Here is a 576,716-nt window from a genome sequence, read left to right as displayed (position 1 = left end):
TGCAACGCTTGCTTACCTAGAGGAGAAATATTGCAAAAAAGAGGGGAAGAATTACTGAGGGCCAGTGGAAGAGTGTGGACAATGCAACTGCTCCTGTCTTTCAGAAAGTCACACAGATTTTTGTCTTCATTCTTTCGTAGTGAACTGGACTACCATGACGCTGCAAGTGTCAATGATAGATGCCAAAAGATATGTGACCAATGGGACAGCCTGGGAACACTTACTCAGAAAAGGAGAGAGGCACTGGAGGTAAACCATATAACAATGATAAGCAGCTCAGCTGAGGCAGGAAGTGGGGAATGAACCATCTGTTTCAGATCTAGAAACAGTGCTGTTGAGCATCCACTTTGGAATCCAAATAGCAACAAACCCTTTCCTCAGATCTCCTTTTCATTTTAGTGTGGTTTCGTTTGCAAAGAGATTGAATTGCTCAGAGCAGACTTGACAGTACTCAGCTGCCAAGGACAGTTCTAAAGCAGCGACAAATGGCATGTGGTTTATAGTACCACTCTTTGGGAATTTGATGTCCAGCAAGAATAACAAAAGCCATTAGGTGCTTACCTTTTCATACTTGTCTGAGCTTAATCAGGTGAGGTACAGGATAATGGCCAGCACTGGGTTAATTTTTTTGGTAGCGGGTATTCCAAAGCACTGAGATACTTTCCAAAATCTTGTTCCTTAAGAAAAGAGGAAGTCGCACCCATGTATGCCAAGGTGGAAAACATATGTCTAACTCTTCCTTTTTATACTTAAAAGAAATTACTAAAGCAAGATTAGCAGATTTTAATTGATTTGCAATAGATCACAATAACAAAAATACTTAAAATATCAGTAGTGAGCAATTTCACCTGTTATCCTTCAAAGGCATACACTCTTTTTAACATGTTGGATATGAATATCTTTACTGCAATTAGTCCTATTGCCTTGAGTAAGAACCCTTAAAGCAGGTGGTGAAATCAGTCAACCATACAATCAATTGCTTTTGAAAAGATGAGGCATGACTTTGTGCATGGGTGGGTGTGTATGTACAGTTAGGTCTTGCCCTAGTAACGAAGGAATGTACCTTTCCCAACCTCTACAGAGGACAGAGAAGTTGCTCGAAACGATTGATCAGCTTCACCTGGAGTTTGCCAAAAGAGCTGCTCCTTTCAACAACTGGATGGAAGGTGCTATGGAAGACCTACAGGACATGTTTATTGTTCATAGCATAGAGGAAATTCAGGTAAATCATTGTCTATTTTTTGGCTTACAGACATAGGGAAAACAAGAAAGGAAGCTTTTCCTTCCTAGAGAGTAGAACACGTGTAACGAAAAAACCTCCCATATCTGTCTTGATGTTTTCTTTGTGATAGGCAATGTCTGCTCTATTATAAATAAGGTTTCTCATTGGTATGAAAGCATATTCCAGACATCATGGAAGAAGCAATGGTCCTGATAAAGTCAATGAGGCTTTTTCATGAATGTATCTACATGTATTATTTCTTGTATCTACAGATACATGTAGACAGGGTGTTTGAGAGGCTGAGAGAGGAACTGTGCTTATTTACAGCAGATGTTCCAGATGTTGGAAGAAACATTAAAGTTTTCATGCTTTCCCTCTCTGTTTCTGATTTTAGAGTTTAATCTCTGCACACGATCAATTTAAAGCTACTTTGCCAGAGGCAGATGGTGAAAGACAGGCCATACTGTCAATCCAGAATGAAGTTGAAAAAGTTATTCAGAGTTACAGCATGAGAATAAGCGCAAGCAATCCTTACAGCACTGTTACTGTGGAAGAGATTCGTAGCAAGTGGGAAAAGGTAATGTGTGCTAAATACATAAAGGACGTGGTAACATAGTATTCAAGTTTAGGAATACTGAGAATATTCAGAGTACTTTACAATAAATCTGTAAATTAATCTAGATAACCAGATGCCGGAATGAACTTTTTACAGTATCTAATGCTCTCTCTTATGTTTGCTAGGCTCACTTCACAATATCCCTTACTCCCATCACTCAACATTATCTAAGTCCTTTTTGGCAGGGCAAGAGAAACATGTGTTGGGGCTACTGCAGAGCTGGTGTCTGGCCAGTGGATGGGCCAGGGGATGCCATGAGAAGAAGAGAAAATGATTGCATTCTTTCTCTCAATATAAACAGTAGTTTGTGTGTCTTTTTTATGCTTTTCACAAATGTTGTAAAAAATTAGCATCTTTGGGACCATTAATGTTCTGTCCAGTTACACTGAAATTGGCAATTACCTTAAGAAATTACTGAGGAGGGATTAAAGAGAGGCTCCTTGAGCAATCACACAAACTTTATTTCATTAGGAACCAAGACAGATACTATGCTGAAGGTAAATGATTGTGTAGAATGTATGAATTTACCAAATATATAAACTTACACACCCTCAATGGGTTATAAAAACCAAGCAATAAGGACTAAATTCAGAATCTCCCAGGGCAATCCAGAAGGGTAAGCAAAAAAAAAGCATTTGCAGTGTATTAGAGACCTTCAGATATACATGATGGACAGAATGTGTCTCATGTTATCCTACCGTAATGGCTGTGCTTGAATGTAATGTTTTGCCCCAGCTATTCTTAGCACAATTACTTAGAGATTGAAAAATCACCTGTGTTTCAAAAGAAAAACAAAGTAACTGTTCTAATAGCAGTTCAAGTTAAATAATTGTCTTGCACTTGAATCCATTCAGAGGTGAGAATTTCTTCTCTCTCCATGTCAGTCTCTCTGGTCAGGCTGCCTAAGACCATATTAGCAATTTCTTATGTTAGCACAGAATTGGTAAATAGTGATAATGTTTCTGGCTTGTCCTTCTGATACCAACCTTCAGACCAATAAGAAAAAATTAGTAACTGTAGATTTATTTCTTCCATTTGTTTTTAAACTATTCAATTGTGCCTACTCACACTCAGCGCTTTCCCACTGTAACAGGTGAAGCAGCTGGTACCTCAGAGGGATCAATCCTTGCAGGAGGAGCTAGCCCGCCAGCATGCCAATGAGCGCCTGCGTCGCCAGTTTGCTGCTCAGGCCAATGTCATTGGGCCATGGATCCAGACCAAGATGGAGGTGAGTGTCAGACCCTCACGCAGAAGCTGATGAACAAAGTGGTTTAAAATTTTTTCTCTCAGCTTTATATACAGGACAACAGCAATTTCCATGATAGTTCAGCTGTTTGATCCTGAAGTATTTAGCACCTGTTAAGATGATTTTTAAAACTGTGGAAGTTTGTACAAGTGCTACCTTGATGGTGCAAAGGAGATGTGGCTTTGAAAAATCCATCACTAAACAATTTCTGTTTAGCTTCTGATTTCTGTAGAGGAAAGATACCAGGATCACTGGGGTCTCTGTACTAATTCCAGAAATAAATATGCCACATTTCTTTTGAAATGTGTTTTCTGTAGTAAAATTTCTTGTCTCCATTATATGAAAGTTCTATTAGTATTGCTTCTTAGTATGAAAATATTACATACTTATCTGAACGTTGGTCAAATTAGCAAATTCGAATGTTAAATTTTGCGGGGCTGGGGGGGGTGTCTTTGTTTCTTTTGACAGGAAATTGCCCGCAGCTCTATTGAAATGACAGGGCCTTTGGAGGACCAGATGAATCAGCTGAAGCAATATGAGCACAATATCATTAATTATAAACACAACATTGACAAACTGGAAGGAGATCATCAGCTTATACAAGAAGCCCTGGTGTTTGACAACAAGCACACCAACTATACTATGGAGGTAGCCATTTACTCCCTTTTGCACTTGTTAGTTTATTCTGCCCTCTTCTGCCATATAACTACCTTCCCTGAACTGAAGAGACAGCAACAGAGGATGGAATTTGGCAGACTTTCTGATAATCTCATAAGACTTGTTTTATTTTCACTTATTTTTACTTTTGGTGAAGAAGTACCCATTTAGAAACCAGTTCCATATTTTTCTGAAGGTAATTTTTATTTTTAATGATCCTTGGTCATAATATAGAGTTAGTGGTATGGAAAAGGCATCACATAAATATTTAGAACTGATTTTTTGCTTACTGTACTTTTTATACTCCTAGAAGAATGTATTTGGTTCTTTAATAAATCAGTATTTTCTCTCTCATAGCACATCCGTGTTGGATGGGAGCTCCTACTTACCACCATTGCTCGAACTATCAATGAGGTTGAGACTCAGATCCTCACAAGAGATGCCAAGGGTATCACCCAGGAACAAATGAATGACTTCAGAGCATCATTCAATCATTTTGACAGGGTACAGTACTCCTGCTTTTTCTCAACTATCAATATTTATTGTTCCCCAAACCAAGTTCTTTTCATTCCAAATGTAAGCCTTTTAAAAAACTGCAAATGCAGTAGCAATGAGCTCTTTTTAAAACAGCAAAAAAGATCTGTTAACAAAGAATTTACAGCCTTATGAAATCATAGCATTGTACAGATACATTAAAGATTAATATTTACTCTTTAAATGTAATGCAGAATTATAGTTCTGCTAATATGGTTGAGTATTTGTTCAAATAACAGGCAAAACTGGATAAATCTGTGTGTTTTGGAAAATAATGTACCCCTTTATTTTAAAGCAGTGCAGGATGTTCTATGTACTTGCCAGCCACTTCCATCTCATTAAATTTAGCTGTAATCTGGACTACAGGTTTGTTTTTTTTTAGTTAGATTCACAACTTGTCCCCCTAGAAATAGATTTGTAGGGAATATAGCACTGACAGCTGTCAAGGAAAATCCTTTATTTTTCTGGCTGTATGTGGGAAATAAGAGGCTGGTTTTTTCAGTTGTCTAATCATAGATGAATAAAAAAGTAGGAATGAAAACACTGTTGTGAAGAAACTTAACTCACTCCTTCTGTAAGTTACACAGTATTCAGGGATAGAAGGTTAAAAAGATAGCTATTAATAGTCACAATACCAAAATACATGCAGACAGGAATCTGACATTCCCAGTTGGAGAACAATCTATACATAAGTTAGCTCTGCTGGCTCTGTGCTCACATGAACCCACCTTCAAAACCAAGTTCACATATTAAATACTGAAAAAAGATTACCATAATGCAGCACCAGGCTGCATTTTCCCAGGACTGCTGTCTTTTTCCCAGGACAGATTCCTGTAGTTGGCAGACTGTGCTTAACCCCCGCCTTATATTCTGTTATCACATGAGTCGGCTCCTTCAAATCATTTCAGGCTATAGCAAAATGCCACTTTCTTTTCACTGACATCTGTTTGTCCAGCTCTACTCAAAATGGTTACCCATACCTGGACTTATACTTGATGTGCATTGGATGCTGACAGCCATACTTTGCTAAATATTCTTTAGAATATCCTTAATTGTTTAGAAGAAAAAGCAGAACTGCCAAACCTCTGCTTTCTGAAGAAACACACAAGCATAGGAAAAGTTAGCTACACAGGAACCAGGAACAGATTTTATGGAAAATCTTAATGTGATTCTAGTGCAGCATAATTCCTTTTTGTATTTTCTAAGGAAGCAGAAGATAACATCACAGAAGCAGAGATAAATATCCTGGGGTGGAAGGAAGTAGCATACTAAATGTCTTCCCCAATGCACTGGAGCAGATAACTGAGCAATTAGAGCTATTAAAAGCAGACAGAGTACCAGGCCTGGATAAATTACACACCAGGATTTGAGAGACCCTATTAAGGGAAACCAGGGACTTTGCACAAAGATTTGACAGCTCCCTAATGATAAGCAAGCAAGGTGACTGAATCCTAGTATGTCTTAGACTAGATGGCCATTTCTAGCATCTCTGTTTCTTTGTGGTTCATAGATGATTTCTCTGCCACGCTCACAGCAGGGCTGGTTCAGTGACTGAGGAAATATTACGGGCATCTCTTCGTGCCTCAGAAGGTCTTGAGGGGAGAAGCTAAATCCTACGCTAACCAGCCCTTTTGTTATGGATCTTTAGGCTTTGCAGATACAGTAAGACTGAGATACCGAAGGATACAACAGAGCAAGGCCTTAGGAAATATTGTATGGCCTGGAAAAGGGTACTCATATCACACAGCTGCAGGCAGGTTGGAGATGGGCTATGACAGTAACGTGCAACACAGAAGTGCTTCCCAGCTCCTAGATCCTTGCCTGTCCTTGGCTGTCTGCTTTCTTCAGGCGGTAATGAGTCACGGCTCCTAGCAGGGTCCCTTCTGCCCTTGCTTCAGTTGCAGGAAGCCTCAGTGGCTGGGTCAGTAGTGGAAGGAGATAGATCAGTTTCTGTGGCCTCAACAACCTGGGCCTCAGCTGCAAGTTTAGCTGCAGACCTTACCTTCCCCCATGACAGATAAAATCCAAAGGCCCTAAAAAAGATGCCTGGAAGGATCACGTTAAGGGAAGGACTGTTTTCCATATGCCCCCTTTAGTATACTCCTTCCCTTAGCATCAGACATGGGAAATTGGTCTAGGAGGGCTTTTGCACTGACACAGTGCAACAATTATGTTCTTAGTAGCATAATGCAAGTTAAAGAAAGGAAGAAGGTTAAGATCGAAAACCACTCAGCCATCCAACCAGGCTTTCTGGAGGGGACAGATAGTAGAAACACTGATAAAAGAGGAGCTTATACTGATTAAATTACACTGTAATTTAATGGACAGATGCGACTCAATCTACACAGGCTAGAAGGAGACATTGGACAAACATGTTTGAGAGAGGCAGGCTTGTTTTACATTTTTATGTCCTTGCACTCGAATATTTAGTGTAGGTGAATAAAGGAAACCCAGAGTGCTTCAGGGTTACTTCGGGGTACACAAAATAATGAAGACTCTAAACATGGAATTTAGATAGAGAAGGCAGTAATGGATTCTTTTATGGTCTCAATTACCTTAAATAGAAATTAAGATGAAATTTGATCATCTGAACGTAAGCACTAACATGAAAAATACTGGCTTCTCCATGTCAGACAGAATTAGCAGTATATGTAATAATTTTGTTGTGCTTAGCAGCATTTCCGAATGCCTGACATAGTTTAAAAAATACACTGAAAGAATTGGACTGCTATTCACAATGATGAATAGCCAGACAAGATACCCAAAATTAATACTGTCCCTGATGAGTAGGCTTTAAATACCTAACCACAACAGAATCATTTATGCATGCTATAGCTCGGACTTCCGTGGCATTTCTCCAATTTAAGACATATCTTAATGCTTGACTCTTAGTGTGTCTCGAGGATGTCAGCAGAATACTAATATGCAGACTAGCTCCCTTCCCCATTTTAAAGAATGTATTTTGGTACACATAAACCTAACAACTTTTTATGGAGTGCTTCTAGAAACAACTTTCTTTGCTTATAAATCTGAGGAAGGAACCCCTACCTTCCCGCCCAGGAAGAATATATATATAAAAAAAATATCTTACAGTTCATAATCCATTATGGGGCTTAATTCTGCAGTTGTTAATCCTCTGAAACAGAGCTAAATAATTGGGTGAATTGTTTTAAATGGCTTCTACATGTTGAATATTTAAAAGAAAACTATTTGTTATTTTACAAAGTTGCGGGGGGCCCTACATTACCCCTGATTCTCAAACTGCAGTGAGTAAGCAAGCACCATGCATGTAAGAATTACAAGAGGAGGAAGAACTGTGTTTCCTTCCGTGCATCCACCAGCAGAGATGTGTTACAAGTCATCCTCATTGAAGGCAGTGGTAATACACTATCTCCCTTGGGGCAAGGCAGCAGCCCTCTAGGCTCCTGTGTTTCCAACAGGCATGTGTGCACACTGGTACCCCACAGGTTATTCCTGAGGATGCTGCTGCTTACCCACTCCTCCTTGCTGGAGGCTGTGCCTGAAGGCACAGTCTAGTTGTAGGTATAAATATAAATCTTTAGCAATGCTGGTATATTTCCTTCCTTAATGTGACTGCATAGAGGAAAAAAAGAGAAAGTGGGACACAATGTCTGAATCACAGAAGCAGTTTAGAACTGTTCCAAATGGTGCATAGCTGAATTATGGTATGCAGACAAATTGGGACACCAACACAGATATGTTGTCAGTCACTGGTTTTGAAGTCTTTTTATGCAGGAATTCCTTTTTCAGATTCAGTATATTTAGTAAATTCTAAATAAGACTGCAAAGTATGTGATAAAATATCCTCAGCCACTCTGCATGTAATATCCTAATGGCTGTTAATATATTCTACTATGGATTTTTATGCAAACTACAGGTTTTAAGTAGGAGCTGTGCAGAACAATAGCATCATGCCACCCTATATTCTGCTAACAGAAAAACAACAGCTCCCTATTAAGTAACCACATGATCAGGCTTATGTAGGTCAATTAGCATTCAGGAGACTGAAGGACATATTTAAGAATGGATTACTTTGACTCAGAAGCTCACTTGTTTATAAGGCCACATATAAATCACGAAGGGGAAGGATAAGATTTCTGGGGACTAATAATGAAAGATGGAGGGGGATTTCAGTGTTTTACTTTGCATTGATAGGAAAAGATGAACAAGGCAAAGTTATTTATATGCTTTATAAAACTAATTTCAGTGCTTAATGTTGCTCTGCAAAAAACAAAGAACAATTTCCCAATGAGAAAGCGCTTGCATGGGCTTGATCTATGCATTAATTGCAAAATACCATTGTATCCCATGAAACTCTCATATACTGCAAAGGCAAAGATGCCTTTTTAGGCCATATATGATGCAGATTAAAAAAAAACACTATGAGAATATAAGAACCTGCCATAGCACGTGGCACAACTACTTGGACCTTACTGGGGAGTCCCACTTAACCAGATGATGGTTGTGAGCTCCAGCACAGCCATTGTGCTCCTCTCCTAAAGCAAATGGTTTCTTGGTAGGTGTGCTGGCCTCTGTCACTCCTGTCTGCCCTTCGCTACCTGTTGCACAACTACCGCTGCCATGTGTGCCTGGTTAGGGAGCTTGTGCACATACTGACCACGCATCCTCCTGGTGTAGTCAAGTAGCTAATAGTCCTCTACAGATGCCTGGTAGAGGAGATGGAGGCACAGGATTTGCCTCCTAGCTCCCATTTTTATACCATTTTATTTGCAGTCACACAGTAAAATCTTTGGCTTTAGAAATAAGGTAAAATGAGCTGACTTCGCTCCTGGTGGGACCTGCTGTAGCCTGTCTCCAGGATGTTTTTTGAAAGTTTCAAGCCAGCCTGGATTAACATTTTCAGAATGATAAAATAAACCATTTTGAATGCTTTATAGCAGGAATGATCCTGTAAAATGGAAATATTAAAGGAAAAAAACTTCACTGTTATGATGGCTTTTAACTAAATGCTGCTCCAGCTTTGCAGCTTTGCTTTATCTCTTGTCATTGACTTCCCGCTGTTATTTTTCATCTTCCCTTTATGGAGCTGGTGGAGGTTGATGCAGAGGGAGTCAATATAATAACAGCATGATATGTCAAAAATGCATGGCATTATGAACTTAATAAAGCACCACTTTATCCTATTACTATAATAATAAACCTAGTGCATTTGTTAAAACTCCTATAATTTTAGTTATGCATAACTATACAGAAATTTTAAAAAAGAAATTATTCATCTAGTAGGCAAATATGTAGCAGACAGAAAACCTTGGATCTTCTCCAAACTGTCAGTCTGTAAAATCAATAAGGGTAATAATTTTTTATCTTAGAACATCTCTTTAATTGTATTCATGTTAACTCAATCTGAAGTACACCTCTGATAGGACACATTTTGTACAAATGGGAAGAAAAAGACGAGACAGTCTGTTTTTAAGAAGATAGTGTGAATTTCTTGACCTGCAAAATGGAAAAAAATATTGGTTCAAAACAATGATCCAGTTTGATGTGATGTTACTAGGAGCCATTTAACCTGGAAATCAATGGGGCTTTTTTAAAGTCAGTTTTCAAAGCAAAACCTTACTGGATAGATTATTAAAGAAGACAGATAACTGAAAATAAGTTATGTCACTTATAAATTCATTTTGGGTCTAGACAAGAAATCAATTGTTTTGTTCTACTCTCTCTTGAGATATGCATATGCAGTTGTTAAGTAATATTATCAGATCAAGAGTGAAGTAACAGTAATTGAGTGGGGAAAAAATGTTTTACCCAGGTTCAGTGATCTTTTTACTGCATCTCTCACACACTGTATGACAATAGAAAACGAAGGAAGCAAAAATGTTAAAAAAGTACCTGTAGAGGAAGCACAGTTTTAACTCTGTAGTTGAAGTAAGGACCCTCTTCTACTAAGAAAAAAACTTAAAGCATGAAACTGCAAAAGTTGTACACTTTTAGGTAATTCATTCCAATATGTTGACGCTACATTTCCATGAACTTCTGTAAAAACATGGTTATTAATACAAGAGTAGAATGTTCTGTACTAACCAACTAACCTGATCTGTGATTTTTCTTTCTTTCCTTTCACCTTCCCAAATGCATGACCTGTGATGGGATGCTAGGATGAATCTGACAATCTACATTCTGATGAATTTAAAGCCTGCCTCATCAGTCTAGGACAGGTTGGAAATGACCTGCAGGTAGAGGAAACTGATATTGTTCTGTTTTCGGATAGGCCAATATAATAATAGCCAAAGAGGTTGTGGATTTAAACTCCAATGTATTGATCATAATGCTTTAAAAACATCCTGCCTCTGGGAAGACAATTGGATTAGATGGACTGTCAGCATCACTTGGAACCATATTTTTCTATGCGTTTTCCAAAGATTTTTCAGGTTGTTTCTTTTACTTGGTTTGAGATGTTTTATTTGGACTTTACTAGATAACTATGGGGAGCTCCTATGCTTCTTGCACTCAGACTCTTGCTAATTTTCATTTCCTCAGACTCAATACAAGCTCTCTACTGCTCTCTCCTGATTTAGGATGACACAATTCTCTCCTACATTGTATCACAACACAGAGGAAACATTTATTTACCTTCTTACTATCATGCCATTTAATGTTTATGCAGCTTTGAGTCAGGGATGCCACAGATACGTTACTGCCTGGAAAATGAGCAACTTCCTTATATACAAGGTCTTCAAGCGACCTCCTTGTAAGTCTTGCAAGTCTCATCCTTTAAGCCAGTATGCACATCTCTTTGCTGTAGTCCAGGTCTTGATAGCCTGCAGCCAGAAGGAAAATCCCTGTACTTATTTCCCATATGTCAGCAGACAGCTCTCGTGTTGTACCTACCTTAGCCTTGGAGTGGAATATTTGAAATAGTCAGTGAAACACTATTTTCAGACTGTTTTTAACTATACTTTTAGTCACTACAGCATCCCATGCAGAACCTTTCAAAGACATTTCATATCAGGGAGGCAGCTTGAGCATGTCCTGAGTTTGACTAGTGTAGTAACAAACTTTTCTCCTTGCCCTTCTCTTTGTCTTCTCTGGTTGTGTTCTCTGTATTCTTGTCTTGTGCACATCCTCTTCTCCCTTATCTCTCCCCTGACCTTTCCTGATGTTACTTTTTGTGGTGAAAATGTCTGTTTCCTGTGTGTAATATGTTAGTTACTTCTTCCTCCTTTAAAACTGATGATGGTTCTGGTGACCTGCTTGGGCAATATCAATGAATACTGTTCATACACTGGATCCAATATGCCAATGGTCTAAACTCATCATCTCTCTGGAAATGACCTTGGATTCTTCAAACCTTCCCTTCTATATTTCTTACATTGTTTTGGTCAATAGAGGAAGAATGGATTGATGGACCATGATGATTTCAGAGCTTGCTTAATTTCGATGGGTTATGATTTGGTATGAATTTTAAGAAATGATGGCAACTGATTCTGCTTACAGCTTATAACATTAACCACAGCAACACTAAAGCTTATTTAAATAGACAGAATACTAATCATATAATTTACACTAGAGATACTAATTTGTTTTTTTGCTTTTTCTCTGTTTTCAAATCATTAAAAAGGAAGTTAAAACTAGATACTTTAGAATCATATTCTATGGTCGCTGCATTGCCCTTTGAATTAAGGAAACTTTAAAAGTTGAAATTAACAGTTATTAAATAATTTTTTTTCTTTCTCCTTTTTTATCTGCATGATGAATAATGAGTTTGGTGCTGTTTAATTCTCATAAACTAGCTTTGGGGGTTGCATTTTCTTTCCTTCACTTCTTTATTCTAAAATTTTCCCCCCAAATTCACCGTTGAGTGGAAAAAAGGAGTAGCCTTAGTTGAACTGTCCTATATTTGACATGAAATTTTCAGAATTGTTTCCCTTACTACTTAGTTCACTGGGTCTGCAAGTACACTGCTTCTTGGACTATTGTTTCACCTCCCTGTGTGGTACCTAAATTACAGTGGTTTTAGGATGGGGTGGAAAACAAAGTGTTAAGTTAAAACGAGTTAAACAGGCATTGAGGAAGGGTGGGTGGGGGGAGAGGTTGCAGAAAATTAATTGAAAGGTACATGCTATGTATTTAAGACAAAGAATACATTTTTGAAAAGCACCAAGTCCTTTTGACAAAAGAGGCATGGGCATTTAAGATCCCAGATTTGATTGTCTCTGACATTAATGATCCTAAGTCAGGCAGATGCTTTAAAGGCTTTGTAACCACTGGTCCCTGCTGGTTCATGAGAGACACAGACTGTTGGCGATTGATATTACAGTGACCATTTTTTTTGTTTCGGATTCTGTGAAAGGGTGAAGCTGAGTTTGCCCGAATCATGTCTCTGGTTGACCCCAATGGGCAAGGAACAGTCACTTTCCAGTCCTTCATTGACTTCATGACCAGAGAAACAGCAGACACAGACACGGCTGAGCAAGTGATAGCTTCCTTCAGAATCCTGGCTTCAGATAAGGTCAGTTGTCATGCTGCTGCCTGTAAGGATTCAACAACTCTCCTATTTAGCCCTTCTTTGCTGAAAGTCTTGCACAAGCCTTTTAGTAATAGCGAAGCTTTGTTTTCAGTCTGTAAGACTTCAGAGAAAGTGCTTGCCTTTGGAACCAAGTCTCTTAGCTGAAATGGATGCAGAATTCAAGACTTGGTCTGTATACCCCCATATCACAAAGAGCCAACATAAAATTAGACATCTTAGACAAGACAGTTTGTCTGTATAATGGATATGTTGTACATCAGGTTATTTCCACACAACAGCCTTGATTAGAGAGCCAATCATTCTGCCTTTCATGCTGTAGTCTGGATGTTTCAATGCAGAGTTTGGCCCTCTAGAACATAGCCTGGGTCAGTTGCACAAGACTACACCAAAATGCGAGCCATGTTGTGACCTGACAGCTCATTCAACAGGGCGATGCAATGTGGTGTGCCCCTATCCTAGGAGCAGCAGGAGGAGGAAGCCTCCTCTAGTTACTGGGTTCGCGGAGGAAGCTCCCCAATTTGGCATGCTTTCCTACCCATAGCCAGATCCACTGGTGAGTGAGTGGTGTATGAAGATGAAAGGGAGGTTAATGGCAACACAGGAGCTTCTGGAGGAGTCAGGGCCATAAACAGTGCTGCCAGGAAACCAGTCCTGTGCTGTGGAGAAAGGAGAGATCACAGCAGTACAGGTCTATTTGCCCAAGCTTGCTCTATTGATTTTCTCATTCTGGCTGTTTGTATTGATTTTGTGATCTCAGTTGCTGTGGACCACGATTTGAATTCCAGACATGTTCCTAGTAGGAATTCATGTGGAAGGTGAAAGCCAAGGTCTCAGGAAAAAATGTTTTTCATTATGTTGCTATTCTGAGTAATGTCAAGTCTGTTAACAGGGGGTATCCTTCATATCATAAATGCAAACCATTAAGAGCAATAATGCATCCTTCATTACAAATGTATTAGAACCTTGAAACTAATAGGATCTAACTGAAAATGTGTCTGTCCTGTCACTGCAGAAGGGGAAGTAGTACACTTTAGAGATACTGACCATGAGATATCCATGGATGGGCTGTATCAGTAGCCATGTACCCATGGCTGCACAGTGCTCCGTAGCTAACACACACAGTCACATATCCTGAGACTGGATTTTGACCTACCAGTTTGTTGGTAGGAGTGTCCCTTTCAAATCATCATTAGGGATGGAATTTACTGCGGAAAATATTTAGTCTCAGAAAAATAGGCAGGATGTCCAAGTTTATTAGTCACAGCTACAGAAAATAAATATACTTTGTGTCTTTGAAGAATACATACTGAATTTGTCAATCCTTTCCCCCCTCCCAGCCTTATATCCTGGCAGATGAGTTGCGTCGAGAGCTGCCTCCTGAGCAGGCTCAGTACTGCATCAAGAGAATGCCTCCGTACACTGGCCCAGGTTCTGTTCCTGGGGCTCTGGATTACACCTCGTTTTCATCAGCACTGTATGGAGAGAGCGACCTCTGATTCTGTAATTGGCCGTATTCATAGTAGACACTAAAAATACCCCCCTTATTGCCCAGATTGCTTCTCAAAAGCTTTGACAAGCTGATTTAAAAATGAGTTTTACAAATACAGTAGGTACCGTCAGTGTAAAGTGCTAATAACTAAAGTAACTAGTGTATATTAAAGTGTGTGGCACGCTAGATTTCTGCATTGTTGGTTTTAGGTTGTCTGTCCTATACAATGCTAGAAAATATATTAAAAAAAATCGCAAGATACTAACTTTGGAAATATGCATTCAGAAAATAGAATGTAAAACATAAGAACATTGAAACTCACAAAATATTTCTGTATTTTCAAAATGTTTCAATGCCATATGCGCTTCTTTTACAATCTTCATAAAACTATGTTAGAAGTCATGCTTTTTTCTTTTGTAGAGCAATATTATTTTCTCTAATGATTTCTGATTTTGTATGCTTCTACTGGTGGAATTTAATAAAATGTTAAAATACAGATTTTCAGGGAAGAAATATATCAACCAAGTAAACTACTTAATTACAAAAATAATCAGAATGCTATGCTTTTGTCTCTCAAAGATGGTTTTATCTTACCACAAGAAGTTGTAATATAGGGGGGAAAAGCTGATTAAATTGCAGGTTTAGAGTTCTGTAAGCAGTACTTTTTTTTTTAGGCCTTTAACTTTTACAGCTGAGGGAGTACCACTTTTATAATCAGAAATAATAAGGAATCTAATTTCATGTGAGCTGTTTTGTTTTGAAACCCTCTTTCTTGTCTGTGTTGGGCAGTCTTTGTTTCTCAGTATAAGAAAGCCAGCCCCTTGTATTAGTGGGCAATGTTCACCTCTATCCTGCATAATGCAAAATCCCATCTGAGCAAATGTAGTGTGGTTGTCTCGCAGCTTTAACTGTTCAGTACTCAAATCTCAGTTTGTCTTGACTTCTACTGGATCGCAGGCAGTTCTGTCTGTATTGTGCTCCTGTGTGCTAGTTGTTTACTGTTTGTTTTTTTTTCCATCTTGAGAAATGATAGAGAAGTAAAAGCAGTAACTTTTTTACTTGAATCCTACTGACACTGAGGAAATGCAATGTAATCAAACAAAACCATTTACAAATGGTGAAGTGAGCTGTGCAGCCCAGTGCTATTAAAGCAATGATGTGCCTATTAAATAAAGTCTGCTTTTCAAAACCTTATGAGACTCTGTCATTGGCAATCATCTAGTGGTTCCCTCTAAGAACTGGAAACATTTCTGAACATTAAAGGAGATTTCAGTGTGCTAACAGTTCAAAAAAGTATGTCATGCATTTCTATACACTGTGTCTGCATGAAAAACATTCTCTACATGCTGGAGGGACAGGTATGGCTTCATGAAGTGAGATGGAGCTCAGAATGAGTGGGACAGAGTTTCCACTTACATCACCTGAGCACAGATGTCCATAGCCTGTTGGACTCCTAGCTTAGATTGATTTCAGTGAGACTTAGGCACTAATGCTTTTGTACATGTTGGCCTTACCATTTCTGTATCTCTCCTTTTCCTCATGTGCAAAAAAGCACGTGTTAAGTATGCAATGGTGCTTTTACTGGCCTTTGCTTTGAAATCTATGAATGGGAAGCATTAAAAATCTGTGTGTGATTTCAGTCCTAAAGCAGGCATCCTGCAGGTAAGGTACATGTGGTGGGAGCAATTTCAAAACAATCCCAGAGGAGATAGATAGGCAGTGACCAAATACCTCTTCCTCCTCCACCTTGTGTACAAAGGCCAGCAGAGGACTTAGAGAAATGCTAAGGCTAGAATCACATCTCCTACAGTGCATGTGCAGCCTTGCACACAGCCAGAAGCTGCTACTGCCACTGCTGATACTGACATGGTTCAGTGCCATCTCTTTTTGTGATGGCAGCGCCCGTACAAATTAAGTTGGGAAGCTCTGCCTTAAAGCAATGGCATTTCCACCTAAATGACTGCTGGGCAGGCTGAATCCTATTAAAAAATAAATCTGTATATCTCTCATTGTCACAGTTTAATGCAACTGGAAGAATAAAACATTGAGCTTCCAAACGTGGCACAAAAGCAAAATCTCAGCACTACAGGCAGGATTAGGCTAAGAATTGGCACAGAGACAGTTTATATCTGACACCTCTATCGGGTGTCATTCATGTTCTCTACCTGCTAGTTTTTATATTGCAGTATCCTTCCTATTTTGGTAGTATGGAAGAGACTTCTAAACTCCTCCTTTACCTGAATGTTCTGTTGATCAAAGCATGAGAGAAATAATGTTATCAGCAGCAAGAGAAATACTTTTGCAAAGTAATTTTTTCATTCCCATATCAGGTTTCTAATTTCTAAAGTGGAGTGAACAGGGCCAGTGACAGCTGTAGGGATTAATTACCCATCTGTACTTGCCTAAAAATGTTATACCATACTTATTACTTTAATATGCCTTTCACGTTAAAAAAAAAAAAAGATGTATCATAAAGTTATTTCTCCCAGCATCATTTGTTTTTAGGGTAACTAGATTAAATAAGCAAGCTGTGTTATTTTACCCTGAAGAGGGTAAAATTCAAGGTTCTTTAAAATATTATGTGGTCAAGTTCCAGGGCTATGGGTTTGACAGCGAGATTTCCTTTTCCTCTAAGGCTCCATTTTCGGTAGGTGGCATTTGTATTTTTCTGTAGAATCAGTCTGTTCACACTGGGAATCGATGCAGTGGCATTTTCTGTCTATGCAATTCTGGCAGCAAACTGGCTTTACTATAGAAAAAGCACAGTAACTGAGCCCAAGGTAATGAATGTGCCAATCACAGGGGCCCAATCAAGGTTCAACAGGTGAAGGTATGGCATTATTTTGATGATCATGTGAATGAGGGTTATAGACTAAATTAAAATTCAAAAAAGTCAGTAAGGTTTTAAGTTGCTTTAGTGACCATAATACAGATGTCTTCTGTGACTTTACATGGATACAACAGTTCTTTGAAAATCTTCCTGCCAAGATAATCTTGATTTTGTAGTAATCATTTTCAGTCAGTGATCTTCAGAAAGGTGCGGATGCAGGTAGAAAGCAGTGTTTGTCAGCTCTGTGCTACCTTCATATCTCCTTTCTGCATAGTTTCCAGCACTTCTTTTTTTACCTACTGGCCACAAAAGGCTTGGATCAGAGCTTTTTCCTGGTGGCTTGTATTTTCATCAGAACATCCTGTTGTTCAGTTTGCCCACTTCTTGCAGGAGACCATGCTCTTTTATTCAGCTTGTTCCTGGTGTCTGTAGAGGTTATCCCAGACAAAAGTGGTCTCAATGATGGAGGAAAATAGTTCCTGTTAGCAGCTGGGTTTGGACAGTGAGCAGTTTCCTGACTTAAATGGCTTGTGGTTGAGAGTAATTCTGTAAGAAAGTAATCGGTTGATCATCGAATCAACCAGTAATATTTAGATGAGAAAGTAATACTTTGGTAAGAGGTGACACTTCTTCAAAAGAACATTCATCACTTATTTTTGCCAAATCCAAGTCCTTGGTCCTCATCTTCTTCAGTGGGACTGCGCCTCTTGGTGTCATCTGGAGTTCACAACTTTTAAGAGAGGAGTAAGCCTGAGGTAATTTTTCAACAGAAATAAGGAACAAAGTCAGTGAAAGTCTGATATACAAAAAGGAAGCAGGGAATAATCTGTATGAAAATGTCTCATAAAGAAGGATCAGCTTAGGCAAACAAGAAAGCATGTGCATCATTTCCATGCCATGAGCGTAAAGTAAAAATTATTGGATCTGGCTCTCTGCTTGTGTTACACTAGAAAATGACATTAAACCAGCTGTAAGTTTAGCACAATGAAAGTTTAGCACAATATGCCTGTGCTTTGGATTCCTGACTAACTTATTTCTTACCAGGGAAAACTGCTTAGCAGTCTTTGAGTTATTGTATTACACCAGGATTTATGTCTGAAAAACCTTCCCTACTTCTGGAGGCAGAGCGCTAGAGGAGGTCATATTGTTGTGGTGGGAACGTTACACACCAAGCACCCGAAAGGCTCTTTCCAGAATCGGCAAAACTTCCCCTGAGATGCCAATAATGCTCAAATATGCAATACCTACTATAATTATACAGTGTCACCATTGCTAGTGTTGCTTTAACCTCACTGCTCACTAAAGTATTTCTTTCTTGGTAAATACTAACCAGGTTTCAGAAGAACTGAAATACCTGTTCATTCCCCGTGTACCTCTTCCTCAAGTGTGCTGGTTTTTGGCTGGGATAGAGTTAGTTTTCTTCATAGTAGCTAGTATGGGGCTATGTTTTGGATTTGTGCTGGGAACAGTGTTGATAACACAGGGATGTGTTCATTACTGCTGAGCAGTGCTCACACAGAGCCAAGGCCTTTTCTGCTCCTCACCCCACCCCACCAGCGAGGAGGCTGGGGGGCACAAGGAGTTGGGAGGGGACACAGCCGGGACAGCTGACCCCAAATGACACAAGGGATATTCCAGACCATATGACATCATGGTCAGCATATAAAGCTGGAGGAAGAAGAAGGAAGGAGGGGACGTTTGGAGTGATGGCATTTGTCTTCCCAAGTCACCGTTAGGGAGTGCTGGAGCCCTGCTCTCCTGGAGATGGCTGAACACCTGCCTGCACGTGGTGAATGAATTCCTTGTTTTGCTTTGCTTGCACACGTGGCTTTTGCTTTACCTATTAAACTGTCTTTACCTCAACCCACGAGTTTTCTCACTTTTACTCTTCCAATTCCCTCCCCCATCCCGCAGTAGGGGGAGTGAGCAAGCGGCTGTGTGGGGCTTAGCTGCCAGCTGGGCTTAAACCACAACACCAAGTTTTATGTTTAACAACCTGTGCACTTATTTGCTTGTGTTCAGAAGGCATTTTATTTGAGAAGCCACTTCAACAGCATAAAGTCTGCACTACAGATAGCTGTTAGTGTGTTCTGGTGAGATCCTACTTGTTTCAGACCAAATATTTTTATATAGGAAAACTGACTGTTCTAAGCTGTATTTTTTTTTTATGTTAGTCTCTTTTTAAAATGTGTGATTCCTTTCTAATTTTAAGCCAAGGTGTGGGCTGCTACCACAAAGGACAAGTCTATCTCCACTTTTTCCATGATCCCATTTATTTATAAATAGAACAGTTCCCTGGTCTGGTTACTGTGCTGGCTCGAATACTTATCCAGGGTGCTAAGAACAGTAGATTATCCCCTCCAGCAGCAGCAGCCTGTATTTACATTACCTTAAAGTGATTGTGTAACTGTGGAATTAGGAACCCAGCCACGCACTTTCACTGGAAGTCCTTTACTATTGACAACAAAAGAACATTCATGTGTAGACAACAAACCTTGAGCCAGTACTGGGAATACCACTCATTTCCCTCATAAAGTAAGAGAGCTACATTAAATGACAAGCTCAGTCTTTTCTGTATGTGAGCTTGACTAGGTTTTCATATTCTAAGCTTCAAAAGAAAATCCTCTGCCAATTTGCTAGGTTTGGGGGAACGTCATTAGCATTTGTAATACTGCTTTGCACAAATTTGATTATCAGCATATTGCTTTAATTACTTGGAAATCAAATATATTGGATGAATGTCCTGAAGGGATAAATGTCCTGAGGCTATTTTAACACCCATCCATCCCTCACCTACTTGCTCCTGGCTCTTCTGTTTCAAAACCTGGCTGTTCTATTTGGCCCCAATTCATGGAAACTTTCTTCCCTTCAAGATACCTGTTGATGCTTTAAGTGGAAAATGCCCTCAAGCGCTGTCCTCAGGAGGAGCAGTTATCATACATGCTCTCCTGAGCTGGAGCCATCCAGCTGCGTAATGGCTACTACTTGTGTCAGAAGCTCAGGTAGAGAAGAGCTCTAATGGCAGACCACAAACACAGAGGGCTCTGTTTCAGGTTTCAGCTGGTCTGCTGATAAGACTGAAGGAAAAGAAATGTTTGCACAAGTTGCCAGCAAGCCTTGCCTTGATTTGCACTGAACTGTCAATATAGGCACACCAAATTAATGTAATTAAAAAACCCACAACCATAGAAAAGCATAGAATGGCTATATTAAACATCTTGTTCAGACTTGTATCCTGGCTCTGACAGTTACCAATAGCAGGCACAACAGAAAAGTGTAAAAGCGAGGCAGTGTGTTGCCATGTGTGCCCAGAAGACTCTCCGAGTCGCTAGTAATTTGTGGGTCAGGAACTTGTGGAACCAATGCCAAAAATCTAGTCTTTTTCCTGCTAAAGTACTATCTTTTCTGAGAGCTCTTTTTGTATTCCTCTCAGTAGGACCTACTGTTCTATAAATTCTCTGGCAGGCTATTGGATATGCTTGAAAAAAAGGTTTACTGTTTGTTCTTTTATCTTTTGCAAACTGTTCGTCAAAGTCTTTGGTTTCCCTTATTATCTGTTTACACTTAACCTGCCAGAATTTATAATCCTATTTTCCTCAAATGAACACAATGCCAGGTTTCTGAAGGATGCTTGCAAAATGCAGGCAATCCAAGAGAGAGGAAATCCTACCTCCCGTGAGATTAAAAAAAAGCCAAAACCCAAACCCCAGTCACAGTTTTAACAAACTCTTTAGCAAACCTGATTATTTACATGAAAATCTGACACCCAGTAAGGTTTGGTGGCTGCCTGGGTGAGCACGATGAATATGTATGGCAGACACAATGCTGTCGGACACTACATCCCTGATGTCCTATCTACTGACATTGTGATGAAACCAAAGACACAGGATTTAATATTGTGCAGCATGCTGAATAACAGTCTTGCTGTTATTTGTGCATCGTCTAGGGACAACACTCCCTGACAGTCCTAACTTTTAGCTTTGTTATTTGCTAACAGAAGGTGACAAAGCCTGGTTTGTCACAGCACGCTGGCAAGAAAGTCTACTGTCCAGCAAACACTACTGCCACTCAGAAATAATAACCGTGTCACTATCTGAATTGACTTGTGGAAGAAGGGGCTGAAATGTTAATATTTTGGTGTGTAAATAAAAATGTACAAGTAGCATTACACTCTTTAGTCGTATTATATTTCATTCTTTCCCATTTTTCAATTGAATATAGTTGCATATTCACTTGTAAGAAGCTGAAGTTATGCTTGTGGCAAAAAAAAAAGTAAACTTTATAAAAAAGAAAGGTAACACATTTTTTACCACTTTTCATTCTTCTCCTTAACAATCAATACATTTCTATCAGCCACCTGAACTTAAGAAGACTGGCCCCAATGGCACTCTAAATTAAATACTTTGATTATGTGTGTACAAACCCCTTCCTTCCATCAAAAATGAATAACCGCCTTTTTCATTTTATTTCAGCATGAAAAACTGAAAACATTCATTTTTGACTGAGCCCAGCTGACTGCCCTGCTACTCTCCCTCTTCTGGGAGCTTGGGCAGATTTTTTGTAAGACTCATTGTTTCTTCAAGCCAGACCAAGAACCCAGATGGCCCAGTTGGCTGTATTTGCAGAGGACAACTGGAATAGCTACAGTGGAATAAGAATTCTGCTAATGTCCTTTTGGAATAGCTCCTTATGGCAACACCTAGCTCGGAGTCATTACCCTTTATTTATGATGGTGGCATTTAACTGAAGCGTTACCCTGCTTTGCCTTTAACAGTGGCCATTCATTTGCCTTTTCTGAGGAGGCATCTCCCTTCCTGTGAGCGTTACTGTCTCTTCTTGGATTGCTTTCCCTTCTAACCCAGTCACCAGCCTCTTTCTGCAGCTGCCCTTTTCCCATTTCTAACAGCTGTCGTTTAGAGCTTAAATGTTTCTGACTGGGGACGTTAACTCAAATCTAGTTTAATGATCTCAAGGCTCCCTTGAATCGGATTTTGAAGAGAAACACTTTATTTCTACTTGATCAGAATGCAGTTGTTCTTGATGTGTACTAAGGCAATAAAGTATTATTCCCTTTTTTTTATTTAATATATTTAGCTTTACCTGCTGCTCCTGGAGTACTTACTAGACCCTTCAATGGACAGGAATGATAGTACGCCTCTCCAGCCACCAGCTGTATATGGAAAGAGATTTGTGTACCACATGGAAAATGAAGATATAAACCACAGATTATTCCACCAGCACTTTCTGGCATCAAAATCCAGGTGCTTGCAGTGAGTTTAGATCTACACAGTAAAAAGAGAAAAGGAGAGTTTTGCCTGATTAACCTGCCCCCCAGTTCACACCCTCTTCATACCCTCCTTGTGGCTTTGCCAGTTCCCAATGTACCTGCCCTGCATGCATGTAGAAGTGAAAACAGGAGCGAAGAAAAGGGGAGGGTGATAGAGTATTTTCACGTGCCACAATATACAGGGAGATTTGGATCTGCTTTCTCTTGCAGCCCTCTAACACTGCTTACAAGCTCAAGTCATTGACAGAGACTCTATTATGTGAGAGGCTGTACAGTGTATAAAGACTGCTCCTGATCTAAGGAACAGTTGGGAAATGTACATGGAAAAGGCTGATGGGATGTAGCAATGCTAATATAGGGACTTCTGAGGACTTGTCAGCAGATCTTAGATTGCTTAACATGTTTTAGGCTTTACAAGTGTTAAGGCCCAAAAGTAAGTCTTTTAGTTTAACAAGACAAAAAGAGATGTCAGGAAAAAATAAAAAATAATCAAAGGGAATTATTGTAGACCATAGGCTCCAGAAGAAACTTTTCACTTCCATGTTGAAAAGAAGCCAAATAAGACCTGACTGGTGTAAGTAACCACAGGGTGGAAATATTTGGCCTTTAGGGTGACAAAATACACTCTGGGCATGTTTGTTTTAATGTGAATTTCTATTACTGATAACTAAAGAAGGGCTCTGCCCTAGAGCAGTGTTCCCTGTCAGTGTATCTTGTTCATGCTGTCACTACTGCTTGCAGATACAAGAGGCTTCTTCTTCCTCACAATTTAATTTCTGAAGCTTGGGCAAGATTTAAAACCAACACCACCTGTGAGTATTTCTTCATATCTTAAGATACACAAGACTTTCAGCATTGTTCACTGTGAGGGTGGTGAGACACTGGCACAGGTTGCCCAGAGAGGCTGTGGATGCCCCATCCCTGGAAGTGTTCAAGGCCAGGTTGGATGGGGCTTTGAGCAACCTGCTCTAGTGGAAGGTGTCCCTGCCCATGGCAGGGGGGTTGGAACTAAATGGTCTTTATGGTCCCTTCCAACCCAAACCATTCTGTGATTCTATGATAAGGTTCTTTTCTGTCTGCTAGGTTTATATCGTTATACCACTTGCATATTTCTTTCATTTAATATTTTGTTTTGAAAACAATTTTCTTTATTCACAGTTAATATTTCCAGCAAACGCAGTTCTCTAGAAGCATTCATATTTCTGGAACTGGTTCCTTAAACTTGTTTTCTAGCTCATGTCTGGGACTCAAATCCTTGCCTCCTGACTCCTTGCTCCTGACCTCATCAGCTTCCTGTTCCCCTCCCTGTTTCTGCTCTTCTATGTAGAATAAATTGAACACAAGAGAGGGGATAGCATTGCTCAAACCACTCTGAAGAAAAAGGTAGAGGAAATGTCACTGCTATGTCTGTGATCACATGCAGCTTTCACAAAGGGTTGAAACTTGGTGGGTTAGACTTTAAAACAAATGGAATGAACTGTGCAGTTTCAAAGTCCCTTAAAGGAAAGTGAATTACCTATAAAACATGCTTTTCTAACAGAGAGTTGATAACATACAGGATTGTTTGTATGTGTAAGTCAGGGAAAGCCAAGTAGGGCACTAGTCTTTCCAGGTATTTTACACAGATGGGTTCCTTCTGCCTTTGCAAAAAATCTTAAAAGGTTCGCTGTTCGCTGCTAAAGAAAGCTATATTAATAGAGGCTGTTCACTGCCTGGAACAGAGTCACGACTGACAGCCAGGAGCACTGCTGGAAACTCTCCAATGCCACTCACACATCATATGACCTGCACATGTACCTTTTCTCTGCCCCGTTGTGCTACGTCTGCACTACCAGGGTGCAGATGGCTGCATTACTTGGTTTTGTCTGCACTTCTCATGTTGTCCACCTTTACGAGTTGGCCAAACCTTTCTACAGTCCTCCTTATTAGACACATTTTCATAGATCTCAAGCTGTGTTGAACACAAACTGATGTGCTTGCCAGCTGGAGTGTGACCCCATTTAAACTGCACACGCAGCAAAAGTATGCCTAGGGCTTGAGCTCTGATAGTTCCCCTCGACTGCTTGTGGCTGTATCTCCGAGCTAGTCTATCTACTGGTAAGGCCCAAAGAACAGCAGCAGGCTCCAGTTGCCCTCAACAGCTACATATCAGACCTCCACCCCTGCACCTCCCACCCATTAGCCACGGAGATGCATTTAACTCAGGCCCTCATCCTCACTCCTAGCTTGAGCTATGTTACATGTATACTATGTCTTGCCTAGTCTACGAGACTTTCTGGATTGACCTTGGCCCTGTCTCATGGCTATGGATTGTCTAGTGATCACTGGACTGTAGGCTGAACCTGGTAGCGTTGCTGGACCTGCTCTTCTTGTTTTGGGTAGTGCAGGACTGCCTCCTTGCCTGGGAGGTTACTGCTGCTGCCTGCCTTGCTATCACCCTCACACCTACTCTGTCACCAAGACCTTCCAGTTCTCCTTCACAGGGTGAGCCCTGCAGCCTCGACTGATTTTTGAGGCACTGTGTGTTGAATGGAGAGCTTCATAAATGGCTTGCTGTAGTCCCTCAGCTTGTGGATGTCTGGCAACACGGGCAAGAAGCTCTGCCAGCACCTAAGAGAACAGGAGGTACTTTCAGAAACCTCTTTCCATAACCAGTCTGGACTGATCCAGGGCAGATGTTGTCCTGCCCTGGGCAGAGGCAGTGCAGCTCAGACTTCACTCAGCCGTGCTAACAGGGAGAAAGAAGCTGAGAATCTCACACACATCCACAGCAAAATGTTTTCTCTGAGCTCAACGTCAAGCAGGTTTTCTTCGGTGAATGCATTTAGCTGCATGTGACGTGGCCCTTTTTCCTCAGCTCCCATGCTGTCACAGGGCAGCTGGCAAGCCTGCAGTGGTTCTTCCTCTCTCTGCTATGGATTTGACGTGGATGCCTCAAAGGTGCATACTGAAGATTTTAAAAACGCTGCAAAATTTCATAATCATATGAAGCCTGAAATAAATTGAAAGCAGTTGACACAGTTTGCCTTGCGCAGCTGTATGGATAAGCTGTAAGACTACACCCCCTATTGAATTCCCCGTCCTCTTCATGCTTGTGTTTCAGCCCTTCTAGGCATTTATACACTTTTTGATCAACACGGAGTCTCTAAAGAGATGCAAAAGGTTATATTCAGTTCACTTTAGTGTGTTTGTTTTCACTGTGATGGAGACTTCGGTTTTTTTTTTTAAGGAGTGAAGTCTAAAATCTGTTCTGTGGTAAGTAGAATAAATTTGTTGATATTCCTCTAAGCTGCGAATGTTTAATAGGCTATTTTGGCATTTGGAGTGTGCTTAGAATTGGTCTTGAAACAATCAGCTTTCTTCTGGTTTCTGGTAATATTTTGATCCTGGAATAGAAATGTTAACATCATAATTTGACTTAATATACAAATAATCTGTATTTGGATCACAAAAAATCACCCTCTAAGTTGTGGGGCTAGAAAATTAGTTATTAAATAGAAATTGTAATTCTTAAGCACAGGGGAAATTCTGAAAATAAAAAACAAGGAGTGTAACTTAGTCACCTGAAATAGGGCAAGAATCCAGCTGCAGCAAAATAGCACAAGTGGTAAGTAACCTTACAGATCAGTGCCAAGAGCTGTGCTCTGAGATCAGATTAATCTGTTTTCTCTTTCAGATTTCTGCACGGTGCTGTGAATGCTTCACTCGGATACAATCCTCTGAAATATGACTGTTCTTTAGTAACATGAATAATCCCACTGTTCTCGTTTAAATAAGGATTACTTATGTAAATAGCCCATTGGGAACCGCATCCTCAGGAATAAAGGCAGATAATATGGGAATGAAAGGCATATTTTTGTAATTAATATTATGGAGGTGTCTAAAACACATAACCAAAAGCTAAAAGAGTTGCTAAACCCCTGTGTTTGATCTTACACACGCATAAGATGAGTATGCCATTTGAATACATGGGTGTGCAAGTAGAGAGTGAACTGGTGAACCAGATCCTTGGCGCTGGAAAAAAAATCAAAATATGAAGTTGGCTTTGTTTGCTTCAAACACTACCTGGTTTTAAAAGATCTGTGAGAGTTTAGCTGTGTGTGGGAAGAGCTGGGGAAAGCGGTCGTTTGAAAATACCTTCAAATATACTTGAAATACCAGAACTTGATCTGACTTAAAGATTTTTTTTTTTTTTTGCTAAGGATATTAATTTGAATTTATAGTTTAATTCTGTCGCAATTAGGAAGATGTTAGCTTCACTGAAGCACCACTTATAACCACCTTCAGAAACCAGGATTCTCACCATGATGATAGATGTCTGCAACTGATGTTTAAATAGGACTAATTCCCAAGAGTGTTAGGGTTAGGTTTCTCAGGCATGGGAATGATGGTACCTTTGTGTTCTCCCTTCCTTTACTCCATTGCTCCAGCAACTCTAAGCTGCTCCTGGTGTTACTCTAAATGTATGAAAAAGAACAGTATTTTGACAGCCTAATTTAGTAAAATAAGAACACTCTGTAACACAAAGAAAAAGCACTTTTCAAGCTTAAGGGCATGCTCACTGCAAATCCTTATAGGTTTCCTGCAAATTCACCATGTATTAGAGCTTCTCAAAGAAATAGTTCAAAAATCTTGGTAACTGCAGGTATGTGGCAGTCTCAGGATAGGGACACGTGCCGGGACTCTTAGCACTGCACAGTACTGTCATGATTGAAACTAAACCAAGAAAAGGCACCTGAGATCCTTTAACATTGCAAAACATATTAAAGCTGTAGTTCTGTGTTGATACTCCTTTGTTGGATGATCAGGTTTGATAATCGCTACCTTTAATCATCATTCCTCTTTCCTTCACCCTCTGGAGTGTATCTTGCCTCGGTTGTGCTCACTCAGTTGTCTGTACAACGCCAGTTTTTCAAGCAGATTAAACACAGTCTGAGGCTGGGGGGCTGCTGCTCGCTCTTTCTGCTGCTGCTCCTACATCAGCTCTGGAGACCATTCAGCTGCAGATGAATTGGATCAGAAACCTGTTCCCGCTGAAAATTGACCCTTAAGGAAGACTTGTGTTTAAGGGCTAGCACCTGCATAAAGAAAGGCACAGAAATAGGAGGATGGCGCAGGGTGGAATTTGGGACTGACTTTTCACAGCACTGCACAGTCAAACAGGCTCAAACTGGTTGTGAAATTGCAGAGCAAATGGGATCTGTGAAATGATACTTTTCAAAAGCACCTTCAAATTTTCAGCTTTTTTTTTTTTCCCGCTGACCTACTTTGCAGCAGTTACACAAACAACTGCATCAGCACACGCAAGGACGTGCTGAGCTGTGGTACAAAGATCTGTTGCCACAAAGCAACTGTGGAGACAGTGAGCTTTTTGACCTGAATTGCTGCCATAGAAAATTTTCATAGTGTTATATAGCATGACAAAAAGTTTGGAAGTTGTCCAAGCAAGGAAATACACACCCTAAAATCTCTTAATGAACGGTTCTCAAAGCATTGCCCATCTTTATGATATATGCAAATTATGTGTAAAAGGGATAAAATTAAGCACTCTCTAGGAGTACCTGACTTTTGCTCCTGTTCAGTGTATTCCACTTCTGTTGTTAGGCTTTTAAAGTTTATGGGTTTTCAGACCATTGCATCTTACACTGGAATTTTGGAACATATTTTTGCAGTGGGAGCTCGAGCTGACCACTGCAATGGTTTGCCGAGAGGCAAAGTCCTCTCTCCATCGATGTCTTCTGGCATTCAGAACTGGAGCGTAGCCTCCACAACTGAAGCTGGACTACTGTCTAGTTGATTTGTAGGCTGCCTGTATTTCTTCTGAAGCTGAATTAGACATATACATTATTTAAACATAAACCTCAATTTTTTAGATGTACTTGCACCACCATTGACCAAAGTGACAGTTGATTATAAAAGTTCCTAGATTGCATTGGACTCAAAAGGTTTGTAACCAACTGGTTTTGTGTCTCAAAAGAAAATTCAGGAGTAAACATTTAGCCTCCAGGAATCATTTGCACTAATGGCTTTTGACTCATTTTGAGTTCCCTAAAAATTTTCCAGGGAAAATGCAGAAGCCATTATTAAGTATGGTACATGTAGCAACTCATACTCTTAGCTGACAAAAGGTTTTACCATTGCTGCACAGAGCTGAGGCCCAGGCGCCTGAAGGAGGGAAGCAAACTCAGTTCATTCCTGTTAACAGAGAACCAGCGGCCTCTGCATCTTCACTTTGCTTGCTTAAGTTATTGAACCAGCCAAGGAAAACTGGAAAGGCTGGTCAGTAATCTATTTTACGGACTTCCTTCTTCTTTTCGTCTTTTGAACACTGAACTGGTTTGAATGATAATGCTGTTCATGTTTATTACTGGCATTTGAATTACTAACACTAAATGAAAGCAGCAGTTACTCCCTTGAGCTATTCTGACTCCTGGCAAGCAAGCATTTGCTACGCACAGTGAAACAATGCCTGCGAGGCTGCTCCGCAGCTGCAACAGGCAGGTACTTCTCTCTTTTAAAATGCAGGTCCTCAGATAAGAAGTTAAAAGGATGTATCCTCATAAGTGAAACTCTTGTGTCAAAATAAGGCACGTTTTATTTGTTTTGTTTGACTCTCAAGCAAACCGTGCCTTAATTTGCTCGATTCCTTTAGTATAAACTTGTTTCCAGATTTACATGCCAGTAACATACATCCATACATCACTGGCAAGTCTGATTTCCAGCTCATGTAAGGCATATTTACATCTCTTTCCGCTCAACACTAAGTCTTTAATTGCAATCCAAGCGTCGCTGGCATTTGAAAGACTTATTTCCCCAGCCCCTCCATCCCAGATGAGGCGGCAAAATCATCCCCCAGTAACTACAGGGGCATCTAAAGCTATCGGCACTTAACGTTAGGGGTTAGAAGACCAGAATTGCTTTCCCCATCCAGCCGCAAGTTTAAGAGCTGCCGTCCTCCGGCTGCAAAGGGAAAGCACACCAGCCCCTCGGGTGAGTTTTCAGCCTGCTACTGCGGCTGCCGATCCAGCTTCAGCGGCTCCCGCCGCTCCCCGGCCCCGCCGACACCGGGGCAGAGGGCTGCCGGGTGGCGGCCAGCCAGGCCGACAACGGGCCCGAAGGAGCGCTGCCCGCCGCCGAGGGACAGCTCCCCCACCCCGCAGCCTTCCCCTGAGGCAGCGTCTGTGTGACAGGCGGGGGGGGGGGGAAACACGACACGACACGACCCCCCCTCCCGCTCCCGCCGCCCGTTCCCCCTCAGGCCAACGGCAGCGACGGCCCCCCCGCGGGTGCAGCCCGCGCGCGCTGTCCGCGCTCTGGGCGGAGCTCGCGCGTTCAGGGGGGTGGTGACGCGGCGGCCCCGCCGCTGGTGCTCGCCTCACGGCTCGCGCGCGGCCCCCCTCGCCCCTCGCCCCGCGGCGCGGCGCGCGGCGGCGGTGACGTCTCGGCAGCATGGCGCCAACGGGACCGGCGGCTGCCGACCCGCCGGGTAACGGGCGCGAGCGCTGGGGGGGGGCGGGGGTGGTGTGTCCGCGCGCGCGCACCGGGTTGGGGGGGGGGGGCGGGCGGGAGAGATGGCGCCCCCCCCCCCCCCGGCTCCCTTCTCAGGAGGCAGCGGCGGGCCCGCCACCCGCCACGTGCCGCTGCTGTGGCAGCGGGGCGGGCCTTTGCCTCCTGCGGGCGGGAGGGGTGAGGGGAGCCGCTGCTCCTCTGCCGGCAGCGGCGGCGGCTGCCCCTGAGGGGGGGGTCGGCGGTCCTGCCGCAGCCGGCGGCGAGCTCGCCCTCCCCTCAGCTTCGGGCGTTTGCCCGCGGTCCCAGGCCGGTGCGGTGGCACCCTGAGGCGGTGCTGGCGGGGGGCGTGGCAGTTACTCCGCAGCGTTTGACTTTTGTAAAAGCCGCGTTTGGCGGCTCGGCGCGCGTTTAAAGGCGTCGCGCCCACCCGAAAGCGCGGTGTCGGTGGCGGTAGTGAAGAAGGGCGCTTGTTGCGGGAGCCCCTCCGGTGCAGAGCCGGTCCCGTGGAGCAAGGGTTCGCTCTACCTAGAGGGGGTCCGGAGGGGGCTGGGACACCCCCGTCGGACACAGTTAAGCCGGACGGGGGGGGCGGGGAGCAACTGCGGGAGAGGCTGCAGCGTGGTGGTGGGGACGGGGTGTGCTCCAGCTGCTCGGGGGCTCTAAGCCAAAAGCGCCATTTCGCGGGTTTAAACAGAAGCCGTTGGAAGGGGAGAAATAACGTTAGCTGCTTATTGGCATTGTCGGTACTTTAGAAGGGGCTGTTCTGTCAGCGGCTGCTTTCAGTGGTGCTGATACCTGCAGAGATCCCAAGCACTTTCCTTTTTAGCGTGTCTGAGGGGATGCCTGCTGCTGAGCCTGTACTTCAGCCCGGGCTTGCATCCCTCGGCTTGTTCAACAGGCCTGCAGTCCTCCTCGCTGCAGAGCTGTGTGCAGCGCCGACTCCATAATTGGCTTTTGTGGTCTGAGGTTTTTCCAGGTCCCTCTAGCACAGATGACTTTGACCTGCCCTGCCCTTTCTCCCCTGCCATTTGGGGTTAAGCCGTGGCTAGGGGCTGTCCTGCTGCTGCAGAACTAAATGGGTTTGGCTGAAATGGCAAACATGGGAGGGTATTTCAGCAGTGGCTTGAGAAGTGGTGGCAGTTGGAGAAAAGTTCTGCTTAGATGGAAGCAAAAATTGCATGCTGGGGGTGTTTGTGGAGCCCCGCTGATCAGGCAGAAGGCAGTAGATGGTGGTGTGTACATCTGGCAGTGATGCAAAGGACTTGCGTTTGGGAGCAGGCTGTTGGGAAGCTGGGCGAAGCGCTTCTCTCTAGCCTTTCAGTGGCAGGGCTTGCCACAAAGCAAGACTGTGCTGGTCTGGTGGCTGGTTTGTTTCCTCGTGGTTACTGCCCACGGTGAATATCTAGTAATCTGCTGTGAACAGTTTAATGCTGGGAGATGGACAGCTGTAGTTATGACACAGGAAGCTTTTGAGCTCGGGATTTGCGTGTTCAGCTAGAGATGGCAGGCACGACTCTGTTATTCTGAGACTTCAGTGACTTTTGTGGTTGTTGTTTGCCTTTCAAGCTAACTTTGTAAATGCATCGGCTACACAAGTGTCTGGCTGGCTGGTATAGAAGACCTGAATGGTTCTTAAGACAGGTGCCGACCCGGAAAATGCCAGCAAGGTGCACGTAGGTAGCCAAGGTGAAGTGGTCAGATCCAATGCTTCTCCCTTTGGATAGGCAGGGTAACAAATAACTTAGCAATAGGGTGCTGCTGCCCACTGTTGTAGAGGACCTGTCTGCCATCTGTTGCTACAGTTCATGAAACTCCTAATGTTGCCAGAGGGCATCCACTTGAAGAAGACTTAATAAATTAAACAGGAAGTAATGCTAAGGTTGTCATGAGCTGTCTGTGGCAGGCTGATAGCAGGAGCATCCTTTTTTGCTAATATTGTCGTAATTTCTGTGTGCTGCACAATAATTCTTTGAATGATGGAGAAACTTGTGCTTGGAGCTGGTATGGAGCAATGCTGGTTTGCTGAATTAGGATGTGCAAATGTGGAGTGGCCCTGTTGCATGTTAGGACAGGACCTGGTCAACTTACGAAATAGGGGGTACCGTAAGTGCCTTAGCTCCTTGTAGTTCTTCAGTTTGTGTTCTTCCAAATTAACGTGATGAAAATACTGTAATACTGTCATAGCTGGGTTGATGCTTTATTAAAAGCTTTGGAAGCAACTTGTAATCCTTTATTCCTTTCCAAGTACTTGTATACCAGACTATTTTATACTAAGAATAAATCTTTAATAGAAGTGCATAAATAATAAACACTACCTTTTGAGAATCATTGCAGACATCAGAAAAATATGGTTTTAAGCAAATTGCAGGCTTGGAAGTCCTGTTTCTTGTGGAGAACATGCGTTTATCCCCTCAATTCTGCACATATGGCCTGTATGTGGGTTGGGTTGGGATAAGGAGATGAAGGAACATCTTCTTGCCTTATCCCCTGGGCTGTTTGGTTGCCAAACCAAATGGAAGGTTACAGTTGGGCAAAGTTTGTAATTATTAGTGGTAGAATGACTGTAGGGGTGAACAGCTGTACCAGAGGGACACCTTCTGTGCTATGCAAACTTGGAAACACCTGCAAGGGGTAAAAGTTGTTGTAGCTGATATAATTTCTCCTTTCAAGACTAGTAATTCCCCTGTTCATGTGATCTCAAGCCAGAGTGTTTACCTTGGGGAAGTGAAGTAGGGTATTAGGATTTTTTTATTCTGCGTTCCGTATCCCATTGAATTCTAAGCCAATGTTGTTGGGTCACTTTTGTTCTGTCTTGGTATGATCTGCTAAACTAGTTCCAGCCCTAGAACAATATGTGTTAGTGTGCTTTTTATTTTAAGTTTCAGTAGAGTATAAAATCAGAGTAATTGGTCCTGGGTCCTGTTACCACTGCTGGTTTGCTACTATTTCTGTTACAGCAATCGAGGCAGTTTTTCTCCTGGACACTTCTGAATGGAAGAGGGAATCTGTTTCCCAAAGCTCACTAGTGATCTTTATAAAACAAATTTTTAATCAACTTCTGGCTAAGCAGAGGTAGGAACGGGGTTTGTAAACCAAACAATCCAACCAACCAAATAAAAAAGGCTGACCTGATTTTTTTTCCTTGCTTAGGAATTTCTCCAAATATTTTTTCATTTATTCTATAACAAACTCTTGCACCCTGTCTGTGCTGGAGAGGGGAATTATGTGAGTTGAATGCTGAATTAAGATGATGGTACTTGTTTAGCAGAGCTGACTCCCAGCCTCCTCCCTGCATTTCTGCCAAGGGCAGAGTTCAGCACTTTCTAGCATGGCTTTATGAATCGATCCTCTCTGATTTATGGGGTCTTTTTGGACCTGTCTGCAGACTTTGTTTCCAACTTGAAAATTGCATCATCAGTGTGATAGAGCACAGCTTCAAGTAGTGCAGGCTCCTGATGGAAGAAGAGTCAAGTGTTATCCATAGGAAGGACAGGTAAATTGGTGTTTGGTGGGCTTGGAGCTGTGCCATCCATTTGTAAAACGTAGAGGCTGTGTACCTCTGGCACTGATGGCCACCTTCATGATTCCCACCCTATTTCCTGCAGCTTTTTAAGATGCTGCTGTAGAAGCACAGATTTTGAAAGCTTCTTCCGAATAAGACTCTTGCAGAGCTGGGAGCAGAGATGAGGCAGAAATGTGTGCTTCTATGAGCAGAAAACTGTACACTGAAGCGGCATCTGTTCAGCGAGGCAAGCTGTAGAGAAAGCAAAACAGACTATGTGAGTTGCAGGATTGAAAACCAAACTGTAAATCTTTGTTTGCTTCCCAGTGTGTATAAGAAGATAGTTGGGAAGCACACAGGTAAAAGGGACAGAAGCCTATAGAAAGGAGGAGTGGTGCTGGGGGAGCTCTGATGGCCTGGCTCAGCTGTCTGGCCTGGCTCAGCTGTCTGGGCTGCGGCTCTCAGCATCAAGGAGTTTGCTTAGGAGGCTACATTAAAGCAAAAGCAAGCTCTAATGTGTATGTCTCATTGGGTTGTAGCTCTTGCAAAGCACATGAGTTACGCTCCATGGGAGTCTGCACTGCAGACGTGCTTTCAGATACAATTTTTTGGGTCTTGCTTCTGAAGGCCTTTAGCTCAAGGTCTGATTTTATTTTCATGAATAATTTGATGGTTTAGTGTGAGTAGGTTTAAGCTCTTTTATAAGAACCTGCTGAGCCTGCCTGTGGGGTGTTAAAACTTTCAACTTGAAATGAAGGTGGCTCGCTTTTTTGTATTTTAATCCCCCTTCGAATGCTTCATACTTGTTATAGAGCAAATTTTATTTGGCTTCTCTTCTTGCTGAGACTACATCTGATTTAGAGCTGTTTTTCCAGAGCCTGGGTATAAATGTAACCTTGTAATACTTTACTCTTGGCCTCATCTTCTCTCTAACATATTCTTTTTGAACAGTACTGATGTCAAAACAGAAGTTGCATTGCAAGAATGCAGAAGGAAAAAAGTCAAATCAGTTAGCAGTTGCCACTGATTTTTAAGTACTACTGAGTGTAAGTTGTAATGAGATGTAAGGATATTTTTGTGCTTCAGAAATCATTCATTTTTACAAGTGTTTTGATGATAGTGTATAACCAAAATGCAAAATAGGTGTTTACTCAAAGGGAGTAAGCGTAAGGTGAGTGGAGAGAGATGAAGAATAACACGTTGTTCATCTACATGGTTGTGAAAGATAAGTGGGGGTCCCACTTACAAATTGGGTTTTTGGTAAAGAGGCTGTTTAATTATTTTGCTATATGCATGTAAGTGTGTCTTTGTTCTGAAATGATTCTCCGTACATTCTGAAGAGGAAAAGTAGGGGATTTTGTGGTGGTGGTGTTTTTCTTTTTCTTTTTTCTTTTTCTTTTTTCTTTTTTTTTTTTTTTTAATGTCTCAGATTATAGTTTTGGCTTTTTGTTTAATGTTTGGGATGGGCTTTGTTTGGAATCTTAAAGCATGACAATATTGCATCTTCATTCCTAATGATAGCTCTAAAATTTCTACAGTCTTCTGTTTCAGTTATTGTTAGACTTATCCTGTCCAGTATCTTACAATTAGCATGTGATTTGCTTGATTTGTTTTCTTCTGGCATTGTTGTGAAGCAGAAGAAGATCTTGCTGTGTTTGTGCAAAAGAAAGTAAAACCTGGCTATCATCTCCTGTGTATCTTGTAGTTTGCTCACTAACAGAAGTGCAAAATCATTATTTACTACTCTAATGCTAGAAAGAGGTGAATTTGGGACTCAGTTGAGAATTGTTTTCACAGAATTGCTCTGTTTATTTCTCTTTCTCTATCGTTGTGGTATAGGCAATTAAAGTAGAATATTTTTTTAAATTAAGTTTACTAGTTTCTGGATTGCACTTGCATACCACTCGGAGGATGGCGTCTGGTACCAAGAGGTAGCTCTGTGTTGCTGTTCAAATGTTGCTGTGGTGGATATTATCACACTTTTCAGTGTTGGACACTAGTGTATGTACAGTTTGATGTATGCCCTTGTGAACTTTTGATACACTCTTTTTCTGCAGCTGACTGTGTGCAGGTGACTGTATTTAGGTGAAGGACCAATTGAGTCTAATTCTATTTAGATAGATGCAGCTGTTACCTGACATCAGGTGATTGGAGCTGCAGATGAAGTAAACCAATGACTGTTTGATTTCAGTAGAGGATTGGTTATTTTATTCTGATTCTTAAATGGGAAGAGCTCAGGTTGCACAAGTGTATAGCTAGGGAGTTTCAAAACTGCTTGAATATTGAATTTATTTTCTTAAAGCAGATCCCCAGAAAAGCATGGAAGTTGAAATTGAATCAGTTCTGCAGGAGCGGATAATGGTTTTGGATGGAGGCATGGGTACCATGATCCAGCAATATGCGCTGTCAGAAGAGGATTTCCGAGGGCATGAATTTAAAGATCATTCCAGGCCTTTGAAAGGCAATAATGACCTTCTCAGTATTACTCAACCTAATATAATCTGTGACATACACAAGGTAAGTGGTTCTGATTTCTGTCTCTTGACTAGAGAAGGGAGGATAATTTGGCCTCTGTGCTCCCCTTTTCTGTGCCACAGGCTGCTGGCTCTCCTGCGTCTTCTGGGGATAGGGAAGAGAGTGCTAGGTAACCATGTGAAGAAGAATGAGCAGATTTGACTGTTCTGGTTGTGTGAGCACAGTATTCGTGTCTTGGTTCCTAATGTCACCCAGGCAGTGTTGGTTTTAAATCCCTTTTTGACTTATGTCCCTGATGCATTTCTATTAATTGTAGATTCTGAATTATTTAATTTTTCTTTCCTTTTCTCCTCCTCAACCAGCACTTGAAATGCATCTAAGTAGGACATATCTGAATTCTAGATGCGTGTTTCTATAATTGTGTATTAGAGAGCTGTTAAATGTGGCAGCCTGAAGCAGGCCTTTCCATAGTTAATGAGTATATGGGCTTCCTAATGAGTGTATGTACTTCCATATTCTTGTTTTTTCCCTGGAATATTAATGTGTGGCTCAGGGAATAAAACAGTCTAGGGTTGATCGTTAGAAATTTGCAAACAGATTTCATTATTTTCCTATCTGCAATTAGACTTTAAAAAACAATTTTCTAAGTCTTGTATTTCTTGAGTTGCGGACATTTGTAGGTTGTACCGTAATAATTGGAACGGTGAATAGCATTTCAGCTAGTTGATATTCAGTTGAAGCCTCGCATCTGTTCTAGGTTTTTCCAATTATTTATTAAAAAGTTCTGTATTTCATTGATTAGAATCATAACTGGCTTATGTTTGTTAAACTTGGTATGCAATCTGTATTTTTATATTTACATTCTAACTGTCATTCTTTGCTTTTTAAGAATGATGAGTTGGAAAGAACCAGTCTTCGACCTATAAAAATTTAAGGAGGAGATATTTGTAGGCTGAGTTCAGTCCCTAGATGGTCAACTGAGCTGTACTGGTTGTGAACCTTGGAATTTGTAATAGCTTGTGGTTTTAATCGAGTAAGCTGGTTTAACAGTTGAATTTTGCAGGTTTAGCAGAGCAATAGTGATGTAACTTTAGAATGAATGTATTGAGTCAAAACAAGTAGCCTGCTATCATGCCTCCAATGGCCAGTTGTAGGTGCTTTAGAAAGAGTGTAAGAAAGAACAAGTCTGTGGTGATCCCCATGCCTGCAGCGACTTTTGGGTCAGGTGCTTTCTGAGACATGGGTAGTGACTTCATATTTTATAGCTACCAGTGGTTATTTCTTCTGAGATTTGGACAGAACTTGAAATAATAGATGAAAATATTTCTACAAAGTAAATGTAATCCCACTATAGGTATGGTGGTTGGTTTGTTGTTTTTGGTTTTGGTTTTGGTTTTTTTTAATGGCCCAGTGAGTCACATCTTACAGATACCAGTAACTTGAAAAGTAAATGTTAGCTGTACCTTGTCTGGCAAAGTAAGATTCAGTGCTAAGAGAGGTGACGTATTTTCAAAGGCAAAAATTATTTTCCTGCTTAGAGCATATTATTTCCTTCTGTGGTAGCAGACAGTAAAGTTGAAGGGCTTTTGCTAAAACGTGAGATCTGAACTAAACAAAAGCTAGTACAAAGCTGTACACATTTAACATCTTTCTTTAGTCTAGATGATGTTCAGAAACTTCATTATTTGGTTATTAGTGTACATGTAAGAACTTGTATGTTCCCATGTAGCTCTTTATAGGTATTTCCATATGTATCCAGGAGGAGTTGAGAGAAAGCATATTAGTCTGCAGCAAAACATGTTTTAAAGCAAATTTAATTATTTTCTGCGGTTGTTTGGACCAAGACTTTGTTTGCTCTGTTCAACCTGCTGAGTTCATTTGCTTCTTATAGGAAAATCTGAGTGGTTTATGTTTAATGGCCACGTGAGTATTTTTGACTTACTAGCACTTCAAATGGCTTAATTTAATTGAATATGCAGGGGCTACCTAAGGGTTAACCTGATCAAAATGAGGAGTTACAGAGGGAGAAGGGCAACTGATAGAGGTTATAAAAACTTAGACCAGAATCTGCAAAAACATTTCAGTTTGCATTGATTTCAGTTTACTTCAGTGGGAGTTAGACAACCAAAATGGAGCAGAAAGCTTAATTGTTTTGTGAATCTGGGCCATTAGTTAAACTTTAAATGTGATCTGCACAAAATATAATTCTACTAAGTTTGTATTCTGTCTCAGTATGCTCTTGTGCTGTACAGCTCCCTTTAGAATGTTTAAATTTTCTAATCCTCTGTTGTTGTTTAACTGGTGCCTTTTCTGAGTCTGCCCACAGCAGCCCTTGCTTGCTCATGACAATTGGACTAGGTCCAACTGTGTCGCTGTGCAAAAATCTGGAATGTGCTCCAGGTGCTGGACTCAGATGGAGGTGACTCTGTGAATGTCACCTGTTAATAGAAAGTGTGGCTGACACTAAAACTCTGAAAATAGGTTACATGGAACACTTCTATTCCTTTGGCCCTGTGCCTTTGAGTAAGGCCTTCAGAGTTTGATATGCTTTGAATTAGGAGATGATTTGTGACTTTTTGTCAACTGAGTGAGACAAAGCAGTTGGGTTGCTTTCATTCCATATCTTGGTTCTGGAGGTCTTGGAGTTTTTTTCTTTCCTGTCTTGCAGGAATACTTGCTGTCAGGTGCTGACATCATCGAAACTAACACTTTCGGCAGCACCCGAGTTGCACAAGCTGACTATGGCCTTGAGCATTTGGTAAGAATGTTAAACTATTTACATATTAGAATATTAATCAAAATTTTTGTCTTAGGAGCCAAGATTAGCTCAGTCCTAGAGTCCGTTGGTATTGTGTTTATTGACTGCATTCTGCCTCTTGAGCCATGTGATGGGGTTGTAGCTCATTTCCGCTGCTGGGGACAATTGTACTTTCTGTGTGTGACAGTCGTAGTGTACCTCTTGTTGATGAAGGCACAGGCAATAATAATTTGTCCTAGATTTTGTTTGAGCATTCACAGAATATCTCAGTTCTGTGAACAGGGGTATTTTACTTCAGTCCTTCCAACTTATCAGATGCCACAATGGAGCTGCTTTTTTCCTGGATGTTATTTGTATGTTGTTTGTGCTGGTCTATGTATAAGTCCTTTCAAGCTTGCATTTGTAATGCCTATTCTGTGTTATGTGTTGTTTTGAGAATTTGAGAAATATGTGAAAGAAAATACTTGGAAGTATGCTACTTGAATAAAAAGTGAATTTAAAAGTAGGTTAATTCTGTCCTCAAAGTCCTGTTCTTCAGCTTCTGTTGACTTCAGCAGGATTTAATTACTACCTTACAGAATGAAATTTTACGATTAGCAGCTGTAGGCTGGGACGTACGTGGGATGAGACCTGCCATGTAACTGTCTTGCTGAGATGTATAAAGCTGTTCCTTTTGAAGTTTTGTAATAGTGCTTATATGTACTTGTATGGCTTAGGGAGCCTTCAGAGTGTACTGCAAGCTACTGAATGGAAGTGTTGTGCTTCTTTGAGGATAAGTTATGCTGTACTGAACTAAAGGTTACTCACTAATTTTCTGCAATTGTTCTAGGCGTATCGGTTAAACAGAGTCTCTGCACAGGTGGCCAGAAAAGCAGCAGATGATGTAGCTGCTCAGACAGGTAAGCAATATTTATTTTAATTTCATATTCATTTGTGGTTTTGACTGTCTTGCTACAATCTATGAAATGGTGCTAACTAGAGGATAGCTTGATGTTGACATCTCAGGGACATAACTTGCATACATGCACACTTTTCATTTTAGGCACAGTAGCAATTTCACATCTCTATTCATATCACGTTAATTTCAGCATGTCTGCAGGATCTAGTCCTTAGTGTGTTCTCCAGAATGGCTGTCCTGTGCCTGCCTGTTTTAGACTGCAGATGATACCTGTCTTCCAAATGTGTTTTAGAGAAACCAGATTCAGCAGGGACTGTTATAAGTTACTAAGGTTTGTATGGCACAAGTCTTTGTACTACAGAATTAGGATAGCTGGTTGTAGGTAAATGTGGATTTCCAGTTACTCCTAGTGTAAGTCTCGTGGTTTGACTTTACTCAGCAGCTACTGGAAAGTGCTTATTAGTATGTGACTGTCATCTGTAAATGTGCAGTCTTTTACTTTCCAGGCTTTATGTGAGAGGGTGATAGCTCATTTGCACTGCTGTAGACAGTGCTGTCTTTCAAAGCTTATTTAATTTCCTCTTGTATTCTGGCATCAAACTGTATTTCAAGCTAACAGTGCTGTTGCTGCTGTCCAGATAACACCTTACTGGTGTGATTCATAGTATGCAATAAAAATGTAAGATTTGAAATATGCTTTTAAAAAAAAAAAAAAGTGTGTTGTTTTTTTTGTGAACACGTGCCAGAATATTCAAATCAGGTTATCTAGTGAAAAATGCCAGGACAGTTCTATGCTGTGCATTTACAGTAATTGAATGAAGCTTCCTGTGCAGAGACAAATGATACTTAGAAGAAAAATTTAACTGAGCCAATTGCTTTTTTTGTAGATGTTCTTCTGTGTCGTGTATATACACTGAACATCTTGTTGGATAGGAATAAAAAAAAAAATAGTCAGCTGTGCTGGGTAATCTTGTGCTGATCAAACTCTTGATTTGAGACAGGAGTTTCCTGTTTTATAGTTCTTAATCCCTGAAATGTGTGTCTTTGTGTCCTTGGAGGTTTTTTACATTGACGTGGCTGTCATTGGTTTTTTGGTGGTTTGGGTGTGGTTTTTTTTTTTTTTTTTTTTTTTTTCCTCTGTGTCTTGGTTTAGGAATTAGGAGATATGTTGCTGGAGCCATGGGTCCAACAAACAGGACACTCTCTGTGTCACCATCTGTGGAGAGACCAGATTACAGGAACATAAGTAAGTATTTATAATCATCAAGTTATTTAACTTAGGTGACGGTTTTGAAAGAGATACCTCCAGATGAAATTAACATCATTCCTGTTTTATAGCTTTTGATGAACTGGTTGAAGCCTATAAGGAGCAAGCCAAAGGACTTTTGGATGGAGGCGTTGATATCTTGTTAGTGGAAACCATATTTGATACAGCCAATGCCAAGGTGAGACACCTGGAAAAAAAATACTCAGTAATATAAGTAGTTGGTGTACTACCTAAGGAAATTCAACATCGTACTTCTAAGAGCTATCAGCTACTGTTTACTAAATACATGAAAAGACTCTTCAGTTCATAACAAACAGGTAGAATGTAAGGAGATGATATTTAATCAGCCTTTTCCAGAGTTTTCCTTTGCCTTTTAATGTGTGCCGTTCATATCTTTCTGACTTTCTGTGCCAGCTGTCCTCTTATTCCCAGAAGATCTGCTGTATTGCAAAACATCTCCAAATGCATCTAATGTTTGTATTGTTCAGCGTAAGCATGTCTGTCCAAAGGATGCTTGTGATGCACACTGCAGGGGGAATGTCCAGTGTATCTGATTACAGGCATGGGAAGGCTTGTGAGACAGTCATGTTGAGATGTAGGTTTTTTGGGAACTCTGACACTCTGTCACCATCTTTAAAAAAGAATAATTGGGAGTAGAGGATTAGAAGGGTAAAATAGGAGGAAAAAACTGTTGAAATATGACACATTTAATGTGATTTTTACAACTCCTTCTTTATGTAATAATTGCTCAGTGCAGGCAGTGGAGTTGTTAGGGCGCTTAAAACTGTCTTGCAATTTTACATGGAAAAGTCTGGCTGGATATGCACACAGCATTTCTTTAGGCTTTTGCTGCCAGCTGATTAACGTGTGCCGTGGCATGACTTGCCCTTTGCAGATTGGACCAATCATCGTGGGAGTTTGGCTAGGATCCTGTAGGCTTAACATAGTACTGAGCTCATGTTCACGTGCAACTTTCTTGCCCTAGGGACGCAGGAAATTTTAAGGACCTTCGAAGGGGTCACTGCAGTCCTTACTGTTAAAATTTGTGGTGGTTAGAATCCTTTGCAAACTGCATGTCTAAACAGATTCAAGGGCAGTGAATGTGTACTGAGAACACTACATACAACCATATTTGGGGTGGAGGTTGTGCTGCAGATGTGAGGGAGAAGTACATGCTGATGTGATTTGGATTTCAGAGTAATCTTGGTCTTATTTGGTTACCCTATGGTACTTCTTTTCTACTTGTTACCAAAATGTGTTTTGGAATATCTGGAAGATCTTAAAGCTAAGGGTAAAACCTCTTGAGTATAGTAAGTTCTGCCAGGCCGTATGAGGTAGCAAGATGCATAAACAGCCATAAAAAAATACATTAAAAAAAACCCCAAAAACAAACCCAAAGGAGCAAACCCACACAAACAAAGAAAACCCAACAAACTGAAGAACTCCTGAAACATCCATTAATATTTTGCAACTTATTCTTCCATAGGCAGCTCTTTTTGCACTCCAGACGTTGTTTGAGGAAGAGTATGCTCCCCGACCCATATTTGTAAGTGTATATTATTTATTTAATATTTTACATATACTTAAGCTTGATTTGTGAACTAGCTGAGATGGCAGTTGATAAAACTGTTTGAAATGAAGGAAATAAGTGTCTTGGAAATGTACTTTGTTCATATAATTGTGAAGGGAAAAACTCTTATGTGAAGAGCTTTATGAAAGCACCCTTGGGTAGCTCTGTCCAGCTTATCACTCTGAAGACTAAGGAATGACTTCATTCCAGTGTGTATTCATTCTGTGTATTTCCACAGGAAAAGATCTGATGATGATTTTTCAGGCTTGGTGTCTTAAGGGTAAGAACCAGTGCTTCAGGGATGAAATTAAGCAAATTCTGCCATATTTTCAAGTAGAATATCAGTGACTATTTGAAGTCAGAAAAGGTCTGTCTAACTCCATATTCTTTCTCTGACATGTCTTTTTCTGACAGGGGGCAGTCATGAATGTGTAGGAATGAATATAGAAAAAGAATAAGCTTGTTTTGAAAGTTCTGATGTATTCTTCCAGTTTTCTGCAGTTTGCAGCCCAGGCTTTCTGATCTGCAGTTTGTATCTGTACCCTTTTGTTGAATGTGTTTACTCCTTCCTTGTATCTATGTTCAAACCTGTATGGGACCCAGGCGTCCACAAAATAATCTGTCAGTAACTTTCACAGCTGATGAATGTGCTGGTTTGAAAGTTTGCTTACTTTTGGACTTTCCACCTGATAACTACTTTTGTGTCTTGCCATTTGTCTTTTGAAAGTCACAGTGAGCAGCTGTTCCACGTTCCCTTTGCTGCATAGTCATGGCATTTATAGTCCTCTGTGAAAACCTCCTTTAGTCATCTTTTTCATCCTGAAGAGTCCTTGTCTATTTAGCTGCTCCATACTGTTCATTCATTATTCTTGTCACCTCTTTGTTTTTCACTTCCTTGAGTCAGAGGGGAATTAGAATAGCATACAGCAGTCAAAGTGCAGACATCAGGGATTTGTATGACAGCTTAGTGATGTTCTCTGCCTTGTCCATTTCTTTCTTCGTAGTTCCTGATGTTTTTCTTTACTGCTAGTGAGCTTTGAAATTGCATTCATAAAACTTTCTTTTGTTACTCAGATTAGTTTCTTGAGCAGTAAAGACTAGATTGTAGGTGTCATTATGTAGAATTTTTCCTGTGTTCACAACTTTGATTCACTACTTGATGAGCAATGAGTTTCTACTTTTTTATCATTCAAGTCAGTTAGCATTGACAGTTTTCTGATTACGTGGTGCTGACTTTTTGTCTGCATTGTCCTGAGCGGAGTGGTCAGTGAGCTTGGTTGCCTCATTCTCTGGTCCCTTTCCAGTTCAGTTATGTTGAGAAGTACAACCCTTAGCACAGCTCTCTCTAGGATTCCACTGGTTGCCTCCCTTGACTGAGTAGTTTGAAGGAAAGCAGCATCAATGTTAAAGCATGTTTTGGAGTAAATAATGAGTTTACCTTTGTATGGAGTCTTCTAAACTCATTCCATCTTCTGGAATAAAGATTTGTAGACTTGGGAAAGCTTTCCTGGCTCATTCAAATGCCTCCTGAATTCTCAACTTTGTAGTTGTTTGTTGGAGGTCAAGGCATTATTTATTATTTGCACATCTCTCTCTGTATAGTACTAAAGAGGTATGATTATACAGGTTAAGACTTTTATCTCCACTATGAAGTTGCAACATCTGATGTTCCCTTGTGGCAAAAGGAATTACTGGTTTTTAAGGCCAGCCCCCCCTCTCCTGCCCTCCTACCTTCCAGCCACCACCAAACAACCTAATAGCAGTCCTGAGACCTGAAATAACATAAAGGGGGAGGTAGGGACCATGGGGAGGATAGGAGAGGAGCAGTGACTGCTGATAGCTGCCTAAACAGGTAACCCCTGCAGATTGGTTCTGAGGCCATCATCAGAATGATACCATGGTGCTAGTGCTACCTTGCTGCTGAATGGTTCATGGTAGTTTTCTCTCTTTCCTTTTTTTTTCCTTTTTTTTTTTTTCCCCTTTTTTTTCTTTTTCTCTCCCCCGAGGAGGGGGGATAGGGAAAGAAGACTGGTCAAAGGTTTGCCTTTTCCCTAGATAAATATTTAAACACTTATAGGGAGGAAAGAGTTTAATTTTTCTGTTTGGGTTGAGCCTCATCACTTTGAGTGGAGCACAGGTCCTGCTGCTTTGACTTAGCCGTTCAGCCATTTAAATTCTTGGTTTTATTGTTAATTTAATTCTTTTCCTTTCTCTATGTTCAACTGGTATTTAGGTTTCTGGAACCATTGTGGATAAGAGTGGGCGTACCCTCTCAGGCCAGACAGGAGAGGCATTTGTCATTAGTGTCTCCCACAGTAAGCCACTTTGGTAAGGAAATGTATCTTTCTCTTAGTAAGTTAACTGTAGATTGTGATTCCTTTCTTTTTTAACCCCTTGCTTGCAGCTAAATGGAAGCTATATTAACTGTGATCATATTTAATCACATGTATTGCTAACATGTTTTGCTATCATTCTGTCAGCAGAAATTATGTTTCCAAAGAACGATGAATTTTTAAAACATTGCTCTAAATAATCTGGGGTTTTGTGTTTGCAACAGCCACTGAAATAACAATTAGGTCAAAGAATTAAAAAAAAAGAAAAAAAAAAAGTCTGAAACTGTAGTTTGCCATCTCCTACTGTCTCAGATTGTGCAAGGAGCTAACTCCTGGTATGGGCAGGGCTTACATCTCTTTATTAGAGGGAAGCAGTGCCAGCTCAGTATGTTTCAGCGTGGCTTGAAAGAGCAAATGGTAGGATTTCATTCCAGTGTTCTTTTTACTAAACTGTTACAAAAAAGTAACAGTTTTTCTCAAGGATGTGAGTTGTTTTGAGGGCTCCTGATGCCTTCATTTACTTGCATTCCTTTCTGTTCAGGCAAAAAAGTTGAAGTAAGTATGAGACTTGAGCTGTGAAAATGCATAATATAGAAGATTTTGGTCATTGTGCAAGGTTTTGCGTGTTAATTTGAATACCATTTGCTGTTTCTCTATTCTGTGTTTCTATGCCCTATTCTACCTCTTCCTTGCCTCCTCTTCCCTCTTCACCATTTCTTTTCTCAGGTTGGTTCTTCACACAAAAACTTACACCGGAAATAGATGCTCTTTTCCTAGAACATTCTAACTTAAAACATTTAATTCACTGTTAGCAGTGCATGCCATGCACATTGTGACAAGCCATTGTTTGTTTTTACAAAAAAATTCCAGCTAAAACGCGCAATCTGTCATCTCGGTGACACAAAAGCAGAAGACTGCATTCACAGCTTTCCTGACTGCCCTTGAGGCTCCACTTTCCCAGACCAGACGGTGCTCCAGAAGTAACATATGGAGCCTCTTGGAACAGGGTGGTAGTTGACTCCTTCTCTCAGCATCACAGCCTAGTGATCCATATTTGGCATGAGTCTGTCTCAGATAATCTTGCTCATAACTCTCTTGCCTCTGAAGAGGAGAGAAGGGTACTGGAGCAGAAATCAAGAATTTATTAAACCATATTTCATAAAAGCTATTTTATGGGTCTGAGTGCTTAGGGCCTGTTTCTCATTTATGCGAAGGCTACTATACAGCACTGTGGCAGAAGGGTTTTGATTGTGGGAGCAGATTGCATTTAATGTTGTTTCTGTTGCCAAATTGGTACAGAGTGGCTTTATGGTTGTAAAAAAGCTGATTAATAGTAGTATTCTAGCGATCATGTTATACGTGTTCACATGTTTCCATTTGGGTTTTGTATATCCTATTTAGGGTGATGTGTTGTCCTTAAGTCAGTTTGGTTTGGAGACCTCCCTAAAAAGTGTGTGCTTTGTGTCCAGTTGATACAGTTAGTAGCTGAGAAACTTGTAAACTGTGCTTAGCAAGTGGTGAAAGATCTGTGGCAAGCTGCTCGCTATGATAAGTGCTCAGATGTGGCATGAGTTCCCTTTGTGTTGTTTGGGATCCTGTGATTGTTTCTACTGTGGTAGCATTAAGACGACATACGCTAAGTTTATGGCCCTAATGTAGTGTTTGTTCTCATCCCAAGGGCACTCTGCTGCCTTAGCTTTCACAGGAGTGGATGTGTGACTGCTATGAAGAAATAAGCAAGGGAGAGAGGTGATGTTTAAGATGAGGGTGTGATGATTATTACACCAGGGTAGCAGTGATAGTGTACCAGGAATCTGGTTCAAGGCTGCTGGCTTTTAAGTCACGGTTAACAGTTTGCTTTTTTCATATTTTTTCTTTCATGATGATGTTGAGTGCTGTAGGGAAATGAGACTGGCCACAGAAGCTACTTTCTGTTTCTGAATGAATGTGCATGTCTGTGCTTAGTTTGACTTGGCAGTTTTGAAACAGGTAAAGCTTGGATGGTGTCATGCTCATAGATATATTTCTCAGCAACTCGTGTAGTGAGTAATCATCCAGGCATTCTGGAGGGCCAGCAACCACTAAGTCAAGTGAGAACATCAAGAAGTGCTTGTTTGCTGAGTATACTGGCTGCTTTTACAGTATCTCTCTGGTAAGGTGTGTTAAAGAGAGTGACAGGTGAGTTTTGTACTTGGAACCAGAGATGGATGTTAAATGTGGAAGAGATGAAGGTGCCTCATATAGGAGTAGAGCTTAAAAAGAGGGTGTGGGGAGTATGAGCTGGAAGCTTGTAAATTGAATGACTTAACAGTAGGAAATATATTGCATTCATCTGCATTTGATAAGGAAATCTTGTTAACCATTCTTACCTTGCTTTGCTTGAAAATCCTGAGGGATGAGCCCCCACTTTGAAATAAACTGCAGAACTTCATTGCTGTAATTAATTGTGTATTCCCTGTGCATGCTGTTTGTATCCGGGGGATCTGTATGAAGGATCTAAATGTATGTAAACACTGTATCGGGAAATGAGAAAAAAAGGGTTCTTTTCAAGTTTTTCTGTTTAAATATAATGGCCTATAAGAGATGCAGTAGAAAAAGCACTTCAAAAGTAGAGTTGGCTGTTTGTAGAAACAAACATGCATGCCCACCCCCCAAAAACCCAAATACCCCTAAGTTATTGGAAGAAGGGGTTTGTGTATTGTTTGGTCTTGGTATGTGGCTGTGATATTCAAGGCCCCCATTTTGGATGTTGCTGTGAGCCCCTCGAATCTCAGGGTTTGTCATTCTGTCCAACAAGTGAATCTGGCTGCAAGCATTTACTGCTGCTACTTGTGCAGTTACCAAGCCCCTGCCTACTCCTTGGAAACAGCAGAAAAGTAAAAAATCATTTTGTGCTCCCAGTCCTGTGCAGCGCTTTATTGCTTTTGACCTCTGGGAAACTAAGTGGGCGTACGTGCACTTTATTAACTTGGCTACTTCTGAGGCAGCCTCTGTGGCTCAGTTAGTTGGGAGATGTGGCTGTTATCCATTCCTGTTTCAGTGGGTTAGCTTGCATCCTCTCTGAGACCATTATTCCAGGAAAGGAGAAAGCTTTTTTACATCTTCCTGTTCCAGCAGCACTGTGAGCACCTCTTGAGTTTTGCAGTACTCGTAAGATGGTTTCTAGAATGGTGCAGAGAGATCAGGAAACACATTTAAAAGATCTCTTACATACTTTCTGAAGGAGAAATTTCCCTTTTTAATATCAGTGTAGAGATTTTGAGTGCAAGTCACATTTATGTATCTGTCATTGAATGAAAGAAAACATGATTGTACCTCACATGCTGGTAAAATTGTTTGAGAAGCTTAATCATGCAAAAATACTTTTGCTGTAGTGCTGTCTGCTACTAAGATGTAGCAGATTCGGTTGCTTAAGCTTAGTGCTGCCATGATGCATCTTGGGGGAGGCACTTGGTTTCTGCCAAGGTTGACACGATTTGTGTATAATTTTAAAAGAAAATGATGAGCTAGCAGCTTGAAACAGGTCTTGCTTTTTTCAACCTTTTTTGTACTTCTTCCTGTAGCACAAGGCTCCTTTCCAGTCTGTCATTCTTATTCCACTTGCTTTCTCTCTTACCTAGAAAATACAGAGCCATTGCATTGCTGTAGTTGCTGTCAAAATGCAGCCACTTTCCTCCTGGATTTTGAAATGAAATCTTGATTTACTGTTCCCAGTTCAATTCAGTCCAGCCCCCTTCCCCCTTGCACTTTTCTTCCACCCAAGGGTTCTTCTTTGGCACAGTCCTGCTGTATTGATGATGATGGTTAAAGAAATTGGAGATCAGGTTGTTTTTTTGTTGTAGACGATTGCGGGAGTTAGCAGTTGCCAGCACTAACATTCATCTGTTCTGTGTGTAAAAGGTGTTTTGACCTCAAAATAATTTTTGAAAATTTATTTTCCAGTATCGGCTTAAATTGTGCTTTAGGGGCAGTTGAAATGCGACCGTTCATTGAAACAATTGGAAAATGTACAACATCCTACATCATCTGTTACCCCAACGCAGGTGTGTTGGTGCACATGTTTCTATGCTTACAGGCAGATGAAATGTAACAAAACCTTTCCATCTCATTAGCAATAATAGAGTTGAATTAGCTTGAAAAGATGATTGTTTTTACTATTAAAAAGAGATTAAGAATATTTTAAACTGCTGAAAATAACTGTTCTTAGTTCTGTGATAGTGAACCCAGAATGCTCTCTTGCATAATTAATAATCTATTGAGTAATGATTGCAAGGGTGATGAGGCATTTTAGTCCTCATACAAGTGTAGCTACTTTACATATGTCTTCTGTGGAATTTAATTCTGTTCTTGTGGGCTTTAAACAAATTGTAATACTAGAAAAATTATGTTTCAAGGTCTTCCCAATACTTTTGGTGGTTATGATGAAACTCCAGAAGTGACTGCCAAGCATATAAAGGTATGAAATATTTCCCGTGACTGTGTCATATCTGACATACGAGTGGACAAGAATTCTTTGCTTGTATTTTATGCATATTTGTTACAGTACTGTGTTTTGGGTTTGTTTTTTTTTTCCCCTCAGATGGCTCTGTATGGCATTTGGATTGTTTATATTGTGTGTATAGGAACCACTGATGGTGACATTCCAGTGCAGGGTGTCCTTCCACATGCCAGTTGATCTGTGTAAGACAGAACTGTGTGGCTGGAGCTGCAGTGTGTCAGTGAGACCACAGTATCTGCTGCATGTTAATTCCCTTTTATAATACAGTATGACTAGTCTTTGATACTCATCCAAGTTTTCATCTGGGGCTTCAGTATAAAATAGGCCAGTTTCAAATGTAGTTTCCTAAAATTAGGTGTTGAAATTGCTGGTTAGCCTTGGGAATCCATGTCTCAAAACAAATCCTAAAGAGAAGAAATAGTACTGATTGTTTTATAATTTAATTTTTTTTTTTCTTGCGATCCCTGTGAATTGCTTAACATATGGAGAAAAAAAAAATATATCTAAAAAAATACATTTATATACAAAAGATACCTTTATTAAGTTGAAACAAAATTCTTTCCCTCCTTTTTACAGAATTTTGCTTTGGATGGTTTGGTCAACATAGTTGGAGGTTGCTGTGGTACCACACCAGCACATATCAGGTACCTCATGAGCTACAACTTTAGGTGCACTGGCAAGTAAATTAAGTGTTGCTTCTGTGCAATATTCCATGGCTTGTCTTAGAGTTTCCTGAAAAGATGGATCACTTGAATGCCTATAGCAGCAATATATGGAGTAGAAATAACTTGGCTTTCATAGCCTTGTGTATCATGAAGAATGAGTAGAGGCATGGTTCAAACAGGGATTATACCTCTGCTGTTTTGTCATCTCAAATTGTTTTGGAATTACCCTTCCCTCTTTACCATTGGATAGAATAGACTTCCCATCTCTGCTCCCTTATGCCATATGGTCTTTCTCTTTCTGGCACTCTTAGCCACAAGGTGAAACTTAAGAAAGGAAGGAAGGAAGGTGTGTGGATGTGGGGGGAAATGTCTGAACAGGAGATCTGGGAATGCTGTACAGCTGGTGCTAGTCCTGGCCAATCAGAAGGAGCATTTCATATCTTTCTCACTGGCAGTAACTCAGTGGAAAAATCTCCATTTTTCACCTGGGCTTGAAAGAGAAGGGGCCCTTGTGATTCATTTTTACCCTGATAGAAACTGCGAAGATGTGGTGTGTGAACATGTAGAGGACACTGTGTGTCGCTGCTGACTGGAGCAAAGAGAAAGTGAACGTGAACACCATGAGTCATTCCAGCATCTGAGAAGCATGTCTCAGCATAGAACAGTGTTTGTCCTGTGGTGGGTTTTTGTCTGTTTGTTTGTTTCTACAATCATCAGCAATTGCTTAGCTCAGCAAATCACAAATACGGTAAGAGTCAGTGTGGTTGAGGACTGGTTCTGATATCCATCAGGTATTCCATTGGCATAGTATCTCACGTTCAGTATTTGGTAAATCTTCAGCTTTCTACATTCCCTGCAAATAGCTGTGGTAGGATCTTCTGGGACTATGTTTTTGCCTTTGGCCATACAAAGTGAAACTAGCTAATTAGTCTTGTCTGCTACAGGGCTAAATTGGAAATATAGCTATATGTCTAGTATGTTCTGCTTGAGTCTTGTCTGGAGTGGTTTAATTTTAATCAAAACCTTTACTTTCCTCTTTCTATAACTCAGGAAAATTGCCGAAGCGGTGAAATTCTGTAAGCCTCGTGTTCCACCTTCTCTCTCTCAAGGATACATGCTGCTATCGGGTAAAATGGAGAGTAACAGTTTGAGCTTCGTAACTCATGTAACCTTCCATTATAAATTTGTTTGCTGTTTTCTACTGGTCAGAATGGCACTATGAGTTTCTGGTTCTACTTCAATCCAGCAAGCTTATGGATGTGTAACGAGATCTAAATCTTACTGCTTTGGCTAAAGGATTAATGGCACATTTTATTACAGTCTTGTATAATGTAACCAAGCCAGCATATTTTACTCTGCAAGTCTCAGACACTTTGTAATTGTGAGTGAGTGTCTTTATCCTCACTTTGCAACAGGGGAGGGTCAAACACAGAGAGATCAGGTAATTTGACTACAGTTGATGGCAGAGCTGGGATGAGATCCTTGTTCGCCTGCTGTGAGAGAGCTGCCTTATGTCGCCTCAGATCTCAATCCAGTCCTACTGGGACAGTGTTCCAGCAATACATCAAGGTCTAGAATGTCTTTTGTTTTAGCAAAGTCTGGGTCTGTATGTTCCTCAGCCAGGCCTTCTTTTAAGCCTTTGGGCCATATATCCAAGTAAAACAGTACCCTCTTTTTGGTCTTTTTAATCTCAAAGTCAAATCAGTTTAGTATAAATTAAATAAAGCATGGTTGGCCTGTGGTTTCATGCATTAGCTTATTCTGTTCTTCTGTAAGGTTTGTTTGCCTCTGAGTTGCCTGCTACCCAAGGGTCCCACTTGGCTTGTTTCTCTGAACTTAGGTACGTGGTTAAGAGCTGTCCTTGTTTGTCAGTCAATTCAGTGGTCTGCTTCTCTGATGGTGGTAGAGTCATAAGATAATGTAGCTGGAAGTTGAGAAAAGGTGTGTATGTGCATACACAGATGCCCAAAGAATCGTAGCTTCACAACATTTTGTATAGGACAAATTGTTCTCTTTTGTGGGTCAGGTAAATTATTGACTGTAATTGAGGAAGGATAGAAACCTTTGGCATATGTGTTGGAACTTATTTCATTGCATTTCTATGCTAGTTACTCATTAGATTTGTGCGCATCATGATGTGCTGAGAAATCACTATCCTTAAAGAGAGAGACACCTCTATTTCACAGTTTAGAAAAGGGATTTTGTATTTCTTACACAGTTTTTTCTTTTCTGTTTTTAAAAATATGTTGGAAAATATCTTTTTAAGGTCTGGAGCCATTCAGGATTGGGCCGTACACCAACTTCGTTAATATTGGTGAACGCTGCAATGTTGCAGGATCACGGAAGTTTGCTAAACTCATCATGGCAGGCAACTATGAAGTATGCATTTTAACAATAATCTTTATAGCTGATGTTCTGATTTTTCATTGCTCCGTTGCACTGTGTTATTAGTTGTTTGTTTTGCTGGCACAAAGCACTATTCTACACCAGTTACAAGAGTGAGAAAACAAGGAGAATTTAGTTTCTTACTGTCCTTTGTTTCTGTGCTTACCAGCTCCTAATACATTTGTGAGAAGGGTTTTACAAGGGCTTTTTTTTTTTTTTCTTTTTCTGACAAGTATTACAGGAAACATGACTTTCCATTTTTAATTAAGTTACACAGCTGATGATGGTTTAGAAAATGTCCTGGTCTGTGCTGTATCTATGGGTGGATTTACAGAGGAGGGAGGAAGGAAAGTGGGTGTAATCCCTCCTTCCAACATGTGGGGTACATCTGACTTGGGATAGATTGTGGCACTGCAGCACTCACTCTTTCCCTCCCTTCTCCAATCCTGGTCAGTATTATGGCTGCATCTAATCTTTATATACTTTGATCACTGGCTCCAGCATGCTACGTGAGAGTTGCTGCAGAAAAAGGTGCTTCAAAGGTAATTGCTTTCTTGAAACAGCTGCAGGGCAGAAATGAAAAGGCTGGAGAGCTCATTCTTTACTGGTGTAAATTGTTACTGTAACATTCAAACAAATAGTAAAGTGACAGTTCTTGAGAGCTAAGACTCTGCCCCAGAGTATGCTCTGCTGTTCTAGTTGATGCAATCAAAATTAAAGCCTTAGTTTGTTTTTTAGGAAATCTGACTTTTAAACTCTTGGAAGTCATGAAGCAGGTTAGATCTATTTAAATAAAGAAAGCTTTAAACATAGGTCATTAGGGACTGTGGGCAACTAAAACCCTTTTTCTTTTTTGTCTCCTCAGTCTGCAGAGTGACAAAAAAGAGAAAGTGAACAGACATAGGTGTTCAGATAATTATGTGGGCTGGAGGGAAAGCTTTAGTATTTCCTTCTTAGCACTTGGTGATTATTCTGCAACTGGAAAAAATGTTGAACAACCTCAAAAAGTTAAGCACTCTGTGTTATGAAACAGCAGAGGTTGTGATGCAAGACCCGTATTTTGTACCATCACAGAGATTGTTCTCCTGTAATCTTGTGCAGTCAGAAATCCTTGTTGCCATGCAAATCTTAAGTCATTCAATTAAGCATATGACCGATTGTCTAAAATCAATGACACTATCAGCACATTAGGTCTCTGGTGTCATGGTTTTGTGAACAAATTAGTTATCAGTTGTGCCATAGTAACAACTTTTGTATGTCGTACATCACAGACTATTTCCTTATTCACTTATGGGATGTCTTAATTTTTAAATTTTTGGCTGCATGCTTATTTTGGAGAAGTGAAATGTTATCCTGAGAATGACTAGGCTTTTTTCTATTGATTGTTGTTTTGGTTTTTGACTTTCTTCTTTAGGAAGCCCTGAGTGTAGCCAAATTGCAAGTTGAGATGGGGGCCCAGGTTCTTGACATCAATATGGATGATGGGATGCTGGATGGCCCTGCTGCAATGACCAGATTTTGTAACTTGATTTCTTCAGAACCTGATATTGCGAAGGTTGTAACTGAGCCACTCCAAAGCACAATAAAGAACATTTATTGAGTTGGAAATTGCCTTTCAGAAAATTTTGATATTGATGTATTTAGTAACCAGTTTAGGTGCTTAATAAGCAGATGTGGGTGTCCCCAAAGAGGTAAAAGTAATGTAATGAGGAAGGCCTTTGGGGCAAACAGAGGTTTAACATTCTCTATCTGATTTCAGCTAAATATATGCCAGTCCCTTTCATTGGTTAGTAAAGCTGAATGCAGGTTCCTTTTGCAGCACTTATGAGCCATAATCTGTCTATATACTGGCAGTGCATAACGGTGTTGCTTTCCACAAGACTTAAAATTGCTATGGATATAGGGTGGTTTTAAAAGATACTTCTGCAATGTGCATTCTCTTAAAATGAGTATCTAATTCAGAAACACAAGACAATACAGGGAGAAGTTGAGGTCTCTAAGATATGTGATGGAGTTGCCATAGAAGCTCTTAAGTTAAATTTGCTCTGAGTTTTGCATTTAAAGCAAAGTGAATCTACAGATACCATCTGGAAACTTTTAATTCATAAATGCTGATTAAAGCTGTGTGCATTTTTATGTCCAAATGGGCAAACAGCATGTGGAACTCTAATTCATAACTTGTATGTATTCCCCTGCCTTACTTCTCTGTTACTTACAGGTACCATTATGCATTGACTCCTCAAATTTTTCAGTGATTGAAGCAGGTTTGAAATGTTGCCAAGGGAAATGCATTGTAAACAGCATCAGTCTGAAGGAAGGTGAAGAAGACTTTTTGGAGAAAGCAAGGAAGATTAAGTTATACGGAGCAGCTGTGGTTGTCATGGCTTTTGATGAAATAGGGCAGGTGAGTGTTGCTTTAAAGGAGAGGTATTTTTCTTCTGGAGTGCAAGGCTTTCTTACTCTTGTGCAAGACAAAGTTGTTCTGTTTCATTGACACAGGTGATTCAAAGAGGTCTATGTAGTCTTAGCAATAGTTTTGACCCTGATGTGAGCAGCATAAGAAATGCTTATTTGTTTGAGGAATACAAGTACTGCTCCAAGTGTAGCTCTGCTAGCACAAGGGCATGTCTCTTACTATTCAGCCATGCTGAACTCTTCCTTCCTTCACAGATTTTTTTTTTTTTTTTTTTTTTTAGTTCAGAAACTGAGTTTTACATGACAGTGGAATCTTTGTGGATTAACTTAGTTATGTCAAAAAACACATATTAAACTTTGCATAGGATGATGAAATGTTGGGGAACAAAATTGTTTTTAATGAATTGAATCAAAACTCCACGTACAGGTGTGGTGATATTTTTAATACAAAATTCTTACATATAATCCTCTTCTAATATTCGTGATGTTCAGACTCTCAGTCTTGAGTCACTGGAACTGTAAATGTTTTCTGGGGAGTTTATTTTTTGTGTTGTATGCAAGTTTCATGTCAGAATTCTTTTTCTCCACTAGGCAACAGAAACAGAAACCAAGATTGCAATCTGTTCCAGAGCTTATCACCTCCTTGTGGAAAAAGTGCAGTTCAATCCAAATGATATAATATTTGACCCTAATATTTTGACCATAGGAACTGGAATGGAAGAACATAATCTGTATGCTATGAATTTTATCAATGCTACTAAAACTATAAAAGTGAGTTGTAAGCTTATTTTAACTTGAAGTATTTTGCTGAGTTTACTTAAGAACCCAAATCACCACAAAACAGAAAAACACTCCCCCCACCCCCAAACAACAACAACAAAACACTGCTGCAAAATGATATGCATTTTAAATGAGCAAGGGGGGCTATTCCTCTGAAGTGCAGCCATTCCCCAATATTGCTGTATTTCCAATAGAAGAACTTCAAATAGTTCTATAAATATATTTCAATCTATTATCTCTACTGTAAATATACTATATTAATTAAATGAAGTAACGATCACATTCATATTCTAGGTAAAAGGACCTCTTTGAAGGTACGTGAAAGCTGCCTTTTTAATTTAATAAAACTTCCATTGCTGTAGAAGGAATTTCTGTAGTAACCTCATTTTTTGTTTAGCCAAAATGTGTGTAAAGAAGTACAGCAGTGAAGAACATCACCTAAATGCAGCCAAGGAAGCTGCACTGTTGTGTTTTACAAGGCAGCTTGATTGGTCTGGAGATGCTCTGTCAGTAGCAATCTGGGGCTTGAACACCCCACAGGCTATTTTGTCACCACAGGGCTTCTGGAAGGGAAGCTGCACCCTTGAGATTAGCTGCTCAGCTACAGCCTGCTCCTGAGATATGCAAGCAGGCAGGTTGGCTGCTCCTGTTTCTGGAGGAGTGGGGGATGGAAGAGCCATAAGTAGGTCTGCATGGGGAAAATCTGGAATGCTGCTGTGGGAGGAATGATAATGTTTAGAATAGCACCTATGACTATGGAAACCATGGTAGCTGCTTACACATAACTAGGCTGGATCTTTCCTTTTACTTGTATCTTTTTTCTACAGAGATTTGAATTGCTTTTTATGAATTTGAGTAACCAGAAGAATCTGGAACAGGAAAGAGAGAAAGGGTGCATAGCCAATGCACTGCAGCTCAGGGGCCAACTGTTTTATGGACTGATTGTTTTGCTTATGTTTCCTTTTTGGAAAGCACTTTTCTAAAAATCTGTGTGCAATCCTTATAGGAAACACTGCCGGGAGCCAGGATAAGTGGAGGTCTTTCCAATCTGTCTTTCTCCTTTCGAGGAATGGATGCCATTCGAGAAGCAATGCATGGGGTGTTCCTTTACCACGCGATTAAGGTATGATGTACTTTTGGCTTCCATAGGTTTGCACTTGGCAGATGTGCAGTGTTATGTCTGACAGCCCTGGCTGGGGGATTCTGTATGGTTTTTTTCAGTATGGCATGGACATGGGAATTGTGAATGCTGGGAATCTGCCAGTGTATGATGATATCCACAAGGAATTGCTACAGCTGTGTGAGAATCTAATCTGGAACAAAGATCCTGATGCAACAGAGAAACTTTTACATTATGCTCAGGTAACTTCCAATTTTAAGCTTTGAATAGTAGTTAGCTTAGCACCTGGGCTTTAACACCTCCCTGCTGATGATATGTAGAACAGCCTATAAACTGCACGTGTCAAACAGCGTGTGTTAGAAGTTACTAATGATGCTACAAGTGGTTTAGTTACTAATATAGAATAAAATGTGAACTCTCTGATAGATTGAGCCTCTCCAATTTCATACGTGCCTTGAAAGATCCTGTACCAGAGTTCTTCATATGCTTCAGGAGACCAAGCTGCATAGGTGTTCTTTTTTTTTTTTAAAAAAACCCCAAACAAACCCCAAACCAATAAGAAGCAAAAAATCCCAACCAAACTCCCCCAAACAAAAAAAACCCCTCACAACCAAACAAGGACCAGAAAAGGCCAACCCACAACTGAAGCAAATCTTGGTGCTGGAGCTTCATTGACAAGTACACTGTGGGAGACAGAGTAAGCCTGTCTCTCTAGTGGTGATGGTTTGCTTGGAGTATATGTAAAAGGTGAAGCAGTTGCTTGTGGTTCCTGGCTGTGCCATAGACTTTCAGTTCATGTAACTCATGTCAAGAGTGAGGATCAGCTATTTAGTTTTTTTGAGATGCTGTAATGGCGGTGGTGATAAAAGACAAAGATTGCACACCGGAAGGTTTCCAGATTATCGACCATAAGATGACTAGTGAAATCCTGTTCTGAACAGAACATACAGCAAAAATCTGTCTGGGTTAGGTGGCTCTTAGATTTAAGAGCACAAGAAAGTTTGCGTGCCTGTCTTGTAGCTCCTGGAGGTATCATTTCTGTGCACAGCTTCATTTGGTTTATAGTTTGTTCCATGGTGGCACGTGCTTTTTAGGAACAATGGCAACATGTTGAAAACCAGCACAGGAAGACTCTCCCTATCCCTTGTGCTTAGGCTATTTTATATGGTGCTCTTAATGTCTAAGCAATTCACCTGGGAGTGATCTTGTCTGTATAAACAGAGTTTTACCATTAGGGTATTTAGGGTTGCATAAAGAGGAAAACAAAAAAGAGAAGAGGAATTAGAAAGGGATGGCTTAAGCAGTGTTTCCGCAGAAGGCAGAATGTGAATTTAAATGGAGCATGAAAAGTAGAAATGGAAGTGGATGATGACTCCTTGTAGGTCTAGAAGTTTGGGAAGCCACTGTTGGAATCTCTGCTCTTATTCATGGTGCTAGTTTTATTGTGGGAGTAAACCAGCTCCCAACTGCAAAAAAGAGAGACACTCTTGATTCAAAACATCTTTAAAAGCTCTATTAAAATTTAACATAAAGTATTACAACTTTTAGGCTTTCACTGGAGGTAAGCATCCTGATATGGGTTTCATTGTGCCTCTGAACAGATGTGAGAGTCCAAATAGATAGTCACTTACAGCTCATGAGAAGGATTATTACATAAGGTTTTGGAGTTCGAGGCATATTTCAAAATATTTATTCAGAACTTCCTCTTATATAGTGGAATTGAATGGCTCTAAGTTCTTTTGTCAAAAGGGTTGGTTTTTTTTAAACACAAAAGTGTGTTCATTAGTTGGTAAGTGCATATGTTCTTTTTATTTCCAATTATTGCAGTTTATTCTGCACAAAGAACATAGAATGTGCAGTCCCATTTCAAGTATCATACCTCTAATAGAGCGCCAGTGAAGTTTTCTCCCAGTTCCTTCAGGTAATAGTAATGTACCTTGCCAGTTGCTTGAATGTTAAACCTGTGGGGAAAAATGAGGAACCCTTGCAGATTTAGGAGATCAGTCTTCATTTGAAGTTCGAGATTAAAAAATATTTTCCATAAAGTGTATAGCTGCAGACATTCTCAAACTTAAACTTTGTCCCATTTATGGCAATGGGAGTTGCGCTTCCAAAGGCATTTTCTTTTTTTTTTTTTTTTTTTTTTTTTTTCATCCTTAGCATGCAGTGTAATCAAACTGTTTTTAAAGATCTGCATGAAGTGCTTGCCACTGTGGTCCCTGCATGTCCACCCTACAGCTTCATGGATTATTTTTAGGTTGGAGTGGTTCCCTTGCTAAAGTGCCTGGCCAGAGGTTGAGGAGCACTTGGTACCTTTTCATTGAATCCCAGGAGGGTTGATGTAGGAAGGGACCTCTGGAGATCATCTAGTACAACTCGCCTGCTCAGAGCAGGGTTGGCAAGAGCAGGTTGCTCAGGGACATGTCCAGCTGGGTTTTTAATACAACTAAGGATGGAGACTCTACAACCTCTCTGGGCAACATTTTCTTCTTTCTTTCCTTCCCTTTCTACAAACTAGACCTATGAGGGGAATCAGGTTTGGCAATGAGAAGCTGTGAAGTTAGCTAACATTTGTATAAACATGAATGAAATCTTGTTCTGGCTTCTGTTCCCATGAAAGAGATCTTGTTTCCATGACTTTTCCCATGCTGATGAGCACTCAAAAGTATAGGAGGTTCATAAGGATGGAAAGATGTCAGATTATGTTGAATAATTGAGGGAGGAAAAGAAATTACTTGGCTGAAGTGTGGTGGTTGAAGTAATGGATAGGGTGCTCTTCCATGAGCCTTCCTCAGGTGGGTGTTTACAAGCTTTCTTGCATTGTGAAGCCCTTTTGACCTTTGCATTCATAGCAAAGGGGAGTGTGCATGTGAGGCAAAGAGAGTATGTGAGGCTTTGGGACAGTCTGTGTGCATGAGAAACAGTAGTTCTGTAGGCTGCCTGGTTGAAAACACATCTGTGGTATGGAATAACATAACCTATTCCAGCAGAAACTGAATTAGTGCCAAATTAATTAGAATTTTAAAATTAAATGTAGTGTGTGGGCCAGGAATCAATTTAAATTATGTTCCCAGAAGTAAAACCCTTAAGATTAGTCATTTCATTGTTTTTAAGAATGTGAAAATTATTAAACTGCTCCCCTCTTTTTCTTTTTTTTTTTTTTACTTTGTTTTCTTTACATCTTCATTGAGGTTTATATTCTTTGGGATGTAGACCTGCTAAGTGTCTATAGTGCATCAGAGGTGTTTGCAATATGATTTGCATGTATATAAAAAAAACTTCTGAATAATCTAAAATTATCTTATGGGTCAGTACTTGAAATTATCTTCACTTTTCTAAAAGTAGCCTGTAGTTGTAATTTTTATGCTTGCAAGCTCCTATGGATGTCTTTCCTTCTCAGAATCATTCCCAAGGAGGAAGAAAAGTTGTACAGACTGATGAATGGCGGAAAACCTCTGTGGAGGAGAGGCTGGAATATGCTCTCATAAAGGTGAGTCTGTGCAGAAAACTGTCCTACCCATCAGCTCTGAGACATGATCTCAGCTCAGAATGTAAGGGACCACTTTTGGCTTTACAAATTCTTCAACTGCCATTCTTTTAAAAGCTATTAATTAATAATGAATAATATATTTAATTAGCTTCAATAACAGAGGAAATTGTGGTGATTTGTCTTTAAACTTCACATGTTGAAGTCTTTGACCCTCAATATTTTATTCTGCTAGCATTGGTAGAAACATATTGGTTTTACTTTGTAACATATTGCTTTTACTTTCTAGAGGTTTTTTTTTTAGTCCTTTAACAGCACTGCGCTGAGTGGCACTTGTGCTGACGAAGCAATCTTTGCGTGTTTGTTTTTTCTTATGACATGGTTAAGAAAAACAAACCAACCTGTTAATACTGGGGACTCTTGCTTTGAATAACTTTATATGCCTAAAAACTACAGTGTTTTTTTTCCTAAGAAAACCTATTTTAAATACACATTTGAGGTATTCTTAAAGACTAGCAGTACCTAAAGTATCTGTTTGTACTTTAATTGTGATTTTCTGGGGGGAGAAGGCAACTAAATAAAAGCTGTGTTTCCAGCAAGATAAAAGCTTCTCAATTTTTTTTCCCAGGGCATTGAGAAGTATGTCACTGTAGATACAGAAGAAGCAAGATTAAATCAGGAAAAATATCCTAGACCTCTCAATGTAATTGAAGGGCCTTTGATGAATGGCATGAAAATCGTTGGTGATCTTTTTGGTGCTGGAAAAATGTTTCTGCCTCAGGTAATGAGAAAATGTTTTCATATATTTTCCTATTTTGCAAAAACTAGCATTGTAAAATGTAGCCAAAACATTCTGTACTGGCTGTTTTTTTCAGATATAGCACACGAATTGTGAAAATTCAGGTGCTGCTAAGAAGCAGCCCTCTTTTTTTGTTACCTTGGAATTTGACTTTCTTTATGTGGTTTTACATGTTTGTTTCCTTTCTTCCTGAGCGTTTTTGCTTTATTTGAAATGCAGTTTTCAGTCTGGGCCCGTGAAAAAGAGCAAGAGAGAAAAAAGATCCAAATAAAAATTGCTGTGTTTAGGACCTTCCAATTCTGTGCCTGTTTGTAGCTTCTAATTCTGTTGCCAGTGGTCTGAGAGGTTGCACTGTGAAAGTGTCATGTGTAGACCCTTAGTCCAGTAGGGCCAGCAGCCTGCTAACACAGAATGCTCTGCAAAGCTGGAATCTTGGTTTGCAAATGAAGTTTTGTTTATTGGGTATATTTTGTTTGAATGGGTATAAAAGAAAGCTGGGAGAAATCTGAGGCTATTCCTATACTTGATCTTTACTGTTTATTGTTGTGTCCGCCCCCCCAAACCCCACCCCACTCTGTTTATCTGTGCAGGTGATAAAGTCTGCTCGAGTTATGAAGAAAGCAGTTGGCCACCTTATTCCCTATATGGAAAAAGAAAGAGAGGAAAGGAGAGCCAAAGGAGGGAGCATAGAGGAAGAGGCAAGACACAGTCATTTGTGCTGTAACTCTTTCATAACATGCTGTGACAAAAATTGAAATTATTTTTTACTAATGACATGTATTCAGCTTTCATGCTGGAGAGTTGATGCAGTCATATGGAAACTGACAATCTTGGCATAATTTGAAGTAGGTCTGAAATTCATAAAGTACAGATTTTGTGGAACTTTGGTTGGTGTGTACCTAAGCTGTTGTTGCAAGTTTCCTGAAGGATGTCATAAGCATTTATAGGTCCTTTATACCAGTGTTACTTATTTCTTGTATTTTTGTAGGCATTTAATTCTAGTGTTACTTACTTATGATAATTCTAACTTTATGGCAAATTTTGCCATTTGCTTCTACTACTTCTGCCCTCAGTGAACTCTGGAACTCCCTTTAGCATGTTCAAAGCTTGTTACTGTATTTCTCTTTATTCTTCCCTTTCCCCTAGCCCTGACCATTCTCCCAGCTAAATAAACATATTCTTCCATCCTCTTTCTTCATAGATCGTGACTTCAAGACCTCTTGTTATGATAGAACAGTATGCTCATTGCATGTGTAGCCACAACCAAGTTGCAGGGGATGTGTTTATGAAAACAGGGTCTGAACATAGTTGTCTTTTCATGTCTGTGTTTTTCCATCAGTTTTCTGAAGAATACTTTTTATGTAATATATATAATTGAAAATATCCAGTGATTTTTCAGATCTTCGTGGGCCTTTCCTTTATAGCATTTCCTGTTTCACAGCCAACAGTTGCTGATGCCCGAGAATAGTTTTACCAACTACCTGTGCATATACCTGAAGTAATTTCTTCCAAATTCGGTTTATGGAATATGTGATAGAAGCATTGGAAAATGAAGATATAGGATGTCTCTTGTTTCTCCATAATTACAAGATTCTATTCCGTATAAAAGAGAGTTCAGATGAGTTGGACAAAATCCCCTTTTAAATACTCATGTCTGCTGTTTTCTACTGTATTTACAATGTGATAGGTGCTTACAGTTTTGGTTGTTAAATAATTTTCTTCTCTTGTCTTTGTCTGACTGTCAAATTTGGGTTTGATGTATATTTACTTTTCTTTAGTCCTGTGGAACCTTACCTTGTCTTCATGAGTTCTCAGAGACAATAGCTATTATCAGAATCTGGTATTTAACACAAAAACAACAACAACAAAAAAGAATAGCAGAATGTCGCTAAACTGTGATATTTGTGTATTTCAATTGGTTTTCCTTCTGTGGATTTTTGAATGGTTCCTAATTCTTCCCTTGAAATCTTCTTACGCTGTATCTTTCCATTTGCTGTGGATCTGTTGTATGATTGTCCAGCATAAATGTGATGAATACAGCAAATAATTTAGAAAGAGAAATGACTTGAAATAATCAAACCTGACTAATCTTAATGGAAGAAGGAGAATGCCTAGTCTCTTTTCTCATGCTCTTTCTGGATGCAAAGAAGGTCTCTTCTCTCCAGTAGCTCAAGCAGATCTGTTCTCTGGCTGTCATGACTCACCTTTCTATGTGTCATCTCTCTCCTGCTCATGCTGTTCTTTTTTATTTTAATTCAGATGACAGTGCCGGTATTTGGCACCTTCTGGTTTGTTCTGATGCTATTTGAAGTTAGTGAACATCATTACCCCATTTCTTCCATGAGCACTGGATTAGGATCTACGTGAACCCTCTGGCACTTGATTCTCTGGCTAAAAGGAAGTGAAGTGGAATTTGAGAGGTTCTTAAAAAATACAGCAAGTACTCTGAAGCGATTGTGAGATTCTGTGTGGCTGAGGAGAGCAGGAGGGAAAGAGTAGGGCTTCTGTCTTCCTGCTTCCTCTACCTTCTGCTGGGCAAGGGATGTAGTGCTTTCCTCTTCAAAACAATGTTGTCACTGTCTAGAGAATTGGTGAGAGAGGAAAAAACAGCTGCATCTATCTCAAAAATTAGATGTTGACTTGAAGGAAAATGATTTGCAGACTCTGGTAGCTGTTAGGTCTGGTGTTACCCAGGCTACTGTAACCTCCAGGACAGCGTTAGTCACAGACTGCCAGGAAATGCAAAGTGTTAAATAGCTGTGGCTGTGGATCTCTATCAAGATTTTAAAAAAGAAGGCCTTTGGATGTGTGCCCAGAACTTGAGGACCTCCTTGCTTGAGACAGTCGAAATCACAGTATGCCCTAAATAGAGTTTATTTAAAATGGCGTATGCTCTGGCCCATGTTGTTTGCTGCCCAGCACAGATTTTCCTTCTTCTCATGTACAAATTCTTTTTTTACCTTTTTTTTTTTTTTCTTTTTCTTGGATATCAGTCACTAGTTAAATCATCAGTAGTTACTGGGTATGATACATGTGTGCAGCACTTTTTGTTCTTCCCCCAGTCCTTGATTAGTCTCTTTCCCCAGTTTTCTCTTAGTTCCAGCAGTGTATTTTCAGCTGCAAATTTTTTTATTGTTGTACTGAGATGGCTGACTTGCAGACTTCCATTTTTTCCTTCACAGAAGGATCTAATCCTCTAGTTCTGTCATCTGCAAAGGAGATGAAATACTGGCCAGAAAAATATTTTGTAGTTTCACATAAAATATGCTCAGGTTTCCACTTTATTTAAATTCTGTGGAATTTAAGTAGTCTGTTACTGGCATCTGATCCTGCACCAACTCAAACATGGCACTGTGATAGACTGGAGTTGCTCCAAATAATGACACTGATTATACAACTAAAAATGTATTGCAAAGGCCTGTGTCCTGGTGGAGAATTGCTATAGGAAGTTCCACTGTTGCCCTGCTGGTAGGTCCCATTTGTCAGGGCTGAATGCTGTCTAGCCTAAGACCAGTTTATGACAGTACAGCTTCCCTTCTTCAAGGAGATCCTTTTTCCAGTCTGTTTGTTCAGCTTGGGTAGTCTGAAGTAGCGTGATCACTGTACTGAAATGTCTCCCTTGCTATTTGTGTTGCATAAAATATTAGTCTCTTCTGCTTTTGCTAATTTGTCTCATTCTTCTCAGCACTGCGTTGAAAGATTGTTCTTGATGCACAAACAGGCATGTAATTATGAGTTCAAAACATACCCTTTTGTACTACATAGTTAATCCATTTAAACTCTTCTTAGTGAGGTTTATGTTTGGAGCAGAGGTATCTTAGGAGTTCAGTTATTGCACAGCACAAAATGCTATCCAGATCTGAAACTTTTCATCTGCCATTTTGTTTTTTTAAACACAGGGTTTTTTGATAACATGCACACAATTTGCAAGAATAATTCTTGTGCAAGTTTTTATTAGCTGGGTCTTTTAAAATAGTTTTTAATATTGGCTATATTACGTCTACTACACTTTGCAATTACTTGTACTACAATAGGAGTCATGGATTAGGACTGCACTGTTAAAGGATCTGTGCAAACATACGGAGGCTTCCAAGTAGTTCAACTCTTGTGTTATTTGTTCAACTTTCAGGATCCTTATCATGGTACAATAGTACTAGCAACTGTGAAAGGAGATGTACATGATATCGGCAAGAACATTGTGGGAGTTGTTCTGGGCTGCAACAACTTCAGGTAAAGAAGCTAACATTAGGAATCTCGGAACAGAACTGTGTAAAGCTAGCTAATTAATATATTAGGTTAGCTGCAGCTGTGGGAATAAGAGGTGAGCATTTCTTGGGAACTGTCCTCTGTTCCCAAGTTGTGTTTGGGAACACAGATCATACCAGCTGTTACCAATGGGAAGGCAAGAGGGAGTATAGCCTCATCCTTTAATATTTTTTTCCTAATGAATTCGCATCTGAGGTGAATACAGTTAACATCAACTGAAACGTAGATGAGAGCATCAATTTTTGTATTTGTTTTATGTTAGTTAAATATAATAAGTATAATGCCTTAAACATACAAGTATAGCATCTGAAAAAATCAGATACAACAATTGCAGTAGGCAAGACTACGTGTGCGTTTTGTGTTGTTGGGAAAAAGGAAGTCTTGTAAGATTGGAATGAACCTTTTAGTGTGTTTTTCAAGCTGCTTGTTAACTGTGAGGTTTTAAAAACTTGCTGGGGTATGTTTTGTTAAATAAGAGATGAGGTTCTCATCCTGTTTCTGAGCTTCAACAGATAGAACTTCAAGAAAAATCAGCTCTTTCAAGGCCTGTGTACATGCAGCAGGTTGGCAACAGTGTTGGAATGAACGGTCATGTTTCCATCAGAGCCCTTTGTCAAGTGTCTGTCAAATGTTGCGCAGAGCTAAATCTGCTTTGGAACGCTGTCTTACCATTCATTCCTTTAGTTTTGTTTTTGACTTGGGGCTGTAATTTGCTCTAAAAAAAGCCAAGATGATCTCTTTATTTTAAAACACAAAGGGTTGAAGCCAGTAGCAGTGCTGTGTATATGCAGTATATTCCATTTCATTATCTTTTGAAATTCTGTTAATTGGTTTCAGGCTTTCTTGAGCTTTATTTAGACCTACTGAACTGAAGCCATAGTGTTTTCTGTCACCATGAGTTTGAGCGAGGCTGAATGAAGCTAGCAGGCTGGGGTGGCGTACTTGAAAAAAATAAAAACCTTGGCAATGGCTAGGGTTAACAGGAATAGAATGCTAGCAAGGGAAGTGCAGTGTCTCATTTCATAAAATGTATGCTTTAATAAGACAAAAAGACCTTAATATGAATCATCTTATGTTCCTGACATAAGATACGATGTCCACAAAACCTTTTTGTATTGCCCAAATAACTTCAGAAATGCCACTGCTGTTGGTTAACACTGGTAGGCAGCTAAGCACCACACAACCATTCACTTACTTCCACCTAGCCAACCTCAGTGGGATGGGGAAGGAGTAAAGGAAGAATAAAAGCAAGAAAAATCGTGGGTGGAGTTAAAAAATGTTTAATAAGTGAAGGAGAAATGGAAGAAGAGAGAAAGAAAAAACAAAACAAGTGATGCAAAGGCAATCACTTGCCACCTGCTACAGGTAGACTGATGCCTAGCCAGTTCCTGAGCAAAAGATGGCTAACCCCTGCTAAACCCCTTCCTCTTCCTTTTTATTGTTGAGCATGACGTCATATGCCATGGAATATTTCTTCGGTTAGTTTGGCTCGTCTGCTTGGTTCTGTCTACTCCCAGCCTCTTGTGCACCCTCTAATCTATTCCCTGGAGGCTTAGAGTGAGAAACAGAGAAGGCCTTGATGCTGGACAAACACTGTTCATCAATAGTTAAAACATTGGTGTGTTATCAGCATTGTTTTGGTCAGGGATCTAAAACACAGCACCATACCAGCTGCTATGAAGAAAATTAACTCGATCTTAGCCAGACTCAGTACAACCACAAAAAAATTATTTAAATTTAAAAAAAAAAGCCTCTTACACTTGAAATTTCTTATCTACTGTATCATCTAGAACTCTGATGTATTGAAAATTTTGCCAGACCCAGAGGTATTTCCTATATTAAAATTCCCAATAGAGGTCTTAAGAGAAACAAATAAACAAAAATCTTAATTTTAAATTAAATTTTAGGTCAGTCTTTTACAGTAAGAGCAATGTATTTGCCCTTTAGCAGAAATTTGACCTGTTTTTTAAAGAATCTTGTGTCATGTCACTTCTTTTCACAGAGTTATTGATTTAGGAGTCATGACTCCATGTGATAAGATATTGAGAGCTGCTGTTGAGAACAAAGCAGGTATAGAGAGATTTCATTAGTACTCTTGAATGGTTTGATTTTTAAACCTTACTTGCGTTTTTTATTGCTACTTGTTGCATTCCTATGCTGCCTATGATTTGGTTTAGACTATCTTCAGATAATTCAGAACTTTTGCATTAACAATAGCAATTATTTAGTATTTGGCACTTCCATGAAACTTAGCCTGAGGAACTGAAAACCTGTATCAAAAGGACAACTCCGAGAGGTGTTTTAGTATTTGTTTTACAGATGGATAAATGGAGACTTGGAAAGGTTAAATAACTTCATGTTGAGTCTTAAATCAGTAAAAGATCTTTGGCATTCAGCCTGCCAGATCAGTGAGTGTGAAATCAGGAATGAATTGTTCTAATAAATAATGAACTTTCTGAAACAAGTTACAGTTGCTTTGAAACAGTCTATTGCTTCTTGGAACAAATGAATAGTGTGGAACGTAAGTGAAGTTTGAAAGCATTTGCTGTTTCTAAGAGCAGAGCTTATAATTATTTTGTCTTATTTCCCTCCTCATTGCTGAACTTCTGAGGTTTGAAGCTTGCTAATCAGAAGTACTGTATATTTATTGCTGAAACTAGAGCAGTAGGTGTTCAGCAGCTGTGAAGACTGTTTGAGAAATATCTTAAACTGGGGATTTGGAATCACTTTCTTTCTTGGAAAACTTTCGCTTTCTAATTAGGTCAAACCTCGCTTCTAGACTATTGACTATACCCTGCTTTTTATCTCGCTTTTCTATCTGACACATGATGCTATCTGATACATGAAAGAAACCTTTCTGTAATAATTTCTGTGTCTTTCTAGAGTGGATTTGCTAAACCTTTTGTGTGTGTGTGCTTGTAAATTTGCAATAGATATAATTGGCCTGTCTGGTCTCATCACCCCTTCTTTGGACGAAATGATTTCTGTTGCCAAGGAAATGGAGAGATTGGCAATAAAGATTCCTTTGCTGATCGGAGGAGCAACTACTTCTAAGTAAGATATCTCAGTTGGGAAGATGGGGAATGTGTATGAAAACAGTTTTAACCAGGGAAAAAGAAAATTTGTAGCCATTTCTCTCTCCCTCTCCCTCATTTTCCCCCAACATGCATACTGGTATGTATTTACTTAGACTGATTGTTAGTCCTTGTATCAGAAGTTGTAGAATATAGAGGTATAATGTAATTGGGACACAACAAATAATGATCATCTTAAACATTTCATTTTTGTGAGTGTTACGTGTTTTGCAAGTGTATATTGTATGTGGAATTAATGTATTTCCTTCTAAAAAATTCATGCGCATATGCATATGAATACAGTTCTGTTCTTCTAAGGGGTTGAATGATTTGTTTTGTTTCACCAAAGCATTCTGAAAATGCAGGATTTTGAGACTAGAAATGGTCCTGTTGACATCAGGGAGCTATTATCTTTAAGAAAGTTAATGTATTTTCCTGGATCATTGTTCAGCAATGTGCTGGCTGGGTTGAGCCCCCAGTCCTGTTCAAGCAGGCTGATGGGGGATAAATTCTAGCTGCTTGCCTTGAAGTAGTTACCATGTTCCTTTTGATAGACTGAGCTTTTCTGTTGAGATCTTGTTCTCTCAGATCCATTCAAATGAAATAACGTAGCTGCTATGATGTCCTGAAGACCAGTGTTGACAGCTCACTGACACCTAGTATTAATATTACCACAAATGTATTTTGGGCATGTGTAACAGCCTTGGGTCACACTTTGCTAACGGGTTTATGTACAATATGCTTGAGTAGGTGACAGCTCAGAAGACTGCAGAGGTCATTTCTTGCATAACTAGACGCTGTTAGCAGTGCTGCTTTCTTTATCAGGGCAGCACAGATTGCAGCAGAACCATTGTATTCTGTATAAAAATACAAAAGGCCTTAGCAAATCATCCCATAATTTGACAGACAGTGAAGAGTAGGATCACTACCTGTTTTTATTGGTCCTGTAGTTATAATGCAAGGTTAACTGTTTCCTTTTCTTCTTTCTCCATATGAGTCTTTTTTTCCTATGGCTTTGATACTGAGAACAAGCATGGAGGGTTTTTTATTTAAAAAAAAAAAAAAAGAGGGGGGTGGGAGAAGGCTTTATTCTAAGTGGAGGTCTTAAGAGAGCCCTTTCTTCAGATCTTTTTAGTGTTTGTACACAGGGCATTGTGGCCTAGTAATTGATGTCAAATAACCAACATCAAACAATTTTGTAGAATTTATTCAGAGATGAATGCAGCCAACAGCAAGGCAGCACTAGTTTTATCCTTGAATATGGAAATTATTGAAGAATATATGTATAATATTGTATACATAAATAATTTTATTCATCTGAACTGTATATAAATATATACTTACACATATGCCCAGACACGCAGTTTCTATAAAATCTATGTCAAGTAAAGGTATTCTTTATGGAACATTGGATTGGTAATACATATTTAATTTACTTCTGCAGTCTTAAGTTCAATGTCATGTGCATTCTCAAAGGTTGTGTACATGTCAGATGTTGCTAATGAAGAACCATCTGCACTTTTTCTCTGTAATAAGTAGACATTGTTATTTCGAATAAGGAGACCATAAGTACTTGGAATGGTGGAAAGTGGGATCAGTTTGAAAGAGAGAGAGGCTGGGTTTTGTCTACAGTATCTACGTAATAGAGTTTCTTCATAACTTACAATAATGATGATGTTTGCATTCTTACTATACTGATTTGATAAATGCAGATGCTGAGAAATACTAGTGAAAGTTTTGTTGTGGTAATGTTTATTTTTAAAAAATACAAAACCTAGTATGTATTAGTGGATACAGTGCCATTGTAGGACCATGCCCTGTTTGTTTCCTTTGTCTGCTCCTATCACAATAGAAGATAAAATATCTTTTTCTAAAAAATAGAGCTGCCAAGATCAAAACTGCATTGCCTAGAAGCAAATTAAGAAGATCCTGGACAGTTGGTTACACAGCTGTGATGCACAATCATCAGTAACCTCCATGTCCAAGTGCTTCAAATATTTCACAGAGCCTGAAGAAAAAGTAGATCTTATCTTTGCTGTGGGAGATTGCTTCCTGGGCTCTGATTTAAATTAATTTAAAAAAATGGTGTTTGACCTTAGCATTTGAGAAAGCAAACTGAGCTTTGGCCTGCAGGGTCTTTGTCCCTGCACTTGCTTGCACAGTTTGCCAGGACTCTGAGCAACAAGGGCAGTCAGCTGCATTTCACGTGATAGCTTAGGCCTCAGTTTAGGACTCCAAACTTTAATTTGATCAACAAAGTGCTATAATGTAGAATTGATTCTTCATTATATGCTGAAGTATTTCAATGAGGACTGGAACATGAGTAAATGCTAAATAATTGAATGAATTGGGAGTTTTTTATGTGAATGACTTGACTGACCAAGCAGGTGCAAGTTTGTAATATTTGTTGACCACTGGCAGAATTCCTTCTTCAGGTGAGTAGACGGGTTGTGCCTCCAGTTTTGAAGTAGAGCATCGTAGAAATGGAATAATCATCACTGAAACATGTTAATGCCAATCCATAGACCCAGAAACTAGCATGTGGGAGGGAAAAATGTAATATGAGCAAAAAAAGACTTAAAAATTGTTAGTTCTCACTGAAATTTTCTGAGACTCAAACTAATGAGTTGCTGTTTTTCAGTCAGTTGGTAAGACAGTGAGGGAATGTGAGTTGGCATATTATTTATGAAGCATTCTGATAGTCTTTGAGGAAAAGTGTTTATGTACTTATTATTAAAATCTGTGTTTAATCATCCGTGCATAGCAGATGGATTAATTGCTTTCTTCTTCTGAAGTTCTGGTCTATGCATTAAGTCAGAAATTATTTCAGTGGGGGTTTTGTCTGGTTTTTGTGTTGTTTTGGTGTTTTTGGGGTTTTTTTTTGGTGTTTTTTTTTTTTGTTTTTGTTTTTTTTTCCAGTTGTGAAATGCTCACTCTTTTTCTTTTTCATTGAAGAACACACACAGCTGTTAAAATTGCCCCACGATATAGCGCACCTGTAATTCATGTCCTGGATGCATCCAAGAGTGTTGTGGTTGTAAGTTCTAAATTATAGTTTCTCATCCATGCAAAAATATATGCCCTCTTTTTCTGTTGTGCCTCTCATCCTTTCCTCTAAGGCTTAACCTTATGGCAGAAAATTGAAGAGGCATGACAGAGGCCAGTTTTTAAACTATTATTGCTTCAGTTATTTTTTGCTGCCACATGGTTAATCTCATGTGACTTGTGTCAATTATTGCTCCTGCATACCTTTATTTAAATGCCCATTTCTCTAGCGAGAGTGACATGATTCACTCTGGGTCCTTGACTGTAGTTCTGAGATTTTTTTTTATTTTTTTTTTTTAAAGTGAAGAGCAATGGGGTTAGATGTGAACTGCTATTCTCTCTATTTTGGATATATTTCTGAAGTTAGTGAAGGCAAAATTAGTACTATGAAACATGGGGCTGGAGTTTTCTGGGATGGATGCTCTCTCTATCAGACAAATGGGTAGTCTTAGCTGGCAAATACCTGCTGTAAAGTAGTAGTGCAAGCTGTGTGTTGTTTCTACGACTATTCAGTTCTAAAGTTTTGGAGTAGTCTCCTCTCTGGTCTTTCCAGAACCAGACTTGGCTCTGCTAATATTACCTGTGTAGTAGGGCAGTGCTCTCCATAACAATCATATTTTTAAATATGTTTTGAAGCTAGTTTGCAGATTAGTGGTAAGGTTTAGTTTAGTGTTGTCAAGTGTAATTGGAAGAGAGTCTGAAAAGACAGATGGCTTAGTCTGAAGTTCATACTCTGTCCTTACTGTAGCATGTTACGGTATGTACTTAGTGCTTTCTCTTTCCTTTTTTTCAGTGCTCCCAGCTCTTAGATGAAAATGTAAAGGATGATTTCTTTGAAGAAATATTAGAGGAATATGAAGAAATTAGACAAGAACACTATGAGTCTCTCAAGGTACAAATGTAATTGATTTAGCTTCTTTTCTTGTTTGAAGTGGTTTGTACTTGCTTCACTACTCTGTTTTAGCTCCTTATGAAGACCTTCAGGTATATTTGTTCTGATTTAAAACATGCAGTAGAATTGGTGGAAAACTTTCAAAAGTGGTTATGAAATCAAATTTTCTAACCTATAAGGAAAAAATCTGCATGAATCTAACATATGCATGGCAAATTCTTGATTGTCCTCAATGGGCAATCAGTGGTATGTAGGACATCTCCATGGAGCTGGCAGTCATGTCAACTTAACCAATCTACAGGAGACCAATGCTCTCCTGGAGCAGTAGCTGGAAACAGGGAGCTACACTGGTGTAATTAAAATGACACTGGTTGCTTTTGCTGGTACTAAGCCACACTCTATTGCTTTCCTGATGGGTTCATATTGTTTAGGTTAGGGAGCTGAGTCTGCCATTTGAGGAAAGTGAAGAGAAGGAAGCAATGAAATGTAGGGATGGACTGTGCAAAGGAACACTAGGAAACAATTAACATATGACTCCTGAGGCCATCCTTGTAAATAAACACAGAAGAAAGCTCAAAGTCATCTGGCTTTTACCCGGTCTCTTGATAAAGAAAGGTAAAGCTTGAGGCCTCCTGCTGAGGACATTTGGCTTGACCAAGTTTAAGACTGCCTTTGCACAGGGAACCAGCCCACTAAGCTGAGATCAGCGAGTGCAGCACTCTCCTTTTAAGCAGAGGTCAGCAGTGAATTCGTGGGCCTTACTGAAATTGCTGTAAATTTCCTGTGCCTTTCAGAAGAGCCAGTAATTTGCCCAGAGGTGTACTGCAGTCACTGATGGTGGTGTCACCGCAATCTTAAGCTTTTTGCAGGCAGTAGGAGAATATCTTGCTGTACCTGTATTTTCATGTATTTTGAAGTAATAAAGGGACTTCTGCTGTAGTTCAGAGGAACTAGAAATCTTGTAAGCCAGTTTCCTTAGAAGTATACAGGAAAAAATAATGGTATGGTTGTGATGTAATCTTACTTTACATTTGTGAACTGGGAGTTGTTGGAACTGAAATTGTCTGCTGTCAGATTTGTCCCAAAGACTATTTTGAGTAGAACTCTACCACCAAGTCAATAGTTATGGTTTATCTGCCTCAAAGATGGCTGGCTTTGTGAAATTAACCCTTATGTCCATCCAGGAAAGAAGATACTTGTCTCTACAGCAAGCTAGGAAAAAAGGTTTCCGTGATGACTGGTTGTCAGGCCATAAACCAGGTCAGTTTAAAAGTTGTTGTTTGTTGTTGCTGTGCCCTTCCTTTATTTTATTTTACGTATTTACTTTATATATATTTTTAAGTAGATTATGCTTCATTAAACTTCAGGATACAGTAGTGTAACAACTTGAGTAAATTGGTGTCTGTCTGAGCAGAGGGGTTTTTTTTGTATAAATTTGAGCATCCTATTTCTGCTTTATATTTTTCAGAGTATATTTAAAATATAAATTAATAGTTAATAAAAAATTGGAAAAAAAATTATAAAACAATGAGTTGCCCTTAACACCATATAATCAAAGATAAGTCTGATGCCTGCTTTGCAAAATAATGTCATACTGGCTCATTATATTGCAAAGCTTCCTATACCATATTTAGGGAACACACATTGTGTCATGGCATTTGTATCGAATTCCACCTTATGCTTTTTCCTACCCTTCCTCCATCAGTTTCTGCACCAGTTTGCTTTGATTTTTTTTTTAAATTAGGGACTAGAAGCATAAACAGCATTCCACAAGAAGTTGCATCCTGCAGTGACATTCGCTGCTTTCTGTCACTTCATTTACAAGACTCAACAAGATGCTAATTTTCAATAGCTCATCTTAGTAAAAGTTGTGTTATAAAGTATTGAATAGCACAGATTAAACAAGTGCAAAGCTTGTGGCTACATCATAACATAGATGCATCTTGCTTTTTCAATTGTACACATGCATCTGAACAAGTGTGTGGTGGTTGTAAAAGTTCTTAAAAATTACATATTAATTTACAGAACTATTCTACAGTACCATAGCATGTAATATGTCTGTGTATGGAAAGTGGGATTTGTAAATACGAAGGGTATATACTTATAAAATATGTTAGGTATTGGTAAGTTACATAGGTTTTTTTTGATCTTCTGTTTTGGCCAATATTTTGGCCAATGAATTAAGTTCAGAAGTCCAGCAGCTAATAAGTGTTGATTTATATGAAAGAATGAAAGGCCTTAAATTTTCTATTTCAACTTTATATACCTTTTATGCTTTTCTTTATCACATTTTAACTGTAGAGTATGGTATGACTTGGGAACGATATGACAAGAATTCTAAGACAATTACTTTTGAAGAGGTCCCTTGTAGTGGTGGAGGCTGGTGAGCATCACTTATGCTGCACATGCAAGAGCAATATTAAATTATTTTCATCACGTCACATTGTACTTCTGATTCCTACAGTTAAACCGAAATTCATCGGCACAAAAGTCTTTGAAGATTATGATCTGAAGAGGCTGGTAGAATACATTGACTGGAAGCCGTTCTTTGATATCTGGCAACTTAGGGGAAAGTATCCCAATCGGGGTTTCCCTAAACTCTTCAATGATAAAACTGTAGGTGAGTGTTGAAATTGCATTTACTTCATGTAAATAATCCTAACAGACCTGCCATGCTGTGTTAAGATTCTGAATGTTTTGAAATACATAGGAATAGTAAAAATACATGGAAATCTAGTGTCACTGAAATAATTTGTTTAAAGCAACACTTAATGAACCAAGTGTTGGCATGTGAGGCTGAAAAATAAGTGGGGAAAAATGCTCAATCATCTTACTTAGAATTCACTCCCTGCCAAAACACAGGGAGGTATTTTAATGACAGAAAATGGCAGCAGAGCACTTAATATATTGTGTCCCTGTTGTGGGTGAAGATAGTAAGAGGGCTCTGACTCCTTTTGAAAGTATTCAGTAGGCCTTAAAATACATGATGAAAATGCAAGGGTTACACTAAAATCAATGTTCTGGGTCTACTGCTCTGTGGTAATGTAGGTGCACACACATGTTCTCTGTTGCTCATTTTATTCTGCGTTCTCTGTCTCTACTAGAATGGTGCTGGCTGAAATGTTTGGGGTTTGTTTTTTTTTGTTTGTTTTCCAAGATGTATGTTGTTACAGCTGTATAGACATAATCACGTTGCTATCTTACTGTTTGCTGTAGCAGACAGATTGTTGCAGTCATCAGAGAATTATGTGGAAAATGAACCAATCTTCAGCAATTCTTAAACCCATTTAGCCAGTTGTGAAAACATGCCTTTTCTAAAGGGTTCTCTTCTTTTTGATAGGTGAAGAAGCAAAGAGAGTTTATAATGATGCTCAAAATCTACTGAAAATGTTGATTAATGAAAAGAAATTACAAGCCAGAGGTGTGATTGGATTCTGGCCAGCTCAAAGTGTTCAGGATGATATCCATTTATATGCTGTAGAAGAGGCAGTGGGAACTTCGGAACCAATAGCAAAATTTTATGGCTTGAGGCAACAGGTACAATGACAGAACATTTGTTAACAAAAGTGATTTATTTTTTTTCCTGATTGCAAGAATGTAACAGAAGTGCCCTATTAAAATCTGTGCAGAAAATGGTGGTTGTAATCTGTCTGCAGCCATTGTCTTGCCATTTCTTTCAGTAATAACAAGATCTTGTTAGTGGTGACTCAGGTATTTGTATTGTAGCATTTGTAGTATTTTGCATTGTAGTAGTTGTACAAAATGCTTTATAGATTTGACATCTTCAGACATGATGTGCATTTTCTGTCTTCATTTTAATACTTAAGATGTCCTAAAGCACTGCGCTGTATAAATTCATCACCTGGATCCTGTGTGCTAAATTAGAACTTAATGAACCTTATTTCTCTAATACCCCTGAATTGTGCCTTAGATGAGAAATTCTGCTTGAATGTGTTAAAGGTTAAAAACATTTACAATTAAAATATGTGGAAAGTAAAGCTCAATGGAGGTAAGTGTTTCTGACAGTCTTAATTTTTATGTAAAATTCCCCATATGAAGAGGCAGTTTAGAATTAGTTGGCTGCTAATTCCGATTGAGACAATCATTATTTTAAGTATTCATGCTTGAATCATACTTACCTAGATTTGCATTTATTTTGATAGATTGAACATTTTCAAGATATTCTGCCTCTCCTTCCCTACTTTCTGACTCAGCTTCTTCATAGTTCACATATTTGGAGTCACCAAACATGGCAGAAACAAATTTAACAGCTACCTAAATTTCTGGAGTGCAGTGTTCTATGAGGACAGTCCTGTGCCAATATTGCAGAACTGCACTAAGAAATACATGACTTTATCTGTTCTAGTTCCCTGGAACAGATAATCTGTTGTGTGGAGATGGATCTAGTGTATCTTGACAATCCATGGCAGATATTTATATAAACTGTTTTCACAAGCATTCAGGCAGGGCTGTTCCAGGGCCTTACAACCTAGTTAAACATTTTGATATCCCATGTAAATCAAGTTTACTACAGTTTCTCTTCCTGGCCTTTTCCCGGGGTTCTTCCAAGGAGAATATCTGATTTGATGGTCTTGTAATGGTTTTTACTAGTGGAATACTGTTATTTTCCTTAACCTTTGAGAAAAGCTTGAATAAATTGGGAATATACAAGTTTAAAAGACTAAGGCCATGAAACTCTGTGCTATCGTGGGTACTGTTCTTCTGGACTCTATGTGTTTTAGTTGCATCTCTTCCAGCTGGTGTACGTAGTAATTCAGCAGAGGCTTCACCAGAGCAAAGTAGATGAGAATAATTGTCTCCTGTTCCTTATATAAAATGTTCCTTTCAGTACACAGAGTTCTCTCCATGACATTGACATCATTAAGAATGTGACGTAAATCTGAAAGTTGGATATGCATTTAGTATTTTCCTTAATTGTAATCATTACAAAAGAACCTTAAAATTAACACAGACTTCACCTGTGTGGAAAAATGATGTTTCTTCAGTTTATGGTACTTTCTGTAACCTCATAGGTTATAGAAACTAGGGAAACAGTTGACTGTTTTTCTTCATTTTTTTGGAGGGGGGGAGTTGGGTGGTATTTTATTTGGGTTTTTTGAAACTGCAGTTGGGAGCGGGTGGAAGGCACTGTTAAAATATTGTCATAGAATAAGAAAACTTGGAGAGGAATCTTAAGCTAAGTAATAGCTATGAAATAACTTTTATCTCTCTCTAAGTTGGGTAGATTTAGAAGAGCTGTGCCACTTCTTAAATAGCAGTCATGTTCCCACAATGAATATGCTGATATGATCCTCAATGGTAAAACTTCTTGTTAGGTGCTATGGCCAGCATTCAGTCACCTCTTTCTATTCCCTTTTTTGTCATTTTGGAAAACAATCCAGTGAGTGGGATATTTCTTATTTGCGTAAACCCACTTGAACTTTGCTTGGGATTCAACTTTTCAGTAGTGATAGATGCATTTTGTTTGTATTTGTGTGTGGCTAGTGTAAACCTTAACCTGGGGCACTGTTTTGTCTGGGTTACTGAGCACATGGTTTGTAGCATAAGAAACTAGGAGTGTTTATCAACTCTCACAGCCATTCTAAAACGGGAGCTGTTGAATTCTGCAGTTTGCATAACTGGGATGTGAACTATCAGCTGTCAGTTTTGCTAACAAATGTGGAATCTGTGAATGCTAGACATGGAAAATTCGTCCTCTTACCCAGTGGTTGGCACAAGAGCATTCCTTATTTCGTAATAATTTGTCTGCAGAAGAAGCTGTTAAATCTTACTAGCTGTAAATAGAAGCAAAACGTCTTTATATGTGTGTTCAGCACAGCATCTCTCTTCTTTGACATTTTGTTCTTCAGTGATCCAAACATCCTCAGAGTGAGAGACATGTTTTTCTTATAATTCAAGTATAAGAAAGCCATCATGGCTCAAAAACTAGTCAGGTGTTTGTCAGAAATGCCTTAAGCCCTTTAGTCTTAAAAATAGTGGTCTTTAGATTCATAGTGCAGTAATACTTAATATATTTTTAAAATGTTCTGATTTATTGCATTGTTTTTGTTACTTTAGGCTGAAAAGGACTCTGCCTGCACAGACCCCTATTACTGCCTCTCCGACTTCGTAGCGCCATTGGATTCTGGCATTTGTGACTACTTAGGCCTCTTTGCTGTGGCCTGCTTTGGTGTAGATGAGTTATGCAATGAATTTAGGAAACAGGATGATGAATACAGCATCATAATGGTAAAGGCTCTTGGTGATCGGTTGGCAGAGGTATGAGGTTTTATCACGTGTTTCCTTGCACATTTTCTGACTGTGTACTAGATTTACTTGACGGGTTGCTCTTTCAAGTTTTAGCATAAACTTAGGCTGTTGCCTGTAACGTATGCTCTGCATTGAATCTGAAAGTGAACTGGGTTTACTGAAATTGTCTTGAGAGGAGAGTCCTTTTCTGAGCCAGAGGGGACTCTGTTGTCCGTATCTTCCACCTGCAAAAGCATCTTTGAGCTCTTTATGAGGGTTTTGATGATTTGTAGAATACAGTAGATTTTAAAACAAGACTATTTAAAAAGAACTATCTTTAAATCTTGTTTTATGTACATGAGAATGTATTTGGACCCAGGTGTGACCCACCGATTATATTCTTGAATTGCAGACATGCCTTCTGCTTTTGACAGTAACCATACAGCTATATCCAGGGTACAAGGCTTTTGACTTAACATGTCTAAGCCTAAGACATGTTATGCTCTTAAAGCTCTAACTGAAGTGGTTTCGAAAATACTGTCCCTTCCCTCCTACCCCTGTATCCCCATCTGCCTGCCCCCATGCTTGCACCTAAGTAACCATGTTAAAACTTACAGCAACTTCAGTGCAATGCAAATGGAGTTAACTCTAGTTGTGTATTTCAAGCTATAACAGAGTTTTAGAAATTATTATTAGATGCCACCTAAAGATACTTACTGAAGTGGAAATTTCTCCTGAAGGCAACCATTGCTGGCAAAATAGTGTAAGCTGTAAGAGCAGTTAAGAAAAGCTGTTGCCCACTTTCAGCTAGAGGAAAGGTCCTCTGCCAGAAAGAGCAGCGGCACTTACTTACATCTGATACTTAGCATGGATGCAAGAATGATGTGGCCTTCCATAGCTAGACCTGGACGACACACCCAGATATTCAAAACCTAATGACTTCAGTGCTGTAATGGTGTATCACTATCATAGGCTAATGAACTTGGTCTTTTCTGGTTACTTGTCTGCATCTTTACCTCTTCGAGTATGTAGGATTTTAAAGCAGGACAACCAAAAAATCACTGTTGACCAATAAGAGAAAAAACTAAAATACTTGAATTAGTAAAATAAGTATTGTACGTGAATTTTAATGCTATCAAATTTCTCATCTATGATAAGAGCTCCCTTAAAAATTAAAAAGTGAATGGGGAGAAAGTCTCTATCATTGTTTGCCTTCATCAAATAGCTATTGCATCAGTCTACACAAATTAAAAAAAAAATCTTTGCTTTCTATTCCAAGGCATTTGCTGAGGAGCTCCATGAAAGGGTTCGAAGGGAATTCTGGGCTTACTGTAGTACTGAGCAGCTAGATCTCTCTGACCTACGCAGAATTAAATATGAGGGAATTCGCCCTGCACCTGGATATCCAAGCCAGCCTGACCATACAGAAAAACTCACCATGTGGAAAATTGCAAACATTGAGGAAACAACAGGTACCTCTACTTTACTAAGATTCTTAGACTGGTTGTATGCAAATGAAAGATTGAAATACCAACAAAACAGGAAATTGGGTGGTGCAGAGCTACATACAAAAAACCAAACTGAAGCGGCTCTGGGAATTGGGGTCTTCCCCTTTTCATTGCCATTTTTATTTTGCCTCATTCAGGGAAGAATTTGCAAAATACTGCCAGTGCTTTTGGTGAAGGAGTTATGTCCCTAATTAGCAGATTGCATGCAAACAGGGTTCTGCTGCGCAGAGAAAAATTCAAGCATCCTTATGGCTGCAAGAGACATTCCAGATATAAACAGGAAAAAAGCCAATTCAGCAGTGTATTTCCTGGTCCACAGAAACCTTGAGATGGTAACTCTTAAAAAAGGAATGAATTCCATTTATTTTCCTCTGCTATTCTATGTGTCAGACATTTCACTGCTCCTTCCACAATTCCAAAAATACCTTCCCGTGTTTCAAAACCTCTAGTTACCCATTTTATTTGCCAAAATGTCTAAGATTTTTCCTTCAAACTGTACAGTTATTCTACAGTAATACTGTAACGAAAGTCTGCATTATATTTAAAGCTATGTGTATTTTTTTAATAGTTAACAAGTGAAAAATGGTTTTGGTTTTAGTTCATCTAAAAGCTGCTTGGGTTTTGAGTTCGTTTGAAGCTGCCCAACAAAAAAAGGTTCTGAGTTCATGCTTATTATCAATTCAGAGAACAAGAAAACTCTCTTCTCTTTTCCAGGAATTGGTTTAACGGAATCACTAGCAATGATACCTGCTTCTGCAGTTTCTGGCCTCTACTTTTCCAGTCCCAAATCCAAATATTTTGCTGTTGGCAAGATATGTAAAGATCAGGTAACTTGCACTTTCCACTGTGGTAGTGTTACAGCATTCAAAACCACCTTGTGAGCAGACGTTCCAAAAAATCTTGTAAACAGTAAAGCTGGAGTTTCCAGGTCTTCATCATGTTTTGTGGTCCCTTTGCAGGTTGAAGATTATGCACTGAGAAAAAATTTGTCTGTGGCAGAGGTGGAGAAATGGCTGGGACCCATTTTGGGATATGATACTGAACAACTGTGACACTTGTGGGCAAACATTTTCTTTTTGATGGTCTATTCACCAGAAGGAACAAGAAAATCCTTCCCACTGAAAACAGCTTTCTTCTGTCCATCCCAATAGCTTGTCTGATTGTTTTTAATTTTTGATCAAGGAACTTAACACTTCAGATCTGCACTCTGCTCTTGGCTTGGGATCATGAATGCATTGCAGATCTTGTAGTCATAGCGATATACTTTTATTTATTTTTATTTCTTGCACAAATACTCTAGCTGAGCAGCTAGATGTAGGGTGAGAAGTGGAAGCTGCAATGCTCTCCTGTCCTCAGGAGGGCTTTGAAATTGGGGGCAAGAATTTCTATTCCATTGTCTGTGGATATACATAGAACAGAATTTGACTGACTTTTGTTGGCTTAATGTGTTCTGGCAAGTCCAAGTACTGAAATACAATGTGATTTTTCTGTAAAGTCAGCAAAGGTTTTATGCTGAGTGATCAAGAACAACTGAAGTACAACATATCTCCTTTTTAAAAATCTGTCTGCCCTGTGTTTAGGTCTTGTGATTGGGAACTTATGTTGTTCTCCCTGAAGAATACCAGGATTTAAAATTACTTTGTGATTATGATTGTAGTTAGAACTATCAAAATAATACATTGTGCCAGAGCAGGATCAGAGATGCTGTATTATGACAGAAGATGAAATGGGATGACGGAGCCCATGGAGTTGTCCACCTCATGCTTCCTCGTACTTTCAGCAAGCCACAATCTGTTTCTACTCTGTATAAAGGGTAATGGCACCTCCTACATTACGGTTATGTTGTGAGGCTTAATTCATATTTAAACAATCTTTTGTATGTGAAAAATACGAGAGAAGCATAATTGTTACTAGAGACAGAGAGAAAGCTTGGAGCTGACTTCAGTGTTTTACAAACTCTTTAAGCTCCCAGGTACCTGGATTTTAAAAGCAAATAGTAGCAATACTATCATAAGTAACAGTTAATACTGTAGGCTTATTCTTCAGATTTAACTGAGTGAGCTAATTGTTCATAGCTGTTAATAATCTCTGAAAAGTGTCTTGGGTATTATTTAAATGCTAATTTAATAAAATATTATGACAGAAACCCCTCGTTTTTCTGGTCTCTAATTGTAAAGAAAAGACCAATGTTATAAAGAGAATTTTCTTTTAAATAGTTTATCTGTAATCTATTAATAGCTATATAATTTTTGTAGCATCTTCATCTGACTTTATGCTGAAAGAATCATCTTGTTTCAACAGGTTACTAAAGGTTAAGCTATCAATGGTGTTATCCTACTAGAATCCTTTAAATGGCAACAATAAAATGTGTGCAATAGTCTGAACAGATAAGTCTTAATATGCACATTGTACCGTGAATCTGGAATTATCAAGGCTGCTATGGGGTTTTTTTAAGTAGTTGAGTGTGTTCTTAACTGAATGTTTTAGAATGTCTCATCCTTTAATCACTTACAAAAATAATTTCTAAATGGATCTTTCCCCCTGCCTCCCCCCCTCCACCCCCATCTGTATCAAGTGCCTTGAGACATGTCCTTGTTGATCAGCTGATTCTTGTTGCTGGAACATAACCTGTATCCTTAGTAGAACGCTCTTTTAGATTGCCAAAAATATAGTAAAAAATTCTTAATACAAAGGAGAATTTGTTCCTGAAACATGTAGCCTGTAAAAATTGAAATCCTCTTTGCTTTCTTTTTTGTACTTGCACTTTTGCAAATCAATTTAATGCTTGGAATATCTCCTCTCCACCACTCTTCCATATTCCTGTATTTGGAAGCAGAGTGCCTTATAGTCTGGAATTTTGATGGTGTGAATGAGGTCAAAGTTTGACTAGTACAGCTTGGTTGATTTATTTATTTTCCTGAAATCAGTAGCACGTAGTTCAGTGAATACAGCTTTAGCAGAGGCAGACTGACAGAGCAGTAGGTGCACTGCTCTGTAGCAGTGGTGGTGTTGCCTTTTGTACAAGGAAAGGGTTTCAAATGGTGTGCAGTTACTTTATCCCTTCACACATGGCATCATATACTGAGAAAAATCTTCATCTTTGCCTGCAAAACTCATCATTGTGAGAACCTCTTTGGAAGAAATACTCATTGGTGCTATGCAAATGTTTTTACCGAGGACAATTTCTTTAAAAATTTGTTACTTTAAATTATGAGTTGACACTTTGAATAAGACAAATCTTCATTCTTCTCTGCAGAACAAAGGTAAATTGTGAAGGAAAAGGTTCTTGTAGTTCTACCAGGTAAGACTATTTCACTTCCATGAAGCTATATTGAAAAGCCATGGTAAGAATATACCTCTTTGAAGTAATGAAATGGAGTGGATACTTCCCAGGAAAGACTGACAATTTTAGAATGTGTAGAATACTTTTTTGCGGTGCTTTTCTAAGTACTACTAACAAAGGTAAGAGACAGTGAAAAATTAAGAATGCTTTGTAAACAGTCCTGTTTTAATTATCATGAATAATTCACTTTGGATACTGAGTTGTTTTTTTTTTTTTTTTTTTTTTTTTCCCCCCTGTAAGTCAGGCTAGGAGCCCGGAGATTAAGTTTTGAGGCACATATGTTAATTTATGAGTGTCAGGAGGGAATACTATCCCTAAACCTGCCCCTTCATTATGAGGTCTGCTTCAGTGCTGCTGTTACTCCAGGGAAGATTGTAGTGCAGTTTATTTTGGGGTGAGGGTGCTACCATAGGTCAGGCCATTCCTCAAAAAAAAACCCCCAAAATGCACATTTATTTTTTGTCTGAGTATTTGAGCATTTTTTTGAGAATCTTCTGCTTCCTTGTTCAACAGTGTGAACTTCAGTACACCCTTTACAGTTTATTTCTGCTTCTTAACACAAGTGATGTCCAGAAATGAAGGGTAATAGTGAGAGGCCTTTAAGGGTCTTGCTTTTTAGAAAGGGGCTAGTTTACTAGTAGCTGTGACTGGGTTTCACAAAATGCTCTTTGAAGTCTTTGACTGATTTGCCTGAGCGTGCCATGAAAAAGTAGATTCAGTGTCTTAAAAGAGTTTGAAGAGCAAGAAAAGATATAGCTTCATTAATTAGTGGAGGGTGGTACCATACAGAAACAGCAGCACGTGTTCTCAGTCACTGGAGGAATAATTCCTCTGCCCTCAATTATCATAGCCTTGTCATGGCAAAGCCTGCTCGGCCCCTCTACAAAGTCATTTCGTTTGATTGTCAGGCTTCTGTTGGTGCCAGTTTTCAAATGAGGATACACTGTGAACAGAACAGAAACACGTTTATCCTGCTTTCGCACATCATTTGTATGCTGTCCAGCTACAAGCAGAACTGAAAAACCAGTGCAGTAAGCCTCCATGTTCATTTGTTCTATTAATACCACCATGGCTGAATATCCTGAGATTTCTGACCATGCCACATGCCTGATATAAATAGCTGTGCAAAGTAGAACTCAGCTGAGATTACCAAACTTGGTGTTTTGGATTTGTGATTCAACTTGAACCAGGATGGCAAAAGCGAGCTGGTAATTATTCTTGCTGGCTTGAAGCTGCCGTGACAACAGAGAAACAAAAGGCCCTGTTTGCTGCTACAGTGCCAGCGTGGGCCCTGCCTAAAGCTCCCGATCGGGCTAGCAGGGAGAGTCCTCATGCCAGGGTGGTCTCTGCCATTCCTTCCTACAGAAGGAGCATGAAGTCAGTGGAGGGAGTGTGGAAAGTCAGGCTTACCCCAGCTTAGTTCTCAGCTCATGGTCTTTTCTGCCCCATCTCCTCAGCCTCGTCTTCCTTCTTTTCCCTCTGGCAGTCCCGTCCCCCCCCAGCTGCGTGTCAGGGTCGTCTGTAGGTTCTGCCACAATGGAGTTGCAGAAGGCTTTAAATAAGACTCTTCTAAAGTCTGAACCAGTTAGCTGTTCCGGGAAGAGGAATTCTTGCCTGGCAAGTGTTGGACAATGTTAATAACAAATGGTGCTTCATAGCTCTGCCTGTAGGACCCTTATACTATGCACCTTAGTTATTTGTAACAGCTAAGGAGAAGGGCATGAGATGTGTTAAACAGTTCCCTATGTCTTAACTGCATCTTTAGTTATGTGGTTGTTTTCATCTAGATAGCAAAACCAAAATGTGTATTAATTGCATCCTTTGTCAGTGTACTGTTTTAAGCCCACAATTAACAATAAGCTAATAACAATAAAACTGTATAAAACTAATGTCATTTTCAGCTGAAGTATTTTAATGGTATGAGTTATTAAGATGAAGCAGAGAATTTATCTGTGCCTTGCTGTTATAACAAATGCTTTTGAAATTCTTTAGGTAGCTGATGACTTAATTATTTTATGATGAAAAATTTATCTTGTGTACAAACTCTGTTATAAAACACTAATCATTTGATCTAAAAGGCTTTACCACTGCTGTCTAGAAATAGCTGATAAAATGATTTAGTTAGGAGACTGGAAAGTTTGCTCCACTACTTGGAGAAATTTCTGTGCATGTAGGATTACCTACAAGTAACAAAAGAAGCTAGAGTGGTGTGGGATTCACAGAGAGTAATTTAATTTCAGAAGAACAGGCGGTTCTTTAGGGAGCTGGAAGATTATGTAAGAGTTACGGCAAACATATGTCTCTTAAAAAAACCCAACAGGTATTCTCAATATTAGTCTTGCAGTAAAGGAAAATAAAGGCTGTAGCCTCTACCTTATGTATACCATCAGAGTATAATGCAATTTGAGAACAATTTTTAAGGAGCTTTCATTAATTGAATGCATGCTTGGGATTAATGACTTATATTTGCATGTTAATGAGAGAAGGAGGAGGAAATAATAATTAGGTTGTGAACTTGTTCCAGGGTTAAGTAACAGGCATTTGAAAAAAGGCGGGGGGGGGGGAACCCACCTCTTGGGAGTTGTTGGGATCATTACTTAGACGAAAGTTTTTGACAGAATTTTCAGTTGACACTGGCATTCCCCAGCTCTGGCAGAATATTGTGATACATGAAAATAAAACATTCTGCTTTTTCCAGGACTTTGAAAGATGTTAAAACTCTGCATCGACTCTGTATCTGCACATAGATGTTAGTGCAGTTTTGACCTGAGAATTACTTCAGCCTAGGAGATAAAATAGCACTGGGTGTGTAGATGTAATGGATTATTTTTTTTCCTTACTCAAGGTGTTTAAAAGACCAATTTTTTCTGTATGTGGGAGTGCCACTTCCATTGGATGCTTTGTTCTTACTTTACTTTTTCATATACTTGGTCTGTACTCTTTTCCCCTCTTCCCGCTCCACCATACGGGTGTGGAGATGTAACTTGGAGTTCTCTAATGGCCTGTGAGTGCCACATGTTGGTGGTTTTGTTTTTAATAAGAAAAATGCATACAGTTTTTTTGAACTTCAGCAAGTTTCTTGCCAAACGGCCTCTTCCCAGGAAGTGGACAACTTTATTCCTTTTAATCTGGCCATCAATTGGAAATCTAGGTTGAGGTTCAGAAGTGGAGTGCAAATATGAGGTCTAAAAAGGTGCCAGTTCTCTGTGGCTGGTGGACTCCTTCCAGACGTCGGTTCCTGGTACGACCTTGTGAGAACAAATACGTACGTATCTTTCTGTAGATTAGGGCAGCGGTGGCACAGGAAGTAAGAGAGATAAAATGCTGCGCTGTACGGCCAAAAGACTTTTTTAGCAAACTGTTCTTCAGAGGTGGGTTGGTACAACATGTACTCTAGCTACTGTCGTTGATCAGGATGGGTTTTCAGCTGCTGTCTCAATCTTGTCTGTACTCAGCTGCTTTTATTTCAGGAAATTGCTACTCGTGAGATCTTTGCTAAATACTGTACAAGGTCTTCTTTGCTTAATCGGGCATTTATAATGAATGACGTTGCAGTAGCTATCTGCTGTTACGTTTTTGGCTTTCATAAACCTTTCCATAACCAAATAGATGGCTTTCTTTAGAATACTATAGTAGAGCAAAGAAATACATTGTTTCTCTAAGGCCCATAAGATCAGATTTTATTATCAACACCTGATCTAACAAGTTTACTCATGTGGTCAAGAGTTTGCAGGCCAATCTCATTAGTCAAGAAGTTTGCTACTTACAAAAACATGACCATGTTTATGCACTTTATTTAGGAAATAAATGCATGCACTTAATTTTTTTACTTTTATTTTCTTCCAAATATTGTTCCTCACATCTTGGCGCAGCTAAAGGAATAAAAGTTTTGATTCAATTGTTATAATACCATCTATACGCTGATGATGAGAAGCACTAAAGCAAGAGATTCAAAACTTAATATGATGTAAAAATGCACAAGGTACTTCCTGAATATCATCTTGTCTCTTCAGATAAACGTTAGGTGAAAATGTTGTTAAGACAGGAGTCAGCAGTCAGCTAAGGCTAAATGAAGATTTTGGACTTTCAGATGTTGGATAAGCAGCACTTCATGTCATTTTGGGCATTAGACTGCATGGTTTGCCTCCTCCTTTTGTGTCATTTTCTCCCACAACTGAATCCTGCTGATGCATCCAAATTCCTGGTTATTCCACAGGAAGTGTTTGACGTAGATTTTGATGTGCATTTCCGGGATTATTTTTCCAGAAGGGTTTAAAGCACCACACTGTAGATGAACATTTCAGGTTACTGAACTGTAAAACACGTGTTTTTTCTCAAAAAGTCTCCAGGTACTGATGCATTTTTTTTACCACTCGGTGAACTGAACCAAATAGCCTGCATTTCCTCACAGCTCTAAGTATGTTGGAGGAGGGAGCAAAGAGTGAAAGGTGTTTTTATGGTACTCTTTTATTCTCAGTTCTTGATTAGCATATCTGTCTGCTGTCATATTCATTGTTTGGGAGCTGAAGTGAGCTAGAACACCTCTTGGCAGGTGTTCTAGTGTCTGATCCAGCTGCTGTTAATGTCTATGGAAAAATTACTACTTACCCAAAACACAACTTTGATCGGTCCTGATGCAATAGTTTGGAAAGAAAAGTCAGTCAAAAACACTTGAGTTAAACCTCCTTCAGTGCCTTGACTTCATTGAAATAGATGGCTGGGACTATGAAGGGAATTTTTACTCTCATTCTGCAACACTTACCTGACGGAAGGTGATACCCTATCAAGCCAGGAACAGATGAACTTTCCAGCTGTGGGTCCAGCGTGATCAATTGTAACTGTCCATCTCTGGGACATTTGGGCAAGATTGCCAAACAGAACCAGCGGCATGGGTATTGATTCTGGTTTGCAGTCTGAATGCTGGAAGGTGTAAAGGTGCCTTGCTTTTGCAAATGTGGATTGGCAAATGCTCCAAAAACATTTTCGTGATTTCAAGCCTCTTATGATTTTAAAACAAATGCTGTTTGATGGGATTTTGAGCTTTATAGTGCTTGACAGTCATGTGAATATACATTGTGCTGACTTTCTGTATACTACTGGAGTTTCATTTGGCCATTTTTAAAGAAGAGCTGCCTTTTAGTTCAATTTCCTCCTTAAATATATGTTTCATGTTACGTAATTCTACAAATATCAGCAAAATCGCAGTACTGTCACATCTTTCATGCTGTTTGTGTGCACAAAGTGCTGAGCAATGGCAAGGCAGCTGCTGCAGTATGGCTATTGCTAATCAAGCTGAATAAATTTGAGAATTGTGTTACGGTTTCTCTCCAGGAATGTCACCGTGAAGTATACAAAAATCTCTTGCTTTTGTAGCTGAAATGAGGGCTGTAATGATGTGAAATTCCTGATGTTATGTAAAACATCTTTTCATGTGATCTCTTGATCTGTCAGTACAATATGCCTTGATTAAAAGTAAACTGATTAGGTTTTTTCATTTTCTCATGGTACTTTTAAGGGCTGTATACTTACTTCTTTGGAACTGACAGGTTCATTCATCATTTTTTGCTGCTGCTGTTTCAATTCTTGCCACTGGAGTTTTTACTTGGCTTCCAGACTGTTACAGTTCTCTTCCACTCATGCCAAGTAGCCTGGAAGTCAGACTTACTATTTTGATATCTTCTGTTGGAAAGGCCACCGGTTGTGAAGAGGCCGTGCTTTTCACTCAGCTTTACTGTTGGTGGGAATCTTTCTAAGCCATCTGCCCACAGTGCATCTTGGCCTTTATTGGCAGCTGCTTTTCTTCATGAAGTGTGAAGGTAGAGGATGGTAGAATGAATTCCCGCCTCTGGGCTACCGGTTAGTTTCATAGTTGAAATTTGATCTGGGAATCTACAAATAATAAGAAGCAACAATGCGTTCCACTCCCTGCCGGCAATTGTAAGGCAGCCGTGGCACTTACCACTTCATCTCTCGAGCCTTTGGAGTGGTGGCATGAAAAGCAGCAGTGCTTGCCCATGGAGCTTTTGCTGGAGCAGCCAGAAAAGCGACCCCTCGCACAGAGCTGGTATCCTCAGCTCCCCTGGCTGAGGAGTTGAGGGTGCTGGAAAATGAAGGAAACCAAGTAAGGGTGTGAAGGATGTAGATGTTTATCTCTATTTGGCTGATTTACAGGGGTTTCTTTTTCCAAAAGGAATCTTAATATTCCAAAGCTTGTAACAGTGCATTCTCTGATTGCTAGAAATGCATGGACTGTTTTTCTGTCCCTTTCCCAGGTAAGAATTACTTTATTTACTACAAAGGTCATAACCATTACAGAATTGGAAGAAATTGAACATGAGACTGCTGCTGAATTTAAATGTTGCTCTGCAAGTCTGAAAAGCCAGAAGAGAGCTTAAAAAGAAACACATGTGGTTTTGGCTTTGTCTCTGAAATAAGTTTTCCATAGGATGGTTTGTGGGTGCAGCAGCATGGCTATTTCTTCTGAAGCAGAAACTGAAGCACTTCATATGTCTGTCACAACCATCACAAGCTTTCTAATATTTGTGATGGAGGATTTTTTTCCTTGCTGTAAAGTGTTTGCCTATTGCATTGATGGCTATTGGGGAAAAGCCATTATTTAATGTTTGAGATTTCTATGTAAGTACTACAATTACAGCTGTTAGGGGAATGCTGCCTACTCATTGTGTTCGGTCTCACTCCCTCCCCTTGGTGGCAAGCAGCATGCCTTTGCTGGAGGTTTGCTTGGGAGATCGGTATGAGCTGAGGAGAGAGAATTTTCATTACCCCCTTCTCCACCTTTGGTATAAGCAAAATCAAAAGGCACGTGCCTTGCAGTAGCCGCAGGCAGCACTGGCATTAAGTCCTGTGCTTTGGGAAGAGGCGTGCAGATTTTCAGGTTTGTTTCTCAGCTATGACTGAAGGATAGTAGGTACCTGCCCACAGATTGCTGTTCAAGGGCTGAAAGCCCCACTTCATCGAAAGTGAGATTTGTCCAAAACTGATCTTGAACTTTCATGCACTTCATTCAAGTATGCTCATTTTGGTCATCTGGTAGTTCTCCCCAGTACAGCTGACTGGTCCTCCAGTCATAATCTGCTTTGTCAGACCCTAGAAAAAGCCACATAAATAGGGAAATGTTTCAGATTAAGAACAGTAATCTGCCACTGGATTCATGACTGGCAGATATGCTTCCATCTTTCAAAGACTGAACCCTCATAGCTACTGTGGCCACTTTCTGGGTCCAGTTGTGGCACAATGTGGTGGAGAGTTCTGATTTTTGGCTTTTGTGTTTTGGTTGGGTTTTTTGGTGGATTTTTGGGTTTGGTTTTGGTTTTAGTTGGGTTTTCTTGTTTGTTTGGTTGGTTTTTTAAGACTGCAGTCATTGGGACCTCTACTTCTACATATATAAATGGTTGCAAGTCTTGGATTTAAAAAAAAACAAATACAAAAACGCAACAGCAGCCAACCGTAACTTTAAATGCTAATTTCCAGGCTAGTCTGCAGTAGTTGAATCCAGTTGGTATTTCCATGAACTGTTACACTCTTCACCTGCAGCTATGTAACGTGCATGAAACTGTAACCGTTGTCTTTGCATGGGAATATTTTACCAAAATTATTCCTAGTGTGCTACTGGTAACGATGAGCCAGTATCTATATATATATATATATATATATAAAGCACCTATCGCCATATTGATAAACATTCCCTGGAACCACTCTGATGGCAGAGTTAAGAACAAGAGTCAGCCTGTGAGTACCCCAGCACTTTTGTTCCCAACCAATTAAAAAGAAAAAAAAAAAAAAAGCCACCAGACTTTGCTGCCAGCCTGCCTGCCTGGCTGGTGTTTAATAGGGCTACTCCATCAGGGTTGGAAGGAGACCTGCTGTGAATGGCAACACATTTGCACGGTGACTTCTCCCAGCTGTGCTGCAGAACAGTGTAGGTGTCTCGGAAGGGCAGCAGGATGTGGAGGCTCAGACCCGTTCCCAGTCGTGGTAAGGGTGTTTAAAGCACACCCACGCTGCAGCTGCAGAACGTGGCTCTTTCAACAGCCTAATATTAGGTGCAGGTCAAGAGTAGGTGAAAGCCTGTAGTACCTGCTGACCAAGGGCCACGTTGCTGGCTGCAGCGTGCGTGATGCCAAGTGGCCGTGCTGCAGAGCCAGCTGGAGCCCAGGCTGTCCTGACGGAGCTGGTGAGTGTTCGCCATGCAACACTGCCGCAACGGGAAGCGCGCTGAATGTTGACTGCGGGATGCACGGAGTTTCTGGTCCACTCAGCTTCAGCGTGGCTGTGTGCCCAGGCGTGGGGAGGGGAGCCAAGTCTGCACTTGGAGGACGATGCAGACTTGCCCTGTCTGATCACTAGAGATCAGTGAAATCCAGTTCCCGTATGACCCCTCTTGATTTACTGGGAAGCTACCATGCAAAACCGTCAGCACAAAAAAGCAGATCGCTTTCTTCTAATAGCTTGCGTGAATTTTATTCTTCATTCTTGTGATTCCTGACCAGCTGCTGCCACAGAGTAGCTCCAACAATCACGAAAGTTTTGCCTGCAGAAGCAACTAGCATAGTGCAGTGTGGGGGGACACCATGCTTAAAGGACTGGGGAATCGGCAGCTGGATAACCGTGCGACACAGAACTTGAGATATGTCTTACCAGCCTGCAATTTGTGTTCCAATTTGAGCCCCAAAAAGGGCCTTTTAAAAGCAATTAATATGACTCATTAATGAAATACTCGTAGATAATGTAGTCTCTGTAATGTTTTGATCCTTTAATCAAAACTCAAACATTGGCTGAACTCCAATTTGTAATTTAAACCTGATCCATCTTAGAATGCAGCAGCCTGGCTTTAAAATGTATTCTGTTGGTACAGAGTAACCACGCTGCCTTTTCACAGTAAAATGAAACATTGCTTAATGCAGGTACCCAGTTACTCTGCAGAAGCCAGATACACTGCACTGTGGGTTGTGTGTTATTAGTCAGGGAAATTTCTACTGATCCCAAATTTGAAATCTGCTACATTTTTTTTTTTTTTAGTTCTAGAATGCACGAACAGTGGATGTTAAATTACTACACACAAAGCATAACCTAGTGTTATATTTCCAAAGGCACAATAAGAAGTAACTTCTTGATGGAAAAAAATATGTATAAGCATAAAATATTTCCTGCTTTCAGAAAGATAACTGGACAGTATTTATGTGAGCAGATGAGGTAAGTACTATGTATACACAGTTTGGATTTTGTTCCATATACATGTAATTTAGCAGGTGTGCTGTTCTACAAGCACATCCTTGCACTCCATAAAGCAGGGCTAGAGGAGCACAGTGTAGTTAATCACCAATGCTTGTGTGGATCAGCATGAATATCCTTTAGAAAGAGTAAGAATTCTATGTTCAGCTTGGTAGTTTACAGCTTTTATACGCTATGTCTTTGGAGTATAGCTAAGCACAGTTTGTAAGTCTTCACATGTTTTTGGGGGGGGATTGTATTCTTTGTTGCTTGTGAAATAGAGAATACCAGCCTCTCCTGCAACAGAAATGTTAATTAGGATGATTTATTTTTCTTATAGAGTGTGAGCTTAGTCTTACCACATTTGATTATGTAAAGCATCCAAGTGCCATATAAGGAATGGATAATTAACGAGAGATGTCATTCATACAGGAAGAACAACATAACTTTGTCGACACTTTAATTATCAAGGTGCTTACTGTGAAATTCTTACCATCCATCAGCCAAAAAGATTCGGTTTCCACTGACAGCAACTTTTAGTTGTTTCCTTCGTTGTCCTTGATGTTGCAGTAAGTACTGCAAATTTATCGGATGCACTACATTGTCAGGTACACGTTTGAGAAACTGCTTGGCATCAGCATCAGAGGGCAAGCAGACAAATAAATGCACATACCATGCATATGGAAGTTGGATAAATGTTTGAATCTTTTTCTAGCTGACTAGAAATAAAGGTGTTTGAGATATTAATAGAAAAACTGTGAGAAGAGGCATCTTTTTAACACACTTCCACAGATAGCCTCTGAGCAGTGTTATCTGCAGCCCTCTACCTTTAGACTATATTAGTAGTTATTTCAGAAAAATGCAGTTTGAGTTCCTTTGTTTCTAAACCTTCTCTTTTTGAGATTGCATGTTTTAATTTCCATGTATGTCATTATCATAAAAGTTTAGTAGGTTTTTTTGCATACAGTTTAAAATCGCTTCTATTTTCTGTGTTTCTTAAAATAGGGCATATATATGTCTAGTGCAACACCATGGCTTCTAATGGAATTATGTGAAAGATTGCCCAGCAGTTTCATTTAGTAATGAAGACAAACTCCTAGGAGTTTCAGGATGACTTGATTTACTTCTAATACCTACCACGTTACTGAGTTGGATCAGAGCATGTTCAGATTTATATTATTTTTTGATTAATTCTAATCCTGTTTTTCTGATTTTCACTGCATTGTGGTAATACTATTGAACGCACTGGAATGTCGTTGGTAAGGTCTATCCACTGGAAGCACAACTCTTGAGGTTGCTCTGCACCTTTGCCTCGAGAATTTTGCCTTTTTTTTTCCTGCTTGAAATGAGATCAGTTTAGTACAGAATTAATGATGACATTAAGGAGGGAGATGCTGCTGTACGAGGTGATGCGAGGCTTGCCAAATGCCTGTTTAGACTGCACTAATGCGCAGCGGGTTGTTCAAAGTGGAAGCCTGCCAGTGGCCCACTGGTGGTGTTCGTGCCTGGAAGCTGGTGCTGTCGGTGCCTGGCCCCGTCCCCAGCCTCGGCGCTCATCCCTGCTGGCACCAGCGCTTGCGGCTGTGGGGAGGTGCCTCAGTGAGCTCATGTGCTGCAGAACTAACCCTCTCCCCACCCTGCCTGGGAAGCCAAAGCAGCTGAAAAGCAGCCTCGTCTTGTTTCACTATCCCGCTGCTTACTGTGAATTAAGACTGTTCAAGACACGTGCAGAGAGAAAGGCGGGCAAGGTGCGAGGACTACTTTTATTTGGTAGGAGTGAGCATCAGCTTAAATACGTGTTAGAGCACAGCTCGAGTCGTTTGCTAAATGGCAGTCCTGACTCCACGGTAGTTAAGGTTATGAATGTGGGAGACGGCAAGAGAAGCAGTCATCTTTTAAGCTGGAAGGTATAATGCTACTAACAGGACACCGAACTTACTCTGCAGATGTTCATATTCCTGGTTTGCTGGTGATGTTTAAACTATTCCAAAATGCTTGCTTGAAAGGTGTCGTCATGAGATCTGGCTGGAAAGTCCACAGTCCAGATGTACACTTTTCTTTGACTAAAAGGGGAATTGACTTAAACTGATTTTTATCGCTTGACTTTGTTTATGCAGTATTGAACCACCGACATCTAAGGACTGTTCCAAGTTATGGCATTGCAGTGAATTAAAAAGCATAGTAAAAATACCTGTGGGAGATATAAAGTATAACAGCAAGAAGTACTGTGTAAACAAATATTTTAGGCTCTCAAAGCTTTGTCGCATTCTGCTTATTCTAAGCACTGAAAATTAAAGGCTTCAGAATTGCTGAACTATTTGAAAGAGTAAATCCAGAAAGAAAAGTCGTGACAGTTTTGCAAAATCTTCTTGTGGGAAGAAAGACGTCTTGATAAGATCTAAAATGAAGTCCTGCCCAAATGTGGTCATGGAAGCGTGCATGAGCATAGTGGTTTTCACAAGAGCAGAAATGTTAGCAGCAGCCATATTTCAATGAGGACAGCTACATCCTTCCCCTATTCAACATGCTACTCCGTAGCCCTTGTCTTAAATAGCTGCATCATGTTTTTGTGAGCAATCAAACACCTGCCACCCTGCTCAGCTGCGGAGGGGCTCTGCTTTACACAACAGTATAATAAAATTGCTCTGTACAGTTATAGAGAAGCTATGCCAAGATCAGTGCTGCTTTCCTGTGCAACTGTGGCTGCACTGAGGGGCTTGTGTCCCAGGCTGTGTCAAGGAGGAACCCACCTCCTCCTGCCCATCTTGCAGAACGAGGCCTGTAGAAGCCTGTAGGTCAGATGGGAAATGAAAGACATAGCTTTATTTTTTTTACAGTCATGGTAACTACCTGACTAACAAATCATCGTGTGCTAAAATAGTAAGGATTTTCTAACATACAACTAATTTACTGAAAGGTATCAATCTTTTCATCTGCAATTACTGTGCAAGAATCATCTAGTGAAATCTCTGTGCTATAGGCAAGTCAGATAATATGGTCAAAATCTGAAACTTGTAACTGGGATGGTACATTGCAGTGGCTCTGTCAACACTTTGCCTAATTTTAGGCAAGAACTTGTTCCCTCTTTTTGCTTATTTTATCTTAATGGTACTTATCTTTGGCCAGGCTAAAGGACTGCTACCCCAAAAGCTCCCTACTGTGGAGACAAATCTCATGAGTTTTAGCTGCAGAATAACTTGCTAGAAACAGAGAATGAGCCCTAAATAGTGTACTTGGAGCATAGTACAAAGCCAGTCATTTCGCACAGCTTCCCTCCACCCTTTTCCCCAGCCGCAGGGAACAGAGCCAGGCATGAATGGTTAAAAAAAAAAAAAAAAAAAAAAAAAAGTTGGAATAACTAAACCTCAGCCCAGTCCAGGTCATTGACGTTTGAATTTGTTCATGCCTAAATGTTACTCTGTTGGGGTCCTATCAACATATGTCAGAGAGGGTCCATCAATGTTACCTACTGCGTAGGAAGGAAGGAAACTCTTTGAGGGAGGGCCAGCTCTAGTTTGAATTTGCACCTGGACAGGGGAGGAAATGTGGGCTGCTGCAAGGGGCCTTGTTCCCCAAGCCAGCCTTTACTGCCCTTCCTGATGCTGTTGAGGGCTAGAAGGATGGTTCTCAGCGGGTTTGTGTCCTTACTCCCTGGGTCCTGCGAGGAGCAAGGCTTCCTCCTCCTCCTCCTCGCACAGAGGGCTGTGTAGGGGATACAGAGGTGAGACTGAAGGCAGGCTCAGGGGAAGAGGGAGGTGACAGAGGGGCTGTACCCAGACTGGTCACCATGCCCTGCACCCCATCATCCTGCTCTCCTCCTAGCCTCATGGGGCCGGCTGGAGCATGGGCTATCTCCCTTTCAGCGGTTTCTTTGCCACAGAAACGCACCAAAGGAGGACTGTGGGCCTGAAGTTGGAATATAGACAGAGCCTAGAGTGAAGCTCTACAATTGCTCTCAGCTCTACTGCCTAAAATACAGCCCTGCGCAACAGATACTTGGAGCCTCCTACACCCCTTGTAAAACATCAGTCCTCGCCCCTGAATCCTACTATCCCCTTTCCTGTATTTTCACCTTCTTCGTACTGCTGTCAGGTCCAAGCTCTTTCTTTCCGCAGTCTAAAGCTTCCCCTGGCATATCGTCATGTGCTGCTGGCAGAGCTGAAAGCTTGGGCAGCTTTGCTGGGAGAAGAGTGGTTTTACAGCACAGTGATGTTACACCAGTGTTTTGGGTTTGTGTGGTGGGGTTTTGGCAGTGGGGAGGGGCTACGGGGGTGGCTCCTGTGAGAAGCTGCTGGAAGCTTCCCTGGCTCCAAATCAGACCTGCCACTGGCCAAGGCTGACCGGATCGGCAATGGCAGTACCGCCTCTGGGAGAACATTTAAGAAGGGGAACCTGCCGTGGGGGAGGAGATTGGAATGTGGGAGAAACCCCTGTGCAGATACTGAGGTCAGTGAGGAAGGAGGGGGAGGAAGTGCACCGGAGGAGGTTGATGCCCCTGCAGCCTGTGGTGAGACGACAGGCTGTCCCCCCCCCAGCCCATGAAGGGGAGCAGGGGAGCAGATGCCCACCTGCAGCCCGGGGAGAGAGGAGCCCACGCCGGAGCAGGGGGAGGCCCCTGAAGATGGCTGTGACTCCATGTGAAAGCCCATGCTGGAGCAGGCTGTGCCTGAAGGACTGCAGCCCACGGAAAGGACCCACGCTGGAGCAGTTTGACAAGAACTGCAGCCCATGGGAAGGACTCATGTTGGAGAAGTTTGTGGAGAACAGTCTCCCGTGGGAGGGACCCCACGCTGGAGCAGGGGAAGAGTGTGAGGAGTCCTGCCCCTGAGGAGGAAGGAGCGGCAGAGACAACGTGTGATGAACTGACCCCAACCCCCATTGCCCATCCCCCTGCGCTCCTGGGGGCAGGGGAGATAGAGAAAATCGGGAGTGAAGTTGAGATGGAAAGGAGGGAGGGGTGGGGGGAAGATGTTTTTAAGATTTGATTTTACTCTTGTTGTCCTACTCTGATTTGATTGGTAACAAATTAAACTGTTTTGGTTTTTTTTCTCTCCAAGTTGAGCCTGTTTTGCCTGTGCCCATAACCGGTGAGTGATCCCTCCCTGTCCTTGTGTCGACTCAAGAGCCTTTTGTTATATTTTCTCCTCCCCATCCCACCAGGGTGGCAGGGAGGAGTGAGCGAGCAGCTGAGCGGTGCTTTGTTGCTGGCTGGACCTAAACCATGACACCCAGACATCGTCAATTCTTCTGGAGCTCTGTACGTTAGCATACATGGGTAAGTTCAGGCACCTTCTGTTGATGCTCCCCAACCCTACTGCAGCACCTGGGCATCATATTAGCATGAGAGCGAGCATGATTTTTTGGGACCTCCCAGCTGGCAACAGGCATGGAGCACTTTCTGGCAGATCTGTGTCATTCACACAGGTTTCAACTGAATGCAAAATGCAGCCACTGCGTGAAACAAGCCTGCCTGGGAGAGCACGCTCTGCTATTTGCTTGAAATGTCAAAAAGGCTGCCTTGGGTGTAAGTGCGTGCTATTCTACGCACAAGAGTAGTCATGTTGCGTAAGTTGGGACACCTAATTTAGGAGCGTAGCTGTGCTAGGTTTCCTCTATGGGCTGTGGAAAAAAAACCCCTTCCTTGGAGAGAGATTCACGGCAGCAGCTGAACTGCTCTTCCATTCAGCATAATAAAAATGTCACACTAAAAGCTCTAAGCAAACACAGCATTAACTGGTCTGGTAAATGCCTACATTTGCTCTCTGACACCCACAGCTGTAAGGTCTGTGTTCCTTTACAGCTTCTTCAGTCTGTTTTGAATCTTCTAGCGGACTGTGGCATATGGAATGGAAAATTAAAACTTTTGATTTATGTGTTGCTGCTTTGCCACTTTTGGCCACAGTAGAATACTTACGAATCTGAGATGACAACAAATATTTAGCTGTCCAAGTAACTGAGATGGTTATATGTGGGAGCAGAGGGAATGGATAATTCATCATTCAAATAGCTTCTATGTGCTGGGAGAGACTCTGTGGTTTTGTAGCAGAGAATTAAATAGAGAAGCACTCCCAGTCCCCCAAGCTGCAAAGACCAGATAAAAACTGAGCTGCTGCAAAACAAGTTTACATGAACATTGCCAGCATGATGGACACACCAGGAGTTAGCAAAATAGCAAGTGCAGTAAGAACAGACAAACCTGTGTGCATGAAAAATCTTGGTACTACACACATCCCTTTCCTTAAACATCATGTGGAGCCAGTTTTTCAATATTTTCAAAAGTTTTAGCAGATGTTCTAAGTTTTGAAAATCTGTGCAGTATCTATATTAGCTTGGAACTTGTCCAAAAATGTCAAAAGGCACTGCAGTCTTGACAATCAGCTTTGGAAAAAACAGCAGAGCAAGGCTTTCATGGTTTTTAAGCTCAGAAGGGACTATTAAAATCATCACCTATTCTAATCTCTTCTACAGGCTGTAGAACCTTATCAGTTAATTCTGCATAATACCTTTACTTCCTATTTAAATTACAACATCTTTCTTAGAAAGCCATGTAGGCTGTAGGATTGAAATCCCTGTCTTTAGTTGGTGCTTGATTTTGTTTCAGAAATACAGAGAGCTACAGATGATATGATTCCTCTTATGTGTTTGCAGATGACACAGCTGAAAAGCTCTGGCTAAACTTCTCCCCTCCCTGAGCCTTGCAATTCAGTTCTGCAATTCATTTTTTGTGAGTTGTGCTCTGATAATAAGGCAGGACCAGGGAAAAACACTAGGGGCATTTCTTTCTAGCTTTCTCAGTCATCAGAATCTGTTCAGGGTCACTCTGAGACCTCTGGATAATATTTATAAAGATATATGAGGAGAAAAAGCAGTTATAAGGAGACTTCACTTAAATAAGTTTACTGGGAGGGAAAAGTTAATAAGTTTAAGTTAACTTTTGAGAACTAAAGTAATCAGATTTTTCTTTAAGAATTTAGATTTGCAGGGGCTTTCCACTATGCAATTATTCATCAGTAGTTGGAAAGGCAAAGATATGGTATAAAATCTGAGCAACCCTAAAGTTCTGTCTTGATGAGTGCATTGCTGTAATTGTGGTGTTGTCTTTAGCAAATTTTGAAGGCTAGGAATCTTTAGCGTTCAAGCCAGTTTCTACAGTACTATACATTTAAGCTGGCTAACAGTAAATCAAACACAAAGCCCTCACTTTGGTCAGTTATTCATGAAAAAAGTTTTGTAAAAATCACTAGCCTGTTTCTACCTGCACTTTCAGAACAGAATAAAGTTGTAATATTCTGTCTGCAGCTTTATTATCTTAAAAATGTATTATTCATCTGGTTTATTTACTTTTCTGTAGTACAGTAGGTCTTCTGGCTTCCTATGATGTTTCTGATTTTAGTGTTTGGTTGTTTTGGGTTTTTTCAATGCAGAAAATGAGAGGCTAAAAGTGCTGAATATTCTGCCTGGAAGCCTTGGCATCCTTCTTCTCACATACCTCTTTGGAAAGCTTGTGGAGTAAGATTTTGCAATTGATCAAACTTCATTTTCTGTGGTATTCAAGCGGTTTAAGAAAATTACTCTGAAGGCTAACTAGAGGGGATTTAATATCAAAGCTGGCCATACAGCCAGCCACCTTCTCAATTTTAGAGAAATATGGTTGTTGATTCAGTATGTGACAAGTTACTATTTCTAATCAAAATGATATCTAGTTGTCCTGATTTCAGCTGGGATAGGGTTAATTGTCTTCCTAGTAGCTGGTGCAGTGCTGTGTTTTTGAGTTAGGTATGAGAAGAATGTTGATAACACACTGATGTTTTCAGTTGTTGCTCAGTAGTGTTTAGACTAAGTCAAGGATTTTTCAGCTTCTCATCCCCAGCCAGTGAGAAAGCTGGAGGGGCACAAGAAGTTGGCACAGGACAGAGCCGGGGCACCTGACCCAAAGTGGCCAACGGGGTATTCCATACTGTGTGACGTCCCATCCAGTATAGAAACTGGGGGGGTGGGGGGGGAGGGATCACGGCTCAGGGACTAAGTGGGTGTCGATCAGCAGGTGATGAGCAATTGCAGTGTGCATCATTTGTACATTCCAATCCTTCTATTACTACTGTTGTCATTTTATTAGTGTTATCATTATCATTATTAGTTTCTTCTTTTCTGTTCTATTAAACCGTTCTTATCTCAACCCATGAGTTTTACTTCTTTTCCTGATTTTCTCCCCCATCCCACTGGGTGGGGGGGGAGTGAGTGAGTGGCTGTGTAGTGCTTAGTTGCTGGCTGGGGTTAAACCATGACACTAGTATGATTTTGAAACCAGTCACCAAAAATACTTGTTCAACTAGAAGCAATTCTTACTATAAGCAAAGTATAATAATGGATTTTTTAGCATGTAATAATATATATTTGTGTACAGCTGATAATTCAGAAACAAAAATAAGATGGTAAAAGCTAAAAATTAATAGGCTTTGCAGGTAGAATTTAAACTGCGATAATGAATAAGTATTTATATTGAGTGGGAGAACAAAACAGGCAATCTGAAACAGTAATTGGTATAAAAATACTAAAGATATGTATGCAAAAATTTTATACAGGTATATGAAATTTCAGAGTGACATCCCTAGAAGGTACATTTTGAAAGTGGAAAGGTACACTTTGATAGTCTTATCACCTAGATAGAATTGCTAAGATATTGTGGACCTATTAAAAAGTCCAAGAAGGAAAGAAACAGGACAGTCAAACATCTTAATCACAACAGTCATTTAAATAGGCTCAGATTTTAACTCCCTTTAGGCTGTTAATTGCATATCCACCTGATATCCAGTTCTGAAATTAGGCCTTTGTGTTCTTGATAAACTGGTTATTTAAATACCGAATAATATTACTGAAGGAACTAGGGCTGCTTTGCATTCAAAGGTTTCTTTTAACTGGATTAAATTTTCTTCCATTAAAGTGAAAGAGTACATCTCCTATAGATGAAAATTTTCTCTTTGTCAGTATTCATCCCTTCTCAGACTAGAAACAAAAGACCCAAAAATGCTGTCATTCACCTGATTCTGGGGAGCTCTTACAAAGAAAGCCTCTTTTTATCTCCTGCAGCTTGTTCTCAGGGTGCTGCTCTGCCCCAGGTGGCTGCAGAGCTCCCTCCAAACCCTGCACTGGTGGGGCAGCAGGCACAGCCAGCACTGTGAGGGACAGCATACAATTAAGGTTTGTTTTTTACATGGCTTAAATTTTACCACAAATTCAAGTGTTTGTGTAGGCATCATTGTATCACAAATTCAAGCATTTGTGTAGGCATCACTGTTACACACAATGTATCTATCTGGGTACCAGCATTTTCATAAAGATTGCCAGAAGTCTAAATAGCATTAGTGTATTTACTGTGATTCTTTTAAATGTGTCTTTCTGTTGTTATAGAGTCGATGTGAAATAATGTATTTTCTTTTAACAAAAGTTAGCGAATGGCATGTGAACATGAGAAAAAGAAGAATTCTACCTGAGCCAAACATAGAAGCAGTCGTGGACAAGGACATAATTTAGTATATTGGTTTCTAAGTCTGGATTTCTTAAAAATATTTAAGAAACTTGTCATCTGTCATCTTCTCTACAGTGGATTCTGTTCTCTGATAACTACCCAGGGACAGTATTTGTATACTCCAAGATGTTTACTGAATTTCTTTTTTCTTCAAAGTTTTAGCTTGAAAACATGGATACAGCATGAGAGATTAAGAGTTTCAGTATCTATATTGTTTAGAAAAATAGGGTCAAGTTACACTTGTTCATATCGGTGGCTGTCCTTAGCTTAACACTGTTTCAAGATAGTGTTGAAATTTTTGGACTAAAAATATCCACTATAGCTGACAACTAAATGGAATCAAACCTATAAGGCTGTTTTATGTAACACTGAAAGGGAAAGAAAAGCCAACGGACCCAGACTGAGAACGAAACTTTCCATCAGTTAGCAGAGCAGACTTCTAGATTTCAGCTCTTGAGTTTTATGTTTACTGCCACCCCTAAATGCATGCATGAGTGTCTGGAGAATATTACCAGACAGGAGGCACACAAATACACAAGGCTTCTGGTCACCTAAAGGAAATTTTATAGCTCTTCACCTAGCCAGAGCTCTCTCTGGGGGAGGGCCAGAGCACAGTGCAGAGCTACATTTCAGCTGTAGTTTTTCGGATCTGCGACTGGGTTATGTAAGCTCAAACATCTTAAAATTCATATTAAAGTAAAATCGGAAATTTATGGGGGTAGGAAAGAGACAGAATGTGTTTGTTGAGCAGAAGCCAGCATGGACAGTGTAATGGTCTTTATTTTGAGACAAAAAAGTAGTAACCATCTGTACAATGAAACTCATTCTACAAGCAAAATATGTGTTCAGATCTAAGCTTCTGTGATTTCCTGGTCCTTTGATATCATCTAACCTTCTTTTATGCACTTTTATTTCTCCTACTCTTTTGGTGTCTCTCTAGCCCTGCCTCACTCTTTTGGTAAGTGGTGTAGGACTCATGGTCAAACAAGACACAGTAGCATGCTTTCCCATTGTCAAATAACTTTTGCTTCAAGGACTACTTAAGCATCAAGCTCTACTGTTGCTTCTTATGATGCAAACCCTAAGAACATGAGAGTTTGCTGGGGCAAGGAACTTCCTCCTGGCTTGGCTGTCAAGCATTATATAATTTCATCACCTATATAAACTGTTTTTTCAAATTTGAACTTTGATCAAACAGAGCTACTGCTTACCTAACTCACACAAATGTTTTGTTCTTTGCAGATATCCTATCCCTAGGATATCACCTTAAGACATTAGTGTTATTTTCAAATGCTTTGATGTTCTGGGCTCATATCTGATCCTCTGAAATGAATTTTCTAGGAGCCAGGGGCTGATAGAACAATTTCTTACTCCAAGTGCACAGCACACTCACTCCCTTAAATCAGTGCTTGTATTTAAAAAATGTCAAACCCATTCAGAGTAATTGCATGTGCTATTCGTCCTACAGAGAGAGGAGGATAGTTAATTCTCTCAAATGAACTGAATATGACAAACATTAGTCAGAAGCTTATTGCTTATCTTGGAGATGCTTGGATACTACAGTGTTGAGGGGAAATACTATGTAAAATAGTAGAGGTTACTCAGAACTTGTGAGGCAGCACTGAAGTATCTGAACTAACTCTTCCAGAGAACAGCGTTTTCCTAGGATCAGGTCTCGATGCATTAGTTTCTATAACACACAGAGCTAAGGCACTTACTCCTGTGCCTACTGTTATTAAAGATGAGCACATGAGAATATTGGTATGTTGCGTTCACTTGGCACTGATGCATAAGAAATTAAGCACAAGGCACAAACATGAAGTAATTTCTTACAATGTTTTCTTATATGTGGTTTCTTACAATGATTTTCTTGTTACATTTTTTCCTCTCTGGCAAATTAAGGAATGAGAGAACATGATGGCTGACACCAAGATGATTTACTGTTTATATTCCAGCCCATAGATGTACTCTAGAAACTGTAAGTTGAACAGAAAATTATAACTCACAATGAAAATTGTGGTGCAAGCCCATGGAACACAAACCTCTCTTTCTGTGTGGTTTTCTTAAAAGTTTTTGTTTGTCTTTCTCCAAAACAGTATAATAGACAGCATGATATTCTTTCTGCACTCTAAGGAAAATAAACAGCAAATGGGGGCAAGATGACAGTTCATTGGCCAAGATGAGCAGTTTGCTCCAGATGAAATAAAAATCATAGTGGAAGGTGTTGCTATCTTATTATAGGAGCATGTATCTTACTGGGGCATCTCAGGAGACATTTATTATATCAGAATTATGCCATAATGGTATAACAGGTATGTGCCTGATCTTGCTCGGAGCTATCACTCCCCACTGGAAATGCATGTGGTGCTGTACAAACCGAGGGGTTGGTACTTTCCTGATATATGTTCCTGGATGTTGCTCTGATGTCTCTTTCCTATAATGAGGAAAACATTTCCCTCTCACTCCCCTGCTTTAATTCTATAATTTCCTTCCTCTAAAACATTGTTAGATAAACAAGAGATATGTAGCTGGTCAAGGTTGAATTGCTACCCATGGTAATATCAAGAAACATCAGATATTTGGACAGCGAGTTTTCTATGACTGTTCAGGATCAAACTGAAAGAACACCAGAGTTTGGATCAGAAAGGAAATTGCCTCCTCTCACCTTCCCAGGGCCTGATTGGCAAGGAGATGGTGATTTTTCTTTTTTTACTGTTCTTGAAAGTCTGAGGTGCATCTCACTTTCTTCAGTCCTGTAAGCATTTAGCATTTTCATTAATAAACTCCTTGATTTTTTTAGGGAGTAACGCATGGTTGATATCCTCTTGGGTCTCTTGGTCTTCCCCCCTGTCACAGTGCAATGTCTGAAATTTTCATCTTGTGCTGAAAGTCTTGTTTGTTATAATGGGTTTAGGTATGTTTATGCAACAGTGTTCTCATGGATGCTCCTGTACTAACTGTTCCTCTTATGGCATTGGCTATCTTCAGCAACAATGGCTCTGTTACAGTCCTGTGTATCTATATACTTCCAACTTACACTTAATGTGTAATTAAGTTGCCTGTAACATAATTTTGCAGTCTGACCACTGTATGTTTGGGATGGTATGCAAAAAAAAAATCCCAGGCATACTGGGTATCCAGGGCCAGTATCACTTCCCTTGTCACTGTACATTTCTCTGTGAAAAGGACCTCTGTGAAAGCACTGTTGCAGGAAATTCTTGCTGCCCCGCTGCGCGCCCCAGGAGATGCAGACCTGGTAGACGTGGTGCTGCTGGCCGGTGTGGTTCCCAAGTGGCTCAGAGCGGGCCCCATTGCTTCATTTCCCCACAGAGCACCTTGCTTCACCCCATAGATGCAACCTGCTGCTCCATACCTGCATGTAGCTGTTGCATTGCCTTTTTGCTAGTTGCCTTGCTTTTCCTGGTCATGCACTGAGTTTTGTTTCATTTTAGAAATTGGGCAGCAAGCATATGAAGAGGTATTTTTTACTGCTAACATCACCACAGATGGGAGCACAGTCTCCCTGAGAAATCTAGTTTGGATGTATTCCACTAAATGTAGTGAGAGAGGGCTTTTACAGGAGTATGTTGTTTGCGTGATTCATACTCTGGTCAAAAAGATGGGGCTCATGTATTTGTATAGCTTTTTAAAGGAAAATAACTCGTCTATTCTAGACATAGACAGGCCACCCAGTTGCTGGGGCACGGTCTGTGCACGAGTCAATCCTTGTACATTTTGTCAGCTGCATACGAGTCAAAAACTTGTTCACAACCCTTTTGATTCATCATGTTACAAAAGTCCCACTTTTGCAGCCTTATCATAACAAAGCCATACAGAAGAATAAGAGTTGTAGGAGCAGGCCCTTTGTGTGAAAACAAAATCCTAATATGTATTCTGCAAAATCTTTAGTAATAATATCCTGAATTATGCATGCTTAAAGGGAATTTTTTTAGCATACTAAGAAGAACTAATAGCAAGAAATTAATAAAGCAAAATCATTTCAACTTGATAACCAGTTTTGAAAATTTGCAAGACACACAGTTTCTGTGTCATGAAGTAATATCCCGAAGTAAGTTGTTGGATACAAATAAATCTCAGCAAAATAGTGAGGAAGCTGCAACTGGTAATAATGCTGGGGTGACTGAAAATCTTTATTATCTCTAGGTCTAATCTTTATTATGTCAAGATTCTGTGGGATCAAGAACAAATCAAGGGTAAATCCAATTGGACTTTAAACTAGTGGCTTTTGTATGCTACAGGGCAAATCTGATAATCTAAGAAAACTGAGAAAAATAGGGTTTTTGTACTTTGAAAAATGCAGTTACTGACTGTTGCAAGGTTTAAGGAAATGACATGGTTATCTCTCCTTCTGCCAAAATCTTTCCTCTAGTACAATTCCAATGATCTGCTTGCTTTTGCCATGTCTGAATAAGACTGACATTTTTTTTCTTTTTAATAATGAAAAAGCACAATATGTAAAATACTCCATTGTGTAAAAACAAACCAAAATACACGACTGACTGATCTTTCTAAAATAATTAAACATGGTGAGTAAATCCACTGTCTTTCCCCTTGTCATTGATTCTTTGGGCCTACAAATGCTGAAATGAAGGGAAGGCATAGATGAGGCTGATGGACAGTTATCATCTAATCTTGACAGATGTCCTGTCCAAGCTCCACTGAGGAGGCACTGAAGAGTGTTATCATTCCCCTGAATTAAGCTAAATCCATGACACCAAATGGAATATATATAATGTACAACAGTTGGGTTTCACCATCACCTCCTATCTCATGTGTCCATTTTCTTTCCTACCGTTCTCTTAGAGGTCTTTTTCTGACCTTTGTGTGTGTGTGTTTTCCTAGGAGGTGTGACTTAGCTGATTAAGGCTGTGGTATGTCTTTTTTCACTGCTGTGAACCCATGACTAAAAGGGCAGCTAAAAGCAGCATTGTAATCATCAGACGCTGCTAGGAGTTTGCCAGGTTTTGGAGTGGTTGTGATAAGACCATGTGCTGGGTCTGTCTTTTTCCATGTGCAAGTGAGTTGAAAGTAAGAGATGCACCAGAATAGAAGCTCTTTTTCTTCCTAATTTCTGTTCTTTTCTCCCCTTTGCTGTGTGGGCTTGGCTTGCTTTAAAGAACTACTACTGATTTCAACTAACTATAGCTTTTTGTCCCAAAGGGACACTTATAGCCCTCTTTAACACAAAGTAGAAGGGGCTTTCCCTTATGAAAACTTTCTCTAAAGTCTGTAGGTAAAGGCAATGGAAAATGAAAATTGTTTACTGTTTTGTTTAATATGTTTTCTTTCTTTCCTTTTTTTTCCTAGTTATTTAAGAAAAAAGTCACAACATTTTAATTTTCACTGTGAAACCAAATGGAAATTTTGAAACTCTTGATCCAGGTGTTATACACTGTCATACTCAATTAAACAGTTTTGACTCACTTTCTCTACCAAAATTAATACACTTGCCTGGTCATTTGACAGAAAAACTTCTCTTGAATGCTTCAGGAATGACCCAACCACTTGGACCTCTGCCTGACTGGTGTCCTACCCTGGATTCTTCATAAAACTTACTATGAAGAGCAGCTGTTAACATTGTACCTCTGACTAGCAAGAACAATTTTACTGAATACCAGCAAATGTTACATAATCTCAGACAGAAGTCAAATGTGCTTTTAACAACTTTCTCCCAGCCCTAATCAGAGACCAAGATGTCCTCCATCTGCAGGAAGCTCCTCTAATATGTGTTTTTAAAATGGAGCAGACATAAGGCATGATTGAAGATTTTGCTCTCCACTATTTGGAGCATGGGCATAAGCATGCTATATACATTTGAGGGATTCTGCTTTTAGTTTGGCAAAAATTAAAGCTGTGCATAATGCCATATGTGATGAAACATATAAGCTCAGCTCTGTGGATAAAGCTAGTTTTCTGTGCCACTTCAAGTAGACTAAATAGTACTTTTCAACTCTGCTTGCACTTAAAATGGGCAGAGCTCAGAGGGGGTGGTTATGCAGGCACTGCAAGGGAAAATAAATGCATGGAAACATCACTACAAATAGCTACCTCCTTGAAATTCAGTATATATTTAGTTCCTAGGTTCTTTCTTTCTTTCACCAGTAGTGAAGGATAATGAGCTTCAAGGACTGTGGGAACCTGCAATTGAAGAAGAACCGAGGTATCTTTCAAAAACAACATTAAAAGAACAATGAGGGATCCCACTTGAGGAGAGAGGAAGTGCAGAACTACCAGTGTGACTACTTGAATGACAAAGCTTTATGTCAAGACTCATTAAATTCCCTCCTTTGCACTTCTTTTCCTTGGCTAGGACTAATGTGTCATTTTAATGTTTTATCTTGCTTGTGAACAATTATATTTACAAATTCTGAGAGCAGATCCAAAGTGCAGGGGCCACTGTATGCAAAAGTCACAGTTGTTTCCCCTGTAGCTGAACAACATTGAAACACAGCTGAAGATCCCAACAACCAACCATTGCTCATACAAGCTGGGGCAGGGGGAAGATAAGCAATAGCAATATCACTGCAGAGAATAGTTATCCTAGAGCTAGTATTACCTGATGTGGGCAAAAATTGTTATACAGTTCACTCCCTTAAGGTATCGCTTGGCTTTAACTAAAAATAAATTCAGCTGTCAGTAGAAAAGATCTATTTGGCCTACACAGCAGCTTGTCTTCTTGACCAGTAATAAAAGCACATTTCTGCAACAGGAGGAAAGCAGTCTTAGTTCTGCCATTCTTTAACTCAGAGCAGATATTGCAGTTGGTGCTGCCTTACTTGCACTGACAGTTCCATCCTCAGTTAATGCTAGCATATATATGTATATGTATAGTCTTATCTATGTATATACTTCTAGTCTCATTATACCTATTCTGTGTGGTAAGACAGGTGAAGAATGTTAACATTATGCTTTAGGATCACTAGGCAGGGACTGAAATGGATTAGCACATTATGTATTCTTGTTAGCAGGATAAGCAATGAATCACAAACAAAGTGTTGTCTTCTGCTAAAACAGCACAAACCTGAATGTCACATTGTTAATTGTTTATGAGCTTCTTCTAATAGTTTCCTGTAGCAGTCAGCTCAAAATCTAGTAATATTGTTCCAAAACATAAAATCCTTATTCTCTGCTGCTTTGTAGTGATATACATCTGGGTAATGTGGGTGTAAAATGTTATCATTATGTTGTGGGAGAGCTTTACACCCACTTTTTGCTGGTGTCAATGACTACACATGCTAAGAGGCAAGTATGGAATCAAGCCTTTAAAATAAAGTTCAATAAGCAGATTAGGCAGAGTTGTCAGAGAAATCTGAGCTGCAGTGCTGCTGTTAATGCCAGAAATCATGACGTATTGTTAAAAAAGCAAATGTTAATTGGACAATTAAAATCCCCATTTATGATATGCAGAAAAGCCTGGGGGTTCTGCTTTAATGTAAAGCTGAGTTTTTCAACTGAAACCATGCCTGTCTTGAAATGAAATGTGGAAATTTACGTATATACCATTTGTAAATATGCAGATATTTACAAACATCTGATTTGAAGTAGGTGATGCTGCAGTGCAGTTTCCTTTCCATGCTTAGGAATATGCTGGCCTGTCAGAAATGTTGAAGCTGGATGGTGCTTCAGTCTTCCCATGGTTTGAGAACAACTGCTCTACAGACTGAAACATCCTTCCCTGAGCTGGCCTTTTCATGCTGTGATTACTAGGTTAGCCCTACTGAATTAGAGTTTAAAATCTCCAAAGCTATTGAAATGACCTTGGTAACCTCAAAGAGAAGATGGTCTTAAGTGGAGTAGGTGTGATTCCTTTGCTTTTAATGAAGTAAAACCATTCTGCCTAGTGTGACTCACTAGCAACACTTCAATAGTTACTTCACATGATACGGTTTTTATGTGATTATTTTGCTGTATTGTAAGGCATAAAATGTGGTGTCATATAAACATAGTTAACAGGCTGAACAATGTTTATTCATTAGAAAAAAGAGCTGTGCACTAAAAGAAAGATACTGTGATATTATGATTGATATTAAAGATCAGATAAAGAAAAGCAAAAATAAAGATGGGAAATACTTGATGTATTAGCTGATATTCACTTACTGTTTCAGTGACTATGAAATTAGTCTCTGCTGTCAGATGAGCCTGGAAAGCAGGAGCACCTTAGTTAAGAACCTTGCATGACACAAAGAGAAAACAGTTCAGCTTGTCTGCACTGATCACTCAGTGAAATGCCCCTGCATGTGAGAAGAATGGATCAGAATGTTAGAACTGTTTTCTAAAATCTCATATTCTGGGCAATGTAAAGGAACTTTGCCCATGGAATCAGTCTGAGCCACATGAACTAGAGCAGAATCCGTGAACTGGGAGGGAGAACTGAACAGGAAGAATGAGGTCTGGAGGGAACTAGTACACCTGAAAATTATGTGAACAGTTTTACAAAATACTGAATAAACACATCTAACATCTTAGTGATGCTACAAAACAATCCAATTAAGAGGTGGAAAATATTTTTGAAACAATGAATGATTAGTGTATTGCTGGACCTAACAAGAGTCATTGGGTTTTAAGCAAAATTAAAATAGAACTTTGTACATAAGAGGAATACCCATTGTTATTACAAATCAACTATACCAAAGATTTTGAAATAGATATTCAACGAAGATCAAATATTTGTGACTGGAAAGGAGGGGAGAACTAGTTCCTGTTTGCATCAGCTCTTTACTTGCCACAGAAGGTAACCAGAAACTGGACTTCATAGATTTTAGGTCCAGTTTGGCATAGTAAACTGTATATGTTTTTAAAATAACAGCAGAAAAACCTGAATGGTTTCTTTTCAGAATTCAGAGTATTATGCTCTATAGATTTTGATTCAGATGCATTTCAGCATTTCTCCTTATTTCATTCAGTAAGTAGTCACAAAAAGAGACAGTTTCCAGTTTCTAGAGGTGAGGTGTCTTATTAGGGCTATAGGATGAGATACTAAGTGCCTAAACAAAATATTTATGTAATATAGTTTCCTCACAGAGCTTCAGAAAACAGTTTTCTTTTTAATTATAGAAGTAACTGAACCATAGTAAATATAAATCTTGTGCTCAAGCAAGAATGTCTTAAGTACTGTTAATGTCTTGCTTTATTCTTAATGTGTGATACAAGGCTCCAATTAAGAAATTCTGCTACTCCTTTATAATACTGTTGTTTTCCAATAAATGAATCCATTTGTTTCTGTTTTACAATTGTGTTAATGAATATTTTCTTAAAATCATAGTAGTGAAATGGACAACTGAAAGTTGGTTATTTACTATATATCATTGTCCAGATACTGTATCTACAACAGTTTAGTGCTTGTTGTGACTGGAATGCAATCTCAGTGGGTTTGATTCTGTTACCTCCATGGAGCTTTCACTTCTTAATGGCTACAGAGACTAATCTTGAGCTAAGAGCCAAACATTTTTTCCTCTGCATTACTGCAGTGGTGTTTAGATTTGTGGCTTTTAATGTCAAAAGGAAATTATAGCTCATGTATGCCTTTCCAGGCAGAGCAGCTCATGTAGAGGACATTAGAATGACTTAGAGGAAGTCTGGAATCAACTTATCATAATTACAAAGAAAAACCAAATCCTTTAGCCTTTGTAATTATCCTATATTTAAGAAATTAATAATTAACTGTGAAATCTGGGGCCTGTGTTTTTGCTGGTCTATGAAATAATGGTGGAAAAAGTAGCCTCATTACAGATTTCAGTATGTAGGGAACATCTATTTTTTTCCTGTTATCTGCACTTGAATGTGCACAAGGTTATTTGTGCTTATGTACAGTATTTAATGCTCATCCTTCTGACTTTGTTACCCAGTGAGGGAGCAGAAACAATACTCTGTCACTTACATGACACCACAGACTTCACAAAAGCTAGTAAGATGTATTCTAAGGTAAAACCCAAGAGTATAACTCTCAAAACTATGCCCTGATTTTTTTTTAACAATTATGAATAACAAATATATTAGTAAACCACTTTGTGCACAATTTTTTACTCAAAAAAGCAAATTAATCATTTGTTCACAGTGAACAGTTTGCCTAGTAACAGTTGTAATCCTGTACTTGTGTTGTCATAGTCACAATTCAAATGAGATGTTTGCATTATGTTGCATTATGACTAGCTAGGGATCCAAGTTTTAAGTTTCAGTTTCTGGTGTTTTTTTGTGTCTTGTGTGAATATTCAAATCTTGGACTTTATGTTGTGATCCACTTGAAAAAGTGTACTAGAAATGGCAGATGAAAGGTAAAAATTAGGATATTAATCTAATGATATTGTGGTTCGCAGGTTTAATATTTACAATTGAAAGACCTTAAAAGTTTCCTCCTTTCCTTCTTCCACCTCCTCCTTTTTCTTTCCTTTTACTCTGGTAGCTTCTTCAGGCTACTACATCATCACCTCACATAATATTTATGAGAAAAATACATTTCAACTACTGGCATAAAGGATATTCAATTAGAGAACGGTCAACCCACTGAGTTTTGCGTTGATTACCAATTTCTTTTATCACTAATTCATAATCATTTTAAGTAATGTAAATATTTCCCCATGGAAGTCATATTCTTTTCATTTTCTCTGAAGACACAAGAATTATCGGTTAGTTCTCCAGAACCTGCCAACAACTTTCACCTTTGGTAGCTAGTATCTGATTAATACCTGTAATGCAGAGATTTCATTTTCTCCTAGCAGAAATTTCATGCTGTTCCCAGTGCTTGTGCAGTCTAACCTCGTCCTTCTTCCCCCTATGTACAATTGGTTGTCTCAGCAGCCGTGAAAAGACCTGTTCTTTATCTCCTCAGAACAAAATGCAAGTCTTCTGTATCACTGAAATTTCATTTTTTTGAAAATGAAAGTGTGAAAACACTGCCTTCTCAAAAAAAATTCTTCTGAGATAGACAAATCTCTTAACAATTATTTGCATTCCTCAAGTTACACAGTAGGACTATGGCTACTAAAATTTCTCCCAGAAAACTGCCTGTTTCTTTAGAAACACAACTAGAGTTGTTAAATATCACACAACTGGACTTCATAGCAAAGATTGTCATTGTAGGGACAGGGAATGAAGTTTTCCTGGTTTTATATGTTATGTAGGTCTTTACTGGAAAACTGTACAGCAGATTGCTGGATATTAATAATAAGAAGGAGGGATTTCCCCTTCTTTGTTCCAGGGAGTTATTTAAGTCCTCAGATATTAACTCATTCAGAATAAATCAGGTCCACTGAATATCTAGACACTTACTTGAAAAGATTTTGAAACACCTTGAGAACCCAATTACTCCCACTCCAATCTCCAACTATTTGCGACTGCATTGATTTTTGAGACTGACATATGGTTAACATAAATTATTAATAAAATTAGAATTACCTTCCTATTGCTTCCTTATCATTGGCTAAACACAGATGGAATTTCAATTGCAAGGATGCAAGTGGAAGAAAGCACCAACACATCTCCATTTGTCAATAAAAGCGAGGCTGTTGGATAGATCCTTACATATACATCATAACTGTACAGTACTGGTATATAGTTACATAACGATATAACCTGTTACGAGACCTAGGAAACCAGGAAATTCTGTTTTGAGGATGGTATTTGATGTGCTATTTTAATGTGTACCAACAATATTTAGAAACATAATACATTAATTCCCCCAAACAGACCAAAGGAAAAGTGCCTTCAAAAAACTATTTCTTCTAGGTTTGTGCCTCCCAATAGCTTCCAGTGAATTTATCTGAAAGTACGTTAGAAAAAGATTAAAAGACCAATAAAAATTCCAAGGAGACATGAATGTGAAAACCCAAGCAAACTATTATTCCCTGAAAACTAAACCACAAGATCCATAGCTCCTTGTTAATGTTAATAATCCCACACACAATAATGAAAAGAGAAATTAAAAGCTTTGAGCTTTGCCGGGAAAGACGCTTCAGACAGTGACAGTTTCTTGGTCTAGGGTGAGAAGTGTAGATTTCCAGACTTTGCCACAGCCATGTTCCAGACTACATTTAGGCATAAGCTCACTAGCTGCAGCTGACAACAGAGGGCAAAGTAACAGAGAAGGTCTTAGAAAATGACAGTACATGTCCAAATGCAAAATACAATTTTTTGGAAGACTTTTCCTGTAATTAAGCTAGATGTAATGGGGTTGTCTTTGCTTTTGCTCAAAACCAAAGTTTTTATAAAAGAGGAAAAGCTTCTGTCTGAATTTTATTGTAACACTGTCTTTCTATGTAAATGCTTGCATACATGCTATATATAGAGTACAGAACATATACTTAATGACAGATATGCAGTTATACTGTATTTTATGTGTTCAGGATAACCACTAACTAAAGAAAATGTAGTATATTATTGAACTCTGGGGTGATCATGATAAGCATATAACTAACTATGTGGTCTTAGGTATAATTATGCTTCCTTAAACTCTGCTAATCTGCAATAAAATCTCATTTTAAATTCAATGTGGAATTGGGGCTACTGATTTTATTCTTGTTTCCAAGTCACAGCTAAGACCTAAACTGGCATAGATTTTACACTGCTTCCATTTCATTGACCACAGTGGTGTTGATTTATGACATGTGATAGGAGATGCAATCTTTCTAGTTTTATATCATTTGGAATAACATGTTTTCAAGATTGGTATCTGGCTGAAAAGTCTGACATGCTGTAAGAAAGAACAGCATGAGGAAGAAAGGATAGTATCTGCCCCATTTAATTCCTATTGGCATTATCTTATTCTCTGCTTCTAAGAAGAAAAAAATAGTGGGGTACTATATTCTGCTAGATGAAAACAAAGAAACACCTGGGAGTTCACTTAATGTTCGTGAATACTGAATGTTCACAGTAATTATTATTATTATAGATGGCAAACACTGTTTGTTTTACATAGATTATTACGTTGAGTGTGTGCATACAAACATATCTATGCATCTTCTCCTAACATCATAATAAGTTTCCCAATTCAGGTGATTAAAATTTATGCAATTAAAGTGCTAAAATTCTTACAATAGTGTCAATTTATGTTCAGCTCAGAATCCTGCTGGGGTTCCTCAGGAGCACTGTTGCACTGGTGCTGCTGTACTGTATCTGCATCACACCAAGAAACCTGTTTTTGGTGAAAATTGGTAAGGGCATATTATGGACCCTCACAGTGCTGCTGCCTCGATAAACTAGGGTTGTAGGAGCAAAATGCCTTTGCTGTCCAAAGGCAAAATGCACCAGGTAAAGTATCTGTCATAGTGACAATTACAAATGAGCGTGGAGATGGGCAGATTTCAAATAGGATTTTAAGAAGAACATAGCAAGAACAAGGCAACAAAAGGAACAGTACATGGTAAGCAGCAGGTCACGTAATGTGGGAGAACTTCTGGACTGAAAATTTGAAAGACTGCTTCTAGGTTGATGAAAAAGGAGCAGACATACTACGTGCATGTCATAAGACAACTAGTTAGGTAACAAAATGTAAATTAGAGCTGCAAGGAACACCAATTTTCTTACTAAAACTTTTTGTTAATCTTCAGAGGCTGTGCTAGAAACTTTAACTTCCCAAGTCAGTATGGCATTATTTTTGGCAGAAGTAGAAACTGTTTTTTTCTGCATTTTTCTGTGGAAAGCACAGTTGTCATGTGGTGATAAAAATCTTCAGACTTGTAGAAAACAGTGGGCATAATCAGATGTAATGTAGATTGAAAATGAACAAATATGAGTGGGGAACACAAAGTTAACTGCTGTGGGTTTGACTGGCATCTTGAACTTTGGGACTGGCAGTCCTGTAGCAAAATGCCTTATTCTTGCATACCCCCACAAAAATTGCAATTCCACTGAATTCCACCTGTAAATACCAGCCATGGAGGATGTTTATTCTTTTATTTTTCCCACTAGTTCATCTAAGAAACAATTCTATGAACTTTACATTACTTCCTGTTATGATGGACACTATTATGTTATTTCCACTTAAAAACAATCAGTTGTTTTTAATTATTCAATGCAATTAAGCATAACTACTGATTAAAATCTCATATCAGCCAAAGTGCATTCCTTTTAAAACACAACACCAGTCCAATATCCTGAGCATTTTGAAAACTTTCCTGATCTTTTCATGCGGGTGGAATAAGCCTCTGTGTTTTGAGTGGAAAGGGGAGAGGCACATACATCGTAGCTGATTGGTGTGGGGAGGTAACGTAGAGGAAGTCGAAGCTATGTCTATCAGGAATTTATATAGCTTATTTAGGCATTTTTGTGCGTGTGCTGACTTTATATTCTATGTGTATTTTATAACTTTATTTAATATGCATTTCGCACATGTGTGCATGTAATACTACATGTGTCTGGTGTACGCACATATGAAGATTTTTCCTTGATGAACAACTTAACAAGAAGCTCTGCTTCCAACTACATTTGATCTTTATCACCCTGTTCAGGAAGTTTCCAGAAGAATCTTTTACCTTTACTACTTTTAACTTTGCTTCTTAAGCAAATTAAGTTATGTAGCCAGGTGTGGTGCATGTCTGTTACTGGATAGTATCTTTTGAACTAACTGGGCAATTCCAACAATTTAACAGAGGGCTAATAGTATCATACATGCTCCTAGCCATTTCATGAAAATGGATGCATGGGTAAAGAAGACACCAAAGAGTATTATCTGCTGTTTGAAAAACTGCAGCATACGTTTCATTCTTAGTAGACATCAGCAAATCTGCATGCTAGAGAAATGCTACTGCCCTAGCATGGAGAAGCTTCAGTCGGAGTTTGCATCTTGCTAAACACCAAGGAGTCTAATTATGAGCTTCAAATCTGTAAGCAACCAGGTATCATCAGTTCCACAGTTCTTGGAACAACTTTCATTATGTCATGATGTTGTACTCAAAACTGTACAAAATGTTTCAGCCACCGATGTTATAGTGGACTATTTATAGTTTTTTTTCTTTTTTTCTTTTCTTTAGAATGTCCTTGCCTTACATGCAGCATCTAATCTACTACTCCCCTTCAAAGCATGACGGAAAATATCCCGGATGTTCTATGATCTAACCAGACCTTGATCCTGTAAACCCATGTGAACTGAGCTTTACATCCATGTGAAATACATTTGCAAATTGTTGTGTTTGAACTGACTTGTTCTGTAAGTAAGTGGGATGAAGTGCAATTGCATTTGTTCAGTGCACCTTCATGAGACCTGATTTTTTAAAGTCACCCAAACTCAAGACTTTTCCTCATAATAGGGGTCTGTTTCAAGAAATATCTCTCAGTTTAAATAATCTGGAGGAAGGGATATTTAGGAGATTTGAATATTGCAACAATATGAAAAAATGTCTTTCACTATTTTATCAGACTTAGAAAAAAAATTTTCAGGCAGGTTAAGTATGAGAGGTAAAAATCTCTTGAAGTCAGCAGTAACTGAAAACAGGAAATCATCAAGGAAATGCTTAAGCTGTCATAACTCTGGAGTTAATCTGTAGAACCTCTGTATTAAATACTCATACATTACTTGTTCTAGAGACCTTATGGCTCTTGGCTGCTCTTGCAATTTCCAATTTGTCAGAGGAACAGGTTTTCTACTGCTGGAAGTAATGATAAAAATCTCAGAAGTGTTCAATATTATTTTTTCATGATGTCCTTGAACAGTGTCAAGTCACAGATTATGGGTATGGCTTCTCAAGAACCACTTATCATGTCTTCTCTTGTGCCAGCCACACATTCTGTTTACCAGAATTATTGTGATTTCACTACGTTTACTGGTTTGGGTCCTTCAAAAGCCTTCTGCAGTCACACATCGCTCACACGTTTTACTCTGCCAATGATCCAGTGCTAGTTTTACTATTTTTTAAGCTATTCTACCGTCCTCACCTCATGACCATTGCATCACATCAGCAAAGCCTCTCCGCTGTATTTTTAGCGTGCTGTTGATGTTACTAGTCCTCCAGCTCTCGTGGGTTGCCACACTTCTTTCGGCTGGAGGCCTAGCTCCCTCGCTGCTAGCAGTAACGTGTCCTTTGTCAGGTGCGGTCTGCACCAACGCTCGTGACAGACGAGCTATTCCACGAGAACCCTCTGCTTTACCCCATGGCCAGTGCACGGTGGCTATCCTTCCAGTAAATTGTATCTGAAAGCCTTTCATTCACCCCGGATCAAGCTCACTCACACGACGCTTAGAGGCCAACGCCCGCTGAAGCCATGCTGTGCCTTCCACCTCTTCTCCCCGAGAGCACTGTCGGCTGGCGAGAAACTCGCGCGAAGCCGCTCAAACTCTCCCTCTCCGGAGGTATCTCCCAACGCGGCCCGTCCGGCGGAACTCCAGAGGCACAGACTTGCCCAGGCTGAGGCGGCGCCGGCCTACCCCGCCAGCTCCCGGAGGAGCTGAGGCGGCCGCAGGCCCCGAGCCCCGTGAGGGACGCGTGACGGGGCCGCCTCGCCCCGGGCCGGTGGGTCGGGCGGCAGCCGCCCGAGCCGGGGCCCCTGAGGCGAGCCCCCCGCGGAGGCGAGCCCCCTGCGGCGGCGGGCGGGCGGGCGGTCCGTCAGCCGCCTCTCCGCAGAGCAGCCAGTAAGGGGCGCTGGGCGGCGGGTTTGGCGTGCGGAGGGAGCGGGCTGCGGATCACCTGCGGCAGCAGGGGGGGCCGGGGAGCTCCGCCTCCCCCTCCTCCCCCGGTTAATCGCGTCCCCCTCCCCCCGTGGCAGGCACTGGCAGGCGGGCGGCTGGGCAGAGCTGTCAACCTGCTGCAGGCAGGCGGGCGGGCGGGCGCCCGCACCCCCGTTGGCAGCCAAGGGCCGGGCTGGGGCTGCCGGCTCCGCCGCCCTCCCGCTTGCCCCAGCCCGGTGAGGCCGTCAGCCTCCTGCCGCCGCCGCCTCCCCGCGGGGAGCCACCACCGCCGCTCGCCCGGGTCAGCGGGAGCAGCGCCCGGGAGAAGGAAAGAGAGGGGGAGCCATGGCCGAGGGGGGCGAGGGCGAGGACGAGATCCAGTTCCTGCGAACTGTAAGCGCCGGGCTCGCCTCCCCCACCTCCGCGCCGGCGTGGGGCAGGGGACCGGGGCCGTGCGGGCGAAGGGCTGCGGGGCGGGGGGGCGACGCCCGGACCTTGCCCTGAGGAGAGCTGTGGGGCGGGGGGCACCGAGAGTCCGTGTGCGGGGGCGGGGGGCTCCTGCCCGCGCGGGGGTGGGAGCCGGGAGGGGGGCAGCGGGCGGCGGGCGCGCTCTGCCCCCGCCGCCCCCCGGGGAGTCCTGTCAGGGAGGGCTGCGGAGCCCCAGCCCTTTTCCTCTCCACCTGGCAGCGTGTGCCCCCCCCCCCCCCCCGCCTCCGTCCCCGTCCCCGCGGGCGGAGGGGCGAAAACTAAGCGCTCGCTCTGCTGGCGATGCCGGGATAAGCGGGGAGGGGGGAGGCGGCGGGGCTTGCCCCGGGCGCGGAGCGGCGGGGGGACCCCGGGCAGGGTGAGGGGCGGGCGGGCGGGCGGGGGGCTAGCGGCGCGGGCAGGGCGGCCCCGCCGCCTCCCCACAAGTACCTCTCCGCGCTGCCTTCCCACCCGCCGATGTGTCCGTGTACTGCAGATACTAACCGAGCAGCCCTCCCCAGCTTAAAAGCTGCAGTCGCGCTCCTTTTGCAAACACAGAACTGGAGGGGGGAAAAAAATAATAAAGAAATCGCCTCTCCCACCCCACCCCCTCCCCACCAAGGTTCCCACTAACTTGCAGGCGTTCTCCTCGCTGAGCACAGACTAATACAGTGTGGTGTTTTTTTTTTTTTTTGGTGTGAGCATCCTTTCTCTACTTCGGTTTTCTTCAGTCCAAAGCATGTTAAGGCGCTAGAGCATTTCTTCCTTCAGTTTAATTAATAGATCTGGACTGCTGCATTTTATGCTTATCTGGATTATTTTTCTTCAAGCAGTGCTTTTACTTACCTTCTGGGCCATCTCCCAAGTGCTGTTTATATGCACAATCCTAGCAAGTTTTGCAGATGGGCATATTTGAGTGGTGGTGTACACAAACCCTGTCACAGTTTGAGGAAAAATTGCTGAGACGTTTGATAAGTAGAGCTAAAAACATTGAGACTGTAGGGTAAAGCTTAGCTTCCTTTTTATTTAGTACTGTCTGATTTAGAAAATGTTCACGATCAATGTCTTGTAAGAAAATACATTAAAAGAAGAGGGGAAAGCAAGCCACATAATGTATGTGAAGCATATTCGTATGCTGTTTGCAGCATTATGAATCCTGGATCTCAGTCATCTTATGTTTATTTCAATCAGAAACCATAAAATAATAGATACGCATCCTATTATTCTTTGTTTGTTTGAGAATTCTTAGAAAATCTGGTTTTACAGGGAATACAGCTGTTACGCAACACTGGCATGAAGATTGTCAACTTTTTTTCCTCTCAGCATTATGTGACTTCTATTGTAGGGTTGTCTAACATCTAAAGACAAAACAGAAAACTACTTTCTTGAAAGATAATTTGTCATCTCAATTTATGAGAGTTTTATTATTAGTACTTCTCGCTGGTAAACATTTTTGGAAGACTTGTACAATGACAGTCTTACTGCAGGTTTGAATGTTAAGCGTAGCTCATGGAAGGGCTGTTATCTGAATGCTTAATAGGGAAAGAGGAGCAGTGAGCATGCTAATACTGCTCAGCACATATACAGTAATGTTAAACTACAGCACCTGACAGCAGCAGCATGTTATGTAAAACAGCACTCCTGATAATGTGTGTCAGGCTTAATACAGATTTGGCAAACCCTGCCTTAGACAGTACTTTAAAAATTTTTAGAATGTTGTACTGGTGGTAAGATGACCTTGAATATGGTAAACTGAGGCACGGGGGAGCCTTTTTGTGTAGTGAAATAAAAAGGCCTGAGAAATACCCTTTTCATGCGAAGCTTTGAATCTCTAATCTGTAGTTGTATGTAAGTAGTGATTTTTACTCCTCTTTTCCTTCCACTTTGTTGAAGTTATGAGCATTACTTGGAAAAGTCAGTTGCTTTAAGACATATACTTGATGTAGCAGTCTTCCTTCTATCTGTTCTTAGAAAGCTTGGATTAGTATTCTCTAAAGGTATTAGATGTGCGTAACTTTCTGAATGGCACTGATAGAAAGCACTGGAAAGGGGATATTACCTGGTAATTGCTGCAGTTTCTCTTTTTTAGTTATTTATTTTTGAAACAGTAATTAGGGACAAACGGATTCATAAATGGTTTGGTAGATAAATAGAACTTTTCAAAGAACACCTTATGCAAGCAAAAAAGCTTTCTGTGCTTTGAATACCTTAATGATGACATCTGTAGGCCTACTACATGTAAACAGTGCTCTTCATATTTTCTTGTTTTGATAGGACCTGATGAACTTTCTAAAATTGCGGGTTCTCTTTCTGATGTTTCAAAATTACTGTAGCATCTTTAGAGTTTACCCTGGAATGTAAACACAATGTATTATATTTAATGTTTAAAGAGAAATATGAGATTTTATTCAATAAAAAAATTGCTTTATTTGCATTAAGCTACTAAACTGAATTTGTATGTGCCATCTACATGTCGATTGGTAATTTCTTTTTCCTTTCTACTTCACACATTCCTATTTGCCTAATGATTCCTCTTCTTCATTTGCTGCTTTTATTTTGTGACTATTTTTTGATAAGGTGTCATCATGCATTTCCTCCTACAAATTTGCTGCTAGGTTGGTGTTGTGGTTTAACCCCAGCCAGCAACTAAGCACCACGCAGCTGCTCACTCACTTCCCCCCCCCCCCCCCCCCCAGTGGGATGGGGGAGAAAATTGGGAAAAGAAGTAAAACTCCTGGGTTGAGATAAGAATGATTTAATAGAACAGAAAAGAAGAAACTAATAATGATAATGATAACACTAATAAAATGACAACAGTAGTAATAATGTAGTAATAATTTTCCCAGCTGAAACCAGGACAGGTGGATTTCTGTTTCTTTTGGGAACAATTTGAGTTTTATACGTCGCTTCTGAGAAGTGAACGTAACCTGTTAATGCCCTGGATTTCTGGAAGCATCAGTCCTTACATTGTTCGAGAGAACTTTGGACAGACTGGAATTCAGCTCTGTGCTGTTCAGTTCTCAAGGAAATCTATAGTCCTGCGAATTATCTGCTTTTCCACAGACAGGGGTCTCCCTCATTACTTTGCTGAATACTCCAGGTGGAGATGACCTTGTATTATTTGTAGCCTTTTTTAGGCTTGGACGTACGTTCTCCTGACTTCTCCCACTGAATGCACACATGCCGTGCAAGAGGAGTGAAGAGGAGCAAGTATCCTGCTCTTGCTTTTATTAGTTGTGTGTCTGAGAAGGACTTCTTCCCCGTAGAGTTGAGTGGGGTTTTTTTGGGTTTTTTTTGGTTTTTTTTTTTTTAATACTAGAAAGGAGAAAGATGTATACAAAATAAACCTTCATTGTTTAGTCTTTACATTCAAGAATCTAAAATATTTATAGCTAATATGGACATGATTTTTTTTTTTTTTTTTAGGATGTGTAATTTGACCAGAGTGAAAATAATTCAGTTCCAGGAGAGAACAGAAAATGTTTTTGCCTAAATGCTTAGGCTCCTTCCATAACGCACACATGCAAGAACTGGTTTTTGTGGTGCAGAACCCCTATAAGGGAAGGCTTTTGTGTGGAGTGAGGTGGTAAGCTGATGATAGGATTAAAACAATTGCAGCAAAATACTGCCTATGAATATCCCTTATATTGGTTAAAGGTGTCCTGAATTTTGTGAGCAATATGTACCTAAGAGTGATGAGAAGTGTGTAATTTAGCTATTTGATCTTGGGATGTTCCTGGTATCAGTATATACAGTTTTCTGGAGTTGTGGAGTTTCTTAAATTGGAGGCAGGTCGTCTTTTAGATATTTATGGTAGGAGACCCCACCAGGACACACTGAAGTAAGGCTGACAGGGTTATGGTCTTTCTCACTGTCCTCTGAGACAGTGAAGACTACCATGCCTGTCAGAAAGGAGAAGCATAATCAGTGAGAGCAGCATGTTTTCCCCAGGTCCGCGTCTCCTTTTCATCTCTGCCTTTTTTTTAAAGATTGGAATGCTGATATTCCAGTGTACTGTCTTCTCATGCTTTTTTCATTTGTTTAATTAGGAACTTGAAGTAAAATAGGATCTTTTGCTTGTGTGAACATATTCTGTGCTGCCTTATTTTCTACTTGGACTTTATTGTTCTAAGTGTGACTGTCAGAGGAAAGTGTAAGGGTACTTTCCAACACTGGAAAAGTACTTTTAAATTAAGTTAAATGTTATTTAGGTGTCATGTTTGACATGCAAAAGATTTTATTCACTCAGTGCTGGGATTTAAACTCCATTCTTTCATTATCTGAAGTATTATGGCAGAGAATCTTTCTTCATTCTGAAATGAAGAATGTAATGTGGTCACATTTCAAAGACAGGAATTCTGTGATTCCAGAGTCACTTCTGTTCCAGATATTCCTTATTATGGCAGCATTTAAACAATGAACGTCACTTTAAATCTGACTAACAATCAAGTGCTTAGATGCCATCCTGCATGAAGGTTCTGTGGAATTAGAGGACACAAAAGGAACCTGGAAAAACAAGATCTGAAGATTATTGTAAAATAAGTAACTAAACATAAGAAGAATTGTTATGTCAATCTCTCCGTGAAATAGAATGGAATTTTTTTTTTTTTTTTAAATCCCTTGATGCTTTTCATACACTGCTTATCTTTAAAGGGCTTTATCAAAATATGTTAGATTCTGGTAGCTGCAATCATCAAACATACAAACACGGCTGCTAGAATATACTGAAGAAAATGCTCAAAAGCAATCTTGGATATTAGGAGCAATTTTAGAAGGAAAGAACACTGAAAAACACTTTGGCTAGCCTCTGTTTATTTTAAAAAGTATTTCTTGTACCTGTCAGTATGTAACTTCTGAAGATTCACCAGGGACTGGCACAAGAGATCACTGTTTAACAGCTCATGTGAGGGATGGCGTGGCTGAGATTGCAGCATTTGTACCTTCCTCTCTAAGGCACTGCACTGCAGTACAGATACTGAATATGATCTCAAATTCTATTTTAGAATTGAGCTGGACAGGCTGTTTGTAGTGAACGGGTTTTAGCTAGGACATGTAGTCCAATTCTTGTTTGGGAATTATGTGTGAACATTTTATATATAAATTTTTTGATTCCAAAATTGTTTGACAAACATTTTATACCACCATTAAAATGATATTGCTGGATAAAATCAGTTGTCTAGTCTGTGTACTCTCTCTTGTCCAGTGTTCTGCATCTGGAAGTTGTCTTTATCAGATGTGCGAGAAGGAGGCTGAGGGAGCTCTGTAGCGAATAGTTGGTCCACCAGGGAAGTTTCTTGCTAGCCCTGTGAGTTGGTTGACTAATGTCCTGAGAGACAGGGAGCTGCTCTTCCTTTCAGTGTCTGAAGATGTTTTGATGCATGGTGCTCTTTAGTACCATGAAGGCCTGAGGAAAATCTATTGCAGGAACTTAAGCTGTGGGCAGACTGTAAAGAGACAATTCCAGTTAATTTCTGGCCCAAGATTTAGAGTGGTCTCAAGAGCTATGTCTGCCTTTCACTTCTCTATTTGAATGCTGTATTGTTACAGGTGTATTGTAAAGGTGGTGTTCCTTTTATATAGCTGTGTGGAAAGTACACAGGATGATTCTAATTCAGGAAAGTACATCAGTCTTTCTTGTGCAGGGGTAGGGTTGTGTTGAAGTATTTCTCTGAATCAAGATAAATGATTGGAAACTGACTGTGTGGGAAAATACTGACAGTGGGCTGCTTCCAGGAAATACATGAATTAAACTGAAAATACAAAGATCTTTTTCTTCTGATTTTTATACTTACAGGTGCTTCATGTTAAATCTCTGAGTTAGTTTTGGTTTTGTTGTCTGAATTACACCTAGGCTTTTGTTTAAATTTCCTGAATTGATTGAAAAAGCAGACTTGGCTTTGTGTGGATGACAAAAGAAAAGTCAGAAACTGTGTATTCCTATACTTCCTAATAAAACTTAAGTTACATACATTTTTTGTTTGGTGTCATTGTAGTAGTACATAAATAACCTTTGTTGAACTGTAAAATGAACACATTTTATCAGGGTGAATGAAAGAATTTTAACTTTCTCTTAATGTTGGTGTTGTGATTTTAATTGTGATTGATGGAAGAAGTCAGCAATTTATTTTCTATATTATGGCTATCTAAATCTTTTTTTCTTAATTTGTGCACAAAAGAAGTAATATCTCTTTACTTATTAGCTAATACTTCCTTGAAAACGCTATACAGAAGTCTCATAGAATGGAGTTCTGCTTGTCATAAATACGTACTGCACGTTTACTGCTCTATATTAAGTGTTGATAAGAATAGCTAAAATAAATACATTAATCAAATGAACAAAACTTTTTTTTATAGCACCAGTTTTAAAAAATTTTGGTTTTTTTGCATATATCAATTTTAAGGGGTCTTGTGGTCACCGCTGTGAAGTGCTGTTCAAGGTCTCAAGAATGAAACTCTGATCCCTGTGAAGGCAGAACTATTGATTTCAGTGTAAGCAGGATTTCATATCCAGACTTTACTTGCAGGCAGAATGGCTAGAAATGTAACCATAATAGTTCTTCCTGTGTAAATGCAGGTTTGTTTCTGAAAACTACTACAAAACTCTGTGGGAAGATTGTCTTCTGGTTGGAATTACTCCTAGCTATGACGCTGTTAGGAGATTTTCTTTATGGCTTATGTGTTGGATCCCTTAGTGCATCAGTTCTGGGAAATTAAGCTCTATGAATTTCTGGAGATGGCTGTCCCTTTCATGGTACTAACATACAAATAAAATTGCAGCAGATTTCTGTTTGTACTTTATGTTGGTGAAAGGCTTGCTCATTTATCCATCATCAACAAGAATTTTGCTATTGATTGCAAGTGGACAGTTTCTCAAAAGAATAAATTCTCAAGGCAAATAATTTCTAAGGTTGAATGGGTAATGTTTTTCTGTTAATACCATTCTAGACTTCATCTCTGAACAAAAGTGTTCTCCTCTTTTGTGAGGGAAGTTCTGTATCTTTTAAGTGGGAACTTCTTATTGACATATAAAAATACCAGAAGCTGAGTTCTGCCTCGATTGAGCTACTTGGTTTGAATTTTCTGCTAGGAGTGTAGGAGAATAGAGGCAGTAGCTAATGAAGTACATGCTCTGAGCACCCTAATTTTCTTATATTTTGTCCAAATTCATGCATATGCATTATACAGATAGCTATTTCATTTGGTCTAACTTTTCCTTTGTTATTAAGTACTTACATTCATAACATGAATTCTTGATGTAATATTAATGTTATTCTGAAGGAGGAGGAAGAGGGTATGATTCTTCTGAAGAACAAGAAGTAAAAAAAAAACAAACCACAAAACACCGAACTAGTAAAATGACTGGAAAAGCAAAAGCCAGGGCAGACTTTTAGTCTTAGTGTCTTGTCAGTGCTTTTTCTTACTTAGATTTAAAAGCTTTAATAGACACTTTTATAAAATGTGGCAAATAAAATGATAAAAACTTAAGAGTTATGTATGTTCTTTTAATGAAAACTGGAATGTGAATCCTGTTACTTTGTCCTTCAGACAGCTTGAAAACACCCATTTTAAACCTTAACTGTGGTCAGGTGGAAGTGAGAACAGAGCACTTTAATTATTGACACAGTTATACCCTGGAATTTCTGCCAATAGCAAAGTAAGGGTAGCCTGGCATAACTTTCTGTCTCCAGTCAGTATTCCGCTGAAGACCTATACTATGTTTTACAAGTGTATGGCACTTAAAATATGTCTGGCTGCGTTGTCTATACCACTCTGGGAATGGAAGGCCTCTTGAAGAGGCTGCCTGTTGCCTAATGCATCTCAGTAAATGAGAAAAGGCATAAAGGAACTAGTTTAGATAAGTTTAAGCCTTTTAAAGCCAACCACAGCAATGCGGAGCTTACTGCAATGTTCTGTTCCCACTGGGGGCACAGCAGTGGTTTTTCTTTGTTCTCGTCACAAATAGAGCAACTTAAGGGCAGCCACCACCTGCAACATCATCATAGAAAAGATCACCCCAGTTTCTTAACAAAGATAAGCAGGATCCCCCATGTGCTTTTACTGCAGTGTAGTTTTATGCTTCGCTCCCTTGTTAAGAAGCGTGAGATTCATTAACTAATTATGTATTCACTTATGAAAGAACTCTTGCTTTTCTTTGTAATTTTTTACATAATAATGGTGGTGTAACTTGTCAGGTGAAGTATTTAAACTCTTCAAATATGTTCCTACTTCTAGAGCCCAGTGATATGTTACTCAGCTATAGATTTGAACAGATGTATGTTTGAGGCATGTACTGCATAATTTAGTAGAAGCTTTGCTTAGCTTCTCAGAATTGCTTAATAAAAACAAACTAGTATCTATGTGTTTACTGTTTGGAAAGTGAAAGATATGACAGGTAAGGTGTCATAACATGAGCTGTATTAACTTATTTGACAGTTGCAATTTCTGTTTAAATGTAATGCTATAATGGTCAGGTTTACGATAATATTTATGTGTTTGTAGGAGCATTCACACTAACAGCTACATTAAATTTTAAATAGAGAGATGGGTTCACTCTTTCAGTGTTGTAGCATACTTTAATGTTTATCATAGTGAGGAATGACTTCCTTATAATTACCATGTGCTTGAAGAAAATTGGAAATATAATAGGTTGCCTAGTAATGCAGTAGACTTCGCAGAGCGACTTTGGAAAAAGTTGACAAGGTATCATTCCATAAGATGCATGGATCAGTTCATTTTTAACATGCAAGACATTTTATGGCAGGACAGGCTTTTTTGTTTATTTGGTTTGGTTTTGTTCATATTCTGAATTCTGTAGGACCACAGAGAAGGAGTAACAAGATCATTATGTTTTGCGAGGCAGCTTCCCAGAGGATTTCAGGGTAATTAATGCTGTATAACAGCATACCTCTATTACCTGATTGTTTTTTTACTTGACTGTGGGAAATAATATCTGATGGATATTAAGTGCCAGAACCAAATGCTAAACACTGGTGTGTCCTGTCTCTCTACCTCTGTGAAAACTTCTCTGGAATCCTGCTGTGAAAACTGAGTGCACTGAATTTGAAGAATGTCCCTGCTTAAATCCTTCTTTCAAAGGAATGATGGAAGGAAGCAACACAAGATCTGCGTTGGCTGTCTGTGAGTTTTCCTGGGGATTGCCAGAAAGTGGAGTTGTATTAGTGGAATCGAGCCAGATATGGCTGTCTCTTACAGCTACATTTCTTCCAAACCAGACAAAGCTGGAAAAAAATGACTGCCTGGGCTTCGTGTGGGATGCATTCTTTGGTTTCATAAAAAGAAAAAGGGGAAAGAGGAAGGTGTCTTCCTTTGCTGAATATGCCAGATAATTTCCCTTGGTGTATGAGCATCTTCCATTCCTGTGATGGCCAAGTTTATAATTCCTTATATAGGAATTTAGGTGGAGGAATGAATACAATTTGAAGACTGTTCAAAGTAAGCCTAGGTAATTGAATAGGTCTGCTTAAGACTCATAGACTCAGGATTCATTCACTGGTAACTGATCCTCATTGTACATCAGGAATGTAGCCATGCTGATAAACATTTCAAAATCACCTATGGTGTGTTTATTTTCTAGTTGCAAAGTGTAATAATTTCATTAGAACTAGCAGAGGCATGCTAAGCACAAGCTAGATGATTAAACCTCTCTGTACGGACACAGGACCTTCATCCTGAAGCGGTCTTTGATAAATACTTTGGTTCCAATGGTGACAGCAGCCACCTAAATACCTGTACAGATGGATAAAAATCCTTTAGCCCTACAACAGTCATAAGAATGCTGTGTGGTTCTAAGACTGAGGGTTAGACTGAAAATAAGAATAAATCATGTAACTTCATATTTTTTACTATTTTCTGCATGTTTATGAATTAGATTTTGCAATGCTAATGCATAGACAGTTACATGCATTTATGGAGTCTTGTTGCAAGTACCAGGGAGATGGAATGCATATCCTCTTTTCCATGCAACAGAGAAATAAAAAAAATCACGATATGTGGTGCAGAGAAATACTCAGTAAGAATGAAAAGGGGATGGAGAGAACCTTTCTTCTGGTGTTACAGGTAATTTAATAGCTCTTCATTGCTAAAGAGTAGGACTAATCTTCTTTTAAAAACTTGTATTAAGTAAATGTGGGTTTTGATTTTTTTCTGCCCCAGCTGACACTTACAGAAAGCAAAGACTTGTCTCATGATTTGACATGTACCAGCAGACAGCTGAAGGAACCGCAGTATTGCGTTCATGCAGACGTTAAATGACTCGTTCATGAGAACTATCATAGCAAGGGTGGCTGAAGAGATCTAACTCTCCTAATAAAGGAACTGATAGAGATCAAAGTCTGTGCAAATAACACTGTATGAATTTTCAGGGCCAACAATGTTAGATAACATTGTGGAAGTGTGATTTTTAAGGCAAAGAATCCACGAAGCAGTACCATTACAGATCAAAACATGATGCTGGAATAGTAAGGATAACATGGATAAGAGTTGTATTTATTGGTGTGTACATAAGAAGTCAGCCTAATTTCTTGTAGTCGTAGAATTATGTAGCGAGTCCTTTAGAAAAGCTTGTGAGCAAAAAAGAACTAGTGTAGTATTCAGTAATTGCAGGAGGGTGATGGCTACATAGGTAAATCCAGAAAACTTCTCAAATGCCATAGGTGGTCCATCACTGTTGACTGAATTTCTGTAGGGTAAGCTTGTGAATTAATGATTCACATACTAAAATGCTTTTAAGTAGGTCTTAGCATGATAGTCTGACTGCTTGGTCAGGTATGTCAGCCCTTATTTACTCTTTAGTCACTTTTAATATGTCTAATGAAGTCAATATGCATTTTAAAAGTTACTACTTTTGATACTGGTACTTTGATGGAAGAAGAATCTTGAAGCTTGTGAAAAGAAAGGATTGCAGAACAAGTCATCAGTGAAGGCCTGATCTCTATTTTGAGCTGACCATGGTTCTTGTATAAACATCTTGTAAATTTTGTTTTGATACGAGGAGGTTCCTGAAATCCTGGAAAAGAAATGCTGTTGCATTTTGGATAGTTTCAGAATGTTACCTGCAATGTTATGCCTCCAAGTCCATTTCTGAAATCTGTTAGCAGTATCTCATACAAGAAGAGTACTGTATTTGCTCTGTATGCTATCTGCTGGTTCATTTGAAGTCCGTTTTGTTTGGACTTTCAACTTCTGAGTCCAAAACTTTTTGTTTAATCTCTCTTCCTTATTCTTGACACAGCCACTGGGATTCCTGTCTTTTGATATTGGGTTTGATTGCTTTTCCTGATTAAATGCTTGACATGGCTTCAACCTAAGCCTGTGGCAGAACTTGCTGTTGTATTTAGTTATGAATTTAAGTATTCATTCAAATTGGTAGAAGGATATTTTCCTGGAGGGGGCTCTTAAATTTGGAATTTCTTTCCTTCTTTTTTCTTTTTAATTTCTCTCTTGATCTAACAAAGTGCAAGGTCAAGGTTTTTTCATCTCTCAGAACAAGAAAATAAGTGTATTAAAAATGTCACATCAAGTTTACTAAGTAGGAGAGAGGTTATCATGAGAACTTCAGTAATACATGTTTCTCCACATCGTTTGTATTGATGTATGATTAGTCTGCATTTTCCTTCTCCTTTTCCTTTGCATGCTTCACCTCTGGAAAGCTTCAGCTTGTTGAGCTGAAGGGCTCCAAAATCCTTAATTTCAAATGAACAGAATTTGTCTAGAAAGGGAGGGGAATGGAATGTCGGAGGGAGGGATGTCAAATCTCACAGGTGAGCCTTGTCATCCTCTGAGAGGCATAGCTTGTTGCCTGGCTTTTCTCCAAAATAAAATAGATGCTTTTGCATAGAAAGTGTAATACAACTCTGAGTTTAGACACAAAAAGAAACACTTTCATTTTCTATGGAGTGGGAGGACAAAAATGAGTAATTAGGTATTGAGAATTAGTTTTTCTTTTTTTCTTCTTCTGATTTAGGAATTTTCATACCTGTTTTAAACTACTGAAAATTAAATGAATGCGGTTTAAAGGTGTATCAAGCTGCAATGTTGACATGTTTTGTTGATAATGTTACAGGCATCACTTTATTCTGATTATGTCAGAGTAATGCATTGCTCTTTTTTATTTTATTTTAGTTGAATTCTAGCTTATAATTTGTATGTCAGCTGCAATTGCAGCTGAAGTCTCTGAATTTCTTCTTTCCTTATAGTATAAATCTGTTAGTGAAGCAGAATTAGACACTTCCTGTTTTATCCCCATTTTTTATTCTGCTTTCTGTTCTACAGTTTATTTTTTACTTGACAGCTGCAATGATAGAAGAGCATCAGTGACAATATTCTTCCCTTCCAAACCAATTTGTTTTGGGGGTTGCCCCTCAGGCTTGGTAAATCACCTCTCTGCAGAAGTCCTGTGCCTGGCTTAAGGAATTGTTTACTCTGGTCCTCTGCACAGAGGTAGGTTCTGCTGACTCTGAGAAAACCTCTAGGTGAGAGTTACTGTATCAGTTTTCTGAAGCTGTAATCCTGTAAAGTAATCCAATTAATATAGTGTGTGAGAAATGCTCAACCTTCAGAACTTGATGGGGGAGATTTGTTTCCATGCATGGCGTTTGCATTTCTGTTTATGTAGGAAGGCCTTGCTGCACTTTTTGATTTACTAACAGAATGAACTAACATGGGTCAGAACACACATTCAATGAAGGAATGAGTTTAATGGGGTAGTGAACTGTGTGGGAGTGTGAATGCTAACAAAATTACTTCTTTATGTACCTATGTGACTTCCTGTTGATGAGTGAGGTTTTTTATGATGATTTATGTCTGTTACAGAATTACAGTTTGACAATTGGAACCACCTCTAGAGCTTGGGAAGCGCACTTTGTTGTAGTAAGTTCTTATTCAAAAAGTTATGGTTTGCTATTAGTGGTTGTGCCCTAGTAATTTGTTTTATTGGGAGGGGCAGAGAAACAAATTCTGTGAGTGAAATGGGTTTGTAGCCTTATTGTATACCTTTACACAGAGTAATCACTTGAAGAAAATCCTTATCTTCCTTTCAGAAGTTCTAGATGGATCTCATTTTCCCTGCCTGAGGAATGAATTGTTGAAATGAAGCAAATACATAAAACAGGCAGATTGTTATAACAGGTTGTTAAGGGTTATTCTATTAGCAAAAGGCTAGAAGAAAATACTTAGGGCACAAATATATATTTCTTTGTACAAATATATTTTTTTGGCCAGAAGCCTAAAAACAAATCCTGTATTACAAAGGCTGCTTCAAGTAAAAACCTGCCTCTCTTACCTATTGCTTAAATTATATTGCAATCTGAATGTAAATTAATTGATTTTAGTATAATATCTAGCAGAATAATCTACTCTGTGTCGTTAAACATTTTATGAATTGATTTGCTGGTCCATGACTGTAAGGGTCTCTGTATGGTTATGTAAGTCTTTTTATAAGTCTGGTTCTGTTCTCACTGACACTAATGTCAAACCTCCTCTAGATTTTAACCAGAGTTGAATCATACACTCATAGCATTGTCCACCGTTGTATCTAATGGCCTAAATGTGTCAAATGCATATCCTGGTCTGCCATTTTAAGAACAATTAATATTTATCTTGCTTATGCACCAAAAGTCTGTGACCTGGCTTTTACGCAATTAGTTTAAAAATGTGTACGCATTGCTAACTGTCCTTCAAAATATTTGCATCTGTTTATTGGTAAACTGTTCCAACTTTGACACACAGAGGTACCATCTTGTCCAATTCAGCAAAGGTAACAATCTGTCATATGTTCCTCTTTTCTGAGAAGAAAGCTAGATTTTTCTTTTTCTACAAATCTCCATGAAGTCTTTGTTAAGAAGCTAAATGTCATTCTTGCAGAGTAGCATTTGTATTTTCTGTTAACGGTGTGCTTTTGCTGTCTGCGGCATAAATTTTATTTTGCCAACCTTGGAACCCAAAGTCAGCTCTAATTTGGATTTGAGATTACGTATAATATTTAATTTACTCAGGAAGTCATGTATGCTGTGGGGGAGTACTGCTTTTTAGGTGCTTGATACATACAAGCCACTTATTTTTCCTATTTATTTCTTTTACTTTTTTAGTGTCATATTTTTCTTTATATCTTTTTGAAAAAAACCCTTTTTTTCTTGGTCTGTATTACAAGATTGGGAGATGTGTCTTGTCTTGAAGCTTTTACTTTTAGGTTAGTACAATTGCTTTTGTTTACTTGTTGAAGAAAGTTTCAATTATACTTCAAAGTAAGAAACTATCTTGTCACAAAGTTTCTGTAACATCTTAAGTTCTCCTGTGATTTTATCCTGTGATTTTTTTTTTTATTTTTTTTTTTTTAGCCAAATGAAAGCCTGTTTTAGGAGTATCAGTACTTCATGGAATTGAGCTCTCACTGTGCAGTGTTGCTTTTTCAGCCTCATGTGTTAATAATGGCAATGGTGAAATAACAAAAATTATGCACACTTTCAGGTTCACAGTAGAGAGCAGGTAAATAGTTAAATAGGTCTGCTAGTTTTCTGAGTTTATCAGAATAATTTGCCTTGCACTTGGAATGCAGCAGAACATATAATGAGAAAATACATAGGCACAGGAATATTCAGGTCTTTACCTTCTTTTTGCATTTTTCTGCTCTGCCAGGTCTAGCACTTCAGCTCCTGGCTTACACTAAAACTGAAAGACTGAAATGTAAAGATCTTCAACTGGTTTTTGGTTACACATGATTTGCATGGCAGTATCTGGTAACACTCCTTTTCCAGCTTATTTCCTGCTGAAATAGTGTGTAAGTTTCTCTTCATGCTTGGCTTTTCCATACACAGAACCAAACTTTCCGTGCACCCTTATGTATGTTTTCTTCTACAGTAGTCATTGTTTTCCAGTTGTCTTGTCCGGACACTTCTCTATTATCAGAAATGAATTATTACAAATGATGGCATGGTCTCATGACTATGTTTACTTAAAATGTTGTATAGCACTTGCTTTTTTTTCCTTAAACACAGGAGTTAATTTGGATCAGAGTGAAGAAAGAAAATCACAGATATTGATACTTGCTTGAAAATACACGTTATTTGCTTTTCTCTTCTGTTTTTCGTGTTGCTGATTCATGGTTGTTCTTGACCTTGTAGGGATTTATGTATAGGTTTTTCTTGTGTCTAACTAACCCATATCTGGAATTGAAGCAAATTTTCAAACTTTGAATTCTTTCAAAAACACATCTCTTGCTTTATGAAGTGCTAGAGCGGTGAGACCTAAATGGGTAGTCTTTTGTCTTGAAGAAGATGATGTTGAAAAAAATGGAAGAATGCCTAAACAACCTCTTGCTCTCTTTTAAAACTGACCTACTGGTATACATTGTTTTGTTCTCTTGGCCCAACTCTTGCTGAAGTAAATGTTAGTATACTTCTTGATTTGGATTTAGTATTCTTTAAAATGAAATATATTTTCATATTAAAGATTTTATACCCTAAAGAGATAAGTGTTGTAAAAATCTTAAACATTATAGTTTTATGATTTAAAAAAAATTAGTTTATCACACTTTTTTTTGGGCTATGGATAAAGAATTATTTTGAAATATTTTAACATTGTGATATTTATTGTAGGGGAGATGGAAACTTATGTATTACCTAATACTTTCTGTTTTCTAAGTTTCTTGTGACTTTTTGGTTTGTTTTTCTGCAGTCAGTCTTTGCTTTTTTTATTCAGGCAATCAGGAGCCATACCTTTTTTTTTTTTTTTTTTTTTTTTTTTTTTACCTGTGAAATTCTGTTTGGTTTTCTTTTTTTCTTCCCTCAAGGTGTGAAGCAAGCTCTAGTCTGTAATTTGTGTTCCTCAGTAAGGGGGTACAGTATAGTAAAATCATAAATAAATAAATTTTTTAAGACTGGACATGTGTTGCTGAAAGCTGTAGTAATGTTTGGGTCAGAGAACAGAAGAGAATTGGGGTGGACTTGGGTACTTCTGGTCTGGAAGGTAGCCCAAAACACCTATTTCTTCCACTCCTTATGAGATGAGGGAAACTGTGTTGCAGAAGAGATTTCCATCACTCCACTCAATCTTGCAAGATAAAAAATGGAACAGAATTGGGCTGGCCAGGTTTGGTGCTGACTTCCAGGAGAAACTCACTCCCCATTGGCTTTTCATTGCACTAGCTTCAAATTTCTCAGCGGCAAGAGAAAGCTGGAATGGATTGTGTTTCTCCCATCAAACTTTCTGGTCCAATGGAAGGCAGTTCTCTCATTGCACCTGACAATTTTTTGGCAGGTTCAGCTGGAAACGTGAACTGTAAACCTTTTACTTCAGTGCTAACAAAAGATTCTGTGTCCACACCTCCTGGTGGCCAAGGACTATTTCCTTCATTGGATGTATAAGAGAATTCAAATGAGAAAGTGTGGTTGGTCAGCAACGTTAGAATTCACTAGGTTTTTGTTGTGTAACTTCTGTTATTTCAGCAGTGTTCTTTTAATATCCTATCTAGAGATGATAGCTAGCTCTCTTAGCTGTTGTTTGCATGTTATATTTCAGATTTAGTCATTTGTGCCAAGGATTGGATTTTTACATGCTGTATGTTCAGGCAGTATTTAACAAGTAGTAGAGGCAAACAGAATACAAAATCCAGTGCATCGTGATTAGCCCAATGCTGCAGAACATTAATAATTGCAGAGAGGCAGTCTTTGTAGCTGAAATGTGCACGAAGTCCGTCATGATCTTTTGAAAGTCAGGGATGTGTCAATTGAAAGTACCATTTAATTGATGCATCACAATGTGATGCTCATGAACTGACTCTGGCAGTTGAGAGAAGCTGCTGTTACGAGATTTGGAGATGATCCAGGGGACAAACAGAGTATTATTAAAGATTAGATGATAGAAGTATCATTCCCACCTGATTAGTCAGCGTGACATCTATGAAGCTGTGGTGCAGCTTGCATTGTGGAACCCTCCTCTCCAGTATTGTTTTAAATTGAAGACTTTTCTTATGGAAAAGGAATATTTTTAGATTGTGGGTTTTTTTGTTTTTATTTTGGGGGCTTTGTTGTTTTGTTTTTTTTTTCCACAGCATGTTAGGTTGCTAAGGTTGCTTAAGGGAACTATCAAACCACTGAGCCTATTGAAATGTTTTCATGAATGCTTTTTTCTTTTTCTTTTTTTCTTTTTTTTTCTTTTCTTTTTTTTTCATTCTTCAGACTTTGCGCATTAGAAATTCTATTGCATTGTTCTGGTACGTTTCATTGCATTAGCTGCACAGCTCAGCTGGCATGGTTTTGTTGGCAAACCAGGCTAAAAAGAGGAGATGAATCATGCAATATTTTAGTCTTGGAGCTTGCAAGATCGAGAATTAAACGCTAATTTTTTATTTATTTTTTTTTTTTCTGGAGGAGAATTGTAAAGCATGAGGAATGTAATGATATATGGCTGCTCCTAATTATGTCACTTGAATATGGACCAGTTTTTAAACAACAAGTATTCTGGTATTCATTTTTTATCCCTGGTTTAGGTTTTTCTTTAGATCAGGCGGAGGGAGATCTGATGTGAGGGCTTGCAGTGTAGTCCAGGCAACTGTGGAAAATTAAGTGCCATTTTGTTTAGCTACAGGGCGGTTGTAAAGATCAACCATGGAACAAGTATTATGGATTCAGGCTACTAGTTGCTTAAGAAATCTAGGATCTTTGAAATATTTAATCAGTTTAATCTTTGATTAACACTTGCCACTATCCTGATCTTTGGTTAAGAATCTATGTAGAAAGCACCTCCATAAGTATTGGTGATTATGAGTGAAGATAATGAGGGTCCTATCATAAAATATGTTTTTATTACTAGGGAAAGAGTATGGTCTCGTTGACGGCACATTGACTAAGGAGTTGAGGCTTCTGATTTCTGGAAGCTCATCCTCTGAAGTGGAAGTTTAAGTGCAATGTTGTTGGAAAATAAAACAACCCTCAGATCCCTCTTTAGGTATAAAATAACCTCAGCTAAACTGAAAATGCATAATCACTGTACCTTCTACTTCTGCTGCTAAAACTGGATTTGTTAAAATGTGAATCTGTGTATATTCATACTCAGATTTCCATCTGTAATTTGAAGATGAAGTTGCATTCCTCTCACTGTAAATGAGATCTCAGCCTGGAGACTGATTGATCAAAAATGTAAAGTCCAAATTAATTATAACCATTATTGTTTTCCTGATGATTTTGGCTGCTCCTGGGCACTGAGCAGGTGTTTTAACTGAGCCAGGGTTTTCTTGGTGATTAATGCAGTCTGAATAGTTAAAATTATTAATGCAACAGTTGCCACTTTTTGGAATAGCTCACAGAATCACTGAGGTTGGAAGGGACCTCTGGAGATCGTCTGGTCTATCTGGCTTCTGAACATCCCCACAGATGCAGAGTCCACAGTCTCTCAGGGCAATTTATTCCAGTGTTTGTCCACCTAGAGAGGAAAAGAAAGTGATTTCTTGAGTTTGGCTTGTCTCGCCTCAGGGTTTGTCAGTAGTTTGAGAACCTATATTGGTCCAGGCAAGACAGCATGAACTGTCTGTGACAGCATGAACTGAACTATATACCATGACTGCAGGATTTTTCTATAATGAATAAAAGTACCCTTTTAGAAGAACTTCATAAAGAAAAGTTGTTAACATTCAGATTTAAAATGGTCAGTGATTAGAGTACTCTTGCAGGATCTGAATTCAAAATCAAGTCAGTTAAAGTCCCCCTTATTCCAACTCTGGACATTGGACAGTGAATTACAAGACTTTTTGACACATGCCTTTTTTATTTTCCAGAAACAACATCAGAAAGAAATACAAAAATTTATTTATCATTAGGAAGCTACCTTCAAACCTCCTTGGGAATTCTAATGTTAAAGGATACTTTAAGTAATTGATGTTTTTTTCTCTCTCTCTTTTTTTTTTTTTTTGTCTCTTCTAGTCTGGTTGTGCTTATTCTTCATAGAGAATGTAAAGCTGTATTATGCTCTTTCAAATTTAAAGAAAATAATTTTTTAAGAACAGTACCTAACTGCTATATAAATCAGAGGCAAGTTCAATGCGAGGGGAGAAATATTTTATGAAAGATCCTTTAGATTCTATTGTATGTAAAATCTTGTATCACTATCGGAGCGATAAAAAAGCACAATCTGATGGCAACAATGAACAGGAAGAATAATTTCTGCAAATCTCTGTAAATAAGAAGATGCAAAACTTGAATGTTAAAGTCAGCTTTGATTTGAGAGAAATAAATGTTGAAGAGCTTTTTGCAAAGAAATATTTGGAGTCTTTAGAAAATTGCACAGAAATATTGCTTCATTTTGCATTTGTAAAGCTGAATTTTCTTCCACTATGTGAATGGTATAAGTCCAGCTCATGAGCTGTCACGATATGACTTCTAACCTGCAGACAGGAAAGTTTTACAGTTTGTTCTCTAAACCAAAGCAAATGTCCCACTCAATTCTTTCGTCAGTGTTTCCTGATTAAGGATGGGGTCCCTAAACTGTCAGACAAGTTAACAAATCTGGCTGTGTTTGGCACTGTTTCAGTGCTAGACATGATAGAAGACATTAACATCTTGGTAAGATGTTTTAGTGTTTCTTATGTGGTGCTGCCTTGGTGACAACAATGAAGTGCTAGTGGTATGACGTGCTAGTGTAGAAAACCTGCCTGTGGTTTAACCCAAATTTTACTTAGTTTTCCTCAAAGTGTAGTGTCTGGACTCACTTAATGGCACAAGTTGCCTGTGATTTCTCCACCTTCACATCTCAGATCTGTGAGAGGCATCCATAATGGGAGCTCTTGAAAAGTCATGTTAGGGGTGGTTACACGGTCAAGACTTGTATTTTCCGTCTAGCAATAGGTGCTGCAGTATTTAAATGACTGTCACAAAGAAACTGTTGATGACTGGTGCTGGCAGAAAATACTAATTTTGATTTGAGGTCTGTCTTACCAAAAGAGCTCTGGCTTTGCTGGACTCTCAACTGCTTGTGTGGGTGTGTGTGTACGAGTATGGATGAAAGTACGTGTATGTTTTTTCTCAGCATTTTCCTGTGTTTAATGTCACTAGGAATCTACTGAAATAACTTAAACCATTGTCAGAAGTCCCAATCTGTAGTGAAGGATCTGCCATGTGGACAGACTGGTACTTCTTGTCACCCTTTAGTTTGAGGAGAGATAATATATACATATAAAACCCCACAATTTCCCACATAACTTCTGTATTTGAATTCTGAAACACTTGTACTTACCTTTCACTTCCTCAACATATGAGTTTGAAATAGCATAAAGTGCCTTAGATTAGTAGTGAAAGTATACTTGAAGGAAATGGATTTTGGGATAGAATTTGAAGAAAGAGAACCAATTACTATGTCTTTCTTGAAGAATGGGGTAAGATATTCTAGGTGGGTCTGAGGAGAGGGGAAGAATGGGTATCTTTCATAGTGAGACAAAACCCGAGGAGCTACAATGTGTATTCAGTTATCAGAGGAAAGATCACAGCTGTTTTGACACAAGAGGAAACAAGGGACAAAATTAATTATTATTATCGATTGTATTACATAGTGCCCAGAGGGCTCAGCTGAGGCGAGGGTGCCACTATGCTTCTGTACAAAAGCACAGTGAGTCACAGTTCCTGCCTGAAAGAGCATAGGCTCCCCATAGGCAAGATGGAGAAACACTGAGATGAGATGAGATGAAGGATCAGGGAGATGAAGTAGTGTACCCAGGGACACAGAGGATCTCTTGGGGTCCATTGTGGGCCCCTCTGGCCTCATGATGACTTGGGATATGGAGACTTGAAGAGCTATGCCATTGAAGATGAGGCCATACAATATGGACATTACATGGGAGGATACTGGAAGTCAGTGCGTAGATTCAAGGCCTAATGGACAGAAGACTGAACAAAAAAAGGTGACTTTATTTGCAACTTATTCAATCCTTATTATCAGAAATAGGCGAAAGAGTCTATACAAAATGTAAAATACTGCTCATAATAGCATATTTGGAAAAAACATTGCAGTTATTGAATTGGAAGTTCTAAGTTGTGGTTACCTGGTTGATTTGAAATAGTGTCTAGTCTGTACTGCTAATTTAAAGTAGTATACATTGTGGTTCCTGTGTTCATGTCATATCAGAATAAAAAGGCTGGGAGGAAGTTGTTTTGAGAAGCCATTCTTAAAAGAGAAAATGGCAGGTGGGACACAATTAATATGAGTAACTGTATAACCAAGTGATAACTATAAAACATACATCCTGGAGACCTGAAAGTGTTGTCTTCTTTTACTGAGTGGTGTGGGAGTGTACACATCCTCACATCAAATAATATTTGAGTACAACATTTTGTTAAAAGTGAGCAGAAACAGGAACTAATTTGTCCTTTGAATTGTCCCAAGTTTCGAGCGTTAATGGATAAACTGTAAGTCTGCTCCAGCCATGTATTGCAAAACCTGAAGGGAAGTTTGGCATCTGTATAATCTTACTGGACGTACGTGCCATACATTATTTGTTTTGATTCCAAATGGTTCTCAATGTCAATTAGAAGAAAGAAGCTAGGCTAATAAGGTGTGTTGGATTTTTGGTATTTTTTTTCGGTCTGCTCTGATTAAAGTAGTGGTTGGCCTAAGTTCGAATTTCCTTAAGTGTCTAAAAAGAAGTTGGAATTAAAATTGAATAGATATAGGAATTCTCAGAGAATGTTTCCAAGGAGATGCAAGTTGGCTTTAGAGGTAATTTTTAACTCTTATGTTTGTTTCTTCTGTGCCCCTACAAAATGTGTGTTGTTTCATGTACATTGATTTGTTTTGTCATTCTGTGTTGCAAATGTACGAGTATTGTAGATGGTGTGGCTTTCATCTGTGCTTAAAAGTGGGCTTATTTAAATGTTATTTCTTTGCAGCTGTATTACGTAAATACAAGATATCTTCTGGATGAGGAGTGAAAACACACTGCAATTTGCTATGACAGAGTATGACCATCTTTAGTCGTGAAGACATATGCAATAAAAAAGAAGGGCCCTTAATGCTAGCATAATTTAAACTCTTAATTTGCACTCTAAAATCCTAAATTGTAGTTAGCTGTTGGATTCTCTCCCTGAACTTCAGTATATTATTTTTATTGTAGGAAATTTTGGATGAAATACTTCAACTGAGGGTAATTAACAGAATAAACAGATTCTAAGAATTAGAAATGTCTATTCAGTGGAAACAGTGATAATTCAGTTTGTTTTTTTCCTTTGTTTTTTTTTTGCTTGTTTGTTACATATTGTGATTTGTTTGTACAGGTGAAAATAATGAAAGAGCAATGAATTAATAAGACCTTACAGGTTTTTTGTTTTGTGTTCTGGTAAAGCAGTGAATTCGTAGTTGGAAACTTGAGTAAGAAAAACATTTGATGGTTTAACATAATGGAATTTTTTCTTTGTGGAAGCTACCTTTAGTAAGGTTTGCATAGGTCAAGATTTTCCGTTTTTGTTTCAGTACAGTGAAAGAATGCTTTTCTAGTTGTATCTTCTGTCTTTTCCTAGTCAAGTTAGTACAAAAATGTCTTGTCAAGGTATTACTAGGATGGAAGAAGAATGAAAGATGATTTTTGTGGTTGTGGTTAAATCCCAGTGAGAACCAAGCCTGGCATTTTCCCTGGATTTAATGACTCCAGTGAAATTTGAATGGAGATCAGTACTGGTGAATAAAAAAGGCAAACAGAAGCAAAGATATGCAACCTGTAATACACTGTTTCTAAAATGAGCAGAAATATCATACGAAGATGGAATCTGAAGATTTAAGCAAAACAGAGATGTCACTCAGCATGAAGTACCAACTGTTTTCAGCTTATTTAGTATGCAAGAGCATACTTACAGATGACTCACAGTTAAAATGCCTTATATAAGATTGCCCAAGTATTTAGTTCACTTCAGGTGATGGAAAGACACTGTAAAAATAGTAATAAAAGCTGTATCCAGTTGCTCTTACTGGTTTATAGAGTTTTTAGATTTTTTTTTTTTTTTTTTTTTTTGGTCAGACCCTATACCCTATATTACATTCATGGACCTATGCTCCCCCACTCTGCCCACCCCAGTGTCTTAAAATATGCAAATAATGCCTTAAAATGAATAGTTAAAAGAAATTACGCGACACAGCACTTCTAATTTATGATTTAATGTCAGAGGTTTACCTTACACAGGAAATACAAATTCCAAGCTAAAGCAGTGCTTGCTGTCTCAAAAGAAAAGCTATTCTAAGACTTCAACTCTTTCTAACATAGTGTGTTTCAAAAATCTGTACATCTTCTACTGTATTCTGCATCAGTGCTCCCAGTGAAGTAAGCTAGACTGCTTTTATCCTTAATTGCAGTGCTTTTGTGTTGTATTTATTTACTTACTAGAGATTACGTAAGAACATAAAAATAACTGAAGGAATAACAGAAGACCAAGGGGTCCATTTAGCTCAGTATTGTATCTCCAGTAGTGGTCAATAACAGCAAGGGAAGAGAGCAAGAATATACTTTCTCTGTCTCTGCTGTGTGCTGTTGGCTTGTAGCGATTAGTGACTCGGCGGAATTAGACTCAGGCCTGGTGACACTGAATTTGGTAGCAAATTGAGTTCTGCAGCTGAAGTGGATGTTGCATGTGGAAGTGTAACTTTCTGTTTGTTTTGAAGCCGCTGTGTGCAACTTTGAATTGATGATCCCTAGTTCTGGTACTGGAAAGGGCAGTGAATCATAACTGAAAATATTACTGCATTTATTTGCAACTATTGTAATAATTTTTTTTAGTAAGCTTATACAAAAGGTTCAGTAATAAAAAAAAGGAAGTGTTTTTGATTAAAAAATGATTTTTTTTTTTTAAGTCCATTGCCCAGCTTTACAACAGAGGCAACTTTTGGGGAAAAAAAAAAAAAAAGGTTTTTGAGAAGTAACTGGTTTTCTTTGTGTATTTTTTTCTACAATTTCACATTCCCCATCCACTTTTTCCTTTTTGTGGTTCTTAATTTGCACTTCTGTAAAAGGATTTGCAATTGCAGGTTTCTTGACTTTTAATCATGGGTCCAAACGGTTGCGTCTGCATGTAGCCTGCATTTGGGAGGCTTCCTGACCCTCCGTAGCAGCAGCCTGTTTGTCTCTAGCTGTGGCTATTGGGGAAGGTGTTTGGGGAATTAGAAATATAGTCAAACGTTTTCACCTGAAAGGAAATCATTATGAGTTGCTTACTGTGTTTTCATCGCTGTGTTGAAATTTTTTTCCCCATGGACGCACTGCTACACAGTTTTGTCTCTGCATCCCGGCTGGGGTTCGAGTGGGGGGGCTCGGTGTTGGGAAGCCCACAGAAGGGTTGCTGGGGGCTGCACAGAGGGTCATGGTGGCCCTGCCTAGCTGGCTGCTGCTGCCTAGGCAGAGAAATCCAAAGTCTGTGGTGGTGGGATGCACTGGATCCTTCTCAGGTGGAGGGAGCCGACAGGGTGGGGGGTGAGGGTCAGTGTGCCTTAAGGAAAATGGTATGGACTGAAGCACTGATGTGTTTTGTTGGGGCTCTAGTTTCTGACCCTCTCCTTTGCCCCTTCATAATGTTGCTGCTCTCATCTATTTGAGAGTGAGACGTGGTTGAGCTGTAGCTGAAGAAACCTTCTGGGGTTGCGGTGTACAGCTCTTTTTGGGAGGACAGCCTAAGAAGTCAACGGCAGCTGTGATCAGATAGTCACGGACAGCACTGTAGCCTGATGGATGTACAAGGTGTGATCTTCCATGGTTGCACAGGCTGCCTATTTTCCAGTGCGGGAGAAAGATCCATCCCCGGCATACCTGTATCATGAGGGCTGGCAGGATGAGAAGTGACTCAAACCTGGCCTTCACGCGCGTGTAGGTGAGCGGAGCAAGTAGGGAGCAGGCGGTGGGTCGTGCAGGGCTGTGAGGGGACGGGCAGTCTGTGGTAGGCCACGGCTAAGCGCTCTCACCCTTTGGTCAGGGCGGAGGGCAAACTTAGTCTAAACGTTTTATTGGAAAGGCAGTAAAATCTCTTATGCATCCTGTCTAGATTTGTTTTTCAGTAATGGTGCTTAGCAATTAGAGGCATCTTGTCTTTGAGTGCTGGAAAGTATTAACTTATAAGTGCCAGTGTTCAAACACTAATCTTAGAGGTGGAAATATTTTTTTTTTTTTAATTCCAGTAGCTGCAATTTGTTTATATAAAAAAAAAAGGCAGTGTAGGTATTTTAAATTTGATTCTTATTGTAAAGAATAAGTTGAACTGTGAAGTGGTTTTTTTATCTATGAAAGGCTGCTGAGTTGATTAATATTAAAAATGGGCTGCTGTCTTGAATTTGACAATAATAAGAAACAAGAATACCATTAAAACTAAAAATTAATAGTCGTTGGTGCTCCATATGCTTAAAATTAATTATGATAATAAGCTAACTGCCTCCTAGTCAATTATTCAAATGCAGGCTCTTCTTGAAGCTCCCAATCTGAGATTAGAAAGACAATGAGATAAAGGAAATTCCTCAGGCAGCAAGGAAACCAGTGTTGCACCTGCTACTGCTGACTGTCCAACCAGGCAGCAGACATGGTTTGTAACAACCCCTGTGAAGATTTGGGGAAGAGAGAAAACAATAGCTGCTTTTGTTGGTAGCTGTGCACTGCAAATGACAGTGTCTGTAAGTATGGGGATGCACTGTGTGGTAACCAGGTGGTGAGCATCTCTGGGCTTCTGGTGTTCCAAAATGGAGCTCACTTAATTCCCACCATTCAGTGATGGCACTTAATACTTGGAGATCCCAAAGGAGACAATCGAAAAATGCAAGGCTGGCTAAAAATACTGTTAATTTCAGAAGGAAAAACTGTAAGCTTTTAACTTTCCTTTTAGTTGTGACTTTAAGAAAAGCATGTTTTTAAAGTTTGGCGATAGATCCTTTTTGTTGCATAAGAATTAAGATTAAAATTCTTCAGAGCACCTCCATTCCATTTTCAAAAGCAGTATATACTGAAAAGAACGTAATATTTCATTGAAATTTAGGGGCAAGGAAAAGCATACATTATTTTTAGTTATTAGGATATGTGATTATTAAGTATGTGAGCAGAAAAGTCTTCAACTTTGGCCTTGAGGGTGATGCTGTCGTTTTGAGCTTTTGGGTTTAAAAAAAAAAAAAAAAAAAAAAAAAAAAAAAAAATTCCTGCCCTGACAACAAAATGGAGAAGGAGAATTGTCATTATATTTGTTATTATTATATGTGGAAGTTCAGACTATAAATAGGTCAAATAATAATAATAACATTTACACACACGTATCTGACAGTCCCCCACTTTTTTAGCCACTGGGCTGTGTATTTATTTTAAATGGGATGGATGTGTCCCTGAGGGATCATGAGTACTCCTCTCCCCCCCACTAGATGTACTGATGTACTTCTCCCATCCTTAGGCTAATAGGGAGAATGATGCATTTACGTTACTGCTCCATTTAAACAATAACTGTTGATAAGAAATAAATACTTCATTCCCAAATGGTGTCTGCAGTATCTAAAGATTTGGCAAGTTTTCAAGAGGATAGGCATGAATTCAGCACTAAATTGCTGCTGCTTCTGTCGAAAATAATGAGCTGTGTCATTTGATCAGGGACAAAGTAACTATGGAGCAGAGGTGATTTCAAGGAAGTAGCTTTTAATAATAAAGAAAAAAAGACCATTTCTTACGTGAAACACTCCTCATAGCTTGTTTGTAAAGTAAATAACTTGTTCACATAGCAGGGTGAACCTATAGAAATGCAGGTTGTAACAAACTCAGTCACTGTCTCTTTCCCTAGAAATCCTCATTAGCCGCTTTTTTGCTCTTTGCTGCTGGTATCCTTGCCCACCAGTTTGTCTTGTGGAAACACCTCCCTTTATTCCCTTGCAGTGTCCCCTGCGTAAGAAGTAGAGAAACAATAGAGAAACAACCTTCACTGGCTTTTCTTTTTTTTTTTTCTCTCCTTCTCGAAGAAGTGACAAAGTATTGATTGCATTGTCCACATTGGACTGATGGGAAGATTGTCGCATGAATGAATGGAGGTCAGTTGCTACTCTGTACAAAATTACAGTCTTTAATGACCTGTTTTTCTGGTTTGATCAGGCTTGTACTATTCAGTACAGTTCAGTTTTACTTTATACTAGCACAATATAATAGCTCAGGCAGATTTTGACATCCTGCTCTGAACTGAGCTAAGTATCTCCAGATTGCTCAACCAGAAGCCTGTGAGACTTGCATTTTTTACCTTTGACGGAAACAGTTTTGCACTGAGAAGGCTTTTGCTGTGGTATCTGCTCTGAGATGAAGATATTCTCAGAACTGACTGGTAGTGAAGGCTCTCACTGATTTTTACTGGCAGCTGTACCTACCATTTTTTGAAGTCAAATCTTGAATACGTAAGAGCTGTCTAAAAGTGGTGATGGTAGACACAGTTTGCCATTTCTGCACTCCCTGAACTGCACATATTGTCTCTTGACATGAGCATTTCCTGTCTTACTTTCCACTCTTTCTGAAAGTGCCATAGCACCTGTCTTTGAACTGAGACACATCACAGATTTAGCTGTGGTTGCTGAGACTCAAAGAGCCCACTGCTGCTCTTTGGTCTCACTTCCCATGTTAGCACAAGTCAAAGTTTTGCCCAGTGATTCCACTCTTCTGTAAGAGATAGTCTTACATGTCTAAGGTTGAATATTCGGTGACTACCCCAAATCCACTAACGTACAATTAAGCTGTCATGTGTCTTTGAAAGCAAAGCCAAAACCCCTAAGCAGCTAATATTCTGTTATGAATTAGTAATTTCTTTTGACAATATATTCCTGTGGCTATTTGCCCTCACAGTTAAAACCCATGCTTTCTTTTCCTATGACCTTTTTCCCTAATTCGTCCTCTACTGATGTCTAATTACTAAAAGATAAATTTAGAATGCATTCATAACCTACAACAGTATAAATGCTTGCAATCCTGTGAGATACGACAGCAGTCTAGACTGTACCTTTCTCAGGTTTAATTTTGTGTCTGTGTGCAGGTGGTGTCCTATGCAATGGCTTCTCAATAGATTATGTTCAAGTAGAGACAGTAATTTCCCATATCCTTTATTGTATGTATATCTCAGCTACTTTCAGTAAGTATTTTCTACCTCAGGATTTTATTGTAGAGGTAGTTTCTCCTTTATAACGATCTCTGGTTTTGATCTAGTTGTAAATCATGTTTTGGATTTGAGGCATGTTTTTTTTCTGTAGTTTCTTCTTTTATTGTGTCAACTAACTTCAGTTTCCTCGGATAATTCAGTAATGATTTATTTTTTATTTTATTGGTTTTTAAATTTTTTTGTTCCTTAAATAAGGATCACTGATGTATTCTTTTAATTTGTTTTAGATGTTTAATTACTGACAAGTGATTAAATACCAAATCCTTTTCAACTTGTAGTCAGTGGGACTAATGTTGTGTTTCTTTTTTTTTTTTTTCTTGTTTACATCTCTCAGGTTGTTTACATTTTCTGTTTACATGGAATGAATAAGTTATTTTTCATGCATTTCAGAAGAAATCCAGTAGGTGGTTTTTATCTTAATAAAGTCATGTGATCTTTCTGGTGTAGAATGCGTGAGTATTTTTGCAGGTGTCTGAATGTTTAAACACAGCAGCTTGGGTTATGTAGCATAATAAAAAAATAAACTGTAGATTTTTTTTTTTAGTTGCGTGACTAAACAAATTTTATTTAGTTCACATGACTTTGCAGTGTACTGAGACAAGTCAAAAGGTATTTGTCCTACAAATCAGTGCAACAATAGAACATCTGCCATAAAAGCCTGTGGTATTGATCTTGATTTGTAATATCACAAGCAAGCCTGAATGCAGTCTAGTTGTTACGTGACACGCAGAACGTCCCACAGCAATGCATGTTAGTGGAGGAAAGCACAGAGGAAGAGTGGAAACTGGTTCAATTTCTAGGGGTGCAAATAGAAAGTGAGCTTATCAGAATCTCTTTTGCACTGTATATTTGGACTGTTATTAAGACTTTTCTCTTAAGTATGATTTAATAAATTCATTTACATTGGAGATTTGTCTTCTGCTGTTGCTTATGCAATGGTGATCTCACGTGCTTTATCTCAGTGTGAAAATACCTGAAGTGCATGAGTAATTCTTGCTTGTGTCAGTTGGGAAGAAGAATATATAGTGTATGTTGGGGTGGGGTGTATATACAATCCTTCTTTATGGACCAACTTAAAATAAAGTGCCTGCATATGTACCTGTCAAATTGTTGTGATCTAAAATATGCATATCAATACAGTCCTTGGGTTTTCTTTGGTCACTTAAGCTAAGCTAGGACTCGAGAAGTGGGTTGAAATTACAGTCATGTAAAGGCACCACTTTTCAGAAAGTGTATCCTTTCCTGTGGTCATCTTTGTACATGTACTGTGTTTGGTTTATCCTTAATTTTTCAGTTTCTTTCCTGCAATCAGAACACACAGTGGGGCTTGTGAGTGTAGTGCCAACAGTATTTCATAGTCATAGACAGTACCAATAGTGCAGTGATTTATGGTTTGTAAAAACTCTACAAGAGGTTGAGGTAGAGCAATCCTTAGTCTATTATTTGTTTTAAAACCAACAGCACATTCATAAACAACTTCAATTTTTAAAAAATGTTAGCATTATCACAGCACCCCTTTGCTGTTTCTCAAGAAGCTAAGTCTTCACCATGCTTGAAGTGATTTGTATCTCTTTGCTGCCTGCGTTGTCAGCAACTGTTATAGGTTAAACTTAAATGTGCTATGGTAAGTGCTGCTTCTGTCTGAGGAAACAAAGATGGGTCTCTGCATTGGAAAGAGCCTTTGTTTGCTTAAGTGACAAGCCAGTGTTGTCTAGCACTGTTTGCAGAGGGTTTCAGTGAAGGATATGCTTGGTGTGGCTTCTTCTCTCCCAGGCTGGGTAAAAATCTAGACCTATTTTCCTTCTGAATTCAGGTCTTTGTTTTCAGTGCAGTTAGCCGTATTATGGTTCTCCAGGTCAGGTACTGATACAAATGAGGATGGTGTTTTTTCCCCCTCTGTCAATAAATATTAAACCAAGAACACTGAGATTACTTTCCATGCATATGTGTGCACACCTTGGGCTGCCTTTGCTTTGTTTCCAGGCATTGTTGTTCGGTATGATGTTGAAATATACCCTGTTCTGAGACTGGATTTTCCACTGTAAAGTCCCCTGATGACAAGAATGGAGGAGGCAGATATACCACAGCAAGGTTTGATGTTATTCAGATTTGATTCCAAAGTTTGACTCATTCTTAAATCTACCAAATTTTTCAGAAAACCACTTGAAAATGTCAAACTATCATTTTCATTATGGCCTCAAACTGCTAAAATACTCTCTGAAATACTCTATAAATTAGCATGGGTGCCACTGATAAGTTCAGTGGCACATTGAGAGATTTGTTCTTATCTTCATAATGAAAACCATTATCTGTTGAAATAAATGTTAGGTGTGTATTATTGTCTTATTAATACCTGGCTGTAAAAAATGAAGAATAATAAACTGAAGAAATTTTTATTCATTCCTGACCAACCATTATTAAAGGCCTTCAGTTGAGCGCTTTTCTTTTAATTGTCTGTCTTCAGTTTGACTTCAAGTCGGACTGATTAATTGAAAAGGAAGACTTTCAAATATTTAATTTCAGGACCCTGAATCTATTTGGAAAGTTTATTGATGTTTTTGGTTATGACCGCTGTGGGAGGAGTACCAACATGTAGGCTGTGTTGTCTGGATTTGGGCTCTGTAGTATCTGAGCATGCTGTTTGCTAAGACACCACAGAATTCAAGAGCAGTAATATTGGTTTGAGTTCTCTTTGCCTTTAAACCCACAACTTCCAAAGTTATAAATTTCTATTTATCAACCCTCAGCTTTCCCAAATCCACAGTGTAAACAAGAAAAATTCACTGTTCCCATCCTGCACAAAATTGATGCACAGTGGTTTTTGTTCAGTTTTAAAACTGTCAGTGAATGCATGAAAAAGGACACTGATAAACTTTCTTGGCTTGGCTTTCTGTCTGCATGTCTATGAAGCTTGCGTAGGAGCTCTTATAATTTAAGTCCTTTTGTCAGTGTTAGAATAGATTGATCCATAATTCAGATTATTTTAAAAATCAAGTACGTGTGTGTAAAAAAAAAAAAAAAAAAAAAAAAAAGTGTAAGTAAATTATTCTCCCCCCGCCCCCCCCCAGCCAAAGTGAAAATGCATAGTAGATTTAACTTAAACGTCACATCCCTGGTAGCAGAAGCTACATTTACATATGCTCAAAAAATAAAAGAAAATTACTTACATAGGTAAAATCCAATAGTTTGCTTTGCCATGAGACCAACTCATAACCTGCTTGGTAAATTAAATTTATTGCTAGCCTTTTTCTCAAAAACAAGATTTTGGACTAAATCTTTTCAACTTGGAATTTTTAGGTTTTATTCTTTTCTTTTAAAAATCAGATTGTAGCAGATTGTGTTTTACATAGCTGTCTCTAGGATGCCCAAGTGCTTGACTGTTTGCTGTGATTGGAGGGCTGGCCTGGATGGTGAGAGTTTCAAAACTGTGCACCTTTAGGACTTGGTGTCTGTAGCTGCCTCTCTTCCACCACTTCTGTGTAACACTGAGCAACTTTGGACCAACTTTTCATAGATGGTCGTGTTTTCTCGACTACCTGATGTGAAATACTTGGACCTGATTTGGAGAAGCACTGAGTGCTCACAGGTGCAACAGAATCCAGTATTGGATGAGTTTCAAACATGTAAATTGTTACTTCATTTTAAGTATTCCAGAAGCGCTGCTCCCAGGCAATGTGTGTTGGGCACTCAAAATTAGTCAGTCCTTTTTACCTTTGGTTGGTCTTGAGTACTTGTCCTTGTTTGTAAATTAAGGCAATGACATTTTATCCTGGAGGGCTTCTGCATGGGATTCTTCAATGCCTGTGAAGCTGTGAGGGGCTGGAGTGCTGTTTCCTATGGAGAGAGCACCTGGCATGGTATGAAATCTGCTGGTGGATGGAATGAAGTGGTGTGCAATAAGGATGACAAGACATTGGGGCATGTACTGAACACCAGAGGTGAAACAAACTATTGAACTTCTTTAATTCTGTGCACTGTTACAAGGCTTCATTCTGGGGGGGGGGAAAGATACTTGCTCATTAAATTATTAACAGCTACTTTGTAATCCATGTCTATATGAGACAAAGGATGCAATGATACTAATCGGGGAAAATCCAGAGGGAATTATCTAATGCTGTGGTAATTGTACACATATGGAGTGGTCCATTGGAGCGATTACAGCTATTTTACACAGCTTGGCCCTCTGAGAAGTCTGTTTCGTGAATAAGATCAGAAGCTGTTTGCTCTTTCTCTTTTCTTTCACTTAATTCAGTGCTAATGCATTGGTCTGGCGCTTTCCTTCTTGCATCTTATCTGTGGTCTTTTTCTTCATGCCTTTTTAAGTTGTGTGCTCAACTGAAAGTAGGTTCCACATCATCTTCTTTACAATGGCTAAAATATAAAGTGTACAGTAGCTCGATTTAACTTTGAGAAATAAACTTACCAGAATTGCATCTCCATGTACATTTGGCAATGTAAATACGATTTTTATTTCTTCCACTCCCTTTCGCCTTGCTGCAGGCATTAGCATATACAGAAAGCAAGTGTAGAATAAATGTAGTGTGGAGTCTCTGCTTATTTTGCCCAAGTGTAAATTACATAATACAAGGTGCAAGATTCAAGATTTGTATCTCTTCTTATACAAGTAGCTACACTTTCTTGGATCTGGTCAGGAAAGTGTGCCTTGTATTTCACATTCCTGGTACTACAGAATCATGGAGCAACTTGTCCAATGTTTTCTAATATTCTCAGGTATGCATCCAGCAGTTAGATTTATAGCCCTCACAGAAAGCAAAAAGTTCCAATAGTTTATAGCTGTGCTATATCAGAGAAGATAAACTTTTTTGCATTTTTAAATTGTGGTGGGTTTTGGACTAACTAAAGCAAATTAGACATTTGCTGCAAATAAATATGCAAACCCTCTTCCGTTTTCAGAAGCAGACTTTTTTCTAATGTGTTCTAAGAAATGGTATAATGGGTGAAAAAAAATGAACATTTCAGAACTTTTTGTTAGTATCTGGCATTACTAACATACATAAAGAAAATGATCAATTTTATTTCCAACACAGATTGGGATTAAAAACTACATAAAGGATATAGAAGCATATAATACACTTGCTGGTTTATGGAGCAACAGACCTTCAGAGATGGATGCAAATCTGTAAGATGTGCTAAGTGAGATTTTAGGTGTGGAAAAATAGAAACATTAGGTGAATTCTTCAAACCTTTGGGTAACGCCCCTCTGCATTGTCTTTTCTAACAGTGCTTACTGTTTTTATCTTCAGGAACATGTGGCACAGGTTTGTGTAAGAGGAGGCTGAGTAAGTGAGATGGAATTAAAGGCTTTACCTCTTGGATCCATGTTGTACTTTTTTTCTCTTCTAGGTGACTGCCTAAGAAATAGGTTTTTTTAAGAATAGTTTCTCTTTTCTATTCCCAACATTCTAATGCAGGCAAGTGTCTTTTTATGCTGTAGTAATATTTATGCTGAATGACAGATTGATAGGTTAAACAGTAAGTCTTAGAGGCATTCTTTCTATACAGTTACTTTAGGTCTTCCTCATAGGTGTGTAAAATAAAGCTCTCAAATTTAAAACCTGTTGTTTTCTACCCTGTAACAGTAAAATGGGGAAGAAAAAAAAAAAAGCCAGGGCAATGTAGGAGAAGGTATAGATGCAATGAATTTTTTTTTCCACAGACTCCTAGCTACTTCGACTGTCTCTTGGAAGAGGTCTTTAGAAATTCTCTGCCCCCAGAGAGCTTGCTTTCATAGCAGCTATAATTCTTCCAAATTGACTCATGTCAAAAAGTTAGTCTTAAAATCTTCTGTCCCATCTGCCAACTTCTCAACATTTTACAGGAAATACTTCCCAAGAGTGTCATTATATTCACCCTAGTGTGCTGGTTAAAAGGACTCTGGCTGTCATTGGGACACTTGCCATCTGGAATGTGGAGAGAATTACCACTAATATGGTAGCTGCTGGGAACCTCAGTGGAAGGTGTGGGCCCCATTTGTGCTAGGTGATTCATTTAAAAGAAAAGGAAAAAAAAAGCCTAGTTATTGGTCTTTAGAGCATGTAATTCACATTTGAGACAGAATAAAATGGAATAAAGATATTAAAGGTAAGGATGAGCTAATAATAATAATAGAGCAGAACTAAGGAAAAGTTACAGTTTGCCACAGGGTAAGCTGGAGTTAAGAGTAGCGAAATGACTTGTGAGATTGACAGCTGAGGTAGGTTTCTTTGTTCAAGAAATAATGGGGGAAAATCCCTCCAAATTAAGTAGCTTTTGAATTAAGTGTTATTTTACTTGTGCAGATGGTGTTTTTACACTGTAAAAAAAAATCTCGTAGTTTCTGGTCAACCCTGGAGGAATTAAAAAAGCAAAACTCCCTGTGATCTGTGATAGTGTTTTATGAAGAGAGCTAGATTCTATACTTCCCATCTGTTCTTTAGCACTGTCAACTGCGAGACACTAACTCATCCTCCTGTTAAGAGTAGCAAGTCCCTTTATTTACTGCCCATTTCTGTCCTGGGTTTGAGTCCAGCTGGCTACCCAGGCTGCAAGAGAGGACTGAAGGAGAAAAGCTGCTGCCGCTCCTAGCAGCGAAAAGATCTGCAGGACATCTTGTAAGAATAGGTACTTAAACAAGCTGGTGTTGTTTTTCTGGGCAGAATTTTCAGATAGCTTCTGCTTCACCTGATTTCAGTACGGCCAAAGTTGTAAAACAAGTAGCTAATTGAATGATTTATCTCATTAAACTAGAACTTGAATTCTATCCTATACGTATGATGGTTAAGATTAATAATAATTCAGATACCATCCCTCTCAGAAATTTCTCAGAATATGTAGGAAATTGCTATTCTAGTATGTTTTTCCTAGAGAATATAATATTTGCAGGTTTAGAATGATTGAGCAGATGAACAGACCACTGGGACAGTAAGACAGTCATCTCATTGTTACTGAACTTCTGTGTTGCCTGAATACTGGTTTCAACTAAATACATTTGTTTTGGACTAACGATTTTTAAAGAGATTTAATCAGAAGCGAAGACACTTGCATAACATTCCTTATGATGCACATCCAAAAATGATAACAAACTTTAAATGATAAACTGGATGTTGAATGTTTACTGCTTGTTAAAAGTCATTCTGGGATTTTCACAGAAGGAATTAACCTTTTTACTTAGGAATAAATAGTTTGACAAAATGTAACAAACTTTGAAAATTGTTTCAGAGTGAGAAAGCTGATGTAACTGATATCTGTGGCCCTCTGAAATTATTTTGCTTACCATTATTTTGTTTTTGATGTAGAAACATGAGTAAGTTTTCTTCCAGCCATCTGGTGACCTGTCAGAGTATTTATACCATAAATTAGGAAATACAACTGCCTTTGTGTTTTGATTGCATGACTGGATTGGGGCAAATCTTACCATGTATCCATGGTATCTCTAATACAGGGGTTTATCAGGAGTCTGTTCACTGATACAGCTATTCAGTGGAACGGATTATCATATGATACCTTTTCCTTTCTATAGTTAATTTTTTCGGCCTTGGGGCAAACTAACATAATTCGTTGTTGGTGAAAATTCTGAAGGATAATACTCCTTACAAAACCTGAGTAACCTCTTCATTTGCCTGCATTGATTTCCTCCTGTTTAAAAAAGGACAGAAAGCAAGAGAAATGCTGCTGCTTTCAGTAATATGAAGTACCCAATATTGCAGATAACAAATGTGTATTGACAGCAGAAGCACAGATGTGTATCATAGTGGGTGCCAAGAGGGAAATTGAAGCAGCCTTTACATTCTGGCAGTCAGATAGTATATTACTTGCCTCCATTCTACTTCAGCTGGAGGACAAAAGTTTTCATCCCAACTCCTTCACATCTTTTCCAAATCTATGCAGCAAGATTGAATAAAATCATTATCCAAAAAGAGGACTTCATATGAGAATAAGTACAGGGTGGAAAGAAGCAAAACCTCCTTTGTATTTAAAACCATTTGAAAGGCATAGAGGAGAATAGGTACAGATTTAAAATCTGTGAAATGTCAAAATACCAGAATTTCTTAGACAATACTGTTATTATGGGGGTGGGTTAAAGTATTTATTTGCATAGTGATGTGAAAGTCAGTCTTGCATCTAATCATTTACTTTTTCAAAAAAATTTCTCTCACCCATTGCATCACATTATTTTTGAACTATGTTAGTCTAAGATTGCATACCACTTGAGAGTAAATAGCAGGAACAGGAACAGACTTGAAAAATTGGGAATGGAAGCCTAGAATTAGTATTGATCATTCTAATGTCTGCCATGTCTCCAAAATGAATTGAATAAGAACATACTTTTGCCCTCCACCTTGCTAACTGGTGGGACCATGATTTTAATTTTGTACAATGTTGCCGTTTCTTACATGCTATATTTGTCTGATGTAACAGATGAGGTTTATAGCTGATTACTTTCTCCCTGGTATGTTCCCAAAGAAATTTAACAGCACAGGCTCAGCAGTAAGTTGTATCTGGGATGTGCAGTATTTTGAGTTGGTGTTTATAACAAGTAACAGTTTATTGGAGAATACTATTAGCAAAAAAAAAAAAAAAATTGGTTTCTTAATGTTTGTTTAGTAATGGCAAGTGAATCATGAAGATGTGAGGGACAAATGGAATGCCATACCAATTATTTATCAGCTATAATAACTTTTAGTGTGTCATTGTACATGGAAAGTAAATCATGCCTTCTAATTTACTAATTCTCTCTATTGAGTAACTTGGATTATGTTGTGGAAAGTAGTGTTCTTGTGAAATATTTAATGAGAAAAATGTAATTAATAAAGTGATACAGTAGACTTCAGTAATGGACACGAAAACTATACATCATCTCTTTTTAGCGGGCTTTGTGAAAAAGTTTTCCCCCATTGTAAGGGTACATTTCCAATAATGTTGGTAACATTCTGAAAGTTACCTGCAAAATAGCATTACAGATAGTATATGAAAACTAATGTAAGACTACCTTTCGATTGATGAACCTGCCCAGGATAAATAAACATACAATGTATGCATGTGCTCACATGAGAATTTCGTCAGGGGATTTTGTCAAGATGACTGTGGACCTACTAATACTACTTCTTAATCAGCTGGAAGAATTAATTCCACTACTCAAGGTACTGAGAAAGGCTGTTCTAGCATTTTCTTATGCCATACATGCAGCCCCTTGCTTAATTTATATTTAAATTCTGATAAATAACTTTTTTTTAAAATAAGCATATATTAAATGAGGAGAATCAAGTGTATGTTACACTTCAATTGTGTTAATGAATAGAAATCTAATGCATTATTTACTAAGTGATAAGGAGGTGTATTTTATGTTTCTGACTCTTCTTGCTCTGAGAACTTTTTCTTCATTATTCCTTTATTAAAGCTTCACTTGGCATGTAAATTCCAGTACTGCTTTGACAAAACCGCAGTACAGAAGTTGGTATGCATTAGTAGAATTGCACTGTTTTCCTGTCAGTTTGCAGGGGTTGAGAATGAAGAGATAATTATATACACATTAAATTACTTATTTTCCAAGTTCCAGGTTACTGGTCAGTGTGTTACACTGGTAGCATTAAAAGAAATGAGACACTGTGACCACAGGTGAGTTTCTTTCCTAACTAAGTAAGTGCCCTACAAGAAAATGTAGAAAAACAAACAAAAGAAACCCCCAAACCAAAAAAATAACCCAAAACCTCTGGCAGAGCTTTGATGAAAGCGTATAAAACCAGATAGTCATGAGGAAAAAAACAGGAGAGCTGCAGGTAAGACCATTATTTTGCTTTGGAAGATTTGCTTTACTGAATATTTGATGAAACACACTGCAGATCTCTGCAGTACTAGTCTAGTCAAATCCCTGTTGGCACTTGTTAGTTGTTCTTTCTGGGATTTGCAGTGAGTGGATCTGCCCAACATCCCTGTCTGATAGAGAGGAGGAAGCAGAGACAGCCTTGAACGTAATGAACAATTAACTTAAAGAGCACTGTTTGGACTTTGGGTGCTTTCAGAATGCTGATACTCTACCAGCAAAGTAACGCAAGCCAAAGTTCTGCTAGTAAAACAAGATATTTTAATCAAACTTCACTCAGGAAGAGTAGCATGGTATGTAGCAATATGACTCAAACTTTGCATGCAATAAAACCCCCTTTTAAACTACTACTGGAACGTAAGGGAGTAAGGTCTGAAGTATAACATCAGTATGTCTGCGTCCTTGGTGTTTAGAATAACTTAATGTTATAATGGATTTGACAATGTTAGCCTCCTCACACTTCTTACAAGGGATGCAGTTAACCTGTGGATGAGATTTTAACTACCGCTGTTGTATGCAGAGAAGAAAATACAGGCATGTATGACCTAGATTTTGGGAACAATAGAAAACAGTAAGAACTTAAAAGCCACTTGAAAGTCTTGAATGTTTTCATATTGCATATAACAGCCAACTGAGATATCGGGGAAAAAGTGTGGAAGAAGAATCCACAGTTCCCTTTGAGCACCAAGGATTTTGTACAGGGCTGATGGGTGCAGGGTTGGAAGAAATGGAAAAGATGGTAGAAGAGTGATCAAGGAAGCAGATGGGTGCTGGGGCAGGAAAGAGAATGAGAAATAGATTAAAGAGGAATAATGGAGTTCAGGGAGAGGAGACAGCAAAAGGAACGAAGAGAGAACTACTGTGTGAAAGGAGCAGGGAAGAGCTAAAGCAACTTTTGGAAAGAAAAATATATAAAGACAACGTGGAGGACAAAGATGTAAGCAGAGACAGGAAAATAATAAAGGGATGGAGAGGGAGGAACGAAAAGAATAAATATAAGGAGGAAGGTTGAACAAAATGCATTTTGCCAAAACCAGCAAAATATAGATCTATTTTTAATGCGTATAAAAGCTACTGTTCTAAATGTAACTGTGTAGCTCCCATCCTGTACACTGATCTAAGGAAAGGATGGTAGGGCTGTCAAACAATAGTGCGTGCAAACTTACTTATAAAAACGGAGAAGTATCACCCGATGATAATAGGAAAAAAAAAGTCAACTTGTGCTCTTAATTTTTAGTATGAAGATTTCAAGTGCTGTAGCATGTATCTTGGTAAAATCAGCATATTATTTTGATGACATTATGAATTGCATTTGTAATGGTCATAGCTAATGTGAGATACTGCTGATATTTTTTCTTTGGTGGTTTTAGAATGCACACTTTGTATAAGTGCATGAAGAGACGACATGCATGTATAATAATTCTATGTGGTAGAATGATTACAGAATCTGGGAAGTTCTGTAGCAGATCTTTACTTGAGAATAAGAGAGGCTGAATAAAGCACAAATTTTATATAAAACATAAACTTGCAGGAACTTTACAGTGTTCCCTTTAAGTTTGTAGGAATATAGCTATATACATGTTGCCATAATTCTCCTAAGTATTTTATTTCAAGCTGCAAATAGTCTTTTAAACATATATTTGTGTGTAAATTTGTGCAAAGTATTAATGTCAGAGTTGTTAGTCTAATAATAATAATAATTTAGTTTGCCTTTTCTGCTGGAAGAATTGATACTAAACAGATCTACATTTTTTGCATGTGGATCTGTCCAACAAAGGAGAAGCGATTGGAAGGTTCCTTATTTCTAATCAAGCATATGTATTTTGTATCTTCCAAAGAACTATGGCAAGAAGATATATTTGAACTTAAAAAACTTTTTTTTTTTTTTTTTTTTTCCTCGTGAATACCCTGGGTGTTAAACAGAAAGTTAAAGCTTAAATATGAAAACTTCCTTCATCCTTTACAAATATGCAGTATGGGCTGGAAGAGATCTCAGAGGGTCATCTAATACAAATACCTTGAGCGAGAATGAGGTCATAGCAAGCGGCTGTTACTTCTGGGCATTCTACCACATGTATAAAATCTTTAAGATCATGTATGTTTCTGAGACAAGGAAGATACTTGTGATTTTACATGTTAACTGATTCATGTCCTCTTCCTCTGCTGTTTTGAAAATTTGAGAAGACTAGGTAGCCTTCCATTGATACAATACAATTTAGGTGGTCTTTCAGATATAAAGGTTAATTACATTTGTTTTTTTCCTTTTTTCTGTCATTTAAAAAAAATTGTTCTTGCAGCTGGTCAAATTGGAAGGAAAATACGAAAAGTATTATACAACATAGCTAGTTCATTTATTTAGACACATAGTCCCAGGATGTGAGCTTGATTTTTTGTGATAATTGATATATTGCTATCTAGTACACTGAGAACAATAAAAAGAAATTATTGAAATGGTCTTCAAATTAATGTGTAATTGTGGTATCTTAAAAAAAAAAAAGTAATTTGAATTCATTTATTGCGCAAGAGTATTTTTGGAATCCAAAGCACTCTGGTCTGTTCACTATTGATATTGATGCACCTTGTGATTTAGAACTGTCAACCAAAATTTTCCAAAAGCGGATATTGAGATAAAATTCATAGCTTCATACTTTGATGTCTGATTTTCAAAAGAACTTGAGTAGGCCAATGGTTCTCTGAAGGATCTACAGAAGATACTGTGCTTTTTCTGTCATTCAAATCTGTTTTTTTAAACTGATGCTTTCATTATGAACCTTGGTTCTTGATTCAGAAAAACACTTAGAATCTTACTCAAGGCCCAGTAAGTTTAAGGTACATGTTTGAAGCCAGGATGCACTTCAGTGCTTTCTTGAATTGAAGTATCAAGAAAGTAGTGTTTTCCCCTTAAAAATCTCATTAAAATAGCAAAAGAGCATCTTTGCAGAGATTAAAATACAGCTCTTCTCTGAGAGAAAGCTGCTTGCTGATTCGCAAAAGGCAAATGTTAATGGATTTACACCCTTAATGACTCATGTACAATAGGGATAAAAAATGAGAAGAGAAGCGCTGAAGCGATTCCAGTGTGATTACATCCAAATTATACTGCTCGTTTCTTTCAGAACAGAAAACAATGGCAGGCTAATGAGAGCTCTACTTCTTCTTAATACAATGAAGCTATTAACCAACTGGATCTGCAAACTTTTGTTTCTGCAGTTTGCATCTGTTCAGATGGCATTATAGACATAAACCAGTTAATTTCTGTTAGCTCCTGAAGTCATATAAAAGCCTAGAAAACTATTGTGGGTGCAGTTATATTTTCAGTGATGCATTACTTCATCCAGCCTTAGGTCTAAAATAATAGCATAAAGTCACTATCTGGCCATTATCTTCTTTCGGTAATATGCTGCTTTTTCAAAACCCATCATAAAATTATTTATGGATTATTTGCAGAATTCATTCCCTTCTTTATATCAGGTTTCAATAAAGATAATAGCAGTCAGGGACAAGACAACACTAAATGTCTTCATGCAACACTGCTTTTGTGCAGTAAAATAATCTTATCACTTCTGGGAATGACACTGAGCAGGTTAAATTATGGCCAGGCAAGCTTGAAGCAGAATGCAGGGTTTTATGTGTGTAAGCTTAGTGGTGATTAAAATATTTAAGTCAGCCAGGGCTGTAATCTGAGACTGGTGTTTTCTGATTAATATTTGCAGTTGGGAGCAAGGGGGTAGGGACAGGGACTAGGAGGTACCTTTTTCCCCAAGCTGGAAAATGTCAGCATCTCATTTTGAAACGCTTAACAAAAGGAGAAGCACAAAAATTATAATAAATTATTTCAAGGGATTCCAAAATTAGAAGATAGCTTTTGATAGAGGCAAAGATTGCATCTTCAGGTGTTTTCCTTTAAATACAGCTTTGATGGTATGTAGTGCTGTTCTGCAAATCCCAGTGAAACCCAAATTCAGTACCTCGCTGCTGCCTTCCTGCTCTGGTTTTTGTGTGTGTGTGTGAGACATAGTGAGCAATGGAAATGTGTCAATCTTTATGTATTCATACTGTCCACTTCTAGTGTGTGTGTGTCTTGTGCTGATGAGAGATTTAGGAAGCAGATGCAATGCAGTGCACATGACACTTGTGGCGTAGCCTGATCAGTCAGTAAAATTGCTGCTTGTTGGATGAGGCTGGCATGCAGATGAGAGCAAGCTGGATCAAAGGTGGGGAATGCAGAGGGAATCGACCAAGTTCTGTTAGGCATAATGTCAGATGCTGTGTCCAAGCACTGAGTGCCCTCTGTCAGCTGTGGTCTGAATCTGGGCGTGTGGTGACTCCCACCTGCTACTGGACTGCAGCAGTAGCAGTCACCACTGTTTTCTATTTCTGTTTGGCCAACTGGCCTGTGGTACTTTGTGAGAGCTGCATCTTTCCAACAGGGTACAAGGTCTTGCAGTTCTTTTTTTATGTGGTTTGCTTTTCTGTGAGTTCATTAGGTTCATCTTCTTCAAGTGGGTAGGAACTACAACCTGAGTACTGATACTACTGGAGCTGAAGATTCTGAGTCCCTCATTGTTATAGGCAAGAACTAATGCTGGCTGTTTCTGAGTCTCTTCAGGAGTTCGATGTTCAAGTTCTCATTAGTTTTTCTCCTAAGCGTACACTGTATTGGATTTGTTCAGTCATTCTCCCTAGCCTCTCACCAAGAGCTATATATAACCTAGCAATATACGCACTATATTCCACGACGGTATTGTCACAAAGGAGCAATTAATGTGTGTTCATGACAGTCAGAATGTGTTGGATACTGCCTTTCATTAGGGAGAAAATTACAGCATGCCAGTACTTTCCATCTAAAGAATGTGTTTAAAAATAGGAAGTGGTTCTAGAGAAATTCCAGGCTCACAAATAGCAGGCATGCTACAGTTTATCTCCATTTCCTAAAGGAACACCATCTGAGTGGCGAACTGAACTTTGGTTGAGATAGTAGGGTGTTAGGATTCAGAGTATCTGACGACGAGCCATGAGAAACACCAGGAAAGGTTATGATCATTTTGTGTTAAGGATCCTTCCAAATGTGTTGGTGGCATTTGTTTTGTTTGTTTTTAAAGACCATCACTGCCATTACAGTAAGTCCAAAAGCAGTGTTCTTGAATTCACTCTAAGCCATAAATTATCTCTTAGTAATACAAGCATTGTAAAATAGGAGTGGTTCGTTTTCCAGACCTAGTCACTAATTCAGACTTTGATTATAGTTCTTTTAGTCTTTGTATAAGGAAGTGGGGAGAGGTAGAGAGATTAAGAACAGTTATTTCATTTTTATCAATTAATTTTAAACTGTTAGGTAATATTTTGATTTCAAAACTTTGCTGATTTCTTCCATTTTTATGGATTATGCAGATCAAAAATGTTAAGTCCTCACAACACACACACTGGGTCAATACATGTGTTTAGTGTGTATGATATGTCAGAACTTTATTACAGTAGTGATATAAAGGCGCTGAGTATCTTCTTTTTAATTGCATCCGTTACCATCCTGGTGATGGCATATTGCTACATTGTTAGCTGTTTGCTGGTGGGAAGCACAAGATGGTAGAAAAGTGGAAGAAAAATGTCTTAGAAGTGTATTGGTTAAATAGTTCAGACTCTTTTTGTATTGTATTTCCACTGTCTTTTGCAGTCTGATGTAAGCATTTTTCTTCTAACAAGTTTTTCTCTGGCAGCAGCTAAGACCTCATGCCTCTGGTGACACAAGAACAGGTATATATGATCAGGAGGTCACGTGGTCTGGAGCAGGGGGCTGCATTGCTTGGCTAGGAAATATATGGTACATATGTTGGCTTCTGTAAACGCAAGTCCCCTCGCATGTAGCATGCTCTTAGCTGCAGTGCAGCAGCCATTCCACTGCTTCATAATCCTCTTCATAGATCTGTATTCCACTTTAATTCGATAAATATAAATTGAACTTAATGGTAAGATTTGTTTGGCACTTGTGTCAGCGTGCTCCTGTGGCAGTGTCATGCTTTCTGGCCAGACGGGCAGTCGAAATGGAAAGCGGGGCCTGTGTGAAACCAGTGGAAGGATAACTACGGCTAGTGGTGACAGAGGGAGGAATGTGGCCTTGTGCAGCTCTGGGGCATGCTCAGCCGTTGGTATGTCTTGTGAAGTTTTTTTGTCATGAAGCTGCTCAGCCCTAGTAGGTATCTCAAAAGGGAAAAGCTGTTGTGACAGTAACCACACTCCTCCCTCTCTGGGTGTACGGAAGCTTAAATTATTTCACCTTTTATCTGTTTCTGTGATTTCAGCAATTGTACCAGAGGTTTATTTTATGCAATTTCTGTTCATATGGATTATTCTACTGTTATTCAAACTTTCCTGAAGGTTTTTGCTGTCGCTTTCCTGTAAAAACTTTGTATTGCATTAAAACCTTGCTGCTGGAAGTGCACAATTGCATATATTAATAATTGCATCTGTTAGCTAGGCTGTATATAGCCTTAATTAAGGCAATTTCATCTGCCAGAGGGCCTTGTCCTTCTTTACTGTTCTCAGACAGATTGAATTTGCATTCAGCTGACTAATCAAAGATTTCTAATGAAAATGAAAGTCCCACAACAGAATCTTCTGTCCTCTTATTTAAACATGAAACTAGCTGTTTCTGCTCCCTCCATGTTGACTTAAGATATATAAGCAAGAACACGTAACTTGAAAGCCTCACAAACAACATTTTACTCTGACGTTCAGTATACACTGGGTCTCTGAAGCCTAAGAATGTCCAAGAAGCAAAGTGTTGCTTTTGAAAATGGCAAAATCATCTCTTGGAGTTAGGTATATGGTGTTTCTGGGATGAGAAATCTTGGCAGAGATGTTTATAGTTAGTAGTCAAAGTGTTTGTTCAGTTAAACAGGTTTATATTCTGCACAGTGTACGGTAGATTCACATATATCTGCCACATAAATATGGCATATATTTACATATTGAATTTCTTAGGCTTAGTTGTTTTAAGTATCTTAACGTGGTGGAGGGATCGTCATCTTGCCTCTCTCCTTTTCTCCACTTCCTGTGTTAAAACTTGCCTTCTGGCATGTGTTTTACTTCTTGGTGCTACTGTACCACAGGCACTATTCTTTCGAGCACAGAGACCCACTCCATGACCTGAAGAGTCTAAACCTGAAAAGAGAATCCAGCTCAGAGCTTGATCAGCATTGTGTTTGCTGGACCGGTCTGATTCTTTTTTCTTTCCAACCTACCTGTTGGTAGTTTGGTGTGGAAGGTCACATACCTTCCTTGCACCCCTCTTTTAAATTGCCACATAAGACTGAATTCACTGCTGTCTCTCCTTGCAGTTGTATTGGCAAGTACTGTCGGTGTCTTCCATCTTGCTGCATTCCTGCTGGGAGAGGCAAGGCTCCTTGAGAGAGTAAGGCTAGTTCAGGATTGTCTCCCATAAGAGTACTCCCAGTCACTCTCTGTCCTCATCAGGGACCCCTGCTTCTCTTGTAATATTCAGGAGCTCCACTGAAATCAGTGATGCCAGTGCACTGATGAACGTATACCATATGCTTTATGAAGTTATTAGCATGGAGGGCCTTTGCTTAGCTTTAGCCACATTCTTGACACTCCAAAAATCAGTACAGCTAAATGGAAAAGGACATTTGCATCTTCCTTTTTCTTTTTAAAAATTTCGCATTAGATATTTCAGTTTCTCAGAAGATATTAAACAATGGCAAGCAAAAGACATCAGAGAAAAGAGATTAATCTCTTGAAATGATACACTGCAAGGTTGTTTAAAAATGCTCAGGCTATAGCATGTGCTTTTGTTAACGACTATAGGAAATTGAGATAAGTGTCATTTCTACAGAGCCTGCCTCTGTAGGCTCAGTGGATTGTGTCCAAGATCCTTCAAAGAAGGGTCTCATTTTGCATTAAAAAAAAATCTCTGTAAAATCAGAATACGTTATGTTTCTCTGTCTTTGCTCTAAAGAAAGAGCAGTGGGGGATTTGGTATTCACGGCTTCTATAGCTTTGGAAAACTATATAACATTCTACATAACATGCCTTTTATAAATGTGTTACAAAACTTCAACAGAAAGATACTTGCACAGCATATAGACTTATATTTGGCAAATTAGCATCTTGTAGTTTGTCACCATTAATTAGAGGGATGCTTATATTAAAAAATTATAATGAGAAGCTTAACCATTGGTCATTGAGCACTTGACTTACTTACACGGACTTTTTTTTCCTCCCAGACCGGAATGATGCAACTGTTTCCAAGATCTTCCTGAGAGTGATTTCTTACCCTAAATTACCATCGGAATTGCTGTATCTTCCGGACAGATGTTGCTTAACTTTACTGTGGGACATTAGGAGAGGTTTGGCTCAGTGTAATGTCACATGGTGCTTGAAAACATGTGTCAGGTGAAGCTGTAGAGCTGTCAGGTCATTTGAGGATTATGAAATTCCTACTTGAATAAGAGAGAGCCTTGGATTAGTCCCTTTAAAATATCAAGCGAGAAGTAGGGATCCCCTTGGCCACATTTGCATTCAGTAATAAAATGCAGCTTGAATTAAAGCCCCACAGCATACATATACACAACTAGTGTGAATGCAGTAGCAAACAGGTTGTGCATGTGATGGTGCTTATGCAGCTGCTTTTATGATACATATGAGGTATGTTCAAAGTTCTTGGAGGAGGCAGCAAAAATTTTGGTAGAAAGGAAGGAAGCAGCCAACCACTTGGTCTGATGTTCTCTTCCTTATTGAAAGCTTGCCCTGCTGCAGGGACCCCCAGCCCCACTCCCACTCCCCTGCTGGATGTGTGTAATATTATAGTGTGAAGATCTAGAAAACGCCTTAATGTAACTCTACCCTTAGTGAAATTTATAGTGTTTGAGAACTAAATGGTTGCTTGCCTAGTGTAAGAGAACTTATTGAATAACCCAGGAAAATGAGAAGACTATGACAAAGATGCATGTAACTATACAGTGGCCTCTACTTAGTAGTTGCAATGTTAACAGAGTGAGGAAGAACTCAGTTCTGAGGATCTGCATGGGTGGAAGATCACTTATGTATGGAGGCATAACATGGTAAAAATAGCGTAATGGTGATGCAAAGGAACTTACTTTGTTGAGATCTGTGGTTTTGGCATTTGCTTAATTTGTGGTCAGTTCTTTTTAAAATCTAAATCCTTGTTTAGTTGCAAGTTCTATGGGGGGGTGGAGAGGGAGAATTGATCCCTTTGTAAAGTACTTTCATCTTTCCTGTCCTTTAAAATCAACATAAACCAAAACACAAACTTGTGCAGGTGAATTCACTTAAAAAAAATCATTAGAAATTGTAGTGGTCCAATCCATTTAGGATCATAGCTGAGGAACTTGCTTTTCATTCTTTTTCTATCTGACTCTCATGCAGACTACGAATAAAAGAGATAGAATAGCACATCATGGTGACTCAGACATCCAGACTTCTTCCTGTGTCTTTATGGTCCCTGAATTTTGGACTCAATTGGAATGCATGACATCATCAGTGGATAGTAAAATAAAAGGGAAAAGAGAAAAAAAAAAAAGATGGTAAAGATCATTGGTGAGACAGAGGTAAGGAGCAGGCTCAAGGGTGAGAAAAACAGGAAAGTGTTGAGATTGGAGAAAGGGAAAATTCTTTGGATGAGGTGCAGGTTAAAAAAGGAAGCAATAGGAAGATAAAGAATGAGAGCAGAGACTGGAAAATAAAAGTTGGAGGAAGCCATTCCAGGACAACAATTGAGGAAGGCTTTTGAGGATGAAGAGTAGAGAATAGAAAAAAGATAAGGTGGAAGGACTTTCTCTCCTGTGAAGAAATGGATGAAAAGCACAAAGAAACTCCACCCTATGATAGAGTGAATGATCATTCTGTGATTCCACAGCCAGTGTTGTGTAGGAGCCATGTGAATGGCAGAGACATCACTAAATTAGAGGGAAATCAACACTGCAAAAGCAGGAAGAGAGCCTTACAAAGAAGACAAGATTGGGAAGAGTTTAGGTTCATGAAAAAACCCCCACCAGAAATCCATTCTTTCATCCCTGTCCACACTGTAAGGACCCTGAGGGCACTCATAGACATTGCCTAATCATTTTTCCTCCTACTTTAAAACATGGGAAGATAAACAATGTTGATGTCAGCATTCATGAATTATTGGGAAAACGCTGATTGAGTTGCATGGAGCATGCCAGTTAGAGGAACAAAATTTGTAGAGCGTTGGTACCGTGCTTTTATTAAACTAACTAAAATATCTCAAATGTTTGGATATACAGTAGCTTTCCTGGGTCTGACCTTGTCTCTCTATGTTCGTAAGACTGTTCTTGTGGTCCCCAAACTACTGTATATGCTAAAGGAGAATGCAGTCTGCTAAAGAGCTGAAGGGTTTTTTTCCTGGGGGGAGGTTACTGGAAGCAGTGTTGCTTATACCTATGCTGGTGAGTTGCAGGGAGAAAGTGGAAGGTTTTCTGATCATGCTGAGTTGCTTTAGTTTGTGGATTAGAAGTGTGACATTTAAATGCACAACTGAAGTGAGTGGAAAATTGCATAAGAAATATGTTTTGAATGAATGTGTTATCCAAAATAGCTTATTATTCTTTTCTCAGATTGCAGACTTTGAAAAGAGAGAGGAGGAATATTTGTCCTATTAGGGAGAAGCAGGTAGGCTAGTGAAGATGCTTGACTAGGGCACAGTAGAATAAAAAGAATGTAAAGCCTATTTGTTTAATAGTAGTCCTCACATGACTGTGTACTCTTTGTTGCCTTACCTTCAGAAGCATAAATCAGAAGTTGAAACTGGCTAGAGAAGAACAGTAAAAATAATGAAAAGAAGGAATGGCAATACAACACTAACAAATACAGATTCTCTTTTTACACACTTGAAGGAGTCAAAATTCTAAGGTAGCAGTGAAAACTGGTTGTTTCCTTCTAGTTTGTATGATAATGTGAGAAAAAAGGAATGCTCTTGGAACCGAAGTGCACCAAAAAGGCGGTAACACTTCAGTGAAATTCCCAGTTTCATTAATATCAATTTCAAGGAACTGGGTTCGAAATCACTATACAGATCATACAAGGGAATTCTCAAGAGTGGGCTGTTCCCCAGGCTCCCATTTGTCTCACTGAGCATTCTAGTTTAGGTAATGATGAAAACAATAATTAAAGTCATTTGTTCTGCAGGTTTGGGAGGATTGAGTTGATCCCTTGCAGGGTCAGGAGGATTGTTTTTCCTCAATATGTACTGTTGTACAATTGGTTTAAGCACATAGTTGTTATTACTTTTTGGTTACGTTTCATTCTAAAACTGTTAATCAGTGTGGTTGCTCTAATGCAATAAAAATTGACTTACATGATAGATGTTAGCTTTCATTTAATTGCTGGTTTTCCCCCTTTTTTTTTCCTTTTCTCTTTTTTTCTCTCCAAATAGTTAATTTGTTTGAAACTTTTAGTCTTGAAGTTACTTCTTGCTAGTTGATCTGGCAATTTCTTAACTGTACATCCAGTAATATTCAATTTATCAGTGTATTCAGGATGATAACTGCAATTATTTTCCTTTTGCTCCAGATCAGAATGTAAATGGTGTTACATGGTTGAAAGTTTCATAGTTGGGGAAAATAGAATGACTTATTTGAAGTGGGGGGAAAAAATACTGTGCTGCATATACAGAGAAAAGTGCATCTTTTTTTTTTAGTAATGATAAAATAACAAGAATAAATCTTGAACTACATTCACAAACTTGCACATGCAGTGTAGATACAGAAGAAATATTTCAAACTGAATGATTGTTTTTTTGCAAAACCAGCACAAGGTATCAAAATCACCCATTTAGTGAGGCTCAATATGAACCAGTAATGGGATATAACTATGAAGAAGGAAAATTAAAGTGTAGGATATGTCAGGCAAGGTATTTCCGGTAGACATAAAATTATTAATACCATTGTATTAAGTCACTGATGAGAATTCTTCTGTAAATTTGCCTGTAGTTCTTGCCCCTGTTGTTCAGGAAATATGAATTTAAACCAGTGCAGGTAAAAGTAAAACCTGTGGGCTGACTATAGCAAAGGAGAGACTGTTTTGTAAGAGATTTGGAAGAGCTTGGCTTGTTCAGCCTAGGACAATAAAAACTTAGCTTGTGGCCTCTAAAAATGTTAAGGGGGTAAACATTAGGGAATGATAAGAATTAGTTAAGCTTAAGGGCACCATTGGCACTAAAACAAAAGGGTATAAACTGATCCTGAATAAGATTAGCCTGGAAATTAGGAGCGGGCTAATTCTCAGAGGAGTGGACTTCAGGCTGCTACTAGGTACAAAGATGAGGGATGAAAGAGAACTATGGTATAAGTGAATCTTAGTACATTGATGGATACTTTCAGATGATGCCTGTGATGATAGAACCAAGGGTGGAAGCAAAGGCCCAGTTTGGTTTTGTTCCTGTGCACGTATTCAGACTGCTATTTCACTGGAGAGAACCAAAAGAGTTATCTGGAGTACTTTGCTTATCGTCCTGGAGACAGTTTTCATGTAAGACCCCTATTTGTTGTATTTCTATCCCAAGCCATTGAGAAAATCACAAGTTGATAGTTCCTTTTCTTAAATTACTGTGATCAATGTTTCTTCAGTTGCTGAGGGTATGCCTCATTGGTGTGCCAACATTTAAAGTGAACTTTAGCAAGCTGAAATACTCAAGCTAGTGCAGGCTCTTGCAGACATAGGAGTGACTCTGCTCTGGCATTGCCACCAGCAGTGGTGACAGTAGAGAGGTATGGGAAGATGCAAGAAGCAGTCGCAGCGTAGGAGGAGAGGCAAGGATGCAGCCCTCAGCAAGTGATGGTAGGGAGGTGAGGAGGCATCCCTAGCCTTTCTGGACAGGGACAGGTGAGGTGGGCAGCATCCGCAGGCAAAGATGCAGCTTTATGTGGCCAGGAGGGGCAACAGGGAAGGTCAAGGGTGGGAGGTGAGAAGAAAGGGAAGAGAAAAGCTGAGAACCCAGGGGTGGTAGGACAGTCCTGTGAGAGGTATAAAGAAGTACACAGGAGTAGGAGAAAATAGTAGCAGAGTAGTAGTAGTGAGTCACATCCCAGACAGCAAGGTGAACGGTAAGATGTAGTTGCTTCCCAGTGCAATTGAAGTTGACTCTATAGAGAAGGATTTTGAGAGGATGATATTGCAGATAACAGAAAAGTTGTTCTGTGCTAGTGTAGGGATTTGTTCCATCTTTGCTGAAAAGGTGGCAAGTGTGTGTGGATTTCTGACTTTTAAACTACCTTTCTGCAATGCTTTCTTCTCTAGATCATTTTTTCTAAACTTCTTTTCATACTGGGTTCTACCTTGTGTATTGGTTGGGCTCCCTCATTTAGTAGGGGTGTAGTTGACTTCCTTATCATGTAAACCTTACAATGAGAAACTCTTTGCTATCAGCTCTCTAGTAGAGGCAGGAAGTTCTGTCGGTGATCTTGTGTTCTTTAGGAAACCTCTATTTAATCTGTATCTTGTTCTTTTTAAGTTGTATCTCTGTGCCATGGACACAGTGCTCATGCATTCATAGTTGTTTGAAATGACTGTGCTGTGAGCAGTAAAAACTTCACCTGGGCACGTGCAGGCTGAAAATCACAGAAGTTGCCTCTGGGCAGGCTGGGAAGCACATCCCCAGCTGTCATGGGCTCCGAAACCTCTATAAAAACTACCAGATATGGCTGGCTCTGACAGTTGTAATTCATTGATTACTTTCAACAAGTAATTATATCATGGGAAAAAAACCCCAAACCCCAGACTGACTGGCATATGCAGTCTGAAACAAATCTGCAGTTTTAAGTAGTATAGTCACATCTTTCCCTTTTTTCTGTTCTTGAATGCCTTACCTGATTTGCCTTAGTGTCTCTAGGATAAAAACAACTTTTGTGTAAGATAGTGACAGCCACTAAGCAAACAAGAACCATTTAAGCCTTTCCTTTTCTTTGGGTTCCCCAGTTGTGTTCTTCCCCTCTTACCCCAATGTGGAGAGTTTCAGAAACCAAAGTATAATGCAGAATTCATAGCAACTCAAGAAATAGTACCGAAAAAACAGCAGATTGTGTCATGGCTCCTTATGGGTGCTGTAAAGTCCTTGAAGAAATCCCATAGAATATAAGGATGTATATGTACATGTATCTACGTATATGGAAGACTTCTGAAAGGGACCTACTGAAAAAGAATGTTGATTTTTCAATCCACCCTTCACCTTTTGTGTAAGGTTCTGTGCACCTTTAATAGAATTTGCTGAATTAATTTTTGGTGGTTCCCGTGTATTAATTGTTCTGCTTCTCACTAATGAGTAATGATCTTCTTTTTAATAATAATGAAAAAGTGACAATAGTTGGCAAAGGATTTGCTACACTTACGAGAGTACTATGCTAGTCTTTCACACACCGATACTTAAATTAGGATGTGTCCTGATAATTTGTTATTGATGAAGTGCCGGGAAGATTCAACTGCTTTTAAATATATGAAAGTGAAGAGGAAAGGAGAAAGAGAAACAGAGTGATAGTCTGTACAAAGCTTTTGAATGTATGAGGTTAAATCGAGAGTAAATATTGAGATTATGTTCTGTATTCTTTCACAGATCAGCTGAGCAATGTGATGCTTTATCTGTGGATCCACACAGATTGTATTGTCAGCACTATGTGTGTGAGCTTTTTATAAGGATGAGGTTATCTAAGGTTATTACCTTATTTAAACGGATAAACTGTCAAGTTTGATGGTAGGAGTTTGTTTTTTTTTAATTCTGTGACACTTTCACCTCGCTTTGATTAACAACTGGTTACTTAAGCTTATATAAGAATGTGAATTATATAATATCATGATTTTCCAGCTTTACAATGCAGAGGTTATTACTCTTCCTACCAGAAGAGTAGAGTATTCCTCTGCCATATTGCTCTTCAGGAGTTACATTAGAGTGAGTCGTTAGGACAGTATCCAGGAAATAACAGAACAATAATTGACTCTCAGTATGTTGGAAGCAATTGGTAGCTGAATGCAACTCTTCTCAGCCTGTTAACAAGGATACTGTTTAGTAGTCCTTAAAAGGTGGCAGAATTTTATTTACTGCTGCCTTTGTATGTGTAACTATTAGCTGTGGCTAGAGGTTTATCTAGCCATATGAGTGCAAAAAAATTGGTGTATAAATATCTGTTGAACAGTGTACAGTTATGTAACTTGGCACTTAAGGGTCATGATAGAGGAGAGTGGTGATAACCTAAGGAATTTGTGAAGGGGGAGTTAGCATTACCAAAATGTTATTGAAGACTGACACTTCTTCTCTGATGAAGGGTAACATATGATGCCTATCAAGAGTAGATGGAGCTTTTTTTCTTCCCTCTAATGTTTCATTAAAAAATGACACTGCTGATAAGAGCTCAGAAAGTTTATTCTGGGGCATTATGTCTCTGTCGATTCAGGGGGAAGAGTGCCATCTGCAGAATCCTTAATCTTGCTTGTTAGAACAGCTCCCTCATTTTCATCATGCCAGCAATGCTCAGATGTTGGTGGACAGGCTTTACTCTTAGCTTGTGAGATCTGATGTGCTCAGCCTTTTCTAAGGAAATTGCCTGAAAGCTGCTTCAGAGCAGACTGCTTTTCCATTGTGCTACTAAGAAAACTTCATCTATAAGCTCCTTTCCCCAATATTGTCCAGAAAAAGATTAAGATGCACAACCTTGTCTTTATGTTGCTTTTATAATCTTCTCTAGATTAACTATAAGGGAGTGGGGGAAAAGAGAAATAAAAAGGGTGTAGCATGGAGATGAGTATTAGGTCAAAGTGTTGTAGAGAGGATGAAGAGAGCAGCTGCTGCAAAGCAAAAAAAGCACATGCTCCTGCCCAAACAACCAACAACCAACCAACCAAAAAAACCCACATCAAAAAAACACACCAAAAAATGCAGGAGGCTTTTATTTCATTATGTTTTGGGTTTTATTTCCCGGAGACTGAGCTCAAGTTACTCTACACTCTGTGTGCTGACTGTGGCTCTCATCACTGTTTCTTAGGCAGGGAGGGAGACGTTCTTTTTGCTTCCATGAATAATGGATATTGAAAGTCTCCTTTTGAAGATGCTTCATTTAGCATTCTTTTTTCCATGTGGGACATTCATCCAGATATGTGGGCAGGTTCTAACAAACTTCTGTAGATTTGTATTTAATGTCTAAGCTTCAACTGATGAGCTGTGTTTCCAGAATGCAATCAAAAAAGTTAACTGAAAGAATGAACAAGACGTTAAATGAAATAGAAGTAGACAACTTTAAACTAGTAAAGGAAAACAGAAAAAAGTGTTTTTCACTAGAAAAACACACAGAATTGAGATACAGCAAAGGAGAAGGATCAGGGATGCCAGGAAGCAGGACTGTTTCTGACCACAGTGGCCAGTAACATAACACAAGATAGCTCTTCACCTAGCATAAGGTCACATTGGCAAGATGCAGAGACCTTGTGCATCTTGCCAACGCTCACGTGATGCTCACAAGCACACTGCAGACTGGCAGATAGCAGTGACTTATCAGTGGCAGATGCCTGGAACCTGAGGATTAGAGCACTATTTCTGTATTTATATAAATGCTTCTCCTCCAGTGTTTCTGAAGCATGTAAGAAAGAAAACATGTCTGAACGTTGTCTTTACATCTCACCAAGAGGGGCACAGCCGTGTAGGAACTGGGATTTTCCTTCATGAGGAAAAGAGATACTGCTAAAATTTTGTAGGTTTCATTTTGACTCAAAATTGGAGCTCTAGCTAGATTCAGAGGAACGGAGGACAGAATCCCAGAGAGTCTACACGCCTTGCTGTAAAAGCCAGGCAGTCAGCAGAACGAGCCCACATGGCACCATGCTTGGTTGATGATCTGGCAAACCTGGCAGCCCAGCAGACAGAAAAAGGCAGAGAATGCCAGGAAGCAGGAAGGCTGCCAGCCTGGCAGCTTAACCTACAAAGTGGGGAGCAAGGGGCTCGGAGTCCACTAGGTCTGGTGAAGGAGTGGGGCAGTTCAGCTGGTGTGCAGTTGGGAACCAAGCCCCCTGGGTGTCTATAGGCAGAGCGGGTGGGAAGTGTCTTCGCCTTCGCCAAGGAAAATGGAGAGTTTTTCAAATAAAATCAGTTTTCATGTGCTGTGATTATTTATTATTATTAAGGCAAGGAGGAAGACTTTTTTTACGATGAGGGTGCTGAAACACTGGCACAGGTTGGCTAGACATGTGGTAGATGCCTCATCCCTGGAAATATTCAAGATCAGGTTGGACGGGGCTCTGAGCAACCTGATCTAGTTGAAGATGTCCCTGCTCACTGTAGGGGGGTTGGACTACATGACCTTTCAAGGTCCCTTCCAACCTGAACTATTCTATGATTTTTTTTTTTCCTGTTAGGACCCCATTTTCCCCAAAACAAAAAAAAATATTGGATTTTAGTGGAAAAATCCTGACCTGGTAGTTGCATGTTTTGATAGTTTGAAAAAGAGTTGTGTGTGTTTATCCTTAAGCTTTGGCAGGGGGTGGATATGCAATGAAAGTGGTTTTCTTTTATGCATCCCTTTGATCTGTTCATCTTTCCAGCCCACCTCACCTCCATCTGTATGTTTGTTCCATCTGATATGCAGATTTGAGCCTTCTGGGATTGAGCTGCTTCTCTACTGTGCCTAACGCAGTGAGATTTTGAGCCAGAATCCATAATTATTGAACAATATAATCTTTGACAGTATTTCAGGTAACTTCTGAAAAGTAAATATGTGAGAGGCTTTTTAATTTTTTAGGAAACATCCGAGAACTTGATCACAGGATGCAATGTATTGAGGCTTTTCTTTTTTCATCATAGGAAAAACTTGTCAATGATTTTGGGGAGATTTCAGCAGTCACTAAAAAAAGGCCCCAGAAGGCAGTTTTCTGAACTGACCTTTGCTGCTTTATCAGAAGTAGTTTTAGTAGTTCTAGCGATGTATTGGTGAGAACGTGGGGGAGGCAGAAGAGCAATGGTGAGACAGGACTTTTTCAGAATATTAGAACTAGATATGAATTCTGGAGCAAAATCATTTAGGAAGTCAGAGGTTAAGTAAAATCTGTATGTGTATGGAGATTCTTATTAAAGCATAGAAGATCTGGTTTGTATGCTCGGGTATACATTTGACTTGTGTCATTTTTGTGCCTTTTAAATTCGCAATTAAAATAAGCAATACCTTAGGAGTGGCATGCCAAATCTTGAGCCTGAAGATTTTTACTTTCTGAGCTCACTTGGATGAGAAGTCTGTATCCTTGAGGTATATCGTGTGCTGCACATTGCCCGTTGAGGGATTTTCTTTATGCATCTTTTTTTTTTTTTTTTTTTTTTTTTTTTTTTTTTTAAAGTTAGATGTACAACACAGTGGATGGATGTGTGTGAGAATTAGGGCATGTATAAATAAGAATGCGCCTGGTCTAATTGGCAAGACTCTGCCTAATGAGTTTCAATTGTGCAAGAGACATTTCCAAATGGTCAAATTAACCTCTAACAATTTTTGAATTGATTGATGGATTCCTGGAAAGAACTCAGTTACTAGACTATTTTTTAACATAGCTTTTCTTACAGTTAGGTAGCTTAACTTAGTCAGTAGGAGAAGAGTTTTCAGTTATTTCTTCCTAACTGTAATTTTATTTTCTGTGAAAGTATAATTGTAAATGGATGATTTTTGCAAAGTTGTTGACAAAGTAAATGATACTTTAGCAAAGTATGCAGATGATGTTCCTGTTCTCACTATAAAATATGAAAGACCTAGCTACACTGTAGTAAACAAAATAAATAAACATTAACTACAGCTGTAGACAGAAAAATATTGTATAATGTAGAAAACCTACATGCAGTGTGCAAATATTTTACATGGCATCTAAGTTCATCAAGGTAGAGAGGAGATATGAAGTCTTCTATTAGCCCTACTAAAGTAAATGGGGGGGAGCAGGGAAGATGAGATTTTTTGTGTATACAAGGCCTTCTTTGCCTGTTTTCTTTCATCCTATATGTGCACCTTACTTTATGTTCTTAGCCAGTCATAGCTACATCACAGTACAGTTGTGTAATGTGTATGTATATTGGTCAGTTTTTTCAGGGTGTTCAGCTGCCAGGAAATGCTGCTTCAGGTATATTTTAAAAAATATTTACTAGAATATTTAAAGTATATTGGTTAATAATTTTGCAGATTTTTTTTTTTGTTTATTCTTCTCTATGCTTGTGCAGGAGCTAAGCTCTTTGGGAAATCTGTTAAAATGACAAGTTCTGAGTCTTCCTGAAGACTCTGGCCCATTTCAGTTTGAACTTTCAGACACTGTGACCATCCTAGAAAAGCTGGCCTTTGCGTAAATTAACAAGATTAAGTTATAAATTGAGTGAATAGTAGAAATAATTTTTTTATGTGTTGTCTTTCACAACCTATGTAATAACCCAGAAATAAAACTTAAATGCTCTTAAAATCCTCTAAGACAGTTTACCTCAGCATTATTTTGGCTCTTACTTTAATTGGAATAATAGGTATAGGATTTTTAGTTTGTAATTTTGGTGGTACCTCTTAAAATACTACATGTGTTTTCATTTTGGTAGTTGGCACTTGGCAAAAGCTTTTCAGTTCTCATCACATAAAAAAAAAAATCAACAAATAATCAAATCAGTCAGCAGGAAACAAAAGTTAAAAGAGTTGTACATCTTGTTTCATACTTCATGGATTCTAAAACTTTGTGTGAATGTGTTAATTGGAAGGGAATTTTGCCTGGGACCTCTACCTGGATTTCAGATGATAACACATGGGCTTAAGTCAACTTTATTTTCCAAAGGGGTAAGAATTTTATTTTTGCTAGTTCTTATTTCTTTTTATTTAGACCCGTTACAATTATCAGCATCACCACTCTCAAATGCTTAGCTCGGTGTACAGCGGATATGAAGTTAGCTGTACAGCTGCCTTCTTGATGTTAAAGCATCTCCTCAATGGCAGTGCGTACTCAAGAGCAGCTGGGAGTCAAGCCTAGGATATTGATCTGGCAGACCTCTGGAAATCCTTGGCTCTTCTGTTATATTATGTTGATCTCGACCAATTCAAATGCTACTTATTATGATGACAAACTTTTACAGTATGTTTTTTCTTAATCTAGCTCTATGACCACAGTATGACTATACCATTTTTTTTTGTATTTTGATGAATTACAGGGTAGTCCAGTAATGCTTGTAGTATTCAAGGACAGTCTTTGACTTTTTTTTAGAGGTGCTTTTTAAAATTACTGGACTATTGTTATAGAACTTTAAAATTTAATTAGTAAAGATGTTAACATAAAACTATGACAGCACATAAATACATGTAAGTTTCACACTGAAAATCTAGGGAGTTTTGCTTCTCTTGGCAATTGTTTTCTGCTCCTCTGTCAGTAGCAGATGTTAAGTCTGGGTGGAGCAGGCCATTTTTAGCCTTAGCTTAGCATTTAGCGTCTTAATTTGTGGTAGAGTTTTTTAGCATTATTTGCGTAGAATGCTACTCTAAAATCAGTATGTATTTTTAATATGCTTGGTCATGAAACTTTGTCTTGTAGCATTGTTTCATAAGATGAATTATATTTCTAAACCAAAATAATTTAATATGAATTTCAGTTCACTCTTTATATGTATAATCAACTAAGTCAAAACTTTAATACAGCCTTGTGTGCCATTTGTGTCTTCCAATATTTTATTACATTCCATATTTTTAAGAGTAATTGCCTTGAGAAAGAAACCATCTTTTTCCTTGGATGTTAAATAGCCATTAAGTATATGTTCCTTGATTTTCCTGTGTTGTATGGATGCCTTTCTGGGTTTACAATTACACTGATAGTAAGGTGCTTATTGCAGTATAATTTATTCCTGAAGTACCAGAGATAAATGGCATTTTTATAATTTTATATAATTTTCTTACTGTAGGTGATTACATTGAAGTAATTACATTACTTTAATGATGTGAGAAGAGTTGTAGTATTTCACGTGAAAGCCACAGCCCTTATGGCAGCTGTGTAAGTTACATATAGTTGTGTATAGTTAACCAGAATAAAAGGAGTGAGTTTGTCTTACAAAATAAACAGTCATTCTAATCTCTGATCCTTTAACTTTGTACTTCGTACCCTCTGGTTACTTCATTCCTACATCCTTGCCTAGGACCATCTTGATCCTGCAGAGATTTAAGTGTGTTTAACTTTATGCATGAGGGACTTCTGTGGTGCTGCTCAAACTTCATACATGTAACTGGCTTTGTAAACCTTTGCATGAACCTTTATTGGAAGTTGGTGCAGGACTCCTTTCTCTTCTTTCAGCATTCCTGATTAAAGTTATACACTTCCACTTACCACAAGGTGCAAATCATTAGAAGTTAATAATTAAAATAGCTTTTTATTGAGCTGTCTGAATTATGCAGGCCTAATAGGAGTAACCACGCGATTGTCAATCTTGTTTTTGTCCTGCGTCATGGTATATAAGCTCCTTACTGTTTTGTACATAATTGTGGAACAGTACTGAGTTAGATGACCAGCCCTTCTGAGAGGGAGTCTTGTTTCCTGTGGCCGTCAGAAGCAAATGTGTCGCTCAGCACTATACATATTGGTGCTTTTCTGAAGGTCCTTGTTTGGTGGAAAAAGTGTTCCTAAATTAAAGATGCATTTGTAATGTATGTTTGGGACGTCCTGGATATTAGCAGTATGTGAATCTGATCCTGTGACATAAAATTATATTAGTATTACATAATTCTCTTATTTCCCCCCCCTTTCCTTTTCTTTTCTTTTTCCTTTAAATAGACTGCTGACTTGAAATTCCTGTTCTAAAATTTGTTGCAGTTCATGGGAAATCTTTCAGCTGACTTCTACACAAAAACATTTTCAGCAAGTAGTGTTTGACAGGATCAGATATCTGTAGTATTTAGTAATGTTTGCTGAAAGAATTTTTTATTGTTCAGAGGAAAAATAATGCCACACAACAGTAATCTGAATGCAAATACAGTGAAGAAGTAGTTACCTTAAATTCTTTACATATACCAAGTTACTAATTGCATTATTGCTTTTAATTGCTGCTTGCATCCAGTTTAATTCCTAGAAATTACTTTTCTTGTCCAAATATGCAGATGAGCAGCAGAGCTAGTGAGGTTAAGGCTTAAATGTTTTTCTTAACTACATCTAATTACAATAAGACTCCACCTACATAATTTTTCCATTCATCAATATTCAGTTATAACATTCTGCAATAAGTATAGGAATGTTTTTATCCCTGGAAGCCTTCTACCTTTCCGCTAGTCTCGAAGTGAACATCTAAGGAAAGCCCGTGTTTTGTCTTGTTTTTCTTCCTGTTGTGCCTTGTAGAGGGCATATGACCGTATCCAAAGCCTGCAGTGAGTGTTCAGTATCTGAATGTATTTGTGTCAAGCGGCTGCAGTGATAATAGGCTGCGGATGATGCAGTCTGCATTGTTAAGTCTTCAGGGAGCCTTGCTCTGATAAACCAAGCTTCGTTCCACTGCAGCATTTGAAAGAATAAAGGCAGCAGAAATGAGCAATGTTGTAAGTCCCAGATTAAGTTAGAGAGATGCACAATGTACAAAAGAGCTTTTTGGTCCGTGACTAAATACACAATTTTTCATGCGTGTTGTCTGTGTAAGAAAATAAACATTAATATTTTGGAAAGTCTCTTACGTCCCCCAACTCCTTGCGACTTTAATCCAGGTTCGGTAGCAAGGCTGTCAACCAGACTTCTTGCTTTTTCACAGTTCTTCCTACCTTTATGAAATATTTGTTGCCATGAACTAATTAACATTTTAACACTATTGCACTGATTTGGAAAGACGTACAAGGAAGAAACCCAATTAAGTACATTCTTATGTGGTGGTTTTCAGCAATGTTTTAATAGCCCAATTACTATTCCAAGGCTTGACAAATAGTTTTAACAGTAATTATTTATGTAAACTAAAAGATAGCCTGCCATCTTTGAAATATTTAAGTGATCTCATACAACTTCAACTTGTACAATATGCTACTTAACTCTTTCCTTACTGCACTGAAATCAAGAATGTTACTGGTGTGAGTGTCAGGGCTGAGGGCATTAAAGGTGTAGTGGTGCTACAGAATTACTTTATTTGTTAATGAAACTGAAAGAAGCGAAGCCTTTATCCTGCTTTCCGTTTCTTGTGTTTTGAATGTACTGTGAACTCCCATTGCTTTTCATCATTTTCTACCAAAAAGCTGATATAACATATAAAGAAACACAATGCAAATCTCTCTAACTTTAAATAACAAGCTACCAGAATATGGATAGTATTGGATCTGAAGTTAATTTGATTGTCTGTTCCTTTGCTTCTCTGCTGAGTAATTGTCTAGAATTGCCGCCAGCAAGGCTTTGGCTTGGCTTCTGGCTATAGCTGTGTAGGATATGTAGTTTGTTAGAGTACAAGTACGGTCAATATGTTAAGCATTGAAAGATTTTTGGCCTTTCTGGACATTCCCTATTCAAATAAAGTTTGGTGTACAGAGAGGCATTTTCTTTCCACTGTCTTTTTATAAAAACTGAGTCTCAGTTTCTGAATGAGGATTGGTAACACAAAGCACTAATTGGCCCTGCTACAAACTTTGCCCCAGCACTTCTGTCCTTCTCCAAAGAAGTATCTCTTCTTTCCTCTTCTAGCTCTCCTGAAAGATGCAGACAAGTTTAGAGCCCCAAACTGCCTGCCTGCAACTTAGTGTAATATATAGCTTGTCGCAGGAGCTGATTGCGGGTAGCTTAGTGTGTGCCTTTAACAAATACTGTCTTGTTTCAGCCTGAACTCCTTGGCTGTGTGGTTTGCCGCAGCATATGGAGACATCAGCGTTCCTTTTATGTAGGTCTTGGCAGCGTGAAGAAGCTTGGAGCTGCATAAGAACCTTTGTAGATTTAGTCCTTTGTTAGCAGGGGTTTTGTTCCTTCAGCAGAAAATATGAATTTAAAAGACTTAATTTCTAAACAGATATTAAGAAAATAAAATTTTTTTGAAACCTTGCTCCTAGTGCTTTTTTGGAATAAGGAGAGTAGTGAAACTTAGCAAAAAAGATATTTTTTTTTTCCTTCTTTGTCTCATTGTGTTGTAAACATTTGTATTTTGGTAGCAGAATCAGATCAAGCAAACTGTACATGCAGTAAAAGCTGTAGCAACCATAGAATCTCAGAGCTGTATTTCAGTTTCAAGAAATAAATCTTGAAACAGTAGCTATAAAAGTCCTTGCTGAATATTTGGGATTTTCATGGTTGCCCTTCAACATTGTCCAATTGCTGTTCTATTGTAAGTCTGAATTATTTTGCTTGTGATTTTCTTTATATGGAGTCTATGAAAATTATGAATAGAATTTATATAAATTAAAAAAATATTGTTTTTCATGTGTATAATATTTAGAAATTGATTTTGTTTGATGTATTTAAGTCCACCAGCCTTTTACCTTGATTATGCCCAAACGGCTATATCAACTTAGCAAACTAGCAAGCTTAGCAAAATCTACTTTTAGGTTGGTTTATGTTATTTCAACTGATTGAAATTTATCCCACAGCTATTCCTTAGCAAAAATGTTACACAAACACTTGTTGCTATTAAATCGATAGAGGTGCAGAGTTCCATTAAGTACTTGATAAAATTCTGCTGTATGGTCAAAAATGTAGCATAGATAATGAACAGAGATGACTATCTTTAAAAATCTCTCCATAACATTAAGGTCTATGAGATGAAATTTTGCTGCAAACTTCACTCTGTCATCTCCTAATGACAATTCCAAGTGTCGTCATGACCAACGATATGCTTACAGTACGTTCCTTGCATAAGAAACAAGTGAGTTCTGTTCTTGTACTGTTTTTGTGAAACTGCCAAGATAATACAGTAGAAAGAAGCAGTGGAATCCAAACATGTTTCTATACGTATGTATTGGGAAAAAGGAATATGCGGGCTGTTAGTCATCCAGAGTCTGTGAATACACATTCGCAATAATCAACACAACACACTAACAGTGAGTTAGCTTGAGGTCCTGAATAGTAGTTCTCATTGCTAACAGATCAAATCTGTTACATCTAGGTCTACGTTTCTTGAAGAAGTAAAGAATGTAGCCAGTAAATGGAAGAAGATTGTGCTAGTTACCTCTAATTTGGACCATGATTTTCTACATGGTGTTCTACTTCACTTGTTTTGTTCAGTGTGCCAGTGGGTGAAGTATGGGGAGTCTATAGGGTTACATTCATCTAGGTGAAACTTCAAAAAAATTGATGACCAGAACTGGATAACTTTCACACACACAAAAAAAAAAAAAAAAAAAAAAAAAAAAAAATATTAATAAGATGCAGATGCCCTGGGTATATCCCTTTTTGCAATACTTATCTTCAAAAAGAATACTATTTCTTTCTGAAGAAATATTAATACAAATTCTTGTTAGGATATTTGATCAAAAGTGCAATATATGAAAAAGATCATTAATCATCTCAAATTACACAGTAAATAAAAGTCAGAGGGTTTTTTGTCATAGTTTTTAAAGAAAGTTAGCAATTTGACAGATATTTGATTACCACCTCAAGTGGTATATTTTTAGTTATTTGCCGAGACTCTCTGTTCAATTGTTCTTTCTCTGCTAAGCTTTATCCAGCTTCTGATATTTGTTGCTTTCAAAGCTGGTATCCAGAGGGCATGACAGCATCATGATGAACAATAACAGAGCAAAAGGTAGTATAACATATTTTGGCGTGTCATAGACTATATGGCCAGGAGGAACTATTGTAATTTTGTTGTCTAACCTTTAGGTTACCACAGAACATAAAACAGCACTGACTAAACTTCATCCGAAATTGCCTCTAATGTTTGAAGTGAACAGAAACAAAATCTCTAAGTATTTTGTCCTAATTCTGATAATTGAGCCTATAGAAGGTTATGCATATCAAATATGGATAAACATTTACAGTGAAATTGTTCTTAATAGTATTTAATATATGTGCTCTTTAACTTCAGAAGCTCTGAACAACAAAGCGGTATGGAAGTCATTTGCACATTAATGAAATCTATTTTTCCTTTCTCTGTATTTAATCTGAACAGTTTTTGTGATTGCTTACTGCTTTTAGTGTTTTTGTTTGTGTGAGTTTGTTTTTTTTTTTTGTTGTTTTTTTTTAAAGGCATGGTATGCTGTTTTGTGAGCCATCTGATTGCATAGCATAAGAAATTAGAAACTCTCAGCAGGGATTTTGAACTGTTGTGATACATTATTTTTCTAATGATAAGGAAACTGGAAGGATAGAATTGTTTCAATTCCTCAAGGCAGCTGCAATCTTTTCTCAGCTTTCCTTGTAAGCAACATCTTTGTTGTGGAGAAAGTGAATTTCAGAGTAGGAGAAATGGTGGCAATATGGATTTGACTGAATCAATCTTTGAAGGATGGGAGACACTAAGGATCAGTGCAGAAGGGGAAGAGCTGAAATCTCAATTCCCTGTGGATTATTGGGTCCTGCATGTTATATAGAATGTCTTTTCTGCTTCTTTGTGCTGCAACATGCTTTTTTTGCCTTTCTCTTTCTAATCCAGAATTCTCTGAAGTAAAGCTCAGGCTTTATATGAATGGTATGTATTCTGCACAGTACTTAAGCAAACTGTAAAGGCACCACTGATGTGTTCCCAGATTAAACAATGGATAAAGTGTAAGAGTAAGTCTAGGATCTTTAATTAGATGTGAGTGTGTATTAGACATAAAATATTTAATTTATATTTCATATTTAAATCCTATACATAGTCACTTAGAAATTCAGAAGTGAAGAAGAGAGAATTGTTCAAGTACTCAGTATGATGCCTTTCAAATTAAAAGTGGTAGAATCCATATTAGAAACATTTCATTACTAAGCCTTAAAGGCACACTAGTAATTGATTCTGTGGCAATTCATGTGAGCAAGAGTTGTTTAAAATTGATTGCAGCGGATTCAGTGTTTACTCATGATTTGAAGGTCACTCCACAAGAAGGTTCTATCTTCTGCAACAAAATCTAGTCTTTATTAAAAATAAATTAGCTGTCATATGGCTAACACATTGAAATCAAGGATAAATGCGAACTGGATATAGCATTTCCTATGCCACCTGTTGTGAATCATCTGTGAAAAGTACATTACATTCAAGCACGAAGATTGTCTTATTATGGTCATCTTGATTTTCTTTTCTTTTTTCTTTTTCTTTCTTTTTTTTTTTCCTTATGCTTGGAATGAGGTAAATGCATAAACTCTATGAGAATACAGACTGAATGAGATGTCGCGTATCACTTACGAATGGCCACATATTTCAGGTTTCAGTTTAATTTAGTTGAATCAAAACAGAGCTTGTGTGGATGTCCAGAAGGGCTAAACCAGCCTGAGGGACTTAGTAGTGTGATGACAGATGAAAGTTTACTAAGACACAGGTGGGATACTGTTTATGATTCAGAACATGTATGTTTATGTGTAAGGACTCCTAACTGGGGGGGTTTCATCAGGAAACATTCTTTAGATTTTCCTAGTTAGTTTAGTAAAGAAAATTACCTGCTACACAAACTAATGAAAGAAGAAAAAAGAAATATTAGAAAAGGAGTGGAAAACTATGCAGAGAAACAGTTATTGTAGTAAGACTGATATGCTGTTACTACCGCTTTGGTATGGTGTTAATGAATGGGCCTGAGTGAGCCTTTGATTCCAGTGCCGTAAGAAGGATGCCAGGTAAAGAAACACACTGTGGGGCACAGTATGTGTGTGAAATTCCTTCTGAGCCTGAGAACGATTCTCTAGCTAGATAGCATGTCCTGCTAAAGACTTTTTTGGCTTTTAGCACACCTGGCTGCTTAAAGAGGTAGGGACATGGAAGGGACATGACATTTCACAGCGAGCATTTACGCATGCCCAACTGCTTAGAGTAAAATTTAGCTTCCTTTTACTGGACTGTGACTTATCCAGAAATGGCTAGAGAAAAAAAGCTTTTTTTTTTTTTTTTTTTTTTCTTTTTAACTGTTTAAGATATCATAAATATAGCATAGTAAGATGATACGTGGCAGTTGTAAAGTCAGGGAAAATCCCCTTTAGTTAGTGGTATTATCTCTGGAATTTGAATGAAGTACAGTCAAGAACAAACTTTAAACCTTATTTTTCTTCTCCTTCTTTTTAAAAAAACCAAAATCATGTTGTTAGACTTTCTTGAATTTCCCTTTCTCATTTTTGTTTGTGATTTCCAAGCCTGTCTTGGAAGCAACATTTTATGCTAGGTTACCCTGGCATGATGCTCTGTATTCTTAATATCTTTTCTTCATTACATATTTCTCAAATGAATATGTGACAAAGTAATATTTGCAGAAAGACATACTACTCTGTGTTTGAAAAGCTATTATGAGTAGCTGCTAACGTAAACACTGACAATGTTTAGGAGAAAAAGATTGTTTCCCATATCCTGAATTCTGGCTGCTACCCACATGTCTCTTGTCAGGGGGGACAGTGTCTGATTAAAACAAAAGAGGTTTTCTCTTCTCTTTGGAGATTTACTAAGAGCCACAGATGAAATATCTGAAAGAGTTTTCCAGGGATAAATTGCTTATTCATATTTTAAACTTAGTTGTTGTGTATGATTTTCATAATAAATAAAACATAATTATTAAATAGGTATGTTTTAGATATACTAAGAATACTTGGATATACTTAGAGTATCCATTAGATATATCTTAAAAGACATCAGAAAGGATTTAGTTTGAAAATGAAATGAGTATGTGAAAGAACTGCTGGTTTTTCATGAGTCAGCATGTCAGTTTCTAGGCTTGTTCTTAATTGTAATAGCTTCCACTTGGAGACTGTGATTTGTGGAATTATACAAACGTGCTGAACGTGACCCTCTTGAAAGTCACATTCTTTGTCAAATGATGAGAAATAAAGCAACTGATTTAATTAATACATTAATTTTACGAAGTTTTCACTGAAACAGATTCTTGATTACTCCTTTTTCATTCCAGAACTGAAGAGCTAGGAGGCTCTCCAAGTAACACTGAGGATATAGTGTGCATTTGGCATGTATGTGTATGACTCTTGTGCAGCTACCTAAGTAGAAAATATAGAATCTTTTGAGGGGGAGGACAGTAGGAAACAAGGGATTTTTTCCAAAATGATTGGTGGACTTAGGAGCACGAAACCAAGTTATTTAGGTGCTTATGAAAATCCTACTCTTCAGTGCCAATGCCAGACTTTGGTTGAGATCTAGAAAAAGCTGAGAGGGTGGGGAGTGGATAATGCTTTCAATCTTCTGTTCTTGGAAATAATCATCTATTGCAGTAATCACAGGGGAAGGGAGAGGAAAGAAACTGTAAATCCCTTATGACTGCTAATCCTATCACTGTTAAATTTACATTAAATGCCTATGGAATCCTAACATGGAGTTTTACTGTGTGCCATTTGGATGACCAAATGTTAATTCCAATCGGTATTTTTTGAGGGGAGACATGTATATTAATGTTAAGGCAAGTGACATTAAATGCATAGCTACTTCTGTTTAGTCAAAATGCTTTGTCAGAGTCAGCCTGAAGTTCCTAATTGCCTTTGTGCTACTAAAGAACAATTCCTTTCGTTTCTCCTGTATAGATAGGCTCTTTTGCCTGTTTGAGCTGGAGAAAGGATGCTGAAAGTAAGGGATGGTGCAGATCAATCATCTACACAAATTATTTGTTTTAGAGAGAAGAAAGAACCACAATAAAATGTATGTGTTACTGTTATTTTAATATTTAGACCAGATAGTACGCTAATTCAGCCTTAATTACAGTTGATTAATTTCTTCAGTCTTGAGCACGTGGAATGTTAGGAAAATTGTTTGCCTGAAGCACCTTTATTAAATAAGCAGAGACATATATATTGACCTTAATCTTGACCTTAGATGAAGGTAATAGCATTTTTCCCTGTTTTGGTGGCAGTCTGTGATAGCATTGGAGGATGCAGGCTACAAAAGAATTAAAGATTGTATTTTCCAGATTTTATTCACTTTAATGAGGAATCAAAATTCTTCTTAGCCTGCTAACTACTTTTAAGCTATTTTTATTAAGATTTTCCCTTTGCATGTGTTGATAGTACCTTTAAGTCCTCTAGGTCCCAAAGAGCTTTACAGATTTCTATTTCTAATGTATGTTACAAATGAAGAATGGATTATTTTAAATTTTAACAAGTGCACACTGTTCTTTAGGGAGTGTTTATGTGCTAAGATGAAATTTTGTAGTCTACTTACTAAATGTTGCTATCATTTCTCTGAAAAATTGCCAATCACACTGGGTGGTATTAATCTCTTCTTGATGTAAGCATTGAAAATAGATGAGATAAATCGCACCCTACAAGAGTCTGTTTTCTGTGTTCTGATCAGATGAGCTGCATGTAACTAACTCAGATGTCAGTTCCTACATCATGGTTGTCTGCAAGATGAATTTAATCCATTTTGATTAAATTGAGGTAGGGAAGATATCTTTCACAGTTCTCATCCCAGCACTTATTTTTTATTTTAAACCCTCAGTCTTTGTTTTAGATGCGACCGTTTATAGAAAGTTTTACTGCAAGACATGTGTGTGCTCTTGTCCTGCCGCTTCTTGTATTAAGCCTTTTTTTTTCTAGCTGCTCTTGTTGTGAGGCAGGACTATAATGTTTCAGGAGTAATATATATAGAGAACATGAAGATGGTCCCTGCACCAAAGAGGTCTAAGTTTAAAAGCAGGGAAAGAAACAATGGACAAATAAAGGTGGAGAAATTCTTGTTGAACAGTGTTAGCATGATAATGATCTTACTGCACCAACAGCCTAATATTGTTAAATTTTGTTACAGACTTTTATGTTTTGCGTAGAAAAGAGATTTTGCTGAAAGCTGGGCTGAATGCCTAATTGTAACACAGCAGTTATTACCAGGTGACCAAAAAAATTAATTCAGGTCAAAAAATGTCAGCTGGTTTTGGAGTGGAAAGCCTGGTGGTTGCGTGAGTAGTGGTGGTGTTGAGTCTTGTCTCAAATGGCCAGTTCGGGGTGATCTGATGGGGTGCCTTGTTGGATACTTTGCCTGAATACTGTCTTGTTGCAAGTCAAGCGAAAGGATGTACTGCTTGGCACTTTTTTCGGTAATTGTCATGAAGGATAGCAAAGCAAACATGTTACAGATTAGATGATTTTGTAAGGTCATAACATGCTTTCAGGGATAGTTCAGAGGTGTGTCAAAAGGCTAGCGAAAGCCTAATGTAAAAGTCCAAGTTTTATTAGGAGAGAAGGTAGTTACAGCTTTTTAGTATGCTATTTCTTTTTCTTCTTGAGCTTTCATCAGGGTTCCTTTATTTCAAGCTGCCATTGCATGAGGAAGCAAATAAGAGTGTTTTATGGAAGCCTCTGTATTTAGGTTTCAGAGAGAGCTACCTGCCTGCGACTGCCACTGACATTAGTTAAACCTACAGCTGCCCACTACTTCTGAAAACCAGACCTTCTGTCTTGTTTTTTGGAGTTTTTCTTAATCTAACTTAAAGAGTAACCATGTGCCATGAATCTGACTTCTAGGTTGCTGAAAAGAAACAAAACTTAAGACGGGAAATTACAAAGTTACCTTTGGACTGGGAGCAGGGGAAAAGTTGGTGGACAGTGGTTTTATGGTGATTTTGTATCTCTCTGGTAGCAGAGACTAGAAACTCTGCCTGGAGTGGGGAGATTTGGCGAGGTGCACCTGAGTGTCTTGAGGTTCAATGGACTAGCATTAGAAAACCAGAGAAAAACCCCACCTTCCTGCAGTAGTGTCCCCTGAATACACACTTCACTGATGTAGGAGGGCATTAATAGACTTTGTCATTCTGATGTAGGGCAGAAAAGGTGTTCACTTTATGTCCAGCACTCCCTACCTGAATAGAGCACAGCTCAAAAGCAAGTGCAGGCCCTAAAGGCAATGGTAGAATCATAGAATTGTTCAGGTTGGAAAAGACCTTTAAGATCATCAAGTCCAACCGTTAACCTAGCACTGCCAAGTCCACCACTAAACCGTGTCCCCAAGCACCACATCTACATGTCTTTTAAATACCTCCAGGGATGGTGATTCAACCACTTCCCTGGGCAGCCTGTTCCAATGCTTAACAACCCTTTCGGTAAAGAATTTTTTCCTAATATCCAATCTAAACCTCCCCTGGCACAACCTGAGGCCATTTCCTCTTGTCCTATCACTTGTTACTTGGGAGAAGAGACCGACCGCACCTCGCTACAACCTCTTTTCAGGTAGTTGTAGAGAGCGATAAGGTCTCCCCTGAGTGTCCTTTTCTCCAGGCTAAACAACCCCAGTTCCCTCAGCCACCTCTCATCAGACTTGTGCTCCAGGCCCCTCACCAACTTGGTTGCCCTTCTCTGGACACGCTCCAGCACCTCCATGTCTTTCCTGCAGTGAGGGGCCCAAAACCGAACACAGTATTTGAGGTGTGGCCTCACCAGTCCAAGTACAGGGGGACTATCACTCCCTGCTCCTGCTGGCCACTCAATTTCTGGTACAAGCCAGGATGCCGTTGGCCTTCTTGGCCACCTGGGCACAACACCGGCTCATGTTCAGCCAGCTATGGACCAATATGCCCAGGTCCTTTTCTGCCGGGCAGCTTTCCAGCCACTCTTCCCCAAGCCTGTAGCGTTGCTTGGGGTTGTTGCATGGTCCTGCTCTCCCTTCTGCCATCACTGCTGCTGTCTGCCCTCCTTCTGGGTGCTGCTACAAGGATTTAAGCACCCATGTTGTGAAGCAGGTTAAAATAACTGCTGTCCCTTAAAACTGGTTGTTGTTTTCCTTTTGTCGCTGGGTTATTTCTACTGGATGCTGCCCCATGGCTGTGCTGTTTGGACGGGCAGCATGGGTAGGTGTGAGGAGGGATGGCTGGGGAGCTGGAGGAGGGGGTGCCAAGGAGTGGGATGAAGAGGAAGGAGAGGAACGGGGCTGCTGGAGGAAATGATGCCCCTGCTTCTTTTAGTGGCACCAATTTAATGTGAAATCACGCCTTTTCATGCCTCTTCTAACAGACAGGTCTGCTTCTGATATGACCTCTTAATCCTCAGTAATATCACCAGTGCTTGAAGAATCACCTGAAGGATATTCTGATATTGTGTTACTTTCCAGTAAGCTGTTTATTTTGCCATTAAAATCAAGGGGCAAAAGTCAGACCATGGCTATGGCCCTGTGCTGCCAGGGGTGTTGGTTACCCTCTGGTCCTAGCATGCCGTGTAGATTTACTCCCATGGGTATAGAAGCACTGAGGTAATTGAATGTTGCAGCATTGACTTCCTGCATGTGATTAACTAGATTACAATCTGATTATTTCATTATTTGTTAATATGATCTATGCTATTCCATTGCATGGTAGCTAGTTTTCATATTAAAAATAGCAAAGCCAGCCATGAAATCTTATAACAGCTGTGTGGTTGATATTTTAGCTAGACAAAGGCCACTTCTTTAACATTTGAAAATTAAAATTATCTCATGTGTAACACTATCAAAGTCAATGCAGGATATATTTCAGATAAATTTATTTTGCAACATCCCTATCCCTGGTAGTTTGCAAAAGTATAATAATAGAATATTACCACAGCTCTAATTTCAAGCTTTTTAATTTATTTTTAACTTTTCAACAATAATTAAACACATTGAAATGGAATTCTTGGAATTCAGTAAAACTGTTGCTTCCTTTATTTTTGCATCAGCTACATCACTTTTATTTTTCTGCTGAGTATGAGCATGTATTTGCAAAGTAATATACATTTTGCTGTGTCATCTTGTTTTGAAGAGCAAGACTGGCAATATAAAACGAGTAGATTTCTGTCTGCCTTGGTCTTTAATAGGAAAGAATCCTGATTCTCTTCCTTCCTGTGCTAGTACGATAAGCTGAAAGAACTGAAGTGTATACTTGCTAGCATAAGGTGAGTTTAAAATGCACAGCACTGCATATTAGTGTCAGAATTTTATAATATATTTTCAGTAGCTGTTTAGTCATGGCCTTTTATAAAAGGTACTTAAGTTTTTAATTGCATAGCTTACATTTCAGCAGTTTATGTTGTGGGACCACTGCCCTTTTCAGTTGCATACAACACTTCTGGCAATCCTAGCAATTATGTACGTGAGAAATTTATATGCAATATAAATATGCAATATAGCTATTCTTTAATAAGCTTTTAACTTCATTGCAGAGACATAAAGTGATTCTCAGGAGTACTAGCTGAGGTTCTCCAGTGGTCCCTTTGTGGTCCCTAGGAACATTTGATTAAGGCTGTTAGAGAGTAAATATGGAGTAAGAGATTAATAATGTAGGGTTACAGTGCTTGGCAAAATATCATGGATTGATTACTGAGTATTTCTAATTTTCTGCTAAAACCTGGCTGTTTCTCAGAACTTGGACAATTGACCTTCTTTCTGTTTCTCCATTTTGTAGCTATATATATAATTGTGTTGCCTTTAACTGTAAAGCCACTTTTAAGAATTATATTTTCTTTTTAAAGTGCATGGCAAGTTAGAAAATTTATGCAAGTGCTGGTTATTTGATATTAGAGCATTAATTTTTAGATCATTTTTTATGGAGAACACTTTGCATATGAATTGTCAGTGCAATTGTACACTCTGCTGTTTGGGGTGAACAGCAAAAAGACAGATCTTTCAGATTGGGATGGTGAAATGTATTAGGTATAGATAGAGGTGTGATGCTTTTCCATGCATCATGGCTTTATCTCTTTCAGTATCTGAATGATATTGAATGTGACTTGATGCTTTTTCACTAGCTCTGTCTATTAGCTTCATTTTTTTAAGGTTTTGACACTGCTTTTATGCAGGTTTTCCTTCAACAGAGCTGGATAGTGATGTGTCTGTTTTGTTGTTAAAAATAATTTTGGACAGATATTTTTTCCTGGGATAAATTGCAATGCATGAACATTGGGTACTATGGAAGGAAAATGTAGTAGCTAGTAGTTAGTATTTCTTGATTAGTATTCTCTTTTTTCACTGTACCCTACAAGCTAGTCTGTCATGCATTTATTGGTACAGATAGAATTTCCATGATCATCAACCTGTTTTGCATTTAAAGTGAATTTAGATTTTATGAAAGGCTTCAGGAAGTTATCCTCATTGACAGAAGTCTGTCTGAGCATTCTACAGTGTACATAGGATTTTTTTTTGCCTATTTCACATGCCACAGCTTTTCCACTGAGGAACCACATGTAAGAAAGAGAAATAATTTTCATGGTGATTGATGGTTTTTTTTTTGTTGTTATATCTTGTTATTTGGTTGGTTTGGTTTTTTTTTTTGGGGGGGCTGTGTGCTGGTGTAGTTGCTGAGAAGGAATAAAGGCAAGATTTCATCAGAGGCCTTCCTTGGATTTGTTCACTGAATCCAGATTTTAGATGAAACATTTTAGCCTTAATGAAGCCACTTCTGAAGAAACTGGTTTCACCAGAAAGTGTAAACCTTAGGAGGTCCTTGTGTTGCTTAGACCTTCCAACAGGCAAATAACAACTCAAAACAGAATAAATGTGTCAACACTATGTTGATATTTTAGGTAAATATTTGGTGTATTTTATAGTCCTGAAGTGTGCCTTGCAGAGCTAAAAAACCCTCTGAGAGAAGGATGCTGAGGGCATTGTGCCCTGAGGCAGGATAGCAGCTTCCAGAAGCAAGAGGAGGGAGGTAGCGGTGCTGTCCTCTGACTGAAGAGGGTCTGCCGTCGTCTGTCCAGATGTTGCATAGCTGTTCCATCAAAGCCTTCCTTGGGATAGCCAAATACAGCTGTTGCATGTAGAGGTGCTTTTCCTTTACATTTAGCGGCATACGCTTCATCTAGTGGGGTAAGTGGTATATAAACTGATTCAGTCCATCGGTAACCCAGGGTGAGGCCTATTTAAGATGCCCTGAAGGTAAAAGCTATAGAGACATTTGGATGTTTGGGAGTACGTTCTCAAAAATCTGTATTTGCCTAGCTCATGTGTATCTCAGGTGGCTGGGTTTGCTCTTGTCTGTGGAAGGAACCCTAAAGGTGTCCTAGAGAATGAGATGGATTAATGCTTTTCAGCTCAGTTCAGAGGTCTAATCGCCTGTTCTGCTACTAAGCAAAGAGAGAGTATTTTTAAACTGTACTCTCAAGTTTTGTGCTCTATTTTGTGTACTTGATTGTACTTTACATTATCTTCAAAAGTACTGAACGTATGCACCACCGGTGGGTGACATTTTGTACCTGATATCTTGGAAAGCCATGATGTCTGAAGTTGTGCTCTTCTACCTCCCTATAGTACATCCATAGCTCTACTGGAGTTAGAAGTTTGAAAATATTTAAAAAAAACTAGCTTTCATTTCTGACTGATACCACACAAAGATAGCTATAATACCTCACCATGGAAATAAAACAACTTCATACGTTATTATTTACATGTAACTTTGTGCTGCAACATACACTGTTACTTTTTAGAATATCAGCTGTTTAAAGTTATTTTTATTAGTGACAGCTTTCTAGGTATCTGTTGGAATTTTAGTTATCCCTGGTTTTCTGTGTCTTTTTACAAAAAGACAGGAACTTTTAATAACTGTGGCTGAGGATGTAACAATGTTCATTTGTTTTAAAAACAAAACAACCCTGTCCACTCCCAGCCCCAACCTGCTGAAACTTATTACAGCATATTTTTACATGCTGTTGCATGCTACTACTTGCTGTTGATATCTGTGGGGTTAAATATTTACTTTAAAACTTCTTGGCAGACACTGTGAGTTCCTTGCAGTCAACACACATCTTTACCAAATATAAGATCACATTTTGATTTGCTAAGTAGAGCCTGGACAGTGTTAGTTTTCCTTGTAATGCCTAGTGAAAGGGAAAGCTTTCCACTCTCTCTCACAGTTTGGCACTGAAATGAAATACATAATTTAGGAACTGACAAACAAGCTTATAATGTCCTAATAGAATTTTACTTCTTATTTGTATGCCTTATGCACGTCTGTAGCTAGAAAGAACAGAAAATGTACTATTTGTTGGCATTTTATAGAGATGCTGCTTTTCCATGAGGCTAATAATAATTTTGTACTTCAGCATTCTGGTATCATCTTTGAAATCTTTCATGCATGTTAATTAATAAAGATTTCTGTGAAGTATCATAGTATTTAGAAAGAAATTGGATATTTTGAACCTAGCTTTTACCCTGCATATTTTTTCAGTGAATTGGTTTTGTTTCTATAGAGCCATAACATATGCCATACTTGCTGATATGTTCCCCCTACCATTTAAAAAAAAAGAATGAGGGGAATGTTAAGCAAATGCTGTTCTGCAGTCACTGCTCTATTTAGATTGAATGTGCAGGATTTATATGTAATGCTCTCAAGGTTTATTTGTATATAATACTGTATGTGTGTCTCTTACATAGCTTTGGAAAACGTGATATTAGACCAAGGTGGGGTGCCAAAAACATGAGTGGTGAGGGTTCATGGAGCCTTTTATGCCAGACAGAACAGATTCAGAATTTTTTTTCCCTAGATAAGGTGAAAAAATATTCCTATAATGAGTCAAGTCTGGTTTCCTGCAAAAGCTCATACATCAGTATCATGTTATGTGAGATAACCTTTAGTATAAACTGAGATGATGTCAGGAGACTGTTTATTGAAAAATATACTGCTTAGCATTGTAACTGATGCTAGAAACTGTGTGTTAAGGAGATAATTTTTTTTCCAGAAATATTGGGAAAGAGGAATTGCAGAAATGAAGCATCCTGTGAGCTAAGCCTCTGAATTTATTTTTTTTTAGATGTGGCACAGAAGTAGATAAAAATAAAATGTTCAAGCATGAAATTAAAAGATAGAAATCTCAAAGATCATTTGCAATTAAAACTGATGTATTTTGCAGTTCTTAAGTTGTAAATCATGTGTTGTATATGTTCCATTCAGAGTATTAATCTCCCAATAGAGGAATATTAATGCTGTTGCGCAAATTGCTAGCAAAACTCAATCTGTTCAGGGAAACTGAAAGCAAAATGAAGCAGAGGCAAAGGAAAGTGTGATAGAGAACTTATTTTATGAGGTAAATGAGAAGACAGTGGCTTCTTAGTGTAGGAAAGTTTTAAGGCCAAAAGGAAATTTAATTGCTCTGAGAGGAATAATACGTCAGGGAGGGAAAAAATTGAATTATTGAAGCTCAGGAACTTTTTGTTATGTGAACATATACATTGGATAACAATAAAATGTAGTGTGGAAATGGAAATAAATTTCCTAACCATTGTAATGATTAGCCTCCCAGTTCAGATCTGTGTAAGAGAAAGCAGGTGCATTTAAGATGGACGGAATTTAAGGGAATAATATGTTGTTGTATCTGCAATAGCAGGGGATTTATTCATTGACCCAGGAAATACCTTGTAGCGTCCCTTCCTATACCACAAGCTTCTTCATTCTAGGAGCTCATTTTTTTTATTATTATTTTTTTTAGTGTTGCATGGTAGAAAGTACAGTTGAGGCACTAGACATGATTTCTGAAAATCTTTTATTAGATTATGGGCATTGTCACAGACTTTCAATGCTTCATGCAGGTCCTTTGATTCCCCATGCTGAATACCACTACTACGAATAGCTTTGCCTCACAACTGTGTTTTAAAGGTGGTATTTCAACAGTAGTTGTGAGGCACTCAGGTAATTAATCATTTAGGAACTTCATGTCACGCAAAATTTTGCTACCCAGCTGTCTCTTCGAGGCAATGACTTTTGCTCTGACAAAAAGTGGATGAGTGACTTCTGAGTGGTGCTGACCGATGCTTCTCTGCAAATTCACGAGGAGAAGGGGTTTAGGACTCTTTCTATAAAATCCAAGAGGCAGGTCTCGGTGCTTTTGCTGTCAGGTAGGCAATCCACATGGGGACTTTTACACATCTAGGGCAGCTCTACTCTGCAGTAGATTGTCACTGAAAGCTGCCAGAACAGCCGAAAAGCCTCTGATAAAAGCATAAAATAACACCAATAAAAGCAACGGAATCTGTTAAGAGATGACTCACTGGGTCTGAGCCAAGCAGGGTGCTATGGGTAGTCTTAGTTCCTGGAATTTGCAAATAGACGCAGCATTGATTGGTGACCGAAACCTGACAGATTTACATGCTTCTCAACAGACTTAGTAATAGATCTGCAATCAGGTGTCATCATTTTAATGTAATTCCCTGTACAGAATGATTGAGAGCCTTTATTATCTTTGTATCACAAAGTCCCAGCGCTGAAGATTGTCAGAACGAAGGAAAACAGTGAGTTTAATTATGCTATATCCTTTGTATACCTCATTGTGCTTTCTTCTGTTACTTAGTTGTCCAGGTTGACTGATATTTGAGTTGAGAGATGTGAAACATAATCCTGATTTTTGAGGCTTTGGTAAGTTATGGGTAGCCTTGTTGGCCCTGTTGTGGCCTTGTTTAAAGTAGTGTCTTTTTCTAAAAACATTTTGTGAATTTACACAGACAGCGGTGTTACGATGTGTGGAGGTACCATATTCTTATCCTCATGTTAGGGATAAGGAGCTGAGATAGAATATTTGCTGTCATCAGAAAGGAGAAAATATTTAGTCCGTTGCCTTAGCCAGACAGCCATCACTTCATTGTATGTGCATTTGCTGTTTCAGCTAATTGAAATATCTGAAGAGTTGATGGGCATTCACTCCCTTTTCCTGTGATACAGCATTTGTAAAATAGAACAAATTCCATTTTTCATGTTACTTTATCTCAGTAGTGAATGAAAACAGCATCAAGCTGATTAGGGATAGCTGTTGCTTCCATATGGATGGCAGCTGTGCTTCTTGTCTGCTGGAGAAGTTGTTTGTTGCTTGGTCAGGACTGAAAGGCAGCTTTTAGCTTGTGCTGGGGAAGGGGTCTTGTGCAGCCAAGCGACAAGTTCTCTTTGCTCCCTTCTGGCTGTGGGACAAGTTTATACTGTGAGCTTACCCTGCATGCTTCATTTTGAGGTGTAGAGTGAGTGGAATTACTATTCTGATTTTCCACCGATTTGCTCACAGAGGGAAGAAAAGTTAGGGTGGCAAAATAGGAAAAGCTAGACTGAATCTCTCTATTTCTTATTTTTGGGTGAATAAGGGCTGTGATAATTTAGTCCTAAAAATAAAACCCTTCTTGGTTGTGGTTTTTTTTTTTTTTTTTCCTCCCCAGTATCATGAGATGTTTCAATTACTGTCAGTGTTATAAAAGCTCTTGGTGTATGTGCATGTGTATTTGTATACAGTGTATTTAGAGACATTTACCATGCTTCAGATCCCCATTGTGTTACACACTGCACAGATGCATAACAAAAATCCGGCTCTTGCTATGTGTTTATGTCCCAAGCATAAGGCAAGATGGATTCTAGAGGCAAATAAGAGGTAGAGAAGCACACAGCAAAGGGAGACACACACCATCTTTGTGATTCCCTTGCTGGTTGCTATGGCTGTCCAAAGAAGGAGCAAACACTACAGTGCGAGATGAATTTTTTCGTCATGAGTGTCTGTCACCTTTCAAGAGCAGTATGATCAAAGCTAATTTTGAAGCAATGCAGCATTTACAGGAGTCTGTTTTCATTTAACTAGGCCATCTGATTTTGCATTCGTTATATAAGGATAACGTTAACTTTATGACAGTAATTCTAATGCTTGCCACTGAAATAGTTACTTGCTCCCTGGGAGAAATCCTTTATGTCTGGGAACACTGCTGCCCTTCTAAGAGAAACTCTCACTTTGAAAATTGTGTATAATACATGCAAGCAAATGTCATTAGTTTTATTACTAATGATGACTTAGCCTTCAAATATGTTCTTAGTGTCAGATCAGTCTTTATTTAGAAGTTGCCTCAGGGACTCCTTTTCTCTCCCCAACCACAATTGCATAGCAAACCTCTAGCAATGACAATTGCTTACTCACGGAAAAATTAATGTTAAGTAATGCATATATGCATTTCTAGTTTTGTATAATATTTTTGAAAATGTAAATTGTTTTGTTTTTATTTTTCATGATATCATTTCTCTGTTCAGCTTATTCTGGTCTTTAAATTAAATTTGAGGGAACAGTGATCTCCCACAGTTTGTCTACCACCTTAGGCCAGAAAAGTAGGTGGAGCTGATTTTTCTCTTCATTCAGTCATCTAGCCCCCCAAAAATGCTGAAGTTGGGAAAGGAACATTGCTGGAGCCGTTTCCAAAAGCTAGGTGGCAAAAGGAAGCCCTTTATACCAGGGACTCACCTAGTTAACATTATACTTTGGACATAGTAACTGTGTCCTCTTAACTTCCACTCTTCTGTTTTTATAATTTGCTTAGACCTTTTTTTCTTTTATTTTAACATGTTCATAGGAATATAATAAGTTAAGAAATGCCCTATTGGTTAGACCACTGGTCCATCTAGCTCTGTATTCTGCCAGTGGCAATAAAAGGTGCTATTTCAGGATGGTACGTGAGCCTAGATGCTTTCTACAGTCTGTTCCCTTCATATGTCTCCAGCACCCATAGTTGTTGCATTGGGGCTGTTAGAGGGGACATTCATGCATGTTCTCTTTATTGTCTGTCCATGGAGAAATTATTGACCACCAAGTTTTTTATCTACCTGTACAACACCTTGTGAGAAATTCCAGAAGTTAACTGTAGACTCTGTGTTTAAAAACAAGCCCCCTCAACAAAAAACAATGAAAAAAATCACAAACCAAACAAACCCCCAAACTGTTTGGGAGGGAGAATTTCCTTCTGTCTGTTGTAAACTTTGCAAGGATTTCTTCAGTTCCTTCCCCTTCTTCCCTTTATTTCCAATACGTTTGATCTGTCATGATCTATGTGCTTTCCTCTCCCTGTTTGGACAAGCTTTGAGGTTTTTCTAACTGTTGACCTTTTTGCTGAGATTGTCTCCTTTACTTGTTATCTGCTTGTTTTGTTTTCTTTTAGAACTGTGGTAGGTGGTTTTATCTGGTCATCTAGTACAGTGGTTTCTGAACAGCCTGTGGGCTGTTTGCAATCTGATGTGCTTTTTTGACCACTCCTTTTGGGGTTTCTTCATTTGTTTTGACTGCTTGTACCATTTCTATGTTGTGTCTTTTCTTGAAATTGAGTATCGTTATGCTGGATTTATTGGAATGTTCCATCTTTTTTTTTTTTCAGTGTTAATTCTAATTGTGTTGTGATTACTCTTAAAGATCAGTTTTCCCACTTACGACTTGATCCAAGTCATCTGCTCCACTTACGACCAAAGCCTGAAGATCATCTCTTCTTGGGGGTTCTAAGACTAGTTCTTTTAAGAACCCGTCACTGCATAAAAAAATTGTATTTCTGCATCTTGTCCTGATGTACATTAGTCCAGACTGCATATAGGTAGTTGAAATTTGCTGCTTCTGCATGTCTTGAGTTTGTTGTGTCTCAGATAACATCTCCTGATCAAAGTCATTGTTCTTGTCAGGAAACTGGTATTATGGGTTCAGTGCTCTGTTTTCATTACTTACCTATGGTATTGACCAGGTATTTTTGTTTTTTTCTTTTTTCTTTTCCCAAGATATTTTTAATAAAAATTTGCATTTTTATTACCCTTTATGTACAATCTCACTCCTCCACCTGTGGATACTGTTCTGTCATCCCTGAAAGGTTGGTAGCTTGGCAGTGTTCTATCCCACTGATTATATGCCTTTCACCATGTTTCCCAGGTACCTGCTGTGTTGGGGTTGTCATTTGATGCCTGGCATTCCAGTTCTCCTACCTAACATATTTTTGGGCTTCTAATACTGTTGCAGAAGCATTTATAAGTTTTGTCTGTACGTCCTTGTTCACTATTGCATGTGCTAGTCAGCTGGCATTGCGGGTGGTCCAACTTGCCTTTCCCGTTTATTCCTTATTTCCCCAGTTCTTAACATACCTCCTCTTGTCACCGTTGTCTCATGGTTGCATTGAGACTCGGCCCGTTTCTTGTGCCTCAGACATGAATTTGGAAGCATTTCAGAGAATGCTGTCATGGAGGTCCTTGCCTTCAGTTTCCTACCTAAGAAACTGAATGTAGCCTTCAGAACACCCCTCCTTACTCCCCTTCTTCCTAGAGTAACAAAAAGGTTGGTGACCATTATCACCTCTCCTTCATGCCCAGTCATAACTCATCTAACTTTCTGGCAAATTCTGCAGTCTTTAGACTTGGTGGATCAGTTATTGGCCAGTCCCCTTGGACTTTGCAAACCCACTCACAGAATCTCCCATTGCTGCCACTGGCTTTCGCCTATTATGGCACATTCCCACAGCTGCAGGAGCCTCCTCGCTACAAGGGGATGCTGCAGTACTGGCTCTTGGTCCAACATGAACACCGATATTGCTGCAGCATTCTGCTACATCTCATATGGGCTTCTTTGTGAAGGGTGCTAAAGTAAAATATGCAAGGGACAGGGCAAGTATCAGTATTTCAAGATGTGATCAATGTTTCTTTCAATGAACCTATATGAACACAATTTTTTTGTTGTTTCACAATAAACTAAATTGGAACAATGACAGATGGAAGTGATCATTGTGTAAAAGGTGCCTGTGCTTTGAGCATGTTTCTCACATCGTTCTTTTGCATTAACTATTCATACAAAATAAGATGAAGTAGCTCTGTGATTGTACTGAAGGATAGGTTTGACCTAATATTAACAGTTTGTCATAAATCTGAACTTCTGAATATTTAAAACTTACTCTTTTTTAATAATTCTTGAAACTCTGATGAATTCAAGTAATATCATTTAACCTATACCAATATATTTGTATTTTTTTAAAACCCACACAATTGCTTCTGTGTATTGCTGCCATATACTGATATCTTCTGATACTGAAATACTGATTGTTTCTTTTCCATATCACTAATTCCAGAATTTTAGTTAATGCTTTGTGTTATTAGTGGAAATAGCAAGGGGATATATATTTTTTTTGTTGTTCTAAGTTGTATAACGAAATGGTTGTATTAAGCTAAGTCATTATTGTTCTTAAGCAGAAAAATCAGCCAGAAGATGAAGGAAGTATCCCTCTGAAAGTACTGATCATTCTGAGCGTACATTAGGGTTAAATCTAAAAACCAGAAATGTAAATGTGTAGGAATATAAGTACTAAAATATTTGTCCTTTTCAGATTAGGTGAGAGGTGGGGGAGTTAAATATATCTTCTGTGTAGTTTTCATTTTAACTCATAATGTGTATGAGTTGGTTATGGTTTCTTGAGGAGACTAGGAAAAAAAAAATCGGGTTGTTACAGGAAAAATAGATTCCTTCACATACCTAGAAAAATTCTTGCACAGTTCAAAATGTTTAAAACTATCAGAGATTTTTTTTGTCTATAGTCTGTATTACAAATAATTGAATTAAGCACTGTCCTGTTCTAGAAATGAGTTCTAACTATTTCAATATATCTGTGCTTCACAGTATTTAGGATACAGCTTTAAATTTAATTCAGTGTGTTTATTACTTGGAAATTATACTTAATGTAGAGGGCTTACAACAGGGCTATCTTGAAGAGTGAATATTTTATTTCCAGTAACAGTGCCTTGGAAATTACATTATGAATCAGAGCATTTTATTAAGATGGTTTTGCCAGCTTAAGTAAGAGATTTGTTTTTGCTATGCTGTGTCTGAAATCACATACGGAAACCACTTAAAGCCTGGATTAACTCTTTTCATAGAACAACACTGTCATAATAAATGTTTCTTATTTATTCCTTTGATCTCAAATTGCTTTATGGAAGAGAGGAAGAACCCCTGTAATGTGAATGGGAAAACAGAGATACACAGAAGTGGCATGATCTTCTGAGGATGTAGGACTGAGTGCATAGAGTTAAAGTTTATATATTGGCTTGTCTATTCACCGTCTCCCATCGGACCTGTTCTGTTTCTGTCTGTGGCTAGACACAGCCCAGACTCAGCAAAACTTTGAGTAACTTCCCATTTATTTGAAGTAACATAAACACTGAAGAGCTAAATGCTTTTTTGAATCCAGGCCTCTGGAGGTAGCTTCTTTATTTCAGAATCCTTTAAAAGAACTCTGTATATTACAAACAGATTACTCTCTGGAATGATCTGTGGAATTGCTGAAGACACATCAGCTGGCTGGGCTGCTGGCTCGGCTATTTGGTTGGCATATTGAACTTCTGCAGATTATTACACTTGTATTAGAAGAGAGAAATTCTTTTTGTGTTGTTGTTACTGCTCAGTTTGTTGCTTAACTAATACAGACATTTGCCTAAACAATTATTTTTAATAGATTTTAACTGTGTCCAATTATCCAAGCACAGTCTACATAATTCCACAGATAGTCCACTGTCTTGTAAGGAGCAGGGACCATGTAAAATAGGTTTTAGTCTCCTAACAACTCTTAAATTAATAAATCTACTAATTTAATCAAGAGAAGAGAGGCTACCACATTTTAATGTTGAAGTCCAGGGCCCTATCATAAGCCACCCTCCATCCAGGTGATGCATTATGACTTTCTTGTAAATTGGTCTGCTGGATGTCAGGGCTTTCCCCCTTGTACCTGCAGGTGAATAACCACTGTTGTACTGTCTTCTGAAGAATGAGAATTGTTTCCTCTCCAAGTCTGCCTCAGTTCTTTCATCTGTACTGTTTAAAAATCATGTTTATAATATGCTTCATTTTTCAGACATACTTGCAGTTTTAATCCATACTTGGCCTCTGTGTTTAAATGTTCTCATTTCTCTTTGCCAGTTTTTTGGCTTATGAATACTGTTTTGATTTCTAAGGGTTGTCTGTTGTTTGGCAGTTAAGTATTAACAGTTTAATGTTAAATTTGCATAATAGCAAGAATGACTTAAGCACTTTCATTTCAAGCAGGAGGAAATGTGATTTCTTCTGTGAGTGGAGGGATGGAAAAGGAAAAGCTCTATAAAATAGTGTTATATTGGTTCAGTGTCATTTTTTTGCCACTAATAAGAGTATACCTATAATTGTGCATTTTCTAGAATAGAAAACATGGTTTTCCATTAAAATATAACTATGCTTAAAAGTCTGGAGGCATTACTCTAATCTCCTTTTTGCTGCAAGAGGGCAATGATTAAAAAAAGGGGGGGGGGAATAACCCCTTTCAAAATGAAAATTTTATCTTATTAACTTGAGGGTTTTTTTGTCCTAACAAATCAATAAGCCTTTTCTTGAGTTTCAGCAACTCTCAAGTGCTAAATTTATCAAAAGACTGTTCAGATAATTTCCTGCTTTTGTGGCTTTCTGCAGAGAATGTATAAATTATTTTTCCATAATCTTTTATTATGCTGAGCCTTAGAGTTGTTACTAGGCATGCTTGAAAGTCTTCCGTAACTTGCTTAGTTCTGTGTATCCCTATTTTGTGACTGGATTGGACACGACTAGACAGCAAACACAAAAATCTTCTTTCCTTCTTGTATTTTCTTGTTCTGCTACCCTCAATTCAGGTACTCTTAGTATTTTAGTATTTCAGTGTTTTCTTCCTTCCATGCTTAGTAAAAGCCTCTTGATAGCATTAACCTGGAGGATCCTTGATTGTAGGTGGGTCTATAGCATCCTTCAGTTAGGGGCCTGGGATATATGATGTCCTTAGTTTGCTAATCTGTGTTTGTGGCAGATTGCTGTAGTTGTGCGATAGTGGTCATGTGGCCGTGTATTGTAACGCTTCCAGATATTGTGGTTCTTTTGTGCCACTGGATTATACTCTACTTCTGTTTCTTTCCGCTGTACCCTTTGTCTCATAGTCATCTAGTTTGAAGAACATCCTTTCTATCCTCTTTAAAAAGTAAGTAGTTTGTTAATCTTGCACCTCTGTTTTCCATGTTAGTGAGTCAACAAGGGAAGTTTTGTGGATTTTCCTTTAAACATTTTTTTTTTTTTGTCATAGACTACTTTATTTTGTTTAAAATATAAAAGGAATTCTTTGAACTAGGGTAGTCTGAAATGTAAGAAAGTCCAAGTAAAGTACCAGGACTCTGATTATTTGCTGTCATTTTTGTGACCATTTAGACTTCTGTCTAAATAAGTGGTTGTAAATGCCGATTTGTAAAGGGGCAATTTTGGAACCTGCAGATACTTTTTGAGCTTTAAATAGCAAGTTCTGTAGGATGTGAGTTGGAAGGATGTGGGAACAGTACTTTCTATATGCCTGGATGTTAGTTCCTTTAATCTTAAAAGTACATCCGTTATTCTAGCAGTATACCACAAAAAAAGGGGAATCGGAAAATTAATGTGGAGGAATTGTTCTTAATGTGGATTATTTGTTACAATAATACAGCTCATGTTCGTATTAGAACTGATGTGTAAAATTCTAGAGAGACAATAGACTTACCCACAGAACCAGGACTGGAAGAACCGGAGATGTTTGTGCCAGCTTTGCCATGGCATTCCTGCCCACCCAGAGCCTCAGCCCAGACTGACAATGCCTGATGCCTGTTCTGCAGCTATCAGAGGAATTGAGTGTCAGTGTGAATTTGGTCACTGGCCTCTCTGTAGGGACTGCAGGGCCTTGTGAATAATGTAGACAGCTGTAGTGCTGTTGTTTTGAGATGCGAATGTTATCTCTGTGGAGAGCGGTTCCCCTGACTCTTTCTTTTTTTTTTTTTTTTTTTTTAGCTCATAAGACAGCTATCAGAAGGCAGGTATCAATTACTGTCCCTAGTGACTGCTTGAGATAGGATTGAACATCTACAGTCTTGCTTCTCCCCAAACACTCTGTATTCTTAATGCCTTTTCTTTTGGTCAGGAAGAAAGGAGGCCTGTCATTAATGAGTTATTACCACAAAGGTGGCTGCAGGAATAATTGTCACCAGGCTGGTCTCTGATGCACTGTGGCAGAGGCATGTGTATCTTAATGAAATGGAAATGAGGATTTGGCTTTGTTCTCTTCATAAAGAGTGTTTTCGGGATGACTAGAGATTTTGTTAAGAGAGAGGAAGATACGTCAATAGGTTAAGTGGCCCTCTGGAACTTGTATCTCGCCACTCTTCATTCAGTGTGGACGGGTCTCCCTGCATCTGACTTTATCTCGGTTGGTCCATGTCTCTTCAAGCAGTTAACAAAAAAACTGCTCATCTGTACTTGCCTTTCAGAGTTTACAGCAGCTTATAACACAACATGAAGGAGAACATTTGCAAAGCTGGATTTTGACGTCCAGTGGTATTTGTAAGATTTTGAGTTTTTGAAATAAATACAGTATGAAGCAGGCAACTGTAAGTTGGGATGTTTGGAGATGACTAGTGCAAGCATGTCGTGGTACTTGCCTAGAAGATTCTTTCAGCCTCCAGCGGTTTGCAGCTCGTGGAGTCAGAGGTGATGTCCTGCTTAACACAGCTTGTGTAACAACGTGAGCAGCGGAGCTGTCTGATGAAGTATTGTCAGTGTGTGGAAGGACAAGCCCATTAGCATTTTGCAGTAGGTGGAGCTGCTGACAGAGCTCAAGTCTGATGCCTGTTCGCAGAATTGACTTGCCACTCACCTAAATAGTACAGACAGCAACAGAGAGATTCAATGTCTTCCCCCTCTGAAAATGCTCCATTTCCACTTTTGAGATGGTTCCCCTTTAACTTACTAATGGACTACTGCTGTGAAAGGTAGTCTGTTATTTTTGCTAATATCAGCTCAAGTGTTTTTCTTGGGCTTTTTTTCTACGTGGTTTCATTGCACCCCTGCAGTTACACCACGTTGCCAACCCAGATGTAAGATTCTTGGATGGGGTTTCCTAACAGTTAGTAAAGTCAATTCTAGTGATTACCTGATCTCTTTTTAGAAAGACTTTTGAAAAGACACAAGCTATACAACTGTCGATTTATATTATTACCTCCGTTTATGTACAAGCTTAAAGTATTGACAATTTGCTTCAAACTCATGGGCAGACTCAACAGAACACTAAGGATCTTGTTATTGTGCAATGATTTAAGTGATTTAATTATAGTTTGCCACATTCTTTATTACTGATGGAAGCAAATTTCTCAAGGGCCGAACTTGGAGAGCTGCATGGTTATGGATCAATAATATTTTTATTTTTTTGAGAGTCTGTGCATCTTTCTTGTTCACCCCGTTAATTACTTTATTCCAGCAATTTTACTAATTGTTTATGTACTGCTTCAGATTTCAGCTGTCATATTAAAGCATTAACTTCATTAGTATGATAAAGTGCTTTCTTTCATGTCATAGCTCACCACTGATGCAGCTTTCCTCTATATTCCCATTTTTTAATGACTTTGAATAAAAGCAAATAAGCTTACCCTAGTGTAGTAATGTAAGAAATCTGAGATCTCAGCAGATCCTCAGTGCCAATAAGAAAGGACTTTACCCTAAGTTTTGCACTTAAATCATTTTATGCCCTAAAAGTTTTTAGTTGTCTTAGAGACTCAAATATGGCTGGAAGTAGCTATTTGATGTATATGATCATAACATATAGGCCATATTGCCATTAGCATTATCTAGTATGTAGCTTAAGTTAAATTGCTTTTGATACACAGATAAGGGACAAGGTGATTGGCTTGAGTTCACCTTCCTGCGAGCTTTGAGCAGAGATGCCCACTGCACAGCCCCTTGAATTCAGTGTGGTTGTTTCTCTGAGATCTGTCAGGTGCGTTTAACTGTGTGCTTGCCAGCAGTGCTGGTCTGAACTGAAGCGTCCTCACTGTGCTGGAAAAAGACGTATGTTTGAATAACTGCGGGCAGAGCTCTCTGTGGCATGCATGGGTATTCATGTGCTCCATCCGTGAGGGTTGCAGAAGTGAGGCATTGAATGTACTTGTGTTCATACTTAATCTGACATGAACTCAAACTCAAACCTGAAGTCGTTTCTTTACAGATTTAACTGTGAATAAGGGAAACCTGATACTCTCTCCAATTATTATTTGATCATGCTAAGAGATGTGATAGCGTATAATCCACTAAGGGTGTTTGAGAGGGCTGCCTGATCCTCAGTAAGGAAGAGGTTCCCCCATCCTGGTTCACAGTGTGAACAGTGTGGGATTCGGATCTTGAATTTAAACTCTACCTATGACTAGAAACATGGAGAAGGGAGGTCGAACTATAGCAGATTGTCTGTCTTCTCTGGTATGTGATGGCTGTTCACCCTGTCAAGGACTGCAGTAGTTAATAGAGCTCCTGGAAATATGTTCTTTAACCAAAACCAAACCAAACCAAAACAAAGCAACATCTTAAAAGGTGTATTTGCAGTACAGTCAGCCAGTGGACCTCAGCAATGGTAAAAATGATGTTCTTGCATTGTTCGTAGCTGTGGATTAAACAGTCCAATTAATTATATACACTTTTACTAAATGGCTGTATTCTACAAGTTGAAAAACTGAAGCAGGTAAAAATTTGGCAAAACTTGAACATCTAAACACAATCAGAGTCATTCTCTGTAGCTGGAGATCAGAGAGATTTGCTAAATTTGGCACGTGTATAGGAAAATATGCCAAAAGATAGCAGCAGTAGTGAGGCAAAAATGACTCATCTCCAGTTCTTGAGAACCAGATGGAAATTTTTTTAATTCTCTTTTAACTGGAGGTCAATTTTATAACTATAATAATATCAGAGCTCATCGAAAATATCTGTGAAGATATTTTTTATCCAAAAATGGTTTCTGCTAAAAGGATTTTTCTTTTTGTATCAGATGTTTCTATTTCTATTAAAAATTATAACTTTTATGCAAGACGGGAAATGCTGTATAGGTTTTTGAAAGGCAAGTAATTTTTTAATAGATGCAGATTGCAAAACCAAGGAATAATAGAGCAGATTTTTATATCTGTTTCTCTCAGTAACCTTCAGGAAATGTTACCCCTAATTAGTTCACTCCCGTGGAATTTTGTAAATTTGTTTTAGGGAACTCTAGGATTACAAATAAGCAAAACCAGCTCAACAATGCAATTACTGAAAAGAATAGGAGGAGGACACTCTCCTTGCCATACAAGGAAGAAATTTGTGTTTTTACGGTTTCTTTTATGTACTCTGTAGAGAAGATTTTGTGGTAATTACACTTTTGAGAGCTTCTGGCTGTGGGTTTCAGCAGTAGATAAGACAAAGCTGTCTTATTTTGAGAATAAACAGTGAGTCCTGTTTTTGTGTATCCTTTAAAAAAAAATAGTTATTTATAGATGACTAAAGGAATTTTGTGTAGCAATAGGTGAATCATCAGTGATTTATCCTGGGAACGTCAGCTTGTTAAAAATGGGAAAATATGATCCTAAATAAATTGTATGAAACCAGAGATAGCATTTAGCCAATTATCTTAAAACCAAACAAAACCAACCAAACAAAAAGCCATACAGAAAAAAACAAACATCCCTTCCCCTCCAAACCTTCTTAAGAAAGGGAAAGTAACAAACACTGGTTAAATTCAAATTAAATCTACTCTTTATCTTTGTCAGTTTATTTGTCTCCCATTCCAGGAATACCTGGTGTCACGACCCGGACTGGACAGACCAGGGAGTGGTGTTTAATTCGGAATTCCCTCGGTGAAACGACACCAAACGATCAGTTAAAGATTTTATTCATGTCAGAAGCAAGCTGAACTGGGGAGGCATAAAAGTAGGTGGTGGGGTTTCTCACAACAGGAATTGGCATGGGACTACCTCAGTAAACCAGGTAACCCATGGTAACCATATTCATCGATTCAGGGAATAAGGAGATCCCTCCCGTTGAGGCAGGAGGTTCAGAGCAGACCCCCTTGCCTTCTAGACTCCTCCTCAGAGAAGGGCCCAGGGGCGGCTGGATCCACTCTTAGTCCCAGACTTGGTCAACGGTTTTATGTCTTAAAGGGATGAGGTGTAGGGGTTGTGGAAAAGGAAAAGGAACGAGAGAAGACAGAGAGAGAAAGGAACAGAGAAAGATTTCGCCGGTCCTGGGTCCAGCGTTGGTTCAGTCAGCGGAGGGGTCCAGTCCCGGTGGGCTTGTGCGCCTGGGCCTTCAGTGTGTGTCCTTTTATCATCCTTGCCCCTCCTCCGGGCAGGCACCCGAACTCCTCCGGCTAATGAGCAGTTTGTGAGCCTTTGGGCTTGGGGGTCGTTTGGGGAGTAACTTCCTCCCTGCAGATGCGGCCAGTGTTTGATCTTTGTATCAGAACAGGGAGCTGCGCGCCCTCCAGCACGCCCTCCCCCTCCTGTTGCTGATGTCTGAGCTGATGGGCTTTTCACCTGGGTTCTTAGCTGTGCAGGGTTTGTCTTGAAGCAGAACTTGCCCCACCACAATGTTTGAGACATTAACTCTGTCAGTCTCCCACACCTGGCCAAAGTGGCTACTTTGTTTTTTTGGCTGAGAAACCTTTTACAGTCATAAATTGTGTCAAGATTTCAATATCACACTGTATTCATTACACAGGGAAAAAATAAATGCAGTTCATTAGCCAGTCTTCCAGTTGACTCTCTCACACTTGGTGTGGAAGCCACAAAGATCTTCCTAAGCTCCGTTGCTGGTGTTCTGCAGTGCAGCACGCCTTCCTCCCTCCTTCTGTACTTGCATATGCTCGCTGCCTTGAAGAGATGAGAGAAGCAATCTGAGATGAAAGGAGGATTTGGAGCAAGACATGTCTCTGAAGCTGAGAGCCGCAGGCATATAGCGCTCGCATAGCTTCCTCATGCGTCCTTTAGAAATGACATGTACTCTTTTATTGGCCCAAGATCTTTAATGACTCTTCAGGAATCATCTTCCACTTCTGAATGCACCCTGCTAATTTGTGTGCAGGAAGGTGGTGACTCTGTTTGTGTAGAAAGGACTACCAAAATACTTCAGTAAATGAGAGGTTTAGGTTTTTTTCTCCATTTTTGGATGTGTTTCTTCATGTTTGGTTAGACATTTAATAGGAATTTCACATAAACACAAACCATCCTCTTTTATGCAAATATTTACTTTCACATTCAAATATCTATGTAAAACTTGCATGAATCTTAAGGATCTTAATCCCCCCGAAAGGCATCTCACTTGTGCATGATGATTCTTGGAGAAGTAGCTTGTTTTCTGGCTTTGCCAGGGAGATTGCTTAAACACTCTTAGAAAATTAATATAAATGTTCTAAACTGTAAAAGTTTCTTAGGCAGCAACGAGCAATAACATCAAATAAAATGCTTGTGCTATATTTGCACATAAACTCCTCTTTTTACGTAGGAGTTAGGCACTTACATTTGCTTTTCAATACAAATGTTTCCAATAAATGTTAAGGATTTGAGTGACAGATGAAGCTTTGCTACAAGGGATTTTTGAACTGTATGGAGTTTTCCTAAAATTAACATGAAGGCAGTAAAGTCTGAAATGACATAAACTTTCCTTTTATGTAAAAGTGATTTTCTTGTAATTTGCTCTTCAGCCGTTCTTAGAGCCACCCCCCAATAATTTTCCTTTTTAACCAGGACCTACATTTCTTGACCATCTCTAATTAGTAACAGAATTAGGATATATATACAAATTGGTGTGAGGAAAAGGAAGAAGGCAATGAGGAAGGTGACAATAGGCTCAAAGCAAAAGTTCAGGGAAATCATACTTGCATTTTAACAAGATAGGAGTTGGAGGAGAATATATTGGTTAAGGCAGGAGAAGTGAGTGGTTTGGTAATTAAGATGTAAAGGAACAAGAGCTTGGAGAAACTGGTGCGGAAAAAAAAATATGCAGTGGCAGAGAGATGTTACTGAGAAAGAGTCAGGACCGAGTGTTGGCTGGGACGTCTGAGGAACAAGTGAGAGATCCAAGCCTGACGCACAAGTTATAAGCCAAAGAAAATCATGGCATTGCCTGCTGTGACTGACTTGGAGACATCAAGATTTTGGTGTTTTCTTGCATGGATTGTAAGCATGAGCAGGTGTCTTATTTTGGAGAGGGGAACATCTCTGTGCAGTGAGATCAATCCAGGTGTCATCTATTTTGAAATGGCAGTTGAATTGATGCTTATAGACAGTTTAACACTTACAAAAAGTGCATAAATCAAATAAACAGAGGACAAAACAAGAGCTGGTATGTTTAGCATCATTAAGCTTTGCAGCAAGTGCTGTACAGTGCCATTCCATTTCAGGCAAGGGTGTTCAGCACTACTGTATTGTGTTATTTCTTAGCATAGGCTTTCTAGAAACCGTTATTCTTATTGTCCTTGTGCTTCCGAGTGTGTTTGTAAGATCTATTTGCTTTTAGATCAGAATGCTACAATTAAATGCACCTCTAATTAAAATTGCAGTTACCTAGCTCTGTTTCTGGGAAATTTTGCTGATCTGATTATGTTTTTCTCTGTCTTAAAAACTCTAGACTTAATGTATGTCCCGTGTTGTTTCATGACTTGGGAATAAAAGGGGGAGCAACACAAGAGGGGGGGTTGAAAAAAGTTGGTTTAGGCCTTTGGAGATAAGGCCAAGAACACTGAATCATATATTTTGGAGGAGAACCCTATAAAGCCTAAAAAATGTTTGTTTGGTTGGTTTTCTTAAGAAAATATTTTGCTTATGGTGAAGCCACATAGGTATACACTTCAGGATTTTTTAAAGCATTCTGTTTTTGTGTAAATATTATTAGAAAAATAATATTTTGAGAGGATGCCTTCCTATAATGAAGGTCTAGATAGCATATCTAATTGCAAAAATTAAAGGGAGTTGAATGTTGAAGGACAATCCTCCCCACCAACCCCAGCATAACTTGTAGTAATTTAAAAAGCTGTGATGTTTGTGCATGATTTTATTTTGTTTCGACAGAACTAGCCACAAATAACAGTTTTACATGCACAAAACCCCAATCAATTTCTGGTGCAGATTTGATACCTCCAATGTACGTCGTCATCTCCTTCAGATGTGCGTGTATTTTATTTGGCAAAACAAAGCCTACCACTGAAAAGCAAACTAATATAGTTCGTCTGTGTACAGGCCATGAGTCAGAGAGACCCCAGAAACTCTTCAGATTTTGCTTTTATTGTTGACTTTGCTCCCTTTTTTTTTTTCAAGCTGCTAAATGGAACTGAACAGCTGTGTAGGCCCGTCTGGGTAAATGAAACAGATGCAGTCACCAGAAGAGATTCTCTAGGCCACTAAAATAAACATATTATTGTAATTTTTTTTTTTGAGTAAAATGTGTCTTGTTAAGACACACCTTGATTACTTTCAATTTGGTATTATCTATTTTAGTAATGATTTAAGTCTGATTTTGCTAGGTTCTGGCTACCATTAGCAATATGGTACAGTGCAATGTGTTTCTGCCAAAACCACCACCTTCCAGAAAGCTCTCAGCATGTCATAAAGTAAATATAATCAGTCTTACAATGATATATTATTAATGTAAACATTTCTTGAGAAAGCCAAAAATGAGAGCTGGAACATCTGTGCAGTTTTATTTTTGCAGTTTGTGATTCTGCCTCTGTGTTCTTATCACTGCACCTATATATGCTTTAATTTCCTAGTTAAGTGTGTGTGAAAGATTTCAGGCTTTCAGGTCTTACAAAGTCATCTTAAAAGCATCCTTACAAGTTTGCCTTTGAGTAAAGACTGAGCCTGAGCATTTCAGCTCAAAAATGACTCCTTTCAGAACAATTCAAATGCAAATACTACAGGTTTGCATCCTCAACTGCAGTAATCAATGTGACAAGCTATACAAACTCTTAATTCAGTTTATTACTATGGAAATGGTGAAGTGACCAGCCAGGAATCTATGATGATTTTGGGGAGGCACGTACAGAAGGATTTACTCTTTCAAAGTTGGGGAGGTTGAAGTAGAGGGGACAACAGCACAGCAAGTGTTCAAGTGTTGTAGATCCCTTTTTGTTTCAATGACTTTATTCTTAGCAAGTAATCTGGTCCTCCAGTATATACTTAACTGTGTAAGTGTTAAGAGTCTGCTGTGCTGGACCCTCTACTAGTGTTTTTACTACCAGACATTCCTACTGATGACAATGGCTAAGCTTTCGACTTCTGTAGTGGTGCCCTGGACATAAATCTTTTTGGTTTTCTTTGCTTATTTTAGCAGAGATTTTTATAACAGATAAATGTTTATCTTGGAAGAAGAAAAGAAGAAAAAGAAGTTATTAGATGATGTCAAATTTTCCTTCCATAGTTCATGGATTTGTTACCCATAGCAGAGAAGTATCTTGTCAATTAACTTGTAGTTTCTCACACAACTGTTGCAGCATTTCCTTTTTTAAGTACTAAGGTCAGTGGTTGTTCGTTACAGTTGGCTATGCTATGCTAGTGACCTTCTGCTTTAAACTGGCTTCATTCCTGCATGCTGTAGTGTTTTCAAGTGGTAAGGTACAAAGAGGCCTGTATCATTTCATTCTGTAGGCTTTGCTCTCCTTTGATTTTCAGCATCTTTCTAGTTTAGTAGTAAATATGGGCTTTAGAATGAATCTAAAATGACAGCAGTATTGAAGTAGAGAATATGCTATATTTATGCAAGTAAAGTTTGTGGTTGAAGTTATCTGCCCTTACCTATATGTCTTGCTTTCTAAAGAGATTTTTTAAATTTTGTTTTACATCTGCAGTATTGAGATCAATGGCCTGCTCAACAAGGGTCATGAAAATCTCTACCTAGCCATAAATATTCTTAAAATTTATGACCGCATGTGGGGAAAAGACAAAATTTTTTAATGTCTAATTGCTACTTAAGATGAGGGGGATACTTACTTAAGATAAGGGAGCTGGAGGCCAAGTAAAACCAGAAACCTTGCATTTTAACTTTTAACTACCAGTAATACTGACTTGATACTGATGCAAGTGTATGTCTGTGTGTGTGTATGTACGTATGCATGCATAAATCTTGTTCAATGGTCTGTATGCTGTAATGCTAACAGTATGCTCTATCATGCGTCGGGCTTACCAAGCCCAGAATTTTCATTAGCTTTTCCTGCTCCATCTAAATGTTTTGGAGCAGCTGGCGGAGCAGTGGAGAGATGGCTGGCTCATGACTCATGTTAGCTGAGGTTTCTATAAATCCTGGGTTGCCTCAGGATTTGTTGGTGTTGTCATCATGATGACTGTCAGCTACCCCTCAGCAGCTGGGGGGCTGAAGGTGCTCCATGCACACACTTCGAAGTTAATACAGAAACTGGGGAGCAATTGATCTTGTGACTGAGGACTCGGGTGGTAAATAGAGCTCCAATTACCAGCTGACAGTTTGTTTTTAATACCGAGCTGTGCATGTGATTTAGGTTGAAATTAGTATGCCAAGGTGTTCTCCTTTCCTCAGTTTTTATGTAATTTGGCTAAGGCAATGGGCAGTGAAGGAATGTGAAGTCTCAGTCCACAGTGCTATTTGTTTGTTGTTATTTCAGACATAGCTGTAATTTCAATAGTCATGCAAAGCTTGCCTAAATTTCTTTAAATTTGGTGCCTTGAGCTATTTTGAGTTTTCATGCTGCCACTTCACTGAAAACATGAGACTGTTAGAAGACAAATGTTTCTCTGTTGCCTCTTTACCACCGGACAAGCTGCTATGATCATGCTGAGGCTGGGATTCATCTCACCTAAACTGGGACACCTGAGTGTCGGTCATGCCACCCTAAGCTGATTATTGCAGACTCCAAGGAGGGGAGGAGATACCTGCAGAGGGCAGTTCATCATGGCTGTATTAAATTCTGGTTTCACAGGAAGGTGCCTTGCTTTCTGGAAAACCAGTCTCCCGCCATTGGCCATAAAGGGAGCTGAGGCTGAGTAGATGTAAATGACAGATGGTAGCTAAATTGACTTAGGTGAGTGAATTTTAGGTGCCTTAAGTTAGGTGTGATGCATCCTAGTCTAAATGGTTTGCAGAAGCTCAGTGAGCCAGAGGGGCTCAGTAGAGCCAGAAGAAACACGTAAAAGCTCATGGTTCTTAGCTTCTTTGATATACAGATGTTTATCAGCCTAGCTTTGCTGCTGTGCTTGAAAGTTGTTTAAATAAATACTGAAAGTAGTGAATTTAAAGGGCAAGCACTGAAATATAATCATGACCCAACATGAAGTTATGTGCATGTACTGTGTTTGAGCCAATGTGAAATCATTCATGGGACTGTGAATTACACTTGTGTTTTAACAGTAGATGTTAACCATCAGTTGACATGCATGAAAGAATAAAAAATGGTAATGCAAAGTGATAATTGCTGTAGTAAATAGGCAAGGTAATATATTAAGTTCTGTGATTCAGACATATCTCACATTAAGTATTAAATTTAAAAGGTATTAAAATACAGCTCTTTAGTCATGTAACATATGCAGAAAAACAGCAAACCCCCTCCCCCCACCCCCAGCATTAAAAATTCCAGTCTTGATTGTCTTTGGATCAGATGAAACCATTATTCTGAATCCACCTCCCTGGTTAAAATGTTCTTTTCTTTTTCTCAGACTTCTCTGATTTACAATTAATGTAATGGTGCAATTTTTAGCAAGGGTGGCACTTGATAAATAGCAGCCTGTGAAAAACAGGCTATACATATAGCTTCATAATGGAAATAAAAATGTTAATTTTGCTCTCTTCTTTAGTAGCAATTCTGACAGATTTCTGGGAGGCCTTCTATTATCAGGTGCAGCTCATATGATAACATACTTTTTACTGTCTCAGTACTCTCAAAGTGCAGTGGAAGCAATGACAATTTCTTACTGTAAATAAGAGTGGGAAAAATGGAGTTTAGCATGTGATCATGAAGTTAGTATTTGTGAATTTGTATTTTCAGCTGTGATGAACCTACTTTCAACATTTGTTTGTTTGAGAAAATGTACTTTTTTCATATAATACAGAACCATTAATTCCACTGTATAAACAAACATGGCAAGATTTTGTTGATGTTTGGTTTTTGCCCTTTTTCTTAATTGGGAGCAGAGTGAAGCATACATTTATCCTATGTCATGTAAAATTATATATATGGAAGAACAAAAAATTAGTATACAAATATAAATTTGTGGTTTATAATGTTTAAGTTTGTGCTTCTGTGTAATTTTGTGTGTTGAAACATTTGCTGGTGAAAGAGTAGAAACAGTTGAAAGATACTCCTGCTGTTTCAATATTCTTGGTGATAATTTTCCATTTCACTGGTTCATTTATGATAGCTGTGAGTTTGTTCAGGGGAAGAAACAGGAAATAAAAATCGGACTGTCTCTGAGCGTTACGTTGTGACATGTACATAAGCTTGAAAGATATTTTTGCACCTGCTTAATAACATATTTTTGGGATTCACAGTTCACTGCAGCCTTCTGTCATTGCATCTGATTAAAATCTGTGAAGAATTACCTGCTGGCATGAGAACCTGGTGATAGAAAGCCATATTTCCATGTATCTGAAGATTCCTTAATTTTTCTTGGTTAGCAGTTGCTGCAATATACAGTGTGCTAGTTGAATCTCACAGCTTTTCTATGAACTGTTCAGCGCCACAGTAAGACTATGAAGGACTCAAGATAAATGATTAAAAATTAAGAGTATCCTGCAAATGGGGTAAAGAGAAATGATTTTAGGAACCCATAAATTTTTACTATTTCAAAAGACAGGCTTAGCACAGAACGCATTGGGATGTACTTCTGTGAATACCTGCACAGAGTCTTTAATAACCAAATCTTCTACTGCAGTGTGCTTTGATTTCTTATGCAGAATTTGTCAATCCAGCATATATTACTGCGCTGAATATTTCAGTCTTTTTATACTAATATTATTTTTCAGTCTATGAAAAAGAATGCAAATGGAATGACAAGACAATTGCTATAAAATTTATAGTATATTTTTCTCTGGAGGAGGCATTCTCTTTGATATTTTCAAGTACTGATTGAGTAGTAGCAAGCTGCAGCACTTGGTAAAGTACGGAGGAGTATCCCCTGCTCGCTGAAACTCATGGATACGTGGCTGCTTGATGATCTGGACCTAAATTCTGCAGCAGAAATCTGACCGTTGGCAGACCCTGCCGTGCACGGCAGCTTCAGGGTAAAATAAAAAATGCAGTGTTTCATGTGTTCTGTTTGAGGAGGAAATAATGCAGTCAGGATAAGAACTGTTCAGGTGTTTTGATATTTAGTGTACTGATGCTTGTTTTGAGATGTGTCTGTATTTCAGGATGCCACAGACCCTCCCTCCTGCCCCATTCCCCATTCAACAACGGTTTAGGAGTTGCCAAGAAGTAACCTATTAGTTTCAGAAACAGCAAGCACAGTGGCCAGCTAGAACACCTGACTCCTGGCACAGTATTTTGGGATTATTGTAGCACCTTGCCTAAATGCATCTACTACATTTAGGAAAGACTTCTGTCACTTTACACCCTCTGTACGTGTTCTTTTTTAAATTATACAAAGTAAATGACACATCGTTAGTTTAGGGGGTGCTTCTGAGGGGCAGCTGTTGCCAAGGAAGCCCTGTGTGATCATGGTATGTCTTGTGATGTGTCAAATGAAATGAAGATTTGTTAGTTAATGGCATTATACTTTTCCTAGGACGACATATCAGGGCAGTTTTATGGATTACATAACAATGGTTTGAAACTTAATTTTAAAATATTTTTCAAGTTTTCTTTTATCATAGAAGTGAGGTAAAAGTAGAGCTGGCAAGTTAAATAAAATGCACAATTACTATTGTCCGGAACATCTTTCCCATTAAGCACACTCTTAACAGTGTGGTTTGTCATACTGTGACTTGATTAAAGTTTCAGAATAAATATGGCTTAACTACTATGATTCTAAATTTGGGTAAAGTTAACAAGAATTGTCAATGCAATCTGTGGTTCCTCGCTTGAGGAATGTTTTCCTCGTAACACTTGTTTTGTAAAGCAGAGTACCGTTGCTAGGACTGAAAATGTCTAGCAACAAAAAAATGACCCTCTCAACCTTCCCAGGCTTAGCTAAGGCTTAACGTCCTTGGTTATCCCAGCGCTGCTGCTTTGACTGGCAGCTGGTAGTATGGGTAGGACACCCTCCTGCAAAATAGAAATTATTTTATTTTTGTTACACAATATGCGTATAAACTGCAGTGTGCTAGGTATAATGATCTGTTCTTAAATGTGATCAAGATCAGGCAGCTTCTCATCTTCTGTTTGGTATTTTGACTTTCTTGTGGTGTTAGGACGCTGAAGTCAGGTACTGCAGCTTAATGGGAAAGGACCCTTGATCTTTTTCTTTGCTTTCTTTTTCTTTCTTGAATGCTGAGGGGTTTTTTGAAGATACCCTTGCAAAAATCATCAAATGTCTGTTTCTGTGACATCCCTGGGTATGTAGAAAGGGCTACCAAGCCTCCTTTCCTTTCTTCCCACTGCTCAGTGTGGCCAAGTATTTGCATTGTTAGAACTGAGGCAGAGAGGAGATCAGAGAGGCTTTTTAAACTGAAGAAGTGTGTCTAAATTTTTTCTCTGTAAAGACTTATTACTTCCAACTGCTCCATTGCAGCTGTTCAGCCAGAATGCTCTGTTGCTTGAAGTAGTGTTCCCTTTACCTGTCACGAGGTCCTGAGCTCAATCCCAGTTGGCACAGGGTGGGTGCAGAAGCAGATCAACCAGTGAAAGCGGGGAATTCCTGCCCTCGGGTGGGCTGTGGCTTTCCTAGGATGCTTACCGTGACCTGCATCCCCTTGCCTGCTCTGGGGACACCACTGCTCCTGCAGTTCTCTCTAGCAGAAAGGCCGAAAGCTCTCTTGAATGCGGAGCTGGCAGCATCCCTCAAGGAAGTACTTGTGCTCACTAAACAGAGGGGAAGAAGAGAAATAGTACATCTTGGTAGGAGGATCATCCTGAGGCCTTTTCAGGGGTTGTTCTGGGGGCCAGGGAGGAGACCTGAAAGCAGGAGTTGGGTGTGGGAGGAGGGCAGAGAAGTACTGGACATGTCTGGATACAGTGTAGTGGTGTCAGGGCCGGAAGGTGGGATGCGAACAAAGGATTTTAGGATGGGGAATGGAAGGCTGAAAGCAGGAGGTATGGTCAATGGAAGAAAGACTATAAGGGGAAGAAGAAAAGAATGTAAAGTGTTGTGCGAGATAGGAAGAATAGGTCATTATGGGAGTGGTGGGCTTAGAAAAGCAGGGGAGTAAGAGAAAATACAGCTGAGAGAATTAATTTCCCAAGACATGTCTCAAAATCCAGAGGCAAATGCCATGGATTTTTTTTTAGAGGTGGATAGATAAGAAATTAAAAAATCAACCCATAAAAAGTGTTTCATATTCAGGGAAGAGTGGTGGTCTGTACCTGGTTTTCTCCTGCTGTATGTAGCTCTGACTTGGATCACTGGGAACAGTCAAAATCACTGATCATTGCTCTCTGAATCTCAGTCCCCACTTGTCCTGCTGCTTCTTTTTATCTTCTTTACCTGTTGAAGAGATGAACAGTAAGTTTCCAATATCATGATTTTGCAAAACATGATTACTGTTCAAGCCTGATGACATTTCTGCTAAGCAGAGGAAAGAGTTCTCAGCTGTGGGCCACAGGCAGCCTGTTGAACCAAGTACCTGGCCTATTCATTGCTGCCCATTCCCAGGGCTCTGCAGATAAAGCCACCAAGCAGACTTCCAGCTGGTTTATTTTATTGTATATTTTTTCTAGCACTGTGCTTATGGAGGCTTTTTTTTTTTTTTTTTTTGAGTAAAAATTTGGATGTGCAAGTTTTCAGTGCCTTCTTGGGAGGCTATGTGTCTGGACCACTGGATAGTTCTCCTGAAATGGTCTGTAGCTGCTGCTTAAACTCACTCTTGATGGAAAAAAACCCCAAATCCAACAAACAAAACATTTCATGTTATGTATAAGTTTTTGTTTGTTTCCTGTTACAGCATGTATGTAATCTTGTGCTTATTAACGGTATAATTTATCTCAAAACTCAATTCGGAATAGTCTTGCCTGGGAGAATTTTGAGTCTAAACAAATGCAGCCAAAAAGGTGTGGAAAAGGGGCATAAGCACAGGGGAATAACTTGACTAATAAATTATAAAAGTTTGGTGGGAGATCTGGGAACAAAATCCATCTGCCACTTCTTTCAATTTAGTCTTCTTCCCCTCAGCTGTGCTGTCCCTGCAGAATGCAATTATTTCCTGATATCTAGGCACTGTAGTTGTTTAGATATAAAGTTTGCGGTTTAGTGTTTTAAGACTGCTACAGTCTTTATTTTTTACATTGATGTTTTGAGAAATAGGTATGTTGGGGTGAGTTAAGAAGAGATAAATGTAGAACAGCAGCACTGTTTGGAGACATTGGGTAGATTGGATATTGGTCCCTTTTTTGAAGGGACAACCAATCTCTTTAATGGGACGCTGAAAATCTCGTTTATGCTTGCTTATGTAGTGAAGGTGTCTAGGAACTGGGTTTTCAGTGTTATGATTGCTTGGGGTTTCATAATATGATACAGCTCCAGCTGTATGATGGCCCTTTTGTGGCATTTTAAGCTGGGTAGAAATTAGATGTTGGAAATAGCCCTTTCGGAGTTTTTCATGGGAAGGTACCACATCTCATCTTAATAATTTCATTAATGGTCTGTAGGAAAGAACAGAGCATAAATCAAAGATGCTCAGAGAAGAAGTTGTGAACAGCAGTCTGAGGGAATTTTTCAAAATGGAATTAGTCTAAGAAGGAAGAATTCAGAAAGGTGGTAGGCTTCTCATGGTGACAAGAAAGCATTGCATAGGAAATGTGTGAAGTGAAAGGGTGAATCTCATAAGTTAGAGCAGCTTCAGAATGAAAGCAGGGAGAAATACTGACAGAGCATTACATGGCTAAAATAGATGAAGATTAAAATGAATCTTTAACCTTGCTCCAAAAATAAAAAAAACACAGTGGCAGGTGAGTCTTTGGGAATTGGAGAGGAAAGGTTGCATGATTGATTGGGCAGCTGCAAAATATCAGTCTGGCAGAGCACTGGAGTGGAATGATTCAAGAAACACTGTTGAAAAAAGATTAAGGGAAGAGAAAGTCATCTAGGATTGAATGTGCAAACTCAAGCAGATGGTCATATTACTGATTTAGCCTCCTGAGCCTGCTCGCAAGGTACGAGACTGAGGGCTGGTGAACTTTTCTCATATATTCTTGCATGAAAGGGATGATGCAGAGGGGAGGTTTTCACAGTCTGAGTTGGAGTGAGAGGGCCTTGTCCGTGAGAGAGGTGTGTTGATAGAGCCTTCTTGCTGTGGAACCTGTTAGTAGGGTAGGAGGAATACACAAAAAGGAATGTGTTCAGTTTCAGTCTAAGTATTCTGTGACCTTGAACAAATTATTTGTTTTAACATGTGCCTCCGTTCTCCAGCTGAGATGAAAGAACTCTTTCTCAGAAAAGCATTGTAAAGCTAAAACCCTTCCGTGATTATTTTCAGATACAGCACTCTGAGATACTGGTGAGAGTCTGGATTTATTAGCTTGGACTGAGCACCATGGGGTTATAAGATAACTTGGCATTTGTTTAGAGGCAGCTTGTTAAATGCCTGACACAGGTTAGAGATATAATCTTGTGTTTGCCTGCAGAATCTTGTGGACACCTTTTCTAGCATGCTCTCACCTCTGTCTTTACTGGTACTGTTACTCACACCAGCAAGATCAAATATAGCATAGATATGTCCCATGCTGTAATCACACCTTTGATTGCAGAAGAGACATCGCCTGGAATTACTGAGTAAGAATAGAATTCTTATCAAATTCCTAAAATAAGTAGAATTACATCAGAGATAAATTTGACATACTGGGGCTGTTAAGAAGCTGAAATCAGCCCACCAGCTGTTTTGTGTTTAATTTGGTATTCATACTTTATTGCAGATGTTTTCCACCACTCCTCTGTCAACTGTGTCGGATGCAGAGTTAGCCGTTACTAGCTCTGGTTACAGACAGATAAATTTATTATTAGACACTGACAGCTGAACTTGGCATTTTTTTAGGATTGTAGGACCACAGAAGCTAATTGGTGAGAAATAATAAAATGAGTCATCACAATTGGAAATATGTTCATTTGCAGACATATTTTTAGTAGAACTCAATCAAGAGCATACTAGCACATGCGTACACAAGACCATTGCGTGCTGAAACCAAATTTGACACCGTTTCATGCTGACTCAGTGGAATAAAGAGCCAGAAGAGGAAGCTTTGAGATTACACATAGACAGTACATCTGTTTTCAGTGTTGTGTTCACGTTTATATCACTAGTGAGCAGTTTATTTCAGGAGGTGGTTGGTACGTGCAGTTGAAATGCACGTACCTACAATATCACTGCAGTGCCCAGTCCGATCAAACTCAGTAGTACGTTTGTTTCTCCATGAAGCACTTTGCAGAGCACAGAAGTTGCTCTTGTTACCTGAGTGTGCTGGAGCCACTCATTCAGATTTGTTCATTGCCTTCTGATCATGTGTGTCTTTTCCCTCTGGTGGCTGTGGAACCTGTAGACGGGGATGTGCACTGTGCCTGAGACACTGCTCAGTATTGATGCACAAGTCCTACCTAAACTCTGCTCTGCCATGTAGCATCACTGTATTGAAGTGGTGCCTAACAATTTTTTGCCTTGTACCTAGTGCTTGCTTTGTGAAAAGTGAAGACTTTCTCTGACAAGTGCTGCATGTGAATCTACATGACTCCAGATGGGGGTTTTTGGTTTTTTTTTCTTTTTTTCTTTTTCTGCCACATGTCTTTAGTACTGCAGATCACCATGACTTTGCTGTAATCTTGCAAAATTATTCTGTTGATTAGGTTAGAGCTTTTTGGGGAAGGAGGGGGAGATAACATGGTTATTGTACTAGCAGCCTGCTTCATAGTACTGTATTGAGAACTACCAGCTAGTCTGGTTCTCTGGAATTCCATCTGTTCTGCATGGGGTTTTCTGTCTCAAAGGATAATTCCATTGGAATAGTGTTGAATTCTTATGAAATTACTCCTCCTACAGGATAAAACTAAAACATGTACAGTAAAATGTGTCCAGACTGTTTAGGATTGTGTGACCAGAAAAGTCATCTCTCTTCCTTCTCATCCTAAGGCAAGTTCAGCTGTGCATAAATCCTTCTGACAGAGGTTTTTTTGAGCATTTTTTATGGTCATATAATGATGAAGCTTCTAAACAGGTATGTGAAAATGCTTTGCTATCCTCAGAAAACTTTTCACCAACTGTCTAATACTAAGTTTATTAATGCAATGAGGAACAGTATTACCTTCCCTTTATTCCATGTTTTATTGACAACAATATCATATACTTGACATTGTTGCCATGTTTTCCTACAGTCTAAGCAGACTGCATCCCAACAGTTTTTCTGGATCTTTCCTGGTTTTTTTCTAGGTATCATCAGTCTTGCTGCTCTCTGTCCATTCTTTATTTGAAAAGAAGGGTCAAAATGGCCATTTCACTTCAGCTGAAGCCTTACCAGTGTTGACTGTAAAGTCAAAGGATCACTACTCTTGTAGTCACATGCACTTCTTTCCCAACTAGCCCAGCTTTTTGTCTTCTATACACCTGCTTGGTGGTGTTGACTCCTGATCAGCATTTGATTCACTGTAACCAGCAGATCCTTCTCTACAGCACTGCTGTCTTTTCATTGCTTTTTATCCTGCGTCCCTACCTAAGGGATGTGCACTGCGCTAAGGTTGTTTCCAGTTCCTTATAGGTTGTTTTCCCTTAAGAAAGTCTGAACACTAATTCCCACTGGCCAATGACATTACTATTATTATTTTACTGTTAACTATTACAACAGCTAGCAATAAGATAGTGGAGTTCAAGCTCAGATACAGTAATCAGAAGTTTGGGTCCTTATCTTGCTGCTGTCACAGGCTTCCTTTGTGTTCAGATGTCAGTAGCTCTATAGTCATCTCCCTAATAGGGTGGTATTTCAAAATAGAGTTTGGTAGTTTGTTAAAGACATTGGTTGATCAGTCAAGAATAGAATTAGCAGTTAAAATAAGTAGTGCTGCCCTCTGGGCATTTGTTTTGTTGGTATCTCCTGTAGGAGTGTTGAAAAGATATTTAATCACTGTTGATCATAGTTCCTGCATGTTATGTACATGGTGTTTAATAAATCCTATTCATCAAGGCTTCTGTTGGTTGTCAGCAGGGATTTGGAGAAGGAAAAGTGCCATCTGAATTTGTTACTTCTACATTGTTGCTTTTTACCTTCTTCCAAAGCACAGAAATAAAGAGGCTCTGGGGCAACCAGTAGTAGAGCTTCCATCAACACTGAGAGTAGTCTTACCTACCAATTGGTGTGTGTTACTCAGATGCCTAGCATAAAAAATAGTCACATTAGTTTTTTTTTTTTTTTTTTTTGGCAGGTCGCATCACTAGGGTCATCTTAGGGGATTGATTTGTGGATCCTATTATTCTATCAGCAAATGGTTTCCAGTAATGGTGCAAGTCTGGTACTTGATGGCCCATAGGAGTTACAAACTTTTATTCTACATTAATCTAATTCTAATCTAGTGCTTATCCCAACAAGGCAAAGGGAAGTTGAAGTAAAGTTTGTAAGTCAAGAAGTATTCTACAGTTTCCTTAGGCAGAAAGCAGTTTGTACAGGCTAAATTTCTATTTGTAAATCTACTTTTAAAGTATGTGTGGCACCTATGCTCATTGCACAGTTCAGTTGCACAGCTGAACAGTAAATGGGATGCAGTGAAGCAGAACTGTGCATATGTGGAATTTGAGGAAGCTATTAAAGATTGAGCTATTAAAGTCTGTGCTGAGATCCTGATTGATAGCATATGGAAGTTGATGGGAACATTCCACTAAGTGCAGTATTTGACATATAAAACAGCGGTAGAAGTGAGTTTGAATGTATAAGCATAACTTACCTGTTTTAACCTTTGAATGCTTAATTTTGCAAGTGTGACATTCTCTGTTCCGTATGCAGTTTCTGAATTGGTATACTGTCATGGAGCAGTAGAAACAGAGTCAGCATTAAATCTTTAAGGGAGGTAATTATGTATCCTGGGTCAGATTAGGAAAAGCACAGCAAATTATTTAAATTAGTAATAGTTCATGATTTATTTGCTGCATTCTCTGCAAAGGAGTAAAATATAAAATCAAGGAAAATACCTGAAAAATGTCACCTATTTTTGTCCTGAAATGGAAGCAAAATGCAGATGTCAAGGTCATCACATAATGAGCTGAAGCACCTTGGGCTGAAGCACATGCTGTGTTTCTAAATAAATGTATTACTTGTGGTGTATTGCTACTTCATTCATCATCAACTATTCCTGCAGAGATTTTTAGCAATACTAGAAGCTCCAATATTGTGCTTTTCTTCCATGGTTAAAATAAAAGACTTGGAGGTAGTAATGGCATAGACTGTGGTATAGGGAAAGACATACAGTAGGAAATTATTTTTTGCATTCTTAAAGAATGCAAATAAATAAATTATTCAATCTTTTTCTATCCTTTGACTCCCTACTAAACCAGTACCAGATATGAATTCAGAAGTTTTAAAAGTATGTGTAATTATTAAAAGTTTAAGGTACTACAATGTGGAGAATAAATAAAAAAACAACCCATGAAGAATATTAAAAAAAACCCAAACAAACCACCAACTTGCAGATTTCCAGAAAAATGCCACAATGCAAATATTCCGCCCTCAAAATCACAGCTATGTCCATATTGAAGAGGTGCTAACAGCTATAGCAGTGTAGATGATGCCTACCTGAGGCAATTCAGCCAGGCAGTTTTAGTCCATTAATAGAATTAACATATTGAGAAGGTTAAGGGTTAGTCAAAACTGACATCACACAGGAGGAATCAGTTTTCAGGGTTTAATGGGACAGAGTAACACTATCTATTACAAGGAAATACATATATGTGTGTGTGTATATGTATGTGTGTGTGTATATATGTTTTATTTGGTCATAACTTGAAATTGCGGATCATGGAAAAATATAACTAGAAACATTCATGCTGGAACATAACATGCCTACATTTTTACATGAGAAACTAACCTTTTTCTTGACTGGGTAGTATATATTTCATGTAATCTTAGGAGATTTGAGTGGATTTCACAGAAAAGTCAAATAGTCTCTGTAGATGAAAGTAAGCGCTATTAAGGAGCTTTGGGAACTCGCTGTTTTAATATTGTGCCTTGACAGCAAAGCCATGCTCTTCCCTCATTAATCGGGTCTTCTGGAATGCAGTTCTGAGCATGCAGTTTGCCAGTTTATGGTTATTGCTGGCAGCATTTTGGTTTTAGAAGTAATTTTTAACTGTAGCAAGTGTTACAGTGCTGTTAAAGGTGGTTTATTTTCGTTGCTGTTTGGTTGGTTGGTTGTTGTTTTTTTTTTAGTTACTGGGTCCTCTGCTAAATCATTTAGTTATTTGTTTAGTTTCTGTGAGTATAAAGATTTCCTGAAAATAATTAAGTAGCCCATGATGAATAGATATAATTAAGAATCTGCTGTGTGCTGCTGTTTGTTCAATAACTGTCCTTGATTTTTCAAAATTGGATGTTTAAAAAATAAATAGGGCTTTGTGGCATAGATAACGTGTACCTGTTTTTTAAGAATGCTTCTTGAAGAATCAGAATGATAAATGCAGTAGTGTGCTTATCAAAAGCCCATGCTGTTTGAGTCAGTGCAGGTATCTGACATAACACAAAGCAGAGTATCTTTTTGCTGGAAGATACGGTATCTTTAAAACTATGGACTGGTGTACTGGCTGACGCATAAAGATTTATCAGGTTTAATGGATTACTCGAAGATGGTACTTGGTCATAATCTTAAAGGACTGTATATGGCTGGTTACATTAGCCTTAGCTGCAAATTGCCTTCAGCAAGTTCATTTCCAAACTTGGGAAGGAGAATAGCTTTCTGACTCACGTTATCAGTTTAGCAATCTGAGTACCATTTCTGCTATCCTGTAGGCATACTCTGTTATTGTAGGTAGGCAGTATCATCCTTGCTCCTTACCTCCCCATTTGTGGGATGGAGATAACTGTGCTTCCAAATTCCCAAGAGTGTTATGAAGTAGATCAGACTCTGAACTGAAGGATGAGAATGGATGGAAGAATCATCCATTAAAGTACCTAAACTAAACGAACAGCTTCTCAAGTTGGATTCACTCTTACTTGCAGTAAATGAAGATATGTCTGAGACTGCTCCATTGTTGTTATGGTGACTTACATTGCCTTGTGCATTTGATAATAAGCTGCAGCACCACTGTGTGCACAGAATTGTGTGGTTATTGGCACCTACTTTCCCTTACTCTCTTGATACCTTTCTTCCATATCCAAAAACTGGAAAAATAGAAGATGAAGCAGCATCTTTGGGCTTACTAATGAAGGCTGCTATGGGTGATAGTGAATTGGGATGGAAATACTAAAATTTTCCAATTTCCACAGAGGAAACTGGCAGATGAGTATCAAAGTGATGATTATTCAGCAAAACAAGAATAACAAAAGTATCTGGCAGTGGAAATGTCTGCAGGGATTTTAGGTCTGTGCTATTGCCCTTTCTTCCAAACTGTGCTGGAGCCTTTTCCAAGACTATACTATATTCTGTATAATCTATGTCTGTTGTGATTGTTTTGAATATGAAGTTTAAATCAAATGCTTTTGTTTGTTATGGCAGAATACAGGTACTGTTTTTTTAATCAGATCAAGTATATGCTAAACTTGTTTCGTTAAATATGACAGACACACACTATTGTTTACTAACACGTGTGTTACCTTGATCAATTACAAGGACCTATAACTGTTTTGTGGAAGACTAGGTTTTCTTCTTTTGCCTATGCACTTAATATTGCCAATGTATAGACAACTATTTCTACATGTCTTAAAACACAGTTTATCCAAGAGTTTAGATTCCAAGTGGATTAAAAGTTCCTACAAGTGATTACATTTTGGCATTAAACATCTGTGCTTGAAGTTGTCTTCCTGGAATCTCTTTAATTTTCATCTCTAGTTTACTGTGATATTAAGTAAGTCGGCATTTGAGAGAGATGTTTAAAAGACACTAATATTCTTGTCAGCGCCTTTGTGTTGCCTCTACCCCTGTATTTTCAGTCCCACATGAGGAGAGTTAGGAGAGAGATGGATAGGAGTGTATCTAGATACATAATGATGTATTTGCTTAACTTTTGAAGGCTACAGTTATAGCCCTTTGAAACATAAAGTACTTTCATCAGTTCTAATCTGACAGTGACTGACAAAAAAAAATTATGATGATCTAAAACCTCATCTGCATAACATATAGGTGAGAAAATGCTCAGAAGGTAATAGGAGGAAATGAACCAGTTTGAGAAATCTCATAATTCAAGATTTAAGAATATTCGATAAACATTTTTCTTTAATAGACATTTAATATGATGCTCACTGTAGCTTTATTAATACAAGAGCAAAGTGACCTTCAGTGAAGGTCTCTTTGGAGGTGTGACTTTGGATAAGGAAATTATGCATTTTTTGCTTTCCTGATACTGGAACTGGATAGAACTTGCTGATTTGAAAACAGGTTTAGAAAGACAGTGCTGAGATGCTTACCCACTTACCAGTCTTCTCTAAAGAAATAGAATGGAATTATGTATCTTAATATAATTCTGCAGCACAATCAAATTTTGTATCTATAGGAATCTTCTGAACACGTAGTCACTAAATGTTGGAAGACTGAATCCAGGGTAGAGTTTATATTAGATTCTTCTCTAACGATGTGCACAGAAATGCAAAGTAACTTAGAGCTGGGTGTATATTACTCATAATTAACTGTGATCATCTTCCACTTGATATGACAATGGCATCGCATCTTTCTTAACCTTCTGTGCCAACTTTATCAACCACACCTTGACTTAGAGGGAGAAGTTCCACAACACTATGACTCTGTGGCCTGAATTAAGAGAACATTTATTGTAACCATCTACATACAAAACAAATAAAATGTAGCAAAACAGTTGTGATTTGCTTTGTTGTTTTAATTAGCATGTCCTGCCAATCCAGGAATTAACTTTTGCAAAGGGCATGGGAGGGCAATTGATTTTCATTAACTAGTAAGCATTTTTTAAGAAATCAGTCTTTATTAGTGAGCTATGTATTTGACAAAATAAGCCATGTACTCTGTACACGGTCCAGCAAAAGAAGAGAAAATGCTTGCAGAATGAATTGTGAAAGTTTGTGTGTCAGGAAATTTAGCAGTTGCTATATTCCTCTTCTTAATCCTCCATCAGTCAGCATCTACATCACACATGTATGCTTGGTGATTGCTCATAACTGGTTTGCAGGGAAGGACATGATGCATTAGAACATTAACTAAAATTAAGTGTGTCAGGGACGTGCCCCAAACCAACTTGTATTTTTGCTGCTGTCAGCAGAGTCATTTTTGTAGATGGTCTATGCAGAACACTTTTCAGACTTTCTCGAAAAGCACAGCGTACAATGGTAGAGAATGGGGGAGTACAAAATGAAGTTGGTGGTTCATTTGAGTAGAAAGTAGCCTTACTGTGTTGTATGCTTCTGGCTATGGAGGTACGATGTTAGCATCTTCTCTAGTGACCCTTTTTGGAGACAACTCTAGCACAATGTATGATGGTGACACAGTTACTGGAATTTCCATTCTGCTGATGTGGTTATTTAGGAAGAAAGGCTAGGACGATAAAGAGCAAGGAGAATGTGTTTATATAGCTGTAATCTAACAGTACTATTTTTAACCTGAAAATAAACTTTTACTTGAATTAAGTGTAATTAAGATTAGGAAATACTAATTTTGTGCTTCAAAAAACAAAACCAACCCCCCCTCCCCCCCAAGAAAAAATGCTCTGGGTTTTATTAGATGCTACTTTTACAAAGAGTACACAGCAAAGCTCTTAACTGTATATTTGGTCTTCTAGATCCTTGATTTTGGCTTTTAGGGATTTTTCTTTATTAATTACAGTTGTACATTGTGAACTTCACATATAACATATACCTGTATTACATTTTCTGGATTTATTGTCTGACTGGAAGCAGTTCCTACTTTTTGCCTCTGCAATTGACTGTGGATTATAAAGCAATATGCAGCTTGCGCACTGTTGCTGGTATACAAGGAAAAGTGGTTTACCTACGCTTAGGGCTAGGGTTTGCTACATGGGGACAACTAAAAAAAAGTAACATAAATTAATTTTTGAAGTGTCTGATTAAACTCTATTTAATCTCCTGTTCTTTTCAGAATTAAATACATCTTAATTTAGTTTAGTTTAATTACTAGAGTGAAGTAAATCAAACCAAATAAAAGGCCAGCTTAATTCAGGATGGGTGTTTACAAGTGGCTTCAAATTACTCAGTTCAATTTAAATTCAGGCATTTATTTAATTTGATGAACTTTTCTAAATGTCCCTATGTAAAAAGCTGCCTGTAAGAATAACTTTTTGGTAAACATGCCTGCCTTAATGCATGCATTTTTGTAGTCTTATCCTATTCTGCTTCCAGTTGCATGCTTCATCCTATAGTTTTATTGTATTACATTTTATTTACAGTGTTAAATATGATGTCTTCATGTGAAATTTATTATTGGAAACTCTAATTTTGCTTCATAAATGAATGGGTGGGATGCACAGGGTGGTACTATTTTTTCTATTCTTAAACAGAAAACTTCTGCTAGAAAACAGACTCATTACAAGCAAGTTTTCTTTCTTTTTAACTTAAACCATATTTCTGCAAAGGGATTCTGTAGCTCGTGGTTATGTTATGTTGGAGAACTGGGATTTAAATAAGGGTGTGCTTCTGTTCTGTCACGTTTTTTGACAAGATCTGCTTCGACTATTACTACAAGGATTTAGTCCCATAACATTTGTATTTATTTCCTACGTACTGACTTCTGTTACAGATCTTGTTGGGTCAGATGCATAACCACTGTTCTGTTTTTGTTTGGTTTTTGGTAGGATGATGAAGTGGTTCTGCAGTGCACTGCAACTGTTCACAAGGAGCAACAGAAATTGTGTCTTGCTGCTGAAGGATTTGGCAACAGGCTTTGCTTTTTGGAATCCACATCAAATTCTAAGGTACTGCTGAGTGTTTTAAGTGTAATGTGTGAAGCAAGGATATAGTTATAAGATTGCTTGCTTTGATATACTATATACAAATCTGTCTAGGAGAATGGACAAATCAAATCTGTCAATAATCTAAGGAGTACTTAATCCCCCTTCAAAGTTTAATTGTTCCTTTGTCATGGCTGTTTGGCTGGACTCTAATGCTGTACTTTCTATTTTGGGCTCACTTTAAAACGAGTTAGCTGCAGAAGTCCATCTCAGTAATGTGCTTGTGATTTCGGTCGTCCGAACGCAGTTGTAGTAAGCCACAGTGCAATTTTTGGGTACTGTAATTCAAAGACACATTTGATTACTCTGATTTTAAGTCCACAGGAGAGTGATTATTCTATTTGTGAGAAGTTTTTATTCCGTGACATTTACGTTGAGATGATTATTACTTTAAGTCCTTCTAATTCCCTAACTGAGCAGAGTAATTGTGCAAGTATCAAAATTATCTTGTCTAATCAGTTTGTTATCTAAGCCTACTGTAACTCTGCTATATATGTAGTAGATACAGTAGTTTGAAAAATTAACTTTGCTATTTGTTGCAAAGGAGGGGTTTTGTTTCACAATCACATATGCTCAAATAAGGGTTTTGAAGACAAAATGTGCCTTCTGAGGGCAGAACTGGTTTTGTGAGCAAAGTAATGGGTATACTTGGACATTTTATTTATACAAAGGGAAGAATGTTTCTTAACATATTTGTTTTTTCTTCAGCTAAAATATAAATGTTTGATGAGAAAATAAAATAAAGGTAAAGCATCTGGAAAGACAGCTAGAAAGATTTAGAGCAAAAAATGATGTTTTTTTATCTTGCCAACTTCCATAACATCACTTTGATTCTCTGATACATTGCAGAGTAATGCTTCATTTTCTGTCTCATCATTTTGAATGTATTATTCATAATAATAAATTTTTCACTAGGATATTAATGATTCATTATAATAGCAGTGATCTTGATGAATTCATTCGTGCCGCTCTGTTTTAAGTGAATCTTTTTAACAATAAAAATGTTCTGGGATAGAAGTAGTTGCAGTGCTAGTTGCCTGTGAGGCCAGAAAAATCTATTTAATGAATTTATTATCATTCAGTAAATTTGGATATTAAATCTACAGTGTCTCTCTCACTATATAAAACTCCTAAATGTTCCTGTCTTTAAGGAATACAGTGTACATTTCATATCAGTTTCCTATGCTTGCTTGTTGATGCTGCTCATTTGAAGTCATTTGGAGGTATAAGTACTGAGGGAGCCATGAAATTACCAAATCCTTAAAGCAAAGTTTGCTGTAAATAAGAGTAAACAAAAATGTGTTTCTTCCTAATGTCTGTGTCCATACAATGTTACTATTGCATTATATAAGGAAGAGCATAGAAAATATTACAAGAGGCATATGATAATTTGAAAAAGGTTCCTGCAGAGTTCTTGAGCTAGTTAAAAAATTTCCCTGCATTTTCCAGTTGTAATGGGATTGTGATGCACTTTAATGCAAACAATGCATTAAAAATAAACAATGCAAATAGCATCTGAGTTACAGTCAAGTATCAAGGATGAGGTATGAAACCAAGCACCAGTAATAGGCCAAACACAAGTAATAGACCTCAGCTGTCATCCTGGACTTGCGTTCTTGAGAATGCCTGATACAATCCCATGCTTTTCTCCAATATCCTTCAAGATGTGGCTCCTGGTGATATAGCTGATGTTTTATTAGCACAGCTTATTCACATGCACTTTCTTGCCCTAGGATCATTGAATAATGCACACTACAAAAATAACGGTCAAATTGAAGATATATATTGATAGAATAATTTGGCAACTACTGACTGTTAATACTTATCCCATTACAGCCATAACACTGGCAGGCCCATTATGAAAATTGCTTAATGAATTTTATTTTCTTTTGTGCAAGTTTACAACACAAGTGTTTCTTTGGAGGGTCGTGTAGATTCCCTCAGCTTCGGAGGAGAACAGCAGATTTTGAAAACATCATACTAACAAAAGATGGATGATGATAATTGGGCTAAATTAGCAAACACTTTAGTAAGCATTATCAGTTCGCACGCGTTCACATTTCAAAACTGCTTCCAAATTCTACTTTCTTCACTTCTTTTGGAAGCAATCCATGAGCAAAAATATCCTCTTTATTTCTTAGCTCTGCAAATCTATTGTTTTTCTGTATATCTTGTAAAGTGTTTGAATTTTAAATAAGGAATTAATTCATATTTGGAGCTACATTACAGCTTGTTTTTAGGCTTGAGGGTGGTTTCTTTGTAGCAAATGGAGAGACATCTTTTGCTATTAAATTTGATATGGGACTCCTGAGAGGAAATGCATCTTATCACAAAATGGCATTTTATGGAATCAAATTTCAAAGTACAGTTATATTTCTAAGTTTGTGAATGTTCTTGTGCATTGGTTTGGTCATTCCTACAGGAAGAGTGTTGAGTTGAGAGTTAGGGTTGTTCAGCCTGGAGAAGAGAAGGCTCCAGGGAGACCCTACAGCAGTCATCCAGTACTTAAAGGGCGCCTACAGGAGAGATGGGGATGGACTCCTTACCAGGGACTGTAGTGATAGGATGAGGGGTTATGGTTTTAAACTGAAAGAGGTTAGATTTAGATTAGATGCAAGGAAGAAATTCTTCCCTGTGAGGGTGGTGAGGCACTGGGACAGGTTGCCCAGAGAAGCTGTGGATGCCCCATCCCTGGCAGTGTTCAAGGCCAGGCTGGATGGGGCTTTGAGCAACCTGGTCTAGTGGAAGGTGTCCCTGCCCATGGCAGGAGGGTTGGAACTGGATGGTCTTCAAGGTCCCTTCCAACCCAGACCATTCTATGACTCTATAGGACGTGCTGAATAAAGGGGAAAAACAATGACTCTGGGCGACGTAACTTTCAGTGCAGGACAGGAGGCTGTTGCCCTTCTTTGCTGCCAGGGCACACCGTGGGCTCGTGCCCACCTTGTGCCCTCACTCGGGCCCTCTTCTGCAAAGCTGCCTCCTGGGCAGTCAGAGCCCAGACCGAGTCAGAGGGTGCTGGGTCTTTGTACAGCAAATGTAGTCTTGATTTGAAATGAATCCTTTGAGCCCGTGGGTTGGATTGCAGTTGTGAAGGACACACGGAGGGCCTGGATTCTGTGTTAGTGATAGTAGTAGCCTTGGAGAAATCAGGGACATGTCTTGGTAACAGTTCTTTTGAGTTCTACCACGGCCTATTCTCTAGCTTTGCTGATAATGGGATAAAAGCTATTTTGCACTTTACGCTATCTTTATTTCATCTCTATTCTTTATTTCGCTGTATTTATCTTGGGAGGGGAAGTAAGATTAGTTGCTACACTTACTCTGCAAATGCAATTTATATACTACTTTCGGGAGTGTAGCAGCTTCCTGATTTTTGGTCAGAGCATGTCATCAAATTCCTCAAAATGATCCCATTCAAGAGCAAAACAATAGATAAAGTAGATGTCAGGTTTAAATTATGTGTAATTTTATTAATAGGACACAGTTCCGAGTATGAAACAATCAGGTTGGTACAAGATAAATACATGATTACATCATCTATAGAGGTGTAGTAGGTCAAGTGAAAAATAATTCTTTTTCAATCTCTACCAATTTCAAACAGATCTGTCTGTAAGTAGTTGCTGTTCTAGGGATAGGTTACACATTCCAAATGTATAAGAATATCACCTATATAAACCCTCAAAAATTTTTAACATTCAAAAAGTTGCAATAGCAAGAATAACAAAACCCAGAGAAGACATACTGAAGACAGAATTTAAAATGCTTAGTTTCCTTATCCTATCCCATTATTTCTTCAGCAGGTCTTGTTAAATCTATAGCATAAATTTTAATTTCTTAAGTAAAAAGAAGAAAATAAGGGATGGGTGTCAGAAAAAACCAAAAAAGAACATAAACTTCTTTACTGACAATGGTCTATTGGTAATTTTGTTTCATCAATGTTTGGTGTACTTTTAAATCTATTCCTTGTGTGGAAGACCATCCCTTTTATTAAATCAAGAATTATGAATAGTTAACTTATCTCAATGACTAGTGAGAAGTATTTATTTACATTTGAAAATTAGATTGTTGCTTTTTGTCTATAAACAGATTGCTAATATGAGGAAGTTAATTCATTAAAAGATTATACTGTCTGCTATTGAAGTCATTTTTCTTTAGACCTAAATAATGCATGGAGTGTTGAAAAGCAAAGAAGCTGGAGCTGTATTTTAACAGCTCCTGAAACCTATACCTGTCCATAGTGCAGAATGAAAAATACTCAGCTCTGGGCCAGTCACAAATGTGGTTTTGATCCCTCGTGAACCACTGCACAGCAGAACACTGAGAGTGAGTTATGCTTTTTTAGTGGCATAAGGTGTTTTTTTCTCTTGTTTTTATGGCAGGTGGTAAACTCACATACTTCAATTCCATGATACTCTGAGGTATAGAAGAACTGATTTACATTATTAAAAAGGACCAATAAAAACTGACTTTTTTTTTCCCTCTTGAGCTCTCAGCAATTTGGACTTGAGAGAGGCAAGGAAAACATAGTGAGGGTTTTTGAAGATCTGAAAAAACCCTGCCACTTATAAATTTTTTTTTTTCTCCCCCCCCCTTTTTTTTTTTTAAGAAGGCAGTGCAATGTGTGATTCTACGGTTTGAACTTTCCACTGAGCTGTGAATTGCATTATATATAATAAGTTACAGTGCTGAGAGAAGAGTCCAAAAGCTTATTATACTCTTAATAGTTCTATTTGTAAAAGTGAGAAAGGGCTTCACATGAAGTAGGACTTTGATAACTTTTTTTGCTTTTGAAGACTCATTTATCTCTTGTGGAAGGGCATGGTTGCAACACTAGGAAGGTTTGCAGATTTGGTGCTGGAGTGGTGTAGGGCAGTTGGCTGGGGCTATCTGCTCCATGACCCACTGCTACATAGATCAGTGATGTTCCATTCTTTGTCGGACCCTAGATGCTGCTGTTGCGTGAGGGGATAGAAAATAAAGCCTGATAGTAAGACTTGGCACACTGTTTCTTGTGCTGCCAAATACCAGTTCTTTGAGGTTTTTCTTTGCCCTTTTTTTGGTCTGTTTTCAACAAGGAGGTGGACAGGTGGCTATGCTGGAAGGGAAGAGGAGAATGAGGGGAAGGAGGGTAGAGAAGGATGGTCACCTGCCACAGACAAGGTTACAAAGAAGTCTGGTTCTCTACTATTTACACAAGAAATGTCCATGTCAGTGGTCAAATTCTGTACGGATGTGTCTAGAGAAGGGTGTCATCTGGAACGGTGGGCAGGGACACTGGCCTGAACCCCTGTACCCTTATTGCTTCTGGGAGAAAAGCTTTTCTCCATTTGTCTTCCAGAGTGTGAGATCTGAAGGCTTGTTACATCTTGTGCAGCAAACACTTGAGCATGTTCTGAGTGGCCAAGGCAAATAATCTTTCTGACTCCAGAGAAACTGAGTCTAAAACTCTTTCTGACAGCTGAGAAACAATACCTGTGCTGTGCAGTTTTTGATTGCATAAATCCAAATGTATTAAAAAAACACATGGTGTCCATTAGTGTATGGTTGTGAGTAGATGCTTTTTGAGCAGTTACTGACATAATGAAATACTAAGTTATTTAAAATTTGCTTACACTGATGAATCAAACCAGTGTTGTCTGCTTGTATTTACAGTGGATTGTTCTGGGAATTTGCCATATGGTAAGGTGTTGTTGTTTTTTTTTTCCATTTTGTTTTTTTATTTATTTATGACAGTTGCTGTGGTTCCTTTCTGTGCTTATGTTTCCATTGCATCCTTCTAAAAAAGTCCAAAAAGACTGTCGGGGCTTTGGCAAAGCTTTGTAACTGCACCTCCAAGGCCGTTTTAATTGCCTTTGTGTCATGTTGCCAAAATGAATGTTCATACTTAATGGCAAAGATGGCACTTAATCTTATGTAATCTCATGTTCAGAGGACTCTGTTTAGCAGACGTTCACTAAGATCATTGATTTTAATAATTTAAATGAAGAGTTGGTAATAATTTATGCATACTTACACATTACTGGCCCTACTTTAGATACATGATTTAGACATAGGTGGAGGAAGTCTTTGTAGGCATAGATCAGACAGGATTTTGTTCAATGAATCATTCTTTCCCAGTGAAGTGCTTCTCTGTAGAAGCAATGTAAATAAGAACATAGTGTGTTTCACTACACTTGTATGTAGTTTTATGTAATACATAATTTATATAATTGTAAATATTATATTTATTATTTATGTATATCAGATTCAATTTTTATTCCTTTTATATCTTGTATAAATCCTGAGCCTAAATGCAGATATGTAGCCACATCCATCAGACCTGATGTGATCCTTGCACTTAGTCCCACAAACCAACATAATTATTTTGTTGAGACAGAAAGTGATTAATTTAAAATGAATGTGAAACATTCAGACTATGAAAGACACTGGGTCAGATCTGCATGGATGTAAAGCAGCAACAGAAATATGGCTTTGTATCAGCTGAAAATTGTGTGCACTATTAGTAGGCATATAATACAACTTCACATACTCTGTCATCTGTAACGCAGGTAGTTTTTAAAATAAAAGAAAGTGTGTTATCTTGCAAGACATCACAGACTAAATAGTGTAATCATAATATATCCAATCTAGGAGATCTTATTATTCTTATTGTTCCGATTGTTTCTCCTGTTGCAGCAGATATTTGTAATTTGAAATACATACAGGAATGGATTATTCTGATCTTACAGAAATGTTCATTATCAAATCCAGTTTTGTCACATATACACATTGAGATTTAGCTTATTGAGGCACTAGTTACTACCAAAAAGGAATTAAAAGCTCTTCCTATCTACGGAACATACCTTCATAAAAGTGAAAGAGTTTCTTTTTCAATCACACCCACTTTTTTAATATTAGATGTATGATATTACTATAGGCCAGTTCTCTGGATACATCTGCCAATAATTCTGCTTTGTAACTCTGCATGCTTAATATTAGTGATTTAGAATCCACGAGGTTTTACTATAAGACTTAAAATGTATTGCGTACTTGGGATTTTTTTTGTCAAATTATATTCTTAGAAATATTGAAAACTGTTATGAATAAAGCACTTAAAAAAGAACCTCCAAAGGAAGGTATCAAATACCTAAATATGCTGGTAGAGTGCCTGACATGTAACCTGAAAATGCAGCGACAAAAGCTGAAAGATTTAATCAAAATAATTTTGTAGTTAAGGGGAATTAATTAGGTGATGATAGTACTGCAAGTGATGGCACTGAAGGAAAGAGTAGTACATGTGATACGTATGCTTACGTTATGTCTGTTATCAACTAACTGATGCAGGACAAATTTCAAAATGGTAATTTTATTTTTAATATTAATGATTTGTTTCATACTGGTACTTACATAAGATATCCAATCAGGAAGCTTAATCCAAAGCTGTATAATTTTTGTAATTTAACAAACAAAACACGAGTTATAATTTCTCCAGTCATAATGTAGTTTGCAACTTTCTTCATTATATAAATGTCTGTTAAAAGCAAACAAACAAACCTTAATGTTTACAGAAACACATATGTTGGTGGTTGTTGGTGGTTGGTTTTTGTGGTTTTGGTTTGGGTTTTTTTTGGGGTTTTTTTTTTTTTTCATTGTAGTGGAACAGCTGTAGGAATTCCACTTCTGGTATAAAACAAGTGAAGACCTGAAAAATCCCCTTAAATCAGTTTTCCTTTATAACTATATATCCCAGTAACTGTTTAGGCCTCTCATTATTTAAAGATTAAAATATAAAAAGAAGCAGATACTATGCTGGAGAATCTTGTCTGAGATACAACTGTGACACAAGCACCATGACGTAAGAAGGTGAGATATATGGTGTACAATCAATCCTGTAACTGGTTTGGTGAGTTTTCTGCAGGCTTCTGAAAACCTGCCAGTTTGCTGTGATTTAGCTTCTGAGTCCTATCATTTTTAGTCCTGTTTGTATTAAAAAGGAGAGTTGCTGTTATTGCACGATGGCTTTATCTATTTGCATTTTGAACATTCTGTTCAAAGCAATGCCCTCACACAGTTGCATCGTTGATGGGTTTTGGTGGTTGGGATTTTTTTTTCCCCCCATTTAGTATAAAAGGCTTGGGACTCTTAATAATCTTGGGACTAGGTGTTAAGGACTGGAAACAGATTATTTGCCTTTGCCAAATACAGTAACTGTACTAAAATACCGTACGTCCTTGAAAGAGAAAGTGATACATAGAGCAAAGCCAGAATACTTTGAGGTGGGAGTTCTTATTTGCTGTACATTCATGTCTGATGAAAGTTACAACCGATAGCTGTTCAAGGCAAGCACAGCCCCGGCAGCTTCAGGCTTGCTGCATTACCCTGGGTAACTAAACATCACAAGGTTACACAATGGCATATTCTGCTAAATCCTCTGGAGCTCAGCATTTTAACTATTTTCTCTGATGGGTTTATAGCAGAATGTACTACTTCAGTACATGCAGAGTAGTTACAAAGCGGTTGTTTGAATTTCAATTAGGCTGATATGTAGCTGTGCCGATCTGAAAATCTGAAAAAACAGATTTATAAATCTCTGTGTTTCAAGCTAAGAACACATGAAAGTGCAAATGCTTATATTTTAAGCCCTTTAGATGAACGTTTGTCTAAAGTAGCAGTTTCAAATTAGCTGTGCAGCCCTGCTCAACACTGGATGTCATGGTTTTGTTGGTTTTGTTACTTTCTACTCAGTATCTTTAAGCACTGTTGGGCTAAAGCTGGCTCAAATCTGGCTCAGCAGACTCCTGTGAATAATCCTAGTCCAATGGGCTCTCAGAAATTAGGATGAAGAAATGTGGCCTATTAATGAGTGAATCTGTGTGTTTGTTTGAGGTAAGAAATACCAATTATATCCAAAACAAAATGAAACAAGAAAGGATATAATTTTTTTTTTTATTTGTTTGTTTCTTATGACTTTTTGAAACTTTTATCTTTTGGGTGGTGATTTTTAAGATTCTAGGCTTTTCTTCCTGGCTACTTCCCCATGAAAAATGAGGAAGAAGACTTGTGCTTTTTTAACAACAGAGGGAATGCTGTAACTTGCTAGCATAACAGGAGTATTTGCAACATTAAATTGAAGGTGTTAGCTTATGAATAGTGTGGATTGGAAGGGGGAAATTGGGCAAGTAGAAATAGTTTGGATGTTGAAGATGTATGTTTTGTGTCCCTGTGCTTGAAACCCAAATGCAAGTTGTTTTTAGTAACTTTCCTAATGCTGGCAGGGGGGTTGCCATGTACAAATACAAGCATAACTTCTTCTGGTTTCACAAACAAAAGAACAGTTGCTTTGTTTTGCATTAAAAAACAGAGACCAGATGGTAAAAAAAGTGCTTATGTTCTTAAAGAGTATGAATAAATGCAGAAGGTCAGAGTTCAGGTTGCTATTCCTGAGTGTTTAATTATTTTTGAATAATTGCTGAAAGCTTGCTGTTTGTTTGAAAACCTGTAGATGTGAGTGATGGACATGCAGTTGCTACGTGAACCGTGAACAGTACAATGTTTACAGCTGATGATAAGGCAATAATCGAGGGAAATGTGAATCAAAATCACTAACAGCCATCGTTCAAATGGCTTTAGATAACACAGGATGAATTAGTTTAGATAGTTTAGGATGCTTTAAATGGCCAAGGTGTGTATTGATCGTTAAAAGACACAGCAGGGACAAGTTATTTCTATGTGAAGGAAAATGCCAAAGCTCCGTGACATTTTGAGTACTGTGAGAGAAAAAGAAATGGGCACAGCAGAGGACTCGCAGGAAAAGGTTGGGCAGAGGTCCTATAAAGCAAACAAATATTCCTTTCAGTGCAATATGAAGTATGGATGGACTTGCCAGGAAACTGAGTGCCCATTATTCAATAAATTGGAAAGTCCAGTAATGCAGAATTTCTTTCTCCAGTGTATATAAATTAATTAAGTATTAGGCAATAGAAAAAGGTCCATAGAAATGAAGTGCAATTGCCACGAGGTCTTATTTTATATAAGAAACATGCCTAGTGTGTTAAGCTTTATTCTCACAAGAGCTAAATATGCTTTGAGTGCCATATTTGATACGTGATTTGGTCAGTAGTACAGTAACAATGAATTTGATCTGTTTTGGCTGATACAGTTGCAAGTATGTGTACAGATTAATGACTATAAAAGTCTCACTTTATAAACTCAAAAGGGCAAAAGAATTCTTTCCCATTGTGTACGTTTCCACCTTATTTATCATGGAGGTTAGCTGTATCTATAGTTTCCATTAAAGCTCCTACTTTCACATGCACATAACTGTCCACATAATTCTTATTCAAATTGATTTATTCCTATAGAAAAGGTGGATTCCTTAGGAGAATTAATTAAGGAGAGTTCTGGTTAGTTTTGAAAATCTGCAAGAATGTGGAAATTTTTTTATTTTAGAATTTTTTTTAGAAAATAAAGCAATACTAAACAAAGGCATTTGAAAGGTTATGTTAAATCCCCAGCATAGACATGCACCTTAGTAGAGGAGTGGAATATCTTTCCTTGGCAAGGTGGAAGTTGTGATATTGGTAAAATAAAATTAAAAGCATCTAGAAAATAATACGTGATTGTGCATAATAGGTATCTGCAAAGGTCTTAATACTGTAGTTAACATCATAAGTGATGTCAAAATGTGAAATTTTGAAAAGGAAGAACTTGAATACAGTAAAGGTGCAGACTCCAGGTTGGTGAATGGTCTAAATGAATGTGGTAGTCACATGTAGGGGTGATATCTGTAAACTTCTTGTTATACTCCCTCCTTGAATGTGTATGCAAGAGTAGCAGGAAAAGAGTAAAAGTCCGCATAGTTTGCCAGGTCCTTGAGACTGTGTTTACTGTCTCTGAATTTTTAAGCCTCTTGCTTTACTATGTCTTGCATAATTCACTTCCGAGGCAGGTGAGTTGTTTGCTGGGAAACGCATGTGGGTATTTCTGTCTAGACGGTACTTTGTGGCAGCTTTTTGTGCTTTTATGTTACTGAATGATAAGCAGAGAGTCCTTTAAAGCAGCAGTTGTTTGCTTAACAGCTTAGTAACAATATTTTGGCACCTTAGAGCAAAAAAGGACCAAATTTGAATCTTTTAGAAGCTGAACAAATAATCACTAATTAGTCTTCCAAGCTTTTTGATTTTTCTAGTTACTAAACGTGCATAGTAAAATAAGTGTTTATTTTTTACATCATGCAGTGTATGCTCAAATGCAGTTTCACGCACAGTCAAGCAGAGGCTTTATCCATTTACATGTTTACAGATAAACCACAATTTCTGAGTGTACGTGGTGACATTTTTTAAAATAGTTATTTATGCTTGAAAGTATTATTGCACTTTTTCTGAGCAGTGAAACTCTGACAGTATATGTCCCTAAACCCATGAAGAATTTCCTGGCAGATAGCCCTTGCTCTTCAGACTCCTCAAGTCTTTCTGTCCCTGACCCGAATATCTGCTGGAGTTTCTCTAAGACTACAATAATTTCATGATTAAAGATACATTTATTTTTTTTTTGAGTAAACAACTTTCAATATGTCATTCTGATTGATGTCCTTTACATTAGAGGTGAATGTGTATACCTTTTAAGATAAATGTATACTTTTTGATATTATTTTAAATCAAGTAAATCAGATCAAAACAGTCTGGGGTGCAACATAGTCTGGGGAACGTTACATCAGAATGGACATATTAAAAGACATACAACAAGAGGGACAAAATGAATTAAAGAACTGAGGTATGGTATACTATTAATCTTCATAAAGTGGCTTTATAGTTTATTAATTTTTTGCCAGCCAGTAAGGCCTGGCACACCTAAATTTGAGGAAAGCACATCTAGCTTCTGTAATGCTGTTGGGATAGACTGAAAATTCTGTGGGTGGTTGCATTTAATTTGTTTTGAATAATTTTTTAAAATTGAATTAAGTACATGAATGAGTATTGACTCAAAACAGAATGTATGCATTATTCATTTTAGTTACAAAACCTGATTTATTTTACATTTGTGTAAAGAAAATATTGACTGTTAATATACAATTTAGTACTGTAAGTGCCTAAGTGCATTGTTGTATCTTGCCACAAAGGATTTTGATAGCTGTGTATGCTTTGCTACTTTTAAACCGTGTTGCCCAGGAGAGAGCTGATGGTGCATCTCCTTTCCTTCGTTTAAGGACAAGGCAGAGGTGACTCAGAGCATAAATTCCCAGTCCCCCATTCCAGCAATATTTGATAGGCACCAATTTTCCTAGTTACACAGGTTGACTATGGACTTCAGCATCATAAAATGGAAAACGTAATAGTTGAAAACATACAATAAGATCCTTAGAAGTTAAAATTTGGTGTCCATTATTATGCTATATGGTTGATAGCTTATGAGATAAATAAGCATTTATTGCTTCTCTTGGACATACTGTTCCATGTTCACTGCAAAGTGAATGAAGTGCTCATTAGAGTTGGTGTAGGGTGTTCTGGAAGGGTTAGTATTTAGATTTATTTGGATTTCATTTTTACATGTTATAATTCCCCTGTGAAGATTTCAGCTATGGGATTAATGTAACAGTAAGAGAATCTCTGCAATTAATGTCTGGTTGGTCATTATGCGGAGGTAAGATTTCTACTGAGACAGGTCAGGCCATGTCAGTTACTGCAGCCGCAAAAGACACGCACGTTCGCCCTACTTGCTTGATCCTGAAAGATTATAGGATTCCTACTTTGAAATATGACTGTTGTAATGTGCATGGTTTATAATAAAACTGGTCAGAGATTAGGAAAATTTTCTTGTTGGGTGTCTGCTATGCTTTCCAGAAAGGGGAAAAATAGTATTTTATAAAGATCATCTTTGTGATGCTGCAAGAATCAAAGGGTAGCTGCTTCCTTCCAGGTTCTAAAGCAACAGTACCCTCCCAACTGATAATATCCTAGATTTTTCCATTACTTGTTGCAGTAGTTGCAAATACAACATAATTTCCAAGAATAAAAGGGAACTGTAAAGTTTTGAATAATACACATAAGATTAGCATAATAAGGTAGAATTTGCAGGATCAGCATGAAGTTAAACAAAAAATGTTTTGTTAATTTGGATGTGTGCCTAGAACCTCTGTAGCACTGTTGATCCTGTGAGATTTTTTTTAATTTTATTAATTAGCATGGAATTTTCCTAATTAACTTAAAAATTAACACGTTTACACTGTATTAGGGTGATATACTATTAGCTAATGTTCATCGAAGCTTCTGGCTACAGCAGCATATGTTGTAATGGCTGTTGAGTTGATTGGCCTGTTTTTAACATTGAGCCTGAAATGTAGTTGTATGACTCCTTACCCAATATCACTTTTATCTGTTGCTAAGAGTTTTAAATTTTCAGAGAACAGCTGAAAAAGAGAAACAGTTCTCAGTAATGTAGGTATGTTGGACCTATGTATAGTTAGAAGGCAGATCAGAGGGAGGGATGGAGGCGATAAGAGGAAAAAAACTCTTTACTTATCCTTTTTAGAGATGGAATGTATGAGGCCCTGAATCTATAAAGAAAGTAAGCATTGTACCAGGAATTACAACTTCCAAGCAGTTAAGACAGTCTGCTCTGTTAATAATAGCCTGTTGTGGTTTAACCTCAACCGGCAACTAAGCCCCACACAGCCGCTCACTCGCTCCCCCCACAGCAGGATGGGGGAGAGAATTGGAAGGGTAAAAGTGGGAAAACTTGTGGGTTGAGACAAGAACAGTTTAATTATTGAAATAAAATGATGATGATGATAATAATAGTAAGTTAATGAAAAGGAAAATAACAGAGAGAAATAAAACCCAGGAAAGGCAAGTGATGCAAATGAAAGCAATTGCTCCCCACCATGACCGGTGCCCAACCAGTCCCCGAGCAGCAGCCCCTGCGCCAACTTCCCCCCTGGTTTATTGCCGAGCATGACGTCCTACGGTCTGGAATATCCCTTGGTCATTTGGGGTCAGCTGTCCCGGCTGTGTCCCCTTCCAACTTCTTGTCCCCCCCCAGCCTCCTCGCTGGTGGGGTGGGGTGAGGAACAGAAAAGGCCTTGGCTCTGTGTGAGCACTGCTCAGCGGTAATGAACACATCCCTGTGTTATCAACACTGTTTCCAGCACAAACCCAAACCATAGCCCCATACCAGCTACTGTGAAGAAAATTAACTCTACCCCGGCCAAAACCAGCACATAGCCTAGTGACCCTTGACAGCTGTCAGGGTCAAAGTTGTTTCCAAAGAGCAAAACCTGAAAAATTTTAACATAAAACTTTGATGCTGTTTGCAAGCATAAAAGAAAATAGTTCTACTTATGTAACAACAGCCTAAGTGGAAATAGTTTTCTTATTGATTTTTAAAAGAGATTTGAGGGGTGAAAAACCCAAGAAGCAGGTTCCTTCTGAATGCTGTTATACCTTCAGTTTGTACAGCTTAAGTTTCAGGTAGTGTGTTTTCCTCTGCCAATGAACTGTTCCACTGTGACCAGCAGATGACATTCACTATCTGAAAATAAGAGTAGGGAAGGATTTTGGTCTTCACTGTTGTGCTAACTCATATGGGGATAAAAACTAGTAACTCCTCGTGATGAGACATAGACTACTGTAGATGAGTGTTTATCTTTGATATGTCAGCAGAAAGTATGCTCAGTGTACCAGGATTTTTTTTGCTGATGGATTTGTCAAATCTAACACTTCATTTATGAGAGAATTCTGCACTCGGAAATGTGCATAAAATAGGGAAACTTTGTATATGTGACCACGAGAAGAGAATCTTTTTAAAAAATTAAAACAATCGGTTAGGGCAGATTAACAAGTTATGTTCTGTTATAGGTGATCAGCATGTAGTGGTATAGGCCATCAACATGATTCAAAAGAACCACTGAGGACTTGGAGCTGTCTTGTGTTCTAGGCTTTGAAAATGAATTGATTGCAGTGTATTTGGGTCTGACCTCAGTTCCATCACTGGCTGTTTTTCCCTGTGTTGGTCTCCTTTTCCTTTGGTTTTTTATTCCAGACCCTATTCTGATTTACTCCTCCTGGTATTCCTGTGAGTTGTTCAGTTTTATCCCCTGAAACAACTGTCCTGTGAACAAGGAATCTTTAGAGCTTTCAATTGTTAACAAGAAACTCTTCACTATGTGAAAAAGTACATTTTTCAGGAAGTAGAACTTGACCGGATTTCCAAAGTTTTTCCTAGAAAAAGTGAAAAGCATACTTGTGACAAAAGGCCATTTCCTTGTCAAACTGCTTTTCTCCAAAAACACGAGGGCGTGACAGTTTTCAGATGTAGTAATATAAAAAGTTTTGAATGTTAAGAACTTCTCTGCTTTTGATGGAAACAACTTTTTCAGATGGAATATCCTGTAGATGCCTTGTACAGAAATTGATGGTTTCAGACTGAAAGAGTTGTAAGCAACTGAAAGGAAGTTTTTTGTAGGAGGTGGCCAGGCAACCTTCATGGTCTGCTCCTGATAAACACGCAGAAGCTTGACAGTGTTATTGAAAGGTCCTCTCTTCTAGAACTGAAACTGTAAGACTCATAATTAATTCTCTGTCTTTTCTGTTTTGGGATTTGGTGAATATGATTCATCCTATTTGGCTGACGGGACTTGTCGTCAGAGCCATGTATTTCTGTACTGGGTCCAACTTTTCGATGACAAGCTTGAAAACATGGAAAGCTATGCCTTCCATGTACAGTCCTAGAAATGGATGTTTTTACTTGGTAATATTGAGTCTGTTTCATCACTGTCACCAGACAGAATCTCATTTAAGTAGAAAGGACTGCCAAAAACCCTGAGATGTATAAATTCAAATATAACTTGAAAATAGAGGATGGGTTCAGTTTCTTTCAGGCAACTCCCACAAGTAGGACTACAGATATTTTGCTTAAAATCTGTACTAAAATTAGTTTTCTGAATCCTCCTACTTGGATTCTCAAAGTTAGGCATCTAATAAATGCGCTAGTTTTAAAAAATTATGAAGACCCACATCTCATTTTTTGACAATGATGGAAACTGTGGATGCTTTGTAAATCAGGCTGCTTAGGTGGTTTTTTTTAGGCACTGGTGTGCAAATGTTTAGTGTACAGTTAGAGATTAAATACCTGTAAGTCCATTTCATTGGGAATTTTGTTAGAAGAGAAAAAACCCATGAGCCTAGGAAAACAACTAGGAAGCTTGCAAATAACTAGGAAGAGAAATAAAGCTGAGGTAAAGCTGCTTATTCTTAGAGACAGAATTGTTTGTTGATGCAATTTATTATTCTTCAGTCTTGTACTAATACTTATGAGAGGCGGAAGTTTAGTTTACATTCACAAGATTGTATGCATCAAATTATATGAGTAGGTCATACGTTACTGTGGCTTGTTAGCACTGTGTGATCATCAGAGTAATGACAGTGGGACTGAGTTTTGCATCTCAGCCTCTTGCTTTCATTGTCATCACACTGAGGTATGGTATGCTTGTAAATAATAATTCACTAAAACCTGAAATGGTGCCTAATGAATACATCCAGTATCTATGATTCAGTTGTGGGTTGGACTAGAGTTAGAGAAATTTTTAAATAGCATTTCAAAAGCTTTACTCAAAACACCTTTTTAATAAAGGGTATGATTATCTAATTTGCAAATCTGCCTCCCACAGCGTAAAGCATAATTTACTATGCAAATATTACTACAGAAAACTAGCGTACATAATAAATATAGTTTAAAACTGCAGGAAGAATAAAGAATTCAAAAATTTTCTAAATAATCCATCAATTATTCCAGTAATACATATGCTTTAAAAATTGCAGATGAGAATTACATTATTTTAATTTGTTTAATTTTGCTGACAGTGCTATTACAAACAATGTTGAAGGATCAATAGAAAAAGCTAATAGTAATTTGTTATTTTTCTCCTAGCAATACTGAATCTCCTTTTGAAATTTAATATACAGTTTCTAGTTTATTTGTATAATAATCTATTTTTTTAATCAAGCTAATTGCATATTAGGTTGTAATTATGACTGACTAGATTGTCTAGACAAATAATTGACAAGACAAATTTTGTAAACAAGAACTAGCAGAGAAAATTTTAAGCTCTGAGAAACAGTGGAGTTGCTACTTTTTACTTTTTAAGTTACCAAGTATATTTTATGTTAAAAACCATTAAAATATAATTGATTTTGCAAATGTGTCAAGAATAAATAGAAAATAAATTGTTTTGAATACTGCCATTGTTTTTCAGAATTTTCCACTGATCTTTTGGATTAAAGATAAGTAATACAGATCCCCCGGACTGTCGAAGGACCTTGCTACATATTCTGTCACAAACCAAAACAAAAAATCCCTTTTGGAATATGAACTGTTTTTCTATGCCTTCATTTAGAAAGTTACTGCAGCAAACATGAATACAATAAAAATCGGTGGAAGAGAAAGTTGAGGGTTACTAATATGGTTATTTATGTCTGTTGAGGCACCTGCTTTTGAGCACTGATCATTTTTGGGGGGTATAAATTGTGTCCTGCTCTCAAATTAAAGATTTATTATTACCATTAAACTGCTGAAAATTTCCAGCTAGTTACAGGTTGTTTTGGTATTTATTAAAAGTGCATTGGTGGGTGGTTGTTAGACATGTAGCAAAATATTTTCTTTATTATTTAGTAGTGTAGTCATAATCTAGTAAAGCAATCACTAAAATACCTGCCTACACATTTGACCTGTCCTCAAAAAAGCCTGATATTGCAAACTGATTGCTACAGATTTTCCTTGCAGTCCCTAGAATATGCAGTTACTTTCCAGACTGGGAACTAAAAACCACTATGTAATTTGTATGAAGATATCTTTCGATAGGGAATGTTAGGCTGCCATATAACACAGAATAACTTTATTTTTCATATTCCTTCCTCTGTATGTGAGGTAATATGGGAGATAAGGTAGATAATCAGAGGAATGGCAAAGACTCTGTGTTTTTTCTTCCTCATTTTTATTTTGTGCTTTGAAGAGATGGAAAATGCACTGTGAATAAATTTTTAGTATATTTAAATGAGGGTTTAAAAATTACCCAGAATTATTATTTATTGGAGCAGGCTGTGCAGAACAGGAACCTTCGATCTGCGTCTGTATGCCAACCTGAAGCCCCGTCTTCTAAATCCCGAGCTTCAAAAGCATCAGCATTAAAAGGGACTGTATAGGGGTGAGCAGTGCTGTAACTGTCTGGGCTAAATACGTTGGCAGTTCTGCATCTGTCCCATGTATGTCCATGCCGTAATTGTTGTACACTATATGCAACTGTGTCTGTCGGATCTTCAGTAGAGCAGATTTGTGTGAGAAACTGCTGGAGAGGAAGAGGCCGATCCACACGCTCACCACAAGCATCAGTAGATGCATCTTCCTTCAGCTCGTAGGGGAAACACATTGCTCTCCGAGGGCCACCGAGAATCTGGGCTTTCATGCAACAGAGATGAGGCGGGATAATGTGCTTTCCCTTTTATCTCAAGGAAAAAGAAACTGATTCTAACATTTTGCTAGACTGTAAGAAGAAGGTGCCTCTTTCACTTAATTAAAGCGAGACGATCTCATACAGTTCTCCTTTATTACTCTCTGGCTGGTCAAAGTGTGCCTTACTCACCTGCTACGAGAATAGCTTAAAAATGTTCATTGGGACTTCATTCCTCAGTTTTAATGGGGAGGGAAGAAAATGCTCGTGTCTGTCCTGAACGTAAAGGAGAATGGAACTGATGAAGGAGGAGTGTTCTAGTTATGTTGTCTTGAACATTCCCTGAAATGATGCAGGATTTTCTGTATTTTAGAGTGTATAGCCTTGCAGTGTAGGTTTAGTACTAAAAAATTTTGATAGGTCACAAAATTGTATGTGTGAGACATATTCTGTGAGCAAAAATCTTGCTTTAAATAACAGTAATAGCAGTGGGAACATTGATATGGAGACTTCATTTGCTTATATGTATATGTTTGCTTATAACCAGACAGATATAGAAAATGTAGCCTTGGCTCATTTCTGAACACAGTATATGGAGCATCTTTTTCTGTTTTGTTCAGACTCGTTTGTTAGTCAGTCTTCACTGGGGAGAATTGAGGGCAAGCTGGACTGTCAGGCAATTCGTTTCTGTGAGGCTTTCTAGAATGGAAAATTTCACTCATGTTTACTGGGCAGAAACCACAGCTTGCAATCCGCAATGTTTGAGTGCTCTCTTTCCTGCTTTATGAAATAAGGGCTTATGGTAGTACTTGCATTACAAGGATGTTTTGAAGAGAATCTAATTAGTTGTCTGTTGGCCTAATACTAGCATGAAGAGGACTGTTGTAGTGTCTGAGTAACTAGAAAAGAAAAATGGTAACAAGAAGACTGACAAGTAAGTAGAGGCCTGATTCTAAGTGTTGGCTTAAAAATATTATCATTGCATAAAAGTCAGTCAAAATCCCATGCAAAATGGGATGCTATTTAATGCTTTTTGATCTGGCTAAAACTTTAATTTAAAATACCATTTTACATTAATTTCATTGAAATATAAATAATGGAAGGTAATGAAAGATCTATTAGTTAATAAACAGACTTGATGAACAGCAATTTAATAAGCTATTAAGAGTGTGAGGTATTCTGAGTAAACTAACTTTTGAAAAAGAGGGAATGAAATGGTTTTGCAACTACCTTTTACAATTTAATGTTTGAGGCCTTGGAAGAGGCAACTTGAAACTGTACACACTTTGAATAAATGTGCAGTTTTTACAGCTTTAGCAGTAAAAGCATTCATCGTGTAAAAAATCGATTTCCAATAGTCAGTAAAAGTATTCCTAAACTAAAATATGCTACTAACATGAAGAGAAAAAGAGAAGGAACATGAAAGAATTTCTGGAGGCAAGAAAAGGTGTGTAGGAGTTGCATATTATTCTATTAACAGAAGAAAAGATCCCAACATAAAATCTGATTTTACTTTGCTACTTTGTAATCGAGACATTGCTATTACAAACCTGTTTCAATTTTATTATCAATTTTTATGATAGCCTGGAAAATTGGCTTTTCAATAACTCGATGATTTTTTGTCAATCATGACAAGTTAAATATTTATTTTTATACGAGTCTAGTTTTATCCCACTTAGAACAGAACACGGTGAAGCATACTGCCCTGCAAGGCTGAGAAGCTACTGGCTTGGCCTTGATACTCAGTGTCTAATATTTCTGCTGCAGAAAATTCTTCTTGACCTGGAGACCATCGTAAGGATAAGGTCTGGCTACTACCAGTAGCCTAAAGGCTGCATTTTGTTCCCCCCACAATCTGAGCATAATGTCTAAGACATATGTTCCATATGCTAATCTCCAAGCAGGGATTGCACTGCTTTGCTTGGCAGCCTTTGACCGTTTTCTACTCCCAGGGTGAATTTTTCTTCCTAATATCTAATTGTAATTTTCTTTGGTACAACTTGAATTGCTGCTTCTGTTCCTTTCAAGGAGCACCTCCAAGAAGAGTCTGCTTCCATTTTCCCTGTAATCACCCCTAGATTTGTAAAGAGAATTGTCAGATCCCCCTGTCCCCTCTCTCCTCCATCCAGGCTGATCGAGCTCAGGTCCCCCAGCCACACAGGGTGAGTGCACCAGCCCCGACAGCCATGGTGATCCTCTGCTGAACCTGATGCAGTTTATTGGTTTATTTCTTTTATCGAGAGGGGGACCCAGTACCCCAGGTGTCAGCTTGCAAATGCTGAGCAGAGGGGAAGAATTGCTTCCCTTTGCTTGCTGGCTAAGCCTTACCTGTTGCAGCCCAGTATGTGGCTGGCTTTCATAGCCTCAAGGATATAGTAGGTCTTTCAGATTCATGGAGAGTGAGGGAAAATAGCAGCATTGGAAGTGCTGTTCAGCACATCTGTCGCTAATGTGATCTCCTGTTTTTCTTTCACCTAGAATGTTCCACCTGATTTGTCCATCTGCACCTTTGTGCTGGAGCAGTCTCTGTCAGTACGGGCCCTCCAGGAAATGCTGGCTAACACAGAAGAAAAGGCAGAAGGGGTAAGTTATTAAATACTATTTTTCATCTTGCAAAATACGACAGTTTTTTTCCCACTGTACCACGGATTTCATGACTGGCACAAGCTTATAGCATCATGAATTCCTTATGTTTAACTTTCCTCCTTTGCTACAGGAATGGTTTGATTTTTGAGAAATCTAAACACTTGCAGCTTTCACTGAAGCTTGCCAGAGTTGTAAATTCCCAACAATTTCAATGTGCTGTGGGTCAGCACAGAGCTACAAAAATGTTTTAATATGAGATCTCATAATGTGAAATATAAAGCTTGATCATTTCTTCAGAACAGCTAAGCTTTCTGAGGATTTCTGACTGTATCAAGTGAGACTGTCAAGTCTTAAAATGACTGGGATGTGTGCTGTTTTCCTCTGGAAATAATGAACTTGTTCTGTGTGGCCTGAGCTAAAATGTCCTATAACTCACCTTTAGAGCTGGAAATAGAATGTTATTGAGTCTCGGTGGACAAGAAATATGGAAACTAACACATTTTTGCAGTCTGGAAGATGAAGGATATAGGAATAATGTTAATTGTTTGACTAGCGAATAGGTATTTACCAATAAATCATAGTAGTGTAATTAATATTCTCTGCTGTGTAATTAATTTGATTTGTTATGATGTAGTTGAGTGTTCCATATACACTCTGTAGCGTTAGTTTGAATGCCATGCTCCAGCTCAAATTCTATAAACTGTAAGTGAGGAAGAGTGACTGTAGGCCCAGGAGTTACACAGGTAAGAGACGCAGGGGTTAACTGTAAGACTGTCACTGCAGAAAGCTGTCAGGAGAGAGGCACGCCTCTGATATTTCTGGGAATGCCTTGAGAAAGCAAACTTTAAACTAACATAGAGTAGTCAGTCCCGTAAAATGCCAGGCACTGAGACTGAAAATGGTATTTGGGAAATGAAGTCCAGGAGCAGTCCCACAGGTGATCCAAAGTGCGTGCTGTCAGTGAGAATTTGTTCCAAGGACTAACTCCAACAGCAGGAGAATGAAAAGCACATCTGAGAGAAGAGGTTGTACCAGAGTAAGCAGATCCATGCTTCTAAATGGGTACCCCTCTTCCCTTAGTCTGTAAATACTGAAACCAAGACCAAGCAAATCCACAGGAGAAAAAAATAAATACATTCAGAAGAACAGGCACATATAGACATAATGTCAAAAGTCACAGTCCAAACCCAAGGATGTGCAGTCATAACTGTGTATGGCCATATGTGTGAAGTAGAGCAACAGTTTTCTTGCTGCTTATTCCCACCAGATGTGGGCAGGAGCAGAAACTAAAGAAAGTGTAGGGAAGTGTGTGTTCAAGTAGTGCTATAGGGCAGAATAGAGGGAACAAAAACCCCATTCAATTTTCAAATACGAAGTATTGAAACTTTTTAAAGATCATAACATAAATTGGCAGATTTTCTGTTGGGCTGTCTTTAGCAGAGTCTTGGGGCCAGCTGTTAAGTGAATATTTACTCTTAATACAGAGATCACATCTAGAAAACACGGGATAAAGAACCAAGTTCTCTGCAGAATGGTTAGAAAATGTGAGCTTGGGGATTCTGCTGGGAAGAGGTCAGGCTAAAGAAGAGAGCTTTGTAGAGGTCTCATGCGGAACATTTACACTAGTTCTGGACTATTTTCTGCACTGACCGTGAGGAGAAAAAGAAAAAGACTTTTTGTAGGCCACAGTGACTGATGGGACCTACATAATCCAAGCTGGAAGAACCATGCTTGATGGTAATCTGGTATTTCCTGGAAACAATTATTGATGTTTTCTGTGCATAACCATGAAGGTCAGAGTTCTGGGCTCTCATAGCCATGCCTAAAGAAAAGTGATTGATGGCAGGTGTACTGGTGTATAGTGCTCTGTCCTCAGGGGTCTTCTGAGACACCCAGAAGAAAGATAAAACAAGGTCTCCAAGTGTGGTCATTTTGTGTCTGTTACATGTTTACGGAGTAGTTTGCTGTGCTCTCAACATCTTTTAAATCCCAACACTAGCAGAAGATACAGAGCTACAGGTATACCAACCCAGACAGCTGGTGTTCACTGAATAATGAATATATGTCTATGGCAAATTTTGCCTGTCTTCTGTGCAAATGCATTAGGAATCCGCCTGTGTGTCTCTTGCATACTGATACGTTGATATTAGAGGAGAATAAACTTGAAAATAGTTGCTTGTAGATGAACAAGGTCACGTTGTTGTCAGTGTCATTATTTTTCTTTCTGGTAAGTCTCTGGAAGCCACAAATAATGATAATACTAAAATTATTGAATATGTACTTGCTGATAAATTAACAGAATTGATATTTGGTATCTGTATGTAGGTTTGATGAAAAAATATATAAAGTTTTCCTTTGTGTTTATAGGTATTTATCATAGGGTAGGTACTTATGTAGGCAGCTTCCTATTTGAAGTAACTGTTAGAACACGTGAGTGTTGCATTTAATGACTGATGTGGTTACTTTAAGTTTTATGAGAAGAGGTAATTTTGTGCATACATCTGAAGCACTATTATCTTCCTGGAGCAGCATCAATTTTTTATTTAGAATAACAGTGTTTTCTTTCATTTAGGAGAATAAAGTATAGCAATTTCTTGAGAGATTGTTACTATAAACTGGATTCAGTATGACCTCAGTTTTCTAATGGAAAGAGTCCTGCAAAAAGACGTCTTTTCAGTCCTCCATTAATTTTCATTACTTTAGAAATCATTAAGGCTGCTGTGTTTAAAAGTGGTCTCCTTGTGCTTCTTTGCTTTTTGTGGTGTGTAATCTCTTGAATGCTATGTTTATATAATAGCTATTCTTATTATATAACAGGTAAGTCAGCACTAATGAAATGGTTGAGTAATATGAACAAAATCTCATGCTGACTTGAGTCAGAACCATAAACAGCTTTCCTTGTTCTTAAGAAAGAATAACTATGTGCACTAACTGGATTTAATTTTAATTCTCTATTAGGATGTACTAAATGTGCAAGATTACCTCTGCAATAAATACCTACCTTTTTAGTGTAAATATCCCAAAATGAGTATTTCCATACTTCGTGACATGAGTGATCCATCTCTCTGAGTATACCTACTTCTCTGTCCTGAATCAGCTAAATGCTAGTATCAAAGCAACAGTGGAACATGAGTGAAATTTCGTAAGAAAGAATGTGTGTAGTGCTTGGTTTCTTCTAGCCCTAGGCACTGAGTAGTTACTTTGTGCTCTGAGGTTTTATCATTTCCCGTTAAAATACTATGCTTGGCTCTGGCAGTTTATTAAAACATTGAAATTCATAGCTTGTATGCTTTTGGTTTAAAAAAATAAAACCACAACCTGTTCTGTTTGTTCAGGCAGCATTATTTACGCTTTTCATTTTAAACAGGTAAATTTTTGATTTTGCTGGGGACTTGAGTGCTATATGCATGTACTACTTTTATTGTTAGTTCATCCCCAGAAATGAACCAGAAAAAGGGAAGGAAAAAGGGAGGAATCCTGTGGAAAGAGAATAGTAAATAATCACATAAATGAAGACTATCATTACATGTGTGCCCAGAGTATGGCCCCCAGTCTCTTAGGCAAGCAGAATTATGGCTGCTCTGCCCTAAATGGGCCTACAGCCCAGGTATTATAGTAATTATTTTGGCTTGGTTTTTGAGCGTAACTTTTTATTATTAGAAAAATAGGTAAAATATGAAAATGCAAATCCTTAGGTTTTTATAAAGCATTTAAGACCAGAAAAAACCTTCAGGTCTTCTGTTCTTAGCCTGGTCATTACATTTTTCCAGTGAGCCCTCTTCAGAGCCCAGTGCCTTGTTTTTCACTAAAGCTTATCAGACTGAATGATCCTGAGAAAGCAAATCCATGGCTTTCCAGAATAATTTAGGAACGATCACCAGAAGATGTTGTAACTGTGTTCTGCTTCTGATTCTTTTTACTCTGATTATTCATTGTTTTGTTTGTGGGTTTTTTGTTTTTTTTTTTTTTTAATCAGATCTTCCTTTGCTAGATTCAAGAGCTCTACCATTTAGTACTTTCTCCTTGTGAAAGTGCTGAAATGCCGTAGTCAAATCAGTTCCTGGAAATTTGCCCTAATTTTCTTAGGAAATGAAGCCTGGCCATCTATCCATTAGTACTCTTGTATTCAGTAACTTCTGAGATTTCTGGACAATATAAACAATATTAGAAACAAGGGTAGATATGTTCTTCCAGATGTGATAGATATTGGGTAGGAGAAAGGGACCTAAATTTACATCCCTATAGGAGGAAAGGAAGGCAAAGTTGGCTGTTTGACATTACCATCAACTGCTCTTGTGCTGGTGTACCTTCTGCACTGCTGTCTTTTGCTCAGAAGAGGTGTCACAGGCACATGGGAAGGAAGTTGCCAGGTCTCAGGTGTGAGAAATGGATTTATAATTTTGTGGCTTCTTTCAGTTTTGAGTTTTAAACATCTTTTTCATAAAAGTTAGACAACAGACCTGTACATAGTATGCTATTACCAGTCTCACCTTTTATAACAAGGAAAATGATTTCCATATGTCCTACTTAGACTGTCCTGCCTGTATATCCAGGGATTGCCTGCCTTAATTCTTATTTTCGGTATGTCATGTCTTGCTGATACTGATGATGCATAAAAGTTCTTACAACGACTGCTACCTTTAGATCCAGCGTGTGGATTTCAGCCATGATATATAGCAGGCAAAGTAGGTGATGATGCTGGTTACTACCAGTTTCTTGGCCAAAATCAGGGCCAGCATGCATACTTTTGAGCAAGCTTACCTACTTTAAGTTTCTATTGATGACATGCAGGTGAATTTTCCAGATTCTACAAAATTCTCCACCAAGTCACTTTTCTATTGTGTAACAGTTCTAGAGCTGCTGAAAGAAAAGGTATCCAGACATATTTGATATGGAAAAACATCAGATATTTTTTTAGTCTCAGTTGCCTCAGGAAATTATTTAGACCTTTGTCTGAAAGTTTTTTGAAATCATCCTCAAGCAAACACACTGCATAAAAAAAAATAGCAATTAAAATAAAGAATTGCCGAGAGGGTATGCAAATTAAAATGAAGTGTAAGGTAACCTTCATAAAGGCTATTCCTACTAACTCTTATTTGAAATATATTTCAAAGGTATTTTTTTCATATGCTTCATTATAAATGATTTTTTTCTAAAGAGAGAATTTGAGGATTCGAAACTGCTACTATCTCTATTTATATAACAAGTGGCTAGTTTGAATTTTTATTCTATTGTAATGCATTTATTACTTCAAAGAGATAAAAAGTTTTGGGTACAGTGACTAGGTGCAGGAAATCAAATTCGCTTGGCATTTAAAGGACATTCTACTGTAAGTGAACAAGCACAAAGTCACATATCTTTTATATTGGCTAGTACAAAAACCTGCTTTTCTTTTGAAACTAATAAGAGCTTGTGATTCATTGAGTTACACTTGCTTTGCTTGGGTTTTCTGAAATATATCCAGTAGTCTCATGACATAAATAACGCACTACTCTTTTGCCTTGTGATGTCTTTTATAGTCGTCCGTGATAATTATCATAAATGAGGCCACTGAAATTTGAAGACTCCAGATTGTATGTTACATGCCATACCCTGGTGAATAGACGAGATAAATAATCTATATGACACATATAAATACACAGGGTATGTGACTTGCTTTCACTGGCTGGTATGGTGTGCATCTTTATGTGGATGAGAGATGATGTATCCTGTGCAAAGGATTGTTGTTAACTGCACCTTTTCATTGGAGTGATTGAGAACTCTTGGTAAACTGTCTTTCGCAGCAGCTTTAATTATTTCTGTCAGCAGTGGTAAAGCATTCTTTTCACTCTGATCTACCAGAAGAGGAGTGAGTGCCAAGCCATCCCAACTTTATTGTTGTACCATCCATTCACGGCAAAATCTCATTTCCTTGGGAGGGTATAGAGTAAGAGGCGCCTATTCTGGTGAGAGCTTCTGGAGCTCCTGTTTGCCGATCTGTATTTTGTTCTGCCAACAGGAGACCTGTGCATGGGCTTTTTTTGTTCAGGTATATATGGAAGAGTATGAGACTGCTATGGGGTTTGGTGGTTTGGTTGGTTGTTTGGTTTTTTTTTTCAATTTTATCAGCAAAGTGGATGGAAAGTTCAATTCCTCTGCTAATGGCTAGGCTTCGTGCTACGTGCATTGCTCGCTAGTAAAATCAGCTGCACTTGGAGTGTAATGTGCTTTTGTTGGAATTGTGTTTTAATGACTCTTGCAGGACAGATGCACCAAACTCACTTATACTGTATGGAACCAAATGTATTTCTCTCAGTTGCTTTTGTGCCCTTTCACATCAAGTGTCAGCTGTTTGATTGCTTACTAGAAAAAATGTACTACTGAAATAAGTAAAGATTTCTTTGTGTGTCATCTGTAGCAAGAAAGTGAATGTATATGTAATTACAATTTCTGTTTTGGGTGACACCATATGCAATGTACTAGAATACATCAGCGTAGTGCAGAGCTCTCTATCATTTATATTGAGATGTTTTTAAGCTCTTATTCAGGAAATCACACTGTATTTGTTCTTTACTTTCTGACTGAAAAACTCTGAGTAAACTTGAAGTCTTTTTTGCTATTTGTCTTCCTAGACTTCATTACGTAGAAAAAAAAATTGGCTCCCATTTGCCTTAATGTGCTTGAAATGTTTACTTTTATGCAAAATGAAATGTAGGGTTAAATCCTTTGTTAGTTTTCTGCAAATTGATCTTAGTTGCCATATTGTCTACTGAACACTTCTATGTGCAGTTTTCTGCATTTTTTTCCCAGTATTTGCACAGCAGCTGTGCTTTTCTACTACTGTATGCCATGGAGATTTTCTGTGCTTGGAAGGTCTCTCCTGTCCTCCTGGTAATGAAGATGTGAAACTCTTGTCAATGCCACTGTCAACTCCTGAGGCATGGTCCTACGTGGGGGCGGGGAGAGGAGAAAAAAAAAAAAAAGACAAAGTACCTTATTTCACATTTTCTTTCTCAGTAAAGACATTCAAGCACTTAGAACAAATGCAGCATGAAGACTTCATGCTAAATGAACGTGCTGGAGTTTCTCAGATCTGCTCTTTGATTGCACTTGGGCTGTTCTCAAAGAGATCAAGGTTCAGAGCTGGAAGTAGGCTTCTGTTTGATAGTTTTGGGTATTCTGTAAACCCGTCTGAAGCTGGACACTGGTGTTAAAAGCAGAAAACTGATGTGCAAGATGATGTTTTTGGAACACTCAGGGAGAACCAGAGCCAATTCAATTCTGCCATTGAAGTGGAAGGGAAAAGCTATGCATTTGAGGGGGAGATGGTAAAGATGACCTCACCTTTCCCTGAGATTGCAGCTTTGCACAACACCGAAGTGGACTAGACACAAGGATTAAAACAAGAATCGGTTCAGATTCCATGTGGTCCTAGGAAAGAAGCTGAGAACAGCTGAACAAAAAGCTACCTACTGAAAATGACCAGTGTGGAAGTCACCGAAACTGGCACTTTGATGTAATGAGCTGCCATGAGGACAGCTGAGAAATGTTGGCAGGGAGATTAGGATGAGGGACTCAAGGTGTGCTGGGGAGCTTTTAGCTTGAATGAGACAATAAGCGGATTGTCTGTTTCTCTGCTTTTTACCGGTCAATTCCATAAGTATTATGCCCTTGCCATCTATAACCTGTAGCTAGTTAACATAAAAGATGGCGACATACTGATGCCATTCAGTAAAGATTCCCTGTTAAGTCCAGGAAGAGTTGGGTTTTCTTTTTCTTTTTTTTTTTTAGTTTTTTTTGTAGTTGTTTTTTTTTTTTTAAATTAAATTTAAGCACAGAGAAAGTGAAAATGGTACAGTTAAATTTGTCTTTAGAACCACAAAAATAATTTGTTGCAATGGTTGGAAATTATATACTAAATGGTATTTAGGCAAAATACAAGATAAAAAGATAAAACCCCCCAAATCCTCACAATCAAATGCTGTCCGGAATGCTGAAGAGTCTCAGTTTTGCTATGCAGTCCTATGTAAAGCCGAGATGATAGTCTCTTAAACCATTCGTTTTCTTAATGCTACTGGATTGTCCTCCAAAGCTATTAATACACTGAGTTTTTAAACAAGGTCAGTCCAGCTAAGCAGTTACAATCGGTAAGCTAAGCAGTGATTGCTAGTTGTATTTTTTCTGGTTTTGTATGTCTTCATACCTCAGGACTGATTTTTGCAGGTGTTGAGCACTGTAGCTGACGACAGCTACTCTTTAAATGTATTGATATGTCATCTGGGGTATTATGAAAATAGAGTTAATATTTGTAAGATTAGCATTACAGTAGTGAACATCATAAAATTGATGCATCTAATAATTATGTCTTTAGAAGAGGTATTTTTATCAGTATTCAGTACAATGGTTGCAGATGGAGCTGGGATGAAATAAAACAGTAAGTGACCGCCTTCTCTTCTACATGTCGAATGCGGCAGAGTTGATGTTGAAAAGGGAATGGACATGTGGAAGGCTGTGTCGTAAGACAGTGACAGGAATGGACTGAAATTAAGCTTGCATAAGTGACTTTTGTCACTGTCTTTTTATTGTTTGCCTTAATCTTGTTAACTTTTTTTGGTAAAAATTAGCATAATTCTTTTGAAAATACAAAAACTCGATACTTTAGCTTAGTAAAAAGTGTTTCAAAATATGAATTGTTCATGATCATATCCAATTCTTGTCCGTTACAGCTCTCCTATTACTGACTGTCTAAAGTGCAACTTTACATTAATCTCACAGCTGAGGCAAGGCCTGCATAGTGTGGTACTCAAACATTGTATTTTCTTCTTCTTTTGCAATGCACACAGCTGTAATCCGAATTATTTGTAAAGCCCAAGAGTTTACATTAAATTAACTTGGCAAAAATGAAAGTTATAGTTTTACAATTATATTGAGAATGGAAAGAATAATTATACAATATTTTTAAACAGATTGTTTGTAACTCTATGTAAACATCTCATAATATATATGAAAATTCTCCAAATCTACATTTGTGTTATAATGGCTTCTTGTAGGGATAGTTTTCTGTAGTATTCGGCTAGGTGGATGCAAAATTTCAAAACCAGAGGGATCCTTTGTCTCATCTTAGTGGCTTATAATAGCAGGTCTAAAGAATATATAGATGGCTGATGCAAAATGCTATCAGTGTAGGAAATGCATAGCAGTGCTATACAAGCTGGGAGCTTGGAAAATGTTAATGGTGTGTGCAGTACTGCCTAACAAGAAAGCGGTCTGCTATCAGGCAGCTCAGTAGGACCTCAAAGCAGCTGCAGCTGGAAGGTTGCACAGGGGATTCTTCCTCTTGAAATGTGTTCAGTGTGCTGATCCTCCAGGAGGTACCGTGCCAACACCTTTGCTGGTAATTAAAAAAAACCCAAACCACCCTAATCTTGAAATTCAGTCAAGATTTTCTTAATGCAGTTGTGTTTCTAACTCTCCTTATCTTGTGGGGTTCGACACCTTGGGGTGCTTTTGATGCAAATGATGCTGTATATGCATCATTGACTTCTGTATTGTTCAAGTGTGGATGTGAATAGTCCTCCCCAAAGGGGTAACATTTCAACGGCAGCAACATGAAAGCATTTAGAAGAAAAGTAGAGATAGAGCTACGATTGTGAGACCGAGTAGGACTGAACAGACTAGATTTCTGTCCTGAACAGGAAATGGGAAGGAATTTAGTTTGGGGGAGGAGCAGGGTTCATCTCTGTGTTGCTTGTGTGGTGTGTCGGAATTGGTGATCAACGTGCATGGTTTCCTGATGGCTGTCGCTGAACATTGTCACTCAACAGGTCTGGATAGGTACTATAAGCATGAGGATACATCTGCATGTATCTAACTGCATCTCCCCATGGCAATAAGAAATTTGAATCCATGGTAGCTACATCACTGAATGAATCTACATTATCTTACAAAAATGTCAGGTCTGGTGAGAACATGTGTTATTTCACACCAAACAACTATTTGTCTGTGGAAAAATTATTTCTTTTGATGCCCAGCCATTCCTTAGTGACTGTGGTAGTGTTGATTCACTGAGAAGGTATGGTTTCTGGCTTTGGAAGGTCGTGTCAGAGAGCCATCAAACATTTTGTTTCAGTAACAGTAGTAAAATCAAAGCCTTCCAAGCAGGTGAGTGCATTGGTCTATTTTAAGTATTTAAGGGCTACTGTTGTGTGAGAGTTACACTATTCCAGGTCTAAAGTTAACAGGCAGATTTGGTTTTCGTTTCTCTCTCATCATAGAGAATTACCATTTTTAATTTACTTATGAGGATGGCAACAACCCTTGAGTTGGGGACGGGGAGAAGGGAAGTGAAAGAAAGGAGGGGTGCAAGTGAAGAGAGGAAGGCTGAGAACAGGGAGCAGCTCTGTTCACAGAGGTGAGATTCTGCCTCGGGGCTCCAGGTGCCTGATTTATAGCCCAGGCTGGGACCTGTGAGCGCGGCAGAGGCCGTGAACCCCGGCTCTTCACAGGAGCGCTGTCCCACCTTTTTGAATGGCAGGATCATCCACCTCAGCCAAGCTCACCTCAGAGCAGCAGGGCTGCAGGGCTTGGGATGAGCTCAGAACTCGACGGGAACTATAAACCAAGATCTTGCCTCGCTGTGCGTCAGGATCACCCAGCCTTTCCTAAACCTGGATTTTAGTTTTGAGCTTTTGAGCTGCCATTCTGCGGCCAGGGCCTTGTCCCAGCAAGGGCCGGGACTGCAGGCTCCCAGGCAGCCGCGGCTGGGAAGGGAGCTGCCGGCCGGTGGTGGCTGCCGGTGCTGCCAGCCCGCCGAGCCGCCTCTTGTCTCCGTGACGGGTAGCGGGTCCCACACCAGCAGGCTCCATTTTGGAGTCTCTACAGGATCTCGGCTGGCTCCTGCTGAGTTCCTGCAGGCAGTCTGGATCGAGGCCTTCCACTTCAAAAGCATGCCTGTTAAATATACATATGTGTACACACACACACACACACACACACACACACACACACGCTCTTTGTAGGTATCTGTCCTTTAGTTTTGAAATTAAAATTGAAACCTGTGCTTTTAGAGTACTGTCAACATGGTGAGTGAGAAGAGGAGGTATTATCCCCTCATTCATTGCTTTTGTAAGGCCTTTGATCTTGATCCATAAATGGCTTTTTGATAAACATGTGATAGTTGCTGGGCTCTGAAGATTGTCTTCCTTTTCCCTAGCAGTCTCCTTTTTCTGCCTAGGCCGCAACCTTTTCCAGTGTTTGCTGGTTAGACAGTTAGTTCCCCTTTAGTCCTCCAAATAATTGTCATTCTCTCTGTCATAAATAGATCAGACTTTGTTTTCCTTTTTCATGTGATGGTAGCAAAAGCTCACTCCTTACTTTTCCTTGTGGAAAGAGTGTACTTTGAAATAGGCAGAGCAAAGCAGAGAAACTTGAAAAGAACAGGGGGCATTCAGGCTGCTACCAGTAACCCTGACTTCTGTTAGGTTGGGTTTTGTCATCTGCTTTAGACCTCATTAATTTGGCTTATGAAGTCCTGTATTATTGTATATGATTTTTGTGCTTAATGCTTGTTTGTGCAGGTACTGCTGATGGCGTGCATGTGCTTGTAATTATGGCAGTACACGCAGCTTCCACTCCTGAAGCAGCCTTTGGAAGCCGAGAGTCTGTTGATAAATATGCAGAACACTTACTTTTCTTGAAAGAAGTTTCTATTTAAAAAACATTGGGATGAGTCACAGAAGATAACAGTACATACAGAGAAGAAGGACAGGGACAAATTTGGAAACCATTTTTTTTTCACAATTTTTTTAGTGCTGATTATTTGATGTTGGAAATTGAGGTAACCTAGTGTATATGTAGGTCTTTTAGCAGCAGACTATTTTAGTTAACTGGATATTTGTGCATTTTTGGTCTTTTTGTAAAATTCCATTTCCAGGTGGTGTTCATTTGTTAGCTTATAAGCAGTTTACTGTGTATAGCTTTACTTCTGCAAAAGAAATTGTGCATTTTTCCAAATTGTAATAATGTCAGTAACTGATAAATCCTTTGCCTGTTCCAAGGCATTTCAGGTAAGTTTTCTTACTCTCTCCGCTCAGCTGTGTGGCACTATTTTTTAGGTCCATTACTTAGTGAAATGCAATGCCTTCATTTCAAAGAAAGAACTTGTTGGTGGGTTTGGAGATCTTCTGAGGAGCATATCAGGTAGCCAGTGTTTGGCCCTGCTGAGAAGAAAGACCATGGTTCTCTTTCTGTAGTGATCCCACACACTGCAAAATTCCGAGTCCTTTCCCAGTTTGGCTTGAAACTGGAGTCAACAACTCTTGAACTGAATATTTAGCAGATCATTTTTCCCAAGTCCTGGAACTGTCTAAAGTATGTAGGTGAGAGACTTTACTGTTTGTTATTTTTTTAGGGATGGTGTTTGATAGGTTTTTGAAATTCTGCCATTCAAGTTGCCCAGTGAAAATTTGAGGAAAATTGACTTAATGTTTAAATGTTTCATCCACAGTGAATTTACTTTTTTTTTTTCCCCCCCTCTCTCTCCAATACTTGTAAATGCAGTGTTTTGGATAGCTTAATAAATGCTAAAATATTTTTAGAGCTTTTTACACAGAAATCAAGTATTTAAACAGAGTAATCTGAGTATCTTGGTATTGAGAATCATTCATTTCAGATCACAAGTATTCTTGTCTGATTACTTTGGTAGTTCACTAAATTTTGTGAAATATTATGTTGCTGAATTTTTTTTTTCTTCTTCTTCAAGTAACTTATTCTGTTGTTGGGGATTGATGAACATTCTGTAGTTTCATTCAAATTTTGTGAGATGAAGGAAAAAGTTCTCAATGTTTCTATTAATTTGGGAGGAATATGCCATGAACCAAACCTACAGAACTTGATGTGAACTCTTTTCTATTTGCACTTATGTTCGGATAGGAAAAATAGTCCTATTGTTTCACAGGTAAGCGTGTAAGACCAGTAAATTTATTATATCATTAATTGCATACTGGAAGGTGCTAACACATATCTTTCAATCTTTTGGTACATATTTCAGACAGTGAATGCTACAACTAACCCACTCATTTGACTTGATGTTGTAGCCCTACATTCTCTATATCCAGACTTGACATTGCACAGCCTTTTTATAGTGTGTCTCCACTGAGGAACATAACATATAGGAAGCAGTCTTATATGCTATTACTGCAGCAAGTATGAGACTCCAATGCTTCTTGTGACTCTCTGAGTATTGCAAGAAGCTGCAAAGTAGAAAATAAAACTTTATTAGGGAACTGAGACCTTTGTTTGGAAATGACAGTTCAAACACAGACTTTCTCCAATTCAAGATTGCACACTGCTTAGCCTTTTTGTAGCTTGGATGTCTGAACCTACCTAGCTTGCCTAGTCCATTCTCAACTCATGGATACCATGGCATGGGTTGAGAAGAGAAAGAGTGCATGTGATAATCTTTCTACTGAGATTTCTTCTGAAATCCCAGTGACTTTTCCTACTATCGTAATCACTTTCATAGATGATATCATGATTTTTCTGGCTTGATGTAAAACAGTAGAGAAAATAATACCTTAACACAGAGATCTCTTTAGGACATTTAAAAGCTCAAGGAAGGGATTAATGGAATAAACTGATTTGTTGGTCTTCACAGTAGAATTTGATCATTTCGGCTTCATACAGTTTATCAGTGAAATAGAAAAATTCTCTTGTTATAAGCTAAGACATTTAGGAAAGCATTTCTGACCTTTTTTTTTTTTTCTCCTTTTTTTTTTTGTTTGTTTGTTTGTTTTGTTTTTCTTCTTCTTCTCCGCCCCCACCCCCCAGCATCGATTGTCTTGTTCAGAATGTCTTTTACCACAGGCCACTCTTTGAAACCTTTCATGGATAGAACAGTGTTTAGGGGCTTTCCTTGTAACTTGAAATGCAAATCTCCTGAGGATTTGGAGGCTACAAATACCGCTAGTGGTTTGAGTACAATACAGTAGGGAACATTTTCTAAATTCTTTATCTCATGCTTATTCTGCATGTATTTAAAGCAATTAGAAACGTTCGTTCATAGCCATCTCCTTTTTATAGTCTAACTGCATTTCATGAAGGGAACTTTCAGCAATTTTGCCTCTTATTTCTGGGCAGATTTTTCATTTCCATTAGTTTCCTGGTTTTCTTTTGGCATTATGGATCAGTTCGGACTGCGGGCAAGATTAGACTAATCAAGAAGTCAGACTGAGAGAGCCAAGTATGAAGGAACCCTACTGTAGCTGGGATTTGGAAAGAGCTTCCTGAAAATGAAATCAGGAAGGTGATGATTAAAGGGAGTGATACAAACACATAACATTCACTCGTTTCTAAGTGAAAACTTCAGTCCATGAGGAAATGCTTAGCTAAAAGTTTAATTTGTTTTGCAGCTTGGTGCAACCAACTTCTGTTGCCCCTTTGCATAGTTCAGTGGGTTTTTAGTAAGTAGAGCAGTATGCATTGAATTAATTATCTTTCTAATATAAACCTGACACTGAATTTTGCACTAATTTCAGCGTACAGCAATAAAAGACAGATATCTGTTTCTTTTGCATTGGAATAACTTTTTTTCCTAGTTATTATTTTTTTTAAATTTCTTTTGATAGCCTTTATTTCCTTCATTTCTGTTGTCATTTTTGATCTGCTGTATATTTTTCCACATCTGTGGGATTGATAGTTTTTATACACTGTTGTCTCATTTCTGTTACTGACAGAAGATCTTAACTTTGGAGCAGAACTGATTGATCAATATACAGCCTGGTTCCTGTCACTAATATCTGACTGTTCTTTCCTCCTTTAGTAACATTAGTTCTAGAATGTCCTTGTTTTCCTCTGGATGTCACAGTCTCACCCCCCCCACTCTGATCCAATTATATTAGAAAAGCACTGAAATACAGACAGAAATAATTCCTGGACAACAGGAGAAAATAGCCATATAACAAATATCTCCATTAACTTTTATTTAAAAGTCTCAGTTATATCATGGTAAGGCATTGTAATTAAGGCTAGGAGTTTTTCGGATTTGTGCACTCATAAATCCATGTCAGACCTTATTAAGAGAATGAAAGCATTTGATTGCACACATTGTGTGTGCTTTCTAGACTAAACTGTTTCTGTAATATGAAAAATTTTAATTTCACAACCTCTACTCTGATATTTGACAACTTCATTTTTTCAGGAGAATGCTGTCTGCAGATACCCATCAGTTAGGCAGAGTTCCAGCTAAATTGCATCATGAGCTTATTAACTCCCATCTAATCATCCAGTCAAGGCTGATTAATCACTTCTCCTGGTGCCTTGTTTTAATAAAATCTGTTTTCTGTGCCACTGACCAGCAAGCTGCCGTCTAATTTTATGTGTGGGGTAGTATTTGCTGAAGGGAGCAAAATGAGGCACTTCTCTGATCCGAAGGGCCTTGTGTGAAGGAATCATCACACACAAGTGTCTTGCATGTATAATTCTCCTGTGTTTAAGGGATAGGGAAATCGTGTGTTTCCTCACAGAGCTAAAAAGCTTTCCCATGCTGTGGGGAAGGAATGGAGGCATTTTGAGACAGGAATGCAACTGTAGCTGGTGGATTTTTAAATATTCAAATAATCTATCTCCAACTGGGGAACTCTGAATTCATTAATTACTTCGTATTAGTAAGCAGCAAGATAACACAGAGAGCTGGCAGCTTTGTCATTTTCTCAGCATGGGAGGAGGGGGAAAGTAATTTCATCCCTCATGCAAACAGGAAAAGGTAACACTCCCTATTTTTTTTACTAAGTGTTCTGTGTATTAATGAATAAGCCAAGTTATCAAGGTACTTCCTTAAAAAAATATGAAGATTGGTAGTTAAATGCACTCTTGACAACTTAAGCTCTCTCAGTAACCTAGTTAATAACGTATCTGAAAGCTAACAGCAGTTGTTGTGAATAGGATGGACTGAAAATGTTTTCAGGTTTGCTAGCGGAACCCCCACATGTAAGAAGAGTGAGAAACGAACCAGAGGTCTCTTAACATGAACTAGAGCTCTTTTAATTTCCTAGCACTGACCAGAAGGTTTTCTCTTTTGACAAGTCATAGGTGCAGTAAGGCAAGAATTATTTTTTTAATCAAGCTTTTGAGCAAAAAGTCCAAACTATAGCTTGTTATTTCTATAGTTTGAGGGTTTTCAATTGTCTCAGGGTTGTCTACAGTTGCCAGGCATAACTCACTGAAGTAACAAAATATTGCGGCAGTAATTTTCTGCAGAAATTCTTTGAGTATGTCTTCATCAGGTAGTGGTGTGTCATGAAGAGAGACAGAGCTGTTGTGTCCAGCAGTGTTAGCTTGTACTTATTGCAGGGTCTGCCCTTCTAACCTTTGAATTTGTATAACCTAAATGCTTCTTACTGCAAAGAAAGTAAGTGAGAGAAAGAAGAGAAAGGAGGAGAAAGAAAGGAGAGAAGGAAGTGGAGCTCAAAGCATTTCATGTAGTGTGCGCCTTTGTATCATGCAGATGGACTTGTCGGCTACCAGTGGAAGGCTTTATGAAAAGAGGAGGTAGTTTAGAGGCTTATTCTATTTAAAATCCTGACTATTCTCAGCTATTTTAGAGATGCCACACTGCTAACAGGAGAACAGGAAATACAACAGGGGGGGGGAAAAAAGTGCAAAACTTTTGCAGATAAAACTAATACTGTAATTTTCTCCTCAGTGCACCTTATTTAGCATCAGAAGTGACTGTTAGCAGGCCATTTCAAGTAAGGCACAAAAAGAATAAGACTTAGCTTTGATCAACTGCACTTTGATCAAATGTAAGTACTGGAAAAAATCAAGAAGTGCAGGCGCAGTATTTTTGCATTCTGCTTATCCTCAGGGAGAGGCAAAGACAGGAATGAAATCATCTATTTCAAATCACAAAAATGTGACAGGCACATATTTCTAGCCTGGCATGTGGGCTCTTCTTTTGCATGTGCCATATTTGGAATGAGGATGTATGGCATAAAAGCAAACATTTTTATCATCCCAGACAAGTTTCCTATTTTGAAGGTAGATGGCAGGCCTTTTCCCAGCCTTACCATGACCATTGGATCTCTAATGTGCTCAAAGTTTTCTTTCTAGGATGATGGTCAGTAAAAACTGTCTTTAGGGGAAGAGAATTTATTTCTTCTCAGTTAAGTTTTCTGATCTAGGTTGTGTACAGAGAAGGAGCTAAACCAAATAAACGTGAAAGCACAGCTCTTGAAGCATCTTGAAGACAAAAGTCTGCAATGGAAGACAACCCTGGGCTGGAAGAGAAGACCTATCATCAATTAACTTGTTGAATATTAAATTCAGGAAGTCAAGGTGTCTATGAAGATAATCAAATGTTGTAACAGAAACAAAAATACAATTCAGTTTGGAATCTGTCTAGTTCAAGTCTAGTTATTCTCATCTTGCTTATCTCTGTTAGAGAGTTTTAGGCAGAAGTTTTGCTTTATGTTCTCAGTTTCCTCAGCTGAGAAAAAAAAAAATATCTTATTTTTCTAAAAAATTTTCCTGCTTCAGTTCAGAAAAATTGAGTATAAGCATAGAGGAAGATATGACATCCACTAGCTGGAATGCATTGCTTCAATGAGATTTCAGGTCACAGTCCCATCTGTGGATCATGGCAGTATATTTGTTGCAGTTTTCATAATTAGTTGTAGAGAATGTGATTAGCCATAGTGAGCTAAGTTTCTCCTATACTGTGTGGAATCAAGTTTCTTAATGTTTTGATATGCTGCTCAAGCAGATGAAAGAAAACAGAATACAGAAGCCAGAGTTAGGAATGGTAGTGTTGTCCCACAAACAGAGTTCATTTACCCAGTGTGCAAGCCAATAACACAGAGAGTTGAGGTATTTTCAAATTAATTTCTTTGATGCATGTGAATGGGTGCCTGTCTCAAGACAGCACACCCTTGTTTCAAAAATTCTCACATTTATAACTTAACTAATACATAATCATTGTTATTTTCCTTAATGATTGATTCTTTCTTCTTTGCCCCTCATGTAGATTAGTGCGCAGACTCTGTCTTCTTTCTTCCTTGTCTTCTTTTGAGTAGGTGGTATCATTTGAGTAGGTGGTCAGTGAGTTGGTGGTCGCAATCTCCTCCTGTAGGAATTACCTTTTGCTTAATTCTTCCCTAATCTTGGCAGTTCCAAGCGGTTCTTCAAGGTTTATTGACCAGACCACAATCCATTACCTTTTCTCACATAAACATAAAGCCCCATTGACTAGTAGTTAGTTCCTAAACCCTAAATCATGTCTAGTTATTGTTTCCCTATTTTAAATATTAACTGATGTGGGCTGTACACAGGAATTTAGCAGCTCCCTGGTTATTTCAATCATATTATACCTATTAATAGATAACAGCAGGCTGTTTTGCCCAGCTTAAAATAGCTTACTTTCCAGCTTTGAACGCTGGTAATTAATGTTGCTGTATTAGTGGATGTTCAGCACATGTTCTGTGAGCTTGCTTTATGTCAAGACTCAAAAAGTGAGTTTGTGAATGACTCCTCGTAATGGTGAAAAGGTCCCTCTTCATTTAGTTCATGACTCCTTAAGAAAGAGAAAATAGGGGTAACAGAACTACATTCCTGCTGTTTTAACTGGCTTTTATGTCTGGTTAATGTAGTCCTGGATATCTGCAGCAGTGAAAAAAAATTGTTGGAAAACTAGTCCTCCAGTTTGGACTAAATGCATTTAAAATGAAAGCTTGGCTGAAAAGATTGGAGCTCTTATGTGCCTTTGAAGAGAAGTCAGCAAATGCAGATCGTTCTCTGAAGTTTCTGGATTAGCACTGCAGTAAATTATTAAATCATGGCTCTATGTTCTTCATGGAGGACTTCTTACTGCAGTTATATGAAGTTCTAAGAGAAGTATGAAGACTCTGTAGTATAGTGTTCTCATCTAGTTCAAGAAGTGAAAATATTTTGTAATCCTAAATGGCATCTTTAATCTTTTGCTTGATTCTTAAAATACAATTTTGCATCCTTGTTTTTTCTCCTTATAGCACTACCTGTATTCCTTAGACATCTATATGTATGGGTGCCATACCATTTTACTATCCATAAAGCACTACACTCTAGTTTGAAGTGTCATATTTTCTACTCATTAAATTAATTATGTTGATGGCTACTTGCTAGCAGTAGACAGTGAAATAATTCTTTCAAGTTGAAGTTAGTAGCTTTCTGTAAAGTGATTAATTATTGTAGTATAAGTAGCCCACAATCACTAAGTAAATTCTAGAGACATTGTATCCTTCACCCTTTTGGTAATGCTGGTGTTCTCATGGCAAGATAATAATTTCCCATCTTTAGAACTGTCACATGGCAATGAACCCACAAAATTTTGGTATCTAATGTTAGCCAGTGTCATGTTGTTTTCTTCTGGGGAAATTTTTCCAAGTACCCAGATACATGCGGAAGGGATATTTCTAAGCAGCATACTGCATGTGAGGTATGTATATTTTAAGATGGATTTTGCTTCCTCTACTGGAAGAAATAATGTAAAGGATAAAGAAAAAGAGAAAAATTAGTATACACCTACCTAACTGTTCTCTTTTTCCAAACAATGTGACTTAGTGATCAGGAGAGAAAATGAGCCAGAAGAGGAATAGTTATTGAATTCCGTGGATTTGGATCTATTGTGATGAGGCAAAATTTACTGTGCTTTATAAAATAAATTATTGTACTGTTCTTTCAGACTGTGGTTAACATAATGTACGATTGAAATAAAGTAGTTTACAGTGTAAGATACCACAGTGAGAGGGAACTTACAGAATTGAATGCCAATCCCTGCCTGCCATTCCCCCAACCCTTCCTGAAGTTTAAACCTTCTTAGACCAGTTGGAAGATACATACCTTTTAACAGGTCAATAGCTCAGCAAAACTTAAGTAGAGTAATTTATGGTAAGAACAGGTAATTCCAATTCCAAGGAGCATTAAAAACTCCAAAGAGGGAGGTGACAAGATGTGGTCTAGTAGAAGGGACTTTTTTATTTGGGTTTGTTTGTGTTTTTTTTTTTTGTTTTTATTTTTGTTTTGTTTTGTTTTTTGGGGGGGAGGTGTTGTTTGGTTGGTTTGTTTTGTTGTGTTGTGGTGTTTCTCCCTGCCTCCCCAGATTAATGACTAATGTGTACATAACAAAAGGAGCTTTGAATCTCAGTGTTTCCTGAATTTTTATGTATACTGGGAAATCCAGGGGAAAAGGGGCTCCTGTGTATTCTAGTCTATGAAGGCAGACAAGATGGCATTGTCAGTGTGAAGCAGAATCTGTATTTAGATGTGCTGTGAAGCATCTGCTTGCTTGTTATCTGAATCATAGCTTAGATCTTAGATACAAGCACTAAGCTGAGATATCCATTGTTTCATTTCTGTTTATGTGAGCTTTACATCTATTTTGTCTACATTAGAACAATTAATCTTAGATATGAATAATCTGATATACCTGTAGGTTTACTTAATCTGCTTGCTAGGAATTTCCAGGCAAGTAGATATATTATTAGGTCATGCTTATGCCTTTTTTCGCCCCCAAATAGGATACTAAATGTCTTGAAGGTCACAAGTCTTCCAGAATAGGTTCCATTGGGTAAAAGCTATCAAAATTTTATCTCCATACATTGCACAGGCAAGTTTTAAAACTTGGGACAAAGTGGGTTTTAAGAAAGAAATGTTTCTGTGTAACTTCAGTAGCTGGAAGAGCTCTTCCACAGATGGCTGGAGAAAAGGGAGCACACTGGATCTGGGAGGGCTCTCAAGAGGCACACAGCAGGAGGCCTAGAATATGGCTATAATTAAAAATGCAAGATTTTACTGGGCTCTGCACTGTACCGTGCTTTCAGAAGCAGATCTCTTTGGATGCATTCATAGTCTTTCCCGTATGACCATCATGTAGGTGTCAAACTGTAGGGTTTGACAAGAGTACATGCACAGTTCAAGTGGTTGTCCTGTGAGAGACTACTGAGTAAGTGTGCCTTTGGCATATGCCAAAGCCTGTTGACAAATCTACTTGAAGATGGGTATACTAATTGTCGTGGTTTAGTCTATACAGTTTATAAATACTTGACAAATACTGCACTTGACTCTTGAAGATAACTGGTGTCCATTAACATAAAGTAAATGGACAATTCAACAATTATAAGGCAACTGATTGTACAACTGATAATGTATGCTGAGCTTTGAGTGGTTTCTTTCTGACACCAATTGTGGCTGCCCTGCTCACTTAAATTCTGGGACAGTGAGAACTTCTCAAAGCAAGGCAATAAAGTGTGAATCAATTCACCTCTTCCTGTCATTGTCACACAATAAGATTGCTTGTAATGTTGTTCTCAGTGCCTATACAACTTTAACAAAACAAAAGGCGTATCAAAAGCAAAGTAATAAATGAAAGATTTATATGTGAATCTAACTTGGCTATTGCTTACTCTCTTTTTTTAAGGCATTGTAGTTGTATTGATTGTATTTAGATTTAAATCATTGCTTGCTTTTCTAACTTATCCACATCTTATTATATCTTTTCTTATATTGCATCTATTTTAGAACACTACATGTTTTTTAGGAGGCATTTCTGCAGCTGTGGTTGATAACAAAAGTCACAGTAAAGAGTATTAAAAAAAAATAGAGACAAATCACAGAATTTCTATTATAAATCTAAATGCAGTCCAAATCTTAGAAGAGGGGTAGGAACTTTCAGATTAATAAATGCTTATAAGTTTATCATGTTAATTAGTTGGCAGGTCAGATGGTGTTTTCTAACCTTTGTGTGCTAGCGGGACTGAAGAATATTGAAAATATAAAGCTTCATTTTAATTGAAATGTATATTAAAGAAAGTGTGAAAATTTACTTTGAATAAAACTATTTTAATAGAAGAGAACTAAATACATTGCCTTTTATTACAGTAATTTCACAAGTAAGCTGGAATCCAACTACTGGTTTTGAAAATTGCTCATGGTTTGCACTAAGCTATCTTAAATTATTGCTAAAATTTTATGTGACATCTGCTAACAAAAGGTCAATGTGTACCTGCAGTAAAACCACAGAAGGCTTGACATGCTGCAGAGTTTTCTGTGCTAAGTCCAGAGACAAATCTGCTTCAGATATGCTGCTGTTGGTGCCAAGTAAGTTTTTAATAGGTAGTGCCATACTAAACTTTCTAGTAGCTGAAATGTGTTCTAGTAGATACTCTCAATCTTTTCTGAGGCTGTAAGATGATCCGAAGACTTTTTAGAGAGAGTAATTTAAATGTGTTTCCTTAATGAACCTTGAAACAGTTTTGTTAATACAAAACCTTAAGCTTTAGAAGTGATTCTCTCATTCCCCATAGAAAAAATGAATGGCATTTTGGTGTTCTCTGTTCTTAGGCAAGATATTCTCTTATACTGCAGGTTGTCGGGTCAGGGTTTGAGAGGTACCCCCTAATTTTACTTTTCATGTTTTTGGCATTCATTAAAATGGCAAACCTTGAAGAGCAGCCACTAAGCCTTTTCAAGTGAATAGTGTTCACTTATGACAGAGCTTTACTCAAGAGAAAATGGAGATATGCTTTGTGGGAAACTATGTTCTGTATGTTTGACTGGTTGGTACTGAATACAGTGTGGAATTAATTCAGCATCGGTCTTCATTTGCTGCCTATTATCTGATATATAGATAGACATTTTGGACTTCCAGAATTTGACGTGCTTCCCATAAAATAAAGACAAAAAGTGAGGAATTGGCATTTTAAAGAGGAGGTGCCAGGAGAATAGCTTCTACTCATACATTTTCTTTCATACTAGATACATTTCCAAAAATGTGAAATGTTAACTTCAAAATAGACTTTGATATGCTGTATTTAAGGAAAGAGATTTACTGATTTCTTGCTTTTTCTTTCTACAGCTAGTTGATGTGGAAAAATGGGTATGTGATTCTGTCTTTTATTCACTTGATCCCAAATGTTTCATGTTGCCACTGAGTCTAACCTGTCTGTTTTGATACCCTCTGTGTTCATGACCCTTCAACTTGCATGGCTCAAAAAAAGAGGCAGATACATGGTCATGTAGGATCTGGTCATTCCTGAATTGTCATACCAAATTTCATGCTACCACAATGAGTTTTCTCTCTTTTAATTTGATTGTAGAATTGTGTAATATAAATGTATGATTATTGCCTGTCAGTTTTGAGCCTTGCTGTCTAATGTTATAACTCCATTCTGTAACCCACCCTGCCTTTTCCAGTATAGACACTGTAATCCTAAAATGCATGACAGTAAGATAATTGATACTGATAAATATTGTGTGACGCCGGAACTAGCTGCAAATAATATATATACAAAATATTTAATGATGGAGAACAGCTGCTACAGAATAAAAAAAATCATTCATAGATCTTAGCAAATAAAGCCAAAGCACAGTTCTCTGCTGAATGTGTTGTTAAGGCCTTTCCTAATGTGTCTCTGTTTACCATGCATATTCGTTTGGGCATCTGATATAACTCCCCTATATGGGACATATTTACGTATGTTTTTCTCCAATGTGATCTCTAACATCTGCATATGTATGAGTTAGTAGTCATAAAAGTGTGTGTAGAATTGTTTGTTCACATTTAAAATGTTAGAAGCCTGTCTGAAAGCTTGGACTATAATAAGCCTCCTTGATTTCTTAAGACTTAATTTGAGCTGCACATGACCAGAAACAACCTCAGATGTCCTTTAGTATATGGCCAATATCATAGCTAGAGCACTGGTCTCACTTTATTTCAGCCAGACATTATAGAATTTTAATCTGTGATTATGACATGTTTATAGTAAGTAGTGACTCAAGTTGTAGCTTCCTTGAGACTCCTGTAGGTAAGTACATTGTTTAAATGGTGGCTTAGGCTTTTCAACCCCCTTTGTACTCATGTATTCCCAACTATCTATGTCATATGACATATATATGTAGATGTTTATAATATTTAACAATAAGTGTAGTTAAGTATTAATTTTACCTAATTGTATCAGTATGACAGCATTATTCATACTCTGTGAATCTGATATTTGTGACAACCAGCAAAGTTTTATAGGGATTGATTTGGAATGTTTTTAAGCCACACTGATGGTTAGGTTATCTTCTCATTTTCTCCACCTTTTTAATTACAAGTGAGAGGGCTTGGTTCTAAATCTTTAGATTCTGTACTTTTATTTCTATGAAGAATTCTGCTACAAAGAGAAAAACAACAATAAAAAGGAAGTTCAGTAGTATACAGGCACCTGGCTTCATAGTTCATGATGCATCAAAAATGGTAAGCCAGAATTTTATTGGTTACACTCTGACATGTCTTGTTTTTGACTGAAATATTCAAAGAGTGTATTCTTGGAAAATATAGGATTATCTGCATAAATACAAGTCAGCTCTGCTTTTTTTAAAAAAAAATTCAGAATTTAGTAACATCAAAATGTTATGCCTTGGAAAGACTGCTTCACAGAAATGTCCCCTTAAACCATTTTAAAGAGAAATGGTTCCCATGACAGCAGAGCTAGTTTCGTTCCGAGTTACATTGGCTAACCTCTTTTTTTAATAGACCAGTTCTGTAATCCAGACAACCTCCTGTCTGATGGAGATGGAGTGGGTGCTGGCTTTACTTCAAATATGAAATTATTCTATCTCAGATGAGCTGTAGTTTGCCCTGTAAAGCAGCATTTAGCCACCTCTATAATTCCAGAGTGTTACCAGAGGTCTTCTGGTGGGCTGCAGATGTACATACTGAATTAATGCATCAGAAGGCTGGCTGTTGCACAGCTGCACAGTCACTGAGGCTAGACACCTCATTCCAGTACATATATTTCTTCATAAGACGTTTTCCAGTGGAGAACACACAAGATTAATGCAAGTGTGTTCAGTTATGCCTATGTACCTGTGGACACCTTGAAGCCCAAGCTCAGAGCCTAAGTTGGACAAGCTTCATGTCAAATTAATGACCAAATTAGTAACTGAACCTTGCTGCAAGCAGTTTCATGCCTCAAAGGATAAGCTAGAGTCATCCACTTCGGAGCTGACTCCAGCCTGTAAAGTGTGCTAACAAAAATTTTGGAGGGATTTACTCCAGTTCTGCTGTGCTTCTCCTGTCAAATGACTATTATTCTTCTCATGATTTTGTTCCAAAATCTTTATTCTACTGCAAGGCCTATGTGGCAGTTGAAGCTAGGTGAAAATGAAATGGGCTGAAAATATTCCTCGGACCTTTGGCTTTTTCCTTTTGTCTCTCAGCAGGTACGACTGTGAGGGCTTGTAGGTCTGCTTCAGTGCTGAATCAAACAAATTAAAGACATCTCGCCAAAAGTAAAAACTAATGGAAGTAAGGCTTACATTTTCATCCTGGTCCCCATTTCATATTTGAAAATGGCTCTTCTGCTTTTAATTAAACTACTAAGGGGGAAAAGCCCAGCATTTGATCAGAGGGATTTACTAAATTTCAACTGAAACTTAGAAGACACTGAATATATCTTATTTACAGAGAAAATAACAGTAGTGAAATAAACAAATTGAATAATGCATAGTGAAAGGAATTCCTTTCACTCTGCCTGTCATTTTTTCTCTTTTAATATATTTATGAAATAAGGGAAATAAAGTGGCTGTTGCTGTGAATTAGCAACTATTGGTGTTTGTTTGCAAATTTGAGATTTCAAGGTGGGTGTTGTATACTTTAAGGGTTTGATAATTTTTTTTTAAGGGACTTCTGTTCTCATAAAAGCACCTGAATGTCTGTCTTGACTTTCAGAACAACTGCTTAGCACTGTAACAGATTTCAGTGTAAGGAGTGGGAATTTTCTAGGCCATCTACTGTTTCCAAAACCTGGCCTTTTTTACACATCTGCCCACCTATAGCTGGTGAATTATTTTGAAAATTTGGCATTAAGAGACATCAAGAATGATTGTTTTCAAGACAGATTACTCTGAAGAGCTTTTTACCTGACGGGAAACCAAGTGTATTGGTTCTTAAATTTAGAGTGCAAGGGACAAGGATTTTCATCCTTACACAGGCTAATGGCAAAGCTGTGCTAACTGTAACATTGTAAGATCGTCTGCAACTTTCAAACAGACAGAGGAACCTCTTCTGTTGAAGGCAATGGGAAATCTTTTTCTCTTCCCCTCAAATAGTTATTGTGTTAGCTTAGTTTTATGCCACTAATAAAACTAATTTTCAGTTTCTTTGGAGAAAAAAAACTTGCAGAATAAGGAAACACACTTTAGACACTTTTCAAAAGAATTGCTTTCATTACAGAGACTTCTGAATTGAGAAGTGAATAGATTCTGGCTTTGAGGATAGTGTGGATTGGATAAATATAACAAGTGGATTTTGGCTAGAGGAAAAAAGCTAGGGTTGTTGTAGAATTTGGAGTGAACTACAAAATAAAGCTTCATCAAGACAAATGGTTGCAGTAGTATGTCTTCAGTGCCATTAAAGTAATTAATTGCACATCCCTGATTTATAATCAGTGTGATTTTCAAACATTAAATGTATTATCTAAGGACTTAATTTTTATTGAGAATTTTTTGTTCACACTAGGTTCATTTACATAAATATAGATTTGTCAGATTACTGTGGTGGGAAAATATGATAATTATGCACAAATATTTGATCCGCCAGTTTAAAGCATTTGCATTTAAATTTTAGATAGAACATAGGCTGCAGAGGTGACTCAATGCAGGGAGTAATATCAGCAGTGTTAACATAGGATCACTCAGTTTTTCTCATACATTTTCTCTTGAGGGAAAATGGGAGGACATAGCACCGAATGATGTTAAAATGAACAGGCTTATTGAAATGGAGTGACTATGGAAATACTGCTTAAAATGCCACACCTATAGCTATAGTTTCAACGACATCTGCAGTTCCATCCTTAGTGTACTGTATATTGTCGTGGCTGCTAATTGCAGCACAAGTCTAATTCACATCATCAAAAGAAAGTAATACAAACATTTTTTAAGTACACTTCTTTTCAAAAGAAATCTGTGTGCAAATCTGACTGGCACTTATTTTAATAGAATAGTAGCATTTCCAACTGTATAGTAGGATTCCTTTCGTATTTCTCCTTCAGTCCATATTACAGATCTGAGAACTTCAAGCTGTGTTCTGTGTAGTAATTACTGTGAATTGCGGCAAACTCTACTTTGTTACTTGTTTTCAATACTTCTTGGTTAGGTTAGTGTAAAAATCTGATATTTCTACGTAAGCAAATACAATACTACAAGAATAGTACAAAAGATATAGTCGGGCAATAATCTCTAAATTAAAAGGATTTTAAAACTAATCTTGATAACTTTGCTATTAAAAATTCCAAATAAAATAGCATTGCTGTTACTTTTTAATCTAGCCAGAGAGCCCAAGAATTAAGGTGAGATTATAAATTACAAGGTATTTGAACAATCATAGTAAGTGATACGCTACCCAATAGCTGTCCAAGGAGCCAAAAAATATAATAGCCCAATGTAAATATTTACATTGACAACATATCCTTTGTGTCCTCAGATAAAGCTTCAATAGGTTTTAAATTTTATTTATTTAATTTATTTATTTAGAGAACAGTTAGGATGATGGATAGAATGATGGGTGTAACGTGCCTCAAATCTAATAATTTGAAATCCTGCAAAGGTTTTTTTCCTTATTTATTTATTAGGTCATGTTCCAAGCCATACAGGTAGTCTAGCTGCTGAGTGCTGAGTTTAGTTCCTCCACAAGGATGATATTTGAGTGACACTAAGCACTCACATAGTCATTTGTCCCCAAAAGATCAGATAGCATATGCACCTGCAGACTTAAGTCAGTGGAATATGGTTATCCAGTTGTTGGTTACATTCAGTTATCAGTCCTACCTCTCAGAAAAACTTCTGAGAAATTTGGATGCTAGAGAAACAGATGCATGTAAACCAGCACATTCTTATTTCTTGAACAAGTGAATTCTAAAGGTGAAATGGTGTCTTCAATGCATTTAGTCATCAAATTTGCATTGATTTCAGTAGGACTGGTTTTAACAGAGACACTTATTTGTAGTTCAGAAGTACGTCAGAAGTCCAATTATTACCCTGCTTCTGAATGCGCAGTAGAGAACCTCCAGTGGATTCTTGAATTTCAGTATCTAATACAATATAGGTATTCTGTATTTAGTTCATAACTGGTCAGCTCTTCAGGTATTGAAGGTGCTTTAGGCGTTTACGCTGTAGACAGTGTAGGGTTAGCAAGTTATTTAGACTCCTAATTGTAGTCACCACAGAGAATCAAACACTTCTAGTGCATAGTTGGTCCTGTCCTACAGAAAATGTCAGCTTAATAAATCAGATGAATTGCATTCTAGAAATGACTGTCTCTTTCTTGACTGTAGAGTAAGTCTACACAACTAGCTGAAACGTACATCATAAATCTCATCCTTAATAACTCTTAAGACTGAGCTTGTTTTTAATAGTGTCTCATACTGGATATTGTATACCTCTACATTGTTTGTTAGGGTGTGTAGAATGTCACATTTCAAATGTTAATGTGACCAAGCTCTACTGCCATCAGTGCCGCTCCACTGATAGAGCAGGAGCTTTGTGTATAACTAAAATAACATGTCATCACAATTTGATCTCTTCTTTTACTCTTAGCTGAGTTAGTGTTGAAGTGTACAACAATTATTTGTTGTACTTAGTGACTGTATCAGTCCGTCTTTTTATCACTTTAACACTCTGGTGTTAGCATTTGGAAAGCAATACCTTTCAAGAGCAATGGATGTTAGAATGGCATTAAGAAATTTCAAATTATAGGTCTGTTCTATCTGTTTAATTTTCAAATAGACATTCTGAATTGCTAATGTTAGTCCAGAAACTCATGTGTGCTGTTGTGCTGAGGCACAGAGAGCAAGTGTGAAGGAGCAGAAAGCTCTTTCCTCTGCAGAGGGTGAGTTGGAGAAATTTCTTGTGTAACAGCTCGTTGCCTACCTGAAGTGTGTAATTTCTGTCATTTCTGTTGTTTTGCTTCACGGTGGTGCGGGGTTGGGTTTTTTTTTTTCCCCTCGCCAAGGTGAGAGTTAATGTTTTTCTAAGTAAGCATTCTCCTTTAGCTAAGAAGGGCTTTGGTCTGAAACCCTTGGAGAACGTTCTTGCAGAAGGGTGTGACAGGAGTATCGGGAAGCCTCTGCCCTGTCCATTTGCTGGTAGCTGGGCAGCTGAGGCCAGCACAGTTCATGGCACATAACTTCTTAGGCTTGGCCTGAAGTTTTGCTGGGGCATTCCCTTCGCAATTGTGGATGGATATAACATGTATTTAAGTGTCTGCTATGAAGAGAAGGCATTTTTACAACAATTACGTTTAGGAGTATTTCTTCCCCTGGTGGTTTTGAAGCAGTAGGTGGATATATGTGTTCAGACTTCCCTCACCCACTGTTGTCTTTCAGGATTTCTAGCTTGGGGGGGGACAGTTCATGGCACTTTCTGTCTCTAAGAATGACATGTAAATCATCTTCAAAATCGTTAAGGAACCAGAGTAACTCTGAAGAACACAATATGACAGATCCAAACAGATGACAATTGTTTCTCATTTGTTACAGTTCATTTAATATGTCCACTGAAGAGAATAAATTGCTAAATCTGGTCTTCCAAAAAAATCCAGCACAAGAAGCTGCTGTATCATTTTAGTAATCAAGGGAAGAGATAAACTATTCACTTTAATTTAAAGCTAGTTAAGAGATTACAGTCAAGCAGTTAAATAAATTATCAAGAAGAGAACCAGAAGGTTTCACAGAAGGACTGTTGTTTAATGTACTTGTAATATGGAAAAAGCAGTGGGGTTGCGTAGTTCTCAGAATAAAATTTCACAGATGAATGACAGCTGGAAGAGACTGAGGTCTTTGATGGATCTAATCTCCTTGATAAACTGACAGCATGATGGCAAATGAAAGTCAGTATTGATAAATATAGGAAAGGTTATATTAGAATTAATCCTGTAATTAACTTGTTTCTGTATTAATGAATTTACACATGCACCCCACTGTAGACAGCTCAGCAGACTTCTGGTTAGTTTCTGGAGCCACCCAGTAAAAGCAAACAAAATACTGGAGTGACAAGAAGTGGGATGAATAATAATGTCAAAATGATCTTACTGTATTTTAAATCCTTCCTTTATGGGGATGGTGGACAGGGTGCATGATCTTTAGTTTTGATCAATTTGTTTCCAAATGTCTAACTACCAAATAGACCTGGAAGACTTTTAAGGAGAGAAGTCTCTGAACATTTTGAGATGATTAGATTATACCTTTTTTTTTTTTTTTTTAAGCTAGAACATCTTGTACATCTTTGAGAACAGATACTTCTGTTTCAAAAGCATGTACGAAATGAAAGGACCCAGTCTTGCTTGGAAGCTCTCCAGTTAGACTTTCTTTTCATGTGGGATAGAGGTTTGCTGCCAAACTTCAGTCCTCAACTTCAAACTTTGTGATATCAAAACAAGAATTGGTGAGGTCAAAAGAGGAGAAGTTGGCCATAGGACTCTCGCAAAGAAAAACAAATCACTGCATGTAACATAATGTATCACTCTCCTTTTATTCTTGAGCAACCTCCATGAAAATTAACCTAAAAATTTCCATAATCTTCGGACATCAGTCATGTAGCACTGAATTTTTTTTTTAACCACTGCATGAAGTATTAGTAATGTTTTAATTTTCTTAATTTATTGTGCATTTACTTACAATATATTACTACAATAATGGTGTTGCTCTCCAGCACTGCGCTTTGAATGCAGGACTTTACAACTCACGTTGTACTTAGCTAGAAACTATCTGCAGAGCAAGTTGTTTAAGATCAGGCATGGCTCCTGTTTTACCTGTACTGTGTTTTATCTTTAAGCAACAAGTATTTAATGTGCTATATTATTTAAAGTAAAAAAAATCTGAGAAAACCATTGCATAAAAAAATGATGAAGCCTTTTTCTGAGCAGCTGTTTTGCTTTCTAGCACGAGCTATATAATTATGCTAATTGCAATGATAAATGTTCCTTTTTAATGTGGTTTGTAGTTCTGTGTGTCCCACTCACTTTTTCAGGGAAAACAAATCCCATTTTAAGCACCTGAAAGCAAATATTCATTTCACATTTTCTCTTTTTTTCCCCTTCTCGTGGCTCTACAGAAATTTATGATGAAGGTAAGCAAGTTAAACATTTGGTGTGATACTTTCTGTGAATTCCTACAATTTAGTTTAATTCATTCTTTTTCTTTATTTTTAACATCAGCATCAAACTTACCTTCACTAAAATGGCACATACTGAATTTGGTAAAAATTTGGAATTAGAAACCACAGTGACTTTAGCTTGGGCTGGGGTTATGGTTTATTTAGATCATGAATGACCAAAGGCAGGCACCTTTGTGGAGAGAGGACTCTGGACTGGAAAGAGGACTCTAGACTGGCTTCTCTAATTCTCAATTCATCCTTACCCTTTCAGTGAGAATGTAACACTATCTGGTAAATAAGAAATCTTGAGACAATGAATAAATAACTAAAGTCTCAGTAAAACATCTGGGTGTTTTGGAAAGCGGGGACAGCACACGGTTTCTTCTGTTGCAAGAATGCTGTTGTGATGGTATGGTGTCTCAGTGGGGCGAGTGGGGAGTCCTTGGGCTGGAGGTCACTGGCCCTTCACTGCCTCAGGTCAGTAAGCCTGTGCAGGAGCTCTGCTTCTCAGTGCTTTTATTTTTTTAGTTTTTTTAATTTTTTTTTATTTATTAAGACTGTGACAAGGCACTTAGTGAACCTCCAAACATTTGAATAATTGGCTGTGATTTTAGCCAAGATCGGTTGGTTATCCATTTTCTACTTTTTCCTTGAATTATCAATGTCTATCCCAACTCACCTTCTAAAATGACTTGTTTACTGATTTTCATCCCTTCAAAGTTTGCTGTTCTATGGTATGGTCTTGCTTCATTGTCATGCTCCAAAAAGGAGGAATTCTGGGCTAGATAAGCAGTGCTATTTTAAGGGCTGGATTTAATGATGTCAGAGGAATTTTCTTAGCATGACTCCTCTGCTGATCCATCTTTTCTTCCCACTTGGCTGTCTGTCTTATTCTTTCTCTGTGAGTTTCTTTCTCAAGTGACAAGGATGATTCACATTCCTTGTATCACACAGCAACAGAAAAAGCTTAGGCACAATCCTTAACCTGTGAAAAATGTCTCCCTCCTCCACTTATTTAGCTCTAAAATAACCAGGAAGATTTTTATTAATTCCTTCTATCTCCTATGCAGTGAAGGAGGAGAAATATGGGGGAAGAGAAATCTTCACTAGGCTAAGGGAGAAATCGATAAATTTTATCCTCTTGGGCAATTTTTTTCCAATCCAGTGAAAGTGCTTGAAAGTAGGAGTTTGTAATGAAAGTATTGCCTCAGCTGTAAATATAAATGTTTCTTTTGCATAGAAGGCTGGAAACAGATGATCAATATTATTTATTTTTATTTTCACTGCTGTATCTGCTTTTCATTGATGTGAAGTTTCCCATTGCTGGGAAGGTGATAACGTAAATGTAGTGTTGGAAATATTAATCATGAGGTATATTTGAAGTGTTTCTAATTATGCGGCTGTTTATTCTGCCTCCCAACAGGTCAATATTAGCAAAAATGGGATCATTTAGCATGGTGCTGGCACAAATGTTTATCAGCATTACCAATGATACCAATCTTTGTAATATAGACAGTAAAATATCCATGTGTTCTTAACCAAATAAGACATGCTCATGATTTTTATTGGCCAGTTGATTTATTCAGGTTCAGATTTTTATGTGATATTTATATAAAGCATAATTACAGATTTTAATGCAGCTTTTAAAGCAAGCCATCCTTCGGAAACCTATAGTTTAGCTAAACTCCTTTTTCTGTTCTTTGGCTTGGCACGACACAAAGTGGGAAGTAACTGCTGATTATGTCAGGGAAAGAAGTTTGGTTTGTTTCTTTTTTTTTTTTGGTCACAGACCTCCATCATTATCCAGCAGTAGGTATCAGCAGAGTCATCAGTCATACTAACCTCCATACCTGAATTTCTGCAGCATTTACTGTTTAGTAGTAAATTCCATGAAAAGTCAATCAACTAAATAGTTATTTAAAAATAAGGTGTAAAGACTAGAATATGTATAGCATATATAAAGTCTTGATAGGTTCACTTTCCTGTTTATTATTCCACTGTTACACGATATATAGGCTACAGTGAGACAAACAAAGAGGTTTTAGACTGGTTTGAATTTGCCCTTTGGTGTCGCTGTTATTTGATATGAGTGGGGTGAAGGAATATTACCACAATGCTACATTTCAGTGAATTGATTTACTTTACGTCTTTAAATTCTGAGCAGCTCAATGCCATGGGTTTGGTGCCAACCACTGGAAATGGCAGCCCAAGAGCACAGCAATTGCAGAAGGGTCTCATTAGCATTTTTGGGTTTTGGTAGAAGAATTCAAGGCATCTTGACCTGGATGCTCTTACTTTGGAAAGGAAATTCTGTCTTCTTTGTATCAAGATTTTTAAAGAAAATGGATATTTCTGTGAACAAGAAGAACATGTAAAACTCCTTGGCTCACACTATGCAACTTTGTAGTCTTTACTGCTTGCAGCATTTTCAAGTTCTCCAATGCTGCTGAAGATGTAATTTCCCAGTGTTGCTATTCCAAGTGTGAATTGTTTAGTTTTGCCTGACTAATCTTGTCTCACAAGCCTTCTAGCTCTCTTCGAGGGTTACTACACAAGTTCTGCAGTGACTCAGCCTGTTTCCACACATTCTGTTTTCACCACTGCTTGGGGTTTTGTGGACTCTTTGGCCAGCATTAATCCCACAAAACTGAAATGCCTGACTTACAGCCATGGATACCCTAAGCTCCCTATGTAACCACAAGCGGAAGCATAGGTATCATCACAGAGTTGCTCAGATTCTAGGTGGGCTGAATTACTCACCAAAAGTGCCTTTTTCTTTCCACTGGCTGTTTAGTTGCCTTAGGCTAAATTAATCTGAGTTTGTGTTTTGTCATCAAGAAATTCTTTTAGCTTTTCATAAGCTGTTAGTGATCATGCTGGTATTAAGAGAACGAGCCTTCCTGTGTTTTCCAGTTGCCTGTTGTCTGGTATTAGAAAGAAGCTCTCATTAGTCACCTGAATTTGTGTTCGGTGTGAAAAAATTTAGACAGCGATATAATTGTGGGGAGTAAGAGGTCTCATTGAACACTTACCTGTAGTGGTCCCCAGTTCTAGTCAGCTTGTAGGATTGTATCATCACTCCTGTTTTTAGATGAATACTGGCCTCCCTCAGCATTGGTCTAGAACAGATTAAAAAATTGCATATTAATAATGAAATCAATAGATAAGTAGGTTTTGCATTGCTATGGAAACATAATTTTGAGCATCCTTTCCTCTACAGAAATGGTTGTAGCCTGATGCAAATATTTATGTCTAGAACCATAGTGAGATGGTTTTAGACTGTGGGACATCCTTCCCTCCTATTCCTCCCAGTTCCTTTTAGTCTTTTTCCAGTTTCTTTCACTTCATGGCGAATTCTGCCATCATGGAGTTTTCCTTCTCCCAAGTAAGGACTCAGATGCCTTCAAGATCTAAATTTATTCCACATTGCTGTGGTTTAACCCCAGCCAGCAACTAAGCACCACACAGCCACTCACTCACTCCCCCCCCCCACCCCATGGGATGGGGGAGAGAATCGGGGGAAAAAAAAGTAAAACTCATGGGTTGAGATAAGAACAGCTTAATATGACAGAAAAGAAGAAAATAATAATGATAATAATGATAATAATAAAATGACAATAATAATAGTAAATGAATTGGAATATACAAAACAAGTGATGCACAATGCAATTGTTCACCACTTGCCGACTGATGACCAGTCAGTTCCCGAGCAGCAATCTGCCCCCCCCCCCCGGCCAACTCCCCCCAGTTTATATACTGGGCATGACATCACACGGTGTGGAATACCCTGTTGGCCACTTTGGGTCAGCTGTCCTGGCTGTGTCCCTTCCCAACTTCTTGTGCCCCTCCAGCCTTCTTGCTGGCTGGGCATGAGAAGCTGAAAACTCCTTGACTTAGTCTAAACACTACTTAGCAACAGCTGAAAACATCAGTGTGTTATCAACATTCTTCTCATACTGAATCCAAAACATAGCACTATACCAGCTACTAGGAAGAAAATTAACTCTATCCCAGCTGAAACCAGGACACACATCCTTTTAGTACTTTTCATTCTATCTTGCAGATCAGAAGCCCTAAAGAATTATATATAAACAAAGCACATGTTCCTCATTGTGCACTCACAGTTTTCTTTCTAAAGAACCAGCTCAGGTTAAATACTTGTATTAGCCTGCTGGTTTAAAAACTTTCATCAACCTCTTGCAAAAGGCATTGACGCCAGCCAGCAGCCTTACATCTCTGATCTTGACACCCAGTAGTTTCTGACTGGGAGCAGCATAGTCCAGGGCCTAAATATACTTTTACTCAGAATGCGTGGTAGTTGATTATTTTCGAGCCAATACTTGTGATCAGACCCACGTTTCCTATCTGATTTCTCTTCTAATGGATCAAAACCACAATTTTGGAACGTAATGACTGCTTCTGAATGGGAAATTTGACAGCCCCAATGTGAGTCCCAGGGAAGGGACTTTGAGAAGGTTCCATCACTGGAGGAACACATACTTTGTTTATATATAATTCTTTAGGGCGTCCATCACTGGTAGGTGCAATTTCCTGCTTGGTTTATTTTTGTGGTGGTGATGGGTTTTAATTTAAAAGGGTTCAAAGCAGGTAACTGTAGGATATTCTGTGTTTAATTATATACTAATGCTTATACATTTGAACTAAATGTCTAGATTTAGAGATAGGATTTTTTTCCCCTCATTCTGTAGTTTTCTCATAGTATAAATGTTAGAAATAAACTATGGAACTTCATGAAACTTAGAACACATTAATCATGGAGAAAATAATGCTTTTGTACTTATATTTGCACGTGGTTTTGTAGTAGTATAGGGGTCCTCTGTTTGACATGCTGTTTTCTCCAGCATCTATTTTAAGTGTAAGATGGCCGTCACTAGTAGAAACAATTAGCTTTTCCCGTATTTTGTTTAAATACGAAAGTGGACAATATTGTTGTTTTAAATACCAAGTTGGTGTGTTTTGAAATCACTGTTCCATTATTACATGTTGCAGTTTTAAGCTGCTGTTAGTATTTTAAGTCTGTGACAACACTAAATCCAGTAACCATTGATTTCCCAGTTGGCTTTGGCAATAAAGTTAACTTAGGCTTTGCTTCAGAGGCTTCCTCCATCTTAATGAAGTGTAAGTACTCAGTGCTTTAAAGGACATTGTTTTACTCCACTGTACATATGAAATAGCCACTAAAAGTCATACTTGAAATTTTTTACATTATCTTGCAGTATTTGCCTTGGAAAGCATTTGTGAAGAAAAACAGGGAGCACCTTTCTTCTTTTACTGTACAGCTGCTCTCATGTGTTAAACATTTTCAGTGCCATGTAGTATTATTTAGAAACCCATTCAGAGCAATATTGAGTGGTCCTAAGTTCCATCTAGACTATTTGGGCTGATGTTTCCTTTGGCTAGTCTGGGGCACAGGGGAAATACCAGGCTAAACAACTGGTTGGAATTAGGTCGTAATTTACCATTACTGTAAATTAGATGGATTGCATTTTTGAAGGATTTACTACTGACGTCTTCTAGCTTAGTGTTTACTTGATTTTTTTATTTTTAAGTCCATCAAAACTGTACTTACAATCTAGTCTTTGTACTGTCATTTTCCCTACAGCATGTACCACTAATTCTATTCTGCTCTTATAGTTTCATCATGGAATGAGGCAGGAAAACCCATTGCATTGTTCTTAATAACTCCCTGTGTTATCTTGTATGATTTTCTAGAGAGTGTGCTTCAGTTCCTGTGTTCTTATGACACATTCAGTATTTTTAAATTGTTTTCATGGGTGACTAGAATTGTCTGAAGAGCCACATGCTAAATGCAATTGCTGTCAGGCTTTCTCAAGCATTAGATTTTGTATAATGACAGCGTTACAAAAGCTTTGTCTGTACACACACAAAACACTGGAATAACTATCCTGTGTAAGTACATGCTTTCACATGTTTGTCTTTCTCTGGTATTTCCCTGAAGCTCATAGCTTTTTCCCTTTTCATAAATTTGGAGACTGTGTAGACCTGTCAGCAAAGGAATGTCAGCATTTGCTTACAGTAGAGTACTCACTGGTCTAAGAAATGTTTTCTCTAGTAGAAATAAGGCTGTTCTCTTGAAAAGAAGGGAAAGGTAATGGCTATTTGACTCCAGATCTCCTTGGATGCCACAGGGCTATTCACTAGTCTCTAAAAATTCTCATCTTAAGTCAGGTTCCCAGAAGCAAAAATGGCTCCAAAACACTTGTTCAATGTCACCGTGATAAATTTCCTGCAGCTTCTCATGTACAGCCACAAGTGTAGCAATGCAGCCATGGGCACAACTGGTGCAAGTGCTACTGTGTGAATTAACATCAGTGAAATACCTATTTTAATCTGTCAGGTGATTGCATGTCTGTACATATGACATTTGTGTATACAAAATTGTACAGATATAAAAGGTCCGTTGAGTCATGTATAACGTATCTTACTGCAGGATTGGTATTCCCAGTAAAATATATAAATTTTTGTTCAATCTAATTATAAATATTTCATGTTATGCTGCTTCTATCATTTGCATATTTTACTAGATAGTTTGTAGGTTGTAATTTTTAAGTTCTTTTTGGCATTTAAATCCTATTTCTATTAAGAAAACAAGGAAAATAAGTATTTCCCCATTTTAACTTATTTTCATTCTGTATTTTTGTTTCAAGATAACAGTCTTTACATCAAATTAAGCAGCTCAGATCTTAGTAGTCTATTCTCATTGCCTGGTCTAACAATGCATTGAACTTGAAAGCTGTTTATATATTTTGAATGCTAATTTCTTCAGCTCTAATTGTTGTTGTTGTATTCTAAATTGCCTTTGCTTTGGCAGTGGCTTTTGGGTAATGAAAAGACTCCAAATTAATCTTGTATTCCAGCTGCAGAAATATTAGACTAGAGGTGGGCAGTTTATATGAAGTTTTCACAAGCAGTGTGAATTTGCCCTGTATGCTTTCAATCTCAATTTATTGACCGTAGTGTTTACCAGTTCTGAAGGCTTTTCAAGTCTTATTCTAAATCCCAAATCCTTGGAGGATAAAATGAGGAGAAATGTTTTGCGTTCATATAATTGATACTCCTGAATGGCATAGTTTGTAGAACTTAATGGATAAATTCTTCTTTGAACACAAATATATTTTTCTCCTGCTTGGTTTTATTCAAGGAAAGTATTGTCCATCTTAGAAATTAATCTGAAAAATGGAAATTAAAAACATAAAGCAAATAAGACTCATTATAAATAATGTGGTGGTTAGAAACTTGCTTGCATTATAATGCCATTCATATATTTGTGAAAAAAATCTGTGAGCATTACAGATTGAATTAGTCAGGGTTGTGGCTCCCAAGAAGTCTTACTTGCAGTGTCTTCTGAAATATTATTTTTTGACTATTACTAGAAACTTGGTGAAACTTCAGTGGCACACCTCATCTTGGAATGTTGCATCTTTGCCATAGAAGTCCAATTGTTAACTTTCAAATTTATTTTATTTTAATCTTTTTTTTTTTTTTTTTTAACATGTGGAAAATTTATTCTCTGCAACATTCCAGGTAGGAATGGATTATTTTGAAAATCAAAGACTCTTTCAGTAGACAATCATGACCCAACAGGTACTTCCTATGTAGTTTCTCACATAAAGATAAATGCTGAGTATTTAGTTGTGAAATGAGCCTTTAAAATAGGAAATTAACTTATAGGTATGTACATATCCTGCAAGTCAGGCTCCAAAATGGAAGGCAGTTTCATAGTACCAGCTTTCTCTTCCAGCCTTTCCTGTATTTTTCTATTTCATCTTTTCACTTTCCCTCCATGTAGATGCCTTGATTATAATTACCTCTCAGAAACCTCTAAGTGGAAAATGCTTGAAATGTTTTTTGCAACTCTTTGTTTTCTGTCTAAGAAACAGAAACAGCAAACTAGCTTGCATTTTTTTAATGGGGAAAAATTGGTTCAAAAGAATTACTTTAATCCTCTTGGGGAAAAATGATCCAAAAAACCACTCCCCATTTTTCACAGACATGACTGAAATTTTTTGGAGCCAACTTTTCTCCTCTCCAGCTACAAATGGACATTTAACAACATAGGTGCTAGACAGACAAATCAATATGGCCAAAACAAGGGCGAACTAACATAGCTGTGATTTTGTTAATCACACTATTCCTCTCACCTTTTGTACAACAGGCAACCAAATCTGTATGTTAGGTATCAAATTTGTGGCTAGTAACAGAATAATTTTGATAAAAATATCAGTGAAATTTCAAGCTTTTGTCCATATTAGTGACTTTGTTTGTTGGGTACCTATGCCTGCTGTTGATAAAGCTTCTGGTAAAATCTGAAATGTTGGTAAGGCAGTATGTTCACAGCAGTTTTTCTCATCTTCCCCAGTGTGATGAGCTGCAGACATTCAGCATACATCTGTGGCACAATGGGCCTGACATCAAATGTCTCGTTCTTTCCTTGTGCCTTTGGAAAAAGTGATGGTAGTAATGGTAGTTCAAAGCTAAATCTTCATGTCTTGCTGTCAAGACTGTGTCTGTGACAAAGACCATGACTTTTATTCTTTTCTAATAAAAATTCATGTCATTCAGTCTCCCAGAGAGGTTATTGAATGTGCCTCCCTGCATTTTGACTGCTACACAGTTTATTGAAGGTCAAAATATACCTTTTGTCCATCAAGATGCTCTCTTCTCAATAAACATAAAAGCCAGAAATTCCTGGCAGTTTCTTAAAAGTGCTAAGATGATTATGTTTTTGAAGTGCTTGCTTTTTCACCACCTATTCCTCTTTTTTTTTTCCTTTGACCAAGTAACTCAAAGATCAACAAATATTATACTAATGGATAAAAGATAAGGAAGGACAACCAGTAAAGGAGGAGGAGAAATAATTGTATGTTGCCACCATAGCCATTCAGTTAAATTGATCTTCAGCACTGAAATGAAGCTGCCAGAGAGATAACATAGTATGATTATTTCCAATTTACTCTGTAATGAATCTGATGCTCCAGTCAAACAGAAGGTCAGTCTACTGTGATAAAAGAAAGGGTATAAATGCTGTATATAAGACATTAAATTAGGAGTCCTATATGACAGACTAATGCTGCTTATGGAGTTGTCACATTTATAGACTCAAAAATGTGTATTTATCGATATTGCTTGAAGAGTGTGATGTGCATAATGTTATGCAAGATGTTCTGTCGGAGGAAGAGAGGCATATGGACTTATGCTTTTGACAGTGTCTTGTCTGACAGTCTTTGCTCCTGACCAATGTCAGTCAGCTGCATCTCAGTCTAAGGAATTCATAAATCTTTATCAGAAGTTGAAAGGTTGCTCATGCTTTAATAAGATTTATTTATTCTTTCATGAGTGTTTAAACTGATTATAGATAAATAGAAACCGTAATGAAAATATTGCGAAAAAAATGGTTGCAGTTTCTTGGGATAAAAGTGAATTTTATTACTTTGATTTTCTTTCACTCAAGTTTTATGCTGCATTTCTGAATAGGAATGTTTACTCGGGCATGATTTCAGAACCCCAAATCCTGCTGAGTTAGCTTCGATGTCTTTGAGCACTTACCTGGCCTAGCAGATAAAGAATTCTGTCTGATAGTATTTAAACACTGTGAGGCAAGCAGTCTGGAGGTTGATGATCTTCAATGTGGTTCATATATCATTAATACTTTCTGGTATAACAGGGGCAATACTCCAGAAGCTCTCCCTGCATACCTTCTGTATAGAAAAGTATATCATTTGGGGGAAAATGGGTGAATATGGAGAGATTTAACAATACATAAGGGTGTAGAGGGTAGTGTGACATGCATCAAAGCTGCTCTTCACTAGAGGCTGCCTGCTTTCATCACACGCAAGAAGGATTCAAGCTTCTAGAATACATTTTACACCAAAAAGGTGACGGTAGAAAGTAAACCATTTTCCCTCATCAGTGAATTGCACACTTCTAATAGAAAAAGTCAGTAGCTTCTAGATTCGCCTGTCCAAATTCTACCTTAGATCTGTCCTAAGGACTTAAAAGGTCAGTATATTAGAGGCAATCAAAACTAGAGAACACATTCATAAAACTACCTTCTTGAACTAATCCCTGAATAACACTTCATCAGGAAATTGACTCCTCTGTCCCAGATTTTCCAGAGATTGATGAGAATTTTTTTCTTTTTTCTTTCTCAAAAGGCCCCATTTTATTACAACATACCAGTATATCACTTCTCTTTATCTTTCAGTCTGCACAAGGCGGCGGTCATCGAACGCTACTCTATGGGCATGCAATCTTGCTGCGCCATTCCTACAGCGGCATGGTATGTAACAGAAGTTGATAGCGGCAATGATTTCTTTTTTGTATGAAAGTTATGTTTGAAAGTGTCCAGATTATTACCATTTACTGATATCTGGAGAATTATTCATATCAAAGAGCATTTTACCTGTGGTTAATGGAAAACTTTGTGAAGGGTAGATACTTGAAAATACGAAACTAAGCTGGTTGTATCTGTGTAAGTGCTAAAACTAAGTCTGGCTCCACAGTGATGAGTTCTCTGTTTGTCAGTCTGTTTTGAATTGGTGATTTCTCATTTCTTTTCCCTTGCATATTGCATAAGCTGCGACCGAATCCACCCACAGCTGGCATCTGGCTGGCAACCTGAACACATGTTGGAGACTGAGTGGAAAAGGAAATTCCTTCTTGCACAGATTTTGGACAGCAGCCTTACTCTTCAATTCTGTGATGAGTTATACGGGTTCCAAACTCCTTAACTACCAGTGAGACTTCATGGGGCTGAGATTCGATGCAACCAGCTCCTTTGTTTCCACTTTCAGTATTCCCCTCTCAGTGGAAAGATAACTTGGATAGACTGGGAGCTTATTTTAGAACATATATCTTTGTCAAGTCTCCTTGAGTGCCATTCACTTTATCAGGCATATATGTTCTTGTTAGTAACGAGAGGGGATAATTTAAGAACAGTTAATCCTATGTTAGTAGGTTGATGGCTTTTTATATTTCACTGGATTATCAGATGTGAGCAGAACTAGTAATGCATGCTCTTTTCTTTTGATAGTATCTATGCTGCCTCTCTACATCTCGATCTTCAATGGATAAGCTGGCATTTGATGTAGGATTGCAAGAGGACACAACAGGTAAACACTAGTTTAAAAGACTATGTAATAAGAACACTTTCAGTCTAAAAACCTGAATAGAGACCTATAAACACACATAAATCATGTAAAAATTAGGACTATTTAAGGACTAAAGAAACAAAGCAATATTTCTGTGTCGTACACATTTAATATCTTATCTTTACATTTTCTAATAGATTATGTAATTTCTATGAGATATAAACATGCCTATTGATATTGAAATACAAATTTATAATACTGAATATAAGTAAAGGAATATTCCCAAGTTGTTATTCCTGTAGAAGCCTTCTGCTGGAAATTTTTTAAACTTGTATTACCTTAAATAAAGATTCTATTAAAGTTTTAGAACTGCTGGTGACTGGGATTTATTTGTATTTTTAAGACTGATAGAGCTTCTTACAATGCCATCAGTTTGTTGTAATTGTTTCATTAGAAATAATAAATTTGCTTGTCTTTTAAAGCCTTGCTCTAGCTAAGAGTAATAACGCTAATAACAGCAACAATTGAACAGTTCCAAGATCAAAGAGATTTTTTCTGAAAAGCATGCTTTTTGTTCAAAAAGTGTATCTGAAAGCAAGGTTTATCATGGAGACAGAATTTGTGACTTTAATACTTATAAATATTCTGGGGAATTAGAGACACTAACAGTCAGTAGAAGTGGAAGAACATAATTGAATTCAGATTGATGAGATCTTTCAAATATTAAGCGATATCGTAGATGCTTATTTTTATTGCCCTTACTGATGGGTTGCCCCGCTTCTTTCTCCTAATTCTCAGTGGAATATTCTTCGATGTTTTTCCCAGAACCTGGAATGAAGGTGATTGGGAAAAAGCAGCCTGGACCAGGTTGCCTAGCGAACACGGAGAGCCGCCTCCTTACTCAGCTCTGGAATCACTGTTCCAGAGGTCTTGCTGTCTTCTGCCTATATGTATTATTTCCAAATGAGTTTCTGACAAGGTGGTGCAGGAATGATAGTAGTTATTGGAAACACATGGACACGTGGCTTACCCAGCTGAAAACTGGGTCAGAACTTTGGGACTGAGATAAATGTGAAAGTAATGGCAATAATGTTGGGCATTTTCTTTCTAATTTCTTTCTGTGCTGTTACTCATTAATGATATAGGTGAGGCATGCTGGTGGACCATCCATCCTGCTTCCAAGCAACGATCAGAAGGAGAAAAAGTGCGTGTTGGAGATGATCTTATTTTAGTCAGTGTCTCTTCAGAAAGATATTTGGTAAGTTCTATATCTGTACAGTACTTCCTCTACAGAAAAAAACAGTTAATAAAAGGCTTATACTAAAGCCTGGTTTACATTTCCATCTCCACAGAAGTATAGCTTAAGGTGTTTAAACTGGTATTTTATACCGTTTTGCAAACCAAGACAATGAAGCTCTGGAAAGTGTGACATTGATATGTGACTAATCTAATTTGTGTTCATTTCAATAATGGAATAAGAGTTGAAAAATTTACTAATAAAAAAAAAAAAAGAAAATACAAAAAAAAGAAATCTATCCACATTGCATAATTGAGGTGTTTAGAGTCCCTGTCAGTGTTCAGAGGTTAACAGCACTATCATACATGAATTAAAACTTTATACCAAAATTTTAGAACGTTTAACTTAGGTACATAGCATTTTGTGGGCTTTAAAAGGTCCATATTTTCTTAGGATTCAGTGTACTATATACAGCTACTGACATATCATAATTAAATATAATTAAAATACTTAATAATTCAATATAATTGAAACATTTTAAAACTTTCTGTGGGAGCTGCTTCTTATCACTGGTTTAAATAACTTTGTTTCTCATCAAAGTATCTCCCATTTGTTCTGTAATGAAACACTTCAACACTTTAAGATTAATTTCTTTTTGTATTCTTGGTGTTGCAAGCACCTGAACTACTCTATCTGGAAAAAAAACCCAGATGAAAATAAGAAGAAAATCAATCTGCTGGAAGGAAGCTTCCGTAAAATCAGCCCCAGTGATTCAGTAAATGTAGCTAAAACTAAAAGAGGGATCTTTAAAGAGGAAGTATTTTTAGCTTTGTCGAGAGGACTATCTCAAATCTGCATATAACATTAAAGTTTATTCTGTATTATTCACTTGGGGTTTTTTATGCTATGAAACATTGTTTCTGAGGGTTTTACAGTGTTTAGAAAAAGTGTTTTTTCTTTTTGATAAAATTGAAAATGTTCTCCCTTCTTTTGGAAACATATAAAAATGAGAATATAATTGTAACTTCTAATTAGGAGCTCAGTAACTCATTCAATGAGTTATTTTTTGTAAGTAGACATTCTGACAACTTTCCGATCATCTTTACATTTTAAAATTATTTTTAATAATTACTTTTATGAGAACTGTAATTAGACTGACTGGAAAAGCAACTTATTGTGGAAAAAATTAATGAGAAATCTAATTCATGAAAAGGTTTTATTTAAAGACATTGAATTTCTTTGAAATTCATTGAATTGCAGAATTGGGTTGCTGAAGTTGAATTTTGCTCCAGATTGTGTCTCTGTAGGTATATGCCTGAACTCATACTTTCTGCCCTCTAATTAATAAATCGGCTCAGCCTTTTATATTATTTAGGGTTTGTGCCTCAACTGTTGATTCTCAAGGCTGTCATATGTACTTTTATTCAGCAAGTGACATGATGCTTACTGCAGAGATTGATTTTCCTCAACAAGTGGTGTTAATGCGTATACTGCTTCTTCCATACAAAATATCAATATACTAAAAATAAATTATATTTTCAGTGTAGAGAGAAATGACCCAAATCTATGTTCCTGATATTTTAATCTCTGTATTATATCTTAAAATGGTTTAGAGCTAGATTTGAATGAATAGTTGTTAAACCTATTTCAGTGATACAGCTCTGGTTTGATAGTGAGGAGGAACAAGGATTCAGCAAAATAATTTTGCTCTTACATGCACTCACCCCCACATTTTTATGAACAGATGTTTTTCTAGACTAAATTAAGAGCTGGTGAACTACATAGCTTCACAATAATAAAAATATTTGTGGTTTTGCTACCTACTCGGTAGTTATATTAGCACTGTAAATAAAGCAGTGATACTTTTATGAAAAATCAAACAGTTGATAAAGACTGAATTAGCCAGTTGCCATTGAGTGAATATTTTTCATGAAAGCTGTCTCTCCATCTTAAACTGTCTTAATCAATTAGGCTGTCTACAGAATAACTTCAAAGGATGTAACTTTGAAAATAAGCACAGTATATTCATTTTGAGTGCATTGTCATGCTATAGCTCCAATTTTCTACAACACTTAAAGGAATGTAGCAACTGATACCTTTTACAATAGTTAGGACTGTGGAGAGATGAAGTTATTTTTATGAATCCACTTGGATAGTGAGACCAAATGGGCTCTATTGAATCCAGTCGAGGAACGCTTTTTCTAAGGGTGAGGAGTTCCTCAGACGGATCCCTTGACAGAGAATGATGTTCAGCAGGATGCTGAGGGTTAGGTTTATGTACACTGTGTACTTAAGGGTTAAAACCTTAGGAAAAGGTAAGTTTTCTATCAAATGTTCTATGTCAATACACTGTTAGGAACAGGGTTGGAATGTCACCTTTTTATCTTGTACTGTTGCTCTATGTTTCCAAGTAACTTGCTAATTCTCTCCAAATTAAGACAAATAGGTTAACAATCTTGGGGCAGATGTGCATGTAAAAATAACAGATGAATACAGTTCATTCACAGGGCATGGCTTTTTCAAAATGTAGTCAGATCTTAGTTGAATTTGTATAATACAAGGGGAGAGCAGAACTATGTCAGTTTCATAAGTTAGTCTTGCAGTTGTCTGAGTGCAGCTTAATTACTTAATTTTTTCTTTTCCCATTGACTTTGTGACTTTATGATCTCAATGTAGTCAGTAGATTAGTGTTTAGACCTAACTTGGTTGGCAGCCAGGATTAAGTATTAAGAAAATGTCAGGACTTCCCTGTAGTTCCCTTCCCCACTTTCCCTCCAAAAAAGATATTTGGAACAATTGACTATTTTTTTGCCCTGAAGAGTTGTCATCTTAATTGCAGTGACCAAGTGCTAAGCTGATAGGAAGATTAGTGTTAAAGTAGTAAGCTAAAGGTCCAGAGATGTATTTTGGCTGTCTGTTGACTCACAGCAATGTCCCTGGGCAAATCATTCAGTTGCTCTGACTCATTATCCCTACCTATACAATAGGATTTTGGATGCTTATTTTTCTGTGTAGAATTTCTGAGGAAAAGCACTTACATAAGTGCTTGTGGCATTACACAACGTGTGAGCTGTGCTATTGCCAGATCCTTCAGAGAGGAAACTTGGCTCTGCTGAACTTTGTTAGCATAGAGCGAAAAGATGTTCTGCTATAAATATTGCCACCATTTAAGTTCAAGCCAGAGATGCTGTTTCCTTTCTTGAGGCAGTGCAGCCCAATGAACAGATGTTATATTTCCAGCATGTTTCTCCATCTTATACATAATAGTATATACCCCTGCACTGAGGTTTGCCTATGCCTCTTGTTAATTATATGCCATGATTGCTTTCAAAATTGCCAGTTTTCAATAGTTTAGAATTTCAATTAATTGTAATTTCTTTCAAATTCATGAAGCCCCTGGATAATTTAGTCTTTTAAACATAATTCAAGACAAATTCCTTAGACATGGAAATGCGTAAATGAAGATAAAAATGAAAATTAGTATCAATGAGGTCAGTGTTATTCTGGCTAAGAAGTTAGAAAAGAGGAAAAAAACCTTCAACTTTGAATCTACAATGGACAGATTTCAGTACAATGGAACAATTTCTGCACTGTGATATATATGTAGCTACTGAGTTGCTGTCCTGACTGTAATGCTGATCTGCAGCTGCATTATGCAATCTGTGAACAAGCCTTGAGGTTTATTTCTTTGACTTAAATGACCTTTTTTTCTTTTCTTTTTTTTTTTTTTAATTTATTTTATTTTTATTTGGAATACTGGAAACTAGTATGAAACTAACTGGAAACTCTCCTTTGAAGTATAAGCTTTTCCATGAAGATTTTTATCATGGTTAACTGCTGACAGAGTTCCTTTTCAAAAGTATTATCATCCAAATTAGATCAAATTATTTGAAAGGTGGAGCTGATATCTGTCATTTGTCCTGAACAGGACAGGTTCCTGAGTATTGGAAAGGCACTCCCTCTGCATCCTCTTGCATCAAATACGTTGTTTATTTTCAGGTCTTAGTTTTAATTCTTATTTATTATCAGATACTTGGGACAGCTTCTAAATATCTGTAGCATTTGTTGGTGCAATAGTATCAGGGAACACAGCAGTGTGTATTTTTTTAATTATTATTATTTTGTTTTATTTTTAAAATTTTATTCTCCCCCTTCATTTTTTTTGGTAAGAATATGAAACTCAGTATTGGACTTTGCTTTCTTTTGTGTAAGTTCACAATTCCATCATTTATTTTTTTTTGTTGAAAAATCATAAAAAAGAGGGTTTTCTTAAAAATAATTTGAATCTGCATAAACAAACCTGAAATTGGTGGAACCAAAGTAATGTTGAGTTGCTGTTACACTGATAATAATGCAGTTCCCACAGAGTCTTTATGCAATTTGAAATGTATAAAGGCTGGTAGATCTTCCTGATAGTTAAGGTTGTCAAGCTGCTCTGCCTTATAAAATCCTGCTTCCAATTGCTTATAATCAGGTGCTTGTAATGTAAAAAATTACTTATTAGAAATAGTAACATCAATTTCTGTTTTTTTGGGGTTTGGTGTTTTTTTTTTAATCAGTCTGAGAGAATTTTTTTGTAGTTCATCCAGAAGAGGTCAGATGTCACTAAGCTTGAAGACAGGCAAGAAAAAAAAATTTACATCATTAAGAAAATTCATCTCGTTTTCTTGAAAATGTTGAGCATCCCACGCTTTATAACAAACACAGGAAATTAGGAGTGTTTTTGATATCACAGGTGTACTTTTTGCTAACTTAAAAAAAAAAAAGAAAAGGAAAAAAGCTAATAAGCCTGTCCTTGCTTAAACTTAGTAAATAAACGTTCTCCTGAAATACTGCAGCTTGGTCATGCGCAGGGATCTTTTTTTAAAATTTCTTTTAGTAGCTAAAAGTCTGATGACTTTGTCTATTTTGCATAAGCTAGACTTTGTGTATCTCCTGTGTGTTAATGAACTGTTCAAACTCCCTCTACGGTGAATAATTAAATACACCCCAACCCTGTTGGGACCAGATATTCCTTGTAATGGGTGGCTCAAGGTGGAGATGAAGTCAGGCACTGTACTGACAGCTGAGGACTCGGTGTTTTATGTGCTGCCGGTGATCTGCTGTCATTTAAGGTGTGTGGAGGAGGAAGCCGTGAGAAAGCAGAAGGAACAAAAGGCAGGTGATGTAGCAGGAACAGGAGCCTGGGACCGAAGTGGGAAGGAGGGAAATTGAGTGGGACTTGACGACTGGCTGGTTGGCAGCTGAAGGCAGGCAGGCAGCAAGGGACTAACAAAGCATCTGGGACAAAAAGCTGGTGACAAGGGAGGAGTGGGCACCTCCTGGTTAAAGTTGTGTTAGAAATCTGGGGCAGAAAACCCTGTGCCCTTTTGGCAGGGGGAGCTGATAGAAGAACCAGTGGAGGGGGACTGGGAATGAAGGATGAGAAGAGAGATCTGTAGAGAAGGAGTGGGCTGGCTGGGGAGAACCACAGATCCAGAGAGAGGAAAGTCTAGGGCCAAGAAATGAGAAGAGAATTGAGGGGCAGGAGTTGTGGTGAGTTTCTGGAAAGAAGTCTAATGCTGGCTGACATGGGAAGGAAGAGGTTGAGCAAGAAAAAAGCCAAAAGGCCATGCTGAGGCTTTGTAGGTCTGAAGAGAACCTTTTGAAGCAGGAGGAGGTCCTAATTCTGATAAGGTAGGCTGTAACTGAGTTGGGAAACTGGATTGGCTAAGCGAGAGATACGGGACTGGGATAAAGATTTGGAGAGGAAAAGAGAGTGGGAGAGGCCTGGAGCAATTAGGCTAGATAACTGCTTTTGGCAGCTATCTAGGAAACCCCCTCTATTAAGGCACAGCAGTCACCTGTGGTATGCTGACAGCCTACTCCTGTCTGTGATTTTGTGTCAGTTTAGGTGGCAGATGTCAAAAAATGGTTTTAAAATTTCCTTCTCTACCTGTGGTTCGTGTGGGTGTCAGTGCGATGCCACCTACTGTAACTGTGGCAGGTTTTTGCCTTTTTTTTTTTCTTAATATAGGAAGATTACATATAAATTATACCACAAAAAATAGTTTTCTTAAATTTTGAAAAACCACAGGCATTAGAAAATGCAAAAATTATGGCCCATATATTTTTATGAAATTTCTTAAATATACAGTCACACTGGCTTTTTACCGAATGCTATCTCAGTGCTGATAAAAGTTTGATGGATATGTCATGGCTGAGTAGCAGAGAGGCTGTGGAATGAAGCAACTTTGAAGATGAAATTTCAAGCTAGGAATTGCAGGTGGAGGATTGGTGGTATGATGCTTAGTTATATTTTCCTGGAGAATTAGATTTTGTACCAGACTCTGCTGTGGAATTTGCTGCACAGATCTTTTATACCAGACTTGCTTTCAAGAGGTCACTAACTCTTCATCCCTTACCAGGAATATTCCTTACCTGACCTGTGGCTCTGAGGTCTCTTCCTTCTGCTAGAGGTTGAGGTCCCAGAGTTGCTAAGTCTTGACACCTGCAACTGAGGTGAATGGACGATGTGCCTTGAACTTTAAAACTGCATATAATGCAGTCTACAGTTGGAATTAAACAGGTCCTTGTCACCTCAGTTGGTGCATCCTAGATTAATGAAAATTTCTTAATGTAATCTATGTACCTCCACTCCCCATTGGAAAATGGGCTATAATGCTACTCCTTTGTGGTTTTGAGAAAATAAATTCATTAATATTTGTTGTGTTTTGTGAAATGCTGTAATTGTTGGTAGCAAGAGAAAAGCCTATGAGGAAATTAATAATTCTCCTTTCAAAGCTTTAAAGAATTGACTATACTGAATAAAGCAGGAGGCTGCAGACTGAAGATTGAGGAGAAAACAAAGCACTGAGCAGCTGTTCATGAAGTGAGGTCCTTTATCCTGTATATGCAATGAGGCAGCACTTACGGAAAAAATTGTACAGGATCATGCCATTGAAGACTGTAATATGATGCATTCACCAGAAGCCGTTCTTTTTCCACAGGCTACTTTGACATTTCCTAACTTTTGATGCTTGCTTCTGTACAATTAATATTTTGTTAATGAAAGCTCTTGTGTCTAATCATATTAAAGGATAATCATTTGGAAGCATAGTAGCTGATGTGCTTCAGGCTTTTCATGGTTATAGCACAGAAGGAAAGCTAATACAAAGAGGGAGAATGCAGACTACCCCCATCTACCCTCTGTGGGATCCTTATGCTTTCCTGCCATGCACTGCAATTACCTGCTGTCAGTTATGTGATAGTGGACTAGATGATTCTCGATGGCTGAATTGTAATGGTAATTTCTGTGTATCTGTGGGTTTTAGCTACTACTCTCCTTTTGCTGATGGTACATTTATGCTGAATGGAGGGGCTGGAATTGGTTAGTATAGTGTTGACAATTCTTTCTTTATCAATGGAAAACTTCTGTTTGCTTGTGGATTTGTTGGCCAACTGTTTAAACCACTTCAGAGAAGTGCAAAGAAACCAGGATTTTGTAGATCTTTAAATCCATCTGACATTTCCTGGGCTTTGCATTCTTTGGGTCAAAACTTAGATAATAATTTTTTGTTTTGCGGTGGAAGTTTACCCATATTTATTCAAACTTTTTCAAAGATTTCATAGATGTTTCAATGAATATAAATGTATTGCCACTTTTAGATATAAACACAAAAAACTAATGATACAAAAACTTTACACAGATGCAGTTATTCCTTCTAGTTCTTTCCAGTATCTCCCTTCCTTGTGACTGAATATTTTCATTTATTTTGACAGTGTCAATATAATACTCAGTGTCACAAAATACTTTTTCACTGACTCAGGTATTAAATTTCAAAAGAAATGACACCTGATAAGTAGGGAGATAACAAGTGGTGGTTGTCTTTTGGTTCTAGAGACAGTGCATCTAGTTTAACTTTTGGATTTTTGCTGAAGCTTACTAATTCAACATTTTTTTGATGCAAAATGTTTTTCCCTTCCTAATTAAAAAAAAGAAAAGAAAGAAAGAAAAAAAGAAAGGGAGTATAATGTGGTTTGTTTGGGTTTTTTAGTTATAGATACAGGTATGTACTTTTTGACTTCTTTCCCAAGATAGAAATATCTCCAGTGTGGACATCTTCCAGTTTTGCTTTGTCTGGTCTCAGACTGACTAAGGAAAAGTAGAGAAGCATATGAAGTGCTCCCCTTCATTCTGATGCATGTGTTCTCACTTGTGTACCTGTCGTGGGAATGGTGTCTGTTCAAGAATTGGAACATCTCGGAGGTTCTTGGGTCACTGAGGATAGGTGCCTAAATGGTTTGAAACTGCTTCTCTGTCCTGATCATTGTAGTAATTTTAAGACAGTTAGGGGAAATAGCAAGGGCTGTCAGTCTTCAGGTACTAAAAGAGAAATAGATTGAATTGGCTCATGTCTGTAGCCTCCATCTCTGCACCAGCTGGTACTAGCTTTTGAAGCACTGTGGTTGATGCTGTTGTTGTGTGCAGTACTTAAGCATTCTGGGAGCTGCTCTGCCTTGCACACATTTCTCAAAATGTACCAGAAAATAAACTTTATTATTTTTCTTTTGCTATTCTCACTATTTGGAACGGCCTGAGGTTGAAGGCAGAGACATCATAATGTAAAGTGCAGATAGAAATAGATCCTGCTAGATGAGATGTCAGTATTGACACACCTTAGCCAAGAGAAAGCCTGAAGCAAAAGTTTTCCTTTCCCTGTTTTTCACTTTGCACACACACACATTTTAGAGAACACAAAGTTTCATGCAGACTGACTGTGAAATTTAAAATACATCATCTAGTTATTTAGAGCTATTGTAAATGCAACTATGCTGCTGCAATCACTGCTGAAGGGTTCTTGTGGAAATTATCATCTGATTCCTAAGCTCTCCAGTGAGCTTGAATACACTGTGTTCTTGAAGACCTAGGAACAGAGATGTGATTGCGTTACTTTTCTGCAGAGCAGTACAGAGTTTATAACATGATGGTAAGTTCAGTTGAGAAACCTGTAGTATTCTGAGAGATTTGAGTCTTAGAGTTTATCCTTGAGAAGCTGCTTGTAGACTGTAGTGTTAACCTGTATTCCTAAAATACCATAATTAAATTGTGAAAAGTGGTAAAAAACCTATGGCAGGTTAAATGCTGGTTAAGAGTTTATTAGTCTAGTAATAGGGAAGACAAATCTAGCTTTTTGGTTGAGCCTGGACGCCAGTAGAGAGAAGGTATTATCTGGGTGAGATAAAAGGCTGAAGAACTTGCCTTTAATGGTGAAAACCCATACCAGGATTAGAATAGGTAGCAGGATTCCTGGACCCAACATATTTCTACTTTGCAAATGTTGTTACTTGCATACCTGAAAGACGTGTGCTACGCATGTGGTACTTGTCAATAATGGCAACCTGCTACTTCTGCCAGATACTCTGTTATGCCAGCTAGCAAAGATCTGTGTAGTAGGTATGAAGGATGTTCAACATCAGTGTGAGCGTCATGTCCACATCCTGGACATGGCATTATGGAATTTGGTTCATTTTGATAGTTTTGTTGTGCTGAAAGTACAAACCCAAGCAGATAAGCTCCAAATAAGTTATAGACAGGCAGCAGATCGCTTTAAAACAACATTGAGATTGTAAAGTATAGCACTGAAAGGTTAGGCAGTGCCATGATTAAGACTGGCATCTCTAATCTGTTGGGATTTTTTCTATACATTTGACATAATTCAATCCTTGAATATCCATTGACAGGTCAAAGCTTTATTTTATTGTTTGCTATGTATAGTTCCAGGGGATGACCACCATAGCTTATGGAATTGTAAATGTCAGGACCCCTGCCTTCAATTGTAAATTGAAGGATGCAGCAAGCAACCTAGGGAAGTGAAGGAAAGCAGAGAATTGCAGAGATACACTCTCGACTTCTCTGCTGTGGTGGTCATGTGTTGTATTAGGTCATTTAAGCCATAGTTTTTAAAGGTATAATTCTCTGGTGACTCAGCTTGAGAGACCTGGGTTATAACCAGAGCTGCAACCGGAGTCAAATGAATGGATAAAAATAACAAGTACTCTGAAGAGAGATGTCAGCAATGTATTTTTGTTCAGTGTCCTATCTATAAAATGGAACACTAATTCAGTTGATACCATTGTGTGTGAAAATAAATTCATTAACATGTACAAAGGACACAGTTACATGAAGTGCTACATTGATGGCAGGTTCTAAATGACAGAGGAGTTATCCTCTTTCTCTTTTGCCTACCCTGAATGATGTGTTTTCCTCAAAAAGTAATATTCCTGCTTCACTGGTTGAATTGCTTATTGTCCCTAACTGGAATCTGTGTAGTGATCTCAGAGGAAATCAAACGAAGTTAAGGCCCACAGGGCAGGGACAGGACTGGAGGTGTGCTGGGGATTGTGATCTCTCAGCCTGGTCTGCTGTTGACTGAGTTATGTAGTTACGGTAAGGGGAAAGTAAGAGGTGATGTGCTGGTTTGTTCAGTGAACATCCTCCATTACATGTGCTGAAGGACACTGGTGCAGTGGAAACATGTGAAATCTCTTACTTTGTATGTCATCAGCTGTTATGGGAGCCTTCTAAATGAGCTGATATGCTATTTCTTGTACTGCTGTACAGCTAGAAGGTGTGCAGGCAGGAAGACAGAAGAACTCTGCACATGTCATTGGGAAGCTACTCCCTTCTGACCTCTGTTGCCATTTTTGTCTTCTGCATTGTTAATAATTTAGTAATTTTACCTAGAAGGTGTTAATGTTGGTCACAACATACAGAAACAGAGACCAATACTACTGTAAAAACACAGTTACTGTCCAGTAGTTTAAAATAAAGTTTTGATAAAAGTGTCTAAACCTTAGTGCACTTGAAAAAAATATTACCTGGTCGGATAAACAGTATACTTCAAAGCAGCTGCTTTTTTGTAGAACACTTGGTTCCATAATCTTCTATAAGATTATGTTGTTTGGCACTAACGGTGTATCAATGGAACTGACTGACAGTGTGGGAAAAGGATTTTGCATGGATGTGATATTTAATATGCCTTGAGATCAGAATTTCTGAGACAATAATGTCACTGAACTAGTTGGAACACACACACATACACAAAGAATTCGGAGAAGAGAAAGCACCTGTGGCACTCACTGTAAAGACTTGGAACATTGGCAGAAATTAGGGAGTAACACAGTAAAAGAAGAGCATCCATTGAATGCTTAGATAGGAAGCAAGCCTTTCAGGGAAAGATTGTTTCAGATTCACTTGGATCATGAAAACTTCGTGCAAGAATATATTTTGGGAACTCCCTTAAGTGCCTTACAAGGTAAATTACTTGATTACTTTGCTCTGATTGCAATTTTAGGAAGCCAGTGGCCCACAAGAAATAAGTGGTGAGTTACATTTGAAATACAGATTAATGTCGCATCCCAATATACAAACTTTCTGGAAAATGCCATTGCGTACAGAAGGAAGAACACCAGTGTAAGAACCCCACAGCATTTAATAATCAGTTCTTCAGAGTGTTTGCTATGGTCTAAGACCCCAAACAGCTGACCATTCTGTGCCATTTATGGAGGCAAATATGCTGTTATTATTCTAGCTTTATTTTTCATGTCCCTTGAAGTGTACCCAGGTCTGACTTTGTGGTTACTTATACAGTCAACAGGAACAATTCTGTATGAAAGAAACAAGAGAATGTTTGATACTATTATTGTATACTGTAATGAGTTTTTTAATTAACCCCAAATAAAAGCATCTCTCTTTCCTGGTTTTAGCATCTCTCTTATGGCAATGGTAGCTTACATGTTGATGCAGCCTTCCAGCAGACACTCTGGAGCGTAGCACCAATCAGTTCAGGAAGTGAAGTTGCCCAAGGTAAGATTGACTCAATTTTAATTATTGAAAGACTGATTGTAAATGAAATATCTGAAAAATCAAACTATTCTGCCAAGTGTGGGAGGGGGTTTCTCTTATGTAAACATTCAAGCCAATAAATAAATATACAGATGTTCTGAAAACAGAGGGAAAGTTATACAGAAAATGAGACTGATGGTTTTCTGCAGAATTTTTTCTAAATACTGAACAGCTCATTCATTTTGCTAAAGGTATGATAACATTTGTAACATTTTTATTTTTTTTTAAATGGCTTTTGGTCCTAGTTTAAAATATTATCTCAGATCATTCTGATGTATGCAGTCCTGGTTACATGTTCCTGAGACTGAGTAAAACAATGGGCAAGAGGACTGGAAGCAGGATGTGAAATCCTAGACTGGGAATGGTTTTGTGGAGAGCATATGGTTGGGAAGAAAAACAAAAGGAAGGGTAAGGCAGGAAGAGACAAGCTAGAACAACTTCCAAAATTTATTTATTTTATTTAGGAATGAGGAAGGGTTGGTTTTTTTTTTTTTATGCAACTTCTGACATGAAAGGACAAGGATCTCTGAATTTACACCATGCTGGTTCCACAGAGAATCAAAAAACAGCCGTCTTCTTCTGAAAAGTCTGTCACAATGTAAAACCTAATGATTTCTAGTTTCCTACAGGATAATTGTTTTGTAATAGAACCTTAAGAAGGTTAAAGTTGCAGGTCATTTCTTTCTTACTCCCTGGGATTTTTGGGTACTATTTTTTGAAAAGGCAATACACTGAAATTTCATGTCAGTTCTTTTCATATGGCATATTTTAAAACACAGTTGTGGAATGCTCTTGGCAGCTTTGCTCATTAGATTTCAGGGACAGCATTGCCAACACCTTTCTATATATTCACTGTGGTTTTAGACTATGAGAATCGTTCTGCACATTCAGATTCTCTGAAATGGTTTCTAGCGCAGTCCGTTATTAAAAAAATGCTAGTGCATTGCTTAACAGTGTCCTAAACTTTATGGAAAAAACCTTGCTGTTGATGAGAGGAGAAAATCTTCTCCAACCTGTTGTTCCTTCCTATAAACTTCATTCTCCTTGTCCTCCCACGGCTGGCAGCACTGGTGTGGCATTCATGTTAATAATCCCAGTAGAGTTTATGAGCGGAGACCCAGATTTGTGCTGTGCCACATCCCTCTGGTTGGTGAACCTCACTAGTGAGACCTGCCTTGCTGTTTGTGAAGCAGAAGTCCACAATGATAGAGTATAGTGTCATGTTATACACTTAAACCTACAGGAAATCATGTGAAAATGATGTAATATGATTTTAGCAACTGTGCATTTCCCTGTCTATTTGCTTGTTCTTTGCTGCTACGCCTTTCCATTTTCACTTTTCTCAGGTGTAGACGTTATCTTTGTTAAGCAGTATCTTTTCTAGACAAGATCAGCTTGCTGGTGTCAGAAAGAATTAGAGCAAAGGCCTTATTCTAGTAAAACCAGCAAATGTTCCTGTAATCAAAGTTGTCTTGTGAAGGGAGGGTGAATCTGACACTTAGTGTGTAAGACCTTACTCTATATGCTTCAGTAAAACTGTTTCCAAACTGGAGAAAATTACCTCAAATAGGGGGAAGAGGAAAATAAAGCTAATTTTGTTAGTATCTGCAAAATGCTTTGTCATCTTCATAAACAAAACACTAGTGTATAGGAATAACTACACTGCGATACTCTCTCTTAATCAAAACTTCCCATTGAAAATAGATTAATAAGTGAAACACTTAAGTTAAATGAAATTATGTTGAAGCGAAAATAATGGATAAATAGTCCGTAAAATGAAGTAGGATATTGGAGGTAGTTAGTTGAAAGAAAATGATTTCTTTTTACATGAATTTCTGCAAAACTGGCTTATGCAGAGATCAGTTTATTAAGTCAAAACAGAGCTTTAGACTCTGATAAGTAATTCTGCTAATTCTGTACTGTGAAGTGGATGGGGGGCACTTTAAAAACAAAACAAAACAAGAAGAAAACCAAAGAAGCTACTCAGAGCAGAACATCTTCAGAATTATATTGACACAGGTCCATGTAAAAATTAAGATATGTAACTGCTGTTACCTGGACATACCCCTATGTGTCAAAATCAAAAATTTAAAAATTCAGTGCTAAAATTGTCCACATAAATACTAATTTGATAATGATTTCAAAGGTTTAAAAAATATATCCTGAAATATTCCCTGATATATATTCAGGAAAAAGATTTCCTGTAGCTTCAAAATAAATCTGTGAAATGTGTGCAGTGTGACTGTTGGGTCTTCAACACCATTTCTCTGTAGAGATCTGTCTTATAGTCTATTATGCCAACAATATTTTTTTAAAAAAATCTTTTTGTTATAACACCAAACCCAAGGAATTTTGTTACCCCATCCTTCTCAAATGCAGAATTTGATATTCACCAGTTCTAGCAAGAAGGGAAGCTGAGTTTGGGAAACAAGTGTTTACATTTAGCTTGTCAGACCGAAAAAATACCATTGAATTGCACTTAAAATCTACTAAGTCTTCATATTCTTCAGTTACTAGATTATAATACAGTATTTGTAGGATAACATAAAATTATATTTCTTTTTATGTCACACCACTGATGAAAAAGCATCTATTTTGTTAATATCTTTACTGATTAGAATTATGGCCTTAGTTTCAGCTTCTGGCTGTGATGTCCTGGCTCTTCAAATGTTGTGCTGCTACGTGTATGCTCTGTGCCTTGGTTTGTGAACGCACATATCTGTACCTGTACACTGCAGAGCCAAATGTTTGGCTTTGAACCTGCATGTGCAGTGGAGGTATAGGCAGTATAGGAGTTTCCTTTTGGCGTCCAAATAAATGTAGGTTAGGAATCTTAAATCAAGCAGAGATTAGAGTGGATCTTCCCAGAAGTTTGTCTCACAGAAAACTTCCAAAGACACCAAAAAGGATTTTAAAGTTAACTAACTAAATCAATCAATCTTTTTTCTGTTAGTATATAAACTGGAATCCATAACTTAAATGAAATCCAAAAGTGAGTAGGTAAAATGGAAGAGTCTCCCACTTTTTCTGTTGTAATCTGGGAGGGAAGTATTTGCTTCCTTGTTTCCATTGGATCAGTCTTTTTCTGAGTTGCACTAACTCTGTTGAATCCCCTGTCTGTGGCTCTCTTCTTCCTGATCCACCCTTTCCTACTTGCTGATTTGGAGCTTTTCTCACTTGGCAATGTTCAGCAGGCTCCCCAGGGTACGAGATATCTTTCTCTTCTTCTGGCTCTTTTTGAAGTAACAAAATACCAACAGAAAATAATGAAACAAAACTGATAGTATTTATTACAGTTTGAACTATAGTTTTATGTGTTGCTATGTTCAGACAAATGGACTTGATTTTCTCCCTTTATTCAAGGATATCTGATTGGAGGGGATGTTCTGAGGTTATTGCATGGTCACATGGATGAATGTTTGACAGTCCCTTCGGGTGAACACGGAGAAGAACAAAGAAGGTAGGTTTCCAGCATATAATGGAATAACGAATGTTGCTGAATCAATATTAAGTGTCACTGATAGTACAGACTTTTGAAGGATATTGTGATGAGATGTATTACTCATAAGAAGGAATATTGTTGAGATCAACTTTGGACATGAGCCTCTTGCATTTTCTTTTCGGTACTGTTCAAGTCTGATTTCACTTAGCGGGTGTGAAAGCAATAGTGATTTTTGATAACTTATTGTCATCTTTACTGACTTAAAAGCACTGTGAATGGAATGTGTTGGTTTCTTTACTGCTGTTGTTTTTCTGTAATCACAAAAAATTCTGCAGGACAGGGTACGTTAAGAGTACTGCCCAGTCCTCCAAGACTACTAATCTGGGTATTGATCTCAGGTGTACCTGTCATGGTAGTCTAGAACTTAGTTTATGGTTAATTTGTTGACTAAAAGAATCATAGAATGGAAGTAGAGAAATGATGACAGCTTGATATGTGTCTCTCTCTGTTAGCTAATAAATCCAAATAGTGAGAAGACTGGCACCGAAAGTGGCATGTCTCAGTGGAGTGATTACACGGGTGAATCAAGGTCTTGTTTATTTGCTATAATAAATTATACCTTAAGCTTCTTTTCAGTAAGGCAGTGTCATATGGTTTATTCCTACCTTCAGCCTGAAGATTGCTTAATGATAATGTTGATTTTGGAACAGTTTGTTTAATGCAGCTTATTGGGTAGCTTCACTTCCATGACAAAGAAAGTGCTATTCATTCATTTCCAAATGAGTCTTCTTGGTTTGCAAATAGAAATGTATTTTTTTATTCTATTTTATTCTTATTTGTAAAGATAAGAACAAGACATTGGAAGGTCTTATAAAATATAGCAAAAATTTTCTATGAATTTTTAAATATTAATGATAAAAGCTTCAGAGTTTTCTTATACAGCTGCTAACCGACCCTTCCTGGCTATTTCTCATTTTTATACAAGTGAATAGTTTTTGAACACAGAAAATATTTCAAAATGCTGAGACTTAAAATGTGATCAGTACGTGTTTTAATTTTAGCTACTATGCGATAGATCCATTACAGCTTGGAGTTTATTGCTGCCGTTATTATCCTCACCCTGAAAGTGATGAAAAGATAAGATGATAAATAAATAGGATCCTGTAGTGTTTGCTCTTACTTCAGTCTAAATCCTGCAAAATTCCTTTTAAAAATTGTAGTTGCAGTGTAATTGCAGATTTGTAGGGTGATCAAGCACTTCAGTAATGAACCTTAATGCTTAAGAACACAGTAACAATCTGTCTCTTCAACAACATTGATGTGATATATAAATTGCAATAAAGGAGTGCAAAGTTGAAAGTTAAGAAAAAATTCATTTGATCTGCTTGTGCATTCACATGATGTATCTTTGCGTCCTATAACACAGGAAGAATAGAGTTCATTTCTTAAGCTGCAGACCAGTGCTGTAAACAGACCAGACCATTATACTTCTTTCTACAGTGTCTACCTTTTCCTCTATCCGTCTAGTACCCCAAAAGAAGCAGAGCTAGTTGACAGCAAATAGTACCTATGTCTTTGTCTTTATATTTCTTGATAGCAATACTGAGAAACATTGCTTCTCAGTGCTTCATAAAAAACAGATCTGATCTTCTGAAATTTTCTTGTTGTTCAGGAGCTTTCTTTAATAAACAAACAGAATAAAAATAAATTTAATTTTTTTCATTTTCCCCTTTTCTGAAGTTCATCTATTGCTTTTCTGAAATATTTTTCATGATTTTTACTAATAAACCTAGAATATAATCTGTGATTACTTGTAATTTTATGGAGTTAGGTATAATCATTCTGTGCCCCACACTTTCCCCTCTTAAATTATTAGTAAATTTAGTTATTGCTTACAACATCTATACTTCTATCTCTAGGTAGGACTCTTGCCTATTCAAAATAATATCTAAAAGGATAATTTGTGGCTCCTTTCAGTTTTCAATATGTCTGCATACCTTATTTTGATGGGTAGTATTTAACTGCTGGTAGAATTATATTAAAAAATACAGGTAATTTTGGCAGGTAGGAAATTTTAAGATAAATTACTTATCTTTCATTTTAATTTAAGTTCCATAACTTTTGTATATAAGGCATGGTAAAGTATGATATATTTGGAGCATAATAATTCCATGTTATCCTTTTATTGCCTTTTGAAATGGCCTGGTGATAGATTATTGTGGTTGTGCTTGGTTTGTTTTGTCCCAGCATATGCCTGAAGAGCAGCTCTGCTCTGCAGAATGGCCGCGTAAAGGAACACTGAGAAGGTCCATCTCTGTTGTGACTAACTAATTCTTCTGTCTCATTTTTCATTTTTCTGCAAAAGCCTCCTCTTTATGCGTTTTCAAATAAATAAAAGATCAGACAGTCCTAAAATAACAGTTTTATTCTATAATGTCACCTGGTATCTAATCCTGGGAATGAATAAATTGTTTGGATGTGAAGGATCCTCCTAGGCAGTTTCTAAAAATAACCGCTGTTTTTCTCTATTCTTAGAGTATTGATACAGTTACATAAATTTGAGTATAAAAATGTTCCAAAGATTACCAGAAGTCCAAAATAAAACACGTTCTCAAGCTGTTACTACTTTTGTGGAACAGCATTTAGCACAGTGGAGATCTGCGACACAGTGACAGTGCAGATACTGTTTTCATGATTACAGTACCTAACAAAGCTTCCTCCGAGGCAAGGTCATCGCAACCTGCACTGGAAGAAGCCTGGTATAGTGGCAGAAATAGTCATATAAAAAGCTTATAAAATTCTCTTCCATGTCTCACCATTTTTTCTGAATGTATACTGTGTTTCCTTGCTTAATTGTTGAGCTTGTGTGTCCCTCCATGTGGTCCTTAAATTGTGCTACCGTGATCACTAGAAAGTAGGGTGAAATCATTGTATTTTTGGAAGAGAGACTTTGGTATTGCGTGGTGAGATGCAATTGCACAATGAGCAGTGGAAAAAGAGCAATGTTCAGGGCCAGCTTTTGACACAGGTAAACGGAGTGTTTGCCCAAGCTGAGACGCTGCTCAGGAGGATGATTTTGTTCCCTCCCTCCAAAGAACTGAGATCCAGAAAGCTCCTTTGGCCAGTAATGGATGGCCATAACATTGGTTCTTGCATGCACAGCCCACTCTGTACCGTCTTCTGGCCACGGCCACCTCAATTCTGGAAGGAGAGGGGAGCTGTCAGGGGGCTGCAGGCTCGTCGGCCAGTGGCTCCTCCCTTGCCTCCTCCCTCCCACAGGCAGCGGTGGTGTGTTGTCTCAGCGGTACAGACCTTCTGCCCTGGCAGCAAGAGGTCATAGAATCATAGAATTATTTGGGTTGGAAAAGACCTTTAAGGTCGTCGAGTCCAACTGTCAACCCAACACCACCATGCCCACTAAACCATGTCCTGAAGTGACATGTCTACATGTTTTTTGAGCACCCCCAGGGATGGAGACTCCACCACTTCCCTGGGCAGCCTGTTCCAATGCCTGACAACCCTTTCAGTAAAGAAGTTTTTTCTAATACCCAATCTAAACCTCCTCTGGCTCAACTTGACGCCATTTCCTTTCATCCTATCCCTAGTTACTTGATAGAAGAGACCAGTACCTGCCTGGCTACAACCTCTTTTCAGGTTGCAGGCATATGACGGCAGTAAGCACAGAGGCAAAGTGGCTGGGCTACTTTTTGCCAAGGCTGCTGTGTCTTGGTGCATTTAAATTCCCAGTGAGGAGGGTAGCTGGGAGAAGTGGTCTGCTGCTGCTATCCAGCTGAATTTGGTCAAAATTGCTGAGAAATCTTACGTTGTCTCTGGTAATGCTGCCTTTTATGTAGTGATACTTGGCTCTTGATGTAACACCAGTGAGACATTATTCAAAGATTACATCTCTGAACTATAAGTAGTTTAAGACTACTTTGACTGTTTGTGTAGTGAGAGAGAGATCAGAGAACTGATTTAAACAGATTCTTGAAGTAGTAACTCAAGAAAAATAGTAAAATAGGATTTTATTGCCCAAAATATTTTTTTCCCCCCTAAGATCTACTTGGAATCACAAACCTTAAAGCAAGTTTTAAGAAGTGTAGTGGCTTATTCACCACACAGAAGTCTCTAGGCTGGGGGTTTCCTATCCACTCAGAAATGTACTTTTCCTTGGGAAGTGATTTCAAGTAGATTCTCCCTGAATTAGCTAGACTTAGTTTGCTTTGTCATTAAAAAGCATTCCAGTTGGAAGCAGTGCAAATAGAGATGTTTGTGGTAATATGTTGGTTTACTTGATATTACACTAGAAAAAAGTAGTGGTATTGTTTTTAAAACACCACAGGCAGAGTGGGCATGACCCTAGTAGTTTTCACTTACTCTGACCCAAATAAAGAGCAAAAAAGGAACAGGCAACTGGTTAAGTATGTGCAATTTCATTGAATCAAATATAATTTAATGCACATTCCAGTTAGGTATGTTGCTGGTTTAAGGACAGTGTTTAAAGCCTTGTGCATAGAATCCTTAAACTGTGTTTTTATTATTTAAAATGCCTTATTTATCTATAGCAAAGTAGACCTAAATTTGCAGTGTTGTTTCTGTAGCTGCTCAATTCAAATTTCAGAAGCATTTCCGGGTAGATTAAGAAATACAGGTATAGATATACAAGAGAAGGCATAGTATAATCAGCTTGGAGTTATGGTGGTTACTTTGATTCTGTTTATCTTCAAAGCCAGGGGAAACTTCTGCAGCAGCACAGTAGCTGGAAGTCTCTGTTTATCTTGACTCCTTTTCCTCCATTCTCTGCCTGTGTGGTTTGTGGCCTGGCTCCCACCATATGAGCTGATAGAAGCACTCTGTCAGATGTGTGTATGGGAATGAGACAGACCCAGAAGGGTTTCCTTGATTTATGTATTTTTATCTTGAAATAAAGGATTGCATAGTCTCCTTTCCCAATCTTTTCCTCCTGTTTCATACATAAGAAATTTGTTAATGATTTTTAATACTTCTTTTTTGGGTGGGGTTTTGTCTACAATTATCCAGCAGAAGATTTAAATCACTGTTTGTATTACAAGTACCTTGAAATGGTCTTTGCTTTCATTTGGCATCTTTTCCTGTTGAAATTGTGACACTTTTTTTTTTTTTTTTTTTTTAAATCTTTTTTTGGTAATTACAGTCTTGAGTCTTCACTTGTGAATTTATAATATCAAAGGAATTAATAAATTTAGTCTAATTATGGTGGAAGTTGGCATTTAGAGCAGGTATACATTGAAGTGCTTCTGTGAAATTGTTTACCATTGTTTCACTCTTCCAGTTAAAAAAATTTGCAAGAAATTGCAATAATAAATTGCAAAATAATAAATTCAGGTTGTGTAGCAAAGACTTTAAAAGTATTGTAATAAACAAGCTGATTTTTTTTTCCCCATCACAACTGAATCTTTACTCTTCATTTAAGAGAAATTATTTTACATTTTTCACATTGTTGTATTATGCATGTAATTTTTATTTTCCTGGAAAAATGTCAGCTGGTTATTAATACAGGACTTCGTATGACTGTAGAGTTTCGGTGGGTTTTTTTTTTTGTTTGTTTTGGTGTTGGTTTTTGTTTTTTTTTCCTCCTTAGAAGTACCCAAAAACTAGTGGCAGATAGCAGTGGAAGTACGTAATCAAAATTTTTTTTTTTTGATTGGGTTGTGATGCTTGCTCTTTATTATACCACCATCATTCGTATTATTTTAGAACTTAAAGTCGACACAGGAGTAGGGCTGTGAGTATTCATAGTTCGCAGTGTAGTAGGGGGCCATGAATGTTCCCATTACAACTAATGTGCATTTTGATTTGCAATATGTATTTTAAAGTGATGACTGCAGTACAATTTGGACCCTTCAGAAATATATCATTACAGAAAGAAATTACCAGAGCAAAGTGCTCCTGGCTTTTGCGAAGTATCACCTGAGGTGGAACAGGCTCCAATTCCTCAAACCACCCAGTCAGAATAGGCCTTCATGAGGGAATGTAGATGTGTAGCCCCATTCCAGAAGCAGTTTTGTCATTGCTGCCTTTGAGAGTTTCTTTGGGTTAAACATATTACGTTAAGGCTTTTGTGAATTCTTTTGAACATTTTGTGTTAGTCTCAGAAATGGATAGACAGGGTTTTAAAGTGGTGAAAGTCAAAATCAATGTGACTTAGCCAATCGCAGCTCCTTTTCACTTTCCTTTCCATGCCATTCTCTTCAGACAGGTAAAATACACTCTTTGATGTGGTATTATGAACTAGTGAGGACTGCTGTAGCCCAGAAAGCCTGGGATCTGGCGCGTGTGAAGGATTGTTTATGACTGAAATGTGAACTCAGAAAGTTTTCACCCAGCATAAATCAATAACTTTCCCCCCACGCCCAAAACAACCCACGAGCCTTGAATAGTAATGGTTGTACTTTTATCAATTAATTTGAAAAAAAATCCATGGAGCTCTTTAGTGGCTGATTTTTCAAATTAAAACCAGATCAGCCTTGCCTGTCATTGAAGGAATTGGAACAATTTCTTTAACTTGAACTTTGACATCTTATTGGGATTTATTAATTTGTGTATAATCCAGGTACAGTATTGTTATGTTATTTATGCCATATTTATGGCGCCCTGATTCATTCCAAGTTACTGAGTTTTACTCCATTATTTCCTTGCTATAGAACTTAGGGGTTCTTGAACCAAGACTACTTCAGCAGTATCGAAACACTGTCATTGAATGTAATTTATTTTAACCTCATTTAATGCCCTTTGTAGTCAGTGAATTTCACTGCAATGATTGCCCTCTCTCCGCTCAACAATACCTTAATAAGAATATGAATTCAGTAATGATTCCACGGGGGGTTTGATATGTGGTAGTCTATTTTAAAACTGTGTGATTAATCTGTTAGCGTAATTGGAGACGAGAGATTCAGACATCAAGCTTGCTTTTTTCTTTCTTTTTTCTTTTTTCTTTTTTTTTTTTTTTGTGTTTTCCCTCGCTTTGCCTCTGCATCCCACCTGGGAAGACTGGAGGAGGGCGCTGGGAAGGAGTGAGGGGGCGCGGGGCGGGCGCTGCGCTGTCCGTGGTGCTGGAATCACGCCCCGGCGCTGGGAGGGACACCCGGCGGCGAGTTCCAGCTCTCCTCAACTCCTGGTGTGAAGGGGAATTCGAGAGGTTAAGGACAGAGTCAGGGAAAGGGTGATGTTGTAAAGTAACTTACGGGCGTAGGTCAGACGAAAAATGACTTCATGCACCAAGTAATTAACTAGATTAAGGTTTATAGTAAAGATGAACTGGAAATTCTCAAAGGTTCCGAATTCCTTATGGGTATTTTCATCTGAAATAAAAGTGGTTAATAGCCTTATTCCATAAGTGTAAAATATGCAGATAAAATGCTTTGGAAAGAATAGGAAAAAAACCATCAAGAAGTAGTGTTATGGGCATGGCTCAGAAGATATAATGTATCCCAAGCTTTCTAGGCGAAGACTAACACTCATCATAGGTCTTGTTGTCCTCTCTTTTTCTGCTGCTTTTTGTACTTTCCTCATGCATTTACTTATAATTTCATAAAAAGGTTTTGTAATGCGCAGGTTTTTTCTACTGTTTGGGAAGTAATGTGCATCTTCTGTGCACCTTGCAACTCAAAATTTTATTTTTTCCATCCTATCAATGTAAATGTGTAGTAACTCTTTGATAGTCAGAGAATTTTTGTGGGTTATTCATACGTCATTATTAGCAATGTTTCATTGACCTAGTAATACCAGTATCTGATATGGTTTACCAGTGTGAGTTTCAGGAAGGATTAAAATATTATAAGTCATACTTCTTTTTCAGCACTGAACTGTTGTCAAGAATATATAAAAAGAAATGAGGTGCATCCTATCAAATAACTTTTTTATATAGAGCAAGTACTAAGGAAGCTGGTGTGAGCAATCTCAGAGCAGTTTACTACATTTATTTTCACAAAAGAAGTTAAAAATGAACTTTAGATTTCTTAGAATAAAAACATATGAGATGGTTTGAGTTATGAATTTATTCAGTTGCTCTGGGACAATGGTTATTATGCGTACTCTTATGATAAAGGCAAAGAGACTTGTCTTTCAATGAAGATGAGATATCTTTTATTCAAAGTCACCTTTTCTTTGCCATCTTTTCTGTAGAGAAGACAATACCTAGCTAAAGACCCAAGAGCTTACACCCTATTCCAGTGCTTTGTGCAACCTTGTTTTTTTGTAGCACATACCTTTTTTCCTGCCCATACAAAAGTCTTGCTGCTCCATCCGTGACCCCAGTCTCTGGGCTTCTTCTTTTGCTTCCCTGTTGGGATCCTTGATCCCTAGCCCTCCAGTCCCCAGCTCTTTCTCAGTCCCCCTCTGGACTGCTGTCTCTTACTCTTTTCCTGAGGGTTTGCTGCTGCCTTTTTGACTTTTGTCCCTAAAGTGCTATCACTGCCTTTATGCCTTCAGTCCCTCTGTTGCTACTGTATCCATTCATTCATATGGAAATAAGAGACAATCCCAGGATCTTTTTATGTCCTTTGGTAAACAAATTGCATGTTTTTATCTAGGATTTCTTTCTTACTATAATTTTCTCATCTTACATGACCATTCCAAGACTGATAGCTCCCCTTTGAAAGAACAGAAAAAGGAAATAATGGATGGACAGTCACATAAAAGAAAACCACTTCACCCATTAGAAGCCATTCTTTTAAGTTCACAATGGGAGGTTTTTTTATGTGTTTAAAATTACACTGACCCAACTGCTATGTGTAATCCAAAGCTACCTTCAAAAGTGTACTTGGACTGAGAAACTGGTGACAGCTTCTGGGTTTCCACTGTGAGAAAGAACTGCATCCCTGAAAAGTAACAAGGTACCAACTTAAAAATGAAATATTCGGATTAATTTAAGCTTTTGCTTTGGCCTAATTTCTCATATATTTAATGACTTGAAAACTGCTGAATAAAATTGTTAAATTTTGTATTATGCAAGTGCAAGAGCTCCAAATGCATTTTTGTCAGTGAGGTTCATACTGAAATAAGCCAGGATGTAATCAGAATGTTCTGGCTTTTAAAAAAGCCCCCAAACATTCCCCCACCCCCGAACCCCCTAAACAAACAACCCACCCCCAACCCAACCAACCAGGGGGACATTTGATCTGTTATTGTTTAGACGTTACAACATAAACCCAGTCTATTAGTTGCAGAACAAAAATTTGAACAAATGCCTGAAGAGAAGAGACAGTGTCTGAACAGAGAAGCAGCTGAATGCAAGATTGTTTAGCATTTGCATTTTACTGTACTAATGAAGGTCAATTTCAATAAAAAAATAAGATTGAATTTCATTCCTTTCTGTGAGAGAGATAGGAAAGACTTACTAATACCTCTCAGCTGCTCCTAGCACCACAACAATTGCAACAAATGACTAAGATAATACGTGGAGAAAATACAGGATATAAGGACAAGGGGAGGATTTTGCACATGTTTATATATATAACTATAACTTCTTTTTGGTACGTGGTACATGGAGCATGTGCCAGAGTTTCTATTTATACATGGGTCATGAATATTCAGTGTGAGTGGTTCTGTGATTATAGTGTGGAATATTTATTTTATATAGATATATATATCTAAATATATATTAACATATATATTTAGATAGATATAATATCTATTATATAAAAAATATACTTTTAGCCTTTTTTTCTCCTGTATAATTTGTCTTCATTCTTTTGCAATGTCTGGGAGTGTATTTCCTTAATACTTGTCCTAGTTTCAGCTGGGATAGAGTTAATTTTCTTCTTAGTAGCTGGTACAGTATGTTTTGGATTTAGTGTGAGAATAATGTTGATAACATGCTGATGTTTTAGTTGTTGCTAAGCAGCGCTTATCTGAAGTTAAGGATTTTTCAGTTCCCCATGCTCTGCCAGCAAGGAGGTGCACAAGAAGCTGGGAGGGAGCATGGCCAGGACAGCTGACCCAAACTAGCCACAGGAATATTCCATACCATAGAACATCATGCTCAGTATATAAACTGGGGTGAGTTGGCCAGGAGGAGCAGATCGCTGCTTGGGTGTCGGTCAGGGAGTGGTGAGCAAGTGCATTGTGCATCGCTTGTCTTCTCTTGTTTGTTTTTTTTCTCTCTCTCTTTTTTTTTTGTTATCTTCCTTTTCATTACTATTATTATTATTATTGTATTTAATTTTACTTTAGTTATTAATCTGTTCTTATCTCAACCCCCGAGTTTTACTACTTCTTTTCAATTCTCGTCCCCATTCCACTGGGTGGGGGGGAGTGAGAGAGCAGCTGAGTGGTGCTTAGTTGCTGGCTGGGCTTAAACCATGGCAATACTTTTTAGCATATTCCAAGATGAATTTTAGCACATCTGTAGTTTCATCTATTGTTAACAGTACTGAGAATTATATTCTAACTCACTATTTCTTTTGGTTTTGAACCATCTCTTTCAATGCTGGGTTTTCCTCTGTGCTATGCATGCAGTTCCTCTGTATTATATCCACAGGAGGACTTTGGAAGCTAAAGCCTAGTAGGTACTAGGTGCCTGATTCCAAACCTGTGGTCCTCAAAAAATTGCTTCTAACAAACAATGGGAAATGCCTACAATTTCAATATTAATATCCCCTAAAGTTATGCCTCTGGCTATTTTTGGCAGTGCCTGATCTTGGCTGAAGATCACAACATTTACTCAATTCATAAGCTCTTCCAGGATCCATGCAACTAGGTCATTCTTTGGCAGTGTTCCCTGACAGACTTGATCTGATAAGTGTAGTGACAGCACCCCTTTGCGTAAGTGACTCCTTTATTCATTTTCCCAAAGGAAAGGCCTAGGTTTTTAAATTCTGGCAGTGTCTTAGGGCAGAAATAAAGGTGCAGGCAGGAAGCAGTCCAAAGAACGGCTGCCTAAATCTAGAGTGGCAGTGCTTAATACTCACCACATTCTCAGTGTTTACTTTGAAAAGAAGCCAGGTTACCTACTCGGGGCTTTTGGTGACCATAAATCTAAATAATTTCTTGGATCCAATATAGGTCACTTATCTGTATGTAGAATAATGGAGGAAAAAACCTCCCAACCTTTTTTTAGGCTTAATTGACTGTTTTTTAGAAGCACTTAGATTTCTGGTTATATGCAGGAACTAGAGGAGTCTTTACGTATTAAAATTTGGAAATAGAAAGCTGTTAACATCTGAGATGTGTTAAGAGTGTATCAGTGTGGTTGTGAAACTTCAGGTGCTATGATAATAAAATACAGTGCCAAATAAGTGAATTTTCATAATTCAATGTAATAAGTTGCATGGTTATTTTAATAGTATAACCTCTGAGAAAAAATTACCCGACTTGTGACATGTATGCAGTGACCACAAATCTTTATCATAATTTGATATTTGTTTTTTGTTAGAATCTAGAAATACTGTAATTCAGGCTATTGATTTTTTTGATTTTTTTTTTTTCTCCTGGATTCTCTATCCTTAAAACACTAAGAAAGAGGTCTGAGCAAACACTGTATAAATCTTGTTGTTGTGAATATCACAATAATGGATGCTAAAGACAATTAAAACAAAATTTTAGTAACTAAGTCTGAAGCTCTTGATTGATAAGAGCTGGTTTTGAATCTGATAACCTTTGAATCGGACAGTTGCAATAATTATGAGATGCAGTTAAATGAACAAACGAATATGATGAACTCTTCCAAGAGAGCTGAGCATTTAGTCTGTGCCTTTGCTTGATTTTCAGAACTGTCCATTATGAAGGCGGTGCTGTGTCAATTCATGCTCGTTCCCTTTGGCGACTAGAGACTCTAAGAGTTGCGTAAGTAAAATCTCTCAGAAAGAGAAGTCCATTTGGCAGGGCGCTTTTTGTATAGTAAGAGTGTTCCTGTAAAATCGGATTGATAACTATAAAACCAGACTGATAATGCTAAAATAATCTTCGAAAAGTGCTCTATGTCACTTTCATGAAAAACTCTTTACCTTAAAAATAATGATTTGTGTGCCACCCCCTAACTTGTTTAAGCCATTTGGAAGTCTTTAAAGGCAAAAATTTACAGGAAAAAATGTTACCTTGCATTGTTGGAAGTGTTGGAATGATAGTAAGGAATTGTGCCTTGTTTGTTAAGGCAATTGCACTGTAAAATTGCACTTAAATTGTATTACAAATGTACTTGTGATAAAATTTCTAGTGACTAATGAATTATTGCTTTTTAGAGATTAAATCAGGGCAGCTTAACAAAAGGTTGCACTCTAATGATGCTGTTTTCTCTGTGTGCATTTTATTTAATAGGATGATGTTAAATGTCATTGGTAGGGCAGTAATATTTTTGCTTTGGACTAAAGTTGACCTTGAGAGTGCTTAAGTGACAACAATGAAACTGTGGAGGGATCTCTGGCTTTTTATTTTCCTCATTGCATGTACTTGCCTAATAAGCAGTGGTACTGGAGCAATGTGGGGATTTGAGAAGTTACAGGTTTCCGTTACAGCTGTCATATATCTCACTTTGACAGGCATTGTGTACAAACTTTTGAAGTGTAAACATTTGAACATACATGACTGCAAGAAATTGTAAGAACTGTCAAAACAACTAAGCAAAGGCAACAGTAATCTTTCTTCTTAAGGAACATGACTTTCTTACCAAGAAAAAAAACCCCAAATAAAATCCCAAGAACAACACTCTCTCCTACAAGTCCTTCACCCTCCTTGTTTTCCTGTATGATACTGTAATAGCTATGTACATTAATTGCTGAATTGCAGGCATATTACTATTCATGCAAATGCTTCAATTTGTAATTTAGTATTTGCATGCCTGAAGTCCTCCATCAGTTCTAGTCCTTCCCAGAATGACTGCAGATAATATTAATTCTGTTAATTTTATATGATTTTGAAGGAATCATTGTTTCTGAACTCTCCTCATTAGTGGAGAACTCTCACGAAAATTGCGTGCACATGCAGACTGCCTGTTGGGATGCCCTGCCATGGGATGCCACATACTATTGCTCAGTGTTGCTTCCTTTCCCAAAAGGTGATAGGGATCGTATTCTCACATTGCAGAAAAGAATTTTTAGTAGTCAGAAATGGCTTCACAAGATACTTCCTGCTCAGAAGGCCTTTCTTGTAAGTGAACATGAATTGTCCTTTTTCCTATCCTGCAGGCATGAACAAGGGGCATGGCTCAATTGCACTACATTTATTATTTTCTTTTTCTTAAGGTCCATAGCTACTGGGTCCAAGAGAAAATTGAATCAAACTAGGGAAAAGGCAGCTCCCCAGCATGGCCCATAATATGAAAGGTGCAGAGCTGATGTGTTTTACCAGACCCAGGAATACAATAGCTGAGATTCATGACCTGACATTTTACTTAACTGAGAAGCTGAAGTTGTGCTAGAACACTGATACATAGATGTGCTTTTGTGGAGTATACTGATTTTGCTGAACAGAAAAAAAGAAATGCATGTCTGAGATACAAAGCTTCCATATTTCCTTCCTCCCCAAAGTCCTTTCACCTCGAATTAAACAGAAGAGACTATTTAGTTTACAAAAGAAAACAGTTGAGGGGAAAACCTTTTCATTCTTTTGGCCTCTTTAAAACAAATAACTAAAAAGGTTTAGAAGTTTAATTAGTGAAATGTAATAAATCCTGTTACAAAACAGAAGCCAGGTATTGCTCTTGCATTTTAAAAACTCTCGCACTTTAAAAATGTCTGCCAAATCGGTTTGGCATACTCTGTGTACAGTATGGCCAACTCTTAAGAAGACAAGCTTAAACAAATGGATATTTATATTGATTAGGTGGAAGTGCTTTAATCTGCTACATGTATGTGTCAAGGAAAATGAAAATGACTTAAACCTGCATAAGTGCTAACTTAAGGGATTTTCAGACTGGTACATGAATATATACAAAACATTTACATGAAAACTTTTTATGTTTTTAAATGCTGTACCTGGAATTACTTTAAATGCAAGTGAGAAGATGCAGTAATACTGTATTGGGTTTGTGTGGCTACCAAAACCTTGCCACACAAACCCAAAACAAATAAAAAATTCTGATGTGGGAGTAAGTTTATAATCAGGTTAAGTTCATAAGGATGTGTTTGTATATTTCATTGATATGAAGTGAACATCTGTTGATAATTTTAAGCTACTGGAAGCCAGAGTAAGCATAGGGAATTACTAGTATTTGTGGAAGCACATCAGAACCTTGGCAGTGTGTCATAACTCTATTATGATGGGCATTTTGCAAACACAAAATAAATATATGATTTCCTCTCCAAAAAGCAGTGTGCACATACATCTAAAGTGTAAACTTTTGAAGATGTAAGACTGAAGAAAGTTTTGTGAAGGTCCAGGAAAACATCCTGTTGCAATTTTCCAGTCTAAGGAATATTCAAGAAGCCTTCTGAAAAGGCTTTGTGAAATACATCCTCCTTAGTAACCCCTACAGAAGCTTATCTTCAGGAGTTAATCAGGAAGAACAGAAGAGCTGACTTTTCAGTTTAAGTCAAGAAGTTAGAAACCTGCAGCCTATATTTCAACTTGAGAAGTTCTTAGGGAACTTAGAAAATCCTTGCCTTTCTTCCTTCATTTCCTCCTATAGAATATGAAGAATCTGGGCCAGTCTTTGCTTAATAATTTCTAAAACTTATTTTAGGAGGGGTTTTATTTATTTATTTATTTATTTATTTATTTATTTACTTGGCTATTTTATTTTTTGCACACTATTTAAAGTGTACCTAAAGCGTGCTGACTGCTGAAAGTAGAGTGCTCTGGGAGAGCGAACAAACCCAGCTGCTGGTAGATGAAATGTTGGAGAAGGACCTGGCAGATCTAAGCATTTGTGTACGGCATAAGCCTCCTTTTCTGTGGGCGGTCTATATCTTCTCTCAAGAAGAATTCAGTCTGAACTAAGGCAGCATGTGTAAAGGCAGAGGTTAAGATTATTTATTAGAATGGTTTTATAGGAGGTAACCACAAAGTAGCCATTTTCTTACTGGTAATCCAACATTTAGCATTTTACCCTTTTACCAACTAGTTGGTAATATAATGTATTTTAAAATATTTTTGCCAGTAGTAAAAATCTATGTTTTATTTTAAAAAACCAAAAACGTTTCCTTTGAACTTTCCTAGGTGGAGTGGCAGCCACATCAGATGGGGACAGCCATTCAGACTAAGACATATAACAACAGGAAAATATTTAAGTCTCCTGGATGACAAGAGTCTTCTTCTTACAGACAAAGAGAAAGCAGATGTAAAATCTACAGCATTCTGTTTTCGGTCCTCCAAGGTATGGAATCAGTGCAGCATTAATATAACTAGTAGTAATTCCAATCTCTTTAGTAAGCAAGATTTAGGTATTTCCTACTGCATGAGTTATTGGAGCCTTCTTCCTTTTCACCAATTAAAAAAAAAAACCCAAACTCAGTATAAATAATATCTAGAAAGCTTCTTTTATCATACTTCTTTTGGGTAATGCTACCTGGCTGTTTGTTTGTGGGGTTTGTTTATTTATTTATTTATTTATTTATTACTGCTAGCCCACTTTTGAACAGTTTCCTCGCTTCTTATTTGTTTTTTCTGATGAACTTCCCTGGTACTTCGCTTCTTATCTCTGTTGGCTGACATAGGGAAAATTTATAGTATTATGGGTTATTTAAATTAAATTGGAAAATCGGGATTTCTTCCATCAGGTACTTTATTGGAGTCTAATTTAAAGTTACCATAGTTTGAATTTTCATTTGACACCTTCAATAAGCATTTCAAAATCAGAACCATATTTTGTGTAGTGGGTAAACAGTTTAAAATAATACTATGATTAAATTTTTTAATGTCCTTTGATTTCTCATACTTTTCACCTGCAGCATGATGTTGCTGAAAATTTTCCAATACTAATGTTGTTTTCTTAAAAATTTATCTTCCAAAATCTGTAGTAATAATAAACGGAATTATTCAGTAACTTATTTGTAGCATTTACTTTATGTATTTTAAATTATTTGTCTGCTTGGGAAGATGATAAATGAATATATACCTGAAAGCAGGTATATGTTCGACTTTTGCACTCTGATAACAAAGACTTAGTTCAGGTGATTGTTTTGAGGCCCAGACAATGTTTTTTTTTTTTTTTTAACCAGCTAGAAAAGCCATAGAAATACTTAAGTATTTTAGGACAATGCAGTGCAACTGCATTGGGGAATTCCTGTTGCAGTTACTATAGATCTCAATAGTTATTCTCCTTGGAAGCAAGAGGGATAAAATAATTCATTCACTGATTCTCAAGATGGAGTCTTCAGCAGGGGTTACTCCAAAATGAGTGGAACAATATACTGCGCTCTACGTGTTACGTGAAGGCAAGAATAGTTAGCAATACAGAGAGTATCATTTGTTGATATGGAGGAGGTGGCTCAACTCTGTTTTCTAAGTAGCATATGGACATGTGTTTTGGAGATTAGACAATGTTGTATTTGAAGTTTCTTCATTTGTTTTTTTTTCTACCTGAATTTGGAAGTGTTATTTGGAAATATTCTGAGGATGTATATTTTTAAGTGGTTTTGTTCTGCCGTGTTCAAAATAAAAAGTTAACATTTTTTGATTTAGTTGTTGTTAAGTGACCAAACCTATTCTATGCTGACCAGAGCAGAGATAAAAGGCTTTGGGGCATGTAGAAACATGTTATGGTAATCAATTCTTTAAGTAACATGAGAGTATTTTAAGAGGGGTCTATAAGCTAATTGACATGTGCCAGCTATAACCTTACTGATATTTAAATACAGATTTTCAAAGAAATTGGAAGTTTGGAAGATCATATTTGATGTTAATTTTGTGTATATCGACATTCATTTTAACTAAAGACTTACTTGGAAGGAATTATGGAGATGCCACAGGGGAGGAGTATATGGTTTGCTCTTCATTGCTGAGAATGAATCCAGTCTCCTGCTTAGGACTTCTTAAAGGAGTGTCATGTTTCACTTTATTAGGATACAGGCATTAAAAATTTTAGGTGCCTTCCCTCTCTGGAAAAGAGTGTTAAATAAATATTTCAAAATTATAGCAGTCGTAGAAAGGCTTCTGTAGAGAAAGTAGGCAGCTTTAGGGGTCTCTTTCCCTCTGAGCACGTATGGACAAATCATCCAACCTTTCACTTGTGTTGTTGCATGTAGTTAGCCCAAAATAATTATTCCTGGATAAGAGGCAGCCCCTAATCTGTGAATACAGAGCATTAATAGTTGGGAGTGTATCAAGTGGCTAGATCTTTCTTATAGCAATTTCAGTCCTTTTTTTGCCACAGTCATAATTCTTCCTTCCACTACTTTTTAGGTAGTGAAGGAAGAATTATGAAGATCCTATTTGTTGTGCTATGGATAAGTTAGCTCTAAATAGGCAAAACCAGATATAGGGGAAGAATACCCTTATTTGCAGTGTTAAAGACTCAGTTCCTTCAGGCATGTGGGTAGATGATAATTTCAATTTCCAAATGAAAAGCAGTTTTCATGTTTGTAGAGAAAATACTGAAAATGTATATCCTGTAAATCCGAAGATTCAGCTGCAAATGTAAATGCTCAATATTTATTTTTGTTTTTAACCTTATTTTTTGCATGGCCCTTACTCATCATTTTAAACACATTAGCTTGCCAGTACTGCATTTAAAAAATAAGTGGAAGAGAACCAAAAAGCTGAAGGTTTTTTGTAAGATGTCTTATATGAACCAGAATACTTTTCTCAGATGCTCAAAGTAACACACACACACATATGTACTTTTTTTTTTCCCCCTCCAAAACACAATATTCTGGTAAAGAAGTTGAAAAATTAGATCAGAATCTTCTTATGTGTTAAAATTTTTTAAATATCTCAGCAAAATAAAGAAATCTGAAAGCTTAAAAACATCACAAGCCTAACAGCACTCAGAAGATATGGATATTCTGAAGAGCTAACAGTCTCTTCATTTTTTTCTGGGAATTGGGCTTTATGCTCTGGTTATTATATATTACCCTAATAATTATCATTAAATGAGAATTATATTAGGCTTTCAAGTATCTGAAATTCAGAAAATTCCTTTTTTCTCTCTTTCAGTCTCGCTTCAGCACAGGATGTCCACAGATATCTACAATTTATTCCCCAAACATATGGCTCTTTAATAGAATTGAGTTTGTAGTGATTAAGTTCTGTGGGTTTTTTTTCTCTCGTATTTGCTAAATATTGATTCTTTTTGATAAAAAGTGTTAGGTTAATATCACTTTTCCACTGAAATAAGGTAATTTTACTAATTTAGAAACGTTGGTGCATTCTGTACAGTCTGCTTTTCCTGTCCACAGTCTTTTCTAGTGGATGGAAATACATCAATTTTAATAAAATTTTATGGCCTGTATTTTTATATCTTCACCCCTTTCTTAATAAAATTTCATAGGAAATATAATAATGTCAGCTTAAAGAGCAGTCATGAATTAGCTTCTTCCAGTCAGTGAGATCTGCTAGAAAGTCAGTCCTGGAAGTGTGCCACAGAAGGTATAGGTTGGGTCAGATGGCAAGAGATAAAATTGAAAGGACAAACCTTAATCATGGGAATCCATTTTGGAATGCTATGAGGAATTAAACAGAAACATTAGAGTGAAATAACACATTTAAGGCAAGGCTTCATAGAATAATTTTTTTCAATATTAAGATAAAACCATTTAAAATTATTTTGTCCATTTAGCCCACAACAAATGTGGGAAGATTGGCTTCAATTTTTGTATGCATGGAATAAAAATGGTTTATAAAGAGCACATCCTTCTGGAAATGTTGTGCAGTAAACCTGTTTGTTTCCAGTGCATTCTCGTTGCTTTCCATTACTGAGGTGGTTTACAGACTGTTGCAAAAACCAATTGTTTCTTTTTGTTCTGGTGTAATGAATGAAGATTTTTGATCTTTGTTTAGAAAAAGTTGATTGTCTGAGAATGGGCCTAGACTGCAAATAAAACTGAAGGTTTTCTTTGTAAATATGCTGGAGGAAGAATTAGCAGATGGTTATGTAATGACAGGTTATGGTAAGAGGGTAGTGGGCTGGAAACTTGCATCGCATAATGTCTGTACTAAAATGCAATTTACTAAGCAGTGACATGGTGATTTTTGATGGTTTTCAGATCCTGATTTTCACTGATGAACTATTTTACAGTTGATAATGAGATTGATTCATTGTATGTACTTTCTCAACTACCTGCTGTTTATTGGCATGAATCCAGCACTCTATTCAAATCTTCCCCTTTATAAACAATTTGTGGTTCCTGTTCAGTCCCCAAAAAAGCTCAATGTCTTGAAGCTCCCAAATGAATGCTCTAATACCGACTGCTCTCACACGATCCCCTAGCTTTCCATTTCTCTCCTATATTTAATCCAACTTGTACTGTTTTCTGTTCCTGGCTGCTATGTTTATTTTGCAGGAAAGAGCTCAACTGAATGTGATTGAATTCAGTCTGGGCTCTAAACCTACACACAGAGTTGTCAGTGTACTTACATAGGTGAGGTTGGTGATTTTGTTTGGCAAATTGTTGGCACTGCAGTTTTAATGCTAAGTAAATTTAATGTTAATTCTAATTGGTATGAAGATTTCAATATCAAAACCCTTCAATTTCTGTTACAGTCAGTAGATTTTAAAAAAGTACAGAATAATATTTAAAATTAATAATCCCTCCTGTTATTGACAGTGCTTTATGAGAAAATTTGTGAATTCATATTTTCATATCTTAAGAAATTAGTTGCGAGGAGGAAGACTTGGGGAAAAAAAGAAAATCTTACAATGTGGAAGTACAGTATGTTCACACAGGTTCACACTACCTTCTAGTTATGAAGATAACTCAAAAGACTGGAGCTTGAAATCAGGCTGTCATTTCTTCATATGATAGCAGGACCTAATTTATTTTTTCCTGTATCATCATTTGTGTGCAATGTCCTATTATAAGTAGCTTTTCAATTTCCAACTGTTATTACATTCAGGTTATTTGTGCTGGGTTTTGAAGGAATTGAATACAACATTTAGAGAAACAATATGAACAAAATAGTGAATCAATAATGAAACAGAAGCACACAATAACTCGGTAATTGGCATCAGATGTATTACTAAATCAGTTATTACCATCTATCAATGGACAAGATTTTAATAAGAATTTCAGCACTTAAGGAATTGGGCATTTACAAGATAGTGAAATTAACATCTGTATCAAGAAACAGTTTAATAATCTGAATTGATGAGTATATTATATCTGGAAGCTTAATGTTATGAAAAGTCATAATAAGAATTTCAGCTGAAGGTTTGCTTTTTTAAGTGCTTCAAAATGCACTCATAATTGTAGGGTGAAAATCTAGTTATATGACATCTCCCTTTACTTAATAAATACTTTTAAAAATCCTTTAATAAATTAGAGATTGTTTTCTGTTCATTTCAAAAACCCAATCTTTGTCATCTTTCAGTGTGAAGCTGTCTCCCCAAATTCTCAAGGCACATGTGTATGGTGTAATCATTCTCCTAACCTTTCCTGGTTGTAGTGGAATAGAACATTTAGAACTTTTTGTCTCATTGTTTGTAACATTACTCTGAGGAACTGAAGGAAGTGGCTTGTCCTCTGCTGCTGCTCAGGAGAAGCAGAGGAGGTTGAAGCTGTATTTGGTTGAGGGGATCATCTTGCACCCTGAATGTATGGCCTAGAACAGGCCTGGAATTTGCACAGATGATTTTTTTAATCAGTGGTGAAAATTAAACAGTTTCTTATGTGGGCATGTGTGAACATATACAGAAGCAGAACACAGGGAGTTACTGCACCAGTGAACCTGCCTGCACTGCTGAAGCTGTGAAAGGGAGAGCAGCACAGCAACTGCAGCGTTACAGTAGTCTCAGCTTCAACTGCTTCAACAATTGTGATGTGTTCCCTCTCCTCCCAGAAGAATGATGAATAGTTTCTATGTCAATAACTTGATCACATGGATCAGAACTAAACAGTCAAAGTGGTTTAGGTTACTCTCGGTGGAGAAGATTTTTGCCTAAAATGGAGCTAGTGGCGATAGCCTCAGGAACAGGCAGATCCAACTTGCCATGAAGAAGGTCAAAGTCCCCTGAGAAGTTTTGGGCGTAACGACATTAACATCCTTCCTACAGTTAATGAGATATATACTGATCCTTTGTAACGTGTTTTTTCCATACTTACCTTTGGATTTAACAACTAGTGCAGGCAGACAAAAGGTATATCAGTCTGTTGAACCATATGCTTTTGGAGAGACTTTAAATGGATGCTTTGCCATGAAGCAGGATGCAAAGGCTGTTTGTCTTATAAACTGATGTCTGTGGGGAAGGAGTTGGTTCTTAGAAGAGCTGGATATTGGAGAACACCTCAAATTATAGTCACAAACTATAGTATTGTTTGGGATACTAAATGTCCTCTCCTGAAATGACTGCTGTCTGTATAGGACACCAGCTGGACTGAAGCACGGTCATGCCATTCTTCTTTTACAGTATGTCAACAGGCCAGTCACACAGAAATAGATTTCTTTTCTCAGGAAATACTGAGCCCATTGTCAGGCAGTTATGGGCAGCGACTGGTTGAAGGCCATCTCTCTGTGACAGTTGGAAATATATTGTAAGGAGGTGCTCACCTTTTCCAGGCTGGGAAAAAAAACCCAAATCCCCAAGAAAAAGCTTCTGGAGGTGAATGCCTGGTTCAGCTAGGGGATTCAATGTATTTGGTGTTGCTTTGTAAGCTTTTATGTTTCAATAATGACATGTACTGTCTATTATGATCCCAGTTCTTTCCTAGGCAGGTGAAATGGATACACCCAGCTTTCCTAGTGTAATAAGCTAGGTTTTTGTATGGATGGGATCCCTCTCTCCATCTTTTCCACAAATATTTAACTAGAAATTACACTTTCACCATTTTTTAATCATTTCATTAAAGAAGGATCTCAAATATTCTTTTAGGTCCTGTTCTGGACAATTGCCTAGTACTCAATATTTTATGCAAATATTAACATGTTGGTTCTTGTTCTTGTATACATTTTTTTTCTTATTCTTCAGGAAAAGTTGGACACAGGGACAAGAAAAGAAGTGGATGGAATGGGAGCACCTGAAATAAAATATGGGGATTCAATATGCTTCATACAACATGTAGATACAGGCTTATGGCTCACGTACCAGTCTGCTGATGCGAAGTCTGTACGAATGGGTTCTGTGCAGCGGAAGGTAAGACTGTAAATAGGAATGCATTTCATGCAGTCACAGTCCAATGGGGGGAGGAAATGAAGGGAACTACAGGAGAGCACTAATTTCTGAGTTTCAAATATTTTAAGCATGTCTTTGTTTCATTGTGAAAGGCTGTTTTTTTCAGTCACATATTGAAGTTATGTGATGTACTGAGTTCTTAAACTAAAAGCCAAAGTCCACATGTTAGCCTGTAGACATTAACCCACAAACATTGATAAATCTGGATATACTTGATGTCAAACTAAAATATTAGTAATAGCTGTAGAATATGCTAAAATTCCTTTCTTCAATGTGCTGTGTAAAAGGAGGCTTTTAGTTTGAAGTCTTTTCTTTCCACATGAGCGTATTACCTTTTGGGGTGGAATGTTTAAGTCTTGAGCCCTGAGGAATTTCTTTTAAAGAATAACCATGGCCAAGCACAATGCTAGCTTGCCATAATCAAGTGGGAAAAAGATTCTTTTACAACTTAACACATCTTCCAGAAGTTACAATTGTGTTAGTGTTTACTGTAAATGTATAACCTTGCAGGAAATTATTTCTCAGCAAGGAAAAAACGTTTTATCCTTCTTTTAAAAAATAAAATAAAATAAAATGTGATGTTTATCCATACTGAAGTAATTTCTATGACTGTTTTACATGCCAGAACTACAAATCTAGAGCAACATCTGATATATTTGGAAGCTTATGCCTTATAAATTTCTATATGTATATAAAATTTGTCAGTATCATATATGTGTATATATACACAAACATATATATCCTCTAAATATTTTATATAAAAATAATACATATTTAGGAAACTACATGTAAAATTTTAGTGATTATAATACTAATATAAATAATATTTATAATAATTCTAATACTTAATTCTAAAATAATTCAAAATAAGATACATTATTGAATAATGTAATAATGTAAGCAATATAAATTGTTTGTGTGTGTATGAAAAAAAAAAAAAATTACCTAAAATAGTCAGAAAAGAAGGCCAGTAACATTCTTGGAAATCAGGACCAGTAAAGAATACTTGTTTTGACCTTGTCTGTACTTTAGGGATCTGCTGCTGTGTAAGGGAACTATTTATAAGGTTGACAAAAACAAACAAACAAAACCCCTTAGACTTTTGATTTTAAATTTTTTTTTTGATAAAGTATATTGTTTACAGGAGCTGTGGCTTGGAGATTATTATGGCTGAAACTGCTGACTCAGTACAAGTGTGTCCTTGGACACAAGGAAGTAAAACATGGGATTATCTGTTTTTAATTAAATTCTTTTTTTTTTAATGTGACTTCATCATTTCCTAGGCTGCCTTACTATTTGAGTTTTCATACTTCTTATTTGTGAATAATGTTTAGTTTTGCAGTGAGTGCTTTTCATTCTTGTCTTGCAGGCAATAATGCACCATGAAGGTCACATGGATGATGGTTTAACATTGTCCAGATCTCAGAATGAAGAATCCCGAACAGCACGTGTCATCCGCAGTACGGTCTTCCTTTTCAACAGGTTTATAAGGTGTGCTTTTAAAATGATCTCTTCATCCTTTTTCTTTTTTTTGCCTCTTTTACTTTACTCAAAGTGACTATTAAAACAACAGTGAACAATGTAGCCCTCAGAAAAAACAGATGAATACTTCTCAAACCAGAGTTTATGCCAATTCTTTATGTGTTATTAGCAGAGATGTACTTTAAGAGGTATTAGTCAGTTTCTTTTCTCTATTTTCTAATATTACTTCATTGTTCAACCTTGATTTGAATGCATAAACATACTGAAAATGCAAACAAACCACAAAAGAGATTTTTTTCCTTGCCAAAATTTGCTGTATGTCATGTGGTGCATCACTTAGCTCTTTCTTTTCTAAGTATGGTTTTTAAAAGCGCTCTTCCTTGAAAAACCTGGAAGAAGGAGATAACTGTATAACTACAAACTTGTACAAGACACAAATATACTGGAGAAGTTCATAGTCTCAAGAAGAAGTTTTTCTTAAAAGTATGAAATTACACCTTCTTTCTACCCACCCATTACACTTTCCTTATTTGGTCCCTTTTAACGCTACTCATTTCTTTAATATTTTGCAACATAGAAAATGTTTTATTTTATAGTATTTTAGCCATTTAAAAATACTGCCAGATTCATGCAATTTGCATTTATCTTCCTACTCCAAATGTTCTCCTACATAACACTGATAAAATGCTAATTCTCAAATGTTTATGACTTCAGTAATTGATGAAAGGCCTCTCTTGTCAGTGTAGCTGGCATTAGAAAAAGGATGATATGCAGTAAGACTATATGGAATGATAAGAATTTCATAGGAACTCATTTGTCACAAGAGAAGACAATGTGGGAGATGGTGACCTGAAGCAACCATGTTCTAAATCAGTGCACAGCCAAAGAGGTAGACATGTCAATTTGTTGAAAAACATTTACCCAGATACTTAAATAACAACAGAGAAAAACATCTGTCAGGAGAATTGTCTACTGTATGACATTTAAAATACAAAAGAAATGCAAGCCCTAGGTGACTTTGTAAATAATACATTTTCTTAGAAGCTTCTACGAATGCCATAAAAGATAAGGACAGAGAAAGGTAATTTAATTATAAGGTTTCACAGATCAAGGTACTGCTAAATTACAGTGGAGATTTTTGTGGAGTGCACAGGCAGTCCAAGGTAGTGTTTAACAATTTAGGTTTGGCAGGATGTTACTGCAAGAAGAAAAAGCTGAATTGGAGAGGATCAAAATTATTCTCCTGAGTGTGTGCCCCAGTTCTTTCCCATGAAGTCAGTAGAAAAATTGCACTTCAGATAACGTGCTCACAATAAAAATTAAGTTTTAAAGATAACTTTGTAGCTATCTTTTTGAAACATTGCATGATTTATTCTAAGAGATTTTTATTCTTCAGCAGTAAATATTCCTACTGAATTCATAATGTTTCCTGAATTAGAAGTTTTCCAGCTGTCGTTTACCAGTTGAGATGAAAACACAGAGTGACACGCCAGCTGAAAAAACCAAAAAACCCCAAAACAATCAACCAAACAACTATCACCACCGCCTCCCTCCTGCCCGCCCTCCACCCCCGCCCAATACTTATCAGTGTTGTCTTAATCCAGCAAAAAGCAGAGTATAAAATGGGGCTTCTACTCCATATCATGGCCTGGAGAGGAATCCTGGGAGCAAGCAGGGTGCTGTGCAGCTCAGGAGAGAGGACTGCGGAGGACAGTCGTGGGTCAGGTTGCGGGGGGCCTTTGGTGCCTCTAACGAACGAAAAGAAGGAGAAGAGCACGGGGCTGGGAGGGTGCCTCTGTAGACATGGAGGCTCCTCTGCCAGCGGAAGCTCGGTGGTCTTTAGGCCAACATAAATGGAGCGCCAGTGAAAACGGAAGGGACCTCTTTGCTACATAGCTGGGTTTTACTCAAAACTACGCTAGCAGAAAAAACCTTTTTACAATGGCAGAATTGAGAATGAGTCAGAAGAGAAATCATGAATGCCAAATAAGCTCCCTCCTCCTGCTCTCCCGCACTGCGTGCCACCAGGGTGGGCCCACCTGTCAGGGCTGCTCCTCACACAGCGCTTCAGGGTCCTGGCTGGCTCCTGCAGAGTTTAAGGATCCTCCGGATCTTTCTCTCCTCCCTGAGGATGGGTGCTGTGTTCGCAGGCCCTCAGCACCCCATGGCCCCTCCTGCTCCTTCCAGAAGGTTCTGGCGGGCCTCCTGCAGCCCCCGGCTGGGGCAGCCCCCCTGCCTGCCACTGCCTTCCTGAGGGGAGCCGGGGAGGTGCGAGGGAAAGCCCTCGCCTTCCACTTGTTGCATGGAGCTGGTGAGGTCTCCGCTGCAACAACCGCATTTCAAGAAAGATGAGGTTCAATGGAGGAGAAAGGTCTATCACGGGTCCGGGAAGCACAGCGCTGTTGGGGATTCGGCTGAGCAAGGGGTGGGTGCAACATGGATGAGAACAGTCTGCCCTCCACTCCTAGGAGACAATGGTCATAGGCTGCAGCAAGGCTGAGCTTGAATTGTGTATCAGGGAAACAAAAAGGTTAATGAAGTGGTGGGACAGAGTGTGTGGAAGAGCTGCATCTTCCAGCACTGAAGGTGGCTTAAGAACAGGTAAGAGACATGCCTGAGAGCCTGTACGGACTAGCTGGGCCCTCTCCAGCACCATAGGACTGGTTCTTTGACTTCTGTCCAGTCCAGCCTCATGATGCTGTGAACAGGTTTGCAATACCTTCTCTTCATCTTTTGGTCTGCCTTTGGTACTGTTAAATGCGTAGGTAGAATATTAAAATGTGTTTTCTGGATTTAAAAAAAACTAAGAGAAACAACATTTTTGATGCTTCCAGTTTATGTTTGGGAAGGGAGGGGTGCATGATTAAGTGGAGAATGGGGCAGACATACATAATTTTTGAGAAGTTACGTAGCTGTCAGAAAATGAATTGAGCTTTGGCATCTAAACAAAGTTTGCTTTTAAATCAATAAAGAGTTGAAATGATAAAATAAATTAATTTCCAATACCCAGGAGACTTTGTGTCTTCTTGTAGGGGCCTTGATGCTCTCAGCAAGAAAGCGAAGTCTTCCACCGTCGATTTGCCTATTGAGTCAGTCAGTCTGAGCCTTCAGGACTTGATTGGATACTTTCACCCCCCTGATGAACATTTGGAGCATGAAGACAAACAAAACAGGCTCCGAGCACTGAAGAATCGCCAGAACCTCTTCCAGGAAGAGGTACTTTTCTCAGTTTTACTCCTGATTTTCCACCACGTTGTCTGCAAGTGTTCTTTCACAGTGTCTGTGGCATTGATGTCTAATCTGGAGTATGGTTTGCAGTGGGTTTTTTTGTCCTGTAAGAGTCAAACTATTTGCTACATTTATAATCTCTTTAAATCTGTTGATTTTCCTGTATATTTAAGGAAATACATTCAAGACCTTACTTCCTTTTCCTTTTTTAAAAAACTTAGTATATGACCTTGTGCCTTGAATGCTAACCATAATTTACTCCTTATGTGTAATCTGAATATTTAGTTTCTTCTGTTATAGTTTAATCTCTTGATGCAGCAGTATGTCTTGGTTTAATAAGCATGCTTTAAATATTTTGTTTAACATTGTCTGTTATTCTTGGTCGTGATAGTTGCCTATACTTAGTCAGATGCCTAAATGTGTTCCAGAATAGAAACTTGCCTAAAATTATGTCTGGAATACTGTTTATTTTCTGTTTTATTTTGACTGTCCTAAATGATAAATTTTTATTATCACAGTCAAGGAACACTCTTCCATAGGGATTGCTTCTTTGACTCCACTTGTCTTAACTCCTTCTATATATTCTGGTGTTTTGCATAGCCTCCCTTTCATGTTTTGTTTTCTTAGATTTCTGAAAATCTTATGTGTTTGCACCTAAACAATACTTTTTTTTTTTTCTCTGACAATCTGAGCCTTTCCATTTTTAGGGTATGATCAACCTTGTTCTTGAATGTATTGATCGCTTGAATGTATACAGCAGTGCAGCTCATTTTGCAGACGTAGCTGGGAAGGAAGCTGGAGAAGCATGGAAATCTATTCTGAATTCTTTGTATGAATTGCTAGGTAAGACATATTATGGGTTACTTGGATTGTTTTAGTTCAAAATAATACTCAGATAAAAAGAAGCACGAACCTGTTTTAGTATAGAAGAATTTCCACTGTGTAGAAATTTAGGATACAAATTAAACAAGATTTTTGCATTTCCAGCTCCTTCCACGTGCTTAAGAATAAAATACACTGAAAACACTCAAACAATGTGATTTTTCTAATAATATTTATTATGATAAATAACAAGTTTCTGACTTCAATTAAATGATTGATTGGTTTTTCATATTGTCAAATTGCTGGTATATCTTGTATACCACCCAAAAGTGTGTGAACAAAACATACGTGAATATGTCATTCCTGTGTTAAGGAGCCATTACATTGTGGTCAGTTTTGTAGAAGTCTATGATTTTTCACACATCTGGCTGCAGAACTGCAGCATAAATCTAAAGCTTCTGTAACCAGGACCCTCTTATTAGTCAGTAATCACCAGTGACTCCAGCATTATACTAGGATACAGTGTGCCATGGAAAGGTACACTCTTTTAGATGCAGTATACCATGAATGTCTTGTCCACCTGCAGTCACTGAAAATCTCATAATACCTTCTGCAGGTATCTGTTAGTTGGTGTCCTGGTCAAATTGCTATTTAGGTAGTAGCATTTAATCACCTGTTTACTCACCAATTTGAGTTGCATATGTTATTTATCTTCTACTATGACTCATTATATAGGGTTATTAATCCACTGCTATAACTGCCTGCGTATTCACTCCTGCTGAGTTGTTAATTGTCTACATAAGGAAATTTTACTGCCTAAGAGATCATTTTGTCAGTTGCTTGCTCCTCTGTCATTAGGTTTTCTCAGTGCCATAAGTAAGCCTAGATAATAACATTAACATTGACCTGAAGTGACTGAGGACAGTAATGCATCCCTGTCATTAAGCAGTGCTTTGTGCAGGCTGCATATGTGTACCTATGCTGTTTGCTTTCTGTAACACACCAGCCCTAATGTGAGGGCCTTCTTGCCTTTAAACTTGTATGTGTTTTGGCAAAAGCTTGAGTTTGGACAAAGTCCTCATACAGGATTGTTATCTTATTTCCCTGTAAAACATAAGCATTTTATGTATCATTTATACTAAATCTCACTCCTGAAAAATTTTGTGTTGAAAAGGTACACAAGTAATGTTATGTTATACATTAATTCCGTTAAAAACTCCAGGACTGAACATTGAGTTTGTAAAATGGACTGAAGTGGTTAGGAAGTGCCCAGAGGAATATAGTGTGTATATTATTAAATTGGCTCTTTGGTGGGTATGCATTGTGAAGCATGATCACATACAAGTTTTTCTATAAGACCCATTCCTTATTTAGTGCTCATTTATTATTGGTACTTAAAATACTTCATTTTCTCTTTGCTACTCAGTGTGTGGCACTGAACCTTATTTATTGTGAGCCTTCTAATTCATGTTTGGAAAACAAAGCTTTTATCTTGGAGTTCTTTTGTGCCATTTGTGATTACTAATCTGAATAATTAGAACTATTAGTAAGTGTTTTCTCGGAAACTTCTGTAATAAAGCAAATAGAATGTATTATCTCCCATTCACACAGAGGAACAGATACAGAGAGAAATTACTCTACCAATGCTAGTTCCCAAATTAAGAGCTGTGGGATCTGACCTTTTTTCAGAATATTCAGCAGTATTTCATGTGTGCAAGGCATACTGAAAACTTGCACTCCTCCAAATTCAGAGGCACAGAAAATTAAATTTTAATGGCATGCCTCACTTCACACAAACTTTCCTTACTACCCAATAGCAAAGTGAGGCAGGAATTCTGTATATAGTAGTTGCAAAGTTTTCCATAGTCAAACTAGGTTCATCATTTTGTGCTCTTGACAAAGAAAATAATTTTTTGGGGAAAAAAGGATATCCAGCATATGGCGCACAGCCCTTGATAAAACCAGTGAGGTGTTTCTGTCTGGCCCACTACCTTTTCTGTCAGAGGAAATAGAAGTTGACACATCAGAAGCCCTCTCCCATGATCTCTCACAGCAAAGAAGGAGCTAGCTGAACAGTGGCTGCTGTCACCTAACCACAGGCCATTAGGGTAGAAGGTGGTTCCTGTGGCTGTGCTTCTGGGTGAGGATCTGCCACCTCTATGTAGCTGAAGATTGTAGCATGATGCATACACACAGGTTGCAAGGGTGACCAAAAGTGGCATTTCCCAACATTAGATTGGTAGATTTTATGAACATTATAAGGTAATTTTAATGGTTTTGGTTTTGATTTCCATGGGTTTTATAGTTGTAAGCTAAATACATCCTCTATACACCTCTCTCCAGTTCTGTAACTTGCAGCATAGTGACAGGTGAGTGAGTCAGCATATGGATCAAAAGCAGGACTGAAACGTCAGATACATCAGACTGCTTTGATTTCAGCTAAGAGTGATTTGTAACAATGGTACACTGCTGTCCTTGTATTGTATTTCTATATGAAGAACTTTTTCAGAGGTAGATGGGAGTTTTTGCTGGTGGATTTATGATGTTTGATGGTTGAGAAATTTTATGACTTGGCAACATGAATTATATTGTAGGTTCTTGAATGGAGTGTTCAGATCCTTTTCCTCTTTTTTTTTTTCCTTCTATTTTTTTTTCTCATGTCTTATGTTTTTCAAACTGATGTAGGCCTTTCTCATGTTTGTTTGCATGTTACAGCTCCGTTCTTCTCTTTGCCAATGTCTGTCTTCCTTCAGAACTCTATGGTCTGTTATAGAAAATGAAGAAAATGTTTCTTGCTGTTTTCACTACATTTCAACAAGACAAAACAACCCCATGTAGCTTTGGCTATCATCATGCTTGCAAGCAAGCAGATTGTTCAGTCTGAATTTTTTGAAGGTAGCTCAACCATTGGAAGGCAGAAAGGGCAGCAAATTTTAACTTTAACAGTTAAAATTTGGAAAAGATGCATGAAAGTAAGCTTTCACAGTGAAAACGATACTAAATCATAGTGTGACCTTCTTATCACAGAGGTACTACGGTTAGGTTTTCCCTCCCTCTGCTTCTATTTTTCCTCTTTACTCACCCTAATGCCTGTATGAATGCTTGAAAATGTGACACTACGTAATGTGTTTTTGGGGGATGTCTGCTTGTCCAACCCTGTGTTAAAAAGATCGTCTAGAAGGAATATTGGTAGAAATTTTACATCTTAATCTATTTTTCAGCTCATGTATGCCCACTAAGTAAAGTGAATCTGCTTTAGGCTTTTTTTTTTTAAAGGTGATTATTTCATGTATACTAATGGTAGTTATTTGATTTATTAAGAATCAATTGAAGACGTTATAGCAGGAATTGTAACCATTTAAAAGTATGGGCTAGGTCCAGAGAGTTAATGTCTCAATGAAATAAACTGATATCCTTTTAGAGTGTAGATGATGGAATATAAAAGTCTGTGGTTGGATTATTCATAGATGTAGGGGAGTGTTGAAGTTTTTGTAACAGTTTAGTTTTATATCTTGTTACATTAAGCACAGCTCAGACTGGAGGAAGTAGTGGCTTGATTGCAGAATCATTTCTCCAAGTCTGAAATTTCCAGTTGACAAGCCCAGAAAATTACTTCCAAAAGAGTCTACTTGTCCCGTACTAAGTATTGTTTCCATGGACTTGTAGTGAGAACAGTGCACAAGCTTTTGTTGACTTCCCAGTCTCCATATGCTTCCTGCCCCCTTATGTTACTTCCCTAACTGCATTATCTTCTGGCAGCTAATGCTTAAGAAGCCTGGCTTTGATCTGGCTATAATGAATTTGTACGTTGCTCTGTTCTGAATAAAGCTGGAGCTGTACAGTAATTGCATGGATGACAAATGGATATTGCTTGCTCAGCCTTGCTTCAGCAAACACTGCTTTGTTTTTGAGTCTGCACATAAATAACAGTAAACTGTGATGCCAGAATTCATGGTTTTTGTCACTTCATTGACATTGTGATATATTTCACTGTGACGAGAATGGAGGCATTTACAGACTTTGAGTTGAGACTGGATACTACCACATATAAAAATCATAGAATGGTTTGGGTCGCAGGGGACCTTTAAAGATCATCTAGTCCAACCACCCTCATCATAAAAAATTTCTTCCTTATATTCCATCTAAATCTACCCTCTTTCAATTTAAAATCATTGCTGTATATCTACTAAGGCATCTGTCCTTCTTCTATTACAAGTACATAAAATCACTCTGAACTTGTATTTGATTCTTTTGTATTACCAAAGAATGTGCAGGAGTATATGTAATGATGTGACTTTAATGTCTGACTGATCACATCCTGGTTTTTATTTATTTAAAACTGGATGCTAGTCTTGTTCAGAGTAGTGGGCAATAAAAGAAGCAACTGTTGGACATTATTTTTTGTTTTCAATGTTAAGTGGCTGTGTACCTCATTTATTGCACAGCTTTAACCACCGAATACTAACCTTGCACAAACTTCTGCTGAGCTGCATTTAGGAAACCATCTGTGTCTTATTACTGTTAATGAAGTCAAATTTATTGATGTTGTGTTAAGCAATGAACTATTACTGCTTTCATTTTCTGTTTGTACCTGAAGCACAGTGAGATTATGTACCTTGCCCATAATCAATTAAAATGTCACTTACAGAAACAGGTGTTCCTTAGTTCTAATCTGTGTCTTTTAACAAGATGCTCCTTCTTTTACAGTGCCTCAATATTTTCAGATAACTATGGTGATGATTAATTAACTATGTAAGATTTCAGGATATAGATTTTTTTTTTTGTTATATAATACAGCAAGAGAAAGGTTTTTGTTTGTTTGTTTTGCTTGTTAGGGGTTGTTTTTTGGTTTTGGTTGGTTGGTTTGGGGGGGGGGGGTTGGCTATGAAGCAATTGGATTGTGATCTCTTTATTCATGATGCAGAACTGTCAGTGCAGTGACTTGTTTGCAACTAACTCCAAGATTGCGTTTCCCCTTTGCAGATACAGTTTCTTATCATATTTATGTCACAAGTCTGTAAGTTTAACCTTTTATAATGAAACAGCATAAAGACACAGTTGCAATATAATATAGTGAATTTCTGCAGCAATGAAACATAGATTTCAAGAAGCCATTGCATCTTAGCAGGACCAACAGTCTCTGCTGCTGAAAATAACCATAGAAATTTCAGGTTGAAATAATTTGTTGGTAGAATTGGAAAACAGTCTTAAGAAAAGCAGTTTGCACTGTTCCACACACCAAAGAGAAATGTTAGTGCCTCACTCTTTTTTCGGAGTGGAACAGATGCTTCTCTGAGAGCTTGTGTGTATGCACATACATGCAAACACATGTATTGCAGGACAGGGCAGGCTTGTGGGTGCCTACAGTGTTCAGTGAGATTTCTAGTCAGTTATACCCACCAAGTCAGTGCATGCATTCAATCTTCAGCTTAAAGCATGAGGGTGAAACAGTTTCAAAGCAGTTACTTCCCCCCTACAGCCCTGTCAAAAGTATGACAAACAGTTCATGGACATCCATCTTGGTTTAGTTCCTATTCTTGAACAAAGGTATTGTATCAATAGAAAATAATTTACATTCATCATCTACGTCGTTGGCTTCACATTCTGCTCTTCCAATGTTTCCTGTCAGTACAAGAATACTGTTTTACAGAAATTTGTTTCTACAGTAGTAGCTGACTTTTGTGGTGTCAGTACTGGCTACTTCAGGTAGAGCATTTTGCAGGGATTATCAAGATGATTGTAAAGCCAAAATAATTCAAATACCTTAAAGGTCAGTTTGATGCCAAGGGTATTTCTTAGGCTTAAATCTAACTATTACTCATGTTATTTAAATTTAAATCAAGAACATCAATAATTAAAGGTTAAGAATCTATCTTACTGGATCCTTCCTGGCAGGACAAGACAGGGATTCTTTTGATTTAAATGGACTTATAATTGTCATATTTCCCGCCCCCCCCCCTCTTTTTCCAACAGCGGCTCTGATTCGAGGGAATCGTAAAAACTGTGCTCAGTTTTCTGGATCTCTTGATTGGTTGATCAGCAGATTAGAAAGACTGGAAGCCTCTTCTGGTATGCTTTTTAGTATTTTAACTTCCTTATTTGACGAGTTTTTCATTCTTTAAAATTGGTGATTTACTTGTTCAGTCTAATTATCATGAAGTACTTCCTATGAGAGAGTAAGTTATATTAATAAAGTGAGATTTATATTTGTAGCATTTTACCATATTGATATCAGTTGTAGTTCTACCTTAAGTTCTAGCAGTCTTTCCTTTTCCTTGACCAATGAGTTGTAACGTTACCTTTTAATTCAGGCAAACAAACCATTTGGTGGAACAGTTGTTCTACAGTTCCAGTTGTGTTAAGTTGCTTTCTCTGTAATTGTACTACTTTCCCTTCCCTTCTCTTTGGAAGTCTGCATGTTTTTCAGGATTTGCATCAAACTAAATATAATAATAATAACTGTATGGAATGGATGTAATTTGTCTCTTCTTGAAGGACCGTAGTGGTAATATAGGAAAGTTAATGTATTCTACTTGAGAATGTGTAATAGATGGGTCTTCAGAAAATACCTCTATGTTTGCATGTAACAATGTTACCTCCATAATACCTACACATTCCCTTTTTAATCACCTCTCTCGCTCCTGAGGTCTGAATTTCTGTTTGAAGTTAATGAGAAGGAGCATGCCTGAAATACACGTATGATTTGAGAATCTGGGAATTCTGTCTTACTTTAGACACAAATTCTTTAAGCTAGCTTATTTATTTTCTTTGTCATTACCTAATGTCTTATCTTCCTCCCGAACCACTATGTTAACCCCTCAGTGTCTATAAGATGCAATTAGTCTGTGTTGCTCGAAGTGAAAATCGATGAAGTTATACTGAGCTGTACTGTACTTCTCACTGAAATGGTGATCCTGGATTCTGTTTCCTTGAAGCAACCTGTTCTCCATAAACCTATTCTGCCAGCCAAATACATTGTATTTTTAAGTTTCCAGTGAATTTTTTAAAAAACTCTTTGAACTCTACTGGAACAATATACTTTTTGAGCAGAATAAGAAATAAAGAAATAAGTAGCGTGAACACTGCACATTAGGTGAATGTAAATAATATCTTAAGAATTTCTCTTGGTGATACATGATTCCTATTGGCATAGACAGCTTGCTACTGTGTACCTCTTTACTGTCTTAAATGTAGTTATTCACATGATTGTAGTCTATAACAGGACCTTAAAGGTGGTTATCTGGACTACCACATTTGGCATGTGTTTATTTAAAAAAAAGTCTTCAATACTTATTAGAATAATTATTTTGTGTTTTGTTTTTTTTTTAACAATACTACTCTATTATCTTTAAAAGTATGTGTTTGAAACATGGCACTGTAGTTTGTTTTTTTAAACAGATGGTAGACAAATCTCATTGCATTAAAGGACCTCTGCTAAATGTATCTCAAAGTTACTGAAGAGACAGTAGGACTATGTTTCTGCAATTAATAGTGTTGATTTTATGGGTGATACTGGAGTCTCTTGCCCCATTTTTCTGATATAAGTACAAACTTTTTTTCTTACATGAAGATTTAATTAATGTTCTTTTCACCATGAAAATATACCAAAATGATGTCATCTAGGCATCTGAAGAGTAGACAGTAATCAAACTTGGACTCAGTAGCGAAGAAATGAGATTCAAATAGAGTCATTAGTTCTTAAGACTGATTTTTGTCTCTTTTTAAGTATGCTTTTCATGATGATGATCACATAAAGATCAAAACCCAAAGTAATACTGTTGGTAAGAAATGTCACTGCAGCCTGACTCCCCCTGCCCCCGTTTTCTGAGATTAGTGAGAGTATTTATTGGAGTTTAAAAAACATGCATAGTGTAAGGCCAGTGGTCTAAATTTTGTTCTTACCAATGTAATACTTCTTGGAGTTCTACAGGTTACACCAGTAACTGGAAACATGGTGTGATGAGATCTTTTAATATCTGGTTTGCCAATTAAGTGTATTGTAGGACATGAGAATAAAGAAATTATGAAAAAGGTGAAATAAGAAAAATGTTAATTGCTCCTTACAGAAAGCTTTATTTCTCACATGCACTGGACAGAAAAGTTAAACAAGCAGGAGCTCAGTCTAAATTAAGCTCTTATACCTGATAAGGAATTTGCCTTGCAAATTATTCTTCCCTGTAATTAAAAGTGAAGAGGGAAATACAGAAATATAAACGATACAAATTGGAGGACTTGTACATGCAATGCTCAGTAATGGTAACATGCAAAATAATAACACAGTAAAAGCAATTTTGGTTTGAGACATTTCAACTTTTTATGTAAATTATTAACTTAATCTAGAAGCATATTTTTCTTGCCATTATACAAATCTTAAGTTTGTATAGGAGAAACTACTAGGAGAAACCACTGAATGTTTGTAAGAAATGTATTTGGAATATACCTTCCAGTATAGAAGTTGAGAAAATTCTATGTTTTAAGTCAATAATTAGTAAAAAATAGTCCTGCGGAGAGAAGAATTGTAAGCAACCAAGACGCTAAAGACAATTTTGTAATGCTCATACTACCACAGGCAATCTCAATTTCAATAGTTTGTTTCATTTTTGTAATGAATGTTAATATACTTCTTATTTGTATTTTTTCTTTGTAATTTTATATAAGAACATTGCAGTATAAATATTTGTGATGTCCTGTATAATTTGTATTCATCTTCAATGCTCAGAATTGTAGTCTAACCGAGTTAATAGAATCTGTTATACTAAATGTAATAATAATTTTACTGTAATGCCAGAGACAGACTTGTCTTAACCTGTCTCTCTTATTGCCTGGTTCTAGCTACTGTAATTGAAATCCCTTGTCTGATATTCTTTGATATTCTGGTTCTGGTTCATGTGTATATTTCACAGTAAGTGTATATATCAAGGTGGATTTCAGGAGCTAATTATTAGTAGCACATGGAAGGTATTTTGAATCCACTGCAGGAAGAGCAACAGATTTGAAAAATATTCAATGTGTTGAATAACACAGCGATCGCTGTGTTTTAAATTTTTATTGTCTGGTTTTTCATCTCTCTGTAGCTCATGTGTGCTTTGCTTTGTCATTAGTATTGATACATATAATTTCCCCTCCCTCCCCTCTTCTGTTCTCTGCTCTCACCAGCTGGAGCCGTTTCAGAGTTACAGACTAAGAAATGTTTTCCAGTTGCATTTGTGACTGTTTTGAGTTATATATAATATTTGTTACTGTTTTGTTGGAAAATGGCCTCTTGAGAGTCTTTCAAGACTTATTTTCTGTAATTTTGCTACACTTAAGTTCAAAAGGCATGAATGTTTGTAGTCAGACCAATGGGCAGGATAGTTACAACAACAGTGAGAACAATGTAACACACCTTTCCGGTTACATATTTGTAATTTATTCCTATCATGTTGTTATTTTAGTGTTGTGTGTTGTTTCATGAGCTAGAAGGAACATAATAATCTTCTGTTAAATAATAATTTTTCATTGATTACAGAGGAATTACAATTTCCTTCCCCATCCTGTTCTTCCCACTCCTGTATCGTACTTCTGCCACGGATAGATGTGTCCATGTATTCATTGACATCTTAAGGGAGGAATGCCAAGAAGGGAAGATGTCCCCCATTTAAAAAGTTATTTGGTTTATATTAGACTGGTAGACATTTGAAAAGAAATGTCACAGGCTTAATGCAGTTGTTCTCATCAGCCTTTTACTGTGTCATTAATACAGGAGAAATATCCTGGTATTGCTGAGTATCCCAAATAAAAATTGGAGTTGTCTCAGCCACAGATCACCATTTGGCATATATTATCAAATTCCTTACCTCAGTAGTCTTCAAAGCATCAGCAGCAGCCATGAGAACAGATGTGTCCTATAGTAAACAAGGCAGATAAGGTGTTTATGTTCTCCTCAGCTTTGTCATTAAATAGTCACGTGCATTTTGTTTATTTGCTATAAATCTGTTCCTGAGATGAACTGACCAACAACGGGGGAAAATATTGTAAAATGTCAGTCGTAGGAGTGTTCTCCTTCTCAGAGCCAAGGGTGAACTGCTGTGACGTTCACTAGCTGATTAGCAAGATCTGCAGTGGGTGATTGCAGTTGCGAAGAGCAGTTACACATTGATGCTTCTCCTCTTGGAAGCTTTTTCCTTTGTCAACTCTGCGGGCAAGCAGAGAGTTTAGAAGTCAGTTATTCTTCTCTTGGGGTGGAGACTCGTATAGAGACTTTGAAGCATTTGCCTGTGTAAGCCCCTCCAGTCAGCAATGGTTCATAGAAGTATTTTTGCTTGCAGAATTTTGTTTCATGTTTTTGCTGCAGAACTATGGGGTTAGGGTGAGGAACCTGTTTTACTATGCTATTATTTCATACTCCTGGCATGCACCTGATCTGTTTCAACTGTGGGTTTTTTATGCTCTGAATCCTTGAGCTGCTCAAGATATGAAGCAACAGGAACATATGAGGCTAAATCTGTATCACTACTTTAGTTCTTAGCTGGTGTTACAGGCAGTTAGCTGCTCATAGCACTGGTGTCTAGGTACAGTTTTGCTGATCATCCTATCACTGTAGCTAGTATATTAGGTGTAGAGAACCTAACCAAATAGATGTCATAACGGAACATTCATGTTGGTTTATATTATTGTTAGGGAAACCTGCTTTGCAGATGCCGTGATCTTGCTTTCATGAACATTTGAGTAACAGAGAATTTAAACTGAGAAGAGCATCTAAAAATTGTTAAAATCACGGGCTAGATCTTTTCTCCGCTACAGTCCACCTTTGGTGTGAGAGCATTCATCTAAGGAGAATATTCTCATAATTATGCAGTTCCATGCCATTTGACTGAAAACTTCTTCATTTCAGTGTATTTCCCCAGTTGTCCATGGTGAAATTATTTCCTAAGAGACCTAGTTTTACATCTGAAATTCTGAGCTAGGATTTTCAGAAATAATGCAAAACTGCACTCAACTTTTGGAGGTTTGAGATGAAATTTGTTATGACAGCTGTAAGAATGCTGTGTTACATGGTTTCTGGTATGTATGTATGTATTTTTAAAAATTAATCTCAAAGTAAAAATGAGGTTTGAAAATTAAAACCTAAATGTTTATGTTTATGATATTATAGTAAGGTATGAGATGAATTCTGTAAACTGCAAAGTAATCTGACATTGTAGTCGTACTGCATGCTGCAAAAATTCTGAAGGTCCTGATATTTGCAATGCTCATTTGTTCTGAGTTTTCTTCTAGGAACTAGGCCACTTGAACTCCTTCCCCATATGTTCTGGTAACATGACTTCCGTGTTGCCTCTGAAACTGATTTTATAATTAAGACTTTTTCTGGTTTTGAGGGAGTCAGTTATAGAAGATGCTAATTATGCTGTGCTTTAGTTATCTTGAGAGGCATAGTAGGTTTAGCTTTTAGTATGTAAATGTGCTTTTGTGATTGTACATGGGATACTTGCTTGCCAGATTTTAAGCTTTGTGTAGCTTGATTGGTGTGAGGATATTCACTGTTTTAATTTACAGTGGTAGGTCTACAATAGGGAGAAACACTGGAATGTGTTACACCTTTTAAATAAGAACTCCTGGCTGCATATATACACCTAAAATAATTAATTCATTTTCTAAGGTAGAGTGTTTGTGAGGAAGAAACACCATGCTCTGTTAATCACACCAAAGTTAAGTTCACCTTCAACATTGAAGTTGTCAGCTATATCTCCTGCAGGTGTTTTCTTGAATATGTTACGATAAAGATTTGATGCCATAAACTATTATCAATAAAATTGCTATTTTCATTTTTTTTGTTATCCTTGAAGTAAGAAGGTTATGAAAACAGAATAAAAGCATTAAATATATAAACAGCAATTGTGAGTTGATTGTACAAATCAGATCAGAAATTGAGTCAGTTCCTGATCTTCACTGAAGCAAAAGAAAGAAAATGAAGATTTGTCCAAGTATAAATGTGTCTGAGAGTAGACCATATTAGAAGTGATATATCACAGGAGCTGAGTGAATAATGCAATGCAAATGCTTCAGCTGTGTCTTCAATGCATAAATTAAGATTAGATTAGTCTTTCACTCTGAAATATATTCCAGATGGGATTAAATAGTCCTACTAATATTTTAGAGGCATTAAAACACAGGTAATAAAAAATAGAATAGAGCAAGTTAGTAATGTAATATTGTCCAAGAGAAGATTTTTGGAACCAGGTAATATCAGGTTTTGAGTACTTTTTTTTTTTCCAAAGGCGTGCATTTAATGCTAGTATTCTACAGTATGACATTAGAGGAGTCAGCATGTCCTGAAAATACATGCTCCTGTTCATCTGTTAGTCATTAAGAAAGAATTTTCACTCATCTTTCTTATAAACTCCACATATCATATTGTTTGTGATATTTGTATTAAATTTGAACACTTCTGCTTTACTGCCTTCAGCAACTCCAATGAAATTGGAACAGGTCCAATTGTCTTTATGTAGACAATCTAAAAGTGGATCAGTCTAAGCAGACGTTGCACATTCATATGCAGTTTTTTCTGAAGTAGAGGGAATTTGCCGTTAGAACAAAATGTGTTTGATAATTAGCATTCAGATGCTGCAGTAATTGAAGAAGTTGCTGTGGCAGCTGGGTCTGATTGATAACATTCATTTATTATTGAATGTTTACATCTTCAAAGTATTTTTACTTCTGTTATTGAAAAGATTAAGACTAGAAAATGAACCCTGTATACCATTTTAAGACAAAGTTAAGATTATGAATCTGCCTACACAAATCTGAAAATTCCAAGGTTATGGTTACCACACTTACATTATGTGGTATGATTTCATATTGGATTACTGTTTATATTGTTAAGTGTGTTTCAGTGCTACAAGGAGAGGTGGCAAACTTTAAATTACCATGTTTTGAATGTAGTGATTTCCCTGCATTCCCAGATCATTGTGGCACACAATCTTGTTACAGATTACCCCTCTAGACTGAGGATACTTTTGCAACACTTCTTACCTCCCAACGTACTTTGGCCATGTACAAGTGATGCCTGCCTGTCTAGTTGGCAGGCTGTGTGGATTGTGCTCCTGCTATGTTGCTATAGGGCATCTACTCCTTTAGCTTGCTCTCATGACTCAGGTTTTTATTCTCTTTACCAATATTGTTACTGTCAATATTGGAAGTGTACATCTATTGCAGCCCAGATCATACTACTGCCAAATTCACATTTAGTATGTTCTTTTAGTTGTTGAGACTTTCTGCTTATACCTTCAGGGCTACAGAATCACTTTGGGAGTTCACATCTAGCTCATTATATCGTGGTTGTGACTTTTTTTTGCAGCCACTGCACAGAACAGGAAAATTGTCTACAGTATCTGTACAGGGTCACCTGCATTTTCGGTTTACGTATATATGACTCCGTCTTCAAACATACTAAAACACAGACTTTGTTTGAAACCTGTTTACCAGATAAATCAAATTGTCACTGTATCTGTTGTCTTCCACCTTTACTACATTTCAGTCCTTGAGTAATCTGTACACTTTATTAGTGATGACAGCATATCTTCCTCCAGATCCCTGGGAAAAAATGTTAAATAGTATGGAGATGAAAGTGAATGGTGCTGTAGGTTGTCTAAGATTAAAATGAAGATCTGAATGAAGTCAGGTGACTGCAGCCATGACTGAAGTCACTGGGAATTACAATTCTCATTTTAATTCAGATTTTCTTGGGAAATAAAAAATAAAACTACCTTTCAAATAGAAAGTAATTGAAAACTAACAATTGTCTCTTCTGGCAGAGTAATTTGTCTTAACAAGGATGAGAATCTAAAATCTAAGTTTAAAGAAAAAAATTAGAAATCTCTGTTGACGTATGACTGTTAATAACATTCTTCATATCCTTTTATCCCTCTGTAGAAGTCTGTACAGCCCAGTTTCTATCCTTTATAAAATAATTTGTTTGTTGTTTTTTCTTTATGAGGATGTCTACAGTTTCTTTGGCTGTGGTGGTCTTTTTACTTTTGTTTTTATATAGAGCTATACCTTGATCCAAATGCAAGTAAGCGTAATACAAGTTGGTCTGAAATTAACAATTACAAAAAAATAATTCATGAACTGAAGGTATTTTAGTCTTTGCTGGTGTATAACACTGGAACATGTCCTAAGTCTACAAATGCATATCTTTGCATAGGTAGGTTATTTCTGTTAGTTTTTAATGGTGTTATATATTCCTTTCCTCAATAAGATACTTGGGAAATTCTCCAGATGGGATTTTCTGCTGATCCAATAAAAGACAATACATTAGACTTGGAACTCCTGGCCATTGCTATTCCTCATAATGGATTTAATAATGGTTTTAATACCAGTCTGTAATTTTTTCGTAGTTATTACTTATTTCATTGCATTTCATTATTCACTGCATAAGCATGCATTTCATACTTAGCAGAAACAGATATGTTGGTTCCAACAATTTTTTCATACTCATTACTTTAAATTCTGTTCAGAGTTTCTGGTTTACAGCTTTTCTTTTCATTTTTGCTTGGTTGTCTCTAAAATGCTTGTTCAATTAACTTTTAATTTTTAATTTTTGGTTTGTGAGAGGATTTATGATCAGTTAGTTATAATGTTCCAGACCATATTGTATTGTTCCTCAGGAATTATATAAAAAACAAAAGTGTGTGTGTGTGTGTGTGTGTGTGTGTAAAAATTCTCCCAATAAATCAAAATGCATATTCTTTTTCCTGAAATTTGCATTTCTAATTTTTTTTATTGTTTACAATTTGAAAAGCTTGTTTTTATTGTTTACAAATTCAGAAAACCTCAGATGCATACTAAGGACAGTTATGTGGATGAAACACCATCTTTAAATTCTTAAATATCAGCTGTCATTTAGTTATGATACATATTTTTTCAGTAGTTTATTCAAAACCAGTGGAAATCTAACAGAAAAGTGCTTGCTTCCCTCTGTAAGCTTTAGATCCAACCTGAAATGTTAAGGTGAGAGGGAGGCAGCTGATCAGCATAAATACTGTTTCTAATCTAATATTTCTGTCATCATTTCTGTCATCACACTGTCTTGGCACTGAGACTAAAAATCTGTCTTCAGTTAGTAGCTATGTGGAACTTTTTTCCCTTAGCTGACCGTAGTCTTACTCAACTGTAGCAGCTGATGATCTCTTCCTTACTACGATGAAAGACAGACTGGAGTACTCTTACTGAGACAGTAGTTTTGCCTGATGAATTTTTTTTTTCCCCACAGCAAGGGGAGTTTACAGTGCTACATTTTTCTTTTAGTAAAAGAGAGTATGGCAAAGAGCGGAAGACTCATGCTATGGATCTTGCTTTGCAAGGGTTAACTTGAGTGTTTGGAGCCATGGCTTGAATACAGGGATGAAGACAGAATGATGAGAGTTGTACAGCACAAACAGGAATTGCGTATCTCTAGGTTTAAGACTGCTTCTCAGCTTTCTCTCAGTGCTCCGATTTTTCTCATTGTGGCAACAACTGTAGCAACTGATAATGAATTTTTGTGTAATATTTGTCTTTGCCAAATGTGGAAGAGCCCAAAAAGTGGTGACTTGATCCAGTACACATGGGAGCCTGTTTTACTGCCCCCATTGCAGGGAACCATTTTAAGGCTAATGATTCTTGATGGCAATGACTGCTGCTTTATTGGAATTGGAATTGCATTTAACTGAGGGGCCACTGGAGATTTAGTGGTTCTTACTTCCTTGCACATCTTAGTTTCATGCTAGCTTCTGTTTGTTTGCTCTTTTAAGAACATCAGTGTGGTTCCCAATATAGCTGTTACATACAGAAAGAAAATTATTCACAGTGGGCCAGTAGACTGGAAATTTACCTCTGCTCTCTAATTCAGAGGTAAATGATTTCATTAGTGGTTGATATGGTTTTCTAAGGGAAGAAACAGAAAACTGTAAATATGGAGAGCATGTTTTATGTATATAATGTGTATGTAGTGTGAAGTCTTCACCTCTTCACTGAAAACCAGTATTTTACCCAGTTTGTTTGAATTTGTGAGAGTTGATCATCACATATTTATTATTAAAACTTCAAATTAGCTTACAGGTTTTTTCCTGTCCTTTCTGATTTTTACTACATTCACTTACTTTGGGAAATCTAGAAGTACATCAATCCTTTTTTGGTTTTGTTTATCATATACCATGATTTTTGAAACTATTCCATGTTGCTGAGCAATATATTAGGAAGTATTATGTGCAGTTATGATCTTACATGCACTTTGAATAAATAATTTTTTTTCTCAGGAATTCTGGAGGTTTTACACTGTGTGTTGGTGGAAAGCCCAGAAGCTCTAAACATTATTAAGGAAGGACATATTAAGTCAATCATCTGTCTTTTGGACAAACATGGAAGAAACCATAAGGTAGGCAAAGAAGAGAACTATATTTAGGTGAACATTTGTGAACAAAGCAGGCACGTTGTTCTGTGTAGAAGCTGGATTTCAAATACTTTAATACTGTATTCATAATTAGGAATGAAACTTTTCCTAAAAGGTATATGAAAAGTTTGAAGAAGCAAAGGGGAACATTATCTTCTTTTTGATGAAAACATTGATATACACTAATTTTCAAGGGGAGCAGGAAAAATATATCTTTCTTAATATTGTTAGGAGAATTTCAGAATTGTTGTAAATTAAAAGTACAATGTTGGATGAACTACATACCCTTACATGTATTCCAGTAACAAGGTATATAGCATTGTATTGCCTGAAGTAACTCATGATGATTATGAACAAATATTTAAGATTAAAATAATCTATTTTTTTCAGGTTTTGGATGTATTGTGTTCTCTCTGTGTTTGTCATGGAGTAGCTGTTCGGTCTAATCAACATCTAATCTGTGACAATCTCCTGCCAGGAAGAGATCTGCTCTTACAGACACGCCTTGTCAACCACGTGAGCAGGTGAAAAGAAAAAGAAAAAAATCCGTATCTATGAACAAAACAGAATAAAACTTGTGATTAAAAGAAATAGTCACTACAGAAAACCTGTTTTAGTTCCAAAAATTTTATTAAGGTATTTTATTCTTACTAGGATTTTAAATACTCTTCACAATATTGATTAGAAGCAAAACATGGGTAAGAGAGAGCTGCCACAAGCTAAAGCTGTTATAAACTGCTTTAAGTCTGTGAAATTGTAGTCTCTTCTAAAGATGCTTGTCTAGATCTAGCTCTGCTTTCAAAGTATTGTCAGCCAGTGTCCTGTGACTGCCTTTATGTTTGTGATCTTGTGAGGACTTCCTAATCACCTTTGGTCAACATCAAGAATTAGCGCCAAACACCTTACCAGTGCCTGGGATATTTAGGGAATGCCCTAACCCTTCCTTCCACGGGCAGAGTTGTAGAAGGTACCTTCCAGCAGACACTAATAACAAGATGAAGGTAGTAACATCTTAAACTAGCAAAGTAGGATTTACAAAGTAAATGTTTATCCAGAGTTTGAATTTATGCTGAGGCAAAAGAATCTGGCTTCAAGTGAAGATTCGTGGGATCTTCCTCTGTCTCAAGCTTACATCTTTTAAAAAGTCTGAATCATTAAGTGAGAATGAAAATTGAAACATAGAAATAGTACTTAAAATTCAGAGTTCATAGGATTTATTAGATGCTGAAAAACATAAAAAATCCACGACTGTATATTGCAAGGAGGCCTTTTCAAGTCTAAAGGTGAAATGAACTTGCCAATTTTATAGCTAATATATTCACTCATATTTTTCTTAACCACATGTGACTTGACTTCTCCCAACACATCTATTAACACACCAACATGTATAACACATGGAAGGATGGTGTAATGGGAATCATTCCATGTCAGCAATAAATTTGGACAACGGATAAACTACAATCACTAACAAAAACTTCTGTTAAAAATACATGAGGAGAAATTTTAAATGTATGGATACTGATTGAGCTTCTGAGCTGACTTTGGATCTTGTACAGGGAAGGTAGAACTGTCTTTCCCATGTATGTCTGTAGACAAAGCATATGTGGTTAATACATATTTTTGCTCTGCATTAGCGTCATGGTTTAATCCCAGTCAGCAACTAAGCACCACACAGCCACTCAGCCACTTTTCCACCACCTAGTGGGATGAGGGAGGGAATCAGAAAAAAAGTAAAACTCATGGGTTGAGATAAGAACAATTTAATAGAACAGAAAAGAAGAAACTAATAATAGTAACACTAATAAAATGACAATAATAATAATAAAAGGATTGGAATATGCAAGTGATGCACAATGCAATTGCTCATCACCCACCGACCGACACCCAGCTAGTCCCCGAGTGGCGATCCCCTGCCCCCACTCCACCCAGTTCCTATACTAGATGTGACGTCACACGGTATGGAATACCCCATTGGCCACTTTGGGTCAGCTGCCCTGGCTCTGTCCTGTGCCAACTTCTTGTGCCCCTCCAGCTTTCTCGCTGACTGGGCATGAGAAGCTGAAAATCCTTGACTTTAGACTAAACATTACTTAGCAACAACTGAAGACATCAGTGTTATCAACGTTCTCCTCATACCTAACTCAAAGACATAACACCATACCAGCTACTTGGAAGAAAATTAACTCTATCCCAGCTGAAACCAGGACAATTAGGAAGTTGTGAATGAGAATATTCATATTCTTGCAGTTGTAAGGAAAAAAGATTATTTTTTCAAAAGTCAGAAAGACCAATGAAACATTGAAAACGTTTAGTGATAGACTGAGACTTGCATACCTTGCACCAAAAATAATTGGCAAAGGAACTAAGATATTGTTGTTTAACATACTTTTCCAGGGGACTGGAAAATTCTATTCACAAACCTCTATTTAAAAAGAGTAAGTTCGATGATTAGGTTGATTAAATTGTGGAGTCTGGACAAAGGCATAATAAAGCTGATACTGTGTTCAGGCAGAAAAGATTCGATTGGTAATCTTACCAACAACTTGCAAGTGATTTGACTTTTCTGGAAGATAGCTTTTTGTCAAGCAGGTTTTGTTTATATTTTTAAGGGGGTTAAATGTTTGACTTTTAACAAAGTGAAGAGTATCTATACTTAAACTTTCGGCAGAAGACACCCGATATACCGCTAGAAGGAAAGTGTATTAGTCTTACATGATAAAACAAGTTATTTTATAAGCAATCAGATCAGTAAAGTCTGCTTTTACACTGACTTGTATTTAACAGCCTGTATCAACCCTTCTTCCTCCCCCTGCATTCCCTACACAAGAAGGCATACCATGCACTGGCTTAGAGCTACATTTTTGTTGATAAGGCAGCTTGCATGTAGAAAGAAAATATTTATAGAAGTTATAACCCAGTCCAGTGGAGGGATGTGAAAACTAGATACATTCAGCCTAGAAGTCTAAAATATTTTTTGCAATACGGGTAACCCACCATTGAGCAAATATACCTAGCATTGATTTTGGATACTTCTGTACTCTACAGCTTTAATTCAGGATTAGATGGCTTTCTCAGTACAAAGCTGACACAGTAATAATTGTCTGGAGACAGATTTTTTTGGGATGAGATTCTAGATTCAGTATTATCCCAAAATTACATTAGAAAAGCATAGTTTTCTTTCCTTTTTTTTCCCCGTGACCTTTAGGTGTACAACTCTACATATTGCTATTTAACTAGATACTGAATAAGCACAGTAATAGTTTTGCCTTTTAAGTATGCTTGTGAAGTACTTTAAAATCATCAGCAGTAGGAACATCAAATTGGCATTAAGGATTGGTACAACTGCTACAAATTACTAAGTTATACAAGACTTGGAATAAGGAAGGAAGAGGTACAAGAGAATTCTGAAATAGATTGTTGTTTTACTTTTGTATCTTTCTAAATGTTATTCTCTTGAATGGATAATCAGTGTTATAGAATGCAGTTTGCTGTGTACAATTAAACCTGCAGTGTATACTTACTACATTTCTATTGGTAACTGAATAGCTGTAATTTTTGTATATAGGAATTAACATCTATTAAATGTTCAAACACATAAAATATTATTATTGGTATCTGAGTGAGGATACTGTTTCAGTTACTGAAACAAACACTTTTTTAGTTTAACTGTATAGAGCATTTTTTCACCAGAATAAATAAATAAATAAATATGCTGCCTTCCGGGAGCTAAGGTCCAAGGTGGTGCTGAGAGGGTGGTGAAACTTGTCAAGAGCACAGACTATTATCCATTGCTACTGTTTCACGTGAGCAGGAATGACACCACAAACTGGAAACTTGGTAGAATCAAGGAAGACTACAGAGACCTGGCGGTACGAGTGAAAAGTGTTGGTGCCCAAGTTACCTTTTCTTCCATTTTACCGGTTACAGGAAAGGGTGCAGCCAGAAATAGACATATAATGCAAATCAACTTCTGGCTTCATGGCTGGTGCCATCATGAGGGTTTTAGCTTTTATGACAACAGGACATTCTTCGATGACTATAGCCTGTTAGGGAGGGACGGAATCCACCTGTCTAGAAGAGGCAGTGGAATCTTTGACAGCAGGCTGGCCAACTTGGTGAGGCGGGCTTTAAACTGAAGGACTTGGGGGTGGGGTCAAAAGTGGCAATGCTCACGCCATTGAAACCAACTGGGGATAAGCCAGGCCAACCAGAGCAGTGAGAAATGTTCCTTAGCTGCCTCACAAGATGAGAACCAGAAGACCAACCACCTCAAGTGTATGTATACCAATGCATGCAGCCTGGGGAAAAAACAGGAGAAACTGGAGGTCCGTGCCCAGTCAGAAAGATATGATATCATAGGAATAACTGAAACATGGTGGGACAGCTCACATGAGTGGAGAATCACGATGGATGGCTATAGGCTGTTTCGTGAAGACAGGCAGGGAAGAAGAGGAGGAGGAGTCATGCTATATATTAAGGAGAACCTCGAATGTATAGAATTCAACTACGGCCATTGCGAAAGCCCTATCAAATGCCTCTGGGTCAAGATCAGAGGGGTCGTATCCAAGGGGGATCGTACAGTAGGCATCTGCTACTGATCTCCAAGCCAAGATGATAAGGCCAATGAAGCAATATTTGGGTCACTTAAGCAAGCTTTCGATCAACAGAACCTGGTTCTTATGTGTGACTACAACTACCCAGAGATTTGTTGGAAGAACAATACAGCAGCTCACATGTCATCCATCAAGTTCCTGGAGCGCATAGAGGACTGCTTCCTCATACAAATGTTGGATGTGCCAACCAGGAATGAGGCACTGCTGGACTTGCTACTCACAAGCCTACTTTGTAATATCTCAGTTAGTGATAGCCTTGGCTGCAGTGATCACAATATTGTGTAGTTTGTGATCCTGTTGAGCATGCTGAAGGTTAGTACTAAGACAAAGGTTTTAGATTTTAGAAGAGCAAACTTCATCCTGCTCAGAGCTTAGCTGGGAGGGATTCCACGGGAAGCTTCCATGGAGAATAAAGGAGCTAGTGAGTGCTGGGAGTTTTTCAAGAATGCTCTCCTGGAACCACAAAAACAGTTCATCCCCTTTAAAGGTAAGGGAACTAGGTGCAGCAGGAGAGACCCTTGGCTTAACTGTGAGCTTCTGAGTCTGCTCAAAACCAAAAGAGAAGCATGCCAGAGATGGAAAAGTGGATGAATACTCATTGAGAACTACAAGGATGCTGCCAGGGTATGCAGAGATGCAGATAGAAAAGCAAAAGCTCAGCTCGAATTGAAGTTGGCCAGAGATGTCAAAAACTACAAGAAGGGGTTCTTCAAGTATGTAAACAACAAGCAGAAACAGGAGAATGTTGTCCTGCTGCTAAACAGGAGAGGTGAATTAAGTCACCAACAACACTGAAAAGGCAGAGGTTCTCAACACTTTCTTCACCTCTGTCTTTACCAACACTGTTGGGCCCCAGGCCTTGGGAACAAAAATCCAGGCTGATGCACACACAAACCCATCGTCTGTGAAGGAAGAGGTGGTATGTGAACTGAACTATTACAAGAGCTTGACCCCTACGAATCAATGGGCCCTAACATTATCCACCCAAGGGTGTTATGAGATGTGGCTGACATCATTGCAAGGCCATTCTCTATAATCGTTGAGGATTTGTGGAGATTGGGGGATGTCCCAGAAGACTAGAAGAAGGCTAATGCTACCCCAATCTGGAAGAAGGCCTTAAAGGAGGATCCAGGAAATTATGGGCCCATCAGTCTTACTTCAGTCCCTGGGAAGGTTGTAGAATGAATCCTCCTGGGGGCTATTACAAGTCAAATGAAACACATAATTGGGAAAAGCCAGGACAGATTCACCAAGGCCAAGTTGTGCTTGACAAATATGATTGCCTTCTACAACAAAGTAACCTGCTTGGTTCATGTGGGGCAAGTGGTGGACATTGTCTACCTGGATTTCTCCAAGGCTTTTCATATGGTTGCCCACAGCCTCTTCCTTGAAAAACTGATGCATTATGGTCTAGACAAGTGGTCTGTGTGGTGGGTGGGGAACTGGCTGACAGGCTGCACGCAGAGGGTGGTGGTAAATAGCTCCTTTTCAAACCGTCAACCTGTCACAAGTGGAGTCCCCCAGGGATCAATATTGGGCCCAACACTGTTTAATATCTTCTTAAGTGATCTGGATGATGGGATTAAGTGTACCCTGATGAAGTTTGCCAGTGATACCAAACTGAGTGGGGAAGTGGACACTTCGGAAGGGAGAGCCATCCTGTAGGAAGACCTGGCTAGGCTGGAAGAGTGGGCTAACAAGAACCTTATGAAGTTCAACAAGGACAAGTGTCAGGTCTTACACCTGGGAAAACATAATCCAGGAGTGCAGCACAGACTGGGATCTACCTGGCTGGGGAGCAGCTCTGTGGAAAGGGACCTGGGGGTCCTGGTGGACAACAAGCTAAATATGAGCAAACAGTGTGCTGCTGCAGTAAGGAAAGTGAAGGGGATGCTGGGTTGCATCAACAAGGGCATCACCAGCAGAGATAAAGAAGTCATTATCCCACTCTACTCAGCTCTTGTCAGGCCACACCCAGAATATTGTGTTCAGTTTCGGTCCCTGCTATGCAAAAAAGATGTGGACAGGCTGGAGAGGGTCCAGAGAAGGGCCACAAAGATGACCAAAGGACTGGGAAGCCTGCCGTATGCGGAAAGGCTAAGAGAACTGGGTTTGTTCAGCCTTGAGAAAGGAAGTCTTAGGGGGAGACCTTATCACCGTGTTCCAATATTTAAAGGGCGGCTGCAGAGAAAATGGAGACTCCCTTTTTACCAGGAGTCACATGGAAAAGACAAGGGGTAACGGGTACAAGTTACTCCTGGAGAGATTCCGACTGGACACAAGAGGAAAGCTTTTCACAATGAGAACAATCAGCCATTGGAATAATCTCGCCAGGGAAGTGGTGGATTCCCCAACATTGGACACTTGAGATTCAGCTGGACAGGGTGCTGAGCCATCTTGTCTAGACCGTGCTTTTGCGAAGAAAAGTTGGAGCAGATGATCCTTGAGGTCCCTTCCAATCTGGTAGTCTATGTTTCTATTAAATAAAATTACTTCTATTGTTTTAATCACATAAAACAAGCATGAAATTTGAGTTTAATGAAAAGTCTGCAGTACTTCATCATGTTCTTGAGATAAGTTTTTAATAACCACTTTTATTCTTTCTGTTTAAGCATGCGACCCAACATCTTCTTGGGGATTAGTGAAGGCTCTGCCCAATACAGAAAATGGTACTATGAACTTATGGTGGACCATCTAGAGCCCTTTGTGACTGCAGAATCAACTCATCTACGAGTGGGCTGGGCTTCAACAGAGGGCTACTCACCATACCCAGGGGGAGGAGCAGAATGGGGAGGAAATGGTGTTGGTGATGACTTGTATTCCTATGGTTTCGATGGTCTGCATCTGTGGTCAGGTATTCTCCTGATTTTTTGTTTGTTTGTTTTTCTTTTTTTAAAATACTAGAACATTGTTTGCAATTCCAGTGAATTTGTTTTTAACTGCAGCAAAGTGAATCAGGTATTTCAGTTGACACTAGGAATATACAGAAACAGTACCCTATATCAGAATATGTTTTAAGTTGACACTGCATATTGAAAAAATTGGTTTATACAAAGTAATGCAGATAGATAGACTAATAATTTATGTTTCAGCCTGGGAATTATTAATGGTGGGTTTTTTTCATAGTAACTGTAAAGATTTTATTTAAAACTTCAAAGCTGCAAAAAATGAAGTCTGACAAACAGTCGTCCCAATTTGTAATTCCTGTATGATAGTGTAAGAACAGCCAGAGAGATTTAATTCACAGGACTCTCTATTTTCTTTTTTATTCTTGTTTTTAAACAGATTTTTAACATGGATCTTTAGTTTAGAAGTTTAGAAATACTTTAGAGGTGAAAAAGATTAAGTATGCTTTTTGCTATACATTTTAAAACCAGATTTTTTTTTGTAGTCATGCTTTATTTACATACGTTAAGACTGACTGTTTGTTGCAAGACTTGCAGAATCGTATTCCTAGCTTGCATGTGGTGTGTTTGATCAGGTATTCATCTTTAAAATGTTATTGGCACAGCTTGGATCTATTTGTTAATAGTAATTTCTGTACGCAAATTCTAGTGTTGAAGCTGAACTGAGTGAGTATCTAAAGTATTTGTATTTGCTGTTGATTCTGCAAATATCTTATTCTCTCTTCAAACTGGGTTAGTTCAGCAAAATCAGAATAATAAGAAAGCAAGCTTGTTCTCTTTTTCTTAATCTTTTTCACATAATTTAACTTTTGCGAAAACATTCCCAGCTATCATTTAGAACGGGTAGTCCTACACTTGGACAGTCCTAAACTTCTTGAGAAAAGCTTCTACTGTGGTTTCACCTTGTTGAGGGAAATTTTTTTCCTTTGATTATGAGAGATTATTGGGCAGTGGCGAACCACAGAACTGACTGGAAACTGGGTTAGGCTCATTGGACTGGCAATTCTTGCCACTATGAAGATAGGAGCAAATTTTCTAAAGCTCCTTAGCAGACAAGAGAGACATTTTAGTGAGTCAGCTGTATGTATCATTCAAGGTCTTTGAAGTTTTGAGGCATTGTGGCTTGGTACTTGGGAAAGAATACAATTTTACATATCAAAAGAATTTTCCAATCAAAATAGCAATGAATTGTATTATTAAGTAATAACATATCGACTGGAGTGGCATCTTAGGAAAGTAGCTGCCACTTTGCCTCTCAAGTATAGTGAGAATTACATGGGAACAATGATGCATAATTAATGGTGTCATTAAAAGCTGTGTCATAACTGAGTTTGTCAGATCAAGTATTATTACAGAAGAACCAGGAAATAATGAGCCAACTGAAATAACTTCTGTAGCTAAGGTTGCTTTTAAGGAGGAAACAAAAGATTACTGAAGATCAAAATGATTTTTCTACCCACTGGAAATATTTTAATTAGAAATGTCACAAAAGAATAAATGAACAATTGTTTGTGGTTCTCAAGTCAAAAATCCAGCCCAGCCAAAGAAGTCAGATCACCTTTGTATATGCAATTTTTGTATATTAATCTCTGTTGTGGATGTAGCTGGTGGATTTGAAAAGATTTCTGTCTTCATTGACATTCTCATGTAACACATACCTCTCAAACTTGGAAGGACTTTAAGTAGTTGAGTGTTGAAAATCATGGCCTTTCTTTTTCTTCCACAGTCCCAGGCTGCATCTTGGTAAGTCTCTCCAATGACATTTTAAAAATAATCTTCTGAGCATGAAGCATTGAATCCATTAGTGAATAGCAACAATAATTTCTATCCCTGAGTTTCTGTTCTGGACCAAGCCTTTATCAGAATCACATTTAATTTATATTTGTTTTTTCAGTCCTGCAATTACTTCTCTAATATGGAGAAGTGGAACTCACAGATTTTTAAAGCCTAAGGCCAGAAAAGGCACTTAGATCACTTGGTCTGACTACGTGTTCATCAAAGACCGGTACATATTTCTGTTAACAATCAACCTTGCATTGATCCCAATAACCTATATCTGGCTAAATTTTAATACCTAAAAAAGCATCTAGTTTCAAGTAGTATGCCGTAAGGAGATGAAGTATCCACTCTTCATCAATAACTCTTAGAGTTTAGTTATCTCTGCCATTAAATAATTGTCTCTTTGTGTGATTTATTTGAAACGAACTCTCAGCCATTGTGATGATTTTTCTCTGCTATTCTCTACTGTGCTCTGTGAGTTTGGGGATGTAGAGCTGGTAGAAGGTAGTTTCCATGCAAGCCATTCTTTACGCTGTGACCTGCTACTCTGTTTCTCAGCAGTGTTTCCTATAGATTTCTTGATTTGTGAGGGGCCCTTAGGATTGCTCCATGTCATTCCCCTGTCTTTGCTCATGGAACTGACTATTCTTACAGCAACTGAGCTAAGGACATCCTGTCTTGAAAGGGTGTAGGGAAGCAGCAAGAGCATCTGAAAACTTCTCCCCGCCCCCCCCCCCCCCCCCCCAACTATACTGCTGACTGCCTTATCAAGAGGGGCAGATTGCACAAGAGCATCTGTCTTACAGTCTGCAAATTATGTGGCAATATCAGGAAGTCATTTTCCATATCTAGGGTATCAGAAGTATTGTTTTTTATTTTTCCTTGGTGTGGTGGTTGTGGTGTGTCTATCAAAATTTATCTGCAGAAGAATTACTGAGATTTTTCTATTATTATTTTTGCTGCTGTTAAAAACAAATGCAATCTTGATCTTCTTGGAAATATAATTCTTTTAGTTAAGTCCTTGATGTTTACAAAAGTTGGACAGCATAGTTAAAAAGTTAGTGCTCTGTTCTTAATATGCATTGTGGGTTATCTCTTGCAGACATTGCGAATGTTATTTTTGGAAAATATGTCTAGTATATTTTCATACAACTTTTCTGCTTTTCCATAAATTTTCAGTTGTAAATGGCTGTAAATTTCAGAAACAGTCATTTTCTATTTCTGTGTTCTATAGGTTATTTCTCTTGGGAAGCAGGTGTGCTTATGTAAATGTAATTTGATGCAAGAGATAATGATCATTTAGATCCTTTAGAATTCATACAAAACTTATTAAAGAAAAATACATATATTACTGAAGATATATGGCTCAAAATTAATGCTGTCTTTCTATATGCCAGAAAAATGCTGGTTTGCAGTTTGATTATGAAACTGAGTAGTATCATTTTACACAAGTTTGTGAGGGTACAATGATGTGGCCCTTAATGTCGTGGTTTAACCCCAGCAAGCAACTGAGCACCATGCAGCCTCCCCAGTGGGATGGGGAGGAGAGAATCAGGAAATAAAAAAAGTAAAACCCATGGGTTGAAATAAAGACAGTTTAATAGGATAGAAAGGAAGTAAATATTAATGTTAATAATAATAATTAAAACATGACAATAATAATAATAATAATAAAAGAATTAGAATATACAAAACAAGTGATGCACAATGCAATTGCTCACAACTGACTGACCGATGCCCAGTCAGTTCCTGAGCAGCGATTCCCCCCCAGGCCAACTCCCCCCAGTTTATATACTGGGCACGATGTCACACGGTATGGAATACCCCTTTGGCCACTTTGGGTCAGCTGTCCTGGCTGTGTCCCTTCCCAACTTCTTGTGCCCCTCCAGCCTTCTTGCTGGCTGGGCATGAGAAGCTGAAAACTCCTTGACTTAGTCTAAACACTACTTAGCAACAGCTGAAAACATCAGTGTGTTATCAACATTCTTCTCATACTGAATCCAAAACATAACACTATACCAGCTACTAGAAAGCAAATTAACTCTATCCCAGCCAAAACCAGAACACAATAACAGGAAGTACCTTACTTTGCCTAAAAAAATTGAAGAAAGATATTTGTCCTTATCTTGAATACGGAAGCATTCTTTAGTAAAGTATAGTAGGTTTCATATTGGATACTAATGGTTGTTTTCCAATTTGAACTTCTACTACTGTGAGGCATAAAATTTAGTTTTCTTGGTTTTGACTTTTTGTATGCGTATCAGTAATTATTTTCACTTGCATTAAATTTAATTTAATTGTACTACTTATGATTAAAATAGCTTTGTAGATTTGATTATATGCTTCTATTCACTATATTGCAAGCTTAAAATCAGGTCTTGGATGTTACAGGTTAGATATTTGTTTATTAATGTGTTCTTGCTCCATTGCTATGTTTTCTTTCTCTTTTTTTAGACTGCTGTGAAAACCTGTACAATTTTCAGAAGTTTTGCTAAATGTGTCTCCTTTACTTACATAGGTTGTGTAGCACGAACAGTAAATTCTCCCAACCAACATCTGTTAAGAACTGATGATGTTATTAGCTGCTGTTTGGACCTGAGTGCCCCCAGCATCTCTTTCCGGATAAATGGTCAGCCAGTTCAAGGAATGTTTGAGAATTTCAACATAGATGGCCTCTTCTTCCCAGTTGTCAGCTTCTCTGCAGGAATAAAGTTAGCATCTTGTGTAGTTGTTTTTTGGTTTTTTTTCTCAGTCTGGTTTTTTTTCTGTATATATGCATGTGCTGAATATTTCCCTAGCTGACTTTGCTCTCATTTCCCTTTCTGACATCTGCTGCTTTGGCACAGTTCCAGTTCTTGGATAGTGAGAGCTATAAAGGAGTCCTGAAGAGATAGTGCATCTGTTGTTTTTCAGCACACCAGTGTATTCAGGTGGTTTGCAGATAGATCTTAGAAACAGCTTCATTATCACTTTTTAGCTGACACATTGCTACACATTCACTCCAGGACAGCATATATGGACCTATATGGGAAGAAAAACATCATATTAAAAATATATTTGCCCTAACTCACTTGTTATGAGGTAGTAACTATTATTTGAAGATGCATTATCTGCATTTACCTTAAGAAATGGTGGTGGTACACTTTCTTTTCAGCAGGATGAGTTGATATGAATTCAGTCAATCTGTATTCTGGTTGCTGTACTGGTTTTCTATAAAATTTCAAGTCACAATTCAGGTGCTAGACTTCTGCTTCCATGTATTGAATAGTTTGAGACTATTGTATTGAAAAAGATGGTGTAATGTTCCAGTGGGGGGACCAACTTTAGCAGGACTGGCAGAGGTAAAGGCTGAAAGCTGATTTCTGCTGGAAACAGAGCAATGCTCTGTGAAGGATCATTCAAAGACTATGGTGAATACTACAGAAGCCAAAAGCTATCACACAGTGGGCATACCAGCCTCTCATTTCAGATGCAAAATGCACTTTTTAGACTTTGCCTTGGATAATACAGGAGATACGATGTGGTAAAACTATAGATGTGCGTGCCATGAAATGCAAAAGTGTAAGCCTGAATGCTTTATCTCTGTCATGAGAGAAATATTTGACAGATAGTATTTGTGTGCCGAGTGTGTTTTTGGAGAGTGTTCCAGTATAGCATTGACAAAAATCTTACAAGACACTCAGTAAATAGAAAAGAGACAAAATGATTCTGTTGTAAGGGTAGGTTTTTTGGGTGTTTTTTGATTCCTTCTGGATGGCAGTGTTCTGGGAAGATTTTTCAGTATTATGTTATTGCTACTTCATGATCACCTCATTCATTGAATTTTTCAGTAACAAAAACCCATGACCAATTCACCATTTTGTTAATGAATGAAAGAATGCTTTCCCCTAGGTTTCTACTAACATGACAAGTATAAGTTTTAGGGAAGAAAATACAGGCGATTTTTGTATTGTCCCCTAAGGATTTAGTGTGAGAGAAAAGAAAGAACCATATTGCATGGAGTTTTCAGGCTCATTTCTCAAATGGGAGATGGTGGAGAGCTCCTCAGTGGAGAGAGTTCAGAGGTGGTTGGTTGATTACTCTGGGTTATAATCTCTGCCTTCTGAGACTTGAAAGGCTGCTGCTTACTGCATAGGCCGGCTAAGTAAACTGATTATTCTCTCTCTCTCTGTGTCTTCTCTTTTGGTCTCGTGATTTAGAATACTTTTATGGAAGCGGAAATTAACTAAAAGAAAGAATTGTTTACTTTTCCCCATGTTTTTTGCACCTCCTACTTCATAAACTCCAGCAGTAGTTAGAGAAAGTTGAACTGTAAACAATGCAAAGAAGCTGCAACATTGATTTTTTTTTTCTTTTTTAAAAAATAACGTTCAACAGTTATTAGGCTTACAAACTGATCAGGTTTGACACCAGAGGTGACTCAGGTATCTAAAGTAACTCTGTTGTTTACAGAGTACGTTTCTTACTTGGAGGTCGCCATGGAGAGTTCAAGTTCCTTCCTCCACCTGGATATGCCCCTTGCTTTGAAGCTGTACTACCGAAAGAGAAGCTGAAAGTGGAGCATAGCCGAGAGTACAAGCAGGATCGTAGCTATACAAGAGACCTACTGGGTCCCACTATCTCTCTGTCACAAGCAGCTTTCACTCCAGTTCCTGTAGATACTAGCCAGGTATGAAAACTGAAAGATTGCATTTTCATTTTTAAATACACATATTATAGGCCTGTGTTATTTCATGTTTGATTGAATTTGCAGCTTGTCTCAAACTTTTTTTTCTTGGGATTTGGTTGGTATGTTCCATTGTGAGAAGCTGATAAATGGTGCGTAAAGTCCTTATAGCGCTCACTAGAAATTTCATATATTTGAGTTCACAAACACTGTAATAAGGAATGTTTTACCCTTAATATTAGAGTAGGCAAAAAAAGAATATTTGAACTTCTTGTTCTGTTACTAGACAATTTTATTACTGTTTAATTACACTTACTGAAGACTTTGTATTACGGTAAGACTTTTAGACCAGCTTCAGCTCTAATTCTTTACTGGACTTGCAGATTACTGAGAGTGGCATTTGCCTCACTGTGGGCAGTAAATGGCATACATTGAAGTTACAGTTTTCATTTTATTTTTACATAGTTGCAAAGACCAGGAATTCTTTGATACTAGAGAGCTCCATCTCTGATCACAGATAATGAGAGTTCATTTTACACTTGACCAGAGTTTGAGATGATATAAATTTTTATATACTTTGTGCTCAGATTTTACCTTATTTATGAACTCATTCCTGAAAAAAAAAACCCATAAAAAAGAACAAATCTGCTAGTTTGTAGCCATTATGCACTAAATACAGCATTCTAAATGTGTCATGTAATTACTGTTCTGTAACACCAAAAATTAGGATAACGTTATCATGATTCACAGTACTGTGTATGTGAAGTCTCTGGTATTTGAGGCAAAGCAGACTTGATTGCAAATCTTGGAGGTAGAGTGATGTGCTGTCCTGATTTCACTTGTCACTTGTCATCATCATCATCTAATTATTTTTTTTTTAATGGGATTCAGTTCTCAAATGCTTATATTTGTCTGAAGTGTTTTTCACAACATTACCTTGGTTGTTGAGATTTTTAGCATTTTCTAAGCTGAGAAATACTATTGGTTTGAGTAGTTTCTAGCCAGCTGCCAGCAATGTATTCTGTGCCATTTGGAGGTGTTGGATTTAAAACTGTTTTCCCTTGCTGGTCAAACTCTGGAACTTGTAAGTGCATAGGCTAAAGTATTTCTGTTAATCTAAGAATTCTTGCTTACTTTAGTCAGTAAGAACTGAATGATAATTTAGGTTTAGTTGAGAGATCTAGTTTGTACAAAGTTTGTTATGAAAGTTTGGGTGGCGCTGTCAAGCAACTAATTTGTAATAGCCTCTTTCTCTCTTCTCTCTTTAGATTGTTTTGCCTCCCCACCTGGAAAGGATTAGAGAAAAATTAGCAGAGAACATCCATGAACTTTGGGTTATGAATAAGATTGAACTTGGCTGGCAGTATGGACCAGTATGTACCTTCCAACTTAATTTTCTGTTAATTATGTGGTATTATTCAGCACATTGGTTCAAAGTGCTAATGGGACTACATTTTTTTCCATCCTTGCAAAATTAGTAGAGTTTTAGACTCTTTCCACCAGAACCAGGTGGAAAGCAACAGTGCTTGTGTATTTCTGAACCAAAATTCTGGTATTAAAGCTGTTTAATGCTGAAATTTTCAGCCAGTCTAATTGCCAGGACAGAAAGCACTTAGTGGGTTTTTCACCTTCTTGGGGCAAGAAGTTTAGTTGCCTGGTGGAGTAAGCCAATAAAAGCAGTTATTCTTGGTTCTCTTCACATGTACTGACTGACATAACACTTTCAGAAGTCCCAAACTTACTTTTCATGAGAAATAAGTCTTGCTTATAGGAAATTCCATTAAATCTGCTTTTCTCCTTCCTTCTCTCCGCTTCTTCAGTCTCTATTAGGTGCTCCACATAGCTATTTTCTTATCTCTTTCCTACTTTTCATGGAGTATGACAGAAAAAAAATATGTGGCTTTTTGCTTTGATACAAAAGGCAGTCTATTTTGTTGATTTAGATTTTTTTGTTAAACCAGTCATAAAAAAACTAGTACAAGCTAGTTATTTGGACTTGTTTATGAAGAACTATTGCTCTGAAGAGTATATAGAAACATAGAGTAGATACTAGATGTAAATGTAAAAACGTGTGCATGTTTAGAAACATTTATGTATTCTGTTTTCATAACTAAAAAGGTTATGGTCTTCTGAGGAGTTCAGATTACAGGTTTAATGTAACTGGGCGTAGGTATTATATTTGGTGTAGCATACGGCACACCAAGTGCTTTCTTAAGTCTTTCTTAAAAGAATTCGATTAACAGAGAAGATCTCTAGATGTTGTTGTTGTTGGTTTCCCCACCAAACCAAACACAAAACCTCAGTTAAATTAATGTGTCAAAACATTTTAATTGTGGTATAATCATACCAGCTGTGAAGCAATCTGCAGGAACTTTTAGTGTATCATTACTTACCATCGAGAATCTAATTGTACAGTTGAACTCTATTTTAACAATACACAGTAAGTAACAAGTTAAGCAGCGATAAATGTTGTAGTTATATTCAGAATGAAACCAGGTGCTAAATCTTTTAAGTTATTCAGCTTTCTCTCTCTAGCTTTAGTGTTCTATGATTGGGTGTATTCACTTTGGGAATGTGGCAAAGTATATGCTGATCATCTTCTGGAGGCTGACTCTTTATCATATTGGTTTCTCACAGATGATTTCATTAGTTTAAGCCACTGTTGCCAATTCTAGTTATCTGAATTGATGCACTGCAGTTACTGAGTACTGAGGGAAGGCATGAAACAGAAATTAGCAGGTTTAGACACACACATATGAGTCCTTTAATCTTAGATTTGGTCTTTTTAATTCAGAGCAAGATGCATTATATATGGTAGCTAGTGGTGTTTTTTCATCAAGTCAAAAAGTTTAAAGGCTAATGACAGAGAATCTGTAGATTTAAATGTCTTTCCAGGTTATTAAAAAAAATCTGCTGTAGATTGCATTTTATATTCCCTCCTACATACCTGTTTCATGATATCTGTGTGTAGTATCACCAGAGTGATACCCAATATTGCATGTGGTATTACTACTGCATTTTATACATGTAACAAGGTAAAATAACAAGCTAATGTAGCAAAATTAAGGACTTTTGTTAACTGGCTTAATTCTAAGTCTGAATATGAAGTGGTATTTAGGTGTCCAACTTGAAATCGTCAGATGCATCTGCATATCTTTGTTTCTATTAAACTTTGCTGTACACTTAAAACCAGCCACAAAAATTAAGAATGGATAGGTGTCAAGAGTTCTGCCACTTACATAATGTATTTGCAAGGCAATAGATTTTTATATTGTGCTCCAAAAAAAAGGGGGGGGGGGGCAGGAAGGTAACCTACAAAATATGTTGAATATATAATAGAGTATTATATAATGTAGCTGTACAGTGAAAAGAGTGTTACTAGGGGAAATTAAATTAACATTGGAATTCTGAGGAAAACACCTGACATCCAAGATTTAAATTAGCTGTACACAGATCTAAAGTAGTCCTTCTTATTGGAGCCTATACTGAATCTTTATTAATGCAGATTACCATAGGTGTTAGAAAGAAATCTGCAAGTAAAGATTTTCAGTGTCTGCTAAAAGTTGTTTCTCATTTTAGCTGCTAATGATTTTGATCAAGTAGCTTGACAGTTTATTTGCCTGTATTGCCTGTCCAAAGAACATTAATCCCATCAAATGATGATAAATATCCCCTGGAGATTGTAAATATTTTTCAGTCCAAAACATAAACAAGTGACTGCTGTTCAATTTGATAATTATTATATGCTTAGATCAAAATGCAAAAATATGTTACTCAGACATGTTATAGAGAAATATGATTTTTTTTATGAGATTAAACAAACTAGATTGAGTAGTAGTGTACAGTTTAGATACTGTTACAGAAAAACACAGAACTGACAAAAATAGAAGATGATAAATAAAAAATAAATTTCAGCTATCAGTGATCCAGGTTCATCTTCACTCTGTGGGTACTCATGTATAGTTAACTCTCAGGACTTGAAATTAGAGAAACTTTTTAAATAGCTTACAGTTTGCAGATGACTTTTTCTTTCCCCTGCTCTAATACACAATGTTTATGTCCCAATATTATGATTTTATTTAAGTGTAATCTTAGATACTGTGTATGGATTTATCGCCATGATGCTAGAGCTTTTTCATTTTAAGACATTTACGTTAAAATATCCAAAGAAAAGCTCTTTTATTTGATGCAATATGCAAGGCAAGCAATCAGTTTATGTGTGATAGATTATTTTTCTGAAAGTAAGAAATTTCATGGCAGTTTGTATGCTACTGACTTTCTTATCCTTCTAAAACATCAATTCTGATTCTGTTTATGAACAACAGATCAAGCTGTTGAGAACAGATTACACCCAGTTCAATGGTACCACTTCACTGAGAATTCCTGCCTTGGTCTTTTTTCAGCCAAAATAATTTAAAAGCTATCCTATATTCACCAAATGAGTAAAGATCAATTTGGAAAAAGTGCAACAATTAGGTTTCTTAACTTCGACTGTTAACATTCCATTTTCCAGCAGAATTACCTGGTTGATCAAAAGTTGTTAATAATGTTATTTTTCAATAATTTTCATGTTACAGCTTTAAAGATTAATATAAATGGTGAGCTTATGGTCCATGAAAGATGGACACAAAAGTATTTTAAGATATGGATAAAAATGTAGTCTCGACTGAGCATATCTTAACACTATCACTGGCATCTTTTAGCTAATATTTGCAAACTAATGTTTTTTTATCAAGCCTTCTAGCAATATATAATCTTTGTAGATTTTGTTGACTGAGCTGTAGCATGATAAAGATGCAAACCTGAGAGCAACAGACTGTTCAGTTATCCCAGCCCTTCCTAGTTATGACCAGTGTTAAGGCCAGTATTAGACTAATACTATATAGAAGTAGTGCAGTTTAAAAATGTTTTTGATAAAGTTTTTAAGTTTATAAAATGTATGATTTTGTAAATTATAGCCTTCATGACTCTGCTGTCACTACAGTAAAAGTAAATTAATGTTCCACTCATTTGTGCCTGCTGAACAGTTGCATTCTGCTTATATACTAATGGACATAACTAAGAAACAAACATTTTTGGAATTAAGAGGTAGGGTAGATTTATCCTTTATATCGTTACTTTCGTCAGGTAAGGACTTCAGGACTATTCATATCAACATATTTATACAAACTGGATGTATAATTTTTCACACATGGTGCTGAAATGAGTTGTTATGTTATGGCTGTATGTCAAAACATAACATCGATTGCACTATTCTTGAACTTCGCATATTTGTTGTCAACATCTGTATAATGAAATGTACAAATTAACATTTATTCCACTTGAGATCTGCAAATCTGAAGTTTATTTGCAAATGCAAATTCTGCCTTACTGGAACAGAATGATCATGCATTGAGAATACAGAATACTTGCTGTTTTGAAGTGTTGTTCAGTTTGAGTAATTCTGACAGGATCAGCTTTAAGTACTTTGTGTTTTGGACTGTTTTAGATTTCTTCTAGTTTTTGAGACACATTAAACTTATTTCTTTACTGTCTTTTCAGGTTAGAGATGACAACAAAAGACAACACCCATGTTTAGTGGAGTTCTCAAAATTGCCGGAGCAGGAAAGAAATTATAACTTGCAGATGTCACTTGAAACACTGAAGTAAGTTGCTAGAACTTTTGAAGTCCAAGTGAGAGTTTCCTAAGGAAGTGAGAGTTTCCAGAATTATATTTTGACATGTGAATTGCAATTTGATGTGTAGGTGAGGGTAATAATATGAATATGAGGGAGTGAGATACATTAATGAATGATGTATTTGGTATTGAAAATTGCTTTGATAGTCTTTTTAATATCTATGGAATTTTGGAATTATTGTGGTAATGCTGATTATGAAATCGCAACTCAGGCAGTTTTCATTTAGCTTGGAGGAAAGAAATAGGTCCACGTTTTGAAAAAAAATCACTTCTTATTTGGTTTATTTCAATTTAATTTAATTTCTTTTAATTTTCTTCATTGATAAAGCACCCTTTGACAATCAATAGATATTTTTTGGATGTGACTAATGATGACCTTTGCTTCAGGACCCCTTGCTGCTATTTCTGTGTCATCTGTGCATATTGCCACAAAACAGTAGTAGGCATTCCTTCCTTTTGTGGATGAGCAGTTAGATGTGTGAATGTCATGGAAACTCTCCAGTTGGAATGCTAGAAAATTTCAGTGGGATGTTAATGGGTTTATTCAAGTAATCTGGTTATCTGGCTCACAAAGAAACAATTCCTCATCTCAGCTTTGTCAATCAAGCAGGTGTGAGTTCTTACTTTGCTGCGAATGCATTGAAAATCTATTAGTGTAAGTAATTTCTTTCATATGTAGCATCGCATATAATCAACATGTTAAAATATTCGTCAAACTGATAAATGCCCAGCAGTGTATGCGGTTCTCCAGTCACTCCTATTTGCAATCCATTGAAATCTATTATTTTTTTTTTCTTGTTAAAATATAGTTGCTTTTTCCTGTTCAAAGTGTTAACAAAAGATGACTATCTGCATGTGATATTACTTTTCTGGGAATATTTGTACTGTATTATTAAAAAATTTGCCATGCAAACTGATAATGAAATATAGCATTTACACTCACAAGGACTTTATGTCCTCATAGTAGAAAGCTAGGTAGAACACTCCTCGTAGAATTTCTCATAGTGTCCTTCTCCAGTCAGCTTCTCTCTGCTATTTACTGTTCCACCATTCCCACAGTAAGGAAATGACTCTATGAAGAACATATTTATGACCCTTCGTGTTAAACAGTTTCTGTAGGGATATTTTGGCATTATTTAGAGATAAAGCATTTGGAGATAAATGGAACTCCACTGGAGGCAAGAAAATAAGTTCATATTTGTCTTCACCTAGATACTAGAATTTCAGGAAAAGCTTTTGAGACCCCTGTCAACACAGCAATGTGCCAAGAATCCAGAATAGCTTCTTCCTTCCCATATTATGAAACTATAAAAGATGATGTTATTAACTTTCCCTATGGTTGGATCCTTTTCTAGAATAATCTACATAATATGACTCAGGCATCACAAAAATCATGCTCTCAGAATTACATGCACACTCCTATTTCACTAAATATCTAAACAAATTTTAGTAGTCTTTACATGATTACTGGTTCAGGACCCAATGCTTTTCTAAATCTAACCCTGATAAAACAAAAAATAATTTGATTTTAAAAACATATAGATTACTTTTATTTTAGTAATTTTATTACTTACTCTAGAGAGAGCCTTTTCATTAAACAGATAGTATCCAAAACATAAAGCATTCATTCTTTCTATGGATTTCAAAATTTGTATGCTTACTGAGCTCAGTCTGTATTGCATTCTTGTATTAGTCCTTGTTTTCTGAAGTATACAGTTCTAATATTGCAGTATCGTTATATTTATCATGTAGACATCTATTGTTCAGGCACTAGAATATGAGTTTCTTGCTCAGTTCATTTCTGCAAGCTTGCAAAGGTGGAAAAATTAGTGCACTAATCCATTCTAGATGATCCATACTATAATGACCTGAATTGTAAGCTACTTTAACTATTTCTTTACTAGATGTTTCTAGTCTAATAGCAGTTGACCTCAATGGGGGAGAATGGGGAAGAGGGGAAGAAAATGTTCTTATAAAACTTCCTCTAGTCAGCTATATGCTGTATTCTTTACAATTTGCATCAAACGCCGTACTGCATACTTGAAGACGTTGCAAGACATCAAGAATAACTCTTACTGTAATTGGTTTTTTTTGTTGGTTAGTTGCCAGTTTTGCTGCCAGCTTTACTAGATGAGAGAGGCAGAAAACAAGGAAGTTCTGAGTCATATTATCTGACATAACATTTCTTTTCAATATATTGGGATCTCTGTATATTTTTCAGTATGACTGAATACTTTTATAAACTATAAAAATGATATACTATATGAAATGTCAAGATTCAGGAATGAGTTACCTCTGAAAATGTCACGGGATTAAAATATGCTTGCTCATACTGTTTCTGCATGTTCTTATATGTGTTTTGTAGTTTGATCTTGTATATTTTTTTTATGCTTACTATTTTGTGACTGACTATCCCATTTCTACTTATTTACTCAGTTGTGTGTGATAATTACATGTATCAATATTATGCCAAGGGCTGCATTCAGCCACCTCCAGTTTTCTTGTTTTGTTTTGAAGTGCTTTAGGGGTCTTTCAGGTTCTAGTGGTATGGTATGCCTTTTTATCCTCCTGTGGCTCTCTGATTTGAATTTGCTGTGTCTGGGCAGAGATAATGTAGGGTTCAAATTCCTGTCTTACATGACAAGAAAATTTTAGGGTTACCTGGGGTTAGCTCTTTTGTACTGCTTTCCACTGTTAGATATGTTCTCTTACTTATGCTGGTGATAGCTGCATAGGAATCATGTATGGTTTATGCCAATTGAAATTTAGCTGCATGGAGTATTCTTAGCAGATAGTGTGTTTTGCAGGAGGTGGCCACTGCATGTTGATTTCCTCGTATCTGATTTTACTGTCTAATTTTAAATCAGGGTTCAGAGACCATAACAGTAGGATTTGCTTCATCTAGCTAGCACTAAAAACATGCTGTAAGAATCTCCTTGAAATATATGATTCATCTGCCAACAGAAATACTGCGAGAGCAATATTTATGCTTTTTTTTTCCCCAGTCAGTTCAAGAGCAGTAAATATAGTTAAAGGAAGACTGGAAAATATTGTTTTAACTAGCAACAAGAATAAATAAAAAACTTGTTTGTCAGCTTTCTTCCATGTTGGGAAGATTGAGAATGGAGTCCAAGGTTTACACTTGTGATTTCTGCTGTGTAATCAGTTTCAATCAAAGATATGGGTGTCACCCTCAGATTTTGAGAAACTTCTGATCTGACTCCAAAGCGGTCTCTGACTTCTGTCCAGGATTTCTTTTCATTTCAATGCCAATATTTTAGTAATGCACTTAGGCTAAAGAAACTAAGACTTGATAACGCAGTATTGAACATAAATGCAGGGACAAATAATTAACGAGTTGCAGATCAAATCCTGGAGACGAATGAGGCTTAAGATTTATACTGCCGGGTACTATGATTGTAAGGAAGAGGTCTGAAGTAATCAAAAACCCGATTAATACTGTCGACCCTGTTGTAAGGTTATGTAGAGAGTGTTTGTTTTCTGAAATGAGCTGCATCTTGCAGAGTCAGGTCAGAATGGGATGCCTGGGTCAGTGGCTGTGTGGCAGAAGCCTTGGGGTACACAAGACACTGTGTGTAGCCTGAATGCTTTTCTCTGAAGTGGATTAACATGCAACATCCGTACCGAGCATTAAGATGACAGCTTTGGCCTAATGCTTATCATGCATTCTGCTGTCCATCCTCTCTTCAGTAGCATGTCCTAACAAAATCGAGATCCAATTAAAATCTCTGGATAACAGCCTCTCTTTGTAAAGATGACACATTCTAAGGATAAAAAGCGATGTTTCCTGCCTTTTTTTCTTTCATCAGCTTTGAAGTACATAACACAACATAAAAAGATTCTGATATAAAGCAATATGAATGAGTATATAAGCAGTATGTATAAGTATATAAAGGGTATATCAAGGGTAGGGAATCTTTCAACTGATGCCTCATATAGATGAAATAGACTGCGATAGTTCCATTTTGTGGTAGTCCACTCATTTCTTTACTAAAATTTTTAGGAATATCTTGTGGCATTTTCTTAACACTATCAGAAAGCTTATTACATATACAAAAAAGCTGGTCTTGATCTTTCCATATTATATTGTTGTCATTTCCACAGGTCTCATTTGTTGTATACTGCCATTTATATACACAGCAGCAACTCTGAATATAGAAACATTGGCAGTAATTTATCTCTGATTTCTGTGTCCTAGAACCCTGCTGGCATTAGGCTGCCATGTTGGAATTGCTGATGAACATGCTGAAGAAAAAGTGAAAAAAATGAAACTTCCAAAGAAGTAAGTTGAAATTTAAATGCATCTTTTTGTTAGGCAGTGTGAGTTAAGTGAACTGTATTTGATATTTGATATTTATATCACTGGTTTTATTGATACTTAGGTATGCATGTATGCATACAAATTTTCAGAAATTTACACGTACCTACATCCACACCTTTTCTTTTAGATGTTTATGATCTGATGTTTAGAGAAAGTTTAGGTTTTCTGTGATTCATTGAAATGCCTGGCATTCATTGTTACATAGTTCTTTGGAGTGTGCTGCAGAAACTTGATAAAGAATTTTTACAGCAAACGTGTCAATATACCTTGCTCTGCTGCAAATATTTAAAGGTAACCCTTTTGAAAGTCCTATAATGGCCATCTAGTGACTCGAAGTGGAGACAACTGTTATAGATAGCTGCCTGAGTTTTTTTCCTGAGTGATTGATTGGCAACAGCATTGGTAGGACTGGACTCAAGCTGGTATGGTATAGTGGTGTCTACTACCACAGCTCTGAAACCAGCTATCGTGGCCCAGCCAAGGTGCCCTGGCTTCTTCCTTAGCACCACTGCACCCCCCAGTTTGGGAGTGAAGAATTTGGGAACTTTAACATAGTTGAAAGTAATGGAACTGTACTTGCTGATAAGCATATGACAGCCCTACAGCCGAACATACATTTGAGCCCATGGGATAAAGAAGGTTTATAATGTGTATAAAACCAGAAAGGTAAAGGTCACAGTTTCAGTATGAGAGAGCTTCCATGTGTTCTGTTATTCCTAAATTTAAATTAGTAATTTAGTTTTGGTTATGACTAAGAGCAATGGTAAGTGCTAGTTGCTAAGTTGCTGCCACCAGTAGCAACTCATAACTCTTTGCAGGGATGTGCTGTGCGCAGAAATAGATGTTCCTCTGCTATTGCATATCTCCATTATTCACAGTAGCCTTTCACTGACTCATACCTTCGTATTCCCTACACTGCGTCCCTGAGGACAGTATAATAAGCCCATGTTTAACTAAAGCATGCCTTCCTTTTTCCTTTTGTGAGCCAAAAGCACGTGGCCCGGTCCGCCAAGATTGCTGCAGGCTTCTGGGTAACACTTTACTACAAGGTAGCTGTAAGAACCTGGACCCTTAAGTCTTTGATATATACCACACTGCACTGATTTACATACCATTTATATCACAGTTTCAGAATCCCTGCTGTGGTCACTTCACAAGAATGAATGAGAGTAAAAGCAAGGGACTAGTTTAAATTCCCCCAAACTGTTCTTCAGTGTTGGTATCCCAAAATAACTACATGTAAGACTAAAAGGAAGAGATATATCTAGGGCCTTCTGTATTTTTGTTCTGAATTTCCTGGGCAGAAATGCATATGCATTTGCAAGATTGTTCAAGTGAGTTAGATTTGATAGTTTGAAAAATAGCAGCTAAATCTCAAGTCTGAAGAAATTATACTTCCTAATTTAAGAAGAGTGATAATGCTGATTCTTTTTAATATCATTAACAGTCATAATTTTAGAAACCTGAGGTCCTACCATACATACCAAGTCAGAATTTCGATACCTCACATACAATGTGTCCTGGTTTCAGCTGGGATAGAGTTAATTGTCTTCTAGTAGCTGGTACAGTGCTGTGTTTTGAGTTCAGTATGTGAAGAATGTTGATAACACACTGATGTTTTCAGTTGTTGCTAAGTAGTGTTTTGTCTAAAGTCAAGGATTTTTCAGCTTCTCATGCCCAGTCAGCAAGAAGGCTGGAGGGGCACAAGAAGCTGGGAAGGGACACAGCCAGGACAGCTGACCCAAAGTGGCCAACGGGGTATTCTACACCATGTGACATCCCATCTAGTATAGAAACTGGGGGGAGTGGGGGTGGGGGGATCACCGCTCGGGGACTAACTGGGTGTCGATCGGTGGGTGGTGAGCAATTGAACTGCGCATCATTTGTACATTCCAATCCTTTCATTATTGCTGTTGTTATTTTATTAGTGTTATCATTGTCATTATTAGTTTCTTCTTTTCTGTTCTATTAAACCGTTCTTATCTCAACCCACAAGTTTTACTTCTTTTCCTGATTTTCTCCCCCATCCCACTGGGTGGGAGGGCAGTGAGTGAGTGGCTGCGTGGTGCTTAGTTGCTGGCTGGGGTTAAACCAGGACACAATGGATAGAAAAAATGAGTAAAAAGGAAAGAAAAAAAAATGTGGCTACATTCTCAATAGCATCAAATGTTTGTTGAGCAAAAATGGAGCAAAGATTTCATGATCTAGTTACAGTTGTGCAGCTATAAGTCTGGATCACGTTTTTCATGGGATACAGTCCTGGAGAGAAGAAGGATTGCTGTTTCACAGTTAGAGTAGAATTAACCATAACAAAAGGTTACGGGAGGTAGTGTGTGAAAAGCTAAATTTTTGATGGGGGCTCATCTGCTCTACTTTCTAAGAAATTTTTCCGCCTTACTTTGTATATTCTTGTCTGTCTTCTTAACCCTTTGCTTTTTTTCTTTTCTGCCATCCTGTTGTAACAATGAAGATTGTAAAATGCTAAGAAGTTTATATTTGTGTCAGTCCTACAGAATTTTGGCATGACAACCATACTGGTTACAAGTTGAGGAAAATCACATTTTTAACTGACATTTGTGCCAGAAATGTGTCTTTTCTAATACAGCACTACTCCACAAAAGAGCTTTTTTGGACCATTTTGAACAACTAGCTAAAGTGTACTGCAAACACAACTTTGCTGATAGAAATTCTCTTTCTATTAGGAAGTTTTTTCCTGGTATAACTTTACTTTAGGTTTTTGAATAAAGCATGCTTCAATAACCTTTTATTTTGAAATAACTCCCTGAAATATTCAGAGTCTTTATTTTAATAAATTCTAAATATTTAGTGTTTCTATGGGTTAAAAAAAATTCTAAATGAAATGGGAATGGAAAAAAGAACTGTCAGAATTAAAATTAAAAAGTTTTTAAAAAATATTTTGGTATGCTTAATTTTCTCTTGTAAAGCAACTTATGTAGACTACTGAAAATCTGTAATCAAGAGAGCAGAGTATGGACTAAGATCACTTGGAAACATATCTACCACTCTTTGTGTAACTTTAGGTGTGACACAAATAAAAATTCTGTAATGCTTGTTGTAAATCAATGGCAGATCAATATAGTAGCAATAATGTGCTGCTGAAGCAGTTAAATTTATCTACTTCTTTAAAAAAAATTGTTAATATAAGGCCAGCAGAGATACTGAGCAAGATAAGACCGGTAAGATACTGATGAGCAGATGACCAGGCAGGAGCTGGGATTTTAGCTACCTGGTTCAACTAGTAACATCGGTCTGCAGCTAAAGACAATTGTCCAACATGAATTTGTACACACAACATGCTTTTGTTATTTTCCTTAGTATCCATTGATACTTATCCTTGATGAGTATTCATTTGCATCCTGAAATAAGGTATACACATCCTCTGTGACAAAATTACGAGGATCCTTTGAGGCCTCTGTTTCTTTGACCCTGCTCTTACATTGAAATAGCTTTTATATGCTTAATGTAACACTTGTGCAGGGGAGTGTGACTGGAAAGAATGCAGTAATTGCAAGCCTGACAAACATGTTAATTCTGTATGATTCACTGTTTCCATTACTCTCTGGTTTTCCTCATCTCACTGAAGCGACTTCACAGCTACCTGAGGAGAAGTAACCATGAGGGCAGTTAGCTAGCATGTGGGAGATAGCAGCACAACTGCCAACTGCTTGCTTAATTCTGTAATAGAAATTTGCCGATTGGTAACTATATGAATGGCTGATTTTGAATTGATATTCTTGAATTGTTTTCAGGCTTGAACATTTTTTTTTTAATGTGGTAATTTTGAAGGAAGGTCCAACCTCATGTTTATAGATGATAATCATCCTTAAATGCTTGCTTGTTTTCAATTATTGTTTTCAACCAATAATTTGTTTAAATGGGTTTTAGAATAGTTATCACAGAAGAGAATCAATTAAGATTTGTAAAGTATTTGAATATTTTAGAATATAAATGGGGATAAATACTGTTTCTTTTTCTGGATTTCTCTCTGTCAGTCCAAATAGAGAAAATACAAGAAATTACAAAGTTGTTTAGAAAATAATTAGGCAATTATTTAAACTAGCCATTCTTTAAACACCCCAGCGCATATAATTCCAGTGAGAGAATGTTGTTGTTTGGTTTCCACAGACCTCTTTCGTTATGACCAAAATAGTGCTTTGTTTTGTCAGTATGCTCAAGGAGAAACACTCAGGGATATTTAGGGCACATCTACCAGTTCCAGCCCGGTCTCTCCTGGGGCCGCAGGGAAGCACTAGCTCTGGCACTTGGAGCACCTCTGCCTGCCCGCCCCTGGCCTTGCTGTCTGCCAGCCTGTTTTTCACACTTTTTTCCTCCTGTGCAGCCAGCTGTTTGCCCTTTCTTAAAAATATCTTCCCAGAGGGGCCACCAGCACGGTTGAGGGGCTCAGCTTTGGCCAGTGGCGGGTCCCTTTTTGAACCGGCTGTGTCCGACATGGGGCAGCCCTGGCCTCTCCTCACAGAGGCCGTCCTGCAGCCCCCCCACCCCCCAGCACCTGGGCACAGACACCCAGTACAGCCCCTGTCTGTCCGGCCCCCCACTTTTCTCTTCCTGCACCCCTTCCCCTGCATATTCCTTCATCAGCTGAGGTAAGGGAAGGCAACGTCCGCCACCGTGATGGTGCCGCGTAGTGTCGTAGGTTTTCATTGTAAATTTATTAAGTCCTGATGTGCTGCATCCAGCACTATATGCATTACGTCCTTTATTGAAGAAGGTTTGGTGGTAAGTAAAATGGGAGATGACTGTAATTAATTCGATGGGAACAACTTCATAAAGGTAAACACTTTGTTCTTAGGAGAGCTAAAAATAGAGAGGAAGCTGTGGCTCTGTTCTGAAGTCATGCTTAAATTTTAAACGTTTGCTCCTATGATTTGAAGGATAGTTAAAGTATGAAGTATTATAAAGACAAACTTTTATAGATGGACTTCATAGGTGATCTTGAGTAAGCCATTTGACCTGCTCTGTCTCTCACATCCCTATATGTAGTAAGAAGAATTTATTTTCTTGCTTCAGTAGGAGATAGATAGAATTCAATAAGTATTGTGAAGTGCGCAGAGGTAACAATAATAGTATTCATGTAAGTATATAGATAAACGACATCTTCATCTACTACTTTAAACGTGAAATTACTAAAATACTTTAAAAATATTTTTAGTTCACACCATTTTGGGTAGCTTTCATTACCAGCTACTTCATCTCATCGAGACACAATTAGCTTGAAACAAAAACAAATGTCAATGCATTATTATTCTTTATGTTCAAAGGCAGATTATTTATATAGCTACATTGCATACATGTCACTTCTTTCCTGTGCAGTTTCTATTTATTTTTTCTTACTGAAAAGTAACTGCAAGTTCTATGTTTTTTGACAGCTACCAGTTGTTGAGTGGATATAAGCCTGCTCCCATGGATCTGAGTTTTATCAAACTGACCCCTTCTCAAGAAGCTATGGTGGATAAACTAGCAGAGAATGCTCACAATGTGTGGGCAAGGGACCGTATAAGGCAAGGCTGGACATATGGTATCCAGCAGGTAAGTGCTAATTTCAGTCACTTGAAAAAGCACTTAGCTATTGAGATATTTCACAGTTAAATGGGAATAATGGGGATACAAAGGAAGGAAGAATCAGCTAATGAATACGAGTCTGTCAGTCAAAGAAAGCAAAAATACATCATTAAAGCAATACTGTTAAATCTTTTAGCAGCATGAGACTGTTCTTTTACAAGTGGTGTTAAAAAATTGGTGGTATATTCTTGTATGCTATCTAGATTTCAGGGTGAGAAAATTGCATGCAGGAAGCTCATATGCTCTAGTATTTTAGGAAATGTAAACATTGACTTTCAGTAGGGGAATCATTTAAACGTTTGTAGTCCTGGTAATTGAATAATTTTGTTTATCTGGGAAAATCAGAATATAAACTTCTAGTAATTACTTTGCTATATTGTATTTGTGATACGTTGTATTTCTGGAAGAGGCCATGTTTAACTGAGAATAGTTAAGTCAGTGTCTAAGTTCCTGTCCTACTTCAGTGGCTTTGTTTCAGTGAATAGGAATGCTACGTGGTAGGTATCACCATGTGTTATAAGGGGGGGGGGAGGGGGGGATAAAAATTAAGCATGGTGGATTGTTAACAGCAAAACTCAGGGTCTTTGTTTTCTTTTTTAAAAAAAATCAATCAGGTATACAATGAGCCTAATTGATTATTTTTCAAGACAGCTACTATATTAATTTTCCCTTAGGAGTCATATTTTCTATTATTTTTGTGATTATTTGTGTATTTTTTATAGAGAAAAGTGTCTTCACTTCTGTTAATAAACATGTGGTAGCATATCACAGTGAAAATTTAGGAAAATTCACCCCTTGGGGGAAAAAAAAGAGTTTTCATGGTTTCACGCTGGGCATAAAAGATCATTATTTTTGCAAAAATGAGTCAGCTGTTTTGTAGGTACATAATCTTTCCTGCCTACAAACAGTGGTTTTGTTTTTGACAAAAATTCAAGTTATACATTTCAGTTCAGCACATCTCAAATTTTGTTTTTGTACAAGACCAAAACTCATTCTATTTGCAAAGCTTTTGTATATAAAAAAAATAAGTCTGGTTTTATATATATATTATGTTAGACACTTAAATTCACCTCATCACATACTGACAAAGTACATTTATGTGACAAAATATATGCTGCATAGCATTTCAGCATTGTCCATTATAGTATCTTACTATAAAGCTCTCACTTTGGTATTTTGTAAACTATTTAGGAAATCTATGTTCTGTATTTTGGTCTGGGCAGACAATGAGCTAGTTCTTGTGTTTGCACACCGGAATGTATGTAATATCCCCTACTAGATAAACACTGAAGATAATTCAGTGTTGGTGCAGCTCCCCTACTTACAACAGGATTAAATTTTCCCCTAATACTGCATCTTTGAGTAAGGGAACATGGCCCTTTGAAGTGCTGTTAACATTTCTGATAGAATATTAATTATGAGAAGTGTTGGAAGTGATGATTCTTTGTTGTCACGTAGGGGGAGCAGATTAATTCGTTATGAACCCACTATTTCAACCCTGTGTTTATGGAGGCAGTGCACGATTCATTTCTAGAATAAGGGTCTCTATGTCTCTAGATGCTCAAAAGAAATATTTCTGATATACTAAAGAATGCTCTCAATCAATAATTAACAACATGTGTCCTATATTTTTGTATTCTCCCAGAAGCCAAACATTTTCATTACAGGGCCTTGCCAATCAGGAGATTTGAAATGAATGAAAGTTGGGAAATAATTACAGCTTTGATAGAACCCTGACATATGCAAAATTAAATTTAGTTTTGCAGCAGAACTTATTGGTTAAGACAAAGTTAAGAAGTTTCTGGAATCAAATGCATCTCTTAGCTAACTAGCAGTGGGAAAATGTAAACCCACAACTCATGTGTAGTGAATAAAGTTTCGTAGATCTTGAAGACAATTTAACCTACCCTCTGTATCTGTATATCTTTGAAAAAAACACAAATAATTCTGCCATATTTATTGGATTGAATTTGCAGTTAAATTGTATGTTTTCTGAATTAGTGAGGTATTAAGTAAGAAAGGCAATTAAATGATGCTGTCAAAGACTTTTCCGGTGTTACTGGGTTGGGAATAATAAGCAAAAGATGTAGTGGGAGTGGGTGGCAATGAAAAAAGTTTCTCCTTTACATCTACACAATATGTTTATACACTGTCTTTATTTATGTTTTGATGTGCCTGCTGATATAGAAGGTTCTGCTTTTGAAGAGGTAATGTGATAGTAATAAATCATTAGTTTTATTATGGTTCCTAAAAGGCAGTGGAGTTGCCCCAGGCCACAACTTTGGTTTAAAAAAGTAAAATAAAAACATTGATTAGACAAATCTAGTTCGGGATGTAACCTAAAATTAAACACTTCAACTTAATGTCAGAAGAATCATGAAGTATGTCTTATGTTCTCAGCGCTGTGCCCAGGGAAAGAGACTGACCTTACTGTTCAAACTAAAATGTTGTGGCCCTGTGAAGAGACATTTTTGAGGCTCACCAGGAAAGAGGAGGACTCTGTGATCTACTCCCTGAACAGCTCTCTGTATTTTGTATACTGACTCAAAATAACTGCCCTGAGGGCCAACCTTGGAACTCGGGTTTCCCCTAGATTGCTTTCCTAATAAATGCCCCGCTTGCTAGATGACAAAGCTCAACATGCAAATTAAATCTGCGCTGACTTGTTACAATTTATAGTCTTGTGTGAGAAAACTCGTAGAAGATAGGGGTATAGTTTTGAACCCCTTAGTCTTGTAATTACTGAACTGTGCCTTAACCATTTTCCACAAGTGTTTTAAAAATTGACACCTATATCCTCAAAGATATCTGACTGTACAAATAGGAATTAGGTATCTAAATCCATTTTGATGGCCAAGGACAAGTTGTTACATAAAGAAGTTATCACTATCACTTAGACCTGCTGAGTTTTAAAATAAAATGGCAGCCCCCAGTTAGGTTTTCAGAGATGGTTTAAGCAATCAGTGTGAATCAGGCTCTGATTTTGACTACCAGGTTGTTCTCTGAAAGAGACTTAGACAAATGCTTCTGCTCTAAATCTTCATGGGGCTTAGGTATATGATCAGTATTGAACTGTTCTTCCTTACCAAGACAAAGACAATAATGAGCATGCAAAGAAGAACCTGGAGAATTTAAAAGTAAAAAGCTTAAGTGCCTATGAAGCTGATCATGTTCAGAGTTGGAAAGCCACTTCATCAGGGTTTTGCAGTCTTGGGTGCTTCTGCTTTAAACATCTAAATATTTTGTTGGGTCCGATGCATTCAAATTGACTGAAGACTTCCATGTGCTGAGTGGGGCACTATTGTTGAGATGTAACACAACGGTGCAGTGAACAGTTATGCTTTCAACAGAGGATGGTTGTTAAAGATCATCAAGTGCTCAGAAATGTTCATGACCTTCAGGAAAGAGATCAACCAGATCAGCAGTATACTTTACTCACTTATTCTTGGCAGACAAATTGCAGTAGTCTCATGTACAGTTAAACAGGTAGATGAAGTCCTTGAAAACTTTCCCACCAGTAGCATGTCCTGTAGAAGCTGCCATGCTTGGGGTGTTGATGTTGATTTCCTCTTAATTAAATTATTTTTTCTCTTTTCAAATAATTATTTTCTTCTGGAGAGAAGACAGGCAACGTTCCAAGAGTGCTTACAATGTGCCGATAACAAATACCATTCATTAAAAGTCAAAAGAAGAGAGCAGAATAGCAAGGTGCTCCTTTCTGGGTGCAGTGCAAAGATGCTTCTCATTTAGCTGACATACATATCACATGGCAAGCTGCTAGCTGTTGTCCACACTGCTATGTGCTTCTGCTTGTCTCCAACAATGGGTTTGTTTCATGGGCTACATTTTGTCATCCCATCATATTACTGTGACATGTTACAGTACTGTAATAAAGTGACACGATGTTATGCTGTAATAGTATAAACAGATCTTGCAGAGCTATGAAATAGTTTCCTAAGGGAAAGAAGCTTACAGATTGTTGAAAGCAGATGAACTAATCACTGGGAAATATGTTATAAATGGCAGTCGTGCTTGTGGCTGTAGGATGGATTAGATGATCTAGTGGGTCTGTTCCATCATGAATGCCTCATCATTTGGGGATTATACAATATGAAAAAATTAAAGGGATACTGTCAAGTAGTTCATGTATAAACCATTTATTTCCTCTTATAAACTGGTGGGGAAAATGCCTTCCAAGTTCCAGATTTTCTTCTTCTAAATCCACCACTGCTTGTCAGGATTTTTTCTTAATGAGATAGCTGCTCTTCGTGCATGACTATATACAGTATTTTTGTTCTGCTGCTGCAGAGCCAACCAGCCAGCCAGCAGAGGGAGCACAAGTTAACTAATAAATCCTGTTCCCAGAACTGTGCTGACAGCTGTGATGACACTGATGACAAACAAGTAAGTATTTTTTAGTAGGACGCACTCACAGTAGCTTATTGCTCCGTGAAAGGAGCAGGAGGAACAAAAAAGGTAGGAAAAATACATATTTCTGCTTAAAAGAACATATTAAATAACAAGGGTAAGTGGAAAAACAAGCACAAAATCAGTATGAAAATACTTGACAGTGTCCCTTTAAGGGAGGACATGTTTGCTGGCAGGTTGGTCTTCTCTGAACTAGGGAAATAGTAAATGATCAAAGACAGATAAGGTAGATAGATCCAGGCAAAGGAGCAATATAGCCTTAGTGTAAGTCAATTAAAATCATCACATTTGTGCTGAGAGAAGGCATTATTTTTATTTTTTATTTTTTAACATGTACAGATTTTGACATTATGTCCTATCACAATTACCTGAGCTTTTTGTTTGGGCATTTTAAAGGAATTTTTCATACCAAGCTGATTGAAAAATAGCATTGAAATGTAAAAGGATGCATTTGTGACTAAATCTTCACAATCAAATAGAAAATATTCAGAACTCACATAAGTTTATGTGTGAACTTACGGTATTGGTTGACGTTCATAAAACTGTGATGTCATGTACACAGGAGAATCCCAACTTTTATATAAGTAAGGAAAAGACAGAAAGGGGGAGAAAAGAGTCAAGCTTAGAGATCAGAAAGCAAACGAAAATAATTTCAACTACATTAGCCACCCCCTCCCTCTTCCTAAATACATGACTTTTAGGTCTCCCCACTGATTGTGGGGGTCACAGCCAAAGATTCTGACTTTCAAATTTTGCTTTTATGCATTGTCACATATGCAGATAACTTAGTCAAAGGGTGTCTTGCTTTTTCTTCATGTTGTATTGTGTGTTGTGGCTGAAGAACCTAACAATCGGAATCCTCATTTATATTGAGAAAAAACAATATTTTAAAACCCCACAGCTTTAACAATTGTTTATAAAAATCAGCAACCTAGGAAGTTCTTCCCACTGTGTGAAGACCATCTTAAAGATGCTCTGCACTTCCTGTCATAGGATGATTAGTCAGGATTGTGAAGCAATTACCAAGTCTGATTTCTCTTTGGCCCAAAATGCAGACAGTTTGGTCTTTTTCAGTTAGGATCATATTTTTTTTTTTAGATTTTTGTAGAAAGCATATGACATCACTGTTTCATCAGGAGCTGGTCTTCTCAGACTGCCTAGTGCTGCAATGCAAGAGAGGCAGTGTTCTGGAAATTCAGACTAAGGAAATACAGATGTATGGGAAAAATCAGAAGTTGAAAGCTTGCCACTTATTTTGTCATTAAATATATATAAAAAGACATCTTGTCCCTGTAAAAACCACTTAGATTACCTCACTTTCTCATTTTACATTATTTATACTGATATATTAGTTCCTTCCATTTATAGTCCATTTATAGTTATAGCATGCCAGGTTAGGAACACAACTTCTGCTTCGGGTGGATATGTTTAAGATATTTGTTAATACTGCCAAGAATGTGGCTTTGTGAGGACTTTATTGTGCTTTCCAGTTCTAACGACTCTAGAATTTTGAAATTACTTAGTAAATACCAATTTAGAATTATATTTTTCCTTTTTCCCTATAAAATAATTTTTAATTTTAATGGTTTATGGTTAAACGTGAGCTGCCATGATAAATGCAGAAAAGCTAGACCTCTGGATAACAAGATATGAAATGTATGGTGTAGGTAATTGATCCTGTTCACAGTGTATATGCTGCACACTCACACTGAGCTGGATTTCTGACAGTGTTGCCGGCAAGCTCACCAGTAGCATTTGTTGTGGCAATTGCTCGGAAATCTTTGTGGAAGTGCAAGATCCACAGCCATGGCAGCAAGCAGAATCAATTCACAGCCATAGAATGAGTGTTTTCTGATGGTGCACATGAAGCTAGGAAAACAACAGCATGTCTGTCTCACTGAGTATGTGCTGAAATATATTTGCTTTGTGCTTGTCATTTAACAGCCTTGGTTACGAGGACAAAATCATTCAGTACTACACAGAATAAGTGTCTGTACATCTCTAGCACTTTAAATCATAAAACCTATGATCCCATTAAATTATTATCATGTTTTTCCTGCACTCTTCCTAGTCTGTGTTTTCATTTTTCAGTCTTTTCCTGTCTGTCTTTTTGATAGGCACTTATTTGGATATGTTTCTGGTGTCTTTTTGTTCCTTTTAGTCTAGTGATCTGTGCTGTTCCTGAACTTCTCAGAGATTTGGGAAGGCCCAGGAGAGCACACAGGTTTGCGGTATCACATTTATAGCTCTGAAAACTATATTAATCTTGATTATCATTTCAGATGTCTTTTAGACGTTTATATGAGGCTTTGTTTTTTGTTATTGAATTACTTTTGAAGAGTACAACTTTTTTGGATACACTGTATCTCTTATATAGGTTCTTCTTTTAGAGCTGCTTATAGAATTTGACTATGGTTTTCTATGCTGCTGTACACAGTATGGACACTCCTCTTGATTTGTTCTTACTCTTACATGACATCTGTCTGTGCAAGTTGCAAGACCACTTGCTAGATCCAGTGCACTAGATCAGTTATCCACCTGTCACATACTTGCTGAACGAATGTATGCAGTTCTGCACCTCTCAGCTCCCAGTGTGTTTCCTCTGTGAATTGTTTTACAACAGTGTTCATTACCTGTAATGGAAGTTTTAAAAGGCTTGTTGATATTTGTTGGTGTGTGTGTTTAGGTTTTTTTCCTGTAGTTCTTTTCTATTATTTTAAGACCTATATTCAGTTAGTGCCATTGTTGACCAATTATTGCCTATTTCAAATCCATTTATATGCTAAAAATAAGTATATGTGTGCTGATTCAAATAATTCTATCATCTGCTGCATATAGCAAAATCTGTCATGTATACTGCATGAAGTAATGCTGACTTTTCATGGTCAGTGTTACATCACCTAAGTTCAACATTATTTATTATTAGTGCTTCCATTTATAGTCAGGGCATATTCTGCCAGGCATTCCAACTTTTCATGGTTGCGATGCTTTCTTTTACTTAACTAATTCCAGATTAAATTCTAAATGACTATTGCAGTGTTTATGTTACATTAAAGGAAGACAAAGTTGTGAATAAATTATATAGTCTTTTTTCTTTTTCCTTTTTTCCTTCTGTGGTATGATAGGTTCTGATTTCAAACCCAAAGAATTATATAAATGTCATGTGTGCTACCCAGCTCAAACCGTTTGAAACAGAATCTTGTCAATAAGCTTAAGTTTTGGAGTCTTTTTGTCTTCTGGAGGAGATCACTTTTCTTTTTATTTCAAATGACTCAGTGAGCAAGTAGTTGCCAGACAAACTCTGTACAGAACAGAGTCTTCTGATGAAGCATTAGACTGTCAAACCTGGAAAATTCTGGCAAAAAATTAAAAACTTTGGCTGAGTTTTCCTTCTTTTAACAGTCTACACTACAAAACAATAACTTTTCAGTAGTGAATAAGAAGAATTAAGTCAATGTACAAATTGCAAATGTACTCAATAAAAATTACCACTCTTTAGCTAATCAGTTTTCTTGTTACTTGATTGTGACTGTGCAAAGCTCAATCACTGTATAGGATCATTCTCTTGATTAGCTAGACTTAAACCACAGAGGTGCAGAAGATTGTTGGTACAGAAACTTACGATGAGTATAACAATAACAGTTCTTAATTCAGCAATAAGTAAAACATTCAAAATTTCGATAGACATATCACAGGGGAAAAAAAGAACAAAATTATTAAAAGAAAAATCCCTTTCCATATTCATATTTAAAGAAGTAGCCAAAGTCTTGAATGGGTGAAAAAGTTCGCAATAATAAATAAAATTAAGACTCAAGGAAAAAACCCTGTAAAATCGAGTTTGTTTAATACTTATGATTTCTTTTTAAAATCACTTACACTATATTTCATTATCATACATTGTTATCAGCTGATTGCCTGTATGTTAATGTGTGTTAGTGGTTACTATGGCCATTACCAGTGCATTAGTCATGGATAAGAAGTTAAATAATTGTTGTTCCAAACTTCTGTTTCATATTTTTAAAGACAGTATTTCATAATATCTTTTGGACATGGAGTATTTCAGAGGAAATAATTTCTTTTTTTATATCCTTTCCAAAACAAATAATTAAAGCCATGATGTTTCATCTCTGATATTAATGTGAATATTCTTGTATCAAATAATAATTACTTCTAACATTTACTTCAACAGTTGTTTAGTCCATTCTGTTCTGGAAGCAGACCTTTTTCACATCTACCAAATTAAATATTGGAAAAAGGGGGATGTCAACTTAAGTGTTTAGAATAAATACGGAAAGTAGTCCCCTCAGATGGTCCTTGTGTTGGCCCTGTCACTGTCCTTCCTACTGAATATAACTAGAGCTGATGTGGTGTAGTAATTCGTGTCCTCAGCAATGCATTATCTTTATCTTTCTGTTAGCCCTTTTAGCATATAGGTAGTGCTTGTCCTGCAATATTTCTTCTCCTAGAAGGATCACTGGTAGGACCAGATTTCATCAAGCACTGATTAATAACTGCACTTTAATATTTACTCACCATGATAAAGCAAAAGGCAGATAACCTTGTATCTAAGCATTTAAAGCACAACAAAAGATGCCTGCAAGTATTTGTCAGAATGAATGTGCTATCTCTTTTCTGCCAGCAAAGGTAGAATAAAAACCCCATACATTTTTAAAAGTAGAACCGTAATGGTATAGAAGAAAGGTACTTTCACTGTAGGCAATGCTTTCTAAAATAATAGGCAGTATTTTTGCATTTCTTAAGAAGTCTGACCAATCATGAAAGCCTCTGAATGTCTTTGGTATATATACCCAAGAGAACAAACAGCAAGTATTTTTTAATATGTCCAGTCTTCAATTTTATTTTATTTTAAAAAATAAGATATTAGGAAGAACATGGAGAGTTCTTTGTATGGTTTCTCTTACTGCAAACAGATGCTGACAGGATGTGAGGAGAAAATGTAGACAAGAGAACAGTTCTATTAGTCATTACAAATTATGTTAGCCATATAAATAATCCAGTTAAACAATGCTTTCAAATAAGATAATTTTGCACTAGAGGAAAACCTAATCAATGTTGTGTTAATAAACCTAAAATACAAAGATTGAACCTTACCAATACATTAATTTCAGCTGGAGGAGAGGTTATGTTAAATTACCTATTACAAAAATTCTGCACATTAAGCACATTAATCATATTCTTGCAAGACACTTTATTTTTGAAAAATACATTTTTTAAGTATTTGACATAGTAAGGTACATGTTTATTATCTATTTTATTATTTATTAATTAGTATTCCATGTATTTATGAATATTTTTTATTAGTAGTGTTTTGTTCTTTTGTTCATACATTGTTTATTCTTTGGGAGTTTTATATATCTTGTTTAGTGCTATAATCAAAAATCCTCTATATATTTGTGGTACAGTAATGTCTCTGAGCTTTGGTTATGTACTAGCTTCTTGTTATGGTAGCTGCTTCATAAACAGTGTACAAAATATAATCCTTTTGACTTTTCAGTCAAACTGTTTGCATTTATCCTTGTTCTTGTTTGTATTGTTATCATATTAAGTAAATTTGATGGAAAATGAAAGTAGGTATAAGCCATGCAGTTACATTTATTTGTGTATTACTTGCTTTTTTAGCAAAGTCAGTGTTGTTACTAGTTTCTAGACTATTGTAACTTCTTTGAATCCTTGCTGTATTTGCAGCTCCATCATTTCAGTTGGTATAAACAGTAATTTTTATACTGCTGATATAACACAATTTTGTCTTTAAGACAAAGCACAGTTTCTGAAATTGAATTGATTTTTCATACTTATGCAGGATGTGAAAAATCGACGAAATCCTCGCCTTGTGCCTTATGCTCTTTTGGATGATCGGACGAAGAAGTCAAACAAAGACAGTCTTCGGGAAGCAGTCCGCACCCTTCTAGGCTATGGTTACAACCTGGAAGCTCCTGATCAAGATCATGGTAATAAATTTTGTTGTTTTGCTCTTCTCTCTCTCTCTCAAAAAAAATTAGAATATTCCACTCCACTACTGGATTCATTACTCCAATAAAACAATCTGAACAGGTACAGTGTCTCCAAAGCTAGTAGGTGCTTTTCTCCATCTTCTGTTGTTTGTATTTCCCTTTTTTCTTGCTTTCCTTATTGTTTACTTTTCTTGTTCTGTGGCCTCAAATGAAGAATTAAGAAATGAGATATTTTTACATTTTAAATCAGTGATACAATTTCTTTGTATTTCATACACTTCCTTTCAGTGTTCATTTTGTAGATTTGATAGTTCAGATGAATCAAAATTAAAAGCTTAATCAATTTAAATCAGGATTGTGAATTCTACAAGACAGAACCCTAAAATACAGAAAATCAGGAAAACCTGTTTATCATCTTTCTCATATATGGTCTTATGCCAGGGAATAAAATGTATGGTTACATTATAAATATGTGCATAAATACCTGCATAAATACCCAATCTAAAATTAAGTAAGTTTTTAATTTAAAATGTTTTAATTGGTACTATATTTGTTATTTCAAGACAGAATATTAAAATTGCTAAGAAAAAAATCATATGTAAATGCAGTAGATGCGTATTTTATATTCCTACAATTTTAACTTTACGTAATGAAGAATTCTACAATTCATGTACAATCTTTTATTTAAACACTTAAAGCTACAAGAAGACATTTTCGAAGACAAATGCCTACAAACCAAATTTCTATGAATGTCAAAATGCAAGTTTAGAATTAGATAGTCCGTTAGAGCATTTAAGCTTCCTGACTTTCTCATGTCTTTGAAGTTGAAGAGACTATAGGTGAATTTTAACTCACTTCTTACAAATGTTTTCTTTGCATTTGCATCATTGCCTGATTGAAGATTTTATTGATACTGTGGGCAGTATTTTCAACATATATTGTTTGAGTTTGATAGATCCTAAACAGAAAAAACCTACATAAACTTTTAATAAAGAAGTTTTAAAGAAACAGTACACAACATTTACTTTAGTAACTGCAGCATATAAAATGTTAAGAGAGAAAAGACATCAGGAGACATAATGTACAAATAAAATAAATTCTCTTATAGATTTTGGCATTTAAAATGACAGTTTTCTGTCATGCTGAGATTAAGTTGTAAGACGGAACATGAGAGAGGGATATTCTTGGTACTCTACTGTCATTCTGGAACACTAACTGCATATATAGGAAGGAAATGGTAACATAAAAGATACAACACCTCAGCAACCATATTATAGAAGTTGGAGATATGGAAATATGGAATAATTAAATCAAAATTGAAACTTACATACTTACAGTCTCAGCAAAGTGTGGAAAATTTGAGAGATGTGTCTAAACCTTATTTTATCAATATATTGATTAATAAATGATTATTTTTCCTGCTTTATATAGTGATGTTATTGTTAAATTTGGACCTGTTTAGGCCATAGACCTTCAGCAAAGCATTTCTGTGGAAGATCTAACTGATACCCAAAACGTACACAGGAAACCTGCCATTTTCAGTTTCTTTTCCAAAGCGTGTACATGCTCTGATCCTCAACTTTTATGAGAGGCTGCTATTAAATTGCACTTTTAAATATGAGACATCACTGATACCATGAGGGTGTAACAAGGCTGGATTGCTAAATGGGCAAAACAATGTTTCCTAGTGGAGTAGATTGTGTTGGTGGCAAAATGCCATGGTGTCACTGTTAAATCTGCCTACGCCTAGCCTGGAGAGTTTAAGGCTGTGGCATAATCTTGTAATTTCTTCCCCTCCCGCTGTGGGAAGGAGATGCTGCGTACAGAGAGTGAGCATGGCTTCTGCTTGGTTCTCAGAAAGTGGGTTGGAAGGTATAGGAGGCTTTTGCCTCTTGTGAAGGTAAAGGGACTCTCTAGTGGTGTAGGGTGAGAGGGAGAGAGAGCACATTCATTTTCCACAATCTCGCTGAACAATATTAATCCCCTTACCTCATTTACATCTCTGGGAACCATGTGACCTTGCCTTTCCTTGGGAATGAACTGCTGGACAATTTTATTTTTTGTTTACGATGCAGAGATCGTTAAGCTAGTTCTGTGCATGGAGTTATTAATGAGATGTAAAGAACACAATTGCAATCCTTGCATCTGAAAGGTGTCATCAATCCTGTTGCAAAATTCCCAGAGGAAAGGACCTGAAGAACAGTGTCCCACAAACTGGTCTTTCTTAAACAAAGACTGGAATTGCATTCAGCAAAATATTTTTATACTCATTTTGGGGATTTAGATTTTACAGTTTATAAGCCTCTCAAGTTTTTGAGATGAATAAAACATGTCGTAGGGATCCTCTTTCATCAGCCAAAAATCCATACTGTTATTAAGGGATTTAGAGCCCTCTAGTGGTGGTCTGCATCCCCAGTCATTAATTTTATTTTAAACATTGATTTACAAAGCTCTGTAGTGTCATTTTTTTTATGCTTTATTATTATTATCATTATTATTATTACTACTTACTGGTTTCCCACAGCAGCTGTATTTTTGGGCTTGCTTAGAATCTAGAAAGCATTAGGTTACTTAGAATCTAAAAAGACAACAAATTCTCAGTTCCCAGGCTTTGTGTTTGTTCATCTCCTGTATAGGTGAGGTACTGAGGGTCTTCAAAAGTGGTTTTGAGGCATTAAATGTGTAGACCATCAAAGAGAAAATTTTACTGATAAAGAATTAAGTGGCAGAGAGTTCAGAGTTGCTTACAGGAAACTTAATGAAGTCAGGCATTTGGTGGCATGAGAAGTGATAGTAAGTTCTGAGGGATGTGATTTTATAGGCTATTCAAGATAATATTGGAAATGTGGACCTTGATGTGGCTGAGAAAACAGAAGAGAAAGGGAGAGGTTCTTAACATGGTCATACAGACAGGTAGGTGCAGACATATCTGAGCTTATAACAAACTGGGGAAGAAGAGCAATTACGGTGATCAGACTGGAATACTGAATTTTCAAAGGCTGCACAGGCTTTGATACCTTACAAATTTGTGGGAAAAGATCCAGAATGCTTTAGGCATTCTTTTTCCTAATCTGAGAAAAAAAGTCAGAGTGATCCCCGAGTCATGTGATTTGATTAATGGAAAGAAAACTGTATAAAATACCAGAGAATAGAATAGCTGAGGAAACTTAAGGAAGAAGGATCCAGAGTTTAATTCAGCATTGATTCTTGTGCTTTGTGAAATTATTTTCATCTTTTTAAAGTGTGATTTTTGTCATTTCAAACTATCTCATGGTTTGAATTAATAATAAGGTCTTGGAAAGAAGTGTCAGACTGTAGGACTGTGTAACAAGTAAGGAACAGTGAGGGAGTTTTGTATGTACTCACCATACAAGGTTGTTCTTGAAGCTATTTTAGCAGAAGATACATAAAAAAATGTGTAGAGTAGTGAAAGGCAGCTCAGGGAAAACTCACTGTATACTGACATAAAATATTGAAGGAAAGCAGAAAGAAGATAGGATTAAAAGTGTTTAAAAGGATGTTAGGAATGGCCATCTCCAAGGCACCGAGTAGGGTCATGAGTAGTACTATTCAAGTAAAATTCAGGAGTAAACGTTCTTAGACAATTTTTGAGAACTTTTTCCATAGGTAGTAGATGAATGCCACATAGCTGTAGGTGAATCAATAAAGGCATTTTTTCAAGACAGTATGTTCAGTGCAGTGAGGGAAAGAAGAAAATTGGAGAAGTAGGGGAGTCTAAGATTTGTGGTTTTGTGAATGACAGAAACAAAAGTACATTTTTACTGGAACAGATTGATCTGGAATGTATGGTGGGATAACATAGGAAAAGAGTGGAAGTGGGAGCAAAGGAGCGGGATAACCCACAAGAGAACTGGGATGGATAGATGAAGAGTTGGATCAGAGCGTAGAGATTCAAGTCCAAAACTTTCATGTTTGTTAGTTGACAATAAAAAAAAGGAGAAAATATATTTATTTATATGTTTCAAAGCAGTACCTGTACCAGCATACTACTTCTGCCTCTAAAAATCTTTGCTTATAGATTCCACAAATGTTACAAAGCAAAAATGTGAGGCATAAACCAAGCTTGTTTCTACTGCTGTTACAGAGCAGACAAAATAACACATTTACATTTTTACCCTTCCCTTGAGGTTTCTTTTCTCCTCTTTCTCTGAAGCAGCCCAATAACAACCCAGCTTACATTTTTTTCATTATTTTTTATGCCATTATTCCTTCATGGGGTAAGAGAGTCAGTGAATACATTTAGAAGGAATAAGTTGAATGTGTCAAAGTTTAACTTTAGCCTCCTTTGAAACTCTTCATGTAGCCATTTTGGTCTTTGAGAAAAGATGTTATTACCTGACAAAGAGTGACTTTTAACTTAAGCACTCTTAAAATAGCTTGTTATGAATCACTTGCGATTAAGAGAATTTTGGAATGAAGCATAGTAAGCTATGATAAGATAAGCACTTGTGATCATGCTATAGGTACTTAACCAAATGAATCAGTGTCTGTGAAAGCTTTTATTTTCACACAGCTGTTAATGTTATTTTACACTCTATTGCACTACACAAGAAATGTGAACAAGCTCTTTTTCTTCATCTCAGCTTGACAATTGACAAACGGTAACTTTGAAGTGAGGAGTGGCAGGTTTTAAGGCACTCTATAAAATCTTGTAGTCATCTGACTATCTTCAACAGTTTGAAAGAGAATAAAGTAGAACAATCATCACAATTCAAACTTGGCATCTTGTTGCTTCTGTTATTTCACTAGCTAAATAGTATTTTCTAAATAGTACCTTGGCTGTGACTAGGTTTTCCTTTGTTCTTGAACAGGAACTTGCCTTGATTTGAACAGGAGTTGCCTTTAACACTACTTTTATGCCCTTCTTAAGGGCATCTTTATTCTTTCCAGACTTGCTGCCCTTTATCTTGACAGAAGTTAGTATATTTTTTTCCTGAAGCAGGAATATAATTACTTTGGGCTTTTTGTTGCTGTTGTTAAAGCTTCATGCAAGACTTCCTTTTATGATTCCTAACCTCCATTTTCCATTGCGTCTGCAAAAACATCTAAATTGCAGCCTTCCATATATTATTTATTATAATAACTAAGAAATATAGTAATTTTTTTTTGTAATTATGACATACTTAAGAAATCTTATTTTTAGAATATAAATGAGAATATTAGGTGAATTGATCACAGTCTAAGTAAAGAAGATGTCTCAGTTGAGGAATCTTGTCTCAAAGACAAACGTTTGTCTTTTATGGTGATTGGAAGATTAATTTAGTGTGTATTTTGTTGGGGTTTGTATTGTTGGTGTTTTTGTTTTGTTTAAAATAACTGAAAGCCAAGTCCACAGAATCACAGAATTGTTGAGGTTGGGAGGGACCTCTTGAGATCTCCTGGTCAGGCAGGGTCAGCTAAAGGAGGTTGTCCAGGTCCATGTCCGGATGGGTTTTGGTTATCTCCAAGGATGGAGCCTCCACAACTTCTCTGGCAATCTGTTCCAGTGTTTGACCACCCTCACAGTAAAAAATGTTTTCTTGTGTTCAGATGGAATTTCATGTTTTTTAACGTGTGTCCATTGCCTCTTGTCTTGTCACTGGACACCACTGGGAGGAATCTGGCTCCCTCTTTTTCATTCCATTCCACCAGCTATTTATACTCATAAATGAGGTTCCCCTCTGAGTCTTTTCTTCTCCAGGCTGAACAGTCTCAGCTCTTTCTGTCTTTCCTCATAAGAAAGATGCTCCAGACCCTTACTCATCTTTATGGCCCTGTGCTGTACCTGTTCCAGTAAATTGGTGTCTTTCTTGCACTGGGGAGCCCAGAACTGGACCCAGCACTCCAGATGTGGCCTCACTAGTACAAAGTAGAGGGGAAGGGTCACCTCCCTGGGACCTGCTGGCAAGGCTGTTCCTTATGCAGTCCAGGATACTTCTGTTATTCTTTGATGTGAAGCTACATTACTGGCTTATGTTCCACTTCTCTGCCAGGACCCTCAGCTCCTTCTCTGCCAAGCTGTTTTCCAGCAGCTCAGCCCCCAGTGTATTCTGTTGCCTGGGGTTATTCCTCTGCAGGTGCAGGACTGCATTTCCTTTTGTTGAACTTCATGAAATTCCTCTTAGCCCAGTTCTCCAGCCTGTTGAGGTCCCTCTGAATGGCAGCATAACCACCTGGTGCATCAGCTGCTCTTTCCAGTTTTGTGTCATCTGCAGACTTGCTGTGCGTGTACTCTGTTCCATTATCCAGGTCACAAATGAAGATGTTAAATAGTGTTGGGTCCAATACCCCTGTAGACCCCAGGACCCCTGGGGTACTCCATTACAGCACCCATATTGGTCTGCCTGCATATCTTGACCCTTAAGTTCTGAACTGTCTCCTGAACCATGCCAAAGCAGTTCTCTATGCATTCCAGCTGCTCTCTCACATAAAGGGCAACTCTTCCTCATAACCTTCCCAGCCTGTCCTTCCTAAAAAACATGTGTTTATCCATCACAATACTTCAGTCATGCGAGTTATCCCACCATGTTTCTGTGATTCCAGTGAGGATCATAGCCCTGTAACTGCACTCAGACTTCTAAGTTCCCCTTATTTTTTTTTTTTTCTTCCCCATGCTGGATGAATTAGTGTAGAGTCATTTCAGAGAGGTACCCAAGCGTGCTGATTCCCCAGAATGGGTAAGGCGCTTTCCCCATAGGGCTGTTCTGCAGGCACTTTCTTCTTTTCATGCCTATGCTCAAAGGAATCCCTTTGCCTTTTGTTTTCACTGCCTTCATTTTGTCAGTAGTTGAATACAATACTTTCTGTGTTGGGATTTTTTTTCTTTACTTTTTTTTTTATTTTTTAAACCTTACAGCAATGAGACTGGACGTGTGCAGTGGGATAATGGAGAAATTCAGGATCTTCCGCACAGAAAAGACTTATGCAGTGAAGGCTGGGAAGTGGTACTTTGAATTTGAGGCAGTTACTGCAGGAGACATGAGAGTTGGCTGGACCAGGCCGGGTTGTCTGCCAGATCAGGAACTTGGCTCAGATGAAGAAGCTTTTGTTTTTGATGGCTTTAAGGTTTGTATATGTTTATCTGTAGTAATATGAGTGATTGCAAAACTTTTAATTTTGAGTCTTATTCCATGTGTCATTGCCTCAGCTAAATTGCCTTCTCTTTTTTCCTTTGTGTTTTACGAAATTAATTCTCTCTCTCTTTGAGGGCCTAGGTGGAATAAGGAGGATCAATGTCACCTGAAAAAATTAATTAGCAGGTTTTTGGCATTTCTGTAATTTTTTTCACAGCTTCACAGTATTTCTACAGTATATATACAGCATTGAAAATCTAAGTGACTTACTCAAATTCAAATTAGTGGCAGAGCTGTAATTAACTATGAATCATTTCTTTAAAATTTTAATCTGTTGTTGTCTCTATAAGAAGTGCCATTAGGGAATAGATATGTTTAAGATTATTAGCAGTAAGTGTTTGAGGCAAACTTTGGTACAAGTTTTTTATAGGAATGTAGAAGTTACGAAGAGTATACCTAGGTTTTCATGGAAATCCTTACAGTTTAGAGTAAATGAGGTATAATAGAACCAGTAATTTTTGCTCAAATGTAACTCTGCATGAGACAGTGGCAGATGGAAATCTAGTAGTAAAAATATATAGGAAAACAAACTTTTTCATATGTTACTGATTTTCATCACAATAGATTAAATGACTAATTAAAACTTTTTATTTCAGTAGGAAGGCAAGTGCAACAGCTATCCAAACTGTAATTGCTATTAAGGCTACTGATGACTCATGTCAAAATGTTTCTTGTATCTAGTGTTGGAATTCATTTCCTTTATTACTATTACAATATGTAATAGAAATCAACAGTATTCCTGGCTGTTCATGGTCAGATCAAGCTCTCAAGCTCTATTTTTTTAATGTTGGAATTTAATTTTTTTCCCAGTCTAGTATTACATGAGAAGATGCCTTAAAAAGAGAACTGAAAAGTTGTTTTTGTAAAATATCTGATTGGCTTAAGTAAACTATTCAAGTCCTGTGTCCTTACTAGAATAGCTGTCTAGTACCTTGTCTTCTGAATCTTAGATTTTGACCTTTGGCTCAATCCACAAAGCTATTTTGTTGTCTTTGATTTTGATGGGTTCTCTCCCCAAAAAGAAAAATGCTTTTGACCTCCAGGATACACAGAAAGGCTCATTTGTTTTGTAGGATTTTCAGAGTGGATACAGAAGATAAAAAACTACTTGTGATGGAATATATGAATAGGGAACCTATTTGTTATTAAAACTGCTTTGTTTTATGCATGTTACAGTAGTTCTTAATAGATGTTAATTTATTTGAATTCCAATCCAAGACCCCATCCAAAGCCTTTGCAGTCTTTGACTTGAAGGTCAGTCATACAAATCATTAATCATGCCCTCAGCTACTCTGGAATCTATCAGAAGCTCAGAGTGCTTGTCCCATCCACAGACAATTCTGTTCCTTCCCAAATCTGGTATGACAGGAAGTTTAATTTAGTTTGTACACAACATTTTTAGAATTATACTTAAGGAAACAATAAGGTTTGTTTTGAAGCAATGCGTTTATAGGCTACTAGATTAAATAAAAGCAATTGCTTAAAAAGTTTGTGAAATAGCTATTTAACATTGTAATTGATAGCATATTCTTTTCGTTGCAAGTCTTCCATGGAGCTTCTGCAGAAAAACTAAGCCATGCTCTTACTTGTTACTAAAATGTTGAAATAGCAATTTTCCCTGTCAGCTCACTTAGCAACGTTTTGCAGTACTGATGTGAGGGGTGCTTGCAGGAAGTTAATTGTTCAATTTCCATTTTCAAAGTCAACTTGGAGTACTCACAGGCATTGTTTTGGAATGATATGCTGTGAAAGTGTTAATTCTACTGCTGTCTGAATTGAGTGGGCTAATTACTAGTTGTGCTACTAAGGGAGAGAGGAACACATACATTGTCACTATTACTCTTTGAAATTCTTTTAAATCTTTTTCAGGCACAGCGGTGGCATCAAGGTAATGAGCATTTTGGCCGCTCTTGGTTAGCAGGAGATGTCGTTGGATGTATGGTTGACATGAATGAGCACACTATGATGTTCACCTTAAATGGTGAAATCTTGCTTGATGACTCAGGTTCAGAACTTGCATTCAAGGACTTTGAGGTTGGTGACGGTAAGTACTATAATACATTGTGCTGTTAACTTGCTGTTGCTGCCTAATTTTTGCTCTGGCTTCCCTTTAATGTGGTGTGCTTTTTGTCCCGTCCCGTCCCGTCCCCCCCCCCTTGGGGAACTACCCTGTGTCCTTTTCTGTATTTGATTAGTATCAAGCCTTTGGAAAGGAGGCATGCTGGGTGTTTGGATGAAGCAAGGCCTTTTTCTGTGGTGAACTTTGCAGCCATCTTTTGTGATCAGACCTTTTCACTATTTTGCAGGGATGTGTCTGGGGTGCAAATTCATGAGCTTTAACATTTCATCTGCACTGCAGTAGGTCACCATATGATATAACAGAATCATAGAATGAATCATAGAATGGTTTGAGTTGGAAGGGACCTTTGAAGATCATCTAGTCCAACGCCCCTGCCATGGGCAGGGACATCAAATTTTATCTAGATCAAGTACTGAAATACTAGCAAGTTTCTGTCAAATTAGTGAGAGCATATGGTAGGGAGTTTAAGCCAGCTTTAAGGTTTTGTTTTAGCTCTGGGAGGAGAAATGACACCTGATCCAGGATAAAGCCAGCTGGCACAAAGTTAACCTCCAAAATTTTTTACTTAATTCTAAACCAGCAGATTGAGTTTTGTGCCTGTTGTTGTAGTGTTCTTCGTGCAGCTTTCAGAGTCCACAAGAAGGTTTTTGTTTACCATGAAGTAGTAGCTTATGAGATTGCAAAAGATGGCAAAGATTGTGAGGTTGTGTCAGGTGCCAGATTGATTCTGTACCACAAAAGTATTTTTGTTTCTAAATTTAATTACATACTTGTGTGTGAATGGGTATATAAAAGGGTAAGAAATTACATTAATGTAGATAACTGCCTAAAATTTCTGAACCATGGTAACAGAAAAAAAATTATTTTAAGCTTTAATCTTTCCCTTTCATTTGTTATAGGTACATATATTCTCTCATATGTATTATACATCTGTTAGATAATACATCTGTGTCTGAGAGATAAAGTCAAATTTTTTAAAAAGTAAAAGCTGCAAATGATACTTTTGGGTTACTGATCCCTATTCCGAGGGGAAAGATGAATCTTATACCTATTAATTAGGCAGTTCCCTCCTTGAATTTTAACCACTTTACTTTCAAGTGGATTTCAGATTATTTTACTTTCAGGAGTGCTTTGGGAGAAGAAATTTTTGGGGTTTTGTTTCTTCTTCTGCCATACCATAGGAATCAGGAATAATTTGATTTCATTTAAAATGAGATAATTGCCACCAATTTTCTAGACTCATGCCTGTTACTTTACTGCCTTTAGATTTCCTTAGATACTGTGATAACATGAAGAGGAAAAGGGATGCATGAATAGGCTTACTGTTAGTGGTTTAGGCATAAAGTAATTGTGGTGCCATTCAATTATAATGGTTTTCCAGTTATTAGGCAGTATAATCCCATTGAGGAGTGAGGGATCCTGAGAGAAACGGGAATTCCATGACGTTCTGAGGGTAGCCTGTTTGACCACTATTTTGATTTCAAAGTTGATGAAATTGCAGTGGTGTGATTTTCGTGGTACTTGTTTCTAGCTGCAGGTTTAGATTTAAGCACATCTCTGTTGTGTCTGAAACTGCTAAAGCAGTTCCTGGCTTGACATGGAGCCCGAAGTCCTTGGTAACCATGTCAATGTCAGGCCTCTCAGATTTTTCACAATATCCTTGTAATTTACAGTAAGTTCCTCTAGTGTCGTGTTTGTAGAAAACAGCTTGCCTTTGAAATAAGATCTCCTATTCTGTTTTCAAAGCAATATGCCTATTGATCTCAGATTTAATAAGTCCAGATCAATATCTGTAAATATTATGGGTATCATATACAATTCATGGGGGGGAAGGGGGCGGCAGGGGGAGAAGGCATCTATATGTATGTGTGTGTATATACAAACACACGTATGAAATACCCAAATTAAATGAGACTTTTATAGAGCTTTAATTTTTTTGTAGGCTGGCTTTAGTTTGGTTTTGTTAATGCCTCTTGCTTAATAGCATTGAGATCTTTCTGCAGGTCACTTCTATCAGTGAATTGTGTGCATGCCATATGCTGCTGCAGAAAGAGATGTTTTGCTTTAGAAAAAAGATAGAATTTCTGATCAGAGCCCAGTGTCCTGCTTTGAAGGATGCAGTCTGACTATAAATCAGTCCTGTAGTTTTAATTTACTTAGGAACAGTGAAGAAGGAGCATGGTGCTCTGCCAGCTTACTAATAAGGCTCATGTGCTGCGTCTTAGGTTGTAGTACCAACAAGAGGAGCTCCTTGGGATTATGGCAAACTAATTTGTTTGTGAGATACCATCTCAGTAGTAAAATTGTTAAACGTAATTGCATATTATTATGCATTTGTGTAAGAGAAATTTCACGCTGTAGGTATGAACAAGTACACTGTGCAAACCAAACTTTGTTTTGTCAACTCATGATCTCTGTGAGCATGAACTGTTTGTAGTGAGTGTATGACAAATTGGGTCAGGAGGTTCATCTTGTATTCTTGAAAGTAGGGAACTTCATAAAAAGTGTTGCTGTCCTATGCTTTTGCCACATGTGACAGACAATGCTAGAGGTTTACTTTTCTAGTGGTAATGTTAAAATCTTTCAACTTGTTTTGCTATTTCATATAGTAAAATAAAAGTTTTGTTCCATAGCCCAGCTATGCACCTGGAGATTAAGAGCTAGGTCATGGGAAAATCATCTTTATATGTAGCCTCCAGCATCCAAGGCCTACACAGGGTTTATGAAATATCACATCTAAAATGGCTGGATACCCATTTAGAGAAGGTTACTGAAAGTTAATTTTTATTCCACAGTAGGACACTTAACAGCCTCACGCACACACTCCCTATAAGATGAGATGCTATATCTTTACCAGATATGGAAGAGCCCTGAAACACCTTAATGACACCTGTACCATTGGCGAATCAGTGCAGAATTTCACCAGAGATGGAAGTAGTACTTCCATAATTAGGACTGGCACTGGTGTTTATATTCCATTCATACAAAGCAACGGTTAATGTGTAGTTATGATTACTTGCAGGAGTTAGCTACATGTACAGTACCGTTCCAGCATCATTGAAATTTGTATTGGTGAGAGAGATTGTCATCTTGATTCCATATTGGCTACAGTTACAGGGTTGATGGAAAATACTGGATTGAGTAAAAAAACATCAATGAGAGTTTTACCTCTGTAGGAATTTAATTCTGGGTTTCTTTGTTTTCTTTCAGGGAATCTTGCAAATCCTCATTTACATTTTATTTGTGTATGTGTAAAATATTTGCTTCATATCTAAGAATGAATCTATCTGTGAGATCTTCTTTTCTGAGCCCACAGGAAAATGCGTAGGTAGAGGAATTAACAGTTTATGTGCATTCTGTTTAGGAAGGGTAACTATTAGTAATATTTTAAATATTTTACATATTTTAAATATTCCTGTTTGATTTAGTTTTGTGTCATGTATACATCTCAGTCTTCATGAATAGAGCTGATTATCTTTTCTTGGATTTTGGATGGCATCTAATTATCTAATCAGCTTTTTCTATAATATATGCTTACTGAATTCTGCTGATAACATCAGCTGCTATTGCTTTTTTTGTTTTGTAAAACAATTATTTCCTGTTTGATTTGAGGGCTGTAATAAAGAGGAACTGGCTATGTGTTAATTCTTAAGGTGCTGGAGATAGAGCTTGCTACTTCCTTTTAGGAAATATTTGACCTGTGCAGAAACATAAAACAATTGTTCATATACATAAATACAAAAATAAAGACATACATATAGATAGGGCGTGTTCACAACTAATCAGTTTACACCTCCTTCTCTTCAAATGCTTTTTTTTAAGCTTTTGTTCCTCTCTGTTTTTTATGAAAATGTAACCGTGTTTGTGCCAAAAGTCTAGTTAGGTCACTATTTTGTTTTCAACAGCAGTGGATAGCAAATGCCTGTGGGTACATGTCAGAACAGGATAAGCAGACAGTGATACAGTCACCCAGGCTCCAGTGATTTCTGGTCCAGGAGCTTTCTGAGGCAAACACGGTATGTTTGTGTTGGTGGCCCTGATGGTTTGTTTTTGTTTATGTTTTTTCTTTTTTTTTTTCTTTCCCACATGAAGGTCTCTAAACACTTTTTGAATCAATGTGAACTTTTAGCATCCATGATGCTATGTGACAGAGAATTCCACAGCATTGCTGTGAAGTGTATAAGGAAGTTTCTCCCATGTTTTTTAAGGTTGCTACCAGTTTCTTTGATCATAATTTTTGTTAGGAATGACACTGAAAAATCATTTACCATTCATCTTCTCTATGCCACTCATAATGGGGGTATGTATCATACCCCCTTAATAATTTTTTCTTTTGAGGCTGAAGTATCCTAATTTCTTTAATTGTTGATGATAAGAAAGCAGTTTCATTCATGTTGGCCATTTTCAGATCTATTATATCCTTTTTGAGATGTGGAAAACAATACTCTTCATAAGATTCTAAATGTAGGTGCCATACATCCTGGAAACATCTGAAAATGTTTTATATCAATAAGAATTGGAAAATAAATGGTGAGGTGATTCAGACAGACAAAGCACATGCTTTGGGCTGCCTATACCTATGTGGCTTATAGCAAATCTTATGTCATTTTTGGTTAATATTGTGAGGATTCATGCTGTCAGAACTGTTTCTGTGAAAACCCCTTCTCAAACAACTTGATGTCCATAGAAGGTCATTGCTATCCTTGAGTTATGAGCTGAGATTTGTAACGTTATTGAAAGTAAAATTTTGATTTTTCTTTGCTTAAAAACTTTTGCAACAGCTTATGGATTCCTTTAACTTAACAGGGAGCCTAGTAAATTCTCCCTACTAGAGCTGCTGGGCTTTGCCACAGCATATATCTATATATGCAAATATAACTTTCCTAGTTATGTGTTGTATAATAAGATTTTGTTTCATTTAGTGCTGGAAAATATTCTTTATTATTGTCTGCCATTGGATTTGCATTAGCAGAATGGACATAAATCATGTTGTCTTAATCATCTGTGTTATCTGAGAAGTTGATGCCTTGTGATTTAAGAGCCTTGCTGTGAACATAAACATCTGGACTTAAACTTACATCTACTAGTGTATGTCCTTAAATTTATCCTGCCTAGTACACATACACATGATAACCAATCTTGTGTATCTGTAATAAAATCTTCAAAAGGTGGTACTGAAGACTGATTTTTCTTTTATCTGGTGAGCAGTCATTCCTGTAGATGGTGCTCTGGAGTTTACTTTTGTCTAAAGAACATATCTTGATATTCTGCCCTTTTTTAATCTGGGCAGCCTAAAGAAAAGTGAAGAACTAGTTGTATTTTGTCCTTATACCCTTCAATATCTGATATGTTCACTTGAACCAGAATCATTGAACAGAGCTTCATGTTTCTCACTGATACGAAAGAAAACATTTTGTTAATAGCTTGGTCAAATGAATCTGCAAAGTGGTTTGTAGCTGTGGAAATTCAAAATCAGGATGAAAAGGAACAGAAGAAACAAGAGATTTTCTTGGGTTTTTAGGCTGTGGTGCTGAACCTGAGGAAAAAAACCCCAAACCTTCTTTTAAAAAGTGCAGTCACAAGTGAGTTCCCTGTGCTAGTGAAACAGTAAGAGAGCAGATGCATACAAACGTGAAGCTGACTGAAAAATAAAACCAAAAAACCCAGCCCACCCCGCCCCAAACCTGCCATAAGTTTCATGAAGCTCCAGTATCATATTATCAGTTCTCATTATCCAGAGCCACACCGTGTTATGAAATTTTTTAATTAATTAAATTTATATATTTTTTTCTTTAATCTGCAGCATGCACTTGGTGTATATTTGTAATTTTTTTCACTACTGTAGCTGCATGGACAAGCACTATATTACTTTCAAAGTAATTTTTGAGGTTCTCTCAAAATACCATGACTAATGGAATTTTAGGAGGAATATCAAAAGTAGTAAGACTTGGAGTAAAATTGACAACACTCTACCAGTTTAGCAGAGAGAATAACTAAGAGGTGGTTGTCAGATTCCCTGAAGTACTCTTAGATTTCTGTGAAGTAAATTCAGTGTTGCATGAAGAGATCTGTGGCTATTAGAGGGATTTTTTTTTTTTTTCAGAGTGATATTTAAGGTACAGTACTTGGTGACATGCAAGAGGAGGTCTGCTATCGATCACTGCTTGTGTTTATAGTGTTTAATTTTGGGAATTATTTTTAATTTTTTTTTTTTCAAATGATTTTTAATTGGGTTATGGAAGAGAGCAGTTCTCTGATGTTGATGATGTACAACCAATGCATTCTTTCATCTTGTTTTAAGGATTTCTACCTGTGTGCAGCCTGGGCCCATCTCAAGTGGGGAGAATGAACTTTGGAAAAGATGTCAGCACGCTAAAATATTTCACTATCTGTGGCTTACAGGAAGGGTATGAACCCTTTGCTGTTAATACAAACAGAGACATCACCATTTGGCTGAGTAAAAGGCTCCCTCAGTTTCTACCAGTGCCACAAAATCATGAACATATTGAGGTCTGTGATCCTATTACAATGTTTCCAGAGACTTCTTCCATGAATATGTTTGAATTACATTTCTACTTTTGCAGTTTTAGACAAGATTTTTAATGGGATATATTGACCCAATTCTGGATGAACCTTGCACCTGTTACAAATTTCTTACATTCAGTGGAGTTGCAAATAATATAATTATTTGGTTGTTAGTATTTTTTTATCTGTGGAATCTGTCATGTATGTAAACATGAAAGTCTCAGAGACAAATTCTACAAGATGTGCTCATTAAGAGCTTCTTGTGCAGTGAGAGCTATGTTTGTAAACAAATTCCAGAAATTGGGCATTTCTACATAACAGATACCACGTGTTCTGGTGCACACATTTTGTGAAGTGATTTTTCTATAACTAATTGGTTTTGATTTTAATAAATATTTATTGGCCAATTGTGTCAACACTTATGTCCCAATCAGTTGTGCATCTTGATGGAACTGAATTTATGCCTTGTAAGTCTACCATGAAATCCTTCTGAAATTGATGAAATAAGAACCCTTTTTCAGCTGATGTGTATCACAGTGTAGTATTTAAGAAATAATTTGTGTTCATGCATATGTACATGTGTGATTTATATTAGCTGATCTGTGTTGTTCTGGGCAGGGTTGGATTTATGTTGCAGAGTTATGATGAGAAAGGTCATTCCTTTGTGAGTGGGGGTTTTTTAATTAACAACAGAACAATAAAAACCTCCACTCCTTATAGTATTTATTTCCCCTTAAAATGGCAGCACATGATTACAATACATTTGACCGTTGACAGCATACTGTTGCAAGTTTTTCAAGCCACGGATGCTTATTCTAGAAATAGAAATTGAATATTTACAAGGGGGGAAAAAGCATCAGCTTCAAAACAACTACATCTTTACATTTGATAGGTGATGAGAATTGATGGCACCATAGACAGCTGCCCCTGCCTGAAGGTCACACAGAAGTCCTTTGGTTCACAGAACAGTAAAACAGACGTCATGTTTTTTCGATTAAGCATGCCCATTGAATGTGCTGAGGTATTCTCCAGATCAGCTGCAGGAGGGTTACCAGGCTCTGGTCTTTTTGGCCCGAAGAATGACTTGGAGGATTATGATGCTGATTCTGATTTTGAGGTTCTAATGAAAACTGCTCATGGTCATCTAGTTCCTGACCGGACAGAACGAGAAAAAGATGCCACAAAACCAGAGTTAAACAACCATAAAGATTATGTTCAAGAAAAGCCTTCACGTCTTAAACAAAGGTTAGTAGCACATTTAGGCTTGCCTTTTTTTTTTTGCTTTTTCTTTTTTTGTCTTTTTTTCTTTTTTTTTTTTTCCCCTGTTTCTTGAATAGTAGAGGAAAATTCTAGTCAGGTCTGCAGAGACTTTTCCCTAATTCTGCCCTAGATTTGGATATAACACAGTAGGCAGGACAGTTAACCTTCATGTGGTTAAATTACATCATATGCAATATATACATTAAAATTAAGCAGAAAAATGAAAACATTTTTCAAGCTATTGGAAACCTATCACTTGGTTAATTTTGAAGGCTTTTGTGATTATCATGTGATGTACATTTTAAAACCATGGAGATCCATACTGATAGAACTAGGAGGTCTTCAAAGTGACATGGAACGTTTTTTCACGTGGCTTCCAAAAAGCTGAAAATAATCTTTATCTAGAAATGTATATTCGCTTCTTATCTCACTCAGTGAACCAAATAATCACAAGAATATTCTCTAGTTGACATGTTCATTCTCCCTAATTTTTCTTGTGGAATCAGGAGCAGAACACCTAACTTGATGATGCTGTGGAGTTGCAAACAGTAGGCCATTACTCAGACAATATTACTGCAGCTTTCCATTCCTTTTCTGCTCTTCTTTTCCAAAATTGGTTTGTTAAATATTTCAATTGCAGAATAAATCAGGGCATATGGATGGTATTTTTAAATGCATGAAGGTCATTTAAAGTTCCACATTCTTCCAGAGTGACATAGGTGTTTAACAGTCTGATAATTTATTAAGTTACATAAGTTTAGTTTGCAAATAACTTCCAAGCTCAGAATTCATTTAAGTGCTTTTAAAAATGAGCTTGTCTCTTTTCTGAAATTTATTTTGTGTTAATCTACATGTAAGTAATAAACTAACAAGTGTTATGTATTAATAATGTAATAAATACTATGTATTTAGAGCTATCATAATAAATATAATGCATTTAGGGATAATGTATCAGTGTAAAATTCCTTTGTGTATATATATTGATGTATCAAGCTTTTCATATAGATTTTGATTTTACTTATTTTATTACAGATTTATGCTCAGGAGGACAAAGCCAGATTATAGCACTAGTCACTCTGCACGGCTTACTGAGGATGTGCTAGCAGATGATAGGGATGACTATGATTATTTGATGCAAACTTCCACGGTACTGTAACATAGGATTGGTATTTTAGCTGTTTGCTTTTTCTTTTTTTTTTTTAATAACTACATGTTTTTGCTTGTAAGAGTTTCAGAAACAGTGTAATTTTCGGGCAAAATTTTTAATTTAAATGTCTGTGGTGGTCCTGTACTACAGAAGTTGACTGCTATGTTCCTTTTTTTTTGACTTGTTTGTCAGTCTAAAACAATTTCCACATGGAAAGCCATAAATTAATTGAATCCATTTTTGAAACTACTATTGATAAGAGGAAGAATAAATAGTTCTAGAATAATGGAATAAATAGGAAAAAAATGCATTAAACTAATAGGTCAATGTTCAGGAGCATTTGAAAACATCCATACTAATTTTACTCAGCATGAGCATGGAATTCCCAGTGAAAGTTTTGTGCAGGTTTTGTGCATCTTTGACAAGATCAGCTTCATAAGCACTGACTCTTCAATGTTGAAAGGCAAAAATACTTTCTCCTCCTGGATGTATTCTCCTCTTTCTGAAAGATATTAGATACTAGAAACTGAGTCACCTACGGTATAAAAGTTGTAGCTGCAGTACAAAAATAGCCTACAATGCCATGATGTAGAAGCCTACAATACAAGTGTATAAACCGCATCTTTAATCTTTTCCATTTTTTGTTTTAACATACATATTTTGTTGGCTGTATTTTGATTTATGTCGTTGCTTTGCTTATGAATTGCACTTGAACAAGCCTATGCTACTTTTGAAGAGATGATATTTTTTCAGATTTTAGAGCAACAAATTAATTTTGAATCAAACTGATACACTAGAAACCAAATACTAACATTTACTGACATTATTTTTTTATTGACAGTACTATTATTCAGTGAGAATATTTCCTGGTCAAGAACCTGCCAATGTCTGGGTGGGCTGGATTACATCTGACTTTCACCAGTATGACACAAGCTTTGATTTGGACAGAGTGCGTACTGTCACAGTTACACTGGGAGATGAAAAAGGGAAGGTTCATGAGAGGTTGGTTACAATTTTCTTAAAAAGATACATATTTTATATCCATAAAATCAACTAACAATTTATAAACTGTAAATGCAGCCCATTTAATATAATTGGGTTGACGTAAAAAAAAAAAAAAGTAATAGGAAAAAGTGTAATTTTGCTTGTTCTCTTGCTTGTGAAGAAATTGTAGAGTAATGATCTAATCAAATCAGTAGGCATTGAAAAGTAAAATAGCACAGCTTTTCTATGTAGTTTCGGATCATGATCCTGCAAATGCTGACTTCTGAACTGGTGCAAAGTAGAGCAAAATACCTTGTGGTATTTTTGAGCAGGCCAAATTAGTACAACAGCACCTCCTCTCAGCACTTCAGCTTGTAATCCATGCCAGAAACTTTGTGTTATGCTTAACATCAAACAGTTTAAAACATTAACTTGCAAAGTCAGTTTTGTCTCTTGGAATTTTACAGAAGATTTGAGCTTGTTCATATTTTGTCATCTTCAGTTTTTATTTTTTCAATTATGAAGTCTAGGTTTCATTGAATTTTGGTATTGGTTATGGTGGGATCTGCTGTTTTCAGCCACAAGGCCCTGTTGGTTGCAGCCATGCAAAGTTGTTCTTAGTCCACTACATAAAGTTTACACGCCATCCATGAATAAATTTGTCTTTTGACATTCAGTATAAAACGCAGCAACTGCTATATGGTGTGCGCAGGAGAAAGCATGAGCCCTGGACAAGGACGTAATAATAATGGTCTGGAGATTGGTTGCTTGGTTGATGCTGCCAGTGGCTTGCTGACTTTCACAGCTAATGGCAAGGAACTAGGCACATACTATCAGGTGAGTATTTCTTTATGATGATGTCCAGTGGGAAGGGGGAAAACTCAATCCTCAGACTGCATCTTATTAGAAACATTTGTACAAGACTGGAAGAGAAAGTAATTGTTGCTATTATGACAGTGATTTTTTCCATCCTGTTGGATTTTCTGGGGTTTTATTCAAAAGCTTGCACTTATCGACTGTCAATACAGATATTAGGGTCTTTTTTTATAAGTAATAGTGTTTTGCTGTCTTCTGTGGTTATATATTTGTACATCTTTGATTTAGGTTGAACCGAGTACAAAATTATTTCCTGCTGTATTTGCTCAAGCTACAAGCCCCAGTGTTTTCCAGTTTGAATTGGGAAGAATAAAGGTAAATAATGCTTGGTTTTGTGCAGGTTTAGGACTAGTATATCATATCAAATAATGTTATTTTTTTTTCTGGCCATTTGTTGCCTGCAATGTGTTCTTGGGTTTGGGCACATTTTTATGATTCCAAGTATTTGCACTATTGCCATTTTTATTCTTAACTCAGTTTTAAATACGTCATGTATTTAAAATACAGTACATTGGATGAGAAGGGTTGTAACTGATTAGAATTGGCAGATGATATTGCAAAGTCCCATTGAATTTTCTGAATTTCATCCTTCATGATGAAATGAAATCACTGGGGCTGGTAAGACAAATCTCTTTTTCTACAAACAGACCATGGATGACCAGTGTATCTGCAGATTAGGTTAAGGTTTTAAAATAGTTTTAAAGTACATTCAAACAGTACATTTAAGAAAACTGAGCTGAAATTTACTTCCTTGCTTTGGATAAATGGATGTCTAAGAAGTCAGAGGAGGTAAAAGAGTAGAGTTCAGATCTCTGGTCCAAGGAAGTGACCACACATTCCATTCAAGTTTCTATTTCAAATTTAGCTATTTTAAAAAATTTGTTATGGACTTGCTGCTGATCTGCCAACAGTTCCCAGCTGGTTTTACAAAATACTGAAAAAGTTAATCTCCTGTTGCACTGTACTTCACTGTACTATATGTTGAATATATTTATTGAAAAATATAATATATTAATTGTTTGGTAAAGAAACTGATTGTCTCTTCTGTTGGAATTTTCCAGAATGTAATGCCATTATCTGCTGGCTTATTCAAAAGTGAACACAAAAACCCAGTCTCTCAATGTCCTCCACGACTTCATGTCCAATTTCTGACTCATGTGCTTTGGAGCAGAGTGCCAAACCACTTCTTGAAGGTTGATGTCTCTCGGATCAGTGAACGTCAAGGGTGGATGATACAGTGCCTGAATCCTTTGCAGTTCATGGCCCTTCATATTCCTGAAGAAAACAGGTTGATTTTGTGTTTTGAAGTATATCAGAGTTAGGTTGGGATTATGAAGCTAGATGTAATAAAATTTCTATAAGAAAAGCCCAAGGTCTTCTCTGTATTTATAACACATGTAAATAAAGGCAGTGTGTATTGATTTAGCTAATATTAAACATTAATCTTATTTTTCAATTTTAAAATCTGCCTTCTTTTGTTGTGTTTCCAACCTCTCCTAGTTTCTCTCCAAACTCTTTAATAGTATATATAGGTTTTGAATGAAAATGAAAGGAACTTTGTTTATAAATTATTAAAGATAACCTATAAGATAGGCGAAGATCTGTTTTTGTAAAGATTTTTTAAGATTTGTGACCAATTTAATTATTCCATTACTTTAATTTTCTGAAATTTAGTTTTAACAGTTGAAGAAATTTAATTTTATGATTTCTTTGTTACTCAAATATCTCAGCATTTTGCCAGTGCCAAAACTGAAAATAAAATCACTAAAAAATTAGGTAAGAATTCTAAACAAACAATCCTGCCCTGAACCCCCTGCAAATGAACTGGTTAGTCTGTTGCCATTTTGCAGCCCCAGATCTAAAAACAATAAATGATATAAATATCTCAATCTATACTCGTTTTAAAACCTTCATTTTCAGTTACCCAAATTCTTGTTTGTAGTGTGAAGAAGTACTCTGTGTTAAGTAAATAATTTTGATCTTTCCCCACTGAAGGTAATTGAAGTTGTGCTTTAGGAGTGACTTGAATAAATTCCTGATTGAACTTTGTTGTTAATCCTTGATTCTTAGGTTGACAGTGTTTCTCACATGAAAGCTGAAACATGGAAAAAGTCCATCCCTAGAACTGATATTGTGCCAATGTTACCCTTAGGAAGAATTTTGAATTCTTTCGCTTAAGTAAGTTTTTGCACTGATACAGAACTTACTGTATTATTTTTTTCTCTGCAGAACAATTGATATTTTAGAGCTGACAGAACAAGAAGAATTGCTGAAATTTCACTACCATACCCTCCGATTATATTCAGCGGTTTGTGCTTTAGGCAACAACCGAGTGGCCCATGCTATGTGTAGCCATGTGGATGAATCTCAGCTCCTGTATGCTATTGAGAATAAATATATGCCAGGATTATTACGTGCAGGATATTATGACTTACTCATTGACATCCATCTCAATACCTATGCAACTGCCAGGTTAATGATGAATAATGAATTTATAGTTCCAATGACAGATGAGACCAAGAGTATTACTTTGTTTCCTGATGAAAACAAAAAACATGGCCTCCCTGGTATTGGACTTAGCACTTCATTAAGGCCAAGAATGCAGTTCTCCTCTCCGAGTTTTGTAAGCATTAGCAGTGAATGCTTTCAGTTCAGTCCTGAATTCCCTCTGGAAATCTTAAAGGCCAAAACGATAGAGATGCTGACTGAAGCTGTTCAGGAGGGCAGCCTCCATGTCAGAGATCCAGTTGGAGGTTCTACAGAATTTCTGTTTGTCCCTCTCATCAAGCTCTTTTATACCCTCCTAATTATGGGAATCTTCCACAATGGGGATCTGAAACACATCTTGCAGTTGATTGAGCCCAGGGTTTTCAAAGAAGCAATGAGCCAGGAGGATGAAGTTGATTTCTCAGAGAAGGAGCTGAGTTCAGATGAGCTCAAGTCAGAAGAAGGAGAGGAAGAAACCAGAGGGGAGCAAGTGCCAAAGGAAGGACTCCTTCAGATGAAACTTCCAGAACCTGTTAAATTACAGGTAACAGTACTGCCGTGATAGTGGTTGTTCCCATTTCTTCACAGATCCTTTTTTCTTCACTTGGTAATTTTGCTTTCAAGGAATGCAGCATTTTGATGTTAGTTAAATAGATAAATAACTTCCTTACACGAAACAACAAAAAATGGACTGTCGTGGTTTAACCCCAGCCAGCAACTAAGCACCACGCAGCCGCTCACTCACTCCCCCCCATCCAGTGGGATGGGGGAGAAAATCAGGAAAAGAAGTAAAACTCATGGGTTGAGATAAGAACGGTTTAATAGAACAGAAGGAACTAATAATGATAATGATAAAATGACATATAATAAAATGACAACAGTAGTAATAAAAGGATTGGAATGCACAAATGATGCGCAGTGCAATTGCTCACCGCCCACTGACCGACACCCAGCTAGTCCCTGAGCGGCAATTCCCCACCCCCACTTCCCAGTTCCTATACTAGATGGGATGTCACACGGTATGGAATACACCGTTGGCCGCTTTGGGTCAGGTGCCCCGGCTGTGTCCTGTGCCAACTTCTTGTGCCCCTCCAGCTTTCTCGCTGGCTGGGCATGAGAAGCTGAAAAATCCTTGACTTTAGACTAAACACTACTTAGCAACAACTGAAAACATCAGTGTTATCAACATTCTTCACATACTGACCTCAAAACACAGCACTGCACCAGCTACTAGGAAGACAGTTAACTCTATCCCAACTGAAACCAGCTTTCAAGGAATGCAGCATTTTGATGTTAGTTAAATAGATAAATAACTTCCTTACAGGCAACAACAAGATTTAGTATCTTCCTGATGATATAAACTTGTTCATCATAGATCAAACAACTGTTGTTTCATTGAAGAGAATTACTTTCTCAATGACGTTAACAAGGAATTCTTCCTTCTTATGGATCCAAACAGAAAAAATATTCCCTAGAATCATAGAATCTTTTAGGTTGGAAAAGACCTTTAAGATCATTGAGTCCAACCATCAACCATGCCCACTAAATCATGTCCTGAAGTACCTTGTCTATGTGCTTTTTGTATACCCCCAGGGTTGGTGACTTAACCACTTCCCTGGGAAGCCTGTTCCAATACCTGGCAACCCTTTCAGTAAAGAAATTTTTCCTAATATCCAATTTAAACCTCCCCTGTCACAACTTGAGACCATTTCCTCTCGTCCTATCTCCAGCCACCTTACAGAAGAGACCAGCACCCACCTCACTACAACCCTCTTTCAGGTATTTGTAGAGAGTGATAAGGTCTCCCCTCAGCCTCCTCTTCTCCAGACTAAATAGTCCCAGCTCCCTCAGCCACTCCTCATCAGATTTGTGCTCCAGACCCCTCACCAACTTTGTTGCCCTTCTCTGGACACACTCCAGCACCTCAATGTCTGTCCTGTAGTGAGGGGCCCAAAACCGAACACAGTACTCAAGGTGCGGCCTAGAAGCAAGGAGTAAATCTGTTCTCTTGTAACTTCAATAAAAGTCTTGTATATCTGAGGCACATCAATCTCCTGCAGATGCCAGATATTCCTGGTGTAGGATTACTTCACATGTAGTAAATGACAGTGTTAAAGATTTCAGTCACTTTATTTGATAGTAACTGCTGCTCTAAGGCATCCGTCCTTATTTGCGTACTATACGGAAGATATTTCTTAGCTTGCCAACTCTTCTTTCTCTTATGATACTGTTTTCTCAGATGTGCCATCTACTCCAGTACCTGTGTGATTGCCAAGTACGACACCGAATAGAAGCCATTGTAGCATTTTCAGATGATTTTGTGGCCAAGCTTCAAGAGAATCAACGCTTCCGGTACAATGAAGTGATGCAGGCCTTGAACATGTCTGCTGCCCTGACCGCTAGAAAAACAAAAGAATTTCGATCCCCACCTCAGGAGCAGGTACAGCTTACAATGGACAATTTATTTTTTGTTGTGCTCTATGTGTGGCAGACTTCTGTTTGATTTCAAAGGTTTTCCTTTTGGAGATCAGTGTCATTTGCCTTTCCTTTGTATCCTTTAAGATTAACATGCTGCTGAACTTTAAAGATGATAAAAATGATTGTCCTTGCCCTGAAGAAATTCGGGATCAACTCTTGGATTTCCATGAAGACCTAATGACACACTGTGGTAAGTCTTGTTACTGAATATTTTTACTTTTTAAATTATATTAGCTTTAGAAGCAATTTTTCTAAATAATTTTACATAACACCAACTAAGTAGTCTATAGATTGCACTATATCAATTATAAATACTATCAAAACCAAGGAAATGTTCTTATCCTCTATCTGGTCAAACTAGAAGGGAATGCAGTATGTTTTTCTTCATGAGGGGAAAAGGGTATTTTTCACCCATACAACTCTGTGGGAATTTCTTTGGGCTTAATGTATTGGATAACGCTGTAGCTCACTTGTTATTCAAGTGGTTCCTCTGCCCTATTCCCACTCTGTTGCATAGGTTGGTATAGGTCATCTTTGCTGTATCAAGTTGACTATGGCCATCTTAACCGCAATATAACATTGTATTAGTGGCTGATTCTTCTCAGACATGAGTGAGGATATAGAAGTTTATTATCTATTGAAAGAGACTAATAATCAAAAAGAACAGTTAAAATTCTGTGGTTTTGATTTCTTCACTTTAGTTAATAAAAAACGGTTAAATTATATGTCATATTAAAATGTGAAATATTAACAATTTAAATACAAAAATACCAATATAAAAATGAAGCTCCAAAATGCGTATCTTAAATGTCAAGCTCATATCCATGAATACTGCACATTCAGTTATAGAGTAGTTTTGTTTGGAATGCATGCTTACTTACACTTTACATTGAGGACTTTGTTGTTTTCCTGTCTGGAGGATACTCATCCTTTCATTTTACTTCAGCATAATATTTTAAAATAATAAGTAAAAGACACACTTAGCAGACAACATGAGCAGAGAAGCAGCTGAAGTTTGATGTCATGTCCCATTAGCTAGAAGAAGTTAATGCAGGGATGTGTGATCGTATTTTTTAAACTAAAACTGGCGAAAGAAGGAGCTTTGGACAGGAGGATCTCTGAACTTTTCTTCCTGAATTGCATTCCTTATTTATCCCAGTTTAACAGGAAATAACACGTTTAATTATTTAATTCACTACCTTAAAATATTCAAATAAATAAAAACATGACATCAATATCTGACTTCTAATACATGAATTTTCTCTTTTGGTAGAGCAAGCACAGTTGATATTCTTGTGTATCACTAGACAATTTGTTTAGATTGGTCCATCTCAAAGATATTTGTGTGACTAAAATAATCACATTTATTAAGGTATCAGATATCACGGAAGGTCTTTAATGCAGCCTTCTACTCAAAGCAGAGTCAGGGCTGAACTCAGACGTGCTCAGTGATTTTTGCACTTAGTCTTGAAAGCTTCTAAGCATAGAGATTCCACAGTGTCTTTGGGCAACGTGTTGCAGGGCTTGAGTGTCCTAATGGTGATTTTTCTTCTTTTTTCCTTATGTCAGTTTGGAACCCTGCCTGTTTTAGTAATTGTGTCTTGTTCACCTCAGAAAAGAGCATGGCTGCAATTTCTTGCTAACTTCCTTGTAAGTTTTGATGGACTGCTATTAGGTCCACCATAAAGCTTCTGTTGCGCAGGTTGGCAAACCCAGTTCCTTCATACTCTCTCTATAGGACAAGCGGTCTAGCCACCAATCATCTTTATGGGCCATTGTTGGATAGTCTCCAGCTTTTCAATGTTTTTCTTGTATTGGGTAACCCAAAACTGGATGTAGTATTCCAGATGTCACCTCATGAGTGCCAAGTATTGGGGAATAATCACTTGCCTTGATCTAGTGATTATGTTTCTGCTAATACAGGATATTTTTAGCTCTCCTTGCTGTTAGAGTGCACTGCTAACTAGTCTCTAGCTTGCTGTCCAACAGGACCCCCAAAGTTCTTTTTGCAAAGGTGTTTTTTTTTTTACCAGTTCATGCCCAGCCTGTATTGTCACTTGGGGTTGGTCTGTCTAAGTTGCAAAACTTTGCATTTGTCCTTGCTGAACTTCGAGTATCCTGTCAGCCCATTCCTCTTCTACCCTGTTGAGCTTCCTGCACTTGAGTGTGTTTTCTGCTCCCCCCAATTTGTATAATCCACAAACTTGATGAAGGTGCATTATGACACTTCAAATGAAATATTTTTATTTTAAATGAAAAATGAAAAAAGAAAAAAAAAAGGAAAATTCAAAGTAAACTCAATTGACAGAAAATGAAGATGTAATAAAGAATTTAGAAATAACATTTGAAAGGAGAAGAGGCTTTATCTTTCTCTTTGATTTTTCCATTTTTCTTTAGACTTTTACCATCATTCTCCTCTGTTCAAATTACTTGGTCTATTTTTGTAATTTTTGTTGTTTTTTCTTATGGGGAAATAATAATTTGCATAATCTACAAGTAGAAGATTAATTTTGTGGGTCAGAGGATGCATTACAGTAGAGCAGAGTTAATTATGCTGTGTGTTCAAAATATGGCTATTGCAAAATCGGTAAAACAATTACACATCCTGAGTCCTATGTTTGGTTGATTAGCCAGCCACCATGTGGGGATTCAGACCTTGTGAAATGGTTGAGAGACAATTATACTGACAGTTTGCAAATCAGAAAAGTACAACTAGAGCTCAGGGAACAGCATAACTGTGGGAAAACAGACATTTCATTTGAGTAATTTCAGTAATTTCTAATTGATAAGATATTTCAGTGTCTTTACTGTTAATTAGTTTGGTTGAAGAGACTGCTATCCAAAGCATTTTGTAATATGATTTACTGTAAAATATAAAGTTACTGATGATCCGTTTTTAGTGTCCGTTACTCTAATAGGACAAAATATAACAAAATAACTTTTAATGGAAATGGAACTCTATTTAATGCAAAAAATCAGACAATTAAAAACAGATGCAATAAATTGAGAATGATGTAATGTTGTGAACATCCTATAAAATTCATGACTGCTAAAGAACTCCCCACAAAACCCTTAACTTCAGAACTTATATTGGAAACTAAAAAACCCAGAAAAAATAGTTGAATGACCTTTTTAATTTAAGCTAATTTTACTGTAATAGGTATAGGTCAAGATTTTTAATTCCTTGACAATGTATGCATGAATGAATAAAGTTAAAAACATGAGAGAAATGAGCTGACGGGAATCCCATGAAGTTCAGCAAGGGGAAATGCAAAGTCCTACACCTGGGGAGGAATAACCTCATGCAGCAAGGACAGGCTAGGGACCAAACTGGAAAGTAGCTTTGCAGAAAAGGACCTGGGGATCCTGGTGGACAACAAGGTGAACGTGAGCAGCAATGGGCTCTTGTGGCAAAGAAAGCCAACAGCTGTGCTCCCCGGTACAAGAGAGACAAGAACACACTGGAGTGAGTCCAGGGAGGGGCCATCAAAGGTGATTAAATTCTTGGAGCATCTTTTGTACAAGAAGAGACTGAAAGGGCTGGGGTTGTTTAACTTGAAGAGAAAATTCATGGTGGGGATTGTATCAATGTGTATAAATGCTTGTTGGGCAGGGGGAGTAAAGAAGGCTGAGCCAGACTTTCCTCAGTGGTAGGCACTGGTGACAGCACAGGAGACAATGGGCACAAATTGAAATACAGGAATTCTACTTTTATATATATTTTTTTTTTTACTGTAGGGGTGATGGAACTCAAGAACAGGTTGCTCAGAGAGGTTGTGGAGTATTCACCTTAGGAGATACTCAAAACCTGACTGCATGTGGTCCTGAGCAACCTGCTCTAGATGAACCTGCTTTGAACAGGGAGGCAGGACTAGATGATCTCTAAAGGCTCATTCCAACCTCAGCTGTTCTGTGATTCTATAAAGCCTCACATGCATTTTTTTTTTACATTTTTATAGCTTGTTAGGGAATTTTATGAAAGAGCTACTCTGTTATGAAGGTGGCTGCTTTCTTCTGACTGGTCACTAGAAAGTATACTTATTGTAACTTTAGTTCTTTCACTTCCATGATATGTTTTACAAAAAATCTCCTAGTCTTTATTAGTATCAGTTGAATCATACTGTGTCAGTAGGGACTATATCTACACTTCTGAGCTACATATGTCGAAACCACAGGCATGAGTGTTAGCATGGAAACGTGTATACTGGGGGAGTTGACCACAGAAATATATTTACTATATACTTTATGTATAATAACACACAATTTATACAATAAATTAATAGGATTACATGATTCTTATGTGCAGTTTCCTGCCTTGCACATATACCTGATCTGTACTTGTTCCAAACTGCTGGTTAAGCATATCCCATATCAAACTCTTTTGTAGTTCTAACAAAGCACAACAACATAGTTCACTTCTGTTATGTTTATACATATAAGACACAAAATGTGTATAACTTACTTAATTTTATTCTTTTACTATTTAGTGTATTTTTTTTTATTTCAGGAATTGAACTAGATGAAGATGGAACCTTGGATGGAAACAGTGATTTAACCATTAGGGGTCGCCTCCTATATCTTATGGAAAAAGTTACATATCTGAAGAAGAAGCAAGCTGAGAAGCCAGTTGATGATGATGCTAAGACATCCTGTAAGCAAAATTAAATCAGCTTCTTGTATCCTAATTCCAAAAGGTGAAAGAAGCAGGGAAGGAAGTTCTTCACATATTTTCAGCCGAAACAACGTGGATTTTTAGGGTAACATCTGCACACGTTAAAGTTTGTAGCCCTGACTCAAAACAAGCTCAGATGGACTTTCTGTGATAGGCAGATTTGCTTCCCAATAGGATGTAGTGGAAAATTTCTTCTACTGGCTTTTTTGCCCTTGATCCTTTTTAAAGTCATAATTTTTCCAGAATGTATCTTGGGTTTTGTAGAATGAGTGCAGATGTAATTGTAGCAAGGTTCTGATTATAAGAACTTGCTCATAAAATCAGCTGCAGTAGCTTCAAATCAGTATTTGCATGAAGACTACCAAATTAAAGAAGATTCTGCAATTAGACCGTAATTTGCAAAGCTGTACTTAGGAGAAGCCTCCCCACCCAACCTAAAATTAAAGATTTGCTGACTGTGATTGTTGCTCTGTCATTTTTCTGACACTTTCCACCTTTCTATCTTGATAAGAATCAAGATGCCACTGGCATCCAAGTTGAAATACCATCCCAAACACATTTCATCCTTTTACTTATTTTTGAAGTGTTTTTATTCTAAAAAGTGCTATGCTGTGTACCTATAGTAGAGTGTTTGGAGAGTAACAATAAAATACACTATTATTACTCTTTTTTTCCCTTACCCTGTAGTTGCACATCATAGCACAAATTCTCTTTTCTTAAACATTCTCTTTTCTGTAAACTCTGTGTCCCTTCAATACCTTTCTTTAAGTACTTTTACTTTTTTTTGTGGTTAGAGTTTAGCCTGAAATTGCATCTGGTTTACTCCAAAATAATTTTACTGTCTCAACACATAGATTTCTGATTTGAAATATTTTTGATGTTTGGTCTGCATCAGCCACCTTCTTCAACATCAGGATATTTATTAGGCAGTTTATTGAACTTCAGGAGGGATTATCAAATTTCCCTTGTCAAACTTTCGCTGTTATCTGCTTGACATGGAAATAAATTGATCAGTTAGGTAAGTACTGAAGGTGAAATTCTCTAGTGTATAACTATCAGGATATCTCAAGAGGATCCTGAATTGATCTGACAAGGTCTTGGAAACCTGAGTGGAAGTTCCCTGAGATGAGAAAAAGAACATTATTCAATTTTCCTTATCAAATACTTTGTTCTGACTGTTAGTTCATGAGTAATTTTTCTAAACAGTAGTCTCAAATCTTAACTGTTATTATATAGCTTGTCTATTTTAACAAATGACTTTTCCAAATATAAATATATGTAATCCCAACTAAAAAAGATTGTCAGTGAAAATACCAGATATGGGTTTCTTGCTTCAGTAGAGACTGAATTCAAAATATGCAAATGATGATGTGCCATTTATTTGATTGGAGTCTTTTCATTTCTATTTCCTTTGAAGGGCCTTTGGTTTTGGCAAAGGACTAAGTTAAATTATTCTGGTTTGTGCATTATAAAATTTTGAGTGGGTACACATCCTAGACATGTAAATAAATTATACAGCATTTACATGTGCTACCAGTATATTTTTCCAGTCTTCATAATATGTAAGAAAACCCCTCAGACCTGAGTTCCTGGAAAAATCTTGAAAGCAAAATGTAGAAATAAATCTGGTGATTTTGTGAGCATCTTGTATGTCTTCATGTATGTTATCAGATTTATTTTCTGTATTTTGATTTTAAGTATAGGCTTTTGGTTTTGAGATGTTTCTGCTTCTCTTGTGTGATTTTATTTTTCTTTGGGTAGTCTGCGAAAGAAATACCAAGAAAAAGGTGCTTCTTAAGAATTGAATTCATTCCAATTCATGTTGCATAATGGTTCTGAGGGACTACCAGCAGAGATGAGCAATTAATGGTAATTTTGTGATATATTTTCTTCACAGCTACTCTTCAGCAGTTGATTTCAGACACAATGGTACGCTGGGCCCAGGAATCAGTGATAGAAGACCCGGAGTTAGTAAGGGCCATGTTTGTGTTGCTACACCGCCAATATGATGGTATTGGTGGCCTGGTTCGAGCCCTACCAAAGACGTACACCATAAATAGTGTGTCTGTGGAAGACACAATCAATCTTCTGGCATCCCTCGGCCAAATCCGTTCCTTGCTTAGTGTCAGAATGGGGAAGGAGGAAGAGAAACTTATGATTCGTGGATTAGGGTAAATAACTGGAGTGTAACATCTCTTTATTTACAGATATTTGTTGATATCTGCTGTATGGTTATGGCCAAGGTTATATATGAAGTTTGAATGTGAATAGTCTATATGGGTGTAAATGCAGACAATGGTATCAGTTGTGTAGTATCTTCAGTTGTAAGATACCGCCTTTACAGCATTATATGTATCATTTTTGGAGAGAAGCAAATGACGTCTGTAAGACTTCTTGTGATAAAAGTTGAAAACGTGTATGTAATATTTTATGATATTACAAAATATATCTTGTTATCATATTTTAAATAGTATGGCTGTGAAGAATCCCGTGAAGAATACTGTCCATTTTATATGACTGCAGTGACTTGTAGCTGTTGACATATACAATTACCCCCAGCAGTCAGCTAATGGAGTTGTGTCTACATATGTCTGTACATATACCATTTTTTATTGTCCTGAATGTAGTTGGTACTATTTGAACTATGGAATAGTTCACCCAGTCTTATTTTCCTAATTATATCATTAATAATAGTGAAATATAGGCTAATAAAGAGCACAGTTGAAGAAAACAGTAAAAAAACCATGATCATCTCTACTAGCAAAGAGTTTTTTTCTCACACTTTTTTCGAAGAAATGTTACCATTTGAGAGATGTTTGGTGAGATTAAATATCAGCTGTGATCTATTAGAAATCCTCAATCAGCAAGAGCAATGACAACTGAAGATAGCATTATATAAAGAATGCCAGGAATGCAAATACCTCTTTCTTTTTTTTGAGCTTAAGGAAAACTTCAGATATGCAAATAATATCTATACCTAATTTTGTACTGTCTTAGTATTGCTAAGGCTTTGGCAAAGGTGAAAGTCCGTCACCTGTCAAAAGACATAAAATACTGGTATTTCTAAATCCACCTTTGTACTTCAAATTTAAGTTGTTACATTTGACTTAAGTTAACAAAGTCTAAAATGAGTGATTACTAGATTATGGCATTGTTGTGCCTGGAAAAAAACCAATCTCAGAGGGGTTTTTCATCTCATGTTCTGCTTTCTTTTTATTCTTTTACAATTTTTTCCTCAACATTTTCTGCTATGAATTAAAAGCTAAGATTTTGTGAATCTGATTTAATTTTAACAATGTTTTTGGTGATGTGGGAAAGTCTGGTATAAGGAAAAAAGAGTACTTTCTGTTAAGCTGGTGTTTTCACTGCCTGTTCCTATGACCCTTCTTGGTAGCCTCTATCATAGTCTTGTTTTATCTTGTAGGTTACCCAGCTGTGCCATTTATACCTTTTGTAGCCTAACCTGGGCTCTAGCACCTATTTAGAAATGCCAAGTCTCTTGCTGTGAGTGGAAAGTATTCCTTTCTTCCAGCTGAGAAATTGAAGTGTCAGTCATTCCTGCTTAAAAATTCAGTTTCCTCAGAAATGCTGTTAAGATTTTTTTCTTAAGTGTAACATTTCATAATGCAGTCCACAGTTAAACAGAACACTGAAAGTGGATGTGCTTCCCAAAGTAGTGTAATATTGCTGGCCAGCCTGTGAGGTGTTGTTTTGACTTTTTGTACTGTATTTCTGTAAAAGAAAGCTGCTGTAGACAAGTAAGAATTAAGAATAACTTGGCAGATTGATACCATCGAGGCGTTTTTCCACAGCATGAAGCACTAGTGCAGAAAGGAGATGATATGGGTAACTTTTGGAGGCATGGCCTATCCTTTATCATATCTGATACAAAGTCTGGCTGTAGGCTTTGCGGAAAAATCAGCTAATCTTTCTGATTGTTACTGGGAGTCAAAAACTCTGATAGTGCCACCTACATCAGACGTAGTGCGTGCATTCTATTGCATGACTGATAGTTGTGGATTTGTAGCTTTTAGAGTGATGGAACAGTCCTCTTCATGTCTCATCTTTTATAAGGCTGAAATTTTCCTTGTCTGATTGCAGGAGTTTTAGGTCAGAAAAAAAAAGACTGCTATAAAAAGTACAATGAAATGTGAACAGTTGTCAACAGTATTTTCTATAGTTACTTGCAAGTCCTTTTCTCCCATGACCTGATTGCTTTCATATTTATTTATGGGTTGTGTGTGATTTCAAGACTAATTACAGTTTTTAGAAATCTAATTACTTTTTAAACCAGACATTTTTATTGGACATAACGTTTCTGCATAAAATATTGACATTATAATCTCCAGGACTGGTTTTAATATTTGTAAACCTGTTCTGCTAAAATATGTAGGAGAGAAGAGTTCTTTTGAGCAGTAACGCATGAACTAAGGTTAATTTTTATGCAGCTTCTGTTTCCGATGCTTAGAGGATAGCGGGATATACATTCTCTTTCCCCTACAATTGTTTTTTCTTGCTTTTGATGGCAGATGTCAAATGTGTCAAGGTTGAAATATTCTGAAAAGAATGCTTTGTCAAAAATATTGATTAGTTGAATTTGAAATTTAAGCTAATATAGCAGTTTTGATCATGCTCTTGTCAGAAAATAATTTTAGATCTGGGATGGAATTTCTAATGAAAATAGAAGAGCATCCTACTCTGGTGTAATCAAGTGGTGATTAGGGCAATAGCTATAATATGGGAAAAGAAAGGTCAGGTTCTTCCACCACGTGCATAGAAAAATAGACGATCAGGAGAGATTGAGACTCAACCTGAAAAGGTCCCCGAGGTAAATTTTCACCTCAATTGGTGAAGAATTGCACAGTGAATCAGCTTTGCAAATAACATAATAGATAAACTATTGGTCCATAACATTTTAATCCAATTTTTTATTTTGTTTTCCTGTAGAGACATCATGAATAATAAAGTATTTTACCAACATCCAAATCTCATGAGAGCTTTAGGCATGCATGAAACTGTCATGGAAGTGATGGTAAATGTGCTTGGTGGAGGAGAATCCAAGGTAAAGCAATTCACTGTTAGAAGACAGTTTAGAATATAGCTGTTCAAAGCTTTATCCTGTAAGGTGCTGAGCTGTCATGGGAGGTACTGAGACCATAACCTCTTACTAATTTCCATTAGCACAATAGTTGACTAAGTTTTTAGAAAATCTACCCTTCTATTCTGGAGGAAGATATAACTAGAATTGTAATTTCAGATGCTTTAAAGAAAAAACTGCAAATAGTACTTTATATGCTTACTGGATTTTAAAGGGGAGATCTTTCTAGAAACTAATTAAAAATTGATGCAGTATTACTCTGAATCTAAGCATTCACATTCTTTCATGTTTGAATCTAGAATTTATGGGTGATCCCAGGTCTTGTTTTTCAAGTTTATACCTTGGTCTTTGGGGCTTAAGGAGTTACTTACTTTCTGAGAAAGCCCTGTTGATTCCAGGTTGAAACTTTAACAGTTAACTTCACTGAAGTGCAATGAATACAATGCATAAATACTAGTCTGTTGAAAGGCTGTTATATAAATGATCTTTTGCAAGCTTTATACCTGAGTTAGAGTTTGAGCTTCAGTCTGCTATTATTTGCTTCTTAGGAAATCACTTTCCCAAAGATGGTGGCAAACTGCTGTCGTTTTCTATGTTATTTTTGCCGCATCAGCAGACAGAATCAAAAAGCTATGTTTGATCATCTTAGCTATTTATTGGAAAACAGCAGTGTTGGCCTTGGTAAGTAATAAGTGTGTGGCTTTTGAGATTCTAAACCAAACCCCAAAATCTTCAAACTCTCTGCTGATTTACATACATATGTATATATATAAAAAGACATAAAACCACCTGTGTTTTTCTGTATCCCTCTGTTTGTGCTCTCTGTGTTGAAGTTTCTCCTTTACTGAGTGCAAAAATAACTTCATTACCTGTATTGCTAACTCCAAACAGATCCCTGACAGCAGCAGTAAGTTGAGGTAATTTAGTGTATGCTTTTTTGTATATGCCTGGACATTAAGAGAGAGTCAGTGTTTAGTTGCACATATTGAGGAACAGAATAAAGTCCTGATTTTGATGACGGGAATCATAAGTAAGTGTTGGCACCATTTCATTAGGGCTTACTTCTCACTGTTCAAGCTTGCTCCCCTGCACTTTATTCTGTAGACTGTTCAGTATACACCTATGGGAGCAGGAGAAATACAGAGCTCATTTGCTTGGGTATGCATGTATAGATGCCCAGAAATGAACCTTGAAATTTTCTTAAAATCTTAGCCTTTCTGTTCTAGGCTGAAGTGTTATAGAGGAGACACTTTTATCCTTTATTTAATTTAGTATTTGTAATTGAGAATATATAATTATTTAGAATCATCATAGTAATTTTTTTAAATGATCACAAATACCTTATTAATGTACAGGACAGAAGCATAAACGGAAAATCTTTTTGGAGAGAAAGTGCTCAAATCAAATGTGTTTGGAGTGTTAATATAAACACCTGGGCTTTTTCTAATGCTACAATGACTGCCATTTTTTAATGAAATAGGTAACATATAATATTACATTTTAAAGCCCAAAGATATTTTGTATTTCAATATATTTGATAAAATGTCAGTGTTGTAGATATAAAATTCCTGCTACCCTTTCCTCAAAACAAAGTTGCATCAGTTAGGAGAATTAGAAAGAATGAAATCTTAAAACGAAGTATGTGATGAGAATAAGAATGTGGAAGAAAAGTAGTTTCTAACTTGAGCATCTAAATTGTATTTTGATTTCATATCAATGTCAAATTTCATGTGAGCAGATGATTATTTTTTATAAACTGAGTGGTATAAATGATATGCTTATAATCATGTGCTAACTAGCGACAAAATATTGTATTTTATTAAAGAATATTGTTAATGTGTTTCCTATGAGTTTGTTGGGTTTTATTAAGTTGGTGTTGCAACTAAATGTTATTTTAACAGCCTCTCCTTCTATGCGAGGATCAACTCCTTTAGATGTTGCAGCAGCCTCTGTGATGGATAACAATGAACTTGCACTAGCTTTAAGAGAACCTGATCTGGAGAAGGTTGGTAGTTTCTTTATCAAGTATTTTTTCCCCTTGTAGAGAGGGGAAGATTTTAATTCCCTGGAATCAAAATCCAAGATTATAAGAATTATATGGGAATTTTAGGTACCTTTCAGAGGAAGACTATCAAGATCTTATTGTTTGTTCTTTCTGCTGGTGGTCTGGATAGTTGAACTGAGTTTATGGTTATTACATGCACAGGTGTAACCAGAAGGAATTGCCTCAAGGGCAGCTCTTACTTTGGGAATAGTGAAGTCCATACCCAACAAAACTTCACTGCTAAAAATCTTTCTTTGTTGTTCTGTCTTGATGGTGACATGCAGTGGTGGCATAATGCAATAAGGATTACTAGAAGCCTTGTGAAAACTTGTTACAATATATGACAAATGTTCATAGAGATATCTATCTATACCTATCTGTATTTTCTCCTAACATTTAAACTTGCTTCAGGAAAGATTGAAGGAATTGGGATTAATTAGACTAAAGAATAAAAAGCTCCAGAGAGCATGAGACAATTGTGTAGAATATGTAAATTGCTGCTGCGAGAAGGAATAGCGTAATGGTTACTATGTCAGCAGTGGATAAGAAAAGCAGCTTAAATAATGGAAAGACAGATTCAAGATAGACATTAAAAAACACTTTCTAATAGCAAGTAAGACAGTGGAATGTATTGTCCAATTTGTTCTTGAAGACCTCCAATTCTGGAGATGCTATAACCTTCATAAGAAAGCGTCTGTCAGGAGTAATATAAATGTAGGTGATCCTTTCTTGGAATAGGAACGTGGGCCACGTATTTAAAAGAACATTTTCAGACTTTCTTCTTATAAATTGTCAGCAAAAAGAAGCTGTCTGAACTTAGTTAAAGGCTATGCTTACAATTCTTACAATTCAGAAAGGAGAGGGTCAACTGAAAACTACTATTGAGACTATAGGTCTGAATTACAGGGAGTGTTACTGCTGTGTGTTTAAAAGGAAAGGAAGAAAAAAAGCAAGTGAGAAGGAATGGTTAAAATAAAAGAGTAGACCTGTGAGTTATGTTAGAATATGTGATTTCAAATATGGATAGTGTGTAATTGGGGAATATTACAAAATTGACTAATTTGTAACATTCAGGGTTGCAAGAGAAATGAGATATAGATAGCAAAGCAGTGATTTAGAGAGAGGAAAAATGGAATTGAGATAAGTAAGGTCTTGCAGTTCATGGCAGAGGTAGGAGAAGACTGGGAAAGTGAACTAAGAAAGAGGCTGCTCTTCTGATTTGTGCTAAGTATGATATTGTTTTGTTGGGCATAACAGAATGTGGACACCATATCTGGGACAATGTATAAGGATGCTTCCCTTTGAAATTGCACTTCTCTTCTTTTTCACAATTAATATCTTTTTCATCTTACCTTGCTTTTAGGTGGTTCGCTACTTGGCTGGATGTGGATTGCAGAGTTGTCCTTTGTTGATTTCTAAAGGCTACCCGGACATCGGATGGAATCCAGTTGAAGGAGAGCGATATTTGGATTTTCTTCGTTTTGCTGTTTTTTGCAATGGTAGAGTAGAAGCCTATAAATTTTATAATTTCCTCTAATGTTCAGATAAGTTTGTCATTTAAAATAGTAATACAAGCTAACTTGATAAGTTACTGTAAATTTAAAGGACAGTTTGCAGAAAGAGTAGAATTATGCAAGACACACAGTGACTTAGGTGCTCGTTTCACAAGTCATATAGGGTCCTACGAGCCTATAACTCATTTTTTAGATCCATCTTTAGTCTTTGAAATGCCCACATATCCTTTGGAAGTAGAGCAGAGAGTCCTAAATCTTTTTATGATAAAACTGATGCTAGACATAGAGCCAAACCCTCATCTTGTGATGAAGATTTAGGTAGCCCAATTTTAATGTTTAGCAGCTATATTGGTCCCCTCATTAACTGTCTCACTTGACTGTGAGTCTTTACTACAAATCAGTAGCTTCAGTGATGCTTTAAACATCCTTTATTATGTAGTTTCTTCTTTGGCTCTATTTAATTTTGAATTAAATCACATGTTTTATTTCATAGCTTTTATTACAATAATGGAGTATGTTTGTGTGTTTATGTAACTTTGTCATGATATTTGAACTGTTTTGTAGGTAAAAGTATCTACTGATGCATACATTCTGTACTTTTGTGTATTCTTTTCTGATTGTATTTCAGAACTCTTTTTGATATAATCTTAAATCTTGATATTTGTTCTATGTGGTAGGAGAGAGTGTGGAGGAGAATGCTAATGTTGTAGTCAGACTGCTTATCCGTCGACCTGAATGTTTTGGTCCAGCTCTAAGAGGAGAAGGAGGCAATGGGTTACTTGCTGCCATGGAGGAAGCAATACAAATATCAGAAGATCCAACAAGAGATGGACCTTCCCCAAGTAATGGATCTAGTAAAACCCTGTAGGTGCAGTGGAATTGCTTACATTGCCATCATTTTTGTTTATTTGTTTTATAATCTTAGTCATGTAATGACTTGTTTGTTTTAACATGTGAATTATCAGCTGGATTCTTCCTTGGATTCAATGGAGGGTAGAGGTTTGTCTTCTGCCAAATAATGCTTCCTCTGCACTGTTAATTTAAGTTACTCTCTCTAAATATTAAATCCTCTTTAGAATTCTGTTTCTTCTTTGTCAGTCAGTTAAGAATTAATCCCCTGCTGCAAAATGAGATAGATAAATGGTAACAATGCAGATGGCACTACAATCTTTTAGGGACAAATTCCATTCTGTGTTAGTCTGCTAAAAGGCCACTAGTTAACAGGAAGCCCCCATGTGTAAGCTGTTACACCTATGAGGAGATTTTCTTTATTTATTGCTGATGTAAAAACTTTCTTGTATTTTTTCATCTTTTAATTGTTTTAACATTTAACTAATTACAGTGAAATGGAAGAACAAGAAGATGACACTATTCACATGGGAAATGCAATCATGACCTTTTATGCTGCTTTGATTGATCTGTTAGGACGTTGTGCCCCTGAAATGCATGTAAGTTTTATGCCTTTGTGCATTGGAAAGTAAAGTCATAGTTGTTTTACTGATTGTTATGTGGTTTGCTGTTTGGCTTTTTCACAGTAACATGTTATCAGGTATTAAAGCAGTGGTATGGCTACATAGTATCCTAATGTACATGAGGTGTTCATCTGCTAATTTGCAAGGAATTTCTATGAACTATTCAGAAGATGTTCTTTTTAAAGGAGTTATTCCATTGCTTTTCTTATTAGTGTTCCCTGTGGTTGGTCTTCAACAACATTCTGTCATGAATATTGTTTGATTGTCCCTTGTGACAATCAAACTCCTCAAATTTCCCGATTTATTGTGATGGTGTAGAGTGATTTTTTTTTTTATTTTTTTTTTTAAATGAAATGTGCCCTAATTTGTATAGATCAGTATAGATCAGTATCAGATTTATGCAGAGACCGATAACTTGAGAAAGGAGAGAGAGAGAGAGATCCATGTAATAAGGTTAGTGTATGAATAACTGTTTTGTTTGAATTAAAGAATTGTCTTGTTTTCTCCCTGTCTTGCTGCCTTTTTTAAAACAAAACTAAAACAACTGGGATACCTGAAAGTGTTATTTGGCCAGGACAGAAAAACTGGCTTTTTTCATCTGAAAATCTGCTTTTGCTTCCCCTCTCCTCTCCCCTCACGTGCTACATTTTAATGCTTTGTTCACCTATTTTACCTAATATTCCATTTTGAAAATGGGCCTAGTCTTATTTAATAACCAAATATCGAGATTTCCAGACTTTGTACATTTGCATCAAAAAAACCAGCGAATAAATACAGATTGCATGAAATTTACAGTATTAATTATAATGTGATTTTGAGAGCAGTCATTCGTGTATCTGTGGTTCAGGAAGTTTCCAGAACATGAACACATACAGAAGATGAAAAGAAGACCTTGTTAATTTTTTATCTGTCTTTTCCTTAGCTAATCCATGCTGGTAAAGGGGAAGCTATTAGAATCAGATCAATTCTACGGTCTTTGATTCCACTGGAAGATTTGGTGGGAGTAATTAGTATTCCTTTCCACATGCCAACCATAGCTAAAGGTAAGATGATTATCCTGCTTTTTTTTCTCCCATCCCAGTCTTATGTTTTGTAATTTATTGAAATATTGATACTCATACTTCTCTCAGTATTAAAAAATGTTATAGAAATTAAACTATTTGTTGTGAGAATTAAAGAGAAATTGTGTATTTCAAACATGTTTCAAAAATTTTTCTGCATGCTATAGGCAATAATTCTGTGTACACTTAAATCACTGATGTAAATCCCATTCATTTAAATTGTCATGAAAATCTATTGCAGCTTCAAAAGGAAATTTAAAAATGCATACTTTCTATTTTTCTAAAATATTTTTAAAAATTGCAGTCTCTTTTCTTGATAACATAATCCTTAGCTATTGCTGTTCTAACCCTATCGATTGTTTCTAGCAGATCTTACTAAAACACCAGAGTTGTTCTTCAGCAACTATGGTGAAGTTATAGGGGTGACATCTATATGCAAATGCATTTCTTTGTTTTTTCTGCCTACATAGAATTGATTGTGGTAGTGGGAGCTATGTGACCATCAATTTAAAAGGGAAGGGAATCACATCTGCTTTTTTGGGTATCTGGAGAGAGAGCATTATAATTGTAACATGGGTTGTCTAGGGACTTAGAGCACAAGAACGCCCAATAGGTTACAGTAGAAGTTATAAAAAGATCAATGATTCTATTACACCATTACTTACTTATATTCCAAATAGTGACAGATCTATAGGTGATATCACAGTAGCATAGAGTACAGCTTATAGGTAAAGAATTGTTTATTTGGCTTTGAAAATGAAAGTATCAAAACCTTAAAAATATTTCAATGAATTCATTTCAGATATTTCAGAAGTTTTCAGATACAGAGGACTTTTTAGCACAATCTTAATTCATTGTCATACATCAAAGATATTCTCATCAGTGCTGGATTCCTGGGGTGTTTGATGTAGAATTGTTGTATTTTTTACTTTATGTCTGCTTTTTCTAAGAACTAGGTACTTCTGTAGATGAATTAGTATGTTTTGGGTACTTATCATATTAGAATATCAACTGATAAGAATCCTTTAATACACAAAGCATGAACAGAAAAGCATGTATGGACTTTGAAGTCTGTCTGGGTGGAATTTGCCTTATGCATTCGATCTTGGTTAACTACAAATATTTTGCCTTTGTGTAACAAAATGACCGGGAAGATGCTTAGATGTTAACAGAGACTTAAAACCTCTGACAAGTAGTAGCATGACTGCCTAGTCTGCTGGTGAAGGATGATCCTTGTCATTGAAGTCTTATTTCTTCCTTTTAGATGGTACTGTGGTGGAACCTGACATGTCTGCGGGGTTTTGCCCAGATCACAAGGCAGCCATGGTTTTGTTCCTTGACAGGGTCTATGGAATTGAGGACCAGGATTTTCTTCTACACCTTCTTGAAGTTGGCTTTCTGCCAGATCTTCGTGCTGCTGCTTCTTTAGATACAGTAAGGGTTTAAGTCTGTTGTTATTTTGGTTCTTTTATCTTACTGAACACTGCAGCATTTTTCATCCCTCAAAAAAACATTTTTTATTTCTCCATGTTGTCTTCTACATTTCTCAAATGCTGGATGAGCTGCCTGTTGCTGCTGAGCTTTGAGAATACTTGAAAAGCAGTGAAGAAGCATTCTCCAGAATGATGCTCACTTTATGAGTCCCCCTTGATACCCATGTCCATAAGAGATGCAATGCCTTTCCCCAGGAGACTTTGTGAGCTTGTGCTATGGAATCAAATTCAGATAAGCTTCCAATGAAGCATGTAACTGAGAGCCTCTTTCCAGAGATATACAGGAAGTGTTCATCTCCATCCATTTGTTAGGGACACCTACATTATTATTTAGGAAGTCTCTAGATTTTTGTTTTAGTTCCTCCTCAAAATTGCTGCCTTTTTTTCTGTGAGTCTTATTCCCGTCTAATTTTTCTTAGCTGGCTTGGTCCAGAAAGATCAGATTTAGAGAGCTTATATGAGGGCTAAGGCATGGACTTTGATTTCCCTATTTGACCTTTTATGTCAACGTTTTTCCAAAAAGAATTATTATTTAAGAAAGAGCAGGTGAGGATTTTTTTTCTAACTTGGAACTTGGACTTGATTGTAACACAGAAACATAACTGAGTTTTGTGAATGCAGACTTGACTGGTATTACCTGATTTTGGAGTGTTCTGTTAAGCAGCTATGACATACTTCAATATAGTCTGGAAAATTGTTTTGGTTTTGAATGGCTACCTTTAGTGTTTACGCTTTCATTTGTTACAAACAAAACAAAAACCAGCTGTGAGACTTTAGAAGCAGGAAAAGCAGCTAGGCATCCAGCTTCCAGTAGGTATCAAATCCTCATTTGTGTGTTTTGGAAATTTCCCTCTTTATAACTATTACAAAAGAAAAACAAACAACAAGTTCTTTTCATTTGTAACAACATTGATGAGACAAATCTAATTTTTCTCCCATTTAATTCATAGGCTGCTTTAAGTGCTACGGATATGGCTTTGGCTCTGAATCGATACCTTTGCACAGCAGTCTTGCCTCTGTTGACCAGATGTGCTCCTCTTTTTGCTGGCACAGAGCACCATGCTTCCCTCATCGATTCCTTATTACATACTGTGTACAGACTCTCAAAGGGATGCTCTCTTACCAAAGCTCAGCGAGATTCAATTGAAGAGTGTTTGCTGTCTATCTGTGGGTAAGAAAATACTCCTGGCTGTACAGGAATGCTAATTGATATACTTATAATACAGGAGTGCAGAACTATGCCACCAGTAGCATGATTAAGATTTATTTTTTTTCTGGCAGATGATTGTGATATTTTTAAATACACTGTATTCAATTTGCAACTTTTATTAATCACTCATACGCAGTTCTCAGTTATTTTGCTATTACAGAGTTTTTAAAATTAAAACCTTGGCAATTAACTAAGAGGACGTAGTGCAAAAAGACAAAGCTCTGGAAATGTGGAATTGTGCATACACTGAAGCGCCATTTAAAGACTTTTAGCTGTCCGGATTGGCAGTATGGTTGATGACCAGATTATACAGTTCTATGGAGATGTTTATTTACATTGTGTTACATTTGATATCCTAATCAATTACTAGTATTGTTATACCTCATTATTGACACCTATGGGACAAATTTTGTCTGGGTATCTGCAGTCTCAAAACCCGTTGATTATTATCCAATTTTATTATAAGCTTACAGGATCAATTATCAGAAGTTGACTAGGCACTTATGAATTCAATTTCTAATTAAAGTTAGCAACATTTAGGCTTTAAAATCACCACAATTTTTTTGAATATTTCACCATGATTTTTTTGCGTAATGTGGAAATATGTTCAGAAATGACAGACATTGATATCATAGTACTGTAAAAAGGTACTGTATAGCATTTCTTTATAAGCTATATCACATTGACCATTTTTTATATATATATATTACTTTGATAAGAACCAATAAAATGGACCAGTGTTTGCTATTTATCTGGAAAGGTTTAATGTCCATGCCATTCTAACATACATGCTATACCTATTTCTTCTGTCCTTCCAATTGGTGCCCACTGCTGCATGTCTTGTTTAGTACATCTAAAGAGTTAGTGCTTTTCTGTCTTTATTAGTTTCTGGGATATTTTTAAGAGCCATTGAGATATATTACAAGAAATTAATGTTATAGCTGTTTCTCATGGGCATGGTGATCATAATACACAATATCAACATTCAGGGTTTTTTTCCTTGATTTTCTCTGTCTATAGATCACATATTTTCTCTGCTTCTTTAAAGCATTTGATTTGCAGCTTATTCAGAAGGTTTTCTTTGGTATGCACTTGTTTGCTTTCTTTTGGACATATTTTTTAGTGCCACAAGCAAAATCCTATTACTTTATGAATTTGAAGAATTTTAATGGCATAGAACTGACAAGTTGCTTTAATGTATTTATTAATTATTTACATGAAACTCTGCTGGTACACCTTTTTAATATGGTTTGTCTGCTTTTAGGCAGTTGCGGCCTTCCATGATGCAGCATTTGCTGAGAAGATTAGTATTCGATGTTCCTCTATTAAATGAACATGCGAAGATGCCTCTCAAGGTAAAAGTATGTTTTAGTATTCAACAGCATGCCTTGTAACAAAATGCAACAGAAAATACTTGCATGGAGAATATTCTCTATCTTGTAACCTTATTTCCACTCTGCAATAATCTAAGACCGTAGTTCTTGATGATAAATTGCTGCCTCGGCAGGAATTCAGTCTAATTTACATCCATCCATATGGAATTATGAAGTCTGTGTCTAATGTTTGCTTCTCCTTTAATTCTCTCCTCTTTTTTTAAGCCCATGTGGAGACAGAATAGAAAAACCCTTGGGGGCAGGGGGCAGAATCCAGTGCAGAAAGGAAGATAGCAACTGATAGTCTGTATGTACCCTTACTTCTGCCCTCTGTGTTAGTTCTCCTTGCTCTTGGAAAACGGACTCTTTTTCTGTGGTTTGCGCTTGGAAATCTAAGCAATACATGTTTTCTAACAATCTTCCATTTTGTTTTCAGCCCCCAAAGGTTTCTCCATATCTTTTGATTCTGATTCCTAATGCACAAGAAAAATGTGTTTTTTTCCTTTCTGAAATCACACATTCCTTAAAGATTCCTCAGACTTCATCAGCAGTTCTAAGAAACATATCATTTCCCACCTTACCTACTGCTGTTTTTCAGCAGTCCTTTTTAAGGCTTTCCCACCACAATTTTGAATGAGATATTTAATCTTTTCTTATTTAATGTTTCTTTATGGTTTAAAAGCCACGTATCAGGATTAATTGCATTTTACATCCGATTTCTTTGCCAAAATACTCCTCAGAGTTACGCAGGCTTCTACTAGCCAGATTATGGTCTCTGACCTCAGATGAGGAATTTAAATCATCAGTCTCAAAGCCAGGAACTGCTGCATGGTCGTCTTTACCCTGCTAAGGATTTCATAATTTGGTTGTATCCTCCAAGAAGTGCTCAATCAAACAATGCCAGAGCAGCCATTCTTTAGTGCCGATGTGTGAGGAAACCAGTTGATAATTTGGTATAGTGCCCTCAAGGGGACCTGTCTAATATATTACGACATCTTATGTGCTGCAAAAACCAAATAGTAACTTGGCGCTCCCTGCGTGGCTATGGTCCTTCAGGGTTTTTTGGCAGGAAAGAACGACCCCAGCTCCCTGAGATCTGTTCATCTAGGACAGCAGGTTTTTTGATCCTAGAGTCATGACTGCAGTGACTTTCCCACATTGCTGAACTGAACAGGAGGGAAGTAATAATTAGATCCTTTTGGCAATTCAGGCTTTGGGAGAATATAGATATGAAGAGAACCATGGTGGTAGCATGGGCAAATGATTTTGTCCATTGACACCTAAACAAGTAATAGGAGTTTCTGAGGAAAGTGAACTCTTTATCTGAAGATAGAACTAGAACTCTTCAAAGGTTTCACTGACAGTAAACATATTTTCAGTGATTTAATAAGGGACTCCTACTTATATCTACTAACATGTTTCTGATTTGAAAGTACTGTGTGTATCCCTTATGGTCTTGCGCTAGCAAACAGGTTATAGTAGTCTAAAGAGACAGCTACAAGTTAATCATGCATCTGAAAATGTGATTTTGAATGGGAAGAGTGGAGGAAATCATGAAGGCTAAATCAGAATAGAGTGCTATCTACTGTGAATACCTTTGCTGGTTTCTACAATTAAAAATTACCTCAGGTTAGGCAGCATGTGAATTCAAATCTGTGATGCTTTTCCTGTATGATTTGGTGTGAAATTTCTGGAATAGGGCTGCCTTGTTTTTATTTCCTCTTAAATCACATTCAGTGCTTCATCAAGGACTTGTCTAAGAGTAAACCTGCCTTTACTCTTGGCTAGATTTAAACCTCAAGTCTGGCCATTGCGTAATAGAATTTATTTTGAAAAAAAAATTTTCAAATACATCTTAGACACAGAGTCCATATTTCTGAGAGCCCTGTAGTTCTACATGAATGATAAAACTTCTGTCTTTTTACATTATATACGCATGTAAGTTCTTCTATCTCTTTTTTCTTTAATCATCTGACAATTTAAATAGTACATAGATAATAATAGATTATTTAAATCTGAAGATATACAAATGCATTATATGGATTGTATTTTTTTTTTCTGATCCATGACAAATACAACAGAACTGCACAGAATTGAGGTTATATTTTTGGTTATCAACACATCAGGACTTTTTTTTTTTTTTTAATGCCTATTTTTATTTCTGCATGGTTATGTTATGAATATCTGCATTTTCCATTTTGGCATTTGTTCTGACTGGAAAAAAGGGAATCCTGTCAGAACAGTCATTCTGTGCCTTAGGGAAATCTGCCCCTGAGTAGGACTAGGTTGTTGAATAGCTCTCAGACATGTAAATAATAATGGGGACCTAGGTGAAATCATGGTTCTACTATCTTACCCACCAAGCAGCAGTGTTTGGAATAGTGACACACAGATGGAGGTGAATTCTTTTCTTCAGCTGAGCTGTCAGAGTTCTTGTGGTGTTGGGGGAAATTATCCTCTGTCACATGCTTTTTGCATATGCCACCAATGTTAAAAGAAAGAACTGCTCGTTCTGTGTGTATATCCACCAATGATTTAAAGAATAGATACACAACATGGCTTCTTGATAAAAGTTAGAAATTTTTCTGGCACTGTCTGTGTAATGGTCAAGTGCCAGAATGGAAGAACATCAACAGTTATATTTTTTTTGCTTTCAAAATATGTTCTGTTTTAGTTGCTGACAAATCATTATGAAAGATGCTGGAAGTATTATTGTTTGCCAGGTGGATGGGGTAACTTTGGTGCTGCCTCAGAAGAAGAACTTCATTTATCCAGAAAGTTGTTCTGGGGTATTTTTGATGCTTTGTCTCAAAAGGTAATTAATTTTAATATCCATCTCCTACTGTAAAAGCCTTACTGTGTAACCTTTTTTCTTTAATCTGTCATTTTTACCCAGCTTTTAACAACACAATGTTATCCACTTTAAAGGGAAAAATATAGCCTTTAGTAAATTTAAATCTTCCTCTTATAGCTTCTGCTTTAACATAGGTATACCATTTTGACTGCTCATTAATAAAAATTGTATAGCTGATGAAGTAATCTTGAGGTGTATCTGTACAGGTCAACTACACTTCAGAGCCCTAAAAGCAAATTCAAGCATCTGCAGGTGACTGAAAGCTGCACATTTCTACCTCACACACTATCCTTCCTTAAACCATAGTCCCTTGCTTAGTAGTTGTAGTTTCATCAGTCTTGAATCAATTCTATGTTGGACAAAAGTTTAATAATACACCTTGGTATGTATTTATTATTCATTCTGTGAGTATTGTTAAACAACATGCTTAAAATTTCATGAGTTTCATTTCCAGTCTAGGTATTTAGAAATGCTATGCATATTCCTGTGCTACATTCTCTTCCCAGACGTCTGAAAAATGCCTAGTGTTGCTCTCGGTGAAGTCAATACTTTTCCCATTTACTTCAGCAAGAGCAAGACTTGATCCTAGCTCTATCTATAGTGTATAATATGCTTTGTACACTCAGTTTCCTTTATTTTCAGAACAAAAATTCAATTTCACACTGAGTAAGAAAGCCATTCTGTGGCTGCTTGGTTTCACATATGGCTAGTATCAGTTTCAGCAGTGATGTTGATACTTTTCAGTCACTACTCACTTCCTATCCCCTGTGTGTTCCACAGAAGTATGAACAAGAACTGTTCAAATTGGCTTTGCCTTGTTTGAGCGCAGTTGCAGGGGCCTTACCTCCAGACTATATGGAATCAAATTATGTCAATATGATGGAAAAACAGTCTTCAATGGATTCAGATGGGAACTTTAATCCTCAACCTGTTGATACATCAAAGTAAGGGATTATTTTGTTGCCACTAGTTTTTTTTATCACGAATGTGTAGAAGAGGGATGGAGTCTGTTGTTGGTTATTGTGTGAACTTAAGGCTTTTACTCTCTTCTGAATGCTTATCTTCTAGATAAAATGGAGAACTTAACTTTATATTTTTATTTTTTATTTATGTACTTATTTTAAATCATATAAAGCAATAAATATTCAGTTACGTAACTAATTTCCTGGTCAACCTAGAACATTTTTAATGCATTTTCAGCCTGAAGATAGAACTGTCCAGTTACCTTTGTATGTCTGCTGCAAACAAACCAGCATGATTTTAGGAGCAGAAAAAGTAGGCTAGTGTACGTCACCCCTGTCATTATTAACGCGTGCCAAGACACTAATTCCAGTGTGTGTGAATGACAGTGTACCTACAGAACATGATGGTGATGATGATCGTGCATTCATATCATCTCTTTTTACTATGAATAATGGGGAATTGGGCAGAAAGATCTTCATTGTCTCTAGGCAGTCAGGCTCTGCCCATGCTCTTTTAAGTACGTCAGCCAGACAAAACACATATCTAAATGGTATTTTTGTGCCCTGATTTTTGGCTACAGCCAGTGTCCCATTCTCCTTTGTATAGAATAGTCTTACAGCAGTGTGGTAATGCACTATATCTTGAAAAATACCTCTTGTAAGACATTTGCTTCAATTGCCTTTGTGAGCTTTCTGTCTGTATTAACATTCAGAACAGAATGCCGTCAGTAGATTGATATCTTTGTTACAGCATGCTTGTGTATGTATGTAGATCAAAATATGGTAGTAAAAGCCATAATCTAGACTGGAATATAGATATTACATCAGTGACAATTAAAATTCATTTGTCTAAGATTTATATAAGAATATAAAGATTTAACAAAACTTAGTAAGGATATTATACTATCATTTAACTAATTGAAGATGACTTTATCTGGTATCATCTCAGATGAAAATTGTAGGTAGCCAGAATTTATTTGAAAAACTCAGAAAATGTTACTTAACATTACCTAAATCATCAGTCACCTCACTGCCATAGGAATCAAGTTTTGTGATGATTCAAGACAAAGAAAGCACTGCTTTTATCAGTGTCACTTCTAACCTATCCTATATTCTTTTAACAAGCAAATCTTGCATTATTACTTACTAGTCCTAGACCTATTTATATGAAGCTATAGATAATATGACATTACTGTACTTGTCAATTTATTGCATTTCTGAAACTATTCAAAAGTATTATACCATTAGAAGAATTCCCCTTGAAATACATACTTCCAAATGATAAAAAAAAAAGAAAAGATGAGCATGCTGGATGAATGTTTTCTGACGTTTGTGTGTGGTTAGGCTCTTGTAAACTTACTCTGACATAACATTGTTTTACATTTCTGCTTTTTCCCACCCTATGACTGAAGATTAAAACCCAGACTCTTCTACTTTGCAGTAGATGGCACCGTAACACTTTTGCTGCCAAAATTCTTTGTCTTAGGAGGGAAGATACTGCTATTTCATAAGTGATCAAGAAGCAATTATTCCCTTCCATTTCTAGGAATGCAGATGCAGAAAAATACTGATATTTGATCAATTATTTTTGGAAGAGGATTCTGTCTGTAGTGCTTGTTTGACTAAGGATAGCTGCTTTTTCTTTACTGCTTAAGAAACCTTAACTTCTGCACTGTCTTGTACATCTCTTGAACGATCAGTGTATTTATTTGTTTTTTTTTATATTTGTAATAAGGATTTTAATATTTTTAAAATTCACTGGGGTGTTGGCAAAATAAAGCCTTGAGCATATAACTTCTGAGTTGCTGTAAGTTGTAGTGCTTCAATAATATAATAAAATTTATAGGAATATATAAAATAGATGATTTGTTTCAAAAAGGACTGTTAGCACACTTAGTTTATAATGGACATGTGCAATAAGTTACCACCATATTTCTGAAACTATGGGTCATAGTATGATATAATGGCTATTTTTCTCTTCACTTTCAGCATTACAATCCCTGAAAAACTAGAATATTTCATTAACAAATATGCAGAACACTCTCATGACAAATGGTCAATGGAAAAGGTAAAATCCATATCCCTGTTAAAGCAAAATCAGATTTTTTATTTGATTTTTTAATTTATTTTCTTTTTTATTTCATTTTAAACATATTTTACTCTGAATATTATTATTTTTCATAATGCTACAAGTTGTTACATAGGTAAGATATAAACCTATATTTTCTGAAATGCATTTGGAGGGAAAGTTCTGTAAGTGCACATGAGTGTTTCAAAATAGTGTTTCATCATTTCATTATTTTTATTGTTGACTTTTGAATAAATATACTTGCTAGTTGTTTAAGAGCTTTATGGACTTGAAATTTCAATTTTTTAACCAGAAAACCTCTTTAGGGTTTTTATTCCTTTGTGCAGTTTGTGTGTCCAGTACTAAAAATAGTTCCTCAACTGTAGCACAGTATTCTGCTCTATATAAATATTTAAAAGAAAAATATATTGAAATGTTAGCTTTGTGTAATCATTAATTTTCAAAAAGATGGCATGCTATATAATTAATTTCATTATGTGTAGATAATATAAATTTTGGTTGAGAAAATGTTGAGAAAATAGTAGAAAGGAAATTTTAAGAGAACAGCTCTGCAGAAGCATTGTTCAGTTCCTTTGTACCAATAAAAATAGGATTTTTCATAATTTTTTTGCTTTTCCCCATTTTTTTCCTCTCTTATTACTGTTTTCAGTTTGCCAATGGATGGACATATGGTGAAACGTATTCTGAATCTGCAAAAGTGCAACCATTAATGAAACAATATAAGTTACTATCTGAAAAGGTAAGGAATTTGTTCATTCTTGATCCAGGGTGATTGAAAGGGTGCTTCATTCACTGTGAAAATATCGGCTTGTGTTTACATCACTTTTTAAAAATTTATTTGGAGTATGTCACCTAATATGTGATTGTTGCTTTCCTCAAAATCTCAAAAAGAGATAGAAGAGTTTTATTGTACAATAAATAGGCCACTCAACCTATTTTCTCTCATGTCTGAATTTACATGGCATAACTTATGGTGAAACTGGAAGTGTCATGTGGCCAGTATATTTTTACAGTAAGGCCATACAGGAATGCCTACTCGCTTAGTGAAGACTTAGGTTTAGGCTTTGTCTGGTCTGCAACAGAGGGCCCTGAAGATGATTAGAAGGCTGGAGAACTTGATAAATGAAGCAAGGCTCACAGGACTGGGTTTGTTCAGCTTAAAGAAGAGAAAGCTGACAGGGATATAATCTCAGTTTCCCAGTACCTAAATGCTAGTTATAGAGAAGATGGATATATTCTCTTCACAGGAATGCAAACTGACAGGACAAGAGGCAATGGGTGTAAGTTGCTTCAGCAGAAATGCTTTCTGGAAATCCTTCTTATCTTGACAACTTAAAACATTGGAATAGGTTGTCCAGAGAAGTGGTGAGATCACCCACACTGCAAATATTCAAGCCATGACATGGCAAGCCTTAGATAACCTAATGTTGATAACCACTGATAGCCCAATTAGGTTAGCTTATCTGACCTCAACAGAACGTTGAGCCAGATGATGTCCAGAGGTCCATTACAACACGGACTTTTTTTATGATTCTATGATTATTTTTTTTTGTTTCATGTAGCAGACAAAAGACCATATTACTCCAGGTAATTACTGCTCCAACCTTTGAGTTCATATCTGAGCATGCCATTAACATGGTTGTCCTTGTGATCAGCAGCTTCTTGCAGGGCCAGAATTATTCTGCCCACTTCTAAAATGATAAATAAACTTGTTAATATCTTATATGATTTATTTGCTTCTTTGCAGTATCCCTGGGCCATAAGGCCTGATTTCAGTGCATTTCTTTGCATCTCAGTATAACCAGGCAAAAGCCCAATAGTTATTTTTTGCTCTGTACAGGTACATAATAAACAAGGCAATTATTGCATGTGCATTCTTCTAGGAGAAAGAAATTTATCGATGGCCAATCAAAGAATCCCTGAAAACTATGCTGGCATGGGGATGGCGAATTGAAAGAACACGGGAGGGAGATTCCATGGCACTGTATAATCGGACACGTCGCATATCTCAAACCAGTCAAGTGAGCCATTTTATTAAAAACTTTTTTTAAAATAGGACATGCTAAATCTGCTCTCCAATCTTTGATTTTACAAGTGGTGAAATAAGCCTGTAGCATAAAAATATGTGAAATCATTTTTTTACAAGCAATTGTACAACTCTGAAGATTGGTTTGGTTCTCTATTCGCTGAAGCTGGAACTTTCTTTCCCTTTTCCAAAGTAATATATTAATAAACATTTTCAAAAAAACTGTACAAAACTGAAATAGGAATGTATTTGTTCACTTGGTTTAAAGTTAAGTACATTATTTAAGAGAATTATTTACATCAAGAGGTGATTATGCATTAATAGTGAGTACTAATATGATTTTAGTCAGCTGTTTTTTGAATTTGGTGGCTATTGATGCCTTTAAGCATGTAAAGAAATAAAGGTATGTATATAAATTATTTTTATTTCTTTTTTTAAGGAAAATTAATACAAACATCAATGTTAATGCAGCATAAAGTTTACATCTATAGACAGCCAAAATTCTGAATTTTTGTTTTTCCTTTACAATAGCCCTCTCAAATCAAAATGCTGTTAAGGATAAAATGGGGAAATACTGACACTGTATTCTCTTAGAGCTCCATATACTTTGCAGTTAAACTGGGGAGGGGAGAAAATCTCTTTCTCATTCACCCAGACACACATAGAGCCAAACCAATGGGGGGAAATAAAATGGAGGGGTAAAAATCTTTCCCTCTTCTCTCCACTCAGCTCTGCACTATTTACATGTGTGAGTGGTGATACACCTGTGAAAAATGAGCAGTTGAACCTGCCACTCCACTCTATAGACACTAAAAAGTGTATATCAAGTGATTTGATTTAGCACTTGGGCTAAACTACACATTATAGTTTGCACACTCTGTCTTCCAAAATTCTTGACTTCCAAATGTACCAACTATTGGGTGTTTATAATACCAGCCCCAAAGACTATACTGACAGACATATTCGTATATCCTTTAAGCATAAGAAGCTCATTAGAATGAATAGCTTTACAGCTGAGATTCAAATTATATCAACGTACAAAAACAGCTTTTGTAGCTAAGTTACAGTCTTCCCTTACTGTAATGAAATTTTATAGCTTTTCTAGAAGAGTTTCTGAAGCCTAAAATATTTCTGTTTTTCAGAGTACACTATCATATTAATACTCATCCTGTGTTTAAAATGTGTTGTGCTGTCATCACACATATGCACAAAATCGCATTTTCCTGCATTTAGCTGAGAAATTTTAAGTATATTTAATCAGTATCTTCATGTTAAAGTAACAATGCTTGCATTGTTTGCTTTAGAAGACAATACTTTATCAGTATTTATTTACTGTGTACTGCATGTGCATCCTTTGTGCTATTCTCTCTTAAAAATACCTGCCTTTTGAAAGGAGACCTTTGAACTTCTAGGCCTTATACATGCTCATATACATGCATAAGAAAATAATATCAGACATAGAAACAAAATTCTGGACACTATTCTTTCTAAAAGATATACCTGTGAGGGACACGTATCTTTTACAGCAGAATCCATAGAGGAGAGCCCAACAATGCCCCTTTTCTAGCCACATTTCTTGCATCAGTGGCTTACCATCCAGGGAATCTCCACCATTGTTTATCCTTCTTCAAACATTTGTGTCAATGTAACAATGAACAAACCTGTGACAAATTTATGCAACAGGAAGAAAGAATGACAAAATGGTGATATTTTCTAAATGGGGAGGAGGGACTGAAGCAAAAAGGTACATATTTAGTACATTCTATTCCTACATGTAGGAATAGGGTTGAAAAGCCAAATTGAAAGTTTGATTTTTGCCTGAATTCACCTTAAACTAGATTGTCTGAAATTTAGCCTGCTGAGAAAAAAAATCTCTAGAAAATGCAGAGATTTAATCATAACTTTAGTACAGCATTATCCACAATGAGTTCAAGTCTTAAACGAGTTCAAGTGAAATTCGCATTTGAATGAGGGGGATTTGTGTCTGATGGCTGTCTGTCTTTGGGAACAAAATATGTAGACCTTTGCCTAAATCGCCCTTAATTTTACCACCCTTGATGTATTTTTAGTTGGGCTACATAAGATCCTTTTGCTCTCTAGAGATATACAAGTGGCTTTTTCCTGAAGTTCTTTCATTACTTTCAGTGTCTTGTTAATGGTAACTTCATATCAAATGCTTGTATAACTCCACTGTTTTGCACGTTTGTCATTCAGATCTCTGTAGATACAGCCCATGGTTACACTCCTCGAGCGATTGACATGAGCAATGTCACCCTCTCCAGAGACTTACATGTAAGTCAGAAAGACTTAATATGCCTAACCTGTTTTTACAATTTATTTTTTTCTTTTCTTCTAGTTTATTTTAAACAAATTTGGTGCCTTATGTTACTTTCTTTGATATGCTTTGATTTTGGTTTGGGATTGGTTTTTGTTTTTTTTTTCTTTTTCATCATTGCTCTTTTATCCTTTGTCGCTTTAAAAAACATGGTTCATGTTGAAAAGCTTCAAAGTTTATTTTAGTCCTGGATTGATTTTCCCAGCTCTCTTTGTGAACATCTGTCATTTTGAAGAGAATCCTGTTTAGAAGAGCTTGCATCATCAGCTTTTTTCTGTTTATCATTCATTTCTCCACTGTCTTCCCAAAACATTTTGTCATTGCTTTTTTTTCTAAACTGAAGAAATAAGAATCAGGACCCATTGTTACAACAAATATTATGAGAATAGAGAATGAAGAATTTGGGAGTAGGATTTTTGACAGATCTATCCGTGGATTGCTGGTATTTGGGACAATATTTTTTTAAGCAATAAACAAACAATGTTTCTGTCTTTAGAAAGTTTGGGGTTTTTTCATGGTGTTTGATGGAGTATGGTGCTAGTTTTTACAGTCTACTAATTTATTGTGAGTATGATTACAGTATTATGTAGACACACACTAGATATAGTTTTAAATTAGCATGAGTGTTTGTACCAGTCTAGTGATGGCAACATGGTGTTCAAAGCTGCCTGCAAAAAACTCCTGAAACACAGGATTAAGTTTGCCCATACTGAGCTCTGTCATAGTGCAGTGAAACAAGCAGCAGCAGTAAAGGAATTGGCTAACTGTACAGTATATACTATACTCTGCCTCTGATGAAATTCTCACACTGGATTTCACCTCCCTGATTCCTATCTTGTCATTTCCGGTTTTATATTTCTAGCCATTGTATATTGCTGACTAGCTTTACAATAACAAGAATTTGCTGCCAATTAACTATCGTACTTGCGTTAAAATGTTCAATAGATAGCTGATTATTCCAAAGAGTTAATAAAACTGATAATTGAATAACACTACTTCTATCATTACACTCTTATCTTAAAATTATGCAACAGCTTTATTATAATTACATCATTTAACATTTGTTTAGACTCAGCATAGTCAAAAGACTGTGCGGACTTTAATACTCAGGAAACAACTCTTGATGTGAAATAGTATTATGATGCAGTAAACCAAACCCAGACAAAAGTAACCATCCTGTCACAAACCACAAAAGAAATGGCATTAGAACTTCTATTACTCCCTTGTTTACTCTTTTATGCTATACCCTCGAACATTTGTCATTAATTTTTTTTTGCTCTGTAGCCCTCAGCGATAAAGCAGAGCTGGTTGGCTTTATGATCCATTTGTCCTTAATTATGAAGAGAGGTCTTCTTTGAAACCAGCTTCAAAATCTGTTATGTAAAAGCTAAGCAAATTTAATTAAAATACAATTTCAGGTATTAATTGTCCTGATACTGTCGTTCAGGAAATATCCAAACATGTTAGATATTAATGAGATCTGAGCTTTAAAAATGAACTGTATGTAATTTTGAACTTTTTTTTACTGTTTAGTATCTTTAAAGTTGGAGTTCAGGGTTAGATTCCTCAATCTTGTTTTAAATTACTGGGAAAAGTTAGCTGGTTTGAACAAAGTTGTTGGTTTGATTTGTTTTTTAACTAGTACGTAAGAATTGGTGCTATTTAATGTTTACATCATCCTGTGCATATACTGTGCTAGCAGGGATCATGACCGTGTCTAAAACTGTCAGTCTGGGAAATACTTCACATTTTGGTCTTGAGTGGTCACATCTTGGTTCCATGAGTAGCTAGGTCTTGCTTTGAGATCATCTTCATAGCACCCTGCTTTCCAAGGAAAGAAAACCCAGACTACACTATGTTCTTCCAAGGTCCTAATCTTGATTATCAAAACACCAGGACCAGAGTGTGCATGATAGAAGGCATCTACCATACAGGAGAGATACGTGTAATAATGTATCCACTGGAGAAAAGTTTATGAAACAAATTGTCTTATAGACAAACAAGATCTGGCTGACAAGTTTCAAGTTGTTATCTGAATTCATGAGTATTTTCCCAAATAAAGAAGTTGATATTCAGAAATACTGGTTACTCAAAACCCTTATTGAAGATGAGAGGAATATTTCTGTAGGTCCATGAAAGAAGTAAAAAGTGAAATCTACAGAAAATTCCACCACTGCATACAACTAGAGTGTATACAATCAGGAGGACAGGAGAGGTGGGTTTAAAAAGTTATTTCATGTTGAAAAAGTAGTTCCTACTAGTTAGAGACTGGAGAGCTTGTCTGTGTTTTGCTTAGTTTGGGGTCTAGCTTCTAGTTTACCAGTCTGAAAGAGTTTGTTTCACAGGAAGAATTTACTTATCTATTGTGCACACTGGAGGAGAATTTCATGCTGAATAAAAAACTGTGGCTGCATCTATGGAGTCCCTGGTAAAATGGTTGGTGCTTTTGACAGTGTGCTCATACAAATGAGTATCCACCTCGACCAGGCTGTATCTATGGGTTTATAGTCAGTCTGCCACAGCCAGCAGGAACAATCTTAATTTAGTCCTCCAGCTTGCTGGTTTTGTTTCCCTTACCACAGCCTTCAGGGGGTTCTTGCTGGCATTGTTTTGAGAATCAAGTCCCTGTCTGACACCCCAGTACTCTTTCTAGACTACTCCTCTTTGTGATTCCTCCTTTTTCATATTAACAGTTTTCTCTTCAGCTCTAGGTTCCTAATTCCTATACGTATACCCATACTACCCAAATTCTGTATTATAATTTTTCAATAAAAACTCTTGTTTTCAGTGAACGATTACAGTGTGATTGTATTGAACCTCCCAGAGAACAAAACTTGTTATTTTATATCAACCAGAAAATTGTCCTTCTTGGGGGTTAACTGTTGCAACACATATCACTAAGTTCTCTATTTTCCTAAGGCTATGGCCGAGATGATGGCTGAAAACTACCATAACATATGGGCAAAGAAAAAGAAAATGGAGCTTGAAGCAAAAGGTAATATTAACTATAAGTATTTACAGTATTTTAAGATCTCTATGATTAGCTTAGGTCATGTATTTGAGAAAACAGATTGGGAAAAAAAAAGGAACAGCAAATTTAAAGTGACAAAGAAGAAACAACAAAGTATCTAATCTTAATTAAATATTTTGTGATTTTTGTGCCTGGAAGTTTTTTGATAGTACTGAGTGTACCAATTAAAATATATCAAAGGAGGAGAAGTCAAAGCTTGTAAATATATTAACGCTACATTAATACATTTCCTTCTAGCATTAATCGTTCAGACTATTGCCCAGTGGGCTCTGATTTCATTTGAATTACTTCTTTTTTTGCAAGTAGATCTGAAAGGGTGTTTACTAAGAACTGTACATATGATATATTGAATTGACAAGTGGATAAACTGTCCTGGTTTCAGCTGGGATAGAGTTAACTGTCTTCCTAGTAGCTGGTACAGTGCTGTGTTTTGAGTTCAGTATGAGAAGAATGTTGATAACACACTGATGTTTTCAGTTGTTGCCAAGTAGTGTCTAGACTAAAGTCAAGGATTTTCAGCTTCTCATGCCCAGCCAGTGAGAAAGCTGGAGGGGCACAAGAAGTTGGCACAGGACACAGCCAGGGCCTGACCCAAAGTGGCCAACAGGGTATTCCATACCATGGGACGTCCCATCTAGTTTAGGAACTGGGGGGAGTGGGGGCAGGGAATCGCCGCTCGGGGACTAACTGGGCATCGGTCGGCGGGTGGTGAGCAATTGCACTGCGCATCATTTGTACATTCCAATCCTTTTATTATTGCTGTTGTCATTTTATTAGTGTTATCATTATCATTATTAGTTTCTTCTTTTCTGTTCTATTAAGCTGTTCTTATCTCAACCCATGAGTTTTACTTCTTTTCCCGATTTTCTCCCCCATCCCACTGGATGGGGGGGGAGTGAGTGAGCGGCTGCGTGGTGCTTAGTTGCTGGCTGGGGTTAAACCACGACATAAACCTAGAGCAGATTCTTGATTCCACATAAAAATTGCATGTGCTCCATCGTCTCTGCTTACTTAAATGACAAATTTAGTCATATATTGTGTAATATACTGTTTTTCCTCCCTGTTAAAATAAATCCTTTATTTGCATTAAAGCTAAATTTTTTTTCTGCAGATAACATTATTTTTGCATAAGGAGGAAACAATATTTGGAGAAACCACAAGTTCTCATTTGCAAATGACTGAAGCTAGGGTTTTTTCTTATCTGAAGGTGTCAAGTCTAATTGTATGCACCAAACCTGGCCCTTTTTTTTTTTTTTTTTTTCCATTGTATGCTTGCCTTTTTTATTATCTCTCAGCTTCCAGCAAAAGTACAGTAGCTAAGGTTTTGTGAAAAATTAAAGTTCCACCCGGAAGTGCCTTTGATAAATCACTATGAATTTCTATGCCTTTAATTATATTTCCCCTTAATACAGGTTTTATTTTAATTTTTATAGCCTTTTTTTAAACTTTCTTCAGGATAAGTAGCCACAGGATGGGCTAAGTCTGGGAAATTGTAGGCTACAGGAAGACTAGATATTTAAATGGCTCAACTGTATTTGGCAGCTTTGAAAGCAGATTTTTGCCTCTGAGCAGCAGTTCAATGATAACACTGTATAGTATTTGTAGTGTTGTGCAAAGGAGCATAGTACTGAGAAGGCTAGAGGAGGCGATAGTCAATGAAGGAGAGGCTTCTAATGGAGAGTTTCTTTGTGTGAAAAGTACAGGTATTTGTCAGCTGAGCAAAACCTGCTCAGAATGTAGGGTTTTTCCTCCAGTATACATGTATGGTAGTCTTGAAATACTTTTTTATACATGTGTCAAGAACAGGACATTAAGGCAGACTTCAGATGCAGAATACTCCTATTTTTCATTTAAGGCTTTTCACTTACACAAGTATGTTAGCCCCCTGAAAATCGCCAGTGTCATTCCCCTTCATTGAACACTTTTCATATATTAATTGTAATTGAATAATCTATTATAGTCATAATGATTTCCATAGATAGGGCATGTATGCTTACTATGCTTATATACATTTTTGCATGTCTGTCTTCAGCTGTAATAAGGTGGAATTAGATCACATTTGTGATAATAGAATAAAACCCGATCATCCCAATGTTAAAGGCTGTACTTCCTAAAAAAACCTAAACCAGACAAAAAATACCCCATCAGACTTGCCTACTAGTTTACCATTTTGCATGTACTTAAATAGATGGAAAATTTTAGAATATGTGGCTTACAAAATCACCTAAGGATATGTCTCCAATATTTTCTGGAGGGAGTTTGTTCCTTTTTTTTTAATATTATTACTGGAGACTTGCTGTAGTATTTTTTCTGAGATAAGTCTGATCATTACCCTTACAATTTCCTGGGGTTTTGTAGCAATTATCATAGGAATTTATTGTGTTCTGCTATATGATGGTGATTTTATCAGGTGAAATCCTAAGAATGTTGCTTTTTATGCATATATTTATATTAATAAGTGCAACTTTATTTTTCTGCCAAATTAACTACCTGCATTCAGACAGGTATCAATACATCAGTTACTTGTAAGCAATGCAAATGCAGTTTATTCTGTTTACCTCTCTGTTTTGGCAGCATTCTTTTGATCAGATTGGACAGTTTTCTGAACCACATTTTAATAATGTACTCTAATTTTCTGTCTTTAATTTATTACTGTAAAGTAGAACTGTATCACTTTAATACATTTTTAGATACGCGTATATCTTGCTAAACTCCACGAACCCTTTTTGCTGTCATCAGAATGTTTAAAAGCAGGACTCTGTTTGTATAAGTTTATATATTTTTTATATCTTGGTTGTCTTATGAAATGATGTTATTTATTGAAATACTTTCAGTTGCATTAAATGAAATCGTAATTATAATACACGTTCGTAACATTTAAGCACTTTTTTCTTCTTTAAGAGTTTTTGCTTTAGGTTCAACATATTTACCGTGTACTTGCAGCAGTTGTGGCTGCAAACATAATTCTGACACCACCATCTAAAGTTTCTATCTGAGTATTTTTTAGGTTTGCATAAAGAAACAGAAAAGTGCATTTATTTTTTTTATTTACTAGATTTTACTGTAATGTACTATGTATTATTATGATGGTGCTTTTACCTGTTGGGATTTACCATGTCAACAGATAACTCTAACTGCTTTTTAATTCTCTTGATGTTCCATAGTAGGAGGAGGCAACCATCCTCTTCTTGTTCCTTATGATACACTCACAGCCAAAGAAAAAGCCAAGGACAGAGAAAAAGCACAGGATATTCTGAAATTTCTACAGATTAATGGATATGTTGTCTCCAGGTAATTTTCTGTTCACTATTAGTGTCACAGAAGGTTTTTAATACTCCTCAGTAGCCTCTATTATTATTGTTGTTGTTGTTGTTATTATTATTATTATTAAAAGAAAAATTTATGGTTATTTTTAGGTTTTAGTACCTGGGAGTAAGGACAAGCTCCTTCATATAAAACATTGTTAGGAAGAAATGGATTACGGAGTTAGTAGCAGGGTTTTTGGAATGCACAAGCAGAGTTCTCCAGAATGTCTGTGTGTCTTCTGCCTCTCCTCTCAATTTGTAGTGTTATTAAAATATTTTAAAAGTGAAAAGTGATGATTTTAATTTTTTTTAACTATCCACAGTGTAAATGTAATAATAGTGAATAAATGTAGTAATCAACAGAACTTTCTTAATTCAGTACATATACATGCTGTGCTCTGCAGAATAACATGCATAGTTTCTTTTGGTTTTAATATGACATATTTACCTGCTAAATGCAGCGTGGATAAAATTTTAATTAAATTGGAGGCTCGTCTGCCTCATCAGCATGGCTTAGGAAATGTGAGTCACTAGGAAAGGCTGAAAGCATATCTGAGATTTGTAGGACTTGAATGTTAGTAAGTGAATGAAACAGTCACAGAGATGGATTTAACTAATCATTGTGAATTAATTAGCCTAGCACGTCTACTTAAAATCTGCCTACTTCCTTTCTTTTATATCACATATGAAATCCAGTCCATTTATAAAGTCCCACAGCTAATCTAATAATTCTAGGTAAAATCTTTAAGGATAGCTGGAGTAATTCAATTTACTTCCCTTCAGTGGAGTAGGATGTGCAAAGAAGGATGTCAGTCAGCAAAGGTTTCTTTTCTAATCCCCTGTCAAAATGACAAAAGACACCTCAGCTGTATTCAAGGTTAAATGTTCCTTTTTGACTAATCCTTTCTATTTCTGTCTAACTTAAACACAAGCGAGAAGTGGCTTTTGGTTTTCAGAGGAGTAGAAGGCTAAGAGGGATGGTAAAATAATTATTAACTTGGACACACCCATCATCTAGTAAATAGTTCCTGCCACATCTACATCCAACTGTGCTAGTCAAATGCAGGTCTTTCTATCAAGTTAAACTCAATGTACCTGCTGCTCCTGTGACCACTGCACTGTCCAACAAACAACCATCTGATTCATGGTTTTCTTTGGTCTGCTTACCACTTGACTTTCTGCCACATGTGCTTTGCACACATTTCTTTCCAGTCTTTTATTTGACAGTGACCATTCTGGTCTAGTGCACCCTCAGGCAGGCCGGGCGCAGGGAAGATACAAACACTTGCCCCCAGCCAAAACCAGCACCCATGGTCCCACTCCAGCTGCTGGCGCTGAGCCCCTCACTCACCTTACTGACACTGCCTCCCCACATTAGCTGGTTTTTGGGACACACAGCATTGCCGCCCCAGTGGCTGGCAACTGGGACACCCACTTGCTACAGTTGCAGACACCAGAGACGAGGGCTGCCTTACCCTGCTGCCACTGCCTGACTCCAATTGCTAGCACCAAATCCACTCATGCCAGTCCCCTGCAGTAGCTGGCACTCTGGGCTCAAAGTCTGTAGGACCCATAGAGACGTTCCCAAAAGCTATGGCCTCTCCAACTACTGATGCTGAGCCCCTCATTCACTCCTGTTGCTGGCACCACAGGCCTGGGGGCACCTACACCCCAAGCTGACTCCAGTTGCTGGCCCAGTATCCACTCACACTGGTTTTGCCAGTAGCTGGCACTTATTCCTCGCAGCACACACATACACATGGGATAGTGAGTGAGATTAAACAAAGAGATAGTTAAGAAAGTATTTCGTAAGAAGATAGGACAGACTCTAGTGGTGAGGAGCAGGGCTCAGTCAGACAATTGAATTGACAGATGAGGGTTTACATGTGACTGCCCTTTTTATACCCCTTTTTGTCTTTTCTCCCCTTTGCTCTTCTTTGATCCTCTTTCCCTGCACATTCCATCAGTAGTTCGTGTACTGCCACTGACCTGCCTTGAACATTCCAAATCCTCATGTTCTTCATGTCCCCTCCTCTTAGGAGTTGCAAAATCCAGGTGGCCCTCTCCAAAGCTGTGCCTGAAGTTTCTTAATGACCCATTAATTAGTAACTGGAGACTTTTTGTCTCCAGCATTGTCCCTTTTGTCTCCAGCATTGTCCCTTTTATCCCTTGTCTACCAGGTTAGTGTTTCTATGTGTTCTTGTTTATGGCTTCCCTATTATAACCCTTTTGCATTGAGAAGGTCCTTGATCAGATAATCTTAATGAAGCAGACACTATTGTACCCTTACAAGTGCCAGCTGACAAACCTATTTTAGTTCCAGAATCTCTTTTTCTGGAACTGAACCCTACCATCAGCAATGTTCTAATTTAAAGCAGAAAAATGCACTACACAGGCAGTTACATTGAGTAGGTATACTTTTTTAACTTGTGAAATAACTGAGTACTAATGTGCTTGGTGCCTCTGTCAGTGGGGTGACTGACTGTGTTGCTGGTTAAGCGTAGCTTCCTCATGTGCCTGATCCTGCAGAATCAAGGCTTATGTCATTGGCAACTTGTTGCTAGCGGACATCAGCCCACATCATGGAACCACTCTCTGCAGATTCATACTTGTTGAAAGAAGACACTTTTTTCATATCAGACTAGTAACTATGATGGAACATACTGGAAAAGATAAACTGCAATTCCATCACTTTGTTTTGTTTTTCCCCTGATTTTTCACAAATGCTACATAGCTTTTCAAAGTTCTTCCATCACAAACAGACTTTCAGGGAAAAGTCATGATGAGGGAGATGAGATTTACTTCTGGTTTGATTGTTTAAATCAAAGTACTTTGGCAGTTTCAAAACTTTCTCACCCAAGAGTCAATCCCTGGAGGCAAATATAAGACAGTAATGCCTTACAGGTAAGGGAAAGAAATTAACACAGTACTGGATTAATCTGATTGACTGGTCTCATTTTTCTGTAACCTTCTGTTTGGGAAATCTGAGTTGTATCTTAACAAATTGCTCAAAACCTAAATAAGCATAAGAGTACTGTTTACTTCAAACACAGAACAATTCTTATGTTAATAAGCAGTTAATCATTACTAGAGAAAATGGCATCAGAATACATGGAGAGGTAAGACCGCTGCAAGTCCTTCTGCATGTGTGAAAATTGACTTGCTTCTTTTTACAGAGGACTTAAGGACCTGGAATTGGACACGCCTTCCATTGAGAAACGCTTTGCCTACAGTTTCCTTCAGCAACTTATAAGATATGTCGATGAAGCCCATCAGTACATTCTGGAGTTTGGTATAGTACTCCTTGTGCATTTTCTTAAGAGTTATTAACTAAGATGTTTGATATTATAAGAACAACTAGAAAATGTCAAAAAAATGACACATTCTTGGACTAGGAGTTTTCCCTCTAGTTTCCTATAGTTGAAGATAATGATGAATTGTAGAAAATTATGTAGTTTCCATGTTCATTCCAGTTTCCCATTTTTGTTTATCAGATGAAAACTGTTCAGCCAAAATTTATAATGGCTTTCATTCTTTGAAAAAGAAAACTAGCTGCTTCCTTGTATTTATGCGCAAATTGATAATCTCTCACATGTGTACATTAATATTTACTATTCACAGGTAATCCCTTTTTCACTGAGCAAATTAAACCGGTCATTTGTACCATTCTGAAATTTTCTCTGGAGGAGGGAGTAGAGAAACCTCTTTAAAAAACTCCCACAACAGGAATGTTCTTTCACAAACACCCAGCACGTGCTTTGTCAACAGTGTTATGAACAAAAGGATTTAACTTGTTCCGCTTTTGTTAAAGATAAAAAAAATAAAAGTTTGGTAACCCAATTCAGCTTCTTACATGAGCAAGAAAAGCCAAAAAACCTGGCCAGATGCAGCTTCTGTGTGACCATGGGAGTTGCAAGGCCACGTAACATATACCGTGCCTCATTTCTAGGCACAGGTGCTGTAATTGACCGTATTAACGGCAGGAACAGCAGGGAGTTTGAATAAATCAATGCTCATCCAAAAGCCTATCTAGTTTTAAAGTAGAAATTATAAAATTTATGAATTATTTTATGCTGTGGTTACTTACAGTAGCAAGAGCCTGGCCTTGATAACTCATTGGGTTACTTCTGCTAATGCCTGATTATCATGGCTTCATTCTACTTAATTATATAGATTTGGCATAACTGCAAGAATTATAATGAATAAATACTGAAACACTAGAAACACTGGTGGAACAAATACCATTCATGTCCCTCAATGGATTAGTGAAAAGAAGATAATAAATAAAGGATAAATAGTCCAGGAGCTGTACCAGATTATGTCTGTAAAGAGTATTTGATTTTTATAGTAATGGGGGAAGTGAAGCAGTTTTAATTTCAGTTGGGTAGTTCTAACCATTAATTTTGTTCTTCAGACAAAGTCCATGAATAAGTAGTAAAAATTTGGTAATTCTGTTTCTCCTGGGAACAACTGGAGAAAGGTGTTCCATTAGAATCTGAGTTCAGGCTTCCAAATCATCACTGATAACTGAAAAATACAAACATAGGACCAGATTTTCATCTCACGAAAATATCCATATCTCTTTGGACTGTGAGATGTCTATGCTTTTATGACGATTTGGATAGTTATTCTTTATACATTTTATTTACTGTAACTTTTCTCTTGAGGTAGTCATAAAACTCCACTTTAACTAGTGTGTATACTGTTTGTGGTGTCTTAAATCTGCGTCTAAAGGCAACCAGTATTATTTGTTTATAGTGTACACTTTTGAAGAAAAATGCAGACTGTAATTAGGATATATGACAGTGAGCTTAATTTTCTTCTCTCTGCAGATGGTGGCAGCAGAGGCAAAGGAGAACACTTCCCATATGAGCAAGAAATCAAGTTTTTTGCCAAAGTACAGTATATCTTTGCTTATTCTTTGTTCACGTAGTAAGTAGTTGAAGTGAGAAAGTATTTGTTAGCGAACATGATTATTGTTGTTACAGTTGCACGTTTCTGTGTTAAATCCCTTATTTTATTAATTAAAAACAGTAGTAATAAAAATAGCTTGAAAATACTGTAGGATGAAGTACAGATGTGAAAAAAATTAGAGGACTATATTCTAATTCTCATTATTTCCTGGCTCCATGATATGCAACTACTCATATAATGCTATTCATAACCTCCTTACATTTTCTGTTTACTGGCTTAGTCTAATTCTGATGATTGTTCTCTTTTACAGTCTTCAGGCAGATAAATGTGAACAATAATTATTGGAATTAACACAGCTGTGTATCTGTCAGTGTCACCTTCCTTGTTTCTTTCCTTGTTTTAAAACCATGCTGATGTCTCTATCATGGAATCACAGAATGGCTGAGGTTGGAAGGGCCTGGAGGTCATCTAGTCTAACTTCACTGCTCAGGCAGGGTCACCTAGAGCTGGTTGCCCAGGACCATGTCGAGACAGCTTTTGAGTATCTCCAAGGGCGGAGACTCCACAGTCTTTCTGGGCAACCTGTGCCAGTGCTCAGTCACCCTCACAGTAAAAAAAGTGTTTCCTGATGGTCAGAGGGAACCTCCTGTGTTTCACTTTGTGCTCATTGCCTCTGGTCCTGTCATGGGGCACCATTGGGAAGAGCCTGGCTCCATCTTTACACCCTCATATCAGATATTTATACACATTGATGAGATCCTCCCTGAGCCTTCTCTTCTCCAGGCTAAAGAGTCCCAGCTCCCTCAATCCATCCTCATTTGAAAGATCCTCTAGTTCCTTCGTCATCTCTGTGGCCCTTCACTGGACTCTCTCTCCAGTCTGTCCATGTTTCTCTTCTACTGAGGAGCCCAGAACCAGACATAGCACTTCAGATGTGGCCTCACCAGTGCTGAGTAGAGAGGAAGAATCACCTCCCTGGGCCTGCTGACAGTGCTCTGTCTAATGCAACCCAAGATGCTGTTGGCCGCCTTTGCAGGGAGGGTGCATTGTTGGCTCATGGTCAGTTTGCTGTCCACTGAAACCCCCTGGTCCTTCTCTGCAAAGCTGCTTTCCAGCTGGTGAGATTATTCCTCCCTAGGTGCAGGACTTTGCACTTCCCCTTGGTGAAAGTCATGAGATTCCTGTCAGACCAATTCTCCTTTTTGTGTCGAGGTTTTAAACATTATAAATTAAGAAAATCTGCTTATGCCTTTCGCACGTAAAAGCTTGTATGGTGTTTGCATATTTGAAGTGCCTTTTGAATTCATTAGTGAAGAAGCAAAGGTAGCTGTTTGCAGCATTTTCTGACCCTGATATCATTGCAGTAAATTGTAATCTTGATACCTTAAAGTCCTTCCATGTGGTACTATTTGCCGAGTTCATTGACTCAGAAGCTAGCGTTCCACCTTCTTTTGAACCATGCTCAAAAAAGGAAGCAATTTCAGATTTTCTTATTAGCTGTTTATTTTGAATGTCCTCCTGGCTGACACCTGCAATGGGCACTGAGTAATGGTCACCACATGAAGTAAACAGGAAAACTTCTGTGGACAAGCCCTTAATGAATGACAATGTTTTGGGAGTTTTATTTGATAGCATCTAGAATTAAGTGCCTTTAGTGTGCTGACAGTTGTAGGTGAATTTTTCTTAAACCTACCTTAAAAGGCATGAACAGCAAAAGTTGTGTCTGGGTATGTGGTACAGGAAAAATCTTAAATTGTGACATAAAATGAAATTATACTTTCTGCTTTGTACTCCTCCTAAAAAACCCACAGATCAAGTCCCAGAGGTAATCTAAAACATTTTCTGCTGCCTTTTCTGATGACGTTTTAAGTTGCTTGAATATGAAATAAATTCAAAGAGAAGTAGACAATAAAGTACATAGAGATTTTAAAACAGAAAACATATTTGAAATCTCCTGCCTTTAGTTGTGACTTACAAAAAGTAATACAGAACATAGTAAAGAAAGCCCTGAGGTAACCACTTCTTTCTGATGTGATTTCAGGTTGTGCTCCCTTTGATTGATCAGTATTTTAAAAATCATCGCCTGTATTTCTTATCTGCAGCAAGTAGGCCTCTCAGCAGTGGAGGCCATGCCTCTAATAAAGAGAAAGAAATGGTGACAAGGTAAAACTCAAAATAATATTAATGTATGTGCATATGTGTGTTTTTCTTTAAACAGCAGCAGTTGATTGTGGGGAAGTGAGAAGTGGGAGGCAGAGAAATATTTTAATGAACATGCAAATTAAACTTTTTTCACTTTCTTTTCCTGTTAGGAAAATTCATTGTATGAAATGAAAAGAGGAGTACAGAGTTGTGATTATATGCTGTTTTAAAGGTAGTGGTGATGATTTTAGCATGCAGGGAATTTAAATTTAGCATTATGTGTGACAATACATCAGTTGCACGGTCTCTGGCACAGGCTATACAATTGCGTATCAGTTTTCACGGTTGGAAATATGTATATACTGAAATCATTATTCTTTCATAGTTTTGTGGTAGATTTAAAAGCCAGACTTATTTATAACTGAGTTTCAGTAAGTATCATTATTACTGTCCACCATAAAAAGTAAAAATGAGAGAGTTGTATTCTTTCTGCTTTTTGGTTTTCTAAATAGTAATAACTTTAGTAATATGACAGAAATATCCACTTGATCCTCTAAGATAAGTTTTCACTTAATTTCACTTCTGATTGAATTGAAACCCGTATTTCCCATTTAGTAAAGCAGACTACAAGCTTCACACAGGACCTACTGCATACCTGTAATGTACAGGTATCATGGTTGCCTTCTTGGCTGTTTCTGGGTACTGAACCATGCAAAACTGACTTGCTGTTCTTTGAGGCTGACAGCCAATTGATGGTCATACAGACATGCGGGGTTTGCAAGATTGTGTGAATACTGAGTGAAGTTTCTAGCAACAATACTAAGCATAAGTAAGTAACAGCTGTCTTGACCCTGTGTCATCTCATGGACTAACTTGATCTGGCAGCTTGGCTGAATGACATTCTTCAAAGAATTAAAAAACTCTATCAAAATGCATGCATCTAGATAATTTTCCACTTTATGAGCTGCTGGTTTTCTCTCTGTAATGTCCTGGATTACAATATTTTCACAGTTGTTAAGTCTTTCCAATGAACCCCATGCTTCTGGAATATGTCAAATGTGACTATATCAGCATATCTGCTGCTTAGATTCAGGACTTCTGTGCATAATGCTGTCTAGCTGTGTGAGATTCCTGAACATGTAGCCCAGCAAAAGGATCAGAGCTGCTGCCATACTTGAGTTACCTGCCATCCAGAGGTGTCAGCCAAAGAGAAGAAAACACGTGCAAGCAAACCTTGGATGTATGATAGCTATAACCAGTGCTATTGAGCAGTTTATTTCTTAATTATCAAGACACAAAGATTACAGAAGCTACATTATATGACCCATTTCCTGAAGGGTTGTTTTGGTCCATTTTAATAGAGTCCCAACATTTTTGTGTTTTGGTTCCCCGCCCCCCCCAGTATTATAGGGAGTTTGCCAAGGCTGAAGTTTGGATTTTCTGTTGAGTTTTCCCTTTAGATTTGTTTGAGTGCAACTCATATGTAAGATTTTCTTCAAGCTAAGGGCAGTTTCTGGCTGCTTTCTTTTTCCAATGAAGATAAGCTTCCATTCGTTAAGCTATGGAAGAGTATAATTTGGGGTATTGATAATGCAGTGACAGTTTTAACAAGTGCAATAACCATTCTGTGTTCAGCAAATACATTAAATCCAGATCTATTTTGCGGGCAAATAGGGGTCAGACCTCTTCCTGAAATATGATGGCATTATATTCCATTTTATTTGTAACCAGCCTCTTCAGGATTGGGCTTTTTGCATTTTTCATCCATTTAGACCATCTTACAAGTCCTTCTACTACTGCAGTTGTATAAAGTCAGTTCTGGACATCATTCTTAAGTACTGGCCATTTGGACATATTTATTTATTCATTTATTTAACCTAAACTAATTACACTGGAGATAATAGGTTCAGTCTGACTTTGTGAAAACATAGCATCTACTGAATGCTACAGTCAGTTGAGTAATATTTGTATGTTAGAAGATAAGATAGATTGTGAGCTATTTAATGTCTTTGTTAGAATGGACACAAGATTTATATGATGCTAACATGCTTCTGTACAGCTTTTCCTGTTGGACTGGGTGAACCAGGATTCTCATAAAAGAATATATAGCATACATCTGCCTCATGGAATAAAAAGTGAACAGAGATCCCCGAACATGCACCAACCAGACTCATTTCTAAAACAGAGCAGTTGCTGTTGCTATAGTGGGTCACTGTGCACTGGCTAGTTAGCTGGATTCAACACCACATTAACCTGGCTGCTCTGATTCTGGACATAAATGTTTCCAATTGGCACCATGCTCTTGTCTGTCAATGGAACAACATGTTCAGATCTCATCCATAAACTGTGCAGACATGCTTATGGTGTCTCTTGCTTTTAAATCAGAGGTTGATAACTAGCCTGTGTGCCTAATAATTAAATAGCTTAATAAAATGACATGATATTATTCATGTCATTTATAGCAGATGAGGGTTTTTGCAGCAGAAAAAATAATACCAAAATTGCTGTTGCTCTTTGAGAAAATTCTCAGACAAAACTGGATCATGAAGATTGAGTTAACTCCTAGCAAATCTGGAGGCCACATCAATTTGCGTAGGGCAGTATGCTCCTACTTCTATGAATTAACACAAAACTTTGTTCTTCATTGTTCTGAATGGGGCACTGCTCATCAGCACAGGAAGTAATTCAAACAAGTGAAGTGAAATCATTGATCATATCCATTTCTGTTGGTTTTTAACCATGTAAGAGGCTATTTCTCATATTAAGTGTGTTTAAGAAGCAATGTATTTGAAAAGAAATTCTCACTGTGTTCAAGATGACAAGATCCAAATTGGACTAGTTAAACATTTGCCATCAAACACTTCAATTAATCTGATTTCCTTACCTTTTGTTTTCAAATTGTCAGTGGTATCCTGAATAGCACACTGACCACATTTTACTTCTTAAAGCTTTGATGATTATTTCCTTGTGGGTTATCATATAGGACGCTTTTATATTAATTAGCTTTGCTTTTAATTTTTTTTTGTTTCTTTAATTACAATATGTGCTTATTTAACCATGTTTGTAAGGATATGCACTTGAGAACTCTTTCTTTAGTACTCTGTCCCACATTCTGCTCAGATAATTGATTCTTTCTGCGTGACATCATGTTGCTTTTCCTGCTCATATATCAGCTGTTATTTTTTCTTTCTTCTCCCTGCCCCCCCCCCCCATTTTTTCCTTTTCTCTTCTCTTTTATCTTTTATTTTTCTTTTGTCTTCAGCCTGTTCTGCAAACTTGGAGTTCTTGTCAGGCATAGGATTTCACTGTTTGGTAAGGAGACCCTTGACAAATACTAGCATGGCCATCACTTGGTTTTCTTTGCCATTTTTGCATTGTGTTATGTGCTGCTTTGTTGCATGCTGCATGGCTGAGATGCATGGTCTTCACAGACCACTAATTGTTTAGGCTGGTAGATCACAGAATTTATTAGATGGAATAAGAAGCTTTTGTAGTTACCAGTTCGGGGTTTTTTGTTTAGTTTTCTGTGTGTCTTAACTAATATCTGGATTTCATTATCCTACCAAAGAATTTTGCTGAGTTAATTATAATTACAAATTTGTTACTTTATTCTAAATCATTCGGGAAAAACAGAGCATCAGAACTGCACATTTGTATTGGAAAGTTATTAAGGAAAATGTGCAGTGGGCTGAAATGCTTAGTTATGCTCTGTGGAATTCTTAAATATTCCCAGGTGTGCTTGACTCCACATACGCATGTGTACTATCTTTCTGGTATTATGTGAATCTAGGAGGAGCTTGGTGTTTGTCTTATGCCATGTGAAAATCACTTAATTGAAGTCAATTTGAAGTCTGTATCAGGTGTATACATTATATGCAATGTGTGGCACAGTCATTTACTCTGCAATTTTTTCTTATGCCATGATGATAGAATAGTTGAAATAGTACATACTATGCATATATAGCTTCTATGATGGGTGCATTGCAGACTTCAGCATCCATAAACATACCGAACTGGGTAATCATCTAGCAAATTAGAATTTGACTAGGATAACATGCATCTAACTCAATTCCTACGTATTTCATTCAATTTGAAGGGAAGGAACTCACTTGCTGCAGCAGTGTGGTGTTTAAAAAGCTTACAGACCATTATGAAAACCATTAAACTGAGAAGAAAGATCGGAAGTTATTTTGGGATATCGCTTTTAAATATGTTTTGGGATGAGCTGAGTGGATTTACCTGTAAAGCCAAAAGATCATAGGAGGAATGGAGTTATTTCTGCAGCTGTGTGGCATTGTTGCAGCTTTTTCTGAAGGGTGGAGTATGTCACAAACGTACACACAAGCTCTGGTTTATACCCTAGGTTGTTTCTTCAAAGAATGAACTAGCTCAGGTATACTATTAAAATTTTGCAAATCTTTATTGTGTGAATTTGTTTTTCTGCCTTTTTTTTCTAAAATGAGTAGCAGTTGAAGTTAAAAATCTAAGTCAATGTAGCTTTCTTCAGTACTAAAGAAAAGGTCTTTTCCATTCCACATCTCAGCTTGCTTATTTCCTGTTGTTTGGCTGGGTTCAAGTGGTAGAAGGAGATAAGTCAGATGGAACCAGATGAGTATTCAGTATAGCCACAGTTTGTTTTTTAACTCTTTTCCTAGTGTGCAGTAACTAGCAGAATACAAAATCTTTATGCCAACACAGAATTGTACTGTAGTTTTTCCATGAGTTATGACAAGGTCACTGTAAGACTCTGGAGCACGGTTGTTTACTGTAGACCTATTAAGTCAAAATCACCTTACAGTTTGTCTTACCTTGACAATGAATTACATCATGTTAGAAAACCTGATCAAAAGAATTACACTTACTTCAGCAAATACAAGCCCTGTGTAGAAGAGGGGAAAATGCTCCTGAGGACAGTCTCTGAGCACAGCTGGGGCCTAGAAAGTTATTTGTGTGTTTTGGAGACGTCTTGAATAAGCAAGAGTTGCTTGATAACAACCTTTATGGATAGTGGGGAGCTTGCTATAACAAATAGCAAAATGCTATATAGTTTTGCTATGTAGGTGTTTTATATTATTGTGAATTTGAATGGTACTTCTGAAGATACAGCTGCATGTACGAAAGACATTAGTGAAAGTCATGTAGCTTAAGCTCTATATAGAAGTCTTAATAAAATGGGAAATTAAGCATTCAAGTCTTCCAGAGTGAACTTAAACAGTTAATTGCATTTGATATCTAAGAGTGTCATTGGGATTATGGAATTGTAATTCAGCATGGAATTATTATTTCTTTACACTGTGAAAGTAGATTTTGACCCCAGCAATTTATGTTTGAGAGCTGTAGCTGTACATCAGTAAGACTGGATTGATTTTCTTTCATTATTATTAGTGGGCTGAATTTGAAAGTTTTTAGTGAATGGTGACTTGAGCATCTGAATTTATATTTCTCAATTTAAACCCCAAATTTATATGACTAGTTTGATTCATTTTTAAAAATTGTTTAAATCTCCAGTGAGGCATTCTTTTTATGTAAGCACGTAAGTAATTTTTTTAAAAAATCTTCATATTGGTAATAGAGACCCATGTAATCTGAAACAAAAATTAGCTGGGTAAGACATCAGATAAGAACAGCCTGGTTTTGCTCACTCTTTTTTGGGAACTTAAAGAAACTAATCAGCATGGTTCTTAAAAAGAAACAGAAGGCTTTCTCTGCCTAATGACATCCTGAATTTATAAGTGTCCTTCCAGTGAGGCATCCTGGAATCAATATCCATAGCACTTTTGCAATACAGCAACAGTTCTTCCCTGCTGATACAATAATACAGCTTTCTAAAATATGTAGGGCTGCACCTCAGATTATTAAAGAAACTCAGTTGTGCAGTTCATGGGAACAACTGCATTTGTAATACATGCTGAACAGTGATCCAACCATCAACCTAGTATTTATACTAGCTCCTGGGGTAATTTTAGCTTTAACACCTCTTGAACTCATGTGGTTTAGTATTTGCATATGTCCAGCCTCTATTGTTTTGCGTTGTGTGAAGAGTTCCTTTAAAGAACAGCTCTTGTTTCAGTTTTTATCCTATTGAATTGTACTTATCATCTGCTCCCCTTTCATGATGTAATGGAATTTTATATACTGCACGTCCATTTCGTGCACTACTTCTGTATCTAGTTTTCAGACTTCTGAAAACCAAGAACATTTTTAAATAATAAAAAAGAATAATTTAATAAAGGTGTATATATATACACTGTGAAATATTGGCAATAGTAATAAAACTAGTTTCATTAGAAACCCCCTCATTTTAGGTTTCATAACTCAGTTTAAAAAAAAGATGGCCTTCTGAAATTGACTTCTGACCTCAGGTTGGAAGCAACCAGGTCCTTGAAACGTTCAATTTAAAAGGATTTTTTTTGAGTTTTAACTGTGGCATTTTAAGGTAAAATATTAAAAAATACTGTGTTTGGTGGGTTTTTGCTTTAGAAACACAGTGAAAACTAAATTCATTATATTGAACAAAAGCAAGACACAGAATTTCCACTGAACCTAAACCTGTCTTTCATAGCAAATTGCGTTTTCTAAGATTCTGTAACAAATCCTGCCAGAAGCAGACATTCCAGAAAAGAAGTTTCATGAAAATTTTGAAAGTCTGTTTTTGGTGCTACATGGATAAACTCTAGTATGTCAATCAGTTTAGATTGAAGGGAACTGCATTTACTGTGGTCACCGAATTCTGCTCTGATATCCCAGTCTGTGGAACCAACCACACTGCAGTATCTGCTACAGGGATATGCCTAAAACTTGTCTGGTTTTCAGAATAACTAGATGCATTTCTGACCCTTCCATCTGGTTGCAGCATACGAAGTACCTGATTCCTGATAAATATATGGCTCTTGAAATGTGTGTACATGGTATAAATAAATTGCCAATGTAAATTTTCAGGGAACTGGAGTGAGCATCTCTATACTGCACTGTAGCATGCAGCGTATACACATCGGCACGACGAATGTTGAGATACTATTTCATGACAGTCCAATCCACATCTAAATCCGGGTTGCTTTGGGTACTTTGCTCCATCCCTGCTGTCATTAGCACAGTCCTGCACTCTCTTCTTCATCAGCACTGGCATTCATATCACCAGAGCAGTAAAATACTAAGGAAAAAAAATAGGAGCTGACAAAAAACTTGATTTTTGGGGGTGTTTTTTTTGGTAGGATTTTTTTAGGCCACCTCAGCTTTCTCATCTGCTCACTATATCATTGCATGACCACCCGTGCCAGTGCAAAGAGGGTGGGACTGCCTGGCTAGGGGCAGCCGTGGGAGCTGTGGTTCAGGTTTGTTTAATCTACTGTGGATGAACACCACAACAATACCTCCTAATTCGATAGCACAGAATAACATTCTCAGTGCTGCAATAAACCTCCCACTCCTTCCTTGCAATTTGTCTTTTAAAATCTCTATTTCACTGAAACAGTTACTAATTTTACTTGTATCTTTGCCTATATTTTTAAGTGAAATAACCACTGCTGAGAAAGTATAGTACACTGTATGAAGATGACAGTATTTTCAGAAATTTATCTTAAACATTCAATTTGTTTCTTCTTTTTTTTTTTTTTGAGAAACTTTAAATATGTAGAGAAGCAAGAAAAGGTATTTTCATTTTTGCAGATTTAAAAAAAAAAACAAAACATATTAAGTAAGATGTGGATCAAATTTGTGTAGCCTAAATCTGTCCTGGATTTAAAAAGTGAACTTAGAGGTGGCTTGTACGTGGCAACATCTTGGAATGTAAATATGCATACAAGGCATGTTGTGTGTAAGTTCTCTTTTTATGTACATAAGTGTGGAAAAAAAAAAAAAATTATGAGAGATGCATATTATGTCAGAGACTGTTACTCATGTGGGCCACACCTGATCCTGCTATAACTGGCTGCAGCCTATTTGTAACACCAGGGAACTAACCTTTTTGGTGACATTTTATAGAAATGTTCTCTTCCTGCAATAGCAACTTGCGAAAGTTAACAGCTTTTATGTTACTGAGAGGGGGAAGATAAATGTTCAGATAAACTTGAATCAATTAAAGCAAAATTTATAAAACTTAAATGAAAACCAGACAATACACTGCAGCTCTAATTAACCCCACATTTAAGTGCTTCCATCTTGACTGCCTCAGCTATTTGATGAGAGATGCTTTACTGCCTCTAGTTACTGCATTTGTGTAAACAAGGCTAAGACAACAAACTGCATGTTTTTTAACTTGAATGTTAAAATTATGCAGAGGTTCAGTTGCTCTTCTGCTATGTCATTTACCTTTCATTAAAACCAGACATACAGTTAGCAGAGTGTAGGTATGCTATACAGTATGCTCAGCTTAACTGGTGGATAATTTTCCTCCCTGATTAGGAAATGATGCAACATCAATAGTCAACTGTCTTCACATACTGGGCCAGACCTTGGATGCAAGGTAATACTGAATATATTTTCTAAAGTACGAAGAAAATCACTGAAGAAGATAATGTGCAGTCAGGTTTGGGCTACCTGTGTAAGGCTACAGAATTTCAAAACTCAAGAAGCTATAGTACTAGAAAGAATTCCCATTGCTAAGTAGGTTAATTACTAGTTAGTTACTAGGGTTTGGCAGGACAATATCTGTAGGTTACACTTTCAGCTTCAGATCAGTGGTGTCCAGGAACTGCTGGCTGTTAGTTCATCTGGTTTTAATCAAGTGACCATCCCAAAACCACAATAACATTAGAAATATTGTATTCTTTGGCTTACACTGTTTAATGAAAAAATTCAGGAGTTAAATGCGCATGGGGTGCAGTTTATCTGTCTCACAGTGCGTCTTTGTTGCAAAGTTAATTCAGATTCTAATTTGAACAAAAAAAACCCTTTACATCGAATTCAGTGGCACTTTAAGTTAAATTGAGCTGCTTGAGCCATTGTGAGGTTTATGGATGAGACAGTCTTGAAATATTGGAGGGTAGCATGTTGCTTTTCATTAACTGTACAGTCAACTAACTGTGCTGATAGTTGACTTTTAGATCTTTGCAGTTGTGAAACAAAACATGATAGTTTAAGCTACCTCCATGGTAATTTAAGATAACTTTTTTCACTTTGCATTTACTGTCAAAGAATTGACTGGGTTATATGCAGATAGCTCTTTTTCTCAGTATCTTCGCAGTGGCTTAAATGAACAAATTTTACTTTCCATTTGCTATGGAGTAGAGTCATGATCATGGTCATTAATACGGCTCAGCTGTTGCATGGTAATCCTTTAGGTTGCAATATCTTGGGTTTTTGTTATAAATCGTCCATGCTCTATGGAATCATACAGATGGAATACAGATGGAGATCACCAATTCAGCTCTTGGTAGAAATGTAAAAATAGCTCCAGATGGGGATTAAGGGATTCATGGAGGTAACATGAAAGTTTGAAAATATTGCCATTGAAACTGTATATATTCACTCTGTAAAACAAACAAACAAACAAACAAAAAACCTGGACTGTTGCTCAATGTACAAAAGAATTTCACCTGGATTTATTTCACGCATGCCTAAATGGAAACTTTTCATAAACAAAGGTTCTCTGTAATTGAGCTAGTTAAAACAAATAAGGTAATAAATCTCTGGGATTATATCATTACAGAACTGATTATGCTGTTAAGAGTTCTGTAATCAATGCATTTATTTATTTAATTTTAAACAGATTTGGTTGTTTTCACTCGTTCCTTTCTGATGCCCTTATTCTGGAGGCAGAAATATGACTGTTATGGTTGGGAAGACTTTCTGAGTTTTAGCTTGAGAGAGTTCTTCTCTTCCTAGAGTCATAAATTGCAGACTTAGTCATTCTTTTTTGTTAGGTGGGATTTTTTGCTTCTGAAGGCAAATGAATCACTTCAAAGTCCTTTTAAACTTATAAATTATTTTCTTAATGGGAAACTAGGTAAAATATCCTTGTGTTCTGCAGGATACCTATGAAACTTTTTTTTCAGTAGGTTGTTCTGCTGTGAGAAGATTTTGCAATATCAAAAGATGAAAGATTTTTCTTCAGATCTTTATTACCTATTTCATATAAGCCAAGATTAGTCTTTATTCCACGCTTGTCTAATAGAATATTCTTTTTCATTCTTTTTGTATGCTATATACAGGACTGTGATGAAAACTGGTCTGGAATCTGTTAAGATGGCATTGAGAGCATTTTTGGACAATGCTGCTGAGGATCTGGAGAAAACAATGGAAAATCTTAAGCAAGGCCAGTTTACACACAGCAGAAACCAGCCAAAGGGAGTTACACAAATCATTAATTATACCACAGTTGCTCTCCTGCCAGTGCTATCTTCATTATTTGAGCATATTGGACAGCACCAGTTTGGGGAAGATTTGATATGTATGTATTATTTAGAAGTGCCATGCCACTAAAATAACTGTAGTGACACATAGTAAGCATTACTAGACTCTCTGTTCTATTAGAGAAGGACAAATCCTATGTAATTTTGACAAACTTGTCATTGATTTAATCAAACATTTGCTGTAATCGACCTAGAACAGTCTGCAGGTTTTAGTGGACTTTGTTTAAGTATTAAAGCAGACGTTGCTGTGATTAGACAGTCAGAAGGCTCAATTTTGTTTGTAACTTTACCATAGATGTACTGTGACTTCTTCTTATGTGAAAAGTTACTTTGTATAAGTTAATTTGGTTTTGCTCTGTCTGTAAATGAGGTTATACTACGAGAATGATGTTATTCCATCATACATGCACTTTGACTCGGTATCAGTTCACAGGGAGTTTGGGTGGGTGCATCTTAGATACTAAGGAACAGTGGAAGGAGCTCCTGAAGAATTCAGGCACTGGAGAAGGGAATGTGTATGAGACTGTATATGCGATTTCTGTAGAGATTCTGATTATGGCAGATTCAGTGTCCTTTATTTTCCCAAACCCAGCTCCACAGGAATTCAGCTGTTCAGACTGCACTAAAGGAGGCAATTCTGCTCTGTATAGTTAACTCAGTTATGGAAATAACAGAGAAGGACCTGGAAGAAAAGAATTTCAAATTATATTTTTTCTGGTTTTAGAATCTGGAAAAGTATTATTTGAAATATCATTAAGAGAACTGCTTTTGAAAATTTGGAGTTGTACTGACGGATTTGAATGTGATGAGATGTAAACATCTACTTTTCTCATTAAATTATGTCTGTAAAATTCAGGAGACTGTGACAGTATCCAGAAAAAGTCATCTGTGGGGTTCACATACATCACTTGTTCATCATAAACCACTTTTTCAGACATCAACAAGTTCATGACTTGTGTAATTTTTGATCTCTGTTATTCCATGCTTTGGAACTTAATAATTAGCCTTTGATACTTTATCACTTACAGTTGGTATTCTTAATCAGCTATTCTAAATACATCACACTGGTGTCAAGCACACAATTTAGAATTCATAAACTGAGAAAGAATAATTAATTTAAATTGTGCCTGCTTATTTTGTCTAGAGCATAGTTGGAAAGGCTAATTTTTCTTACACACAACTTCTCTTTACATCTTGTTAAGAATAAGATTATTTTATTTGTACTACTCTGATGACAAGCACTTGACCTGGTACTTGTAGCTAAGAGTATTACTCCATGTACAGAGTGCTCCATGGTGTGATCCATGTACAAAGGTGGGTCAGTGTACCTGAGGGTACTCTTACTAAGTAAAAATACTTAACTCCAAGATGACCCAAACTAAAATCACGGTAGCCAGGCTATGTAGCTTGGATGCGCTATCTTGTAGGCTCTCCCAACCCATTAAGTTTTATTCTATTTTAATCCCAACATTTCATCGCATATTGGGGGAAGATATTAGCACTGTGGGAGAGACTAGAAAAAGTGTATATGGAAAGAATGGGAATGTTGTCCTTGATGGTATTTAGACTGTTGTTACACTATTACTGCAGATTATATTGGAAAAGCTTTTTTTTTCAAATAGATGTTAAGATTATTCTCACATTTTTGTGACTGAAACATTTGATAATTTCAAAACATGCTTTGGTGAGGTATTCATAAGGGCTAAAGGATTATTTATTTATTTAATCCTTTGTCAGTCTGAAGTGTAAATTAAGTACGTGCTAGTAACTGATATTTGTGTCTAAATTTTTAAAAATACAAACTGTAATTAAAAGAATTAAATATCTGTTTAAAAGGATTGCCATTCTTTTGTAATGCATTTTATACAGTGGTGTTACATTTGTGAATCGATTTGTTCCCTAATAATTTTTTTTTACTTTCAGCACTTTATTTGATTTACCATGAAACTTTCTTAAGTGCTACAGACAAACTAGAAAAGATTCATTGACAGATTTTTCATAGCTATTAAATTAATAAATTCTCAGATTTGGCAATTAGATGTTATCCTTAAAGAGTTGGTATGCCATTAATTTCAGAAAGTTAGTGAGCTAGTGAAATATGTTTACTGTCTTAGCTGGTAACTTGATATTGAAGTAAAAACTATGGCACTTGGTGCTCAGAAGACTTTTTGTATTTAGAGAGTGATTTCTGTGGATTGCCTTTGATAGCTTAATATTATTACTTCAGCTATTGTCAAAAGAAATGTGTTGTAGTTCTGCAGAAATGTATTGCAAAGAAAAATCTCTTTATACCTATCATTTTCTTCTTCTCTTTAGTGGAAGATGTTCAGGTCTCCTGCTACAGAATATTGGCCAGTTTATATGCTCTGGGAACCAGCAAGAGTATCTATGTAGAGCGGTAAGAAGAAAAAGTGTTCCTCTATTTTCAATATTTGTGTTTATGTTTAGCTTCATGAATATGCAGTCCAGATATGAATATAAGAAGAGGTTGTTGTTGGAAAGATATCTTGAGAGATAAAAGGTGCTCAGATGTTACGTGGAATGGAGCTACATTTATTATAATATGCTTAAAATGTTGGATTATATGTTTGTCAAAATATATTTCTTAATTAAAAATTACAAATGAAATTATCTGACTTCACAATAAATATCACTTGATCTGAGGTTCAACTGGGGAATTGTAAAAATACATCATTCAGCTCAGCTATTGTTATAATTCTTATATATTGTTTAATTGTAATGTATATTTCTTTCTCATTACCCTAAATTTAATTTAATTTGTCACTCATACAACACTACTTCTTTTCTAGTTCAATTACCCAGGGAAATGAGGCTTTATAATTGCTTTTTTGTGCATCTGTGTATCTGCTAAGCTCCCTCCAAGTTACATTTGGTCTGTGTAAACCATATTCGGCCAAAAAATAGAGGTACCTATATAATTCAGTTCTTAAAACTGAATAGTTGCCCTGTCGTGACTAGCACTGTTCAGAGGGAAGGCTAAACAGAACTCATACATTTCAGATATTGGCAACAGTAATCTAGGAAGTTCATGTATCTGTACGCTGTCTAGCAAATCAACGCGTGCATAACTCCAGACCAGCCCCATGACATACCCTTGCTTACTTGGTGGCAGTATCATAGGAAACATTATGAAGAAGGGTGGGGACCAATATTGTAAGTAACAAAATACACATCTGTGGAAAACCAGGTGTCATTAATTTCCTAAGGGATATAAAATTAATTGGTTTTGGTATTTGGCAAATAAATGATGTGGGGTTTGTAGTCAAGATAAAATATGTCAGTGTAAGTGACAATTTTTCTGTATGGTTTTCTACAACCATTATCGCAAGTGAAAAGCACATAGCATGCCCTTTGTAGGTCTATGTGATGGAAGTATGTTTTGCTTATGAAGACCTAATGACAAGGGAAAAAAGGAAGAAAGAGCAAACAGGATAAATAATAATGGGAATTAATTTAGATTTAACAAAATCAAGTGTAATGAGTTAGATCTAGAAAGAATACGAGTTCCTAAAATGAGATAAACTATACACTGAAAATGAATCTTGTTAAATCGCAAGATCAGTTTGGAGGCCCCCCTTTTTTTTTTTTCCACTTGAAAGTTCATGGGACTCCAGGATTTCTGTCATGTGTGTGGCTCAGCTTCAGCAGCTAAACATTTCTCACATATCGAAAATCTGCTCTGATCAACTGAATTGGAAATCAGAATAGTTTTAAATGTCCCCTGAAGGACCCAAGTGAAGTGACAGGGGATCACTTGTTTCTTCCCAGAGACAGGCTTTTTATGATTTTGACACACTTAAGGAATTTTGATTATCAAATAGATGTTATATATTTGAAGAGATTAGAGCAATGTTTTTGTGCAAAACCTCCAGAGTTATTGATCAGTAGAAGCAACTTTCCACTCTCTGAAAAACTTGACTTTCATGCTAGACCGAGGTTTGATTATTACTATTTCTCAGAAAATGGAAATTATATCACTCAAATAAAATGATAGTTGTATTTGGTCTCTTGGTCTATTCAGTAGCTTTTTCTTAATACTAGAGGTTATAAAGTCAGTAAACCTGAGAGGAAAGTAATAGAACAGAAGGCACTGTTATGATGAGTTTGGGTTTTCCCTGCATGTTCCTCATTTGCTCTCAGGTAAATAGGCCACCCTTGACATTTTAAGTCTTAACATTTCATTCATTTATTAGCAGAGGGTTGCGGGACTTCAATATCTATATACCTGTTCTCGTCTTGATGATCCTAATAATGTAGTGGCTTACCTCTTTGAGATGAGCTCATCTTAGAATAAAAATAAGGCTAGTATACAACTACCCCAAGGTGTAGTCAGTCATCAGAGATGTGTATACTTAGTGATGTTTCTTAATTCACAGGCAACGATCAGCACTAGGAGAATGCTTGGCTGCTTTCTCAGGGGCCTTTCCAGTGGCTTTTTTGGAAACTCATTTGAACAAACATAACATCTACTCAATTTACAATACCAAGAATGCAAGAGACAGAGCAGGTATTTCTAGAAACTCACATGATGGTTATGAAAACACAATTTCACTATAAATGCTGCTTGCCTTAATACATGTATTTTTACATATGTTTTATAGTGCAAGATTTTTCTTGTAATCTCTTGGTTGTATTTCTTTCCTAAATCAATGGGCTAAGTCTGATAAACCCGATTATTTTACGTTTCTAAAGATACTGATGTTTTTATTTTGAGATACCATTCTCAAAATACCACTTTGGAATCAATTTATTGAATGGACTTCACACATTTTTAGTATCTCAGATATTATATATTTGTTGATAAAATTATGTATTCTAATCAGTAACTTTAGTTTCTCAGTTTTCATATGCAATATTGGGTCCCTAAAACATACATACTTGCAACTGAAGCAAAATACCTTTGCCTGTATTAAGTACATAATATACCCTTAGAAAGTAAATACACTGCAGACTAGTATGTAAATTGTTTTTTCTTTGTTTGAACTACAAGACAATATAGATGCTTTCCAGTAACATTATGTATGTTTATTTTGCATATGCTTTTTTGTTCCATTCTGAAACTCTTGATGTTTCTTATGCTAAAACATAGTTGTCAAATAAGATCATACTCACAACTTGTTCCTATGGTAAGTAGACGAGAAGTTACAGTAGAACTGTACAAACTCTGCATATATGCTGAGTGTAAATTATATCACAGATATGTATAGATGACAGTGTATAAAATGCCAGTTTATAATAGCATTCCTTTTATAACTTCACCTTTTTTTTAAAAAAAGGGAGCATACCAAATTTGTTCTTCAAAGAGCAGTAGTATCTTATCTTGAAATTATCAACAGTCTTGCTTACTTACCATATATATTCTAGCTATTTTAAGACATCTAGAAAGACAATCAGCTGTATTTTCATTGATTTTTAACAGAAATTTGATTTTCCAAAATTGCATTAAGCTTTAAGGAGACTCTGCGATGGCTGTGTAAAATGTATTTGGGTCTAAATAGGAGAAGAGACTGTTTCTGGAAAAAGACTAGCCTTAGGCTACATTGGTACAAAGATTTGGATTCATAAATTGCAGGCTAAATATTCAATATATAGATATCTGTATATGTCATTGTATGTGTACGTCAGGATGTTAAGACATTCAAGAGCTAATAGTTGTGGTTACAGATACTTGTTTGTAGATGAAAGAAACTGCCTCCAAAAATAAAGGCAACTGCAGTGCCTTTTCAGAGGAAGGAACTAGTAATTCAAATAATTTGAAAAGTAAATATTTACAATCAGAAATACACCCCCAGAAGTCAGTTTCTCAGAATCTGCTCTACTCATTATGTCGGGCAATGATTTTTTTTCTTCTATTAAAATTCCAGGTCTCATCTAATGAGTTGTGGAGAAATGTGTTATTGTAGCAATTTGTTTCCTCAACTGCAAAGCTTATGTTGGAAGAAATTCTGAAATTTAAGCTTCATTTTGAATATAGCAAACAGCATCTGGTTTCTCTGAATTCATTCTGTAATAATTACATTGTTGAAGCTTCCCTATAGGAATTATTTTCATTATAAAATGTTTTATTATGGAAGCTTATATATAAACAGTTTATTGCTCAGTGGTATGAAAGTACCTGTTTCATATTGTTATGTTCGTTTTTTCTTCCTTGGATCAGAAGTCCATAACTGTAAATAGAAAACAAAAGTTGTATGGAATAGCAATTGAAAAGAATTGTTTTCCCTCTATGATTTAGTTTATTAATTTTTGGATTTTTTTTTTCCCCCAATAGTTCTCAATTTGCCTACTAGTGTAGAAGAGGTTTGCCCAAATATTCCCTCCTTGGTGAAGCTAATGGAAGAAATTGTGGAACTGGCAGAGTCTGGTATTCGTTACACACAAATGCCACATATCATGGAAGTAATACTGCCTATGCTATGTAGTTACATGTCACACTGGTGGGAGCATGGGCCAGAAAACAACCCTGACAAGGCTGAAATGTGTTGCACAGCCTTGACATCAGAGCACATGAACACTCTGTTGGGTAACATATTGAAAATCATCTATAACAACCTTGGTATTGATGAAGGAGCCTGGATGAAGAGATTAGCAGGTAAGATGTAAAAATAAATAAACAAACAAACAAACAAGCATGTGTGTGTATATTCAGAAGGTGTATATATATGTATACACATACACACACACACACACTCTGAATTACTCTGTATTTACCCTGTTAAAGCTGGAGTAGAACAACACTCATATTTTTATGTTTTTAGACAATACAGATCTTGATGAACCAGAAACATTAAGTATAAAGAGCAGTGTAAGCAGTATGTTTTAATCTCTTAATAAGTAATATAAGTAGTACATTAGACTATTTCTTTTTTCCCAGAATATGCACGTACGAATTTTGCAGTATATTAAATTCAAGGACTATAGTTATTTAGCACATTTTCATTATATATCAAGTTTCCATTTGCAGGCATTGCACCGTTCCTTGCTATTCTGTATGAGTGCTGGAGCCTTAAAGTATTGTTTTGAAGCTGTATATCTAACATATCTATTACAATGAAATGTGGAAATGCCTATGTCATTTTAGTGATCCTTACATTAACTTCATTGTGATAACACATAATATCTTGAAATTTATTTAAAAACAGTTTATTTCTCTTTTACAATCTGTAAGGAAAAGTCACTTCAGTGTTGTGAATTCAGTTTTTCATTTATGCTTTCTTATGACTTTTCAATACTTACTGTAGTAGTATTCATTCATGGTAGCAGTCTGGATTCCTGGTCTTTTGAGGGTTAGTAGTAATGTAATGCACTCTAAGGATAAGTGGTAACTGCATGAAATTCTTTGTAATCTAATGGATATGTTACAAATGGTTTTGCACTAATGGGCCCAGATGAAGTGCTAATTTACATATTCATTTTTATGAGTAGATTTGCAAAAAGCTTGTGCTAACAAGTCTCAAATGGCTGGTTGATGGGCAGCTGAATCAGTGTCCTTCCTGTCTACACACAAGCCTTCCAGTGTCCTAATGTGCGTAAGCAATACAGGCAGGCTGTTTCAATAGGTTTGCAAATAAATGGAGCATGCTTTCTAGTTCTACTTCACTCAAGCTAAAAAGCAAGATTCAAAAGAGGAGCCAGTGGCTGAGAAAACTTGTGTGCGTGCTACGTAGCTATCTATATATGTATCCACCCATACATACCATTAAACAACTTCTGCATTACTCAATAAAATTATGCAGGCAAATACCAATATGTTGACAGAATGCCAGTAGAGGGGCATCTTAATTTTTATGATCTTGCAAGCTTAGTTTGTGAAGTTGTAATTTCTGCTCTCATAGTGACAAAGCGAATTGACTATGTGAAATCCTGACCACATTTAATTCTTGGCAACACTTCTGCTGATTTCAATGGGGGCAGGATTTTACTCTGTGGCCTAGAAATAAGATCCAAGAAAGAGGGGAAAGGTAAAAATTTTTATTTATATTTTGTGGCCAGGTATATATTATAATATTCATTGCCTTGAATAGTGTTTTCCCAGCCCATCATAAGCAAAGCGAAGCCACAGCTCTTAAAGACACACTTCCTGCCACTGATGGATAAGCTAAAGAAAAAAGCAGCAGTGGTTGTATCGGATGAAGAACATCTAAGAGCAGAAGGCAGAGGTGACATGTCGGAGGCTGAACTGCTCATCCTAGATGAGTTCACCACTTTGGCACGGGACCTCTATGCCTTCTACCCTTTGTTGATTAGATTTGTGGACTATAACAGGTATGTGGAGAGGAATAGGTCAATGAATCTTGTAAAATCTTCCTGTTTATTGATACCGTCTCTTATCCCTTGATAATACCTAGCACTGAATTAAAGTAGCTTTTAGTCAGCCTGCCAATCTTGGAGTTGCTCAAGCTGATGCTTTATGACTTTTAGGAGGAGCTGGGGACTTCTCAGAAGAAAACCAACAAAACAGGTGCAATCCAAATCTGTTGGATTAGACCTAGGATTAATGTAAAAGGATTTTAAGCGTTTTGAAATAGGACATCAAAAAGCCACTGCTACCAGAAAGGATTAAAAGCATGCATGCTTGGTTTTCTTGGCTTGTATCCTTGTAAAATGTTGAAAATTGATTCCAAAGCATAAAGCCAGTGAGGATCATCCACATTTCCACCCTTTTACCAAATTTTAGGGCAAAGTGGCTGAAAGAGCCCAACCCTGAAGCGGAAGAATTGTTCCGCATGGTGGCTGAGGTCTTCATTTACTGGTCAAAGTCTCATGTAAGTAATTCCTTGGTAAATACTTTTTAAAATTAGGTTTCTTAGTAGGCAGATCACTTAGTTAGTGGTTGTGTTTGGGAAAACACATTTAATGGCAGGAGTGAAACTGCAGATGGGAAGGTATTAATGACTTTCAGTTTTCTGACACTTCTGAAATGCCTAAGTAGCTAAGGGAGTTGATGGGTGCTTTGTAGCATAGTAACACTGATTGTAGATATTTTTCTTATAAATTCTGGTTTGTTTGTTGTGGGTTTTGGTTAGGTTTCTTTGTTTGGTTTTTGTTTTGTTTTGTTTTTTAATATATTAAGCTCATTGAGGTCTGTGGCCTTACCCTTTTTTTTTTCAATCAGTTATTTTCACCCCCAAAGCCTTTTTATAACTAGGATGTATGGCTACTAAATCAGTAGTAGTTGTCTCATTAAAGTCCATTTTCCTAAATTGTGCAATAACCAAGGGGTCTGCATTAAGACCTAATCAGGCACCATCACTGATAGTGCTTAAATAAAAATGAAACATGATTCATGTGAATACTGGAACAAAAAGAAGAAAAAAAACAAAAGAGACTAAATACTTTCAGGCATTGGATCTCCGTGTAGACTGTTGTCTATACTAAATTTCTTTTCTGCCATAACTTCAATTGTCTCAAGTTTGGGAAACAAGATGCCTTATTATTTGTGTACTCGTGCCTGAATTTGACTGTAAGATTCATTATAGACAATGCTGTGCACAGAAACTGGTTGCACAGTAGATAGATACTGGATCATCAAATTACTTGTGTATTCATAAGTTCAGTCTTTTATTTAAAGTTTCTTATTTATCTGAATATAGTGGGATTTATAATGGGAAAAAAATTGGCAGGGATGATTTACTAGTAAGGGAAAATCCAGACAATATTTTTATATTGAATTAGAGGAGGAGTGAGGTTTTTATTATAGCTGTTTCATAGCCAGAGAAACATTTTTTTCTCTCTAAGATAGAAAAAAACCCCAAACACACAACCCCTGAGCTATGTCATGTAAATAAAGCTGGAATTCAAGGCCATTATTGATCATCCATTAATTTTTTCTGTCCTTGTCTTATCTTGTGGATTTTACAAATTTCTTGTTATTTTTTTTATTTAAGGTTTGTTTAGATAGATTCCTCAGATATCATAAGTGCTTCTAACTGAGATCTTTTATGTATTTCCAGAATTTCAAAAGGGAAGAGCAGAACTTTGTGGTACAAAATGAAATCAACAACATGTCTTTCCTTATTAGTGACACCAAATCTAAGATGTCCAAGGTAATGTAAAGATTTTCGTATTTTTCTCTTTACAAAGGGAAGGAGACAGGAGGACTCCAGAGAAGCACTTTTTTTTTTTTTTTTTTTTTGTAATGATATCTGTTGAAAAATCTAGGTTGAGAATCAAAATGTAGTCATTTAAGAAACACGGTGGACTTTCATGATATTGGTGGAAAATATTGGCAAGGATAATAATGGCAGTTCCATTTGATAGGGTGCAGCTGTATAGGTATCAAGGAAACTGTCAAACCAGAGACAAATATAAAGTTGCTAGTACAATTCTTTGATTTAATATTGGATTTTTTTCATCTTTGCTTTATGCTGCAGGCAGCAGTTTCTGACCAGGAGAGGAAGAAGATGAAGCGAAAAGGTGACCGGTACTCTATGCAGACCTCTCTCATTGTGGCAGCATTGAAGAGATTACTTCCTATTGGCCTAAACATTTGCGCTCCTGGAGACCAAGAGCTAATTGCACTGGCCAAAAATCGATTCAGTATGGTAGGTGCTCTTTTTGCACTTCTAAAAGGTTAATGAAATTCTTTGAATATTTTCCCCCATGCTCATTCTTAGAGCATGACACAAATATTCAAGACTGTAATTCTGTTATATAAAGGCACAATGGGTGACTATGGTAGACAGTAATCTACACATTGCACTCATTTTCAGGGCTTAAAACATTTCAGTTTGGACATACTTATTTTCCAGATGATCAGTATATGAATAGAGGTGACATTCTTAAATTAAAACCGTTATTTCTCTCTTAATTTTTAATGCTAAATTGTGTTTGTTATATTTTATGAAGCTTGAATTTGGAAATGCAAATAAGAACTGGATGTTTCCTAACTTCTATACCCAATATCATAACTAATTCCTTTCGATCACTCTCATGTGAATGCAAGAATTTCTGTAGGGGAGTAGACTGTTTTAAAAGTGATCCTTCTAGGAGTAAACTCACAGTGCAATAATGTGATTGTAATTTGGAATATACTCCTTTTTCAAACTATGATACTTTATACACCCTGGCAGGTTATATGACCTTCAGACAGCTGACCTGAATGTTTATAAAGGATAAAACATCTCCAAACAAAACAGAAATCAAATCAGAGAAGGCTGTGTTCATGATACTGGTTTCATCTGGTCAAACTTTGGTTGAAGTATATATATAAGTATACACTAGTAATTTTAATTCAGACTTGCATTTAGTGTATTACTGTGGACGAATATGAATGATGCCATTCAGAACCTGTTCCTGTGAGCTTGGATATGGCTAGCTCTGGCCTGATACAAAAAGGTGTATTGCCACTGAGATTTTCCTCAATCTTCCACATTGTCAGTTTTATTCATCATCTGAACTAAGTCCGAAGTTGACATTTATATGAACAATATCTTTTCTTAACTACCTTCTATTCCTAATTTCTGTGATTTGTAATTTATTGACAGAAAGATACTGAAGATGAAGTACGAGACATCATCCGCAGTAATCTTCACCTCCAGGGCAAGGTAATCCATATGCAGTTTTTAAACTTGATTTTTGTTCTTCTGAATTCATTTGTTGGTGCCATATAATGAAAACCTGCCTTGGTTCATTAGGATAACTTGTAGTCCCTTTTTCTCTTCTGTCAAGTAACTTGTTCATGTCAATTGTTAAATGTTAGGTGTTTAATGTCTTTATATATGCATTATATACAATAATATGTGGCCCTTCAAATCCCTGCCTATGCACACCATTAATTTGAAGTTGGAGATGGAAGCAAGGTCTATCACTGTTTAAACTCTACCTTCCATTTTTCTGGACAGAATCTGTGAAATGCTCAAAGTTACTTTGTATCTCTTTAAAGTGTGAAGGAAAAGGAAGCTGCTACTTTGGCATACTCTGTGAAGTGAAAAATCTCCACTTTGCTCAGTTTTATTCCTGTTTTTCAGCCCAGGGAAAAGAAAACATTTTGGAAAAAGTGTAGATTTTTGATATTGAATTCCAATTAGTGCCACATGAATAGCCCTAGGGAAAAAGTCCTGAACTGGCCCATTGTAGTTGAGCTGTTTAATTAATGCTTCAAATAATGGCAAAGCAGCAGCCATAATACAGAAGTGTAATAAAATTATGTACGTTCCTTCTCTGTTGAAGGAAGATGGAATCAGACCTATGGATGATGCTTTATTTAGGATTGTCGTTTGCCTCCTCCCCTTGTCCCAGGTTTTATTCACCTCAAGGAAAGAACTAACTAGTATTTCCTGTGGTAATTAAATGGTTACAAGAGAATAAACATGTGAGTTGGAAATCTGGCTTTTTTTTCTAGAAGGGTATTTAAGAATCATCCAGAAGTCTAGATTCCACTGCAATTCAGTGCATGGCAATAAATGTTTTTGGCTTTGTTTTTGGTTTTGTTTTTTTTTTTAAATAACTTGGTAATGGGATGGTTCTTTCTGAATAATATCTGAAGATTAATTTTCTCCTGTCTTATGTTTTCTGTATATCGCTGCAATGTCAAGCAAGATTATGTGGAGGTTGGGGTTTCTGGGTGCTCACAAGAAGATAGATCATTTTGCAAAGCTAACAATTAGAGTTTTTCATAAAATATTACAAATAAAAGTCCAATAGCTTTAAATTATAGGGATTGCACATAGAAAAGTTTACCACTGAAAATAAATATTTGGTTAAATCCTAAAAAAAGCTTGAAATACTTATATAGCAAATATTATATACTGAGAAGCAGAAGAAAGCACACAGGCAAAGTACTAGGAAGAAAAGAGCATTTATGAAAATCTTCATGAGCAACAGTACTTATGCAATGTGCATGCCGTGAACATGCAAACCTTAAATGTGTTGTGATTTTGTGTGTGAACTTCAGTAATGTTTTCTTAATGATAAAGATAGGTATTTCTGTTCTGACATTTTCAGTATGTGTATATCGTCATTTTGTGAGCCATGCAGTTGTAAGTCTTGCCTGGCATTTCATGCTGCTTCCTAGCACTTGTCCTCCTGTTTTAAGTACTTCAGTTTCCATTTTGTTTCTTTAGGGTTACATTCTGCATACTGCTATTAAGAAATTTCTGTATGTTACTGCTTTGTTGCCTTGGAGTACTGATACTTCTAAATACCTTGATTTGTGCTTTCTCTTCAGAAACTTCCTTTGCTTCAGTTAAAAGTTTGCTGTTGTTCACCAACGTATCACCTCCTCTGTTTATAACACGAGAATAAAAGTACTTTTAAATTTCTTATATTGATGAAATTTCACAGTGCCTTGATAATTAAGAAGGAAGTAATCTTAGCTAATCCAAAGTACACACTGATGGATTTTCCAGTTGTAAACTTTTCAGCAGTGACTGGATTTTCCTAATTGTAAAATGAATTCCGAATGGAAGATGACATTCTGAAAGGGAACCACATAATACATAGCTAAAAAGCTAAATAGTTTCTGTAGCTAGCTTTATTTTATAGCTATCTACATATTGCTTTACTAGCTTTGAAAAGCTCTGGTTTTGACCTGTATGTGAAAAGTAGTCAGCTCAACTACAGACAAAATATGTCATTTCTAGGACTTCAAAACTGCAGTTTATTGTTGTATTTATTATCTTTATTATGATTTGTTATCTATTGAGAAGTAGTTTGTTCTCAGTGGCTTGAAATATATCTTTTCATGAATCATTAACACTGACATATTCTAGAGTTCACATAAACCTAAGTGTATAACTTATTTAAAAGTATAAAGTTAAATTCAGTAGTTATTTGCCAAGTGCAATATAATTTATTCCATAATTCTCTGATGTCAACAATGTTCAGTCACTATCATGACTGAATCAAGTACATGTCATACAGTCAAGTATGATGTTTCTTGTTAAGAAAAATGATGCCATTGTGCTATACGCATACACTACTCTTTTGTAGTCTTGAGTTAGACATAAAAGGAATGTAGGCCAAATGGTCTTAGAAATTTAAATTATTTTTTATTGTTATGAATTAATATGTAACAGTTATAATGGTGTTTGTGTAAAGTGGCTTTCAAAAGAGAGGAAAAATACCACTTTTTGGAAAGACTGGTTTTCTTCCAACCATGCCAATATTCTTTCTTCAAATGGTGTTTTCTGCTAACCACTTTTGCTTCTCACAGACACCATGTTCTGTCATTTATGTTAGACCTAAAATGTAATTTATCTTAATTTCTTTTTGGAAAACTGCACTCTTTGAGAATCATCCTTCTGAATCTTTAGCTATTAATGTTGTGGCGTCTATTTCATACATTTGTCTACCTTTGTCTACATTTGTCTTCACCCTGTTTCTGTCTTTCCTTTCCTTGCATGCCTGCATGCTGTTACTCAGTACCGAGCCTTTTATTTCAAGAAATTGATGACGAAACTTGCATTCATTTTGACATGGATGAAGCTCAAGTCACCAAAATCTTCTTCCCGCCATGCTAATTCACACCTTGAAATGTCAACTACTCATACCCTTAGAAAACTACCTATACAAAAAAGCTGTACCTTGATAGCATGTGAGGAGTCCTCAGATCAAAAGACATCTCCACCTGTGATTAAAAAGTCTTTTGTGGACTATCCATTCATGATGATCCAGTCAAATGCTCACACAAAGACTATGGATGTGACAGTTGTTAAGAAATGGAAAAGCCGAAAGGTGGAAGAAATGCCTGCCAATTGTGGCTTTCTAGGTTATAATAAGCTATTATTGAGCGACTGTGTAAGTTTATAACCATTCCTGGAACTTCAGTAAACTGTGTATCATAAGATGTTTTGTGGAGGTGAATTAGCATTATTGTCTCCTCTTAGGCACAAATTGAAATCTGGATCCACAAAGATGTTTTAGAAAAGTAAGTGCTGAGTTTAAGCCCTATTCAAATCTGTAGGGTTTAGGCTCCTAAATGCTCTAGGAATCCAGGCCAGTGTGACTTAAACCTAACTTGCACAATCAGGAATGATTGCTGGCCACAGCTCTCAGTAAAACGGGTTATGCATTGCATTTGCTTCAGTGTCATTGGCACAAAAAATGGTTGCAAAGTTTGTTGCATCAGTGTTGATTAGCAGAAGCACTGGGGAGACAAAATTAACCAAAAAAGAGGTTGCTAGTGGTAAAACAGAGAATCACAGATCACTGAAATGGAAAAAATGAAATGTAAAGAGAAAACTAAGAAAAAACATTTTGCTTCATATACTTTTTTATAATTTGTAGGCTAATAAGCAAATGCATCTTGAATTCATTTTTCATAAATTAGTTTTTCATTTTTTAGCTAGTAATCAGTAAAATTAAGATTTTCTAACGTTTGAAAAGGACTAAAATGAAAAAAATTCTACATAAATAAGAATAATATTACTAATTTCCATGACTGAAAACTAAGTAATCCCAACTTGGAGAGCAACAATTTCATTGTTGTTTGGTTTAATAACTGGAAAGTCAGTGTACAAAGTTATGTCTGTCTACCTCATATTCATTATTTTTCCTCAGATAATACTAATTTCTGGTGCTTGTGCTATTTGTTGGCCCATGTTGATTTACTCTTTGTATGATTATTAGACTTCTATTCCTCTAGAAGGTCTCAAGAAGCATTGCACAAATCAGTCTTTAGTTTTGTTCTCTCAGTCAGTCTAGGGGACACTGTATGGCTTAGCCATGTAAAGGTGTGGGTTAGCCATATAAAGTGCTTCTGTTGACCTTTGAAGCAGTTTCTGTACTAATTAAACTGTTTGACCCCACATTTCGAACATTTTGCCTTGGTGACATGTGAAATCTTTCTCCTGCAGCTTGAGGATCCTGCCATTAGGTGGCAGATGGCACTTTACAAAGATTTACCAAACAGGACTGAAGATTCCTCAGATCCAGAGAAGACTGTGGAAAGGGTCCTTGATATAGCTAATGTACTGTTTCACCTGGAACAGGTTAGACACATTTTCCCGGTTCCATTGCTTCTTAATCTAAACAAAAGTATTCAGCCTTTCATTTATACCTACACCTGCTGTATTTAATGTTATATTCTTTTTTTCTTTCTTTTGATGGCTACTGTTTACATGCTTTGCCTTGTGTTTTGTAATCCAGTATTGTGGTCGTATCGATCACACTGTGTTTGCAGCAGCTCCAATGATCGTTTATTTGAGAAAGGACTAAGAAAGTGATACCATTGTTTTAACTTCCTTCTGGTGCGTTTCAGCTAGCAGGAAGTAATCACTAAATTGTCCATGGACCATGAAATATGAGTAAAAACCAACTTAATTATTGAAAAAATGCCTTTTTCCAAGGTATTTTTCCTCAGTTGAGATTCTTGAATTATTGAAGTAGCAAGAAACTTAAACCTGCCTACATAAATATCCAGTTGGAAGCTGCATATTATAGCTGTATGGAGTAGGACAATCAGATGATTTGATACACAGCTTCTTTAGTGATGGCTTTAGAAACCTATTTACTAAGTACTAGTTAAAAAAATTGTAAGAAGAATGTCCACTTGACAAAATCTGTATGGAAGTTTGTGTGGATAAGAATGTATGCATTTAGAAAATTAAACTGGCATTGAAAATGGCATTGATAATCTGAAAGTTTTAGCAAGACAACTCTTTGGTGCTCCAGCAAACTGCTTGCCTATGTGAACTCAGACTTGTTCATGGTGGTGCAACAGTGAATACAAACCAAGGTTAACCTGGCCAGCTCAAATATTGCTTGCTGCATTCAAGAAATAGTAGAAGCAGGGTGGAGGAATGATTTTTCTGAGAAAGTTCTGGTAGAATCATTAACTTGTTTCAGAATCTGGCATGAAGGTCTATTGTTTTATCTAATATTTTTTGCTTAAATGTATGAACTTCCCATTTGACCTGGACTACAGTAACTTTCATTTCAAAAAAATCTGTAGTTTATTTTGTGTCCTTCTTCCGACTAGCACTGATAGAATTTTGTCTTTTGTCTCTCTGATTAAACTTGTCCCCAGAAATAGGTCAACCAAAAATAAATGTTGGAAGTTAGGTGTTTGCTGATTGGTTTCGATTTTGTTTTTTTCATCCCCTTGGGACAAGAGTCTATTACTTATCTTTAAGTTTTTAACTCTTGAAACTTTGAATTTAAAAAATCCCTTATGTTGGTACATTTTACAAGTCAGACTACTTGATAAATTTAGTTTTCCCGTTTTACTTACTGAATTGTTACCTATTTTGCACTTTCGATTTGTTCTGTGTTTTCTAGGCTTTCTTTTTTGAATTGTACTGAAGAAACACACATTAACTTGAAGGATATTCCTAGTGGCAGAGATGAATGCTGCTGGTTACACGATAGACTATAAACTGACTGCATATAGAGTTTGCTCAGGGTTTATTTTTTTTCCTTTTCAAAGAACATTTGAGAATTCAAGGTTCTCTTGCCCTCTTATTAGAGTAGTTAGTTTCACTCAGAAGCTTGGCACAGGTTTTCAGAACCCATGTCAGGAAGTTTCCACATTGTGATGAGATCACTGGTTCAGTCAAGTAGGAATCCAAGAGATATGTGAAAGTGCTTGTATATACACTGTGCAGCACTTGATTGCTAAAAGTGACTTTCAAGGATCTTGGAATGCAGAAATTGTGTAGATGTGAATACTTGTGTCCCAGCTGTTGCATCACGCAACTCTTCTTCATATAGTTTGCCAGCCTTAGTATGGACTTGCCTCAAGTTCAGCAGCCTTACACAGTTTGATTAAAGTGGAGTCACTAAATTTTGCCTGTTACTGAATATGCGTGGGGCAAGCAAAAAGCGATAGTATGTGGAAGTAAATCCATAGCAATCATGGTTAGCCTACGAGAGAGAGACAGGACAATGGGTGTTGATTTGAAAGGATATAGAGTGGCTGTGAGGAAGAAGGAAGAGTAGAGAAAAGCTAGACATGTGGGAGGCAAAAGGTCTTGGTTTTTACCCTGGTTTTATTGAAGTTAACCGAGCTGAAAGGAAATTGATTAAGATGTACAAAGTTGCATAATTCAGCATTAGTCTCTTGTATTTGAGTTCAAACAGCATATACAATCTCTTGATTTCTGGCATTTTAGCTATACCATCATGTATATAAATTGTTTAAGCTTGTGTAGTTTGGAGAAATTGTTCAAGGGAGTGAAACCCAAGGTATGATCCTTGTGTTTTCCATGTTCTGTTGTAGGATCAGTCTCACAATGTATAGAATCCAGCAGTAGTACAGAACAGGATGGATTCCCATTTTAATACCAGATCAACATTTCAGATCAATCCTTCTGATCAGACTTAAAAAATGACTTGTAGTGAAGTAAATGCTGACTGGGTACTTCGAACCTATTTGTTTAAAGATTTGGCCCCACAGCTTTACTTATCTTCTGTAGACAAGTGCTCAAATGCTTTTGTTACTGAAATAGGTAATTCAGTGTCTTTAAAAATAATGAATATGTGAGCACTGGGTCTGTTTTTATGATAGTCTTTAGTAATCCTTTGCTCTCCATATACAAATACTCTGTGCTCTGTATATACATAGTCTGAATGCTTTCCTTATTGCACTGGCAAAGATCAGTTCATTCTTTGTATTTTTCTTCCACACACAGCTAACTTCTTTGTTTTTATTACTTTCAGAGATCTGCTTGCTTTGGCCGAGGCTATTTCTTTTGGGAAAGTATACAGGGTTTTAGAGTTGTTCGTGAAGATATTACTAATTACCTAACTTTCACAATTGGGTTTGTCTGACTGCTAAATTATTAGCGCTGACTTTGTTTTGTGACTGTAAATAAGTTTGCAGTGAACACTTTTCTATCCTTTCTTTTAACAAATATTTTTTATTTGTATTCTCTCTTTTGGATGGAACTTGTTTTAGAATGTCACATTTAATCTTACAAGTGTAATTATCCATTTCACTGAATGCTTGGCAGTATTTTAATCCATTTAATTAAATGTTTATCATTTAACTATGAATAATTTTTTTGTATTTCACTAAACTAGAAAAGTCCTCTTGGATAACTATGTTTGGATAGAATATTGAGTCTACATAAACATCATCATCACTACATATTTTAAATAAAATGCTTTGTTTTATTACAAGGAAGAATCACCAAGGCTTTCAGGGTAGAGATGCTAACTTCCATTGACTCCTCTGATGGTGATGGGAGACAGAGGAGCTATTATTCCACTAGCACAGTTGTCAGTAAAAGACACAAACCAACCCCCCACAATCAAACAATCCCACACAGCAGACATCCTTGCCCTTAACTCTACAAGAGTTGTGTAGGTTAAATCAAATTATGTAATCTTTCTGGAGCAGTTGTGAAGTAAATCACAAAGACTGTGAATAGGCTACAGGAAAGGAGTGATCAGTAGTACAGCCTGCAATCAGAGTTCCCAGCTATCCAATCAGGCTATATACTGTTGCATGCAGTTGCTCTTCTGGACCACAGTAGTCATTTTCTTCTGATGGAAACAAGGATGGAAGGTGTAACAAAAGAAACTGAAAGAGCAAAAGTTGAGGATGGGGCACACCCAATTTCATCTCACGCTACTGTAAAGCCAGGATGCAGAAAGAGAATATATCTGAAGACAGAGCTGTAGTATTGTGAAATGTAGCTGAAGTGTTTTGGAATATCTTATGTTTATTCTAGCTATGCAGATTCACGGACGGGATTTAGTCCTAACTAAGTCTTAGTGCCTGTGTCTCATTCGTAAAGTTAATTCCTTTCCATTGTAGCTGGTCATGGTAAATATTACAAATAAAATATTAATAGTATTTAAGACAATTCCTTTAAAAGTTTTGTCTGAGGCAATGTGAAGGTGTACAATTTACCTGTACATATGAAAAGAGTTACATATAAAAGATAGAAAGAGTGAAGATTCTTTGTATTAAAAGTTAAGGTTTCCTGAGAGATGGCCTCAATGATGATAATATTCTACCTAAAAGATTAAAGAAGTAGGATGAAGTAAAAAAAGAGAATATCTATATTATGCAAGGAAAGGAAGAAGATTTTTGCTTTTAAGTTTATTTTCTAAATTCTGATTCTACAATTTGGCTGACCACTTGAACTCTGTCTAGAACACTTTTCCCCATCTATTATTCTTCTGTTATCTTTTCACTTGATTTATCTGTTATCTCACATTTGTACTATTATTACTATGCCCAGACAGTAGGGACATTGCCAGATTGTTTATTTTTCCATGTGTGTTTTATGTAACAGGTTGAGCATCCTCAGCGGTCCAAAAAAGCAGTGTGGCATAAGCTGCTGTCTAAACAGAGGAAAAGAGCAGTAGTTGCCTGCTTTAGAATGGCACCATTGTATAATCTGCCAAGGTAAGAGCTATATTTGTTCTATCTTTCACAAATGCATTTGTGTTCATATAGTGCTATTTGGCAAGATCAAAAGGAAGAAAAACATATAAACCAGTAATTGATAAACTGTGTAGTAATGTACTTTGTATGTTACTTTCTTTTAATATATCTAATTACTTTCTTCTAATATATCTTCTGCAAAAATAACAAAAAGTTTAATTTTAGATTTCTGGTTCTCTCCTCCTGGTGTTATTCCACCTGTTCCTCCTGGTATGTTTTCTTTTCTGAAAAGTAGACACCTTTCATAGGAGATAAATGCAGAAACAGGCATATTGGTGTCACTGTAATATCTTGGGAGATAAATTTCCTCCAAAGCCATGGTATACCTCTGGAAATACAGAGTTACCTTCGTTATTAGATGGTAAATGTTCTGTATGCAGGAAATAAACTGATACCTTTTATCTGAAAACTTGTCTATTTATTGTGCACTTTTGGGAAGAGCATTCTATTAGACAAGAAATATATGCACAAACTCTAGGTGTTTCACACTTTTTCCTGTGGCTCCTTTTCCTCTTCTTTCATGTTCAATAGAGAATGGGATCTATAGTCAAGCAAGTTTCAGAATCCTGAGATTCTGGAAGGAATGAACATTCAGAAAAAGTAGACATCTGTTTTTTTCATGCAATTGATAAAAATAATTTCCAGAACACTTGTGTCTGATCTTTTCAACATAATAAAGTACTCGTTTTTTCCCAAAAGTATGCATATTATTACTATAGTAGGATGTACGTTAGTAGGATGAATCTTAGTCTGTCCCAGGAAGTACAAGGGCATAAGAATCATACTAGCTTGAAATGAGGCTGCTGTGACAGTTGAAAATAGAACAAAGATATTTCCATCTGTAGCTGTTCTTACTTTAACAAGTAGGTCACCTGCACATAACTAGCATTCCTGTATACTTTAATTATAGTTCTTCCTTTTCAGTATATGAGACTGGCAGTTGTTTAAAAAAATTAGGATGATTGATAAAATTCTTCATGGAGAATTGGTTGCCACACAGTCCATTTTACAGTGAATCCTCAAGAAAAAATAGTAAACATCATCATTGGCTTACCCTCTTTCCCCTGTCATCATCATCCATTTAATTTCATGGAATTTGGAAAAAAATGTTTTATTATTTTAGATATGCAAGTCTAATCCTGAACATTTAAAAAATGCATTTATTTGAGCACAATCCAAAGTTATCTATTACTGTTATATTACTATTTAAAATTATATGAAAATATATTATATTAAAAATAAAACTCACTAACATGGAGAAATAATTGATTTTATTTCTTACTTGTGTTTAAGTTTCTTTAAAGTTCTATTCATTATCTGTTCCTAAAATTGTTATTATTACATTTTAATATCAGTTTTACAAATTAATGGGACACAGTTTTGAATAGAGCATTTTAATGTCAACTTAATTTTTAAAATAGGTGCTTTTGCCAGGTTTTACCATAGCAATTTTGCTTTCCTTTTAAATGGTAGTTGTAATGACTGGACAGTTCTTCAAGCTAAATGAAATTCATATTGACGAAATCTTCTCTTTAAAAGTTTACAGTTTTTGTTTTAAATGTCCCTTTTTAGGCACCGAGCTGTCAATCTCTTTCTTCAAGGCTATGATAAATCTTGGATTGAGACAGAAGAACACTATTTTGAAGACAAACTGATAGAAGACTTAGCAGTACGTCTGGGTGCAAAGGGTCGTGGGAATGTATTATGGATTAACATTAATCTTGATTAATAATAATTATAAGTCTGTGAGGTACATAAGATATCATCTAAGCTATCTCTACCCAAAAGGATGAGCTATAACCCAGTCACTCTGACAGGAGTTAAAAATTACAAATGATGGAGATTCCAGAATACCCTCAGGCAGTCTGCTTCAGGGCTTCAGTAACCTTTTATAAAGCTTTTTAAACTTTTGTCTAAATTATGTGCCAGTTGCCGTCATTCCCCTATTTCTTATCTTCTGCCCTGTGGAGAAGGGGAACAGCCTACTCCCTTCTTTCTTCGTAGTTAACCTTTATGTATTTGAAGAATTCATAACCCACATTAAAACCATTTAAGTCAAAAGGTTAGAATATGAAACTAGAGGAATTCTACTCTTAAATTAATCAGTCCCTCAGAAGCAGATAGAGTCTGCTGCTACTTCGCAGAAGAATCCTCTTGTCAGGGAGGTGAGGATTTTTCCCAACAGTAAAGTGTTAAGAGTCATGTCTTTAGCCTGGTAAATCCCTGGGGTGATTTTCAGTAAATCCTTGTGTCCTTATCCCTTACAATTTTCTCCCAGAAAGGTAGTTCTTTCGAGGGTTGGGCAAGAACTAGTAGTAGGAAATTTAGTCCCTGGGAGGTCCGACAGAACACAGTCTGAGATCAATCTTTTTATTGTGAGGAGAGCCAGCACTCTGCAATAAAGAGGAAGCTGGCTGGAATATTGGTATTAGAAAAAAACAATAATTTGCTTTTACTCTTTAAAACTTATGCTTAAAACCAGCTACCCAAGTTGTGAACAATTTTGAAAATAAGGATCAAAATAGAGAAAGGAAGATCAGCAGCAATGAGCTCAACAGAAGCAGACTATGGAGGTTCCTTTTTGCCTGCACACATGCAGAATTCATTTCTTGTGGAATCCTTATTGTATGATCAAGCATCGTGAAAAAGCAAGAGACATCTGCAAATACTTACTTCGTATACAACCTTTTAAACTGATACCTTCGTGTGTCCCAATACACTGCAAATGTTTTAAATAGTGCAGGTTCATTGCCAAAAATAATCATGTTTTAGCAGTTGAGAGCATGTGCGTGTAGATACGGAGTGTGGAACAACCTAGCTCTTTGCATGTGTGTATGTATGTGCAGGTATGTATGTGTGAAGAAATGACCTAGCATGGTTATTTGGTTACACTCTGACATAAAGGGTTCTCTCCTTACCTTCTCTGTGAAACCATATCTTTGCTAAGTTCATGAAGAACCCCTTGCTGGCAGGTAGCTTTTGTGAAAAACTGTCTTAGAGAAGACAGAAACAGACTGGAATGGCTGTTATATCATCCTTTAGTAAAGGACTAGAGGCATTCCCTTGTAATTCCTCAAGCGTACAGATACGTGTGTCTCCAGCACTCTCTCAAGAAGAGATGTATTACACCTTTCATTCAAAAAAGCAAAAAAACCTCTATCTGTCCTTTAAAGAAATTTCTGTCACATTCTTGCTGCTTTAGAGCACTCTTGTGGGGGGTGAGAGTTAGAGGTTCTACTCTTCAGCTCTGTGGAGCTGACCCAGACTTCTGTGTGGACTTCATGAAAGATGTGGTTGTGATGCTGGTGAAGGTTCTCTGTCCCTCTTAGAGAAACTGTACCCTGGTGTAGCAAGGAATTAAAGATTTATTGGACTGTCAAGATGGAATCGTAGCCCAGGCTGTGGTGGCAGAACTTGTCTGAAAGGGAGAAAGGAGGAGCCTTGGGTTCTCTAATGTACGCTTGAAGGATGGTCTGAAGTTTCTGAACTGTTCACATATTAGGTAGAAAACTTGAACAATCCAGGGCCCAGAAACTATAGTCAAGACTTCCTGTCCTTTAAGTCTCTGTAGTCAATAAACTACATTGTTGTATGCCATAGTATGTTCCTTCTCAATACTGAGAATCTTGAACTCTCATTTCTGCCGAGTAAAAATAATTTGAAGGGAGAAATGCAGTAAAAACTACCTTCTTCCTGGCTTTTCCAGATCCAGGCAATTTATAGACCTGTGGTAAGGGCTTTTTCTGGGGTGTGAGAGGTGAGTGTTTGCATCACCTAAAGCAAGGACTGGACTAAACTAGCAGTTTTGTTCTCTGAATCTTCTGTCCTTAAGTCTGTTATACAGAAGTGGCACTACTTCTTCCACTTCTCTATATTAAAATAAAGAAATATACACAAGTCCTCTATTTGAGGAGCTTAATTTTGCTGATTCTTAATTCTGATTCAACAGATCAAGTCTCTAAGGGAACTAGATTTTTAATATTTGATATTAAAATCATAGGATATTCAACACTGCCCTTATTAACAGTTAAAATGCTTCTGCTTTACTTAAATATGTTATATGAACACTTATGCTTATGTGATAAAATTATTGCCTATTTTTGTTGGTAGGCATTACTGGACATGATAATTTATAAGAACATTATGTTTAATGTTTAATGAATAGATTGTATAAAAATTAAATCTTTTAAATCTTCAGCATTTAGAAATGGCAACTAAAACTTACCCAACTTGTTTTATCCTCTTATGTTACATTCAGTTAAAGCTTTTTATTTTACACTTAAATAACTGTCAGGCAAATGTCTCAAAACATTGAAAATTAAGAATTCTTTTTTCCCAGAAATGTCAGAAAACCATTTGGTTCTAGTGTTCAAGCTATGCTTAATAATGAGTTCTACTTAATTCACTCAATGGTGAATTTGATCCTCCATTTAATTTGAATTAAATCTATGAAAACTAATAACTTGTATTAAACATTAACACAACTTCTACCCTTTTGCTTCATCAGTTTTGATAACATCATTAGAGAGGTATTCTGGTTGATAACATTTCCAAGTATAGAATGCTGCCATTTAATTAAAGGGAAAGGTCAGCATCCTAAATGAGATTGAAATAAAGAGCAGGGGAAGACCTCCATAATGGTGAGATATAACTAGAGTTATAATTTGCATTGTTCAGATCTTGTTATTGATACTGAAAATATTGTCACATATTGCAAAATGTGAAATGAACCTTGTATGGACATCACAGACTGGTATCCGAAACAATCATAGTGCATATATGTCAACTAAAGTGAATTCTCAGCTGCAACCAGTCATGACTGGTACAGCTGAGTAGAAAAGCTGGACTTCACAGGCACATATGAAATGTAGTACACACGGAGATCTATAAGCATTCCCACAGGAATGTATTTGACACTAATGCACACAACTTGTTCTTAGTAGGCAAAAAATCCATTTTCCTTTTATCTGTCATGTGGCCAACCATTCCTTATTGCTAACAGATAACATCTGACATCATAATAATTTCTTACTTGTGCAGTCTTATCAATGCATGGAATTTTTTTATCTGTATTTCAGTGTATCCTGCTAGGTGAAAATGAGGAGGAAGAGTGGGCATAATTTATGCAACCAGTTTTCTCTGAGCTACCAGATACTTTGTAGAAAAATATGTCTAGATGAAGCAATTTTGTTAATAACTTTGTATGCAAAACTCACTTTCTGAAATGTGTTTTGGCAAAAGACAAGAAGTCAGAGGACAGATTTTTAATAGATTCTTTTCAAAACACTGCCTCCGTGGTTGCCATTATAGTATTTAGGACTACATTTTTCTTTAGAGTGAACTAGCTAGAGCTGTCTAAACCTGAAAGCAAAATAACCACATGAAAAAACTGTTTGTGTGTGTATACATATATACATATATATAAAAAAAAATATTTTTTTATACATTATTGATTTGTCATCTTCTAAAATTCTACATCCTGCCCAGCATTACTGTTGTTGGTAGATGTGGCTCCTTCTGTCTAAAACTGTTGGTGAGCTTCAAGTCTGGATTTCTTCTCCCTCAAAGCCTCTCACAGTTCCTCAGTGAACATTATACCTGGCATAAGACTCGGAACAGAGGATTCTAATTTTTACCTGATGGAGCTTGTAACATAGAGAGGAACAGAAAATATAATAGCAAATGATGGCATCTGGTTACCACTCATTCTGGGTAACAGCAGTGAAAGACTGAAGTTACTTTCAGAATCTAGGGAAGAGGGTTAATTTTTATAAGGAGAGGAAATCCAAAGCTTTGCAACTGGTCTCATCTTTGTAAGTCTTCATGGTCATAAACATGGTCAAGATTCAGGCTTTTCATACTGTGCTTGGAACTTGTTCCCTCCTGGTTGTCCAAATAAAAATTACATATGTGAGTAATATGTTTAATAAATTTCACAGAGTAAACCATTTTTTCACTATAGATAATTGAATATACTTTTAAAATCTTTTTTTTCCCTAAAGAAACCTGGGGAGGAACCACCGGAAGAAGATGAAAGCCTTAAAAGAGTTGATCCTTTACATCAACTTATTCTGCTATTCAGTCGAACAGCCTTGACTGAAAAATGGTAGGGATGGTGTGAGAGACTGCAGAATGTATGCAGATTTTCAGATTACTGCTGTACTTGAAGTTATACATGTCTCTGAAGTGAGAATGCATAGGCTAGGCCAAAACATGTGCGTATGTACGGATGGTGAGTTTGAGTTACACTCAAACGTCTCTAGCCTGTGGTATGTAAAGAGATTTTTAATATGACTGATAATGAGATGTAAGGAGTTTTCTAGAGACAAATAGATGCCCCTATACACTTTTTCACAGTTATAAATGCTGTGTTCAGGACTTACTACACCTCTCTCTTCTGTCTGTCTTCCCTATTGACAGTTATATTCTGAATGTGAAATATAAGTATGTTTAGGTATAATTTAAAAATTTACTGTGTTCTCTTCATTGGAAGGTGTTTATGAATTTCTGAGCACTGTGTTTGCAGCTGGCTTTACTTTTCAGTTTGTATTAGTTAATCAAGTCCTCATTTTCCAAAAAGACTTCTGTAATTAATTATAAGCATAAAAATCCTTTAAAAAGATTTTTAAGGTGCTTAAAAATATTTTGGTGCTCCAGTTCTACTATAATGGCTCTAATCTTCCTCATTTTCCCTTTCCTCTCTCTATTCACCAGCAAATTGGAAGAAGATTTCCTGTATATGGCTTATGCTGACATTATGGCAAAGGTAACTTTTTTATCTTTTGCATCTTTTCTGTTTTAATAAAATTAATGAAGAAGATTAAGAGAAATTATGTGTAAAGTGAAGGAAGGCTTAGCCCTCCTTCCCCCATGACTTATCAGTAAATGTTTTCTTTCTACATGGTATCAGAGCTGCCATGATGAAGAAGATGATGATGGTGAAGAAGAAGTGAAGAGTTTTGAAGTAAGATTATACTTCTGTTTTGCTTTCCTTGTCATGTTAGACATTATTTCATAGCTTCCAACTGACATTTATGTTTCTTGGTTCATGGCTTACTGCAGCTTATTATGCCAGTGAACTGCATGTCAGAAGCTGGGTTGGCAGATATGAGTCACCAGATTCATAGCAGTAAAACAAAAACATATGTATTATCACATAATGTAAGATTATACAGAGAATCATACATGTTTATCTAACTGAGTTTAACTTTTTAGTTGTTGAAAAGAAATAATTATGGGTAGTAACTTATTCTGGAAGTCTGACAATAACAGGCTGTATCTTGTAAAGTATCACATATTACCTTTAGACTGGATGATTAAAATACTGAAATAATACCACTTTTTGCAGTAGTCATTTACGTTTAGTACCAGTAATTTATACAGTATTTTTATGTTCACATATATATTAGTGCTTCTTGGTAAAAGATGAGCTTTTGTTCATCAATACTGCCAAGGTTTTTCTTATGTTGAGAATAGGAAATCTGTATTTATTGTTGTTTAATGTTGAGTTTTTAGTCATCATCACTGTATAAGGAAACACACTTACATGATTTGATTACAAGAGTAAGAGATGAGTCCTTGTCATGTGTTTGCTCTGGGATCTGTCTCTCTTTTTCCATTAGTATAATGGAGTTTACAAGAAATCTGTCTGTTCTGAGGGGCAGTGAACGAATTAGCTTGTTAATATTTTTAAAATTTTAATATTAGCATATTATAATCCTGACATTAAAAGTTGCCTTATATCTTTCAAATCAATTAATACTTATATTTAATATCTTTACTGAAACATAGAAACATGAAATGCATGCTTTTATTATTTCCTTAAAATATTTCTTACTATGCTGATTGATTTGATATAAAACTACCTGTGCTGTTTTGATTTTTGAGGAGTGGTTTACTTTTACTCCCATTATTTTGTACACATCAGATGCTCTTTATGTTTTCTACGTGATGCTGCATGAGATAGGACTGAATTAGTTAAGTATGTATTCCCTATTTGGCTGTATACGGAAATCAGAAAGATTTAATACAAAATTCTTTTCAGCCACTCAGAAGTTCCAGTTCAGTTGAGTTACAACTAACTTACCCAATATATAAATTTCTGTTTCTTGGTAAATATCTAAGTATGAATCCAAATTTCAGTGCTTTTTTTTTGGCTTTTTTTTTTTTTTATTTCTTGGAAATGCAATGTATGATGTATCATTGACTAAACAAAGAACATTTATTTCTATAAGCTTTTTTCAGTTATCCCATGCATGCTGGTTAGATATCAAGTCTTGTGCTTATAAATGTGAAAATTTATAAATAGGAAGTCATTAAGGTGAATGAACAAATTTATCAATAAGGGATTTATTAGTGCTCCTGACCTAAATTATAATGGGTTTCTTGTTCAGCATTCAACTTTATCTTTTGAGAGAAGATCCTATTCATTTGTTTCTCATTATTATTTTTTCTGTAGCTATGAAACTTATGTTCAAATAATGTATTAATCTGTTCAAAAGACAATTTTGTATATGTATTTGGTCAGTCACCTGCAGAAAAAAATTTTGGACTTCTTTTTCTTATTACTATTTCACTTCTTGTCCTTGCCCTTCCTTAAGGTGACAGGATCACAGCGCAGCAAGGTAAAACAAAAAAATATGTGTGTATTTGTCTGGGTCTAATTTTGTGATTTTCTAGGCCCAACATCTTCGATAAGTTCAACTAAAGGGTCTTGAAAACGTTTTTAACATTTCAGTTCCAGCATGACATCTCTACCAAACCCTTCTTGAGCACAAACTCTTTTTAAGGACCCCAAGAATTATTTATGCAAAATATGTTATATAAAATTACATTGCCATTTTGGGGAACACAGTGTTATTTGGCTTGTTCATATTGGTTTTGCTGTTCTTGCCTTTTGTGCATCAGTTATCTTCTTTCTGGTTATAATTTAATTTGAATAATTAAAATCATTTATTTGGCTCTTAAGGGAAAGCAGTTGGACTTTTCTTCTGTATCTTAGCAGACATGCATTTCTGATATAGTAGTAGAATTCTGTTTCCAATGTTTGTCACAGAGAGAGCATCAATTATATTGTAGTTTATCTGTGATTCAGATCCTTTGAAATAGACTGACTCCTTAGCCTTCATTGTGATAATATTTGATAGAAATTCCATAGCTACTCCATACCTGAAGTGAATCCTAGTTGTTCCATGTTTTCACTAAAACCATAGAGGTAATAGCTCTGAAATTTCACAGTGTTAATTTGTTTATTGACTCAATTTCTTACACAGTCTTTTGTGTCTCATCATGATAGTCTCACCATTTGTTTCTAAAAGGTGGCCCATGGCTTAAGCACCAGCCAAACTGCCTACTTCATGCAAGTAGAAGTCTCAGTTCCCATTGTTGGCTCAGGCTGCTTGCTGGTAGCGCTGCAAGGTTGATGTTCTGAGAGGAGGTATGGTGTGGGGGGTAGCTAATTTTTGGTTCTGAGGTGTTTAAATATAGTTATTTGTGCTGTGGCTAATGGCAGCTAGACTAAGTAGAGATGACTTGCTTGAGATTGAGAATGCGCAGATTTAGCTGATGGTCAGACTCCAGTCAGTAGCTCCAAAGTTCATTGCCTATGGCAATATGGGGAATAATTATAACCTCCATTGAAAAGCGCAAGATAATTTTGGTGTTTTGTTTGCTAGCGCTTTTATTATCATTCATTTCACAAAAGAAGGACATTCCCATACAACTGCGGAAAGAGAATATGTATTCCAGGATCAACTTCACTCTTACTCCTTCAAAAGTTTGCACAGATCTCTTCCACCCTCATACAATAAGGGCATTATCCTTTATCATATGTGTGTGAATGCACTCACACAGACTCACAGCAAGTTGTTTAACAGGTATTGTAATTGCCACAAACATAAAGTACATATTACAAAACCCCAAAGGATGTGTATAAGCAACCTAATAGTATAATTTCTTCTTGGTTTCTTCCATTAATTCAGCTATTCAAATACTGCATGTCTATCACTCTACCTACCTGGTTACCATACGCTAAATGCTATATGCTCCATAGAACACTTTCTGTCTTGCTGATTGAGAAGTGTTTTAAAAGGGAAAAAACCACAACAATAAATTACCCCTGGTTCCTTCATACATGACAGGAAACAGTTGTAAAGATATACCAGCTGTGTGTGTGTGCGTGCGCGCGCTTTTGTGTGTTTCTTTCTGCCTGTCAATCTGTCTATCTCGAAGTTCAATGTTGAAGGCAGTTCTTTTATTCCGTGCTCTGTGTGCATGTGAAAAGACTGACTGTTCAATTTGTATGGGAATAAAACTACTGCTCCTTTAGACTTTAAAAATGTATGGTGTTTGAAGTCCTGAATCTTTTCACAGCCAGAGCAACAGAGACCTTTGGGCAAGCTTAGAATATGATAAAAACGACAAGTGTATTTTATCAGCAATTTTCATGCCCATATCTCATGCAGTGTAGTCTCATTTTTGTACAAATAATCTGTATTGGGATCACTGTGTCAGCAGTAGGGAGGTCACAATATAAACCCCCAGTAAAGTTGTCTGTGCATTCCTATGTGCCTGTCTGCATTTGCCTGCTAGTATTTGCTTTGAATTATTATGATTATCTTTGCTCCTTGCCCTTTGTCTCTAAGTTAACTTTCTGTCATATTGAACACTCAGTTGACTCCCTGTAGAGTTGGTTACACTGTCCCCCTTGATTCTATCTGATAGGAAATTCTTTCCAATCAGAGTGTTTCACTAGCTGAATGCAAATAGGTTTCTGCATTTGAGTCACTGATTCTACTGGTTTTGCTACATATTAATGTGCTCTAAATATGTGTAGGATGGGAACTCAAATAGGAACCAAAACCTAGCTCATCTTTTTAAAATCAACTGGTTTAAATTGCTTTAAATTGACTCGTCACAGGAAGAAAAGAGTTGGGGATCATAGAGCTTCCTGTGTCAGTTTTCTTCATCCCTGTTACTGGTAGCAGCTTTGTTGATAGACTTTTGTATTCACTAGATTTTTGTCAAAATGATACATTGTGCTGTCACATCTCAGGCACAGAAAGACTGGCAAGTTTCAGTATGTACAAATAATGCAAGCTCTTAAGGCTCTAGTCCACTGGAGATGGTCACTGTTATCTCTCACTGTCACAAAGCCTGCATAAATGGAGTGACCGTATACCATGTATTTACAATAGGTAACTATTATTGTTAAAGAATGATACGACTTAAGGTCAGACTCCATGATCAATGTATCAATTCTTAGGAATTAAACATTCCAATTAGTATGCAAAAATGTGTTTCTCATTAGTTTTTCCTACCCATAAGGGAATGGATGCAACCTAATACGTGGTTTCACTTGCCACAACTACAGGATAAATGATTTATACATAGAATCAGAGAATAGTTTGGGTTGGAAGGGGCCTTTAAAGGTCATCTAGTCCAGCCCCTCTGCAATAAGCAGGGACATCTTCAACTAGATCAGGTTGCTCAGAGCCCCATCCAACCTGACCTTGAATGTTTCCAGGGATGGGGCATCTACCACCTCTCTGGGCAACTTGTGCCAGTGTTTCACCACCCTCATCATAAAAAATTTCTTTCTTATATCTAGTCTAAATCTATCCTCTTTTAGTTTAAAACCATTACACCTTGTCCTATTGCAACAGGCTCTGCTAAAAAGTTTGTCCCCATCTTCCTTATAAGACCCCTTTAAGTACTGAAAGGCCTCAATAACATCTCCCCAGAGCCTTCTCTTGTCCAGGCTGAGCAACCCCGACTCTCAGCCTGTCCTCACAGGAGAGGGGTTCCATCTCTCTGATCATTTTGTGATCATTTCATCCCTCCTCTGGACCCACTCCAACAGGTCCATGTCTTTCCTGTGCTGAGGACCCCAGAGCTGGATGCAGTACTGCAGGTGGGGTCTCACCAGAGCAGAGCAGAGGGGGAGAATCACCACCTGGCCACCCTGCTTTTGATGCAGCCCAGAATACGGTTGGCCTTTTGGGCTGCAGGCGCACATTGCCAGCTCATGTCCAGCTTTTCATCCACCAGTACCCCCAAGTCCTTCTCTGCAGGGCTGATCTCAATCCCTTCATCCCCCAGCCTGTATTGATACTGGGGGTTGCCCTGACCCAAGCACAGGACCTTGCACTTGACCTTGTTGAACCTCATGAAGTTCACATGGGCCCACTTCTCGAGTTTGTCCAGGTCCCTCTGGATGGCATCCTGTCCCTCAGGCACATCAACTGCACCACTTAGCTTGGTGTCATCTGCAAACTTGCTGAGGGTGCACTTGATCCACTCTCTATGTCACTGATGAAGCTATTAAACAGTACTGGTCCCAATATGGACCCCTGAGGGACAGAGAGAACTTGTCTCCGATCTCTATCTGGATGTTGAGCCGTTGACCACCACCCTCTGGATGCAACCATCCAACCAATTCCTCATCCACCAAACAGTCCACCCATCAAATCCATGTTGCTCCAGTTTAGAGAGAAGAATGTTGTGGGGGACCATGTCCAGATAGACGACATTCATAGCTCTTCTGTTGTCCAGTGATATAGTCACTCCATCGTAGAAGGCCACTAGGTTGGTCAGGCAGGACTTGCCCTTGGTGAAGCCATGCTGGCTGTCTCAAATCACCTCCCTGTCCTCCATCTGCCTTAGCCTAGCTTCTAGGAGGATCTGTTCCATAGACTTACATATGTTCGGGTTCCTCAGGTGGTCATAAACCTGATCTTCTCTTATCATGGGAGGGACTTTGCTCCCCCAGTCCCTGTCTTGTGGTCCACCCACTTGAGAGGTGTGGGAAGAGAGGTTGCCAGTGAAGACTGAGGCAAAAAGTTGTTGAGTACCTCAGCCTTCTCCTTGTCCATTGTTAGCAGTTTGCCAGTCCTGCTCATCAGTGGGGGTATGCTTTCTTTGACCTTCCTTTTCTGGCTGACCTATCTGTTGAAGCCCTTATTATTCTTTGCATCCCATGCCAAGTTCAGCTCCAGATGTGCTTTGGCCTTCCTGACCCCATCCCTACACAACCTGGCAGCATCCCTATACTCTTCCCAGGATAAACCACTTCTGCTACAAACCCACAAACCTATGGTTAAGTAAGATTTGATTAGTTTTTACATGTTATCATAAGGGGGATAGAGTTATTTTGTTCTTTCTTCTGTACTGATGGTGTTGATACTGTGCTATTTGTTAATGCCAGGACCACCTTTTTTTTTCTTCTTGTTCTCCCCACCACCCTATTTCTGTCACTGTTTGTTTTTTTTTTTATTCTATGCAAACAACCCCCCAAAAAGAGTCTTTAATCCAGTTAGAGAATTTATGGTTTCCATTACTAGATGGCCAGCCCTTCACTTCTCATTTGCTCCTACTTGTTTGCAGTGTTTTGATTCCCCAAAATCTATTTTATAATATCAATAACATAGGGTCAGTGCCATTAATACATTCTTTGTTATAGGGTCAGCTGTTTCTTAGTTTCTTGCCTATCTGGCAAGGCTGTTTTGGGCTATATGAATAACCTCCCATTGACTATGGGAAATGTGCAGCAAAAGTCTTGTAGAGAATCTCTTTTTGACAAAGTGAATAATATGCCCATGCTTTTCTCTGGGTTTCAGTTCAGGGGCTTAGTGATAAATGATGATTTAAGGCTATTCATCGAGATCTTTCATTGCATCCTCTGGCTGTTTCCCATCTTCTGTGTTTATCAGCATCTCCTTCCCCCTACATTATTTCTGCTGCTCATACCAGCATTAGTGTGGTACTTTTCAAGAGTACTCCCAGACATCCATCTGCCCTGTCTTTCAACTCAAACGCCAGCTGGCACTCCATGCTTCACTGCTGCAGCATAACAGAACTGGTTGAGATCTAGGTAAGGCAGGCCCTTTGGCAGTCCTGGGGTAAAGGAGTGATGTACTTTGAAGAACAAATACATTGCAGTGATTAAGTGACCATTTGTAGCTTCTAGGTTCTTTGCTTATTTTTAATGCAGTAATTACATCGTAATCTTACCAAACTTATCCCTGTACATAAGATTTTCTGCTCCAACTGATTCAATTCCCATCATAGTGGAATCTTCTAACTGATCCATTACCCTTTTTTAAAAAATTATTCCTATATAAAGTTAGACATCTATGATGTCACTTATTTCAAATACATCAAATTTGTCACCCAACTTTAAGCAAGAAAGGGTGACACAGTTTGAAAGTAATGTATAGTTTTATAGGTATGTACCAGTGGAGAAAAATATTGGAAACTGAGAATACCTAGATTTGAAAGTCACCCAATACAATATTTTTCCTTTTAGAGACTCAATACTTTGTCAGTTCCTATCTACTTGAATAGGAATGAATATGTTAAGTGATCTCATCAGCATGGCGAGAATATGGAGACAGGATGTAGGAAAGAAAACTAACTAACTTCCTGGCCAGAGAGGAAAACATAAATGAATGACAGTATGAACATGACTACATCAGTAAGGATACTGCTGCAAGTTGAAATGGAGACATTCTAATCAAAACAAAATAAAATGTGTAGTGAAGGTTATATTTCAGGATATCTTTATACCTGTGGATTTATAGCTCAAATTTAATCCGATTTTAACACAGAGTAGTATTTTGTTTAGTTTATTATATGTTTTTTGTTTATATATTGTATGAACAAAATATATTTGTAATATAACATTAAAGTTTTTAATACAGATTATTCAAATGCTAGGAAATGTAAAATATAATGTTGACAAAACATTCCTTACTTTGTCCCCATGTGTATTATTGTGCTAACTATTGATACTGAGTAACATAGTTAGATCATAATATCTAATGTTATGACATGATAAATATTTTTCCTCCCAGATGTTTATTACTGGGGAGAGTCACAGAACACCAGTACTTCTTTCTCTGAATATTGGTGTGAATACAAGAAATAATTTTGTTGAATGATTGCTACAATTCCTGTGTCTTTTCAGCTGTTATATTATGAAGCATATAATAGCTTTTTGCTATCTTGTCTGAAATTTGTTTAAAAATCATGAATAAAATGGTTTGCTCCTCTTAAATTGTCTTTTTTTCCCAGATCAATGTTACTACCTTTCCTCTCATGTCACCATCTTACAAAATACTTATGGTAATGCCCAAGAAAGCTGAACATAGTTTACAGCCAATCAAATCAAAACAGTCTTTTTTTGCATACATGTTTTTCCTAGCTACATTTTATTTTTATTGTTACTATTTATTTAGCACCAATAGTGATAAAGATGAATGCAGGGAATATTTTCAAATTTTATGAAGTCATTGAGTTAAGATAGAGTAGATAAAAGCAGATGTTTACTTAATATTTATTAAATCCCCTACTAGAGGAAGTCTACCAGTGTTCTAAAGTCTTGTAAAGAATTATTGCATTAAAAATGAATAGCTGTAGTTTTGAGGAAATTAAAAAATTGCTAACAGACTGCCACTGACTGCATATATCTAAGAATGTGGTAGTTAATTTATGAACCTATTTATCTTTTTTAGTGATGATACTTAGACACCACTTTCAAGCATTTTCAGAAGTATTTAGTTGTATCATGGAAGTAATATCAAATGATAGAAGGCTTATAGATGCCTGGCATTGAGATACATCAGTATTCCTAAATTATGGAACAGTACATAGAACAAGAAAGCACAGCAGGTGGCAGAGAAATGGCTTTAGAATGGCCATTCATTTGTTATAAAATTAACTTTTGAGATTAATTGTATTTTAATTATTTTACATGCTAGCAGTTTAGTAGTCTCTAAATTTCCTGTTTGCCTTATTTTACCATCTGTACTTTAAAGGATTCCTTTTGATGTACGATAATCTGTATAATGACATGTTTCAATACAGAAAGGATACTTAACTCAGTGAGGTATAATAATGGATATCATATTGGCTAGTTAAAAATTACTTTTCAACTGAAAAAAAAAATCTGGGGTTGAGACTTTCAGCAGAAGCAGAAATATGAGTGTGAAATTGCAGGGATTGAAATATTTCTCTAAATAATATGGAAAGCATATTTGATAAACTCCTCGAACACTCTTAAAATCCTACATATTTAACCTTCAGGAATTATAATGCATTATGTTTTCATTTTGTCTATACTCTTTTTAGAGATGATGGAGTCCAAAATGAGTGATTTAGGAAAAATTCAACTTTATTTATAGAGCATAAACCAGCATGTATTGAGCTTAAGGCCTTAATACATATGAAGATATACATATATATATAAAAATTCTGCTTGAGTACTTGATGTTATATTTTAATACATAGCTTGTAGTCATGCATGCCTGACACTGAAATTAACAGATGTTTTGCCAGTGTAAGACCTGTCTAATATGAATTATTCTCTGGACCAAACAGAGGTCTTGAAAAGTATAAAATATGAAGACAATTCAAAGGAGAAGCATTCATCTTAGAATAGTTGAGTTGAAAGTAATTTCTTCCCTTTCCATCTTTTTGTTTATTCTGTTTAGTCTTTAACTATTTAATAATTTCATATTAAAATAATAATAAAAAAAGAATGCTCTGTAGAAGTAGGAACATATGCCTGTGCTCCATGGCTGCGAGCTTAGTGGTAGCAGCAAACAAACCTCTCCATATAGCTCAGCTGCAAGGGAGAGTCCAAGAATCATTCTTCATATGGATTACAAGAAAATAATTTCAGTGGCGCATTTATCAGGTAAAGATCCTGAAATATCAAGTTTTTGCAAGTTTGTTGCCTACAAATTCAAGCTAAAACTTGTGGTTTTGCCCAACGTGGTTTTTTGGCATACGGTTGCTTGTAATGATTTAGAAAACAAAAAGAATGAAGTAGAAAATGTCTGAGTCTCTGCTTTCAAAGAATATGATGGAAAGGTTTCCTTCATTTGGTAGGTTGCTGGAGAAAGTGTATAATATGGGAATACATGTATGTACATTTCTAAGGGGCCAGCTTTTTCCCATATAAATGGAAAACACCCAGGATAAAATAACTTTTTTTTTTTTTTTTTAATTCTGGTGAATTACTTTAAACATTTCATTTAATATGAAGTATTTTTGCTGTTGTTGTGATGGTTTTGTGAATGACAGAAAATTTAAACCACTGACTAATTATTTTGGTAGTTTTCTCGACATCAACTGGCAAGCACAATAAAGTGCAAAAAACTGTGCTGGTAGCCCAGGTAACAGTGTTAGCGGTAAGCACAGCTTAGAGAAATGGGGATACCTTGACCAGCCAGCAGCTCTATTAATTTAGTATGCTTTGTATGCAATGGGTGGCCCACTTCATATCAGCGCTGCCATCACATACATATATATATATATGTATTAACATTGCATGGAGAAAGCAACAGTGAAAAAGCATTGTCAAGCTGAAGAAGGAACCATGATCTTTGGGGGTTATCATCAAAGGAATGGTTGCTTTTAGAAGAAATATTTGGGGTTTTTTGTTGGTGGATTTTTTTTTTTTTTTTGTCTGCTTTGTTACTAGTTACCTAGACAGCTCAATTTTCATGGAAAATGCCACTCTTCTCACTTTAAGCTGTTTGGCAATGCCTGTTTCTGCTGTTCTTCTATAGGGCCATTGCAAGAAGTATGCATACCCATTCTTTTAGTCTGTAGATTATGCAGATGCATCCTCACTATAAGCATTCTTATAAACTTACCAAAAAAACATTGTGTAATGAAAGTAGTATAGCTGATGTTAGGCTTGTGAACAAAAGTGAATAATCCTGCAATGGAAGAAAAATGAAAGGTTGTTGGGTCTAAAACTAAAAGTAACTAGAAATAGGAAATAGTTTTTTAAAAAAGTAACACTGATCAATTTTCAGTGGCATCTGAAGCAAATGAAAATATTTTATGTAGCTATATTGAACCTGTGATGTCATGATTTTCTGGTGGTTTGTGTGTGTGGTGTGTGTGTGCGCGTGTGTGTATGTATGTTTCTGTTTCGTTTTTGTTAAACTCCCAGGAAGAGGTTTAAACATGAAGGCAAAACTTTCAAACCTTAGCATGGCTAAATATAAAGCAAAGCTGCCATTTTTTTTTTTCCTTTTTGTGCCTCCATCTAGATCTGTCACATAATTTAAAGAAAAAAGAAAGATACAATTTAACCACAGGAGAGCTAATAGTGTGAAAAAAAAACCCTGATGAATTTTGTTTCCGCAGCACGATATTATCAAAGATTTAAGAAACAAATTTGCCAGCCTCGGCGAGAACTCTCTGGTAACAGCATAAATGTCTGTGTTGGTTTGCTTTTGAGTTAAAGGTTTCTTTTTCATTCATTTGAACATATTTCTCTTTTTTACCTCTTCTTTTTTAATTTATTATTCATACCCTCTATTTAGCAAGCCTTCATTTTTTAAACCTCTTCCATCTTCCAATGTCTTTTTTCCGTAACTTGGATGGAAAGTTTATGGCAGCAAAGCTGTCATTCTGGCTACTTCTGCTGCAGCTGTTCCTGCTTTTAGGTCATACATGTTTTGGGCGTTGTGTTTTTGGACATGATACTAACTGATTGTGTCATGTTCTTTTTGAGTAAGCTTTTTACCACGCCATCCGATGGACTCACTGTCATAGGGCTCTATGCAACTTCCATTTTGCAACTTATACTGCTTAGTCATCCTCAATTCTCCAGCAAACTTCAATTAACTTGGTGAAAGTTCAAACTCATCTGGAATTAACTGTGCCTTTATGTTTGCTCTTTATGTTCTTCTTTATGTTTTCGGTAGTAGTTTAAATTATAAAGAACAAACTTCACCATTGCTCAAGCAACGTCATGCAGTATTGTTTGTTGCCGCTAGAGAATGTAAAATATAAAAGCACAGTGTATTCTATCAAATATTCTGTTGGTAGGGTGGGCAATCTATATTGTAATATAATGATATGTTTTGAAAAAAATTCTCAGATGCTTCTGTTACTCTGGTATTCAGCAACAACTTGCAACTCAAGAGCCGCATACTGAGCAGTATGAAGTTATGGTCACGCTATAGAAGATTATTAAGCGTATGAACTGTTGCACAAAAACATGGCACAAAAGTGCGAGCTTTATACATGCAGTATATATATATAATGAACATGGGCTTTGAACTAACCTAATGATTTACAATTGAGATGATTCTTTTCAGATAAACTGCAAAAAGCATATTAAAGAAAAATACCAAGGGGAGAATATTACTTGAACATGTTAAATATCTGTTCAGTAGCATTGTATGTATTAAAATGGTCCATGATGTTGCCATAGAGCCCATATACTAAGAGAAAACCAAAAACCTTTGGAGAACTGATAGTAACTGAAGTCCTCATCTTAAATGACTGGAATTTTTATTCAGGAAAAAGAAATGGAAAAGCAAAAACTTCTGTATCAACAAGCCAGACTGCATGACCGGGGTGCTGCTGAGATGGTTCTGCAGACAATCAGTGCTAGTAAAGGTAATGTAATCTACACCACAAAACATATTAAACCTTATTTCTAGTGATCTTTGAAATTATTGTAATTCTTATTGGGCAAAACCTGCAGATGTTTGGCACTAAAGTTTGCTTTCAAAATGCACCCAAAGTTTCAAAAATTATGGAGAGCTAATCCAGAGAAGTATAATAAATAATTCTTATGAGGTTGTTATTGTTGTTGTTATTATTATTATTACTATTATTATTATTAATAATTTTTCTAGTGATGATAGAGAGGAAGTGTGAAAAAGTTCATAGCTTTAGCAGTATGCAATGACAAATAGGCCCCCAAATTCTGGGATGTGTACAGTTCTGAAGTAGGTGTAGACTTTGGTCGTTTTTTTTCCCCCCACTCCCCAAATATCTACTTTATTGGTGTACTTTGATAAAACATTTCAGAAGTGTAAATGATGCTTTTGTCCCTTAGACACCATCTTACTGTAAGGTTTGATGCTTTCATTGTCTGTTCTGTGATTTGTTTCTACAGTAGTGATGTTTTAAAAATTCCTGTTTACAAATTTCATTTACTGTAACTAAATGCTTTGGATCACCGTCATTATCTGAAGAAACAGGAAAAAAATATGTAAACTGCTGTGCAGAGGAGACACATTGTTAAACTTGAAAGCTAGCTTAAAATTGTGCACCCAGCCTTAAATCAACTTTTGGATGCTCTAGCGAATGAAATGTGATTTATATCCATTGAGTTCACTTCTTCCTGTCTTATATCTTGCTGCTTTTGTGTGCTGTGTATGCATTACACTATGTCTGTAGGCACTCAGGAAGATACTAAGTCACACTAGAGATCGTGAAACAAAAATAGGTCTGTTTTACAAGAGAAACACAAAAGCCTCTCCTGATAAATTACCATTTAAGTCATTGTATGGATAAGTTAATAGAACATTCATATTTTTATATGCGATCTAAAAGTATATTTTAAAATAATTTTAAGGTGAGATGGGGCCAATGGTTGCAGCTACCCTAAAGCTAGGGATTGCCATCTTAAATGGAGGAAATTCTACCGTTCAACAGGTAAGGTACTAATCTATTTTCACCCATTCTAGTCAGTATAGGTCTTTATACCACAGCCATTATTATTGTAGTAGTGCATTATGTAATGTGACAATTTGTCAGATGCTGTTTATCCTCTTACTCTCGTTCCCAGAAGAAAATAGTGTACAAAAGTACCTTGTTTGCTAGTTATATATTTCTTATTCATATATTTATAATTAATCTATAGAATACAAGGCTAGAAGAAATTTGTTTTGCACTTCAGCTAGAAAGGGGAAATATTATGTTAAAGCATTAACTTCTAGAAGAATTCTGTGGGAGGGAAGGATTTCTTGGGAGATTGCCATTGTCCTGTAGCCAGCAGAGCAAAATTACTGGCCCCCATCTTCACTAAAAAAAAATGTTATACAACTTCAGAAGTCCTTAGCTTATGCCATGGAGAGTCTTGATGATAAAAGCAGAGAACCCAGACTTGATTTACTAATCCATAGTAAGACAATGTGCTGAACAGTGGAAAAGTCTGATATATTAACAGTATTCTGCACTGTTGAGGAGAAGTGACTGATACAGAGTACATTCAGTGTTCTGGACTAGTTGAACATTCCTGAGCCCAGAAGGCTTCATTCCTTCCATTACTGTATTGCTGTAGGACAATTTGAAGAATACAGACAACTGGGAACAGTTAAGGTCCCAAGTTAAGCAACCACTTATTTAGTTATTTAATCTGAATTTATAATGCTACAATCTACATTTTTAAAAATTACTTGATAAAGTCTTAACTAATTAGAATGAAGGAAACAGTTATTAGTATGGTTACAATAATACTAATACTACTAGTCTAAATTATGTACTTATAAAAGCACCAATAATACAGTTAGAATTGTTATTTTTTCAGTTGCCTCATTTCCACCTGTTTTTTCTGGTGTTATGCTCACCTTTCCAATTTTCCTTTAGGTCCTAAGATCAACTCTTCAGACTTCTTTGGGAAGAATGGTATGGGTGGGGGGAGAGGTACAGAAGTAGTTTTGAAAAGTAGTCATCATCATCGTCTGGAGCTCTTTGCTTTGATTACTATGGTGTTGTTGATTGGGGTGTTCTTTTTCTGTGATCTTGGGTCTACTTGGGGTTATGCTGATACATTTTGTTAACACTATTTGCTTATGTGCTCTTTCATTTTGGAGGTTACTTATTATCCATTTTTCCCATTATTTTTGTTATTTGCAAAAAGAGTTTCACCTGATTCACAGTGTGAATTCTTGTAACTTTCCTACTAAGATTGATCTTTGGGCATTGTGGGTTTTGTTCACAACTGGGACCTCTGGTGTCATCACTCAACAACACATTGCATTCTAGAATCAGAGTTCACTGCACTGACTAACCTCTCGTTATTGCAATCTATTATCAGATAGATATTGCCCATGACAATAAAGCTAAAACAGATTTAAAAAATACACATATGACTAAAATGCTGTTGCAGCTAGAGTAATCTAAACCAAACTGAGGTTATGACGAGCCCAGTCCAGTGCTGAAATGGTAGTGTCAATACAAATTTGTGGCCTAGTAGTGGCAAGATTGTGTTTATATTAAACACTAAATTCTGCTGGCTGTGTTGACTTTAGTAACTATCTTTACTTTCAATATTTTAGGAATGAATATCCAAAATGGATGACCTTCTTTTCTGTAAAGGACATGAACATTAAATGTTCTTTTTATTTTTGATACCTGGATTTTTCTCTGCAAGATTCTTATAGCTAATTTGTAAATATTAGAGGTATTTCAAACTACCAGCATCACTAGGAATCTAGAATCCATATAGCATTAAGTTAACTAGATTAACACATAGTATAAATATTAATTCTCTGCATGAATTATTTGTGTTTACTGCAGAAAATGCTTGACTACCTCAAGGATAAAAAGGATGTCGGGTTCTTTCAGAGCCTTGCTGGTCTTATGCAGTCCTGTAGGTAAGAAAATATCTACTTTAAAAATTTATTATTTTGCATTTAGGTTTTATTCCACAGGATTTACAGTTTTGGAAAGATCCTCTGCATACTTTTTGCAAACACCACCTGGGGAGTGTAATGTGCTAGTTTGGGGGGTCTACCTTGGTAAAAGAGCTCTTTTCACAAATGTTTATGGCATTTGTGTCTACTTGAAATATGCCAGAACACAACTCCAGAGTTAGGAGCATTCCTCAGGGACGATTTCTTAACTCTGGAGGTATCCCGTAATCTTGCAGAGACCAGGTTAATGATCAATATTAAGTAATCATAAAGATGTTTATACTTTCTTAGAACTATTACTAGGACTTTTTAGAAGGCAGAAAAAGGAACGGAATATTGTGTTTTAATAAACTGTGAAGGTACTGTGACTTTTTTGTCCATTCATGCTTCTTGACAGTTTATATTGATTTTATATTTATAAATATATATATATAAATGCTTTATATATAATTCCTAAGAATAAATCATGTCAATAAATAATGTATTAATGAACATAAAACATAGGACTAAAAGGGGCTTCCTGGATCAAGTGGTTCCATCTTCTGTTATGTCAAGGGCACCATGTTATATCCTTTTTTCTTAACACTGTCTTTGGCCAAGTTTCATTTTGAAATCAGTGAGGTTTCTTGCCAGCAGAACTACTGCTGTGGTTCATCTACATTCATCTGACTTTCATAAACTTTCTTGCTTATGAGCAAAAGTTATCCATGGCTAGCTGACATGCTAAGCCATGAAAGGCAGAACTTTGCAGATTCACAAATGGAAATATGTAAGAGTATATGTTCCTTAAATCTGTTCGTTGAATACATATTGCCCTTTGGCAGCTTTGGTTTTTCAGAACACAGAGGGAGAGGAACACTGGGTGGAACTAATGACATAGTTTCTTAATGGACCTTGCTGCTTGGGATGAACTGGCCTATAATATTAAAGTAGTCAATAATATGGCTTCTTTGTAACCCCTAAAATATGTATGTATATCATAAACACATACATTCCCTTTTTTTGGTCAGTCATAAAGAGCTAAATTCTATTGTCATTTGCAGGGCAAAAGCAGGTTAAGTCTGTAGAGCTGAGTTTTGTAATCTTGCAGCAGACGCACGTTAAGCCACTGAAATGTATCTTCTTGACACTAGTATGATTATATACTTAAATGAAATCACAAATCCTTCTCTATCTTTCACAAAATGAAATATTGCATATATTTAATTAATCACAGGACAAATGTCATTTTTCTCATTGCAGTGTTCTTGACCTAAATGCGTTTGAACGTCAGAACAAAGCAGAAGGCCTTGGCATGGTGACTGAAGAGGGATCAGGTACTATCGATTTAACAGAAATGACGTGTGAACTTTTCTCTTTTACATTTTGCAGAAGTAAGCTGAATTTGAAAGAACCCTGTAAATACATATCTAGAGGCTGAAGCTAAAATATGATTCCTAAGAGTGGTTTATATTTAATTGGCCTACCTAAGCCCTTGCTTGTCAATAGTAAATCACTAGCATGTGTTGAGTTTCAGAACAGTCTCAGAGGACTCTTGCCCATCATTCTGAAGAAGTGAAGACATTTACATGTAAAATTGAAAACAGATGCTAGTTATAAACAGCAGTGTTTATGCATGTAAAACATTTCAGAAGTCCCTAACCAGTTCCAGCATAAAATGAAATTAAGAGTTCCAACATGATTTCTCAGACTGTCTTGGCTGGAATGAAAACCAGACAATTTAGTTAAGCCATAAGTTAAATATTAGAGGTCGAGGGAACTGTATCTGCTGTTTGGAAAAAAGTCTGCTGGGAAAGCTTTTTCTTTGAAATAATTCTTTGCTGTTTGTCTTTGGGGAAATATTACGAAATTTTTGCTTTACTTTTGCCTTTGAACCAATTTGGCTTTGTACCCTCTGTGTTGTCAGTTCACTGTCAATTTCTTTCTTCTGTCTGACAGTAAGTTCTACTACCCCCTTACTGTGATTGTCTGGAAACATTAGGTTAATTCGTATGTGACTTAATAGAGCTACCAAAGCACGTTTTCTCCCTGTATCTTCAGTATTTTTTACAATGCATTTTTATGTTTAATCCTACAGTGACCTAATCTTTTAACATTTTTTTTTATTTTAAAAACAAGGTAAAAAAGCTTGACTGTATAATCATTATTGCATTTGGGGTTCATAATTCATACCTGCAAAACTGCATATCTCATTGGCTATTGTGCCTGTAGCTCTTTTATGTGGCATATTTCTTGAATATTCAACTGCTTGTCTCAAATCAAAATAATGAACAATTAAATTTGACTGAATGACTTCAAAACCAGTCATAAATGCTGCTTCTCCAAAAGTGCTCCCACATTTTAAATTATAGATCAAATCCTGCTAGACTTACATGAGTAGACAAAATAAAGTGAACCCATGTGGATAAAATTTTGTCACAAGGTCATGGATTGAGCATGGATGCAGCTATCTGGCATATAAGGTTTTGGCCATTACTTATTTTACTGAAGATTATTCTGCACAATATTTTGCTCTTTTGGACAACATTTCTACTACTAAGTAATTAAATTTATTGTCTATAATGTTGGATTTTGAAATGGACTCTCAAGATATCGGCTCATTTTTCTTTTGACTGCTGCCTCTGTTTCTAGAAATGACTGATTTTGCATGAAATTATAAATAAATCTTAAATGCTGCATAATTGACTCTACCTATATTAGAGTATTTTTGTGCTTCCTCATTGGAGGGACTTTTTTTTCTTTTCTGTTTATTTGATCTTTCTCTTTTAGTACAGAACTAATTTTGCCAAAACCAATACTAACTATATTTTGTATTTGCTAAAAACTATTTCTCAACCTTTTTTTTCTTTTTTCCCCTGTTTCTTTTTCTTTGACCTAATTGTCCTGTCCTCCCTTCCTCAGTCATCACTCATGAGCGTGGTAATTATTAAAAACAACTGCCTATTCTTTATTTTTCCTGCTCTTAGCTTTGTGTCAGCACTGTACAGCTCCTGAGCACCATTAGATTTATTGTTCCTGTAAGACTTAAACTAGTGGGTTCTCTTCTATTATTATTACAATTGCATATTCCAAAATTCTTGGGTTTTGTGTCAACTCTCCCCATGTTGTTCTTCCTCCCTTTCTCAGGATTTGCACAGTGACTGGCACACTAGATGTAAGAGCAGCAAGCTTTTTTAAACTCTTTTTTTTTTTTCCTGTTCTTTTAAATTTCTTTTCATTTTAGTGAGCCCAGTATTTGCAATGGATGAATGTTTTAAAAAAAAAAAAAGTATACCTATACATACACAAAGCCTTGTGCTATAGTCCTCCTGTAGTATTTATGTTGTGTATTGAATGTGGCTTTATCGCTGCATTGATTTGTGCAAGCACAGGAAATCAGTGGTGGATCCAGTGAGGATTTGAGGGTGGTTAGTAAGGAGAGGACTTGCCACTGGCTAGGTTTATCTAATGCAGTCAGGAGTTGATACAAGAAAGAGGTGGTGCGTCACTAATTTAGAGGAATCAATAATGTTTACAGGTGGTTCTTCCTTGCTCTGAAAGCTACTTGATGTGTTAAGGTTCCTATATCTCAAAGGTTCCTAACTTCAAGTAAAGGAAGAGCTTTGTAGGAGCAGTTGCCATGAGATGGTCCCGTCGCCATGAGGAATAAGAATTTAAAATACAAAATGTGTATACCATTCAGCAGAAACAATAAGCTCAAACACAGCAGATATCTTTTCATTAGCCAAATGTTGGGGAGGGGGATGTTTGGATTTTTACTTGTTTTCTCAGTGGAAATTTTTATTTGGCAGACTAACAAAATTCTACACTTAGCATCATGGTTTTTTGTTTTCTTTGTTACTGAGCAGCAGCAATGTCAAGATATGGTAATCACACTATGTCAAAGATTTCTTGGCACAAAGGGATAATATTTGCTAACAGCACCTTTTTTATGTATTAACATCCAGCTATTGAAAATTCAAGAAAACAGAACAAAGCAAAGTCAAACCAAAACTTTTCCTTTCCAGGGTTACATTATTCTTGATACTATGCTATTTTCAAATAATAGTATTTTTTTGTATTATGAAGCACACCTTTTTCAATTAATTGAAAAGTAGTTTACATAAGAGCTGTAGATGTACTGGTATTAATAACTGATAGCATTATGAAAGCCCAGCCAGTGTGTCTGTGGGGAAACTCCTGTAATGAACAGTTTCAAAGTATCCTAGATTTTATGGGATACCTGAGATCATATGTCTGTTTGGAATCCTATGAATAAACAACTGTAAATACTGCAAAGAAAGTACCAGAGATGTGGAAATGTTTTCTCCCATTCCTTTTTTCGAGGGAGATACTTACTCCAGAACTAATTAATTACACCTCAATTAAAGATCATTTTATTGATTCCCAAGGGAATGATGGGATATAAAATGTGCACTGTAGCCTGTTTCTCATGTCATCTGAATCTGATGCAGAAGCATATTAATGAGTAATTGTCACTGAGTTTATGACTTATAAGCCTGAAACTATTCTTGCCAAAGTCGAAGAAAAACTGCTGTTGACACTTATGGGAATAGAGTCAACTTTTCCTCAAGGGCAGTGCTTGTTTCGGGTCCCATGTCCACCTTGGCAATACATAGAAAGCCCTGTACTGAGTCAACATTGATGTGAGATTTATTGCTCTATTCCAACTGTTTCTTTGTGCTGTCCGCATCGTAAGCTCCTTGTCCTGATTTTCCTCTGACTGGTACTACCTTCCCTTTCCAAACCCTGGAACCCCCACTGGTAACAACATTGATGGTTCTTTAGCCAATGTGTTTCTTACTTGTTTTTGTGATGTACTCAATGTTGTTTCTTCTGTATGTATTTTGTTTTGATTGTTCTGTTTCCTTTTCAAAAAAAAGGGGGGTTCAAACCCAAAGACATGTAGAAATGCTTATTATCTTGCAATGGTTTTTCATTTTGCATTTAACACTCATACTCTATGCTATTTCACTGTAAGTCACAAAAATCTTGAAAGTGCAATGTTTTTCTCATTGGAGAGACTTGTTTTACTTATCATATGAAGTAAAAAATTTAAGATGTTAAGTTTACACTTAGATTATTTTACCTTTTTTTCCCCTTTTTGTCAGGAAAGCTCTGTTTTTATTTTTAATGTTTTAATATTGTATCATGGCATTATTTTGTTTCTCCAAAAGTTCTCAGAAGGCTTATTTTAATAAAATATAATTTTAGAATGAAATTTGATCTGATAGTAAGCCTTAAAGGACTTTCTATTAAACTGACTGAGAGTGGTACACATGCCATATAATAAATAGCTATAATGACAGTACACATCAGGGCTATTTTCAGCCATTCATAATGTGAAATCAATAAGTATGCTTTTATCCTTCACCAACCTAGTCACACTTAAAGTGGATGTTTAAATTTGTGTGATCCACTGTAGTCTCCACTGGAGGGGTGTTTTCTGCCTTTATATCACTGTATTTGAAACAGTGTTTGCATTGAAAAGGGAACTTAAGTAGCTTCAGTTCAGAGAAATTGTTACATGTAGCTCAGTGAGAAAACAAGTGCTTTTCTTATATGAATCAGATTATTGAGAATTCAAAGGCATGCAGCAGTCACAATCCAACCCAATATTGCCCAGGTCTTGTGATAAGAAGAAAGTCACTTGGTTTATCGTAGGAGAGCTTTGCTCTTACTTAACAGCAACCAAGAAGGAGCCCTGTTCCTTTTTGAAAGCTGAAAGTATTTGTATATTTCTGTAATATGTAGCATCAGATCAATGTTTCTGAGCAGTAATAGAAGTCAGATCTTTTCCATTCAGGTTTTTTTTAAAAAAAAAAAAAAAAAAAGAGAGAGGGTGAGTGTTATTAAACTTGGACACATGCACTTTCAAGGAAAAAAACTATGTATTTCATTTTCATTTGATCTTTTTTTCATTTCCTACACATGATACCTCTGTTCCTATACATCACAAACACAAGCTACCAGTTTTGCAAAAACTACAGGCTTAAAGGCTTCATGTGCGTAGCCATATCATTTACATACAGCATGAGCAATGGCAGCATTTTAACGTCTAAGCAAATATATGCCAGAATATACATCATATCAACAGAAATTAAAGAACATGGTTTCATGACAACCTAAGTCATACTATATGCAGTGTGTATGTTTGTAAGTGCATTATCTATGCAAATCTTTGTGTGTACTGGCATGAATTTGTGTGCACAGCAGCAAAGGTTGTTCTCTTAGATTTTATAGAAAGAAATGGATCTGTACTTCAGTTCTGTAGTTGCCAGTGAGACACCTCTTGCAGACAGTAAATAACATCTGAAAATTAAAATTCCTGTCAATACCAACATTGGTTTTAATCAGATTTTGATCAGCTGTAGAAACTGAAAACCAGGATTATTTTAAATCTTAGTGTGGCCAAGCTGTTTGAAACAGGAGGTTTTTTGCTTCATTTTGAAATATGTAAAAATATTTCCAAAAGGAATGGACCTTTCAGTTTATGTGAAATGATATACCTAAATGCCTTCTGATTTTGCAGAATTTTGCAATAACTTGTGTTCATTTTGTGATTTCTTTACACTGGAGCTAGTTAAAAGACCCTTCCAAACCTTTCCAGTATTAAAACAGGGACTTATTTTTAAAAACTCCTAAATTCCAGTGGGTGTACTAAAAGCCAGAAGATTACTTCATGAATTAATCTGTGTAATCATTTTAACTTGAGACGTGTTTTCCCTCTTGTTCTGAAAAATCTTGCTTGATAAGAGGGCAAGAAAAATAGAGGTGGAAAAATATTAAACTGTAATTTTTTCTGTAGTCTTATTCATACAAATGGCTTCGTTTCATTGATATCTTGATGTGCAAGAAATACATGGTCGGGCCCTTTATGGGCTTGATTTTTCCAACCGTAATACATCAGCAATTTTCCTTGTGAGTTATTTTGTAAAAACACAGCAGTCAAGTTACACACATTGCATATGTGAAGGTACAGGCTCCACCAAATATTTGGCTTTCTGTAATGCTTATTTTTGCAAAATATAAATATTCATCTAGATCAACAAAGCCTGTGACTCCAAGTGTAACTTTAAGCATGACAGGAGTTCAGTCAAATTAAAAAAAAAGAAAGTGACTAATCCTGCAGGATATGCTATACTCTGGCCTTTGGCCAGCAACATGTGTAAGTATCTTGCACGGCTGAACCTGCATATAATGTTGAATAATATAATTTTAAATGCACAGGCACCTCTTGATTTTGCCTTCTTGCCTTCTCTGGCATATATTGTATGTATACATTAATCAGCACTGACAGAAACACTCATTTATTTGAATAATATAATTTTGAATGCACAGGCACCTCTTGATTTTGCCTTCTTGCCTTCTCTGGCATATATTATATGTATACATTAATCAGCACTGACAGAAACACTCATTTATTTTTCATTGTTTAATTAGCTGAAAGGGTTTTCAGTCTTCTGTGACTGAAAAACTATATGTCTGGTATTTATATCTGGGATGGAGAAAAATGTCATGGAATGTCATTTATAGTATTTGGCTCATTCTTGGAGAAAGAATTGCATATTGTTTGCCACCACCATAAGTACACATCTGGAATTAGGAGGAAGAGCATTCTACCTTTTCCTACGTGTTGGCATATACTTTGGTGATATGTGCTTTTAATACCAAACAGTATGTCTTGATGGCAAGAGTGAAATTCTGTACTTTTAAAATATTTGTATTAGTTTTCAAAATGCTTTTGCTTCCTAATCCTACCATTGTGCTGAAGCTTCTCAATATAAAATTCACAGGCTGTGGATTGATAAGTTCCATTATCTTGAACTTGTTCATGACTACGTAAAGTTAAACTTCTGATCATGTTCATGTTTAAATATATTCCAAATTGTACTAAATACTGTTTGCAATTCAGCTATAATAATGTAATGATAATAATAGAATAATTTATAAATGTAGACATTATAATTGGGATTATCCACTAATATAACAGTATGTCAGTGATTGTTACTATAATTATTATTGTCGATAACCTTTTTGAAAAAAGCTTTTTTTTTTTTCCTTTAAAATTTTAATTCATTTCCTCACTCTTCTGGTTTCCTTCTGTTCATGCACTAGAAATACTGTCTTTGTAGACATGGGATTTTGAAGTTCAGATAAAAGCCTAAAATATCTCCCCATTAAAAAAAAATCTTCCAAATTCTTTTGCAGTTTGCTAACATTTTTTATCTCCTTTCCTTTTGTTGTCCACAAACAGCACTTGGCCGCATATTCAGATGATGTATATTCTTAAAAAGTGGAACTTTTTATGGCTTCCATTTTTGTTGCCGTACACATTCCAAATACTTTTCCAAAGTCCTAAGTGGGAATTTCCTTACTTTCAATAGGTGGCCCTTATTGTTTTGAACACCTATGTTGTTGTCTTCCTGTGTCATTTTATTAGCTGTTCTACATTTTCCTCAGTTGTGATTTTTTTCCTGGGTGAATGGTTGTTTTTCCTCTTCACATGTCAGTGTACAAAGTTAACTGTATGTACTGATGTAATCAAAATAATTGTGTGTTAGTTGAGGGCTTTTTACTATGCTGTTTCCTGTGAAGAATCAAGAAAATAATTTGAAGCTTTATACATTTGGATATTAGGTATTTATGAAAAAAGGAACTGAAGGGCCTAATTCAGTAAAGCACATTGGTATTTGTTATAGTTCATCTTAAGTTTATTGCTTTATTTTGTCAGGCAGACAAATGCCCAACATCCATTTTGCGTCAGCAGCAGACAGGTGCTAAATCCTCAAATATTTCAGCCTGAATAATTCTTGAGAATGCACAGAGCTATAAATTTCATGGGTTATTTTAGAGTATTTTAAAATCTAATAGTTTATTTGAGGAATGATTTTCATTGCTTTTCGTTTAAATATCTTTCTGTATTTTTAAGTACCTTGTTTTGTGATGAATGGGAACTAAATTAATCCAGTCCTAACCTTTGTATGTAATGCAGCATTCATGCCCAGCAATGTCAAACCAGAATGTATATCATGGATTATTTGTAAAATGTTGCCAAGCTCATGCTGCCATATTTATAAATCAAAAATTAAGTTTCATAATTTAATTTTTTTTAGCCAAAAAACTATCTGCCAAGCACAAGTCATATGTGCTTCAGATAGATTGGTGGTTATAAATTTTCTCTCCCCTTCTCTCTTTCTTAAAATTAAATATAGAGATTTTCTTCAGGGGGTGTGGGGTATTACTTGGCAGCCTGTGATAATCTGCTTCCATCTGGCCTTTCTACAGGAGAAAAGGTGATGCAGGATGATGAGTTCACCTGTGATCTCTTCCGCTTCCTTCAATTGCTTTGTGAAGGACATAATTCAGGTTTGTGGGCAGGCTGCCAGTCTGCTAAGCCAAGGTGATGGTAACTAAAGATAAAAGCTCTTCATTGCTGAAGGTTTGGTAGCATTTGTAAAATATTATGAAAGGTGGAGTAGCTGCTAGACTCTATGGGAAAAGAAAATATTTATGTGGAATTAAATTGCCTTTTTTTTAAATCAGCTTTAACTTTGTAGAAAAGATAATGGTTTCCAAAATGATGAGGTTTGGATCTTGACCTTATAGGAAAGGTAAATTTATATAGGAAAATGTACATGGTTTACAGCTTCTGGACAGTGAAGATTCAGAGGAACAATATAACAGGAAGGTATATTTATTGTTCTTTGGCATTTGTATGCTTTCTGGTGTGCACTATTTGGCACTAATGTCAGTTAGAATTGTATGTGAAATTGCAACATACACAATACCTTTCTTGAAGAAGTGGCATTTATTTTAAAAATACAAAACCAAATTAAACAAATACATGATATTAAGTGTATTTTATTAATAAGTACATTTCCCTGTGTTCTCCCTGTCATTATTAGGGAAGAAAAAGAAGAAGAAAAAGAAAAAAAAAAAGACAATTTTTTTTAGCCGTTGGACATATTTGTGACTTTGTAATCAGGAATTGTATAATTACGCTATTTAATTTTGCTTTTGCTTAACAAGTTATATACTAGGTGCAATTATGTAGATATTGATGGAGTTCTAGAGGTGTAAAATTAGTCATAAATGACATGAAATTAAGACCAAGTTAAAGTTCTACAAGTGAAACAGATAATCAAGCTTCTGGCTTCAGAAGCTCACTGGTATGTGATCTCTGCAATGAAATGCTAATACTCTTAAAACAGTTTGTGGCAAAAAAAAAAAAAAAAAAAGAGTTAAAAAAAAATCCATTCCTTTAAGCTTCCTACTTTCCCAGATCATGTTAAATCAGAATTAATTTGCAGGAGTAGTTTTGCGAGTCACTAACACTTCAATATGTTTAAATTAAAATTTTATTTGAATTTTTAGATTTTCAGAATTACCTGAGAACTCAGACTGGTAACAACACAACTGTTAATATTATCATTTCCACTGTGGATTACTTATTAAGAGTTCAGGTAGGTTAACTTATATACTAATTAAGTAGATGACAATAATGACTTGCATCTATACGATATTTACAGTTTTTAAAAAAATGTATTTATTTTGATCATAAGGCAGAGGCTTGTATGTGGAGATTCTGAATTTCTTAATTTCTCTGGAATTTGCTTCAGCAACACATGGTTTGCTGCCACAAAAGTTCTGTTTACAGCAAAGTCAAACTTCATGCTTATCACAAAATGTTCAGTTTTATTAGAGGAGAGGATAGTCATGGGATGGCATGGAGTGAAGCATAAGAACAGTGCATCATTTTCTAAAGAGGAAAACAAAAAAAGCAAAAAGAAAAAACAAAAGCAAAAGGCTATATTAAAACCCCTTCAATTCTCTAATTTGAATTATCTCCTAATCTTTAAATATGAAAACATTACGTTGTCACAACCCAGTAGAAAGTAATGAAAAAAAATCTAATTTGTTTCTAGATTGGAGCATGTGAAAGACATGAAAACATATTTTGTGATAAATGTTAATAATTTTTACCTATTATTCTCTTCTTTCTGAAAATCACTGTGCATGATAGTACATTTTGTTCTGTGGGGTTTTTTTAATTGATCTAGTTAAGTTTCCCCTTTAGCCATTTATTTATTGGGTCTGAGAATCGCAGGCTTTGAAAATTGGTGGGTTTTAAGTTGCTGCAGTTATCAACAGTGCTTTTTATCCTTATGCATTCTGTAGAAGTTGCAGGAACAACACAATGATTTTCATTCCATTGCTTGCTTTGTTGAAACTTTAATAAGTTCACCTTTGAGGAAGATGGAAAGAGGAATCATGCACAGAAAGCAACATTTGCTCCCACTATAGACTAGGTGTCAAGCATGCAGTGTAAAGAGAGATTGTTTAATGAATAGCGTACAGCATGGTAGTACTACTGAGTACTTCTTTTCAGAATACAGGCAGTTGTGTTTCTAAGAGAAGATACCAACAGATCTAATTTATTTTTATTAAATTTTATTTTGAGGTTTGCTGTGGAGTTTTTTTAATTATTTATTCCAGTTTATTTGTTTTTCTGTTGATTCCCTTGAGGTGAAAGTACAATTCTTGAAGTAATACTTGAGAATCATTGAGGGGGTCATTTAAAACCTTTATAAACTAAATACTTTTCAGAACTAGAATGCTATATAATGTTATTTTTCTTATCTTGATGATCAACTGGTTAGAGGCAGTTTGATTACATAATCCCTTTGTGCTTCTTACAACTGTTTTTTAGGAATCCATTAGTGATTTCTATTGGTATTACTCTGGGAAGGATGTTATTGATGAGCAAGGACAACGAAATTTTTCCAAAGCCATCCAGGTTGCAAAACAAGTTTTCAATACTCTTACAGAGTATATCCAGGTAAATTAGTTTCACTGAAATTTTATGGATTTAAAAGAAAATGAATCATACTTTTGACATGAAGACATAACGTAGCTAGGTATAACAGATAGAAATATAATACAGATGCATTTATGCTTCAGCATTATTTTAGTGCATTTATTTAAGTAGGAGGTTAAGTTTTGAAATATATATATAGCTGTGACTACTCTTTTGGAATCTTAGCAATTTGGTGAAATTTACATTTATTAGTAAATAATCATCCTTGGTTGTATGCAAGATTGTAGAGGGTTTTTTGGTTTGGGTTGGGTTTTTTTGATTTGACCTAGACTGCAGCAGTGTTATCCACTTTAAAGTCTTTACTTTTAATCCATTGAGAAACTAAGGTGAACACGAAACATAGTTGCTATTTAGTCAACAGAACATTAGATAGATTGTATTTTGTGTTAGGATTAAGGCTGTTGTAAGGCATCAATGCTGCGTTTGAAATACTGAAGTCACACATTACATTTGAGAATTGTAGAGATGTACTTGAGGTGGACTCTGCAATAAGTGAGACTGGGATCAATTCTGTCAAAATAGCAATATTGCAGTTCTTCCATGATATGTTAGGAATTCAGTGTAATTTAGTTCTTGACTCCTCATGTAAATCAGTCAACAATATTGCAGTTTGTTTCTGCATATAAAAAGGAGGTTAGAGAAAATCTCATTAGACTATTAGGTGTCTAGTATATTGTTTTCATTCAAATGCAAATCATTTTTACGAAAATAGTATTTTATAGTTTGTGAGGATGAAATGTGATAGAATAAGACTGAATAATGTGATAGAATAGGACTAAATAGAACTGAGTAGAGGCACCTTATATACATGTGTGTACATGTATTTAATGTACACATACTTGGTAAATTACAAGTAGCGTTGTTAGATAGTAAAGATTTTGTGCGTTATCCTTTGAGTCTTCAAAATATTTTGTATTCCTGCTTCTCAGAAGCTTGAATTTTTGGAAGAATATTCTTTAGCACTGTTCTACAACAGCCAGAATATGCCAGGGAATAAAAAAAATCCAGAGTCTGATTCTCTAATCCCTTATGCCAATTTTGCATTAACCTTCTATAAAGTTATTCCTGATTTACAGAACTATGTAGGGAAGAATCAGCTTGAAGATTTGTGCACCATTAGCATTTACAGTTTAAAGTTGCAAGAAAATATACTTTTTGTGGTTCTGTATTAGTAGATTGGGAGTTGCTAAACTGGAGGCAGAATAGTTATTAGGAATATGCATTACTTACAATCAGTGGTGTTATTAAATAGATAATTCTATTGTCCTGGTTTCAGCTGGGATAGAGTTAACTGTCGTCCTAGTAGCTGGTACAGTGCTATGTTGCAAAGAATGTTGATAACACACTGATGTTTTCAGTTGTTGCTAAGTAGTGTTTAGACTAAAGTCAAGGATTTTTCAGCTTCTCATGCCCAGCCAGCGAGAAAGCTGGAGGGGCACAAGAAGTTGGCACAGGACACAGCCAGGGCACCTGACCCAAACTGGCCAACAGGGTATTCCATACCATGGGATGTCACATCTAGTATAGGAACTGGGAAGGGGGGGCGGGGGGATCACCACTTGGGGACTAACTGGGTGTTGGTCGGCGGGTGGTGAGCAATTGCACTGCACATCATTTGTACATTCCAATCCTTTTATTATTGCTGTTGTCATTTTATTAATGTTATCATTATCATTATTAGTTTCTTCTTTCCTGTTTTATTAAGCCGTTCTTATCTCAACCCATGAGTTTTACTTCTTTTCCTGATTTTCTCCCCCATCCCACTGGGTGGGGGGGAGTGAGCGAGCGGCTGTGTGGTGCTTAGTTACTGGCTGGGGTTAAACCACAACATCTATATATGTTTAATTTTTCATAGCAGTTTCTAAAGCACAGCCCCAAGCTATGCGCTGCCTGTATATCTTCCTTCCTGTTTTTGTTGAGTTTCTTGTAAATAAATTCTGCTGTTCTTTTTTGTTGTTGTTGTTGCCTGAACAATAGGGGCCATGTACTGGGAATCAGCAAAGCCTGGCACACAGCAGGCTATGGGATGCTGTGGTTGGTTTTCTTCATGTGTTTGCCCACATGCAGATGAAGCTGTCTCAGGTATCTTTTTGGTTTACTTTTTCCTTTTTAAGTTAGTAATTTTTTGTAAAAGATAAACAGACTTGTTAATATGTTTGAATCATTAATAACAACAGTTAATAGCAGAAATGTGAGGAAGAGTAAGAGGCAGAGGTGATAGAATACAATAGTGTTGAGGGAGTAAATTACAAAATTGTAGTGGGTGTGAATAGCAGGCCTGTAATTGGATTACTGGTCACAGGCACAAAGCCGATTAGATCAAGCTGCAAATGAAGCATATCACCAATATTCAGAAAACTAGCCAATTCCTGTCTTTCATATCAAAGTTCTCTCACAGTGCTTTCTGCAATTTTGCACGAGCCTTTTATGCAAGGCCCGTCTCCATTGATGTGTCCTGCATTGAACCCTAGTTCATGATTGTTGAACCCTAGTTCAACACATGTCTGCATCTAAGCCTTTTCTACTCTTAGTAGAGAAAGAGAGTAACCAGACTTTAGAATGGGTGAGTTGCTTTTGGATGTGAGTACTCATTTCCTAAACTACAGAAGTAGTGTAGGGGACTGGCATAGACAGCTCTTTAGGTTAAAATTAGGTAGGAAAATCCTATCCTTAAGCAGTACATTTTTCAACTTTTTAGCTTTTAAAAATAATTGCGCATCTTAATTGAATGTAGTGATTTTAAATTTTTTACATACTTGGACTTTCTCAGAGAAAGAGCATCATAAACTTGTAAAGGTTTTAGTTAAGAAATACAGGTGTGAAGGCTCTGAGGTTTTTAGTTTTCATTATTTGGCTCCAAATGTAAGTATTCTTTGCATAAATTAAAGTAGTCTTGCTCAAATTATTTTGTTCACTGCCCTTGGGACTTTCTGGCTGAAAGGCTGATTGCTTAGATTTGTAGACTTTGTGCTACAGGTATGCTTCTCATTCTGTTTGGCTAAATAAAGGTCTTCTTCCAGAAAATGGCATGACAGTGAAAACTGTTTTTCAAAAGTGATGCATTGAATTTCTACTGATGTGTATTTATAAAGTGCCTGTAGATACTGTCCTGGTTGTGGAACATCTTTGTTAACTTAAGTATTGAAAAAATAGTCAATGTTTGGGTAGGCCATAGTGGCGGCTATTGTGCTTTCTTCCTGTACCCCTAAAGCAACATGGAAAGCAGTAGCTAAGTAGTTACTGACAGCAAGTCAAACACATGGTAGCTATGTGTCGATTGAGAAATATGATGTGGCTACTGGCAAGATTTCTTTTTACAGTACTGACAAGTTTATAGTCTTGTGCCCAGAGTGGCTTCATAGCATCTTTTAATTACTGCATCTAGAAGATAATGATACTCATCCTACCACTTCTGAGAGAGCCAAGAAGCTTTGCAAAACGAGATCCATTGTAGTGTGTGGAGTTACTCATACTGTTCTGTGGGATGACAGGAACACAGTCTACTCCAAATGTATGATAAATAGTGATGGTGTGTTTCTGTTGTGTGGAGCTCAAGCTCTTGGCTTTTGAGAACTCCTCCTTTGGGGGGCCAGCAGAGCCTTTGGAAAGCCCGGAGCAGACATGGGCTCTTTTGTTCATTTCTGTTTATTGCAAAAATATATTAATGAGCTTTTCAGATTCTATTGAAATACCAGTTTTCAAAGGTGTAGAGCGTGGCTAAATGGATTTATAAGGAGTTGCCATATGGCTTTTGTCTGTAAGAGGGGCCTGCCTAGGCTAAGTATTTGGGTTTTGTGGTAAATTGGAAGTTTCCAGAGCACTTTTGGAGAATATTTGAAACAAGATTTAAATAGGAACAAAACTAAAACATTGTTTTGTTTGGTGGTTTGGTTTTGGGGGTTTTGTTTTGTTTTTTTTTGTTTTTGTTTTTGTTTTTTTTTTTTTGTTTTTTGTTTGTTTGGTTTTGTTTTTGTTTTTTGTTTGTTTTTTTCATTTTCCTTCTGTAGTCTTGTACTAGGAAGCAACAAGGTGATATTGGTGATACTTAAGAAATCTCTGTAAGGCAGAAAATGAAAGTAAAATTTTCAATCTAAGTGAACAAAGATCCATCCAGGTTGTAAGCAACTTTTGAAGTGAGAAAGTTTATAATGAAAAATTACAAGACAAATCAATTAGAAATCTTCATTATTTCCAACCTGTGCTGTTTTCAATCCAAGATCCAAATTGCCATAAAGTACCTTGAGTCTGTTGTACTAATCACTGAAGTCCAGCAATGCTCGAGTATGCCTTGTCAATGGCATGATGCATCAATGTATCACTGAGGAAGAAATTAAGTAGTTGAATAGATCTATCCAGATAGACTTCAGGCTGAAATCATTGGCAAGCGAAATAGTAAACTTGATAAGCCGAATGAGATAAAGATGGCTAAAAGTGTCAATATCATGTCTATTTAAGGATATGTTAATGGAACTTTGTTAATAAATATTCTGAAATTTTATTTCAACTTTTCTTTCTCCCCAAAAAAGTTCAGTGGCCTATAATGGAATCACTCCCTTAGAATCATGTTACACTTTGAGCTCAATGTGCTGCTACCATTGTTGTTTTTACAAGTCCTCATAGCTGTAAACTTGATTACACCAACAGTGACAATATTTTAGCTCACATGAAACATTAGAGGCATAATCTGTGAGCTTGACATATCCAGTTATTGCTTTAAATTTTTTCATCACCTTTAGTTTTCACTTTGTCTTTATTAAATTACTGTCTTCTAAACAGATGATTGTGTAAATGTTTGATCCTGTAAATCATAGAATGGTTCGGGTTGGAAGAGACCTTAAAGATCATCTAGTTCCAACCCCGCTGCCATGGGCAGCGACACCTTCTACTAGACCAGGTTGCTCAAAGTCCTGTCCAACCTGGCCTTGAGCACTTCCAGGGATGGGGCATCCACAGCCTCTCTGGGCAACATGTGCCAGTGTCTCACCACCCTCACAGCGAGGGATTTCTTTGTAAACTAATCTAAACTAAATCTACCCTCTTTCAGTTTAAAACTGTACTTCAAATCTACTGTCAGGAATCAAGCAATTAAATGTATTTTCACTGTATTACCAGCTTTGACACTACTAGCTTCTTAATTTATAAGTCTCATTTTTACAGGGAGAAATATGCATGCACATATACAAATGTCAAAGAAGTCAATAGATATCTTATTATATATATTGTGTTCATTATTTAGGATTCCAGTCAAATTGAATTACTGAAGGAATTAATGGATCTTCAGAAGGATATGGTTGTCATGTTGCTGTCTATGCTGGAAGGTAGTCAAAATTTAATTTGAAACCTTCTTTCACAGTTGTTCTAGCAAAGTTTTTACCTTTGTGATTTTCTTCATGTAAGAAATAATGCTCCATTTTCCTTTGGGTTTTTAATTATCATGTCTCAATCGTGAGAAGAGTTGTTAGGTCTTAAAGTGAATAGGAGACTTATATAGTGTCATTGATATAGTTTATATCAATTCTGGATGTCAGATTTGTATAAAATTCATCTCTGGCAGAAGTTTTACTTTGTTTCCATGAACCTGGCTTCTCTTTTGACTTAGGTGAAAAGTTTTTTTACCATTGAGGTTGGAATCCTGAGTTCTAGGAACTGAACCATTTATCAATCATTTTATTAACACCTTTACTATATTGCATTTGTTTTGGTAGTGATGTTAGCCTTAAAGAACAGGCTTTGATTCATCTAGTGACTAGGTTCAAGGTCCTTTATAGCTAGTACCTGAAATTATGATTCCCCAGAGAACGAGAGCATTGTCAAGAAATACTAGTATTTCTTTAGCTCCTTTATGGTATTGTATTAGTGCTTCCAATACCAGACTAACCAGCCATACGCATAGATGATCCAAGGATCTGTTTTTCCTTTTTACTTCTTAGATGTATCCTATCACATTTATTTTCTTGAGAGAACTGGGAGAGCAGTAAATGCAGCGTAGATTGCATGTAGTGCTACTGCTGTGGCTTTGCTCATAGAAGGTCACTGCGAAGCAAACTAAATTCTTAGAATTGTAGGCTGTGCTTCATGAGTAACCTACTGAGCTACTCATCCTAACTCATGTGACACTAGTTCTGTCTATGTTGCACTATAGTAAAATTCATAGTACGCTGCCTTGTGTTTAGTACTATACTAAATGTAACAGATGTCTCTCTGTAGGGCTTGTTAGTTCTTCCTTTCTTTAACGGCAACTACTTAGTCACTTATGTTTTTTCCAAGTCTTAGGGTAGTGTTATTAGTAAAAAATTTCTGATTTTACAGCTAGCTTTCTCATGCGAGTGTGTTAGCTAATAGTTTATCAATCTTACTGTTTGATTATTTCACTAGTCATTGTTATACACTTTTCTTTGCCAAAACATTTGCTGACATCAGTATCTCTAATTTCATGTCATCACATCTAGGTAATGTTGTGAATGGAACTATTGGCAAGCAGATGGTCGATATGCTTGTGGAATCGTCTAACAATGTGGAGATGATTCTGAAGTTTTTTGATATGTTCTTAAAATTGAAGGATTTGACTTCCTCTGATGCATTCAAAGAATATGACCCTGATGGTAAAGGGATAATTTCAAAGAGGGATTTTCACAAGGCAATGGAAAGCCATAAGCATTACACCCAGTCTGAAACTGAGTTTCTACTATCGTGTGCTGAAACAGATGAGAATGAGACTCTGGACTATGAGGAGTTTGTGAAACGATTCCATGAACCTGCCAAAGACATTGGTTTCAATGTCGCTGTTCTCCTGACCAACCTGTCAGAACACATGCCACATGACACCCGCTTGCAAACTTTTCTTGAACTGTCAGAGAGTGTGCTGAATTACTTTCAGCCTTTCCTTGGGCGCATAGAAATCATGGGCAGTGCAAAGCGCATTGAACGAGTTTATTTTGAAATAAGCGAGTCAAGTCGGACTCAGTGGGAGAAACCTCAGGTAAAAGAGTCAAAGAGACAATTCATATTTGATGTTGTAAATGAAGGCGGGGAGAAAGAAAAGATGGAGCTTTTTGTTAATTTCTGTGAGGATACCATCTTTGAAATGCAACTGGCTGCCCAGATCTCTGAGTCAGATCTGAATGAAAGGTCAGCAAATAAAGAGGAGAATGAGAAAGATAAGCCTGAAGAACAGGATCCTAGAATGGGTTTCTTCTCCCTTGTGACCATGAAGTCAGCATTAGTAGCGCTCAAGTATAATTTAATGACTCTTATGAAAATGCTCAGCATGAAAAGCCTAAAGAAACAGATGAAAAAGGTGAAGAAAATGACCATGAAGGATATGGTCATGGCCTTGTTTTCTTCCTATTGGAGCATTTTGATGGGCTTACTACATTTTGCTTGTAGTGTCATCCGGGGCTTCTTTCGCATCATATGCAGTTTGCTGCTTGGAGGAAGCCTAGTAGAAGGAGCAAAGAAAATCAAGGTGGCTGAACTATTAGCTAATATGCCAGATCCCACTCAGGATGAGGTGCGTGGGGAAGGAGAAGAGGGGGAAAGGAAACCAACAGAAGCTGCATTGCCTGCAGAAGACTTGACAGATCTGAGAACTTTGTCAGATGAGAGTGATCTACTCTCAGATATATTTGGTTTGGATTTGAAACGAGAAGGTGGGCAGTATAAATTGATCCCTCACAATCCAAATGCTGGATTGAGTGATTTACTGAGCACTCCCTCCTTAGCTCCAATGCCTGAGGTGCAGGAAAAAATCCAGGTAACTCCATCTTTTATTTTTGCTGTATGTTTCTCTCTTTCATATGTTTAGTATAGTCTTGAAACAAAACTGCGTCTATGTTTTTCTGGGGTTTGTGACATGTTTTTTGAGGAATTGTATATAATTACCGGTGTTTACCCTCTCTGACATCATAAACTTGAATTTCTACAGCTTCCTCTGAGTACATGGTGTTTTGGTTTGCTTTTAATCAGTGTTAAAATGTCTCTTTGTTAACGTGAATTGAAGGATCATCTTCTCTCAGGGTTTCGATTTATTTTATTTTAAATTTTTTTAAAAAGCCTAACATTCTGCACTCTGTGCATCCTTTTAACTAACTCTGTACTGTATAATAGTGTTTAGAAACTTTTTGTGATCTGCCTTTCTGTAGGAGCAGGTGAAAGAAGATGAAAAGGAAGAGAAGGAGGAAACAAAATCTGAACCTGAAAAAGCAGAGTATGTATTACTTTAACCTCTGATCCTGTGAAATGTGGTTTCTTTCACTGAAAAAACAGCTTGATTTGTACTTACTTCTTTGCCTTTAATTTTGTGTCCATTCATGTTCTACAGTTAGGATTTTTTTTAACCATCCTCCATATCTGTACACATTTGCAATGAAATGTCATGTAAATGGCATCACTCAGAGATTTTATGAATTTCCCTCTTCCAGCAACATCCTCTGTAATGTTGATTTAGTTTCTTTTAGAATGTGTTTGATTGATTAAGTTTTTCTTGGCAAGTCTTAAAGCTAGAAGATGATCTTTTGGAAAAATTGTAAGAGCACCTGGGTTCCAGAGACTTGCTATCCATCAGTTGTAGAGACTGAATCTATTTGTCTCTCCCATTTGCTATGACCTGTTTTGAGTTATTTGGATTTTGCAAAACCTTAATATTCCAATGTAATTTTAATGAATTACTGAGTACTCTCACATCTTTACAAAGAACAAGTGTTAGCACTTGATAAATGATCATTTTAATCTTTTTAGGGTATGTTAAAATCTAATGGTAATGAGATTAACTCAGAATAAAAATAATGGACAGCAAAACATAGTGCTTAGTTTTAGCCAGTAAAAAGTATAGCACTCCATCCCTGTATTTTGTGGTTCCTGATACATGTACAATTCTGATACGTGTACAGCTCCTGCAGCTGATATGTGACTGTCGAAATTCTAAGTGGGTCCCATAGTCTCAACCTCTGTGCTTGCTGCTCTCCTGGGATGACAAACACTTGCCAGTAACAAAAGCTCTTCTTCCTGATCAGTACAGCAAATTTCTAATTCAGCCAGTGTAAGTTTGTGAAGGAGAGTCTTGCTGACTTTTGAAGGTCACTTCACTGTTGATTGCTCCGCTTGCCTGTGTGAGTTGCAGTGATACATGTATTCTCTGCCAGGAGTGCAGTGCCTGGCACTGTTAGCTGCCCTGAAGCCACTCCTAACGTATGACAAATTTTCGAGTGAACTTCCAAGTGAAAGTTTGTCAAGTGTTTTCTAGTAAGAGAAGCAGCTTAGGACATCAGTTATTCTGTTTGTAGGTAGGTACAGAGAAGTTAATAATGTAACTTACAAGTTGCCTCTCACTCTGGTTTGGCTTCAAACAGACTTATGTGATCCTTTAATCTAATCATGATGTCAGGTCAAATTAACTTCTAAGATAATTCACAGTTCCTTAGATCATGTGTTTGGAGAAGGCAGCCCACTAGCTATGGCTTTCTGTAATCGGGCAACATGGCGATAATCACATCTCAGATGCTGTCAAGCTTTCTTATTCCTGTCTCCTTCTGGAGTGGGTACTTATGAATTCCTCAGGTGGGCAGAAATGCGGAATTTAAAACTTGAGGTTTGGCTTGTAAATGCAAGAAGAATCAAAGTTTTCTGCAACCTTTGTGGAAACCAGATAGTTCAAGTGCATGAGGCTGGAGGGGAGCAATTAGCCATATAGGCACTCATACAGACCTACAGCTGTCAGCTTACAGGCATCTGTCAGCGCAAGTATTATCTGCACAGTTATGAAGCAGACCCTCAGGTAATAAGCTTGGCAGATTCCTGATTCCCTGCCTCTACCAGTTAGCATCTGCACTTCAAGGTGCCAAACCAGTAAGTTTAATTATCTGTAGACTTAACCAGACTGTCACCCTTGCCAGCACTTTGTCTGAAAAGGGATATGTCTCCTTGTTATTCATGTGTGTGAACTGCATAAGTCATGACTACTTGAGCCTCAGGAAAAGATGCAATGGCCTCTTTCAAGGTGTAGTTTTAATTTTTTGTTTAGCAGTTGTATTAACTTGACATATTATTTTGGCTTCATTTGTGTCCTAAGAGGAGAAGATGGAGAAAAAGAAGAGAAAGCCAAGGAAGACAAAGGGAAACAGAAATTGAGACAACTCCATACTCACAGATATGGAGAACCAGAAGTTCAGGAATCAGCTTTCTGGAAGAAGATCATTGCATACCAACAGAAGCTTCTTGTAAGCTGTTCTCTAGACTATGTGTTTAGCTGTTGGCAGGATAATGTACCACCATATTATTCTACCAATGTAAAGACAAATTTGCACCTGATGAACCTCATTTTTCTATCCACCATCATCCATAAAAAGGACATAAAGGCAAAGGTTTAACTGGAATGCTAGAGAAAAGAAAGACACAAATAACTTAGCAGACAAGTTACTAATCCTTAGGAAGACAATTATTGTCCAAACCCCAGACCTTCAGAGATGCCTGTCCATCATTGGAAAACAGCCATGCATTTATATTTGAATGAAATGTCCCGAATTTTCACAGCAGCTTGTGAGCCTGTAGGATTTGTCTTTTCCTGAGAGACAAGTTTGGGAAATGACAAGTTCACCTGTAAAAAGAATTTATTAAGATACATGCTTAGCCTAAAACTCATGAGAAAAGATGTTAGAGATTTTTTTGTGAAATAGCAAGTTATTATTTGTGAAACTTCTCAAAACCTGTGGAAAACAAGACTAATTAAAATAGTATAACTGTATCTGAGAGCGTCTCAGTGAAATACGGTATCCCAGAGTTTTCTGTAGAACTATTTAAAATCTATGCTTTTATTAGCTAGGAGATTCCACACACATTCTGTGAGGCTAGTGTGAAATGGAAAGCAAAAAGAAATACACTTTTACTATATATCTAGTAGATACAATTATGTAGGGACAGCCTACTTCTAACATGAGTAACATAGCACAACTACAAAACTGCAGTCACAATCTTAATAAGGAATTAGGTATTTAAGTTTTGCTTTTGAACTCAGATTCCTATTTTAGGCTAATCATGTAGCGGTCCTGCAAATTTAATTTAATTTTTCTTCTTATAGTCTCATTTAATAATTCACTAATAGTCATTTATGGTTAGGGCTAAAAAAATAGAGGAATTCCCATGTGAGAGTGAAAGCATTCAAAATGTGTACTAGAAAGGTTTGTGAATTGTCAGGAAGGGACAAGGCACATTTCTGCAATCTCTTTGATAGCATCATTATGTGGGAGAAGCTTTCTATCCTTGGTACTTAGCTCACAGATGAACTTTTTGTAGTTCTGGTAAAAATGCAATTGATTTTGGAATTAAAAAAGATTTAAAATGAACTTATATGCAGACATTTTTGTTTCTTGGTAAAAGTAAAAATTTGCCATATGCAAGAATATTGAGGTAGAGGGAAGATAGAGATTTCTGTATTACTGTTACATTACTATTACATTGTGATGTCTCTGTGTTGTCTCTAAGTGTATTGAGAGGATGATGAAAAAGATGTAAGAAGTAATTAGAAATCCTTCATCCCTTTCTGCATGGATTGAAACAAAAGGCTCTTTATACATAATTGCACATACGGAGTAGGAGAGAATTTGTACAATACATCACTCAAAATGTTTGATTTTTTCTTTTTTTTTTTCTTTTTCCTATTTCTAATTCTGTTAAAAAGTTCCATAGGGGAAACAGCAAAAAAACCCCATGCAACAACCTAATAATGATTGTGGTATCATTATTAGGCAAAGTGTATTTATGTTCTGTTTCTATTTTCAGAATTATTTTGCGCGAAACTTTTATAACATGAGGATGTTGGCGTTGTTTGTTGCTTTTGCCATCAACTTCATCCTGCTTTTCTACAAGGTAAACTTGTCAAAATATTACTTTTCAAGTTGTATGCTGAAAAACATTCAGGTTTTGTAGATAGTATACTACAGTAAAACTGCCTAGCCTAACAGATTAAATACCTGCCTCATACTGCCACTTCAGAAATCTAACATGGTGAGAACTAAAGTGTTTGTGTGAAGTACTAATAGACTTGCAGTACACAAATAGCTACTTACAAAGTTCTGTGCTGTAAGATGCTCCATTTCACAGTACTTCACTGGCAACTTAAACTAATACCTGTCAGTTGAGATATTTTCTTGTGCTATTATGTTCCCCTGAAAGGGTGTGTACAGCAAGGAGAACTCACATCATCTTAAGCTGCCTAGAATATCGCTGACCATCTTTGTCAAGACTTTTAGTATTGTTAATACAACTCTATAGAGTCTTCAGACTCGAATCACTTTCTGGCACAGCCCTGCTGATAGAGACTACTTGTGGGAATGTCAGGAGTTGACTGGGTTTCCTCCAGGAGGGCTATGCCCTTTCTTGAATTTGAGGTGATAAAGTTCAGCATAGCCCAGATTTGCTACTGTGGACAGAGAGTGGGGGAAAAAAAAAAAAGGAAAAAAAGAAAATGCACAATATCACAGATTGGTGTAACAAAATGCAAGGGTCTTTGTGAGGTATTCTCTGTGGAAATTTTTATGCAAAAAATGCTTTCCTCACAATTATATTGTCCTTGGTATCATTGTTTTCAGTTATACTACTTAGCTTGTAGTAGTGTAAAGCTCCCGTCAAAGGAATACAGCTGCAATATTAAGATTAAGTGATTTAAACAGGTCTCCACCTCTGCTGTGACAGAAGAAAAGGAAGTTCCTGTGGTATCTGCTGCTGAAAGTATGAAGTTAAACAGCCTGGAAAGCGACAACCAGAGGGTCATTGCAGTGCATTATGTCCTGGAAGAAAGCAGTGGCTACATGGAGCCCACACTGCGGATTTTGGCCATCCTGCACACAGTCATCTCATTCTTCTGCATCATAGGGTATTACTGTTTGAAAGTAAGAAAAACTGAACACTGTTTTTTCTTCTAGCTCCCAACTTTTTTATCCATCGAGTGGTATAAATTGGAACAAACTCATAGCAGCCTTGCTTAAGCAGGTTGAGAGACCGCGTAAAGAAACCCTATTCTGTTAGTGTAACCTACACAGAAATTGTGTGTTAGGTGATGTGTGAATTCAGGCAGTTACAGGCCAGACCTTGATTTGCTCTGCTGACACAGGGTCATAGGATCAGCGCTTGCACCGTTACCATGTCAGCCAGATAATTACAGCAGTAACCTATATGAGAAGCTGCTTGTGATTGTCAAAGACAAGCGGTGAATGCAAGTGGTGAGAGGAAGCTAGGTGACAGTGTCTGCGTTACTAATCTGTCAGCTGGGTCATTTGAAAAGCATGCAGCATTTTGGACTACTGCTACTGCATGGTGTGGCTGTAGACAATGCCTACTTTTCATACACACTCTGGTGGTAGTGTTTTGGCAGGAACTTCAGCATCTTTTAAAGGATTATCTTGCAGGAGATCTCTGCTAGGGATGTAAGAAATAAAGATCCTACCTTTATTGGCAAAATGCTGCTTCTGGTTTAGGAAGACCAAATGCCATAAATCTCTAGAGCTGGGAGGAGTGTATCTGGGAGGTATTTCCCCCATTTTTACACTCTTCCCGAGGCAAAAACTATAGGTCAAAGTGCAAGATAATACTAAATTAAATGGACCTTTGCTATGACCCAGTAAGGCTGCTCATTTGTCCTTACAATTATAATTTCTTTATTAAGCTTTTATGTGGTCCTTCATATTTTTCTTTTCCTCTTTTAACGGATAATACTTTTTCTGTGCTAAAAAGATGCAATCTGCATTTGTAGTTGAGGCAAAAAGTCATCATACTACTTCATTAATTGGTTGATTTTCATCTCTACTTTAAGTGTGTCTGCAGGTCAATAAATAATAAAACACATTTTCCTGTTTCACTGGTTGGCATCCAGCATGAAAGCTTAGATTTCTGGCTTTTGAGATGTCTTCTTCTCCCACCTCATAGCTTTTTTTTTTTTTTTCCCTCCCCACTATGACTTTTTATGCTACTTTCCCACACTGGTTTTTTGAACTACGTTTTTACTCAGACTAGAAAGGAAAGACATTATTATCATTATTCACCATAGCGAATTGCCTTCTTTCCAATTCTGAAACCCTGCAGAAAAGACCAAATATGGTTTCAGTCTCTGTCTTTGGAGGTATACTGATTTCAAAATTAAGAATCTTCATAACTGCAGGTCTGTGTATGATATGTTTGCTTCTGGAGATTGCTCTGCATGAAATCCGCTAAATTTTTCTCAATTAGCTGTCTGAAAATAAGATTGGAACTATTATTGTATCTAATGCAATCACCATGTTGCTTGGGTAGTCTAATACTTATTACTTTTTCAGTATACTCATGTCCAGTCTTGACTAGTAATACAGCCAGGGTGGGTAATGCAGGGTGGGTGAATTCTGGGGACCTGTGAAATAATTCCAGGAAAGAGTAGGATTTATTTTTTGTTGGTAACAGATTTCTAAGAAAAATCCACTCCACTGGGACTACTAGTTACATCTGCCTTCTTGGAATATACTTTTGAATGTTATCCAGATGATGAAAGAGAGTTGTAGGTAAAGCCTGATCCTTACTGCTCAGGTGTCTCAGCTGCTGGCAAAGAACTACAAAGCACAAATCAAGTATATGGAATGTGAATGTGATTGAAGGATTTTTCTTTTTACTGCTTCCAGCCTTTCTTTGCTTCCCACTGTGAAACCTCAAGAATTCTTTAACGAATTGTCCTGGTTTCAGCTGGGATAGAGTTAATTGTCTTCCTAGTAGCTGGTACAGTGCTGTGTTTTGAGTTCAGTATGTGAAGAATGTTGATAACACACTGATGTTTTCAGTTGTTGCTAAGTAGTGTTTAGTCTAAAGTCAAGGATTTTTCAGCTTCTCATCCCCAGCCAGTGAGAAAGCTGGAGGGGCACAAGAAGTTGGCACAGGACACAGCCAGGGCACCTGACCCAAACTGGCCAACGGGGTATTCCATACCATGGGACATCCCATCTAGTTTAGGAACTGGGGGGAGTGGGGGCGGGGAATCACCGCTCGGGGACTAACTGGGTGTTGGTCGGCGGGTAGTGAGCAATTGCACTGTGCCTCATTTGTACATTCCAATCCTTTTATTATTGCTGTTGTCATTTTATTAGTGTTATCATTATCATTATTAGTTTCCTCTTTTCTGTTCTATTAAGCTGTTCTTATCTCAACCCACAAGTTTTACTTCTTTTCCTGATTTTCTCCCCCATCCCACTGGGTGGGGGGGAGTGAGTGAGCGGCTGCGTGCTGCTTAGTTGCTGGCTGGGGTTAAACCACGACACGAATGAAAGGCAACCTCTAGCACCTCTGGATATCAAAATGCAATCCAAAAGTCTGATCCCAAATTAATATTTTGGAAGTAGAATTTCTAAGCATTTAAAAATTATTTTTATTTTAGCTCTCTTTCACTTGACTATCTCTAATAGCTCCATAGCACAGAAGAACTATTTTTATTTGAAGAATCCCTTTTCAGGGTTATTGGCCATCTTTTTACAACTGTGTGGTACACTGTAGTTATATGATTCTGAATGACCTGGTCCTTGTGCATCGACACCTTTGCAGTGTTCTGGGCAATTATCAAGTCTTTTAATTTTTTTAAATACTGTTTTTGCTTTGTTCAGTTTTCATACTTAATTTTTCATAACAATCAGTTTTTCTTAAAAATCTGCAGACATCTCAGTGCATTTTAAATAATTCCTGATTTTTTTCAACTGCAGGTTCCACTGGTTATTTTTAAGAGAGAAAAGGAGGTGGCAAGGAAATTGGAATTTGATGGGCTGTATATAACTGAACAGCCATCAGAAGATGATATTAAGGGACAGTGGGACAGACTCGTAATCAACACACAGTAAGTTTTTACCTACTTGATCTCTGTATAGCTTTGCAAGGAATTGTTCTTCAATGTCCACAATTATATAGTTGATCGTCCAGCTTGTCTGAAATAAACAATTGTGAGGCGTGTATTTCTAGCAAGGATATATAAAATATTTCCGGCACCTGTTATGCTAATGTTCACTATTACTTTTTAATCTTATTCATTCCCACTTTTATGATTTAAAATTATTTCTGTTCCATAAAAGAAAAAAAGTGGCAATGAATTTTTTTGGGTAAGCACAGTGATGGTTGTGTATTGCTGTCAATTTGAGGGTGGGCTGTGCTTTGCAGCCTCTTAGTGTCCCTTGAAGGCTCTCCTTCAGGAACATATTTAAAGTCCTGACTCTCTGCCTGGTGGGCCTGTGTGATCCAACTGCTTTAGAACCCTGTCTGTAGGCATCAGCTCTGCCACTCTTTCCCAGCCACATTGACATGGTAGGCTGAATGCCATTTGGCAGCTTTCATTCCAGTGACTTCACAAATGACTAGCTGGCGATAGCAGCAACAAAAAGCCTCTTAAAACCAAAATCAGTATGTAATTTTTATGGCATCTTAGTAACTACTGCATCTTCTCATGATTGTCTAAAATGTAATCTTGTTTATCTGTGTTTTTCAGGTCTTTTCCAAATAATTACTGGGACAAATTTGTGAAAAGAAAGGTAAGGCTTATTTTTAAAAATATAGATGAAGTTAAAATAAAGTTCTAATGCATGTATATTTTTGTGTTTGAAGAAATATGGATGACACTGTTTTGAAATATAACTTTGATTCTCTGTAGATTTCCATATTTACTATTTTAAAATACACAGAATTCCCTGGTCACCTCATGCTTACAACTACTTCTGTGTGCTTTGGATAGTTACTCTTTCAAACTTTTTCTACATACAGCTTGCTGTATAAAACAGGAGTTCAAATACATTCATTCTGTGGAGAATTTCTGTGTACACTTGTATGTATATTGCAACATAAGTAAATTGTTTTGTAAATTGTTTGTGTGTATTTATATATTCACCTCCATGCACACAGAATAGAGAGTCACTCACCCAGGAGAGGGTTAGATAGGAATTTAGTAAGAAGGTAGGACAGACTGAGATGTTTAGGCACAGGGCATAGTCAGACAACTGTACTGACCAGCAAACTATATGTATATGCATCTGGCCCTTTTTGTCCCTTACCATTCTCTTTTCCCACACTTTTTCCTCCCCAAATCATCTAAATCCATCCCTTTTCCCACCTTTGCTTCCTCCCTATAACATCCAATAATAGTTTCTGTGCAATCCCCAAATGCTCTTCCCTTGCCATCCTATAATGTATCCCACATCCTTTGGCAGTAACCCTCTTAGTCTGAACGGTGATCTGGAGAGGTACTCCCAGTGACTCATCTTGATGGGTTTCACACTTGCACGCTGGGGCCGAGGCTCTCCTGGGACAGCCCTGGAAAGGACCAGGCAGGGTGTCCACTCACTGGGAGTCTGTAACTTGGGTTCCTGCCTGCCATTTTGCCCCTCTGCTCCTCTAGGCTTGAGGAGTTGGGTCTTTAATGGGCTGATGGCTCTGTGATGGACCTGGGAGTAGCTGGGCAGGGTATTCTTTGGACTCTCCCCCAACCAGTCTCTCTGTGGTCCTTTGTTGGTGTGCAGATGAGCTTTTATCGCATAACCTAATACTCTCTCTCTCTCTCTCTCTCTCAAAAATAGTCCTCCATAAGCAGAGACTGTTGAAGTTCATTTCTTAGGAACGTTATGTCAAATGTTTTCTCAGCTTGCTCTTAGAAAAGAAATGTAATGTATGTACTATAGCTTAGAACAAGAATAATCTTCCTAGTGTATTTTGGTCACAATTGAAAAAGAGGTTATTTATGTTGTTGGATCAGATTTACCCTTCTTTCATACCATTTAATGCCAATGTTGAATCACACTTTGGGAAACATGTCTTTTGAAATACTAGCAGCTCTTCTGCTTCATAGAAGTTTTAGGTCAACCTGTCTAAAAAAACGCTTTGAGTTGTGTATTTGTTTTGCTGTTGAAAGTATTTTTTTTCATATTTGAAGTTGTTAGATAAATATTTCTATCTGTCTATCTAAGCAGAGAGCAGGGAGTAGCTTGCACAGAGTACTGAAGAAAGAAAATAAAAAATCTACATTGCTTCTGTCAACGTAGTAGGTCAAGGAAGGTTCCTATTAAAAGGAAAGGAGCATGGTTAAAATTGTGTGGAAGATTTGGTACTTTAGCTTTGGCTGAGGAACCGCTCTGCATAAAGTACCTTCAAATACAGTATTTGGAAAGAATGTTTTCTTTTATGTATGTTTATATTTATATATAAACATACTTAAATCCCAAGTCTAGTGAATGATCCACAGTCATGAAGAACTGTTTTCAAGCATGTGGCAAAGAAGGCTTGTCTCTCAAAATCTGCAAAAATATCGATAAAGATTTAATGCAATGCTTATTAGAAAGCTGGTGAAATACCACCTCACCTACAGGAGTCATTCAGTTATGATCTTGTTATCCAAATTTTTGTATTTCTTTGAGTATTCTGTTTGAAAATGAGAAGTGAGAGATAATATTTAGGAAGGAGCTGTGTGTTCACTGAAAACGAGAGCAAGTAAATGTTCATTTCCAGAAAAGTTTCTTATGAAACATGTTAAATTTTGTAAGAAAGAGATGGGGGATAGTTTGAATTCACTGAAAATAATTCTTAGCTGTAACTCTCTTCAAGATCTTTTTATTCCTATAAATTCTATATCTATTATAGTTTCATTGCATTATTAACTAACAAAAATAAGATCATAAAATTATGCAATGCAGCTAGCTAATAAGTGAGGGCATTTTTCACAACTATTTCAATGTGAAATACTTCCCCTTAAAAGAAAAAAAAAAAATCCCAAATTCCCAGTCAAGATATTCAGCTTATTTGAAAAAAACTTTTTTTAAACAGAATAAATATGTATTGCTTGGGGGGGGGGTTGTTTGTTTGTTTGTTTGTTTTTTCTTAAAAGGAATGACTACTAAGGGTCAAATACTGTCTTTGAGAAATCATATTTTAATCAAAGCTTTTCACATAGCTAGAATATTCAAAATATCTCTTTCCTGTGTGACCTCACAGTGTATTTTTTTTCTGTCAGTGATGATATCAATTTAGGTATTCTCCTTCTCCTGGGTTGCTTTCCTCATCCTGTTTTCATTAAATGAGTAGGAAAATCTTATCTTTGACATCCACCTCTTGCCTCTATTGAACTGATTACAATTGAGCAGAAAAAAAAAAATTACTGACTGATATGATAGACAGATGGAAACAAACACGTGAAAAAGACTGTGTATGTTAAACCTCTTGTCTTCAGAAACCAGGCTAAAAACCAGCTGGTCTACCCAACTGATTCTCTTGAATATTCCTCCTTACTTTAGGTCATGGATAAATATGGTGAGTTCTATGGCCGTGACAGGATCAGTGAGTTACTAGGAATGGACAAAGCTGCTCTCGATTTTAGTGATGCTCGAGAAAAGAAGAAACCAAAGAAGGATAGCTCCTTATCTGCTGTGTAAGCATTTGCTTCTGGTTTGTTTGTGTGGTTGGTTTTCTCTGGGGTTTTTTTCTTTGTTTGTTTTGGGTTTTTTTGTTGGTTAAAATTAAGCATTAAGGTTTGTCATTCAGCTTTGAATTTTCTTCTTGCTCTTTTATGTATAGCTGTATAAGAGAAATCAATTCTTAAATTGAATGATATAGTGAATTTATTTCATTATAGACAGCATATCTGCAGTACTCCACTGTTTTTTATGTATGACGATTTAGTTTAGTGCACAGCTGCTTGAATGCATCATATTCGCCCTGTTTTGATAGTGTCATTACAACGAGGCTGGAAATTCCTTTTCATAGTTCAGCTCAGCTGGAAAGAATGGGCAAAATTGGCACTGTGTGTTCTGATTATAAAGAAATGATGGAATAAATTTAAGTGATAGTGACCAGTAAAATCTGGGAAGTTGGATGATTAGTCCTTACATCTTTCTATAATTTGTTTTCCCTAAACTGTGTATTTGCCTGTCATCTGAGAGACAGACCTGAAAAAAAAGCCCCTGGACATTCAGAGTAATTGCATTAATTTTCCTTCTTAGGGAAGGGTCATCCTCAGTTTTTCTTAAGTACAGCAAAAATGTTTTTTCCAGTTCTGCATTATAAAAAAGATATTCAAATAAATAGAATATATTTTAGCAGATGGACTTTTAATGCTGCAGAGATTCTAATGTAAGGGTTTATTTATACCTTTCTTTAAAAGCAACATTTTATCAATGGGTTTGGAAAGATCATAAGAGGTAGACAGTGGGACCACTAGTAAATTAGAACGGCATTGAAGCAAGTGCCGATTTTGTAAAGAAGGATCCTTAATATCCATCTTTTATAAAGACGGATGAATAAACCTGGAGTCCATCTAAACAATCAATCCTGTGCAGTGTTAAGGCCCCAGGACTCTGTGGCATTGCAATACTAAATAAAATTTAATACTGTGGGAGAAGTACTTTCCAGAATACTTTCTTACCTGCTGTTTTGCTGCTGGATTATAGTAGAACCCATGCTTGAGTTTAGAAAAAAAAATATATTTTTGTTACTTTTATTATTGGTATAAAAAGAAAATGAAACTACTTTCCCTTCCCTGTGTGCTCATGACTCACATTTGGGAAAAAATTTGAAACAATGTTTCTGTGAATACTCTTGAAAAAACAGACCAGAATGAAGCAGTTGGAGAAGAGTGATGAAATACTTAATTTCAGAACTGGGCCTGAAGGATGTCAGTTTTTCGTTACATCTCTAGCGTCTACTCCATGTTATGTACATAAAAAAACCCCCCAAATTATGACCTCATCCATCTTTCATGTTCTCCCTGGAGAAATCATTCCATCCTTATAATAGTTGAATATGCTGTGGGAAAATAAGTATGACAGAAATTTACGGAACCATTTGCATAAAATTCATATGCTTCAGGAAGGTACAGGTATCCACTTTTTACCAGTTTAAAAAAATGGACACTAATGAAGCTACTAAAACTTAAGCATATTCCAGATTCAACATTTGAAATATATTTACAGTGCAATGAAGAGAGGTGGGAAAAGCACTGGAATTGAACCCTTACTGCACCACTTTGGGGCAAAAAACCCAGGAGAATGCTATGACCTGGTGCAGATCCCAGCTCTAGTGCCTCTGCTTCTTCACATGCCAGCAGGAGATGGCCCAGCCTGAGGCCAGACCCCATGCCTATGTATCTTTCAACACAGAAGGGAAATGCAGCATTTAGCATTTCCATTCCCAATACAAATGAACCAGGTTTTTCTTCTGTCTCCTTGATCCCTAGCTCCTACTGTTTCTTCCCCTTTCCTGTGGGCAAATAACATCGGATTCCCTTCCATCTGTCTTTCTGCAAGGGACTCAGAGCACTCTACTTGCAAGTGACCATGCTCCTTCAGAAGCTCCTGCCCATCCCGCTGATATACTGCATAAAAAATGGATGCAGTCTTGAGTATTTTTTTAAGTATATATATTTAAATTTATAAATACGTATTTAATTATTTAAATACATTGCAGTATTGTTTAAATATAACCAGCTAAGGCAGATGATGCAGTTGGAGCTTTACTGTAGATTAGACAGTAGAGACAGTTAAAATTTGCACACTGGGATTGAGACAGTGCACTGTTCTTCCATTGAATAAGTTTCCCTTCTGGGGTGGATGGTGTTAAACTAGCTGCAGCATGGATGAAGTATATTTGAGAGAATTATATGAAAGACACAAAGATGAAATTTATTTATCAGAGGCATCATGGTGAGGATTACCTCTCAGTCCTGTTACCTTCCTAACTGTTGTTAGTTCTGGGGTCATTAGTTTAGTCAGAGTCAACAGAAGGGGCAGCTGAGGCTCAAGCATCTGCAGCAATCAGTGACATAAGGCTAATTTGGGGGAAAATAAGCAGGGCATCTGTTGAATGCTCATGTGGTAGAAGAATTCTTCCCCTTTCAAGAAGAGAAAAATGTAAATAATTTTCTCCTGTAAGATGTGAGGTTTCCATAGTTTGACGAGAAGATAAACCATGTCATAAATGTGAAGTGTACAAAGAATGAGTGCAGCTGGCCTCAGAATGTGAAAGAGGTTAAAAGAGCTTATACTTCCTTGTTAAGAGAAACAATAACCTAGGTTTTCAAAGGATTCTGGAGCAGGTAAGCCCCTTGGTAGTAATGTAGTATCTTGGAGTACAGTATTGTCTCTGATAAACTAGTACACTTTTCCCTCAGGTGACAGCCTGCCTTTTGCCCGTAATGGCTGGTGAAAAAGTAAGAGATTTTGTCTGAGGTAGTTTCTACACCTGAAGTCCCAAGATTTATACCTGATACGATATCACCACAGGTTTGTAAAACCTGTGGATGTGCCTATTTGGCCAAATAGAAGTGTATATCTGCAAGTGGGTAGTGGCTTCAGCCTTCGTGGTTGAGGCAGGCATAGCTACCATTAACGTACAATGTCTCAATTCCCAGCCTGTTCCATTGAGAGGAATGATGGATATGTGGGAAACTCAACTTCAAGCCTTTCCACTTACAGATGCTAATGTAAGATACCTCGTCCTTTGATTATTTACTTGGGAATCTTAAGCCTAGTGTATCCTTCCAGAGGCTTTGTGTAGGATACCGTAAAGGAATAATCTATTCTATGCATTGTACCTCCATGGCAAACAGGTAACTTAAAGACACCAAGTAACTCATTGTTTTGCTTTGTTTTGTTTTGTTTCGGTTCAATGCTTTCTTTTTGTAGTGGTCAGCTAGCACCATTCTCTATAACATATCACCTGCTGATGTTGTTCCGTGCCCAGCACAAAATGAGCACTATTTCACACAGTGCAATAGAAAAGATATTTCCTACCCAGTTGACCAATTAATAAATAATGAATGTTTCTAATCTGATAGAATGCTTTCTATTGTACAAATTGTAACATTAACAGAAGATCTTCCTAAACACGTACATTGAAACTCATTAATTGATAAGAATGATCATATTTTCATTAATGATTTTTCTTATACCTTCAGAAAAATGGGTCATCTTTCTGAACTGTTTCCTCTGTTAGATTAGCCTCCTGAAACAACCTGAAAGAACCTTTAACAGAAAATTTCAGTGTCTGCTAAGAAAGTTAATGTGAAGAGCTAACTAATTAAAACTGACTCTTCCCAGTTTTAGTTTATCTGTCTTTTTGGAAAAAGGTTAAATGCTGCTGCAAGGCTTTTTTTCAGTCTGAGCTTAGAGTTATGGTAGTTGTTCCTCAGCTGGCAATGCCCTGTAGCTGCTCTGAACTGCTCTGATGTGCAAACATTAAAATGATTCAGGCTGAAAAGTTCAGAATTTTCTGATTCCAGTTAACATTAGTATCATTTGATTGCCTGAGGATTTTTTTTTTTTAAAGGGAAGAATAATTTTTGAAAACCGACTATGTTACAGTTGGAACAGCTGAATGCAGTAGGCCTTTAGAAAGAAGCTGTAAAAATTCTGGCTGTTGTTGAAGGTGATGAAATACTAGTGCAGGTTGCAGCCAAATGTATTACAGGCAATTTCTTAACATTTTCCTATCATTTATTCACATTGTGCATTCTCGCACTGTGTCATCGTTCACTGTCGCTAAACTTGGCTACTATAACTACAGTACTACAGTGCATGACATCCTGTTCAATGGTGCAGAAAGAAGTCAAATAAAAATTCATTCAGACCAAGAAATCCATCCAATATAATACTAACTGATGATATTCCAAGGGAAACTTGAAACCATACTGTCACTTCTTGATTCACAGCTGTAGAGCTTTATTTTTGTATGACCTCATATTCTTTTAAGTCTTTGAGCTACTTGATCAAGGTAGCGAGCAGAAATAAACAGGAGAATGCAGTATTATGCTTGTTATTGCGTTGCTATCCATGTCGGACTTACTTTAAAAAATGAAGATACAGAAAAATGAACTGTTCCTTTTTCCATATAGGTCAATATTCATTTTATTTTTAGGATCTCTACAGCTATTGCTGTTTGTAAAATATAAAATCATCACATTAAATCGACTAGAGATGAGTTCCCCTAGTGCTGGGTTTTTTTGCCATTTCATGAGAGAGTATCCTGCCTGTCCATAAGCAGTCCTGTCCATGGTGTTTCATATGCAAGACAAATATAGTTATGGATAGGTGGAATGTAGTCACAAGAATATGCCTGACACTGAGTGGTATTGGATCAGAATAAAGTAAGGAATTAACTTGCTACAATAATATTTTCAGAAATAAATTTCAAGAGGTTCATTTTACCACCTGAATATGTTATTGAACGATATTTCAGTGAGAAACTGTTCTTAACATTTTTGATCCTTTTTTTCCCCATTTTCCCTCTAGGACAGGGTTTTCTATAAATTTTTATTTCTTTAATAACTCAAATTTGGGGCTAGAAAATTTTCTTATAACTTGGAACTGATGAAAATGGTATCGGCAGCTCTTAGCTGTGCTAGACTGTTGTTGGAGAAGCCATTTGATTGTTCAAGAAGCACTCCTAGCTTCGGTGAAAGGGCAGCATGCTAGATTTATCTTTGAGTACTCTATGGTATCTGGACCATAGTGCAGTGTAGGGACCTTTGAGACTAGTATGATTCTAATGATTTCAAGATATGAATGCGGATTTTGTTAAAGATGCATTTTTCCATCCTTATAAACTTGAAAGCCTGTTAGAAAAAAACTTGCAGCTTTTATTTTTCTAGTGTATGTAGTTTGTTATACATATATCATCCCTGCAATCCTAATCAGACAGTAAATGTCAGCCAGTCACTATGGCCTGAGTCACCATGGAAGAAACTCTGGTGAAACCTTAGGCTTTAATTTCTACAGAGCTGCTGTCTGCCATGAAGGGAATAATGAAGCAAAACGAGCTGCTGACCATGTCATCAATATGGCTAGTAAACTGTGATCAACTCTCATTCTTTAAAAGTTTTATGCCACCGTATGAGGAGTTTTAGATTTGTTAACCTAGAAATTTGTTGCCTTTGCATAGGTTAAAAAAAACCCAAAACCACAAGTAAAATGGTAAGAAAGAAAATTATAGTCTGTTGAATCTTGTCTAACTAGATAATAGACTCTAGAGTTCACCATTAGTCTCTGTGCTTATGTTATTTTTGTCTTTACAGAGCATTAATAATATAACTGTGCTCTTTTAACTGCTCTGAGCTAAATGTGTAGTCCTATGGAAATTCAATAAAGGCAGAAAAGTATAATTCACTGTGAGTAAAGGGTAAAAAAATTGACCCTAAATGAGTTACTGTATCATGTAAATGTTTTCTGCATGGAAATAAAATGTATGTATGAAAGATCTGCCATATGTAAATTTGAGAGCAAGGGTCAAATCTTTCATAAATCAGAGAACTTCTACTACATTTCTTCTGCTTTTCCCTTTTTGTTCAAGTAGACTAATACACTTCAGAAGGACAAATGAATTCTTAATTAAAATAGGCTGTAGACTATTTGGAGTAGATGTCTGGATCTAAGTTTGATTTAATGCTGTTTTTCAATTATAGTAGCTCCACTTATATCTATGTAGTGTTTATACTGTTATACAGAACGTTCAACTTCAGTCTTTTGCCTTTTGGTTTTATGTGTAAAAATGGTGTTAATTTTTGGTTGTATTAAAGAGTAAATACTGTTGCGTACAAGTAGGAGTTTGGTATTTTGATGGCAAAGTATTCCTTGGGAGTTTAATATTCAAATAAAACTATTACTTTTATGTGGTTAGTGGCTCTGGTTATAAAAGTATGAATTTTGGAAATCAGACCTCGATAGACCAGGTTTTAAGTCTTGGTATTCCATCTAAGGGCTCAGACAATTCCATATAAACTTTTGGCACAGAAGTACTATGTGCTTTTGTATGTGGCAGGTGTATGACATCTGCCAGCGTTATTTCAACTTGTTTAGTCCTTGTCAGCAGCTCTTTTAGGAATTCACTGACATTTTAAGGGTAAAAGCAGGACAGATGACGTTTTTCATGCTATTATTTATATTTGTTCCTGAGTTGTGATCCAGGCTTAGAATTTTTTTGTGTCAATATAATACGATGATCCAAACCTTTCCAAAAAGAAAAAGTCAAAAACTAGAGAGGACAAGATACAGTTACAAACAAAAATGGTAAACATCTTGTTTGGTAACTTAGTTGTATCACTTCTCTATAGAGGACAAAAAAAATGCTTCAAGCAAATTAATGGGTTTAATTCTAGGTCAAAAAATGGAGCCTAAAGTTGAGACATTTATTTGTGTTGATTGAGTAAGAGGAGAATTAATACCTAAAAGTATTAATTAAAGAAATACAAGGGAAAAATTTGGAGAGAATAGTTTACAATATCAGTCTGTACAACATAAAAGTTTGTTGCAGAGAGGAGAATAGAAGAGGCTAACTGGCTAATATAACAAACCAACAAAAACTGTGGAAGAACCTGGGAGCCCAGAGCTGGACCCAGCACCCCAGGGGTGGCCTTACCAGTGCTGAGTTGGAGGGGAAGGATCACCTCCTTCCACCTCCTGGCAGTGCTCCTCCTCATGGAGCGCAGGGTACTGTTCGCATGCTTTGCAGTAAGCCTGTGCTGCTGGCTAACGCCCAACTTGCAGCCCACCAAGAACCCCAGGTTCTTTTCTGCAAAAGCTTTTAATACACATTTCTTTCATTCCCATTTATTCCTGATATCAGTGGAAAAACAAAGCACATAAGCGCTGAGATTCATTTCACCTTGCTTTGTCTTTAATGTCATCTAATTGTGTCACCCAAGGTATGCTATCGTAACTAGTGGTAAAGAATTGGCATTTTGGGGTGCAAATTCTCTGACCTTTTTTGACAGCTACTTCAGGCTTAGATGGGTAGCATTTAAAAAAAAAACAAAACCCAACATATCTCTTTTTCTCCATGCATTATAAAGACGGTTGATTTCATTTGTATGTCTGTGATAACATTGTAGACATCGATCAGCATTAGGTCTGATGAATCCAAACCACTATTTATTAATTTGTTTTTCTGCCTTTTTTTTTTTTTTTTGGACAGGTCCATTGAAGAGTAAAAGTGTGAATTAGAGCAAGGTTCTGATGTATTTCAGCTTTTGGAGAAGTAGATCAGCTGTTGTCTCCTGTGTTTATGTGGCGATACACTTCCTACAGATTGTGTTGCATATTTTCCTATTGTGTTTGGATATAAAATGCAATTTATTTTTTTATTTTTACAGGTTAAATTCCATTGATGTTAAGTATCAGATGTGGAAATTAGGAGTTGTTTTCACTGATAATGTAAGTTTATCAGTATATACATATATACACACACATAAATATATGTATATATTCACCTGCTAAAAAGCAATATACACTTGTTAACCAGAAGTGCTTTAAAGGGAAGTGTGAAATACTCTGGATTATAATTTATTTACTACATAGATGAAGAAAATCTTGGAAACTTAAAAAGGCATTGCCGACATCTTTTCCCAGTTACATAGGTATTAGTCTACAGAACCTCAGTCAGTTCCCGCCCCCTTTCTGATATGCTTTAATCAGGAGCAGTAAGCAAGCACTGTGCCATAGAATTAGAAAACTGACTATATAAATTCTAATTGCCATTTTTCATATTGTTCATAAACTTCATGAACACTTGAATACTCCTGGAGCACAGTCAGATCAGTATAGTTAATGTATATGGAATTGCTAAAATTTGTGTCACTGAAACTGGTAGTAGGATGTGATACAGAATGAGGCTGCTGATTTTAATAATTTGAAAAAATGAGTCTTTAAAAACCAGAAAAAAAAGATTGATAAACAAGCCTGACTGTTAAAATACTTTGCAGTTTAGGAAGTCACTCATCAAATGATTATTAAGAATCTTACAATTATCACTTGCCTAACTCAGTTTATTTTACTGGTGGAAAAAATAGTGGGGGAACAAATGGTTTTGGAACTAGGACTGCCAGAGAAATAAGGTGTAAACTGACTTTAGTCAGGAAGAGTGGAACGATAAGTGTCCAGGTCTCCAGACAGCATCATCTGTAAAGAGTTAGAGTTTGTTCAGGATTAGGTTTTTTCTAAGGGAGGGACTGTAACTTCTCTTATAAATATGTACTTGTCTTTAAGTCCAATAAAAATTAAATGATAGAGGAAAAGATGAAATTAACATTTGAAGTAATAGTTAGTAGACTACTTAAATAACACTTACATGTTTAAGTAGTAGTTTTAGTAGTTTGAATTAATTATACAATTCCTTTTGTTGCTTGCAGAGTCCTTTCATTTGTCATTAACCACATTTGGGCTTTAATATTTTAATGTAATGATTTAGAAATTCATAAACAAAAATTCATTTAAATCAGAAAAACTTTTTACATTAGAAACATTAACAGATAAGGGTTTAGCAATTTCAAAATTAGTTTTTACAAATTCAGATTTAGAATATGTCAATTTTTACCATGTCTTGCGAACTCTGTATTTGCTGATTTAATATTTTTGCACAAAGAGAAAATTATCAAAGATGTCTAGCAAATTCTATGTAAAAAAAAAAAAATTGTTTTCTATTTAAAGAAAAGCACATTCAAGCAATTTCTATCATTCCTCAGTGTTTTGAATTAAGTTAAAGATAATAGCCACGAGTTTTATTTTGTGATGAACTTTTTTCTGTTAGTCTTTCCTTTACCTAGCGTGGTACATGACCATGTCAGTCCTTGGCCATTACAACAATTTTTTCTTTGCTGCTCATCTCCTTGACATTGCAATGGGATTCAAGACTTTACGAACTATCCTGTCATCAGTGACTCACAATGGCAAACAGGTATCAACTGTCAACTCTCTTCAGCTTTTTTACTTAAGGAGGACACAGGAAAGATCGCTTCATGACTTGTCAATCCGCAGAGCAGCTGAATTAACAGATTTGTTCTTTCATCATGAAGTTTAGAACTTTGGTCAGTGGGGAAAATAGCCAATGAGATTTATAAGTGCAAGAAAATGGGACTAGGATGGATGACAGTCTCTAGCTGTTGTGAGCAACTGTGTCACAAAGTTGCTGTTTGAAATGTTTTCAAGATACATCTACAGAAAGGTCCAGTTGAGGCCAAGTTACTCTTTCTGTTAGTTTGAGAAACTCAGCTCTGATGATAAGTAATCTTTTCTTAAGGAAGCTATACAATCTGAAAATCAAAATGGCTAGTGAAGCACATGACACATAAAAGACTCTTACATATGAACTCACCTTGACAAACTGTTATTTGTTTTAATTTGTGGCAAACTTAAGTTTCATTTGTGGAACAAAAAATGTGTCATGAAAAGTCACAGAAATCAACATACTGCATTCTTTACCCTTCAAAGAACAGATTTTCTTACATTCTTAATTCTGATTTCTTAAAGGAACAAAAAAGCAAAAAAATCAGTCTGCATGTGAAAAAAAGTGAAGTCTTCTACCTTTTAAAAATAGTCCTGAAGTTTTATCAGATTATCTGTGAAGTAAGGGGGCATAATTTATGACAAAGAACTTTTTAGGTCTGGCAGCTAAGTGAAATGTCAATTTGCAGGATATTGCAGTTCACTTCCAGCTGCTTTCCATAAAGCTCAAGGCAAAATTTTAATGGTGCTGCAGTTGAGCAGTGGGTGTTTGTTGCTGCTTCTCTGAGGTAGATGTTAAAACATTAGGAACAGTTTGTTTTATATGTGATTTTATAGATGTAAACAAAATTGTTTCAGTATTAAATTAGTAGAAATATTATATTGCAATTATATAATGGGTGATATTAAATAGTAGTACTATTTCTATGAAGTAGTAAACTTTCAGATATTTTTGTCTGATTGTGTGGGTTTTATATGATTCTAATGGATTGTTTGATTGTGTATGTATCCACTAGATTTTGCAAGATTTGTCTGTGTCATTGTGTTTCTGAAGCATATTCAAAATAAAACAGGTGAAATGCACAATCTTAGCTTGAAAATATGCAGATATATTACCAAATATTACAAAGATCTGCAAAGAGACAGAGAAGAAGTAAAGATAGTTTTCCTTCTGCTAGTACATATAGGTTATTGTTACTTTCCTTCTCTTTTTGCAAAGAAAATTGTATAGCATAATTTCATGTTGCTGTTATATCCACTCCATAATTTTGTCTTCCAGCTTGTCCTAACAGTGGGATTACTGGCAGTAGTAGTATACTTGTATACAGTAGTGGCATTCAATTTTTTCCGCAAGTTCTACAACAAGAGTGAAGATGGTGATATGCCAGACATGAAATGTGATGATATGCTAACAGTAAGTCTTATTTGCTTTCTGGATTTTTTCTTAAACTGTTATGTTTTTGTCCTGACCTTGTAATTCCTATTCATAGTCATATTGTTAGCCAGCAACAGGAAAGACTATAATTGAAGGCAAAGGAACAAATATTATGAACACCCCTAACAACTAGATATAACCTGTGTATGTTAAACAAATACACCTATAAACGAATAGAAGAAATGTGATGGTATTCTTTGCTATAGTTTTTCAAAAAATTAACAACTACAAGCTGTGAAGCTGAGCCAAGTCAGTTAAAGGGCAGTACTTCTGAATCCTGAGGTTCTACAGGCCATTCAGGAGGAGGGTCAGTTATAGGCAAGGACTTTCATAAGTAATTTAGGTACTGAAATGCTTCTTCAAACTTGGAAATCCATCAGTTTCCCTTAGCATGAATTGCCATGATGATCTTCAATTGGCAATTCTATTAATGAAATTTCCTGTGCTCAGAACCACTGAAAATTATTTTGTGGTTACTGAGACAGTGCCAGGCTTTGCAGTTGTGGATGGTAGGTAGAGCTTAGATCATGAAGAATTTCTTAAGATAGGTTGCTGTTAATATCCTTTTAAAAGCAGTCATGTACAACAAAGTTAAGTATATTTCAGTGTGTTATGCAATATGAATCACTTCCATGGAATTGACACCATTTAAAATCCCAATAATTAGATAAACTGTGGAAGCAGACTAATATGTCTATACTTTTGTCCAGTTTGGGATGTTCAGTACAAGAAAGACATAGATAAACTGGAGCATAAACCAGTGGAGGTCCGCTAAATTGTCAGGTGCTGGAGTACTTGCCCTGGGTGGAGAGGCTGAGGGAGTTGGGCTTGTTTGGCCTGGAGAAGAGAAAGCTTGGGAGTAGGAGGGGAGTGTAAAAGCAGCTCCCCAGTGCCTCCCAGGTTACTGGGAAAACAAATCAAGGCTCTTTACAGCAGTGCCTGGCAGGAGACCATGGACATAAAGTGGAAAAAGGTGTTCTGACTGAGGAGAGCCAAGCAGTGGATCAGGTTGCTCAGAGATGTTGTGCAGTCTCCATCCTTAGGAGGTTGTAACGACCTGACTGGATAAAGCCAGAGCAACCTTGTCTGACCTTATAGTGGACCCTGCTTGGAGCAGGATTTGGACCAGAGACCTCCCAAAGTCCGTTCTGACCTGACCTGCTCAGTAATTCTCTGAAAATACACTTACAAAAAGGCTACAATATTGTGCAGGAATGAGTTAGAATAATGTGCTATAAAATCAGGGTTGTCTTTTGTAAAAGCAGTAAGACTTGCAATGTGATGTTAAAAAAAGAAAAAGTACAGAGAATATATATTTATTTTTAGAAAGAGAAAAATAACTTAAAACTTTCAAAATAACTAACACCACATTCACTCATTAAGGTAATGATTGACTTTCAATGGTAAAATAAAAACTGTTTCTAAAAATTGTTACATTTTTCAGCCATTGCTTACTAAGCATTGTATGTTACTATATCAATTTCTTACATAAGGGATTTTGGGGGTAAGTGTGGCATAGAAATAAAAGAATGGATTTTTTTGTATGGTTAGGTTTTAGGAGTTAGTTATTGTAATTGTCATCACTACTTTTTGATAGAGAGTGAGAACCCTGGACCTGTAGTTTGCAAAGGTACTTAACAAAAAAGACCCAATCCCCTGCTCCAGACCTCTGAGAGTGGTATCATAATTTTCTATTAAATTATAGCATGCTAAACTAGGAATTTTGCGTTGTCAGCATCTCACATAACTATAATGAGAGACCTATTATACCACTTTTCAGATCACAGTATTGGTCTGAGACTTCTTCCATCATTAGCCTGTCCTATGCATAAAGATTCTCAAAGGTTTTTTGTTTTGTTTTGTTGTTTTGGTTTGGTTTTTTTTAAATTTTTGTTTGAAACACCAAAAATAGGGAAAGTCATTCACTTTTGAGCTAGGAAAATGGAAAAGGAGATGGCTGTGGTGGTAATGGTATTTCCTATTTGCACATTACTGAAACGATCATACATGAATCACGATGTGCTGCTGGGCTTAAGGTAGCTGAACCTTTGATCTTTTTGAACTGCTACATAATGGCAGAACATGAAATACTGCAGCTTCAGCTGCACAGCAGTATTTCACCTCCCTCAGAAATGTATGTAACTTCAAAGGGGAGAAGATGACTTGACATAGTATAGTTGCTAGACGATAGACCAGTTCTACCAATTACTGAATTTGCAACAATGGGTGTTTTTACTTTAGCTGCAGACAAACTTTGTATCCCTTTGTTTTGTGTTTTTTTAGTGCTACATGTTTCACATGTACGTTGGAGTACGTGCAGGTGGAGGCATTGGTGACGAGATCGAGGATCCAGCAGGAGATGAATATGAAATCTATCGGATTATCTTTGACATCACTTTCTTCTTCTTTGTGATTGTCATCCTGCTTGCAATTATTCAAGGTATATGTTTGTAACCCATGGTGAGACTGAAAGCATTACGTGGCAGTACAAAGATCTTAGTGCTACAGTAATCGCACACTGAAGATTCAACCAGGACACCAGGGCAGATCATGAAGCACAGATTTGTATCGTATATCACATCCAGCTGGCTTTTATCTGTATGCTGTTCTTCCTAGTCTCTGTAAAATCAACAGGCTCTAACTGGATCGGTGAAAACAAAAAAATCTCTGCTATGAGAATACTGGTATCACTACAGTTTCTATCTTCTCGTTGCCCTTTCTAAAAGCCTCCTGTAAATGATCAGCAAGAGAAGTGATTAGAAAGTGATCAGAAATCTTGTGGCATACCTTAAAATTGTCTTTCAGCATAACCTGCCCTTTGTGAACTTATGTGGACAAAATCAGTAGCGGGTGCTGTCAGTATTCCCCCTGCCAGCATCTAATGTTCTTGACTGTCTGGCAAATCTTCAGATTGGTGGTAGTGGTGTGAAAATTGGAACATAGCTTTAAGAGGTTTAATCTTTTCTTACATAAAATCCTCTGTTTGGTCTGATGCCTGCTCACTTGAACAATGTCAAAGAGTAAAGAAAGGTGCTTGATATGAAACAGATTTAGTATATCCTGGTTAATGACAATGGAAAGTCAGCTGCCATTAGGTTAGCTTCTGAATTTGAGTGAAATTATTTAACTGATAGTGTGGCTTGCGGTTGTAATCTGGATAGTGGATACTGAATTTTGGGAAGTCAGGTTTTTTTTCTATTATGTGTGTGTTAACAATGTTTAATATTATTACACAGAGTACTTAAAAGCCCCATCTGTTTACATACTAAACCTTCAAAAGATTGTCAAGAATGCCCAGAAGATCATCTTTTTTAAAGTTTGCACAAATTAACAGAAGTATATTCTTGATTTTGGAAAAACATGTAACGATTTTTTGTTAGGTCCAGTTGTTGTTATAAATGGTAATACCTTATTGCTTTCTGTCAGCTAACAGTTAGCTAACTTACGATGATTTTGAAAGCAATAAGGATGTTTTCTCACTTCCTGCAAAGAAGTTTAGAAGGCGACTCTGAGCTTGTGGTAAATTGTTTATAACTCCTACTCAAGCAGCAAGATTTTTAAAGGGCTTGGGGAGGGTGCAGAATTTTTTATAGCCTGAAGTGACATATCTCATACTGTTTGGTTCTTCATTTTGTGAGTGGCTGAAGAGTAGAGGCCTTAGCTGTCAAGCTTTGAGTATAATTCTCATCTGGTATTCATCAGTTTTACAGCACAGTAGTGTCAACAATGATTGTGGTTAGTGCTTATTTGTATTGGTGTAAGTGAAGGGAGAATCATAAAGAATTTATAATCTGAGCCATAGAGCCTGTGGAGGTTTTTCTTCTTCTTTCTGTATCTCCCTGAAATGACCCCTTACTTCTGTAGAGCTCTGACAGTGGAACCTCATACTACGTGACAACTATAATGAGAGAGGATGCACAGAGCTGTGAGCCTCTCTGCATCTGCCATGTAATAAATCCCTGAACTCTGTTAAAAGTATAGTAGTAGTCTTTCTATAGTAAAGCCTCCATCACTGTAAAAACCACGTACCTTTAGGTACTGAGTCAGGATTAGAGCACTGTCAATAAAACAGAAGTCTGCTTGTCCCATTTTATAATTCCAAATGGTACTGCCAACCATGTTACTGGTAGCCATTTTCTTTGACTTGCTCATTTTTCTTCCTGTATTGAGTTGTTTTTGTGGTCTTTGGAATGTATATTGGCTTCTATTATTTCTCCACAAGATTCTCGTTTAATATTCTTTGTCAGAGTTATCCCTGTATTTCCAAATATTCTTTGTCACAGTTCTGTTCTTGAACATTAACTGTCATTTTAACTTAAACCCTAGGTTTAATTATTGATGCTTTTGGTGAGTTAAGAGATCAGCAAGAGCAAGTTAAGGAAGACATGGAGGTAAGAACATCCAGTTGGTGAACCATACCCTATTTTCAGGTTTCATGAATATCTGTTTTCAATCCAAATGTGATCTACCTAGTGGATAGTTTCTTAAACTAAGAGGAAAATGCAGTTCTGTACACGGTCCAATATCATACAACATCCTGGATGAGATTGTACTCTCATATCTCAGTCCATTAGATGGAAATAACAACCGACTTTTTTTTAATTGACTTCTTGTATCTATTAAAATATACGAACTTAAGTAGTTCTGTTAGTGCCCAATAAAATTCTTTTTAGACAATTTTATGAAGAAAAAACTCTGCTAGCATCCAGGTTCTGAATAGCATTTTACCACTCTTCGCTGCCTCCTGTGAAAGAGGTATGCTATGCTTTGACAGGTGCTAGCTGCTATGTTGCATAAGTCTTTGCATGGGACACAAAGCCAGGTTGTCTAAACTGATACTCTAAGCATATTTTGGATTTGTTTGCTAATTCCTAGTATGGATTTTTTTAATACCTCCAGATCAAGTGTGGCCAGTTTTTTGCTGTCAGTTATAAGTTAACAAAAATGCAGATAAAAAGCCTAACAGCTTATTTTCTCATGACTTTTTAAAGTTTAGACCAATCCCTGTATCTTCTTTTCTGTAAACAAGAAAAATCTTTTTACGTTGCTCTATATTATAATGAATTACATATCTGTGGCTATTTAAGTCTTTTGGATCTTCAGACTAGAGGTGTCTAACACAGGGTGCTAACACTGTCATGTTACAGTTCATCTCAGATGTAATCTTCTTCGGTTAATCTATGTGTGAAAGTATCCTGTACTTGGTGGTTTTCTGTTCTGTCATTTAAGTGCGACTATAAGAACTCAGAAAAGTGTTGCAAACCTACTGTGTTTTCTAATCTAAACTTTGAGCAATTCAGTTTCAGCTGGACAAGCACAGCAGGCATTGAGGTACATGTTGCCATATGTTACAGTGAGCGCTACCTACAGTGTTAAAGGGAAAAAAAAAAAGTCAGCTTTGACCACTGTATGCCATTCTGTCTCCTGATTCCCATTCACTTACAGTTGGCAAAGATTTTGTTGTTGTTGTTTTTTGGTTTTTTTTGTTTAAACAGTAAGAAGCTACTCTCATGTCAGTTAAACTTCTATTCAGGTGTTTTGACTGAGGTATCCAGTCCCAATCATTAAAAGAAAAGCCTTTTGTTCAGCACATATTATACATGATGCATTGCCATTTTCAAGGAAATTGTTACATTTTTATTGGCCTTTTCTCAAAGGGGGGCAGGGTTATATATAGTGTTGAAGTGCTCTGTATTCTTTCTTTTAGACAAAGTGCTTTATCTGTGGAATAGGAAATGACTACTTTGATACAGTGCCCCATGGCTTTGAAACACACACACTACAGGAGCACAACTTGGCCAATTATTTGTGAGTACAGTAAAAATTAGCTTCTCACTAACTCATGACCCATGCACCCTTTGCAAGTACCTGATAGCTCTCTTGCATAAGTAAGAGTCAGTACTGTTTGGCTTTGATGCGCACTGTCTGAATATATAATTCTGTGACGATGGCAGCAAGGAATGAACAAACTTCATTATCTTGTTCCCAGCTTGGTTGTGACACACCAAGCTTGTGTGAGCTAAGAGATGGAAACGGGGAACTTAGTATGTGGCTGTGGAGGCGTTGTAAAATTGAATGTGTTGTGTAAGGTACAGAGGAATGGTATGACCTGGCCTGGAGTCTGATGGAGAGAGTGCACAAGCAAAGGAGTAAGGCAAGAGAGGGAAAACTTACATTGGACAAAATATTTTGAGTGGAGTGCTGAGGCTGACCAAGAGAACCTGGGACAAAGGGTGGTAGGGGAACTGAAACAAGGAGCTAGGGAGGGGAGGGATCACACCAAGGGCATCAGGTCCACCTTTGGAAAATCCAAGCAGAGCAACAGTGACCACTAAACTCAGTCTTTTTAAATCTGGAAATAAAACCATTTATCAGGTCTACAATCACTGTATCATACTGTTCCTCTCCTGTCAAATACCTATGAAAATCCAGTGCCAAAGTGTATTTTATGCTAGTGCTGTCAGCATGAAGCAATGGGTGGATTGTGTCTTTGTGTCTATAAACTAGCACTGTATGTGCACAAAATAATGAGACTGTAAAGTCAAACATCCCTATAAAGAAATTCCACCTGAGAAATAGGTTGTGCAAACAAAATATGTTAAAAGCACCATCATGTGGGATTTTGTTCCTGTTTACAAAGTACTAAACAAATAACACACGATAGCATACTTAAAGTCCATCATCCTAAGGAAATGTTTTTTGATATTTTTGTGCATGATCATGTTTTATATTTTTACATATGTTTGGAGAGAATGTTTATTATGAGTGAAATCTTGAAATCATCACCTAGTGTCTGTCAGATATCTCAAAACCCCAAGACTAATGTATTTTTAAAATTACAAATTCTTTTCTGCTCATGTTGATCTTGAGTTACATACACTGGTAAAATATCCTCTACCTATAATTTCAATAGGAGAAATCTCTTAATTTCTTCAGCATTTCTTATTCATTGTGGTGAGAGGAAAAAAAGTTCCAACGACTGTCCTCTGTCTGTTTCCAAGTTGGTGTTCATGGGCAAGAAAATGTCTGTTATAATTTTCAGATCAGAAAGCTTAGAAAATCTTCATTTATACAGAGTTGCTATTTACTGTGAATCAAACTGAATTTCTTGCATTTTAGCAAACTATTCATTGAACGAAGAGTGAACGTCAGCAGTGTCAGGAAAGTATGTTTAATGTGTCTGGAGTATTATCATAAATAGAACTCTGGAACTTCTAAGTCCATGAACAGCATTACCACTGTACATACTGAAAAATATCCATCCCTCTGTGGGTTGCCTAATGCTTCCAAATACTGTATTCATAATAGCCATTTCTTTGCTTGTAGGTTTTTTCTGATGTATCTTATTAACAAAGATGAAACAGAGCATACAGGACAGGTGGGTTAAACAACTCTATGAATGTCAACAGTTAGTAATTAAGACTGATTCTAAAATAAAATTCATTCAGGCTTGGCAAAACTAAGAGTATTCTAATGAATAGCTCCCTATATGGTATGTAATTTAATTCTCATTCTTCTAAACAATTTTTAGGGCTTTGGTTGCTTAATGTTAAATTGAGCATCAATTCTGTGGTACTTTCTATTTCTATTTTGTTATCTGACCTGTTATTCTTAAATTGTTACTTCCACAAAATATAAATACAGACTATAAACAAAAAAAAGAGAAACAGAACAGTTAAGCATCCTCTGAAAGCAGCACTCTTCATTTCTCCCTGTTGATTCTTTTTTAATAGTTCTTGTCTTTTATTATTATCTATATGTAATCTTCTTTGGCTACATTCCTGGATAAATCCATATGAAAGAGCTTGTGCATATGTTTAAAATGAAACCTGTGAGAGAAGTTTCCCTGGATGTTTCTTCTTTGCTGCTGTTCTTTCAAACTTCTGGTGCTTCCTTCAACTTCCTTTAAGTATACTTAAAGTTAGCAAAAAAATGTATCAAATTTACAGACTACTTTTTGTTTTCTAGTGGTAGTCTTGCAGCTGACTAAGCAAATGTTCCTGCGTTACAGATCAGAAAACAAAAACCTGAAAAGCATCATATACGTAGCCCTACAGATTTGTGTTAGAGGGATGATTTGCTATAAATCTATGTAGCTTACTCTTTCTGAACTCTGATGGATGTACTGGGCAATTATAATAATCTTTTTTGCATAAATCTCAGCCTTGTCCAATATCAGATTTTATGTATTTGCTTTGATATTTTTGAGCATCCATTTGTCATTTGGGTATTTAATGTTAAATGAGATCTATTAAAAAGTCTCTTCTATTTGATTTTTCTTTTTTCTTGGCATACAGTGTGTCCTACTATATTCACTGAAGCCAGATTTCTACTAACTATTCAGTTGTGATACTGTTAGCTGATAATTTGAAAATTGAGAGTACTTCATACTGCGTAACTTCTAGGGACATGGTTTAGTGGTGGACTTGGCAGTGTTAGGTTTACAGTTGGACTTGATGATCTTAAAGGTCTTTTCCAACCTAAATGATTCTTTAACTTGTGTAATACATTTCCTTTCTACCATGGAATTTGTATAATAAAAAGCACATTTAAGTGGTGTGATTAAAGTGGAAATAAACTGACATATCCTTTACTATTCTCCAGACTGTCTAGAGACAGGGCTTTACCTGAACAAATAATCAGAAAAAAAAAAAAAAGACCACTTTTTCAGAAAATACTGCTTTTCTAAGAAATACCTTTAATGTATTTTATGTTTTATGTATTTTGTGTAGATATGTTTTTAAATGACAGATGCAGAAATTCAGTCAAATTTCTACGACAGAAAATATTCTGCTTACCCTGGTATTTGTCTCGCGACAGCTTTAATTGAGCTTTACAGTGCTACTGGGTATGCAATAAGAGCTAAACTACCTGGTCCTCTTCTATGTGTTTCTGTAGTGCTTTTTGACTAGGTGACAAAAGTCTAAAAGCTACTCTAAACTGATAAAATCATTAACGTGATTTTGTAGATTGATATAAAACAACCTGACATGACAGAATCAAAAAAGTGAAACAGTATATAAATAAAAGAGAAAAAAAAATGGTTGGTGCTTTCTCATTGAATCAAGTTAAATTATTTAAACTGTGTTTCTTTCAGGAATCCTATGTATGGAAAATGTATCAAGAACGGTGCTGGGAGTTTTTCCCTGCTGGTGATTGCTTCCGAAAACAGTATGAAGACCAGCTCAATTAAGCAGAGATGAGGATTTCCAGACAAAAATATGTCCATGTATTTCCCAAGTCTTTTGGGAATATCCAACAGATTTCTTAAATCCCCAAAGCTGTGTGCTTTTTGGAGCACCAAAGCTCTGTTTTTAATGACCCAACTGCGCTTTTATTTTCTTGTGTATTTGCTTTGAGAACACTGGAGTAAAGAACAATGAAAAATAACAGCAACTCTGGAAAACAAACCAACCACTTGCACACACACAAAAGATACCCCTATACATAACATGCACACATAAGAAGAGACTTGAGACAGCTTATTTCTGAAACTGCCAGATGATGCCCTTGTCTATAAGATCACACATGGGGTGACATGGTAGCAACACTCATTCAATCTGTTTATTTCATCATCCTGGAAGGAACTATATATAGTTCGCAGAGCACTGTAAAAGATTGTTGTGGACACTAAGTTGTGGGGAAATAGTGCCTTACTATATGTGGGTTGAGCTATGCAGAAGACGAGTGCATGATGACATCTTTTTTTTTTTTTTCTTTGTCTTCCCTTTCTTCCAAGTTAATATTTATTTTGTGGTTTTGGTGGGTTTGGGAGGAAGGAATTTGATTGTGCACATCTTTTTAATAAGACTGGAGTGTCTCAGGACAAGATTAGGTTGTTTTCATCGAGTTCATTTCACATTTACCTTCCTCTTTAGCTTTTGCTCTTATTTTGGTAATGCTCTGATACAACACTGCAACTTTATGAAATCTTTGTATGAAAACAAGACGACTGCAAAAAACACTTTAACAAGAAATGTTTCATTGCATGTTTATTATGCAAGTTTAAAACAATCAAAAAAACAACCTTCAGAAGCAAGTTGATCAACATGAAAAAACATTCACAATAATTATATCCATAGTAATAAAGTGTTGTGGGCTTTATTGTACATCTGGAACAAGTGTCATCAGCCAACAATGTATATGTTATGAATTTAACAGTAGTTTTGGTTTCTTTTCTTTTCCTTTCTTTCATTTCTGCCACCTGTGATCAATAGTGGAGTTGAAGATTTTCTTGTTAAATTATTTTTTAAAAGCAAAGCTGAAGCAATATCCATTCAGGGACTCCATCAGTTGCATCATGAAACACCAATGATGTGTACATCACTCCATTTTGAGTCCTTTTCAATTGTAATGCCAGTCTTTACAAATAAAAAGAGAGATTCAGAATGGAAACAAGCTGGTTTTGGTAGCATTTGAGATCTTTGTTATGGAGTCTTTTTATTAATCCCTGAATTAATTACACCCACTTCAAAGCAGGATTAAGCTACTGTTTCCTTAATGAAAGTTTTTGGGGTTGTTTTTGTGGTTTTTTTTTTCTCCTGGATTTCTTGCTGTTCTGTTGCTCCACCTTATTTCTTTACAGGCCATAGTTTTGTCATAAAATAAATTGTCTGTATCAGTATTCAGTTATAACTAAGAAAATTTATAACTAAAGAAATAATCCTCTAAAAATACTAATTCTGTGTTCTTAAAAGCCAGGCTTTCAGTTCAGCAGATTGTGAATATTACTACTCTGAAATTGGGATCCTGATTAGGATTCTGGTAACATTCTCTCAAATTCTACAATATTTGAGGCCAGAGGCTGGGCAGGCTGGTGATGGTGGGAGGGGCAGGTACAGCAGCTACAATTTGTTTTCAGGTTTTAAGCCATCCCCACTTCATTTGGAGTATTCATTCCAGCTTTGTTTCCTCCGTATTTGGCACAACTCCATAAAACACTTTTAATCAGCCTTTCTGGGATTTGCAGGGAAGATTTAGAAATAGGCAATTGCAATGTTGTTACTTTTTGGGTGTACAACATGAGAATAGTCGTTGCTTGACACAGAGGCAGAAATATGTAGCTAATGATTCTGACTAATACTTCAAGGTCCTCTTGTCTTGAAAACAAATTCAATTGGGCTTTGTAGGCAAGTACCAGAATAAAAGTGACATGTTTCTTTAACCTCAACTTCCATGTCACAAAGCTTCTGGGGCGTCCTTGCTGTTGAATCCAGTATGCTGTTTAACAAATACATGTGAAGCCACACTTAAACACTAGAATCTTTCAGGATGAGATCTACTGATTATATGGTGATGCAAAAAAGTTTCTTTTTAAGTGTGAAAACTCTTCATTTATTAAATTAATTTTAGCTTTCACAGAAGCAAATTCCTACAGCTAAGAACTGGTTCATGAGAGTTTGCAGGCTTGGTGTTCACTACTGAAAAAGGACGGGAACTGGCTTTGGCAGACCTTCAGAGCTTGGTTCATGTTGTCCCCTCTGCAGTGGCTGTAAACTTTCTGTGAGTTCCCGAAACTTGGCATTTCCTGTATGTTCAGTGCACAAAACTTGCCACTGAGAGCCTTTTTCTTAACACATGAGACATCTAATTCAAGAAAAGAAACTCACTTTGAAATTAAAAATAAGAGTACATGTCATAGGAGACTGGTTTATTTTAAAAGTGTGCATTTTCTGTGACTCACACTGTTTCTGACACTAATGTGTGCTTTTAACAGGATAATATTATTCAGGCAGGCCACAGACTATGTGATACAGACTGTGGTGTCCAAAGACAAAGTTGAAGTGAATTCTTAGATTTTATTAAAAATTACTGAACTTACTGTGACAAATGCAACTTCTTCGAATTTTGCGTTGTAAAAGAGTCATATGAACACAGCCAACCAATACAGACAATTCGCTGCTTTAATAGTTGTTTCAAAAGAAATTAACATTGACATATGTGTCCTATGTACTAGCACAATGTACAAGAGCAGGTGATGGTGATAATATGTCACTTGAAAACTGCAGTTTTAAATCCAAGAAATTCAATTGTAGTGCTTATGCATGTGATATTTAAGATAAGGTTATACTTACACACGTTTGTGTATGCTAATGTTTTTTTCAGCTGTTAGCTGAGTTTCACGATTGTGTCAGTAAAACTGTAATTTTCAGGAGGAATTCTTGCCCTTTGTTGAAGATAGCAGAGAGAGAATTGTTGCTGTTTACTTCTGAATGCTGAGAAAACTGAGAAGAGCTCTAAAACTGATGATCCTAGCACATACATGTTGATTTCGGCAAAGAAACAAAGGAATGAATGGCAATGGAAAAGCTAAGTAAGGTGAAAGAGTAGTTGAGGTGTGATTCATTTGTGGAAATTGTTACCCATTTATATACTGTTCCACTTAGACTTGAGTTACCTGACATTTGTTACACCTTCTTCCAATACTCTGTTCTTATGTCTTTCCCTAAAACTTTGAAGCTTAAGTTTGTTTTTTTTTACTGAGACAATTACAAAAAATAGAAGACAAGAAAAGGGACCTGTAATATCCTTGGCCCATGCATTACTGCAAGACTAATCCCCTTCATCTTGGCCACTAATGTGCTATTTAAATTGTTGTTGAATATTTTCATTTGTAGTATCTTCCTAATATTACAGGACTCTTATTAATGAATAATAGCATTTTGCTTATGAATTGCATTAATGTTTCTTTCTATAAGTCCTTTGATAACATTCCTGCCATCTTCAGAGGCACTGAATAATTCCCTTTATTTACACAATCACCTGTATTCATAAGATGTAATATTTTCTAGGGTGTTTTATTTTCTAAAGTAGAGTGTGTCAGTCTCTGTCAAAGGATAAGACATGTCACAGAGACCATGGGTGGGTATGTTCTTTGGTTAAACCTGTCTAATATTTATGCTCATAAATGTAGCTCCTTCAATCTCTCTTCTTACGTCATAGCCACTTCTATGTGTATATTTATTTGCTTGTTTTTCAGTTTTCTTCAGATTTTCTGAAGCCATGCTAAACCATAGAGGCTTGGCTGCAAATAGAATTTCAAATTATATTATCTTACAGTCACTTCTTACTCAAGATTTGTAAGATATTTAAGCACAGATACTGATTTCTAGGTGAGCTTTTTTTTTTTTTTTTGCAGCTGCCTCATTGCTTTTTTCTTTTTTTGAAGGCCCTTGTTATGTGTTTCCTGGATTAGGGTTTTCTCTAACATCTGCATAGTGTTTTAACTGTACCTATGTTAATTTCTTCTTTCTAGTTTTCTTCACAATTATCTTTTTGTTTGTTTGGATATTTGTTTAGGAAAAAGGATGTATCTCTTAGGTAGTAAAGACGACCCTTCTCAGCAGCTGTTGAAGATCTCTGGTAGCCAAACAGCATCATTCGGCCATGCCAATGGAGGTCAAGAGTTGAGGCAATTTTTTATATGAACAGCTTGCTTTTGTAATAACATTGCCATGGGCTGTTCTGCAGTTACAAAGGTTTGACCTGTACATTTTGGTGTTGGATGGGAAGATCTGAGCTAAAGTTCTCCTGAAAAAGGTTTTGAAATGTCTGAAATGTAAGGGGAAAAAGCTCAAAAATTCACAATTAACAACAAACTGAAGGTCTTTGCTATCAGTCCTTTGTGGAAGTGCTCCAAGTTTGCGTGCAAGATGTAGTTGCTTGATAGAAGTTGCAGTTATACAGACAAAATACCCCTCTCTTAGATATATGTTAAATAAGGACCTTTGGAACACTGAAAGGTGGCTAAATGATGCTGGATCATGCAATTTGAGATTTGAAATAAATCAAAAGGTTTTGATTAATTGTTCTTTACATAGTGCTAGTAGAACAGAAGGAAATTGCATGAGTTGAATGCATTGAAAAAATAGAACCACCCAGGGAGAATTAGAGCATGGAAAGTCCTGAAGTAAAAGAAAAAATGGCTAGATAAAAAAAATAGCATAAGAAGTAGAGAATATGAAAGAAAGGTATTTCTTTCATCTGTTGAGAAGTGGGATTTCGTCGTGAAACCTTTGATGAGTTCTGCTTCTGCACTAACTGTTGTGATGGAACTTCTATGTTTCCTGTTAAACTCTTAAGATGTGTAAGTTTTTCTGCAATACTAGATGATGTCTAGAAAATACACAGATAACAAGCTTTTCTAAAAATAGCTTTATAAATGAAAAGGGTTGAAAACCAGAATTTTTATGGAGCAGGGTTTTTTTTGGTTTTAGGTAGATATAAATTCATTTTTTAAGGTTTGTATGAGTTGTTTAAAAATCTTTTTTTTGTGCTATAAGTGAGCTTCAGGATCCAAACCAAGAATTAAGGTGTGATGGTGTCAGCTGCCATACGTATTCATAACAAAACTATAGTCTCTAGCCTTCAAGAGCTGAAAGCCTGAGCAAAGGAGAAGAGACAATACATAGATTCAGTATATGGACAGGAAAGGTGAAGTTTACAGTAGGATAATATCAGGAACAGAATAGGTAATGGTGAAAAATTCATCAGCTGCCTACTTACTAGGTTTTCTGCAAGCAGCGTAACTGAGAAGAAAAAAACGTGTAGGAAGAGAAGTTAGTTGGCCTTATGCATAGCAAGCTTTTTTGAAGTATATTCTTTTTTTCTGGTTTTTTTTTTTCCCTCCAGTAGATTACTGTTGCATAAAATCCCTCAAGCTCCATTTCATTACAAATATTTTTTTAATTTTTAATCAATGTTCGCTTAGTGTATGAGATTTAGAAAATATGCTTGCTTTTAATCTTTGGAAAACATTAGCATTTTTGTAGCTTGCTGTGTTTGAATTTCAGATGAAGATGCATGTTTCAACAGTTTCTCCACCCTGTGCCTTTGAAGGAAAAATATCCAGTTATTTAATCACTCTGCATTCATGAGCAAAAGAAATACCTGGCATCTTTTCTCCTTCCTGCTCAGCTTTTGAGATATATTAGAACAATGCTACGAATTGCTTTAAAATTAGGTATTGGGCATTAACCCAGATCTGTCACACTCCTTTCTCTCTCAACCATCACTGTGCTAAAGTCTTGTGATTGCCGCAGCTTCATCTTCTGTAACACATGGTGGCAGAAGGTAGAATTCAGCAAAGTATGAGGGTTTTTTACTTTAGCGTGTGATATTTATGTCAATAGGCCTGAAGATTTTGTAAAGAAAAGGCAGCAATGTGAAAGTAATTTGACTTGACTGGGAAAAGCTGCTGAGAACTGACTTCACTGTTTTACAGTTAAGCATGCATTATAATAAAAGGTGGATACTTTGATTTTTTGAGTGTTTATAAAATGTTGCTATGATAAAGTGGATAGTGAAGTTATGTAATATCCAGGAATATCAAACTCCTTCAGGAGCTTTTAGTAAGTGGACACCCTGTATCTCACAAAGACATCACGGCCGTTTTGCTTCCTGCAGTTTAAGGAATGGAAAAATAAAATAAAAAGGCTTGAAATTATTTTCAGTCTTGCAAAAACTACTAGTGAATAGAACGCGATGTGAGTGAAATGGAAGAAGCAAAGGTTCATGAACTGTCATTACATTTCTTTGGAGATTAATCAATTGCAGTAATTGTGAAGAAAGTGTTATTCTCAGCTTTGAGCCATACTGTGCCCGTCGTGCAGATCAGCAGGGAGGTAGCAGAATGGAAGACATCTGGCTTAAACAGTGGCATCCAGCGAGGCTGCTGTGCTGTCCCGCGGTCGCGTGCCCGAGCTAGGCTCAGTGCATCCAGTTCTGGGGGAGTCCCTTCCCCGTCGACCTCGGGGCCGGGGAAAGGATGACAGACTGCATACCGCTATAACTGCTGATACACAGGCCCTTGCAGACACTTCCTCCTAAGAAGAAATTAAAGTGAAATTAATTAGGCAGCTGCTCAGTGCTGACAGCAAGGCGTATCCTTTTATCATGTGGTCCATCCAAATGGAAGGAAAGAAGTGTATCCACTGACTAGGAAATAAACTACTAGTATGACTGGACCATATTGCAGGCAGTTGATTTTGGGCTCTGTCCAAAGAAGATAAAATTTGAGGCACTAAGTAGAATACTGTGACCATTTTAGCTATCTACAATCTATACTAGAATAAGTGGCCTCATAAATTTGATGTAACTACTGAGCTGTTTTTAAGTGCTTCACGATGTTACCCTAAGGTGTTAATAAACCAAGTTGTTGCTATTGAATATTAATATAATGTTAAAACCCAAAACTCAGTATAGTTCCTAGCTATTTAAGAAGATTATTATCCTTGATGCTCATCTATGTGTCCTGCTTTAAGTCAATTCAAGTGATAGGTAAAATGATTATTTATCTTTTCTCTGGAGCACAGTGTTTTAGAAAACAGCAGTTTATATTGTTTTGTGCACATCTGGAAAACTGTTCAGTGTTTAAATAGACATGACAGAATGGAATAAGCTTGGGACAGGAAATATAGACACTGAATTTCTTTTCTTCACTGGTGCTTTATGCATGGACAAGTGCCGAATTAATAATAATTTAAATATAAGAATGTAAAGATAGACCCATCATCTCAGAATTTACCTGTCCCTGGATCAGCCTGCATTATTCTTGACTGTAATGAGGCAAGTTTACTTTCTATTTGCTCAGACTTCTGCCCCATATCAAGAGGCTAATATCACATACTTTGCAGTGCTTGGAAGTGGTTATGTAAAAAAGCCAAAATAATCCTGAGTTATATTTCAGAGAAAAATGTAATATTAACTCTTAGTCTTTCACAGTTTAAGAAGCCTGCTTCTTGTTTAAATTTTGCTTCTACAAATGTTTTCAGATTCTCATCTGGAGAGTCACAGACTGCTATGATTAATATCCAGATGGAAATAATTCTTTTTATCTTTTTCCAAATCTTTACCTGTCTGGATGACCCTTAACATCTAAATAGTATGCAAATACAGGATATCTAGAGACTTTCCAGTACTAAGTGCTCATGACAATCTCCAAAGTATATAATTTATGGTCTGTAAAAATGTTGCTTGTATATGCTTCATGGAACTGATGTATAATTAATTACTTTTTTGTCATAAATAATAAGGTTTTTGTAAGGATTCCTTGCACAGTCTGCAATTGCGGTAGCCTCTTATCTGGAGTTATTTGATTTTTTAAAAAATCAAGGTAATTCTTATGCTTGCAAGACTAATGCGCACATTTCAGCCAGATCGTTTTTGTGCAGGCTATGAATTACTTGCCATAGGAATCCAACAGAGTTAAAAAAGGCTGGTTAAAATAAGCTGCTGAGGGGCTAGTCTGAATAATACTGCTCAAAATGTGCTTCTGCCTGGGAGAAATGTTAGAAAATAGTTCACATGAAGTTTTCCTCCTATTGTTTGCTGCTTAGTTTGTCAGCTGGGGCAATGTAAGCTACAAAAACTAGAGCTGTGAAAGGAACTTACTGTATAAGGCTGTCATGTAGTAAACATTTTGCGTATATGATCAACTCTTGATGAACTATGGTCCAATTATCCAGCTTGCAGATTAACCATGAGTTGCAAGTAGAAACATCTATGCTGACATTGTTTTGACCAGCTTGCACCTAGGACCAGTAGACAGACTTATTTGTTGTGCTCGTGGTTTTACCACTGTAGATGGATGAAACTCAGGTGTCCCTGAGCCCTAGTCACACTATCTGATCCCTCTTTTTGCCTTTGCATCCTCATTGTATCTTTCTGTGGCTTAATTTGCGTTCCCAGGATTCGGATTATTTTTATTACCCAAGATCCCTGTTTCTTTACTATATGTAAATTGTTATATGCTCCAGAAGTGTACAAGACTATAGCCAGTGGGGCTAAGTGATGCACCAGAATTAACCTAAGCTTGTTAGGGCAAGATGAGTTCTGGCTGAGGCAGCTGGATCTAGGGTGCCATATTTCTCGGTTACGTGTTCCCTTCTTCTCCTCTGTGGACATGATGTGGACAGAGAGATGATACGTACCTGTCCAGTTCCATGGGAGCAATGAAGGGTTCCAAACAAATATAGCAGGCAGGGTGGTGGCAATCCTCAACAAATAAATAAGCCAACCTACAAAACTTTTACACAGTCCTGAATGGCCCTCAGGGAAATAAATGGCCAGGAGTGGGCAAAGTGAATTGTTTTGACAAAATGAACATTATTCCAGTTACATACTTACCCAAGGACAAATAA

General features: G+C 37.2%; 3 protein-coding genes across 12 annotated transcripts in view; all 3 read left to right on the top strand.

Annotated features, from left to right (window-relative positions):
• The window catches only part of ACTN2 (actinin alpha 2), a 69,690-nt gene extending 54,220 nt beyond the window's left edge, over window positions 1–15,470 (top strand). Inside the window, exons 13-21 of the mRNA XM_075043211.1 lie at window positions 141–249; window positions 1,082–1,222; window positions 1,617–1,799; window positions 2,932–3,066; window positions 3,553–3,732; window positions 4,099–4,245; window positions 11,647–11,712; window positions 12,611–12,769; window positions 14,125–15,470. Coding sequence (XP_074899312.1) covers window positions 141–249; window positions 1,082–1,222; window positions 1,617–1,799; window positions 2,932–3,066; window positions 3,553–3,732; window positions 4,099–4,245; window positions 11,647–11,712; window positions 12,611–12,769; window positions 14,125–14,283 — 1,279 coding nt within the window. The 3' untranslated portion in view covers window positions 14,284–15,470. The remainder of the gene's footprint in view (window positions 1–140; window positions 250–1,081; window positions 1,223–1,616; window positions 1,800–2,931; window positions 3,067–3,552; window positions 3,733–4,098; window positions 4,246–11,646; window positions 11,713–12,610; window positions 12,770–14,124) is intronic.
• Window positions 15,471–29,695: 14,225 nt separating this feature from the next.
• MTR (5-methyltetrahydrofolate-homocysteine methyltransferase) lies at window positions 29,696–82,276 on the top strand. Of its 5 annotated transcripts, none has more exons than XM_075043206.1 (33): window positions 29,696–29,879; window positions 35,707–35,921; window positions 38,548–38,637; window positions 39,467–39,536; window positions 40,689–40,781; window positions 40,874–40,980; window positions 42,289–42,348; window positions 44,606–44,700; window positions 48,648–48,748; window positions 49,100–49,161; window positions 49,780–49,847; window positions 50,919–50,995; window positions 52,135–52,247; window positions 53,668–53,808; window positions 54,472–54,657; window positions 55,260–55,439; window positions 56,455–56,571; window positions 56,670–56,810; window positions 59,969–60,058; window positions 60,684–60,836; window positions 61,445–61,552; window positions 64,984–65,084; window positions 67,123–67,190; window positions 68,054–68,174; window positions 71,150–71,231; window positions 72,033–72,131; window positions 73,316–73,391; window positions 74,596–74,751; window positions 75,472–75,668; window positions 78,210–78,410; window positions 79,660–79,852; window positions 80,603–80,715; window positions 80,848–82,276. In XM_075043206.1, the coding sequence occupies exons 1-33, from the start codon at window positions 29,843–29,845 to the stop codon at window positions 80,938–80,940; spliced, it is 3,804 nt and encodes a 1,267-aa protein (XP_074899307.1). In that variant the 5' UTR covers window positions 29,696–29,842; the 3' UTR covers window positions 80,941–82,276. The 5 variants fall into 5 exon arrangements, with proteins under 5 accessions (XP_074899307.1, XP_074899308.1, XP_074899309.1 ...); XM_075043207.1 differs by having other exon boundaries at window positions 35,710–35,921; window positions 80,848–82,275; XM_075043208.1 differs by lacking the exons at window positions 64,984–65,084; window positions 67,123–67,190; window positions 68,054–68,174; window positions 71,150–71,231 and having other exon boundaries at window positions 80,848–82,275.
• A 36,428-nt stretch (window positions 82,277–118,704) lies between these two features.
• Window positions 118,705–573,835, top strand: RYR2 (ryanodine receptor 2). Of its 6 annotated transcripts, none has more exons than XM_075043201.1 (105): window positions 118,705–118,996; window positions 230,633–230,752; window positions 251,688–251,792; window positions 274,657–274,677; window positions 282,894–282,908; window positions 293,182–293,256; window positions 294,010–294,088; window positions 295,213–295,325; window positions 307,053–307,152; window positions 310,555–310,651; window positions 322,382–322,456; window positions 325,766–325,922; window positions 332,670–332,834; window positions 334,243–334,364; window positions 337,388–337,571; window positions 338,291–338,426; window positions 344,379–344,474; window positions 354,683–354,801; window positions 355,207–355,340; window positions 362,042–362,283; window positions 366,633–366,825; window positions 368,567–368,783; window positions 370,049–370,153; window positions 374,322–374,425; window positions 378,677–378,760; window positions 384,208–384,367; window positions 394,650–394,797; window positions 401,657–401,865; window positions 403,803–403,977; window positions 410,315–410,523; window positions 411,431–411,783; window positions 412,831–412,945; window positions 413,787–413,947; window positions 414,607–414,766; window positions 415,034–415,120; window positions 415,867–416,093; window positions 417,035–417,836; window positions 419,532–419,732; window positions 419,855–419,960; window positions 424,278–424,421; window positions 426,340–426,613; window positions 429,390–429,504; window positions 430,089–430,221; window positions 431,442–431,545; window positions 432,948–433,083; window positions 433,776–433,962; window positions 434,441–434,546; window positions 435,493–435,613; window positions 436,896–437,065; window positions 438,075–438,295; window positions 439,599–439,689; window positions 442,382–442,522; window positions 443,342–443,505; window positions 445,513–445,591; window positions 446,262–446,351; window positions 447,496–447,633; window positions 449,853–449,930; window positions 452,893–452,968; window positions 456,172–456,295; window positions 459,486–459,601; window positions 461,142–461,206; window positions 463,265–463,386; window positions 466,628–466,677; window positions 471,766–471,826; window positions 473,514–473,752; window positions 476,031–476,112; window positions 478,112–478,242; window positions 480,007–480,327; window positions 481,760–482,000; window positions 482,413–482,500; window positions 483,689–483,781; window positions 484,109–484,279; window positions 485,222–485,281; window positions 489,533–489,667; window positions 492,336–492,372; window positions 493,923–494,034; window positions 495,646–495,742; window positions 500,076–500,179; window positions 500,788–500,839; window positions 500,984–501,037; window positions 513,399–513,498; window positions 514,466–514,545; window positions 516,412–516,488; window positions 517,770–517,843; window positions 525,816–525,896; window positions 526,905–526,993; window positions 528,241–528,369; window positions 530,386–530,490; window positions 533,645–533,726; window positions 534,858–536,161; window positions 536,550–536,614; window positions 538,475–538,622; window positions 540,181–540,267; window positions 541,071–541,289; window positions 544,110–544,240; window positions 544,883–544,925; window positions 547,671–547,804; window positions 555,515–555,575; window positions 556,948–557,094; window positions 558,421–558,555; window positions 560,860–561,016; window positions 562,903–562,967; window positions 564,284–564,384; window positions 565,903–565,954; window positions 567,674–573,835. In XM_075043201.1, exons 1-105 carry the CDS (start codon window positions 118,949–118,951, stop codon window positions 567,767–567,769), a joined length of 14,904 nt encoding a protein of 4,967 aa, XP_074899302.1. In that variant the 5' UTR covers window positions 118,705–118,948; the 3' UTR covers window positions 567,770–573,835. The 6 variants fall into 6 exon arrangements, with proteins under 6 accessions (XP_074899302.1, XP_074899301.1, XP_074899303.1 ...); XM_075043200.1 differs by having other exon boundaries at window positions 456,169–456,295; XM_075043202.1 differs by lacking the exon at window positions 282,894–282,908 and having other exon boundaries at window positions 456,169–456,295.
• Window positions 573,836–576,716: the final 2,881 nt, after the last annotated feature.

Source organism: Buteo buteo, chromosome 12 (genome assembly GCF_964188355.1).
Source record: "Buteo buteo chromosome 12, bButBut1.hap1.1, whole genome shotgun sequence".
NCBI classification, from domain to species: Eukaryota; Metazoa; Chordata; class Aves; order Accipitriformes; family Accipitridae; genus Buteo; species Buteo buteo.
Note: the sequence above shows the minus strand (reverse complement) of the source record. Positions and strands in the feature narration are given on the sequence as shown.

Coding starts and splice junctions, on each gene's coding strand:
- MTR (XM_075043206.1), top strand. CDS start 29,843: ATGGCGCCAACGGGACCGGCGGCTGCCGACCCGCCGG. Junction 49,162..49,779: donor TGACTGCCAAGCATATAAAG/GTATGAAATATT, acceptor TCCTTTTTACAG/AATTTTGCTTTGGATGGTTT. Junction 60,059..60,683: donor TGGAATATGCTCTCATAAAG/GTGAGTCTGTGC, acceptor TTTTTTTCCCAG/GGCATTGAGAAGTATGTCAC.
- RYR2 (XM_075043200.1), top strand. CDS start 118,949: ATGGCCGAGGGGGGCGAGGGCGAGGACGAGATCCAGTTCCTGCGAACT. Junction 495,743..500,075: donor AACTGATAGAAGACTTAGCA/GTACGTCTGGGT, acceptor TTTTCCCTAAAG/AAACCTGGGGAGGAACCACC. Junction 501,038..513,398: donor AAGAAGTGAAGAGTTTTGAA/GTAAGATTATAC, acceptor ATTTTTATTCAG/GAAAAAGAAATGGAAAAGCA.